General features: G+C 39.8%; 9 protein-coding genes and 2 non-coding genes across 14 annotated transcripts; 7 read left to right on the plus strand and 4 right to left on the minus strand.

The window, feature by feature from the left end:
- Nucleotides 1–29,515: 29,515 nt before the first annotated feature.
- LOC121510689 (rho-related GTP-binding protein RhoQ) lies at nt 29,516–70,738 on the minus strand. Its single transcript, XM_041788855.1, has 5 exons — nt 70,170–70,738; nt 69,833–69,891; nt 45,781–45,945; nt 37,438–37,533; nt 29,516–31,425 (listed from the first exon to the last, which is right to left on the minus strand). The coding sequence occupies exons 1-5, from the start codon at nt 70,309–70,311 to the stop codon at nt 31,264–31,266; spliced, it is 624 nt and encodes a 207-aa protein (XP_041644789.1). The 5' UTR covers nt 70,312–70,738; the 3' UTR covers nt 29,516–31,263.
- Nucleotides 70,739–99,462: 28,724 nt separating this feature from the next.
- On the plus strand, nt 99,463–101,542 carry LOC121511199 (tektin-1-like). The gene is given in 5 exon segments (XM_041789798.1): nt 99,463–99,467; nt 99,587–99,733; nt 100,379–100,629; nt 100,719–100,872; nt 101,383–101,542. Coding segments are annotated over 5 exon segments (717 nt in total).
- A 5,448-nt stretch (nt 101,543–106,990) lies between these two features.
- On the minus strand, nt 106,991–109,278 carry mxtx1 (mix-type homeobox gene 1). The gene is made up of 3 exons (XM_041789799.1): nt 109,257–109,278; nt 108,555–108,733; nt 106,991–107,698 (listed from the first exon to the last, which is right to left on the minus strand). Exons 1-3 carry the CDS (start codon nt 109,276–109,278, stop codon nt 106,991–106,993), a joined length of 909 nt encoding a protein of 302 aa, XP_041645733.1.
- A 6,613-nt stretch (nt 109,279–115,891) lies between these two features.
- Nucleotides 115,892–126,821, plus strand: tmem254 (transmembrane protein 254). The gene is made up of 4 exons (XM_041789904.1): nt 115,892–116,014; nt 120,737–120,840; nt 122,729–122,788; nt 126,036–126,821. Exons 1-4 carry the CDS (start codon nt 115,928–115,930, stop codon nt 126,154–126,156), a joined length of 372 nt encoding a protein of 123 aa, XP_041645838.1. The 5' UTR covers nt 115,892–115,927; the 3' UTR covers nt 126,157–126,821.
- A 4,878-nt stretch (nt 126,822–131,699) lies between these two features.
- On the minus strand, nt 131,700–148,706 carry LOC121510629 (L-threo-3-hydroxyaspartate ammonia-lyase). Its single transcript, XM_041788762.1, has 10 exons — nt 148,572–148,706; nt 145,418–145,534; nt 144,440–144,681; nt 142,320–142,485; nt 141,746–141,845; nt 141,534–141,609; nt 141,245–141,370; nt 135,200–135,367; nt 135,043–135,100; nt 131,700–131,823 (listed from the first exon to the last, which is right to left on the minus strand). The coding sequence occupies exons 1-10, from the start codon at nt 148,704–148,706 to the stop codon at nt 131,725–131,727; spliced, it is 1,287 nt and encodes a 428-aa protein (XP_041644696.1). The 3' UTR covers nt 131,700–131,724.
- Nucleotides 148,707–178,266: 29,560 nt separating this feature from the next.
- LOC121511284 (placenta-specific protein 9-like) lies at nt 178,267–194,441 on the plus strand. The gene is made up of 3 exons (XM_041789893.1): nt 178,267–178,520; nt 193,090–193,181; nt 193,543–194,441. The coding sequence occupies exons 1-3, from the start codon at nt 178,457–178,459 to the stop codon at nt 193,684–193,686; spliced, it is 300 nt and encodes a 99-aa protein (XP_041645827.1). The 5' UTR covers nt 178,267–178,456; the 3' UTR covers nt 193,687–194,441.
- An 8,667-nt stretch (nt 194,442–203,108) lies between these two features.
- Nucleotides 203,109–401,159, minus strand: LOC121510899 (serine/threonine-protein kinase 32C-like). 2 transcript variants are annotated; one of them, XM_041789241.1, is made up of 12 exons: nt 400,811–401,159; nt 346,684–346,739; nt 288,419–288,570; nt 251,567–251,740; nt 236,493–236,530; nt 233,796–233,885; nt 229,822–229,925; nt 229,610–229,726; nt 221,190–221,315; nt 220,787–220,915; nt 212,174–212,241; nt 203,109–209,470 (listed from the first exon to the last, which is right to left on the minus strand). In XM_041789241.1, the coding sequence occupies exons 1-12, from the start codon at nt 400,890–400,892 to the stop codon at nt 209,281–209,283; spliced, it is 1,326 nt and encodes a 441-aa protein (XP_041645175.1). In that variant the 5' UTR covers nt 400,893–401,159; the 3' UTR covers nt 203,109–209,280. The 2 variants fall into 2 exon arrangements, with proteins under 2 accessions (XP_041645175.1, XP_041645176.1); XM_041789242.1 differs by lacking the exon at nt 400,811–401,159 and adding an exon at nt 396,826–396,874.
- Nucleotides 294,617–294,689, plus strand: trnar-ucg. Its single transcript has one exon. It is a non-coding gene; the product is annotated as a tRNA-Arg (tRNA).
- Nucleotides 296,163–296,235, plus strand: trnar-ucg. Its single transcript has one exon. It is a non-coding gene; the product is annotated as a tRNA-Arg (tRNA).
- Nucleotides 401,160–411,175: 10,016 nt separating the features above from the next.
- On the plus strand, nt 411,176–440,774 carry LOC121511498 (leucine-rich repeat-containing protein 27-like). 2 transcript variants are annotated; one of them, XM_041790232.1, is made up of 11 exons: nt 411,176–411,287; nt 413,027–413,261; nt 413,422–413,552; nt 413,862–413,920; nt 417,509–417,661; nt 422,227–422,458; nt 428,145–428,285; nt 435,261–435,342; nt 438,279–438,346; nt 440,377–440,497; nt 440,583–440,774. In XM_041790232.1, exons 2-11 carry the CDS (start codon nt 413,028–413,030, stop codon nt 440,691–440,693), a joined length of 1,332 nt encoding a protein of 443 aa, XP_041646166.1. In that variant the 5' UTR covers nt 411,176–411,287; nt 413,027; the 3' UTR covers nt 440,694–440,774. The 2 variants fall into 2 exon arrangements, with proteins under 2 accessions (XP_041646166.1, XP_041646167.1); XM_041790233.1 differs by having other exon boundaries at nt 440,586–440,774.
- Nucleotides 440,775–442,651: 1,877 nt separating this feature from the next.
- Nucleotides 442,652–455,923, plus strand: pwwp2b (PWWP domain containing 2B). Of its 2 annotated transcripts, none has more exons than XM_041789442.1 (3): nt 442,652–443,082; nt 445,143–446,867; nt 454,676–455,923. In XM_041789442.1, exons 1-3 carry the CDS (start codon nt 442,943–442,945, stop codon nt 454,680–454,682), a joined length of 1,872 nt encoding a protein of 623 aa, XP_041645376.1. In that variant the 5' UTR covers nt 442,652–442,942; the 3' UTR covers nt 454,683–455,923. The 2 variants fall into 2 exon arrangements, with proteins under 2 accessions (XP_041645376.1, XP_041645377.1); XM_041789443.1 differs by having other exon boundaries at nt 442,653–443,082; nt 445,143–446,871.
- Nucleotides 455,924–483,139: the final 27,216 nt, after the last annotated feature.

Genomic DNA, 483,139 nt, shown 5'->3' on the forward strand with positions numbered 1-483,139 from the left:
TATAACAAAGGCTTTTAAAGTATCTGCTTCCTCTTTTTTTCTTGCATTTTTTTTTCATTCTTGGATGCTTGGAGTGTCTGCTTCCCTTTTTAAAATAATTATTTTATACATAAAATATACAATAAAATATAATTTTTTAAATAATTTTCCCTCATTCTTTTTTCTAAAATTTTTGTAACTATAGAGTATGTAAAAATAAAACATAAACAGAGAAAAGAAGGGGTTCATACTTTTTTCATTTTATTATGTAATGTATCCAAAGCATAGATTATATCATGATATATAAAGACAGGAAATGAAGATTTTTTTATTATTATTATTATTATTATTTTAGAAAAGCAGCCGTGGACATTAGAGCTAAAGTTATCTGTATGAGAAATTTTTAAAAAAGCATAACGCTGTGTGTTTTCCACCTTGAAGGTACCATCTATTCTTTTTCTTCTGCTTATCTGAGGTTGGGTCGCTGTGGCAGCTGGCAAAGTTAGTCAAACCCAAGCGGCAACCCCTGCTCCTGAAAAATGAAGCCAGTGTGGAAGTGCAAAAAATTGCTATACCGCGAGTGTCCACTTGAGGCTGGCTGCAGGAACACCGGAAGTCCCGTCTGCACACATGTTAAACAGCCGGTTTTGACACACAAAATAAACTGGTTTACAGCCTGGTTCAAAACACCATTAGCATTAGCTAGTGTCTTATTGTGCTCCCACTGTACGGGGGGTGAATTTTTTTGTACCACAATCGTTTGGATTATATTTAGGATGAAAGCTGACTGGCGCATCTCATTTGATTGACAGATAGCTCGGCAGACAGAGGCTCCGTTTCTGTCAACCGGAATGCTAGCTGGCAGGCTGACAGGAAGTCAGGCTTAGTGGGCGGGCGTTAAGTTCAGCCGAGACCACAATTTCAATATGGAAGCCTCCACGGATTGGCTTCAAAAGCCATTTGAGTCCACCTATTGTAGGCAGATGACTGACATCACACAGGGTTGGTCCAGTTTTTTCTACAGTCTATGGTCAAACCAGACATCTCTCTCCATCAACATTTTCCAGTTCCTCCTGAGGGATTCAGAGGTGCTCCCAGGCCAGATGAGTCATATAATCCCTCCAACACATTCTGTGTCTGCCCTGAGGTCTCTTCCCACTTTGACATGCCTGGAAGACCTCCACTGGGAGGTGACCAGGAGGCATCCTGATCACATACCTGAACCAACTGGCTCCTTTCAATGCAAAGCATCAGCGGCTCTACCTTGAGATCTCTCTTGATGTCCCTGCTCCACAAACTATCTCCTGAAGAATCTCATTTTGACTGCTTGGATCCACACTCTCATTTTTTTGGTCATTACCCAAACCCCATGGCCATAGGTTGGGGTTGGAGCATAGATTGACTGGTAAATTGAAAGCTTTGCCTTCCAGCTCAGCTTCCTCTTTACCACAACACTTGGTACAGCGCCTGCAACATTGCTGATGCTACACCAATCTGCCTGTAAATCTCATGATCCATTCTACTCTAACTCATGAACAAGACCCTAAGATACTTGAACTCCATTTGGGGCAAAGATTCACTCCCCACCTGGAGGGAGCAGTCCACCTTGAGGAAACAAAAAATACAAATGTCCTCCCCAAAATTAAATCTTTAGTTCAAAACATGGCTAATACGTCAAACCGCACACAGTTTGGAAATGCCTTTCCATGATTTTGGGATCAGCAGGATAAGAAAAAAGAAAAAGGGAAAATACTTTTTTCTCTCTTTTGAACTCCTTTATGTTTTTCTGTTAGTTGAGCTTGTTGTTGCATCTTTTATCATACTAATCTGCTTCACCAACTTTAAGCAAGGCAAAAAGGTACAAGCTGAAAATGGGCCATATAGTGGGAAAGTACAAACTTTCATACAATTAACATGTCAAGCAGTTGCCTTGTCTCCAAAATCAGGAATTCAGGGATTCATTGATCCAGTTGACTCCTTATCACAGGCAAATCCAAGGAAGAAACTGGAGCTCATAGGTCACTTTTTTCAATTTATTAAGGTGCAAAGGACTGCACTGCATCTTGCACCTGCCAGACAGTTAACAGCTCCCAGCTGTCACTGAAAGAAGCCATGCCCCTTACCCTACATCTTTTAACACAGTGGTTCTGAAATGGTTTGACAAGGCACACTGGTGTGCACTGAGGCAAGTTTAGGTGTGAATTGGAAATTTGTACAACCATGAAGTATTAATACAACTGTACAATGTTGTGTTTTTTTGTACCTTCAGCTTTATCCACTACTTACTGTCTCTTTAATTTTATTCTTATTTTTCCAGACCCTGACTGTTTAAAAATACCAGATTTTCTCTTTATTAGCATGGAAATGAGTCCCAAGTAATTAATAAAATATAGTATTAAAACTTTTACTGTTGTAATTACCATAATTACAGAGGCCAGGTAATATCACAGCACGGAAAAACTGTAAACATTGCAGCAGTGGCAATTAGAAGCTAATTTGTGCCACCTAGCTGGTTAGTGTGATAGGATCATGCTGTAAATCTTTCCTGGAAATGTCACAGGGCTGTAGTGATGGGGATTTTAACTCCTTACAGTTGTCACTGAGCTCAGCACATACTGCTTCTAATTCACTTTTCATCATGTACCTCCTCCAGATTTCATATTTCTGTCAAATAAAGCAATGCCTGACCTATAGTTGATATTTCTGCACATGTAACTCTCTGGCTTCTTTGCTGTGTTTTGATTGGGACATAGTGAAGCTGTGACACCAGGATTTTCTTTGGCATTAACCATCATTCATCCTGGCACAGAAACTGGCATGTAAGTAATGGACATCTGCCTTCCAAGCAGTGCACTTTAACTAGTTTCAACAACCATTAAAATAACTATTTTAAGCATCATATAGATTTAATAAACACATATGTGAGTAAAATAAGATATTCTGACTGAAATGAAAAATACACACACAAAATAACATATATAAAGGGATAAAATAAGAAAAAGGTTCCTGACCCAAATTGAATCACAATAATTTAGATGGATGGAGTGAAACTATGAAGACAGGGACAATGGAGAAGCTTACCTGTGGCTCCAGCAGACTCAAGAGCCCGTTGTTGTTTCTTTCTTTTAGCCCTTCTTCAGCATAGCGAGCAACTACAAAGCAGCAATATCGCAAAACCTTGTCCACAGAGGTGACCTGGCCACATAATAGAACGGCAAAAGGGAAGGTTCAGTGCCATGAAAGCCACCCATGGATAAAATAGAAGAACAGAGAGAAGAGAAAAATGAATGTGGTATACATGGTGAGTCAATGAATGAAGACTCAGCACAACATTTTGGTATTTTATTGAAAAACTACATATTTCTGATTTTTTTTATGGCACCAGTTTCAAACCAGTACACCAAAGAAGTCCTCTGAGAGGTTTGAAGGACAATTGGAGCAACAGTGTGGTGTACAAATCGACACAGACACACACACAGACACGCTGGTAATTATAGTAGTGAGATGACTCTCATTGTGATGTTACGATGACAACCGGATTCTAAACGGACTGTAAGATTTTGTGATTTCAAACAAAGGAGAACCACAAGCCAAGGACTGGGTCTGCTCATTTCACATTCAGTGGGCTGGTAGATACTCCAAGATACCAAAATGTGCAATAAAAACTGAAAAAGTAGGTTTTTCATTATATACCCCTTCAGTGAAATATTTGGGCCGTCTCATGACGAATATTGTGGGATATGTCAAGACAGCTATCTTACATGTCTAAGACAAATTTTCAACATGCTTGGTTCTTCAGGTTGCTCCTAAATTATGATGTTACTTGTTTTTTTATTTCAAATAAATTGTTAATGGGTCTCTGTTTTATACCTTTTAATAATTCATCCAAAAAGGGAGAAAAAACAGGGTTGAGACAGGAAATGCAGCTCCTTCCATTCACTAAATCAACTTGTTGTGACTCAGACATTACTACAGAAATAAGAATGCATTAATATGAATTCAAGCATATTTGTCGATAAATAACATCTAGCTTCTCCTAAAATAAAATAAGGCCAAACTCTCCCTCTCTGCTATACAGAAGATGCCTTGTTGTGCGCTTCAGATCTAAAAGTATACGTGTGAAAGCTTTGATGATAGTAAATCTCAGAACAATGTAAAAGCACCATTCAGAGTCAATCCCACACCCACACATGAGGTCACGTCCTGCAGTCGGATCACTCAGCAGCACATGGCACGCTCATAATGAGAGGTGGAAGTCCTGTGAGTAATATTTTAGAAATCTGGAGCTTACTTTTACTTCAGTCTGAGCACATTAGCTTTTACATGTCCGACACGCTGATCTAATTTGTGTTTATGAAGGAAATGAAGGGGAATCACATTAGAGCTGATCCTGCTGCCAGAGTGATTCACACACTGTTTGAGTCAACATGGATTCAAACTCTCCCCTTAGGTCTCTGTGTGGCTTAGAAAGAAATCTACTAAACTGATACCACATAAACTACTGTCCATGACAACGGTCTGATCTTATGGACAGAGGCTCAGAGGTCAGAAATACATTTATTAGCAGGAAGAGGCAGCAGCCATCACAGAAATAACAAGCATGCAATGAACAACCAATACCCCCAGTCCATACAGTGGCCTGCAAAAATACTCATACCCCTTGAACTTTTCCACATTTCTTCACTTTACAACAGCAAAGGTAAATATATTTTATTTGGATTTCATGTGATAGATCAACATAAAGTGGCACATAATTGTGAGGTGAAAGAAAAATTATAAATTGCTTTCAAATTTTTTTACAAAAGAAAATCTGAAAAGTGTGGTGTGCAAAAGTATTCAGCACCCTGGAGTCTGATACCCATGAACAAAATCCAGTGTGACCAATTGCTTTCAGAAGTCCCCTAATTAGTAAATAGAGTCCACCTGTGTGTAATCTAATCTCAGTATAAACGCAGCTGTTATGTGAAGGCCTCAGACGTATGTTAGAGATCATCAGTGAACAAACAGCATCATGAAGACCAAGGAACACACCAGACAGCTCAGGGATAAAGTTGTGGTCAGATGAGACAAGAATTGAACTTTCTGGCCTAAATGCAAGGCGCTACGTGTGTCAGAAAATTTACACTGCACATGACCCTGAACACACCATCCCTACCGTGAAACATGGGGGTGGCAGCATCATGCTGTGGGGACAGGGACGCTGGTCAGAGTTGATGGCCAGATGGATGGAGCCAAATACAGAGCAATCTTGGGGGAAAACCTGTTAGAATCGGCAAAAGGCTTGAGACTGGGGCAAAGGTTCACCTTCCTTAGGGACAATGACCCTAAACATATAGCCAGCGCAACAATGAAATGGTTTAGATTGAAGCATACTCATGTGTTAGAATGGCCCAGTCAAAGTCCAGACCTAAATCCTAAACCAACCAAAGTTGCTATAGACATACCCCAAAAGATTTACAGCTGTAATTGCAGCAAAAGGTGGCTCTACAAAGTATTGACTTCAGTGGGCTTTATACTTTTGCACACCACATTTCAGATTTTTATTTGTAAAAAATTTTGAAAGCCATGTATTATTTTCTTTTCACCTCACAAGTATGTGCCACCTTATGTTGATCTATCACGTGAAATCCCAATAAAATATATTTACATTTGTTGTTGTAACGTGAAGAAATGTGGAAAAGTGCAAGGGGTATGGGTAATTTTGCAAGCCACTGTACAACCATAAACGCCATATTATTTTTACAAAAAAAAGTGTCATTTATAAAAAGAGACGTGAGGTCCTAGAAATTTCATTTTCACACATTTTTAAACGGAATATATATAGATTCATAAATGATTTACTCGAGTATCTCCAGGATGTGCTGGGGAGGTTTGTAGCTGAGTGTGAAGTAGTCCAAATGAGGTTCAGCACCTCCAAGTCTGTGGCCATGGTTCACTGCCGGGAAAGGATTGCTCCCTTTGGGTGGGGAGTGAATCTTTGCCCCAAATAGAGGAGTTCTAGTATCTCTGGGTCTTGTTCTTGAGTTAGGGTAGAATGGACTGTGAGATTGACATGTGGACTGGTGTAGCATCAGCAGTTACTGCAGATGTAAATTTACTTGACTAAAAGTACTAGTCTATAAATATGCTTAAGTAAAAATAAAATGTATTTAATTCAAAGTTTACTTTAGTACTGAGTAGCTACTGAGGAGTTGTACTGTAAAATATGGTCTTTCCTTATTGGCAAGACAAATGAGAAAACAGATTTCCAACCAGATTCCTCAGTTGAAGTCACTCCACTATGATAAAGTCAAATACACAACAATATTGACAGTACTGAATAATCTCACAGGCTAAATTTAACCCATGATGTTTCTATAAAATGTTTAGATTGCTCCACTCTACATATAGCTCAAAAAGGCTCTCAGACAAGACTTAAAGCAGCAAAGCTGGACTGATGATGCTAATAAAGCTTATGATGAATTTCTGTCAACCTTTAATATGCTTTATAAGAAACACCGGCCTTTAAGAGTTCTAAGGATGAATAAGTACAAAGACAAGCCCTGGATAACCATAAGGTTAGAAAAGGCTTGTAAAAAGAAACACTTTATAAACAATTTATTAGATCTAGAACAAATGAGGCAGAGAGTAAATATAAAAAATGCAAAAAATAAACTAAGTATAATGAGACAAAAAAGGAATAATTTAATAAACAACTAGAAAAGCACTCAGAGAGCACAGACCTCCACCATCAGCCCTATCTCCCAATAGTGAAGAATCCTTTAAAAACATTCCTGGATCCAGACAGTGATCCTGATCACTCCAAAAATCTAATTCGCCAATTACTTCCTCCCGGGTGGGGTGGAGACATGGTGAGGAAAAGCATTGGCTCCGCTACGCTTGGAAGTCATGGCAGATGGTGATTATTCCTCTATTCCTCCCAGCATTGTGAGTATTCTCGACTGGGTGTGTGTCTTTCAAACTCTATAAACTCCAAAACTTTGAATAAGTTACTCATGTCCGCCATCTCCTGGTGTAAAGTGGTAACAGCGCAGATCTCTGCCATTAGCCCAATCTCCCAATAGTACAGAATCCTTTAAAAAATTCCTGGATCCAGATGGTGATCTGGATCGGTCCCAAAATCTAATCAGTTCTTCCTTATGCCATTTCTGATATTTCATGAAAATTTCATGAAAATCTGTCCATGACTTTTTGAGTTATGTTGCAAACAAACAAACAAACAAATGAACCAACCCACCCAATCACATAACCTCCTTGGTGGAGGTAATTAGAACGGTATAGAAATGGCAGCCTGGGTACATGGAAGGTGCTCAACAGCATCATTAAAAGCAGCACAGTAAAATCTGGTTATCCAGATCACTTTAATTTAAATAACCAGTCAATTAAAACTGAAACTACAGAGACTGCTTATAAATTCAATGAGTATTTTGTTAATGTTGGCTATAATCTAGCTGTTGACCCACTGTTAAAAGATGATGTAAATGAGAACATTTTTAAGATCAATTCTAATACTATTTTCTTAAACAGAATTAGTGAAACCTGGTCATTAATGTAGTCAATAAGTTTAAGACCAAGTCATCTGTTGATTGTATTGATATTGATATTAAACTAGTAAAAAGTGTTATAAACAGCATAGCCAAACCACTAACCCATATCTCTAACCAGTCACTACTAACAGGCATATTTCCCAGTCAAATGAAAATAGCTTACTTCCACAGTTCTCAAAAAGTTTAGAAAAACTTTTTGACTCAGAAACTCAAAACTCAAATGACTCAGCAGCTACCTAGAGAGCATACATCAGTACAGATCAGCAAGTCTGGCATGTTACAGGTCACATGTGGGGTCCCACAAGGATCAGTTACTGGGTCCTGAATGGTTTATTGTATATCAGTGATACTTGTATCAAAATGGTTTAATTTAATTTACCTTGATCAGCTTCTGGATTCAGTGGTAAAAGAATTGGATGCTTTGAAAAGATGGTTGGTAACAATATTTTATCTTTAAACTAGGGCTGTTAACAATAATGTGTTGACGCTTGTGATTAATCTGGAAACCTTAATGTGTTGAGAAAATAGTAACGCAATTTAATCATATGACTAAGTTTGACCACAACTTCCTCCCGTCGTCCTCCAGCGCGGATGTTTACGTGGCTGAGGATGAAGAGGTGAGAGGCAGATCAGACACAGCCAGCAGTGATGAGTGAGGAGACAGACCCAGGTCTGCTTAATGGCAGTTTTCTTTTTAAACAGCTGGTGAATGTTAGTTAAGATGAAACCAAAACTGTGGGTCCATGCTGCAGTGATGAACTGTCTTTACACCGAAGCACAACAAGTCTTAAGCACCACCTTCAGGCAAAGCACATCTTCACTAATGTTAGCAAAGACGCTAACAACAACACAGGATCAAGCCGTAGTATTATCTGTGTTATGATGTGTTCAAATGTCACATAAAAATAGGAAAATTTAGTTTTTAATGAGAAACTTCAATAAATGCAGTTGTAAATATGTGTTTATATTTGAGAGATATACAATAGATGTGACAGACTGAATCATAGCTTTTTAACTCAAGCACTACTCTAATCTAAGACCATTTATAGTTTAAATATTTGCCCTCATTTTGTCTTTCCATCAAATTATATAAAGTATTGGTAGTGGTATTGATAAGGACTCAGATCAGCACTTTAATGTGCTGTAGATAGAATTAAAAGAATACAAATAAAACACTTGTCAATAACAACCTTTAAAAATCTAAAAACATAAAAATTTACTTTAACTATTTTTAAAAATGCTGATATTAATCATGATTAATCACAGCATAGTGATGTGATTAACTTGATTAATTTTTTCAATCAAGTCACAGCACTACTCTCAACCTTAATAAAACTTAAAACATGATATTAGGAAATCGGAACAGTAATAGGAAGGTAAATGTCATGATATATGACACTGAAATAGAATGAGTTTATGAGAATACATTCTTAGGAGTTGTCATAGATCAAAAATTATGTTGGAAACCTCATGTTAGTTACATTCACACTAAAATTTCAGAGTCTATAGCTATACAGTATAAAACTAAAGATGTTCTCAATTTAGATTAATTGCATATGCTGTATTGTTTTTTCATACTTAAGTGCATTACTTACAGTGTGGGCGTTTGGGGAGAACATACAGTTGAAACCAGAAGTTTACATACACTATATAAAAAGGCACATAAACTTTTTTTCTCATCGTCTAACATTAAATCAGATTAAACTTTTCCTGTTTTTGGTCAATTAGGATTACCAAAATTATTTCTATTTGCTAAATGCCAGAATAATAAGAGAGATCATTTTTTAGACAATTTTTTATTATTTTCTTGAGAGTCAGAAGTTTACATACATTTCATTAGTATTTGGTAGCATTGCCTTTAAACTGTTTGACTTGGGTCAGATGTTTTGGATATGCTTCCACAAGCTTCTCACAATAGTTTGCAGGAATTTTGGCCCATTCCTCCTGGCAGAACTGGTGTAACTGAGCCAAGTTTGTAGGCTGCCTTGCTCGCACATGCCTTTTCAGCTCTGCCCATAAATTTTCAATGGGATTGAGATCAGGGCTTTGTGATGGCCACTCCAAAACATTGACTTTGTTATCCTTAAGCCACTTTGTAACCAGTTTGGCAGTATGCTTGGGGTCATTGTCCATTTGGAAAACCCATTTGCGCCCAAGCTTGAACTTCCTGGCTGATGTCTTGAGATGTTGCTTCAGTATTTCCATATAATGTTCTTTCCTCATGATGCCATCTATTTTGTGAAGTGCACCAGTCCCTCCTGCAGCAAAACAACTGTCATGATTCAGGTTTTGATTTATTATGTTCCTAAGTTTTTCTAGTGTTTTCCTTTGTTAATTCTGGGATTTCAATGTTTCTAGTTTGACTTTGTATTAAGGTTTTCAGTTTATTAGGAGTTTTTCTGTAGCCCTTGTGTTTCTGTGTATTTTGTGCTTTAAGTTGTATGATGCTCTAATGTTTAGTTGACTACCTTTTGTGATTCTTCCTTTTTTTTGGTATGGTTCTAGTGTTTATATATCTTTGGGCTCCCCTGTATTTGAGTTTACTGTCATGATCCTGATTTTTGTTTAGTTATTAGGTGTTTTATGTGGCCTTTGTTGTGGTGTTTATTTTGTATTGAACATTTTACTTTGTGGTACTTCCGGTTTCCGGAGCTGGTTGCTGGCTGCTAACTTGACTCTGTTTCTCCTGAGGCGTTCACCCTGCCCCCCTGGTGCTGTGGAGAGGCACACCTGCAGCGAATCCTCTAATCACTCCTGCTATTTAAGACTGGCTGCAGCTCTCTACAGCGCCTGAGTCTTGTCTACATTACCTCACGGTAAACGTCGTCTCCGGGCTCCTTCTCCTGATCCTTCAGAGAAGTTTTCTTGTGCTTATTGATGATTCTAGTGATCTCCAGTGTTTGCATTTTTCTTATATTGTCGCTAACGTGCCTCTCCTCCTTTTTTCTAGTGCTTCCTGCCCAGTTCACCACAGCCAGCTCCAGCACTCCCTCACTCCCTCCTGGACTCTTGGAATCCCCCTCCCTTGTGCACTTATCCACACAATAAACTGTTAAAACTGCTTCCGTCTCCGCACCTGAGTTCAACCCTTACACAAAACATCACAGAAGACTCAGGCCAGAAATGGACTCAGCGGAATCGGACACCCTCAAAACAGCCATCACCCACCAAGGACAACGACTAGGACAGCACGAATCCATGTTAAAAGGTATCATGCAATCTCTTCAGACTCTCAACACCCAGGTCTCCAACATATCCGAGCAGTTACTCTCAGCCACTCAGCCTCACCACCCTACTCCTGAGCCTCCACCTGTCAGTGTTCAGCCACCCTCAGTAGATCCCTCACCTTCTCCTCCCCTCCCCCACTATAGAGAGCCTCATGTACCTCACCCTGATTTCTTTTCCGGAGAAATAGGTAGCGCTAGTGGGTTTTTGATAAGATGTTCCCTTGTGTTTGACCAGCAGCCCCTGAGTTACCCCACAGACAGGGCCAAGATAGCTTTTGTGATCAATTTGTTACATGGGAAAGCCTCCCGCTGGGCCACTTCTGTTTGGGAGAGAGAATCCCCAGTATTAGCTTCCTACTCTTTATTTTCTAGTGAACTATGTCGGATTTTTGATCATCCCCTCCAGGGCCAGGAAGCAGCCAAACGTTTATTTTCCCTCTCCCAGGGTCACCAATCCGTAGCTGATTTCTCCATTGATTTTCGTATTGTAGCCTCTGAGAGCGGGTGGGGGGAGACCGAGCTCAAAGGGGTTTTTCTTAGAAGTCTTTCTAGTGAGCTTAAGGATGAACTCGCTTCCCGGGATGAACCTGACTCCCTTGAGGGTTTAATTTCACTAGCTATTCGCATTGACACCCGTTTGAGGGAGAGACACAGAGGAGTCAGGAAAGGCCCTCCAGCTCCCGTCCCGTAGCTCCCCCCTCTGGTCAGTCTGCTCTTCAGTCTCCGGAACACACTAGGTCTTCCCGTGATTTTTCCTCCACTCCTGTCGACGAACCCATGCAGTTTGGTCGCACCCGACTAACCCCCAGTGAGCGCCAAAGACGCTTTAACCTTAGACTGTGTATCTACTGTGGTCAGACAGGTCACTTTCTCGCTAATTGTCCCCAGACGCCAAAAGACAGGGCTCACCCGTGAACGAGGGCACTCGGGTGAGCCAGACCTCTTCCTCCTCTAGCCCTCCCCTGCGCATAGCCGTTCCCGCTAGTGTCCTCTGGGGGCGTGATTCTGTGCCCATTAGAGCGCTTGTTGACTCTGGAGCTGATGACAACTTTATTCAGGACGCGTTAGCCCAACAGCTCCAACTCCCCCTTGAACCCCTACCGACTCCTAAGAACGTCAGCGCCTTAGACGGCAGGTTGCTAGCTAAGGTTACTCACCGGACCGTCCCCATAACCCTCATTATCTCGGGTAATCACAGTGAAAAGATTCAACTGTTTGTCATTCCGTCCCCTCACGCTCCCGTTGTTCTAGGTCTCCCCTGGCTCCAATTACATAATCCTCAGATCAATTGGAAAACCGCTACCATTACCAATTGGAGCGTACACTGCCACTCTCACTGCTTGCGTTCAGCCAATCCACCGGTCAGTCGTCCTTCCGTCACTCCCACTCCTCCTGATTTATCCAATGTCCCTCAGGAATACCACGATTTAGCCCCGGTCTTCAGCAAGGACCTAGCCGTCTCTCTCCCTCCTCACCGTCCCTATGACTGTACGATCGATTTGTTCCCTGGCGCGTCCCTGCCTAGTAGCCGCCTGTACAACCTCTCCGCCCCGGAGAGGGCGGCCATGGAGACTTACATTCATGACTCCTTAGCCACAGGTCTCATCCGTCCCTCCTCGTCTCCTCTAGGAGCTGGTTTCTTTTTTGTTAAAAAGAAAGACTCCACACTCCGCCCCTGTATCGATTTCAGAGGACTTAATGACATCACAGTGAAAAACAAATACTCACTTCCCCTCATAGACCCCTCTTTCGAGCCTCTCTGTTCCGCCCAGGTCTTTTCCAAGCTAGATTTAAGAAATGCCTATCACCTCATCAGAATTAAGGAGGGAGACGAATGGAAAACAGCCTTTAAGACCCCTATTGGCCACTTCGAATATCAGGTCATGCCTTTTGGTCTCACCAACGCCCCCGCAGTTTTCCAGGCCCTCATAAATGATGTGCTCAGGGACATGCTCAATCGCTTCGTGTTTGTATATCTTGACGATATACTGATCTTCTCACGGTCACTCCAGGAACACCAGCAACATGTTCGCTTAGTCCTCCAGAGGCTCCTTGAGAACAAACTTTATGTCAAACCCGAGAAATGTGAGTTTCACACCCCTTCTGTCAGTTTTCTAGGTTTTATCATTGCCCAGGGCCAATTACAACCCGATCCAGCTAAGATTAGAGCAGTCACTGATTGGCCCGTCCCATGTAACCGTAAGGAACTCCAGCGATTTCTAGGCTTCGCAAACTTCTATAGGAGGTTCATTAGAGATTACAGTAGGGTGGCTGCTCCCCTCACAAGGCTCACCTCCCCTAGCTCCCCCTACCGGTGGTCACCTGAGGCTGCTGAGGCATTCACCAAGCTTAAGACTCTGTTCACGTCTGCTCCCGTCCTCAAGCACCCTGACTCCTCCCTCCAATTCGTGGTGGAGGTGGACGCCTCGGAGACCGGAGCCGGGGCCGTACTGTCACAAAGAGACCCCGTAACTAAGAAGCTTCACCCTTGTGCCTTCTTCTCTCGTCGTTTGTCCCCATCCGAGAGAAATTACGACGTTGGAAATCGAGAGCTGCTGGCTGTGGTGTGGGCATTGCAGGAGTGGAGGCACTGGCTGGAGGGCACGCGACAGCCCTTCATCATTTGGACAGACCACAAGAACCTAGCCTACCTGCGCACGGCTCGCAGACTCAACTCCCGCCAAGCCCGGTGGGCTCTTTTTCTCAGCCGTTTCCACTTCACCCTCTCCTACAGGCCGGGCTCCAGAAACACTAAACTGGATGCCCTTTCTCGTGTGGACTCTCCTCCTCGTGAGAGTGTTGAGCCAGACCTGATTCTTCCCCCCTCCTGTATCGTCGGTGCTGCCACATGGGACATCATCCAGACAGTCAAGGACGCTCAGAAAACCCAACCGGATCCCGGTACTGGACCCCCAGACCGTCTCTTCGTCCCGGACTCAGCTCGCTCTCCAGTGCTCCAGTGGGCTCACGCATCAAGACTCACCTGTCATCCCGGTTTCCAGAGGACCCTCGGTTTCCTGCAGCAGAGTTTCTGGTGGCCTGGCATGACGAGAGACACCCGGGAATTTGTGGCTGCTTGCTCCACTTGTGCTAGAGGAAAGTCCTCTCATCAACCCCCTACTGGCCTGCTGCATCCCCTGTCCACTCCTGGTCGTCCCTGGTCGCACATAGCCTTGGACTTCGTCACCGGTCTCCCACCTTCTGAGGGAAACACTGTCATCCTAACCATAGTGGACCGGTTCTCTAAAGGCGTCCATTACGTCCCTCTCCCCAAGCTCCCCTCTGCCTTGGAGACGGCTCACCTGTTGGTCCTCCATGTCTTCCGAATCCATGGAATCCCTAGCGACCTCGTGTCGGACCGCGGGCCCCAATTTGTATCACGTGTTTGGAAAGAGTTCTGCAAGGAGCTGGGGGCCACAGTCAGCCTATCCTCTGGTTACCACCCACAGAGCAACGGCCAGACTGAAAGGGCCAATCAGAGTCTGGAGGCTGCCTTACGTTGTGTTGCTGCCCATCATCCCTCCACCTGGAGCTCTCACCTCCCCTGGATTGAATATGCCCACAACTCCCTCACCTGTTCTGCTACCGGCATGTCTCCGTTCATGTGTTGCCTCGGGTATCAACCCCCCCTTTTTCCCGAACAGGAGATCTCGGTCTCCGTACCCTCTGTGCAGCAACATCTCCAGCGCGTCAGAGAGGTGTGGCGGACGGCCAAGGCTGCACTCTCGCGCACGGCAGAGCGCAACAAAAGACTGGCTGATGCACACCGCACTCCTGCCCCTGAATATCTCCCTGGCCAGAAAGTCTGGCTCTCCTCCAGAGATCTACCCCTCGAGACGGAATCCAAAAAACTGACTCCTCGCTACGTTGGACCTTTTTGAGATCACCAAAATCATCAATCCCTCTGCAGTACAGCTCAAACTCCCTGAATCCATGAAGATCCATCCCACCTTTCATGTGTCACTACTCAAGCCGGTCTCCTCCAGTGATCTGAGCCCTCCTACCGTCGCCCCTCCTCCCCCCCGGATCATCGATGACCACCCCGCCTTCACCGTTTCCAAGATCCTGGACGTCAGACCTCGAGGCCGTGGTTACCAGTTTCTGGTAGATTGGGAGGGGTACGGCCCGGAGGAGCGCTCCTGGATTTCCAGAAAACTAATTTTAGACGACAACCTTCTTCGGGATTTCTACAAGGCGCACCCAGACAAGCCTGGCAGGACGCCAGGAGGCGTCCGTTGAGAGGGGGGTACTGTGGTGTTTATTTTGTATTGAACATTTTACTTTGTGGTACTTCCGGTTTCCGGAGCTGGTTGCTGGCTGCTAACTTGACTCTGTTTCTCCTGAGGCGTTCACCCTGCCCCCCTGGTGCTGTGGAGAGGCACACCTGCAGCGAATCCTCTAATCACTCCTGCTATTTAAGACTGGCTGCAGCTCTCTACAGCGCCTGAGTCTTGTCTACATTACCTCACGGTAAACGTCGTCTCCGGGCTCCTTCTCCTGATCCTTCAGAGAAGTTTTCTTGTGCTTATTGATGATTCTAGTGATCTCCAGTGTTTGCATTTTTCTTATATTGTCGCTAACGTGCCTCTCCTCCTTTTTTCTAGTGCCTCCTGCCCAGTTCACCACAGCCAGCTCCAGCACTCCCTCACTCCCTCCTGGACTCTTGGAATCCCCCTCCCTTGTGCACTTATCCACACAATAAACTGTTAAAACTGCTTCCGTCTCCGCACCTGAGTTCAACCCTTACACAAAACATCACATTTCTGTTTCTATGTATAGTTCTAGTGGTTTTGTAATCCTTTTCCCTCCATGTCTGAGTTCCCTCCTTGTGTTGTGTTCTTTGAATTCCCTTTGGGTGTTAGTTAGCTGTCTTTGTATCCTCCTGCGTTTTCAGTGTTTCCTTATTTAAGCTTCTAGTGTACTGTTTAGTTGTCTTTGAGTCTGCTTCTTGTGTAGTGTTCCATGTTTCCTGTTTTATTTTGTAGTTGCTTTCCCTTATGTGTAATTCCAGTTTACTTCCTGCGTGAGTTTCCCTCTGCCTTGATTACACTCACCAGATTCACCTGTCTCATTGTCCTCACCTGTTTCCCTTTGTCTAATCACTCCTTGTGTATTTAGTTTCTCTGTCTCTCTGTGTCTGGGTCAGTTCATTGTTTGATGTTTTGCTGCATGTGAAGTCTCCCTCGTGTCTAGATTTTGTAAACTAGTTTGTTATTTTTGTAAAGTAAGTTTAGTTGGAGGTTTTCCCTTAGGATTTTTGTTTATTAAAAGTATTTTGTTTTATCTGCATTTTGGGTCCACCATTTTGAGTTTTTGAAACACAGCTATGACAACAACCCCACAACATGATGCTGCCACCCCCATGTTTCACAGTTGGGATGGTGTTCTCAGGCTTGCAAGCTTTCCCCTTTTTTCTCCAAATGTAACGATGGTCATTATGGCCAAAAAGTTCAATTTTAGTTTCGTCAGACCACAGAACATGTCTCCAAAAATTAAGGTCTTTGTCCCTGTGTGCATTTGCAAACTGTAATCTGGCTTTTTTATGTTTCTTTTGGAGTAATGGCTTCTTCCTGGGAGAGTGGCCTTTCAGCCCATGTGGGTACAGGACTCGTTTGACTGTTGATAATGACACACTCTTACCAGCTTCAGCCAGCATCTTCACAAGGTCTTTTGCTTTTGTTCTTGGGTTGAGATGCATTTTTCGGACCAAAGTACGTTCATCTCTGGGACACAGAACCCGTCTCCTTCCTGAGTGGTATGATGGCTGGACATTCCCATGGTGTTTATACTTGCATATAATTGTTTGAACAGATGAACGTGGCACCTTCAGGCATCTGGAAATTGCACCCAAGGATGAACCAGACTTGTGCAAGTCCACAATTCTCTTCCTGATATCTTGGCTGATTTCTTTTGATTTTCCCATGATGTTACACAAAGAAGCAGTGTGTTTCAGGTGTGCCTTAAAATACATCCACAGGTGTGCCTCTAATTAACTCAAATGTTGTCAATAAACCTATCAGAGGCTTCCAAAGACATGACATCATCATCTGGGCTTTCCCAGATTGTTTAAAGGCATAGTAATCTTAGTGTATGTAAACTTCTGATTTTGAAGAAAGTAATAAAAATTGTCTTTAAAAAATCCTTTTCTCATTATTCTGGCATTTAGCAAATAGAAATAATTTTGGTAATCCTAATTGACAAAAAACAGGAAAAGTTTAATCTGATTTAATGTTAGACGGTGAGAAGAAAAAGTTTATGTGCCTTTTTATATAGTGTATGTAAACTTCTGGTTTCAACTGTATAAAACAATCACAAATCCCGTTTTTTCTACTTCGAAAGAAAGCGTCCAGGCTCATGAACTGAGCAGATTATCGAGAACCAACTAACAAATTATTCACAATCTACAAGCTCTCAAAGTTTGTGAACTTGTAGATTTGAGAATAGCCTCACTGATGTACAAAGCACACCTGTTACCAGACTGTATCCAGAGGTTGTTTCACATCATAGAAAGTGAGTATGAACTGAGGGGGAGCTGTATGTTCACAGAAACAAAGAGCAGAGCAAATGTTAATGTTAAGGAGTGTTTTAGTTTATGGAGTTAGTCTGTGAAATGGATTAGAAACAGACAGTGGGTTTAAAAAGTATTTAAACCAAAGATGACTGTAAAGTATAGAACTGTGGTATGAACACATAATGTGTCTGAGATTTTGGATAGACAAAGGGTCAATATATGATGAATATATAGTATTAGCCTATATTTATTTATGTTTATCTTATTGTTTTATATAAATCTAAAGGAAGCTGAGTAAAAGGTAAATATGAAAAGGGTAGGTGAAAGAAACGAAGGCTTCAGCCTACATCTTTTCAGTCCTGTTCCTGCTCTAGTAATCATCAATGGGCGTCTACTCACTTAAGCTTTGAGTCAATCCCTGTCAGCCATGACCTCCCTCAATCCAATCATCCTGCAGCTGTCATATTTTAAAAAACTGTTCTCTTTCCTTCACAGTCAGTCTGCCGTTTCAGTGTGATTGCTGCAAACCTCCTCCTCCCGAGCCACCTCCATTGTCCAGGTCAAGCTCCTCCATGCATTCTGCATCCCTTCAACGCTACTTCCAATCATCTCATTAGCGTCTGGGTCAAGCTCCTCTGAAATCTACTCTTCGGTCTCTTACTCATCGGACTTCCGGTTGAGCTAGCTATGGAGTAAGACGTTGTTAAGGAGGCTCCCACGTGTTACACCCCTCCCTGCTCAGAGTGCTCCTCTGCCACGCCTCAAGCACCTGCTGATACCTCAGCCCTGAAACTTGAGCTCCTCGCTGAGATGCGTAAGGAAAAAGCGGATATTTTCAAGACTGAACTACGTGATGCTCTCAGTGAGGATTTGTCTACAATCAAATCTGAGCTGCAAGCAGTAAAGATGCAGTTAACCACTGACAGAGCTGCAACTGACGCAGAGTTGGGAAAGTTGAGAGGTATCATGGAGGAGATGGAGCTAAGTTTATCAACTTGCACTGATGACATAGTCTTGATTAAAGATAAAAATGCTACCCTCTCTGCTGACATGACCAAGAAGTCTCTTACTCATCTTACCTTACTCCTTCTATCACCACCACCTAGACGCCATGGGGGGTATCCTATCCTGCTGTCTGCCTCACTAACCCTTCAAGTTCATCAAGACATCATGATGGAGTCTAACCTGACATGCCAGATGGCATCTATCACATCTATCTGGAAAACCTTCAATACTAAGTATTTGGGAAAGGGCAGAGGATTTGAAAAAACTTGGAGTGATTGGATGAATGTTCTGTCACTAACCTGACATGCCAGATGGATTTGTTTCACACATCCATCTGGGAAAGCTTCAATATGAAAAGGTTTGAGAAAAGGCAGAGGCTTTGAAAAATCCTCGGAGTATGATTGGGTGAACGTTCTGTCTGTCACATCTCTACGGGCCAATCAGAGCAACAAAACACATGAGGTAGCCACTAGCAAGTGCGCAGCTATTGAGGAATAACATGAACCATGGCGACTGTAGCCATGTCAGTACAGGACTTTTGTCGTTTTTGAAAAGAAAACAACTCACTGCTGTTCTTTGTTCTTTTAACAAAGAAATGTCGTCAAGTTCTGATAAAACTGGCGCTTTAGCAGCATCCACGTTAATCTCTTCTGCCATAACGGCAATGGCCTCTTGTTGCTGCTTGCTTACGTCAAGACTCTGCCGTGCCCGAAAGTACTGCCCCTCGTCGCTAATTGGTCCTGTCACTTTCTCACAGGGCCCCAAACGGTTCAGATGAGAGCTTTGCAAGATGAATTTGCCAGTGAGAAACAAGAAAACGGGCGTACCCATCTGCTTTGCAAGGTTAGATGGAGTCTATACGCCAAAGATATTTAACTATTCCAAACATTTCCAAACGTCTAAATTAAATCATTGTTAAACTCATATAAGTCTCTCCTTATTGAAATAGCATTAATGTTTGCCTGTTAATTTTTCACTTTACCAGTGTGAATCTGCATGTTTAAAGTGACCAAAATAAACTACATTAAACTAAAAATGTTTAGGTGGCTAGGCAGCTGTCAGGATTCAGCAATGTTCTGAAATTTGTTCTGGTAATGATGATTTGCTTTTAGAGCAGACTAATCTGACTTTATTATTAGACTGTTCTTCATACTTGTGTATTTAACTGTTAAATATTCTTATCAGTGGGACTACTTCTTTTGCTCTGTTAGATGTTGAAATGACAGTGTCCATTAAAATAGATGTAATGGTTTTAGGACAGAGAAGATGCAGCTTCAGTTACATTTTAACTCCTTAAAGCCTGTTGTATCATATTTGATACATACTTTTATGATACCTCTATCTCATCAATAGGATCAGTATAATAAAATCAGTATTAAAAATAATACTAAAAAAAATTCTGAATACAATCTGATAAATGATAAAAATGCCCTCAAGTGGATTATCAGCTACCAAAAACACCTAATGTATCAATTCAGATACAAGAAAATATATATGTTAAATTTTATGGAGATTTGTTTCTTTTTCGGACTTCAGTAGAAAATGAAGTACACATTTCAGTTCCAAAAAGAGTCAATTTTCTGGCTCTAATTTGTGTTTTCAGGCTTTAATGGGTTAAATTCATGAACTGCAGCAACCAGTTATGTCTTATTCCTGACATTACTTATATTTTTAAAATTACTTACAGGTGTGTGAAGATTTATTTAAAGATTTTATTTTATTTGAATATACTCAGTATAGTTTGGTCTTTATATGTCCACATAGAGACAAAGGTCAGGTTGCCATCTAGTGGCAGGAGGGGTAAATGTGAAAGGCCTGTTCATGCTGGAAGGCCTGTTCAGTTACCATGTTTCTGTCAGCTGAAAGGTTTCCAACAATAGAGAACAAACAGTGTCTGCTTTGTGCCTTGAAAGGTAACCCATGTCTTTTTGACTTTCAGTCATCTGTGCACCGTGAGAATAGCTGTTCAGAAGATGAATACATGGCAAAGATCACGCCAGGAGCAATCCTAGAAAAAGACACAAGAGGAGTTACTCTCTCTGATGCTGAGGAAATGAGATGTTTGGATCTCAATGTGAAGTTGTACGGAGGGAATATTTATTACATAACACTGTCAGATCTTCATGTGGTTGAAACACTGCTCCTTTTTAGAGGATGTATGCCTGTGGTCTTTTGCAGCTGTTTGGATCAGTGAGACAGATGAAATAATAATAGGATATCTTGCAAGACTCAATTGGACTTGAAGCAATAACTTCTTTTTCCTTTAGCTCTTCACTTTGGTGTCATAAAATAGCTTGTTGTCAGATAAAACTCACTCCCAAGTCGGCTGGGAAAGGGGCAAAAACCTCTCTGCTCAGAAAGGCTTTCAATGGGGTTCTTTGCTCTTCTTTTAATAAATACATGTAGACCAGATCTGATAAAACTGCAGCTATACTGTAGCTTCATCTGAGCTAATCGCTAAACCAGTGGTAGCCATTGCTACCGACTAAAACCCCGCCTGTAGCTACTGCCTGGTCTTCCTGAAACGATGCTGAGTGAGCAGGTCCATTCTCAGCCTTGCACAAAAAAGAACTCAGAGGGGAACTGGATGAAATTTCTGTCCCATTCATTACAATCTAATCAGACTAGAGAAAAAACATGGCATAGCAAGCCTGCGATACTAAAGGAGAGGACTTCATAGGTAACCTGTGGAGTTCCTCAAGGTTCAGTATTGGGCGACCTACGTTATTTATACTTTTGTATGGTAACTGATGCATTAAAATTTGTAATGTTTGCAGACGATGTTTTGTTCAAAAGGAAACATTAAGAAAGTGTTATTAGAAGTTATTAATGGTTTACCTTTAATAAGCTCTCATTAAATTAAAGTAAAACAACATTTGTTTGGTGGCTAAATCTTACTATGATTGAACGAGTTTATGAAACGAAATATTTGTGAGTAATTGTAGATAACAAACTTTGTTTAGAGCCATACTTAAAACATGTAAAATAGAAATGACCAGGTCAACTTTTATTCTTTACAAAACAGGGGATTTACTCAAGTCAAGTCAAGTCAAAGTTTATTTATATAGCACATTTAAAGACAACCTTAGTTTACCAAAGTGCTTTACAGGGTTTGATATAACAGTGAAAGCACAGTAAATGGCTCACAAAACTACTAAATAAAAGCTGCCCTCATATGCTGTACAGTCCACTCGTAATGTCTGAAAGTTTGGGAAATACATATGATACAACTTTAGATCCAACAATTAAACGGCAGAAAAGAGTTCTGATAATAAAAACAAGTTGGATATCATGAATCCGTAATCAGCTCCACCTTTTTGTCTGTTTCTAGGTTGATTGAAAGATTGTTTGAGAGTTTTCTCAGCATGGTGAAACACATACACACAGATTGGCTTCCAAAGACAGCTTCAGTGACTGAAAGGGTAACATCATACAGTACGAATCTTTATTCAGTAGATGCTCATGAACTCCTTGCAAAGAAGATGGATTTACCAGACTGTCATCACACAAATCTATCTTGCAAAGCTTCAAACCAAAACATTTGTGCTAAAACCGAGAACAGTTCTGACCAATCAGCATCATATGAGGAGTTTAACTGTACTGTGAACCATTAGCAATGGCTGCTGCCAGTGAGCTCTGACCTCTGAGTTTAGCTCAGATACAGCCATAGAAATAAAGAGCAAATAACAGCTGTGAAAGCTTTTCATGATGGAAGAAATGTTTTCACTCTTTTAGGGAGTAAGGAGGGATACTTGTATGTGAGTCGATATGTACGATGGCTGTAGATGGAGCGATTAGCTCAGATGAAGCCACAGTGTTTTATCAGATCTTGACCACATTTCTTTATCAAAACAAGACTGAAGAACCACCTAACCTGACATGGCAGGTTCCACACATCCATCTGGTAAACCTCTCATAGACAGCATAGTAAACTCCATCGAGAACTGCAAAACACGAACCATGGCGAATGTAGACATGTCAGTACACGACTTTTATCATTTTGAAAAGAAAACAACTCACTGCTCTTCTTTGTTCTTCTTTTAACAAAGAAATGTCGTCAAGTTCTGATAAAACTGGTGCTTTAGCAGAATCCATGCTAATGTCTTCCACCATAATTGCATCGGCCTCCTGTTGCTGCTTTCTTACATCACAACTCTGTCGCGCCCAAAAGTAGGACTGTCCCTCGACACTGATTGGTCCTGTCACTTTCTAAGCGGGCCCAAACTGTTCAGACAGGAGCTTTGCGAGATGTATTTGCCAATGAGAAACACAGGAACAGGCGAATCCATCTGCTTTGCACGGATAAGAACCACCCTGAAAACTCTCAATGTTGAAAAAGATTTTTTTGTTTGTTTTGGCATGAGTTTGCATTGTTAGGGGTTAGTTGTACTGTTAAAGTACAACTAACCCCATGTTATTTTTAAAACTTGAAGTCTATAGAAAATGTTTAGATTGCTCCACTCTACATATAGTTAAACTACAATTTTTAAGCGTTAGGTATTTTACAGTTTAACAGAGCTGCAGTAACTCTTGAAAATCTGAGACAATGTGGGTCTCCTGGCAAGACGAAAGCAGAGAGTCAACCTCACAGCAAGACAAAGCACACTGATGAATATACTATACTGTGTATCCTTTAAGAGCACCTAAAGCCACAGGGTGGAACTCTAACTCAGTGGATAACTTCACTAAATTAGTTCCATATCAAAAACAACAATCCACAAGAAACATGAGCAAAGGAAGGACTGTTAGATCAACACTGTCAAATAACTCAACACTGAAGACCATTTTACTCAGCATGGAGTTAAAATTACACTTCTGAAGTTCAAATCAACGCTGAAATATTAGACTCTGACATTAACACTCTGGTTTTTGCTGTTTTGAGGACTTATGTGACTGACTCATTCTCTCGCAATGTGCTACTAAGAGGTAGCACAAAGGTGGAAAAGCTACAAGAGTATTGTACTTAAGTAAAAGTACAGTTACTCTGGTTAAAATGTACTTACGTGCAAGTAAAAGCACTGATTTCAAAATGTACTCAAAAATGCACAAGTATACCCCAAAAAACAACTCAGTAATAGTAATTTGAGTATAAATGTCATTAGTCTTTCACCCTTGGTAATCAGTATTCATTATACAGCAGTAAGGCCGTGCTCACACTGCAAGTCTTAATGCACAATTCCAATTTTCCTCTCAGACCTGATTTTCCTGTTTGTCTTTTTGCATTTTTTTTAAATGTGTCCTGTATCAGACTCTGGTAAAACCTGAGCATGGGCCTGAACTGAGCTGTGTCAACAAAATGGCATCAGTAAAGATGTCACTGACAGCACAGTACAGCCTGAAGTGTGACATATTAGAAGACATCCTTTCACACTTTTAACCAAACCCTTTGACTCACTCAATTCAATTCAGTTCAACTTTGTTTATATAGCACATTTTAAACAACCATGGTTGACCAAAGTGCTTCACAGTATAAAAGCAAAACATGAAACAAGAATACATCACTGTTAAATAGTAAAACCAATTAAAATAGAACTTAGTAAGATAATGGCAAGTTAGTAAAATCTAAAATCTGTTGAGATAAAATAATTTCATCTTGAATTGAAAGCCAAAGAGAAGAGATGAGTTTTTAGCAAGTGTTTAAAATGTTTGAGAGTTTAAGCAGATCTTACATGTAAGGGTAGGCTGTTCCACAGTTTTGGGGCAGCTACTGTTAAAGTTTGATCTCCCCTGGTTTTTTAGCCTTGTTTTGGGCACATCCAGGAGCAGCTGCAGACCTCAGAGCTCCAGCTGGAGTGTGAACATGAAGCAGTTCACATAAATATGATGGTGCCAAACCATGAAGAGCTTTATAAGCTAACAACAGAGCCTTAAATTCAATCCTGTACTGGACAGGAAGCCAGTGCAGGGAGAGCAACACTGGGGTAAAGTGGTCCCTCTTCTTTGTGCCTGTTAAGAAGCGAGTTGCCATATTTTTGAACAGCTGCAAGTGCTGGACTGAGGAGTGGTCCAAACCTACATATAAAGATTAAAAACAGTCAAGTCTTGAAGAAACAAAAGCATGCATCAGCCTCTCTAGATCTTTAAAAGGGAGATAAGACTTTACTCTGGCAATTAACCTGAGTTGAAAGAAGCTCAACTTTACTACAGAAGAGATCTGCTTATGAAATTTAAAAGCATATAGAGCAAACATATACAACAAAGTAGGATAGGGCCCAACACAGAGCCTTGTGGGACGCCACTTGTAAGAGTGGCTTTCTCAGATGAGGAACAGTCCCCAAGATGAACAGAAAAGGTCCTACCTGTTAGGTATGACTGGAACCACCTCAACGCAGTCCCCTTAACCCCTACACAAGTCTCCAGATGAGCTAGCGGGGTCATGTGATCAGCAGTATTAGAATAGCAGCATCTCCTGAGTCTACGGTCAAAATCAAATCATTAAAATCAGTGTCAGTGCTATGACAGGGCTTAAAATCAGTCAGCACGTCCTTGGACTGTGAAAGAAAGCTGGGTACCCAGAGGAGACCCTAAGCTGGTTTATACAACAGACGCTGCCGTGGTTGCAATGAACTTGGATGTAGCTGTCGAGAAGCATCAGTTTAATCAGACCTTGAGCACATTTCTTTCTTAAACAAGAGCAAAGATCCACACTGAAAGCTTCCCTTACCAAAGAAGCTGTTTAAGCATGTTGCCTGATAGGCTTCAGCATGAATTTAAGCCGCTGAAGTAGCACTTCCCTGTGCAGCTCAGGGTAGCACCAGAGCTGTGCATGTATGCTACCTCATTTGGTTTGTCACTCTGATTGGTCAGTAGTGAATGTGACAGAACGTGAAATATATCCATGCAATGGATAAATGAAACAGTCTATCTGGCCTGTCAGGTTGATAACGTCCTTTAGTGACTGATTCAGACACACACTCAGCTCAATAGTAAGGCTGTCAAATTATTTAGAAATTCAATAACGACTTATCTCATTTTTGACACATTGTGGTGGTCAACTATCTTGCATTTTAATGTTGTTACATTATATATTTTTTGTACTGTGTTAAATTAAGGATAACTGTCTTCCTGTTTGGACACAGAGCTTCTTTTATTTTGAAAATGAACTTCATGTTGATCAAAGATTATGGCATGGATTACGTAGGAAGTGAGACATTAATGAGCTTTTGTGTTATTTTACAGCACTGTAGCTGCTGGGAGACACTGCAGTGACTTAGCCAAAGTATGCTGAAAGGCACAATAAAGCATGTCATCAGTGCTGTTTAAAAAAAATGTTGGACTAATTGTTAACTGTAATTTTGCCACAATAAATGCATTAATGCTGACAGCCCTATCAAATATACATTTTTAGATTTTTAATTGAACAGCAATAGCATTGGTAAATTAGTCTGATTTGATGCTTGTATACATAGAAAAAAAATGTGATAGGAAACATAGGAGAAGCAAAGACATGCATGCCTTCTCCTTAAAAAGAAAAAAAGTGAACAAATAAGGCCAGTAGATGGCACCCTTCCCCCTGGGATTAAACAACTTTTCTTTTTGTTCAGTCCATCTTTTTAATACTTTGTGCATTATCTCAGCTGTGCAGTACTCATCTATAAATTTACATTACTCCCATTTACAGTATCATCATGTTTCCTATATTTTTCACTCTATATTCTGTAGAAAGAGCAACTTTAAAGCTAATTTTTCACCTCAGAGATAAGGTAGCCTGTTTCAAATTGCTGATGAGCAATTTGATTTTATTAATGAGAAATCAGAGCGTTATATGAAAAAGAAAAAGGAGATTTTAAAGTCAAGGGGATGCAAGAACATTGTGTCAATCTATTCATTCATGCTTAAACTCTAATTCTGTTGGCCTGCTTATGAAACGAACCTGCTGATGTCTGAGCCATAGTGATCATCAGTTCCTGACATAAACTAAAAGTTAATTTCACTAATGTGTCCCCCAGTTAAACCCTCAGAGCCAGTCTTATTAACACAGTAAACACATTTATTGAGAGGAGAGGAGCATCATGGGAGAATGCATCGGAGGCGTCGGCACTTAGAGGTCCTGGATCCTGAGCGGGACCTTCACACAAACACAGCAAGAAGCAGAAGTGTGATCGTCCACGCCGCTGCAGGAGGCCGGGACGGAGAAGAGGAGCACCGAGAACGTTAAAGCTTTAATCAGATCGACTCCAACACAAACTACACACAAAGCATTCCACTGTTGGCACCTTTGATTCATAAAAAAAGAGATAAAAACAAGAGTGCATGTGTGGATGTTTGGTTTGCAGGAAAAGTTCAAAACAAAATCACAGATTTTTACACGTCATTGTTGCATACAATCGATTTATGGGCTCATATATATTTAAACTTTTCTGTTAATCCTGGAAAACTTCACATATCATCTATATATCTCTTTATGATCCAGGATGTGACTTTACTACACTAATCAATGAAATATAACATATGACCTGTTTCTACAGAGTTGAAAAAAAATAAAGATTTAACACAAAGTTATGGTGGTGTTGACACTAATGATGATTACCTTTTATATGTCGTTTAGGCTGTCATACCTGCAAATAAAGCATTTATTTTTGACTGAGTTGGTGGTAGCAGCTGTTAATAAAACCATTCAGTTTATGTTCTTTAATAATCGTGCTATTTTCAAATATAGAGGATGAGATTGCACCATAAAAACCTTAAATGTATCTTAACTTTAGTTTTGTGTAAAACTGTTGCTTTAAAGTAGATTGGTACAGATTTGCTGTTGCCTCTTTGGCTGAACCTTAACAGCTCCATGTGAAATCAAAAATCAATGCTGACTTATTGTTTTATGATTATATTTACCTAAGCCAAGTTGTTTTGGTGTCGAGTCCAAAACAAAGTTTCCACTTGTCAGAACCTATTTGCTGTCATCTGACCACAATTTAACATCTGGAAAAAGCAGACAACATTTGGCATCTTCCAATTTATACTGTAGTCCACCTCACTACAGGCAAGTTAAGGGACATGTCTTAAAGCCTAATGGTCATTAGATGATTGCTGATTGGTTCTTTGATGGCATGATGGATTACAGGGACGTTCCTATTTGGCTGCTACCTAAGGCTGGCCACACACAAAATGATTTTCATATCTTAAATGATTTTAAAAACGTAGAAGACAACAGACTAGGGGTGTAACCGTAGTCATCCGTTCGTGCAATCACAGATGACGGGGAAACTTCAACACATCACTTTGACCATGTCTACATCTCTAAATACATTGGATGCTGCCATGTGTGAACAGTTTTCTTGCACAGCCCCAATATCTAGTAACCTAACAAAGCAGATGGATCCGCTTGTTTCCACGTTTCTTACTGGCAAACCCATCTTGCAAAGCTCCCATCTAAACCATTTGGGCCAGTTAGAAAGTGACAGGGCCAGCGTTGAAGGGCAGTATTTTCAGGCACAGCAGAGTCATGATGTAAGCGAGCAGTGAAAGGAGGCCGGTGCATTTATGGCGGAAGACATTAGCGTGGATGCTGCTAAAGCGCCAGTTTTATCAGAACTTAACGACATTTCTTCATCAAAAGAAGAACAAAGAACAGCAGTGAGTTTTTTTCTTTTCAAAAACAACAAAAGTCGTGTACTGACATGTCTACACTCGCAGTGGTTCGCATTTTGCAGTTCTCGATGCAGTTTACTTGTCTGTAGCGGCGCACCTCGGTTTGGGGCTATGACGTCATGTGTTTTGTTGCTCTGATTGGCCTGTGTAGATGTGACAGACAGAACGTTCATCCAATCACCCTCTGAGTTTTTTTTCAAGGCTCTGCCCTTTCCCAAACACCGTCAATGGGAGGTTTACCAGATGGACGTGTGAAACAAATCCATCTGGTGTGTCAGGTTAACTTTCTAGTGGATTATTAGAGAACATTATCAGATCACAAACTAGAAAACTAACGATGCCAAAATGTTGTCTTGCTCCAGTAGATTTTGCATTTTTACATAGAAGCTGTAAACATATACTTGTGACAATTGTGAAAATTGTTGGAACAAATAAGTCAAACTAAGTTTCTCACATGAAACAGAGGAAACAGCACAATCTGCTTGGTTTGACTCATCCATCCACCCTGACCTTTTCTATATGGGCCTCTTTCTTCTATAAGCTATATGATGCAGGCGTGAATCATTCTTCCACATATGTTTAAAACTCACCACAGCACAAATTCCTGTTTCAATGTGTCCAGATCTTTAGCAAACATGACTTGGATATTTGATTTAAGACCCTGTTGCACTGTGCGTGGTCACGTAGTGTGCTTCACTGCCATTTGTGCCTAATGAAAGTTTCTTTTCTGTGCTTCAATCAGACTGAATTTTCCAGTAGATTAAGTGTAAAAAATCAGAGGAATGTGCCTTTCTGTTTCTGCAATTAAAATGTTGTTGGCTGTGCTTCGTGTTATGAATTAAACATAAAATACTGGGTCTTTTAATGCTGTGTTCAGACAGAAGAGGAAGCAATGAGTATCTGGGTGAAGAATGCCACAAATAGTCATGAGTCCTGAAACCCAGAAGTGTTAGCTTTTAAATCTTCCAGTTCCACTGTCTTTAAGTCTGTTATTTTTGAACAAGTTTTTGGTTAGATGTCTGAAATATAGCCTGTGGTAAACACAAGGTTTTACCTCTTTTAATCAAGATATGGCCCTTTGTTGAAGATGAGAAATAACTTGAGGTGCATGCAAATCCAGGTGATGAGTGTTCAGATGCAAAAACAGCACAGGTTCTAGTTTTTATTTAAAGTCCCTGTAAAGTGATATAGAAATATGTACTTTAGGTTTGTTGTGTGCTAGGCTACTGTGTTTTGAACCTCCAGGCCAAATTTCAGTCATGAAAAATATTTATGAAATTCAGCTCGAAAATCATGAAAAATGAGACAGTAAAATCTACTCTCGGATGGTGTGGGCCTGTCAGATAGATGAACCGAAGCCATGCCCACTCACTAGAAATATGATCCTCTCAAATTAAAAGAAAATGCTGCAACCTGACTGGAAGAATCTGTGCTATGCTACTATGTTAAATATCTTTTTTGTAAGCTACCAGAGAAACAACCATATTTATATAATGACAGTTTAGAGTGGTTTCATTTTCTCGTCCTGTATCTAACTCTCCAGGTATTATTTATATCCCATTTTCTGAGTTATGTGAAGTTGAAGTCTTCGTTAAGTTGCTGCTGAAACCACCCCATTTTATGCACTTTCTCTTCAACACAAAACTCTTCGATAATGATTAGCAGTGGAGGCTTTTATTGTGAAAGGATCAGACCGATACTTTACTAAACTTTAGCATCACAATGCCAACAGACAGGAGGGATCGAACCAAGGCTGCTTGGAGACAGACAGCCACAACATGCTTCTTTTATTTATCCACGACTGAAAACAAGTAAAAGGGATTTAAACACATCTTCAGTAGGTATGATATTTGTTCCTGCATGCACTCCAGCAATTAGCCTTCCCCCTGACTTTACGGTGAACTCTAGCCAGAGCGCAGCAATTTGGCTCTTTGCAAGAGCAGAGAGACAAAAACTGTGGATAAAATATACTGTTTTCTGGCACAAATCTCTTTGTTATGGTACTTTTAACGATTTGTAGGCCAATGTGGCTGATAGATTTGGGAAATTTACCTCACAGTAAACAAAAAAAACAGCATGTAGCTGGCTGTTCACTTTCAATAAGGCAGTTGAACTGCTCAATGATTTTAGATTGTTTTAGCATTGGGGCAGCGAAGTAATTCCCCATAAGAATGGCTGACTTCGTAGCCTCCCATATTTGCCCTGGTCAAATAAACCTAGTCAGGAATGAGGTGAACAACTTTCTAATGGTCTGGATCAAAAATTCAGTCACATATAGATCTCAGTGTTTTCACATGTTTACAGCAACCTTATTCCAATATATCTAAAGTGTTAAGACATGAATTTTGGATTTCACTTTACAGGGACTTAAGGACATTTAAAATAAGTCCAAATGATCCTCCAGTTTAAAATGTATGATAAATGCTCAATGGAAATCTGCTTCCCGTTGGTCTGAACACAGCTGTAGACACCAGATCTTAAAGAAAACTTTGCATTTGATTCTTTGGATGTTTGATATAAATCTTCTCTCTTCTAAACCTTCTTAAAGGTGATAAAAGGATAAATCATTATTGCAAGATAACATAATCTAAAGAAAAAAAGCTATAAGTTGACAAAAAATACCTGTTGAATAAAACATCTCTATTTTAGAGATATAGAATCATAAACTCTGTATAATATATCTATTTAGAGATGGATGATAAACTCTTTAGCGCCTGTTGGAGACCTCAGCCCGGCTTGAGCTTACAGTATGTTTCTGGCATGCCACACTGTAAAAATGGTATTATAAGGCAGAAACAAGACTCTTAAATGTCAAAATAATACAGTCTTAGGTCCAAGATGTGTTAAACTGAACAGCATTTTTGTTTTTCCACACAAAGCAGAGCACCTGTGTGGACTAATCTGCAGATCAGACTGAAAAATAATCAAAGACAGACTTTTTGGGTCTCAAATGAAAAACTGTGCCCTCACTTCCAAAGATGTTTTCTGTCACAGTGTGTCTGACGTCTGCCTCTCATTATTTATCAGGCTTCTGATTTGAACATTTGTTCTGATAACATGAAGAAAAAAATCAATAAGATCTCTTTTAAATGTCACATTTCTCTTAAAATGAAGTCTTTTTTTGTATGACAGCTTACAACAACTCTGCACAGAAAATGAATAAAAATGGTTATAAAAGAAGGTACTTTGGAGGCAGAAAGTCTTTTTGAAGAACAGACTGACTGGGTTTTGTGCTCCTTTGGTAGTAAACTGCATCCTCGCCCCCAGCAGGAGAGAGAGTCACGGTCTTTAAGAGCGCTGCAGCGTTAAAGTGGCTCTTGTTTTGTCCTTTTCAGTCCTCTCTTTTGTGCATTTTTTTTTTCTCTTCAGTCCAGGTTTGGTTTGAACGAGCTCTGGGGTTTTTGTATCACGTGATCAGACAGCAGTTGATGCAGCGAGGTCCCAGTCTTCTCTTCAGGGCTCCTTTCTTTTTCTTTGGAGCCAGGATGGCGATGATGGCCTCGTCGAACACCGTCTTCAGGCCCTTCTGGGTCAGAGCTGAACATTCAACATAGCAACATGCACCAATCTGAGGGTGAGACAAAGAATGACAGGCTGGTCAGGAAAAAGCAACAAGAGCAATTTAATTTCCAAACAGGCAGTTATAAAAGTTCAAGAAGATATGATAATAGGAAAAAAAGGACATTAGACATTCACAGCAGCATTTGACTTGGATGGGCTGTTTTAAATACACTGGTATGAGACTCAACAAGGGCTGTTGTAATACAAGAATTTAAAACTTTTATATGATTCTGATGAAAAAACAACAACAATCTGAAATACCTGTCTGATATCACAGAAACATAAAAATCAAAAGGCATCCCAAATTGGATTTTATGTTTTTAATTACCGAAGATTGCAGCCAAACTTCTGAACACACATCGGCAATGTCTTAGAGGCAAAATGTTGCAGATTTATTTGCGTAATTAAGACTTTGTGAAGGCCTTTGCCTGTTTGCAGAGCTTAACAGATGTAGCTTTTCTCAAGTTTCAGTAGTTTTTAATACTATTACTAAAATAACAGAGATTGTATCATTTAAAAGATTGTCGATTTCACCGACAAATATATTAGGGATGCACGATATTGCATTTTTGCCGATATCCAATATGCCGATATTTACAGATTAATTTTAGCCGATACCGATATCGATACCGCTATTTAGATGTTTTAAATGGCTAAAAATTCTGTCATTTGAACACAATTTAAGGTTTGAGGATGAAAAAAGAAAAAACTTTTGTCATAAAACACATTTTAAAGTTTAAAGAATAAGAATGAATAAAGAAAAAGACCTCAACTTACATAGGTCTTTTCGCCCAGCCAAAACTCCACTAATTTATTTGTATATATAGCCAAATTTTACAGCTGATATACACCGCGTTCCACCTTATTATGCAAATGATATTTTTCTCTGATTTTCCTAAATATTAATGCAAATGACAGTCAGAATAGTTTTCAAGTCATCAGTCATTAGAGCACTTCATAATGACAAAAATTATTTAAAAAAAAATAAGAACTTCAAAATGCACTGCTCCACATTATTAAGCACAACAGTTTTTTAGAACATTTTATAGGTTGTAAAGAACTGAAAATGGTCATTTGTAGAAATTGCAGCATCAGGAGGTCATATTTACTGAAATCAAAGCTATTTCAATCAAAAACATCTTAACAGGACAAGTTCCATGTTAACATAGGAGCCCTTCTTTGATATCACCTTCACTATTCTTGCATCCATTGAACTTGTGAGTTTTTGGAGAGTTTCTGCTAGAATTTTTTTTGCAGAATGTCAGCATATCCTCCCAGAGCTGCTGTTTTGATGTGAACTGCCTCCCACCCTCATAGATCTTTAGCTTGAGGATAATCCAAAGGTTCTCAGTAGGGTTAAGGTCAGGGGAGGATGGGGGCCACACCATGAGTTTCTCTCCTTTTATGCCCATAGCAGCCAATGACACAGGGGGATTCTCTGCAGCATGAGATGGTGCATTGTCATGCTTGAAGAAAATTTTGCTACAGAAGGCACTGTTCTTCTTTTTGTACTATGGAAGAAAGTGGTCAGTCAGAAACTCTATATACTTTGGCGAGGTCATTTTCACACCTTCAGGGACCCTAAAGGGGCCTATCAGCTCTCTCCTCATGATTCCGGCCTAAATATGACTCCGCCCCCTACTTGTTGACGTCCCGGCCTCATTGGGACATGGTGGCCATCCACCAACCATCCACTACTCCTCCATCTGGACCATCCAGGGTTGCACGGCACTCATCAGTAAACAAGACTGTTTGAAAATGAGTCTTCATGTATTTCTGGGCCCACTGCAACCATTTCTGCTTGTGAGCATTGGTTAGAGGTGGCTGAATAGTAGGTTTATACACCACTGCAAGCCTCTGGAGGATCCTACACCTTGAGGTTGGTGGGACTCCAGAGGCACCAGCAGCTTCAAATACCTTTTTGCTGCTTTGTAATGGCATTTTAGCATCTGCTCTCTTAATCTGATGTATTTGTCCATCAGAAACCTTCCTCAGTATGTCTTTATCTGCACGAACCCGTCTGTGCTCTGAATCAGCCACAAATTTCTTCACAGTACGATGATCATGCTTAATTTTTCCTGAAATATCAAATGTTTTCATTCCTTGTCCAAGGCATTACACTATTTAACACTTTTCAGCAGCAGAGAGATCCTTTTTCTTTCCCATATTGCTGAAACCTGCGGCCTGCTTAATAATGTGGAACACGTGGAAAGTGCATTTTGAGGTTTTTATTTTTAAAAAAATACTAGTTATCATTATGAAGTTTGTTCAAAAACATTTGAATTACACTCTAACTGTTGATGACTTGAAAAATATTATGACTGTCATTTGCATTGATATTTAGAAAATCAGAGAAAAACGTCATTTGCATAATAATGTGGAACGCGGTGTATGCTGATATGCACGTCCAAAATATCAGATGTAAATGTTGGCAAAATTTTGATATCTGCTGACACCGATATCTAATCAATAATATCGTGCATCCCTAAAATATATGACTATAAATGTTTGTCTACAGTTTTTTCCTTGAGGAAGACAGGATAATAACAGGCTAAAAATAGATCTTTTATAACAAAAACTGAAAAAAAGGATGTTTATTTTACATTTAGGAGACCACACAAGACCAAAATGTTAGTTCTGGACCTTCAGGCATCCATCATAATTCTCCACTTTGTACAGCGCCTATTGAAAGTATTCAACCCGTTTTGATTTTATAAATACAGGTACATCTCAAAAAATTTGAATATCATGAAAAAGTTCAATATTTTTTGTCACTCATTTCAGAAAGTGAAACCCATATATTATATAGACTCATTATCCATAGAGTGAAATATTTCGAGCCTTTATTTCTCGAAATGTTGATGATTAACATAATTTTACAATCATCATAATTTGGCTTTTTTGACCAAATAAAATTACAAAAAAAATCCCTCTCATGTCAATGTTAAAACAGATTACCTGAGTACTTGTGTAATGTAAAATCAGTGACTTCATAAATATTCCTCCCTTTAAAGTGACTGACCTAATTCAAGTGTCTCAAGTGATTGTGGCATAAAGACACCTGTGTCTGGAACATCCAGTCACTGGTTAACCAGTATTCCTGTCTACCATTACACCATGAAGACAAGGAACACTCCAAGCATCTCAGAGAAAGTTATTGAAAAGTATAAGGCAGAGAATGGATACAAAAAAGTTTCCAAGGCCCTGAACATCCCCCAGAGTTCAGTTAAATCGATCATCAAGAAATGGAAGGAATATGGCAAATGTGTAAATCTGCCTAGATCAGGCTGTCCTCACAAACTGAGTCACAGTGCAAGAAGGAGACTAGTGAGAGAGAATACCAAAACACCAATGACTACTCTGAAGGAGTTGCAAGCTTCAGCAGCTGAGATGGGAGAGACTCTGCAAACAACAACTGTTGGCCAGGTTCTCCACCAGTCAAAGCTTTATGGGAGAGCGGAAAAGAGAAAGCAACTGTTGAAGAAAACTCAGATTTAATCTAGAGTTAGCCAGAAGGCATGTGGGAGACTCCATGGTTAAGTGGACTAAAGTTCTTTGGTCTGATGAGACCAAAATGGTGCCATCAGATAAGGCGCTATATTTGGTGGACACCTAACACTGCATATCACCACAAACACACATCCACACTATGAAGCAAGGTGGTGGCAGCATCATGCTGTGGGGATGCTTCTGTCAGGGCAGCTGGCCCTGGAAGACCTGTAAAAGAAAAGGGTAAAATAAATGCAGCAAAATATATGAAAATCCTGGAGGACAATCTTATTCAGTCTACAAGAGAACTAAGGCTTGAGAGATTTATCATCCAGCAAGAAAATGACCCGACGCATACAGGGAAAGCTACACAGAAATGGCTTAAAGACAACAAAGTGAATGTTCTGCAGTGGCCGAGTCAAAGCCCAGACCTCAATCCAAAAGAGAATATTCGCCTCAACTTGAAAAGGGCTGTTCTCACCTGATCCCTGTCGACCTGACAGAGCTTGAGCAGTTTTAAAGAAGAACAGAGTAATATTGCAGTGTCCAGATGTGCAAGCCTGATTGAGACCTATCCACACAGACTCAGTGCCGTGATTGCAGCTAAAGGTGCATCTCCTTATACTGACTTTAAGGGGGTGAATATTTATCCATCCATCCATTTTCTACACCGCTTATCCCATTTGGGGTCGCAGGGGGCTGGAGCCTTTCCCAGCTGTAATTGTGTGAGATAGGGCTAAACCCTGGACTGGTCGCCAGTCAATCACAGGGCTGACATATAGAGACAGACAACCAGGCACACTCACACTCAGACCTATGGCAAATTTTGGAGTAGGAGTACCCGGAGAGCACCCACATATGCACAGGGAGAACATGAAAATTCTGCACAGAAAGGCCCTGAAGCAAACCAGGAACCTTCTTGCTGTGAGGCAACAGCGCTAACTCCTGCACCACCGTGCAGCCTGTTAATATTTATGAAGTCACTCATTTTGCATTTATATTGCTCTAATTGACACTACTTTGTAGAAATCTGTTTTCACTTTGACATTAAAGAGTTTTCTGTATTTTCTTTTTGTCACAAAAGCCAAATTCTTTTGACCATGATTGATTTATAATATCAGTGAAAGGGTAAAACATCCAAGTGGCTGATTTTTTATAGGCACTGTAGGTAAAAAGGGGAAGGGATGACTAGAAAAACACCAACAACTTAGTGGCCTTCATCAGAGTAACACTGGTGTAAAAGAAACAAAGAAATTTCAATGGTCACTACCCCAGAATATTAAAGTGTAACAAGCAAACTCCTTGCAACATAGCAATAGTTGGTGTGACTCTGAAACTTAGGTTTTTAATGCTGCCAACATAAAAACTAAAAGGATGCAGAAGAGGCTAAAGACGAACAAGAGACTGCCATTACCAGCTGATCTTCTCATGTTATAGAAATAGCCTTCCTGATTGGTCAGTTTAATACAGTCTATCTACAGGAAAGCCAATGTCATTTCTACAAAGGCAGTGGAGCCTTCCTTCTCAGAACAGGTCAGACATCTAAGGCATTTTTAGTTGCAAGTGAGCAAAGAACTACCATCATTTCTTCTTTCTCTACCAGCAGAGAAAATTCTGCCCAAATTGAAGGAAATATTTCAAATGACTGAATAGTGAAATTATCTTTAATGGACCCTTGAGGCGACAGAAAAAACTATGACCTCCATAAAACATAAATCCTATTAAATTCCAATCTTTTGTCTCTAAATCTGCACAGATGTCGCCCTCACAATGAGTACAGATTGTCATTTTTCTAACAGTTAACCTTTATTCTCGGTTCGTGCCCGACAGAAAAGATTAATCTGAGACCACTTGTGGTTCCTGCGTCCTGCGGGCTTGGACTCTGCTGGACCTCCGTGCTGACCCAGAATATTTCCTGGACTGTTCTATAGCAAAGAATGTGCAGAGGTTTGATTCCAGACATTTCTCTAAAGACATCACATTCCTACAGAGACATTCCTGCATCTGATCAGCACACAGGAATCTGACCGAAGTGTCTAAAACACTGGAAATAAACTGAGCTTCAGAAAACATAATTTAGTACATTTACATGCAGATAGAAGAAGCTACATTAATGTCTGACTAAAACTGGCATGTTAACACCTTAATCAGACCAAAATTGGACTTGGTGCTCTTTGCATGCTTCACGGTCTCTGCACAGGTTTTGATCTGAAGTAGAGGTTTATAAATGCAAAGTACATTAGGAGATGTTGTCTTCTGGCTTTTGATATCACCACAGGTTACACTACAACCAGTTACTGACTGCCTTGTTAGCAGGGGCAAAAGTAAGGAGGTCCATGGAAACTAAGGGTACATACCGCCATGTACCATAGCAGAGGTGGACATGCTTGTCAGTCAGAAGATTGAATGGCCTATGCATGGATACTGCAACAAGTACAGCTGTCTCATTACATTGTCTCATCAAGCTTTAAACATAGCTTGACTTTACTAGCATGTGAACACTGATTGTTCCAGAAATACAAATACAAACCTCTTTAGCGAGCTTCTGTCCCTGCTCAGTGGCAATGGGTTTCTCCTTCATGTCGTTCAGTTTGGCAATGGTCTTCGGGTCGTCACGAAGGTCAATCTGAAAGAGAGAGACATCTGCTAAGTATGAAGGCTGTTCTATTAGAAAATTTTCAAGTGATATTGTCAAGTGATTGCTTTCTTTCTGTCAAACCTCACCTTATCATCATCATGACCTATAAAACTTAAACCAGATAAGGATTTTATAGTCAGCTTTGCTCTAACACCTGTTTAGTATCAGAGACACAGATTTCTAAGGTTAAACTGTGACAAAACTAGACTTAAAGTATGTAGATATAGGTGAATAAAACAATGTATAAAATGGACCTGGTAGTCTGTCAGTGCCTGTCACGGTGCTAAAAAATGGGTTTTAGATTGTACTGGTCTATTTTGACATGTACTAAGGATGTTTCTAAGCATCTATTTACCCATCTGGCTAAACACTCATTTAAATTTTGTTTAACCGACTAGTCTGAAGAGGAGAAAATCCTTAGAAAACAGTCAAATTCCTCACAGGGTCATTGTGTCAGCTGGTGCGTGAGGCTGGCATTCTCTCTAAAGCAGTGGTTCTGAACTGGTCCGGCCACAGGACCCACCAGTCTGTCTTACGACAGATTGCAACCCAAGTTTCCAAAAAATGTTCAACATCGCATGTTTAGTTAATTGAATATGTTGCAGTATGGAGCATGATTGGACCAAAACACCTCATGTAAAAAAGAAAAGGGACAAAACTGACAAATTGATGATGTGTACATTTTTGGCAATTTTCCCGAGAAAAAAATTGTGAAATTACTTCATTATCATAGCAAGATAAATAACCCTACCCTGTTTCGCAACCCACCTCTGAGAACCACTGCTCTACAGCATGGTTAACATTAACTGCTTAAAAAAGCTGCTGTAGTTTACTGTTCAAACCTCACGGTAACTGTTATGCCACCACTGAGCCTCTCATATTTATGTCTGGTGAAGAGCCGTGTGAAAGCTTAGACAGGAAGGCAGCGGTCCCTTAACTGAAGATACAGCGGTGTCTTGTGGTGGGAGGTTCATTACAGTTTTAAAGAGCATTATAGAAAATCACTCTGATAACACTCGACAGTCACAGAGTTAGTCTTGGTGCTTTCAGACAGACATGGTTCTGGTTCTGGTGTCTCAGAACTTTGGTGCTTTTTGGCAAACCAGACTGTGTTCACACCAGTTTAAGCAGAACCAAAGTGGTAGGACATGACAGACATATATAACAACATCCAGTCCCACCTTTGCCCAAGTCTTTGCTGCTGTCCTGGTATTCCTTCTTCAGTTTTTATGAGTTAATTAATAACTTGGTCTAGTGTTCAGGTGAACCTAGCCTTCACTATCTTTTTCACAAGTTCAGCATGTAACTTGCCCCTCCTTGTACTACTCTCCAGCTTCACCGGGACTTCTGTCAGTGCCCAGATTACAACCACTTTGTCTTCCCAGCAGACAACCTTTTCCACCATTTTCTATACCGCTTATCCCATTAAGAATTGCGGAGGGGCTGGAGCCTATCCCAGCTGTCATTGAGCGAGAAGCTGGGTACACCCTGGACTGGTAGCCAGTCAATCGCAGGGCTGACATATAAAGACAGACAACCAGGCACGCTCATATTCCCACCTACGGCCAATTTAGAGTCACCAATTAATCTAATGAGCATGTTTTTGGTGGGAGGAAGCCAGAGTACCCAGAGAGAACCTGTGCATGCATGGGGAGAACATGCAAACCCTGCACAGAAAGGCACTGACCGGAAAGCGAACTAGGGACCCTCTTGCTGTGAGGCAACAGCGCTAACCCCTGCGCCACCGTGCAGCCCCTTTACAGATTCAGAAACATTTTTTTTCTTGGTTTGAACACACCAGCCAGTTAAAAATTAGGTTCGGAAACCAAAACCCACACAGATGAAAACAGTCTGAGAGTCACTCTGATACCACTCAACAGTCACAGAGTCACTCTGATACCACTCAACAGTCACAGAGTCACTCTGATACCACTCAACAGTCACAGAGTCACTCTGATATCACTTGACTGTCACAGAGTCATTCTGATGACCACTCAACAGTCACAGAGTTACTCTGATATCACTAAACAGTCAAAGAGTCACTCTGATACCACTTGACTGTCACAGAGTCATTCTGATGACCACTCAACAGTCACAGAGTCACTGATACCACTCAACAGTCACAGAGTCACTCTGACGATCTCTCAACAGTCACAGAGTCACTCTGATACCGCTCAACAGTCACAGAGTCACTTGGTTACCACTCAACAGTCACAGAGTCACTCTGATACCACTCGACTGTCACAGAGTCACTCTGATGACCACTCGACTGTCACAGAGTCACTCTGACGATCTCTCAACAGTCACAGAGTCACTCTGTTACCACTCAACAGCCACAGAGTTACTCTGATGACCACTCGACTGACACAGAGTCACTCTCACGATCTCTCGACAGTCACAGAGTCACTCTGTTACCACTCAACAGTCACAGAGTTACTCTGATACCACTCAACAGTCAAAGAGTCACTCTGACGATCTCTCAACAGTCACAGAGTCACCCTGATACCACTCGACAGTCACAGAGTCACTCTGACGATCTCTCAACAGTCACAGTCACCCTGATACCACTCAACAGTCACAGAGTTACTCTGATACCACTCGACTGTCACAGAGTTACTCTGATGATCTCTCATTAACATGAGAGATCATTAACATTAACAGAGTAATTTTGATGATAACTCAACAGTCACAGGTTATCTCTGATGACCAATCAGTCAAAGAGTTTTAGAAAAGAGAATTTTAACTTAAAAAGCACCTTACTCTGCTTGATGTAAAATATCCTGAACTTTCTTACAGCTGTTCTGTAGCTCTAATACTGTTAAAGGGCTCTTCAGTAAAATGCCTCACCTCATATGCACATTTTCACTTATTATTCTATTTACTGTACTGATTACTAATTTGTCCTATTTAGCATTCTCAAACGATGTAAGTAATTAATCTGTTTACCGTAACACTGATACTCTAAGAAGACTCTCTCTGGTAGAATCTCTCATCTTATATGAACATTTGCACTAACCATCTATCCTTAATTGTCTTATCTATCTCATTTGAATCAGCCCACTTCCTCACACATTTTACACTTCTTATCATGTCAAGTCAGCATTCTTGCACCCTTTGCATATCTAGCAACCACACTATCAATGCACATAGACTTGTATAAACTCAAACTAAGCAGAACAAGAGCTTGTACTTATTTAAATCTGTATTTTTTAAATATATTTTTTGGAACTCTTTTATTAAATGTTTAATTCCTTTTCATAAAGAGCAAAGCTAACTGAAGTTAAATTTTGTTGAGTAAGTAAACTTGCTCAATAAAGCTGATTATGATTCTGATATGTAGGCCATTTCTTTGCTCTTGGATGACCATATCTTTGTGGTGACAGGGTAGATAAGTATGCCTTCAGCCTGCTTTAGTATGAAGTCAAACATAAGGTGCTGGATTTAGTGAGCTGGATCACCTGATCCAAGATATAAAAACAGGTGAATTTCTAAATCTAGAATCACTGACAAAGGTCAAAACTTCACGGAAATCCCTTCTTTGTTTTTCAACAGTTTGTCATTCTTTCTGATTTAGCGCCATAGAGTGAGCTGTTCTAACACCTTCCTCCTAAACATAACCGTATAACGGCCCGTGTGTTTTCTCTTTCTGACACCATGTTGTCACACTTCCTGCTGTTGCGCAAAAGGATTTCACAGCTGACCACAAAGTTCCTCACTCTCTCTTTATTTATCATAACACCACAATCACACAACTGCTCCTTCACTCATCACAACACTGCTAACACACAACTGCTGCTGCATCTGTGTACCAGTAGTTATGATAAATGAATCATCCCTCACTACCTCACAGTGAGCGACCTTTATTAACCTCCCTCTGATTGGTGAGAGTGAGTGTACATATGATCATCCAGCCGTGCAGCAGAGACACACACACTGGGAGAATCTCTCTGAACATCAGCTGACAGCAGATAAATCAGACACCCACTCCATCTTCATCCTCCTCTTCATCACCGCGGGGCCTCGCTGCTCTGGCATTTGGTTGCCAGGGAACACAGACCAAAAAACACCCACAATGCCCTCTTTCTCAGAGGACTTTTGATATTTTTAGAGGGTCTTAAGTCTTCTAAAGATGCTAACACTCAGGATTAATGTCATCTGCTAATATCTACATGAGTTTAGGGAGGATTACGAGGCATGAGCTCAACTTAAGATCCTCTGCATGTACTCATAGTTGGATTCAGATTTCTAATTGTTTGATTAATTTTCAGGTTGTGACCAGTTAAACAGAGACATTAAACTCTAGATAAGGATTTTTAAAGCTGAGCGTACCACTTGGCTAAAAATATAGATCTTTAAAAGAGGTGTTGGAAAAATACAAACTCATGTCAGAATCACAGTTATTAATTTCTACGATTCTTAATAGATTATAAACATCCTAAAATAACTGTTTAAGACATACTTTCTTTCCTCCTCAGTAAATCTTCACCAGCAGCCAGTCTGAGCAGATGAAACCAGTTTATGGTATCTTTCAGTCTCTCATCCTTCCTTTGTGCAGCGATGCAGCACGAGGTGTTCACGCTGACTTGTAAGCTGCAATTCTAACTTTAGTCGCTCTAGCTCTTAGGGTGTTTTCACACCTAGAACTTGTTCACTCTGGTATGACTCATGAAACATTTTTATATTTACCGTTGTATAATTACTTAAAGCCTAGTCTGTGTTCACACAGGACATTGACAAACCGACTAAATATGTGAAGAGCTTGGAAAACGCTATTAATGCTTGCTATAACATGGACAAGCAACTTTGTCACTCAGATCTAACATAAATACATATGAAAGAAATCAATCTGAGTCACAAATAAATCTTAAAATAGCATGCAGGCATAAATTACAGACCCTCATGCCTTTACATGCAACTTAACTTTGAAAAGAAGTCCAGAAAAATAACAACTACAGACTTTTATTGTGTTGAAATTGACGGAAATAGCGTGTTTATCATCATTCAGCTTTGCTTTAACAGCTGTACTTGCTAGTTTACGAGGCTACAGAGTTTATAGTCCTCTTTTGACCTTTCTTATGCCTCAGCTCAGTTCTAAAATTTGTCAGTGACTTAAAACAAGCAAGTCATGAGTTACACCTTTTAACAGCTTTTTAAGCCATTATTATCAGGGATGCACACGGTTAAAAGGTTAAAATTGTTTATCAAAATAGCCGCCACAAAATGTACGAGTTGATTAGACTAGTTACTTATATCTTTTTATTAACACAGGCTTGAAATCCCTGTCTACAATGCTCTTTTAAGCTGTAATAAACCTCCCACCACTAGAGGCCGATGTAGCTTCAGTTAATGGCCGCTGGCTTCCTGTCCCTTGCACTTCACCAGATGTAAATATGGGATGCTCAATAGTTAGTGTGTAGTAGGAACAGTGTGATATGACAGTTTTTTAAATAATACATGGAAAGAAAGTGGTATGTTGGCTGTTGAGGATTAAACACATGTAAAACTACTCAACCATAGTGAAAAGACACCACATATCAAAGCGCTTTACTAATCTGCAAAGAGGAATGAAGGCTGGGGATGCTAGCTGCTAATATTAGCCACTTGGTATAGCGTATATCAGGCTCACATAACACACGCTAACACAAACTTTGTGAGGAATTTGACTGTTTTCTAAGTATTTTCCTGTCTTTGGACTAGATGGTTAAACACAATTTTATTTGGGGGGAAATAGATGCATACGAATATCCCCAGTTATAAGAATGCTGCAGTGCCAGGCTAAAGACAAACCGATACAATCTTACCTCCAATTTCCACATACAGCGTACGTGCCGCGGACCGCTAGGGAATCGTACTATGGAACAAATTGCTCCCTCTCTAGCCTATCAGAGCATTTCCACAGCCGGCGCTCCAGACCGGCAGCAGCACGTGCCTGGACCTACACTTTGCTCCATCATTGGAGATACGCTGCAGGTCTATTTTCAGCGCTGGCCGCTGCCAAACCGTGTCAATACCCATCGATCAGAAAGCTCCAGAAGAGAAGTCACAAACGTAAAATATCCGGTTCTTTCAAAACACAACACAGTGCATGGACTCCTGATCGTAAACCATCACTATATCAACATTATGTCTCATCCTGCAGCGAGAGCAAAGAGTCACTGAGAGGTCAGTGGGTCACAGAGCTACAACGGTGCCATTGACGAGGAAAAGTTAACTTTAGGGGATATTTATTTAAAGAACTTGCATAAAACCACAGATACTTTAAGCAAACATCAACCTTTTAACTTCTAATGTACTCACCCAATGGCAGAAGCAATAATATCATGGTCTTATGCCGGAAAGGATGATAAATTAACCCCAATCGCAGTTCTCCTGCGATCTCTTCCTGCTGGTCAGGACTGCGCACCACAGCACAGCGCTCTAGAATCGCTTCCAGAGGGAGAGGTTGCTCACCTTAGGTCGGACCAAACCCGCGGCACTTTTGTGCGCGGCGCAGTCGTCCTATGTGGCAATTGCAGTTAAAGCAGCACATAGCTGTATTAAAGCTGTGACCACGCAGACAGAGCGGCCTACAAAGTAAACCACTCACCATGGCTGCTCTTAATGCTAGAGTGACACATGCTGAAGACGAGAATCAGACTGAGCCGTTTTCTGTCACACATCACTCTGCTAAGCTAACAGCTGCATCAGTTATGCCTCTTGTGGGCACTACAACTCAACGCATGTATTTAAACTGGCGATGATGGTGTCACTATAATCCATTCAGTGGCAGAAATTTTACCAGTGATGGTATAGATACTATTTCACTGCTAACCACTACTATATCCAGTTAATTTACGAATATTTTTATGAAAATTTTGATCAAAATTAATCGCAAAAAAATGAACTATACACATAATTCTGAAAACTTGAAGCTGGTGTTTTAACATGACCCCAAATTAATAGCCCCAAGAAACACTGGTTTTCAAAAATTCAATGTCAGGGTCATCAGTTCGTCCCATTTATGTTGTGCCTGTGTAAACTCAACTAGAAGATTTATAATGTTTTATGATGTGATTTTAAACAGAAGTCCTGCTGCCTCCTTTCTGTTGTCTGCATGGCGCTCTGAAGGCATCTGTGTCCACTGTCTTTCCAGTCAAATCTGCACCATGTAATGTTTATTTACTAACCACTACACCACTGTTTTCTGCAGCTGAGTGATTCTGACATATCTAAGAGCATTCACCTGCAGAGTGGGGGCCCGTTCAGTGTTTTCTCACCATGAGGGAAGCTACTCTGTTCAGACAGGGTTTTCCTCCTTAAAAGCAGCCTTTTGATTGTTTCACTGTCTGAGTGAACTTTCAGTGGGTTTGCTGTCAGACTTTAGATGACTCACTCTCTTGTGCTTTAATGTCATTTTCATTGATCATCCTGGAAACAAGACTCTCTGCCACTGTGTTTTGTTTTCAGGTTTTGTGACTGTTACTTTTTCCGTTCATGTCATCTTAGATACAATTTTTTATTTTAAATTTAAACTGCAGCTATAACAAACTCAAGTCTTTTTGGAGGGCTTTCTACAAGATTCTGAAGTGTTTCTGTGGGAATTTGTGCCAATTTATCCTTTAGATCATCTATGAGGTTGGACGAGAAGGCCTGACCTGCAATCTCCATTCTAGTTCATCCCAAAGGTACTCTGTGTTGAGGTCAGGGTTCTGTGCAGGCCAGTCAAGTTCCTCCACACAGACCTCATCAAACCATGTCTCAATAGTCCTTGCTTTGTGCACTGGGGTTTATTATGCCTTCATTTAGAGAGGATGACAGTGGATAGCGCTGGAAACAGGGATGAGAGAGTAGGGGAGCTGCAGGCTGGACGTGAACTCATGCCATCCACGTACATGGAGCAGGACCTAACTGCACTCATGCCTCTTCCATTCTTTGCGGCTTGAGAATATTTCACCAAGCTTTTATTTTTTTTAACTAGCAAAATGTAGTCACAGATGCCCCAAATCAATTTGCGCAATGTTTTCAGAAAATGTGCTTTTGATCATCCAAAAAGGGTCCAAAAAACAAATCATCTCTGTGACAGCCTGTTGCACATATTTTGTAATAACAGATCTATGAATGTAAAGGGAAAAAAAGAAAAAAGAGAGGTATTATGTGAAGGCCAGGTATTATACATAAGAAAAAAAGTCTCATGGAAGCAGCAGATCTCAGCTGAGCATGAAAACTAGTGCTATGAGTGGGGTGTGTGTCCCTAACCTGGGTGCCGATGAGTAGGTAAGGGACACTGGGTGCATATTCCTGCAGCTCAGGCACCCATTCCTCACGCACGTTCTGGAAACTGGCGGGGTTTACCACCGAGAAGCAGATGAGGAAGACATCGGTCATGGGGTAGGAGAGTGGCCTGAGGCGGTCGTAGTCCTCCTGGAGGAAGACAAAGACAGAAACACTGAAGGTCAGAGGAGGACAGGCAGTCTGGATGATAGAAACGATTCATTTCCTTTATCTTATTGGTCATGAATTATTTAAGTGTGTAAAAATGAGCTCTGAATGTAGAGCTCCTTCACTACGGCCAGGAGAGATAATGTTACTCTGTGATGAGCAGGCCTCTCAGCAGTTGGTAATCTTACCAAGATGTTAATTATGATGTTTCCCAAACCTTTAACACATTTCCAGACACACAATTTCTCAAAACTTTAAACAGGAAGTGAAAACATGTCAAAACTCATCAAATGTCTTGTACAATAAAACACATCATTCAAACCACATTGTCTCCTCACAACTGATTCCTCCCACCAACGCTCAGATATCACATGCTGTTGTCTTACAGTGCATAAAAGAGAAACTTTGATTTGATCAATTCAGAACACCAACATCAAAAGCGTTTATGAATGTTTGGCTCTATGAGGCCATGTTACATATTCAAATATACAGAAGTGTGTGGAAATTAGTTCCCTTTTTTGTCTTTAAATAACACTTACCATGCTACATGTATATGCAGTAGGATACAGTACTTTTAGGCAAGTTTGGGTCAAAAACTGAGGCTAATGTGAGGAGTAGATGTGGTAATTAGGTCGCCTGAGGGCACTATCATGCAGAAAGGAGGATTGACACAACCCAGGTCGTGCTCTGGATGTCCCTGCATATTACCGGTGGCATGGGAAAATATTCTGTTTTTAAAAAATCATTAAGCCCAAGAGGTGGATGTGGCCAGTGAGCATGGCCTACGGTACCAGTGACACAGGTAGTAGGGTTGAAACAAGCCCCCAGTCGTGCTGTGGTTCCCCCAAGGGCCCAAAAACTGCTTGCAGTCTCCAGGTGTAATACCAGGGATGAAATAGTCAGGACAAAAGAGACGCCATCAAGCTTGACCTCGACTGCTGAGCACCACCCTCCCAAACCTCTCCAGCCCCTGGTAGTGGCACATCAGGCCCTGTGATTAATCCTTAGCAGCCTACATGCCTAAAACTTGCACATGACTGTACAACATACAAATTACCTATTTTACATATGTGCAAAATCAGTCATTTTTCCAATGTTAGCACAGTGAGACACACTGAAAGAAAATCAGTACACACAAAGAAAAAAATAAAAAAATTCATTACTGTGATATTGGCTAGGCCTGGGCGACATGGCCTTAAAATGATGTCACAGTGTTTTTCTTGCCTTTGACAGTAATGGTATTATATTGCAGTATTACAAAATCTAAAAGAGATAATGCTCTTAAATCCAAATTCAAGTGTTATAATGCCCCTTTTCCCCCTAAAACAGGCCTTTCATTGCATATTCAATTCATATCCAAGCATAGGAGCACACAGTACTTCTTTCAAACAGCGCTCCACATTTTCATCTTTCCTGCTGAAGTATGTGAAGCTGCAAATGACTTAAGCACATTTCCTGATGAGGGTGTTGACAATAAAGGTGTTTTGCAAAATAACAGCCGTGGGCTTTTATTGACAGAGGTAGTGTTTTTAGCATTGATTCAGCTTAGCTTTGGCTGCCTTAACGGGTGACTCTATGCAGCTAGTTTAAACATCCTGTTTTACTGCTGTAATAAGAAATTTAAAAACCTTTAGCAGATTATTCAGACAAAATATGTAGAAATCTGACCTAGATTCAAAAACAGAGGAATCAACGGTTAAAGCACAAATAATTCAAACTATCTTATAAATGAACTGTGTGGGAGAAAAGAGCATGAAAATAGATGACCTTCACATGAGAGCTGCATCCTCTCTTTCTGACAGAAACAATTACAGCTCATTTCACATTTGCACGAGGCGTCACCACAAGACACTGAAACACACAAACGCTGTCGTCTCAGATATCTGTGTTGTATAAACGTCTGATTCACAGACGCAGGCTGTCCTCTGTGTGTCAGATCAGACTGTCTCTGTCCTCCGCAGAGATAAACCCTTTTGACAGAGTGTCCCACTCACACACACATGAATATTCATGATCCGTCTCACTTCTTCCCCTGAGGGCATGGTTTGCTGCTCAAAGACATAAACTATCAATGGACCTACAGTGATCACACATGACTCCAACAGAACAAATCAATCTTTTTAAAGGGAAACTTACCGTCCACATCCCTGACATCAAGCTTAATCGCATGATTTCACCACCCTGCAGTGTTACAGAGTTGAATCAGCTATGACTTCTTCGGTGAGTCTCAAACAGTCCAACACAATGACAGAAACAACACTAAGAGAAACGTCCTGAACATAATAGAAAATGGAAATGAGTCAAAGGACACAGATTCTCCTGCTGCAGATCAACCCTGGCTAGACTGACACCTGCTGTTGTGAAACCAACTGAGAAAGTTAAAGTGACTATAAATAAGACAGGAATAAATTATGGGAACTGCACCTAAGAGCGCTGAGATTTATGAGCTGTTCATGAGTTTTCACAGATCACACTCTTGTGAAAGTTTTCATAGAATTCCTCGTAGCTGTATCTCAGAGAGACAGACAATCTGGGATTATTTCACAGGACGGCTGAGTGCTCTGACAGTTATTTATGTAACTGAACTGTGAGTGACAAGTTACCTCACACTGCCTGAATTTGTTGATGTGATGAATCAGTCATGAATGCAAACCATCTGCTGCTCCATGCAAGCTGAGACAAACCACGCGGCCCTGTTTGAGAAACACTCAAGACTTGCTCCGGTTTTACAGCAAGTCAAATTCTAACATTATTATACCTCATCATGTTTTATGTAGCCCATCTGTCTGTAGTATAAACTACACATGAATGTATGTCCAGGCCGGTCTTGTGAAGGCAGTACCTCAAGAACGATTTGAGGGATTTGCATCAAACTTTGCAGAAATGTCCACTCTGACTCAGGGATGAACAGCTTAGAATTTGGAGGTTATAGGTCAAAGGTCAAGGTCATTGGTCCTTCTGTTAAACCCTTGCTTGTGCAATTATTCAATTTTCAACTTCAGTTATGATTTTGGTTTCCCAAAATTTTGCAGAGATAATAAAAACTGAACAATTACTGAGCCCATGTGGACAACTTTTTTCCTCGATTTTGATGTGTTTCTTTGTTTGCTACGTTTTGACTGCCGCTTTTAACAGTTTTTCTCAAAAACTGTTATTTGAAGACTGAAACTGTGATATACTTCAAAGAAATCTCTGGAGTGAAGGTTACTATTTAAAAGACTTATTATTTTAAGAAATCTGGCCAGTAGACCTCGTCGGCAGCATATCTTGTTATTTTACCAGAAGAAAAACTGATAAAAAAATAAAGAAAATCTTAAAAAATCTGGTGGAAAAATATTGAGGGCAAGCATCTCACCTTAATTTGCCAACTACGTCTGCATTTTTATGTGCATACAACCACCGTATGAGATCGTTCATGGATAAAAAAAACACTAATCTCATTATAGCTACAGCAGAACAAATGCAGTCTAGTACAGCCTCTACAGATAAACAGAGAGGGAAAAGTCCACTGCTGCATGCCCCCTTTGATACAGATTTTAGCTCGCCGTCTCACACTGGATTCATAATGAAAATATACAGTAAGCTGTCCGAACTCAGCATGATTCAACCAGGATGACTGCGTTCTTTATACCCCCTGCTCCTGTAACAAGACTGCTCAACACAAGAACGTTTACTGAAATAAAACTTTAACGCCTCCATTTAACAAAATCAAGATTGCAATGAATCAAAAATAATGTAAATTCATCACTATGACATCATGTGCCACAGATTTAACCACATTTAATCTCATGAAAACTACAAATGAACGATATGCCACATTCAGTGGCCCCTATGTAAAGTATGAAGGGCTGGTGCAGGGCAGAAATCTGTTTAAGTCCATGTGTGTGAATAGGTTCAAGAAAAAATATCTAAAATGGGGGGAAAAAAAGGTCAAAAGTTTTGATCATGGTTAAGAAAGGTTGAAGAAAAAGTTCATATTGGTGCTTTAGAGTGATCAGAGGACATGGAGACATAAAAACGTTTGGTACCTAAAAATGTTTGCTTTTATGAAATCAACAAAAGTCCATATTATGTCTCTAGTTTAAAGTTAATCAGGGGGCCTCAATTTTAAGTAATAGTTAAAAGGTGTTTGTTCTTTTTGTTAGGGAAATTTTTGGTTTTATTAAATACAGAGATCTGTCAGTAATTAAACTGCAAAAACTCCTTTTTTCTGTAACTGTGGGAAATTTGTGCTTTAAATCATCTGATATTGATCCTAGGCTCTTACTCTAATTTTATTAAAACCCTATCGTGGAAGATTTTGTGATATCTGAGAATACTGCATCACCGTCCAAAATCGATATCCTATCATACCGTAACATAACAGGTGATTTACACCCCTACCTGTTACCAAGGGTAGGGATGGGGATCCTGGTCTAACCTGGTTTCAGTTCATGGTCTTTGTTGGGCCTGGCTCAGGCTTGACCAGAGAATTTAACCTGTAGTTCTGCCCTTTTTAAAACAACATCTAAGGGCAGTTGCCCAGCTGGATATGAAATATTCCATCCTGTATATCAGCGTTATTTCCTTGGACTAAAAGTATGACTGAAAATGTTTTTTTCACGAGGAAGACGAGTCTAATTGTAGCTAAAGATGCATTTTTGATGACAAAAAATTTAACTAAAGGTAAGTTTAGTTTTCATCAAGGAGACTAAACAAAACCAGGGGTGAGTATTAAAAACCGGTACCGATATACCAGCACCAACACACCTGATACCTAACAGACCAAATTACAAGAAGGATATTGATACTTTATTTCTATACTCTGCCACCCAATGAAATGCAACAAATACCTTATGGAACTGGTGCGATTTACATCTTAAGTCACACCAGTTTCCTTTCTTATCCCATGTTTGTAACCTTATATATAAATTTCTGTAAACCATTCATGATACCCAGACAGCTTTAATTTTCCTGCTGACTTTCAACACACATTTTTCTCTCAAAAATACTGATTCACACACAATTTTGGCACTAGCATGGTATAAAAAGTATTGATTTAGCAGAAAAACCCTAAATGATATGATACCCAACCCTAACCATGACTAAAATGTAATTTAGTTGTCATCAGACATTTGAAACCCAGGATATTTCTCTACCATGGGTGATTTCATCAAAACACAACGAATCTGTAGCTCTTCTGTAGCAGTAAAAGGGATCCAAGGTTTTGGAGGGCACATGGAACACAAAAGTATAATTTAGCACTAGATTCAGACAAAGAGAATAAATATTTTGACTGAAATGTAATCTCTTCTCGATTAAAGTAGGGCTAAAATGTTTTTTTAGTTCTTGTCAGCTATAACATGACTAAAAATATAATGGGCAGAAAAGATGTACAACTATTAAACATTAGAACACTGCTATAGATGTGTGAAACAGCCCATCTGCTGACTACGGTGAAGTCATGTCAACCATACCCCTAATATGCACAACTGGTGTCCTTCTTTAAGCAAAATTGGCAAATTATTCACCGTATACAGTGTGTATCCATTTAGACATTAATAATCCTTTTTTCTGAACCAGGCTGTAAACACACTTCTACTTTCTAACTGGCACCTTACTTGTAACCAGAATCCACTGGATCACCTGGCACATGTTATAAAACAACATCAAACCTCTCTGATGCTAACATTAACCTCACTGGAAGAAGATGTAACACATACATCATGTGCTCTCCTCCCCCTCAGGCACTCTATATCCGTCACATGGGGTCAAGTTCACTGTGTTTGTTTGTGTCTCTGTGTGCTGGTGACCTTTGCTTGCACAAGTGAATCCTGCGATCCCCACTGAGCTGGAGACATAAAGAATCACAGTGTTAGACCATCAGCAGTTTACTGTAAACAGGCCCTGAGCTGTTCTGAGACACAGCTCTGTTTCTACAGCACACCCCAACACTTCTTCCAGAGATCGACCCTCAGAGAGTGTAAATAGAGACACAGTGAACACTCCTACACAGCTCCTACATCTCAATCTGAAGTCTGATCAGCGCCCTGTGCAGAAATGTTTACACTCATGCTGCTGTGAAGGTGCTCTACGCTCAACTTTCCTCTGTGTCGTATAGCTTTAATTTTTAATCCCTGAGACATAACAGTCTGGGGAATGTACAGTAAATATTAGGATCACAGCAGCTTAACTTCTCCCCATACATGTCCATACGTCTCCATCAGGGCCAGACTGTGCGTCTCCTCTCTGCATCTCTGGACGAGCTCTGCTGCGCCTCTGCTGTGTCGACTCGGTGACATACGAGTGTTATGATACCAGTGAGTCATCCCCTCCTCCCCCCATCACTCTCCTCTTTCTAACCGTCTCCTTCTCGCCTCCTCAGGGCTCCATAAACCGGCTGTGTCAACAGAGCCACAGTCGCCCGCTCCAACATGGCCGCCGGGTGGGAAAACAAGCCGAGACATCCTCGGAAAGGTCATCCTGTGATCTGTGTTCTGGATTTAACCTCAGGAATAAAGAAGCTTTTTACTCTGCTGGTCCTTTAATGGTGATTAATGATGGTTAATCAAAGCCTGATGCACTCTGTCTATTCAGGCATGCAGAGAGAACATCCTTTCAGACTGCATTCAGAAATCACATCCTCTAATGAAGCCTGTAATGGCAGAGGAGCATAAACTGTGCAGATGAATGAAAACCTTTTATCTTCATCATTTTAAAGAGCAAAATTTTACTCATCCTTTGAACAATGGATGACCTAAGAACTAATAGACTGACAATGACGTGTTATTTGACTTGTTATAAGACCAAAATGAATGGCACGTTGCTCCTATTTACAACCATAAGTCAGATTCTTTTGCTCCTGTATTAAAAGTCATCATTAAAATACAAAATCAATACATATGCAGGGTTGCTGAGATGACTACTTTTGTCACACCAAGCGCTTTAAACCAGCAATTCTAAACCTCTTGTCTGTTAAGGCAACCTTCAAAAATGGAAAAAACTCAAGTCAACATTGTCCAGATATATCTGAAAAAGTAACAATATACATTCCTTTGCCAGGGGATCATGTATTGATAGTATTAACATAACAAATCTGCAAGCAATCTCTTAAAACAACTGATGTCTTGTCTTATAATAGAATAGTCCTGTAGACATTAAAGTCCCTGTAAAGTTATAAAAAAAAAAAAATCTGTATTTTACATTTGTTGTATAACTGGCCATTGTGTTACGAACCACCAGGCCAAATTTTAGTCATAAAAACATCTTTGAATTAATAAGATTAAGCTTCAAAATCATGAAAAATGAGGCAGGAAAATTTTCTATAGGATGATGTGGGTGTGTAGCTGAATGGAGACCGAAATGGAGTGGTACAGTGATGACCTAAACCACACGTAATTTTGTAGGCAAACCCGGAAGTTAACACTGCATGGGCTCTCTCTGCAGCGAGCCTTTGGGATTTTTCAAAAGGTTTCTATATCATTGCCAAAAATAAGATCTGCGCCCAATTAAAAATGTATGGAACTTAGATTTATTGTTCATAATCTTCATACAATTAAAGCATCATGTCATGCTATACTGAACTACAGATGCAAAAAGATAATAAAAAAGTTCAAATGTGGCACTTTACAGATGTATTTTATGCCTTAGGAAAAAAAACCTCAAAATCTCTTGAGCTTGTGTTCACCAGAGACCTTATTCCAAGCATTTAACAAAAAACTCCCATAGACGTCCAGACGAGGGAACCAGAAGTGGTAAGATGTTAGCTCCCTTCATTGTTTTAGGACTTCTTCCTGCACCACTCTGTCCTCTCAGATCTTAAAAAAGTTCAGAACGCTGTTGCTTGGCTCTCAGCAAGAGCAGAGAGACAGAAGTTGGGGATTACATTTACTGTTTTCTGGTACAAATCCCTCGGTTATGATGCTTTTCATGACCCATAGACTGTATGGCAGGATAATTCCCATAGACTGTAGAAAGAATTGGACAAAGCCTGTGTGACGTCAGCCTGCTTACAATAGGCGGACTCAAACTGCTTTTGAAGCCAATCCGTGGAGGGCTCCATATTGAAATCGCTTTCTCAACCGAACTTTGGATCAACCTAACAGCAAACCCACTAAGCTCGACTTCCTGTCAGCTAGCTAGCTAGCATTCTGGTTGACAGAACGCACAACGCTTAACAAATTTATTAGACCACCTGTCATATTTGTCTCAAGACCATCCAGCATCATGAAGTGCTTTAATGCGGACTCTTTCATTTTCAGTGAGCTCTCCACGTTTTATCATTTTGAACAGGAATGAGGGATTTCAAACTGAAATCACCCAAATTTGAGCCGGCTCACTGGGCTTCTCTGAGAAGTCAGAAATTAATCAAGCATAACATTCAAGCACTAAAACTCTTTTTCTGTTCAGGAATGCAAGTAAATAACTATAATTTGACATATTCATCAAGAAATATTAATGTGCTTTACTATTTTTTCACTTTTTTTGTAAATCAGTACATTTGACAATTCATGGATAACAATAATAATTATATTTTAACATTAAAAATATCATTTGGGTTAAAGAGCTTCTACATATTGGTGTATTAACCATTGCAGAAACATAAAAAATGATTTTGGTAATTACCAATGCTGTTAATTTAGGACAGCTGTGGCATAAACCTTACTTTGGTTAGGGTTAGGGTGGTCTAATACATTTGTTAAGCACTGTAGCTTCTGCCTGTCAAGCTATCTGTCAATCAAACAAGATGCAAGCTGCCGACAGTCAGAGCAGGAGATGCAAACGCCTCAATGTCCAGACTGCAAATTAACTGCGCTGTGAAGGCACCATGACTGTTTTTTCTATTGTCTCTTTTTGGTCAATTTAAAATTGTTAATGAAGACTTTATATATAAATATATATAAACATATTGTAAGCGGTATGTTTAAAAATGTTAATGTTTCACTGGGATTTGGTGTAGGCTTTTAAGTGGACCATAGGGTTTAAAACTAAACCAAACATAAGAAAACTAAACTTCTAAGAAAAATAGAGCAATAAATAGAATAATAAAATTAAAATTAAAATTAAAGCAACTCTACCAGAGTATCTCTCGAGTCATTTTTGCCTGTCCCAAGCCCAGATAAAGGAGGAGGGTTGGAACTGTGATGTTATAAAAACAAGAATCAACAGAGGCAAGTTCATTTGTAGTTGTACACATATTAAGTGTTTTTTTACTCACGATTTTTTCTCTCTCATGAAGTTTTCCCTCTCTTCTGCAGTGTCCATTACAATTAAATGCATACTACTGATTATGCAAATTAGGCGGTTGCGTCATTTAGCGACTTCTGGCAACTTTTAGGACAGCCAATAGCTATTTTCCTTACTGAGAAGTTGGCAACACTGAGTACACGACCCACTGTTAACCACCAGAGAAGAAGAGAAGCAGCCTCTGTGCTAAGAGCTAACAACATGGCGAAGTTATTCAGTATTTACTGGGAGGATAACATGAGAGTGTGTAGAATTTGCCCTGCAAAGGTCCTGAAGGGTGGAAAGAAGTCTTCAACTGGTCTTTAAAGTCACTTAAAGTCATCATCCTAACCATGTTAAAATGAAGCAGTAGTAGCCGCTAGCGTTAGCTGCGGGCATTAGGATCTAAACAAAGGTTAAGACGAGGCAGAGTGCTGATTGAGCAGGCATTGGAAACTGCAGAAAGTTCATCAGAGCCAGAAGGCAATGCTAATAATGACAAATCATTCTGACAGTCTCCTGATCCAGCGCTGCTTTCACAGACGTAAACCTGCCTGCTCTATTTGCTTTCATTCAGTCTGATCAACGTTAGGAACAGAAGTTACAGACCACGGTGGACTTTACATTCTTAACCTATCTCTGATATGACTTATGTCAGTGCATATTTTTAATCTTTATGTAAAACATCAGCTCTATTTCTGACTTATGCAGCAAAAACAAAAAAAGAAACACCCAAAAATCTCCACTTGTTAAGCATGACAGCCTGTTATCATTTGTTTTTATGTCTGATTTGACATGAGTCAGCTGAATCCTTGTTTAGTTAATTGAAATGTCAGTATGACCACTTGTCAAGAATTTATTCCAAGGGAAAAGGGGATAATGTCGGTCAGAATTAGTTTTAAACATATGCTCACTACATATCAACCCCTTCTTACCCCCAGTTGTGCATACATGGAATAAACTTATTTTTTTAAATCACACAATTGAAAAAAAATTATTGGTTATTATCGGTTATTGGCCATCAGGAGTAGGAAATTATCGGTTATCGGTACTGGTTAAAAAAAATACTTATCGTGCATCACTACAAAATATGATTGATATCGGTACTGGCTGATCTTGCTCGTGTTTCATGATTGGTATCTGCAGCAGAAATCTGTGCGGCATCCCTGTTTTGTTATATTTTCAAAAGTGTTTTTATAGTGTTCAGATGTATTGGCTGAAAATGTGTTGTAAATGAAACATTTGCTACCCTGGAGAGACTTCTAAAGTGTACAAAGTTAAAAGTGCAAGCTGAAGTGTATCTGCAGAGTTCCTGTTTCTCTGTGTCCGAGCAGCTGAGCGGTGACATTCCCAGCGGGTTTAAACCCTCTCCTGTCTCCCCCCTCAAACCTTCATATCCTCTCGCACATGTCACCCTCCCTCCTTTCCTCCCCAGCTTTAAAGTCTGGGAATCAGTGGGCTACTTTGGGCTGCTGAGTAAAAAAAGATTCATCAGACTGTAAGGAGAGGAGGGAGGTGAGGTGTTTAAAGTGATTACATGAGAAGCAGCTGAGTGTGACATCATCTGAAGAGTCAAGCACAGGAGGAACAATAGAGGGGGAGCTGTCAACGTGGGTCCCACAGGGTCACAACTCCTGATTTCCCCTCCACTAAAGCGTTTCCATGGTTACCACAGCACTCAGCATCCACCTCCTGTTTCCTCCTGCTCCTAGTCAGGCTGCAATGCTACAGCAGCAGCAGGAGAACAAATGAATAACTAAAGAGTTTCTCTTCTGTGTCCTCTGAACGATCAGAAAAACAAAGACCTTCATATGGAATAATTCAATATGGCCGCCTTAGGCAGTGATGTGGCAGCATGTATCAGTAAGCAAACAAACAACAAGAGACACAAGGCTGCAGCTCATTTCCAGCCACGACAATCTGTCTCTGACAAAGGAAGACAAACAGAAGTTGGTTTTGATTTGATCCCTAGTTAACAACCCTCTTTTGTAATGTTCCCAAAATTACTGATGATTGTGTAATTTTTTTAAAAATGAAGCAAAAGATCAAAGAAATAAAAATGTATCAGGCATGCACCAGCAGTAGGCTGTAAACACTTGGCTTCTGATTGGCCCCTCTGTCAGTGCAAGCTAATCTTGTGAACACAAAACTATGAGAGTGTTTTGAGGGATCTTCAAACTAAGCACAAACGTCCACTCTGACTCAAGGATGAACTGATACTATAGGTTATAAACCAGAGAGGAAGATCACTGGACCTTATAATCCCCCTTGCATTGAATATGGTATCTAAAAAAGACTTTTAGGGATTCTCCACTCTGACTCAAAGAAAAACTAATTACATTTCAGAGATTTTAACTCAGAAATTAGAGTCAGTGTTTAATCTGAAATATTTGAGGGATTTTCCTCAAGTTAACTTAATTACAGGATGCTTGAGGGTTTACTTTCAAATTTTGTGCAAATGGCGACTCTGACTCGAGGATGAACTGATTACATTTTGGAGGTTATCAGTCACAGATTACAATCACTGGTCGTCATTTTCAGGGTGTATGCAGAACTCAAAATGAAGACTTTTCAAGACCTTTTTGAAGAACCCCCTTGAACTTTTTAAGACTTAAACATTGATGACCACTCAACAGTCACAGAGTTACTCTGACCACTCAACAAACACAGAGTTACTTTGATGACTACTCAACAGTCACAGAGTTACTCTGACCACTCAACAGTCACAGAGTTACTCTGATGACCACTCAACAGACACAGAGTTACTCTGACCACTCAACAGTCACAGAGTTACTCTGACCACTCAACAGTCACAGAGTTACTCTGACCACTCAACAGTCACAGAGTTACTCTGACCACTCAACAGTCAGAGTTACTCTGATGACAACTCAACAAACACAGAGTTACTCTGACCACTCAACAGTCACAGAGTTACTTTGATGACTACTCAACAGTCACAGAGTTACTCTGACCACTCAACAGTCACAGAGTTACTCTGACCACTCAACAGTCACAGAGTTACTCTGACCACTCAACAGTCACAGAGTTACTCTGATGACCACTCAGCAGTCACAGAGTTACTCTGACCACTCAACAGTCACAGAGTTACTCTGATGACCACTCAGCAGTCACAGAGTTACTCTGACCACTCAACAGTCACAGAGTTACTCTGATGACCACTCAACAGTCACAGAGTTACTCTGACCACTCAACAGTCAGAGTTACTCTGATGACCACTCAACAGTCACAGAGTTACTCTGACCACTCAACAGTCACAGAGTTACTCTGATGACCACTCAACAGTCACAGAGTTACTCTGACCACTCAACAGTCACAGAGTTACTCTGATGACCACTCAGCAGTCACAGAGTTACTCTGATGACCACTCAACAGTCACAGAGTTACTCTGACCACTCAACAGTCAGAGTTACTCTGATGACCACTCAACAGTCACAGAGTTACTCTGACCACTCAACAGTCACAGAGTTACTCTGATGACCACTCAGCAGTCACAGAGTTACTCTGACCACTCAACAGTCACAGAGTTACTCTGATGACCACTCAGCAGTCACAGAGTTACTCTGACCACTCAACAGTCACAGAGTTACTCTGATGACCACTCAACAGACACAGATTACAAAAATAAAGTTTTTTTTTAATTGAATGAGCAAGGTATCACAATTCAAAAGGCTCATTAGGATTAAGATTCATAACCCAGATCACATATCACAGGATGTTAGTCATTTAAAGACACAAAGGCAACAATTATTATGGTACAGAGACCCTGATAGAATAAGTATTATGATACACGTTAGTTTTATGTAATAAACTTCTCTGATAAAGAATTCTTAACTGTTAACTGTTCTTTTGGGGCAGTTACTGGACTGTTTAATTTTAAACACTCATAGAATTTTGAATCCATGGGATAAGTCTTTGTTATCACAGAAACCATTAGTGCATCTGTCAAACTACTGCTCCATCTTTCTGAGTCTGACAGCAACAAGACAAAGGAGAAGACGTCCATTAGCACATTAGAAGAGAAAGCTAAAGTTCCCTTGAAGGTAAGAAGACAGAAAGCTCTCTGTTTCATTTCTGGTTGATCATCAGCATTTAAATGGTCTTTACATCTGATCAAATATCAGAAACAAACAGTTAACTTTAGGACTCAATGTTCTACAAACTCAAACAATATCAGAGTCTCTGGAAAAGCCAAACTAAGCTGCTAAATCAGTTATTTGACCAGAAAAATAAAAGCTTCAGCTGCTGTTGTGGAAAGAACGTACAACTTAAATCACACAGCCTTGAAATGCTTGGTATTTTTTGCTTTTTTTTTTTTTTTTTCATTTTTAGAGTAGATTTGTGCTGTCATACTGTTGTTGTTTGCTGTAACTGGGATTACTGGACTTTTCTCTGATTTATTTTTCATGTCAGACCAGATTCACAAATGGAGGATCCTAAGAAAGAGAAGAGTGGAAGTGGCATTATCATGAGTTCATCTGAAGTGGTGAGCTTTTTTTAAAACTGTTAAAATTACAGTGAGAAGCCTAATGTTTAGGAGCATTTAGTCAAACAAACTTAGTAAAATGGAGCATAATATTAAGAAGGAACTCCTGATCGGTTTTTATTCAGCTGATTATATAAAAATTGTTTGATTTTTGTTCACTTAAAGAATACTCAGCCATCTTAAAGCCCCATGTTTTCCACAGAAGGGACCAAACAACAGTTGTGATTTTAAATTCCACTGGTTACCACGGTTACCAACAAATGTTAGCTTTGTAATCTAGAATCTGACTGTTAAATGTCTCTATTATACACCATTTACTCACTGAGCCTTTAGAAAATGAACATAATGTGTTTATTTTAAGGACCCTAGCAACAAAAGTGTGAGTACCGTGTTGTAACTGGTCTGATTAAAGATGAACACGAGCCTAAAGTATCAGCTCAGGTGCAACTACACTGAAATGATCATTTATCATCATATTCATGGACAGAGCTGGGAGGGGGAAGGGATAAGGCAATTTTCTGTATAAATGTTGTAATATACTGTACAGGCTCTTACTACTGAGCTAGACCAAATGATCCAGATTTCTAAAAAGAGCTGCAACCCATCACTCTGATCAAGACTTGCTGGACAAAAATAAAGCTTGCTTATAAAAGCCTACGTTCAAACTGTCTCAGCTGGTGCAACACCTTAACTGTTATTAGAGCAAACTCAGTCATTAGTAAGAACTTTGGTCCTAGATAGGCTATGTTTGAACTGCTGCCACCCATAGGAGATCATCATGTAATGTTTATTAGACATGATGTCTACTCAAGGAAGATTTACCATGAGCTTCTGTGGACATGTTGAATCAGTTTTTAACACAAATATCTAATCAGCCAATCATATGGCAGCCACCAATGCATTTAGGCATGTAGGCATAATCAAGTTGAGGTGCTGAAGTTCAAATCAAGTATCAGAAGGAGATCAAAGGGGACTAAAGTGAGCTTCTCTGTCCTTTTGTTTCTCTGTAGGAACAGCCTGAAAGAAACCCAGACAACTCTCATCAGATGGACCACATCCAACCTACTGATCACAGGCCTGAAAAACAATTTCCCTGTGACCCCTGTGGGAGGAGATTTGGTATATTACAAAACTGGAAGAGACACCAGAGGATCCACACTGGGGAAAGGCCTTTCTCCTGCAACCTGTGTACAAAGAGTTTTACTTGGCTTGGTAATCTGAAGAACCACCACAGGACCCACACTCATGAGAAGCCTTACTCCTGCAACCAGTGTGGGGAAAGTTTTACTCAGACTGGTCATATGAAGACACACCGGATGATCCACACTGGTGAAAGGCCTTACTCCTGCAACCAGCGTGGGAAAAGTTTTGTTCAATCTGTTCATTTAAGGAGTTACCAGATGGGTCACACTGGACAAAAGCCGTACACCTGCGGCCAGTGTGGAAAGTCATTCTGTTGGCCATACCAAATTAAGAAACACCAGCATGATCACAATATAGAAGATTAGAATTAAAATGTATCACTGCATGAAACTAAAGTTCCTCTTTTCATTTTCTCCACTGCCAGAGCTACAGCATTAAAAACACAGAGCAAACAAACACCAGCACCTGATTTTAAACTGTCCAAACATTTTAGATTGTCTGATAATAATGGGTTTTCTTTTGTATTGTAACAGCAGCAGAGGTACCAGTGTGTGGTCAGAGCATTTTCTTTTTTAACCAGATTCCTGAGTCTCACATATTTATCTTGTCTGGTGTAGATGAAGGTTGGTCGTGTTGTTTTTGTTTTTTTACAGCTTGCGTGCTGAAGGACACATGTCCAACTCCAGATGTTCTGTTGTTTGACAGGGTATATGCAGAAAATCTGAAAACAAATTTAATACTTTTTAAAACCTTTTTAAGAGTCTCCCTGAACTTTTTAAGACTCCAGTGTGTGACCCATTTATAGATACTGATTATATCATAGTACACAGTGTTAATTTTTAATAACTACTGATCAATGTGGTATAATTCAGATTTTTGGGTTCATGGTGCACATATGTGCAAAGATAAACACATTTTTTTAGGAACTAGACAGTATTACAAAGCAGCAGAGTTTTTACAATCAGAGCAAATATGCAATTCTAGGCCTTGAAATACCTTGGCCTTACCTTACAATTTCTAGAACATCAATTGAGCCACACAAAAGTTGAAATCAGAAAGTTTGTGTTACTTTCTGTTTACCTGGCTCAAGCACATGCTCAGACAGCTTAGACTGCTAAATGTATTCTTCTTTGTCTGCTTATTTGAGTGTTGCTTTAAAGGGATAATGTGTTGAATTTGGCATTTTAGCGACATCTAGCGTTCAGATTTTAGAATGAGCCGATGTTATCAAAACGTCACATCACTAGGCGACGAGAGCCTGTGAAGACCAAAAAGGATCGTGAGCCGGACATCATTTACAGCAGTGACGAGGTGAGGGTTTATTCATTCCTTTTTGTAACCATAATTTTTATAGATTATAGGCTAGTCTTCTTCTCCACCTGCCTTCCAGGTAGCTTTCAGGACCGGCGGGCAGGTTCGTATTTAAAAATCGCGTTTCGCTCTTTCTGTCCCCAAAACGTTGCCGTAGACAACATGGCGGTTCAATATGGCAGCCTCCATGAGGGCGACCCGCGGTAATGTAAATTTATAAAGCTTTTTTCTAATTTTGTAAAAAGAAAACGAAAGTTTAAAGGGGATGATTGTGCACTTATTTTAACATACTTCACATAGATATATAAACATCATATCCCATGTACACCGTTTCTGTTTGGCGAAATGCAGCCAAATTCTACACATTGTACCTTTAACCTGGGTACTGTCAGAGCTTTGCTTGACACAACAGTAAAATGTTTTTTTAACCATAAAATTAAACACTGCTTGATAAAACCTAAAAGTACAATAAGTATAAGATTCACTGTCTGAGGTCATCAGGAACATTCAATAGTTTGGGGCTGAATTATAATCTTGCAAAGCAAATCGATGCCCCATTTACATGTTTCTCACTGGCAAATCTATCTTGCAAAGCTCCCGTCTGAACCATCTGGGCCCAGTTGGAAAGTGACAGGACCAATCAGCACTGGGGGGCAGTACATTCAGGTGCAGTGAAGCAGTGAAGTAAGCAAGCAGCAACAAGAGGCTGGTGCAATTATGGCAGAAGACATTAGCGTGGATGCTGCCAGTACCAGTTTTATCAGAACTTGTCGACATTTTTCATTAAAAGAAGAACAAAGAACAGCAGTGATTTGTTTCCTTTCCAAAATGACAAAAGTCGTGTACTGACATGTCTACAGTCACCATGGTTCACGTTATGCAGTTCTCTATGGAGTTTACTCCTCGGTAGCAGCTATGACATCACGTGTTTTGTTGCTCTGATTGGCCTGTAAAGATGTGACAGACAGAATGTTCATCCAATCACCCACCAAGTTTTTTTTTCAAAGGCTCAACCCTTTCCCAGACACCGTCTATGGAAGGTTTTCCAGATGGATGTGTGAAACAAATCTGTCTGGTGTGTCAGGTTTGCTGCATTAGGAACCATGTAAGAGGAAAAGTGGAAAAAGAGAAAAACAGTTTTCATAGAGAAAAAATGTCCCCGGTATGTGGTACACAAGTGAGATAAAATTAAAGTACAAAAATCCATACTTGTAACAACTTCGCCGACCAGGTCGGCCAATATTAAAAGAAAAAGGAAGTGACTAAAGAGACTTACACGAAGATGCAGGCAAGGAGAAAAAAGCAGTTGGTCATATTTACAGAAAACTGCAAAAACTCTACAGAAAAGAGTTTTTGCAATCCTGATAACTCAACTATTTTGAATGAATGAAAAAATACCAGCAGAGAGGAGCTGGATTTTTGTTTTAACACACATAAAGTAACACAATTACACTATGAAAATTCAACACCTGGTAAAATTATGAAGCAGAAATATATTATTGCCCTTAAGGAGCCTTGTAGTGACACTCTGCTCAGCTCTGCTTACCTCTCCACCTTAATTCTCATTTTTAGGTTATTCAAAGTTTCTGTTATTTTTAATCTCTGTGATTTTAATGATGGGTAATACTTAAAGCACAAAAACTTAAAAAGAAAAAAAAAAAAAGATCAACTTCATCTATTTTTGATAGGTAAGAGAGGTTAGAGGCATAAACTGCTAAAACATTGGTGTTGTTTTAGTACCCAAAATGCCAATTTTTCTGATAAATCAGAGCATAAATGAGGTTTTACAAGCTTTATACTGGACCTCAAAATTTGGATATTATTACAGCCTTATAGTCACACTACGATGGCAGCGTGGGTAGATATCATATGGAGCAGCAAAGCTTTGTGGGCTCTGCAGCAATGATGGCACATTTAATATTAAAGGATGCTTATCAAACATACAAACAAAACGGTCGCAGGTTTGAGTGTTGAATTCAAGAGTGAGAGAGAAAATGAAATCCTGAGAGCTGAATTTATCCTCCCCCATCTCTAAAGCTGTCTCCACTCTTCCTCTTTCTGTCTTCCTCTAACTCTCTCTCTCCGTCTCTCTCCTCCGGGTCTGGGTCTTTGATCAGACCCTGAAGCTCTAAACATTACCAGCTGGCCTCGTGCTCCGCAGAAAGAGGTCAGCAGAGGAGGGGGCAGAGAGCAGAGAATAGTGGGGGGTACTTTTATAAAGAGCTGTAACTCTACTCTGCAGCACAGCAGACATCTGGGAGAACTTCTCCATTTCAGAGCCGCTCTGAGTCAGCTGAACACAGACACAAACACAGCGTATCATACACGGCAGAATAGACAATAAGCTTGTGTTCCTCTTCTCACTGCGAGTAGTAACACTTCCACCATCTGTTTTCTGCAGAGGATGATGTATCCCAGCCACAGGTAGCTGCCCGGGCATCTGTCTGTGATTCCTTATTTATGGACTTTAACATTTAGCATTCATGAATGAACTAAGCAGAGTAACAGCCAAATATTCCCACGTTAGCCTCTCAGTTCTGGGTTTTTTGTGCTTCCGATGGAGGGCTCAGGTTTCAGGCTGTGACTTCACATAGTTAAATCCGTCCCTGAGGAAAGTGTTAACCGTTCAGAGAGTGACATGTGCACGGTTTCAGGTTCCTGCAGAGATGGGAGGTTAAAAAGGAGTTGATGCTGGGAATGAAATTCTGCTGTCACGTCTGTGCAGAGCAGCTAGACACAGGCTGAATTTAAAGAGGGCCTGTGCAACAAACACCAGTGTTTAGTTTCAGTGTTTTTATGTCGTATATTCTTACAGCTGAAAATATTTCAATCGCTGAACTTCAAGACCAAGCCCTAACATTTTTGTTCCAAAACTTGGGCTGCATATGCATCTAGCATCCAAATGGAGTCTTCCGGAAACCATCCAGACATGGTTTCACTGCAAAAATAAGAACAACTCTAACATGTTCTCATACATAAAGCTCCGAAATGCATCAAGTTTATCCTTTAGTCAGAGTGCACATTTGTGCAAAGTCTGAAGAAAATCCCTCAAACTATTCTGGAGAGATTCACAAGCAAGTGACAAACATGAGGCCTAGTGACCTTGACCTTTGACCTCCAAAATACAATTATTTCACTTCATACAGATTTGACATTTGTGCAAAGATTGAAGAAAATCTTGAAATAGCATAGCCACAAGCAACGGATTAACATGAGGTCCAATGACAGTGACCTTTGACCTACAACCTCCAAAATCCATCCTTGAGTCAGAATGAAGTATGAAGAAAATCTCTCAAATAGTTCTTGAGATATCGCATTCACTGTTAGGTCTGAATGGACAAGTGTCAGTGTTTACTTGAGCTGGTTTATGGAGCTTGGGTATCTTTAAGGAGGAGTTGTAGACATTGTCTAACAGTAGTTTTCGGACACGGTCAAGTCAAGCTACATTTATAGCTCAATCAATGGATTAAAAGTACTCCTTTCCTTGTCCCTGTACACAAGCATCAGGGAAGAATCCAACAGCTTCATTCCAGGAGTGAAAATTCTGTTAATTTCCTCCATAGTGGATTTGATCTTTAGCTACGATACCATAACCAACAAAGGTAGTCTTAGCATGACTTACCTCAGCATGAAATGATGGTACATGCTCATGTAGAACACTACATTTTGTAGGGCTGGGATCAAAAAAATCGATTTTCTGATTCAGATCAATTTTTTAATTAAATTTTCAATATCGATTCATTTTATTCAAAGATCGATCTTTAATTACTGACTGTTAAGTCTATGTTGCACTTTATTGTGTTGATTGATCAAATGTGTTGGTCAGGAAACAAGTTTGGGGTCAGTTTTTAGTGTGAACTTTAATATTTTAAATATTGTGCCTACTTAGAAGGTCTCTTATTAATAATTCAACTGAAAGTATCATTTCTGCCATTAGTTCTCTAAGACCCCCTTTCATATTCAAGCAAAACAGGTACTATAGCTGAAATATCCCTCAATGAATCAATATTGAATCAAATCGGAAATTAAATCAAATCAGGACGTTGCGAATCAAAATTGAATCAATTCAGGAAATCAGTGGCAACACCCAGCCCTAACATTTTGTATGTTACCGTTCTTGTTTACAGGAAAACATGGTGTATTCATGATCTTAACCCTCTGAACCCCAAGCTTTTTTTTGTTTAAAGATTTATTTTTGGGCTTTTCCTGCCTCTATTACATAGAGGAGGACAGTGGATAGAGTCAGAAATGGGAGAGAGAGTGAGGAGAGACATGTGGTAAAGGGCCACAGGCCAGATTCGGACTCGGGCCACGTACATGGGTAGCGCCTTAGACCGCTAGGCTATCTGTGTGCTATTTATAAGCTTTTTGTTTAACCATTTTGTCTCACCTGGACTTTTTGTCTTAAAAAGCTTGTAAAACATCACCCCTGTGGAGCACAGCCAAACTCCAAACATCTTATTTTTCAGGACAACCTGTGCTTTAAGAATATGTGTGCTGTGGTAATGTTTATTGATTTTTTTAAAAATGTAATGGGCCTCTAAAAACAAAAAAATAAACAGAAATTACAACTCAAAGATTTTTATAACAATAACGGCTGAGACTTTTTTTTTTTTTTGTGCAAATTTGTTCTCCAATCTCATCGGGACAAAAAAGTAAAAAAAAAAAAAAACAGGGACACAGAGTCCTGCAGCACTGCTGCCTCAGAGCGATCTTGTGAGGTGGAGGATTTTTCCCCTCCAGAGTCCCCTGAAGCAGGCTGTGAAGTGGTGGCGGACCGTGGTGGAGCTCAGGCCATCTCCTGCATGATCTGAGTGAAAAGCCATGCACACTTTGGCAAAGCACTAAGCAATGACAGAACAGCCTGCCATTGGTTGTCACAACCCATGTGACAAAATATATGGTGGATACCATGCTAAGCTAGCAGCAGAAATGATTTAAGATGGATTAAGAATTGATAAAATGATGTTTACTATCAGATACTGGTGTGGATTCAATCTTTAAAAACCCCAGAAAGTCATCCAAGTTCACTAGAAAAGCCTCCATAAGGTCTACTAAGGCATGGATAGTATCATTAAAATGTCAAAACGGCAAGCTACAAGAGGAAATTAACTAAGTAGCTAGAGTCACAGCAATGCTTCTCAGTGGTGAAGCCTGCTGTTACCTTGGAAATGTTAACGTCCCCACAATAAACATATGAAACCCTACAAATGTACAAACTACACTACATTAGAGATAAAAGAACATAGACATTCTGATCGAAGTGTACTGCAGGACGCAGTTCTTTCACAGCCATAAAATAATGATGTCGAACATCTTGCACCTTTACCACCGCCATTCTCAGCTTTCCATTCAATTTGCACGTAATCATTTTTTTCTATTCATGAGTAGTTGGGTAGCTAGTTGGCTTGGTTCCAGGGTTACAAAAAAGATGAAAGGATTTCCTGAAATATCAGTGAAGCATCTCCATCCATCCATCCATCCATTTTCTATACTGCTTATCCCATTGGGGGTCGTAGGGGGGCTGGAGCCTAATCCAGCTGTCATTGGGCAAGAGGCAGGGTACACCCTGGACTGGTCGCCAGTCAATCACAGGGTTGACGTATAGAGACAGACAACCAGGCACGCTCACACTCACACCTTCGGCCAATTTAGAGTCACCAGTTAACCTAATGAGCATGTCTGTGGTGGTGGGAGGAAGCCGGAGTACCCGGAAAGAACCCACGCATGCACCGGGAGAAGATGCAAACTTCGCACAGAAAGGCCCTGACCAGGAAACAAACCAGGATCCTTCTTGCAGTGAGGCAACAGCACTAACCTCTGTGCCGCTGTGCAGCCCTTCAGTGAAGCATTTGAACAGGAAAATTTACTTCCAGAAAGAGAGCTGCTGAAAAATTGGGCATCCACTGTTGAGCTCTATTTTTGTAGTCTACATCAGTGGTTTTCAAACTTTGTTTGACCAGGACACACCGAAGGTTAAGCCAAAATCTCAAAGCACACCATATTTAAATCGATACAAAATAGACTTTTTATAGACTTTTTAAACAATGTTACAGTCAAGATGGCCAATAAGGAGAGATAAAGGGAACAGCTTTCTGGGGGCCGGCCAACTGGAGAATCATGGCGATGGGAAAAATGGGTTAAAAGTGACAAAAACTTCTTTAAAGTTTAAAAATAGTGGCAAAAATGTGTTACAAGTGGCCTTAAAGAATTAAATGATGTTAAAAGGTGGTAAAATGGGTTAAAAGTGATCAAAAAAGTTAAATTGGGCAAAAAAGTTGTCAAACAGGCAAAAGTGGTCAAAAATTGGCAAAAAGGTGGAATAAATGGGTTGAAAGGGTCAAAAAGGTTGCAAAATAGATCACAAGTGGCAAAAAAAGGGTTAAAATTCCTAAAAGGTGGTTAAAAGTGATGGTAAAAATAGCAAAAAAATGGACAAACCATAGTTTAAAATTGGGCAAAAAGGGAGCAAAATGGGTTAATTGTGCCAAAAAGCTCCCAAAAAGTGGCAAAAATGCTAAAGAAAAAAATCAGCAAACTGGTTTAAGTTGTCAAAAGAAGTCGCAAATATGGGTATAAAATTGGTTAACTTAGTTTTAAAATTGCACGAATTAATTATTTCAACACCAATTTTTACCCAATAATAGCTTGCCATGCTTTTCAGTTCTAAATGAGATAACTGTTAGCCAGGATGCTAGCACCAATGAAAATAAAACTAGAATCCTTCAATGAAATCAAGACCTAAATGCTGCAACTGCAGTTCCTCTTGTGCCCACTAGTCTCCTGCAGTGAGTCAACCCCCACAGAGCCCCATGTTAAAATGTCCAACTTAACAGCAGAAATTAACAGCCTGTTCATTTCTCTTTTCATGACCACTCCACATCCTGATTTCTTATACAGCTTCACTATTCATTAAGGCTTGAAGTGATGTATAATAAGGGGCGTGGCCTCTTTGAGTGACAGGTGGGTGCTGCTGGCTGTCTGCTGAGGGTCTCCTCTGCTGAATCTTCTAGAAACACCAACTTAAAGTTTCATAAATGTGCTCTACAACCCTGTGGGTGATGCCACAATGGATAAATGTCAAAATACAGTAAATGGGAAAAAACAGTGGGCCTTCCAGTGGCCGGATCTGCAGTGCTTTTATCATCGAATAAAACAAATCAATGTGCTCTTTTGAATGGCTTAGCCAATGATTTTCACTGACAATTAACATTTTTCTCTCCAATTAATTTCCAGCGTTTGCAGATTAATTTGAGTCTGCCTGTTTTTTTGCTAATCTTTTGCTGATGACACCCTCCATGAGCCTGTCAGTGTCTGCTGGGTACAGTTTTAACTCCTGCCTGCTGAATGGCACATTGTAAAGAGAAAGCGCAGCATTAGCAGCCCTATTAACCAACCTGTGACATCACCGCTGCACATAGGAGGCCTGTTCTCCACATAATACAACTATTGACCCCCCCCCACCCACGCACCCACACACAAACACCATGAACACTGTCCACACAGACACTCTGCAGTAAAGAGTGTGTGAGAGCCGTCACCTGTTGCAGCTTAGAGTCTGGCCTGAATATGAAGCCTGTGGGCGGCTGGAGGACAGTTATCAGCCCCAGGAGCACATGGGCTAGGGAGTGGGTGTGTGTGTGTGAGAGTGTGTGTGTGTGTCCTTGACATGCTTGGCACAAGGCCTGAGGAAAAAATAAACTGTACCTGACCGGCTGTGTCATACAGTCCCAGCAAGTACTGCTTCCCCCCGACACTGACGCTCACTGCAACGACATGACAAAGAGCATGAGAGGAGGAGGAAGGAGGGAGGAAGAGGGGAGGAGGAGGGAGTTAGGGTCCCCAACCCCTCTCTGCTGTGAAGAAGGCAAACAAGTGGTTTTGATTATATCAACAGATGCAGCCAATGCACAGAGAGAGAGGGGGGAGGAGGGGGAGAAGGGAGTTGACTCTGAATACATCTGAGGCATTTTTATGGTCACATTCACAAAGACAGAAGATATGAATATTAATATTTATGATAAACACCCAGGAGAAGATTTACCTGCATAATGGTCGAACACAGTGGGGACGTACTCCTCCGGAAACGCGTCGTTGGCGTAGCTCATGAGCAGACACGTTTTTCCCACCGCTCCGTCTCCCACCACGACGCATTTTAACATGATCGTACCGGTTCCGTTAGCCATGATCCCGACCTTACCGTCATCATCACCGGCCCCTCGACGCCCTGCTGTCCTGACCCCCTCCCTCTGCTCCTCGTGCCTCCCCTCCTCTTCGTGCTCCTCCTGCCGCTGTCGCTGCTGCTGCTGCTGCTGGGCGGTGATCCCGCGCGGCGCGCATCACCAGCGGCGGAGGCGGACAGCGCGGCGCACAGAGCCGGACTGGAGCTGCATCCTTGCCCGCTCCTGTCCACAGCTGGTCACCGTATACTCTCCCGGAGCTCTCTGTTAAGATTTCCCCTTTCCCCCTACAGACTGAACGAACCCTCCGAGGAGAGAGATCCGAACACGATGTTCCCTCAGATAAGTAACGTCCAGCACCGCTGCCGCTCCTCGTAGCACCGGTGCTCAGCCTACGTTCCCTGGTGAGCTCCTCGCCAGAGCTCGTGCAGTCTGGCGCACCGAGCTGCTGCTGGACGAGGTGGGTGCGCTCGCTGGAGGGGCGGGGCTTGGGTTTGAAAGCAAGGGGCTCCGGATAAAGTGCACTCCGCCTGACGGGGATGAGGAGCAGAGGGATGACATCATGAACACGAAGAGGGTTCAATCAGTGAAGTTTATTTATTTCTTTAATTGATCCAAAAATCACGGAGGAATTTTAAAATTTTTGTTTTTGCTGTCAAATCCAGCCCACTTTATTTTTATGGCATCAAAATAAGGAGGGCTCATATTTACCAGAGAGCTGCACAGTGAATTAAAGCAAACAGGTATAAAAACACGAATTACGTTAAAACTAAAAAAAACTGTAAAATAAATTTAAAGAAAAACATGAAAAAATATATAATTCTAATAAAAACCAGAACGTAGGCTAGGGGAGACTGGGGACAGTTGCAACACTTTTTACATTACTGTCAGTTACTCAGAGACCATTTGGACTAGGCACACCAAATCTTTACATATTAAACTGACATGTGTCTGCTAATTACCCATACCATTTAAAGATGGCTACATATGACATATCAATCACAGTATTTATTTGAATAGAGGAATTCAGACGTTGCAACTGACCCCAAACCTGGGGACAGGTGCAACACAGATCAGGGACGGTTGCAACATATTAAAAAACATGAAATTTCACTAATCAACTTCTGCTTTTTGTCTCAATAAGCAAAGTATTCCTACGATATTAAAGTATAATATATTTAATAAGTTTTGTAGATGTTACTGAAGCTATAAAAACTCAATATTTCAGCGTGGGACAAAAAGAATGAAATAATTTGCAAAACAAAAAACATTTATTTATTTAAACATGTTTTTAGTAAACAAAATTCAAATTGTTTTAAAACTCTATATGACAACAAATAAATTGACTTTTCTCCTGTTTTCACAGGAAAATGTATGTGGTTAGTTTGTCCCATAGCACAACAGATGCAACAATAATTGCTAAGTTTTGCTCAACAAGTTATTTTGGGAATTATTTGTTCAGCATCAGCATTAGTTTGTCATTGTCTTATAATATGATTGCCTGTTCTGTTCATCATGAGCAATGAATATATTAATTGTGCCTATTTTGAACTAAAAATCTTCAAAAATACTGTTGTGTGGTCTGTTTTTATATGACTAGCCTAATTAGCATGGGGACGGTTGCAACAGTTGCAACCGTCCTCATGGTATCAGTCACGACAAACATCATGTGCTAGCTAGCCACACTGACATTGACACATGCTAACTATGTCACTGAATAGTCAGCAAAACAATGACTCAAACTAGGTAAGTTTGGATTAATTCATACAAAAGATCAGGACAGTATGACAAAAATACAGCTCATGAAAAAGCTACTTTCATACCCCCAAAACAATTTGTCTTGATACAAGCAGGACCAGATGCTCAATATGGCCTCTCTCTTCTTGGTGGGCAGAAGTTCTAACTGAGCATGTGCAGTGTGAGTATTATCACTCTAGCATGTTTCTGATTTGAGAAATAAGGCTTGTTGCACCCATCACTGGTTGCAGCTGTCCCCAGTCTCCCCTATAAAAGCATGAATAACATTAAAACTAAAAAAAAAAAAAACTGTCAAATAAATTTGAAGAAAACATAAATTCTAATAAAAACACAGAGCGTAGGCTATTCACACCCTCTTCACTGTTTAAAATGTTTTAATGTTGCAGCCTAAACCTGCAGGTTTAATCTCATGTATCTACACTCAACCCTATCACACCAAGTGAAAACAGCATTTCAGAAATTGTTGCAAATCTGTTAAAAATAAGAACTGAAATATCACATTATGCAACAACACTTGAAATTTAGCCCTTTGGAAATTGGACCCAATAAGGAATCTCTAAAAATCAGCATGAAGCTCCAGTCACCTCAAGAATATTTCTAGGATTAAAGGACTAATGTCACAGCAGGACCTTGAAAAGCTGGTCCATGCATTTATCTTTAGTCGAGTTCACTGGTCTGCCTAAAAAGTCCATCAGACAGCTGCAGCTTCAAAATGCTGCTGCTCAAGTCCTCACTAAGACCAACAGAGTGGACCACATCGGTCCTGTTCTGAGGTTTCTACTCTGGCTCCCTGTCTCTGAGAGAATAGACTTTAACCTCCATAGACCTGAGCCTTTGTTTGAAGATTATTTTGTGTTTTTTTCCCACTTATTTGGGATAAATACGGTCTGATAAGTTAAAATATCAGTCTTGTTGTTGAACAAGAATTTTTTGGAAATTTTCCTTTCCAAAACCCCAGAAATTTCATAATTTAAAAGTAAAAGTCTTTGAGAATTCTTAAATATAGCTTTAAGTATTTCATGAAAAGTACTCAAATATTTCTTTAGATAGTCTTCAAATCTTTCAGTAAAAATTCCTCATAAAGCCCGAAAATTCCAATTAAAAATTCCATGCAAATTCCTAGAACTTGCAAGCAAATGTCCCACATATTAAAGTAATTTCTTCCTTAAATTTATTGGCAAATTCTAGAAATTTTCAAAAACATTCTCCAAAATTCCATGAAAATGATGGAAACAACCCAAACCCCCTAAAGTTTTCTAAGAAAAATGCTGAAAAAGTCAAAGGCCAAATTCCCAACAAATTCCTCCAAAGTTTGGTAATAATTTCCCCATATTCCCATGAAAATGCATTAAAATTTTTAAATAAATTTAAAGCCATGAAACCCTCCAAAATAGTAAACGTATCCTCTTAATTTCCATAAAAATACTTTGATAGCTTCCAAGCAAATCTGCTAAAATCCCAAACTTCTTGAGAATTATGGAGATCACTGTGCTCTTGGAAACCTTCAGTGCAGCAGAATTTTATTGTAGCCTTCCTCAGATCAGTGCCTTGCAACAATCTTGTCTCTGAGGTCTGCAGGCAGTTCCTTTGACCTCATGGCTTGGTTTTTGCTCTGATTCTTGCATACTTAAATATTATCGCTGATGAGAAAATTAATAGTTATGGTTAAAGCGTTAAAATTAACCCTGAAGCAGAGCTATGCATCGTCACTGACCTCACAATAACAATTATCCTGTCAATGATTTGACTCATTATCAGAATCCAGATGCATCACTATGAGGTGTATACTACATTTTCGATATCACTGCATATAGTTTCTTTTACTAAAAGGGCTGTAGAGATAAGTGTTAACATAGAGGTCTTTACATTTAAACCAAAGTGAACTACAAGTGAACTCAGGCCTGGTCCCAGGTTGAGAATCTACAAGGAACTTGATTATGAATTTTTCATTTTGCTCCATCATTGCATTGGTTCAGAATAAACTATGTCTGCATTACAATGCATAGAAATAATTCATTTTAACACCCATAGTTTCTGCATTTTGAATGAACAGCCTAGCACAGGGCATGTACGATAATCCACTATGGCTGAAATAAATGCACAGATTCATTTTCTTTGCATTATTTTGGGTTATGGATGAATGTAGTTTGAAATATTTTAAATGGTAAAATGATATTCTGGTGGATATTTGATATTCAAAATTTAGCTCTGAATCTGAAACAATGCCGATTTCTGCCTGGATCCCTGTATTTTCGAGACGTTGATTTTAGATGCAAGTGGAGTTGCTGTCTCTGATTTTGAGGGCCTTCTCAGTTTTGTCTGTGTTCAGTTTTAAAATGTTTGTGGACATTAAACTTTATGTATCTTGTATGCAGCATAATACTTTGTCAGCAAGGCTGAGATCACCACAAAAAGAGATGAGCGTTGTGAGTCCCATGTGCATGGGAAGATATGTTTTTATGACGGTACCACACGGGAACATGTATAAATCAGAGTAGCTGTTCAGAACTCCTGTGAAACACCTTACAGATTTTTTGTTTCAGCAGATTTAAAATAACCTAATAAAACATACTTTTTTTTTTTGACAGGATGGAAACCATTTAAGGATGACACTTGAAAAAAAATGACTAAATGATACAACCCTTCAATCACAATTTCATTGTCAAAAGTGTCAGAGGATGCAATCACATCAACAAGGACTACGAGTTTTCTGACAGTCCTCTAAAGCATGCCAAACACTACACGATAACTGTGCCGATTATCGAGCTGAATCCCTCCTTCTGATCAAAGTCAGCGAGGGCCCAATTGTTAGATGGTTCTTAACATTATCTTACCAGATTATTCTGTGGTGTGTAGTGTGTTCAGTGAACAGCCTGTTCAGGGATGCTCCAACTCGAGATCGTAACTATTAAACATGTTCTGTATCACGATCAAGAAATCCATCGACAGTAAACAGCAGTGCCATAGACGACTCCGGTAAATGGGAGGCATACAGTTGGATGTAATGTAAAACATACCATGACAAAGGAGAGAGCTGGACTGAAATTGCAATCGTCATAGACTTAGCATGAAGCTAATGGCTAACCACAATGGCTTTTTCACGTTTAATTGTGTGGGATTTGGCGTTTTGAGAGACCAGTCCAGGCTGAGAGTGGTAGTTATTGGTAGACAAACATTTTGTCTGTTACATTTATTACAGGCCAATCAGAGTGACTAAATATGTGACACAAACTACAAAATGCAGACTCAGCTTCACTATCAGTGGAGCAGGTTGGAAGAAATGTTGTGAGAAATTCTGGTTAAACTGTCTCCATAGCATCATCCATGATAATCTCCTCACAAGTCGCTATTTTTTACTGGCTTGCACTGCAATTAAACCAATCCCTGGTCATTGGTCACTCTCTGACCGGATAGTATCTTGAAGCTTTGCAAGATGGATCTGCTTAATGGCTGCATGGAATCTGGCCAATCATTGTGTTTTGAAAGGTAAAATCGACCCTTAGTGACCTGACACGCCAGATGGATTTGTTTCACACATCCATCTGGTAAAGCTTCAATAGGAAATGTTTGAGAAAAGGCAGAGGCTTTGAAAAAACCTCGGAGTGTGATTGGGTAAACGTTCTGTCACATCTCTACGGGCCAATCAGAGCAACAAAACACATGACGTAGCCACTATCGAGCTGCGTGTGCAACTCACTGCTGTTCTTTGTTCTTCTTTTAACAAAGAAATGCCGTCAAGTTCTGATAAAACTGGCGCTTTAGCAGCATCCACGCTAATCTCTTCCTCCATAACTGCACCAGCTCTTGCTGCTGCTTGTTTACGTCACGACTCTGCTGCGCCTGAAAGTACTGCCGTTCATTGCTGATTGGTCCTGTTACTTTCTAACCGGGCCCAAATGGTTGAGATGGGAGCTTTGCAAGATGGATTCGCCTGCTAAAAACAACAAAATGGGTGTATCCATCTGCTTTGCAAGGTTAGACCCTAAGGTCATCTGTGATTTTTTACTAGTGTCTTTAAACTCAGGTCGTTTTCACACCTAATAGTCCGGAGGGCTCTGTCTGTTTTGGAATGGAAATTGCAACATTGTTGTTCTTTCCTTTGGTTTGGTTCGCATTCACATTGCTCTTGGTTAAATGGACCAAACCTCTGCCTACAGGGGCGCTGTTGTCGCAAACAAACGGCGACCAAGAGGAAAAGAAGAAGAAGAAGAAACAGGAAATCAATCTCCTTTGGCTGGTCTTTTTTTCCACATAAACAATGAAAAGACACAGAATTTACGCTGTCTTGGGGTTTCTGCTTTTGCACTGGGGTATTATGAGCACCATCCATCCATCCATCCATCCATCCATCTTCCTCCGCTTATCTGGGGCTTGGTTATGTGGCAACATGCAGGCCAAGAGAGTCAACCCATACCTCCAATTCAATCCACAGTGACTTATTTGAAATTACTAGAGGACTAGATCAGAAGGAGAAACCTGCTTCTTTCATCTTTAAAAACGAAATAACAGTAAACAAGCCTATCAGCTCCACAAACATGTACTGATTATTAAAATTTGATTTGGTGCAATTAAGTCAATCCTGTACATTCACCAGTAACCAGTCCCGACATTCAAGGTCACATATTTTTACTCTTAAAGACAAGTTTATGTTGGTTTCAGAGGTCCCTAAAACATGCCTGTGACATTTGTTGCTGAAAAAACACTCCAGTATTTGACTTTTGCATGAATTAAAACCCCTCTGTTCCAGCCCTGCTCAGATCGAGCTGGGGGTGGTGCTAACTCCTCACATGACATCATGAGGGGAAAATCTGAGAACAGCTTGTTTCAGCACACATTTTCTAAAAGATGGAGAAAGACAGGGGGGAGGGAATGGATTTTTCTGATTCTTGGGGGGATTTTGGACAGGCCAGGAGCAAATATTTTTGCTTGAAATGCCTGAAAAAGTGCATTTTGCTTTTGTGTGATATGTGACCTTTAAGACAGTAAAGATGAAATATTGGTGTCTGTTAGTCCAGACGTATGAGTGCTAACTGAGCAGAGCATGACAGTGAACTCCTCCATGTTTGTTTGGACTCTGACCTGAAACTGAAGTCTGTCATAAACATTCAGACTCTTATTTTAGGAAGTCTGTCTGCGGGTCACATGACTCTGTGGTCGACCAGACGACGGGTTGTGTGTCCGTCTGCGTGTATGCTGGATGGATGTGACATGTGAGACGGGACGGGATGCAGATGGAGACACTGCAGGAGGAGGTGTGAGTGTTTATGACCTCAGAGTTGGCCAAGTGAATCTGTCTAAAATCAGACCAATCATAAACATCTTCAATTAGCATGTCACAAACTGAGGCACATTTATATCATATTTGATTTTAATGTTTCTTTTAAAGTAACTCCTGCAAGATTACTGCAATTAAAAAGTAGTCTGTTGTATTTCATTAGCATTAGAGCCTGTCCATTACCTACATATATGAGGATGGAGCTCTCTATGCAGTCGTTCTGCTTCTGTTTTGCTGTATTTATGCACATTTATTGAAAGCTTAGAGACCAAATGTTGCAGTACCACTGTAAACAATGGGGGCAATGTTGAGCAGAGTAGCTGACAGTTAGAGCCAGAGCAGCAAAACCCAACAAAGACTTTAACAATGACAGAATTTTTGAAGAAAGAGTGAGTTGGTTAGTGACTATACAGACTATAATGTATAATTTATTACCATGTAGTGTTCGCTTGCCTGAGCACAGGGACAGACAACAACAGCAGAGCAGCTGTGGTAGTGCATAGCCCTTCAGGGCTTCTGACAGTGTGAATAAGATATTTTAACTTGAGGGTAAACATATTTCTACTAGAAAAACTTTGACGTAATCAGTTTCAACCAATATTTTTAGGATTTTTAACCTTGCTCTGTTTTACAGTGTAAGTTTTTACTTCATAGTAGGAAGATTTTGGATTCAAAATTTAAATAAGCCACTTTATTTTCAGAGTTAAATAAAGGTGGATCATTTTGACAGGACAAGGGGAGTACAGAGAACATTAAGAGAAGATAAGGTATAAATTAGGCTCTATACCAACTCTGAAATAGATCATCAGTCTCGTCTCGGTTAGAACCTGAGTTGGAGGAGTTAAAACATAATCTGCGGTTGAGTTTGGTTTGAGTTTACTGTTATCTGCTTGTAAAACTGTTAAATTGTTTCACTCTCACTGTTCTATTAGCCCATAGTTCCATCATTGCAACATGACCCTATTTACATGTACTCCCTCTTTAAGAGGACTTTTGTAGTTTTATAACAATGGGATTATTTTCCTGTTGAGTTTTAAACAATAATAATGTCGATGTAAATGAGTGCTAAGCTCATTTAAATATTATACCACACAATTCACTATAGTCATGCTATGGTCTGAAAGAGGAAGACAAAGTGATGACTGTTCTTCATGTCATTAATGTCTCTGACCTGAAAAATAAAAATAATCAAGTGAAAATCAGCTGACAGGGAACTGAGAAAAAATAAGACAAGGAACCAGAAACAGAAAGTAAGGACATACAGAATATTTACAAGTCAAAAAGAGGAGATGAACTTGAATAAAATAGACTGCAAAGTATTTTTCTGATTTTATATCATCATAGTGAACAGCACTGACTCTGGTAAATAAGGATAAATTTTATGATACAAAAAATCCCATCAGAGAAATTCAGTCAAAGGTCTGATATTTATTTACTCTTTCAGCCCTTTCCTCTCTGTAAATCAAACTCTGAATACTTCTATTGGCTGATGGTCCCTAGATGGCTGTGAACTGTCCAATCAGCCGCAGGAGGCGGGGCTGAGGATTCTCCTGCTCTCATCACATTTGACAGCTGCTGCAGCAGCTCACATGACCAAACAACAATTACCTCATACATGTAGTACTCTGAGGAGGTGTTGCATGCAGAAAGATGCTCTCTGCAAAGAAATGGACCGGTCAGCTGACAGAGCCGAGAATGCTGGGAAAAAATCTGCAGGCTGCACTATATGCATTAATTTCTGAGAATTTTCTACAGTGAGAGAGGAGTATTCAGATTCAGGTGTGTCAGATACAGTCAGTGATGAAGCTCAGGTCAAACAAACACCAGACTGTCATCATCTTCACAAACAGAACTACGGTGTCCCAGAGGGACTAAAACACTGAGTTAATCAATACATTTAGATATGTTACAGTGCTGGCTGAAGTATAAGACCACATTTATTACTTAAAGACCCTCAGTTTTTAACACAAAATCCTAGAAAGGGGATTTTTTTTGAGTAGCAAATCTTGTTATTACAAAGAAAACAAAAACGACAAATACAAGACATTTCACTCATAATTTCAGAAATGTAGTACAGATTTTTTTTTGCTTTTACAAGTGAAGTCAATATGCTTCCAAATGTTCAGATTAATTGTCCCATTTAAAAATATTGCTCATAATGATCTGTCCCTTTTTAACACATGAAACACCTCTTCCCTTCACCCAGGTCTATTTCCTGAATTCCTGCTTTAACAAGTTTCATTCACTATCCTTCATCCTCCATGTTTCCCGTACTTATGGCGAGACTAAACGGACGTTTTTCTTTCTGATCTACCTGCACAAAATTGGAGTGATAAAATGCTCCATTGGTTACCATTAAACTGTCATTAAAACTCCACCTCACCTTTCAGCCACTTTGTTCTGGATGATTGTGTCCCATCTCTCCTTAGGCTCTCTATAAAACATTGAAACAACATTAAATTAATATACAGTTGAAACCAGAAGTTTACATACACTATATAAAAAGGCACATAAACTTTTTTTTCTCACCGTCTAACATTAAATCAAATTAAACTTTTCCTGTTTTTGGTCAATTAGGATTACCAAAATTATTTCTATTTGCTAAATGCCAGAATAATGAGAGCGATAATTTTTTAGACATTTTTTTATTATTTTCTTGAGAGTCAGAAGTTTACAAACACTAAGATTACTATGCCTTTAAACAATTTGGGAAAGCCCAGATGATGATGTCATGTCTTTGGAAGCCTTTGATAGGTTTATTGACAACATTTGAGTTAATTAGAGGCACACCTGTGGATGTATTTTAAGGCACACCTGAAACACACTGCTTCTTTGTGTAACATCATGGGAAAATCAAAAGAAATCAGCCAAGATATCAGGAAGAGAATTGTGGACTTGCACAAGTCTGGTTCATCCTTGGGTGCAATTTCCAGATGCCTGAAGGTGCCACGTTCATCTGTTCAAACAATTATATGCAAGTATAAACACCATGGGAATGTCCAGCCATCATACCGCTCAGGAAGGAGACAGGTTCTGTGTCCCAGAGATGAACGTGCTTTGGTCCGAAAAGTGCATCTCAACCCAAGAACAAAAGCAAAAGACCTTGTGAAGATGCTGGCTGAAGCTGGTAAGAGTGTGTCATTATCAACAGTCAAACGAGTCCTGTACCCACATGGGCTGAAAGGCCACTCTCCCAGGAAGAAGCCATTACTCCAAAAGAAACATAAAAAAGCCAGATTACAGTTTGCAAATGCACACAGGGACAAAGACCTTAATTTTTGGAGACATGTTCTGTGGTCTGACGAAACTAAAATTGAACTTTTTGGCCATAATGACCATCGTTACATTTGGAGAAAAAAGGGGGAAGCTTGCAAGCCTGAGAACACCATCCCAACTGTGAAACATGGGGGTGGCAGCATCATGTTGTGGGGTTATTTTGCTGCAGGAGGGACTGGTGCACTTCACAAAATAGATGGCATCATAAGGAAAGAATATTATGTGGAAATACTGAAGCAACATCTCAAGACATCAGCCAGGAAGTTAAAGCTTGGGCGCAAATGGGTTTTCCAAATGGACAATGACCCTAAGCATACTGCCAAACTGGTTACAAAGTGGCTTAAGGATAACAAAGTCAATGTTTTGGAGTGGCCATCACAAAGCCCTGATCTCAATCCCACTGAAAATTTATGGGCAGAGCTGAAAAGGCATGTGTGAGCAAGGCGGCCTACAAACTTGGCTCAGTTACACCAGTTCTGCCAGGAGGAATGGGCCAAAATTCCTGCAAACTATTGTGAGAAGCTTGTAGAAGCATATCCAAAACATTTGCCCCAAGTCATACAGTTTAAAGGCAATGCTACCAAATTCTAATGAAATGTATGTAAACTTCTGACTCTCAAGAAAATAATAACAAATTGTCTAAAAAATTATCGCTCTCATTATTCTGGCATTTAACAAACAGAAATAATTTTGGTAATCCTAATTGACCAAAAACAGGAAAAGTTTAATCTGATTTAATGTTAGACGATGAGAAAAAAAGTTTATGTGCCTTTTTATATAGTGTATGTAAACTTCTGGTTTCAACTGTATTAGAGAAGAACAAAGGACAGAGTATCACTTTCCATAAGATGCTTGAGTCTCTGGCTTGAGTTTTTTTACTTGAGTCTTAAGTTCCTCCCACTGGAGACTCATGGAGAGTGTGAAGGAATCGAGAAGGAGGACTGAGGACCGATGTTTTTGGAGCACATGAGACATCTTTCCTCCTGCAGCGTGTGGTGAAGCGACATCAGTTTGTGATGATGATGTTAGCTGATCATCAGTCAGCTCTCAGGAGGCTTAAACAGCTGACTGTGTAAATATGAACTGTGTTAATTCTAATCAGATAACATTAAAATGTTTGGTCTCAGTCTGTGTGTGATCACACCTGAACATGAAGACAAACCTACGGTCAAAAATCATACACTTGTTCCATCAGCACGTTTGGTTATGAAATTATGTATAAGCCGAATTATTCAATGTGTAGACTACTGTATTTTATCAACACACACAAAACAAATATTTAGACGTGGTTTGGGAAATGATATTATTAAAAAAATAATAAAGCCTGACACTCATTAACAATCAGGCTGACGGTGTCTCTCTCAGGTGTCTCCTCAGTGTCTCTCCCTGATGTTTCCTCATGGTCTCTCTCTCAGATTTGTCTCTTCAGTGTTTCCTCATGGTGTCTCTCAGGTTTGTTAAACTCCTAACTTGGACTTTATAATCCCATAGTTTAACCTTTTAGACTGACAATTTAAAATCTAAATCATATTTGACTTTTAATTTCATATGTTTTGCCTTTTCAAAACAATTTTTTTTTTCTATTTTAATTTCATATTTTGACTTTTCTGAACTACTAAATTTACTTGTCTCAGATTGTGAGCCTTTAAAATTATGTTTTTAGCTTTTTTCATTTCAAAATCACTTAGCATCAGTTTTTTATATAAATATATATTTTATCACTGGTGAAATGAGGTTGACAGTTTATGGTTAAAAAGGTGACCCTGTTAGGCTCAATAGGTTAGACCTGAATCCAGAATCCAGCCCCTGCTGTGATTGAGTTCAACACCCTAGGTCTAGAGGCAGCAGATCCAGAGTTTTTGTTGCCACTATAACATACCTGGAGTGATGAGATCGTGAATGTTTCTGCAGAGTGCTGTTTGTGTGTTTGATTTGGTGTCATTATTGTATTCTGACGTGTGCAGGCTTCATATTTGTATGACCGTTTAAAATAGGAGCTGGTATATTTCCCTCACTTGGCCTCCTCAAAAATGTTCCCCTGACCACCACTGGATGCTAAAGTGTTACAATTAGTTGAGAATTTGAACAATTGTTGATGGTTTTAGACAACATCCCTGGTAGTGTACAAGTGCACTCTATCAGACCAGCATATTTGACTGTAAATTTATAGAAAGGACTTTACAAAAGAGGGAAAAAAAGAAAATTATCACTTTTTGGAGCTGATTTCTATTAGTCTATAGTTTATCAGACTATATAAAAAAAGGTTTTTAAGGAAGTTATTGGCCATGATGATAACCTAGTGGTCTCACAAAACTGCATATCAAATACATATGATATGACTGGCTTTAAGTAGTTAAACCAATAAAGACTGGGAATGAATCATAATGTTGGCACAATTTGCATCTACATCACAGACCGGGAATCTTTTAACCTGCATGCCTCTGATATAAATGAACTTGGAAACACGCTACAAAATGAGGGCCTTTATTGACAAAATTATCGCAAATCTAAATCTTTCTAAATAAACCAAAATGCCCAAAATACAAAATAACACACAAAGCAAGGTTAGATGCTCCTCTAAATGTGCTAAAGAGCAACAAGCGAAGTTAAATGATCCATAAAGTCATTGAGAGAAACCCAACCTCTATTTTTTACAGCTTAATTGTAAAAAGCATCTTATTTATTAATATGAGCTCTAAGAGCAACTTACAGTAAGAGCCTTTTCACACTGAGTCCGTTATTCTCGGATGTGTTGTTTTTTTTTTCAGTTCCCTAATCCAAAAAAAATTCACACACTCAAACCTTGCACACAGTCTGTTGTGTTTTTATTTGCATTCACTGCAAAAATTCACAGAATGTGGTAAATACTTAAGAGCTGTGGCAAAAAACAAATCCCTCCAGATGCATCCATTCTGACAGAGATCTTCATAGAGCACCAGCGCATACATCACAGCTGTGCCAAGTTGGACAGATGAAGAGCAACTTTTGATTCATTCTCTGTTAGGTGACTGCGAGAACAAACTTTTGCCTCTGTTATATTTCCATGCTTGATATCCTTGTAATACATGGTCAAACCACGGTGTTTAATATTAGACTTTCATTGCGGGAGAGAGAGAGGGAAAAGGGTGGGGTGAGTCAGTGAGAGAGAGGGAAGCAGCAGGCACTGCTATGAATCATCAATCACCATCTAAATGACTGGGACTGATGTGGAAACATGCATGAATTCAAATCTGTTCAGAAGAAAAATTATGACGGATGAAAATGTTGGTGTCAGCATGCAAACATGATGAGACAAACATAAGATCGATTTTATTTTCATCAGCGATAGTGAAAATGACTGCTATGCAGAATACATACGTAATAGACGTCATAGTCAAAATTTAGAGTGATAAAAAGACATCTCTGTATGACTTACAATTGAATGATCTGTTTAGAAGTCTGTAAATATAACCATTATGAACCTAAACAGGGGCTAAATCAGTCAACGGCTCCACACTTCATCCACATGTGTGGAGACCCTCTGGAGCTGTCACCATGACATGAATGTTAGAGTTGTTTCTTTTCTTCAAGTTGTTCTTTCTTGATTTTCTATTTTTTTCAACGGTGAAACTCATTTCTTGTTTCCAGGCACAAAACAAGAACAAACTGCAAGGAGACAACTTCTGGACACATTTGAGTCTTGGTATCATCACAACTATATCATTAAACTTCGAGACTGAGCTCATAGAGGGAGCAAATGAACTTGTAAATATAAAGTTTTAGATAAAGTCACCATTATCCTGTGGTTACCACAGAAAACTTCCTACCATCATATTCTCAAACTTCTACTGTGTTAAAGGACATTTTGTGAAGGGTGTACGCTGTATTCATGCAGAGTCTCAGGTTTATTAGCTGGCTATAGAGCAGGTGAGCTCTGCCAGGAGTTCATTAGAGAGCTGCTGACCTTATTTCCCCCGTGTGTGACATTTAATATCTGCCATCTATTTCTGTGTGAGCTCATTTAAAGGTGGATGCTTCATACAGACATACAGTATGGCCTGCAGTGCTCTGCATGGCTTTACATGCTTCATACAGTACTGTTTATTTAGTGTGTTTTTACCAGAGACAATGGTGTTTGTGATGTGCAGACATTGATTGAACATGAATGAAAATAAACCAGTTCAATAGTATATTATTACAGCAGTGTGCAGCCTGTTCTATTTAAAGGAAAGCAAACAAAGCTTCTCTCTCCCACCTCTCCTCTCCAGTTTCCACATACGATCCTCCTGATGGTAAAGTCCACATGTAAGAGCACGCTCACGCACGCTTCCTGTCTATGAGCAGCATCAATCACAGCGTGGACCTGCAGTCTGCAGAGAGCGTGCGTGTTGGTGCGGTCTCAGTCCTCTCTGATGAGCTCTTAAATTAGACGTGAGGCCGTGAGGAGTCAGAGAGAGCCTTCGGTTGAATTACAGACGTATTTTTAGTGATGGCTAACCTTCAACTGAGGAAAACCACTCAGTGACCCCAGTTTATTCAACACTGACTCCACTTACTGTCCTGACACAGTGTATGTTATAAATTACGACCACTCTTGACCTATTGCTGTATGGATTTTTGTGTATGAAAACACCTGCATACCGTTAAAAGACCACCTTTATTTACAGACTCATAAAAAGTAGAATCTGCACTCATGGTCTGGATTTTTAGCATGCGAAGTGATCTGTTTGTAGTCTGTATGAAGACCTACAGCAGATGAAACACAATAAAGCCATCCTAACTCACAGCTGTGTTATTCTGACAAAGATTTATTGATCTCTATAAACAGATTTCTGGTTTATTTAAAGAGAACTGGTGTCCCACTGTATAATTGATATTCTAATTATATTTTAATCCAGTCTTTGGTAAGCATGCTATAGTCACAGAGTCTGCCTGTGCTCTACAGAAACACTTCTGTTGCTGTATTGCCTCCTCCACTCAACCCCTCACTTCATCAGATTTTATTCTCCTCTCTTTCGTCTGTGACTTTTAGTATCTGCATTTTTCTCTTTGTTTCAAAATACAACCACGTTACGCACTGCACGTAATCCTTTCTCTGCTGAGAGAAGAACTAAGAGCTTAGCAGTACAAACTTAGTTGATAAGCACAGGGACAATGTGGGTCTTCAGCAGAACCTTCAGACATATAGGCCCCATCCACACAGAGATGAAAACTATATGTTCATTTCGTTTTGACAAATCCATAAAGATGGGACTGTTTCAGTAAATATCCACGTAAGCACAGAACCACTGAAACAACAGAAAACACTGTAGTGCATATGCCAAGCCTGTACATGGTGCTATATTGCTGCCATGGAAATGCACCAAAAGAGAGAAGATCACAGAAAACTGACACAAACTTTCTTCTAGTTGCCCTTCTGGTTGTTCACTGTAATGGATTTAAGAACATATGGTGTATGCGCTTCGCAGTGTTGGTAAAGGAGCATCAGATTTAGCATTAATAGCCATAACAAGCTCAGTAGCTTGTAGCACAAACACAACCCTGTAATCAGCCATTGTTGTTTTGGCCGGACCTGTGCAGGCGCCTTAAGAGAGCTACGCTATGAGTGACATAATTGTTTCAAGACAGATGCAGTTGGTCATCAACACGGAGATGAAACAGTGGTCATTTACGGATTTGTGCACTCTGGGACCCGTTTTCAAAAAGTATCATTTACAGTCACCCAAAATCTAGTTTCCGTGTGGATGAAACGCTGATACGACAAAAAACTTTAGTGCATACTCCTAAATTCGTCTCCGTGTGGACGGGGCCATAAATAGTAAAAACAGTTCAATCCTGACCAAGAGGACATGTTCAAATATCTACAGTCACACCAATAAGAATAACTATAAACCATCAATCTTGTTCTGAATAACTTTTCTTTCTGAATGATCAGATCAGAATCTTCAGATTATCATGTTTTCATCTAGCTTTTATATTTTGATCAGGCTTTTACTCTGATTATCTGCATGTAATCCATCTAATCTGTTCAACAGCAAAAAAAAAAAAAAAAAAAAAAAAAAAAATCACGCTTGAGCCACAAATTTGTCTGACGCTGTCTAGATTCCCTCATTACCAGTGCCAGGATTTTTGTTGCTGTATTTAAGCCATTTTTGCGTCTTTTAACTGCCACTTCTCATCCTTCATGCTTCCCTTAATCCATTTGACCTTATTAAACCCATTTTTTTACCATTTTCAACCTATTTTTCTACAATAAGAGTGGTTGTTATTCAGGTAAAAAATAAAATATGGATTTCACAGCTTAATTTTACAATGCATATTGGTTTTGTTGACATCCATGGGCCCCTAATTTGGCTGCATAGGCCCCTGAAAGCTCGAATTCCATTAAGACGAATTCAGGAGTATACGCTAAAGTTTTTTGTCATATCGGTGTTTCATCCACACGGAAACAGCATTTTGGGAGGTCGTAAATGGTGCTTTTTGAAATTGGGTCCCATAGTGAACAAGTCTGTAAACGACTACCGTTTTGTCTCTGTGGACAGCCAACCACTTCTTTCTTGAGACGACTACATCATACATAGCATAGCCCACTTAAACCACATGCGCTTGTCCAGCCAAAGCGACGATGTCGGATCACAGGGTTGTGTTTGGGCTGCAGAAGCTACTGAGCTTATTATGGCTTTTACAGCGCCCAGCCAGCATGTCCATCATGGGTCCCACATGGGTTGTATGTGGGCTACAGTATGGGTCCCATCTGGGTTTGACCATGGCTTCTGTGGTTGCCCCACCTGTGATTGCCCATGTGAACTGCAAGTGTGGATCAGCCCATATGAGTCCCATATAGGCCGCATTTAGAGATCCACGATAGCCCCTACTTGTAGTAAACATGGACAACTGCAAGGATCTCTGTGGTAGTGGTTATGTGCTTATGCAGACATTTCCTTAAATGATTCTGTGTTTATGGAAAAGGTTTTCAAAATGAAATGGATATATTGTTTTGTATGGACAAGGCCTAAGACAACAGATAGTTGCAATAAAGCTCCACTGGGCTGGTATGTAAATTTCTAACAAACAGTAAAAGAAGAAGAAGAAATAGCATTTGTAAAGTTTGTTCATACGTACACTATTCTTTTGAACATCATATCTCAAAGACGCATTGATGGATTTTATTCTGACTTTGCATAAATGTCCATTTTGACTCTATGACATATTGATTCTGTGTGTAGGTCAAAGGTCAAGGTCATTTCACTTCATGTTCATGCCTTGCCTGCAAAGGTGATATCACCAGCAGAACCAGGCAGGGCGATTGGCTCTCACCATGTCTGTTTGCTCTTAGCATGGAGCCACTGGCAGAGCTCATCAGAACCGATCCACGTATACGTATAAGGTATAAGGGATGATGCCAATATTCAACATAAACGAGCACTTTTTGCAGATGACATCCAATTATTTCTTGAAAACCCAGCCACCTCAATTCCTGCTTTCCTACAGCGTCTTAATGAATACAGTTCTGTTTCGGGATATAAGGTCAATGCAAATAAATCGGAAGCGATAATCGTTGTCGGTCAGCGGCCTACAGAACTGGATAACTTGGTTACATTTGAAAAATCTACCCAGGGTTTTAGATATCTTGGTATTAACCTTACTCCTAAAACTACACAGCTTTTTAACGCTAATTATGAGAAATTAATCAACGAGGTTAAAAAGGATCTGAACAGATGGGATGTTCTCCCCCTATCACTCCTGGGTAGAATAGTCTATCAGGATGAATATTTTACCAAGATTTCTGTTTTGATTTCAGTCTCTTCCTATTCTAGTACCACAATCTACATTCAAGACACTGGAAAAGTTGATATCAAAATTTATCTGGCAAAATTGGAAACCGAGGATACGTCTGAAAAAAATAATGGCAAGTAAAGAAAAGGGAGGGCTTGGACTTCCTGATATGAAACTCTACTATTGGGCTACACAACTCCAAACAATTTCAGCATGGGTGGCAAAGGACCCAGAAATATTGTGGCTTTCTATTGAACAGAATTCGATTCTTCGGTTATTAATTCATACTCTCCTGTTTATGGGTCAACAATCATTAAAAAGGGCCAAAATCAACAACCCATGGATTTTGCAAACACCCGGGGTGTGTCGGGACTGTCCAGGGCTATGCCCATTGTAGGCAATATAGAATTTCTACCTTCTTTGTCAGATGGAGCTTTTGAAAGGTGGGTGGAAAATGGTTTGGTTGTTATTGATCATTTACTCTGTGGACAAACATTTAAGTCATTTTCACAACTACAAGAACAGTATTCTTTGCCCCAGAGTGACATGTATAGATATTATTATGTAACAAGGCATGTACAGTGGGATGTTGTGATGAGAGACCCTATGGATATTGAAGCATATTTTGCATTTATGATTGGAACTACCACTAGTGACAAATGCTGGAGGGAGTGGGGCATGGTGGGTGACCACACACGTTTTTTGGGACTGCCCGAAAATAAAACTGTTCTGGGGGAACGTCAAGAAGAAGATTGAGGACATTATAAGAACAGACATTTCAATGGACCCTCTTGTGTTTCTGTTTGACTTGTACTCTAGGGATCTACTCACTGAGGATCAATGTTACATATTACATATACTTTTATTGGTGGCAAGAAAAATTGTAACCCTCAACTGGCTGAAACCGTGCCCACCCACCATTTCCCAAAGGATGCAGAAACTAAAACATGTATACATGATGGAGTGTCTGACAGCCCAACTCCAACTTAAAATGGATATATTAACTAGAAGATGGTCACGTGTAACATCTCTTTTTGTTTGATTTGCTCTGTATGTCTTACCTGTTCACTCCACTGATGCATATTTAATTATCTTGCTGTGAGCCCAAACTCAACACCTGTTCTCGTTTGTTACAATGTAAGTTGCCTGTACTGTTATATTTTTGGCAATAAAGTTAAAAAAAAAAGGTGACATCACCATAATGTGTTGAGGGATTTCCATCAAACTGGCCGACTTTGGCTTTTGAGATACTGATCAGGTTTTGACGGTAAGGCCATAAACCACCCCTGAACTTTCACTATACAGCCAATGTAAACCTTCGGATGGCATTTAACCTCCAGATGAGATCATTCAAGCTTCATGTTGCAAGGTTTGAAGAAATATGCATGCTTAGGAAAAAAGCACCTTTAGAATGCAGCAACATATGAAGTCATTTTAATACAAGTAAGAAGTAGTAAATGGTGTTTTTGATTATATTTATTGTGAAAACAATTTTTTTTTGACCACCAGAATGTAGCTTGGGAGTTAAAACCTTTAAGTGACAAAGCAGTTCCAGCTATTTTTGAATTAACATTAGTCAAAAATAACATTTACAGCAAATGTCATTCTCACTAAAGAAAAACTTAATGACTAAAAAAAGAAGCAGCCCAGCTGATTAAATGTCAGATTAGTGTTAGTGCATTTCGGTTAGGGCACGTGTGTAAAAAAAAGAAAAAAAAAAACAAAAAAACTTAATGCATCACATGAATTAATCAGCTGATCGGTGGACAGCTGTGATTTAATGTGTGATTTTGGTTACCTTTGTATTTTTCAGTCACTGAAGCACATGACGAACCTCATGATGACTTCAACATGCGTCACTGCATAATGATTTCTCTTTCACTAGTCTAGGAAGGAAGTGTTTCTGCTGCGTAATCCCTGCTGACTGAAACAAGGTCAAAAAAGGAGAAACCAAGGTAATGATTTACAGTAAAAACAGACCTCTACGGAAGCCTGTAAGTACAAAGACGGAAAAACCCTGATGATCCACTGTACACGTTTGGTTCTTTAATATAATTTCTTAGGAATAAGCTGGGAAAACAACATTTTGAAAGAAGCAATTTCAAAGTAACTGTAGTTTAAAATTTTTAGAGCAGGTTAAGAAAATAGTTTGCTTTAAAAATATGTTGAAATGTATGAATTTTGGATTGCTGCGAGGTCTAACAGTTCGAAAAGGAGAGCGGCTGTCTTCAAAGCGTACAGCCTGAGCATGACTCCTTTCCCGTACGTCACTCCCAGCTTTCTTTACCCAGTGTCCTCCTATAAACATTGTAGTATCAGAGATGCCCCTGGTTAGCTGGCTGAATTCAGATAATAAACCGGGCTGTGCAAGATTTATTTGTTGGTTGTATCATTCCTTGTGCCTTAAATCCCAGTCAGATGCTCTAAACCAGCGGTTCCCAACCTTTTTTCCTATGAGCCTCCCTGATGTCAAAAATTAACATCAAATTTAAAAGTTGTCATTGTTCAAATCTTCATGAAATAGCCCCACATAAAAGGTTTTCGTATCAAGACACCTCAGAAGTGTTTTGTCTTGATTTTAGTTAGTACGAGTGAATCTAACTTTTGCATCCTCAAAGCAGACAGAGCCTCACACCCCGTCTGAAATTTCTGAAAATTAGAAAAAAACGTAGCCTGCCATCAGAATGATTCTTTTGGGTTTCTGGGCAGATTTTCAGTCTTGGCTGTAGGAGAAGTGAAAATAGCACCATAAATAATCAGGCAATTTAGTGAGGAGAGAGAGCGGACTTTTCCAAAAACAAATGTTTTTTTTTTTGTTTTTTTTTTACACGTTACATTAAATTATATTAATTTTGAATAGACATGATATTGAATTATCTTTATTTTGTATAGATACAGTATAAAAATACATTTTCTTAATCCAGATATGGTATTGAATAATATTTATTTAATTAAGATATGGTACTGAATGATATTGATTTACAAATTGATGATATTCAATTATATATATATATATATATTACACAGTTATGATTATTGCATTGTATTTATTTAATATAGATATTACATTGAATTATTTTTTAGAACATTCATGATGTTGAATTTTATTTATTTAATATAGATATGATATTAAATGTTAAATGTTTGATATTGATATAATACTGAATTATATTTTTTAAGATAGGCTTTATATTGATTTTTTTAATGTAGATGTGATATTGAATTATATTTGTTTGATAGATATGACATTGAATCATTATTATTTTATCTAGATATGATATTGAATGCTATTAATTAGCAGGTTCATGATATTGAACTATTTTATTACATTGAATTATATAATTTTACAGAGTTGCGATATTGCATTATATTTATCTAATACATATATGATATTGAATTATTTCTAACATATTCATGGTATTGAATTTTTTTTAATTTAACATAATGTGATATTTAATTTATATATTAAACATGTCATGATATTGGGCATTTATTTGATATAGATTTGATATTGGTTTATATTTATTTAGTACAGATATGATATTGAATTATATTTATTTTAATATAGATGTGATATCAAATTATGTTTAATACCAAAGTAATACTGAATTGTATGTATATAAAATAGATGTGATATTGAATTATATTTTTATAGCAGGTATGATATTGAATTATGTTTAATTTATGTAGTTTTTATTTTGAATTATTTTTATTTTACATAGACACATATTGATATTTTTTATCCAGGCTAGATGTTATATTATTTATTTATTTATTATTTACACAAATATGATATTGAATCTTGGTCATTTTAAACGTGTGATATTGAATTATCTTTATTTCACATAGATGTGATATAGAGTTATGATTATTTAACACAGACAGATACTTAAGATACTTAACTTTATTTGTTTTATTTATTTCACCGGACATGAGATCAAAAAGTACTTATTTTTTATAGATACTACCTTGGAATTGCTTTCATATTACGTAGACACTTAAATTATATTTATCAGATGTGACATTGAATTATTATTATTATATAACACAGACACTTAAATTAAATTATTTTTATTAGATGTGAGATTGAATTATTATTATATTACGTAGACACATTGAATTATTTTTTATTTTATACACAGTATGTTTATCTCTGTTCATTTTTCATAGATGTGATATTGAATTACTGTCAGCATCTCGCTGACACTTGAAGTCTACAGGAGCATTGTGGGATTGAAGGGTGTTTCTGCCCTGAGCGGCAGTAAGATCTGTCCCCCATGGAGTCCAGACACTGGTGGTGGAGCTGTTGGCTGATATTGACATAGAGGCAGATGAGGTGAAAGTTGATCGACTGTGGAGACCAAAGTTGAAGCAATGGGTGTCTGAAGATGTCATGTGAGGATCACAGAGTGAAGATGCTGAACCCATTATGAAGACAGGGGTTGATGGCTTATGATGACGTCTTGTAGACTTGGTGGTGGTGGGGAGGTGGAGGGTAGCTTGGAGCCATGCCATTAATTAACTGGTAAAGAAAAATCCCTTTAAATGGATAGCAGGAATATGATTGGCTGACAGTGAAGTAGTGGAGCAGTGCTACTGGCAGGTGATGTGAACAGCTGAGGTGCATGAAATAGTCTGGGGATGAACTATCAAACCAGCATGAAGAATATAGTCTTCCTGACAGAACTTTGGTTGAAGTTTATTTTAGATTATTCCTTTCAGAAGGGTTCAGGAAAGTTGGACTTTATATTTGTTTGGTTCATTCATTTTCTCCCTAACTTTATTAACATCCTTGATTAATGGATACGGTGTGTTTATCATCTAATTGTATAAGAGAAGAATCGTTCATTGGAGTGAGGTTTTCTCCCAAAAAGTTTGTCAACAGAAACAGGAAAAGTCAACGACCAGTTGTTCCAATATTTCAGTTTTATATTTAAGATGGGAAAGCAGAGTATAGATTAAAAAAATAAAGGAATAGCAGCATTTCATGAGGCTGTATTTGAACTTTCAGAAATAAAATCCAAAATACATTATATCACTGTAGCCTTGGGTTAGAGTTGTCTTATTCAACATGTAAACACCTGCCAAGCACAGATCAGGCTCCAGCAGTCTGCAACATTTCCTCTGCTGATCTATCTTTAGTGAGCTCCTCCTTGCCTGTTGTGTGCATGTTTTTTTGGGAACAGGAACCAGAGCCAGACAGTTAAACAAAAGGACAACACCCTTCCTCCCCTCTAAGGATGGAGGCAGGAGGCCAACACAGAACAAACAACGTATGCACATTGTTTCAGGGAAACAGATCAGGCCTTAAGATGAACATCCTGTGTACTGTCCGGACTTTTTTCCACTACGTGTTTGATAAATAAGTGTTTTGAGGTCATTAGATCAAGGAGGCACAGAGCTGACACACACAGAGGGGACTTCTGATACTGTAAAAAAACAGAGTAAAAGCAGATAAGCTTAAGGTATAAAGCCCTTAAAAAGAAGTCAACTACGGGCAATGTTGGGGGTTAAAAAGTCCATTGGAGCAGCTACTCAGTTCAGGAGTTCAAGTTGTCCCTACACTTTTATACAAAAGTAGCCTGCAGTTATTGTGAAAAGCAACTTATTTCTCTAAACTTTAAATGAGTTTTTGTTTCACTCTGACTTCTTTGCAGGGAGTCATGTTCTTGCAGAAAAGTAGCATGCAGTTGTGTTAGCATAGCTAGCTAATTCAGCTTGCAAGGTGACGAAGAGAACTGGCTTTAATTTGTGGATTGCGGTTTAATTTTTGAAGGGACAATATCAACATCATCATGGTGCAACGTAAGTTTAATGACCTGTGTTTTATTGTACTCACTGAAATGACTGTGGCTAATACTGTATTTTTCTGCTAAAATCATTGTCAGATTGTTAGCATATTAAAGAGCTGTCATGTATTTAATTCAGTTATTAGGCTGTACAATTACACATTCAAAGGACGCACGGCAAAGTGCCATTAGGACAGCTTGACAGACATGTCTAACACATCAAAAAAGTTTGTGTCTAGTAACACAAAAGTATGTAACGCAGTGAGTCCTTTATCCCTCTTGCATCTGTTTGCTCTGAACATACACTAAAAGTATTCACTCATCCATCCAAATAATTGAAATCAGGTGTTCCAATCACTTCCATGGCCACAGGTGTATAAAATCAAGCACCTAGGCATGCAGACTGTTTCCACAAACATTTGTGAAAGAATGGGTCGCTCTCAGGAGCTAAGTGAATTCCAGTATGGTACTGTGATAGGATGCCACCTGTGCAACAAGTCCAGTCGTGAAATTTCCTCGCTCCTAAATATTCCACAGTCAACTGTCAGTGGTATTATAACAAAGTGGAAGTGATTGGGAACGACAGCAACTCAGCCACCAAGTGGTAGGCCACGGAAAATGGTGGAGTGGGGTCAGTGGATGCTGAGGCGCATAGTGAGCAGAGGTCGTCAAACTTTCTGTAGAGTCAATTGCTACAGACCTCCAAACTTCATGTGGCCTTCAGATTAGCTCAAAAACAGTGGTAGAGAGCTTCATGGAATGGGTTTCCATGGCCGAGCAGCTGCATCCAAGCCATACATCACCAAGTGCAATGCAAAGTGTCAGATGCAGTGGTGTAAAGCACGCCGCCACTGGACTCTAGAGCAGTGGAGACGCGTTTTCTGGAGTGACGAATTGCGCATCTCCATCTGGCAATCTGATGGACGAGTCTGGGTTTGGTGGTTGCCAGGAGAACGGTACTTGTCTGAGTGCATTGTGCCAAGTGTAAAGTTTGGTGGAGGGGGGATTATGGTGAGGGGTTGTTTTTCAGGAGCTAGGCTTGGCCCCTTCCAGTGAAACAAACTCTGAATGCCTCAGCATACCAAGAGATTTTGGACAATTCCATACTCTCAACTTTGTGGGAACAGTTTGGGGATGGCCCCTTCCTGTTCCAACATGACTGTGCACCAGTGCACAAAGCAAGGTCCATAAAGACATGGATGAGAGAGTTTGGTGTGGATGAACTTGACTGGCCTGCACAGAGTCCTGACCTCAACCTGATAGGACACCTTTTGGGATGAATTAGAGCGGAGACTGAGAGCCAGACCTTCTCATCCAACATCAGTGTGTGACCTCACAGATGCGCTTCTGGAAAAATGGTCAAAAATTCCCATAAAAACACTCCTAAACCTTGTGGAAAGCCTTCCCTCTTTACATTCAATTGAAAACTTAAAGGCATAATTAGATCAGAGGGACGTTTGACTGGCTAAATGAGTCGGTTTAGCTTGTTCGTCTTTTAAATAAACATGTCTTCTTAATACATGCTTTGTTCTGGGCAAGCACACTTCTTTACTTGTTTCTAGACATTAGTCCTGTTATTGTAATTCTCCAATTCCAAACACGTAAACTTTTGAATAATGGACAAGAGACAAATTATCCTTCTCTCATTGCCACAGCTCCTTTCAGGTTTCTATCCAGTGTTGCCAACTCCTCGGAAAGTAGCTATTGGCTCTCCAGAAAGTCACCAAATGACATCATTGCCTAATTTGCATAATTGTCCGTAGGCATTTAATTGTAATGGACGCTGTAGGAGAGAAGAATAACGTCATGAGAGAGACAAAAAGTGAGTAAAAAAGACCTTCAATATGTTTAGAACTACAAATGAATTTTCTTCTGTTGATTTCGTTTTTAAAGCATTACAATTCCAATGCTTCTCCTTCATCTGGGATTAGGACCAGCAAAAATGACTCAAGAGAGATACTCTGGCAGAGATACTCCAAATTTTATTTTTATTATTGTCATTTTTTATGTCTATTATTCTATTATTTTATAACTTTAGTTTTCTTAAGTTTGGTTTCGTTTGAAACCTTATGGTCCACTTAAGAGCCTAGTTGTGCCTCCTCTCTCCTCTCTTCCTCCTTCAACAGAGGAGCAGAGGACGAGAGAGGAAGAACAACTTAGTGAATGAGAAATCCTTCACTTCACAGAATCAGTCTGAGTGACGTCAGAACCTGATGATCAGCTGATTCCCCTCAGAGTCCAACATTAACAGACCCTCATCTAAAATGATTTCAGAACCTTTGAGATGATGGTAAAATAAAAAATAGTCATAAAACGTCTTAAGAAAAGCGTTCTTTATTATATCTGATTTTCAGTGGAATTACTTTGGCTGATAGAATTGATCATGTAACATTTAATCATGGTTAATCATCTATGGATGATCTGTGTTATTGATAACTGAGGCTCTCTCACATTCTGTTAACCTGATCAATAATCCTCCACAGAGCTTTGTCAGTTTATTCTAATGTCGTTCAGTAAAACAGGAACATTAAACAAACTTCTGCCTTATATCATCCTGTATAAAGCTGTTCAGTACATAAATATATCATCTATCTTTGTTAAATTATTTTATCTTAAGCAGATACTGATGTGAGAGTAACAGTCATGAACCAGAAGTGTGGCTTTTCTGGCTGATGCCGCGCCTCCAACCCAATCACATATCGCCTTCGGAAAAAAGACTTCTGCGGTCTGGAGGAGCGACTGGTGTTTCCTCGGTCTAAGCTCCTCTTGGTGCATTTAAGGAATTGGAAGCCTTCATCGTGGCAGAGGGAGAACGATTTCCAGGTCAGATGAGGAGAGAGGAGGAGAGGATGGACAATACTTTGTAGTGAGAAGCACCCGTTGTTTCAACTTTCACATCTGATTGGCTACAGAGAATGGTGCACTTGCGCCTTTGTCGTTTGTTGGCGTAGTAACCATTTTTGGCTTCATTTAAGTGGGTATAGTACGAGGTCAGAACAGGAACAGGCAGAGACTTCCGGTGGATTTATCCCTTTATGAAGGTATTTAACCTGTTAGTGTCTCTGATTCATCACCTGGAGACTCACCTGGACTGTTGGCTTGCAGCTTAGCTCTGACGCTAACCCATGGACGAAATTTTGATTTCAGAGGTGGGGGGGACACAACTGGTTTGAGTACGGGGGGTATGGTCAATAGGCCCCATTTACATAAAATTATACCTAATTTTTGAGTAAAAATAAGCTATAATAAGCTATAGTAAGATATAAAAATAAGATTATCATCAATCTAACATTTGTCACAATGCTCAGTCTCATGACTAACATATCTTTATTCTTTCAATCTCACCTGTGAGCCTCAAGCCTCTCCTCTTCCATCTCCTCCAGTCTCTCCTCCTCCATCTCCTCCTCTACCTCCTCCTGTCTCTCCCCCTCTACCTCCTCCTGTATCTTCTTCTAGATTTCTATTATCTGTCACCTGACAAAAAAATATTGATGGATGACATATGAACAGTGGGACAATTTGGGATACAACAATCATTGATTTTGATGGTATAGTCTGAAGAAAAAACTCAAAACTCAATTATTATGTCTAATTTATTCACAAACAATATGGATGTATAAAATCACATTAGTAATCCAAGGTTTTATTTTATTTTTCCCACAAACTTTCATTGTTAGTGTTTTTAAACAGTGGCTGCCTTTCAAAACACAAATAATACATGAAAAAAAAAATCAAAAAGTGTATCTCTTTGGCTTTAAATATACACTTTTTTAAAATCTCTGTGTTGTTGAGGCTCTACAGTAATAATAATAATAATAATATTTTGTCAGCTCTTTCAATAAAACTCAAAGACACTTTACAAGAATAAAACAATTACATAATATGGACATATAAATTGCAATACATAAGTTTATCATAAAGTTAACTAATAGAATATTTAAAAAAAATACAGGCCATACTATTACTACTACTACTACTACTACTAATAATAATAATAGGAGGGGAGAGAGTCTGAGTTTCTGATGGATGAGGGGAAGGAGTTTGTGGTGTAATGTGTTCCTCTGAGTAACTTACACTTAGAATTATAAAGAAGTCTCTTATATCCAGTTTTCTTTTTTTCGACATCTTGCCACCTGGCTGTGCCTAATTACTAAACACACATTCACATGCATGCACACACACAGACACACATTCAATGTTAATGTAAACAAAACCTCTGATATTAAAACCCGTCTAGCTGACGTGACCCAGGCAGAACAAATGCCCAACATGTTAACAACTTACAGTGGCAGATGAACATGGACTCATGGCCAACTAGCTAAACACCGGTGTGCTCATGTGCTATAGTCCAGGCGCTGTTTACAACTAAATGGAGTGACAGCAGGGACGGCCAATCACACGTTAGCAAGAAACGGCAAAGCCAATCGATGAGCTTGTGGGCCAGTGGGCGGTCAAAAGAGAAACAGGCTTCAGCTTGAGCAGCCGTTTTCCGCTTGGTCCTAAGTGCTCAACCTGTCTCCATTTAATATAGCGTAACATTGTTTTTGGATGGTAAAAACTGCAGGGGACCAAAACTGCCTTTTTAAAAAGTGCAGGGGACATGTCCCCCCCACCCCCAAATTACGTCCCTGCGCTAACCAGTAGTTTACAGGTAATCTCAGGAGTCAATAGTCTGGTCTAACGTCAGAATTTATCCCTGTCAGAGTTTCAGCTAAGCTAACAGTAAATAAAACAGTTCAGATCTACCTAGATACCTACTTAGATCTATCTAGACCAACTACTGCATCATCTATTTACATCACTGTTAGAGTTGACAGAGATAGTGCTTTTATTGTGAACGGTAGGACCCCTTCCACCAGAGATTGTACTTTATTGTGAAAGGTAGGACCTTTCCTCCAGAAATTGTGCTTTTATTGTGAAAGCTAGGACAGAAAGACAGAAAGACAGCACATTCTAGGGTCAAGGTCCTCACCAAATCTACCAAGAACCAGGAAACAAGGGCTGAATTCCCTCTGTGGGTCTTATTAAGGGGTCACATGATTAGTACTTTGGTTCTCTGACAGTCCAGAGACATTACCAGACCAACCCTAGCTCCAAACTCAGACCAACACATCTCTAGAGACCAGCTCCTTTTGGAGGATCCTTAGGTGTTCCCAGACCTGATTGATAAAGAATCCTTCTGGCGCTGTGTCTGCCCTGGGGGCTCCTACCAGTTAGACATGCCTAGAAGACCACCACAGAGAGGAGAACAGGAGGATCCTGATCAGATGTCTGATCAGCTAATATTTTTCTTTGTGTCTCAGGATGAAGTGCGTCCCATCTGAGCGGCGTCATGACTGGTAATAAAGCCGTCCAAGGTTTCTCTGCCTGTACCACCATCACACCTGGAGGAGGATTGCTCTCAGAAACATGCTGCTTCCTGCTCCAGATTAAACCGCTTAGCCCAGTACCACCTGGAGCACAACCTGAAGGAGAAGTTCATCGCTCACACTATCGATCAGTCCCGTGCCGAAATGACCACCCATTCCTCCAAGCAGCCTCAGGGTGCCAAAAACACACCAGCCACCATGACAGGGTAAACCATGACAGGAAATGTGAAAGGGATCTGAAGTTTATTCTTAAATTAGTCGGATTCTCTAAACCTATCCTCAGTGACAGACTAGAGACAAAGAGATGATCCTAAATCCAGAAAACCTGCCAAGGTGGTTTAAAATCTAACTGAAGCCAAAGTTTGATTTAGAACCTGACTCAAGCCAGAGTTTGATTTAGAAACTAACTCAAGCCAGAGTTTGATTTAGAACCTGACTGAAGCCAGAGTTTGATTTAGAAACTAACTCAAGCCAGAGTTTGATTTAGAAACTAACTGAAGCCAGAGTTTGATTTAGAACCTGACTCAAGCCAGAGTTTGATTTAGAACCTGACTCAAGCCAGAGTTTGATTTAGAAACTAACTCAAGCAAGAGTTTGATTTAGAACCTGACTCAAGCCAGAGTTTGATTTAGAAACTAACTCAAGCCAGAGTTTGATTTAGAACCTGACTCAAGCCAGAGTTTGATTTAGAACCTGACTCAAGCCAGAGTTTGATTTAGAAACTAACTCAAGCCAGAGTTTGATTTAGAACCTGACTCAAGCCAGAGTTTGGTTTAGAAACTATTTTAAAATGTCTATAATTATTGGAGTGTTTAGCTCAGATTCTCTGGTTTGATAAATATCTGTGTCAGTTTGTCGGTGACTCTGGAGCAGTGGGAGAATATTTCCAACATCCTCATGGTCAAGGCAGAGCAGCAGAAGACTAACTTGTTGTCCCTCCACGCCCTGGTGGACTCACTTCTGGTTCAAACAGTGGCTGACAAGCAGATGCAGCTCCAAACCACAACCATGGCCTTCCAGCTGAACATCCAGGACCTCCGATCAGCCAAAATCCAGATGGAGGACCAGCTGACAAAGGGCGAGAGCTGATTTAGTGGTTAAGGTTAAACTGATGCTCTGGTTGGCTTATTTGGGGTCAAAGGTCAGACTGACGGTTGATTGTATGACTCCATCCTGCAGGTCCTGTCTGAGGTCGTCTCCCAGAAGAAAATCCAGGAGGATGTTCACATCTTGCCAAAGCCCGGCTGGATCTTCGCCGCCAGCGGCCGGGCAAAGAGCAATGTTTCGACCTGACACAGGCCCAGCTCCTCTCTGAGGTCCAGCAGCTTTTTGTTAACAGCAACAAGTGAGTTTAGCAAACACAGGCTTTTTATGTGAAAGGATGAGGAAATGTCTGTTTGAAATACGGTTAAAGTTTGTCATCGCTGCGTTTTTAACTGCGGGTTAACAGAGAGCTCCAGAATATTCCTCAACAGCAGGAGGGAACTAAAACATTAAAATAGGAGCGACTGGGCTTCAGTAGTCTGGAGGTTCTAACCAAAACCCCGTGTTCACAGACCGTTATCCTAGAGGACTGTGGCTCCTGTCCCATATCAATACCCCTGTCTCTCTGTCTTATCCAAGTTTGTGACTGTCCTGTGTCTGCAGAGGCCAGAGGGTCAGAAATCCTCATGAAAAGGTGGTCATACCAGCAGAAACATCAGTTTGAGTGGTGATGTCCGGAATAACTGGCTGGAAACAGCTGACCTTCACTGATTTATTCCCCTCTTCTTCTAATAAAGCCTGGTTTGTTGTGTCCAGTGTTTACCTCAAAGGTCGAGTCGTTAACGTGGCGTCTCTGTCTCTGAACCCGTAGGCTCCATGAGGCCATGGCCCGCTTAGAGGACCAGCACAAAGCCATGATTCCCTGCCAGCTGGAGCTGCAGGAAAGCATCGAGCACAAGGCAAACTCTATGTACATTGACGAGGTCGTCTGTGCCCAGTACAGGAAGTCTATGACCATGCACAACTTTTAACAGTCTCATGAATAAATGCATAGATCTGCGTCAGCATGTCAGATGAGTTAGTCTGTTTAAGAGACTTTACCTGTGCTCTCCTCTGTTTGTTTGACTCTGACTGCTGGATGAATTCTCTGACACGTTTATGAAAGAACAAAAATTAAACCTCTGTATGAGCAGCAGCAGCAACACACACAAGTCCTTAAAGTCCACCTCAGACCAGAGACCTGAGTCCCCCATGAACCAGAGACCGGAGTCCACCTCAGACCAGAGACCAGTATCCACCTCAGACCTGAGACCAGAGACCAAAACCCACCTCAGACTAGTGACTGGAGTTTACCTCGGAGCAGAAACTGGAGTCCACCTCAGACCAGAGACCTGAGTCCCCCATGAACCAGAGACCGGAGTCCACCTCAGACCAGAGACCAGAGACCAGTATCCATCTCAGACCTGAGAGCAGAGTCCACCTCAGACCAGAGACCAAAACCCACCTCAGACTAGTGACTGGAGTTTACCTCGGAGCAGAAACTGGAGTCCACCTCAGACCAGAGACCAGAGTCCACCTCAGACCATAGTCCGGAGTCAAGCTCGGAGCAGAGACTGGAGTGCTCCTCGGACCAGAGACTAACAATGACATATTCAAAGGAAGGAGCCAAAATGTTCTAGGACTGTGGTCTGAGCTGGTCTGTAGTTCAGGTCTTTGGTCTGAGCTGGTCTGAGCTGGTCTGTAGTTCAGGTCTTTGGTCTGAGCTGGTCTGTAGTTCAGGTCTTTGGTCTGAGCTGGTCTGTAGTTCAGGTCTTTGGTCTGAGCTTGTCTATAGTTCAGGTCTTTGGTCTGAGCTGGTCTGTAGTTCAGGTCTTTGGTCTGAGCTGGTCTATAGTTCAGGTCTTTGGTCTGAGCTGGTCTGTAGTTCAGGTCTTTGGTCTGAGCTGGTCTATAGTTCAGGTCTTTGGTCTTAGCTTGTCTATAGTTCAGGTCTTTGGTCTGAGCTGGTCTGTAGTTCAGGTCTTTGGTCTTTGGTCTGAGCTGGTCTGTAGTTCAGGTCTTTGGTCTGAGCTGGTCTGTAGGCCAGGTCTTTGGTCAGAGCTGGTCTATAGTCCAGGTCTTTGGTCTGAGTGGGGCCTCATTCATAAAACTGTGCGTAGGAAAGATCACTACAGGTGGCGTACGCCAGAAACACAGGAAATTCACAAAACCTTTCAGATTTATAACAGAGTGCGCACGCACGTCCGACACCTGTTTCCATTAATAAATCACAATCAACTCTAAAGTTGTCAAACGTGAGGGAACGCTTTGCCCCGCCCATATGGTGCCTATAAAAGGTCAGGTGAACGCCCTTGATGAATATTAATGATATTTATTTCACGATGGACCAAGAGGGAAAACGAGCGGAAAAAAGTAATTTCATTCAATGCGAGGTCGAGATATTAATAGGTGAGGTGGACACACGCAAAAGAGTCTTATTTGGTGGGCACAGTGTGGACATCACTAATGGCAGAAAGGCAAAAGAGTGGAAGCATGTGGCTGATGCTGTAAATAACGTTGCCTCAGAGGGTCGGACTGTGGCTGAAGTAGGAAAGAAATGGTCCGACACAAAAGTGGAGGCGAAAAGGCGCATCGCTCTCCTTAGAAGGAGTGTCTGTACGACAGGTGGAGGAAAGGGCACACTGGAGCTCATCCCCACAGACGAAAAGCTGGAGGGGATCATTGGGGAATCCCTCCTGAATGGTGTTGTGAAGGAGGCGGAGAGGGACATGGATGCCCCAAATGCGCCAGAAGCACCGGATGAAGGTAGCCTAATTTTATTCTCTTGTTTGAAATAGTAAAAATGAACATGTACAGTACAAACACATTTGGATTGTAATTCACAATAGTTTAGTTTCACAATAGCATACTTTGTTTATTTATTTATTACTTTAGCTAAATAGTATAATTGATCAGCAGTTTTGCACAATGATCATGTAATTTTAATTACAATAATTATTCATGTAAATCTTTATTTGTATGGCACATTTAGGGAACACAGTTACTATCCGCCTTATTGTTTATGTGAATGAATTTCATACTAACGTATAGGGTTTGTTTCACAAAGACAGAACATAATTGATTAAATAGTAAAGGCTACATGTGTGTGGGTGCGCGCATACATGCGTTTGCGCACTCCCTGGGGCATTAATGTAAATTTTTCCTCTTTCTTCATTTTTGCAAATATATCCTTCATATATAATATGTGTTGTGAAATGTGTAATATTCAATTATTTCACACAAATGTATCAATTCCACATAGCAGTCTTTAATTTCATCTTTCTACTGTTGGGATCGCAGTTTCCCGTCTCCAGATTTTGTGCGTACGGCAGGGTCAAAGCTGCCATGGAGGTGTGACATTCTCCCGTTAAGTTTGTTTTTCATAAATCCCAAATGTTGCTTACAAGTGGCGTACTCTCTCTTTTGTGCATATGCAGTGTTTATAAATGAGGCCCCTGGTCTGTAGTTCAGGTCTTTGGTCTGAGCTGGTCTGTAGTCTAGGTCTTTGGTCTGAACTGCTCTGTAGTCTAGGTCTTTGGTCTGAGCTGCTCTGTACATTAGGTCTTTGGTCTGAGCTGGTCTGTTGTCCAGGTCTTTGGTCTGAACTGCTCTGTAGTTTAGGTCTTTGGTCTTAGCTGGTCTTGTCCATCTCCGAGTCTCCACTGCTCATCTCTGATAGGCTGCTGCTGATGGGGGCGGGGTCAGATGGAAGTTCAGGCTCAGATTTGGTGCCTTTACGTTTTTTTTGGCTCTATTATCTGAAAAAAAAACGTCACGCACTATGACCTTTCACACTGGGTCCGATGCGTTTTTGCCTTCACTGCAAAAATTAGTAGAATGTGGGAAATTGTTTCAGACTGCGAGCCTGTGTCTCTGTCACCCCTTTAAAATCCTGCTGGATCCGTGACAGAGAGCTTCATACAGCAGCTGCCCATGCATCATAGCACTGAGCCAAGTAGGAGGGATGAAAAGTAACTTTTGATACAGTCTCTGTTATGACCTGTGAGTAGGCTACAAATGCCTTTATATGTTATATTTCCACATAATACAACGGAAAACTACGGTGTTTGCGATGAGGTTTCGGTGTGAGAGAAGGGGGTTGGGCGGGGTTGAGCAAGCAAGAGAGAATAAAGCAACTGAATCATCATTCACCCATCTATCTGTTATATTTCCATGGTTGATATCTACATAATAAATGAGCAAACTTTGGTGTTTAAAGTGAGGTTTAGTGCGAGAGAGAAGGAGAGAGGAGGGGTCGGGCGGGGGTGAGAAAGCGAGGAGGAAGCAGCGGGCACTGTTTTGAATCATCAATCACCCATTTAAAGACTTGGACTGATGCAAAATTTCGCTAAAAATCGAACCAGTTCTGAAAAAAAATATGACGGACGAAAATTTCGGCGCCAGTGTGCAAAAATGATTAGGACAACATGAGCTCGATTTTCTTTTTTAATGTGTGAAAAATTCAGACGAAATAATCAGACCCAGTGTGCAAAGGCCTTTACACCAGACAAAGTTGCTAGATTTGTAGACAGCCGCCAAGTTTGCAACACTTTCTATTTCGCTATCTGTAAAGAAGTGAACTTTCTTACCTTGGACACAAAGGGGCCCTCATAGGTATAGAAACCAGGACAGTCTGGCTGCAGGCGTTATATCTCACACACCAACTATTTCAGAAATGAAATACACGCTAAAACTTTAGTAATAGAATGGGATTAAAGGGTAAGGGTAAGGATACTAAAAGTTAAAAACCAGAACTTAAAGCCTAACAATAAAACGTTAAATAAAGCCGAATGGACAGTCTGCTTTCAGGAAAACGGAAAAAAAACATTAGAACACAGCAAGAGTAGGGTTTTTTTAAGCTCCGTTAGCTGCATAAGCTACATAGATAACATAGCTTACATTGCTAACGCTAAGCTCACAAGTAGCTACATGGATACATTCTATAAGTAGCTATGCTAGCTTTGGCTATGTTTGTTCAAACTCACATTGTTAAAGCTAACTTATGTAGTGATGTTAACTACAAAGCTACAGTGTGCTAGCTTTAGCTAAAGCTAAAGAAGCTAAAGTGAGCCTCTGATCTTTTCTGTTTTATTTATGAAATATTGCTTAGTCTGTTATGCTTTCAGTGTGATTCTATCAGAATGTAACTGTCAGACATCGTTTATGAATAAAGTTGAATTCAGTTGAAAGCCATCTAAAACTGTAAATATGTTCGTTGGTATTCTGACAGTGAGAGTCCAAGATGAACTGTCTATGAGAGTGGCTGTCAGAGATGTGTGATCTGCAGCCAGACCCCTCTTATTAACGTACAGACATTAGTCTCATGGTGAACAAGGCATTTAGGCCCCATGTGATTTTATATTTGTGTATGTTTTTAATTCAGTGTAGGCCTATACAATTTTGTTTTTGCTAGAAATCACAGATCTACAGGCGACTCAACTGACTGGAATTTTAAAGTATGAAAAAGGGGTACACTAGTTTTACTTAACAAACTCAAAATACATTACATCTCTGATATTTAATAGTGGAGCTCGCCAGCAACAATATAAACATAAAAGAAAACTTTTAAATCTAACTTAATAGCATTCAGTAATTCTTAATAGCTGTATTAATAATGAATGTGTGTTTGTTGAAGTCAATTTGCAGATTGTATAACTAACTTATCCAAGTATAGTAGTAGGTATTGTAGTAAATATATGGCAGTGTGTTGTGCCACTGTTTCTTTCACTGAGATCTAAATTGTGTTTTTGTGCTTCAGTTGATTTCTAAACCATCCAGAAGCTCTGTTCTCTTTGTCAGAGAGTCAGGTAAAATCTTAACCTGTAAAAGCCCTAATGGGTCTCTGAGAACCAGCACAGCTAGACAGTCACACTGGAAATTCTAGTGTTCATAATGAAAAACCTTCATAGTTACATTATTATTTATTTAATTATTTATTTTCTATTTTAGATTGAGAACCAATCAGTTTGGTGCTATTCCTGTGGAGAAGGTTCAGATCAGAAAGAAAAGTCCTTCTTATTCTTTTCTGACTCAAACACGCCCTCTGCTGGCTGTTTCTGTTTGACCTACTTTTCCTCAACTAATTATCTGATAGCAGAGGAATTCAAGACTCTCTTGACCAAAACACAGCCTAAAGTGATTGGTTGTCAATTAACCATGAGTCAATTCTCAGATAAGACAACAAAGATCACTTTCTTGGTTTATTACTATTGATTTATTAATATAAAAGTGCAGATAATCATAAATAAAGGTTATAAATAGTGGATGAATTCTTTAGTTAAATAAAGAGTAGTGGAATAAATAAAATCAGAATCATGTGATCCCTTTCCATGTTTTTCTGCAGAGGTTTTTGTGGACTCATTCAGAAGCAAAAAAAGTCTATAATCGTAATGAAACACATGATTTTTCACAGTCCATGATGAGTCTTTTTCACAGAGTCATTAGCAGAAAGTTTTATCCATAGCAGCGTGGTTTTCCAGGCCTTCTCCTCCCAGCCACTCCTCGTTCAGCTCCCCCAGGATCTCCTGCAGGGACAGCTCAGGCAGAGGAGCTGGTGGGACCAGTGCTGTGTACCCGGGCTCCCTACTGTCATCCAGAGCAGCCCCGCCCCATGAATCCTGCATCTGAGAGTATGGACTCTCCATAGGGGGGCTGTTCTCCATGCTGACATCCCAGTAACCAGAGTCAGGCGTGTCAGGGGTGGAGAAGTGGGAGGTGGAACCTGGCATGTAGATCTGTTCTGCTGAGCCGGGATACATGAAGTTTGAGCTGTAGTTTCTCATCTCCATTGGCGAGTGGCACCACAGTGGGGGGCCAGGGGGGTTGTGGCTGTCGGGCTGAGACCAGAGGCCATTCAGAGGAGGACTGCAGCTGTTTCCGAGCTGTTGGCCCTGATGGAGTCCGTACACAGAACTGTAGTGGCCGTGCTCCTCCATGCTGGTGTAGGCTGGAGGGTGCTGTCCATAGTAGCAGGCTTCCTCCATCTCCTCCTTCACCTGGGCAGGGTAGGCAGGCGGGGGCCCCTGAGGAAGGCTCCTGTTAGTATGAGGAGGAGACAGAGTGTTGTGGACGGGGCTGTCGGACTGCCACAGAGCTTTCTTTGCTCCCTTACACTTCAGAGTGCGAGCTCTTCTGTTCTGAAACCACACCTAGAGAAGAAGAGAGCTCAGGTTAAAAATCAGGATATAGAAAATAAACACCTTTTTTTCACTGTTAATCATTTGGTGAGCCATCAGACAGAGAGGGGCTCAGCTGTCAGAGCCTGTCTTACTGTCTATCTGTCAGCTGATAAAAACAGCCGGTGTCATCTTTACAGATAGAGAAATAAAGAGATAGACTGATAGTTTATCTGCAAGTCTGTGCAGGATGCATTTGAACACAGAGCCCTCTAATGATAAGGCATGCACAGAGAAAAGACTCAAACAAAACAAAAACATACAAGTCCATAAGTAGGAATGTTCTTGGGTGACTAATTCCAAATATGCATGTTGAGAAAAACCTTAGAAAGTTCAAAACTGAGCACTATTTATGATCATGGAATCACAGCATTAGGTATGAAATTAGATTACTAAAGGACTTCAGTTCTCCTTTTGGGTTATTGTTACATGCCTGTGCTTGCATACAACTCTATCTCCATTTTCTAGATCAAAATACAGATTAACCATGCTGTTCTTACTAGATGCTACTGATGCTATCTGTTCACTGTGCTTGTTTCCATCCAGGCAGTAGAGCTTTAATGGAGCATGGCAGTAGCCACTGACTGGAGCCATAGACTCCATAGAGCATTTGACCAGTATTACAGGCCTGAACTGATAACACATTTTAATATTTAGTTCAACCAACTAGTAATTTTGCTGCTGACTCTCATGGAATCTGACCTTAGCCATTTAGCCCCTCTAGTAAAGCATACAAAAGTCTAATTTATTCTACCAGACTTATCTGAAGTGCAACCCAGACATATTCATATCATCATTTCTGGTCTCCAGATACTGAATGTTGCTGTACCTGTATGCGTGACTCTGGTAGGCCGGTGGTCTGGGACAGGCTCTCTCGCAGGCTGATGCCTGGGTATGGGTCGGTCTCGAAGGTGGCTCGCAGCAGCTCCACGTGCTCTTTGGAGAAGCTGGTTCTCTTCCTGCGGCTGGCGCTGCGAGAGGAACCACTGCCGGAGGGTCGGGTGTCTTCTGAGGAGAGGAGAAGGGAGCAGGTTAGACATCACATATGGTCTGTGATAGTTTTAACTATTTTCTTCTAGTTTCCTCATTCATTTCTAGTTGCTGTTACTCAACAAAAGGACTGTTATATATCCAATACGGCAGATAAGATACTTAACAATTGCAAAGATGCAGCATCTTGAATATGGATAACAGTGAATGCATTCAAATACCCTTCCTATTTTAGCTTGTGTGGTTCTGGATCAGCAATATTTAAAGTAACATGCACAGTAAAACAATTTAGTTTATAAGAACAAAAAAGTTTAAGGGGCATCATGGGGAAAAACAATTCATGCAAAAAGTTTCCTTAAAGCTATCATGTCTGATTTTCTTCTACATTCTCTGCAACACCAAACCTGGTTCTAAATTCATCCATTTAAGCCCACCTTTGTGACAGCTTCATGCAGTACGCTTTCAAAACATTTGCAGAAATCTAATGAAAAATTTGCTCTTTTAACTTTTTTTCCTGTTAATTTTGTTTAAAAAGTCTTACCATTGCTGTTGTCCTTCCACATGTCTGCAGCTGAGTGAATGAATGAATGAATGAATGAAGCTCTGACCGCAGCTGAGTGTACGTTGTTCACTGTGTTGCTCCTGTGTGACTCTCTGACTGTGTCCCCTGCTCCTGTCAGGTAGCTTTATATTGATCACCTGAGACCCAGAAGGCCATGGTAAAAGCCTGGGGGGGGGGGGGCTTTACTTTGAGGAAGAGGTACCCCCAGCCCGTCTCCTCGTTATCACCTAATCTCTATGAAGTAGTGTGAAGGTCAGCGTTGACTATAAACCTCTGCAGGATGACTTTAGGACAAAAGAAAGGCTCATCGATACTACTTCTGTTGAAAACGACAAACATGTGAGTGTTTAATGTTAATTTAGCTGAATGCTTAACAATAAAAAAAGAACTAAAGCAAGAAGTAAAGGTGGATTTTTATGTCATCACTGCAATGGTGATGCAAGAAAATGGGGTCACTTCTGTGGTCATTGTTATATGATTTGTCTGTTGTTACACATAATACAATCTCATGCTTGACATGAGTTCTACTGATACCTTTCTATCCTGTTAAATACTCTTTTATGTTCATTTTTATGCATCAGAGCACAAAAAGTAGGTTCTTATTGTCCCCCTACTTTTAATAAAATGTACTCCGACTCTTTTACATGATGTAAAGTTATAAAGTATATGAATAAATAATTTTTATTTTTAATGATTTCCTTTTCTGTTTTCTTGAATTAAAGAACTGAAAGCTAAATTTTGAATACAGGATATTTTTTGTAAAAAAAATCCAAGAATAAAATGAATTTATTCTTGGATCAGTAAGGGGAAAAAATCCAGCATGCAGAGATTGAATCCATTTCTCTTTACTTAGTAAAGCCACAAAACTGCAGAACATACAAAACGTAAGAAAGCAGTATTTGCTTAACCTATCTTATTTGAGCAATGGTATAACTCAAAATCTCCCTATCTTAATAGTTTAATACATCTCAAGGAAAAATAAAACTTATAAAATTAGAAGTACATGCTGAGTAAAGGTGTAATATCCGACACAATACAGTACGAGACATTACAATGTGAAGCAATAAAATACTATACAATAGGGTACGATACGATGCAATATGTTACAAGATGATACAACAGGATATGATATAATACGATACAACATGATATGAAGCAATACAGTACTATCCAATACAATGTGTTATGATACAAAGCAATACAGTTTTACACAATACGATATGAAGCAATATGGTACTATACAACACGATACAAAGTACAGTGCTATACGATACGATATGAAGCAGTAAGTACTATACGATACAAAGAAATACAGCACTAAGCAATACAATACGAAGCAATACAGTACTAAACAATACGATATGATCTGAAGCATTACGGTACTATACAATACAAAACGATACAAAGCATTATGGTACAGTATGAAACATTACGAAGCAATAAGGCACTATAAGATACAATACAAACGAAGCAATAAGGCACTATAAGATACAATACAAACGAAGCAATACGGTACCATACCATACGGTATGATACGAATCAATAAGGCACTATAAGATACAATACAAACGAAGCAATACGGTACCATACCATACGGTATGATACGAAGCAATACAGTACTTTACAATACAATGCGATACAAAGCAGTACGGTACTATACGATACATTATGAAGCAATATGGTACGATACGCACAAAGCAATACAATACATTACGATATGATGCAATACCATACAATCCAATATGAAATGATACGATACAATTTACTGTGCCTTTGGGGAAATTTGGGCTTCATCAAAATAGTAGTAATAAATCAGAACAATAAGCAACAACAATCCACCTATACACAAAATCCAGGAGTACACGGATTTGCACATACCGATAAAAAAAAGCATGAACCAATGAGGACATATATTGCACACACCCATATTGCACAAGATTGGGTAGAAATATTTTTTAAAAGTGATATTATTAAGTCACAATGAGGAAAAATAAATCCAATAAAAAAGGGGAAATATAAAAAAGTTAAATGAGATTTTTTTAAAAGATTTTGATTATTACATACCATTTTACCACACAGTAATCCACTATTTTATGGCGTGTATATTTCTGTATTCCTATACCTAGCTTAAATTTGCTCAGTGGGGCTTTTTGAGGAACTTGAACCCAGTAGAGGGACTTGGGTTCCATCCCAGTGGATTTTTTGGGTATCAAACTGCTACTTTAAACTCTGGGGTTACCTTTTTCAATTCTAAATACTCATCTTAATGATTGAAAAGGCTTGTTTACCTCACATTTGGTGCACACCTATTTTGCCTATGCCTTGAGGCCCTAGAGTGCAAGAGGCCCTAAGCAATTGCCTTCCTTTGCTGAATGGTAAAACCACCACGAACAAGTGAACTCATCAAGGTTTGCAACACAATAAAAGTGAGAATATCTGATATTTTAAGGTCCGGTACAAAACCCTTAGAGTGTTAAAAATGATGAGGACATTTGTGGTCTAGAACTAAGTGATTTACAATAACATAAATATACACCAAAAGCTGTATAAAATAAATACAAATGATAAACAATAAATAGTTATGGTGTACACTGTTGTGTGCCCATGTCATAAATCTTGTTCTATCAACTTGATTACTATCAGTAGATTCAGCTGTTAAAATTCAAAATTGGAAATTGAAAGTATAAATACCCATCATTAGAAAACTTGACTTTTTAAGGGCTTAAAAAGAGAAAATTAATTTATAGTAAAACTTGCATGTGTGAGAAAAACAATAATGGAGACTCAAAATTAAATTTATAGCTGCAGGAAGGAGAGTGATAAAGGACTGAAAACAAGGCAATTCATTCTGATGATTAACTAAATATTTTATATTAAATATATCTAGAGTAGCATCCAAACGTCACAGCATCTGCATTTAAATGTAAACCTCTTATTCCAATGCACACATGTATTGTTGCTCTGATCAGTGTGAATCACAAACTAACTGCCGTCACTCTAGATTTCAAAACTCTTTATAACTCTTAAGATGTTAGCTAAAAAACGACCAGGCCCCTACAGCGGCTCCTCTTTTTTATGCAGAGCAGCTGCTCTTTATCTGAGAGGAAAACAAACCAAGATAGTGATTCACTGATTAATGGACCCTAACGTTGCAAAGAGAGGAGAGTAGAGCCTGTCAGCACGTTTGACATGTCCGGGCCTCGACCCAGCGGTGTGCAGATGTTCTCACCTCTCTGAATGCTGATGTTGCAAAAAATTCAATACAATGAAGTCCAGTTAAAATGTTTTTTTTTTAATTTCCTTGACTTCTAAATGTCATGTTTTCTGAGCAGAGGAGATGTCAAAAGCATGCATGGTACTAAGTATACAAAGTCAAACAGAGCAGAGGTTCAAAGTTCAGAAACAGACTTACAGTATTTGAGGGTGTATTAGAAAACAATGCAGCTTAATGTCTTATCTAATACAACAAAACCAGCAAAGAGGACACTTCTTTTATCTTTATCTGGAATAACTTTTAAAATCAATGTCTCCTTGTGTGGAGACGGCTCCCTAGAGTCCCACCAACTCTCTCTGAGCTTCATTTAACTCCTATCAGAAGCTTTGCACAAGCCTACAAGCTGCCATGACCTACTTCTGGATTTTTTTTTCACAAAACATGATGTGCAATGATCTAAAATAAGCCTGACAGGGGGAAAAATGGGAAAAAAAGTCTTATCAATGACCAGATTTGCCTTAGGTTAACATACAATGATCGTGTGATTGAAGATAACTGAACACTGGTTGAGCTTAGAGGCTATTCAGTTAATGTAAAATCACTAAAGAGAGCTTTGTTTAGTGTGTTACGACTCTACAAAGATCTGCATGTTAAAAAACAAGTCTCCTGATCAGTTTATCTCTTTATGCAAAGGTTAATCCGTCCACCAGGCACAGCTGTCAACAAATGAAATCATACATTGAAATATGGAGGGACATCTGAAAATTTATTCACTTTTAAATATTTTATGCACATTGTGTGTATTTTTTTTTAGATTATGTCTCAACCTATTTCTTTATATTTCCTTGCATATATACTTTTACTCTCTGTTTTGTTTAGACCACCAGATCAAGGCAAATTCATTTTCATACAAAAACTACAACGCTCCAGGGTTAAGATGTATTCCATGTTTTACTACAAGTATAAAAACGTATTTAAAAAAAAATTCTGTTACCTTTTAATAAAGTTTTTGTGGTAAATCCTGCAAAACTTTTGTAACAGTTACTTTTTTCCCATTATGCATGACAACTGGGGATTATTTAAAATAGCTGCTAAAAGTTCAGGTACTTTGGAGCTACAGATCTGGTCAAAAGCTTCATGTAAAACTCACAACAAGTAGTCAGGTGACAAAAAAAATAAGCACAATATTTTAAAAAGTATGAATATTCATCAAGTTCATCCTTTAAATACCATATGTTTGTTGGTGCAGCTGTGTACCATCTTATCTAAAATGAGATTATTCTCTTTATTTGTGTTGGAAAGTTGACACTCTTAAAACGTTGTAAAGGGGTTAGAAGTCTGCTGTTTTATTGAGTAAAGGACACGATTCTAGTGCAATTCCTGCACTAAATCACAGACTATCTGAAAGTAAACAGCTCTTATATGAGCTTCAGGATAAAGTCTGAAATGGTATAATCTGTTATTCAGTGCATCCCATTTTTATCTCACAGAGGTAGAAGTTGTGTACTCTTGTGTGCTACATGTGTTGAACCAAGCCCAAACTTTTACTTTTAACACCAGCATGTTATTTAATCTGATCTGATGACAACAGAAGCTGAGGATACCAGATGATCGTGAACTCAGTTCATTCACTGTTTCATCAGCATGTAAAGGTAAGCAATTGCCTGTGGCCTCATACTTCAGTGGGTCTTAATATTTAGTTTATATCGATGCATCAAATACTACATCTAAAAATAACTTCAACAAGTAAGACATGTATTTTTAAAGCAAATGATGTGTCAAGAGTAAACAATATAGTATCAAAATAGATTGAAATCATCCAAGAAAGTGCCCCTGATCCAAACAGCAAGGTCTAAGCCCTTCAAAAACCCTAAGGTGTCTCAAGACAGTCTGGCTGCAGACTGTTTATCTAAGACCCCGTATATCTCTGAACAGAAGTGCAGTAATTTGCCTGTACAATGTCTTTCCAGTTTTTTTTTTTTTCAACTTTATTTATTAACAAAGTCTGGCAGATACAATTATGAAGACTTTGCAAACATTACAGAGTAAAAAACATTTCATAAATAAAACAGAGATAAAGATCAAAGGTCTTATCTGGGTTTAAATTATGTATAGATGTGTTTTAGAAGCAGTTACATAATCTGGGGCTCACTATAGCTTCACTAACTTTACCTAAAGCTAACATAGTTACGCTAGCTACGTAAATAACGTTATTACATAAGCCAGTGTAGTTAATTAGCTTAAGCAACATGAGCTTTAGCAAATGTAGCTAACGCTAACTTAACTACGTAGATAACAGATACATAGCTTATGTAGCCGCTTCGTAAGCTTGGCCTTAGCTAAGATAGCTACGATAATTATTTTAGCTACCTAGCTCTGTATGTAGCTTACTATTTGAGCTACATAAGCTACATTTGCTCATTATGCTTTATTTAATGTTCTGTAATCAGGTTTAGCAGGTCAGGATTTTGACTTTTAACTTTTTGTATCCTAACCATTACCTTAACCTAACCTAAACAAAACTTAAATCCGATTTTATTTCTGAAGTTTTAGCATGTTCAATTCTGAGATGTACAGCGTCTCGAATGGTCCGTGAGAGTGGCTGTCAGGGATGAACCGTCTCTGAAGTGTCTTTGCATCAAGCAAATTATAATTAGGTACATCACTAAAGACATACTGAAACAATTAGTTGGTGGATTTCCATGTGGTGATAAAATGCAATAAATACATATATAAGAGTTGTGTTAGATATTCCATCAATAGTGAGTGCATGTTTTTATTTTTATTTTATTACACCTGACAAGTGACATGTTAAAATGTGATGATGTAGTGAGTTTGAATTAGGGGGCTCCTCGACAAGGCTATGAGTCAGTACCACTGGCGTTTGTATATTTATATTTCACATTTGGATGTTTCCTGTCTTCATCGGTCTTCCCACTCGCTATGTCTGCTTTAGCTGAGGAAGGGGCCTATATTGGTCTCATGGGGTCTCCAAATTACTCAAGACTGCGCTGTTCCAGTTTGTGTAGCCTTTGGCACCCCCTGTGGAAAAAGCAGGCTTTGCTACTTGTCGTGAGCTCACCTCACTTATCCCACTATCATACAATATATAAAGCTCGTCTTGAATTTTAACCTTGAAAAATGTTTGTAAGGCTGTTTAAGTAACATGTTATCAAACACTTTTGCCAAGCCCAGCCTATGACTGCAGTAAATCTAGGTTTAAAAAATAAATAAAACAGAAACCCGTGTACGGATAATGGTTTTACTTAAGTATGCCATAATAATGTGCCACTTTTAATCCTTGAGGCTTTTATGTAATACCCTCGACATGAACAGAAATGTCCACTATGCCACGCTGTAACTTTTTCTCCCGCTGTTGTTCCTACACGGTCACATTTGACAGCGGGACCAGCGCAGAGCTACAACAGCAGCAGCGATGGCTAAAAGTGATGGATGCGATTACTTTAAAAGAACCAGCCTGTTCTGGATTGTTTTGGTGACTTTTGGTGTTGGGCATTTTTCCGTAAGTCAGAGAAAGTGTATTTTATTAAAGTATTTCTTTTTTGATAAATACAAAAATTAAGAGTTATTTTCTCGTCGTCGATGCCACCGTGTTGTGTCGCGCAAAACATCTTCCCCGGTTGTTTATTACTGTTAAATTTGCTTCTGTCTTTGGCTCTACGTTAATTATTTGTCGTGATATTTTAAAATGCTTTCTAACACTATAATTTTCGTGTTAACACTGTTATGAAATGTTCGGGTCAATGTTTAGTTGATATCTAATCTTATCAGGATTCATTCAGTCCTCTGTGGGTCAAAGGGACGCTCGTCCAAAGTCCACGTAGCTGTCCCACTGTCCCAGCTTTTCTGAGCTACTGTTTGTCCTGATAAACTCGTTTTTTTTTTTGGTATTTAAATACAAATGAAAACATGAAAAACTCAATTTATAATGTACCAGTTTGAGCACCGTGGATCAGTAACACTCGGTAAATAATTTAACACTAAACCAACACAATGAAGGCAGTAAGAAGGTCAGCGTGTCAGTAGGTAGCTAATGTCTCTGTGCTAGGTTCATAAACTGTAAGCTTTTTAATCCAAAAGTGTGATTATATTTCATCAGAGTTGTTTTCCAATAAGCGTGGCTGCTTTCTTAACGAGGGAAAAATATACCAGTATAATACTATAAATGAATAAAGTGTTAAAATAAGGTTCCAGAAAATACATTCACTACCTCTGTCAGTGATGAAAACCTTGTTTTATGAGGGAATAAATCCTGGAAATGTGTTAAAATTGTCACGGTTTTGATTTAAAAACTTCACCATTCTAGTAAAAATCAGACATAAATACCTCTTTAATAAAAAAAAACAACAAAAATATAACCCCCCCGACACACAACACTTGCCCAACACAGGTCAAAAGTTGCAGGAAAACTTCTTCACGTGCAGAAATTTGTTTGGAAGATTTGTATTGACTCATTCCTCATCGACCCACCTGTCTCATGGATGTATTTTCCCCCACAGCTGTTTCTGATACTATCATCTTTTGAGTAACAGAGATTGTATTGTTTTAAACACACTCATAAAAAGTATTGAACTATTTCAATTCTGTTTCTCATGTTGAACTTTGAAGTATTTTATGTTGTCAAATAAAAACTGTTAAGTAGCTTTGGGACTCATCCACTAAACTCCTCCTCTGACGAAATTCTGACACCCTGGATTGTTTAAACTAGTTGGTATTTGCTCTTAATTTAAAACGACATTGCACATGTAAGGGCGCACCCATGAACTTTTGAGTTTAGACCTACTGAGCAAAGATGCAACACATTTGAAGAGAATTCTTCTCTTGTTCATTATTATATTATTGGACTGTCACCTACAATCAATCAGTCGATCATTAAAATAGCATACTGTGTTGTTTTAAAACATGATGGGGATCTCGACCAGTGTCAAAGTGTGTTACAGCACCAGTTTGTACTGTTTACCAGTATTCTGTTGTTAAAATAGCCTTCAGGCTCTCGGTGACAGTCAGTCAGAACCATGAATGACTTTCCCCCACAGAGCGGAGGGCCCCTTCAACAATAAAACCTTTGTCACAGTCCACGTGGACACGTACCTGACCTCTCACAGGTGTAGAAAGAGGACAGAAGCAGTTTAAAGCAGCAATTATTATTTAGATTTCACTGTGTTCTGTCTGCTGTGTACCAAGGTTGTCCAAATTTTTAGGCACTTCGCGTACCTTCAGATTTGGTACTTCAAGTCAATTCCTTGTCCTTCTAAATGATTCGATCTGTTATTTCAATTATTGATAATACTTAGAAGTTTCAAAAGTCAAATTAAACTTAAGATTTTAACAATAAAGCAGCTGTAAAAGACAGAAAGGAGCAGTGGTCATTCATTAATATTTACAGGTCAACTCAACTGGATTATGGGTAATAACACTGTCTGTACTGCATATATTAGAGATGCACGAATTGTAAAAGTCAGGGAAGATGCCAACACAGAAAACTGATATAAGATGCCACTGTGTTGTTTTTGCCGTTAATTCTTTCGGTGTAAAACTCCCACGAAGCCAACATGTCTGTTGCCATGAAATTTTGCTGCCTAATTAATTTAATCTATTCTCATCTAATTGCATTTGTGATGTCAGACTATGCAATAACAATTGCATAAAAGGCTGCAGTTATTTAGTATTAAGTTCTTGAAAGGTTTACAGTAATCCCAGAGAAAGGCTTTTAAGTTTACAATTGTACTACTATTGCACTTCATAGAGGTATCTTTGTTTTCAAAAAGGAGGAATGTTTTTTTGGAAATGTTATGGGTTTTTTTTTTTCCAAAGCAATACAGAAAAAAAAACATTGGGTTTTGTATTTTTTATGCTACTGGTTTTTAGTCTAGAAGAGAAATACACATTTCAACTACCATTACTCGCTGCATTATCCTTGACCAAGCAATTCGACTCATGATACTAACTATGTATTATTATAAATTGCAAATCGCAACATTTTCCAGTAGTGTTGTAGTACTTTAGAACGGTTTTGGTCCTGAGACCGGTCTCAAGACCACATTTTGAATGTCTTGGCCTTGCCTTGGACTTGAGAGCATTTTTACTCAGTCCTGTCTCTGTCTCGGACTGGCCGGACCTGAGATTTTCCATCAAGACCGGATGAGACCAGCACTGGTCTGCTATTCTTCGACTTCATTAATTTGGTAATAAGGAGAAGCACTTTCAAACTCAGACATCAGTCCATCTTATTTCTAGTCAGAAATACCTCTGATAGGCCTCATTCACCTGACAAATCTAGATAAACGTCTCATTTTCAGATATTTGAAATAATTCTGGACCTGTCATTGCCTTTTAAATAAATAGAAGGATTTATTTTTCACAACAAGTTAGTTGAACAAATTTGTTAAAATTTGAGATTTTTGCATGTTGTGCTTTAAAAGAGTTGCAGACGCCTTGTTTTTATCTGTCAAATGTATTAAAAAGAAAACTAACATTGTAGAGAGAATGCTCTTTAACTGATCAACCTTGTCATGGGTTTTTAAAATTGACTTTTATGGTCTTGGTCTTGTCTTGGTCTCGGTGCACTCTGGTCTCGGGCAAGTCTTGGTCTCAGATAGTGTAGTCTTGAGTCCAACACTATTGTCCAGTGTAATCGCAATCACATTATAATCAAATTGTGCCATATTACCATGAAAACAGATCAGAGCTTGTCCAATAGGTCACTTCTTCTGCCCAATAATTGATCTCAGCTCTGAATCAGCTGTTAGGTGTGCTGAATGCCAGCTTTGAATCGATCTGATTTAACAGATAACCATCTACTACTGACACTGGTCCATGCCAACATTATTTGCCGATTGAGTCAATACTGAACAAAAGACGTGTTAAATTGAAGTATTGGTGCAACCCTGGCACAGGCACATTGTTCAGACAGTGTGCAAGACTTTTATCAATTAATAATGAGAAATTAACTAATTGTCAACTTTAAGGACTTCTATTTTCAGTGCCATGGTATCAAAAAAAATGCATGGACATCTTTCCATTTTTCCCAGAATCATAATAAACATGTTTTGTTTTCATGATAACTGGATTGTGTTCTGAGCAAAGACTCTTTCTTTGCTCTTTATGTTGTGTTATAAGGTTAAGAAAATTATCGGTACTTTAATATTTTTCAGCACCAGGTGTGTCAAAAGTGGGCATGGGTGTTAATTTGTTAATTGATTAAACAGAAAAGTGAAGAAACTTTGAAAGCGGCATCTTTTTCATATAACAGACGCAAAAGCAAGAAAAAAATCGAACCAAAACGGCAAGCAAAATCCTACACCATTTTACAAAACTCTTTGAAAACATTTTGGTACCAAAACATTGCCAGTTAATTTTTTTTGATTAATGGTCTTTTTTTGAGGATTGGACCTCTGTTTTTGTTATTTATAGTATTAAATTCTGGTATCAGGATAACCTTATTACACTATAAAGCTTACAGGTTTGGTTGGAAAACTAAGATATTTATGCATGAAATATATAACATACTATCATACTAGCTGGAATAATTATGATTGATTTTCTTTAGTGTTTAGATTAGTTTTAGTGGATACAGTACCACAGTGCAGCTTTTGTTTGTATGTGCATGTGTGTGTGTTTTTCCTGTTTACTTGGTTTAAGATGAAGGAAATGAACTTTTAGAGAAAATCCTGACTTTGAAGAAATATTCTGAGCCTTTAAACCAAATCAAATCATTCAGTTTCACATAATAAAACACTTAAATGCCAAAGACAAAACCCCCAACATGATGTGAAATTGATTGTCCTCCAGAGCTGTGTCGAATTAAAGTCAGTGGCTTGACTCACAACAAAGCTGCTCTTTGTGAAACGTCCTATAATTTCCGTCATCATTCAGTTTACTGTAAAGAACTTTACAACCATAAAACCTGACATCGTGCAGTTCATTTTCCATCAGCAGCCCTGGGATTTTTCATGATTTAAACCTTGAGAGACCAGATCATTAGGAACCAATCACACTTCTTTTCTGTCAGCTGCATACACTCGTTGGGTTGACAGGTCATAGAACAGTAATTGTCCACACAAACCATCCTTCCACTCACGTATATGCCATCTTTTTGGAAACTTTAAAATTCCTTGTTACGGACTATAGAGCGTACAATAAGGTCCTGTGTCAGAGCATTATGAATCTTCTCACATTGTGGTTTGAGTATGTGAAAACTTAAACCTTTTGTCTGTGTTTTTAGTGCATGGTGTTTATACCGGAAAAAATTCCCTTCCAGTACTTCGGCCCGTACGGCACCTTCTGCAAATACCTGGTGGATAATCACGCTGACCTCCTGTACAAAGGGTGAGTGATTAAAAACACTGCTCCTCTTGTTATAATGAGAAATTTTAAGACATAGACCCAAGAAAGATCCTTCAAAGACAACTTCAACAACCTGACCTAGAGATCACACCTGCTGGTTGTAGTAGCGACTTCACAGTTGAGATTCCACCGACATGAGATCTAGAGTAAAACGTTTGGGATCAGTGATGACTTCAGAAACAGTTCTGGTGTGCATTCTGTTTTTCAGAAAAAAAAAACAAACATGTTTGATATTTACAATTCCAGATCATAAATCTCCAATCTCCATCAGTAGCAGAAAATAAATCATATCAAGCCCACCTACTTCAGGATTATTTGGATCAGTCGGTTGCAGTAAACCTCAACTAATGTTGGCCCCTCAAATCATTGGGGGGGACATGTTGGCCTAAAATAAGGCTTAGAATTTTCTAGAGCATTCGATATCAGCTGGTCTAGACTAGGACTAAATAAAGATGCAGGACAAAAGTTCAGGAGAACATGCATGCATATTTACACTGCGTTTGTGCCATGATAACATTTAAAGTTTGGTTGTTTTTATTAAGATATCAAGAAATTCAGACAATACCACAGAGAAACCAGTGTTCTTATTTAAAGAAAATAGGTGAAAAAATAAGGATATATGGATATTTGTACCGCTAGAGCTTCAGCGAATCCTAGGAACTTTAACTCATTTTTTTTCTAGGCACCAGTCTGGTGGGTTGAACCTTCACATTTATAACCATCATATCGGTCAGGTGAAAATATTGTATTTTTACCAGAATCTTATCAAAGTCAGAAATTCAGATATTTTGACAACCCTACAGATGTTTATTGCAGCAGATCAGACTCAGTGAGGATCAGCTGATGTGCAGAGCATCGTCTCACCGCATAAATCAACTCTTTAATCAGCACCAGCATTAATGTTTTTAAACTATTTGCAGGTCATTAACACGGCTTCCTCTGTTATGGTGCTGTGTTAATGAGTCGTTTTAGTCACATGACTGCTGGAGTGCCATCAGAGTATTAAGATAACGTCTGTTGTTGTTAAAGTCATGTGACACAGTGAGGAGGAACCATTCAGTGTTTGTTAATGTGTGAAGTGATTGATCCTTTTCGAGTTGTCTTGTGACTCCTATTTATTCAGCTCTCATGTTTGATAGTGGAACTTCTGATGACTAGATCCATGGCTTTAAATGATAGTTGACTGCCCTTTTTTCATAAGGAAGACTAGACTCAGACTGGCTAGAAATAGACATTTGTTGTTAGAACTTTGTAAGTAAGGTTAGTTTTTTGAGGACTAAAATGAGAGCAAAATGTTAGAGCTGGACTGTTGGGCGTGTTTCTCCTCTGTGTATATAAGGGTTTTTAATCTCTATATTATTAATCAATGAAGTACTGACTGTGTCTGCAGATGGGTGTCAAGTATTCTTGCTAGTTTTATAATTTGGCTGATTAACTTTTTTTTGATCAACTTTTTTTAATTGAATTTCCTTACTTTGTGTACAGAAAAGAGGAAACAACACTTATCACCACAGCCAAATACAAATACAGAGTATAGGAAAGGAAAAAAACAGCATACAAACAAAAAACAAGTCAAAAACAACCCTAAAAACAACAACTAAAATGTTTTTTTAGTTTATGTCAACTAAACGTGGACTTGAATTATAAAGAGTGAAAATGACTAAAATGTGACTAAACTAACAAACATTTAGATTAAAGAATAAAAACTATAGCTGTATTTTAAGTAGAGGACAAAATATACACAGATGTACAATTAAAAACTAAAGCAAGGTTGAATTTGGCCATCCTCTGTGTCTGTCTGTTTTTAAACCTTGAGTTAAAATTTCTGATTGTTTATTAGAGGAGTTGAACACATCTCTGTCTCTTTCAGGTGGTGGGCTGCCTTTGTCGTCCATGTTTTTGAGGCCATTGTTGCATTGAGGGTGTGCAGGTAAGAACGACATGAAGCTGGTTGTCCACTAGATGGTGCTCAAATCTAATGTTTACAGTCCTGTTCCTCTTTAAATCTTAGGTAAAATCTTCCCCTGGGAAACATTTGATATCTCTGCAAAGCCTGAAGTGTGTCAGTAAAACAAACACTGAAAAAACATCAATTTTTATTAGTTTCTGATAACGATTTAAAAGATATTACCCCTTGATTTCCATGAGATAAAGGGAACTGCCTGCAAAGCTCAGTGACAGGGCTGATGCCAAACACATGAAAGCCCACTAGAAGGTCTTTGCAAACTGAAAGCAGACTTTCATGTGTTTTGCACTGAGAAGTGGCCACTCTGCCATGGATCCTAACCGGCAGATGACTGCAGTGATGGTCGTCCTTCTGAAACTTTGTCCCTTCTCCACACAAGATCTCTGGAGGCCACTGTGCTCTTGGGAATTTTTAGTGCAGCAGACTTTTTTGTAGCCTTCCCAGATCCGGTCTCTGAGCTCTGCAGGCAGTTCCTTTGACCTCATGGCTTGGTTTTTGCTCTGATAAGCATTGTCAGCTGTGAGGCCTTCTATAGAGAGGCGTGTGCCTTTCCAAATCATGTCAGATCAATCTAATTTACCACAGGTGGACTCCAATCAAGATGTAGAAACATCTCAGAAAAAACTGAGAGAAATGGGAGGAACCTGAGCTACATTTAAAGTATTCTTGCAGAGTCAAGACTTATGTAAATGTGATGTTTCAGTTTTTTATTTCTAAATACATTTTCAAAAAATATTACAATTCTGTCTTCACTTCATCATCAAAGCGAACTGAGTGTAGATAAATGAGAATTCATTTTTTAGACTATAGCATCAGGAAACATAAAAAAAAACATGAAACATAAAATTTAAAAAGTGGAGATCTGAATACTTTCTGAATGTGCTGAGTTCCTTGACAGCAGAAGTGCAGCTGTATGCAGATCCTTTTACTATGTTTTCTTCTGTTGTTGTGTGTTTTTTTTTTTGCACCAAAACACACGGTCAAATTCCTAGTATGCAGAGAAAAGTCAATCAATGTTAATTCTATGTAATAAATTAAAATAACGTTTTGTGAGGTGCTGATATTTTAACTCTCTTGTAGTGTAATTTTTTTACATTTCTATTTTTTACACAGTAAAGTGTACATAATGTTATGTTGTTTCACTTTGGATGTAAATTTTAGACATTTTTAATTTTAATTACTAACAAAAAACCCTCAAAAATATCGATTAATCGATGCATCGCAGTATTTCCCCCCTCAATTCAATATCGATTCAGCAAATCCTCTGAATGGATTCACCTCCATGCCAGTGGGGGTCACTGTGCATGTGATTCACTTTGTATCGATGGTGGCTGCACTCGACCATACAACAACCAACCGTAACCCTGTTATGTGAGGTTTATCACAATTTCCAAGAGGAAAGAAATATTATTAAAGTTTCCATGCACTTTACTTTTTCAGTGTTTATACGGAACTGGCATGTTTTTTACTTTTGTACTCCTTATGCACAAATAAGTTATTATTGTGCAAATTTTTATTTTCAGATGTTTCATTACTAAAAATGTGAGGTGACCTACCACATATGTTCACATGGGCATGAAAATAATGATTAAAAATTGTCAACAGGTCATTTGTGTATTTCTACTTCTTACTGAATCAACATCAAAGCATTTATATCAATATCGTATCGATATCGAATTGAATCGCAACCTAAAGAATCGAAATCGAATTGAATCGTGAGGTTCTTAGCAATACCCCGCCCTACTGAAAAGTGTTCCTTTTGGCTTGGCACCAGCATTATATGAGTTCCACCTGGCTTAAAGATTTTTTAAGATATCAGAATGTGCTGAGTTTGAACTATGAGATGTTTGTCAAAGAGCTGGTGATTGGGGCCTTTGCTGTAGTTCTGTGGCTTTATTAACATAAAAGAGATGCTTTCTAATTTTTTCCACTCATTATTAATTCTTTATCAAGAGGGGGAGGGGCCTCATATTGGTCTTTGCCCTGGGCCTCAAAATGACTAAAACCGGCCCTGCCTCACACCTGCAGCTCTCCCAGACACATTCCTCTGCCCTGCCTCATTTTGTAGCTTTGGTTTAATGTTTCTGCTCTTATGACAGTATTTATTATCAGTAGTATATTGAAGATAAAATAAAACACCCACGTTTGGACAAGTTTGACTAGATATTACATTATCTCCACATGTGATCCGTGTGTGTTGGCCTCGTTGAAGATGACGTGTATCTGCATAATCATCATAAAATATAAGTATGAGAGAGCATCAGCAGGAAGTGACTGCCGGAAAAAGTTAAAACAATCTGAACACAAAACAGCACACCTCAATGAATGAACTCACTGAAGAGACACAACACTGGCGGGCTTCCTCTGCTTTCTCCTCTTACACACTCCTCCGTTGAGCACACCTGACAGTGGTAATATACAGATTTAAAATGCTAAAAGTTTTCATTTAAATTTGGTAGTTAAAGCCTCTCTTCTTTGTGTGAGTAACAGATTTATTGATGTGACTTATAATGAATTTTTACTGATGACAGTGTTTACCTTCATAAAGGTTTTTAGGAGTTTTTTTTTTCCAAGTAATCCTTAAAAGAGGATTAACCCTGAATGGATCAACACTATCAAATAATTCTAAATCTGAAAGCCATTTAACTCAGAATGCAGTTATAATCACACTTTGAGAGTTAAATTCAACCCTGAAATGTTACAAACGGAAATATCAATACTCTAGTTGTTGCTGTATGTGAAGCATGTACTTGATGGAGATAAGTTGAATGTTGGCTGAACTCGTGGACCTAACCTAAAAAAACAACTAAAGGCTAGCATGACAGGAAATATAACTTAAGACACAATTGGCAGACACTACCCACTGACTCTGTGATCCTGTGTTAAATAAATTATGCTTTATAGGCTTTTTACTGAATGATTTTTTTAGATTAAATTTAGCATTTAATCAGATTTGAAATCAGTCACTTAGCAACATCCCTAATACAACCCTTAAAATAAGGTGCCCAGTTTTAAAGGGAAGAAAGACCCTTTAGGAATGACATCACATGAGTCAATCTATGAAACATTTGTAGGTTAAAACTGAGGTTTTCAGGTTTGAATGTCAAATGTTGAATCATTTATAATGTGGAAAAAGGAGCCAGTGTTAAAATTCTGACTAGTGGAGCAGTTTGTAGCTTCACTTCATTGATTTTTCTCTGTGTGTCTGCAGAAACAAAGGGATCACCAACACAACCACTCGCTGCCTGTGGGTTTTCCAGACCTTTCTATTTGGCTTCGCCTCCCTCGGCCTGCTCCTCAAGTTTGACCCTGAGCGTCCCAAACAGCACTGACAGATACCAAACAAGCCGACAGGACAACACTGAAGATGCTGAATCCAGAAAATCAATCGCTGCCCTCTCCATCTTCCTCCTTGAACACCTTTCTTTAAATCGGGGTGAGAGGACAAGCAGGAGAAGACACCTGAACCTTTCTGTAACATGAAGTTTTGAAGTGAACACTACTTTTTTACTCACTAACTTTATACTACCCCCTTCATTCCTCTACATGTGCCTCTCCAACTCATTCCACAGAGTCTCTAACCATTAAAAATGTACAATTGTACATTTGTATTTTCTTAATGAATAATATTTAATTTTTTAAAGATGATAATAAAACTGAAATTATCTTAGTGTCAGATATCTTTAATGATCCTGTGCTGAGCTGAGGATTTAGTGCAATAGAAGAGGACATTTTTCTCAAACAGTTTTATATTCTCATGATGTTTACAGTCAGCCTGTTTGATGACAGTACAGATATTTTATCAGATGCCATTAAAAATTAAAACACATAGGAAGTTAAGGTGCATACGGTACAATCTTTTAGCCCTATAAGTTTGCTGCTGTGTGCTTTAACATATTTACATTTGCTGAAGTGCTGTGAGATAAACATTTTAATACAGACTGGAAGGTTTTTTAATGTTGAAGCTGAAAAATAAAGTGTGACTTAACAAACTGCACTTGAGGTGTTTGAGTTTGATAATAATTTAACTAACTGCTCTAAAACATTCTTAATTCACTACATGTAACAAATAAACATGTTCTAACAAAAACTGCAGCAATGCTCTGTCCCAAACGTGTGCTAAAATAGGTATAGACACTGTTGTGGTTACATTCACTTGTCATATACACCCATTAGTTCATAAATTGTCATTCTAAGTTTCTACTTTGACAGCTGCTACCGTATCTGGTTATTTTGGAGCGAGAAGCGACCACATTTGGACAAGATGCTGCATATCCATAGCTGAGCCTCAGATAATTGGCAGGTTGCGGAGGCAACTTGTGAATACCATGGTAGCTTTGCAATGAAACACGCTGCTTTAACATCTAACTTACCTCAGAATAAGACTGCTATCTACAAATCTCATTTCCTCAAGTGCTGATGGAGATTTTAAGTAACCAATAACCTGGCACCCATCTTCATGTTGCACATTTGTGAGCTGCAGTTTGGATACTGGGCCATCACTGTCTTTTTTTAAACAGAGCAAAAAGAAGTGGCCACATCTGGGCTAAACATGAGACAGGAACCTGCTTATTAGTGACATTGAGTAGAGTTTGACTCCCTATTCACAAAAGGTTAATGCAGCTTAATCACCCACTAAACCTGTGCAAATGAGTCAAGAAGAGTCACAAAGGACTACATGATCCCTTAACTGTGCTGCAGAGCCATCAGTGTCTTTACATTAGTGCTGTTTATCTGTATTCAGAGGTTCAAAATGTAGAATTTTCACACTGAAATGTTTAAAAAAAACTATAATTTATCATCGATAGAAGGTTAGTTTTCATTTTAGGTGGAGGCTGCAGAATACAGTACCATGAACAAGTACTTGCCCCCTTTCTGATTCCTGACTTTTTTGCATATTTATCACACTTAAATGTTTTGGATCATCAAACCAATTATTATATTTCACAAAGACAACCCAAGTAAAACAAAATGCAGTGTCTGAATGATTATTTAATTTTTTCATGGAGGAAAAAAATCCAAACCTATCTGGCCCTGTGTGGAAAAGTAATTGCCCCCCTTGTTAAATCATGAGTTAACTGTGATTAACCACAGTTCTTGGAAAGCTGAGTTCAATTTCATTGGTCACACCCAGGCCTGATTACCGCTAGATTTGCTGAATCAAGAAATCACTTAAATAGAAGCTGTCAGACAAAGTGAAGTAGGCTTCAAGATCTCAGAAAGAAACGGATCATGCCACGATCCAGAGAAACTCAAGAACATATGAGAAACAAAATGAGTGAAATCTATCAGTCTGGAAAAAGGTACAAAGCTATTTCCAATTCTTTGGGAGTCCAGCGAACCACAGTCAGAGCCATTATCCACAAATGGAGAAAACTGGGAACAGTGGTGAACCTTCCCAGGAGTGGTCGGCCAACCAAAATGACTCTAAGAGTGCAACAACGACTCATCCAGGAGGTCACAGAGGAACCCAGAACCACATCCCAAAAAAAAATCAATAATCATTTAGACACTACATTTTGTATTTACTCTGGTTGTCTTGATGAAATATAAAAATTGTTTTGATGATCCGAAACATTTAAGAGTGATAACTATGCAAAAAGTCAGGATTTAGAAAGGGAGTAAATACTTTTTCCCGGCATTGTAGCAGGGAAACAATTCCAATATTCCCTACTATACTTGATGCAATGTTAAATTTAGTCTGAGTCTTATAAAGAAATTTTTTAGTTTTTAGTGACATTTTTGTAATTCTAACCTTAATAGTTTTTTTTTTGGGGTTCTTGGTGAAGAGTATCTTTGTTCAGTTTAGTATATCAAAAGACCTTACATTTGACTCTTTGCTTTTAGTCATATTTATTCTATTTGAAATAATTTAATCAGTCAAATTGTAAAAATGATATAAATGTAAAACACTTGTTTTAATGCCCTACCAATACTTCAGTTCATTTAAATACACTGATGAAATTACTGGCATATCTTAAATACACAGTGGAGAAATATCAGTAACACTATATTTTAGTGGGTCATAATTACCTCGTAATTTTATAGTAGTAAGTGTGATTATTTAGTAATTTCTCAAGAATAAGGAGGTATTTATCTAATAATAAGCTGGTATTTTACCAAGAAATAACCCAGAAATATGATAATATTAAGGGGGTATTTACCTAGTAGTAATGTATTATTTATCAGGTAATTAGGTTGTGTTTTCCCTAAATGGCAAAAAAGGGGCAAATTTCCCTTCCCCTAACTCTCTAAACCTACCCTTCTGACCCTAACCCTTGTAGTATTATGACAGTTCTCTGGTAATAAGGTCGTATTTTACCTTAGTCCTCTAACCCCTTACACTCTAACTCTATCCTCATTGTATTGTGACAATTCTCTGTTAATAAGGTGGCCTTTCACCCTAACCCTCTAACCGTAACCCTAACCTTCTGACCTTAACCCTTGTAATATTGTGACAGTTCCCTGGTAATAGGGTGGTGTCTTACCCTAATCCTCTAACCTTAACCTTCTAAGTGTAACCCTAACCTTCTGACCCTAACCCTTGTAATATTGTGGCAAGTCTCTGGTAATTTTAATTACCAGAGAATTGTACTTAGAACTATAACATGACTGGGTAATTAGGCCCACTATATAAAAGTGCAACCAAAATATGGATTTTGAATTTCCATCATTCCAGCACAAACATTGTAGTCTTGTTTTAGTCTCGCTGGTGAAAAATAAACTTACTTTTCACCAGAGTTTCAATTAATAATCTATTTTAGATTGGTCTTAGTCCAGTTTTTCTCATGGAAAAATGTGGTATACCAACATTTACAGTCATGGTTGGATTGACAAAATTAACACTACCTTGGGTTTAATGTTTGTAATTGTCTTGTTTGAGAGCTCCTGGCTGCAAAAATTACATACAGTGCAGTCACTCAGGAAAACAGTGTTCCATATCTATGTAAACTCTGCTCACTGCAAGTAGAATCTAGATGACACCAACAGCTCCATAAAGTGTAAATACAGCTGTATGTTTAGAGTTGGTGTTAATGCACCACAGTATCTAGGAGAACTGCACCACAAAAGTTGCATTAGTTTAAATAACTGGTGTTAAAGTAAAAAGTGATTAAAATGATCTTAAAGGAGAACTGTTGAGATGAATGATTTTTATGTCAGTATGTATCAGCTTTCAGGCGCTTTAACAATTCATGCTTTAATTTCAAACATGTTTTCTTAAAAGTTATTGTGTCTATCAGCTTATAATATTCAGGATTGATAACAGGACATAATTTATTCCTACTAGATTTCATAAACCTGATATTTAAATGTTATTTAATCGCAGTTTTCTTGCAGAAGAAGGTGTTGGTGTGATGTCATCTTATTGAAGCTGAACCTGTGGCTGCAGGTCATAATGTCCTCTGCTCATGAACTTAAGAGCATTAACCGTCTTAAACCGCCCAGTCTCCACCAGAGCTGTCTCCAGTCATTAATCAGGGGCGAATAGTGAAGACAACACTTATTTTCACATCCTGTTTCACTTTCACTCAGAAGAAAATTCAACAGCCATCAGGAGGAAACATGCAAAAACAACAATGGAACAATTCTTCAGATTCAAAATCACAAATCAGATTAGATTTTTGCATTTTTTATTTGCAGAACACATGCTTAGGTTAACTATTCCATCTCAGACAGTGTATATACAGAATATATACAAGAGTTTAAAAATAACACTGTGAAAAATATATATCTTTATATCTGGTTTAGGTAGCTGTATAGTTTAGATTGGTTTAGAAACAGGCCTCTATCTCACTTTAATTTAACTATAAGGACTTTTATACATTGTCACTATAATCACAGGAAGACATGAGAAAAGAACAATATACAACTGTTAGTTCCAACCAAGGAATCTGATTGGCTAAGAGGCATTTCATGAGTTCTAATGTGGAGTATAACAGCACTTGAGCTAGATGTATTACTGAGCTTCGCTGTATAATTATTAGCATTACATCTAACAGTCTTAAACAGGCAGAGAAAGGGAGAGAGACATGTATTACAGTGGTTACACAGTAAATCCACAAAAATAAATTTACATAATACAAAAGTGAATGTTCATGTATGTCTTGGCTCAGTCCTGTTCAGATTGTGGTAGTCATGGTTGTGTAAATGAAGTAAATGAATGATTCAGTCGACATAAAATAATACTGTAATAACTGTTTTCTACAATATGCAGTTCAATTGTAAAAGTAATATCACACAGCAGGCTGTGCTGTTATAGTGAATATTAGCACTGCTTATGACAGCCAGGATGATATTCAGTAAAACAGGATGGTATCTTGTGTGATAATACTGAAAAACAGTAGAAGTAACTTAATTTATATAACTAATAATTAATCTTGAAGCCCACACATTGGTATGACCAAAGACTGTATATGAAGATGGATAGAGTGAAGCAAAGACCAGAGATATATATACTTACTGGTTCACCTTGTGTTTGCGTATGCATCCAGCTGCATTACATTCTAGTAAATGTACCTGCCTGCACATGAAACATGACATGAAAACACCACTAGAGGGCGCACCAGAGTGTCTGCTTCATGCAAACACAAGAATCTGTTCTGCTGTGGACTGTGCCCACCTGATGACCATTTATCAGGAAGTTTAAGTAGGATATTTTGGCTTCACTCTCACATAAAACAGAAGGGTGCAGAGATGTGCTGTCCATATTAATATACAGTCTATGGGTTTGGCTAATAGCAGTACTTTTAAAGAGATGATGAGATCCATGAAACAGAGTCTGTGTATGTTACTAATGTGCCTTTTACAGAATGTTTTTGCACGTCATTGCACATTTTATGAACATTGTATCCTCTTCCTCTTTGGTGTTTTATCAATAAATGTTCATTTGGATGTAGTGATCATCGGTCCAACCAGCACACAGATGGGAAGCGTTCACCCATCGTCTTACGCAGCTGAGCGCTTTGTGTCTTATCTCTGGTTTCCACCACACACTCCACCTGTGCACACATAAACAAATACACCAAAGTAATTGGGTTAAACTACTGATGCAACACTTTAAAATGAAGAAGATGGAGCCAACATGTGCTGTCACTGCACCCTTGATTCAGTATGCCAAGCCCTGCCCACTAAATGAAGCACCAGTGCATGCCTAAGCTACGTCTAAAATTAATCAATCAAGCCGTCTGTTTTTGTATGCTTCCAATTCATAACCAAAGTTATCTCAAGACACTTTACACTTTTCAATGCATCGTGAAATGCACAACTACTGACTAGTGACGGCCTCTGTCCAAGCAAAATATCAACATGCACTGCAATGCCAAGCTTTAGCAACCATAAGGTGAAGTTTGACCAGTATCATCTCAAGCCACTGACAGTGACAGCCACATTACACAAGCTTAGCTCATTTTTAGAAATATTCAGCTGATATTAATGATTTTAACTGTAACAGCTATATGAGCTAGCTGAGGCCATTTTAGAAAAGGTTAAGTGAAATAACAGCTAGCTTAGTTCACTTTGAGAAATGTTCAGTAAAAACCTATTTTAACTCAAGCAGAGCCCAGTTAAACGTGACCAACACAGCTATATTTGCTTATTTGGTCAGTTAAATTTGATTTCAAGAGCTAGATTATCTAGCGAATTTCAGAACATTTTTAATAAAATAATATTATAAAGGCTTGCAAAGTTCTCTTTTACCTGAAAGTAAGCTAAGCTAGCTGTAGTAGTGTTTCACTGAACAGTGAAATGTGATTTTTAAAAGCTAACTTAACATATTTCAAGAAATATTCGGTTAATTGTGTTTTTTATAGCAAGCTAGCTTAGCTCACTTTAGGAAATGTTCATTTAATGTGATTATAAGTGTAGGCTGAGTTCATTTTCAGTTAAATATTAAAGGCCAACAGCTAGCTTAGCTTACAGTAATCAGTTAATTTGATTACAATGGCTTGCTTAAATCCTTATGGAAATGTTTGCTGAAATTATATATTGCGTAGTGTGCTAAGTTAGCTGTTGTAGCATTCATAACTTAAAAGTGAAATGTGATTTTAACATAAACTTGATTATTTCAAGAAATGTTTAGTTGAATGTGGTTAAAGCAAGCTAGCTTAACTCATTTAAAATGTTCAGCTAAATGAAGCTAGCTTAGCTCATATGAAGGAATGTTCAATTAATGTGATTATAAGAGTAGGCTGAGTTCATGTAAGAAAGAGTTCAGTTTAACGTTAAAATTAAACGGCTAACAGTTAGCCTAGCTTATAAATGCTCCGTGAATTTGATTACAAGAGCTAGCTTAAAGCATTTTGGGAAATGTTTAGTAAAATTATATAACATATAGCTTAGCCCCCTTTACCTATAAAGTGCGCTAAGCTAGCTGTTGTAGCCTATCACATTTAACTGAAAAGTGAAATGTGATTTTAAAAGCTAACATAGATTATATCAAGAAATGTGTGGATGAATGCGCTAGCTCAGCTCGTTTAAAAATGTTTTGCTTAGGTGATATTAAAACGATTTTAAATCAATGAGATTGTAAGAGTGGGCTTTTCTTTTTATATGTTCAGTTAAATGCTACTATAACAGTTGCTACTATAACAGTTAGTGCCCTTTGTTTATAAATGATCAGCAAATTTGATTACAGGAGCTAGCTTAACTCGTCTCCGGAAAGGTTCAATAAAATATGATTATAATAGCTTGCTTAACTCCCTTTTACATGAAAAATGGGCTACAGTAGCTGCTATATGACTTAGAAATTAACATTTATTCACAGTTTATTTGGTATATCAAGTGCAATTGGATTACAACAGCTATCTTTTTTCGGATACAGTTTGGTTCATTTTAAGAGTTGTTCGATTAAATGTGGTTCTAGAGTTCAACAGTGCCCGTTTACCTTTTTGGTGGCTTTGGCTCCAGGAGTAAAATTGGCCATTTAAATATCTCAAAGACATTTCACAAAATCCTTATTACAGCACATTGAAGGCATGAACCCAACTAAACGACTACCTAAATACTCATGACTGGTAAATATAATTGATTTGGTGCAAAAATGGCTTTCAAAAATGGAGATAAAGGCACAAGACTGTGTACGAATTTCATTGTGAAGATGTACCCACAGTCATTTTTATTACTTTAAAAGAGTAGCTTTTCAAGCTTTCCAAACCATATGTATATACATACATGCGTTGTTTTTACATTTATCTTTATTGTAGTGTAGTCCACCTTATTCCTAGGGCCGCTACAGTAAATCTGAATATATAACTTCTGGTGCTAAGGTGGAGGTATATAAATACATGTGTTTTAATACAGCAGCTAACAATAGATGCTAACTACAAACGACAGTTGTTTAATTGTAAGCTGTAAATAAGTAAATAAGGTGGATACCACATTATTCCTGGGGGGTCTACTGTAGCTATGAATGTGGGTGGAACTTCCCGTACAGTAACAGCAAAAACGCGATTCTTCCAAGGGCTTACTGAAGTGCATACTAGACATACTGTAGCATTTTTAGCAGAGATTTTGAATAAGCTATGTTTTTCTTAAAAAGCGGTTGATATCTTACAAACTTTTGTCTTCTACAGGAGCATATTATTGTTTCACACTCAGGTAACACATGATGGGTCTACCTTCAATATTTCTGACAATAAGGCTGATAATAAAATTCACTAAGGAGAAAATGAATGGGAATTGTAGTTCTGGTACCACACTGTTGAGCTCTATAAGAGCTAGCTTAGCTTCATTAAAAATGTTCAGCTTAATACAGATAGCTTAGGTTACATAAAGAAATGTTTAATATGATTAAACAGTTTTGTCAAATGTTGTTATAGCGAGCCTAATTTTTGCAGCTCTTCAGTCTAGTAGACATGTTTATATTGAAAATCTCTTTCAGATTGATAAAGACATGTTTAAACCACAGTTTGTATCAACGTATTGAGAACCAGGAGAATGTGAAGTGCATGTATGGAGGAACTTAGCCAAGGTGAGTCAACTTGTGTAGAGCATAGTCAGCAGTTGTGTTTTTCCAGTGTGGAAAAAGTACAAATGACAATGCAGTCTACCTTAATCACTTAAATAATGGGAACAGAAATGAGCCCTTTCTAGTGGTCAGTCCACAGCTTTGCCCTACTGCCTCAGAGATAGGCCTTTGGGTTAAATGTTAATGATGGAACAGAAAGGGAGCAGACAGGATGAAAACAACATGAAGTGAAAAGTAGGGATTAGTTACACACCTTTGCCTTGAACAGGTCTGTTTTGTCGCCCTGTCTCCGATGGCAGACATCCAACAGCCTGAGAGGAAAAGACGAGCAGAGCGCAGAATTAAAGAGACATAAAAAGTAGAACGGATTGGGCTTTCACAGAGCAGAGATCCTTAAATGGTTAGCATACCTGACATCCTCTCTGGACAGAAAGTCGAGCAGCTTAGCCATGTCTCCTGGCCACTCTCCCAGCTGCACCGAGAACTTACTGACCCGATCGTCCAGGACCAGAGCTCGGTCCACACACTGACGGACCAGCTCCAGGTCCATGTTAGCACTGCTCACTACTACAGCAACCCTAAAATACAAACACGTAAACACATAAACAAACACACACAGGCAGAGAGACTTCATTCATCTGAGGTCAAACAGATTAACTCTGCTGACTTTTCCAGAATGTCAGCCTTACAACACTAACAGAGAGGCCCTTTTTTAATACTAAAGCAAAATGTTATATTGTTTTTGCTTTTTTTTAATGTAATTTCTAGAATTATTTTTTAAAGTTTAGTTTATCTGTAATGCACTGACCCGGGGTGTAGCTAGGGATTTTGGGCCCTCAGAAAGAATATCACACAGGGCCCCCCTTCACTGTCTAGCCAAGCAACAAATGTGGCATCATTTTTACAAATACATCTATGCATTTAAATTTATTCCTGAACCATAATTTCTGATTATGTTTAAATTAAATTTACATGCATTATTTCGCAGCGCTGGACTATACCATTTGGACATTTTTAAGGGAGGAGCAGGGCCCCACAGTGTTTTATTTCACTCTATTTGATACAAATTTCAGTCTGTTGACCAATTCATTTAGTTGCTTTTGGTTCAGTACAGACAGTAATTACTAAGAATGAATAATAAAAACACACTTTTTATTGCAGGCTTCCTAAGGGCCCCTCCTTACTGTGGGCCTGGGTAATCAGTACCCTTTTTCCCCCTTGTGCTACACCCATGGCACTGACCCTGAAACTTGGGTATGGACCCCAGGATTCAGGGTGCTGCAAATCTGCTCTGAAGTTGTCAAATTTAGATTCGCACATACCAACTTGAATCATGGTAAAACACAGTGAAAAATTTTAGCAAAGATATTATTTTATAAGAAAACATATGTAAGCCTTCTAAAGATCTAAGCTAAAAAAAAAAGTTGTGAATCAATCATGTCATGGGCATGTATGAAACAAAAATGTTAATGTGTGATATATTGCAAAAGATTGAGCTAAAAGCTCATTTTCATCTTCCTTTGACCCTTAAGGAAACAGGAAGATTACTTTAATTGATTGAACTGATTTAGTAATTGGTTGATCAAACTAATTTAAAAGAACATTTAATTAATTCTCTGCATAACTGTTCTTAATTTAACTTTGTTAGATCCCCAGTTGAACTACTATGTAGCTCACTATAAATGCTTTAAATTGAAATTAAATATTCTTATTACATGCCATGAGAAAGAATGAACTTTCTGGAACCTCACCATCAAGGATTGTTTATATAAATACTCTTTTGAGTGTTTAAAAACAAAGAATATTCTAATAGTGGCATAAAAGTTCATTAAAACAAAGTGTGTTATAAAAGGTCCTGACCCAGTAGTGTTGTATTAATAACATTACCAAATATAAATTACAGGAACAAGAAATTGTCCTTCCATTCAGTTCTACGTAACATACATGCAGCACCAATGTGGCATGAACAAATAAATATTATGCCTAACAAGCACATCTTTTAAAACCAATTTAGGAAAATAAAATCAACGAAAGAAAAGGCGAAAAGAGGCTTGTGCTAAAAAAATCATGAACTAAAATGAGCCATAACAGCTTTAACATATTGAACGGAAATTAAAAAAGTATCATGTGTGAACTGGAGCATCTGTTTAACAGTCTGTGAAAATAAGCTGTTACACGTTATGGCTGTCTTAGCTCTAGTCTAGCACTCTCTCTAACCAGATATGGCTTCAGATTATAGCAGTAAAGAAAACACACTCACTGACAGTTTAATTATGTGTAACTGTTCAACTGCCTGTGAAACAAATATCTAATCAGCCAATTACATGACAGCAACTGATGCATATGGCTACTGTATGTTGTCATAGTCTAGACCCTTGGTTCCCAATCTGGGGTCCGGGACCCCCCAGGGGGGGCGCCAAAGATCTCAAGGGGGGGGCGCAAGGCTTTGTCTGCTTTGAGGCTGCCAAAAATAGATTTGCAAATATTGACTAAAACCATGATAAAACAGTTATTAAGCAGTTTATGCAAAGGTCTTTAGATAATAAAAGCATTCCTAGGCCTCTTTTTAGGGTTTTATCAGCGAAACAATTCAAATCTTTGTTATTTTTTGGTGTCAGTGTGTCACTTTTTCTTCTCTCCTGGGTCCTGGGGGGGCTCCGCTTTTCTTAGGTGCATGTAGGGGGGGCTCCAAGAAAAAATGGTTGGGAAACACTGGTCTAGACAACTTGCTGAAGGTCAAACTGAGCATCAGAATGGTAAAGAAAGGTGATTAAAGTGATCTTGAATATGCCATGTTTTTTTGAGGTTATGCTTTAATATCACAGCAGAAATGGAGACTCTGACTAGAGAACCCTTCTCTCATCTTCTATTGTCCAGTTTTGGTTAGTCCATGTGAAATTGTAAGCTCGGTTTCCTGTTCTTAGCTGACAGAAGGGGTCCCCTGTGTGATCTTCTGCTGCTGGGGCCCATCTGCTTCAAGGTTTGACATGCTGTGCATTCAGAGATTATCCTTACATACCTCAGGTGTTATCTGAATTGTTGTTACCTTTCTATGGGGTTGAATGAGTCTGGTCTTTCTCCTCTGACCTCTGCTGTCAACAAGGCTTTTTGGCTGAATGAACAGCTGCTCACTTGATTCCACTTAAATCACCTGTCTTCCTCATTCTAAAGCTTGGGTTGAACTTAAGCATATCATATACACCGCATTCCACATTATTATGCAAACTGGATTTTAGTGTCATGAACAATCAATTTTTTGTTTTTCAATTAAACTTATGGATAGTATTGTGTCTCAGGGCTCTTTGGATCACTGAAATCAATCTCAGACACCTGTGATAAAGAAAACTATGTAAGAAAGACGTTCCGCATAATTAAGCAGGCCACAGATTTCAGCAATATGGGAAAGAAAAAGAATCTCTATGCTGCTGAAAACCCTCAAATAGTGTAATGCCTTGGACAAGGTATGAAAACATTATATCTTTCACGAAAACTTAAGCGTAATCATAGTACTGTGAAGAAATTTGAGGCTGATTCAGAGCACAGATGGGTTTGTGCAGATAAAGGTATAATGAGGAAGGTTTCTGCCAGACAAATTCATGGGATTAAGAGAGCAGATGCTAAAATGCCATTACAAAGCAGCAAACAGGTATTTGAAGCTGCTGGTGCCTCTGGAGTCCCTCAACCTTAAGGTGTAGGATCCTCCAGAGGCTTGCAGTCGTGCATAAACCTACTATTCAGCCACCCCTAACCAATGGTCACAAGCAGAAACTGTTGCAGTGGGCCCAGAAATACATGAAGACTCATTTTTGAACAGTCTTGATTACTGATGAGTGCTGTGCAACCCTAACCTTGCAAAGCAGATGGATACGTCCCTATCACTGATCTAGACCATGTCTACATGTGTAAATGCAGTGCTGCCATGTTATTGGCTGATTAGATTGCAAATATTTGTGATATAAAATGGGTCGTTCTGAAGAGCTCAGTGACTCCAAGTGTGGTACTGTAATGGATGCCACCTTCACAATAAAACAGTTTGTGAAATGTCATCCCTGCCCGATATTCCATCATCAACTTTAAAGAATATCATTAGAAAGTGGAAGGGTTTAGGAACAACAGCAACTCAGCCACAAGAAGGAAGGCTGTGCAAAAGCACTGAACAGGTTAACAACTGCTATGGCACATAGCGCTTAAAAATCACCAATGCTCTGCTGACTCCATAGCTGAAGAGTTCTGAACTTCCACTGGCATTATTGTAAGAACAAAATCTGCGTGACAGGAGCTTCACCAAGTCCAAGCCAAGCACTGAATGGAGTGGTGTAAAGCACACAGTGGAAATGTGTTCTGTGGAGTGACGAATCACTGTTTAGTAGTCAGATGGGTGGGTCTGGGTTTGGCAGATGCTAGCAGACTGTTACCTGCCTGACTGCATTGTGCCAACTGGGAAGTTTGATGGAGGAATAGTGGTATGGGGCTGTTTTTCAAGGTTTGGCTGGGCCTCTTACTTCCAGTGAAGGCCAATCTTAATGCTTCAGTATACCGAGACATTTTGGACAATGCTATGCTTCAAATTTTTGGCAACAGTTTGGGTAAGCCCCTTTTTTATTCCAACATCACTGTGTCCCAGTGCACAGAGCTAGGAGTATATAGACATGGTTTGATAAGTTTAGTGTGGAAGAACGTGACTGGCCCACTGACCTTTCAACCCCATCGAGCACTTTTGGGATGAAATGGAATGGAGATAGCTAGCCAGGCCTACTCGAACAACATCACTGCCAGACCTCATAAATATTCTTCAGAATGAATAGGCACATTTTCTCCCAGAAGCACTTCAAAACCTTGTGCAAAGCCTTCAAAGAAGAGTGGAGGTTGTTATAGCTGCAAAAGGGTGGCCCATCAAAAAAATGCACAATAAATGCATTGAAAAAAGTGGAGTAGTGACCTTTTTCAGGTTTTTTCAATGCATTAATTGTGCATATTTTTGAAAGGCAATTTTGCATTTTGAAATGATGGATGCCTTTCAGTGCTGCACCAAACAAGCTCTCATGTCATAGGACAGCCTGTGCCCAGAGCAGGATTAAATATTCAGTTAAAGGAATTTTTAAGAGCAGTTTTAACCATCTGATGAGAGCTGGAGGTGAAAATGCCACAGGATTAATAAACGATCTTCAGTTCAAATGCCAGCGATCAAGACCACGATTTCACTTCTTGATGACATGAAATAGAATCATAGGTAATTAATTCAGTGGCATTATAATTTCATAATAATGAGAGGTTAAATCAGCCATGAGATTAACCCCAGCACACACTTGCCCGCATATTTGGCACTCTCATTTACATACAGAGGATGAAAGGTGTTTGCTATCCTGTGAGCTGTTATTTGTGGCTCAGGCAAGGGAAGAAGCTTTATCTCACAAACCAAAATAAAAACCTCTCACAGTCATTAAAGCCTGACTTTGCTGGAAATTGGTCAGAAATGTGGACTGGACTGGGAACTGTTAGAACGAGGTCGTAGTGGAGCTGTGCAAAGTTAAATTCTTCAGCTCTGATAAAATCTTTATAACTTGTTGAAATGTAATGAGACCAAATATATAGTTCTCTCTCCATCGCTCTGGAAAAAATCCTGCAGTCTCTATCAGCCTCTCTCTTTAGGACAGTGTGTCTGTTGAGCATGCAGCTGCTGCCTGCTGCGCTCTGAAGCGGGACCTTTTAACATTGTACTTCATGTTACGTCACATTCCCGCGCTTGTGCTCCTTCATTTGCATCAGTGCCTTCAGTGCCATGCCTAGGCCCACCTCGTTCTTCTGTAGTGTGCCGCACCCAAGCACGAAATGAATGCACCCACACTGGTCAAACGTGCTGGATTTTAGGCCTAGTGTGAGTGCGCCCTTAGTCCGACTACAGGTGGTGGGCTGACACAGGCAGTGCAACTCGTAGGCTGTGAGCGAAAACAGTTGGTACATAAAGAGCAACACAACATTTGCACATTGTGGAGTTTGCCAACAAAATGGAACCACAGGAGGATGGTGTTAAACCATTTCTCCTTTGGGAGACTTCAAAAACACACTGTGGCTTATACCACTTACATTCTTGATTTTACAGTATGCTTTAGATAGCATGCTGACATGCTCTAAACTTGAGACTTTTGCTTTTCATAAACTTGACTCTCTCAATCTTCAGACCAGACTCCATACCTAGACAAAGCCCTCAGCACTACATCCCCCACCACCTGTTCACCACAGCCTTCAGTCTCTCCTAAATCTGCCCCTCCAGGACACTCATGATTTCATCTCTGTGCTGTATTTTTTCATCAGTTTTTTCTAAATCATCCTTGGGTCCTATAAAAGATGCTTTATAAATTCAAGCTCTTTTATGATTATTAATTCCTCACCTTTTGGAGGTAGGTTTCTTTTCCTACAGAACTTGGTAAATGCTAAAATGAAAAGTTATTACTCACTTTTTGCCTCTTAGCTCTGGAAGCTGTCCTGCCAATATGGCCGCTAGTCCCATGGATCCTTCAGTGTCCACTGTGGAGCGTTCAAACTCTTGAAACCGCAACATGGCCACCAGAGAGTCCTCCTCACTGAGGGGGGAGGACAGTGGGAGAACAAAATCCTCATTTATTAAATGAAGCAATTTTCATATTGTTACATGTAAAAAGCATCTGTATCTGCATTTATAGACCTGACGTTATCATATAAGTTAATTAAAATGAATGTTAAGATGGAGACATGGAGATACGGTACCTGACAGGAATGATTCTATCCACTAGTTTCTTTGCCAGCTGATAAGTGTTTTCACCGAGTGAACGCTCCACAAGATCTGACAACAGACACCACATCAGATATGTTTGATTTTTGCTGCAGTGAGATTAATGAAGCTGTAACAGGAGTTTGCTCACTATAATTATGTTTATTCAGTGTAAAGTGTCTGGAAACAATGAAAACTAAATGTTTACCTCCGTAGAGTTTCCTGTTGGGCTTGCTGTGCATGTCTTTGACCGGACTGTCAATTTTCAGAGATTGTAGCAGCAGAGGAAAACTTTCAGGTTCAACTCCCTGTGGAAGAAAGTCCAATTAGGCTGTTACATAACAAGGCCATGTTTTTTATGAAATGTTATCGATAATAAAATGTCTTATTCAAGAGATCTTTTGTGAGTGGACAACAGATGCCAAAACTATTTTTTCGACTCATGGCTGCAGAGTGAGTATCTGGTCAAAAATAACTCCATGTTGTTTGTTCTAATCTCAGCAGCAGGTACAACAGCTTGAGTTTAGTTGCCAAGTGCGGGCAGCAGTTGCTCATAAGTCTTCTCAAAGTCTATTTTAAGGATTTCTGTTGTGAAAGGGTTAAGCAGAAGAACATTTTTAAAATCCAACCAGAACTTGCATATTAGAGAGTCATCTGCATAGAAATGAAATCAGTGTTTGGTCATGTAAAAAAACAACAACATTAGAACATAAAATAAGGTCTTAAATAGAGCCCTGTTGCACGCTATGCTTGAACCAGCACATAGTACATGATCTACTTACCATGACAAGGATTTTAGGATTCAAGTGTTTAATGGCCGCAGCTGTTCCGACCAGCAGACCGTACTGTCCAGCTGCAGGAACTATAACTGCATCCACTTTGGGAATTTGTTCATAGATCTCCATGCCCACTGTGCCCAAACCTGCCAGGTACGAAGAGCTTTCATCTCTGGAAAAAAAGGTAGAAATAAAGAAGACCTTTTAAAAGAATTTCTTCAGAGATCTGATATGATTTTCACCTGCTCTAATAAAAAACAGACTTCTAGGAAAAAATCAAGGAGTTACCTCTGCATAGCACAACCCTTAATCTCAGTGACTATTATCATGATTGGAAATCTCTGGGGCAGCAGGAACCAGTATAAGTAGCATTCTGGTTTTCATTACTGGTGTTGTTAGTATGGACAAGTAATGCTGGCCTTACACCGGAGGATTTTGCTAAAACTCTTAAAAGACTCTAAAAAGACTGACATCTGGGACCCTCTCACATCTAAAGACAATTTGTCAGGAAGCTGTTGAGTTTTTAGTCTCAGACTACGATTTGGAAAAAGACTGTGGGTCCCTAACTACAAAGCTAGAATACAATTCCTTTTGGGATTGTTTCCCATCATGCATCTGGTGGAAAGTCACAACAACAATTTTTGAGCAGAGAACAAAATGTTGAAGGAGTTGGAGATCGCATTTCAGTTAATTTCTTATAATCCAATTTTTTAAAATCATGAGTAGAAATGAAAGGAAAGTTAAACACCCAAGCAACATTGCATGTCACTGCAACAAGCGAGGAACTATCCCGGAAACACTTCAGAATAAAAGTACCGTATGAAAATGTGGGCAGTCTCACCATGGAAACAAATTGATTGGGCTTTTATTTTGAAAATTCCAGTACTGGTTTACCGTACCTGTCATGTGTCGAATGAGCCGCCTTTACAACATAACCTAACCCTACCTGTAATGATTAAAACTCAGGAAGGAAACATTATGTGTCAACCACGAGAACCTTTAGATAAAGAAATGTAGTGCAGTTCAGATAAAACTGCTGCTATACTACCACTACATCCAAGCTAACTGCTAACCCCCCCCCTACACACACACACACACACACACACACACACACACACACCTTGTTCTCCTCTAATAACACTGTTTGGTCCAAAACATTTGTGGGTATGGCACAAATGTAGATCGAAGCTTTGCAAAATGGATTTGCCTGTTAATGGTCTTGGAGTCAGGCAAATCCATCTGCTTTGCAAGGTTAGCATTAAACAGCAAGCCTTGAAAAATGGATCTGGGCTTTATTGTTTCCAGGAGATACATTAATCCTACTTTTGATCAGAAACACTGAAAAACTTGTAGGTATTTCAATCTATCCTGCAAAGAGCTGTAGTTAGGGCTGAAACACAGACTGCACATTTGAACAAGCCAAAAACAAGAACATAGGAGTTCTACCAAATTCTAAATTCAACTTAGTGTTTGTGAGGCACACAGTGAGGTTAGCATATTTTTTCATATTTTACTTTTACTTTTTTGATACCACACGCTATTAATGACAGTACAATATCCATTATCTTATCCTATGAAGTTGTGTTGTAGTACTCCAGAATGGTCTTGGTCTTGAAACCGTTCTCAAGACTCTCTTGGTGAGAGACATGTTTTAACATGTCTCTCACCAAGAGGCATGCATTAACGTTAGCGTCTGTCACAGAAAGAAAGAGAGCAGAGGTGGGAGACGGCAGTGTCTCCTGGTCCCTAAAAGTTCCCCTTTACATCACAACCTGAAGACTGATGACGGCTTCACAGACCTAAACACTCACAAAATTACCTAAATTAAAAAATACAGCAAGTAGAACCAATGCATTCACTTCTTCTGGTTTATCAATGATAATTCAGAGGAAATACATTTCTAAAGAAAATCTTTTTGCCTTTTCTTACCATGAACAGTAAATCAAATGTTGGTTTGTGTTCACTGTTAAGAGAACCTTTCTTATTTTCTTATTTGCAAGCTGGAAATGGAAAATACCAAATTCACCAGTTTTGTTTGTCCAGGTCATTTTTGTTACAGTGGTATCAGGACAGGTATCTTTATCTTTAGATTTTAATGTAAAAGTGAAAGAATAAGAGGTACTGACTCTTCCAGGTACAGGTATCCATTCTCTGACGCCAAGTGGCGGGCGTGATTCTGGGAGTCGTGTCCCGTGCTACCATAGGAGATGACCATGGCGCCGTAGTCTCTGTACATCCTCAGGCGCGGTGAGCAACAGCACGACGGCATGATGACAAAAACGGGAATCTTGAGCTCCACAGCGTGATGAGCCACAGCCATCGAGAAGTTACAGTCTGTGGCTACGATCACTCCTTTTCTCTGCTGCTCCTGAACACAAACATATTAAATTCAGTATATTCATACAGAATTAAACGGTCAAACTCAACCAGACCTCATTGCACATGTGGATACACTATTTAAGGGAATATACTTGCACAATTCTGAAATGTTGCTAATGTATTTGTGCAATTTGGACAAATCTTTTTACCTCACGGCAGCTTTTGGTGAAGATCTGAGGGTTTTTAACCCATTAAAGTCTGAAAACACAAATTGTACCTAAAAAATTCTAATTTAACGCTCTACTAAAATCCAAAAATATCCAAATTTCCATAAAATGTATATATTTTTTGTATCTCATTTGATACATTAGGTGTTTTTGGTAACTGATAATCCACTTGAGGGCATTTTTTAAAATCATTTTTAAGGTTGTATTCAGAGGTTTTTTTTAAAGTAATGTATGTTAATATTGATTAGACAGAGGTATCATTAAAGTATGTATCAAATATGATGCAACAGGCTTTAAGGGGTTAAGCCTTACTACTTTTTAATACCATCAAACATAGAAAACTGGTCAACATTAGTGGTTCTTAAATTTGTCAGAAAAATCATACTCCCTATGATCACAGGCTCACACTCAGCCACACATCCCCAAGCAGCTTCCATTAAAGCTGAGGCTATTTCTGTCCCTCCAGGTTGTTCAGGTAGAGTACACATGTGTCTGCACGAAGAGCAGATCCCAGCTGCCGTGAGCTGTCAGAGAACGATCCCTCCTTCTTTGTCTTACCTGTGTGAGGGAGGAGAGCAGGTAAAGCACTCCTCTCTCCTTCACTGAGCCTGTGTAGTGCAAGTGTTCCTTCTTCAGGTAGATCTCCATCCCATACTGTTTGGATAGTCTGGAGTACTGCAAAAATAATGAAGATAGAGATAAATAACAAGGTTTAACAGCTATGGAAGCCCTAGGAGGACATGCAGCCATTCATTTGGTTTTACTTTGTTTTCCCTTGATAATGAGTATATATTTTTTTCTGTTGTTGATTTTGACTTATTTCTCTTGTTACCTTGGAATAACACCACTTAATTTGCCTATAAAAAGTATTAAACCCCTTGGATGTTTGGCCCTTACAAATAAATCATGGTCAACATAAAATTGGCTTCTTGATAAAAGAAAAACTATTAGAGTAAGGTGAAAACACATTTCTACAAAGTAATGTCAAATAAATAAAAATATGTGATATAAAACAAATGACTGTATAAATATTCACCCTCTTCATGTCAGTATTAAGTAGATGCACCTTTTGCTGCAATCACAGCACTGAGTCTGTGTGGACAGATCCTAATCAAGCTTGCATATCTGGACACTACAGTTTAACTCCATTCTTCTTTGCAAAAGTACTCAAGCTCTGTCAGGTTGCATGGGGATTAGGTGTGAACAGGCCTTTTGAAGCCCAGCCACAAATTCTCTGTTGGATTTTGGTCCGATAAGATAAGATAAGATAAGATAAGATAAGATAAGATAAGATAAGATAAGATAAGATAAGATAAGATAAGATAAGATAAGATAAGATAAGATAAGATAAGATAAGATAAGATAGACTTATCTTGGGCTTAAACCATTTCTGTGTAGCTCTCTCTGTATGCTCCAGGTCATTGTCTTACTGGAAAATAAATCTTCTCCCAAGCTGTAGTGTTCTTGCAGACTAAATCAAATTGTCTTCTAGGATTTTCCTTTATTCTGACAGATATTTTACCCTCTAATTTTACTAGCCTTCCAGGGCTGACTGCTGAGAAGCATCACTACTACATGATGCTGCCACCACTGTGTCACATTTGGGATGGTGTGTTTGTGGTGATGTCCAATGTTTGGTGTCTACCTGAAAGCACCATTTCTGTCTCATCAGACCAAAGAACTTTCTGCCTCTTGAACATGGAATCTCCCACATGCCTCTTGGTGAACTCTAGTTTGGATTTAGTATGAGTTTTCCTTGAAAGGGGCTTTCTCTTTGCCACTTTCCCATAAAGCTGTGACTGGTGAAGAACCCAGCCAACAGTTGTTATTTGCAGAGTCTCTCCCATCTCAGCTGCAGAAGCTCGTAACTCCTTTAGAGTATTCAAAGGTGTCTTGGTGGCCTCTCACTTGTCTCTTTCTTGCACAGTCACAGATATTACTTTGTAGAGATCTTTATTCATTTTGACATTAAAGGTTTTATTAAATTTGTAGGCAATGTACAGTGCTGTCAAAAAGTATTCACCCCCTTTCTAAATCTTGACTTTTTTTGCATATTTATCACACTTACATGTTTTGGATCATCAAACCAGAAAAGTTGAACATTTTGGAAGGTATGCGGCCCGTTATATCAGGGCGTAAAAATAACACAGCATTTGATAAAAAGAACATCATGCCAACTGTCAAACATGGTGGTGGCAGTGTGATGGTCTGGGGCGGCTTTGCTGCTTCAGGATCTGGACCACTTGCTGTGATTGATGGAACAATGAATTCTGCTGTCTACCAGAAAATCCTGAAGGCCAACGCCCAGCCATCAGTTCATGCCCTCAAGCTCAAGCAATCTTGGGATATGCAGCAGGACAATGACCCAAAACATACCAGCAAGTCCACCTCTGAATGGCTCAAAAAAAAAAAAACAAAAAAAACACAAAATTAAGGTTTTGGAGTGGCCAGTCAAACTCTGGACTTAAATCCCATTGAGATGCTGTGGTGTGACCTGCAACAGACAGTTCATGCTGGAAAACCCTCCAGTATGGCTGAGTAAACAATTCTGTGAAGAAGCGTGGGACAAAATTCCTCCACAGCGATGCTAAACATTCATCACCAGTTATTGCAAACGCTTGATTTTAGTTATTGCTGCCAAGGGTGGCAAAACAAGTTATTAGGTTCAGGGGGCAATTACTTTTTCACAGAGGGTCAGATCGGTTTGGATTTTTCCATCCTTAAAAAATTAAATAATCGTTCAAACACTGCATTTTCTATTTTCTTGGGTTGTCTTTGTGAGATATTAAAGTTGGTTTGATGATCTGAAACATTTAAGTGTGATAAATATGCAAAAAACTCAGGAATCAGAAAGGGGGCAAATACTTTTTGATGGCACTGTATAAAAAGCAGGTCCAAAAATCGAGTAGCCTGTAAACAAGAGGTTACTTTGCCTTTCTGAGGCTGATTTGCTGATCATTTCTATGTTATTCTGTGATTTTATTTTTTGGGTGTGCTTCTACCACAAGTGAGTACATCAGGAAATTAAAATATTGTCACCAGTTGTGACATACGGTTGATACAGGGATGAGATTTACAATCTGGAGTCCATGCATTGTGTTATATTTTTAAAACTGAGCTGGTTGGGGATTGTGAGATCATGCTTTTTCTAACTCAGTGGTGCGTGATCTCACAATTTGCTTACTCCGTGATCTTGTGCTCTTGCCTCCAGTAGCTTTGTGTGTTGTCTGTGTGGACTGATTCACACCACAAGCAGGCTCCAATGAAAGGATTAAGTGCATATTTCAAGATAAAAGAGTGAAATTGTGCTTATGGAATGCACCAGAAACACATCCCAGCATTTGCTGTGAATAACAAAAACTGACAGAGAGGGAACCATTTGTTCCAGAGTACGTGGAGCGATTATGTGGGATATGAAGGTTGAAATAATAAAGTCAGATTTAAGATCTTGGGTTACAATGCTTATTTTTTACCACCAACTTTGATGCTTTAATTTGAAAGCAGAAGGAAGGTGTGGCATGAACCATCAAGCTCACATATGTGACTGTTTATTTGGATGTCCGATGAAAATATATTTTGGTGTGTGTTTTAAGACTTTTTCCTTTCAATGTTCAGAAATTATTTCTGATGGAGCGTGCATCTTTTTTTTTTGTTAGACACCATGAATAAAGTTCAGAGATGAACAGCCACTTTGGATCTGCCCATGTCGTACCGTGCAGGGTGTCTTCTGTATCCCTGTCTGGATCCTGAAGGCGGCGGCGCTGATGTCCTCAAAGCGGAGGAGCTGAGGAGTAGATTTGGTAGTGATCCTGAACTCGCTGAATCGTCTGGTTTTTGGGGGCTCCATTAGGATGATCTCAGGAGTCTCTGTCACTGTGGTGTCATGGACCTTCACATCTCCATTCAGAAGCTCTTCCTCGCCAAAATCCTTCAGTCGCTCTGGCTCAATGAGGGTCGGTCTGCGGCCCGCTGTGCCATTGGTCATTGGACCGGGTTTGAAAGATTCTCCAGGCTGGCTGGAGGTGAGACACAGCTCCTCCCTGAGAAACAACACATAACAACATAGATGTTTACTGTGATTTCTAAATCTGTCAGATTAGATCAGGAAGGATTTGATTCAGGATTTAAAAGGGATTTTTAGGTCATTCAAGTCTTAGTTTTACACAATACCGAATCCGGATAAGAGATACTGTATGAAAGTTTGAACCTTAAGTCTAAGTAGGATATCTTTTTATTTTCACCAAAGAGTTTGGCTCCATCCATCAAACCAGATGCATGTGCCAGTAAAAACCTTCCACACCAAACTCATCAAACCATGTTGTCATAGTCCTTGCTTTGTGCACTGGAGCACAGTGGTGTTGGATTAGAAACGGGCCTTCCCCAAACTGTTGCCACAAATGTAAACCATTGCTCACAATGTCTTGGTATGCTGAAGCATTAAGATTGCACTTCACTAGTGAAAATGGTCCTAGCCAAAACCTTAAAAATTAGCCCCATACCTTTATCCCTCCTCCACCAAACTTCACAGTTGGCACAGTGCAGTCAAGCAGGTAACATTCTCCCAACATCCTCTAAACCCAGACTCATAAACAGAGAAGTGTGATTGTCAGTCTGCAGAACTCATTTCCACTGCTCCACAGTCCATTGTCGTGTGCTTTACACCACTCCATCTGATGCTTGGCATTGACTCGGTGATGTGAGGCTTGCATGCAGCCATTCGGCCATGGAAACCCATTCCATGAAGCTCCTGCTGCACAGTTTTTATCTTCAGAACTCCTTAGCTATGGAATCAGCAGTGTTGTCAACCTTTAAAAACACCATGTGCCTCATGGGTCCTGCTCTGTGATTGTGCATGGTCTTCCATCTAGTGGCTGAGTTGCTGTTGTTCCTAAACGCTTCCACTTTCTTATAGTATCACTTACAGTTGACTGTGGAATATCCAGCAGGGGAGAAGTTCTACAAACTGTCTTATTGCAAAGGTGGCTTCTATCACAGTACCACACTTAGAGTCACTCAGCTCCTCAGAACGACCCATTTAGGACCACAAATGTTTGCAAATGCAGACCACATGGCTAGGTGCTTGTTTTTTTAAACCTGTGGCAACAGGTCTGATTGAATCCAATAATTTACACTGAATAGTAATGTAAGTTTTTGTGATTGTTTATTTTAGAGTGCTGGTGTAGTCGAAAAAACACTTCAGTAGAGACGAGGAGCTCTACGACTCACCTAAAGTGGGTCTATACTTCACAACTATCAACATTTCTGTTGGCTGAGAGCTCAACTGCCTAACTCAACTAAAAACACTTGTTCCTTGGTACTTTAAAAACAGATGACAACTAGATGAGATTAAGGTTAATTTGCATTTATTCGGCAGGTGAGGTTACACTAATGATAGAATAGGAGATCAGGTAAGTTCAAGTGTGGGAGCATATGCCAGTTCGACACTTTGCCATATCGACCTTGGTCCTGTACTGCTCTGGCCTCCTGATGGCCATACTTTAGGCCTGTGCCAGACCCATGCCCCATCTCTCCAGGTAGCCCCCCAGCATCCCCCCAAGTGTCTGGACCAGCTCACCGGGTCCCAGGCACCCAGTATGCGGTGGGCTGGATAAGGCCTGGGAAAACGCTCCAGGCACCTGTACAAGTGCAGCTGCTGTTCCCGTATCAGGCAGCTGACTCTCCCCATCTTCACCCTCCTGAGCACGCCATCATTAGACACATGGTCTTGCCAATGACACCCAAAGATATGCTGAAGAGAAGTTATCACAAAGAAGTCAGCGCCTCTGGCCATCAGTCAACATCCAGGCCTCACAAGACTATAGTCAGACTGGATTGACCAAGGACTGAAAGACTGACTTTCGTCTGCATGCTCAGATACTGGGAACACTATGCTGTTTTGTTTAACACACCCATTCCCCCATGCATGAGACCAAGTCTACAGTTGATCTCAGCCTGTTAACAGATTGATGGATTACGCTACCAAAGTGAACTGCACTACTTCCACGGTCTCATCATTCACCTGCATTTGTGGTCTCTGAAAGATAGATGGCAGCACCCAAAGCATTCAGTGGAAGGAGATTCAATTACAGTCTAGGATCCAAAGCATCCCCAAATGCTTTTTTTGGCCCAGGAGACATGCATTCCCAACACTTCAGCCTCCATATTCAGCAAGTTAAGAACCCCAACAAGGACATCTACAGTCTCTACAAGGACCACACCACCACCAGTAAAGTCCAGATCAGTGATCTAGCTGGCTCCAAGTTTTGTTGGAGGTACAAACATCTTTCCCTCCTTTGGGTAACGGATAAGACTATAGTGGCACTGTGGCCAAACCACATACACTGAAGCTAATAGCTACCTTGCTAGTCAATGTTTGTATTTCCACAAAACATACAGCAAGCAGTTTCCTCTGTGTGCTAGAGGTGCTACTCTTCTCCAGATGTGCACCAAATCTATTGCAACAGAGTCCATGTCTGCATATGTCAAGCAAATCACAGCAAATCGACCAGAACAGGAAATCAAACACAAAAACACAATGAAACTCCAGTCAATTTCAAAATAAAACTCCAAGGACAGGATGATGACCATTTATAACTTAAATAAACATTGCATAACTTAAATAAGCCATGCGATTGACTGGTGACCGGTCTGGGTCGTACCCCGCCTCTCGCCCAGTGACAGCTGGGATAGGCTCCAGCCCCCCTGTGACCGCCTACGGGATAAGTGGTATAGAAAATGAATCAATGGATAACTTAAATAAAAATAACATTACAACAAGTGTCTAATGAACTGTTGATATCATGCTTCACATAACAACAGCTGAGTTTCTTGTCTTCTCATCAGTAAAACACCTAGCTTGTACACTGAAAATAGTCAGGGTTATATTTTTAAACAGAGGTGTTTCCTCTCACTACCTCAGTAACTCTGTATAATCATATTCATATGAGTACTGATGCACAAAAGGACCCTAAAGATACTCCTCTATGACTAATCTTTCAATGCAGTAGCTCAGTAACTTTTTCCCAATTGTAAGTGTATGCAGTCTCTAATTTCAGTAACTTGCCAATTTACTGACATCCAGAGTTTGGAGAAAAACTCCAGACTCAATTGAAACGTACCAAACCTCAGTCCTGATAGATAGCGCCACCCTCTCAGCCTAAGATGAATGTTTTTACCTCTAATGTCCACCCAGCTTCCACTCACTGTGACAGATCACGTCTTAGTGTCAGTTTATGATTCATCGGCTCATTTTAGTCCTCTTTTTGAGACACAGAAACGATTAAAGTGGTCATTTAGGTCTGAATGGGGGACAGTTTGATTTATTATACACCAGTACAGCAGCACTGACTGAAATCAAACCGTACAAGTCTTTTAATAAAGTTCAGTAGGTCCTCTTTTACACAATAATTCATCTTTGAATAAGAGTGCACGGAATTAACCTCTTCTGCTCCAACAACCATGGAGACATAGGTGTATATATCCATCATTTTTGTCATCTGACTTTGTGCAAATGCTAAAATGTAACTTTATTCATGTTCTAACTGTGTTCAGAGTAAGCATTGTCAGGATTGTATTACTTTTATTTGCCAAAAGGTTATTATTAGGTGTAAATGGAAATGGAAGAAAGACTGGGACTTACTATGAATGATGCAGCCAGTTTCTAAAGCATCAGATTAATCATATATGAAATGAACTTTGGTCAGCAAACTTGAGTCAACAGCTCAGTCTGGTTGGGGTGAGATAGCCGAATCAAGGCAGCTCACCTTGGCTCTACTTCCTTTTATCTGTCCTCTCTCTTGACCTTTCTCTGTCTTTCTTTTTCATGTGCAATGTTGACACCAGAATTGGCTCTGCTCTAGTTATTGGGGCCTGCATGTGCAGGTAGTGTAAGCATTGTCACTTGTGTTGTAGTACTTGAGAATGGTCTTGGTCTTGAAACTGGTCTTGAGACCACATTTTGAATGTCTTGGCCTTGTCTCAGACTTGGGAACATTTTTACTCGGTTTCAGACTGGTTGGATTTTCCATCAAGACCGGTCCAGACCAGCACTGATCTGCTATTCTTCGACTTCATTAATGTGATAATAAGGAGAAGCACTTGCTAAAGCAACAAATAGCTACAACTGCAAAAACTCAGACATCAGTTTATCTTATTATCTTATTATCAAGTCAGAAATACCTCTGAACACTTACTTTAGGCCTCATTCACCTGACAAATCTAGATAAACGTCTCTTTTTCAAATATCTAAAATAATTCCAGACTTGTCAGTGGCTTTTAAACACATACAAGGATTTATTTTTTACAAGAGGAAGAGGATGGTTGAACAAATTTGCTAAGATTTGAGATTTTTGCATGTTGTGCCTTGAAAGACTTGCAGACACCTTGTTTTTTCTGTCAAATTTATTAATAAGAAAACTAAAATTAAAGACAGAATGCTCTTTAACTGATTAACCTTGTCATGGGTTTTTAAAATTGATCTTTATGGTCTTGGTCTTGTCTCAGTCTCGGTGTACTCTGGTCTCGGACAAGCCTTGGTCTCTGATAGCGGGGTTTTGAGTACAACACTATTTGTCACTACTTTGAGCATACATGAACAGGGTCTGACAACACAATCACAATAAAAAGTGAAGCGGGTCTGAATACTCTCTGTGAGCCCTGTATAGTATTGAAAAAGTGCTAAAACTTTGAAAGCTACATCTATTTTAGAGGTATGATGTGTTGGAGATGAATGACTCCATCAAAAGTTGCAATCACTCTCCTCTGCTGTCTACATTGCACAGTTGCAAGGCATCCCATTCATGCAATGTAGATGGAATAAAATGCTCTGATAAGTGAACAGAAGAAATAACTTGATTGTGGGTGTCTAGGACATTTTGTTTTTTATTGTTGTGGTATAAAACAGGGGTCAGTTTCATTAGATTTTTACTGGAATCAAAGTTTTGGTGTTGAAACAACCCTACAGTGCATTTAAAGTATTCTACTTCTTTTCTTTGATTGTTAATGATTTATAAGCATGTGTCAATCAGAAATGTACCATATTTTTGTGCATTAAGACCACAAATGGGACCTATTCAGTTAGACTTGACTGAGACCGTTTCTCTGATGAAGTAGTAAATCAGGAGTTCCTTAACTCTGTATAATTGTGATAATTGGATTAACCCCTGCAGAGATTAACCCTGTCACTGTTAAAGCAGATCACAAAGGGTTAATAGTTAAGATTCACACTTTGAACAAACAGGAGTGGTCAGCAGCTATGGTCAGATCGACAGTATGAGCAACAAACTAATAATGCTTATAATAACTTTGATGATTGTTTTCAGGCCTGATGGATCAGGATGCCGTTGGCTGCATTATGAAAGTCCACAGATCAGTGAGCAAGAGAGTAAAGAGAACTCTTTGATTGAATTACTTTAATGAGATTTCAATGTTTTGGAGAATTTAAGCAGCCACCAGGGGGAGCCGTTCTCCCAAACAAACATGTGAGTGCCAACTGTCTGAAGAAAACATCCAAATCTATTTATATCCCTCTGGTCTGGTATAAACAATGGTCACCTTTCACCTCATACCAGGGGGTCCTTTACAGCCCTCTGCCCCATATTCAAAGCTCTCAACACTGCTGGGATAAAATGTCAGCCTGAACCTGTGATTAGGGTGCTTACATACAGAAAAACAATATCAAAGCAGCTAGAAAGACAGTCTGATGCTACAAATCTCCTAAAAAGATGACAAAAATTGTCCCACTCATTCAAAATTGCACAAATCACAGACAGAGCTGAACGTAAGAAGACATTACAGCCAGCAGGCTTTCATCATTGCTCTCTTACAGCCCTGTAATGTTCTTTTGAATATTGAAAGCCCAGACTTGCTGCTGCAGGGCTTTAATCCTGGACTGGGAAACATTAATGTGCAAAAATGACTCTGCAGAGGTACTTTCATGGACTTATTTTGACATGCAAGGCTTCTGTCCGTAGGGCTGACAAGATGGGAGTGAGGATGTTGCAAAGTAAAGGCTAAACGAAAATGAATTTTTAAGGTTGATTTGTAAGATTTTTGTCTTTTAATGCTTAGAGGTCATTTTTCATTCGTGCACGGAAATGCATCCAAAGCTTTACAGGGCACTAATTGCTGCTACTGCTCAGCTGCAGGTGGAAATCTGCATCATTTTGTCATTAATGTTTAGATTAACCAACTTTCTTGCAAACCAGGTCTAACAGAATTTACATCAAGTAGGCGCTTTTCTAATGCTTATTGTTTACTCCAAATCCACTGCTTGAACTTGGTTTGAAGAAAGCACTTTCACTGACACTTTATTCAAAACCTTCCTTATTTATGTCCACACTGTAGGTCCAAGGTTAAATTTAGGCCCCATGTCAAGGTTTGCAGAAACTCCTTGTGTCTTTGCTTTAAAATCTCAATCTTAAATACATATTGCTGGTGTCAAGCAAAAGCCTTGCGTCTCCAAAATTGCTGTATTTTTCAATTAATTGAACACTGAATGGTCAAAGTTGGCATCTTTTTGACACTTTTTATTTGTTTAAAACTGGTTAAAATTCACTGACAGATGTAAAGGGTTACCAATAGCACTGATTTATTAGAAAAATTCAAATGACAAAAAATGAGAGATACAAGATTTTGGCCTGACGCCAGTAATATTAAAAGTTTTAGTCACTACGAGATAGTATACTGAATTAAATTGCACTTTCTTTGTTTTTGTAACTGCCCTGCACCTACACATAATGCTCATATATCACCCTTCCGTTGGTTGTGTGACGCATATATAACTCCTTGTTTATTGAGAACAATTTATCTACGTCAACAAATCTTTGCATTGTTTGCGTTTGCCAGGACTGGGATTAAAAAATAATGTCTCATTATTTCACTGGCGGGTGTATGCAGGGTCTGCACAGGTATACAGAACATATCCACTTGTTTTTTAATCTCCATAGAGTATATCAACTTACTAATCCCCTCTACTAGGATGGCAAAGGCAACAAAAATTAATCCAAGTACCCTCGTGTAAGCTTTGTAACTCATTACCTCCAACACAGCTGAGGAATATTGAATAATCAGGCTGTCATATCCTATAGCCTTTAAGCCAGTGGTGATGCTCTTCTTTGGCTGTTATTTACTACCAGAAGTAGCAGAAGTTGAGTGATAATGTGCAGATATGAAAAGGCCCATTTTTAAGTGGACTGAAATTGCAATATGGTGTTATGTGTCTTTATGACACAGCGAGGTTATCAGTTGCTGGATGGGCCAGTTAAAAAATGTGGCAGATAAATTAAGAGTATATCCATGTTTCAGAGTGGACTTAATGCATAATAAAAGAGCTGCTTTGTCAGTTTTTGTCTGGGTCATTAAAGCACATTAAAGTGTGCTTACATGGTTTGATGCGTCAACAGTGGATTGGATTGTGTAGGTATAATTTTGGATTATGGCGATAAAGCCTAAATGCACAAAAGCAGCAACAAATGAAAGTGGCACTGCAGTGTAAAAGAGTTGGAAACAGAAGTGGGCATGCTGTTTATAGCAGACTAAAAAATCTAGAGTGAATGAAAAATTGTTTTGGAAAACATGGGCATCTTCACAACTGAAAATGTTGGATAAACCATGCGTTAGATTTTGTTAAACTGCAAGAGGAAACTGCAACAGAAGATCTCCTCTGACAAATGAAAAACTACAGTCTTAGAGATGTAATGTAATGCAATGATTGGATAAATATGCAATATGTGCATATCTGTGTGAACAAATGCAACTATGATTTGCAATATATGTCTATCTTGTTTATGCATGCACCATTTATTCAATTATTGACTTAGTTGTGTTTGAATGGATGAATTTGAGAAAAGTTTGCTCTAAAACAACAGAAAATGTATGTACCAACAGCATAAACTGGCACATTATAAACATGGTTTGATGGTTTGACATGCACGTTGACTGGCGTCATGACTATCAAAGATTTCTTGGAATATTAATCCCAATCAAACATTGCAGAAGAAGAGGAACCTGCAACCTCATCATGACCCTTAAAGTAATTTCAGTTTGCACAAAAAGTGGATCAGTAATGCCCTAATAGAATTTAGAACTACGCAGCTTGTGGATCCTTTGGTGTTACCTGGGGACAAAGAGGAGGACAACATAGAGGACAAAGCGAAGGAGGAAGTCTACCAGAGCCTCAAATTTTGGGAGGGGAGGTCTTCTACAAGGACCAGGAGGTGAAGAAAAGGAGGACGGGGTCACAGAGGCACGTTTGAGGAGGATCATCTGGAGAGAGTTTCTGGCAGGAAGTTCATCAGTGTTCACTGATTCAGGGATTGAAGGATCCAAACTTAGATTTGGATGACAGGTAAGTGGTTGAATTAATTTCTTGATTTGATTAGGGTGAGGAGAGGGGGGAGGAGAAACAGGAGGAGGGAGCGATGGGAGGTTTGAGTGTGAGTTTGGTTTGGTAGGATGTGAAGTAAGAGGAGGAATGGAGGTGGTCTGATGAAGAAGAGCCGAGGCTGTAGGTGAAGGATCTCTGTCTGAGCTCTTAGCTGGAGGTAAATCTGTCTCTACAGGGCTGAGCGGGTGAAGGGAGAGGTCTAAGGGATCCATTGTAGAACATGTTGTAGTTTCCCACCTCTGCCAAAAGGGGTCATTCTCCTCGCTGCCTTTGATTGCAGGCCTGGGTGCGTAGAGCCGCTCGAGTCGCTCGCTCAGGTAGCTGGAGTAGAATAACTGTGCAGCGAAGTTCATCCTGATGTGAGTCCGGCAGTCCAACAGTCCAACACGTCTCTGATTCTGGATCCCGCTCCTCTCTGGCTGTGATGTGTCCTGGGGATAAGAGGACACTGACTGGATCTGCTCCCACCGTGTTACCTCCCTTACTGTCCTTCCTCCCTCCCTCTTTCAACAGCCAAAGGCTATTTAAGAAGAGATTACCCACAGGCACATGCATGGTGCCTCTGCAGTGTCTCTCCTGGCCCCTCCCAGAGCTCTATTCCTGGGTCCAGACCAGGATTACTTCCCCTTTCTCTGACGTAGCTCTAATCAGACGTCTAAGGAGATAGATGCAGACTTAGGGTTTATCTAGGGAGCAGTGATCTGGAGGCTCAGCGGTACAGAGGAGACGAGTCAGGATGGAGGATCAGAAATGAGAGAAAGTGGGGTGAGGGAAACCTGAGAGGGTAAAGGTGCAGGTTTAACTAAGTTTGGTATTAATACAGGGAGACGGGATAAAAAGCAGGCAGACAGGACAATAACAGTGGATCAAAGGCCTAAAGCAACTGAGGAAGTTTAGTCAGGTGAAAGCAAAGACCCTGAAAAACAAGCCAAAACACTCAAAGGAGTACTTTGCAGAAATTATTGTGATAGAAGCAAGGCAAGGACACAGGACAGTAAAAACCCAAGGTTTAAATGGCAGACAATGGAGGGAAGAAGTTATGACAATCCAGCGTATGAGGACCGAGTAACTAAACCTGCAATCTTGTAAAAATCTGATGCACATTTATGATCCATCTGAAAACATACTCATTGAATGTAAAAATATCACTTTCTTATTGGCTGTCGTGGAGTCTATCCACTGGTTCAAACCCCTTCGGCCAAGGCCTTTTATGTGTGGAGTTTGCATGTTCACCCGGTGCTGGTCTGGGTTCAGTCCAGGTACGCTGGCTTCCCCTCACAGTTCAAATACATGTTCATTAAGTTAATTGGTGACTCTAAATTGCCTGTAGTTGTGAGTGTGAGCGTGCCTGGTTGTTTATCTCTGTACGTCAGCTGTGTGATTGATTGACTGATTGATTGACTGGCAACCAGTTCAGGGTGTACTCCATCTCTTAATGACAGCTGGGATTGGCTCCAGCTCCACCACCCTGAATGGAATAAGCGGTACGGTGGCTGGAAGGACGGCTTCATCTTCGTTTTAATGATAAGTGGCGTTATGTAAGGATAACCTTGTAAAGTCGATGGATCGGTCAGATTCTCAGGCTGTCATCAGACAGATCTGAAACATTGGTGCTTGGTCTGAAAAAGTACTGGATCAATCGGTGTCATTCTAGAAGAACAAGACAGTTGATACGCGCCAGGTTTAGTTGAACTGCAAGCTGGTAAACAATGGCTGCCGCCGGTGAAGCAGTTAGCTCACATGTGGCTATAGCAGTTTTATCAGAGCTTGGCAACATTTCTGGAATAATATGCAGAGTCTCTCCACTGTCAAAAGAATTTACCCTTCACTAAGCCCCTCCCTAAAACAGCCACTGTCCAATCCTAGATTAGCAACCGAAACTATGCAAGGAGGGCCTGACAATCTTTCAGCAGACGCTAGTGTACCGAAGTGGTGAGTTTACGGGACCTCCAATTCTCTGCAGTGGGGTGTTGACTTTTTCTATTTCACAAAGCCAAAAAAAAAAAAAGAAACAAGAGGAGAGATGTGAGATATGAACAACCCAGTGTGGAAGACTGAGACTACATGAACAGTAGCAGTGATTTAGTTTAGTTAGCAAATGGCTAACGTTAACACACATATATTAAAAGCTAACTCAACAACAGTCACAGACCGTAAAAACCGAGCCTGATAGTAAACCTGAGCTGTTGTTTCCCTGTTACACCCTGCCTGTTTACACAGATTACACATGATCAGACCGTGAAAATGACCGTTTAAGTCATTATTTCATCTATTTGTATTTTAGTTTATTGAACAAATATTTATTATATACATACAGTCTGTTGAACCACACACGCTGCAGCGTTTAACATACACACCATCAGTTAGCTTAGCGTTAGCCTGTTAGCTACCACCGTACAACAACCAGATAAGACCCTCCAGAGAAAACACCAACAAACTATTACAGCTAATGGCTAACCAGCCGTTATCACTCATCAGACATTAAAACTCAGCATTTCAATGAAACGGGGGTTTTACCGTCTTATTCCTCATACGCTGAAGAGCTCAGCTGCAGCTGCTTTTCACTAAAACTATAAAATCCAGTGATTCCTCCCTTTTTGTATCTAAGAAAAGCTAGAGTTGACCGATTTGGAGAAGTACACATACATTTTAATTTCTATGACGGGGTTTTAGGGCTACAAGTTGTAGCTAAACATACATGGACCAACATTTAGAATTTTTGAGACTAAAACGTCAAAAATCAAACCAATTTTTTCAGGTTTCTTATAAGTTTCTGGGTTGTCATGGCTATAAATTTGCAATTTTAAAAACTTGAAATTTGTGAGTTTCTAATGTAAAAGTGTAAGACTTATAAACTCTGAAATCCTGACTTTGCATGATGTCCTCAGTCTCAATCACATGAGTATTCGCTGCTTTAAGTAGCCATGTGTTAGCTTACCTGTTGGTCATTAGGCTAATGCTAACGTATCTGCTCACACTTCACTTTGTCAACAAATGATATCCTGAATGCAGCTTTCACAAGCAAGTTGTGGACGTTTCTGTATCCTTCTCTGATATTTTGAAACATTTTTTGCTTCAAATTTGACAGTATTTCCTTCAGAATAACCCCTTCAAAAAGGCCCAGTCTGTCCTGGCTGATCACAGCCATCCTTTATTTTCTGAGTTTAAACTACTACTATTCAGTCACAGATTCAGCCTGCCAGCATGCGGGTCAAAAAACGCTAAAAAACTCTTTTGTCCCTGCTGCCATTGGCTCGCTAAATGGTTACTTGTGTACCTGTGTTATTACTTACTATGAGTATTTATTGTTGTGCTGCACACCGTCTCTTGTGCTTCTATTTATTGTGTTGTTTATGCTGTGTTCATGATTGGTCTGGATGTGTGTCTTTACTGCTGGAGGCAAAATAAATTGCCCTTCACAGGATAATAACGTGACCCATAGCCTTAACCTTACTTACACAATGGAAAACTAGGTATTCAGCAGAGCATGTGAAGGCTTGTCCGACATAAAAACAGTAAAAAGGGGGGCAAGGCTTAGCGGAGGGTCAATTCTAAAGACCCAGCTCTTTATAAAACACTGTGCACTTAGTTAGCCTCGTCTCTGTTGATGTCCCCAGTGGAAGAATGAGGCGCCTAAATACAGCTGTCTCACATTGTCGGCTCTATTTCTGGAGGTTTTGCACTCAGCTCTTCATGAACAAACCAGCACTTGGTACATTTTTCATTATTTTTTTGGCGAAGACAAATGAATTGATGGTGATGCTGAGAGGTCTAACATTAGGTCCCACACTGCGTGGTAGCACCTGCATCCAATCGGACTAAATACATTTAGTTGAACTGACTGATGTTGTTTCCTGTCTAGAGCGTTCCTTGAGTTGTACTCCCTCTCAAATGTACATTACTTTGGAAAAAGTGTCTGCTAAATGACAATGAATAGATGTTTACTGCCATTTGCACAGGTACAGGACAGTAGGTACATTGGGATTTTTGTGCATTGCTTCTTGAGTCAGCTCTACTCCACTCTCTAATTTTCAGTGTAACGTTGTTGTGACATTTCTTGATTTGAAGAAGAGCAAAGAACTTCACCGAGGGTTTTTCTGGCAGAAACATTGTTTTTGCTTTTCTCCTGGCTAGAGACAGCAGAGTTTAATTCACTGGCTACACCAGCGACAGCACCTACCTGTCGAGTTCACATAATGTAGGCTATGGCTGTATACGCCCACTATGCCAAATGCTTTGTCACTCATTATTGTGGCAGACAGAACCTGTCTCCAAACGCTCATATGCATGGGTCAGACTTTACTTACAGGTGCACACATTTTACAATCAGGTCTGTTTTATAAAGATCACTCACTTTGCTCACTTTTTATTTCCCAGCAATTACTTTGAGCAAAGTGTAGTATTAATCACAACTATGTTGTGCTTACGTGCCCTAGATTATGCCTGAAAAAGTCTCTAAATTTAAATTAGTACTCTTTTTGGTGGGCATACTTAACACTTGCAAAGATGTCTACACGGTACAATGACTTTATGAGCTTATCATCCTTGAAGTTTTGACTCTGAAATCCCCTCTGTAATCCAAAGACATGAGGTATACTGATGTGTTAGTCCAACTTTGAGGAATTCACTTTAGTACCATATCAGTCACACTAACATGCCAACATGCATTTAAAAATGATTTTAGTCAGACTGATGTGATAATACAACTTGTTCTAACTACATTTAAACATAGTGGTTAATGAGCATAAAAAAGTCTTGGCCTGAATATACATAATCAGTTGTCTGGCTTCCAGAAGTTCAGAGTGTTGCTCCCTTTAACTGTTAAAGACAAATATTTAGCAGTTGCATGATACCCCAGTAAACAATCCTAAGATTATATCCACAGATTAGATGCAAGGCGATCTTTTCTTTGTGTTTTGTCCAAACACAAATCAGATATTTGTCAGCGTCTCTGAGAGAAACCGAAGCATGACGCTGCTGCAGAAGAGTCTCATGGTTAAACAAACAAACAGTACAAGTGGTGTGTCTGCAGAGAGAGAGAGAGAGAGAGACAGGTCGCCTCACAGTTAATCTTTAAAGATGAAGAGGAGTAGCGGGAAACTCTGCTGCCAGATCTCTGCAGGACGTCCTGCAGATCCTCCTCTGCTCTGATGGGATGTCCGACACGTCCCTAAAATCTGAACCGAGCGGAGACGGGGATGCTCAATGGGTTTCAGATAATTAGTTTGTATCAAAGACACAACGGGAAAGTGTGTGATCAGAGATAATCCCTGCAGCAGACAGGGCTCACAATGTATTTACAGGTAAATCTGAGCAAAGCAAAGGGATGATAACATGGGAGGGGCTTAAAGTCTGGGCAGAGCAGACGGTGCTCGGTGTCATTGACAGAAAAAGAAGCTCAGAGCTTCCTATCCTACAATCTAATGTTTCTCTTATTTATGGGTTTATATCATATCTGCAGATGATCATATGATCCAGCCAGAGCTCTAACTATGGTGGCCCTCAAGGTCAACTGCATTAAACATTAAACATTTTATTTAAAAAAAAAAAAGACAAAGTTATTACCTAAAAAGATTAACAAGTCTTTTGTGTTTAGAAATTTTTTTGTATCATTTAACCCAGTAAAGCCTGAGACCTCAAATAATGGCCAGAAAATTCATATTCTTTAGAAAGGAGATGTGTATTAAGTTTTCTACAAGATTCAAAAACATATTTGTTTCTGTTATCAAATTTAATGTATTTGGCATCTCTGACAACTGATAATCAACTGGGGACACTTTTATCATTATCAGATTTAATACAAAAGGTTATTTAGGACATTATTGGTCATGTTGATTAGACAGAAGGCTCAAAAAATCATACATCAAATATGATACACTTGGCTTTAGAGGGTTGAAGTTTTGGTTTTAAATAAAATGGTTTTGGTTTTTTGGTAAAATGTTTATATGATGAGTCAGATTATTTTGTGTATCTTTAAATACTGTGTGCCTCATTAAATGTTTTTGTATGTCAAGAACTGTTTTAGTGTTTTAAAACTGTTTCTATGGTTTGAATAAATGACTGTTTCTTCACAGTTTTTGTGTTTAATAAAGCTTTTGTGTCATTATGATAAATTTTAAATTATTTTTAAAAGATATATTCATTTCAAGAAATGTTTTCACATTTATGTTTTTTTTTTTTTTTTTTTTTTTTTTGTTCCCAACACATTTTTGTGATCAATAAAATAATTTTGGTTCATGAAACATTTTTGGGGTTCATATTTTGTAGTTCTTTATCGGGAAGTGTTTAAGGGTTCAATTATTTATTTATTTGCAATTTTTTTTTATTGTAATTGTTTAGGGGTTTTTGTTTTTCATTAAATATTTTGGGTTTTAGAAAATATTTGTGTTTTGTAAAATGTTGTTTCACTAAATGTTTTTGTTTTTCATTGATTTTTTTTTTTTTTTTTTGCTTCCTTAATGTTTTAATACATCATAAAATGTTTTATTTTCATCACATATTTTAGTGCTTCATTAAATGTTTTAGTGTTTCGTAAAATGTTTTTGTGTTTAACCTATGGCTATGTGCTTCATTAAATGTTTTGGTTTCATTTAATGATTCTGTATGTTCTTGTGTTTAAAGAAAATTGTCTTATTTAATAAAATGATTTTGTGTTTCAATTATTTGTTTTGTTTCATCAAATGTTTCTGTTTCTTATTGTGTTTTGTGTTTGAATAAAAAATGTCTTTGTTTCATGTTCGTATGTTTTTGTAAGCCAAAAATGGTTTAGTGTTTCATTAAATCTAAGTAGTCCATATGATGCTTGTGTTTCTCTATTTTTTAATTTTATTTTATATTTTTGTGTTTCATTAAAGGTTTTTGTTTCAAAATCTTTTATTATATTTTTTGCATGTCATCGAATATTTTTGCATTTAGATTTTTTTGTTTCATGAAAGCTTTTTGTTCCTCATATCTTATCTCATTTAAATGTTTTAAAGTTTCATAAATTAGGTAAAAAGTTGTGAGAGAAATTAAGTGGGTTGTAGATTTGTCTGCAGAGGTTTTAATAGTCAAAATAATCTAGATGCAGTTTTTGATTTGTCACCAATAAGCTGATCACATGGTTGCCAGCACAGCTTAGTTAGCAGAGAAGCCACCAACACACAGAATATCTCCTTGTCCTTGGTTTGACTCCCAACTTTGACTCCAGCTGGTGCATGTCATCCCCGTTTTCTAGCATGTTCTATCATGGTGATAAGCATGTTCTACCTGTGCATGTGTTGGTAACTTTGGCTTCCTCCAGTCCAAATGCATGCTTGTTTGATTAAATGGCGACTAGATTTTCTGTAGGTGTGTGCCGGAGTGTGCTGGTTGTTTGTCTCTTCATGCCTGTCCTGTGATTGACTGGTGATCTGTCCATGGTGCACCCTGCCTCTCTGCCAGTGACAGCTGGGATCAGCTCCAGCCTCCTGTGACCCAGAACGTGACAAACGGTCTCCATGGATGTTCTTCTTCATATATTGTCCTCTTTTTTAAGCTGGTTACACGTTCTGTTAGTGCAGACATGGTTTTCACGAGTATGTCTTAAAATAAAAAGGCAGTCTTATATTTACTTTGATAGGGTCAAAAAGTCACCCACACTCACAGAGACAGAGGTCATCCAATCAGCATTAAGCTTCTTAATGCTGTGTTAGGTCGGTGTTTGTCAGGGGGCAAAGAAAACAAAGACCTGTACTCAGTGTGCATCGTTGAGTGAGCTTCATGTTAATCTTTATGTTTCTGAGGAGTCATGATGAAGTCTGCTCAGAGTTTAACTAAAGATAAAACAACAGGAGTGACAGAAATAGACGTGAGTGACCCCGCCTCTGCCTCAGACCACGGTGACGTCAGGTGATCCTCGGCTGCTCGTGCAGACACTGCAAGGATAAACACACAGTCACACCTGAACCCAGGGTCACAACACGAACTGTGACCCACATTTATGCCCAATGTTAACATGTTTTAAAACACTCTGTACACAGCCATCTCATTTTAGGTCATGCCACTTTAATATAAAGCAATTTATTTGAGATTTTTTTAACTTCTGATTATTTTTAACTCTTGCCTGTAGTCTGCCTTTTCATTTACAGTGAAGTGTGCAATGTGTAGTATAAACATCACCGGAGTATTATAGATGCATTAGAATATAGGATACTGTACTGCAGTGGTGGACTCAGGATATTTGAGTAGTATACCTACTACAGCTCTGTAAAAAAAGACAAGGAGTTATAAACCATTTAATCATTCATTCAACAAAAATAGGCGGTGAAGGTTGAACTTTTAGCCAAGGAGCTTTTGGCATTTAATTTCATTTTCTCCACTCTGAGACATGTGGTTTCATCCACTGAGAGGACACCCCTCCCTCTGGAAGACAGTCCTGCAGGAACTTTATCACTTATTGTCCACTGAAAAGGCAGCATGGAGGGCTACTTTTCATGTATTGTCCACTTAAAAAGCAACCTTAGAGACATATTTTTTTTAGAAATTAGCCACTAGGAGGTTACCCAATGAGGATAATCTGCAAAATTTTGACTATACAGATGGTCCCAACAAGATCTTTTTGCAATTGTCGGTCTATTTAGAGGGAACTTAAGAAGGCACTTTGTCAGCTTCTATTTAGAGAGTAGTTATGCTGCAATTGGTCAAATTGTGTCTACTTGGGCCCTGTTTATATGACAATGTTTTCAGGTGAAACTGCAAAACTTTTGTAGCATATTTGCTGTCCATTTACACGAGAATGACGTTTTGGTGCCTGAAAACGGAAATGGAACAATTTGGAAACGGGCTCCAGAGAGGAAATTGCCCCCCCTCGTGGCCCAATTGTTGAAAAACGCACTCTAAAGTGCCCTCTTGGGAGCCAAAACACGTGCTAAAGTGCCCTCTTGCGAGCTAAAACACACGTTAAATGTCATTTAAGTATTCAGTTTTAGACACACTCTCTCTCAAATGGTCACATGTCAGTGGGGGCTTAATGCTGACTGAGGTGCAACCCTGCATCCTACTGCTGCAGGTAGGTAGCTAATATAGCAAGCTGTCTCTGAAGTTACCAATTATGCATTACTTAATACTAGTCTATGTAGCCTTGAAGTGCTATTATTAGGTAGAGTTAAACCTAGGCTGAGGAGCAAGCCTAGCTAAGTATTGTGGTGATATCTTTTTTAAAGCTAGCAAGTAAAGTTAAAAGTGGGGTTAGCATTGCATATCAGGGTTTCTGCCAGGTTTAAGTTGACCCCCAGACGGGCTAAGTATCTGGGATTTTTTACTCTATTTAAATTTTTCTAAATGCTTTCTTTAAAATGCCTTTTAACGTACAGTTAAAGTGCACAGCTCAGTTGGAAACACAGATATACATCAGCTACTCACTGATGCTTGCAATCTAAGGACAGAAATACTTGTTAGTAGTTCTGTTATAGTCCAGAGCAGTCTTGACAATTTGAGGCACCACTCCTTTTAGCTGCAGACAGTGTGCAGGGCATGCACTCCCCTCCAACAATGTCACAGCTGCACTCAAGTGCCTTGGAGAAAATGATGTGGAATCAGTTTTTCCAAGTCTGACCGTGCTCCTCAAAACACATGGGACTATACCAGTGACAACGGCTTCAGTAGAGCGGTCCTTCTCAAAACTGAATCTCATTAAAACTGTGCTGAGAAACCAGTGTGGGGAAAACAGGCTCTCTGACTTAATGCTACTCTCCATTGTAAGAGACATCCCAATCGACCAGAACAAGGTCACTGACATATACAAACAGATGGCCAAACGAAGAATTTCACTGTAGTTCCACCTGCCACATATGGGCACAAAGACTTAAGACTTGATTCATCCCTGCCACCTGCAGCAATGGAGTAGCACTTATGTCCATGCTTCATCATAGTTTGTTTCTTTTGAGGTGTCAAATAAATATTTGAATGTGTATTGTTCCCTGTCTGTTTTTATCACAGAGCCCTCTTGGCTGAAGAAAACACACTAAACTCCAGAAGACCATTAGGACCAAGAAATACTATGAAACATTACTGTTGCAATGACTTTTATGTTGGGCCTTTTTTTTGATCTATATTGAACCAGAACTATATCTCACAGAACCAGTTTGAAAATGTTCTGGGGGAACTGTCATTTTTTGAGTCTATGACTCTGGGTGTGTAAAACGCAGTGCAAAAAATAACTATATACCTAGGTGACAATTAGTGCAAATAAAGGTGGAAAAATGCATTCTCAACATTCTCAGTAACATATTGTTATTGCACATGATAGACACGCACAAATGCCGCTATCTAACACTATTTTTTGAAAACAAAACACCACTCTCGCTCGCTCTCCTTTTACTCTCTTTCTTCACTCTCTTTTCTCACTCGTTCTCTGCCAAAGCTGCCGTTTTCGCGGTGCTGTTCCACATTACCGTAATGTATATACCACACATCATATATTGCAGGAAAGCACAGATTCTCAGCTCTCTGTCAGCATTAGAATTTTTTAGATTGAGCAAACTTTAGAGGAGTTTCAGTGTTGAGAATCTGTGTAGCGGTCTCACGATACTGTTGGTGTTTTGCTATGAATGCCCACATCATATGGTTGCGAGTACCGTAATGAACCATATATGTGTGCATGCCCACAATTCTCAGCTTTCCAACACCATTGGAATTTTTCTGAATGGACAAACTTTGACAGACTTATGGTAATAATACTCCAGACATATAAAACACAGCGCCAGCTCCGGCACCAGCTCAGTAGATAAAGGGTTAAAGTTTTAAACTTCAGCCCGTAGACTCTCCTGTCTCCTCTGATGGAGGAGACAGGATTGAAGCTTCTGTGTTAATGTGGAAAAAGATAGTTTTAATCATTTCCAAGAAGCAGATAAAATTTTAAAAAGGAGAAATAGAGGTATTGTTCTAAAAAGGCTATCGTTTTTTTGTTGCGCTAAAGCAGGAGGCGCTGCACTTTCTGAGAAAATCCACGACAATCAAACATTCTCAAAGGATATCTTCTTTATAACAAGACTGGTCTAGCTAAGCACTTTTGTGTTTACATGTGCTGTGAAATTTTGCTGCCGTGCTACGATGGTGATGAGGAGGAGCATATAATGATGAATTACTCTCATGCACCCCTGTGTGATAAAAATGTTACATATTATCAGAAACACATGATAAACAGTGAATGTGCAGTACTGTCCTTGTTGTAAAGACAGAATTATTGTGCCGTAAATCACATTACTACAATGTTTCTGTGTATCCTGCGTTCTCGTGTAGACAGAGATTGTTTTCAAAACCTTGCCATGTAAACATGAAACTTTATGGAAATGAAAACAGAAAAATAAGTAAAACGTCATGTAAAGAAGACCTTAGAGGGCACTTAAGCAGGGCACTTAGTTACTTCTGTCTATTTAAGGAGCATTTAAGAGGCAAATGGTCAAACTATCCTCTTAGAGGAAACTTAAAGGAACACTTTGCTAAATTTTGAATATTTAGAGGGCCCTTTGTCAACTTCTGTCTATTGATAGGGCACTTCAGGTGCACTTGATGATACTATGTCCACTTAAAGGGCACTGAAGACAGTACTTTGTCAACTTGTGTCTTTTTAGAAGGCACTCAGGACACAATTAGACACTTAAGATTTAACTGGTCAAATTGAGTCCGCTGAGTGAGCACTTAAGAGAGGACTTTGTCTATTTAGGGGGCATCTAACAGGCAATTGGCCAAGGGGCACTTCACTTCAGAGGCCACTTTGCTAAATTTTGCCTATTTAGAGGACACTTCAGATGCAGTTGGTCAAATCGTGTACACTTAAAGGGCATTTAAGATCAATTTTGTCTACTTCTAGGTCACTAATGAAGCAACTGGCCAAATTGTGTCCACTTAGGGGGCACTTTGCCACGCTTTGTGTATTTAGAGAGCACTTAAGATGCAACTGGTCAAATTATGTCCACTTACAGGGCATTTAAAAGGGCACTTTGCTAAATTTTTGTCTGTTTAGAGGGCACTTCAGATGGCACTTTGTCAAATTCTGTCTATTCGGAGGGGACTACAGAAGGCATTTTTCAAAATTTCTCCTCAAAGAGGGCACTCAGCCAAATTTTGTTCATTAAGAAGGCATTTAAGGGGCATTTTGTCAAATTTTGTCCACATACAGGGCATCTGAGTGGGCACTTGGTCAACATTTTTCCACTTAGTTTGCATTTTAGAGGCAGTCTGTCTGATTTTGTCTGAAAAGAGGACACCAAAGGGACACTTTATTGTGTTTATCTACCACAGGGGAATACAGGAGGGCACTTTTGCCGGGATTTGTTAAACAACCAAGAGGTTAATCAGCCCACCTTCTCCCCTCTGAGTCCACCAGTACTGTATTAATCTTTAACTGTTTTTATAAAGTATACACAAAATTTATTGATCCTACAATATACTTTTTATTTCAGATCAAAAGCTAAAGTGAGTGATCAAGAAAATATTTGGACATAAAAGAATCAACATGGTATGAAAAGGTATAACCAGTTAATCAATCTGTCCCTATGGACACTTTGAACGTGTACCAATATAGCTGAAAAATAGCTGAAGGGTGCAGATGTGATGTTTCTTTAATTCAATAATGTAGAAACAATCACAGAGAAAACCCAGAGTCAGAAAAGATTACAAAATATGTATTCATCTATACAGAGATCACTCTCTATGTGCTTGTAGTGTCATGATGAGACATTTATAGTCTGTTGCTAACACAAACATCATCTGTTGTCTTCAAAGACATTTTTAACCTTGCTTAACTAATGGATCAGCCAGATTCCATGTCTGTCAGTGGATCCATCTTGGAGGGGTTTGTTTTTACAACCGAACTGTAGTGACTGCTGAAATGTTTAGCTCAGATGTAGCTATAGTGGCAGTTTTCTTCAGAATTGGACATTTCTTTTGTAAAAGAAGAGCAAAGCAAAACTCTACAAGCTTTTCTTGATGGAAAATATATTTTTACTCTCACACTGACCAGCATCTCAGTGCATGCTCCTTCCTCGGAGCTGCACACACCAACTACTTCTTATGTTTATGTTGCTCTGATTGGCCCGTAATGAATGTGACAGACAGAGCATTGGTCCAATCACACGCCAATATTTTTGTTCAAAATATATCCCATGCTATCTGGTGTGTCAGGTTGTGACATTTTTACTACAGAGGGAATTTGCTGTAAATGACTTGAGTGCTCAGGTAAAAGCTCAGCTCTATGTTCAGCACTTCATTGACCTGACCTCAGCTTATTTCTATGTTTGTCACCAGGTCAGATTATTTGCATGCATGTTGACCTGGATGAGAACAGAACATGTACAGTAGACATGGATAACAGAAAGTTAATGTGGAGCCTTATGGACAAGTTCATAGAAGTTTAAAATGTATAATCATGAACAGAGCATTCAGAACCCCGTCACTTTTTCAATTTTGTTACGTTGCAACCTGATGCTACAGTAAAAAAAAAAAAAAAAAATCGTATTAATCTACACTCAGCACACCACAATGACCTGGGGGACTCTCAGACTGTGAGGAACACGATTCTCTGGTCTTGTGAAGTTATGTCTGAAGGAAACCAGGCATCATCCATCATCTGTCCCATACCATCCCAACAGTGAAGCATGGCGGTGGCAGCATCATGCTGGGGGGTTGTTTTTCAGCCGCAGGGGCTGGCAATGTGATTTCAGTTTTTTCTTTAAAATAGATTCACAACAATCTTTAAAATTCTGTTTTCACTTTGTTGTTATGGAGCACTGTCAGTCAATGAGAGGAAAAAAATGAATTCAAATGCCTGTATCAGGCTGCAACACAACAAAACTGAAAAAAAGTGAAAGGGGTCTAAATATTTTCAGAATACACTGTATGTACATTGTGTGCTCATTTTTATACCATACTTTTTTCTTAAAGCATCCCTCACACAGGGAGCTTATTTTTAAGTCCCTGCAATAATAAAACAAATAGAAATCTTTGAGAAAGTTTTAATTCCTGCACACAGAAATGTACAAGAACACCTTTTTAAAGAATGATTAAAAATGTATTAATCCTCTGAAGACAATGTTCTCAGTCTTCTACTTAATATGAAACAAAAAATGTATTCATTCATCATTTAATTTCTCAAACTTTTTAATACGCCTCAGCAAAATCAAACAAAAAAGAAAGACAAATTATCACACTAAGTCTTTTCTGGCAAAGGAAATTATTATTTTTTAAACTCGTGCTGATTCTCTCCTAGGGATTAAAACTTTCTTTGATTATCCTTAGATGATAACAGTTAAATTGCTGAAGAAAATCAATAAACTGTATTTACTATCGTCTAACTATTTCTTCTTAATCAAACAGTTCATTTCCGTCTCTGCTTCTTTGATCGGCTCTCTCACTTTTCCTCCCGTTTGTTTTCCTCTTCTTAACACTCAGATCTTCTTAAGAGACGAGACGAGAGGCGAGCACGAGGCTGAGGAGCGACTGGATTAATGAAGATCACCACGTTTAACAACAACAGTCTGAGCCCGGGGTTTGTGTGGGTGGACTCACACACACACTCACACACATACACACACCAACACTGAGGCAGTTTCACCGTTTGCCAAAGGCTGGTTATTGTCTGGGGCCTCTAACTCCAAGGGGCTGCTAGGTAAAGTCACTGTAGGTGTGCATCAAATATGATGTACAGCTTTAAGACACATTTACTGATTAAGATGTGTATTTTGGACGTAAATAAGCTGCAAAGGTTGAATAAACAGCATCAAAAGAGATGATTTTTACCCCAAATAGTCCCTTTGGAGGAGCCCTGGCCTCAACAGCAGGTCCAACCCCCCATAAAAGCCCAAATATGTCACCATGTCATCCAACTGTTGTTAGATTGATCCTAAAAGATGACTGTGAGGCTAAATAGCCCACATTAAGCTCCTAAGACCCTGCATATACATGAGATTATTACATCATGGCTTCCCTACAACATAGTCATGATTTCTGCTGCTAGAGTATTTTTAATGATTATCCAAAATGTCCATTAAATTTGAAATCATTTTCTGGAAATGTTGGGAGAATTTAATATGAAGTCTTTAGTGATTTTCATGGAAATTTTAGGGATTTTGTTTGGTTATTTTGGGGAATTCACATGGAAATGTTCAACTATTTTCATGGAAATTTGGCAGATATGTTTGAATATTTTGGATTTCAATGGAAGTCTTGAGGTGAATTTGTGCTGAAAGTTTCAGGAAGTATTTTCATGGGAATTTGGGGAACTTGAATGTTTAGGGGAATTTAGAAATTTTCAGATATTTATAATAATAACAACTTTATTTATATCGCACCTTTAAAAACAGATGTTTACAAAGTGCTTTAACAGACATAGCAAAAGCAAGAACTCAGGGATTCACAAGATAAACAGATTATCAATAAACCAAACAGAGAAAGTCTTGATAATCAAACAGGACGTCAAAACAAACTGAAATAAAGATTAGCACAATTAAAAGGAAAAGGAAGGACATAGATGATGATCAAAGCAGTTACACACATATAAGAAGATGACATCTTTACCAATAAAAGTCAAGGTTAAAAGCAGTGAAAGCAACAAAATGAATATAAGAGTGATTATAAAAATAAACTAAAGGAAGTGTCACATAAAAGTAATGCTGTAAAAGTGAGTTAAGGAGTGATTTAAAAGATGTCACTGAATCTGCTAGCCTTATCTCCTTGGGCAGGTCGTTCCAAAGTTGGGGGGCCCTGACCGGGAAAGCCCTGTCTCCTTTAGATTTGAGTCTCGACTTTGGAACAACCAGGAGCCCCTCTCGAGGATCTGAGACTGCGTGAGGGCTTGTAAAGGGTCAGCATCTCAGTGATATAACCTGGAGCTTTAAAAGTGATCAGTAAAATCTTAAAATCAATTCTAAAATGTGCAAACTTGGGAAATGAATTTGTGATTTTTCGGGAATAAGCTTTAAAGTTCTGTGGAAATTTGCTTTGAAATTGTAGACATTTTCATGTAAATTTTGTAAAGTTAATTGTACATTGTTTTGGTAAATTGATTCTTTTTGATTGGGGAGGTCTTCTTAAATTTTCACATTTTTTCTGGAAATATCAGGGTATTTGATTTGATTTTGGGGGAATTTTCCTTAATTTTTATGTAACATTGGGAAATGTGTTTGTACATTTTGGGGAATTTGATAAAAAATGTTCAGGGGGATTGGGCACACAAATGGCTTAGCGGTCTGAGGCACAACGCACGTATGCAAGCGGCCTGGGTTCGAATCTGGCCAGTGGCTCTTTGCCACATTTCTCTCCCCACTCTCTCGGCCTGTTTCAGAATTTATCCACTGTCCTCCACAATCAAAATAAAGGCATGAAGAGCCCCAAAATAAATCTTAAGAAGAAAATAAATGTTCGGGGACGTTTGCTAAAATCTTGGGGAACTTGCCTGAAAACTTTCAGGAACTTTCTTAGAGTTTTTGGGGACATTTTCCTAGGAATATTTAAGCCCTGATGCGCGTCCAAATGATTGCCCCAGTTATTTTCTACGTACAAACCCACACTGGCAGTGGCCAGATCTACTTGGGATATGCCATGGCACTTTACATCACAGCTCTGTTTACAGCTGGCTGTGGATGCTGGAGCATTTCCCAGAGAGAACAACAATGGGTATTCAGGCTTTTTTCAATGATCTGGATCATTCGGCTCAGCTCAGCAAGAAAGCTCCCCAACAGCTCTTCATTTGGGTTCCAGTTTGGCTTCATTTGACATATAGCAGTGAAATGACATGTGGTTGATATTTGTGCTGGTGTTTTCTCCATTCTTGTTCCATTTTTTAATTGATGAAAATATGTTACTATTTTTCAACATATATGTCTCTGAAACACCATGCAGGTCAGATGAACCCTGCTCACTGGCTGGGATGTATGACACACCTGATATTAATGTTACACCATCAAGGTGTGGTGAGTCTGTGGTAGAGCCGCGTGGAGAAAAGATCATCCCTTCTTATCAATCACATAATGCACACACACACAATATATATAAAAATACTAATACAAATAATGATATTAAAAAGCTTTCAAACAGAATCCAGCTGTTATTGTTCACCTAAAAGATCCGTCTCTTTGTACCGGCTCACTCATGAATGGCCCATCACTTCATTTCTGGTGTCAAGCCCCTGGCCCAGCAGTGGCTGGTGGGGAGTGCGACACGTGACACGCGGCTGCACTGCTGTGTTACATTTGGGGAATATATTATGGGCTACTTTATAAATACATTTAAGAACTTTCACAGGAACTTTAGGTCATTTTAGGGAATCTGTGTTGATTTTGGGAAGGAAATTTTCCAAAAACCCTGAACATTTAGTGGAAATTTTGTTCTGCTTGGCCTTAAGTCCTCGCGATCCATCATAATAATAAGTCATTAAACATCATTTCTTACTCAGGAGATTAAATAAAAATGTCTGATTTATGATGTAAAAACAAATACTGCACCAACAGTAAGCTCATAAAGATTTCTTTTGTTTTCATAAGTGCCACCTGGTCTAAAACCATGCAAAACAAATTTAGCTGTGAATTTGAGTTATGAAGCTCTTCAAAGAGGTAATGAGGGGACACTGTTGGGGATTTTGATATCCCTGCTGCACATTTGTGTTTTTCTCTGGCTTTGTTATTTGAAAAGAAATGCTTCATCATGTTTTGTTCACTCGCTGTGATTGCTTTCAGCTAGAAGAGGAAGGGCATATTAAAACGACGCCACACGCACAAACAGGTAAGTCATTTGAGGGGGAAAACAGGAACCAATCAATGCCATTAAAAGGTTATCCTCTGCTGATCATTGATTTGGTTTCTGACTCCCTGCTGAACAAAAACAGCCACATTCTCTCACGGCAGCCTCGAGTCTTCATGAATTTATCAGTTATATTAAAAGATGACCTTATCAGTGTCGCCTTCAGGAACATTCATAATCTAACTGTGACAACTGTAAATGTTAGAATGAGGTGATTTGTTTTATCTATGATTTTTGCCAGTTCTCTTTTGGGATGGTTAACATAAAAAAATATTACACAAAGACAATCTAAATGAAGGCAAAATTCATTTTCCAGAAAAGAGAAAGAAGCCATCCAAACCTACCTGGCTCGATGTAAAAAAGTACTTTAACTTTTACTCAGCGCACACATGCATGAATGTCAGCACTGTTAAACGAGGAGGACTGATGAGGATTGAATCTTTTAATCTTTATACTGGTGGTTGTGAGTTGTTTTACCAACTGAGCTGTTGTGAAGACAAGAAGCTCAGGCAATCCCCTATATAAAGCAGTAATACTCTGTTTTCACACTTAACACTTCTAACATTTAAACACTGATCATGAGATCAAAAGATAAATGCTGCGTTTTCTTCGTATCTTATCAGCCGATCAGCTGTTCAGGCTTAAGGCTTGACAAAGACAACAACAAACGGCAATAAAGTAAACGAAAAATTTGCTTTATCAGCTCAAGTGACGAAGTGCCGTTTACTCTGGATACGACACTTAGCACCCGTGTTTTACCTTCTTCAACGTTCCAAAGACAAACTTGAGAAAACGACCCTGACCAGAAGAGCTGAATGGAAATTAGTCATCCAGGCCAATTTTAACCTTGCAAAGCAGATGGATACGCCCGTTTCCTTGTTTTTCACTGGTGAATCCATCTTGCAAAGCTCCCGTCTGAACCGTTTGGGCCCGGTTAGAAAGTGACAGGACCAATCAGCGACGAGAGGCAGTGCTCCCATGCGCGGCAGAGTGGTGATATAAGAAGGCAGCAACAAGAGGCCGGTGCAATTATGGGGGAAGACATTAGCGTGGCCATTTTTATCAGAACTTGATGACGTTTCTTCGTTAAAAGAAGAACAAAAAACAGCAGTGAGTTGTTTTCTTTTCAAAAACGACAAAGTCGTGTACTGACATGTCGCCACGGTTCGCGTCCTTCCTCGGTAGCTGCTCACCTGCACCTCGTTTGTTCCTTGTTGGGAATGGGTTTACCATGTTGTGCTCTCAGCATATTTTTGGAGCATTCAGTATCTTTGAGCTTAGACTAGAGAATGTTTGGACATTATCTGTTGTTGTTTTGGGTTGTTAACATGGAAAAAAAAAACACTTTCATAAAGAAAGTATTTTTCTCCACTTGTGTTGATAAGTGTATTTAAATCTTGAGAAATAGTCCTGTAAGGTACAGTTAGAACAGACAACAAAGTGTGATTAATTTGCGACTAATCTTGGGTTAACTATGAAATTTGTGAGATAAATCGCAATTAAAATTTTAATCCATTTACAGCCCTAATAAGTAAATAAATAACTGAAGGATATCAGTTTTATTATCCTTAGGTAGGGAGAATTAAACTCTTAAAGATCCTGAAGCAGACAGTTGATGCAGAAATTGCAGATTTCAGTATAGACTAATAATTAGCAGTTTATTTTAGATCGTATTTGCTGGTTATTGGCTTGCAGGTGGATTTAAAAAAAATTTTATCAAATGTTAAGTCATTCCAGATAAAAATGTTTGATCACAGTTGTTTTTTTATTATTGTTTTAGGGGTCGAAAGAAAGAAACGATAGCAAAATACACAGCATGTATTTTCCTTTGCATATTTTATAAATTTAATACACTTCTAAGGGCCGTATGGGAAGTTGCAGGGGGCCTGATGTGGCCCCCAGGCTGCCTGTTGATGATCACTGTTTTAGTGTGTATTTTCATTCTGAAATAGATGCCATTCAGATGAGCAGTCTGTGAGAGTCAGAGATGTGGTCTGCAGCCAGACCCACCTCAGGATGAAGAACACATAACCAAAGCATGCATTGCAAAATAGTTCCAAATGCAGAGCCTTTCTGCATGAAAAACAAAAACTCATTTTATTTTTCATGATAGAGTGTATGATTCAGCCAACATTAATTCTTGTCCTGAAAAATGAAGCCAATGTGGAAGTACAAAAGATTGCAATACGGCGAGTGCCCACTTTGACGCTAGCTGCAGGAACACTAGAAGTCCTGTCTGAACTCCTGTTAAAAAGAAATAAAACTGGTTTACAGCCTGGATCAAATAACCAAATGTGTCTCAAAAGCTAATGTCTTCATGTCCTCTCACTATACGGAGGGGGGAATTCTTTTGTACCACAGTCGTTTAGATTATATTTAGGAAAAACCTCTCTGCATGATGATTGGAGCAAAGTACGCTGCAGTTTTTATGAACCACACACTTTCCAGAGATCAGGAAACACTTCCATGTATGTATAACTTTAAAACAACTGATGATAAATGATGTGTAAATAACCAGGATTATCTGTCTGAGACTCCCAGCTGCTTTTCTTAACCGTGTGTGGCATGACGAGGATGTCGTTTTCTTCTGGTTTCTTCAGTCAGAGAGGAAGCTTTTCAGGTTGGTGCTTAAGAGAACATGCCAATGATTCAACGCACTGTTATCCTGACTATATATCATGGATTTTCAGAATCTGTGTGGGATGCAGGCGGGATTTGACACACCTGTTGCAGTTGCTGGCAGGACTAGATGGCCAACGCCACTGAAGCTGCCTGTAACGGTCAGAAATTCAGCAGGAGTGGGGGGGCGCCAGAATGAGGAAAAAACTCCCATGTAGGGTTCTAGTGTATTTGAAAAGAAAGATACAGTCAGCAGCCAAAAGCATTCATTTATACTGCTGGATTATTAAGAATTATGGTCAGCTGTTATTTAAAAGGGGGGCACACTTATTCATCTATAAAACTGGCTTAAATTCTGGATCTTTGTCAGTGAGGAGTTTGTTTTGAACCCCCTGAACCTCCCTACGAGCTTGGTAATAAAGCAGGGCATCAAACTTTCAAAAATGTTATTCTTGGAATGGGTCAAATCTGCTTATTTCAGGTTTTTATCATGTGAATTACTCATGCCAAAGACCACAAATGAAACATAAACCTCAGAGCTTGACTTAAACAAAGTAACAGCAGATTTTTCTCATCCACAAGCTGGTCAGTCAGAGTTTGAGTCCCCTCCCTTTACTCCCCCTCCTCTCACATACTGAGCTTTTTGTTCTGGATCTCAAGTTTTCATTAGGAAACTGCTGGGCGCTACCAAACCAGAGAGAGAGAGAGCGAGCAGGCAGGGAGGGAGACTGTGAACACGGCAAAGACGAAGAGAGAGGAGGAAGAGGAAACATTTGTCTGTTTTAGGATCTTTTTCTCACTTTTTGCTCATTTCTTTGGGTCCGGTGTTGAGCTTCACCATGCCCCGCCCCTCCTTATCCTTATTTGGACTCATCTTCCTTTTGATTGGCTACACTGCAGCAGGTAAGGCAGCAGCTGGTGTGAGTGGAGGGAGATGATGAGAGCTGGCATGATTTATGGATCAGTGCAGCTTAAAGACACTTTCTGATGCTCATTTATTCTGGTGTCTCTGCTGCATGTTTTCACACATTTCCCTTTAGTGTGTGTAGATGGACACACAAAAGGCTGACATCATGAGTTTGTCTGTGTGTTCAGGGACTTCAGCACATCTGTTTGTAATTACACTGCAGCTCCAGCTTCTCTAACAGAGCTTCTACCTCTCTCTCTCTCCCATCACTCATGTTCCTCTCTCTCCTCTAACCTGAGCTTCTCTGTGTTTACTGAATGACATGAAAATCCAGCAGAAACTTTACAAAAATGTGCTCAAACCCTCCAGAGACGGAAAGTGAGTGACAGCTGTGAGTGTGAATCACGCTGACTTCATTCTGCAGGAATGACCAACTGCAGGATTTCTGCAGGCACCCACTCTGTCACTGAGAAACATTTAGAGGCATTTCATCTCATATTTCAACAAACTGTACTCAAATTATAAACATGGAAAGTTTTTTTTTATTTACTGGGGGGATAAGAATTTTTTTTTGTTCAAGCAAAAACCAAATCATAAGAAATTCCTCTATGTATGCTTTCAACTTTGTAACCAAGTTAATCTCATTAAAATGTTAATTTTCTGCCTTAAAGGCCAGAAATGCAGTTTGTGGCTATTTCTGATCCTAATTTTCAGATTTACTTAAATATGTTCAATATATTCCAGATTTTTAGTGTTGGCTCATGAAAACAATGACGTTCAAGAACAATATCATAAACATGGAGGGCTGCCGTCACTGACTGAATCACACACTCCACACTCCTGGCTCACAGACTTTAGACTGCATTTCCTGTGAGTCTGTAAATGTTTAGCGCTCCTCCACTGTAAAATCGTCCCGTGTGTGAGGGCTCTGATGTGAATTTCCCAACAGCAAAGTACACACTTTCCGTAAGTCTGCACGGCCTGATCCCAATCTCCACCCAAAGAGCCCGACACTGAGCCCTCACAGCCTTCAATAGCAGGCTGTGTGTGAGTCCATGGGGGCTGGGATTGTATAAAGAAACGAGTAATGCAGCCCACCATCATGACAACACGTTACCTAGAAACAAGATGCGTCTAATAATCATTTTAAACCTAGTATGGCTGACCGAAACTATCTGGGATGCTGGGACAGGGGAGAGGAGTAGCTCCACCTACACCCCCAAAAGAAGGTATCCATAGTGCTATAGACAGAGCATTAACCTGACACACCATAGACCACTGATCATCAACTGGTGGCCCAGGGGCCACATCAGGGCCCCCAAAGCTTCCTATCCGGCCCCCGAAAGATCATTAAATTCAGAAAAGGAGGAAAAGAAGATTTTAAGAGGGTCCTTTTGCTTTAAATGTCTAGCAGCTGTTAAATCCATCCCACAAACAATTAACACTGAAATAGTTTTAGAATGACTAACCATCTGATATGTTTTTACAGAAATTTACTGTCAAAATTAGTCCATATTAAGAAATGGTTAAGGTTGGCAGAAATGCTGCAAAAATTGGCTGAAAAAAGTTGTGAAAAGAGGTTAAAATGTCAAACAATGGCAAAGGAGGAAAAAGGCGCAAAAGGTATCAAAAATTGGTTTCAAATAACAAAAAATAGGCAAGAAAGTAAGGAAAAGGGGTTAAAAAGTGACAAAAAATGAAGAAAAGTGGAAAAAAATTAATAATAGAGTGGGATAAAACATTCAGATAAAGTGGTTTAAAGGGGGTTAAATTCTTTCAAAAATTGGGTTAATGAGGCAAAAAGGGGCAAAAAGTATCAACAATGGGTTAAAAGCAGGAAAAATGCTTTTAAAGTTGCAAAAATTGTTGAGAAAAAACGTAATAAAGGGGGTTAAAAAGTGGCAAAAATAGAAGAAAAGTGGCAAAAATAGGTAAAAGAGTGAAACAAAGGGGATAAAACATGCAGGAATGTGGTTTAAAAGGGGTTAAAATCATGCAAAAATTGGGTTAAAGAGGCCAAAAGTTAAAAAAGGGGTTAAAAGCGTCAAAATGGGTTAATATTGGTGCTAAATGACAATTAGGGAGGGCCCATTCTCTTGGATTATCAGGGGTTCAGCCAATCCTGTTGTCAGGCCTGTCTCCTTGTGGCCTGCTGCATCATAGATAACAGGGATAGATCTCACTGGTAATGACTTAAAATGTCCTGTAGTTTAAAGGAAAATACAAATACTACCACAATAATGTTTCAATCAGACCAAAATGTTTGTTGAATTTTTGTGCCCCCAGAGTTTCTGTTGAGACTAAATCTGGCCCTTGTGCAAATGTACTTGTTGAGCCCTGCCATAGCCTGTTTCCTATATCCACTGCATGGATATATTTTACATTCACTCGGGAACGCTCCCATAGAAAGTGTTTGGGAAGGACAGGACTTGTCAAAAAATTCTCGGAAGGTGATTGGAGGAACGTTCTGTTTGTCACATCAGAGCGACATGACGCTCTGCACATGTGCTACTCTTTAGCTGGGCTACAGCTGCTGTAGATTATTAATGGCAGAGAGTAAATAAAATTGATGCCAAGGTCAGTCAGGAGACGTGCAGAAACATCTCTGCCAAGACAAGCTTTCAGTGTGGCTCTCTGCTTTTGTTTAAAAAGAAATGTGGTCCAGATCCTTTTAAACAGCCACTTTCCTGGCCAGTTTGGTTGCCATTGGATACACTGGCAAACCCCACCCGTAACAATCGCAAACCCATGATGAAGCAGACTGGGAGAACATGCAAAAACATGTTTTCTGTCAGGAAATGCGTTCTGTGTTGCTCTTTGCCCATGTTTTGTTGTCCATTTATGAAAAAACTGCAGCTGTGGCTAAGTCTGAGCTAGTCGCTCCAGCTAGCAGCCATTGTATACAACCATTCACACAACTAATGACTGCCCCCACAACTCTCACAAACTCATGCCAAAGCAGGTCGGCAGAAAAGCAAAAACATCTTTCACATCACGGAAAGCTTTCAGAGTTGTATTTATTCTTTATGTCATACAGAAACGCAGTCCAGTTCTTGTAAAACTGATGCTATCCTAACAATATATTGCTGTTTCGTTTTGAAAAAGTTCTCCATAAAGACGGAGTCGTTTCAGGAACCACTGAAATGACTGAAAACGCTGTAGTGCATATGCCAAGCCTGTACGTGGCGCTGTAACGCTGCCAAGGAAATGCACCAAAGGAGAAGAAGAGGATCATAGAAAACTGACACAAACTTTCTTCTAGTTGTCCTTCTGGCTGTTCTCTACGTTGGATTTGAGAACGTATGGTTTATCTGTTTTGCGGTGGTGATAAAGGAGCATCAGATTTTGTCATAACAAGCTCAGTAGCTTCTGCAGCACGAACACAACCCTGTAGTCCGCCATTAGTGTTTTGGTCAGACCCGCGCAGGCGCCTCAAAGGAGATACAGCCGTCCACATGGAGACGAAACGGTAGTCGTTTACGGATTTATGCACTCTGGGACTCGTTTTCAAAAAGTATCATTTAAAGTCACCTGAAACGGCGTTTCCGTGTGGATGAAACACCAATCCGACATAAAACTTTTGCATAATACACCTGAATTTGTTTTCGTGTGGAGGGGGCCTACAGCTACATCCAAGGTAATCACCGCAGTGGAGGCAGCCACTACAATCAGGTAAACCCCGCCCATAGAGCAACTCAGCTCTGCATGGCTCTGAATTATCATCACTCACTCAGTTCCTGGTCAGGCAGTCAGTGACATACAGACCCATGTGTAGGGCCGACCTCAGCAGTCAGCCAAAAATTGCCCCAAGTATAAATTTGTATTTCCTTCACTATTTATATGTTTCAGCACACTGCTGAAAGCATAGGTCGAAAAAGTACACGACTATGGTGCTCAAATAAAGACTACAGTTACTCTGGTTAAAAGATGTTTCATTTAGCCACTCTCTATCTCTAGATCAACATGTCAATAATCTGGTCCGTTCTTGTTTTTTCCAACTAAGAAATATTGCACAACTCAGACACATTGTTTCTACAGCTCAGATGGAGATGGTTATTCACACTTTCATTTCCTCCCGTTCAGACTACTGCAACTCACTTTTCACCTGTCTTAGTAAAACATCTATAAATCGTCTACAATTAGTACAAAACGCTGCAGCCAGACTACTTACCAAGTCTTCAAGAAGGTCACACATCACACCAATTCTGTATTCTCTCCACTGGCTTCCCATACACTTCAGAATACATTTTAAGATTCTTGTGTTTACTTTTAAAACCCTGCATGGTCAGGCACCAGCCTATATTATGGAGCTCCTAAAACCTTACAATCCCAGCAGGACTCTTTGGTCCTCTGATCAGGGTCTGCTGGTTGTTCCACACTCCAGACTAAAAACTAAAGGTGACTGTGCATTCAAGGTCATTGCTCCAACTCTTTGGAACTCACTTCCATTGAATTTAAGATCAGCAGAAACAGTTGATTCTTTTAAAAAGCAACTTAAGACCTACTTGTTTGGTCTGGCCTTTACTTAATCTGTTTTGTGTACTGTGTATTCTCTTATTGTACCTTTGCATTAATTGCTTGTGTTTCTTTTACCTTTTTGTAAAGCACTTTGTGACCTCGCTGTTCTTTAAAGGTGCTATAAAAATAAACTTATTATTATTATTATTATTATCAGCACTCAAGTCAAAGTCAAGTCCTCCAAATCAGGACTTGAGTCGGACTCAAGTTAGAGTCCTGTACTCAAGTACTACAAGACTGAATTCATCCATATTTCATTTTTTCCCTTTATAATTACTGTACGAGTGTATGGGGGACAAACGTGTCCTCCATGTAAACAAGCTCTGAACAAACTCTGGGTAAGTCCCACGAACTCCTGAGACTGACTAGCTAAAAACAGATCTTTGGTAATGGAAACAAACAAAAAAGTGGGCTAGGTTTTCGTGAAGGAGACTGAACAAGACTAAAATGTTAGTGCTGGACGTTCAGAATCTATATTTCTTTGCTGTGTGGATATGTCAAAACACAAGCAGAGGTGAGGCGATTCCAATGAGAGGAAGCTCTCTAAATGGTGGGTAAACAGACCAATCTGAGAGCCAACAAAGGGTCAAATGGTTTGGTTGTACTGAAAGCAGAGTTGTACTTTTTTGCTCTTCAGTTAAAAGTAGGCTTTTAGTCTGCACACATAACTTTTAAGTTTATTCTTCCTTTATTGTGCATGCAGAGTGTATATTAACTGTTCCACAGATCTGGGTGTCAGATGGGAGCCCTGCATGTACGATCACACTCTGACCTGATGTGACTCTTCAGTCCTCCACACCACTGAGCTCCCTCTCCGTCTCCTGAAAGAGCAGACTCTCAGAGCTGGAACAAACTGCTCACATCCACTTAAACACACGGTCATTCACATCTGTCCTCGGGTGGAGTCGTGGGGCCTCTCTTTGTGTGATTTCTTAATCCTCTGGCACATTTCTAACCAAGCACAAAAGTCCTGAAACAACACAGACAAGAGGAAAAGTTTTCCGTTTCACTGCAAAAAAAGTGATCGACTAAAACTAAGTCTCCTAAATCAAGACAATATCTGCTTGTTTGTTTTTACATAAACTGATACAATCAGATTTGTTTCTGAAGGATCATCCTTTAATCAAAAAAGTTCTCATTGTTAGGAACGTGTGTTTTCTCTGCAGCATAAAGGGGAGCCAACCTTATTTTGAGACTTTTAGAAACCAAACTGAATGCTTTTCTTTTTTAAACTGTGAAATCTGAATAAAACTAAACCTCTTTAATAAACAACATCTACTATGGATATTATGTAGTGATGAACAATAAGTGATACGACACGATAAGCGATAACTTCCTACTCCTGATGGCTGATAACTGACAAGATGTTTATTTTGAAAATAAGTTTATTTATGTATTTATGCAAATAAGAGAGTAAGAGAGGTTAGTATGTAGTGAGCAAATATATTTATAACAAATTCTTACTGACATCACTCATGTTCACATCAAAACAAAAAGGAGAGTTCTGATTTTACAGCTGCTTTTTCAACTGTACATTTGTGTACCAAAGTACAGCATACAGCAAACTTCGGTTCTTTGGTTTTAAAGAGTTTGTTTTTTCGTTTTCCCATGAAATGAATTTAAATCTCTTGGCAAACATTCAAATCTGAAATTTCAATCAACTAAGCAAGAATTCAGCTGACATATGTCAAATCAGACTTGTTTTCCTATTAATAAATTGGTAGTTTTCAAATAAAAAGAATTTATTCCTCAATTAATAATGAAGGGACTAAAAGCCTGCTGCAAATTACTCTAGGGACAAAACACATAAATGAAAACACGCTGTCATGCATAATAAATGGAGGGGTTTTGGGCCACTTTGGTTATTTTAACTGCGTAAGTCAGAACTAAAAGAGAGCTGATGTCTTACATAAAGATACATAAAATGCACGGATATAAGTCTAATCAGAGCTAGGTAATGAAAACTGTTTTATTCCTAATGATGTTGATCAGACTGAATCAAACCACATCAAACAAACGAGACGGGGATACGTGTAGCGGTGGATCACGATTCTATCAGACTAATTTTGTCGTTGATAGATTTGACTTTCAGCTGTCTCTGGCAAACTTTCTAGTTTCAAATGCCTGCTGAATCAGCACTCTGCCTGGTTTTAGCCTTCAGCTTGGTCCTAAAGCTAGCAGTGCTAAAGCTAGCTTTGTACTGACAGTCTGTCGTTAGGATGCCATCGCTTGATTAATAAGATTCATTGCATTAAAGCTCGAGGACTTTTTCCTCTCTTTGGCCTAATGAATGTGTAGTCCCATGAACTACATAAGAATAATGGTTATTAAAAGAGTAATCAAAATCAGTACGAAAGAATATAACTTAGTTCAGACATACAAATATGGTTGGTAGTATACATTCTGAGCATAGGGTTAGATTCTTTGTGAATTCGAGGGCTGGTATCTACGGAAGCCCTGAAGGGCCATATATTCACATATGTTATTTACTCCATTTTCCTGTATTAACAAATTATTTCTGTCCGTAATCTTGTGATAACAACTTAATTTGTTTTGTCATGAGATAACATTTGTTTTCCCGTGATAATGAGTTGATGAATCCCATCATCACGGGAAAATGGAGTAAATAATATATGTGAATACATGACCTTTTAGGGCTTCCGTAGCTATCGTAGTTTGTAATAACTCCAATTTAAGACAACCCCAAGACACCAGGTACTGCTCCATTTGGGGCCATTTTAAAAAAAAAAAGTGAGATTTGAATTAACGCTTGTAGTAAAAAAATTACGAAAACCAAACACCTGTCTCGTTTCTGAGAGAAGCACTGTGTGAACAATGTACTGTAATTATAAAAGTTAACCGCATTTCCAGACATTAAGTTTTATGCACATAAGCATGGTGAATGAATCATACCGTGATCCTGGAACCTTGTTGCTCGGCCCCGAAAAAAAAAAAAAGAAAAAAACCCTCAAAAATTCCACCTTGTCTAAAGCTTTGTAATAAGGTAAAAAAAAAGGCAGATTATTAACAACGTAAGAGATTACTTTTTTAGCCCTTTACTGAGGAAAAATTGCTCTTTTCTACTTTTTATTGCTATAAAATGAGTATTTTGTAAGGGTGGTTTGGACCAAACACAATATATTGTTTTTTTTCTAGCTGAATGGTGATAGATGATATAAATCTAGATACTTTTTCTGTATAGAAATATTAAAGTGTTTCACAATACAGTTTTATAATTTTAAGGGAACTAAACCATATCAATCAACCTGCCAATCAATCCTTATTTGTACAGCGCTAATTTATAACCAAAGTTATCTTAAAACACTTTACAAAGAGGGCAGGTCTAGACCATACTCTCTGTTGAGGCCTATTATAACAAAGGCCAGCGTTTATCACCATGAGCTCAGCACTAGCAGTATTTAGCCTCGTTACAGTGGAAACCTTTGATACCATGGCAACAAAGAAATCCTGGACACCATAATGAACAAGTTTTCATTCTATCAAAATTTGCAGATGAACTCCTACACAATGTCTGTTTTGTATATAAACATCAGCAACATTTACATAAATTAAGGCTGCCGTAATTTTTATGGTCTGAAATAATTGCTTTTAAAAACGCTGTAGTGTAAGGTTGATCTGGGTTTTGGAGGTAGGGCCTCATGTGGTGTCTTTTCATGGGGAACCATAATTCCCAGCAGCACCCCTGGGGTTTTCTACTGCTCTGTTCGACAAATGCCCTGTTTGCAGGGGACTAGTACTACCTAAGGACCTCTGGTAATTTGTAATAGTCTTGTTGGATAGATGTCAGTGTCAGTGGGTAAATCACAAAACCATTAGAGGTCAGGAGGTAATACTAGTGCCGTGTGAATAGTACCGAAGTCTGTGAAATAAGGATGACTTCTGTGCTCCTTATATGCAGTCACACTGCCCCCTGTAGGAGGTTTTAGTACATAATAAAGATAAGTAGACCACTAAACCAGGTGATGTATAAAAACATGTTTCATGACTGGTATAAATATCGCCATCATTATTGGCTGATCTTAATGATGATCAGAATCAATATTAAGTGCAAGAAAATTCTTTCTACTTTCTGAATATTTTAGCAGAGCTGCTGTTTTTAAGGAGAGTGTGCTCTTTGACTCATAATATTCTTCACTGTTGTTAAAAAAAATTTAAGCACTATCATTTTTTTCTCTATTGGCAGAAAACTCAACTTATTCTCAGAAGAATGTTCCAGTTGGAGCTTTTTCTTTTTGCTTGTCTTTAGAGCTGAGTTTTTGTGTGTGGAAAATCAGACTTGTGGTAATGAACCCACTCAGCTGTGCAGCATCAGCACATTAATGTCTCTGTGGTTTACTGCTAACAACATGCACAGCTTTCCTTTTCATACAGCATTGATGATGAAGAGCAGGCTGTGCTGCGTTCACAATCATCACACAAACACAGACTGACACCGTGATGGAAGCACAGCTGTGTTGAGGATTCAGCAGCACGTCCTGATCCAGCTGTTAAAAATGCAGGAACATAAAAGTTAACGTGTGCCTGCTGCAGTCAATCTTCATGTTTTAAACAGGCTTCTGAATATTAACATGTAAATGTTCCATACCTTCATGGCTCCTGTCACGCTGTTTTCTGCTTGTGGTGAACTTGGCGTCCTCGCTTGCTGTTTATGGATGCCGTTCAATGTTTCCGCGAGATATCAGTGAAATCAGCTCGGTCTGATTCTGAAACACAGCTGTGTGTAGGATGAGAAAGGAGGATCATTGCTGTCTGACTCTGCTTCTGTCAGGAGAGGTTTATAATGTCTGCCGGGGTTTGAAAACCATATTGGATTGATATCGCTTGCAGTGTAAGGTCAGAAGTACACCAATCATAGCCTGTCAACAACAGAACAATCTCAGAACCCCTCTGCTGTCAAAAAGTATAAACTCTAGCAGCGATGGAGGAAAGGACTCTAAACACACATTTATGGAAGCAGTCAAGTACATTTTGTCGTCACCTTTTTGTAAAACCATCCAGTCAGGGCAGAAGTGGCAAAAGCTGCATTCATTCTTAATACAAAATCTGAGATTTACCAAACTGAAGAGCTGATAACTTGAGTCATGGATAGTAATATGAATATAATTCCCACATTTTAAGAGGGATTAGTTGGTAAAAGAAGAATTTCAGCGACCCATCAAACTGAATGGAGAAATGTAACGTCATCAAAAGGAGTTTTCCCAAGTCCTTTAACAAAACGTGATCGTCTATTACTAAAAGGATACGAAGCTAATAAAGTTAGCTAAATATACTTGTCCAAGTCAGTGGTTCTCAACCTTTTCTGCCCACGACCCCTGAAATACAGGAGCCAGAGACCCAGGACCCCGAGGCCCCCCATAAGGAGGGATAAGGGGGTAGGCTTCTGGGACCCAGCCAAACCAGGGGCCAGTGGAGGTCAGCAAGGTCCATTGTGAAGTTAAGCTGTGAAAGCCACATTTTGTATTTGACCTAAATGATAACCACTCTTATCAAAGAAACAAATATCTCTTTCTATTCATTCATACTTCAGAAAATGAAAATAACTTCATTAAAAAATATCTTAAAATATGGAAAATTGCTTGAATTAGTAAATAATGGCAGAAAAAGGTGGGAAAGGTGTTGAAACTGGATTTTCAAAGAACATAAACGGGTCAAAAGTGGCAAAAATTAGATAAAAGTGCCAAAAATTATGACCAAAAATGGATTAGATATGCAAAAAACTGGGTGGACTGGATGAAAAATTGGTATAAACTGGCGAAAATTGGATAACTTTGCAAAAAGGAGCGCAAAAAGTGGTTAATAGGGCGATAATTAGGCAACAATAGGCAGAAAGTGACAAAAACAGGCAGAAAAGAGTGGTCGAAAGGGTATAAAATTAACACAAATAGGCTTTAAGTGGCAAAATGTGCTAAATTGGTGTTAAAAAAGTGATGAAAATGTGCCAAAAATTGCTAAAATTGGTGTAAAAGGGCAACAGCGTAATTTAAAAAATATTCTTAGTATTTTTAAGGCACCTGGTGACCCCCTCTTAGTGACTCGTGACCCCAAATGGGGTCCTGAGCCCAGGGTTGAGAACCACTGATCTAAGTTATCTGAGGTAATTTCTTTACTTTGTCCTCTCTAGTTGAGGGTGGAGAAATGACATTATTCCTTTTGAGGTGTGACAGACTATGTTTACATATTTTAATCTGCAAATTGCTCTAATAATCATGTTTAACAAAAAAAACAAAAAAAGCCAGAATTTTGAGAAAAAAGTCAGAATTCTGGGATTGTAGTCTAACCAGGGAACCTCTGGTAATTTGCAATAATCACGCAGGATATCTGTAATTTTAATCCACCAAGATATCGACCATGTTTGTAATTTGCGGAGTAAATATTCCAGGGCAAATAACCAATCATATTTCAGCACACACAGAGGTCCACAGGTCATTCTTATCCTGTACTAATGCATTTTTTAAATTTTTTATTAGAACTCTGACTTTAATCTCAGAATTCTGACTTTAATTCCAGAATTCTGACTTTTTTCTCACAAATAAAAACAAAATCGCACCTCAAAGTTTTTCTCTTTTAGTGGCCCTAAACCTCTTCCGTACATCAAGGTGGTGCAAGTCACCTGTGCGTACCTGCAGCTGATCAGACAGAGGAAGAGAAAGTCGAGCATCCCTTCAGTGAACTTATGAGAAAGAGAGAGGTCTGATGTTAAATGTGAACCTCTCCTGTTACTTTTACCAGTTTTTATGCAGTTGATGCTCATGCTGTTATTCTGCACTTTATACATTTGGGATCGTCACACATCTACAACAACTTTCCTGCACAGATCAGCCGTTAGAGCCTAACCCATGAATGTTCAGGGACATGTTTCAAACCTTAAATTGTGTTATGCAGGAAATGTACAGCTAAATAATACTGATATAAGATCAGGCCTTTGCAAAAAGAGAAACTGTAAGAACCAGAGCAGCGATGTGTTTAAACTAATAAGTAAAATAAAGCCATTCTACACAGAAGCTTTAAAGAGGAGCACCATTTATAACCTACATGAGTCAAAGCGTTGTTAACAATCTCCTATGCACCCTCTATCATTTTTTCATGGATAAAAAGGAGCAGAAAAAGCCACACGAACCGTAAAAAACATAATTACCATAATGAATTACAGAGATGCAGATTCGTATGGGATAAGAATGACCTGTGGATCTCTGTGTGTGCTGAAATATGATCAGTAATTTGCCCTGGAATATTTACCCCTCAAATTACAAACATGGTCGATATGCTGGATTAAAAACACGGATATCCTGAGTGATTATTGCAAATTACCAGCGGTTCCTTGGTTAGATTAGTCCCAGCAAATAGGGCACAAGTCCGGGTTCTTCACGGTCTGAAATTTACTTTGAGAGAACCTAAAAATATGAATTTTGACATTTATTACTTAAATTCTCTGTTTTTCACAGTTTTTATTATTATTATTATTATTATTATTGTTATTATTACAAATGCTTTTATGCATAGAATGTTTATTATTATTATTATTATTATGGGAGTTTTTTGTGTTGTAAAATAAAGTGAGAAATCTTCACTTCAATCACACTGAACTTTGTGAATGAAGTCAGGATCTTTTTACACATAACTTCGATGTTTTTTCTCATGTTGTCTAAAAAAGAAATGAATTGAGCATTTTAAATTTGTTTGAACATGAACATTTCAGACATTGTCAAAGAACTTATCATTTTGAATTTAACAACAAAACTCAAATACTTTGAGAATGTGTTCTAAAATCCTCTTTCCAGAGAGATTTGAATAAAATAATCAAAGATTCTAAGGAGAGGTATTTTGGATGCTAGTGCATGACCAACAGGCAAAGGTTGGCAAATTGTCTGGGTATACATTTAGAGGTATACCTTTAAATTACTTTCAATGTTTAAAACATGTATTTTGCATGTAAACAAGGTGCCAAGAGTCATTAACAGAGTTTTAAATGATTTTAATTGTACCAGAAAGTTCCTGGCGAGGAGCCCTGTCCTCTACAGTGAAAAAAGCCCTCAAATATTCTCTCAGCAAACAAGTTCTAATCAAGAAGATCCAAGTAGACACATTGAAACGATGAAAGGTGGATTATTGTGTGGTAAGATGGCTCTTAATGAATAAAAACATACCACACCTGGTCTAGAGAGATGTTTAAATATTTCATGGTGGTGAGTTTGAGCTCTTCTAAGAGTTGAGGGGCACGAACTGTTTGGTATTTGGGTATTCATATTTCAGATTTGGGTATGTTGATACATGAAGATGGAGCTTCCAAACATCTCAAACTGCCCCTGCATAATTTAAACTTGATTTTGGACATAACCTGTTCAATCTGGGACTGTATTTCTGCAGGAGGGCAGGTGAAACATCTTTGTTTGGCTGTTGGCAGACGGCCACAGAATGAGAGGAGTGAAACTGACAGAGCACGCCCTGCAGAGTTTAAACTAAACGACACCACTAGTGTTCAATAACAACGTAATCTGTCAGGTTTTGTGCGGTCTCTGAATGTTTCAGCTGAATGAAAAGTTCTCAGGTTTAACTTCTCTGGATGTGAGCTCGTCCTGCAGGCGTTAGAAAGCGTTAGAATAAAAGAGCAGGAAGCCGTTTCCTCCAAATATGCAAGCTTCAAAGAGAAACTGATAATTAGAAACATCACAGAGAGAGGAGACGGCCGCAACAATACATGTGACCCCCCACTGTCAACACCACCACATACATACACCTACACCATCACCACTTCCTGATGAGGAGAAACCCCCCAGAGCTCAGACAGCGGAGGGCAGCATGATCATTAGTGGAGACACTTTAGCCTCCATCTAAGAGGTACATACTCATACCTGAGGTGGAGCAAAGCACAGCCATGATTTCTGTAACATTTTATGATGACTAGTTTAGTTTTTAGTTTTCAAGGCTACATAAAGTCAAACACAAAGTACTGCTACCAAAGCACGGCACATTTTGGGAGGGGTCTTCAACACCTTAGATTTTTACCATTTAATTTAAATTTTCTTTTTTAGAAACTGCAATTTAACCCCCTTCTAGTCAGCAAAACTGCTCAAGCTCTGCAGGTTACATAGGGGTCATGCCTTTTCAACCCCAGCCACAAGATCTCTGTTGGATTGAGGTCTGGGCTTTGACGTGGCCACTCCATGACATTCCCCTTGTTGTCTTTAGACCATTTTGCTGTATGCTTCAAAAAACCCATGAAAATATTCCAGAATTACAATGTATCACAAATTGCTTTTGCAATTTTGTTTAAGTTACATAAATGAAGCTCAGTGCTCGTGCAGGACAGGGTAGTCATACTCCCAGCTGTGATCACCTGACAGCCAGCTGATCTTAATTATCACCTCCGAGCTCCGGCAGCCAATCACAGCTCTTTCTCTCAACACAGTGGTCCATTTAAATATGACATATTTCTCACTAGTTCCTGCTTGCATTAATGCTGCTGCTTCACCTCCTCCAACCCAGCCTCCTCCTTTACAGCATAAAGCTGGTTGCATCCTCATACGTTGCTTTAAACTAATTTTATTGTATTCAGGATGCATTGTCATTAATGCATTTCTCCATATTGGGGTTTCTAGCCATGCATTCGCTGGAAAGTCAAAGCATGCTGTTTAACCTGCTTACCCAGGGAGCATCTTTAGAGCAGAGCCTTCTCCACCAAGTAGAACTGTGTATCTATTTTGCAAAAAATGTTAAAATGTATAAGAGTGTTGCATACTGAATTAAGGTTGCGATTTGCGACAGCAGTGTACTGACGATGAATATTAGTCCAAGCGGTCATCATCCAGTCATGGCTGCTCTGAGAGGGGATGCTCTGATTGGTGGGTGGGCAGTTCAATCAGAGTGTCAACAAAGGATCAACAACATGGTGCAGTCAGGAGAAATGGGCCATTTCCAACAACATTATTCATCACACTGTCTAGCATTAAATGTTTAATCAGGGAGTGTTTACATGCAGGCGTCAGTCCATATTTTCATTTTCATATTTGTATCTTCTCTCTGTTCCAGGACCTGAGCCTGACATCCTGCCTCGAGCGGCGCGCTCAAGTGCTTGTCAGGAGCACATGAGCCTCCACAACCGCCTGGATGTCGTAGAGAAGGTGCAGTTTTAAATAATAACCTCATATTTTGACATGAGGGATTTAAAACCATCAGATGTTCTCACCTGCAGCATTATTCATTATTAATCACCATATCCCCCCATCTTTAACTGCAGATCTTCAGCTGTCATTTTAAAAGTCAAAGATGTCGATAAAGTTTTAATGCCATGCTGAGTTACAGTAAAAGTCTCTGTGCTGCCCTCCTCAGTGAAACCTCACACTCACTGTGACCTCTTCAGCAGCTGTTTGTGACTCTGTGTGAATAAGTGATGGTTTTATTCATGAGTTTAGTCTCTATTATTCATTCCACAACTCATAAATGTTTAACTCACATGTCAAACACACCAACATGTCCCTGCAGAAAGTGGAGGATACAGTAGAGAAGTTAGACGTGGAGTTGACTGCGCTGCTGGAGGCCGTTGAGGATCCGAAGTGGCGCCCTCTGCTGGACAACGCCGGGCAGACAGCTGTGGATATACTGGAGGATCCTGTGCACAAAAACTAACAACACAGGGCTCCTGGACTTGGACTTTGACAGATTTAAAGTGTTTTAGGAGTGCATTATCCACATCTGTATATTAAAACAAAGATATATTTTTTGAATAAAGGGCACAGGGTTATAGTGTGTGTGATTTATCCTTAAACAGCTCCACCCCCTTTCCAAGTCATACTAGGGCAGAGCGATATAGAGGACAGAATAACCACCATTATATTTTTTATATTGATCAGTATTAATCAGCTGTTTTGATTTGCTCATGCTGTCAGATTGAGGGTTTGCTGATCACAGCCTGAAAAACTCAAACTGTTCCTAAGTTTCTATATTTGAAATGCACTAAAGAGCTTCATTTGCACATAAATAGTATTTCATAGGTACCTTTCATGATTTATAATTTTATAAACTACTCAAAAGCTGTTTTTTACTCAATATCCACTATGTTGGTCAAAAGTATTTGGCCCCTGACTCTATTACACACACAGGTACTGTAATCACATTGTATTCAAGTACATGTATATTGAGCATCAACATCGAGTGGCAATGACCGATTAAACTGATTGTTTGGATATTGATCTTTGTTTCAGAGATAATTATGATTGATGCTGCTTTATCAATTAATTTTCATGATGGGTATAAATCTGCAAGTTCAACATTTTTCCTTACAAAAACTGTATTTTGTGTATAATATTGTGCTGGTTTCACTTTTTCACTTCCTCTTTTTCACTTTGTTTTCAATTTTCATTAAAAAGGCGTATTATACTGTATATTAAGAGTCCAAATCTGTCATGTTTGAATGCAAAGTTCATCTTTTTCCAATTTCAATATCTTTTGCTCACATATTTTAGACACGTTTATATTGCTCTCAGAGTTCCCCAAAACATGCCTGTGAAGTTTGTTGTTAAAAAAAACACTCCAGTACTTGATTTTTGCATGTTTAAAAACTCCTCTGTTTCAGCCCTGCTCAGAACCAGCTGTATCTGTGTCTTTAAATGTTAATGAGCTGTCTGACTCCACCCCTGACCACGCCCCTCTCGGGAAATGGATGTGGCTCTCCTGGGGTCCATTCAAACAGTCCATTTTTCTTAGGAAGGTTCCTAACTGAGTGAAACTGCCCAGAAGTATTTTAGTGTCGGCCATGATAAAGGCTGTTCGAATTCTCCAACTGAAAAGGAAAGGAGCTTCTTTACTTCCTTCATTATCTCCTTTAACCTAGGAAACACTGGACCATCCTTTACCAAAGGAGAGATGAAAAGATGACCTACAATTCCTTGCGAAAACTTCATTTAAAGTGACGCAGGTGACTTCTAATCAAAATGGATAAATGAAAGGAAATGGGGATGAACAGAGGAATATTGCAGACATGACAACTGTATCATTCCACTAATATAACGTTTTCATTTCTTCTTATTTCCATTTCTATCCAAACAGTTAACTGATCAGTCAGTATTATAAACTACATTTGTTTCAGTATTTTGAAATATTAAAATAAATGTGATAAAAGTTTGTAAATCACAACCAACTGAAGTGATAAAGTCGGCATGTTGCCATTTTGTGATTATTATATTAATCATGATAATTCTGCAAGTAAAATGTTTATAGAGCTTTTCTCATGACGAGCTGAAAGACAGACAGAACCAGAGTAGACTAATAAAATTAACAGAGACGAGAGAATTAAAGAAAAATGGATAGGTAGGGAATTAAACAAAACAATTTAATGTTGTGAAATAAAAGGACCTGAATCATCTAGTCGTACTGACTTTGCAGAGTTCAGATTTAGAGAAACGTTTCTGCTATTCTAGATGTTCAGTCACAGATCCTGGTCCTGAGGAGACTAGGATATAAAAATATTAATGAGCTTAAATTTAGTTTTCATGTTTCGTTTGCTGCTCATAACATGGAGAACGTACCGAGTGATGGATGTGAATTTTGTAGTCCATCAACTTTAAATTGTAGTTTATACACAAAGACCACACGTCATGTCCGTAACATCCGCCTAGGGAAAGTGCGGTCAGATTCCCTAATCACCCCTGTTCTCCTTTCCTACCCTCTTACTCCCACCTTTCCTTGACCCTGTGACATTTTTTACTGGGGTTAAGGAAAAGTGGATAGGAAAGGACTTAGGAGGTATTCTTTTGGACTTTTCGAATGAACCCCTGATCTTTCTTGGGAGAGGAGGGCAGGGAGGACCAACCGAACCTGGGGGCGGGGCTAACTCCCCCCATGACATCATGAAGGGAAAATCTGAGAACGGCTTGTTTCAGCACATTTTCTGAAAGATGGAAAAAGAGAGGGGTGAATGGATTTTTTCTAGCTCTTGGGGTTATTATGGATAGACAAGGGGCAAGTATTTTTGTTAGAAAAGCCTGAAAGAGTGGATTTTGAATAATATGTCACCTTTAGGGTTTTTTTTTGTTTGACTTATTTAAACAGCTGTCTGTACGTGCCATGCTCTTTAATAAATCTTTAGTTTTTTTCCAAAATTTTGAATAACAGGAGAGGAAACATGAAGGTGTAAACAGTTTGAGGTTTCTTTGCCATGATGAAATGGATCTTTCCTTTGACTTTATCTTTTTTATGGTTGATCATTGTATGTATATGATGATGCATTTAAATACTTCACATCATGAACATACAGTATAATGTGAGACTGCTCTGAGCAGCAGTGCTCAAAATTACTACTGTGGTGTAATAAATAATTTGGACATTGGAGCCCGGCGGTCTATGAGATGTTTCCCATAAACCCACAGATGCATCATTTCTACTTTTCATGATGTTCAATTTAATGATCTTGTAAAACCAAAAAAAGGGTAAAAAAAAAAAAAAATAAAATAAATAAGGTGATAAAAAAACAAACAAAAACGGTATGATAAAGAGTATTTCAAGTGTTTGAAACTCTTGGTTGTGTCTTGTGAAGAGACTGGTATGAAATAACTTAGAATTTTACATATTAAAGGTTTAAAACTGTTAATAGTAGTTAGTTGAGGGAAATATCAAGAAAAATCAGCCTTTTCTGTATTTTGCATTAATATTGAGCATCCAGAGTATCTACCAGAGTCCTGAACCAAGTCAGGAACGGGATGGGTTACCTGCAAAGGGTTCTGTGTTTAACAGGTGAAAAATAAAATGAATTATTGATTATTGAATAAAATAGAAATACTCTACATTAAAAACATAAATAAACAGGTGGGTGAGAACAAAAAAGAGAGAATCTTTATTCTAAAATCATCTAAACCATGTTTAACATCAAAACCAGCTACTGACAGCAGTAGCTGTGCTGAAGCCTGAACATCCTAACACTGACAACTACACTGTCTATGAGCTAAAAGATAAAAGATCTCGTTGTTGAAAATATTTTGAAGTATAGTTTCACAACTTCATCTATACAAGGCATTTTATGGAGACAATCAGGATCCTCTGTTTGTTATAGTCTAAAAAGGTTTGACTTTACTCTCAAAATTGAACTTCAACTTTGTTCTAAACATTTTTACTTTAATCTTGAAACTATTAAAACTTTATCCTCAAAATTTCAACTCTTTTCTTGTCATTTTGACTTTAATTTAAAAGTTTACAGCATTATTTTTCCTTCACCTTTGGCCTTAATCCTCTTCCATAAATATTAACCGAACTAACTCAGTACTACTTTATTTTGCTTTAAGTTCTTACGGAGCTGTTTCGACTACCTGGATGTGTCTGGTTGTATAGTGAGCCAGAGGGTAAGGTCAGGTCAGGTATGGGAGCATATTCTGCCTTGTCAGCCTTGGTCTTGTTCTGCTCTGGCCTCCTGATGTCCATTGTCCAGCCCTGCGCCAGGACCGTACCCCATCTCTCCAAGCGTCCTCCCAGCTGCCTCCTCCATGCCAGCCCCGGCATCTAGACAGCCCACCAGGTCCAAAGTGCACCAAATTTCCATAAAAGCGTAGCTGTCAGCTGACCCTTACCCTCTTTGTTCTCCTGAGAACTAGACACTTAAGACATAAAGTCTTTCCAACAGTACCTGAAAATGTGCCAAAGAAAAGACACAAAGGAATCAAGCTGGCATGTGTGGCCATTAGTCAACGTCAAGGCCTGGAGAGCAAGACTCTGAGGTCCTCCAGGGAGTAAACAGTTGGTAAACTCTACAAAAATCTTGTTTTTGGAACTTGATGCCAACACATATTGGTTCTAAACAGAATATTTCATTAAAAATCTTTCTTTAAAAAAAACCTTTTTTTTCAGTATGGGTGATTGAAGCTAAATTTATCCATGGAAAATAATGTTTTTCAGTGGATATTCTACTTTTATCAAGACCGAGGTAGCAGAGTACCTTCGTGTTTGTATGTACCACAGTGATTATGCACAGACTGCAGGTGGAGGGCATGTTGGAGCTGTTTGGAGATGATCAGTCTGTGCTGTGGTTAAACACTTCACTGTCAAACTGAGTTGCATTAGAAATGATGAAACATTTGTCTATTGTCCCTCCAGTTATGTGCTTAGCTGGTTTAGTGCTCAGCCTCTCTGGCTTGTCCTTCACTGCACCATGGCTGCGTCCTCACAGAGCGGGCCAGGCATGGCACCTTCTGCACTTTGTCTGTGCACTTAATTGTAGATAGTGGGTCAGGTCCTAGTGTGTGGTTGTGTGGGCAGATGTGGGTTTGTATTACTGGACCCGTGCAGGGTTCTGGTCTCTACCAACCCTAAAAATGTTAGTCTACCCAGTCTTTTGTTTGTGATCCTCTGAAAAGAAATAATCTGAAGTTCATACAGAATCTGCACTCCTTGTGATGTCACATAAAGTCACGATAATGCCCAGACGTGTGCAGCTGCACCTGTGATGGCACATCCTGGAGAAGAGGAGGACAGGATGGGAAGGAGCTCGTTCAGAAGCTTGTTAAAACTTAGCATTCTTAGTTTAAACGTCCTCTGATGCTTCATGCATATTAGATTAAGACCTAAACACAGCAAAGATGTCACCCTCAAAGGCCTGCCTTTAAATAAATGTAATGTGATGGGATAGGTATAATAAACTTAAAGCGATATTTGGGGATTTTTGAACTTGGGTTGTATGAGGTGCTTGGCTATAGTAGTGGAATTTAGCGTCCAATGATTTCTATGAAAGTTGCTCATGTGGTTATTACGAGCTCAGAGATCCATGGCATAATGGCTGTAGATGGGAACCTTTTATTTGCGTAGTTTAACGAGTTTTAAGTGGGCCAAAAAAATATGTTGGCTTGCCTGTATGCTGTCGAAACGTCGTAAATTAGTGCCTGACATAGAGGAGAAGTGTTTTGTATGTTTTCGACAGGTGAGCTAACCTGACACGCCAGATGGATGTGTTTCGCACATCCATCTAGGAAAGCTTCAATAGGAAACGTTTGAGAAAAGGCAGAGGCTTTGAAAAAAATTCAGTGTGATTGGAGGGTTCTGTCACATCTCTACGGGCCAATCAGAGCAACTAAACACGTGCATAGCAGCTATCGAGCTGCATGTGCGCGCTACCGAGGAATAACGCGAAACATGGCGACTATAGACATGTCAGTACTCGACTTTTGTCATTTTTGAAAAGAAAACAACTCACTGCTGTTCTTTGCTCTTTTTTTAACAAAGAAATGTTTTCAAGTTCTGTTAAAACTTACGCTTTAGCAGCATCCACGCTAAGCTTTTCCACCATAATTGCACCAGCTCTTGCTGCTGCTTGTTCACATCACCTTTCTGCCGTGCCTGAAAGTACTGCCCCTCGTCGCTGATTGGTCCTGTTACTTTCTAACTGGGCCCAAATGGTTCAGATGGGAGCTTTGCAAGATGAATTTGCCAGTGAGAAACAAGGAAATGGGCGTATTCATCTGCTTTGCAAGGTTACAAATATATATTAATCTTAAAATTATGTTTAATGCTGCTTTTATAAGTAAAAAGTATCGTATCGAGTATTGGTGAATCTGGTCCTGTATTTACTTGGTATCAGATCGATATTAATTTTTGCAGTATCGCCCACCACTACTTTGCAGATAAAATGTTCCCATCTACAGCCATTATATCACAGATCTCCCTGAGCTCATGATAACCACATGAGCAACTTTCACAAAAAACACTGAAGGCTAATGCCACTACTATAACCAAGTACCTCAATCAACCCAGCTTCAAAAATCTGCACCGTTTTAGTTTTAATCGTCAGTGTATCTAATAAAACCTCCCCTTCTGGGGATTTATTGCTGCTGATAGAGTGCGCTGCTACTACATGTTGTGTAGAAATGACAGAGATACACAGAGGTACTGGAAGGAGATTTATTTCTTTATCAAAGCAGTTAAAGCAGCATGTTTTTGTTCACACGGAGCAGTTTCAGTTGGTGCAGTAACAAGGCTTCACTGACTCCCCGTAAAAACCTGCAGCACGAGAAACATTATGCAAAATAGGATCACATGGAGGAAAAGAGTGGCATCTTAAATCACTCATCTTCCTTCTGCTCAATTTGTTTTCTCACCAGGGCACTGAGATTCAGACCGTAATCCACAGACATCGACAGTAATGTGATGCCTCAAGAGCATCCAGCGGAGAGGAGGAGACATGCTGCTGCAGGTCAAACACGAGCACAATGCCTTTATTTAAAACACCGAACAGCATCCAGAAGATTTACACAGAGAGAAACATGTCAGAAGGGTCAGCAAGCACGGCCCCATCAGGAAAACCCTCCGATTAGTGTCATACCCTCCTGTGTCTGTCATAATTAGTCATTTACAATGATTAATATAAAGCAGACTGATTTATAAGAAATATCTGAGCTTTCTTTTCCACAAAGACATTCAGTGTTTTTATAATGCAGCAAATTCTGTGTCAGGGTGGCGTTAAAACCCCAGGTCCAAATCTTCTTCCATTGCTGCAGAAACAACAACGCAACATTTGACTTACAACAGAGCATCACACACACACCTGGCTCCACTCATCCAGCACAGGTACAAGCCTGAAGTTTACGAAGCGTTAAGACGATCTACGGGATGCCGGAAGGTTCTGCATATCATCTAAAAATATCATGCCGTCCATATAACACTGGGTTTATACGATTTGTACAGTTTAAAGTTCACAAAACTCACTGTCCAGAAACATGAATGCAGGCCAGGTACAGTCTGTGTCTATAGTCAGGTGAGCACTCGGGTGTGCTGTCACCCAAAGCTTGTACATGCACGGATCAGCCAATCAGGCTCAAGCTCCAGGCTTTGGCAAAAACAAGCTTATACTGTAAAGGTTCATGCAGAAAGAGCACAGGGCGTCAGACTAAAGTCATCAGAGATTTAAATTTGACCACTTTTATATCCCTTCAAGAAGCTTCTTACTCTAATCATGTTAACTGTTTAGAGACGATGTGGGAAATACACTTTTTAACTTTCTAACTTTGAGTGAATGAGAGCAGTGATACCATTATCATGGCTGCAAGTTTGAGCCACAAGGAAGGAGGCAATTAGCCTAGCTTGGCATAAAGGAAGGAAAATCCACAAACAAGAGGGAAAGTGGTGATGTCATAATCCCAAATCTAGATTAAATTCTTTTCTTGTGTTACCTTTTTTGTGTTACTTTATTTTAGGGCTTTTTATGCCTTAATAATAAAGGACAGTGGATAGTCTGGAACAGGGACCAGAGAGTTGGCAATAACGTACAGGGAAGGAGCCACATGTTGGACTTGAGCCCTAACCACTAGTGTACATGGGGTACGACCTAACCGCTAGGCCAACTGTGCCCCTTTAACCATAGAAAGTCATGGATGGACTGTGATGCTCTTAGGTTTATCTTTGGTTGTTTTAGCACAACTGGATGCAGTGTGGACAACATATGAGGATCTTTAATTTCTATTCATATTGATACCCTCATCAATACAGCTAACTAAACTTCTCTGTTGTCAAAACAGCCAACGAGACATTTTTAACAGCAGTGATAAAAGATGAGAAGAGCTTGTTAAAAAGTTAAAAATGTCACTATTCCATCTGTTTTTATACTTAATATTGCTGAAATGACAAGTTTCTTACTCTCAACTGTATTTTTTCAGGTTTCTTGTATAAAACTGATATTTCTGTTTCATTTGAACGCATCAGGACATTGCATTTACATTTGCCTAGAAGTCATTTTACTGAGCTGACCTTGAACACATCACAACACAGCCATCTATCAGCTCAAGTGAGCTAATGAACTTTTATCCTACCAATAAAATAAACAGATTTCAACACTGGATTAATATTTTAATTGAGTGCATTATTCACTTAGAGTAATTTCTTATCAAAGTGCATTTTGGTTTAATTTGATGCATGTTGCTGATAACCTGACATGTGAAAAAGCCTCCCCTAGACTGTGTTTGGGAAAAGAAACTTGGAAGGTGATTGGATGAGCACCCTGTCTCTCACATCTTTACGGGCAAATCAGAGCAACAAAACGTGACATTGTAGGTGTGCGCCGCTACTGAAGAGTAAACTCCATAGAGAACTGCATAACGCGAACCATGGCAATTGTAGACATGTCAGTACACGACTTCTGTCGTGTTTGCAAAGAAAATGCTGTGTCGGTATAGCAGCATCCACGCTAATCTCTTCCGCCATGACTGCACCGGCCCCTTGTCGCTGCTTACTCATGTCACGACTCCACTGCACTGGCCTCTTACTCCTCAAACGACACTGATTGGTCCTGTCAGCCTCTTACAGGGCCCAGTCTGTTCAGATGGGAGCTTTGCAAGACGGATTTGCCAGTGAGAAACACTGAAACGGGCGAAACCATCTGCTTTGCAAGGTTATACACTGATGTGCTTTTTGCTAATGTTGCAAGAACTGATGTTTTTGCAGCAGTAGTAGGATAAAATGACATAGCGTCATAGATAAAACATTACTGACTCATGTTTTGAAAAATACAGAAACAGGTTAATACAGAACCAGTTATCAAACTCCATTCTTAGTATGGAGCTGAGGTCCCAGTCATTCTAATTAATGCTGCCCAGTGGTGCAGAACACCAAGTGTTCTTCATTGCCTGAATTTTTGGGAGGACTGGATATATTCAGCATGGAGAGCAGTGCTGTGGTGTTTCATTTAACCTCAACCCACAAACCTGAGACTCTGGCAAAGAAAAATGACCCTGGATTGATTTTTAGTAGGGAATTGTATGACAATTTGGAGCAGCTGTGTGCACATTTTGGTGGAAGAAAAATAACAGTGGAGAGAAACTCAGAGAAGCAAGCCAAACCGTGTAAGGGGAAATGTCTTAGTGTGCTGCTGAATGTTGAAATAGGAACACAAGAAAACATGACCTCCATTTTTATAGAATGCTTTTGTTGAAGATGACCTTAAAGGCAAAATACAGCGATTATGGCTGCAAACCAATGAATGGACAGACTTAATAGCCTCTGCCTCGGCAGTACAATGTTTCTTTATACACAAAACCATCTGAAAAATCCTGTCCTTGACATGACTGCAAAGCACTAAACTATATATTTCAACAGATTTATTAAGTTTGAGGGTATATCAGATGCTACTGTAGCTTTCTCCACATGGTTTTCAAAAAATGCCCATCCATGGTAACTGTCTGTTTAGTTGCATGGCTGACCCACTGAAACTACAGTGAGAACGCTCAGGAAACACAGGCCCATTGCTAAAGGTTATCATGTCACTATAACCTGTAAATTCCACATAGTCTCTGTAGTGTTTGCTACAACAGTGCATGAACTCATCCAGTAGATCTGTTTCTGGGACAAAGCATTGCCATGAGCAGCTATGAGAAGTCACAACACCACAGGACAACAAGAATTCATGCAGGAATTGCACAGTCACGTGATATGATTTGAGAACACAGTGTAGATTCGCTGCTCACTTTGATTTTATTCTGGGATTTTTTTTGCTACTACTGTGAGGAGTACATTTGAACAATTTCTAAAATGATGTTTTCTAGAATGCGTTGTGTCTTATAAAATCCAGCGGTTTTCCACCTCCAAGATACGCTTCTCTTCATTCATGGCACTGCATTATTAGTGATTAGTGATTAGAACTACAGTCAAGAGTTTGATGTTTTGTGCGTTTCTGTTTCAGTCAATCTGATCTATGCGGATTGTGTTTTGCTGGCAGTGGGCTCTGCTGAAAATAGACTCAATGCTTCAGCTGCTTTAATTAAACTTGAGTGCCACTTCTGGCTCTGGCCAGACAGATTGTGATGCGTGCTATAGAACCACAAAGACTGACTAGAAAGGGAGCATTTTGCTCTGCATTGGCATTGTGTGCAGATTGCTTCGCAGATGGAGTATGTGGAATTTAAGGGTAACACAACTTGACTCCTGCAGTTAAACATTTAAAATAACTGGGAAAGGCCTCTTCATGGTCCAAGAGTTTCTGATGTGAATTGACCACAAGCTACTGCTCTCTAACTTCCTGCTGCTAGTTCAGCTCTGCCCACAAAACCCATTGTCAATGTATACTAACACAAACATTGTCTATAAGACACAATTATTGGAATACAGGCTTTATAACGTGTCTTTAGTGGGATGTTATTGTACCTCAAAAGTTTTGAACCTGATTGACAAACATTTTTAGAGGGTTATTGTCTTCTAGATAGGCATCATGTAAAGGCATTTTTTGGCCACTATGTCACTATGTGGCTTAAAGCGTGGGGCTTTGGCTTTGTAGATGGAAGCTTCTAGGGGATGGAAGCTCTCTTAACCCTCTGGGACAGACCCTGTTATATAACTTTTGAGCCATAAGTTGAGGCCATTTACTTTTTTCCCCTTTTGCAGACTGCCGTTGTGCTGTTCTAAAGATGCCATACATGCCTTCTTAGCCCTTTCAGAGGCTTTTCTAGTGAGCCTGGAACTTGGGTGACTTTCCAGGACATTTGATTACATCCACACCAGTAAGTCCAATGTGGAACATCATTTTTTATCCGTTTTAATTGATTTCCACTTTTTCCTGCTGCTAGCTTAGCATTAGCCACCTTATTGTTTTGTCACATGGGCTGTGACAACCAATGACAGGCACGTCTGACTGGAGAGACCATGGTGGGGATGGCCTGAATAGCTCAAAATAGAGAAAAGCCTGTGATGTGGCCCTCTGTATCTCTGCAGACAGGAACTGCTTTGAACAATGGCACAAATGAAGTCAATACAGAGAAGCAAAATGACTGTTTTTGTAAATATGTGAATACTTTGAAGATTCTTTGTCACAGAATGATTATTTTTTCACTTTTTGATGCCCAAAAGATTGGAGAACAAGTTTGTGCAAAAAAAAGCTTAGTCATCATTGTTTACCATGCATCACACATAAAAAAAATCTTTGAGTCTTAATTTCTGTTAAGTGTTTTCTTTGTCTTTATATTCCCAAAACTTATTTTAAAATTCAATTGACGTAACAACAGCATGCATACTTAAAGCCCTGGCTGTCCTGAAAAAAAAGGATGTTTAGAGCTTGGCTGTTTTACAAGCTTTTTAAAACAACAAGTCTAGGCAAGACAAAACGGTTCAAAAAAGTTTGGGGCTCAGAAGGTTGAGGACAGTTTCTTGGCAGGACACTTTATACTAAGCTAGGCTAACCGACTCTGAGCTCCAGCACATAAAAATGGTATCAATATTCTCCTTTAATTCTTAGTAAGAAATAAAAGAAGTCATATTTCCCAAATGTCTACTTCTAAGTTTATAAGCCCCCCTCCCTACCTGAAATAGATACTTTATACATAATCACACTATGATCATATAAATGATTTTCACTTGCAGAAGGAACACTGACTCTATGTTATACTGGGAAAAGAGACTTACATTCACACACTCAAAGTTCCTTAGAAATGTTAATGCAAATGGTAGAAAAGCTTTGGCATATTCTGCCTACAAGTTGTGCCTGCACACTTGGAAAGAAGAGCCGAACGAAGGGGGCGGAGCTTCACACCGCTCTTCTTTAGCTTCGTATGTCGCAGTCCCACATAAAACTGTGGAGAGATTAAGTACCTATACTGTTGGCTATTTACACGGTTTTCATTTTATTAGGCCTTAGGGTTTAAAGGTGGACTTCTGCTACATGTTCCCAGGTGTTCACACTGGGATTAATGGGGCCACCTTAAATGTAGCACTATCACTATGACGATAAGAGACGAGCTCATGAACAGCTACACGTGAAATACAGCCCCAAAACAAGCTCTAAAGGGGGATGATGAGAGGACTTACGCAGCACTTAAAAAGAGGATGAGTTTAATAGATTTCTAATAGATTCTTAATAGATGTGACTGTTGGTCAGTGTCTTCTCCTCAGAGCAGAGATTCAGAGTCAAACAGAGCACAGAGCTGGGATACTGAAGCTCAGGAAACAACAACAGACACGTGGCTTTAACCTCTGTTCTCCAAAAAATGTTACTACCTTATCATCCTAAAATGTAGAGTTATCATGTTGGACCTAAGATGCATCCATGGCTACAATGTGATTAAAGGGATAGTTTGAATTTTTTTAAGAGGGGTTTGTATGACTTCTTAATGAAGAATCAGAGTGTTTTCTACAGAAGATGACACAGCTATGGACCCTGTGAGCAGAGTTTGGAGCATGCACTTTAGATAGTCTGGCTTGGAAAAACTCATTACCTCTTGAAACTCCTGCAATGAATTTTGAGTATATGTATGGCATGCCTGTAAACAACGACTTTGTGCATGTCTGAGCAAACATATTTGTCTCATTTCTAGTCAACAATATTTCATTTCACTTAATAAAAGCCAACATAGACCTGAAAAGTCCAGGTAAGTTTTTCATTTTAAAATACAAGAGACCAAAGCTCTCAGTTGATTTTATTTGGGAAAAAAAATCCACCAAACATGGCTAGAAAATTACTTGATAAGTCTCTTACAGGAATGCAGTAATCTGATCCTGGTTTCACGTGGTGGTCCAATACCGACTCAAAGTGCTAGATCGAATATCACGACATGAGGACGATCCTTGAGGTCACTCTAAACAGCTCAGTGCTATGCTGTTTGTGCATGCATGCTGCATCACTGTACTAGGTTTTAAAAACAAAGGCTAAGCAGTTTAGAAGTATTTCCTGCTTGTTACTCTTAAAACTACAAGCACTTATGCGCAGCTCATGTTTTGAAGGGTGTTGGTAGAAACACAAAGAGGGATGAAACAAAACTAAATTAAACCAAACTGTTAAGTTTGCTGACTGTGAGAAACTTCCTGTAATGATTTGAAATCCTTTTCTAAGGTGGTAGGACATTACTATAGAGGCTAAAAACTTCCACTGATCACACACCTGATTATAATTACAATTTAGGTAGTGGATTATCAATTTTCTGAGGTGTCTGACATTTGAGACATAATATTACCAACATGAAAAGCCATGCACATGAAATGACTCACTGCTTGGCTGCTTTGCACAAACAGAGCAGTTACACAAGGGTTCACTGTGACAGCAGAGGGCGAGTGATGACATTAAAGTGGTATGCAGATTGTGATCATTTTAGTTTTAATGTTTTTATTCAGTTATTTTAGAAAATTTTTGCTGCGTTACACAAAAGATTCCCAGTTTCATCAAAATTAATGAATTAATTTAACTCTGCGGTCAGATTACACTGGATCAGTATTGGTAGATACCAAAAGCCCAGGTGTCGGATTGTCGCAACACTAGTTTCATGAAATCAGACGTAATTTCAGAATTTCATGAAACTTGACAGACAAATTGTGCTTGCTGCAAGGGCAGACACTATATCCTAAAGAATTTCAATGTTTTGAAATTCGATTATTCTTTGCACTTGTCAGGTGAATGTGGCTCATAATTAAAGCTACGATGTTACTTAGCAGATGCTTTTGTCCAAAGCGACATACATCTGGGCCAGCCATGGCATCAAAGATCTTGCTCAAGGGCCCACACCGGATACTCAGTGTGCCCTGACCAAGATTTCAACACCCAAGCTCCTATAACAAAGTCAGCAGGGTAAACCACTGAGTTATCCAGCTGCAAACTGATAACAAAATCTCGTAATGAAATACTGTTGACGAGAAATTACACAAATTCTTGCACATATTTGAGGGGTTTTTAGTGTAGACATGCATGGTATCAGCTATCTGGTCAGTTATCAAGAAAGACAAACCACAGAAAAGCGACTACATTGTTTTGAAAATAACAAACCCCATTCCTATTGATAATCAAAAATAGAATATTTCTATCCTGGGGATGTATTACCAGGTAATAGGATAAAAAAGGAGCAATCACTTTCCTATAAATGTGTCTTGTTGCTTTAAACTCTTAAAATATTTACTAATATTAAGGTGTGATTTTTTAATCTCTTATTTACTCTTAAATTTGTATAGCTGATTAATTTACCAGTGTACAATTAGAGGGATGACCCCCATCACTGGTCAGATGTCCAATGTGAGACTGCATTGCTGCTGATTATATTATTTGAAATCAAAAAGTTGATGCTCAGAAAATAACAGCCCCTAACTGTCCCTAAATGTTTTGTGAGTCACTTATGGCTTGAACCAGAAAGAAGTTCCCACTTCAACAGCTTTTCTCCCTAATAATGTGAATTTTTACAGAGGTGAAAAGGGTGTTTACTTTTTAGTAAATAGACCTCATAGAGATCTGTTTTTATGGAGCCATGGAGATGTGTGGGGCTGAGCAGTGGGTCTTTCCACGGCTTGGAGAAGTCTAGTGGGGCCACGCTGTACCAGAGATAAGGAGGTAGACCCCAGACATTATCTTGTGTTATTAATTTGATTGAAAGCCCCCTGGTTGTGGACTTTTAATACTGTGCATTTGATATATAGTTGTTAAGTTTAGATCAACTTGACTCGTGTAAAAAAGGTTTGTAAGACTTGCCCCACACAGCTGGTCTTTGGAGGTCCATTTTGGAGGGTGTAGTGAAAGTAAGAAGAAAGTATGCTTTGCTCAAACCTTCATCCAAAGGAGTTCAGAGCTTAGTTTCAATACTAACATATTTCTGTCAATACTTCTGCTGAATCCTCCAAACAGGGCCTGTGCAAACTGCCATATTATTTAGGAACAACATTCACATCAACACAGACGTCATACAGCCTCTAATGAAAAACTCTGGACTATCCCTTTAACTTATACTAATAATAAAGAGAACATGAAAGCGGCGTGTGACTGTGAGTGCATCTCTGAGGTGTAGAAACAGGAGGAGAAACCAACGGTGACATGAAAGAGTCTGAGACAGAAACACAGACTGAGAGCTGCGTGCTCTGAATTATTCAGTCGTCCCCGTCAGATTGAGAACAGGATGGCTGAGAGGGCGTCCCCACCAAAAACCAACAACCCCCACCCCCAACGCCTGAAGGAAAAACTGCTATTGCTCAGGATGTCATCATGCTCGTTCTGCTTGGGATCAACACCTCCTCTACCTTATTTTTCATGCTATGATCTGTAACGTTGCATAGAAGTTAGAGCTTACTCTAGGGCGGACGGACGGGGAAGAAGGCGGGGCTCTCTGCTTCATTCATGCCTATAACCGGAAGGATGCTACAGAAAAAAATGGAGGGGCGATAAATGATGGGGGCCATTTAGGGTCCTGATGTGCGTTACTTTCCTCCTCTGGGCTACGGCAGAGGAGGGAGGAGAGATTGGATCGGTTGGCGTGGCACAGAGAGGCCTGCTAACGTCACTGTGAGGCGATGTGGCGCTAGCTAGCAGCTGCCGGGGGAGGAGCATACAGAGCCGCACATGCTCAGTTTGGAGGAGGACTCCGGCTCTGGATCGGGTTCCGGTTCTGGAGCGTCGTCATCGGTTGCCCCAGCTTCAGCCTCTCTGTCACCGTCTCCGCTGGCGTCGTCTGCCCCCGCCTCGGACTGTCCTTCCTCCTGACGCCTTTTCAACCTGACACAATGGAGAAACACGAATACAATCACACAACAAGCATTTATATGTAAAATTGTATCAAGCCTTAGCTATAGACCTTGTTACCAGAGTCTGATTTTATAGGTCACATATTTTACCCCTTTGAGACAAGTGTATATTGGTCTCAGAGATCCTCAAAACATGCCTGTGAAGTTTGTTGCTGAAAAAACACACTTTGCATGTCTAAAAACCTCTCAATTTCAGCCCTGCTCAGAACGAGCCGTTTCTGTGTGTGTAGCTTTAAATGTTACTAAGCTGTCTGACTCCGCCCCTCTCAGGAAATGGATGTGGTCCTCTCCTGATCCTCGTCTCAGCTGCCAGCTCAGAGGAGGATCAGGAGAGGAGGGCGGGACTTTCTTCCAAGCAGGGAGGGCCAACTGAAGCTGGGGGAGATGCTAACTCCCCACATGACATCATGAGGGGAAAATCTGAGAATGGCTTGTTTTAGCACACATTTTCTAAAGGGGGAGAAAGGCGGTGTTGTGCCTGATTCTTGGGGGGCTTGAAGACAGGCCAGGGGCACATATTTTTGTTAGAAAAGCCTGAAAAAGTGTGTTTTGCGTAATATGTGACCTTCAACTTTTTCAGATACATTAAAATTGTTTTAAGCAACTGTTCATACTCATATTTGCTGATGCACACACGCATGCATGTTTTGCACATACTGCTACATGTCTTGCCATATTCAAACTTATTTCCATGTACTTTTTATTGATCTAATTGTCATTTTTTCATATTTCTTGCACATTCACAATCCAAAGACATACTTATTAAATTGGTAACTCTAAATTATTAGTATGTAGGTGTTAGTGTCTGAGTGACTGCCTGTTTGTCTCTGTATTTCAGCCCCCAGGCTTGGGTGTGACCAGCCTCTCATCAAATAACAGCTGGGATCAGCTGGGACCCCCTGCAATCCTGCACAGGTCAGCAATATAGATGATGGATTGATGGATGGTTGAGATAGGCTTGTAAAGTTCCAAACTTAAAATGTTAATCTGAATATTGACAAAAAAAGACTCTGACTTCCTGCACTCCGTAACATCGTTAAACATGAGATAATAATGATACCGTTAACGATACATCCTCATGTTATATGGCAATCTATTCATTTGTATGCAAACCTAAAACATAACTTATAATCGGACTTTCTGCAACAGACAAAGCTGCTAAATGTGAGAAAATGATGACACAGCCTAACTTTATAATGCTATCTCCTATGAAATATCTACAGGGATGTACACTTGGCCTTCCTGGTCATGAGAAAGATCACAATAGCTACTTGCTTGGCAGTAGTATAATCAGCTGCAGCCGGCTGAATCACGAAACGCTTGCCAAGGTGTAAAACCCTGTCCAATATTTACTCTCTCCAGCTTTTTCCTCAGTCACTCTCTCCTTTTCTCTTCTTAGCTTCACCCCTCACCATCCTCTTTCATGTCTTAACCTCAGCCACTGTATCACACAGTACAGACAGGCTAACTGGCTTCTTTTTAGCTGAAGGCTGCAGTGTGAACTAGTGCCAGAAAGTACTGTGCTTTTGCAAGAGAACCACAACATATTCTTACTGTCTGTTCCAAAGGTCAGATCTGAATTGGGTACAAGATGTTTAGATTTTCTGCTCCCTGTATTTGGAAAGAATTACAGAAAGGTCTGAAACTGACTGAGCTGCTTTTATTGGATGTTTTTAAGAGGATGTTTAATGACTTGGAGGCAGACACATGCAGCTGTAGATGTCCTGTCTGATAGAATTATGATTGTGGGCATTTTGACAGAAAACAGCCATTAAAATTTGTGGATGGTAGTTGTTGTCAACGACTTTGTAACTGTGCTGCTGCCTTTTTTGGTCAGTAGGAGGGAGTTTTTTATTCCCAAAAAGTTATACTTGGTTGAAAAAAGGTAAAACCAAAAATAGTGCTGAAGCAGGCAAACTGGGCGCCATGTGGAAATGGGAAGAACGCCAGTCTCCTCGTTGAAAGTTTTCTGCACTGTTAAATAGACTCTCAAACGTTTGTTTTAGGGTGTTAAAGTAATACAATATTGCTTTAAAGGGAAATTTCAGTATTTTTTTGGTGAATTGTCCGTGTCATGCTGAGAGGCTCTAATGAGCTGGATTTCAAGCCCATAAGTTTGTGAAGGAAACTACTTTGTAACAAATCAGCTCATTATTTATGTATGAGGTTGGAGGTTTGGTCAGGAAGTGTGCATAAAGGTCAGCAGCAGGACGAGACTCTGGAGAGGTCAGAGTCATTACAGTGACATTAGAGTCGGACTGCAGTCATTAAACAGATCATGTGTCTGCTGGGGATCCTGACCTGCAGACGTGCAAGAAAATAAGGCATTATTATTTATTATTATTTATTGTTTTTTTGTCCTACCCACAAGGACATACTAGTATTTTTCTAACATATTTTGGTGTCTAAATGACAGGGAAGTACAAAAAAATATGTGATTTCCTAAAAAATGGCTTCTGACAGCAGCTGTGAAACAGGCTGAAATGGCTGTGGCAATGAATCATTGGGGGAAAATACGCCTGATCAAATAAAAGTTGTTTTCATCTCTAACAAAACCAGCAACTCAACCAAATTCTCATGTAATTTTCTTGGTCTTCCTCTCTGCGTCAGGGTTAAAAGATGAATCAGAATCTGTGTTTTTAGCCGTGTCAGTGCTGGTCTGCTGCTGTCTTACTTCTCACGGTTGAAGATCATGAACTCCTGCTGCACCACTTCAAGGCACTCCTGTAGGTAGTCGTTCTCCTGCAGGCAGAGAACACACAGAACATCATCAACATCATTAAGACGCCCTCATATTTCTGTATGTCAGCATAAATCACTCAGCTGCTTGACCTTCAAGGGGAAATTTTTCCTCATTTCATCTTTCCCCTCCGTCGCTCTTTCTGAACTCGTCATGAATTGTTTGTGAGCTTCCTCAAATTGGATGTTTGGCCCGAGACAAAAATAGAAGCTCATATTTCCGAAAGCACTCGAGGCCATGACAACAGCAGTGAAGGCTTCATAATTTAATAATCTGGGTAATAACACAGCATGAGCACACACATATACACTGCTCCTAACCCCGCTATTGTTGCAGGTACACACTCCTCGCACACGCTGATCAGCGCCGTTAACACGTGGCACACGCCGACACACAGAGCTGACGTTAATAATACTGTCTGAGGTCTTGATGAGTTTCTGATGGGAACAGACTGTTTCTCATAAATACAGAGAGGATTCCTCCTGTTGGTGGTAAATAACAGCTCCACTGTCGACAACAAAACAAGGCACGACGGACAAACGCTCGTGCTCTGTGTGAGAAACAGACTCCTGTTTAAAATACATGTAGAATTCCATTCATTTCACTAACAATGTGATTTTTTTTACCGGAGAATGTATGTTCTGCCATGCTTTTTGTGGTTTAATACCTTTCAGTGTTACACTATTACACAATCTCAATTCTAAAAAAAGTTGGGGCGCTGTGTAAAATCTATGGAAGTGGTACCAATGAAACACAGCTGGAGGAGCATTCTGCAAATAATTGGTTCAACTGGCAACAGGTCAGAAACATGACTGGGTGTAAAAGGAACATTTTAGAGAGGCAGAGTGTCCCAGAAGTACAGATCAAGGGTTCACCATTCTGCAAAAAAAAAAAAAAAAGAAAATAATGATAATAATAATTTCAGAAACAATTTCAGAAAAATGTTCCTCAATGTAAAATTGTGAAGACTTTGAACATCCCACCATGTACAGTTCATCATATCCTCATAAGATTCAGAGGATCTGGAGAAACCTCTGGGTGCAAGAACAAGGTCACTGTCAACATTGAATGCTCTTGATCCTCTGGCCCTCAAGAAGCACTGCATTAAAAACAGGCATGATTTTAAAGGTCACAAATGATGCAAAATATCCTTTAGGCTTTTCTAGAAAAATGTGTGCCCCTGGCCTGTCAACAATCCCCCCCAAGAATTAGAACCCTCCTCCACCTTTCAGAAAATGTGTGCTGAACTAAGCCATTCTCAGATATTCCCCTCATGATGTCATGTGAGGAGCTAGCCCCGCCCCCAAGTTCAGTTGGCTCTCCATGCTTGGAAGAAAGTTCCCCCCTCCTATCCCTATCCTCCTCTCAGCTGGCAGCTGAAAGGAGGATCAGGAGATCCACTTTCATTAAGCCACATCCTTTTCCTGGGAGGGGCGGAGTCAGACAGCTCATTAACATTTAAAGCCACAGACACAGAGACACCTGGATCTCAGCAGGGCTGAAACCGAGGGGAAGCAACACCCCTCAAGGCCCACACAGAAAAGATTCATACTGTCAAATTATTACAGTTTATACCAATAAAATGCCCACAAAATAGCTCTATACAACTGGATTTTCACCAAACAACCTTTGTATACCCTATTTAGTAACTTTGTCACGACTATTTTAGTAAATATTTGCAAATCTAACTCTGACAATCTCAGAGCACACAAAGCCTTGCCCCATGTTAGGAGCCACATGAGCTAGATAACAGCTATTGTTAGGATTAGGGCTGCAAAGGATCATAAATCTCATAGTTTGGATTGGATCACAGATGTTTGTCACAGATTGGACTGTTTTTGATAAATGCAGATACACTTTGAGGGACAAAGCAGTGCTTAACATAAAGTTTCCATACATGATGAAATATTAATATGTCATTGCTGTATAAGACTATAAAAACATTTATAAAAATATTGTATTGTTTGCTGAACTGTATGGGCTGAATTTGTATTCATATCTATAAAGCACATCTCTATGGCAATGTCTCCATTCATCATAGACACAAGCTTGTAGCACTTTTTTGTTCATCTGACTACTCAAAGCCCTTTTTACACCACAGGTCCCATTACACACTCACTCCACATCCACACAAAGGCAAAGGCTGCTACACTATATGGACAAAAATATTCAGACGCCTGATCATTACACCAACAGGGACCATAATGACATTAGAATGACGTCACATGAGTTGGCCCCCTTTCACAGCTATAACAGCCTTTACAAATTTTCAAGTCTTTTTTTTTGGTCAGAATTTGAACCCATTCATTCTGTAGCACATTTATGAGGTCAGGCACTGTTGCTGGACAAGAAGGCCTGGCTCTCAATCTGCGTTCCAGTTCATCCCAAAGGTGCCCACTGGGGTTGAGGTCAGGGCTCTGTGCAGGCCAGTCAAGTTCTTCCACCCAACTCATCACACCATGTCATTGTAGTCCTTGCTCTGTGCTGTGCACTAGGACACAGTCACGTTGGAAGAGAAAAAGGCCTGTTGCCGCAAAGATGGAAGCATAGCATTGTCCAAAATGTCTTGGCATGCTAAAGCATTAAGATTATCCTTCACTGGAGATAAGAGGTCTAGCCAAAACCCTTAAAAACAGCCCAATACCATTATCCCTCTTCCACCAAACTTCACAGTTGGCACGATGCAGTCGGACAGGTAACGTTCTCCCAGCCAAACCCAGGGTCGCCCATCTGACTGCTAAACAGAGATGTGTGATTCATCACTCCACAAAACACATTTCAACTGCTCCACAGTCCAGTGTCAGTGAGTTTTACAGCACTACATCCAACCCTGGGCACTGGACTTGGTGATGTGAGACTTGCATGCAGCTTCAGTGATGGAAACACATTCTATGAAGCTCTGCTGCACAGTCTCGTGCTTAAATTAATGCCAATGGAAGTTCAGAACCCTTCAGCTCTGGAATCAAAGGAGTGTTGGCGACTTTTTCTTTTTAGCCATGAATATGAAATTTCATGAACTGTCTTATTGCAAAGGTGGCATCACAGCACCACACTTGAAGTCACTGAGCTCTTCAGAACGAATGAATTTGTGTCTCAAATGTTTGCACATGGAGACCGCATGGCTAGGAGCTTGATTTTATGCACCTGTGGCAGCGGGTCTGATTGAAACACCTGGATTCAATAATTAACAAATGTGGCCAAATACTTTTGTCCATATAGTGTATGAAGAGTGGCTCTCAGTATTAACCAGCGTTTTTAGCATTAAAGCATTACTCATGATGCTATTAAGGTTACAATTACTGAAAAATATTCTTTAATCGCAAATTCTATTGCCCACTTTAACCACGGGAGGTGGGTTTACATGTGAGCTTCACTTTCATGTTGCAGTCGTAACATCATGAACAAATCAGGTCAGGCTTTCTCTTACCCAGGGAATTTTAGATCCCACAATGTGTCCTTTCCTTGAATGAAAATAAGACAAGCACAGTGTCTTACTGCTCCATGGACAGGCAGAACATCAGTGTGTCCAACACAGTATAGTACCGACACTGAGGGCTAGCTCAAGTTAGCAGCATAGCCGGTTTGCCCATAAGGAGGGTAAAAGGAAGTGCTTTCTAGAGCCAACTCAGACTGTGGGCCCATGGAGGTCAGCAAAATCACAGTCCATTGTGAAGTGAAGATGTGATAATGATATTTTTTTACCTGAATAAAAACCACTCTTATCAAAGCAATAAAAACATTATTTTTATTTGCATATGCTGTAGCACTATAGCCCTTTTTCAAATGTTAACCCCTTTTCTTAAGACAGAATAAGTTTTGTTTTTTTGTTTTTTGTATGTTAACAATGTGGGTGGGCATTATACACTAAACAACCTGGAAAGTTTTGTCAGAATTTATGGCCAGGTCATGAAATGCACATACGCCAGGATGCCAGAAAATAAAGCAGAAAAACTGAACAACTTTAATGGAAGACAATTGAATAAGTGAACATACTGACAAAAGTGGGAGTGGCAAAGATGGCAAAAAAAAGGGGCCAGAAGAGACAGAAATAGCTTAAATGTGGCAAATATGGGATAAAAAGCAGCAAAACAGATCAAAAAGGTAGCAAAAAAGGGTTAATCGACGTAAAAAGAATTGGTAAAAATGGATGAAAGTGGGAAAAAAAATGGAAAAAAATGGGTTGAATGTGGCAAAAAATTTACAGAAAAAGTAGCAAAAAATAGGTTAAATTGGCAAATAGTCAAAAATGGGCCAAAAGTGGCAAGAATTGATTAGATAGGGAACAAAAGTTTTTTGTAATGAGTCTATATAATATATGGGTTTCACTTTCAGAAATAAGTTACAAAAAATATTGAACTTTTTTATGATATTCTAATTTTTTAAGATGTACCTGTAAGTAGCAAAAAATAATTAGAAAAATGGGTGAAAGTGTCAAAAATGGGTTTGACATGGCAAAAAAGTGTTAATGGTGGCAAAATAGTGCAAAAAGCAGCAAACATTGTTTAAATGTGTAAATAAGCAAAAAAAAGTGGCAAAAAATGTTTGACAGTGGCAAAAATGACTGAAAGCAGGCAAAAAACTTGTTGTTAAGTGTTGTAAATGTGACAAGAACTTACAGAAAAAGTAGCAAAAATTGATGAAATTTGGCAAAAAAGTAAAAAAAATTGCCTAATGTGGTAGAAATCAAAAGAAAGTGGCAAGAAGTTGGTTAAAATGGCAAAAAGAAGTGGCAAAAATTGTTGGAAAAAGTGGTGAAACGGGTTAAAACGTAGCACGAATCAATAATGCCAGCATCAGAACCCATTAATAGCTTGACAAACTTTTCAGCTCCGAAATGAGGTAACTGTTAGCCAGGACGCTAGGACCAATGCTACTGATCCAACACACATAGATTGACACTATCACTACGTTTCTAGCTGAGGAGGGCACATTCTCCAGGTTTTTCAGCGGTCAAGCTAATTCTGTGGGCGGGCCTGAGCATAGCTGACAGGACTGACACACGCCTTGCTGCACTGAAGTACCAAGGAAGGTGGAGAGGGTCCACTATCAGGCCAGCAGTGGGTTTGTTGTGCTGAATTTGGCTGTGTGTGAAAATTACTCAGAATGAAAGACAGCAGGTTTAAAATATCATTTTTGGACATTTTGAATCAACTCAGAACCATAAGAATTAATATTTGCAGTTCTGATATGATTCTATTTACAACCATCTTTATACATATATTTGGTTACATTGTGTTTTTACAGTAGAAATATTAAATTCTCTAACAAATAAGCCTTTAAAAGGTAAGCTGTCATATCAAACTTAGTCATGAATATTTTTCAGCATATAAAATAAAGCCTCTATTAATATCCTTTTTCCTTCATCTTGTGTAGGAGGGAAAAAAGCTCCTTGGATGTGAGGTATTCCTTAAATTTCATAATCCTCTGTTGTTGTATAACAAGTTTGACATTTTTGTAGAAACTCTTGCAGGATTAATCGTCCTTCCTCCTCCAGCAGCATAATACACAGAGTGACGGTAACTGTTTGATCTCTGTACTGTAATCACTGTACATCCTGCATGCCTGCAGCGAGGAGACTCGTACAGTGAGTCTCTCTTTATGTTCATGACGTTATTCATGTTGTCTGCTGAGCCGAGATAATTCAAAACAGCCAAGAAGAAAAAGATGCTCCTCCACTCTAAAAATATACAGATTGACAGGAAGTGACAGAGCGGAGAGGAAGGTAAACCTGAGCTGCATTATTATCCAGCTGTCCTGTCTCCTCATGTGTGCTCTACCGGTGAGTTACACCACGACTGCACACAGCGGGTTAGTATTTATAAGTCATGTGAGTGTGCTGGTGGAAATAACACTAATCTGATGTATAGGGATACTGAGATCACATTAACATGGAAGCAATAAATCACAGCATCCCGGTATGATGTAAACAAGCCTTTTAAATGGGACTAAAAATAACTCTCTACCATCAAAGAGAATAAAAGCCTTTTAACAGATGATGTGACATCTTGAATTCCACCTTCATCCCCATGGCTCTTCACAGTCCTCCTCCTCAGCAGAACACTCTGCTTCTAACACTGGGCTATCCACACTGCAATTTCTTTTCCTGTATCTTAAGATTTAATAAAAAAGATGATGCAGATTAAAATATAATCTGAAGAATATGACTCTCCCCTTCTCTTGAAGTCCAACACTGCTGTTCTCATCTGAAAAGTGCAGTTTTAGCATTTCTGAATCTGCCCTTGCTTTTTGCAATTTGGTTATTTGATTTACAAAGACATCCTATTTTGATACCTGTGGTTGATTTCTATTTGTCAAATCAGTATTCTTCAATTGTGATTAATTGATGAATTTTGATAGTCAGCTGGGATTAAACACAGTTTTAAGTGCACGATTAAAGGTTTAAACCCTAAATCCATATAAACAATGTGATGCAGTGCTTACCAGTTTTAAGATTTAGAGATCAAAATGTAGTGTTTAACACTGTAATGAAATATATACAGGAGGGCATGTACAAAATGACCCACTGACATTAAGTGATCCTCAGTGAATGTGACTGATTTTAGTTTGTCTTTCTCTGTGTAAGAAACGCAGACATGGTTAACAACGACATCTTTGCCCCTTCTTCTTCTTTCTTTTTGCATACTTGTCACACTTAAATGTTTCAGATCATCAGACAAATTTCAATATTAGACAAAAACAACCCAAATAAATACAAGAATGCAGTTTTTAAATGATGATTTCATCTATAAAAGGAAGAATCCATCCAAAGGTACCTGGCCTTATGAACAAAGTCTAGACTGTAAATGAGTCTTTCAGATCACTGTGGATGAATTTAGGCCAACTTGTCTTTGCACAATTGTTTTAATTCAGCCACATTGGGGGGTTTCAAGCCTGAACGGCCTGTTCATCAAGGTCATGCCCAGCATCTTAATCAGAGCTAAGTCCAGACTTTGACTGGGCCACTCCAAAATCTTCTTTATAGAAGATATTTTAGGCCTCTCAGAGCTGGATTTGCTGGTGTGTTTCAGGTCACTGTCCTGCTTCATAACTCAACAGTGCTTGAGTTTGAGGTCAAAAACAAATGGCCTGTCATTCTCCTCTGGGATCAGTTAAGGCAGTTGGTCCAGGTCCTGAAGCAACGAAGCAGCTCCAGACCATCACACTAGCACCACCATGTTTGACTGTTGGTAATGATGTTCTTTTATGAATTTTGTGTTAGTTTGGCGGCAGAAATAACGGGCCGCACACCTTCCAAAAAGTTCAACTTTTGTCTCGTCAGTCCATAGAACATTTTACCAGAAGTCTTGGTGATCATCAGGATGTTTTTTGGCAAATGTAAGAGGAGCCTTTGTGGTCTTTTTGGTCAGCAGTAGGGATAAATGATTTGGGAAAATAATCTAATTGCGATATTTTCCTCAAGTATTGCAATTGTGATTTGATATGCAATTGTTTCACAACATAACTTTATTTATATTATGTTTTACCAACAAACACAAACAATAAAACATTCTATAACAAACAGATACAACTAGAGCTTAACAAGTTTGAAAAAACATCTAATTCTGATGATTTTGGCTCTTTTTTGCAAATTGGATAAGAACTGATGTATTGAAGGGAGTTATACATTTTATGTCATCCTCATATTTAATAAGAAAAACATACAAAAAAGTAGGAATTTTGGAGACTATTCTAAAAAATTGCCTGTGGATGATTGCATGATGTAATGCAAAAAAATCTCTGCTGCAAAAAAAGCTGTAAACTGGTATTATGAAACAAACTTATGGTTAAAGAAATATTGCACCTTCTGCAATTTGAAAATTGAAGCAGGCCATATTGCAATTTAATCTAATTTTCAATTAACTGCCCAGCACAAGTCAGCAGTGGTTTTCACCTTGGAACTCTCCCATGGATGCAGTTTTTTCCTAGTTCCTTTCTTATTGTCGAATCATGAACACTGACCTAAACTGAGGCCAGTGAGGCCTGCAGGTCTTTAGATGTCGGGTTGTCCTGGTTCTTTTTTGACCTCCTAGATGAGCTGTCAGTGCGCTCTTGGAGTAATCTTGGTTGGCCAGCCACTTCTGGAAGGTTCACCACTGTGCCAACTATTCTCCATTTGGTGGATAATGGCTCTCACTAGAGTCCCAAAGTCTTAGAAATGGCTTTGTAACCCTCTCCAGATTGATAGATGCCAACAACTTTGTTTCTCGCCTGTTCTTGAATTTTCTTTAGATGGCGCCATGATGTGTTGGTTATTGAGATCTTGTAGCCTACTTTATTTTAATGAATAGAGTGCAGATGATTTAACGGGGGGGGGGGGTTCGACGACAGTTTAACTTTTTCTACACAGAGCCAGATAGGTTTGGGTGGCTTTCCTTAATAAATGAAATCAGAAAGGGGGCAAAAACATTCTTACAGCACCGTTTTTAACGTTCTTTTGTAAGCCAGTGTTTCTTAGACTTTGAATACATTACAGGTGTATTCCACAAACAAAGGTAAAGTTTTCTAGTGTATCTACATGAGTTTTGTGCAGAGGATAGCAACACTCACAGACTGTGAATCCTTGCTGTTGTCTCGAGATCTGTTCTTGGCGAGTCTCTTCTTTTTCTTGTGAAGGGGACGCGACTCCAGGATCATCTCCTCCAGCTCAAAGGTGGGGTCGCAGTGCAGCCGACCTTTCTGTAGGAGACACAGGATCATAAATCAGCTGTAGTTCACACAGAACCACAAAGTGCACAAATGCAACACATGGAGGCACTAACACAGTAACTATAATGTGCTGCCATTAATGTGCACACAACATATAAAGAGGGTGCAGTTTTCCCTGCATTATTTAGTTGCTACACATGCTCATTACGATCTGCAAACACATAAAGGACCACAAAAAAGTGCCTGTGTGTGCTTTAAAGTGTTTATGATGTGTGCGTGTGGCTGCTGATGGCTTCCCACTCACATTAGGAACAAATCCGGCCTCCATCTTCTTCTCGTACACGGCGTCCCAGTTGACGTCAGCGAGGTAGGGAGAAGCCTGCATGTCAGACAGGCTGGAGAAACGATGCTCAGGGTTCACTGTCAGGAGCTGCAAGGACAGGACACAAACACACACAGCAATGTCACCTACATCATGTCACCTTCAGAACTTTCCTCTTCACTCTCAGCTCGGCTCTCCTCTCTGGGAAATAGAGTTGATAAATTGAGGGTGAAAAATAGAAATCAATGTGATGGTTTCCGTCCTTTTTGTTGTGCACTTTGAGACAGCAGACGTGCAGACAGACTGTGTGTTTCTGTGTGAAGTGAAGTGAACATAACAAGCAGCCAAAAATACTCTGTTAAATTTGTAATCCTTCCTGGCTTTCCTAAAATCATCTCCTCCTAAAAACTTCTGCATTTAAAATTTAAGATTTTCATCTTTAAAGCTATATGCACTGCACAAATTCAGACTTCTTCTATTCTTATGATGTTTATTATGATATTTATGTTTGTGAGTTGCAGATATTTTTAAATACTTTCATCAATTCTTTATCAAGCTATGCAGACATTTTAAATGTCTGTAAGAAGGCAGAAGATCTGGGTGCAAAATACATAGAACAGTCTATGACATAATCACATTAATAAATCATTACACTTAATATCACTGCACTCTTCCTAAAAAAGCAAGCTGCAGCAGACTAGTAACCTAATGCTGTTGTAGAAACACAGTAAATATCTGGTAGTTAAGCCAAGTAAAAATTAAATAAATAGACTAAATAACTATCAAGGCTAGGTTGAGAGTCTGGATTACAATCCTGTATCAGATTTAAGATAGCACTAACAGTGCTAGCTCGATTATTAGCAGAGCAAAGAGCTGTTAAAAACATTAGCTCACCAATTTAGCTTTTGTTTTTTTAATCAACCTACCTTAAAACAAGATACCGCTAATTTGCAAGCTACCTGCATGATAGCATAGATAACTTAGTCAAGTTAAATTATCAAAGAAAATTTGTGCTTTATTAACCTAATTTATACAATTAATTTAAAACAAACAATTAAAATAAGTAATTAGTTCATTCATTTAGCTCGATAACTCTGAAAACAAACAAACCAAAACGTTTTTGGATAATTAAGTCAAGAAACCTTTAGCAATACTAGCTAGTGTATTATTACAGCCAAAAAATCCATTTAGCTGCTGATGCTAACACTTATTTTATACTTTGTAGTTGAAAGATAAAACACGGTTGATAGCTGCCAGTGCAATGGATTTCTGTCTATTTATTCAGCTTAAGAAAACTGAATATAAAACTGAAATTACTGAATACCTTAGCTGAGTCACGAGCTTTAATTTTTAATCAGCATATGAATGACAAAACAGTGTTTACTATGTTAGCTTGCTCTTGTCTGCTAAAAAGTCTCTTTTCTGCTATTTCATCTGCTTTGATAGTTTTGTACTTTTCAGTACAACTTAATAAAAACAGTACAACAACCACACCAGTGAACTACCAATCCTGTCTTCTTCTTTGGTGCTAAATACTAGCTGAGTAACCTGCAGTTATCAGGCTAAGTTGCTAGCATGTAAAGGTTTGTTGAGCTAAAACTACAAAATAAACAAGGTCAGCTACTGTTTTCCTGTGTGCTATCCTGTGTGCTATGCAAGGTAGGCTAACGGCAAACAAGTTTAAAATTACAGTATTTTTTCACACACTACAACAACAACAACAAACACAACGTTTGTGAACTTCGCAGTTCAGGCTTGGATTTACATTGAAAGAAACATTTGTTAGCATTGTTATCAATCATAGCTAGCTGCTGATGGCTACAACAACCAATGGAGTAATTATTTTATAAACAGTAAAAATAATTGCGTTACAGTTCACCTCCTGTGTTTTTTGTGTTGGAGAGGAGGCTCTTTGTTTTCTTCAGGGCAGAAGCTCTGGCAGTCTCAGTTGCATCTCATCAGCTGTCTCAGCTGCAGCTAATCACTGGACCATCAAGATCTCCTTTTTACCACCTCATGTTGAAGTTTCAGATGTAAGAGTATTCCTTCAGCGTCCTGAGTGGTAACCTATCTCAGCCACAACTAATACCCTATTTGTGCAGGATAATTATTACCTAGGGACCTCTGGGAATTTCTGAATTCCCCCCCGATGTCAGTGTTTGGTGCGGTGCATTCACACGGGATATGTGAAGTCTGTAATGTACTTAAACTTACAGACATTTCTGAAGGAAAATATAGGTGTGCTGCATGGCTGCAGAAATGAAAATGCACATTTTATAGTTCCAAAATTCATACAAAAATGATGCAATGTTGACATCACGTTCTGCAGGTGACGCTTTCTTTATGTGTCCTGTGCATACTGTTATCCTCATGTTAAATATGAGCCTCTCCTGTTGCTTATGCTGTGAATTTTATTCTGCACTCTACTCATTCATCCACAACAAGCCCTCTCCTGGAGATCAGCTGTCACAGCCTGACCACTAAATGTTGAGCGACACATTTCAAATCCAGAACTGTAGTATGCATGAAATGTACAGCTAAATTATACCGATATAAGATCAGGCACTTGTAAGCAGGGGTGGTTTAAGTGACTTGGAGAGCCCAGGCAAAGATCAGTGTGAAGCCCCTCATATTATTATAATGAGGGATTACATCAGTTGGGAGATTGAACTGAGTCGCTCACCAACGTGAGCCACGATGTCTGCATTTGTGGCTGATGCACAGTTACGCAGAAAATGTATTTGTGATCCTAAGAGCAGCTGTATTAATCCCACTCAGGGGAAGAAGTTTGGTTTTACAAGGCAAAAACTTCAGACACTAAGGCCCACATTCAAGAAACAAGTCAGAGGTGTGAACAGGACAAGACTCTATGAGAGAGCAGAGTCCAGCTGTGAATGGTGGTGAAGTTCTTCACCTTAAAAAAAGTTTAAAATAAGACTAAATCAATCCTTCAGCCTCTCTTTTTGGACGGTGTGTTTGCAGAGCTGAGGTGATGCTGCAGCTGCACTGCTGTGCTCTCTGCCGTTTGTCTTTTTTTGATGTTCCTCCCTGCCCTTAATTTTAAACTATTAATAATTTTCTCTGACCTGGGGAGTGGCAAAAAGATAAGTGAGCTAGAATTGTAGAAAAACAAACCAAGGCAATTTCTTGAGCCCCCCCTTATGGACAAGGCCCTCGGCAATTGCCCACCTTTAAATACATAATTCTAATCAAATTCAGCAATTTTTACACATGTGCTGAAATTAACTGAGAGCTAAGTGCTATTTATTACCTAGATGTGTCAAAACTTTGCTTAAAATGTCCTGTGAAGCCTTTATTATTTTTGGATCACACAAAGGAGCAGAAAAAACCACAACCATGAAAAAACAAAATTACCACCCTAAATTACAGAGATGCCGATTCACACAGGATTAGAATTACCTGCGTGTGTGCTGAAATATGGTAGGTAATTTGCCCTTGAATTGTTGCACCACAAATGACAGACATGGTCGATTCCCACAGGATAAAAAACACAGACATCCCATGAGATTATTACAAATTACCAGAGATCCCTAGGTATTACTAGTCCCATGCGAATAGGGCACATGTGTAACCTTTGCTAGTGATCTCTCCAGTGACATTTTGTTGAATTTGTTAACACACTGTCTTTTTTCTTGCAGTGCCTCACACATCAATGCAAGCCAGCAAACTCATCTTGGTTGCTCTGTTGTTACTAAACTCCTTTAACCAACTACCTTGGCTCATGTTCTGCTGCTGGGTCCTAGTCAGCCAATCGTCACAAATTAGCCTCTTCATTTTAATAACTCTACAAAGCTACACTTTTAAACCTGCAGCGCTGTCAGCCAGAATAACTCACAACCCAGAAGGTGAGCTGGGCAGCACGTTAGCCTTATTTAGCTAATGCTTTAAAGTTTGGTCATTGTGTGCTGTATCCATTACCTCCATTATCTGTTGACTTATTTCTGTTTCTGTTAAATTGCAGTTTTCTTTGCAAATGGGATATAGCTGGCTAAATTTAGCCTCAGGTGTGGAGACTGTTTGCTAAGTAGGGGTTTGTTATGAACTCAGTGACATCTGAAAACAATGCAGATGAAATGCGTTTCCCCCAATAAGTCACCCTTTTATGCCCAAACTGTGTCATTACACATCATTTAGGAGTAAAAGTTATTAATCACTAGTACCTTAGTTTTTGGATTAATAAGTTTTAAATTACATCAATAATGTAAAATCAGGGTAATAATAATTTCCTTTTTTTCATAGTTTATTTTCTGTAGTCATTTTACCTGAAAATGTTGTCACCACACATTAAGAGGGGTACCTGACAAATTCAGCCAACAGAGGGCACTGTTTATCAAATCAGCCTCTCATCAGGCTCCTATCACAATTATTTTACAAATAGAGACAAATGAACTTCACACATGGATAAAATCCCTTCTAGCAGATTCCATTAAAACAAACCATCTTCAGTTTAGTTTTAATTCCCATCTGTTTGATGTTTTCCCCTCAGGATAAACACGACCAACGATAATGGGATCTGACTTTGTTGTCATGTTAACTCTCCTCCTCTGCTTTATTTTCTTCTCAGGGTCAGCGGCTGATTCAGTTTTCTCCTGCAGGGCCGGCCGAGTCCAGACATGGTAATCGATCAGCAGCCGAGCGGAAGAGACCGCAGCTCGGTCCAGAACACTCAGACACTCAGCACATGCACGCACTCACGCTCGCCAAAAATATTCTTTTTTAACAAGCCAGAGCTTCTCGTGCTAACCCTAAAATCTTACCCTGACAAGAGAAGAACTGCTAATCTGTCCGCCACTCACTAGTGTGGGCAAGAAGAAGGGTAGATTTTTATCAGGGACTAAACTATCCAATACAAGTGTTTGATGAAAAAGTAAAGACAAATTTTACTTTAAAAAAAGGACAACATGAGGTTGATAGATTTATTTTAATAAATATTATCAACAAATACACCGCCTCTCTTCTTCTTCACTTGCTCTGTTTCTGTGCTTCCATCCTTCAGATTCCCATCTGCCGTTTTCCTTCTCCTTTGCCCTGCGGGTCTTTGGCTCATCCTCCCCCCTCCAGCACTATCCTCCCCTCAGTACCTGCATCCTCAGAGTTTTTCTATCCCGGACGCAAACCTTTTCACCTCTTTGTCTCCTGCTCTCCTTCCCCTGCTCCTTTCTCCAGGGAGGATCGGAGAGGTCAGGGTTCAGTATACTTAGATGTTTACTGAATATAGCCTGAGATTCACAGATTCACCGATTCACCTGAATCCTTTGATTTACATATAATTTTTTCATATCTTATATAATTTTTTTATATCTTAAGTATGTATGCCCTGAGAGGGGAGAAAGCTAGAAATCCTTGTGAATTGGTGTATAACTATTGTATTATTTTCTTCCAGATTTTTGGGGTTAAATGTTTTAATCAATAACAGTCATGATCAACAGATCCTTTGCAACAACACTTCAGATGCAGCTCATGTTCCTCCCATTTCACTGGATCTTTGCTGAGCTGTTTCTTAGTCTTGATTGAAGTCCACCTGTGCTAAATTAAACTGATTGACATGATTTGGAAAGATACTTGTCTATAGAAGGCCTCACCGCTGACAATGCACATCAGAACCAAGTCATGAGGTCTAAAAACTGCCTGCAGAGCTCAGAGACAGGATTGTTGGTAGGCACAGATCTGGAGAAGGTCAAAAAAAAATCTGCTGCACTGAAGGTTCCCAAGAGCACAGCAGCCTAGACCAGCAGAACCAGCTCTTCTCAAAGAGCTGGTCGTCCGAATACTGTGTATAGCCCTCCGAGTCCCACTAGGTCGCAAACAGTCGTTCATGCATTGTTTACAATACCTTTGGAATCAAATGACGGATCTCTGTGGAGTAAATTGTGATCTGAAGCTTAGCTTTTTGCCAATCTACAGAAAGCTCCTGGCATTTATGTCTCTTCCCGAATATTTGTAATCTGGGCACAGGGTGGGGGGGGGGGGGGGGTATTCAGAGCCTTACGAATACAAATCCACATTGCCAAATCCATGATATATTTATTACCTTTATTGCAATGTAAACCTTAGCAGTGTTGCTATAAGTCCTCAGTTTTGACAAAGACAACAACTTCCTGTCAGCCTGTTGGCCAAACACAATACTCCAGTTTCTTCCTCTACTGTTTTCTTGACGGTAGCGACTAATCAGGACCAGCCAAAGATCAACAAGAGACAAGATAGTTATCTACCATTTTGGAAAGGAAGGAAAGCAATTTCCTCTATCATCCAAATAGAGAAAAGATGATGTTTGCACTCCTAAAATGGGATTCATGTACATTTTACACTGTATGCGTGCATCATTTAAAAGGCTCTGGAGGTTGAAATATTCTGTGTATTAAGAGGTTAACAAACTACACACCTGTAAATGTTTTCTTTTTTTTTTAAGAATTATTTTCATTAGTTTTCATGCTTCCCACCACAGGGTACATGGCCATTTTCTGAACAGTACAATACCATCAAAATATTTTTATTTTCTAATATAGTAATGTGTTACCTGAACACCCAAAAGTACAGAAACTCTTAAATGCAACAACGACTATTACCACTGACCAAATGAGAAAAGTGTTTGTTTTTGTTATACTTGTTTTGCCACCACTACCCCAAAGATAGAAAGGATACAGATGTTATCCAAGAAAATACAATCAATTATTTATTCTAAAGATAAAATTACAGGAGAGATACTATAACCCCTTTGCTTAAAAATCTCCACCAGAACATTTTTCTTTCTCTAATGTGTTGGCTTCTGCAAGTTTGTTAATATTTTGTACAACAAGAGCCACAAGAATGTTAAAAAAGTTTCTGTGACTTTATCTGTTATTTTCTTTTTTTTTGCTGAAACAACAGGAAAAAAATCAAAGGATACATAAAAGGGCAAAAAATCCTTGTGATACACGATATTGCCAAAAGTATTCACTCACCTGCCTTGACTCACATATGAACTTCAGTGACATCCCATTCTTAATCTATAGGGTCTAATATGACATTGGTCCACCCTTTGCAGCTATAACAGCTTCAACTCTTCTGGGAAGGCTTTCCACAAGGTTTAGGAGTGTGTTCATGGGAATTTTTTACCATTCTTCTAGAAGCGCATTTGTGAGGTCACACACTGATGTTGGACGAGAAGGCATGGCTCTCAGTCTCCGCTCTAATTCATCCCAAAGGTGTTCTATCGGGTTGAGGTCATGACTCTGTGCAGGCCAGTCAAGTTCATCCACACCAAACTCTCTCATCCATGTCTTTATGGACCTTGCTTTGTGCACTGGTGCACAGTCATGTTGGAACAGGAAGGGGCCATCCCCAAACTGTTCCCACAAAGTTGGGAGCATAGAATTGTCCAAAATCTCTTGGTATGCTGAATCATTCAGAGTTCCTTTCACTGGAACTAAGGGGCCAAGTCCAGCTCCTGAAAAACAACCCCACACCATAATCCCCCCTCCAGCAAACTTTACACTTGGCACAATACAGTCAGACATGTACCGTTCTCCTGGCAACCGCCAAACCCAGACCCGTCCATCAGATTGCCAGATGGAGAAGTAAGATTCGTCACTCCAGAGAATGTGTCTCCTCTGCTCTAGAGTCCAGTGGCGGCGTGCTTTACACCACTGCATCTGACACTTTGCATTGCACTTGGTGATGTATGGCTTGGATGCAGCTGCTCGGCCATGGAAACCCATTCCATGAAGCTCTCTACCACTGTTCTTGAGCTAATCTGAAGGCCACATGAAGTTTGGAGGTCCGTAGTGATTGATTCTGCAGAAAGTTGGCAACATGTGTGCACTATGAGCCTCAGCATCCGCTGACCCCACTCTGTCATTTTACATGTTCTACCACTTGGTGGCTGAGTTTCTGTCATTCCCAGTCACTTCCACTGTGTTATAATACCACTGACAGTTGACTGTGGAATATTTAGGAGCGAGGAAATTTCACGACTGGACTTTTTGCACAGGTGGCATCCTATCACAGTACCACGCTGGAATTCACTGAGCTCCTGAGAGCGACTCATTCTTTCACAAATGTTTGTAGAAACAGTCTGCATGCCTAGGTGCTTGATTTTATACACCTGTGACCATGGAAGTGATTGGAACACCTGATTTCAATTATTTGGATGGGTGAGTGAATACTTTTGGCAATATAGTGTATATTCATTGGAAGAAAGGACAATTTGAATTCTTGGTGATTACTGACTATGTGCCATAAAAATCTAGAAACAGTGTTTTATGTTTGGGTGAAATAAGCTAAAAAAAAAAACAGCTGAAGTATCAAAACCATTACAAAACTTGCCTGACCTCTCTGTGGGAGGATAGTCCAGGTTTTCTACTGGGAGAGTTAAAATGAAAGTAAACTGCTGTCCCACTTACCTTCCTCATGAGAGAGACCAGGTCTTTGGGCCAGGCCGGGCTGTACTGGACACTGACCGTGCTGAAGAGCTGGATCAGAGACTCCACAGAGTTACTGGCGTGGATGTCGTATGGCCTCTGATCAGGAAACAAAAACATGGACCAGAAAAATGAGGAGAGAGAGGAGTGAAGCTCAGATTATCAAATTTATAAAAGCTCCCATAATGCCTTACCCATCCCCTCAGCACTTCGAAGACTGTCACCCCAAGTGACCACCAGTCCACTTCAAAGGCGTATCCCGTCCCTCCACTTACAAATGACTGGAAGATCTCTGGGGCTGGAAGCACAAACAAAACTTCTTAAACAGCAGTGTGTACAGAAAAAGTGATCATCTTTCATCAGCTGGGCAGTGTGGTGGGAATGTTTTTGTATTCCTGCTCCAGATATTCACAAGTAAACATGTCATTTGAACAGACCACATCTAAGATTAGGATATGATGACACTGGGAGGAAATCACTGCTCATTTAAACCATATTTGTTAAAAACAAATAAACAAAATCAGCTATTCTTCACTGACAAAAGAGTAATTTTACCATGAGGATCACTGGACTTAGCGTCTACTGCCTTGTACAGTAGTGTTTGTGTAGCAGTGGAGAACAACTAACCATTTAAAAAACAAAGGAAGAAGATAAACCACCAGAATAAATAACTGTTTCACAGCAGGGATCCATTATGTAACATGAATGATAATGTGAGCCTGTCAGTGACAAAAATACATTTTTAGGGTGTTTTCACTCCTATAGCTTGTTGTCTGTGCTCTGATTCTGGTGTTTAATGATCCGTTACTGTATTTTTCCCTTGAGGCCGTTTGTGTTCACACTGAATTGCTGGGCAAAAATACACATCAACATATGGCTGTCCTCACCCCATAATGTCACACAGCCTCTTTCCCACTGCATGGGTAAACAGATACCATGAATACTGGTTTCACATTGCATTGAGGGACAACTCCAAGATGCTAGCTATTGTTACTTTGCTGGTTAACGACAAAGGATAAATGGTGGCACTTTATTTTAGTGGGTCCTAATTATCTTGTAATTTAACAGTGAAAAGTAGTAATTATGTAGTAATTTTGCAAGAATAAGGTGGCAATTTACTTGTAATAAATTGGCATTTTACCAAGTTATGACTCAGAAATATCATAATATTAAGAAAGTTTTGCCAGGAGATAATGTATTATTTATAAAGTAATTCCTTGTAAAATTGTGGCAGATTTTTGGTCAGGTCAGGAGTGGGAGCTAGGGCTGGGAAATTAATCGCAAATTAGATTAAATCGCAAAATGGCTTGCTGCAATGTACAAATATTTTCTTTAACTTGAAATGTGTCAAACTACTAGTTTGCACATTATGCAAACATTCAAGTGTCCTTTTGTAGAATGATTTGCAGAAATCCTCCTTTTTGGGTTTTATGCGTGTTTTTCTTAATCAGAATGAGAATGACATAAAAAGGATAATGCCTTTCAATAAAGCACATGATATCAAATTTGCAATTGGAGCTCCCACAGCCAGTCACAGTTCTCTTAACACAGCAGCGTTTTTAAATATGACGTACTTCTCACTAATCTCTGCCCGCAATAATGCTGACTGCTGCTGGGAAAGCTTAACCTCCTCCACCCCAGCCTCCTCCTTTGTAGCTTAAAGCTTGTTGCATCATCATATTCAGATTCATGCTACTTCCGGTAATTGCTTCTGAAATAATTTCATTATTTTCAATAAACAATGTCATAAATGTATCTATCTGGGGGTTTCTAGTCATGCACTCCCTGGAAAGCCAAAGAATGCTGCTTAAATTACTCAGGGACCATCTTTAGAGCAGAACCTTCTCTGCCACGTAAATCTGTACATACAGAATGGTTAAATGTAAGACGTGTGTTCCTGACTGAATGAAGAATGATTTATTCTTTGCATCTATTAAAAAAAGTACATAAGATGAGGATGTTAATAATAATTGCATATTAAAATGCAATATTGGTGGAAAAAATCGCAATTACATTATAATTAAAAACCGTTCAGCCCTAATGGAAGCATATGCTGGTTTGACACTTTGCCTTTCCTCCTGTTGTCCTGTACTGCTCTGGCCATCATCCAGGCCTGTGCCAGGCCCATGCCCCATCTCTACAGGTATCCTCCCAGCTTCCACCCCTGGCATCTGGAACAGCCCACCAGGGCCCGGGCACAGTATGCAGTGAGCTGGATCAGGCCCAGGAAAATGAGTTAGGTGCCTGTAAAATTGCAGCTCCCATTCCTGTTTCAAGCAGCTTGCCCTTCCCATCCTCGCTCTCCTGAGCCGCAGCATTAGACACATGGTCTTGCCAACGTTACCCAAAAAATGCGCCAAAGAGAATTCCTCCAAAAAGAGTCCAGCTGACGCTTCTCTAGCGTTGGACCAAAAGTAGACACATTAAAAAACACTCACAAAAAAAAAAAACATAACACAAGAACAACTCGACCAACACATGATACCTCTACACTTTCAAACTATTCAAAGCAAAAACAACACAAAAAACAATGGAGCTAGTACAGGATACCCTGCTCTCAGTACTGCCACCTCCTCAACAGTGGACACCCATCCATCCATTGTCTATACCGCTTATCCCGTTGGGGGTCGCAGAGGGCTGGTGCCTATCCCAGCTGTCATTGGGCGAGAGGCAGGGTACACCCTAGACTGGTCTCCAGACAATCGCAGACAGTAGACACTCGTCCCGCAACTTCAAATATTTCTTTCCTGGACAGTAACCTGTTTGAATGTTTGGGTATTGTTGGGGAAGGTTCTCTGAGCGATATGCCTGGCCCGTACCTTTTCCTTGGCCCTCTATTCCAAATTGTCTGGGCCATGGCCGAGACAGGGAGTGTCATTGGATCTTTCTAAAAAGTACTTGAAAATTATCCAGGAAGGACTTACTTTAATTTAGACAAAAAGAAAAAATACCTAGGAATTATCAGTCAACTTGTGTGGAAAATTATCATTGTATTTCTTAGAAATTACTTGCTGAAATACCACCTAATTACCAGAGAATATATTTCAAGGGTTAACTGCAATTTCCACATAGGATGGCTGAGCTGCACACTGAAGCGCTGTGGGTTTGGTCTGACCGAAGGCGAGCGACCTCGCCCACTGAAGGTAAGTCTAGAGTGCTGCGCCGCGGCGCACAGCCCTGATCAGCAGAAAGAGATCACTGAAGAACTCCAAGTTCACACAGGAATAGTATGTCAACAGCGGACTATTTTACCTTTTGGGGTAATTCATCATCCTTTCCGGTCTAAGTCCATTATATTATTGCTTCCACCATTTGGTGAGTACATTAGGAAGTTAAAAGGTTAATGTTTGCTTAAAGATTCTGTGGTTTTATGCAAAATTCTTTGGCTAAATATCCCCAAAATTTAACTTTTGCTTGTCAGTGTCACCGTTGTAGCTCTGTGACCCACTGAACTTTCGGTGGACCCTTTGCTCTCACTGCAGGAGGAGACGTAATGGTGATATAGTGATGATTTACGATTGGTAATCCATGCATTGTGTTGCATTTTTAGAAAACCAATTATTCTATGCTTGTGAGCTCCTCTTCTGGAGCTTTCTAGTCAACAGGGATTGACGCAGTTTGGCAGCGGCCAGCACTGAAAATAGACCTGCAGGGTATCTCGAACAAAGTGGAGCGAAGTGTCGGTCCAGGCATGTGCCGCTGCCGGTCTGGAGCGCTGGTTGTGGAAATGCTCTGATAGACTAGAGAGGGAGCGATGTGCTCTGCGGTACAATTCGCAGCACATTCGCTGTATGTGGAAATTGGAGTTTAGGGTTAAAAAAGACAGAATTACCAGAGAACTGCCACAATGTTACAAGGAATTACCTGATAACTGCAACATCATTACAAGTAAATTCTTCCCTAGTATTACCGAGTTATCACATGGTAAAATGCCAGCTTATAACTAGGTAATTATTGCCTTATTCTTGAGGAATTACTATATTATTACCACTTTTACTATAATATTACAAGGTAATTAGGGCCAATCAAAATAGAGTGCTACCAGATAAACTACTACATGAGTCATAGGTTGACTTAGAGCAGTGAGAAGGTCAAATATCTTTTCAATGTTTTACACCACTCACACACAAAAATAAAAGCTTGGTATGAATGCTAAGATTCTAGTTACCCATGTAGGGCTTTGTTCCTGCTAAGGCTGTGGCTCTCTCTCCATCCTTTATTATCGTCGCTATGTTGAAGTCTGTCAGGTGGGCATGACCTTAAAGGAAGAAGAAACAGAAAAATAATCCATATTAAATCCATCTTTAATAATAAATATCTCTGATCCAGATAAGAGGACTCAGTGATAGAGCAATCAAACTTTCATAAAGTGGATCAGAGCCCTTGTAGTTCTGATTTCTTGTTACTGTATTAGCATTGGGACTCATCTGCAGTTTGTGTGGTCAGTTTGTGTCCTACTTCTCATGATGGACCTAAAATCACTGCTTTCTGTTTACTGTGCCCTTTAAAGATTTTTGCTCTTACATAATGCCTACTTTTCCCTGATTACACAGACATTACTGGTAGATAACAGAGCTCATCCTGGGAGAGTGTTTTATGAACATATTAAGACTCATCATATTCAGTTTTGTTTGTTAAGAAAACTTAATTACAGCAGAAAAAATAAAGACACAAATGGGACATGCATTGAACATTACACAAAAATATGAAACCAGCATCTAGAAATAAAAGGAAGCCTTTAATACCTCCAAGAGTGAAGTTCATGGTGACAAGGAGTTTGGTAACATGGAGTAAGAGAAGTAGTGTTCTGTTAATCATTTTTTGAACCTGGTGGAAAATCTGCACCCATACTCATTTTAAAATGTCAAAGGAGATGTAATGTGTGTTGGCTGGGACATTGCTTCTATTCTGACTAAAAGGAGATCGACCAGGGTTTTATTCTTTTCTGACGTGTTGAAATATTTACCTTTTAAACATTTCCCCAATTTGAATTAACATTTGAAACCAAATAGCTCTTCTATTAATTGTCTAGACTAACTTTACTGCTGCTTCCAGCTACTTGAGAATCAACAATTTGTTAATATTTCTTAGGATCATAAAAATAGTCCAATAATTAAATCAAATTACTCCGGCAGGTTTTACCACTGTTATTTAAAAACAAAACATACTACACTGTTTTATAGGATATATTTGAGATATGTCATAAAACGCTGAGAAACATAAATTCTTATTCTTATGGCCTGATGAAAAGAGCAATGTACATACACACCTGTATCATGTGCATATAAGTCTGCATCATCTGCATACATGACTGCATCATCTGCAGGAAAGACTGTTTTCACTGCATATACGATTGTGCTAGCTGCACACAATTATCATTTGTGTGTAAAAGTATCATCTTCACAGAAAAAATTGTATCATTGCATCTAAGATATGTCCATTTGTATAAAAGTCTGTATTATCTGCGTGTAAATCTGCGAATGAGGCTGTTTAATCAGCATATTTGAACATATCATCTGCATTTATCACTGTATCATCTGAATATATTACTGTATCATCTGCAAAAGTCTGTAAAACCCACAATAAAGACTGTATCATCTGCATTCATGACTGTATCATTTGCACATAAGGTTGTTCATCTGCACAGAGATGGTATTAACTGCATATAAGGCTCTTTCGTCTGCAAATACAGCAATCATCTATACACATGCATGATTCAATAACCTTGGTATAAGACTGTAGCAGCTGCATGTTTCAGTGTATCACCTGCCCTTAAGACTATTGTCTGCCATCATCATGATCATCATTTGCATACGTGACTATAACATCTTCATCAAAGACAGTGAGACTATAAACCCCATTTAAAACTTTACAGAGGACAAACATCTGCATAGAAAACTTCATCATTTGCATACATGACTGTATCATCTGCATATAAGGCTTATCATCTGTATTTAAGACTGTATCATCTGCAAACAAGAATGCATGATGCTCAGAGAATACTGTATCATTTAAATACATGACAGTGTCATCTGCATACATGACTGTCATCTGCATATAAGGTTGTTCATCTGCATGCATGACTATTTCAACCACATACAAGACTGCATACTCTGCATATAAGACTGTATCATCTGCATATAAGGCTGTATAATAAGTTTCAATGACTGTCACCTGTTTGTAGAGCTATTTTACCTGCATGAAGACCATCAGCTGCATCCATGACTTTATCATCTGCAACTGAGCCTGTAGAAGTGCATCATCTGTATGTATTTTGTAAAAGGATTCATAATTGGACCCAAAACGCGGCACTTCACCACCATTTTGGAAACTATTTAAAATTTGACACAATGATTTACAAGTTATGTGTTTACGCTTTCAAATATTTTTTTTATTTCACAACTCTAACTGCCAATAAGTCTTAGGAATAAAGACTTTAGTAAACACTGAAATTCTGTGCAGGTTTTCAGAAAACCCTATAGTTTTTGGAGGTTGTTTTTTTGTAATTTAAGTTTTAGAGGCTGTTTTTTGGCTGGCCCTGAGTCTGAAAAAAATAAAACAGACCTTGCAGTAACATCCCAGGGAAGCAGACATTAACTTTTGTAACCTTGCAACTAGCACAAGTGAGAAGCACTCTGAGACTGAGGTTGTGGGTGCTAACAATACAAAAAGCACCATGGATGCAAGCCCTTAAGGTAGGAGGCTTATTTACCTGAAATAAATGCAGAAAACGTTCAAACACAGGGCAAATACTTCACACTATTACCTTGAATTGACAAAAGGAATATTTTCATTTTCTACCAGACAAAGAAGCATAAAGGGGATGTATTGGACTGATCTGGCATAATGTGGTTCACTTTCTTACCTTGCTCGTCCAAAAGGATGTTGTCTGGCTTGACGTCTCTAAAGGGGGAAAAAAAGACAAATATTTTTAAAAATTCAATGCTAAAAAACTAGATACTAATCATGCTTAAGTTCAAATTTTCAAGTTTCAAGTTTTCTTGACATAATGCAGATTTCAATCTGTAGCTGCAGCGTGGTGCTTCTTCTGAAGTAGGTGTCTTTAATTCATGACAGAACATAAGGGGACAAGGCATTACACTACAGGCTTAAGGCTGGTCTGACTATGTACAAAAATGCAGAACTTTTCTGTGATGTCTGAATTCATGTTATGGATTTTAAGGGTTTTTTTCTGCAATTGGGATGCTTTATTCTGTACAGAGCGTGTGCACTGATGACACCTCAGTGTGCAGCATGACTTCTCAGTGGTGATGGATGTGAAACTGAATAAATGTCTAAGTTTTATTAATATAAAAACTTTAGATCAGCTGCTTCATTTGTATTTCAGTGGTTCATTTACTTCTTTTTGCTTATGCTAATCTGTGAAAAGATCATTCTCTGGTTGTTAAATCTGTTTGCAAAATTTCAGGGAGTATTTCAAAACAAGCTCAATGTAGCTCAGCTGTCTACTTGATCTAGTTTGATTTTAACAGTTTAACCTCCATGTATTTCTAAATGTGATAAATTAACATGGTTCAGCTCTCAACTGTCATATTACGTAATAAACTGTATAGCATAAGATACGTCCACTTCATGGAGTGTTGAAGTGTAAGTGAACCCCCAGATCAGAGCTAACTCCGCCCACATCAAGGTTTAAAAAAAAATGCACAGAAAGTGAGCCGTTTGGTACTGAGAGGAGGGAGGGGAAAAGGACGGGTTTTTTTTTTTTAAAGGACAGGGTTTCCAGTAGTTACCAGAAGTCACAGTGACTCCCCTTGCCAGAAAGTGACACAGAGTCCCACAGCACTGCTGCCTCAGAGCGATCTTTAGAGGTGGAGGATTTTTCCCCTCCAGAGTCCCCTGAAGCAAGCCATGGACTGGTGGCGGACTGTGGTGGTCCTGAGCTCTAACAGTTCAGTCTGTTGGCTCCAGCACCGGCGTTACCAAAGCTGGAGCTCTTGTAGACGAGGCAGTGCAGGTGCAGGAGAGGAAGCCGACCAATAGCAGGTTTCTATGTCTCATAAGCACTGCCTTCTCAGAAAAGCTTTTTCAAAGCAGTCCATTTGAGCTCATTAAAAGTCGTAAAATGCAGATTTTTATCAGTTTGGTGCAAAGCAGAAATAATACCAGCATTGATGTGTTTTATTTTAATTCAGTCAGATACCTCAGTGTTCAGCTGGAAAAAAAAAATTCAAGTGCTAACTACTTCTTTAAGTGTTTAACCAAACAGAAATAATAAATCAGCTGTGTTATTATGATGTCGGAGGACTATATATGCAGCTATAAAAACAATCTGTTGTCCGTAGAGGCCTTATCACTTTACATTTTCCTGTATGGCTGATCAGCTGAAATTAAACAGGTAGAACAAGAGGGAGAACAGAACATAAAACAGTCTGGCTGCAGACCCTCTGAGACTACCCACAACTGAAGTGCTGTAATTTAGTGGTACAACGTGTTAGATTTTGTTTTTTGAATTCAACTCAATGTAGACAACTTAGCTGCCTTGTGAACTTAGCTTTAGCTACATTAGCTACAAAACTACTCAGCTAACAGAGTTCCTTAAGCAATATTTGCTTCATTAGAGTGTTTCTTTGAGTACATGCTATTTTCCTGTGAGCAGACTGTTGACTCAGCTTTATTAAATGTTTTGTAGGGCAGGTTTTTAACTTCTAACTTTTGGTATAATCATTGCCCTTGCCCTTACCCTCATGTTAAACAGAATTTAATCTGTGCTTATTTTTTCAAGTTTTAATGTCTCAGATGAACCGTCTGAGAGTGACCAATAGAGATGTACAGTCTGCAGCCAGACTCCTCTGGGTTTAGCTGATATTCATCACTATCTGAACGCTTGCAGTAGCTACTGTACTGTACTAGCTAACTGTTATGACTCAAAGCACTTCTATAAACACATTTCATCAGCTGAGGATCTGTACTGATCATGGTGAACATAATCATGATGTAGTTATTAAAAATATGGCACTTTTCAGCTGAAACACCACCACTGTGATGATCCTGTGTTATTTTAGTGTTTCAGAGTTTGATTTGTTCCCTGTTTTAATATCATTGCATCGTTTCCCTCTTTGAGATTTGTTGTTTTTTATTTATTTAGTAATTCCCAGTTTAGTTTTCTAGTGTCATTTTATTTCCTTCCATCCCCATGTCCTCTTGTGTTTCCTGTTTTATTTTGTAGTTTGCATCCCTTGTGTGTGTGATTTCTGTTTTTTTTTCCTGCCCCTGTGTTTTTCCCTCCACTTCGATTGCGCTCATTAGGTTCACCTGTGTCTAATCACTCCTAATTCTATTTAGCTTCTATTTTTGTCGGTCTTTTGGTCTCCAGTGTTCCCTCATGCCCTCAGTTTGTTTTTCTTGGTGAGCTTTTTGTATTTTGTATTTTTTTCTGGTTTCCACCTCTCGTCTTACAAAACATTTAGTGTAGATTTGCATTTGGGTCCTTTCCATATGTTCTTTTACACCTTGAAGCGTGACAGTTTACTGCTCACTCCCTGTTGATTCTTGTCACTCAGCAGCTGCTGCCTATGACCTCACATGCATACACTGTATTGGTTCAGATAGAAAAATCAACAGATTTACACACTTTTTGAACAGCTAGAGTTCTTAAAATATGTTCCAATATTATCTAATTTCCTCATGAACGCTGCATCCGGTTGGTTCATAGTTTCCATGTACACAGTATGCGTGGATGTGAAAGTCAGCAGGAGGTGTTTGTAGGCTGATGAAAGTGTGAATTAATGTTGGTGCAACATGCATGTGCATGTGAGTGAAGTAGAAATTCTCCCCCTGCATTTTAAACGTTGTCGGAGAGCACAAGCGTCAGAGATCCCCCCGGAGGCTCCTGCAGGTCTGCCTGCACATGCTTAGTACACCAGGCACCCATGCAACAGACACGCTCACACCCCAGCACACACTCACTCACACATCTCTACATTTCCTCCAATCTCTCCACAGGCAATTAACGGAGCCCACACATCTGATTTAATTACGCCTCACATCACGCTGGTGTGGAGAACACACACGGTCCGCAGAGAGCGCCGACACCTCCCAGAGGATGCATTTGTTCACTGCGGATATGCTGCGCTACGCTGAGGCTAATATGTGCCAAAACTCCTCAAGGGGCGTGGGGAGGGGGGTCAAAGGGATCCAGTCATGGTAGGCTGAAGGGAACATATACAGGCTTGTATACATGCTAAAGAACCAAGCTGCTCAGTTTGAAATTGTGCAAAATTAAACCCACATTTAACCTTTATTTGCAGAGGTACAATAGGTATGTTAGGAGATAACACGTTTAACCTGTGAGGTGCAAAAGGACAATGGATGAAGCATCCTGATGGTCTGTGCAGAGATGAAACCGAGGAGAAAAAGGAGTTTTTCTTCCCTCATTCTCAGAGGACCATCTTTACCTCCTTGGGCATGGTGGCAGCTGACTGTTGCTAGGAGACCAGAGACCCTTCTTCCCACAGTTGGTGCAACAAAATAATTGTATAGTATTGTGCTGTCAAAAACTTGCAGGCTGGAACTAAATTGCAGAGCTGGGGACGGCGTGGATCCCCCAGGAGGAGGGGCAACGTAGACACAACTGTGTCAAAGACAGAACAGCTGATGTCAAGGACGGAGGGGGAAAATAAGAAACATCCATCAGGTTATTTCTGATTGACGGTACACTATGGAGTTCATCACATGGACATGTGTGTTGGCTTCAAGACTGAGATGCACACATGTCTGTCATGTTACATAACACATAAATGGACCTAAAATATCCCTACAGCAGAATATACCATGTTTCAGTCAGGGATAAACAACCTGGGAATATCACAGTAAGAAAATCTCATCTCGACCTTCCCCACACTGTCCAACAACACCACGGCTCCACAGAGGCCAAAGGCAATCTACAGGCCAACGCATGTCACCCTAGGGATGCTTCTAGTTGTTTGCCTTCACCCAGTGAAGAAATATCTGAATAAATGAATAAATCTCTGTTGTTTTAATGATAAGTATCAAAAAGTACCAATGCCTTAAAAGAAAAATGTTATTTTATTAGGAAGATGCTTGAGAGAGGAATTAATCAAAATTTACAAAAAAAAAAAAACAAAACAAAACTCCAGTACACTGTAAAATTTAACAAACATTCACGTTCAGTATTGCAAATTACTCAGTCCTGCAGACCTCCAAGCATCATCTAGCTAGATGAAGGGAAACAAGGGTCTACAGCAGTGATCATCAACTGGAGGCCCAGGGGCCAGATCAGGCCCTCCACAGCATCCCATCAGGCCCCAAGAAGATTATCAAATTCAGAAAATGTGAGGAAAATGTGTTATTGTATTTACAGTGTCGTTCTGTTTTCAAAAACCCCTAAGGGAACCCCAGAATTAACTGAGATGCAGGTTAGGTTGACAGTGTCACCCTACCAATTTCCCTGCCTGGATATTAAAAACGAAAGACCTGTTTACTGCATGTGTTTTTCACCAATTAGGATTACACATATCTAACCCAAACCCAGGAATGCACTGCATTACAGCCCTAGAAATATGTGGCTAAAACATCTCAATCACCCCCTTGTGGCTGGCTGCAGTATAGGCATTGGGACTAAATTTATTGCTTATGCCTAAAAATAAGGTACATTACAAAAGAAATCAAAACATCTCAATAGATCTCATTTGCTTAATTAACAGTCTGGCTTGCAAAATGTCTGCCAAGAAAAAATGTGGCCCTTGTGCAAATGTAGTTGGTGATGCCTGGTCTAGAGCCTTGTACTGAGCTAGCTGAGCCCCTTTAACATTAAAAAAAATCCTCATTCTCTCACACACATGCTTGTGTGCGTGTGAGCTGGCAGAAGACTTTGGGCGTTTTAGAAAATTTCAATGAGAAGTTCTGAAAGTGATGTTAAAGAATCAAACGGCTGCTTTTGACCTGTAAATTGTACCCTTAAAGTCCAGTTTCTCCTTGGTCACTATTACTGACAGAGTTGAAGAATGCAGTCCACCCTTGTTGATTTTGATTGGTGGTGAGGGAGAAGTAACACTTGAAGGTGATGCATAAGGACTTCTTTTGATTATTTAATGAGGGGTTGCATGGTGAAGTGGTTAGCAATGTATCCTGAAAGCAGAAAAGGTTCCTGGTTCCCCCCGGTCAGACAGGACCTTTCTGTGTGGATGTTCTGTGCATGTTCTCTCCGTGCATGCGTGGGCTTTCTCCAGGCACTCAAGCTTCCTCCCACAGACCATAAACATGCTCGTTAGGTTAATTGGTGAGTGTTAGCATGAGTGTTTGTCTCGATGCGTCAGCCTTGGGACTGGCTGGTGAGCAGCTCTGGGTTTACCCCACCTCTCACCCACTGACAGCTGGGATTGGCTCCAGCCCTGAGCGAATCTGCGCCGAATAAAAGGGAAAGATAATGGATGGATGGGTTCTGTGATGAATTTCTCAGATATTTCTGAATGCAATAACAGGGCACATTCTTATGTGGGAAACAGAAACATCTCTCAGGGCTTTTAGACATGCTGTAGGTTTGCTGTAGTTGGCATTTCTTGTGCAGAAATGTTTAAGCAATAAAAATAAACAGTTGCATGCTCTGTAATTTAAATGCATTAAATAGTTATGTAATCCCCTTTTACCTAATGATGGAAACTATCTGCTGATGTAAAACTACTCTTACTTCCTGTTCCAGGATGACTTTAAGTTGAAAATGACTAAATAATTGTGCATTATTTCTGCCTGTTTTTCCTTTATTTTAGCAGAAACATTCCTATGGAGGGAAAAATAAATATCAGACTGGATCAAAAATGCATCAGACATGAATTAGCAGAAACAAAGGTCAGTCCCATGTCTAAATTTTACCCCTGCCCCTTTGCCCCTCAGAACAGAGTTACAGCGGTCTCAGACTGGCAGCGTGTTTTGCTGCAGCTCTGGTGTGCGTCTCATGGCTTTCAGACCAGATACATACATACTGCATGATGGCTGTGTGTCCCTGCTGTTAAAGCACCATCATTCTTCATCCTTGATTCAGTGCATAGCTGAATAATGTAGAGACATATTCAAATAAAAGCATTCTGTGCAAAAGACGGGGAATTCTAAGAAATACTTACTCTAACTGGGCTTTTACTCTGAAAAGCACAAACTGGAAGGTTTCTTGTACTGTGTTTAACTCTCCTGTTGCTTTTTGTACTGGTGTGGAAACAGAAAGCTTCACTGATGTTTGCGTAAAAAATAGGCGAGCCCTCTATTCTCTAGATTTTCATTATTTCATTTACATGGTAGTGAAAATTATGCCATTTGGGGCCTTACAAGAGGTAGAGGGGACATATGAAAGGGGATGAACCTTAAGAAGCTGATAGGTTATCAGTCATTGTTGACAGTGTTTTTGTAAACAGACACTAATATATAATGATCAGTTGCAATAGGTGCACTGTCAGGCGCATATTGAGGAATTAAGATTTAATATTAGCTAGCTAGCCATCAACATAGAACAAGATTTTTTTCTAACTGCTTCTTCAAAAGAAAAAGACCATAATCCTTAAAGACAACATTAAAATAAGAATACTGTATTGTTTTTTTAATCTTTTTAATTAAGAAAGTACTTGCATGTTCAGCCATCTTGCTGATGATTTGCAAGGCATTCTGGGAGATTTCCTGCAACATTCAGTTTGGGGTGTGCCTCAGGGAAATTTCCTTTTCAAGGGTCATGAAGCCCTAACTCTACAACAAGCAAATACTATCCCTCCATTCTCACAATAATCAGGACACCCAACCCCTAGATGTGCAAAACACTGGGCAGGGCTAAAGCAGAGATAGTACCTACTGAGTGTTAACTACACATGTGAGGATGCATTGTGGCTGCCCCACGTCTCCTGCATTGGTTTAACACTTTGCCTGTGCACATCCTCAAAAATTAGAGATGGAGGTGAGACAGTAAGCACAGCAGCAAAGAAAACAACAGGTGAAAGTTTACAGGACAAAATGAGAAACCAAATCCACGATTCTCCACATCTTTATGAGGTGTTTCAGTTCAATTAGTGACCGTGGAAACTGGTGACTTTCACTGAGTGCATTGCTGTTTGTATTAACTTTGTTTTGCATTAAATACACATTTGATCAGGATATTTTATCCTTGTAAAAAAAAAAACTAAGCAAAAAAGCTTTGGAGGACTCTGTTTTTATCAGCTGCTGTAAGGACCACATCTACAAGCACAGTTAACACTAAACAAACCAACACACCAGCTACGCCACATCTGTGTGCAGAGAAAAATGATGTAGAAACAAAGTGCAGATGGTGTTTTCTGACCTCTGATCTCAGAATTAACATTTTAGCAATCTCCTGAGTCTCTCCATGTTTGTAGTTTACATCCCACACATCCGTCTTAAATGCAAAATAAAACAGCAAGTCCATCTATGGCCTAAAATAGTAGGAGCATGCAAAGTATGGGACCGAGTCCACAGCTAGTTCCTGTTTAATGAATTGTTTAAGATTCAGAACAGCTGTAAGAACATGCAACATGGTCCTGTGATTTTGATTCTAATCAAAATATTGATATAATCATGAATATTAAGATATGGTATGAGACCATGAAAATAAAACAGCAAATAGTGCATACGTACACATAAAGATCTCAAAGATATGTAATGATATGTAAAACGGGTGGGGGAAAGTGCTGAAAAGGGGTTAAATTTGGCAAAAAGAGGTTAAAAAAAAGGAAATTTAGGTATAAAGTCACAAAGTGCAAAATAAAAGTGGCAAAATAGTCTGAAAAGAGCTGTTAAAAGAGGCACCAAAAAGTGGCATAAATAAATAACTTCAAAATTAGAAGCCAATAAAACTTGACACACTTTCTGGCAAAATGATGAGGTAACAGTTTGCAAGGATGCTAGCAACAATGCTACCGCTCCAACATGCACTGAAATCACCAGAAAATCACAACTGGGGAGGGCCAATTCTCTGGGTTTGTCAGGGGCCCTGCCAAATCTGGGGCCGGGCCCGGTTTGGGGAAAATACCATCTTATTACTGGAGAATTGCCACAACATAAAAAGGAATTACCTGATAGTTAATACATTGTTACTAGGTAGACGCTTACTTAACTCTACAAGTTATTACTTGGTAAAATGCCAACTTATTACAATATTAATAACAACCTTATTCTTGAGGAACTACTACATAATTACACTTACTTCTATGAAATTACTAGGTAATTAAGCCCACTTAAAATAAAGCGTTGCCTTTTTTCTGGACTTAATGTGAAGGTAAATCACAGCACAGGTTTGCGTCAATGTCCACAGACTTAAACACACTCTAATACACACTCCATCTGTTATTTGAAGAAGAAATGAAGCCCCTCTGAGGTTTTAAACAAGGTTCAAACAGTTTTTCAGCCATCTGTGGTTCTAAATCTGCCGTCTGCAGGGATGCACACAGACACAGACGTCCTGCTGTGCTCAGCAGATCTGCACACAGAGCCGTGGACGGTGGGTGCACTCTGGCTGAAGATGATGAATGTTTACAATTACAGAAACACACAAGGTTGATTTTATGTGTAAAATCAAATAGAATAAGATAAGGAAATACCTCCAGCATTCACCACTTCACACCACAACTGCTGGTTAAACTGCTGCACAATGGAGCAACGTGGAGGGCGCACTTTTCAAAATAAAAGCATCCCAGAAGTCGTTTTAGAATGAGCTGTAGGGCAGTCTGCAGGATGCTTTTCCAACTAGGTCAAAGTGAACAATGATGACATAAATCAAAAGGATATGATGAAGTTGTTGTAGTATATATTTCTACTGAAACACCTGAGTCATGTTTAAATAGGTGCACATAAAGCTGGTTAGAAAGATGCTGTGACTTTGTGGTTTTTAGCTGACACAGAGGATTATAACATCAGAGACAGAGATACTGCATGCTCACTTTACTTTACCAGTGTTTAATATTTCTTTAACACTGAGCTTCTTTTATCAGTTTACCGTAATTTTAGATTATTTGCATCTGTTTAAACAAAGTTTATTGAACCAGGTAAAACTGTCTTTTGACAGAGTTTCTGATCAATAAAGCACAAGCGCAGAAACAAACAACAAATACATGACTATAAATAAAAGACATGATATAATGAGTGAAACCAATAAAATTTGTCAAAATTGACCACCATTCTGTGTATATATATATATATATATATATATATAAAAGGACATACAGTTTACAGTTTAAATGTTTTTCTACAAGCCCACAGCAGTGTGACAACAAATTTGTAAAACCCCAATTCCAAAAAAATGGGGGAGCTGTGTAAGATGTAGGGTATCTCAGACAGAAAGATGAACAAACGTTTACCAATATGCAAAAAACTGCATCTAAAATTTGTGGAACAATTTCAGAAAAATTGTCCTCAACATAAAACTGAAGATAATAAATATCCCACCATCTAAAGAACATAATACCATCAAAAGATTCAGAGAATCCGGAGAAATCTCTGTGAGCAAGAGACAAGGTCAAAGGTCAGTACTGTATACTTGTGATCTTTAAGTCCTCAGGCAGCACTGTGTTAAAAAGACATGATTCTGTACTGGAAATCCCTGCAATAAAAGCTGTATCATGCGAAGAAGATGCCATATGTGAACACGATCCAGGAACACTGCAGTCTTCTCTGGACCAATGGACTGAGGAAAAATGGAAAACTGTTCTGTGGTCAAATGAATCAAAATTTGAAATTCTTTTAAAAAAAGAAAACCACAGACATGTAGTCATCAAATTCAAAATGAGTTAATATGTGTATGAAATAGTCAAATGTATCAGTTTCAACACCTCATATGTTGTTTATGTTTTATTGTGAAAAAATGAAACATATTTAAATGTTACATGGTCCCCCAATGGTTTTTGGAATTAGGTTGTACATACATAGAGCAACTTCCCTCAAAAACATTCAGTCTAAAATCACCAATAAAAAAATACCCCTAACAGTTCTGATTAGAAAAAATGCCCAGTTCTCTACTGGACTGAGCTCTGGGATTTTACTCGACCCCTCTAGAACATTCTCCATGTTGTCTTTAAGTCATCTCTGTGTAGCTTTCTCTGTATACTTCGGGTCATTGTCTTGCTGGAAAAATAAATCTTCTCCAAAGCTGTAGTTTTCTTTCAGACTGAATAAGATTGTCCTCCAGGATTTTCCTATATTTTGCTGCATTCATTTTACAATCACCTTTACAAGCTTTCCAGGATTGGCTATTGAGAAGCATCCCCACAGCATGATGCTGCCACCACTGTGCCTCACAGTAGGAATACTGTGTTTTTGGTGATGTGCAGTGCATGGTGTCTGCCCATCATAGTATCTCATCTTATGGCCAAAAATAAACACTTTGGTCTCATATGACCAACAAAGTCTCCCATAAGCCTCTTGGTGAACTCTAGTCCAGATTTAATCTGAGTTTTCTTCAACACTTTCTCGTTGCCACTCCCCCATAAAGCTTTGACTGGTGAAGAACCAGGGCAACAGTTGTATACAGAGTCTCTCCCATCTCAACTGTTGAAGCTTGGAACTCCTTCAGAGTAGTCATAGGTGTCTTGGTGGCCTCTCTCACTAGTCTTCTTGCACCGTCACTCAGTTTGTGCGGATGGCCTGATCTAGGCAGATTTATACATTTGCCATATTCCATCCATTTACTGATGATGGATTTAACTGAACTCCAAGTGTTCAGTTTGTTTATTTATTTATTTTTTCCATCCCCTGATCTATACTTTTCAATAACCTTTTATCTGGGTTGCTTGAAGTGTTCTTTTGTCTTAATGGTGTAATGGTAGCCAGGAATACTGATTTACCAGTGACTAGGACCTTCCAGACACAGGTGTCTTTATACTAAAATCACTTGAGAGCTCTGCTGAATTAGGTCAGTCACTTAAAAGTAGGTGAATATTGATGCAGTCACTTATTTTACATTACATGTTTTAATTTAATTGCCATTACTTTGTTGAAATCTCTTTTCACTTTGCCATTAAATAGTTTGTCTTTTTTGTCAAGAAAGCCAAATTTTATTGACCATGATTGATTTATAAAATCAATAAAAGGGTTAAACATCCAAGGGAGGAATACATTTATAGGCACTGTATGGTGTTCAAATACTGCTACTTGAAGGCAGGATCTTTACATCCATGTTGCCCCTTATCTGCAAATTATAAAACAGCACTGAATCGTGGGGTGAAGTCATTCTTGATCTCCTCTATCAAAGGTAAGAACAGAGAAATGATGGGGAAGGGTGGGCATTACTTCAACATTACACATCATTACAGTTTGCAGGTGCTGCAAATTTCTCTGCACAGATTTTAGGGATTTAATGGTGTAAATGCACTTGAAGAAATATTAAAATAAGCAAGAAAAATACCTATGTAGCAGTATTTTCTGCTGAACAAACTTTAAAAACACAATTGCACATGCTAATTAAAAAGACCATCAAAACCAGCTCTGCAGTACCTTGGCTGTGTTTTATGCTCATTTTGGTTTTCCATCAATATCTTTTAAATGACTATTTAGCAAATTCTGGCAGAACCCCCTGTCACATTGCACAGATTCTGGGTATATGAAGCATTTCAAAAATACTCCCTGTTCAGTGGAGGATTTCTTTTGCAGAGTTCTGGGTAAAGATGCCTGACTTTTACATTAATTCATCTCTCTGTTTGAGCTCCAGTCTGAAGAATAAATCATTACATTCATACATCAGCAATAATAATAAAGCTGTGAGCTGCAGAAGCTGAACAGACAGAAGAAAAATCTCCTGAATACTAAAAGTCACGGACGTCACCTTGAGCTGATCTTCATTCTGAGATCTTTGTCTGTAGAGACTTTGAACTCAAAGTCAGCTTTACTTGATTTGTTACAATTAATAAAGACACGAGTCAACACAGCAGGAGTTGTGGATCTCTGGTGGGGAGTTTAATTTGTCCGTCTCATTTATCTTTTTTTAAAAATTGAATAAAACAGATATTAGATGTCGGTTCTCTTAGAGATACTGTTGAGTCTAATGGTTTTGTCATTTGGTGAAGAACTTGGGAAAATGACCAGTGAAATGTGACTTTTGTCTCAGGAATAGATCAATAAATCACAAATGCAAAACCAACATTCATGACATGTATGGAAAATTAGGGATTTGTTTGGATTAAAACGCTGCATTTATCAATATTTTAATTGGAAGGGACTGTTTATAAGCATGGTGAACCTTATTGATTACTGTGCCAAAAGTTGTTGGATGTCTCTTTTAGGTCAGTTGATTCTGCAGCAGTGAAACAGGCTGCAACGAAATCTTTAAAAGATCCCAATGTGTCCACTAAAAGCTGTTGTTTGTGTCTCCAACAGGCACAGATTGTTATTCTAAGTGTCTGACAACTTCAGAGAAAGGATCCCTGCAGAGTAAGAGCTTTTTGTGACAAAAAAAGGATTTTTCAACCACAAACTGCTGTTACATCACTCTCTGCAAACACAACACACCAAGTTGACAAAAACAATCATTACATCTCTTCCTTTAATGCCTTACTCAAACATAAGTGATCCTTGTCTAAAGCAGCCTAAATCAGTTAGTGTTGTTTTTAGTGTGTAAAATATAAAGAGCCAATATGAAGCATTCATGTTGAACAGAATAACACAAAAACGGCTGATTAAAGCAGATGTAGATAAGCAACTCCTGTTTTCTAAGAAGTGGAACTCCTTTTGTTGTCAGTGGAGTGATCTGGCTTTAAAGAGAGTGATATAACAGCTGTCTTTCAACCGTCTTTAAAAAAAATAGACAAAAGTTAGCAGTCTCCTCACTTCAAGTTAAGACAACTAGTAAATTTGTGATAAATTTAACAATCGACTAAGATTACAATCAATGTATCCAATGTGGCATTCAACAAGAGACTTTTCTCTCTCTGTTCAGCTGCAGAGCCTGTATCAGACACTATTCACACCTAGCTAAATAGCAAGTGTCTTATCAGTAAAAAAAAATCTTACATTCTGGTTGTACGTGGATAAAAAAATGCAAACATAGTTGGCAACAAAGGTGAGAGGCCCATCCTGGTGAAGCCGGTCCAAAATAATTTTCACACAGTTGAGGGAAAAGTGGATATCTTCATCTTCCTCTTAATCTTGGCTGCTACCTGCTAACCTGTTTACTGCTAGCTTGTTGAAAAGTTCAGGATAATGCACCGCTGGGTGGAGACTGTCAAACAGGCAATGCAAAGATTTAAAAATATATATATTTTCAACATAAAAGCATAGCCAAAAGATGACTATATAGATCAATTTGATTGGATAATTGATCAGCCATGGGACTACTAATCAATGTCAATGGACCGTTTCTCCCCTGATAAAATCTAAGCATAGTAAAAGCCACATTTTTTAATACCATGCAGCTTCTTCAAATCTTACTGGGGTATACGGTATTAACACCAGGTGTTTCAAAACCCCATTATACAGTTGCATGCTAAGATGCATGTGTAGGCAAGGGGAACCAGGACCCCCCCCCCCCCCCCCCCAATTTACAGGACCGCTGGAAGTGATCTACGCTTTGCTTTCACACTTCACTGTTAAACTGAATTATATCAGGACAGAGGATCAGATGACTTCACCTTTCCTCTATAGAACATGAATCTGCAAAGCAGGCAAAGCTCCAATCTACAAAGTTTGTGCTGAACCAAAAACGTTTGAGACCAGTCAGTGTCATTTAAGGAGAACGAGGTGGTAGCTACAGGTGGGATTTAATTGTACTGAAAAATGATAGCAATGGCTACCACCACTGCAGCAATTAGCTTGGATATAGCCATAGTATCACGTTTCTGTATACAATATAGACCCAAACAAATGTCAAAGCTCAGATGTAGCCACAGTGGCAGTTTTGTCAGAGCGAGACAATATTTATTTATTTTGCTGAACAGTTTTCATACAAATAAAATGGTTTTGCTCTTCTCTGGTATGAGCCTGCAATTGTTATAGGTAGGGTTAAGTTGCACTGAATGCCTATGTATACAATGGCTGCTGTTGTGGTAGCTATTAGCTTGAATTGGACCACATTTCATTATTAAAACAAGAGGGAAGAGTCACACCAAAAGCTTCTCTTGGCAGCGAGGATGATTTTGCATGTCTCCCAATAGGATTCCAGATTACTTTAATTCACTGAGCCCCATCGTTCATACACTCTGGCAGCATTAGCTCTCAGGATAATGCCAGAGCCGCACGTTTGCTATCTCATTTCGTCTTGACAATCTGATTTGCCCATCATGAATGTGACAGAACATTTGTCCGATCATCTTTGGGAATTTTGAACAGTCCTGCCCTTCCCAAACGCTTTGTATGGGAGGTTTCCAAGATGAATGTGAAGTATATACATACATGGGACATATCAAAGCCTACCTGGCATGTCAGGGTAATGGAATATATATATATTTGTCCCAACCACTTAGAGGTAAAATAAGAAATAATGATCCAAAACTGTTATCTTAAGATCTGTGAAGTAATATTCTGTGTGCTTTTAAGCAGATAAAGATGGGAAATAAATATTATTTATTTCCACATTGCCCTACACTGGCAAGCTCAAACCAAGCGTGAGTTCACTTTATAAAGCGCTAATAAAAATTACACACTACTTTAGCACCTAAAATATACAACAAGCACCGATTAACTTCATCTACTGTTCACATAAAAGGGGAAAGAAATGTTTAATTGATTTTAAAATGTTTCATGGTTTTAATCTTTCCTAATGTTGCTTTTGCAGCACACAGCATGCATGGTTAGAAGAAACATCATTTTTCATCACTGTGCTACACCCAGAAAGAATAATTAAAGTGTCAGCAGGACCTGACCAAACTGATGATACAAAGATTTTTTTTCACCTGCATACTACGCAGTCATCACCTGTCTGGATAACAAAGTAAGATTTTTGTGCAGACCTAAACTCTGGACATGCAGAACATGAAAGATTACCTGTGTATGATGTGCTGACTCTGCAGGTAGTCGAGCGCCAGCGTCATCTCACAGAGGTAGAGTTTGACGGCGTCCTCACTGAACTGGACGCTCTGCTGCAGGTGATAACGCAGGTCTCCTCCCAGCAGGAGGTCCACCACCATGAACATGTCCTCCTCATCCTGGAACGAGTACCTGAGAGCCGGGGAGGGGAGGACACGGTGCTCACTCAATGTACAACATACAAATATGCACAAAGACTGAGCACACAGACAACACAAACACAGTACTAGTATGCTTTCCATGCTGTACATATGCAAAGCTGGCAGTGTAATCATCTGAAGATGCGTGCATGTTTACAAGAACTCACAGGAAGATAAACACAGTGGATATCTGTAAGCAACACCAGGAAAACATGCTCCATTCATGCTGCAGTCTCTGTTTTGTCCTCAAAGGTCAGAGCCATTACAGCTGGCATGCAGTGTTAGCTTCACAACACCCAAGTACACCCAGGAGAAATACACCTCCCAGGTCAGATGGAAGATTCTCAATAACAAGACCCTTTCTGGACATCAGTTGGCTGATGGTGCCTGCGACTTGGTCTGTCAAATGGATGAGCTGTATTAATGTTAAAGACCAGCTGCTGATCGCAAGCCTGGTTTATAGTGTGCTTCTGCACAGAGTAGAGCTACATTTTAGTATCCGATAGCGTTGTGAGCGCCACACCAGAGTGTCTGCAGCGCTCTAAAACACTCCACCATAAGGCTACCTGGTGGTGTGATTTCATACCATTTCCTGGGTCTGCTGTGACAGTTTTTGCTCTTTAAGTTTTATTAAACTTTACTCAACAAAGCTCTACTAAACAGTCTAGCAGTCACCTTCACAAAATAACCACATTGCAAACATTAAAGACTAAGCAACATTTCATAAATAAAACAGAAAAACAGTCAGAGGTCTAGTCTGGGATCAAATTATCGACTGACCCGTTTTAGAAGTAGTTACACCAACAGTTGCTTGTTTAAGCTTTGTTAGCATTAGCTAAGGCTAACATTGCTACACTAGCTACTTAATTAATGTTATTACTACTAAAGCTAGCATAGCTACATAGCGAACATTCCTTAGTAGCTAACAAAGCCTCTCTTTGAGTTAAGCTTAAGCTACATTAGCTGCATTGCTACATTATTAATGTAGCTTACACAGCTAATGGAGCAACATGAGCTACACTTTCTGCATTAGAATGTTTTTTTATGGTGGATAAGCTTATTTCCCGTAAACAGACTGTACGGCTTTGCAGTTCAGGTTTTGAACTTTTAACTTGTTCTATCCTTACCGTTACTTTAACCCTCACCCTTTAAACCTGCGAGTTTAACCGATTTTATTTTGAAGGTTTTAGCATGTATTTCTCTTCTGAAAGAGACGACGTCTCAGATGAGTCCGTAAGTCGCTGTCAGGATGTACAGTCTGCAGGCAGAGCTTAACAGTGACGGCCAACATTTTCTATGACAGTTAACTTCACTAGTAGCAGCATTTAGGGAACAGCAGACTCCACCAATCAGAGACATCACTGTGGTACTCTAGGACCGTGGGTAGTGTAGTTTTTTTTCCCATGAGGTCAGGAATAAAGCATGGTTTCCTTAAAGTGAGGTCTCTATCATATGAACTTGCACATGGGGCTTTTCCACTATAACTTTTGACCACACCGAGCCAAACCAAGCCTTGCTGATTTGCTTTTCCATCACAAGTTTGGTCGTGCTGAGCCTCACCAGAATGGTCCTGCTCATGAGTAAGGACAAAGTGAGCCATCCCTACCTCCAAGCACGTCGCTCTGGTGGTCTAATGACAGCATTCACTGTATGACTTACACTTTTATGACACATAACCAAAACTGGAGATTTTTATCCTCCTACTACGGTCCAGTAGTTGTGCACAGCTGGAGTTCTCACACTGATGAGTGGAATCAGGATAGACTGTGCACAGATTTAGGATTTCAACATTTTCTGCACCTACTAATAACAAAAGTTTGACCCTTTCCCCTTCTGATTTACAAATAAATTCTAGACTTTTTAAAGAAATAAAATACTGGAGATGTTCCAAACATTTAGCCCATGACAGTAAACCTTAATTTATCCAAAAAATCCTAACTACTCGTTGCGGTGACACGAACAAGGGCTGTGATTGGTCCGCTTAAAACGTTATTCCCGGCAGTTGCTTTTTTTGGTCTTTCTTCCTGCAACACCGCCATTTTTAAAGTTTTTGTGGAGCGGTGCAAGTGTTTAACAATGGATCAAGTTGAAGAGAGAATAATCAAGGAGGTTAGGAAATACAGCCACCTTTACAACTCCTCCTTGAAGCACTACAAGGACTGCCAAATGGCAAATAATGACCTGAAGATAAAGAAGGATTCGGATGTGACCACTCTGAAACCACACACACACACACACAGCACACCCCTAGTGGCATTGCGGTAAATTGCAGAGCGACATGACGCAGAAGCATAAATCAGGCTTCAGTCTTTGATTTTTTATTGTTGCTAGTAAAGCAGCCGTAATGCCGTTCTTATTGCCTAATCAAAAAATATTATGTTAATTTTCTGTTATATAGAGACCCATAAATCGATCATTAGAATACTTTTTCAACTCCTAGGAAATGAAATTCACTCTTTTTGATGATAATTGTGAATTATTGTTTGTTTATTGATCGTGGGGGGGGGGGCAGAATGTGAAAAGGGCAGTGCGCAGTGCTGTCAGTCTACAGTTTGATTTTTGCTTTAAATTGATGTAAAGCCAATTAGATCAGACAGTGCAGAGAGATTGAGGAGGGCTCAAAACAGCGTCATCAGTTCTAGACTCGCCCTCAAACAGGTAGCTCGGTTGTGGTTGAATCCCCTGCTGTGCTGGGCTGCCATGCCAAGTCAAACCAAGTAGAGCCAAGCCGCGCAACGTAATGGAAAAGCTCCAATAGTAAGACTATCTTTGATGGTTATGACATTATAGCTAGTGATCAAATCTGTAAAAGCTGCACAGACTTGTGCTGCAGCTAGCGTGAAGGAGGGGGTAGGTGTGCCGTCTCCTTTCTGTCCTCCCAGCACTGTCCATAAACCTTGAGATGCATTATCTAAAATCTCAGGATAGATGCATCTTAGCCGAAACAGTGTAGTTACTCTTTAAGTAGTTTCACAGACTGACACTTTTAATTGTATTTGGGTAAAGTGTCCCCAGAGTAATTGTACTTTTACTGTGTAAATGATCCCTGTCCTTTTTCCACTCCTGGTTTTATGTTTCTGTGTTAATGTGTTCTTCCTGACAAGTTCTGAACAGCCATTATTGACTGTTATTGACCTTACTATACTTAGTAAAAATTACATGACTGATCAGCATTTATCCCATTAAAATGTCACATATTTGAAAGAATGCAGATAGAGTTGCAAATAGTCACAATAGCAGTTCAAAAACTCTCATTCTTGCTTGATGTGATTTCACTGAACGCTCCTCAAGGCCCTCTTAAACGTTTTCAGGCTTTTTAATCATGCACATCAAATTAAAACAAACTGCCTCTCGCTGATCTGGGAGGGGATTTGTAACACTCCACTCCACAATTTCTGCCCCAAACACTGAACAAAACATTAATTCACACGGGTGAGCACACTGTTTTGGTACAACAGAAGCTAATTTCTCATTTAGGAAGGAAAATAAAGCTGGATAATATCTTTAACAGGCCTCATGTGTCAGTGAGCAGCAGAGGAGGGAAACAAACGCAGCCTCGGTGGTTTCCTCTTTCACACTCGGTTTAATGTGGCTGCTTCTGAGACAGATCTTTATTTTTCCATTAAAGCCCTGACTCTGTGCTGATATTACTTCCCCTTAGAGCTGAAGGTTTTCTCCGTATATCTGCAGGCTCAGCTCTGAGCGTCCTGATTGGTTCCATTCAGGTGTAATTTCCTGCCTCTCAATAAGAGAAACGGGTCGAGTGTTTCTGCAGAGAGAAAATGATTTCATCTCATCCAGCAATCAGAACGTCTGGGAAAAACAAAAAGCATCTGCAGGATCGATTGGCCACTATCATCTTCTGGAACACAGTTTACAGTTTTTAATGAAATAAGGTCATAGTTCACATGTTAGGACAGTTCAGAGACAACTGCTGACACTTATTTCCCCACGTGCACTTGAGCCCTACGATTAGAGGAAGAAAAATAAGCCTTGGATAAAACTCCATAAAATCTACCAGTGTATTTTGGACAGCTGTCAAGAAAAATCTGTTTTGTGTTGTCTTTAGGAAACTGATTTAAAATGCATGGAATAGTGATTCAAATCTTAAACATTTCTGCCTTTATAATGATGATATAATTGCTGCATTTTTCTAACTTCTTTGTTTAGCACACTGAAACTTCATCTGACATGAAGACTGTCCCAAAGAGCCAAACCAAAATTGTTTACATTTGCTTTTTTATCTGACATTAAAACTTTATTTCTGAAATTCTTTGACACTTTTACCTCATTCTGGACATTTGTGCTCAATTTCTGAAACTATTTCAAATATAACCAGTAGTACAGTGCTTAATAAATTTATTAGACCACCCTAACCCTAACCAAAGTAAGGTTTATGCCACAGCTGTCCTAAATTAACAGCATTGGTAATTACCAAAATCATTTTTTATGTTTCTGCAATGGTTAATGCACCAATAAAGCTCTTCCACCCAAATGATATTTTTAATGCTAAAATATAATTATTATTGTTATAAATGAATTTGCAAATTTACTGATTTACAAAAAAACTGAAAAATTAGTAAAGCACATTAATATTTCTTGATTAATATGTCAAATTATAGTGATTTACTTGCATTCCTGAACAGAAAAATGAGTTTTAGTGCTTGAATGTTATGCTTGATTCATTTCTGACTTCTCAGAGAAGCCCAGTGAGCCAGCTCAAATTTGGATGAATTCAGTTTGAAATCCCTCATTCCTGTTCAAAATGGTAAAACATGGAGAGCACACTGAAAATGAAAGAGTCCACATTAAAGCACTTCATGATGCTGGATGGTCTTTGAGACAAATGTGACAGGTGGTCTAATAAATTTGTTAAGCACTGTATGTTTCAGAAGTTGAATATATCAAATTGTCCCCACAGTTTCTTGACATTTGGTGGCTTTTCCCATAATTTGGACTTTATTCCTGACATTTTGAATCTACAAATTGAAAATGCTAAAAGCATTTCTGTAGCAGTTTTTGAGTCTTGATGCACATGTGACATTCACACATGATGACAGAGGCTGCTATGTAAAGTGTCCATCAGTACATTTCAGTGCAAGAGCATTCATATTCTACTGCAAAAGCTGTGAGAGCGGTTTAGGGTTCAGTTGCTATTTCTCAAAGCCAAGGCAGGATTCTGGGAGAATGGTTTTAGAAGAGCATTACAGCATCAACTACCGTCGGAGGACTGATCCAGTGTCAAGGATCCACAAAATTCTTTGAAGAACTCAGTCCTTCAAAATGAGAATTTTCAAGGACGCACATATCGTACATACAGTTTAGGTAGGCCAATTTATCACAGAGCCCGATGTGCCACAACCTGGGGCTGGAGGAAGAAGGGCTCGACACATGTCAAACATACAGAATGTATTTAAATTATCAGTTATGGAGCACAGTTGCCTCCACAATTCTCCAAAGGAAGAAGTTTGGCACGACCCGGACTCCTAGAGCTGGGCACCCAGCCAAACTGAGCAACCAGGGGAAAGTAGTAAGAGAGGTCTGATGGTCACTCTGACCAAGCTTCTGAGGTCCTGTGTGGAGATAGGAGTAGGTTCCAGTAGGACTACCATCACTGCAGCCCACCAACGATGGCAGAGTGGTTAGACAGAAGCCCCCCCCCCCCGGTACAAAACACATGAAAGTTGCTGTTGAAGCTTGTAGCATCAGGCTGCAGCATTACAAAATTTTTAAAAAGAGAAATGGGGTCTGAATATTTTCTGAATGCACTGTCAGTGTGTGTCACTCAGTAACCAAGGTAAAGCATGACAGAATATCTTTTTTTCTGGGCCTTTTCACCACCGTTGATGAACCTGGAGACTAATTCTGGTTTTCGGGTGCTTAGGATATCCACCACATGACCAGGAGTTTGTAGCCATCCTTACCTGCCTGGACAGTATCCTAGACCAGGGGTTCCCAACCTTCTTATAGGCCCCCCACTACTGGTATCCAAGAAATGCTAAGTCCCCCTGGACCCACAAGGTAAAAATAAACATCTATGTCAATTGTTTTCATTGACAAATTCATAACATAACAGGCCCACTTACTTAATGGGTTCTTGCCAAAAGATATATCGGTTTACTATTTATTTTTACACTCTAAGGGCCAGATCTACTAAACGTTTGCATGTATAAAAACATGTGCAAACTCATTGCACACGCAAAAAAATGTACAAACTGATTTACTAACAGCGTGGGCTAAGGGTTGCGTCTTTCAAAGGTGCAAAATAGCACGGCTGCATCCAGTCAGTACGTTCACCGCAATGAATATGCAATATGGGGCGTTTACACGCAATTGTGCATGTACTGGGAGGAGAAAATGTAAATATGTTATTTTAGCACACGCAAAGCGATTTATCAAACCTGAAAGCAATTTTGCTCAGAAACTGCGTCTATATTGAACACGTCCCGAAGGGAAGTGCAAACTGTTTGTATGCGTAATTGTGCACACATGGCTGCAGTTATTGTGGCAAGGAGACATCGAAACAACACCCTCGTGTGAAAATTTTTGAATCAATGAGGAAACAGTCATTAAAACATATCGCTTATCCAGCCTTGCCATTTTGGAGGAACTCAGAGCTGATTTGGAGCCAGCCACAAGAAGAGTCACGCAATACCTGCAATGACAAAACTCCTTGCAAGTTCACTTTTTTTTTTTTTTTTTTTTTGCATCTGGGTCATTCCTGCGTACGGTAGCTATTACAGCTGGGATCTCCCAATCCTGTTTTTCTGATGTTCTGTGTGAAGTTGTAACACTTAACTTTTCTCAAGCTAGCATTAAACACACACAAGGGAGGATTTTTAAGGAGAATAGAAAACCTTTAAAGAAAAGAAAATATCAAAATGCATTAAACAACAATTCTGAACAAATATAACCAAAAAAACTCTCAAGAAAATGTCCTGACTTTAAAACGCTTCCCATTTAATTAACACCTCCCCAGAACATAAGCGTATGTTGTGCGTAAACTCAAATGAAAAGTAGGTCACAACAAAGTTAAAGATTTTATCTCAGTCTTTAAAATTTCAGAATAAACTAAAAGTCCAAATCTAATGAAAACAGCAACCTCGTCTTTATCTTTTTAAGTGTCTTTTAAGTCTTTTTTAAATGTCTATGACTCTGGTGTAGCAAAGGCAAAAGTCTATAATCCACCAGTCTCCTCAGAAAAACCCCCACAAGAAATCCACACAGCAAAAACCTCAAAAAAACAAAAAATATGCGATCGGCCGCTGATTACTGGTATACCAGGTAAAAAATACAAAAACAAGACGATCTCCCCCAAATCCAGAAAGCATAATCCAACAGGGAAAACTCTTTTTTCTTCTTCCCAACTCCCCGAGGGCTTCTTTGCTGTAGCTCATTACGTGTTTATTGGCTCCATCCATCAACATCTCTAACTCTGTAAGGTCCAATTTCATCTTGATCGTTCGGCCCTCATGCTGCAAACCGTGAAACACGCAAAACCCTCATTTAAATAGGCGTGTCTCCAACATGTTTGCATTCACTCTTAGTAAATCACCCGCAAACCGCAGTCAACCCCAAATGCAAAATTCTAGATTGCGCACGCAAATCAGTACACGCAAATTGGGATCTTAGTAGATCTGGCCCTAAACACATATAGAGTATCTGTTAATTTTTGAGAAAAAGTACTATTTTTCAAGTACAAAAAGTCATACATTTACAAAAAAAAAACAAGATTTTTTTAAAACTGTGAAAGCAATAAATGTATTTTAACTTTTAAACTCTAAAATTCCGTATTGTTTTCTTGTCAATATCTGACTTCCAACTTTCAAAAAAGTCTTTTTTTTTTACTTAAAAAAATCAATGGATCCTCTGTTTTTTAATCTTTTAGGGGGGCCCTAATATACTTTTATACATTATACCTCTAATAAAAGTTTTTAAATATATATACCCTCTAATTTAAACATCAGAGCCTTGGTCCCCCCCCCCCATAGGGGAGCCTGGTCCCCAGGCTGGGAACCACTGCCCTAGGCTGTGCTTACTTTCTACACCCACTCCTTACTCTGCCTGATTTTGTCATTTTTTCAGCAGAATATTGTCCCATGCCCCTGTTAATATGCAAGGACATCCAGAGCCCAACCAGGGTTGTGCCAATCCTGCTTTCCACCCCATTGGTGCCCTCAGGCTCACTCGCCATTACACGCCTTACTTCGGCCTCATCTTTTGGTCCAAGCTTGCTAAAAGTTCTGAAATATGTCATCATAATCATTTTATGACTTTAAAATAAAGCTGAACAAGTAAAAGTAGTGCCAAGGAATATGATTCTAATAGGATTTTATAATTATACATGTATATAAATTACAATTCTAGGTCTGATTTGATAGCATACAAACGGTGCTAGGTAAAAATTGTGCAACGCTGCTGTTTTTTTTGTTTTTTAAGATTTTTTTTCTGGGCATTTCTGCCTTTATTTAGGACAGCTGAAGAGAGAGTGGAAATATGTGGAGGGCTCTTGCCTTACGAGAAACTCTTCTCAGTTTTATTAAAAATAGAAATGAGCTATAAAGACAAACTCAGGCTTCTGTACCAGGCTGTGAACATGTTTCTTCTGCTGTGTTTGGATATTTTCACATGGGGCTCTAAGGGAATTTCTTGGCTTTTGCAGCCAGTCTCAAGTGGACACTCAAGGAACTGCTGTTTTGTGCAATTTTGAATTGGCTTCAGTTTTCAACACCAGAGGTTGCAGCTTGATTCAAACACAGATCAGTCCCTTGGAGCAGCCTCGCAGATGGCTGTCTGCGGGTTGTTGTTTGCTGTTGGCAGGGATCCCTCTCTGTCACCTTTTTATCACCTCATTGTCACAGTTTGATTTCAGGATCCAGGTGACGGATGAGCCGCACGCTCTATCTCACCGTTCCTCTAAACAGCCTTCCCAAGCCTCAGCTCAGATATCAGGCAAACAGAGAGAGAGAGACGGGGGGTGTACACGGGGTCTGTGTGTCACTTTGTGCCTCTCTCTCTTTGAGGTGACAGCGCAATGTCAGATACGATAGCAGCTTTAAAGCTCGGCTCTGACAGGCCTGTCACCTTTACGGCTCTCTGCTGAGGATGGGACAGAGGAGACACCAAATATTTTATACCTCTCCTTTAAGGAAACACTTCACTACAAATCAACTTAATGTGAAATCTACAAACATCCAATCATAAAAATCAAACTATAGGATTTTGTGGGTGTCTGGAAGTGGAAAAGAATGCTTTTTAACACAGAAAGTAAGACTTTAGTTGACAATCATGTTATTGAATCATTTCCTGATGCTCATTGATGATTGATTCCATGTTCTTATTCAGTGAAGGAGTATTGCATTCACATGAGAAAATAAAAACCTGTTCTGTTTTAAAATTAACAAGAAAGTGGCCAGTGTCACAGTGTAACTGGTGTTGGATAAAGAAAACATTAATATGACTGGAGTTTTAATTAACATGATGTTCCGCTGTGTGAGTTGTTGCAAAAAGCAATCTCTGAACTCATTTTGTGACATAAAACCATGAAAAAATATCTCCAGGAGAAACTGTGCACTGAAAATAATCGGCAGAGTGTCAATATTTTGTCTGCCGTCATTTTCTAATCTGTTAACTTATACAGCTATGACAAATTTCAGAATTAGGCTCTTGTTAGTCTCTGAAGGTACAACATACCCTCACATCTAGGGCTACCAACAGGGCCTCTTCAAAACAATATACATCACCTGACAACCACAGAAAAATAGAGATATTAACTTAAACTGCAACTTTTTGACACTTTGGACCCTTAAACTGAACCTGGTCAGGTCAGGTAAGGGAGCATATGCCGGTTTGGCTTCACCGCATCAATCTTTGTCCTGTGCTGCTTTGTCCTGGATGGGTTTCCACGCTCAGCCGTGGAAACCCATCCCGTGTAGCTCCCACCGCATAGTTTTTGTGCGTTGCAGTCACTGACCCTGCTGTGATTTTACATGGTCTTCCTTTTCAGTGCAGAGTTGATGTTGTTGTTGAAAGCTTCAGATTTTGAAAACCTCACTGACAGTTGTCTGTGGAATATCCAGCAGGGAGGAAATGTCCCAATCTGTCTTCTTGCAAAGATGGTATCCAGCACAGTAAACTTACGACCTCGAGCAGACCTCTACACTGGGGCATTCAGCAGCAGACCTCTATACTGGGGCATTCAGCAGGAGACCCCTACACTGGGGCGTTCAGCAGCAGACCTCTACACTGGGGCGTTCAGCAGGAGACCCCTACACTGGGGCGTTCAGCAGCAGACCTCTACACTGGGGCGTTCAGCAGCAGACCTCTCCACTGTGACAATGACAAATATCACATGGGCCAAAATTGCAAGACTTGGTAAATTTTCGACCTTTTTTTTTTTGTTTTTTTTTCCATAAAACTGTGCTTTTTTGTGAAATAGCCGCTTAGCGTCTGTGCCCGAAACCACACACTCATTCCATACTCCCTAAACACAAAAATGATTTCGGACACTACTCCCATCATGGGAAATGACATCATCGCCGTCTTACAACAGCTCGTAGATTTCCATGACAAGGATCGAAATTTACGGTAGAAATTCACTGAAAACTGATACTTAACATAATCTATTTTCACCAAAAATTAAAATAAAATAAAATAAAAATAAAAAGATGATGGTCTCATGTCTTGTAATCCTCATGGGGGTAAAAAGTAACTTTAATTAAATCCTTAAAATTTTCTTACAGATTAAATACTTTGGTTAAAACAAACAAAAACAGGCTTTAAAAGGGTTTTATATGTGTTCCTGTCATTCGTCGGTCATGTTTTAGAGCAGCAACATCATTGCCCCAGTGTAGAGGTCTGCTGCTGAACGCTCCAGTGTAGAGGTCTGCTGCTGAACGCTCCAGTGTAGAGGTCTGCTGCTGAACGCTCCAGTGTAGAGGTCTGCTGCTGAACGCTACAGTGTAGAGGTCTGCTACTGAACGCCCCAATGTAGAGGTCTGCTGCTGAACGCTCCAGTGTAGAGGTCTGCTGCTGAACGCCCCAGTGTAGAGGTCTGCTGCTGAACGCCCCAGAGTAGAGGTCTGCTGCTGAACGCCACAGTGTAGAGGTCTGCTGCTGAACACTCCAGTGTAGAGGTCTGCTGCTGAACGCTCCAGTGTAGAGGTCTGCTGCTGAACGCCCCAGTGTAGAGGTCTGCTGCTGAACGCCACAGTGTAGAGGTCTGCTGCTGAACACTCCAGTGTAGAGGTCTGCTGCTGAACACTCCAGTGCAGAGGTCTGCTGCTGAACACTCCAGTGTAGAGGTCTGCTGCTGAACACTCCAGTGTAGAGGTCTGCTGCTGAACACTCCAATGTAGAGGTCTGCTGCTGAACACTCCAGTGTAGAGGTCAGCTACTGAACATCCCAGTGTAGAGGTCTGCTACTGAACGCTCCAGTGTAGAGGTCAGCTACTGAACATCCCAGTGTAGAGGTCTGCTACTGAATGCTCCAGTGTAGAGGTCAGCTACTGAACATCCCAGTGTAGAGGTCTGCTGCTGAACGCTCCAGTGTAGAGGTCAGCTACTGAACATCCCAGTGTAGAGGTCTGCTGCTGAATGCCCCAGTGTAGAGGTCTGCTGCTGAACGCTACAGTGTAGAGGTCTGCTGCTGAACACTCCAGTGTAGAGGTCTGCTGCTGATCGCTACAGTGTAGAGGTCTGCTGCTGAACGCTCCAGTGTAGAGGTCTGCTGCTGAACGCTCCAGTGTAGAGGTCTGCTGCTGAACGCTCCAGTGTAGAGGTCTGCTGCTGAACGCCCCGGTGTAGAGGTCTGCTGCTGAATGCCCCAGTGTAGAGGTCTGCTGCTGAATGCCCCAGTGTAGAGGTTTGCTGCTGAACGCTACAGTGTAGAGGTCAGCTACTGAACATCCCAGTGTAGAGGTCTGCTGCTGAACGCTCCAATGTAGAGGTCTGCTGCTGAACACTCCAGTGTAGAGGTCAGCTACTGAACATCCCAGTGTAGAGGTCTGCTGCTGAACGCTCCAGTGTAGAGGTCTGCTGCTGAACGCTCCAGTGTAGAGGTCTGCTGCTGAACGCCCCGGTGTAGAGGTCTGCTGCTGAATGCCCCAGTGTAGAGGTCTGCTGCTGAATGCCCCAGTGTAGAGGTCTGCTGCTGAACGCTACAGTGTAGAGGTCAGCTACTGAACATCCCAGTGTAGAGGTCTGCTACTGAACATCCCAGTGTAGAGGTCTGCTGCTGAACGCTCCAGTGTAGAGGTCTGCTGCTGAACGCCCCAGTGTAGAGGTCTGCTGCTGAATGCCCCAGTGTAGAGGTCTGCTGCTGAATGCCCCAGTGTAGAGGTCTGCTGCTGAACGCTACAGTGTAGAGGTCTGCTACTGAACATCCCAGTGTAGAGGTCTGCTGCTGAACGCTCCAGTGTAGAGTTCTGCTGCTGAACGCCCCAGTGTAGAGGTCTGCTGCTGAACGCTACAGTGTAGAGGTCAGCTACTGAACATCCCAGTGTAGAGGTCTGCTGCTGAATGCCCCAGTGTAGAGGTCTGCTGCTGAATGCCCCAGTGTAGAGGTCTGCTGCTGAACACTCCAGTGTAGAGGTCTGCTGCTGAATGCCCCAGTGTAGAGGTCTGCTGCTGAATGCCCCAGTGTAGAGGTCTGCTGCTGAACGCTACAGTGTAGAGGTCTGCTACTGAACATCCCAGTGTAGAGGTCTGCTACTGAACATCCCAGTGTAGAGGTCTGCTGCTGAACGCTCCAGTGTAGAGGTCAGCTACTGAACATCCCAGTGTAGAGGTCTGCTACTGAACATCCCAGTGTAGAGGTCTGCTGCTGAACGCCCCAGTGTAGAGGTCTGCTGCTGAATGCCCCAGTGTAGAGGTCTGCTGCTGAATGCCCCAGTGTAGAGGTCTGCTGCTGAACGCTACAGTGTAGAGGTCAGCTACTGAACATCCCAGTGTAGAGGTCTGCTACTGAACATCCCAGTGTAGAGGTTTGCTGCTGAACGCTCCAATGTAGAGGTCTGCTGCTGAACACTCCAGTGTAGAGGTCAGCTACTGAACATCCCAGTGTAGAGGTCTGCTGCTGAACGCTCCAGTGTAGAGGTCTGCTGCTGAATGCCCCAGTGTAGAGGTCTGCTGCTGAACGCTACAGTGTAGAGGTCTGCTGCTGAACACTTCAGTGTAGAGGTCTGCTGCTGATCGCTACAGTGTAGAGGTCTGCTGCTAAATGCCCCAGTGTAGAGGTCTGCTGCTGATCGCTACAGTGTAGAGGTCTGCTACTGAACGCTCCAGTGTAGAGGTCAGCTACTGAACATCCCAGTGTAGAGGTCTGCTACTGAACATCCCAGTGTAGAGGTCTGCTGCTGAACGCCCCAGTGTAGAGGTCTGCTGCTGAATGCCCCAGTGTAGAGGTCTGCTGCTGAATGCCCCAGTGTAGAGGTCTGCTGCTGAACGCTACAGTGTAGAGGTCAGCTACTGAACATCCCAGTGTAGAGGTCTGCTACTGAACATCCCAGTGTAGAGGTTTGCTGCTGAACGCTCCAATGTAGAGGTCTGCTGCTGAACACTCCAGTGTAGAGGTCAGCTACTGAACATCCCAGTGTAGAGGTCTGCTGCTGAACGCTCCAGTGTAGAGGTCTGCTGCTGAACACTCCAGTGTAGAGGTCTGCTGCTGAACGCTCCAGTGTAGAGGTCTGCTGCTGAACACTCCAGTGTAGAGGTCTGCTGCTGATCGCTACAGTGTAGAGGTCTGCTGCTAAATGCCCCAGTGTAGAGGTCTGCTGCTGAACGCTACAGTGTAGAGGTCTGCTGCTGAACACTCCAGTGTAGAGGTCTGCTGCTGATCGCTACAGTGTAGAGGTCTGCTGCTAAATGCCCCAGTGTAGAGGTCTGCTGCTGATCGCTACAGTGTAGAGGTCTGCTGCTAAATGCCCCAGTGTAGAGGTCTGCTGCTGATCGCTACAGTGTAGAGGTCTGCTGCTAAATGCCCCAGTGTAGAGGTCTGCTGCTGATCGCTACAGTGTAGAGGTCAGCTACTGAACATCCCAGTGTAGAGGTCTGCTGCTGAACGCTCCAGTGTAGAGGTCTGCTGCTGAATGCCCCAGTGTAGAGGTCTGCTGCTGAACGCTACAGTGTAGAGGTCTGCTGCTGAACACTCCAGTGTAGAGGTCTGCTGCTGATCGCTACAGTGTAGAGGTCTGCTGCTAAATGCCCCAGTGTAGAGGTCTGCTGCTGATCGCTACAGTGTAGAGGTCTGCTACTGAACGCTCCAGTGTAGAGGTCTGCTGCTGAATGCTACAGTGTAGAGGTCTGCTGCTGAACACTCCAGTGTAGAGGTCTGCTGCTGAACACTCCAGTGTAGAGGTCAGCTACTGAACATCCCAGTGTAGAGGTCAGCTACTGAACATCCCAGTGTAGAGGTCTGCTGCTGAACGCTCCAGTGTAGAGGTCTGGTGCTGAACACTACAGTGTAGAGGTCTGCTGCTGAACGCCCCAGTGTAGAGGTCTGCTGCCGAACGCCCCAGTGTAGAGGTCTGCTGCCGAACGCCCCAGTGTAGAGGTCTGCTCAAGGCCTGCAGCCAGATGCCTTTCCAAATGTTTGCAAATGGAGACTTTATATACACCTCTAGCAATGTGTCTGATTGAGAAACCTGAAATAATAAGTAACAGCCTTGGCCAAGGACTTTTGTCCATATAGTTTATGTAGCAGTGCATCCCAGAAAAGTGAAATTCAATAAAGCTTGCTATCTCCAGGTCTGAATTTTCCACAAACACCACAGTCAGACTCCATTCAGGGTTTGAATTTGTCTCTAAAGCCCTCTTTACCTTCTGTTACTTCCCCTATCACTTCCTTATAAACATTAAGATGCAGCTCTATGAATGGAAAAGGTTTCTACTGCACAATAATGTCGTAGAGAATCCTTTTTATCTGATGTACTCTGGATTTTGTATATCCAGTATTCCAGGCATTTCTCTTCCTCGCCCACAGCTTGTTCCTCAGGGATCTAAAGGTTTTTTCCTGAAGCAGATAAGATATACAACCCTCCCAGCATGCTCTGGGACAAAACCCAGGTCTCCTCTCAGGTGGATGTGTCTGGAATATTTCAACAAGGAGATGTAAAAAAAAAAAAAAAAAAAAAAAAAAAAGATTTCTGATCAGGCACCAGAACAACCTCTACCTATGACTACAACATTTTCACCCAAGCTCTCTCCATGTCTGTTCTCCTCATCTGGTCCCAAAACAAAAATCTCAGAATGTGAGATTAAAGCTGTTGAATCATAAGAGATCATCAGAAAATTACACAAAATAAAAAATCTCCTTATCAAGGTTTGGATTTTGTGTGTCGTGTAATTTTATTAAATCTAGAGTCTAGTCTATTATTTCATAGCGTGGTAAATTTGCAGGTCACAACTTGTCCACGAGAGCGTTTTGGAGTTGTTGGATTGTGTATTTGATGAGTTTGGCAAGGGAAAGCTTGAAATACCGGAGGTCTCCATAGCGTTAGCTGAGCAGCTGGCATATCAGCCCCCCAGATCTAAAAACAGCTTGCACCGAAAACTAAAGGAAACGAACCTATTACTAAGGCTATGGGGATTATGGCAATAGGTGAATTTGCCAAAATGTTGAAGTATCCCTTTAATAAAGGCGGTTACTAAAAGACAGCTAACGAGGACTACAGAGTTTTGTCGGGAAGACTATACGTCAGGAGTCATCAAGTACATTGCACAAGGGTCAGATTCAGTCTGCATCAAAGCTGAAGAGCACAGTAGCTGATTTGTGAAAAATGTGAAGAATTACAGATAAGCACATTGTTATTTTATAATGTGAAGATGATAGCTTTAAAATTGCTTGATTAAAGCCACATGTATGTTATAGTTATGGAGAATGTTAAAGCATGACTTTGTGTTTGTATCAAGCAGCAACCTCCGGTCCTGAAAAATGAAGCCAATGCGGAAGTGCAAAAAATTGCTATACCAGTGTCCACTTGAGGCTGGCTGCAGGAACACCGGAAGTCCTGTCTGGACACATGTTAAACAGCCGGTTTTGACACACAAAATAAACTGGTTTACAGCCTGGTTTAAAACACTGAATGTGTCTCATTAGCTAGTGTCTTATGGTGCTCCCACTGTACGGGGGGGTGAATTTTTTTCTACCACGATTGTTTGGATTATATTCAGGATGAAAGCTGATTGGTGCATCTCATTTGATTGACAGATAGCTCGGCAGGCAGAGGCTCCAGCTGTTTCTCAATATGCATACTCCAGCGTACTTCTGGACTTACAGACTTGTGATACGTCATCAATCAAAGCCCAAGTTCTGTTCCAATTCAAAGTCCGCATCGAAACAAGTTCAGTCGAAGTACCCGGATGTGAACTCGCCCAGCCCCTTTTACCAAGTCTGCTGCTGGACGTAACTTGAGCGGACTTTTCACAGTTACAATCCCACAATGCAATTTGCGCCGTCCAGTGGGAAACTCAAACAATGGTGGAGAAGAAGTCACACAACTGTAAGTAACCGTTGCTGCCGCGTAAAAATATGAATAAAATACTTGTTTGTGATAGAATTGTGTTTGAAACCCAGAAATGTTAGATGATTGGATAAAATTCTTCCTTGATAATGTATTAAAATAAATAAGAATAAATGTATGATATATAATGTATAGCATGGCTGTGAATATAAATACACTATCAGTATGAGCTGGAAAGTATTTGTTTCTGTTGTCTCAGGAGCTTAGGGACCCACCAACGGGCAAAGGGGTAGAGGCTGGAGGTGTGACTGCTGCCACCTGGCAGTGGTATTCAGACATGGATGCAGCACTCAATCAGTCCACCCCTGGTTGTTGCATCCAGTCTGACTGCCACTACAGGTGACTCAGTCAGCACACCAGCCTCTACCCCTACTCCAGAGGAAGCCAGGGCCAGGCAGCCAGCAAGAAAGAGGGCCAGGGAGGAGAGTCTGCTGGAGTTTATGAGGGAGCAGGCAGAGAGAGAAGAGGAGAGGGAGAGAGAGAGAGCAGCAGCAGCGAGAGCAGAGAGATATTTAAGTTTGTTTGAAAAACTTGTAAATAAATTATAAATAGATCATTTTTGGCTTTGAACTCAAGCAATTTAAACAATACTGATATTCTTCAATTATTCAGATATTTATGTAGTGTTTAACTGTGTCAGACTGTTTTAGAAAAATAGAATATATAAGCATAGCTGATATCCAAAATTTCCATAATCATTTGGGCTTTTACTGATATATGTATTTATCTAGCTATAGACTGAGTAGGTCAGAGCCAGAGGAAGAAATAGAAGACATTCAAAAATATTTTTCTATAAATATGCTTCATGTAGAAACATGTACAACATTACTCATTAGAAAATACTAAGATGTTTAAGATTTACAGATAAACAACAAATGAACAAGTTAATGATTATGCTTTTAATATCAACAACTGATTAGTATACACAAATTTCTGCACAAACTTTTAATTCTAAGAAACTGATTCAAAACGGATAAAAACTGATTAATTGGAACTATAACAAAACTATTTACATTCTGTCCCATCTAGCCTGAACACAACTCCCAACTACAGGTAATCACGGTGCTCCAGACATGGAGGCAAGTCGTCTGGAGCAGATGTCTGGGCAGCAAGCCTTCTGCAAAGGGCGTTCCCAGACAGCTTCCTCCCTATGGGCTCTGGGAGCTCGAAGTCCTCCTGGTCTTCGCCGTCTTCCTCCATGTGCTCCTCCTCCTCCAGAATGTCCCCTGCTGCCATGCAGATGTTGTGCAGCATGCAGCAGGCTGCAACAACTGTGGGGGCAAACAGGAACTGGATCTCCAGGGCTCGGAGGAAAATTGCCCGCCAGCGGGTCTTGAGAAGACCGAAGCTCCTCTCAATAATATTGCAAGCTCTAGCATGGTACCTGTTGAACCTCGCTTCTACCTGACCTGTTAATTGATATTCATAGAGAAATGTATATTTAAATTCATCACAGTAACAATTTTCATGTGTGTGTTTAATTTTTTTTTTATAAGCAAGAACATGTCCCTACTTTCAACAGGCTGCAGGGTGACAATGGCCACAGGATACTGCAGGCAGGGGTATCCTCCATCGGCCAACAGGAAATACCCAGCTGGTGGATAGAGGGCCTGCTGGTACATGGGCGATCTTCTGAGGACCAGGGCATCGTGAAGGGACCCTGTGTTTCCGATATACACATACCCTGTGAGTCACAAATGCCCTATTTATGTAGCTTCTCTTTTGTGGCTCTCTAGGTGGCCGGATCCTGATGTGGCACCCATCGATGGCACCAGCAGCCCAGCGTAATGCCTCGTGGCCAGCAAGACAGGCAAAGCTGGCCCCCACCTCTGCAATTTCCTCAACTTTGGGAAAATGTACCACCTTCTGCAGGATGGTCATCATTCTGTTGATGGCGCGGTGGACCACCCTGCAGACTGTGGCTAGCGGCATGCTGAATATATCAGTTGTGACCCTGTACAAGGCCCCACAAGCCAGCCAGTAAACAGTCACCAACACCTTCATCATGGCACTTCATCCATGGCTCTTCTCCATGGGCAGCATCTGGAGTAGCATGTTGATGCTGTCCCTGGAGAGCCTGAAGGCTGGTGTTGTGTCCACCCCAGAAAAAAACATGGTGAGGATGGGTACGCTGCGGTTAAGCTGGGCGTACCTCTGCAAGGGCTCTTGGTCCTGGTCATAATGGGGGGGAGAAAAAATGAAATCAAGTACTGTCCTTTTTTTCATATTTATTATTCATGAATTTTAACTTATTTATTATTCCTATAAATCTTATCTATCAACTTATTTATTATTATTATTTAACTTATAAAAATTGACTACTTAATTTTTGTTTTGTGAAATTAATTGTTATATGTACGAATAATTTAAGTCTTCTAAAGAAAAATAAAATTTTCCTCAAATCTGTCAGATTTCAGCTGAACACTTCTTGCTGTGTGTTTAATTTATCCCTGGAAAGTTAATGGTCCACCTGCTTCTGTGTGCTGAGCATAAAAAGATACTATTATGTTTACTGTGACAGCTTTAGTTATAAAATGTTTAATGGCCAGTTTTTGACTGATAACATGTACATCACATGTAGTGGTGGGTGGCCATCACTCTGCCATACAATTTGTGGTGTGATTTATAATGATGTTTCTACACTTTATCAAGCCTTGAAATTACACTGAGTAACTTTAAAAACGCAGATTGTAAAATTTGCTAGAATTGTCATGAGATGTAATCAGATGCTTCAAACAACTTCTCAGACACACAATATACCTTTGTTCTGCATGACTGATTGTACCTTTTCTTAACCACAGACCAATTCATGAGAGTTGTACTCACAAGTGTATAAACTGGGTAGATGAGTGAAATATTGGGATGGGATAAATTGTTGACTAAAAAGGTGTAGGCGCGTACAGCTCTTCAGGAGGAATGGCAGGCGATCCCACAGAGACAGATTAATGGCCTCATAACATCTATGCCTCGGAGAGTGGCCGATTTGGTGCAAGCAAATGGAGGTCATACCAGATATTGAAATTTGGACTTGTAAGAATGGGTGGTACTGTCAACTTTTTATTGCGTGATTGAATAAGCTCTTTCCTTGATTCCTGATTTTTGTGTGTATGTCTCCCACAAGATATGTGCAAATAAGAACAATAACTAAAATTGGAAATATAGTTCATGAATTACAAGTAATATATTCATGAATTTCAATGTGTGTTTTTAAAGTTACTTAGTGTAGTTTTCACTGTTGATATCAGTTTGTTAATCACTGGAATAGAGCTTGTCTAGTAATGTAATGTCAAAGTGCTTTCCCCTTTTAATTTTGTTCTCTATTAAGAGGTGTTTTTCATTCAGATGATGAAAAAAAAATGTAAAAATGTAGTCACATCTTCCTTAATGTGCCATGCCTCATAAAATACAATATCAAATAACAGTATACATTGAGAAATGAGTACAATGCTTGCTGCAAAGATAATTAGTGGATCCAAATCTGAATGAGATGAAATGAACGTACAAAGGCAGCAAAACTGGCCAGAAAGGCGCGTCTCTTCTCCATCCTCCGCTGTATCCTGGCCCCTTCTCTGGCCAGTCTGCCTCCTCAGACGAGGTGCCTCCTCTTGGGCGGCGATGTAGAAGATGCCGACGGCAATGGCAAGCTGGATTCAATTCATTTTTAATTGATGTTTGATTTGTTTGTTGTTTTGTTTAGTTTAGATTACGTTAAGATGAAGCAAGTAAATCTCTCTATTGTTTTCTCCTAAACCAACACTCGATTTTCCCGCCGTTGGTTGGCTATTTATACCCAGAAAGACACAACTAAATTAATGTATAAATTATTATTTTAAAATGAATAAAAAATGAGACAAGACTGTAATTTATATCATATTTTATTTTATTTTTCGTCAACAAATTACCAGCAAGGCAACCGGATGTGACGTGTAGGTACGTAGAAGGGGACGCTAGCAAAGTCTGCTGCTGTTCCAATAGTAGTTGGGTCATTCTGCAGACTCCTGTACCCCTGAAGTCCGAAATCTGGAATGAACTTGCCAAGTCCGAACTTCCGGAGAATGCAAGTTCGAACTTGTGAACTTTGAATTGAGAAACAGCTTGTTTGCTTATCAGCATCCCCACTAATAAAGTCATAGAAGAACAATTTTGTTTATAACTTTTAAGTGCAAGCACTATAATCATCCGAACCCCTGGCTTGTTCAATGTTCAGTCACATTCTTGTACATGATATGCTGTCTGTCATGCCTCTTAATTGTAAATAAAGTTTACCTAAAGAAAAAAAAAACCTGGTCAGTTATTCTCCTGCACATGCTTAGTTGTAGATTGCATGTTTACTATCTCAAAGATCAAAGGCCACAAACCTGTATATACCTCAGTCAGTCGGTTCTGTGTTATATATTGAGAATCCTGAACTTGGAGTTTAGTGTTTGATGAAGCTTTTTCTTCAAGTATATTTCATTCACATTTTTTGATGAATTCAATTTATAAAATTAGAAAAATGAACTCAGAAAACGTCGAGAAAATGACCGAGACCAATGTCGTGGTGAACAAGGAAATGCTGCGCACCATAATCAGCGACTTTCTCAACCAGCTGACGGAGGTGCAATGGACCAATTTACAAAAGGGATCCTTTGATCGTCACACAAAGAATGTGTTGATAGAAATGTGTGTAGAAATTATCAACAGCTTTGCTACGCACATTTTTAAGCTTTCCACTGAGAAATTGAAAGTGGACAGCGATTTGGAAGCAAAAGCCTCCAGACACTCCCCTGGATCTAAGGGATTGCAGACGAGCGTGGCTGTGTCCGAAGAACAGGTACAACAGTGTCTGGGGGACATGGGTGGAGCTATCGCCGAGGCTTTGGCGGTGGCAGTGGGTGTCCCAGGTGACGTCGATTGCCCCGGCACAGAGAAGGTGACAGAGCTCCTGGTCACAGAGGTAACAGAAAAGGTGTCTGAGCTCTCCAAAAGTGGGGAAGGTAGTGACAGCAGTGAAACCGAATGTGTGGTTTTCCCTGCAAAAATCAAGAATTTGGCCAAGCAAATTGGGAAAATCCTCCGAAGATGTGTGGCAAAGATCTCGTCATGCTTTGGTAAATGCAAATCTCTGCAAGACAACTCAGAGCCCACATCAGAAGAGCATACGGAGCAGGAGGAGGAAATTAAATCGTTACAGATTGATCCGGAGGACGACAGCAAAATGTCTCAGACTCCTGTTAGTCCTCTAGACGCTCGGTCAGAGGAATTCAGATCATCTGTTGAAGCTGTCAAGTCGATCCTAGAGGAAGAGGCCGGCAATGTTGCAGTTCAATATAATACGGAGTGTTGCATGACTGCGGAAGAATACAATATGCATTTTGATACATCCTCCAAGGAATCAGAAAAGTTGGCCTTTGCGATTGTTGACATGGTAAACAATGACTTTCAAGAGGATTTGGAATGCCAACCAAAGGGGGAGATCAAATTAGAAGTCGAATCAATAAAATCAATCAAATCATCAACCAAGGCGAGGCTTGAAACAAAAGTGAAAGCTCTCTTTGTTGGCCATTATTTTCAGGAGTCAGTCTTGAACATGGTGGCCAAATTAAAGAGCAAACTCATGTTCAGCCATACAAAAGATAATAAGGAAGATATGGTGCAAGATATGATCACCAGAGTTGAAGATGAAGGTGAAGAGGAGGTTTGCCTGTACGAGAGGATTGCCAGTAGTAGTTTCAGCAGTCAGCACAGCACTGTTGCAAAGGAGCTGATCAACATCCTGTCAGATCACCTGAAGTCATCGGTAGAAAACACTGATGAGTTCACTGATGTAGAAATACAGGTAGAAGCCAAGCCTAAAGTTGATTCTTTTTTGCAGCGGCTGTGGAAGTGGCTAAAAACACGAGGCACAGCGGCATGTAAAAGGGAAGAACAATGTCAGCAGCACAGTGAGGAACATTGGGGAAGTTGTGGCCTCTCTTCCAGTGGATACGGGTTGCGGGGTATCTGAAGTGAAGTTGTTTACACCAGAGGTTGAAGAAGAACAGACTTATATTGGTGCGACTTTGCCTGAGCCAGCAGAAGTTCTGGATGAAGACCAAACCCTGACAGTTAGACCCTTCACACCTGAGGATGATTACTCTCCTGAAGCTGTGGATGAAGACATGGCAGAGGAAAATTTGTATGAAGAAATGGCCCCAATAGTTACACACCTGAGGATACGGGGATCTATGTGATGATGATGATGGATTACCTACTAACATATTAGACTTTGATGAAGATGACGAAGCTTTACCAGAGCATGAGTATGAAAACCGTGACCTCAAAACCTCATCCATCCAAAACTGGGATGTGACGACTTGCGAATTAATCATGCACGAGCTGTTGGGCATGGTTATGAAAGATGTAGCTTCTACTCCATCACATGAGAAGTACCAAGCTCTGGAAAGGACTTTAAGAGAAATGCTTTTCACGGAGGTCAGAGCATCAGGTATCACTATTGAGCTAACATGAAAGAGTGTTATAAAGGTGTGCATGAAGGTGCACAACGATCTGAGCAAGAAATATGGCAGGATGCTCTGGAGGAAGATGCTAAATCAGTCTGAATCCATCAAAAACTTTGTGGTGGAGACTCTGAAAAAACGCCTGGTGCCAAAAGAGGTCAGCGACATCAGGAAGTTCGCCCAACGTGCCATTGATTTCATCAAGGGCTTATTTAGTTAAGTGATCTGACGTTTGAGTGGGTGGGTGAGACAGACCCTTCTTATAGCGGTGATTTTGTGTAGCTGGGTGTCTTGGTGCTCAGAGTTTCAGCTGTCAGGAGGGTCTCCAGGGGTCTGTCATCAACAACTGGTGACAGGCCCCTATAGGATCACACAGGAGTACATGTGAGTTCTCATGTGGACTTCTGGGTGGTTGGGTTTTCCCCGAGTGCTTCGGTTTCCCCACTTAAAAAAACAAATAAAAAATGTAAATATATCTAAAAGCATCATTTTTGTTTTAAAAATTGTTAACAAGTGGTTTTTGTCTGAAGTAAATCAAATTCTTTACTTCATGTCATTGTCCTTTTTCTGTGAAAGCTCCCATGCTTTCTGTGTTATCTGTAAATTGTAAATTGGGGTGTTTAAGTGTTAAAAAAGTAAACCCTCGAGTTTCAGCTGAGGAGTGTCCGTCGGATAGTTGATCCTCAGATTCAGGAGGAGCAATGTGGTTTTCGTTCTGGCCGTGGAACAGTGGACCAACTCTACACCCTTGATAGGGTCCTAGAGGGTGCATGGGAGTTTGCCCAACCAGTCTACATGTGTTTTGTGGATCTGGGGAGGGCATTCGACCGTGTCCCATGGGGAATCCTGTGGAGGGTGCTCTGGGAGTATGGGATGCCAGACCCCCTGATAAGGGCAGTTCGGTTCCTGTACGACTGGTGCCAGAGCTTGATCCGCATTGCCGGAAGCAAGTTGGACTCGTTCCCGGTGCGTGTTGGACTCCGCCAGGGCTGCCCTTTGTCACCGGTTCTGTTCATAACTTTTATGGACAGAATTTCTAGGCGCAGCCAGGGTGTTGAGGGCGTCCGGTTTGGTGGCCTCAGGATTAGGTCTCTGCTTTTTGCAGATGATGTGGTCCTGTTGGCTTCATTAGACCTCTCTCTGGAACGGTTCGCAACCGAGTGTGAAGCAGCTGGGATGAGAATCAGCACCTCCAAATCTGAGACCATGGTCCTCGGTCGGAAAAGGGTGGAATGCCCTCTCCAGGTTGGGAATGAGATCCTGCCCCAAGTGGAGGAGTTCAAGTATTTCGGGGTCTTGTTCATGAGTGAGGGAAGAATGGAGCGGGAGATCGACAGGTGGATCGGTGCAGCATCAGCAGTGATGCGGTCTCTGCATCGGTCTGTCATGGTGAAGAAGGAGCTGAGTCGAAAGTCTTGATTTACCGGTCAATCTACGTTCCCACCCTCACCTACGGTCATGAGCGGTGGGTAGTGACCGAAAGAACGAGATCGCGGATACAGGCAGCTGAAATGAGTTTCCTCCGCAGGGTGTCTGGGCTCTCCCTTAGAGATAGGGTGAGAAGCTCGGTCATCTGGGAGAGACTCGAAGTAGAGCCGCTGCTCCTCTGCGTTGAGAGGAGCCAGATGAGGTGGCTCTGGCATCTAGTCCGGATGCCTCCTGGACGCCTCCCTGGTGAGGTGTTCCGGGCAAGTCCCACTGGGAGGAGGCCCCGGGGAAGACCCAGGACACGTTGGAGAGACTATGTCGTTCCGCTGGCCTGGGAACGCCTCGGGATCCACTGGGAAGAGCTGGATGAAGTGGCCGGGGAGAGGGAAGTCTGGGCTTCCCTGCTTAGGCTGCTGCCCCCACGACCCGATCTCGGATAAGCGGAAGAAGATGGATGGATGGATATATATATGTGTATTTTATGAAAAGGAGGATTTTTGGAAAGCATTATAAAAAAATTGACACTTGAATGTTTGCATAATGTGTATAAAATCTCTGCCACTGCAAAAAATGATGTATTGAACTGGTATTTTGACACATTTCAAGGTAGAGAAATATTGCAACTTCTGTGATTTGAAATTTGCTGTAAGCTATATTGCAATTTAATCAAATTTGTGATTAATTGCACAGCCCTAGCACAAGGTCAAGGTGTAAATCAAGCCCAGCCCGTTACCACTGTACTTTCAATTTCAGGCAATCCCAAATAACCACTATATAAGAAAAAAGTATTTGGCAAAGCCTGTAAATTATTGAATCCTGGTGTTTCAATCAGACCTGTTGCCACAGGTGTAAAATATCAAGCACCTAGCCATTTGAGATGCTAAATGGGTTGTTCTGAGGAGCTCAGTGACTTCAAGCTTGGTACTGTGATGGATGCCACCTTTACAAGAAGACAGTTTGTGAAATTTCATCCCTGCTTGATATTCCACAGTCAACTGAAAGTGATATTATGAGAAAGTCCAAGTGTTTAGGAATAACGGCCATGAAGCAGAAGGCCACGTAAAATCACAGAGAGGGGCTGATGACTGCTGAGGTGCATGGTGGCATTGGATGCTGTGTTGTAAAGTTCACAGACACTTCAATGTGGAAACACGTTCTGTGTGATGAGTCACACTTCTCTGTGTCGCAGTCAGATCGGCGATTCTGGGTTTGGGTGATGCTGAGAGATCATTACCTGCCAACTGGGACGTTTAGTGGAGGTGGGAAAAGGGTATGGGGCTGTTTTTCTGGGTCCAGGCTAGGCCCCTTATCTCCAGTGAAGGCCAATGTTAATGCTTCAGCATACCAAGACATTTTGGACAATGCTATGCTTTCCAACTTTGTGGCAACAGTTTGGGGAAGGTCCTTTTCTATTTCAACATGACTGTGCCCCAGCACACAAAGCAAGGAGGATGAAGACATGGTACGATGAGTTTGGAGTGGAAGAACTGGACTTGCTCATACAGAGTCCTGACCTCAATCCCACCAAGCACCTTTGGAATGATTTGGAACGGAGATTGCAAGTCAGGCCTTCTCATTCAGCATCAGTGCCTGACCTCATAGATGCTCTACAGAATGAATGGGCACAAATTCCAACAGAAACACTCCAAAATCTTGTGGAAAGTCTTCTTCTCTAAAAGATTGGAAGCTGTTACAGCTATGAAAGGAAACTTGGCATCATTGTGCAATAATGTAACAAATTGGCCCAAGTTTCAAGCTTGAGATAATCAACTATATGTGTGAAAATGCCCTGAGAGATAGAGGACAACCCTGTTTTATGACTTATAGATGGACTACCATGACAGGCTGATAAAGAGAAATAGCAGCCACACTTTGTATCAGATTGAAGCGCTGTCTTGACATCGTGTTGGTAATGATGATTGGTCTGGTACCTGTGTGTAGTCTGTCATGTCTGTTGGGGAAGCCACAGCATGAATTTATGGCTCTGTGATCACCTAATCTGACATAGTAGCCATCATAAAAAAGACCTGGTAGTCTGACTACCAACCATTCAATAATGTCTTTATAAAAGAGGTCAGAGAAGATAGCTTTGTACCTCCTGAGGAAATATTAAATGGAGAACAGTTAAGAAGATCTTGAACAAGCCTGAGGAAGAAAATAATAGTTTCATACATCATCATCACAGCTCTTTTTGCTGTAATTCATCCTGTAAAATGTTACTTTCACAATCAGCAAAGTTAAGTTGTGCTCATGAGTAAATGCCTGGAGGTATTCATTGATCCTGGGAGAGGTGCTCTCTATAAAATCAAGAGTCTACGAGGACAAGATGAGGCTGAGACAGTCAGGATCTGAGAGAGGAAAGTTTGTCGGCTGGAACGAGAAAGAGGAGCTGAAATAATCAGGCCGAGATGACAAACGAGCGCGGGGAGGCCGGGAGAAAACAGAGGAGAGGGAGGTAGAGGGACGGAGGAGAGAAACAGGAGCTCACTCTGAAAACTTTCTCTGTCCTACAAAAAGTCCATGATCGAGGTGAGCCGTCTGAGCAGAGCGCATGACTCAATCACAAGACCACCACTCGCTCCTCGGAGGATTCCTGCAGCAGAAACACGAGCCAGAGCTTCAACAAGTCGCCTCAGGACTCAACACGTCCTCCGACCTGCTTTCACAAGGTGCACTCCACCTGTCCTACAAAAAGTTCTCCTTTAAGAGGAGTGAGGGGGGAAGTTTTAAAGCTGTAGGTGCAGGACAAAACAATCTGGGTTAAACAGCTGTAGAAGACATTTTATTTAAAAATTATCATTGATTTTTATAAGGATGATTAGGTTCAGGCTAATAGTTCCATAGTCTGCACAGAGACTGGCCAAAATACATTTACCCTGTTGTTTTTTCACATTATTTTTGGGCTGTTTTTCCTTCATTTAGATAGGACAGCTGAAGGAAGACAGGAAACAGAGAGAGAGTGGGGAGAGACATACACGAAACAGTGCCAACAACACTGCACACGAGGGGGGATAAAGGGGAAAGCATTCTGGGGCTCAGCCAAACTGGGGGCACATGGAGGTTAGTAAAATCATAGTCTATTGTAAAGTTAAGCTTTGATAACCATATATGCTGTGTATATATACTTGAATCAAAGCAAGATTTTAATTTATTCATGCTATAGTGTATAGCCTTCTTCAAAATGTAAACCCCTTTTCCTCAACCAGTAAACTGGCAAAAATGGGTTAACAGAGGAAGGAAATAGTAAGAAAGTGGCAAAAAATAATTTAAAGAAGTAAAAAGGGCATAAAAATAGTTACTAAAATGGGCAAGAATGGGCAAAGAAGTGTTAAAAATGGGCTAACAGAGGCAAAAATAGGCAGAGAGTTTGTAAAATGGGTGAAAAGAGGCAAAAACAGATTTAAAAAAAGTGGCAAAATGTGGTTAAGAGTGGCAAAAATGGCCATGAAAATTGTGAAATGCAGTTAAAATGGGAAAAACAGGTTTGATGTGGCAAAAATGGGTAAAAAGAAACGAATTAGGCAGAAAGTGGTGAAAATTGATGGAAAGTGGCAGAATTGGGCATAAAAATAGTGAAATGTGGTTGAATAACCAAACATGGACATATAAAGTGATGAAAAGTGGTTACTAGTGGCAAAAAATGACCAATGCTGTTAATTTAGGCCAGCTGTGGCATGAACCTTACTTTGGTTAGGGTTAGGGTGGTCTAATAAATTTGTTAAGCACTGTGTATTACAGTAATGTCGAACAGCATCGCGAAAACGGCAGCAACAAGAGACCGATGCCATTATGGCGGAAGAGATTAGCGTAGATGCTGCTAAAGTGCCAGTGTTATCAGGACTGGACAACAGCAGTGAGTTGTTTTCAAAAATGACGAAAGTCGTGTACTGACATGTCTACAGACGCCATGGTTCATGTTATTCCTCGGTAGCTGCGCATGCACAAATCGGTTACAGCTACATCACGTGTTTTGTTGCTCTGATTGGCCCATAAAGATGTGACAGACAGAATGTTCATCCTATCACACTCCAAGTTTTTTTTCAAAGGCTCTGCCCTTAAAAAAAAAAAACTTTGCCCCTCGTGTTGTCTAAGCTGGTATGATAAGGCGGTCTGTTCAGTGGGGCTGTGTTGTCTGGACTGACATGGTCACTGTATGCGTTCAGTTTCTGTTGTGTAAACTGACCTGAATGGGTAAAATTTCTGTTGAAGTTCAAATAAATAAAAATCAATAGCAATAAAAAAATTTGGCTTAATTTGTAAATCTGAATTTTTTCCTCCCATATCTTGATTATATTAAATTTTATTACAAAACAAACTAAAAACGAGCAGCACTTTAATTCATAAATGTGATCTAACAAAGGCAAAAGGCAACTATTAAACATAAATGCTTTTTATATTGCTTGTAATTGGGATGAAGTAAACATCTGTTGAGTATTTTAACTAAAAATTGTTTGATTGTGTTGAATTAAAAACCGGGTCCACCAGACACACAATGACATACAGCAATACACACACACACACTTACAATATTTATACAAACATGCAACCCACACACACACACAAACAAATGTAGCCATTCAACACCCTCAAATCTGAAACAACAAATTATTATAAGTTCCTGCCTGTCTCTGTCTTTGTATTGTCTTGTTGCAATTGTTTGTATTGTTTGAATTGTTTTGTCCCCCATTTGTCTTGTTATGTCTTACATTACGGAATTTTATTTAAAACAAAAGGGGGGATTTAACATGGCCAAAATAGTCATAAAATATGGGAAAATAAAGGGGTTAAGAGTGCCAAAGTGTGTTTAAAGTGGCCAAAATGGGCATAAAACTTGTGAAATGCTATTAATTGGCAAAACTGTGCATTAAAAGTGGTAAAAGGTGGTGGTGACAAAAGAGTTGGGAGGCAACAATAGGCGGAAAGTTTGGAAAATGGATTAAAAATGGCAAGAAAAGGCGGTAAAATAGGATTAAAAAGTGGCAGAAATGGGTCAAAAGAGGCTACAATGCATTAATAGGCAAAAATCAGGCAGAATGTGGCTAAAATGTATATAAGGTACAGAAATCAGCACAAAAACTGTGAAATGTGGTTAAAACTGGCAAAAAAATGGGCATATAAAGTGGTGAGAAGGAGTTTATAGTGGCATAAAATGGGAAAAAATGCAGGAAAAGGGGTATTTAGTATAATAAGATGTATTTAATAAAGCAAAAATGGGCAGAAAAGATGCTGAAATAGGATTGAAAAGTGGTAAAATGAGGTTAATAGTGCCAAAATGTGTGTAAAGTGGCAAAATGGGTTAAAAGAGGCAAAAAAAGAAAAAAAAAATAGGCAGAAAGCTAAAAAAACGGGCTGAAAAATTGCCCAAAATTGATGAGAAGTGGGATCAAGATTAGCACCAATGCTGCTGATCCAACAACATACACTGATACTACAAATCAACTACGACTGGGGAGGGCCTATTCTTTAGCGGCCCAGCCAAATCTGTGGCCAGGCCTGGGCACCGAACTGAGAACCAATCCTACAACCACCATAGCTATTGACCCTTGAGGAAGGCTTGAAAACAAGCCCTGACTTTACATGTTAATCACATTTTAATTGGTGGATAGGGAGTTTTGTATTTTTATAAATGTCTGTTGTTTTTGTGTCTTTGTAGCTTTGCAGAATCTGCTGCAGCCTGTTGAGGTTGTGCTCTGTAACATTCCTTTTGGTCCTCTAAGGCCTTAAATCATCATTAAAGTGTATCCAAAACAAGCTTTTGTCTCTGATTTTGACTCCTAAATGAAGGCTTCTTACTAATGGCTGTTTGTTTAGTGGTCTGACATGAGAAATTGGTGGCACTAATGAGATTTTAGTAGATTAGAAAATGGTGCCATTGAGTTTTCATGCTATTTTGATGTCTTTGAGAATCCTAGCACCACAAACTACCTAAATTAGAAATCAGAAAATGCCTCCATCTTTATATTCTGATCATCAAATGTCTGTTTTTAATGAGCAATCCATTTCTTTTTGCACGGTCTATTGCAGCAATGCTGAGCATGTCTTTGCTCTAAAATGCACATATGTGAGCTCTCTGCGTTTCAAGAAGTCCAGATAAATACAGCTGAGCTTAACAGCAGACTTCAGGAATGATCTTTGGTTTCATGAGGATGATTTAAGACTGAGCCCCCTCACAGGACTCGCTTTGACTGCTGACTCGGGGTGTAGAGGCTAATTTGTCTCATAAGGCCTCGTTCCATCCAAGCCTGAGATCAATATTCCTAATGGAGGCTGAACAAGGCACATCCATCCTCTGCTCCCTTCCACCCGCTCGCTCTCTGACTCTGATGGAGGGATGATCAGTGACTCACCCTGTTTTGGTTCTCAAGCCTCTAAAATCCTCTGAGTCCATCCTGGGGGAGAGCGTTTGAAAGTATGACGAGTCTCTGCGATAGTCCCCACAGACTCTGATTGGTCATGATTCATTGCTTTTGTCTTGAGACCCTGGAGGAAGGACCACTGATGTTTGAGAGAGATCTGTTGTGATGTCAGGCTTCAGGCTGAACATCAGCTTCATGACCAGCTCCACTCTCCACAGAGCAGGAGATCAAATTCTGCAGGTTCTCCTCTGAGTCTGGGAGGGGCCGGAGAGCACGCTGAGGTTTCAAACATACGCAAGGGAAAGAAGAAGTCAGCATCTTCTCATGTGTCACAAATCCTTACAAGGCTTTGTATGGATTTACTGTGTGCAACAGATGATAGTTAATTTTGTCCTCCTTCAGGGTAATCCATTCAGCGCTCCCTCACTCCTACACACCGTTTCTGTGCAGCAGCCGAGGAACGCTTGCTGCAATTACTGCGGGCTGCAAAAACTTGACATCTGACCAGCTTAAGGCAGCCTTTAGTGAGCGAGTGGGATTCAGTGTGGGCTTTTAGGACGTTCCTTCTTAATGAATTTTTCTCTGACGGAGACGCTCAAAAGCAGAATTCAGGAAGTCTCAATGAAAGCGGCTGCAGACAGGCTGTGTGGAGGTAAGAGCTGCAGGGAAACCTTACAAATCCTCTTAGTCTGCTCCGGTCGTTCTTGACAAAACAAATCAATGCTGAATACTTCCTCTACTCTGTCTAACACCCCCGATGCAGGAGTCTTTACTTCCTCTGACATCTGTTTGCTGTGTTTTCCTGCTTTCTGTCTCACTCTCACTGCTTCCTCTTCTTCTGCATTAGTAAAAACCATCCTTTGAAGCTCAAACAAAGCTGCTCTTTCTCACAATGAGCATTTACTTTTGTTTTTCTTTGGTTTGTTTGTTTGTTTTAGAGAATAGGCACCAAGAGCTCCTCGTTCCAAAGTATTATGCAAATTGGATTTTAGTGTGTTAAACATTCAAATTTTTGTTTTTCAATTAAACTCATGGATAGTATTGTGTCTCAGGGCTCTCTGTCAATCTCAGACACCTGTGATAATTATTTTGCAAGATGAGCCCAATTAAAGAAAAACTACGTAAGAAGGACGTTCCACATTATTAAGCAGGTTTCAGCAATATGGGAAAGAAAAAGGATCTCTCAAAAAGCCTCAAATAGTGTAATGCCTTGGACAAGGAATGAAAACATTAGATTTTTCATGAAAAATTAAGTGTGATCATTGTACTGTGAAGAAATTTGTGGTTGATTCAGAGCATAGACGGGTTCATGCAGATAAAGGCATAATGAGGAAGGTTTCTGACGGACAAATACATCAGATTAAGAGAGCAGATGCTAAAATACCACTGCAAAACAGCAAACAGGAATTTGAGGCTGTTGGTGCCTCTGGAGTCCCACCAACCTCAAGGTGTAGGATCCTCCAGAGGCTTGCAGTCGTGTATAAACCTACTATTCAGCCCCCCCTAACCAATGCTCACAAGCAGAAACTGTTGCTGTGGGCCCAGAAATACATGAAGACTCATTCACAAACAGTCTTGTTGACTTATCGGAAAAGGTCAGGACTCTGTATGAGTCCACTCCAAACTCATCGAACCATGTCGTCATCCTCCTTGCTTTGTGTGCTGGGGCACAGTCATGTTGGCATAAAAAAGGACCTTCCCCTAGGCTGAAGGTGGAGGATGGTCTGCAGTTATGCAATCCTGCAACAACTGTACAGATGAAAACTTGTAGCTCCACTAATAAGAGGGTAGAGCATAATAATCAGGTAGTATCGGCAATAGATTCGTTAGTGAAACCAAATAACTGATTACCTGGGAAAGTCGAATGTCAAATGAACATTTGCAGACCAAAATATAAAAAAAATATGAATGTTAGAAACGTTTAAAGATTAGACATAAATGTTTGAAAATATGTTTTTTGGTTTTTTTTTTCAATCTGAGTCTTTATGTGGGTGGTGTCCACCGAAGGAATAATTTTCTCTCAGGGGAGGCTCACTCTCCCGCACTTTGAAAACCCCTGGATTAGATTAAGTTATAAATTTATTAGACGATGGAATATACTTTAATAAAGCACTTTTGAAATAAGTTGTAATTTTACAAGAAAAAGTTGTACTTTTGTAAGAGAGAAGCTGTTATAATATTGAAGTCATAATTATGTGTAAAAAAAGGTTTGATATCACCTGTAGAATGAAGTTGTACTGTTGGGAGAACCAGGTTTTATCACTAGAATGAAGCTGTAAGTCCCTATAATATTACCAGAATGAAAATGCCTTTCTATGAGGAAAAAGTCTTACTATTTTAAGAATTAAGTTCTACTTTTCTGTGATAAAACTTGTAATACTAAGAGTATGAAGCTGTGATTTCAAGAGGCAAAGGTCACGTTATTTTGTGTAAATATTTCAAGGCTAAAGCTGTAGTATTAAAAGTTCTTTCTTTATTTGATCTTATAGAGCCTGCTCTTTGGATTGTCCCCGTTGAATAAAATACAGGTTAATCATAGCCTAAATCTGACTATATTCTCTTATGACTTTATTTTTATTTTCTTTTTCTTTGGTTCTAATTCTCTGTCCTACTTTGACTTCCTCCTGGAGCTGCATCAATAAAAACACTCTTATGAAGCTCCATCACTGACAGCATTTCTCGTGACTTGCATTTTTTTTTCTTGTTTTAAAGAAAAACAAAAGTTCCCCCAGCTTGTCTATCAACCATCCATTAAGGAAGTCACGCAGCAGCGAGTGTAACGCTCTGTTTCAGGAGCCTATAGAAGCTGCAGCAGTCTGATCCACAGAGACTCGGTTAAACAGCAAACCCACGCACTGAACCAATTATCATCCTGCTTGTTTTACAGTGAGGGAGAGGAGGAGAGGATGAAGAACGGCTCTCATAAGTCCTGTCTCATTACATGCCCGGCTGAGACGCCGTCCCAGGCTGCAGCTAAATGAGGCAGACACTTTATGAGGTGCACACCGTCACGCTCACAGAGAGTCGGAGCAAACTGGGGCACAAACAACAAACTCTCCATCCAGTCTGGCTTTAAATTGATTTCCTTTATGTGCCCAACTTTAGTGAAGCCATTTATCAGCGGGGGAGAATTTGGTCACTTTCTGACTGCAGGTCTGCACAGTGAGGACACCAGATTCGGTTTTCTGGATCAAAGTTACTCCCTCCCTCTCTCTCTCTCTCTCTCTGGGGGTTTATGGAAGCAGTCTGGTGATGCTAACATTAGAAACATCAACCCAGCTGCCCAAACTCGGGGTCTGCACGTGCTGCACCAAATATAAACAGCTGCATTCAGACACAGGTGACACAAAAATGACAACAAACTCTAACACGCTCTTTTTTTCAACCATTAAAACACCTGTTTTTCCCATCATCGTCTTATTTGAACTTATGGTGTCATCACACACTCCTAAAAACTTCCTGAAATGTTCACACTAACCCTCTGAGTCCTCAGCTATCTTTTGACCGCGCCTGGACTTTTTGTCTTAAAAAACATGTAAAACACAAACCCTGTGGTGCACAATCGAGCTCTAAGCATCCTTTTCTTCACAACAACCTGGGCTTTAAGAACATGTTTGCTGCAGTAACGTCACTTGAATTGAAATTAATACTCAAACATTTTTATGAGACACCGTAAACTGCGTATGATGACTAAAACTTTTCTGCAAAAACTTGTTCTCCCATCTCTTTGGGTCAAAAAAGTGAACAAAAATGAGTGATTTATGTTAAAAAAAATGTAAAACTGATACAATAACCAACAATTTTCTACTCCTGATGGCTGATAACCGATAAGGTCCAATAATTTTTTTCAGTTGTTTATTTTAAGACGTTTTTTTCATGTATTTATGCGTATATGGGGTTTAGAGGGGTTACTGTGTAGGCTTCTCCTTCTCTGGGGCTTAATGGTGGGCCACATACCGTGATGCCACCTACTGTTTCACAATGTGTAGTCCCATGAGGGATTCAACAAACGCCTTTATTATTGGTGGACTTTATCTGTAAATATTACCGGAACAAAAAAAATCTATTAAACATTTGCAATAGTGGCTGAAAATGTATCAGTATCAGTGATTACCGTGCATTCCTAAAAATAATCATTTCATAACAAAAAGTCTTCAAAATATTCACATATTTACAAAATAAGTCCTTGACCGAATTTGAGCCAAAGCAGTTCCTGTCTGCAGAGACACAGAGGGCCACATCACAGCCTCTCTGTCTCTCCATTATGAGCTGTCTAGGCTGTCTCCATGTACTCTGCCTGCTGTGCTTACATGTGCATGTCGACAAGTGCCTGTATAATGTGATATTTGAACACCTGGCAGTAATACCGACAGTATTAAAAAATAAAGTGTAAAATAAGTGTTACAGTAAAGTGCAAGTATTAAGAGCATTCGGGAATTCAAGAATGGCAAGGTTAAACTTTTTGCCATTGCATGATGGAAAGTGTAAGCACTCAACTGCAATAATAAAGAACTTTTTGCATGTGTAATTATCACCAGAGGTTTTGAATAACTCGGTATTCTATTCTTTGAGATTTGCCTGCTGACCTTGCTTGAACATTTCAACATTTTGTCATGCTAAAACTTCTCATTTAACTTGATTTTAACAAGGCTAAAGATAAAAGAGGCTGAGGAAAATGGTCCAAACCAGGAGGGAGAGGTAGGGGTTGTACATGGTATTTAAAAGGATTGAAATGCCTAACCTAAAAACTTACAATGTGGTACAGCTGAGTGCTTTCATATTAACTTATGCATCAACAGATGTCTGGTTTTCTTGACTGATCCTGTTTAGTTGATTTTGTAAGGCTGTGAAAGAGTCAAATGTGGAAATTTGAAGTAATTTCAAAAAGAAACTGAGAGGAAATTGCTGAGAATGTGATGGTTCAAACTCAGCCGGCTGATATGATGTCTATCAGCTCCCAGAGAGACAGACAGACCATCTCTGAATATTTCTGTGAAGCCAACATGAAAGAAGAGGGAGGAGGTGTGAAACTTCCATTCCCACGTAGCTGATATGAAAGAGTTTTTTCTCACTAATGGGCATTTGATTGGATGCAAAGTATGAAAGAGAGAGAGAGAGAGCAGCACATAGAAAACTAGAACACAGAAGGCTTTGGCAGCCATACACTCCTGCAGGGAATTAAACTCTAAAAAAAATACACAGGCGACGACTGTACGCTCATTAAAATGCCCTCAGTTTGTTCCACAAGAGGAGCTTCTCCTGCAGGCGAAAATATCTGCATATTAAATCATTCACAACCTGGTGACGGGAGGAGCCCAGGACACGACTCCATGACTGCACAACATCCATCCGTCATGAGATCCGTGACAAACACAAGAGTCTGCTGGCACGTGCAGCATCTTTTTGAGGAGTAAAGTGGTGTGTGTAATATGCCGTGAACGCCGTGCCAGGGCCCCAATTACATTTAGAAACACGTCCCGCTCGGAGATGAGCGTTGAATAATGAACGCAGCCTCAGCTCACCCACATATATCAGACTCAGGGGAAGAGTGAGGTCATTTAAACCGCAGTAATTATCAAATGTGTGCTTCTCACAATCACAGCCAAAATTAATATCCCAAAATATCCTCCGATGTTTAACTGGTGCAGACTTCTTTGTGGAGGAAGATTTCAAGATTTAACAAAACTTTTCTGCACTTAAGCTCCAAATGCATTCAAGTAAAGTGCATGCAACACAATATTCACACAGAGAACATCTATTTTAGTGCATCAGACTCCAAAGTGAGCATGCTCTCTGCAGAACAAACACAAACTGCACGGACACACAAAGCAGGCAGGCGGCACACGCAGAGCAGACCACATGTAAAGTGTAAAAACAGGATAGTCACCAGAGATTTACTAAAAAAACATGTTCAATTTCCTGAAGGATCTCAAGCTCTCTAAAGACGTTTCGGACCTCATCTCTCTCTATGCACTGCTGCTTGTTCATGTACTTCATGGCGTACATCTTCTCCGTGTCTCGCTTCTGCACGATGCATACCTACGGAAAACAACAGAGAGAAAGAGAGGGAGAGAAAATACACAGATTTAGTCTAGGATGGAATTCACAACACCAGAAAATGAAACTTTACTGTACAAATCAAGTGATTGAAACTGCAGGTATCTAAAAACTGGCCATGTATTTCTGCAGTTTATGGATGTAAGAGCTTTTGAGTTAAAATATGACTGAAGATCTGAAGCTTTGGTTCTTTTCTAAACAATCAAAATACCACAGAAATGTTTTAAAACACACAACAAAGTCATAAGAGTATCCAAAAGTGGAGAAACATGCTGCACACAGGACTATGACTCTATAAAATTACATTAAGTCTTGCTTAAAGGGATACTTCAACATTTTGGCAAATTCGCCCATTGCCATAATTCCTATAGTCTTAGTAATAGGTTAGTTTCCTTCAGTTGTCGGTGCAAGCTATTTTAAGATCGGCGCTGCCGAGTTCGGACCTGCTGTGCCAACTCAATGTAAGCAGACGGTATTCTGGCTTTCCCTCATCAAACTCATCAAATACACAATCCAACAACTCAAAAAAGCTCTCATGGACAAGTTGTGACCTGCACATTCACCACGCTATGAAATAATCATGGAACATTACAAGACAGAGATGTTTTAAAGCTAAATGCAAAGCCGGAACTACACTCCAGACATGGCTGCTGCACTGTGTCACTTCGCCCAGTGGTTTACTCAAGAAATAGTTCCAAGTATTTGCTTCATGCGTCGTAATGTAACATAATTATACGTTATTATTTGAACTAGACATGTATGAGATATCCCTTTTTAGTTTTGTACTTTGTTATTTCTATCAGTATCACCAGAGAGCACAGTAAGTCTTTTTAAAACGTATCATATTGTGAGGGATTAAAATATAGAAAACTTCACAGCATTACTTTGTAAAACAAATCTCATTTTAATCAATAAGATGAAAATTGGGGCTATGTCCAAAACCACTCACTCATTCCCTACTCCCTATCCACTCTATAGTGAGCAGCATACAGTGGACTAAATAGTAGACTCAACTGCAAACACAAAAATGATTTCGGACACTACTCCGGCCGCGGGCGATGACATCAACGCCGTCTTACTATTAAAACGTTTAGCAGCAATGGCTGGTAAATTTCCTTGACAACGGCTGAGGATTGAAATTAACAGTAGAAATTCAATGAAAACTGATAAAAATGTAACGAATTTTCACAAAAAAATAAATATACTAACAGATAAAAAAGTTGTCTCTTTAGTGACAAAACAATATATATTTTTAGTGTGTATTATCACTTATTTTTGCATAAAGATGATGGTCTCATGTTTTGTAATCATCATAGGGAGAAAAAGTTACTCTGTTTTGAATCCTTAATATTTTTTTACAGATTTGGAAAAACCAACAAACAAAAAAAGCATTTTAAAAAGTTTTAATATATGTTCCTGTGCTCCCCTCGTTCGGCCGTCATGTTTGAGAGCAGCAACCGCAATGCATTACGGTAAATATTGCTGGGCTGGTGACCATCGGTTGTTCATTACTTTTCACAATGCATTGTGGGATAGAATGAGTGCACTATATAGTGAATAACAAAGCTCACTCAGTATTCGGACACCACTACAAAATGGCGTGTTCACTATATAGTGCACTATATAGTGAATAGGGAGTGATTTCGAACACAGCCTTAGTATGCTTAAATAAACTCCAATTTTTTTGCAGACTTTCAGAGAAACAGACTCACATCACTGCTGCAAAGTTTCAGCTCCATATACGCCCTCACTCTGCTAGTACATGAAATAAGTTGTCAAACAGCCCACGGCGTCTCTCATGTACTGATTAATGCCATCATCAGGACTGATTTCTACCCAAACCCTGAGAAACTCTAATGAACTTCATTTTAAACTCACAAGTTAGAGTCAGAAACCACTTCCTAACAAATCTGCTCATTATTTATGTATGAGTTTGGATATTTTGTCAGGAAGTGTGAATAAAGGCCAGCAACAGGACGAGACACCAGAGAGGTCAGAGTCATTACCGTGACATTAGAGTCAGAGTCAGTCATTAAACAGATCATGTGACTGCTGAGGATCCTGAAATTCTAATATTGATTCTTTTTCCTTGTAAATGTTGTTTTGCGCTGTATGGACTTACAAAGATTTAAATCTTTCTGAAACATTTTGGGGTCTTAATGACCAAAAAGTATACATACATTTAAGTTTTTCTGTTTTAGTCTGAAGGAGGGACACAGGTTGGAACATCTGCAACAAAACCCAAAGTGTGTCCCCTAAAAGTTGTTCTGTTTTTGACACTGACAGGTTCCATTTGATCTTAATCTGACTCTTTTAGGCCAAAGAACACCTTTTCTTCATTTCGTAAAGTTTGCACTCTTACGATGGTACTCTGTCGTTATGCCTACATTAACAGCTCAGACAGTGACATCTATCTCCCTTACATGGAGTCAGGACTAATGGTTAGAGGGAGCTCAAACCGTGTCCAAAAATGTGAGCCCTGTCCTACCTAAGCCCATGGACATCCTCTTCAAGCCCAACCTGTCCCACCCCATTTATGAGTCAAAGCCTGATTTAAACCTGATTTTCTTAACAAGTCTGCTGTCAAGTTTCAACTCATATTCTGAGTTGTTGACAGAAATCTGTTCAGATGAGGTCTTAATGAGATCAACAGTGTGTATTACAGACATGACCTATTTGTTGTTAAGAGTGCTGAAGATGGCAAATGGATGCAAGGGCATGACTGCAGAGCTTTTCAGAGATCATCAGTCTGTTATCAGATGGAGGTCTGCACTCCTTTTCACTATAGAGATGTTCCGATACCACTTTCCATCCCAGATACTGATTCTGATACCAGAGCATTGGGTACTGGCTAATACCTAGTACTGATATGATACTGGTGCAAACTTTCTGGACTGACTGTACTGTGGTCAACTGGCACATTGTTTTAGCCCTACAGTGAACTCAGATCATGGCGCAACAAAGAGAATCAGTAAGTTCAGCTTACTGCTTAAGTTGTTTTTCTTCCTGATTATTCTGAGTTTTACAGCTAAATAACAAAATTATAATGACAGAGGGTCACATCACAGGCTGTCTATCTTTCTCTACATTTTGTTCTATTCAGGCTGTCCTTATAATGATCTGCATGTTTAAGCATGCACAGTTTGACACAACACAGATCACAATATATTCATCACTAACTAAATGCTTGTGGGTATCTATTGTAACAACCCAGATTCATATTTTGTCTTATCAGTGTATTGCCTTTAACATAGCTAAGATGCTTTTCAGCTGAAATAAAGGTGTTAAATGCTTATTCCCTACTGATTTCTGTCACTCATCCTGTCTACAACTCAGCAGCTGAAATGACAGACTCACACTGCCAGTGATGTCACATGCATACCCTCTACAGTCCACCCACCAAGTGGGGGTACAGGTATCCCAGACATATTCCACATCCCACATGTTTTAGGCTTTAGCGTACCAAACCACCTGGTGGATACGGGGCTTGAGAAAGCATGTCTGAGACATATTTGAACCTCTGACTTAAACATAAAAAGGCTGAAGGAAGTAACATCCCAACAATGTGAGCACAGAGCTGAGGACAACAAACCCAGAGGAAGTTTGACTTCACACTTTCTTTAGGGAGCCATTATTCAAAGTTTATTTACAAGGATTATATTTTACTTTACATTAATATGCAGAATGTATCCTATTATACCTTTTTGGAAACCCTTACAAACAGACTCAAAATGTGTTGGCTCAAGTCTTTATTCTATTTACCTATTATTTAACTCACTTATAAGCTAAATCTTAAGAGCAGGCATTTTGCCCTTAGATAACTAGAAAAGCACTTAGAGAGCGCAGACCTCCGCCATTAGCCCCATCTCCCAATAGTGAAGAATCCTTTTAAAACATTCCTGAATCCAGATGGTGATCCAGATCACTCCCAAAATCTAATTTGCCGATTACTCCCTCCCCAGTGGGGTGGAGACACGGTGAGGCAAAGCGTGGGCTTTGCTACATGTGGACTGTCATGGCAGAAGCACCCTTGGTCTCTGAACCATGACTGAAAGTCATGGCAGAGGGTGAATATTCCTCTGTTCCTCCCAGCATTGTGAGTATTCTTGCTACAATTCGCTGTCTTTTTCTCTGTTACGCTCCGACTCATCTCCTCCATCTTTCATCTTTCAAACTCTTTAAACTCCAAAACTTTGAATAGAAACACACCCAAAACATGCTGCTGGAATTGAGGTTACTCATGTCTGCCACCTCCTGGTGTAAAGTGGTAACAGCGCAGACCTCCACCATTAGCCCTATCTCCGAATAGTAAAGAATCCTTTAAAAAATTCCTGGATCCATACAGTGATCTGGATCAGTCCCAAAATCTAATCAGTTCTTCCTTATGCAATTTCTGACATTTTCTGAAAATTTCATCAAAATCCATCCATGACTTTTTGAGTTATGTTGCTAAAAAATGAACAAACAACTAATAAACAATCCCACCCAATCACATAACCTCTTTGGCGGAGGTAATAATGATAATATGATCTGGAAACAGTTATGCCTTCTTTGTAAAATGTACCTGCAGAGTGGCTGGTGCAGCAAAATAAAATGTAATGCCCAGTAAGAAGAAACTTTAAACCCTGCAAGCATTCAGAATAAACGGTGTATCAAATTACAGCAGACTGTCTTTAATGTGTCCTCACGGGTTGCAGGGATTTCTTATTTGCCTGACAGCTCAGCAGAAATAACACCAAGTTTCAACACTGTCAGTCAAATGCTGAACTGAGACTGAGGGGGTTGTTCAAAGTCTCTTTAAAGACCCTGCAAAGTAAAAATAAATCTGTATTTAGGTTTGTTGTATGATAGGTCACTGTGTTATGAACTCTTAGTCAAATTTCAGTCAAATAAAACATTTCTGTTTGTAAAATTAAGCTTCAAAATCATGAAAAATGAGGCAGTAAAATCTACTCCAGGATGGTGTGGTCATTATTTTCTTCACCAATGGTGTAAACAAATGTACACTACAGAAAGAAGAGAGAAGCCTTAAGTTAAAAAGAAATTAATGGCAAAGTACATTTTGACAATGACCTGAGTTAAACTTAAATTCAGGATAAAGTATAGCGAATTAAATCCAACCCAAAGAAAACTGGCCTTCTCTGTAGTTGTTTGGAGGAAAAAGAATAATTTCTCCATATAGTATCTAAAACAGACTATATTTGCTACTTTTCTGCTTCTATATTTGTGATTTATGATTTAATTTTCATGCTCCAGTACCTGTCAGGGTTTCCAAAGTGTTCTCATTACCAGGACTCCCTTTAGAATACAACCCTGTGTCTTCAAGAGATTACTAGAATGAATAAATGTTTAAAAAAATGAGCAAGTTAAGCAGAATTTGTCCAGAAAAGCAGCATTGTATTTAAGATGTCTGGTCCACTTAACTGAGCGAAGGATGAAGGTAAATCTGATCAACTTGGCTGTACCTCTACTACAAAAAAGCAGATTTTTTCCTCTTGTTTGTGTTTATGTGCACTTTTGAAACTCTACACGAAGGTGACAGAGACTGAAGAGAGAGGAAAGTGCAGTGGTGTTCGCGGGGCAGCAGGAAACATCATTACTCATGGTGTAATAAACTTAATATGTCCCAGCCTTGGTTCAGAGCGATGGTAGGAGGTCGGAGTGGAATGTGATTACTGAGCTCCTGCATGTAAAAGCCCTCTCTGATTCTCCTCACCGTCTGACTCTCTGCTACAGGTAAAAAACAGGAAAATGAAACTTTGGCTCAAGGATGAAAATTTACATAATTTTTCTGTGACTTTGCAAACAGATCTGAAGCAAATGTTTTGGACCTGGAGAGAAACATTTGACCATCCTGTGATGATTTAAAAGCCCAGCAGTTTCTTGGTGTTTCTGTTATGACAAAGTTCAACAAGGAACAGGTCTTGTCATCACATTTTGAGACAATAAGACCAAGGGAAAAGAAGCCAGTTCACAGCTTTAACAACTTTATTTAAGATTTAACATGTGAAATTACCCTTGGCAGGATGACCGCGTGGCCTAATGGATAAGGCGTCTGACTTCGGATCAGAAGACTGAGGGTTCGAGTCCCTCCGTGGTTGAAAGAGGGACTTTATGCAAAGATCACCTCCTACGTGCTTAAATTGTGTTCTCTGACTGAATATAGCTGTTTCCATCAGGGGCCTGCTTTGATTCAGTATGCTGTGGTATTAACCTGGCATGGTAGATGGATTTGTTTCACACATCCATCTGGAAAACCACTCATAGACAGGAAAGGGGATGGGGCAGAGCCTTGAAAAAAAACTTGGAAGGTGATTGGATGAACGTTCTGTCTGTCACATCTTTACGGGCCAATCAAAGCAACAAAACACGTGATGTAGCCGCTACCAAGCTGTGCCCCTACCAAAGGAGTGTGTCGCATGCTGACGTGCCATCAGTGCAACCCCCTAATGTTGTGTGAGTAGCTCCACCTTTTTGGGACAGATAGGTAATATTGGTACCCCTACGCAAGGGTGCTGAAAAGTGGCAAGGTACGGTCGATTTTTTGGGACTCTTTCCAACTTTTTCTATATGGAAACACAAAAAAGGGGTGTCATTCCTCATCAAACTGAACCAGACCACTTGGTGGAAACGACCTATAAATCGGCTGGGGGGATGTTCAACAGAAGTAAGCTGGTTAGCTCAGATGTTTATGGCGTGGTGCTAATAACGCCAAGGTCCTGGGTTCAATCCCCACACTGACCACTGACCGTCAGACAAACTTGTCGCTCATCATTGAAAAATGTCTGCCAGATCTGTAAATTGCTACCAATGTGCACTTGGTCCAAAGTGAAGGAATTACTGACCATGAAAAGTGAATAAATTTCAAGGTGAGGAAAAACCAAAAACTTGTGATGAATGCTTGACAGAATGACCTGATGGACGAAGCGCCTGACCTTGGATCAGAAGACTGAGGGTCAGAGTCCCCATGTGGTTCCAAGGGCGGCTTTATACAATGGGCACTTCTGAAGTCTTTTCTGAATGGATTTTTCAGCTGGGGAGGGATGTTCAACAGAAGCAGCCTGGTGAGCTCAGATTGTTATGTCGTGGAGTTAATCATGGATCATGGGTTCAATCCCCATACTGACCACTGACTTTCAGACGAACTTCTGACCTGAGGGTTTGAGTCCCTTCATGGTTGCAAGAGCAGCTTTATGCAATGGACACTTCTGAAGTTTTCAGATTGTGTTTCCTGATTGGATTTATCGGCCTGATAGAAGATGTTTGGGTGTGGTCCAAATGCAGGCAGATAAGCTTAGATGATTAGACTGTGGTGCTAGAAACACCAAGGTCATGGATTCAGTCCCTATACTGGCCAATGACTGATGGACAAACCTAATGTTCTTCATGTTGTATCTTTGTCTGTAAATGTGTTCTTTGACGTTCTTTGCCCACCTATTATGCCGAGTTTTCATGTCAGCAGATGTTCCTTAGCGGAGTCATGATTACCTGACCTTGATGATTAAAGACTCTTCTTTTTCAATAACAATTAAGAAGAGGAAAATTGAAAAATTGTGACAAATGTTTGCCAGGATAACCACGTGGCCTAATGGATAAGGCATCTGACTTCGGATCAGAAGATTGGGGGTTCGAGTCCCTTCGTGGTTGCAAGAGCAGCTCTGTACAATGGATACTTGTAAAGGGTTGAAATTATGAAACTGTGTTCTCTTACAGTTATGGCTCTGGAGTCTCAGAACCTTGGTGCTTTCTGTCCTACCAGCCTGCATTCAAACCAGTTTAGGAGGAGACTCCTCGGGAGGGTGTATTGCAGGTGGTTTCTTGAGTTTTTTAATTATTTGGTCTGGTGTTTGGGTGAACCCAACCTTTGCCATGTCTTCCACAATTTCGGCACATAACTTCCTTGTACTACTCCCCAGCTTCACCTGGAATTCTGTCGGCATGTCTTCTCAACTTAAAATATGGTCTGCCCACTGATGATGTCACGGTTCACGAAAAGGAACCAACTATTTTTCAGTTCCAGCTGAGAACCAACTTTTCATGTTCAGAACGATTTTTTTTTTTTTTTTGGTTTGAAATGGCTGGCCAGTTCAAGATTCGTGTTTCAGACAGACACGGTTCTAGTTCTAGTTCTGTTTCCGTTCGGGAGTCTCACAGAACCTTGGTGCTTTCTGACGAAACAGCCTGTGTTCACACCAGTTTAAGCGGAACCAAAGTGGGAGGACATAATGGACATGTATTACCATGTCGAGCTCTACTTTTGCCAAAAGTCTTTCCTGCACTCCTGGTCTTCCTTCTTCAGTGTCTTGAGTTAATTAATTATTTGATCTGGTTTTCAGGTAAACCCAGCCTAGCCCTAACCTAGAAAGTGATAAAAAACACTTTTGAACTATTTTTGGTTCCAGCTGAGAACCAACTTTTCATGTTCAGAACAAATTTTTTCTTGGTTGCGGGCTGGATCAAAATTAGGTTCAGAAACTGGAACTAGCACGGAGCCCTGCTGGTCTGAAGGCCTATGATTGGATTTATTGGCCCTATGTTGGGGTTTTGGACAAAAGCAGGCCAGTTAGCTCAAATGGTTAGAGTGTGTTGCTAATAATGCCAAGGTCATGGGTTCAGTCCCCATTCTGGCTAATGACTGACATATAGATCTATTAACAGGATTTGTTTTATGTTACGACCCCCCCCCCCCCCATGATTAAACTCTACAGTCTGCCTGACTTACTTCTGCATTTTGGGCTCCTCAAATCTATCATTTAAATGTCTAAATTCAAATGTATTGTCATCTACTGTTGCACTACAAGGAAAACATGATTCACAAGTGACTCACATGTGACCAGAGTTTCAGTCTCACGCCAGGTAAGTTAGTTTGAAGTTAAAACTTCACAGTGGTGAAGATTTAAGAAAGCCTCTGTGCCACAGATTCTCCTCGGCTCCAGTCGATTCTCCTCATTTGATTGGACGCAGTAAAAAGGATTTTAAAGGCTCAACACCAAACTAAATGAGGTGTTAAAGCAGACATTTAGTGGGTGCTGACAGGAGAAAATCTATCACGGTGTAAAACACGGTTTTTAATTGTGCACATGGTTTTTCCCTCCAGCACACACAGAGCTCAGCGGGTTTTTGGTCTGACTCTACTGTTTCCTCTGGATCTGATCCAAACTCAGACTCTCCTCTCCTCACTTTCATCGGCTGAATTACGCCATCATGTTTCTCCTCCTTCATAAAGTGTCACATTAAACTAGATAAGAAGAGACTCTGACAGGGACGTCCCGATTGGGATCTAAGTCATTTAAGACTGAGGATCTGCTGATAAAAGCCTTTTGTTTTCAGAGAAACTTAAGCTCCCTGTGTAAACTTTAAGTTCATTCAAGTCCATAAAATCGATTTTATATTTATCTGTGACTTGAATAACTTCACACTACACCCACTCGGTTAATTAGTGTGGGTTTTATGTTTTTACAGAGTTATGAAAAATCAAAGAAACCCACTTAAATCATTCTGGTCTAGTGTATCTTTTTTCTAGATTTTCCTGAGTTACTTGATTGATCTGTAATGATAGTTATATTCATCCACTCTTGTAAAGGGATGCACAATAGTATTAGCACAACACCAGTACCACCTTATGGACCAATCCAGGGAAAACCAGCAGTTACAAGCCTCCATTACTGTGCAGATGTGTCAGTATAACATTTGCACGTTTAAATACACATAGCTGAACCATATCTACTTTTAACATGACTTCTGTATACCATTTTTTTAAGGATATGATGAAGGATCTGATGATTTCTCAGCTGCTCAAACAATCTCAACAAACTTTAACTCTGGAAATGCACAACACACACTGGGAGAGTGGACACTTTACACAGATTTAGTGAGCACACAGAGGATTAAGACATTCTTCAGAAGTGGATTAAGAATATTATAACTATCTTGGCCCCTCTGAGCGATTTGTAGAAAGTATTTTATCATTAATCTCCAAGCCAATATTGAAATAAACTCACATATTAAGTTTGTCTAGTGATCATGTACAGTAAGAGCTGTCCGTAATCACAGAGCAGAGTGAGGAATAAAATAACTTTTTTAAGCTTGAGTAAAAACCTTTTTGTAAAAGTGTTTTACTAATGCTGAAAAACTATGTAATCCTAAAGATATGACGCTACACAGCAGAAGAATGACGGAAAATTCAACAGAACTTCATAACAATAAGGTCATGTTTTTTTCTGTATCTCTCCAGATTAGGCAGTTGTTGTAAACAATGTCAACCATGTAAAACCCAAATTAATTTAAGATTGTCTGATTTAGGTTTTTTCAGCAGCTGTGTGAGTCAAACCAACTATCCGTGCTGCTGTCACAGTCAGCAAGCAAACAGCAAGCAAACTGCTGTAATGGCAGGCTCGTAAGTCACCCTTTTATAATCCTCAACTAGTAATTCAGATGGTCTAATGTTTTTCTCTCTTCACTCTTTTTCGTATCCCTCAAGTTTAACACTTAGAGAGATTCCTGCTCATGTCTAATGTTATTTCTAAAAATATTAGTCAGACTTTGCAGAGGTGCAGACACCATCGAACAGCAACTTGTACAGACTCTTAATTTATCATCAAAATTAAAGATAACATTAACTTAAGCTCACTTTTACAACAGTTATCTTACTTCTGTCAAGTGTTATGTTTTTGTTTTTATTAGAGCTGTCAAACTTTCACAATTTTTAACTGCGATTAATCTCAGAATTTCTTTGGTTTATCAAGATTTATCTCCCATTTTTCACTGTAGAAATCTAACTTGATTAAAATAGAAGGAACAAGTTTTGAAGTATTGGGTGCACTACTGATAACTAGTTGATAAAACACATTAGATTAAGTTTCTTAAATTATGTAAGATACATGCAAAGTGAACAAAGATTTTCTGGGGGCTAACTACTTAAGTCGAGCCAACTAAAATATATATATTTCTATTTGAAACATTTTCTGCCATGTCAACATTTTTAGCTATCATCATGCTATACTACATGGCAACATGAAGTATTAAGCTGGATCCCTCAAAAATGCTCTGAAACTTATTCCTTAACTATTTTATTTTGGGCCCTGTAGCGCCACATTATGTTATAACGCCGCATTATGTAATGACACCTAACCTTGACCCTAGGACTTAAGGTGGGCTCCAGGGTATACCCTACTACCTTGCCCTAACCCTAACCGCTTAGTGGCTTACAAAATGCTGTGTTATTACATAATGAATTGAAAATGTATGGCATTATTACATAATGTGGCCCTTAAATGCAGATCAGATCACATTTGTTTACCAATTAATGCAGAAAACTAGATAATTTCAAGGGTTTACATTCTTTTTCTTACTACTTTATATCATATTGTGCAGCATTCACAACCCATGAACACAGAACATAAATCCCACAGGTTGTAATTTTACTTTGACCAGTAATTTGTTTCAAAATACCAGTTTGATGCATTTTTTGAGACAGAGATGTTTTGCTCCACACATCATGCAAACCATGTGTTCATGATTTGTCCATACTTTCTAGAACAATTTGCAAAAGTTCCAACTGTGTGTTTAAATTCAGGAAGACATAAAATCATTCCTTCATTCAACACAATTCATACTGAATTTGCAATACGAGACCAAATAATTGCAATTAGATGTTTTTGTTCATTTGATTTTAATTTTGGAGGAAAATTTGCTTAGAAAATTGTAGATATTTTCATGAAAATTTGAGAAATGTGTTTTTAAATTTTTAAGAAGCTGAGTTGAATTTTGGTGGGAAATTTGCTGTAAAAATTTAAAGTATCTTCTTGAAATTTTGAGAAATTTATTTCTAAATTTTGGGGAAATTTGTTTGATTTTTTTTGGGGGGGGGTTATTTTTTAAGTTTTATTTATTTCATGAAAATTTTAAACATTTTTCTGTAAATTTGGGTGAATTTTATTCAAATTTCTTTGAAATTTGTTGTTATTGTCATGGAATTTTTTGAAATTTATATGTTATTTTAGGGGAATTTGATTTGAGATTTAGATAAAAATGTAATATGTCCTGCTGCATTTTTTAACTCACAGAAGGTTCAATATTTCTTGGACCTGAAATGTGTTTCAAAATTCCAGTTTAATACATTTTTTTTTGAGGCAGAAATTTTTTGCTCTACACATCATGCAAACATCCAATCAGCAATATTTTTCTAGAATAATTTGCAAAAATGTCTACTTTCCTTGTTTTGTATGTGTTTGTTTTTTTAAAAAATAAGAAAGACATAAAATCATTGCCTTCAATTCATATTGAATTTGAAATATGAGACAAAATAATAACAATCAGATATATTTTTCAAAATTGTTGAGCCCGAGCTTAGGCTACCGTATTTTGTGTGCTGATAAGATACTTCACATTGCTACATTTGTTGAATGTGATGTGGCAATCAATAGTTATTATGAATGAAAAGTGTTTTGCGCTGTGTAAATTATTGAATTACGCACACCATCAGTTGCTGTACATAGGACCTAACCAAAGGAGCAATGAAACATGAGCCAGCACCATCAAACACGAGTCAACACATTTTTCCTGACTGTGTGTGAATCCAGAAACCACAAACTGTAACAAAATGAACAATCTAGCTCCCAAAAAGTCAAGTCAAAACATGTAGAGCTCCCCCTGCAGGCTGGCTGAAATGTAGATCATATGCTCCGCCTCCTCCATGTTAACAGATGGGACATAGGTCAAGCTAAAAAAAATCAAAACACCACACAAATACATTTTTTCTCAAACACATTTTCTGTTACTACTCAGTTCTTATCAGACTGATTTATGTCCAAGTGTTCGTACTGACTGACAGCTCTGTTGGTAAATATGATTCCTGCTGTGCCAGATCATCAGAGTAGAAAAGGAACATGAGAGAAAATTCAATAAAAACTAACACAAGAATCTGTCTAGCTGTGGATTGTACCCACCTGAGGGAGCTTTGATGATCTATCAGGACTGTTAATGTGTGTTTGAGTAAGAGGAAGGTGCAGAGCCTCAGTGCAGCACAGACTCAGAGTCCAAATTACATCATTAGCACAATGTTAAGCCCCTGCCAAGAGGCTATTTTGGCTTCAGTTCTTTATAACGAGATGATGTTTACAGGCGTCATCCATCTTTATTTTCAGTCATTGCCAAAAACTGACAAAGTGAATGATTCTCTCAGCCTTGGTAGAAACACTCACTTTAAAAGTGCAATAACTAATTGGGCAAACATCACACAGATTTAAGCAGAAAAAGTCATGCAGGTTTCCAGCCCCCACATTTGGATTTCAAACCCCCGTATCAGTCCAACCATGCCTCTTTTTTAGCCTCTTTTTTAGCCCTCAGCATGATAACAGCTCCAGGCCCTGAGCTCAGTGCAGACCCACTTTCTCTTTGCTGTTAGCCAGGCCGCTCTGCACCATCTGCACTGTGCTGGAAGCTGGAACAAACACATTCCTACAAACAATAGTCAAAAAGGTCTGCTACACGTTTACATCATTTTTTTTCTTTACTGCAAGACAAATAAGCTGCATGAACTGTAACCTATTTATGTTTTCAGTGTGTGCATCATCTGGGAGGAAGAGTCAGTTTTTAGAGACACTTTAGAGGCTTAGGATATATTTTGGAAATCTTCTTTACTGCTCAGTTGGGAGTAAAGGCAGTAACAATCTGCTGTAAAGTAAGTCTCATACAATCCGAGGAGACCTCCTCTGTGCACACTAAAACAAAATCCAGATACTGCGTGCAAAGGAGAGGCGGTATAATAACCTGAGAGATGAGGGAAAGTAGAGCGTTATCTGGATGGAAACTAGCTGCACCCGGTGGACATCACATTTATTTTCTGTTAGAACTGCAGAGCACATTTTTCTATGAGGTATCAGTTAACCTGATACAGCAGTGAGGAAGGTGGTTTTAAAAATGGAGTCCCTGCTCACAGATCCAACACTGTGTGAGCGTAACACAACTTTTAAAATATGTAGGAAGGGAAATGTTCTCAGTGAAGGATTATCTTTCCAGAACCCTCTGGATATCAACTTTGAAAATAGTTAAAAAGCCCGATTTGAAAGTTTAGTCTCAAGCATCCACAAAAATCAGAATAAAATAGATGTTAACAACAAGCACATTACATTCAAAAACAGCTTTTAGTTTAGTTTTGAGACTGAGTCACAGCTTAATTCAAATATCCTTGCAGTTCAACAATAAGGTTTAAAAATGCCCTTTTAATACGTCAAAGTTAGAATTTGGCAACAAGTCTGACATTTCACAAAGAAGAGGGCAATGATTTGCTGAGAATGATTTGTACAGTGATCCATCCATCTACCTACTCATTAAACCATCCAAACATGAAGTGGGAAAAGCTTATTATTTTTGAGACATAAATGTTTCAGATCATCAAACAAATTTTAATATCAGACAAAGATAAACAGAGTAATAGAAAATGCAGTTTTAAAATGATAATTTCATTTATTAAGGCAAAAAGTCATCCTAACCTAGCTGGTCCTATGTGAAAAAGTCCACTAATCCATCCATTTTCTATACCACTTATCCTGTTGGGGGTCATGGGGGGATGGAGCCTATCCCAGCTGTCATTGGGCAAGAGGCGGGGTACACCCTGGACTGGTTGCCATTCAATCGCAGAGCTGACATATAGAGACAGACAACCAAGCACAGTCACACTCACACCTTACCTAAAGCCAATTTTAGAGTGATCATGTAACTTAATGAGCATGTCTTTGGTGGTGGGAGGAAGCTGGAGTACCCGGAGAGAACCCACACATGCACGGGGAGAACATGCAAGTTCAGCATCAAAAAGCTCTGTCTGGGAAGCGAACCAAAGACCTTCTTGCTGTGAGGCAACAGCGCTAACCCCTACACCGCCGTGTAGCCCACGTGAAAAAGTAATTAACCCCTACGTAACATCTGGTTGTGTCATCTTTGGCAGCAACAACTGCAAGCAGCTGTTAGTGATCTGGTCTGCCTGCAGAATTGGACGGGCCCCTGAAAAACCCAAAGAATGGGCCCTCCCCATTTGTGAATCATTGATGACATCATACCATAGGTGAGAGCTGGGAGGAAGATTGACTAGTAAATCGAAAGCTTCGCCTTCCGGCTCAGCTCCCTCTTCACCACAGCAGTGGTGAAGAGGGAGCTGAGTTATAAAACTATAGACGCTGCATCAATCGGCCTGTCAGTCTCACGCTCCCTTCTACACTCACTCGTGAACAAGACCCCAAGATACTTTAACTCCTTCACCTGAGGCAGAGACTCACTCCCCACCTGGAGGGAGCACTCCACCGTTTTCCGGGAAAGAACCATGGCCTCGGACTTGGAGGTGCTGACTCTCATCCCAACCGCTTTGCACTAAGCTGTAAACCATCCCAGTGCCTGCTGGAGGTCCCCCGCAGCCAACAGAACAACATCATGGAATCCTGAGGTCCTCAAACTAGAAACCCTCCTACCCTCAGCTGCACCTTGAGATCCTGTCCATGAAAATCACAAACAGGATCGGGGACAAGGGGCAACCCTGGCGGAGGCCAACATGCACCTGGAATACGTCTGACCTTGTGCCACATATGTGGACACAACTCTCACTTTGGTCATACAGGAACCTGATGGCTTGCCATAGTGGCCTCAAGACCCCACATTCTTGCAGCACCACCCACATTACACCTCATGGGACACGGTTGTGAGCCTTTTCCATGTCCACAAAACGCATGTAGACTGAATGAACAAACTCCCATGCTCACTCAAGAAGTCCTGCAAGAGTAAAGAGCTGATAAACTATCCCACAACCAGAACAAAATCCACATTGTTCATCTGGAGTTTTACAATTGGCTCCTTTCCAGCATCCTAGAGTAGACTTTACCAGGGAGGCTGAGTAGTGTGCTACCCAGATAATTCGAGCACACCCTTCAGTCACCTTTTTTTAAAAATGGGGACCACCACCCCAGTCTGCCACTCCACAGATACTGTCCAAGACCTCCACGCGACAAGGCATGTCAGCCATTTCAGCCCCACAACATCCAGAGCTTTCAGCATCTCATCATGAACACTGACCATAACTGAGTCAAGTGAGTCCTGCAGGTCTTTAATTGTAGTTTTGGTTTCTTGTGTGACCCCCTGGATGAGCTGTTGATGCGCTCTTGGAATAGGTTTGGTGGGCAGGCTACTCCTGGAAAGGTTCACAACCGTTTCAAGTTTTCTCCATTTGTGGATAATGGCTCTCGTTGGTCACTGGAGTCCCAAAGCCTAGGATATTGTTTTGTAACCATTTAAAGAATGATAGATGTCAGTGACTCTGTTTCTCATTTATTCTTAAATTTCCTTAGATGGTGCCATGATGTGTTGCTTTCTGGGATCTTTTAGCCTACCATACTTTATTCTATTTAAGGGATTTCTTTTCCTCTTAGATATTTGAATTCCCACCACAAATTACCTTAATACTCACCAGGTGACAGAGATTTTAGTGTTAAATGTTCGAGGTGTTCTTTGGAAAGACCCCAACATGCTTTGCCGTTATTTCTAGTGAAAGGGAGTACACGTAACCTGGCACGACAAATGGATAACGGCACCATAATTGTACCGGCCTCTTGATGCTGCTTGCTTACGTCACGACTCCGCCGTGCCCAAAAGTACTGCCCCTTGTTGCTAATTGGTCCTGTCACTTTCTAACCGGGCCCAAACGGTTCAGACGGGAACTTTGCAAGATGGATTCGCCAGTAAGAAACACAAAGTTCAGTGCTGTTGCAGGCTCAACCCCCCAAAATATGAAAAAATGTCTGGTCACGCTAGCCTTCTCCAGAGAGGAAGCTTTTATTAACAATGAAAAAAGTACCACATCTGTTGGAGGTGGACTTCACAATAAACTGGTAAAAGTGACCCTTCCTCTTTCAGCATATTTTCTTTATAAAACTCCATGCGGATGATAGCAGAACAGATGACAGTTGCAGTGATGTGGTTTGCACATTGCTTTTAGCAGCTTCATTCTTAGAGAAGTGACCCTCAGAGGGACACTGTGGTTTAGGTTTGCTTTGGCTTCAACATAAGCGAGAGTGCATAGAAAAATATGATTTAATAAGTCTAATCTTGTATGAAAATATAAATAACAATGCATGTCTTTCCAAGCATCAGTATTCATTACACACCATCATTCAGCTTTCTTACTCCTTGAATTTTTCATGTGACTTCATTCACATGCAGGATGTGCACTTACGGAGGCTCTTGAGGTTCAAACTGCTGAACCCCTTTGCCCTTTAGTGGCTAATGTGTCCCTCTGGACCAAATAAAAAAGAATCATTATCCAAAGTCTTAAAGCTGTTAACTGCAGCTGCTACAACCAAATATCCAGGATAATTTGGTCCTATTTGCTGTCAGCAGAATTAGATTATTAAGATTTAACTGAAAAGGAAATATGCAGCCTTGTTCTCTTGATTTGTAATCATAACAGTGATATGTTCAGCAGTAATGGTAGTTTAAAATGTTTGTGAAACTCAGAGTTTTTAATGAACTCGTTGGTTTAATCCTCTGTAATGTCAGGAAAAATCCAAACTGCTTTTTTCAAATGTCTTCACAGTCACGCACACTCTGCCAGTGGAAAATAAAATCATTCGAATTTTGTTGGAGCTCATCCATTATGATAATCACTTGAGTGAAGATGGTCAAAAAATTAGTTTACTGCTGTGATCATCGAGTATGAACATTTTCTCCAACACCAAATACAACGCGACAGCCAAGCGAGGATGGCTCTGTGCTTAGCAGAAAGATGCAGTTTAACTGTAAGACATGGAAATCTACATGGCCAGTTCTCAAATAAAGTGAAGCTGTATTTAAAACAGACCTGCATCATGTGGACCTGGTGCCAAGAGTACCAGCTCCAACACACAAAGCTGGGTGGTCATGCTCCAGGCTTTCCAGGCTAAAACCCATCTCAAAGTATATCTCGCTGTATATCTCGGAACAAAAATACATGTGGAAACTTTCAAGATAAAATCAGATTACACTTCTATTTAGGGTAAGGGTTAAGGTAATGGTTAGGACGCCAAAAGATCAAAACCTGACCTGCAAAACAAAAAAGGCAGAGGAAACAGTCTGCTTACGGGGAGTAAAGCTTATCCTCCATGACATTTTTATTTAATTTTATCTAAACAGGAAAACCTCACTGAGATCAATAATCTCATTTACAAGAGTGACCTGGACAAGAAAAGTGTCCTGGACAAGAAAACAAGACATCTCTCTAACGCTGTCAGTGTAGCTTATGTAGCTCCATTAGCTGTAGATAATGGAGCTACGTAGCTAACCTAACCAATGTCACTAACATTAAAGCTAAACTCACAAAGCATCTATGTTATCTACACAGTGAGCTTAGTTTAAGCTACATTTGCTAAAGCTCAGGTTGCTAAAGCTAACTTAGCTACACTGGCTTATGTAGTAATGTTAATTATGTAGCCAGCATAGCTATACTAGCTTTAGCTAAAGCTAACAAAGCTAAAGCAAGCCACCATTCTATAAAGGGGTCTATACATAATTTAATCCCAGATTAGACCTCTGACCAGGTTCTATGTTTGTTTATGACATTTCTTATTCTGTAATGTTGCTATGTGGTTATTCTATGAATATAAAAGCCAGACTTTGTTCTGAATATAGCTGAAAACTGGAAATACGTTGTACCGTCATGTTACGGCCTTTCTGTTCTTACAGATGTAGTCAGTTGTAAGAGTGGCGATCAGAGATGAACGATCTGCAGCCGGACTGTTTTGAGGTTAGCGTTGACTACAGCAGGACAGCCCGGAACTATCCACAGTGGATTCATTTCTCTTCCTTCATGATTGCTCAAAATAAACCAGCAGCTTGAACTTTAAAGTTGTAAGTTAACAGCGATTGCAGTTAAGTTTATCAGTTAATGGGTACAGTGCTAGTGTGGGAGGAATGTCATGAGCAAACCAAATTCTAATTGGTTTTAATAGGAGTTTTAATGTGCTGTCTCAGTGTCTTGGTCTTGAGACCGGTCTCGAGACCCCATTTTGAATGTCTTGGTCTTGTCTTGGACTCGAGAGCATTTTTACACGGTCCTGTCTCTGTCTCGGACTGGCTTGGACTCAGATTTTCCATCAAGAGCGGTCGAGACCAGCACTGATCTGCTATTCTTTGACTTCATTGATGCGATAATAAGGAGAAGCACTTGCTAAAACAACAAATAGCTACACCTGCAAAAACTTGGACATCAGTCCATCTTATTTCTAGTCAGAAATACCTCTGAACACTTACTTTAGGCCTCATTCACCCGACAAATCTAGATAAACATCTCATTTTCAGATATTCAAAATAATTGCAGACTTGTTAAATACATACAATGATTTATTCTAACAACTAAAATTAAAGAGAGAAAGGTCTTTAACTGTTCAACCCTGTAATGTTTTGTTGAAATTGATTTTTATGGTCTTGGTCTTGTCTCTGTCTTGGTCTTGACTCGGTCTCGACCCCCAAAAGTCTTGGCTTTGTCTTGGTCTCGGCTCACTCTTGTTTCAGGCGAGTCTTGTTCTCAAATAATGTGGTCTTGAGTACAACACTAGTGTCTCATGATAGCATACTGTTGGTTAGCCCTATGCTGTAATGATTTATTGCGGTTTTCTATTTTTCTGTGGAGGATTTTTATTTGGTGCGCTGTAAACTTCTGGATTATAGTAGCAGCTGGGCCTGAGTGATATGGCCTAAAAATCATATCACGGTATTTTTCTTGCCTTTGACAATAACGGTATTATATCACGGTATAACAAAATTAAAAACAGATAATGCTTTTTAATCCAAATTCAAGTGTTATTAACCCCTTTTCCCCTTAAAACAAACCTTTGATGGCATACTCAATTTATCTCAAAGTATAGGAACACAGAAAACATGTTTTATTTTTTTAAGTCTCTCTAGGTTTACTTCTAACTGCACTCCAAGTTTCACATTTCATCTCTAACCTGATGAGGTGTGTTAAGCTGTTAATGACTTGAACATGTTTCCTTGTGAAGGCGTTCACAATAAAAGCGTTTCAGAAAAATAACAGCTGCAGACTTTTATTTTCAAGAGCTTGATGGAAGTATTGTGTTTAGCATTGAGTTAGCTTAGCTTTGGCTGCCATATCAGGGAATCAGCTAGTTTACAGCTGCTTTTCTGACCTCATTTAACATCGCAGCCTGGATCTTTGACTCACTGTTGACTTAGAAAAGAAAGTCGTGAGTTAAAATAGACTTTTAAACGATTGTTCATGCCGTTGTAAGAGGAAGAGCTGCAGCGCTGGCCTCTGCGACCAGCCAAAGCAGCACTTAGCTTGTGTTAAAGCCCCAGGCAGGCTGACAGAGACAGCACACTGACTTAGTTGTGGTACAGCCGTCAGACTTTGAGAGGGAAAAACATGTGTTTTTGCCTGCTAACTCACACTGAGGCAGATGCGATGACGTCATTAACAAGCGTTATCGCGATTGGTCAGTAGAGTCCAAATCTCTACCGTAGGCCAAATTTATATTATTTATACCGTCTACCGCATATACCGCGCACTCCTAGTAGCAGCTAACTGTCCCACCAGCCAACAACCAGTCAACTGCTGAAATAGTCGTTAGTTGTATGAATAGTTTTTATATGTAGCTCTATTTATATGCAAACAATAATGTTACCAAGCAAAGTAAAAAGATCATCCAGCCTGCATTATCACTTCTTCTGTATAAAGCAAAGACAAAAATATTGCTTGAATTTTGAAGTTTTGTTTCATATTATATTACCTTCATAAGAGCCATTAAATTTAGTAGTAATGCACCAGAACAGTAACTAATAGCCTCAGTGGTTTCAATGAGTGGACTTTGGGATTAGTTGTTAGTTGTAGAAATTGCTTTGTTTCTGTAAAAACATCCCCATCCACTAAGTTCTGCAGACGTTATTTAGTTGTTAGTTACCCTTCCTTCACTGTAAAATACAGCAAATCCATATGCCACCTTAGTTTGAATGGTTTTATGGTTGATCTGCACCCTTAAATAGAAAATATCTGTAGTTTCTGATGTCCAGTATGAGCAGGATACACTCCTGCACTTGTGAAACATCTGCTTTGAACTGGTATTGTATTTCCCTGATCATATTCTCTGTATGCTATTTCTACTCTTAAGAGAACACTGGATTGTATATTTCTATTTTTAGCTTCTCTAATGATCTCAGTGTGTGCGGTATAAAAACCAATCAGACATCAGCCTGTCAGTCATATCCCAGCAGCCCCGTCTTATCTGAACCCTCAGCAGCCGGTCAGCTCAGTGAGATGATGACTTTTTAAAAAGAATTTATTCATTTATTCATTGAGCATATTAGCAATTCATCGTTTCGGGCCCGTTCACTTCATCGCAGGGAGAAGTCTCAGTTTGGAGGCGGGAGGTGTGAGGCAGGATGTTTGGTGACTTATTAGCATATGAATGGAGACATTTTCACCAGATTAACATCAGGTGAGATTGAAGATTCAGGCGATTTTATCCAGCAGGGCAGCTGCAGAGTTATGGTTTCAGGGAACAGATCTGCGCTCACTGTAATGGACACTAAACTGTCTCTAATTAATTTTGTTATATTATCTCCAAAATGCTAATGATCAGCGGGAGCCTGCCCCCGTCACTGCGCCCAGAGGTTTTTATTGTCCGATTCTAATTTAGAAATGCCGCTATCGGACTGTATTTGAATATTTGTCACATATAAAGGTCACTTTGTTTTCTGACAGGCAGGTTGGAGGCTCTGGGTGAGTCTGAGGATGGAGCCAAATTTCTACACCGAATGGCTGACTGAGCATCTTGGGAAAGAGCCAGATAATACATTTGCACACTCGCCAGTTTTGTCTGCATTTCTATCCAGGGAAAGAATATGATTGAAGTCTTTAAAAACTTATCGCATGATGGAAATAAATCATGACGATATAAGTTACCAGTGATGCCACAGGGATTATACTGTATGCCATAACATGAACATAATAATCTATGAGGTTGAAGGTGGATAAAGCCAAAGACTAATTTGCCATCCTGCACATTTTCACTGCATACAGCAGTATAAATGACAGTGCATTTACATTTTTTCAGTGCATATTATGATATGTAAATGTATGCCACATTAATACAGTGTTATACATTTGCCAGTCACTTTATTAGGTATACCTGCTCATCTGCTCATTACTAAAAACTAAACAGCCAATCACAAGACAGCAATAATTGCACGATCTACTGAAGTTCAACCTGGGCAACAGAATGGGAAGGAACTAGCAGAATTTCACTAAAATCCTTGACACAGGGAACATAACTGTAACTTATCAGAGGAGATGTTTTTGCATTTTAACCACTGACAAGCTCCACCACAACTACACCAGCCTCGGCCGGGCAAGCTCAGGTTACTGCTGGAATTGTGCATGCCTCCTACCTCATTCTGCCTTGTCGCTCTGATTGGCCAGTAATGACTGTCACAGACAGACCATTCATCCAATCACCTTTCAAGAACTTCTTAAAAGTCCTGCCCTTCCCAAATCCTTTGTTTGAGAGGTTTCCTGGATGAATGTGAAATATACACGCAATGGATACATATAACAGTCTATCTGGCATGCCAGGATATTTTATCGGTACCATGTGCTTTATACAGATACAGAGAGAGAGAGAGAGACAGCATGCAGCAAAGGGTGATCAAATGACAGCGAGTGCTGATTGTTGCTAAAACAGAGCAGCAACACAGAGAGGGAAAATGCTATTTCTTGACTGTTTCACAGCATTTACACTCTGATGAAGTTGGAAACACAGCAAATTTCTGCACAGACATGAAGTCAGATCCAGGATTTTTTTGAAGACCTGCCTCTTCACTTTGCCCTCAATACTGCCCACAATACACTGCTTACTATTTAAATCACCAGTTGGCAAAAATATGTTAGTGTCTCATAAAAATACACACAGTAATGTTAGTGTCTGTTACAGACAGAGATCAGAGGAGAGAGAGAAACTGCGATGTCTCCTTTTCCCTAAAAGTGTTTTTTTTAATAACCTGCCAGCTGAGGACAGCTTTGCATCTCTGCACAAACAATGAAACTCATAAAATGACGTAAAAAAGAAATCATGGAAAACAGAATCACTGAAGTACGAAAGAGGATTAGGGCCACTGGAAAAAACATTTTTCTGACGCAATTTTTTGTAAGAAAAAAGTCAGAATTCTGTTATTAAAGTCAGAATTCTAAGAAAAAAGTCAGGATGCTGAGAAAAAAGTCAGAATTCTGTTATTAAAGTCAGAATTCTAAGAAAAAAGTCAGGATGCTGAGGAAAAAGTCAGAATTCTGAGTTTTAAGTCATGAATTCTGAGAAAAAAGTTAGGATTCTTAGAAATAAGTCAGATATCTGAGTTTAAAGTCAGAATTGCTGAGTTTAAAGTCATGAATTCCGAGAAAAAAGTCAGAATTCTGGGGAAAAAGTCAGAAATCTGAGTTTAAAGTCAGAATTCTGCATTTAAAGTAAGAATTACTGAGTTCAAAGTCATAATTCTGAGATTAAATTCATAAACTCTGAGAAAATAAATCAGAATTCTGAGTTTAAAGTCATACATTTTGAGAAAAAAAGTCTGAATTCTGTGTTTAAAGTCAGAATGGCTGACAGAAGAGCATGCTACGTTGGATGTAGCATCAAAGACTTTAACATAAGAACTGTTACTGAAGGCTGCTTTTCTGTTGCTGTATCTCATTCACGTTTTGTGCTGCTTACTTGTGATGGGTCATGATAATTCTGCGTCCTCAGCTGTGCATGTTTCGCTCGAACTCCCCTTGTAACACTTACTCCACCACCCTCTCCCTGACCCTGTAATTGTGTGGTCTCACTAGACATTTCCAAACAAGATGAGTCGCTCTGTCAGCTTCACAGCTTACTTTTGTGAAGTATCAAAACCCTGGAGGGCCACTTTAACTGCTTTTCAAATTCTCTGAGCATTTTCTTTTGTTGTTGTTTTAATTGAGAGCCCCCTGATGGGGACATAAACATACTGTGCATTTAAATCTATTGCTTAAAGTGGAGGTATTATGCCTTTTTTTCAAGGCTTTACACCATCTCTCTGACACCCACGTAGCAGCTTCACATGGTTTACAGATCAAAAAACTCCTCATGTTTCTCACACTGGTGTCCTGAAAAAACCCTTATTTTAACCTCCGTCTGAAATGCTTCGTTTTCGCTGCTGTCTCCTTAACAGCCCCCGCTCCACGGACCTGCTTTCCTCCAACTGGCCGATTTTCCAGAGGCTGGCCAACGGCAGGACCATAGACTGTAGAAAGAATTGGACAAACCCCATGTGACGTCAGTTGTCTGCTTACAATAGGCGGGCTAAAACGGCTTTTGAAGCCCATTTGTGGAGGCTTCCATATTGAAATCGCAGTCTCAGCCAAACGTAACGCCCGCCCACTAAGCGCGACTTCCTGTCAGCCTGCTAGCTAGCATTCCGGTTGACAGAAACGGAGCCTCTGCCTGCCGAGCTGTCTGTCAATCAAATGAGATGTACCAATCAGCTTTCATCCTAAATATCAGCCAAACGATCATGGTACAAAAAAATTCACCCCCCGTACAGTGGGAGCACAATAAGACACTAGCTAATGAGACATGTTTGGTGTTTTGAACCAGGCTGTAAACCAGTTTACTTTGTGTGTCAAAACCGGCTGTTTAACATGTGTGCAGACAGAACTTCTGGTTTTCCTGCAGCCAGCCTCTAGTGGAAACCCGCGGTATAGCAATTTTTTGCACTTCCGCATTGGCTTCATTTTTCAGGAGTGGAGGTTGCCGCTTGGGCAGGACTCAATGTTTTGTGCCCACCCCCTCCAATGTGGCTATATTGCTATGCTAGTATTTGTAAACTTTGAATGAACCGGTCAGACCGAGTAAAATATGGCGAATTTCGATATACGTCCGTATACGTCCGGATAGAGCAGGACATATCTGTTTGGTAAGTGTTACTGTGTTACTAAATGGCTAAAAGGCCTTGTGGGGGCGGTCTGTTCCGCTTTGCCAGCAGCACGGATTAACCAGTCAGGAGATCTTATTGCGATGACCTCATCAGTTCGCTCCCTGTTCGCTCTATCGAAATCTCATCTCAGGAAGATCTCGGAGAAATTCCCAACGAACCATTTTCATCAGTTTACACTCTAATTCTAAGATTTCTGCCACGTACGTTTATCTTGCGGTTTGAAAATTTGCATACGTGAAGTATGGACACCCAACATTGTGACTTTATATTTATGTTTTAAAAATCGGAAAAGTATAATACCCCCTCTTTAAATACAAAAACAAGCAAATGAGGGTTTGTATTAGAGCATTTGTATTATGAGTAGGATAGTCTCCGGCACACTGCTGCTCCTGTGTTTATGCTAATAAAGAAACATGTCTGCTGGTAATTGAGCTGATTTGTTTTTAATTGTTTTTGGACGACAGCAGAGCTCTAAGGCACAGAGGAAGATCAGTAATAGACGACACATGTCAGGAGATATATTCATAATTAGCTTTAGCCTTTACATGGGATTTGTTGACAGAAAAGAAACAGAGAATCCGCTTCATTGTGCTGCTTTCACTTGTGTTTACTTGTTCCAGCAGAGATTAATGCACACTAGCAGCTCTGTTTATGTACAACTCTGTGTTACAGTCCAGGTAACACTGAATTCACACCACAGCTGTCACACTCCCATTCAGCAGGGACTTAAGCACTTAATGAGCAAATACAATTAAAGAGAGAACAGTCCATTCATACGGTGGCCGAGCAGAGTTTAGACTCGGCTCCAGATTCAGCCAACAGGACGACAGCTCTGCACAGCTCGGGGTGAAAAGCTGTCACAACTCTGGCTGTAATCTCTGACCACCAGCTGCACCCTGCACCTGTTTATCTCTGCTAAAGAGAGCTTTTTGGTCATGGTCGGAGTAAATATAAAGGTGAAGACGATCGATTCCTCAGAGCAAAGTGATAGAAGTCATCTCATGCGGAGGAATTCATGTCAGGGGAAGGAAGGCTACAGATGAGAGCATCTGTCTGGCTCCTCCTTTGCATGCCATGCTCGAATTTTTAATGGTTTTGAGCTCTGGTGCATGAAACTAACTTTGTTTTTCTGCAGCACAATCATTATTTAATCAGCGCTAAGAAAAGGAGAGCAGCTCTAATAATAACGAGGAGCTTTGGCGGCCGTTTCCTGGAGTTAATCTGCACAGGGTCAGCCATGGGCGCCTGGCAGCAGCAGAAACACGTTCCTGCAATTGAAGAACACATTAAAACATCCTCCGATCTAAATAAAGCCACCGCAGTTATTCACACGTATGTTCCGACAACTTTGGAGGACCTCTAATGAGGCAATGTGAGCAGCAATTACAGAATAATAACGGTGGGTCTGATGATGAGAGCGGACAGTTGTAAAATACAGTTTGAAAGCAACAGTAGCTCATTAACTATTCATCATTTTACACTCAACACACCATTAGAGACTGCATCCTGCTGAAAGGGTGAAGATTATTCAAAGATTATGAAGAGAAAGAACTATAAATACATTTGTTTGTCTTAAATGTATTGAAATATTAAGAAAGCGATTATGTTAAATATTTAAATGGCAAAATATTGAAAAGGTAATGCTAGTTAATTGAAGCAGGGCCGTAGATATGAAAAAATTCAGTGGCTCTATGATTTAAAAGTTAAAGGGAAATTTGGGGATTTTTGAAGTTGGGTCAATGAGGTGCTTATTGATACTCATGGCATTAGTCTCCAGTGATTTCTGTGAAAGTTGATCCTGTGGTTATTACGAGTTAGAGAGATCTACAGCATAGTGGCTGTTGATGGGAACATTTTATTTGTGTAGTTTAACCAATTTTATGTAAAAATGGGCCAAGCCTGTATGCTGTGTCAAAAACGTTCAAAGCACTTCATTTTTCCCCCAAAAAAACCCGGTCTGTGTCAGGCACTAGTTTACGATGCAGCTTTCGGCATTTTGTCTCCTTCCGCCACACACTGTTATCCTCTGATCAGCTGTGTGGGTCTGCAGGCTTCTACAGGGATAATAACACCACACCAAGCTAAAACAAAGATAATATGAGCGATAACAACTCGAGTGATGATGATGTGCCGTTTCCTGTGGATACCAGAGGATATTTGTATGAACCGAAGTACACCGAAGAAGAATTTATACAGATGGAGAGTAGGGCTGAACGATTTGCAAAAATAATCTAATTGCATTTTTCTCCCCAAATGTTGCGATTGCGATTTAATATGCGATTATTCTTGGGCTAATTTTATGTATTTTTTGATGAATTCAAGCAATAAATAATTCCATAAGTAAGACCATGTCTATTAAAAACAACATAATTATTTCTGAAGCAATTAATCCATAGGAGCATGAATCTGAATATGGGCGTGCAACAAGCTTTAAGCTATAAAGGAGGCGGCTGGGGTGGGGTCTGACTTTCATGAAGTAACACAAGGCTTCATCAGTTTTAGACAGAATGAGCTAACCATTGTTGCTCATATTGTAAATGTGATGTCATTTGCTTTGTTTAAGGGCATTATCATTTTTACGTCACTCATTTTGATTCAGAAAAACATCCATAAAACACGAAAAAAGAGGATTTTTGTAAACTGTTTTAAAAAATTTACACTTCAATGATTGCATAATGTGCATAAAAATCTCTGCCGCTGCAAAAAAGAAAAAAAAAAAAGATTTATGAAACTGGTCTTTTGACACATTTCAAGTTAAAGAAATACTGCAACTTCTGCAATTTGAAAATTGCAACAATCCATATTGCGACTTAATCTAATTTGCGATTAATTGCCCAGGCCTTATGGGGAGTCAGCGGGCTGAAAGAGAGACCAGAGAAACTTCATTTGAAAGTTTTGAGCAGGACAGATCCCAAGCATGGGTTCACATTTTCCACACCTACACCACCAGAACTCGAGACCTCTCCTGCTCAAAACTTTCAGGTGAAGTTTCTCTGCCCGCTCTTTGACATGAAGGTTTCCCAAACCACCTCTGTATGCAGCCAAAGCTATCAGATATCAAACTGAGCTGCATCCACACATGCCAATCTCTGTTAATACATTTGCAAAATGAGGCATAAAAGTTGTGTTTTTGTCAGTGACAGACTTAAATAGTAAATCTGAAGCTCTTTTTACACATGCAAAAATCTACTAAAAATTTGTCTTTAAATGTCAGAGTGAGCTCTATGTATGAAAATAAAAACAGCCAAATATTTCCCTCTGATTTGACTCTGACTTTTTCCATCCTCTGCTCATTAGTTTACACTGATATTTTGCAGAATTGCACATAGTATTGATATAAAAGCAAAACTTCCAGATTTTTCTTCGACATGCATGTGAGAACAACAGAGTCAGAGAGATTTCAGGGGCAGTCTGACTGAAATTAACTAGAAATTTTCAAGCGTGCATGCATGAAAAAGTGTCAGACATCCTTACAGAAAGCAATCCTGTAGACATAGATTAATTTGTTATAAAGAAAGACAATTTTATTAACCTGAAACAGGCGATTTATCACTCCTTGCAGAGCAACCAGACTTCAATAATAAAATTGAGACTTGATGTCATAAAACTTAAGAGATAAGGGTCTTCTGCTCTTTCCGTAGGTTGATGTTTGTGCTTTCATTCAACCTTGGTGTTTTAAAGGATAAAATTAGATCCAAGGACACAAACAAATAAATAAATCAAAGCAGCACTGTGTGATTAGTACCCCTACCAAGAGGAATAAGAGAAATTGGTTCAAGATAGCCAAACTTCTTTCCCTCTATTGATTGATTGGAAAAAAAAAAATCAATTTTTCATTAAATTTTAATTTAATAAAAATTTTAATTTTTTTTTTATTATTCTGCCCATCTAAGCAGTCGTTGCAGCCCTGAGGAAATTTACTGGAGACTCTTGAAACATTTTGGTAGTCTATCTTGTGTCATTTACACCTAAAATATGTTGTTATAAAAAAAACTTTGACCATCATTTCAACTCTTCTACTCAAAGCTGAGCCGTCCACATTTCTCAGAAACCTAAACTCTCTCTTGTTTGATTTTTCTACTGCAAACTTTAAACTCATTAAATATTCTGGAGAGATGCTCCGTCCAGATTTGACTTTTTCCACAGCTGCTGGACGAGTGGATGAAGTTAATTTGGGAGGTCACTGAATTATGATTCAGCGGGCAGCGGACAATACTATAAAATTATTCATCATCTTGTCAAGAAATAATTCATTCGTTTGGGATAGAAAATAAAGAGTGTATCTGAAAGTGACCGGCTGGACAGTAGAATATCAATTCTTTAGGTCTGACCTGAGATCTGCTTTCTCCCTCGGTTTCATTACAGCTACACCAGAAATGATCTCCTTTATTAACAGACAGGTACCTAACATTTGAGTGGTACACTCTCAGACTTATTAAAGAGGAGATATGATGGATAATAGATGAGCAGAGAAAGACTGACAGGTCTGTTAGAAGCCCCTCAAACTACTCTGGAAATAGAGAAGGAAGATGATAACTATGCTTTAATAATGTGTTTCATCCATCTCTGAGGAGATAATAAATCCTGCTAACACTGCACTCTCACTCATGGCTGTTTAATGTATATTTGATATATATTTGAGACATCCATCCTGCAGAGAGGGTAAAAAGTTCATATAAAGATAACCAGTGCAAATACTCCTGATTAAAATAAAGGTTTTAAAGTCAGCCTGTTTTATGATTAATGTTTTTAAATGTGATTAATCACTGAATTTCAATGCTTTAATCTGGAATGTTTAATTATTTTCCACATCAAAACCCACTGACGTCCAGGCTGACAACATTAAGAATTTCTTACCAGTGTTTTTATTTGTGAATCAAATGAATGCAAAGAGATTTTTTAATGATATTAACTTGTAGATTTATTATCTAAATGAGTGCTGCACTGCTACACCACTGGGTCTGAACTCATGACTTAGACAGGAGACAGCTTCAGAGTGCTAAATCTGTCTGATACAGCGTTTAATACTGTTATGCATCAGCGTTTGTTTCACCATGACTAAAAATGTAAACTACCTTTTTTCCACGAGGAAGGCAAAACAAAGACTTGCCAAAAATACACGATACGGACAGAAGTATTTGGCCAAACCTGTTAATTATTGAATTCAATCAGACCCACTGGTGTATAAAATCAAGCACCTAGCCATGCAGTCTTCATTTCCAAACATTTGTGATCCTAAATGGGTCGGTCTGAGGAGCTCAGTGACTTCCAGTGTAGTACTGTAATGGATGCCACCTTTGCAGTGAGACGGTTTGGGAAATTTCATCCCTGTTAAATGTTCCACATTCAACTGTAAGTGATAAGCATTTAGGAACAACAGCAACTCAGCAATAAAGTGGTAGACCCACACCGATACTGGACTATGAGAGCTGTGGAAACATGATCTGTGAACTGGCGAATCACGCCTCTCTGTTTGGCAGTCATATGAGAGTCTGGGTTTGGTGGATGACCAACTGTGAGGTTTAGTGGAGGAGGGATAATGGTACTGGGCTCAGGGTTTGGACTGTGCCCCTTATCTCCAGTGAAGGCCAATCTTAATGCTTCAGAATACCTGGACAATGCTATGCCTCCAACTTTGTGGCAACAGTTCGGAGAAGGCCCTTTTCTGTTCCAACATGGAAGGACTATAAAGACATGGTTTGAGGAGTTCAATGTGGAAGTACAGAGCCCTGACCTCAACCCCAACAAGCACTTTTGGGATGAACTGGAACAGAGACTGAGAGCCAGGCCTTCTCATCCAACAGTCCCTGACCTCCTAAATGTTCTACAGAATGAAAGGGCACAAATTCTCACTCCAAAATCTTCCAAGAAGAGGGGGGCTATTATGGCTGCAAAAAGGAGGCCAAGAATGGTTTACTCTTATTTTGTAGTAAGAAACAGTCTGAAAGGATGCTGAAATAACTATGTCATGATGCTAATTCATAAAGAATCTGAACTGAGGATCTTTTGGTCTGTCTGTGAGACGACAAGCAAACAGGATCTAAGATGTCTATTTTTTTAAACAGTTTGGCGTTAATAATTTCCATGCAAATAGTGGATGTCAAAAATTATCATAGTCATTAAACTTCTAGCAGGAATTTGAAAAGATGTGCATGTTTCACCTTTTCTGGCAATGACGTAGCCCTTAGGGGTTCATGATCACGCCAGCGTGATTTCATCATGCGCCACTTTTGTTGCATGACAGCATGAAAAAAAAAACACATTTTGCATTGCACTCACTCTGTTTGGAAAGCATGATCTTTACGCTTTTTTCAGTTTTTGTTTGATGTCAAAAGCCCAAGTAAAACAGGAAATATTTTAATTTGATATAAAAATTAATTTTACACATGGGGACAGTGGACCATGCTGCACAGGAATTGGCACTGGTATTTTTTTCATAATTTAAGCATAATGGAAATTCTTTTAAAAATGACTATGTATTTTTATAAATAACAATTTTTAAAAAATCAATTTTGAGGGGTGTTGTGTTTTTTGGAGGCCCTATATCTAATACAGTTAAACTTCAAAAATATAGTTTTCATTTTATAAAGTTGAGGTAGTGCTGGAAAAGATTAAACCAAACATGAGCATGGTTTACATTTTCTAAATGGTCTATTTTGTCAAAAGAAAATTAACAAAATGGCAAAATGGCCTGTGGACCTTTAAGGGTTAACATAAATGGCTTTGGTTTTGGTCAATGCAAATTTTGAGGAATGCAAAATCAAAGTGTTATAAGGATAGTTTGGACTTTTTGATGAGGTTGTCTTTTGATTTTCTGATTTAATTCAAATAAATTTTAGGCTATCCTCCACCGTTTACAAAACTAATCCTGTCCACACATGCTACATTCTCAAAAACCCCTTTGTTCACATAAAACATTAAAACTGCTGTTCGCATACTGTGAAGAGTATGCTATGACAACAGTAGTCTGTCCTTCACTGTGTAGGTGAAGCAGCAAACTCACAGACAGCAATAATGTCCTTGGAGTGAAAAATCTTCTCCCAGTTTCTCTGTAGTGACCATTTCAAAGTTGTCCTTCCAAACTAAACCAGGTCTTATCCTAAACTGCTTATGTTGGTGGTGGGTTTGTGTCTTTGAAGTGTCACTGTTAATATGTGTTGACCTCTATAGTCCATTCAGGCGTGTCTCTGTTCATCAACGTGGGAGATGAACTGTGTGGGTGTGCAAGCATGTCATAACATTACACACCAGAGACATAAAAAATTGGATGTTAAAAGCCCAAATCCCTGGTTCTAAAAGTCTTCACCCAGGTAGGAGTATTCAGAAAGGTGCAATTATCGCCTCCCAGGTCCCACAGCCAATCACAGCTCTTTCTCATATCTAATTATGACGTACTTCTCACTAATCCCTGCTTGCATTAATGCTGCTGCTGGCAAAGCTTAACCTCCTCCACCCCAGCCTCCTCCTTCATAGCATAAAGCTTTTTGCGTCTTCATATTGAGATTCATGCTTCTATGTATGAATTGCTTTGAACTGATTTATTGTATTCAGTATATACTGTCATTAATGTATCTATGCATATGGAGGTTTCTAGCTATGCACTCTCTGGAAAGTCAAAGCATGCTGCTCAACTAACCCAGGGAGCATCTTTAGAGGTGTTCTTCATCAAGTGAAACTGTAGATCTATTTTACAATGGTAAAATGTATGACATGTCCTGACTGGACCTCTGTTTTCAAAAATACCAAGAAGCCGTGCTGACCAGCATCTCCTATGCGCCTTACTGTTGACAAGAAACTCACACTACCCCACTCTAAAAAAAGCCTGAACTATTTCTTTAACACAAAGTCCCTGACACACACCTTTAGCACGCCTTACTGTGGTTTGTAATCATATCTTTGAAAATAAACTGAACTGTAGAGACTCTATGTCCTCGTGTGCCCGGCCGCTGCAGGTGAAAATATCCCAAAACCCTTTCTCTGCTGCTCTAAATCTTTCATACCTGCACCCAGACGTCCTCAGAACTCCCTCTGCTTAATCTCAATGTTGTGCTTCTTGAACACACATTTTATATTAGCCGAGCATATCACTTGTTCCCAAAGAAAAACCTCTTTCATGTGGCTCTTCAAAGCGTAGTGTCACCGTTAAATCCCTGCACGAGGCTGCATGTTGTGTTTACCTTTACAATCCGCTCTTATTCTAACCCCCCCTCCTCGCTCCGCTATAGTTAGCAGTCCCATCAATTGTTGTCAGAAGGTCTAAAGCGCCCGGGACAACATGGCATGCAGAGAGGAGAAAAGGGTTGGTGTTAAATTTAGTGGACTCATAGAGGAAGCTGCAGAGTTTCTGTTTTGTAGGTCAGGTAAGAGACGAGTCACACAGAAGCCTCTGAAAGAGACAAACGAGAGAAGACCACCGCCTGAGGGGAGAGACCAGGAAAGCAGCCAGCGTTTCTCCTCTTTAGAAATGTACTGCACATTAACATCAGCCAGTTCCTCAAATTATCTCTCAGCGTGTTTGGATTACTGCTATAGCCTCATAGACTTGTAGTACATTTGTCAAAGAGCTCAAACACTTGATTCTAACCATGAAGAAATCAAAATCAAACATGAGAACCAAAAAAAAAGTGCTGAAAAAAGACCAAACAGCTGCATTAACAGCACTGTGAAAGGTTGAATAATGTTTTTTTGTCATTTACAGTCAGGGTCTGAAGTTGACACCCAACAGGTGCTAAAAGCAGGTAGATCCTCTGTAGTAAATTTCCCACTGTGGTGTGTGAATTGTCTGGTTTAAGTGCACCCTTATTTTCCTGCTACCCTGCTGAACCATGTTGGAGCTTCACAGTACACTGACATATATTAGCATACATCGATACACAGAAATGCACACGGGAATGCTCATCACTGTTATGGTGCAGCCAACTGAACCATGCTATTGAGTATGCATGAGATTCATGGATCAATGAAAATGTATCATCACAGATACAGGATAAATTTACTGCACGTTACCTGTTTTCAGTACAGATTGTTAATGAATTGAAAGCAGCAAATTCTGCAAAGAAAAGGCAATGAAGATCCGCTGAAAAACAGCCTGAGGACTAGAAAAGACCCTTAACAGTCAATATATGCTTTCCCTATTCTCTCTCATCATGCATGCATTAATCTGCTGCAGTGGCACATAACAGTTATCCACAACTGCATTCATAATGTTATCTTGCTTTAAATGTATCCATGCAGGCTACTTAGAACTCTGAATTCGACCCCAAAACTGAGGATATAGTCCCTAAACACGGTCCCCGAATTGACGGGTAATGAGCGAGCATCAGCAACATATCCAGCTTGATCACACTGATTCAAACTGAAATGTCCTGATAGAACGCGAGTGATGCAGTGCGAAGAAGCGCATGCAGCTAGATCAGGGCTGGGCAACTTGTGGCCCAGGGGCCACATGTGTTGGCCAAATACTAAACCTTAAGAAAACCATCAAAATCTGCAATAAAGGCATGAAAGCTGAAATTATGTTTTACTACTGGTATATGGTTAGTTATTTTATTAAGTTTTTGGATTTGATTGAAACCATTGTAAAGTGTTTTTTCAATTTCTTTTGATTAAAAAAATATTTTATTTTATTTATTTTTAAGTAGGGATGCACCGAAATGAAAATTCTTGGCCGAAACCGAAACACCGAAAGAAATTATTGTGCCAATTCTTATTAAATAATAAACAAGTTATAAAAAAGACTTCTGTCTTCTTAAACTGAAATCATGAACTTGGTTATAGATCAGCATTTCTTCACAAAAAATAAATCATAAACCTTTTTATGAATGGAGAGGTTGTGAATACAGTGATTGACAGGCATGTGTGGGTCAAAACATTCGGCCATGGGGGAGACTCAGGGGGTTTTAGGGTGATTAGATTTAAAAGCCTACAAAATATTAACTTCAGTTCATAAACTTAAGGCCCTTACACTCTATACGCAATTTTTTCATGCAAATTATTTACACAAAATATTTACATTTTGAACCTGTAGCGAGTCAAAGCAAGCTTCCACACCTGCAACATCATTTTTCAGCGTGACATTGCGGATATTTAATTAGTGCATTTACGTTCACATAGACATGTCGGGCAGCCTGTTGCCTGTGTCCCTCTCTACCAGGCTAAAAAAAAAAAGAGGCAAAAACACAAGCACTGATAAAGACAGATATGAGGAGATATCAAACATCAGGTGGTGTTGGAGAGGAGGACGTTTTTGTTCCTCCAGATTTACTGCCGAGAAGCATCGTTACAACAAAGAAATAATCTACCAAACACAAATGTACTCACTTTTCATGCTAAGTTCAGATGAATACATTAATGAAAATGTGTGTCAAGTACAATTTCAGTTTGACAGCAGTCCACTTCTTTGCAGCTGGTAAAAAATCTGACTGGCTTCCGAATTTTAATTCACCCAGCAACCTAGCTGGTGAGTCTTTTAGTTGATTCCACTCCGACTGCCTTGTGTTTCAGTTATGTTCAAACTGTTTTTGACTGATGAATGTGCTTCTACATCCCTTCTGAATTTGCAGCACATTTTTCCAAATCTAAGTCATTTTTACTGTTGCAGTGTTTGCCTCTATGGGCCACCATATTGCAGAGGATAACCTGAAAACTCACTCTCTCTCACACGCACACTCTCTTTCCAAAGCTGCATTTGGGCTGCAGAGTGCTTTAAGGGAGGCAGATACTTTCAGGGTCTGATGAACATGTCATCGAGGGAGAAGAAGGAATAATTTGCTCTTTTATTTGGTTCATTCTGCTCCATGTGTCCTGCTCCTCTGTGGCTGCTGTCAGCCTACAGGAAGTAGAAGTTTTTACTGAGCAAAGCCGTCCAGTGGTACAGCTCAGGGCTGAACTGACATGATCATTAATAATAAACACAGTTATGGATCTGTGAGAGTGTGAGATGTGAGGCTTAGGATGAGAGATTTCTTTAAAAATATCAAGTCATCAGAAGCACTAACATTTGATTAAATATAACACAGGCACATGTAGACCTCACAGAGACTTGGCAAACACAGACACATGTTCCTCTGACAGACACAGTGAATCAGTCTGGTGTAAATACCTCAACATTTTACATGGATTAAGTGTCATAAAGAGTAAAGCCACAACAAGCTCCATGTTTATAGCCTCTCTCTCCAATTAATGATCCCAGTTCCTTAATCCTGTTATCTGAGAATATTTAAAGAATATGGTAACAATATCTACTTATGTCCAGTATATCTAGCCTAAGCACTCGATGAAATCTGTTTTTGCAGGCAAACAGGAAATAAGTGTCCCAATAAGCAGCGTTTAATGAAGAAGAGGCGGTAGCTATGGGAGTGGTTTAGTTGTAAGGCAGCCTGGATGTAGCTAAAGCGGTTTTTAATCAGAACTTCACTGCATTTCTTAATTATGACCAAAGCCAGATAAAGTTCCTACAAGTCGGCATTCCCGTGGTTGAGAAAAATGGATACAAAGTCGTTTTCTTCAAAATGATCATTTTTTGTTTTTTCTCATTTTATCCAAGTCCAACATTTAAACTACTCATTCGATGAAAAAAGTCACACAAATGTGATATTTAAGAGCATTCATTTTGTCTTTAAAAATGCCCTGTTTTCTGAGTTTCTGAAGGGAGTTTGAGGGGAGGGGAAAGCGAAACTGCTGGGTGATAATTGGCCACTCAGCTTGGCATTGTTCCCAGTTTTGCCCATTGAGATGGACAATAACAAACACAGCATGGCTCAAATGCCACCCCTCCCCTGGCACTGTTTTTAGCTATCACCTTTATCAACAAGCCACAAGATGCACCCTGCATGGAAGAAAAGTAGAAGAGACGATGAAGAAGCAGAAAGAATTATCAACAGACTTAGGACAACTTCAGGATCACTCAACAGTGAAAGTTTGATGAAGGCAGATTTCCTGTGGGAATATTTTGATGAGCGTGACCAGTCTGATTCAGAAGCTTGGTTTGGGTGGACTTTATGTAAATGTGGCTCTATTGTTCACGCCCATTACCTGGCCTGCATGAAGGTATGAAAAGTCCTGAAATTTGAGCCTGTTTTTTTCAGAACAAACAGAAACTGGAAGTTAACATTCAAATGAGCATATCTTTGTAAAATATGCTCAGATTAAAGTGTATTTTACACCATTTGAAAGCTTGGAATCTACACTTTCATACTGTGTAAAAAACTCAAAAATGACCTCTGACGACTTGCAGGACTTTTTACCGGCTTTGGTCACAATTTAAAGGAAAGCAAACAACCACACTTAACCCTTTAGGCGCCACAGTTTTTCCAAGAAAATATTAAATTGTGATATCAAGATTTCAAAAGGCTGTAGCTTGAAAGTGGTTAAAGATAAAGTCATACTGTAAATGAGAAAAATCTTCAGTATGACCCAGAGTTTGTGATGGGAGTAAATTCACTCGTATAATTTGCATATTCTGACGTCACCAGGTGGCCTCCACCGCCACTGCTTCTACCACATCTGCCCCTACCTCCGCGGTGTTTTTTTTTATTCCTGCTACCTTCATCAATATTCATGTTGTGACCACCCCTGCAACCTCCATCATGTCCCCACCCCCGCTACCGTGAGGAAAAGCAATGGCAACGGTATGTGCTGCTTGTGGACTCTCATGGCACACAGATAAACAGTGGCTGCTCACAGATGCATGGCAGTTTCGCTCTCACCAGACAACCAAACGTCGTGTATTGACCACCCCGAAACCCCGACCACGCCCCCTCATCGGCATTTGCCGATTACTCCCACCCCAGCCCCAATGAGGAAAAGCACTGGCTTCGGTATGTGCTGCTTGTGGACTCTCATGGCACACAGAGAGTCACTGTGGCTCCGAAGCACCGGTAGTCTCGGTCTCACCGGATGACTGAACATCATCGTCACAGGAGTGAATATTCCTTTATTCCTCCCAGCATTGTGGGTATTCTCGCTACAATTCGCTCTCTTTCTCTCTTTTAAACTCCAACTACAATTGCTTCTACCACTTCCTCGTCTCCTTGACCGGGCATGCATCTTCAAACTCTCTCTCTCCAAAGCTTTGAATAGACCCCCCCCCCCAAGATGCTGCTGGGATTGAAGTTACTCATGTCCACCATCTCCTGGTGTAAAGTGGTAACAACATTAGGGCCCATATTTGCAGTTAGAGCCTGTTTAATTCAGCAATGTTGCTTGTCACAATTTTGCGACTTTAGCACTTAAAGGGTTAAGCTTTCCATGATAGAAAATATATTTTTGTTCTTCTTCCTACCGGCCTCAGCATGAGTTTGATTCACCAACTGGCTCCGCCATCAGTAAACTACGACAACACCCAGCTGCAGAGCTTGCATTATGTAGTTTTCTTACCAGAGCTGTGCACTCCTACATCATTTTGTCTCGTCGCTGTGCTTGGCCTGCAGTGACAAAGTTCTGAAAGGCTGTGCCCTTCATAAAAGCTTTCTAGCAGTTGCTCAGATGGATGTGAAATATATCCCATGCAGTGGATATGTGAAACAGTCTATCTGGTGTGTCAGGTTAGCAAAGACAAATTTATTACATAAACACTGTACTGCATATCCACACCAAAAGAAAACTAATTACACAAAATTACTCAAATGAAAGAAAACTGTAACTTGAAGCTCTCATGTAGAAGCAGGCTCGCCTGGAGTATATTTGCTCACATCCATTTAAATAAAAGCAGTCAAAAGGCTTTGAAGTTGCTCATGTATGAAGGTGGAGAGATATAAGGGCTGCATAATGAGGATTACATGCATCACAGAATGTAAAGACACAAAAAGTGCCTGAAGGCATTTCTCAGATATTTTTCTTCAGGCTTTCACAGACAGTTAGAGGTGTCAATGCATGTTTCATTAAAGGTGCTGGTAATATCTCGTCCATATTCATGCAGTTTGAAGCGGGTATTTGATGACTTGTTCCATGTAATGTTATGGAAATACATGCACTTTGAAAATTCAAGGTGCCTTAGCTTAAATAATTCTGTTTAATGAAGCAAGTTTCAATTTAAAATTAAAGCCTGACGTAATCTTTGGGGGATAAAAATGACCATCACAGTGACGGACACCCTGCCTGTTATTTGATCCGTGTCTTACGGCTGTAAAGATCTGGCACCATGGTATTTAATTTCACATGTCTGACAGTTTGTTTCTGTGTCAGTATGAAGGTTTTATTCCCTGGGCTGTCTCTTAAAGAAAGCTTCACTCACTTCACCATTCAGAGCCCACAGGAACAAAGGGAACACTTTTACATACACATTATCTGCTCTGTCAAACGTATGAGCACACAGAGTTAGCTACTGTTACTGTGATACACAGCTGGTATTAATGCATCAACATATAGTCCAACATTTAATATGTATGTTTTATAAAATCTCACTGACTGGCATGCTATTTTGTCCATAGATGCACTTCCATAAAGTGGAAGCAGCTGGATACTACTCACCTTAGCTTCTTCCTGCTCTCACAGTGCTTTCACAAGGATACCACTGCACCTTTAAATTTCTGATTCTAATTTTTTAACTTGTAGAGTACTCTGAGCCTTGTGATATCTAACATTACACTTCAAACTGTTCCCTCTGGAAAATTTTATTTAGTTTTCCATCCACAGCAAGTTCTGTTTTTTTGTGTTTGTGGTTGTGATAAGACCTCCCTAACTCTCAGGAGTCCCTTACTGTCTATAAAAGTAAAAGAAGTTTTTATTCAAACATGATTTAAAATACCTTCAACTTAAGACTGTACAAATTACAAAATAAAAGCAAGCACTTTCTTGGAAAATCTCTCAGCTTATTCATTAACTGATTAGCTAACAGAAAAAGCTGGAATCCCTGGATATCCTTGAGTCATTTTGTACATGCTGTCCTGCATATTTCTTAATATATAACAGAGAAAAAGTATTACAAAGATTTCTCCTACCTCTAAGTCAGGGTTTACAACCACACTGATGTGTCAGTTTATCACTTACTTATTTGATGGATGTAAAAGTAAAAAAAAAATTAAATACATCTCTTTAATTGAGTCACTACTAAAGACATAAACATTACTCCATACTGACAGAAAGTTCAAGTTTGATGACACAAAATAGCTACATTTTAAACATGATTGATAATCTGATCAGTATGGATTAACTGTTGACATTCGAACCTTACATACCACATAGATTAGCAGAAAATTCCTGAAAGCTGGTTGGATGAACAGTCTGTCTGTCACATTCATAACAGGCCAATCAGAGCAACAAGTCAAAATGAGGTTGCAGACATTTGCAGCTCCAGTAGTGAGCTGAGCTTGACAGACAGGCCCTACCGTGGTTTACAAACGATGGAGCTCGTTGGTGAATAAAACTCAGGCCAAGGCCAGCCGGGAGAAAAGAGGCTTTCATTTGTTTTAATAAACAAATGTAGTCCAGGTCTGACAAAATTTCTTATGTGCTAAATACTCTAGTGACATGTGAGATAATGGCTATACCGGTGGCAGCCATTGCTTTTAGCCTCCAGGACAATCAAACTCTGCTGGTAGTGCTTCACTATTCAGAGACGCACTCACTGACCATTCTCAGACCTGAACCAGACATTTCAGATTGGAGCTTTGCAAGATGGATTTGCATGAAAACAGACATGGAATCTGGCCAATCCATCTGCTCTGAAAGGTTTTTGGAATTCAGGGATTCACTTCAGCTACGATATTGGATACGCAAGCACTTATATTTTTTTATTTTTTTCTGGTGGTGGGTCTTTAATTACAAATAAAATTGCACAAACAAGTTTTCTTTGGTAACTGGGATCTGTAGGTTCTGTTTCTCAAGATGACATTAAAATTGTTCTGTAAGCTAAGAAGAGATAGATAAACAAGTCAAAAATAAGCCTTATGGGCTGGCTAAAAACAAAACATAAAAATCTAACCTTTTATAATGAATCATGGTGAGATTTTTGTTACTAAAAAGACTGAAAAGGGGTCTAAGTTTACACCCCGCAGGCCAAAGATGCCTACTGGCTGTAAGATGTACCATTTTAATTACACAGACAAACATTTGCCAAGCATGAAAAAATAGTCCATTACAGTTCAGAATTTCTTGTATAGTTTTTTTCCATGATTCAAACTTTCAAGGAAATCATCAAAACTTTCAGTGAAATTCTTTAACTGATTTTCAAAATTTCCCTTATAAAGTACAAAAAATGTTCTTCAGATATTCCCCCAAATGATTTAGTGTAACTTTCCCATAAAGTCTTGAAATTCCCACAAAAATTCCATGTAAATTCCTGAAAATTTGAAGGCACACCCTCTAAAATTCCTCTTATTAAATTGACAAAAAGTTACAAAAATATCCACCAAAATTCCACGAAAATGATAGAAATTTTCCCCAAAACATCAGATTCCATCAAATTACAAAAAAGTCCTTAACATCAATAAAAAAAAAACTAAAAACATCCAAGTAAATCAACCACGAGATTCAAATCAAATTCCAAAAAGTCCCAACTTCTGTGAAACTGCCTGAAAATTTCCAAACAGTCACCCAAAAATCCAAACAAATTTTCCAAATTCCCATTAAAATGTCCTTAAGGGGGGAAAATCCAAGTTTATTCACCCAAAAATTCCAATGGAAGTTCCCAATAGATACAAACATTTACTTAAAATTTCCATGAAAATTCTTCAAAAATTTCAAGCGTACTACTTAAACATCAATGAACTTTCCAGACATTCATCTCCAAATTCTAACAGCAGAAATTCTCTCCATTTTGTAGAAAAGCTAAGATGTAATGTCCTCATATGTAAATGCATGTATACATACATACACATACATAAATATATACACATATGTACATCTTTGGAGGTTAAGTATTTGTTGTACACAGCCTGAGTTCTCAGCTGTGCTCTCTTGAGGTATCTTCCTGTTACAGCTGTTGTGTATTGTCAAGTAAATTTACAATCCCCGATAATGCTCGGCTCAATGCAAGGTTAAAAAGCATGTATAACCAGAGCTTTACTGGATGGTCTATATGCATCATAACTCCTCTCTGCACCAAGGAGGTCTAGCAGCAGTGGAGATAATACTTAAGGTATGTCAGTGGCTCCTGATATGACCTGCCATCATACACAGAGATATGCATCAATAGGAAAACACACTTCATGCACACTGGACCGATAAATGCCATAACTCAACAACAGAATGAACTAAGCCACAGAAACATGTGCAGCGATCAGTGTTGAGCTGTAGCTCTGCAGCATGTTGCACCAGCTATGTGTAAGTTCTGCCTTAAGTTCTGGTGTAAAGTCCACACTAAACCCTACGGTGAGACTGGTTAAGGTCTAACTTAAGTTGTGTCATTGTTCGGTTGTACCGCAGAGACGTAAGGTTGATCTTGACTAGTAGAGATTTACGTCCAAACCAAAATATTGTCACAGATATGACGTATTCTCTAACTTTAACCAATCACTGAAAAGCATTTTTAACCCCATGTTTGCTACAGATGCTAACGGCTAAAAATAATGTTTGCTAATCATCAAACAGCATCCAGCGTGGATGAAAAATATGGTAAGGCATTTTGCCTATGTGAGTACTGTGTAGCCTACAGCCTAAACTTGGAGCCAGTATAAAATAACAACACTGATATCGTGTGGTGAAATCGCTAATAACACGAGATAATATAACAGTGGACAGCAGGAAGGATATTCACTCATGGAAAACAACAGTGTTACTGATGATGGAGAACACAGTGCTGACTCCAAATTGCCAGTAAACTCCTCAACTCCTCGTCACCCTCCGGGTTACCACGTCTTTTAGAGCTATCACTACTGTCATATTCTACTGAGGACTTTACACCTAGTAGGGGTTAGGTGTAAGATTTAAGTTATAAGTTACGCCTACATTGAAACTATCACCGCTGGTGCAACACCTTCAATGGTATGAGAGCGTAAACTCCATCGTAAGTAAGAACTTACGTTCATCCAGGCTACGTTTGAACTTACGCACAGCTGGTGCAACCCTTAGCTGGTGAACTGCTTAGTTGTGTTCTAGTTTCCAGAGCAACAAAGTGATGATCTATTTCACAGGAAATCATTTAGCCTGACATAAAAGGAACCATTCGTGCTTTAAAACACACAAAACCCATTAAAAAAAATGTCCCCAAATGTGTTTGAATGGCTATGTCAGTGTACACAGACAGCCCCAAGCAAAATGCATCCATAAAAACCTCAAACTCATGCTGGTTTTTGATCTTTAAGGACTATTTATCATCTATTTTGCAGTATTCTGAAATGTTGCCTGGAGCTGCAGCTCGCAAGAAGAGAATACTTTGGAGTGTGAAAGTTGATGAAATTCTTATCAGAGCATTTAAAGCAGAGAGACATTTATATGAAATCATTTATCTGATTTTTATCTGAAAATGTAACCTTATTTAAGAGTGCTGGATATTATTAAACTTTTTTAATTTATTCCCCACAGAGCTGCACAGATATCACAAGTGTGGAGGTGGTAGAAAATTCATCTGTTTCTGTCTAATGAAGGGAGAGAACAGAATTATAAAAATATTGCATGTGAAAGTTAAAATTCAGTGGCATCCTCTGGGGAAAAATGGTTGGAATGAGAATTAATACAAGCCAGAATTTAGCTGTATTTGATTTGAAATGCTTCATGAAGATTTCTCTTTAATTCGAGTGGTTATGATTGAGCAGAAGGACGTGCTTTGGAAGAGTTGAGTGATGATGAAAATAAGATGTGAAAGATTTGAGGTCATAACAGCAAGGCTGCCAATCTCATTAACTGCCATGTATTTCATATTTATTGGTAAAATGAAAACTGTTAACTTCTTCACAGGTTTAATTTGTCTGTATTTAAAATTTTATGGATAAAAAGAGACAGATGGGTGAAATTATATCAAAACAAATGAAAATGGGGCATTTCAGGATCTCTCTAGAGGTTGTGTCCAAGCTGCTTTCTGGGTCCTGGAGCGTTTTTATCCATATGGCCCTCTGTTTCTTTGAGTGGCTCTGCAGAGGAGCTTTGTACTGACAAACCTATAGGTGGAGCGTAATGGAAGAGCACACATTTCTAGGCTAATAGGTTGCCGAGGGCTACACTGCGGCTGCTGCAGAGCTGCACTCTGAAAAATCAACTCTAACATGAGCTCTGCACACCTGCAGCTGGAGGCAGAGAGGAGGGAGGAGCCGGCGTCAGGTGTTCAGAGGCACGAGGATGCTCAGAGCCTGATTCATGAAAGGACTGTGCAGCTTTTAAGCCTGCTCAACCGATCCGAATGAGTCAGAGAACAGACTCTTGTTTTCAAAGTAAGTACAAAGGGTTAAATCATCTCCTAACTGTGCTGCAGAGCAAACAGTGGCCTTGGTGCTTTTTGCAGTCATTAAATTTTCCATTATGCAATTACCTGGGGAAAAATTGTCCTTTTTTATGCAAATGAACCATGGACATTTATGTGTAGAGTTTGCATATCTTCAGCACATGCATAGGATCTCCAGGTACTCTGGCTTTCTCTCACAGTCCAAAGGCATGCTCATGGGATTAATTAGATACTCTATTAACCTAGGTGTGAGTGTGATCATGGCTGGTTGTTCGTCTTTATGTCAGCCCTGTGACTGACTGGTTACCAGTCCTGGGTGTGTTTTTTTCACAGTCTCTGTTCACATGGATGCTAAAAGATGCGATCTGATTCAGATATGCATGTTCATGCATCATATGTTTGATCTGCATAAAACCACTGGTCAAATCGACTGAAAATCTGCCATAGATTTTAGATTTAGTCTTAGTTTTAGTCTTAAGACAGAAATAGTTTTAGTTTAAGTCACATTTAAGTCCTGACATTTAAGTCTTTACTTTTAGTCACATCATTTTTTTTTCTTAAAAAAACAGCCAAATTGTAAAGAATTAAGCACGTGTTTAATGGTACTCTTACTAATGCGCCTTTATGATCAAACTCTTTATTGATAATATTAGTAATATTAATAGGAATATTGATGCATTTGGGGTGGAAAAATGAGACGATATGTTTTTAGCTGAACTCATGCTTTACATCTATTTTATATTACTAATTAAACAAACATTTCCCCTTTAAAGGACCACAGTTACTCAGATTTCTCACTAAAAACTTAAATTCCAGTTTCTCCAATTGACTTTGAACTAGGACTGTTAACATTAAGGTGTTAACGCTTGTGATTTATTTTGAAAACTTAACGCGATAAAAAAAATAATAATGCAATTTAATCATATGACTAAGTTTGACCACAACATGCCCCCGTAGTTCTCCAGCGTGGATGTTTATGTGGCTGAGGGTGAAGAGGTGAGAGGCAGATCAGACACAGCCAGCAGTGATGAGTGAGGAGACAGACCCAGGTCTGCTTAACAGCAATTTTCTTTTTAAAAAGCTGGTGAATGTTAGTTAAGATAAAACCAGAATTGTGAGTTCATGCTGCAGTGATGAACTGTCTTTACACTGAAGCACAACGACTCTTAAGTTCCACCTTCAGGCAAAGCACATCTTCACTAATGTTAGCAAAGATGCTAACAACAACACGGGATCAAGCCATGGTCATACCGCTCTCTTCAGCTGCTTCAGGGCAGTTTACTTCCTCAGCTGCTCAGATCAATGCTGAAAAGTGCTGAAAACTTTGAGACAGTCCTGTTTGTTAACAGTATTAATCCAGTGAAGAAACCCGCGGTGGAACTGGCAAAACTGAAGTTAATTAGCGAACTTTACCAGCTGAAGACTGAAAATATGATGCGTTCAGGTAACCTCTGTAAACTAGACGACTGTATTCTATGGTATGCTGTGTTCAAATGTCACATTAAAATGGGGAAATTTAGTTTTTGATGAAAAACTTCAATAGATACAGTGTGAATGTGTTTATATTTGAGGGATATACAATAGATGTGACAGACTGAATCATAGCTTTTTAACTCAAGCTCTACTCAGCTAAGACCACTTGTAGTTTAAGTATTTGCCCTTATTTTGTCTTTCTACCAAACTATAGAAAGTATTGGTAGTGGTATCAATAAGGACTCAGATCAGCACTTTCAATGTGCTGTTCATAGAATAAAAATAAATAAATAAGTAAATATGTAGCGTACATCACTTTCTTTGACTCGCTATTTAGCATTTGTCCCACCAATTTTAACACAGATTTCAACTTTGGATTAATATTTTTAACTTACAGGGCCAAGTAGAAGGTTTTGGGGTTTTTTATTACTGCTACTCTGACCAAGACTGAGGATTACTGTACAGTAGCAACAGAAGCTAACATTAGGAGTCTATGCTACTAAACAGCTGATGGAGATTTTCAACGATTCAGAGGTAGACTGGCAGCATTTTAGTTCAATTTCTCTTAAAGACTACCACTAGAATACAGAGCAGAGCTACATGTTTAATCTACCTGTTAGCTCCTCTCTCTGTCACACTGCTTCACACACCCAGGTACACCTGCTCCTCCTCCTCTCTCTCCTCTCTTTTGTTTTTTTTTTTACAGACAGCAGGTTAGTTACACAGAGGAGAAATATCACCGAAACTGAACGTTTGTCAGTCCGGCACGGACATTTCAGTCTGGTCTCGTCTTTGTAACAAAAAGTTATCTACTTCTGGTCAGAGTTTTTATCATTGCTTATCTATTTTTAGCCCGTTCTCGTCCCATCTTCCTCCTTGAAAAAAGGTCGTTAAGAAACATTTTTCGCCATAGTTTTTGTTAACAAAATTAAAACTGCAAAGAAGAAGAAATTCTTCTTCATCTTTGTTGTTAACAAACCGTCGGCACCCGCTTCAAAACTCTTATCCCACTTTTTAATTCTGACAGTGAAGTGTTAGAGTGTTGATCTTGCTTTTTAAGCTCAGATACTGGGTTTAAGTACAGATACCAATACAGATCTGATCCATTCAGATCTGATCCCTGTGTTATAGCCTTTATACCTGTATTGGCAAACTTTATAAACCAGATTTAGAATGATAAATATAAAACTGTGTTCTGTGAACATTAATATCGATGCCCAACCCTGTTCTCAGTGAGTTAGCTTCACTCTAGATGCAAAGCAGCTGAAACTGTGACTTCTTTGTTATCCATGGCTTTTTAATGTTGCTTGCTTTGTCTCTTAAAACGTCATACACTTTCGTAAACAGATAAAGCATTTCCTTCGTTGGAAACGAGTCTCTAGTGTATGATACGTGGAAGTTTTAAGCCTTTAGCGCTGTGGTAACGTACTCGCCTCAGGCATCTGCAGTGAAGCTATGGCTTTTACATCCATTAACTCTGCTGATAAATGTTCTCACACATTCATGTAGAGGTCAGGCTGAGTGCCTAAGCATTCATGTAAAGACAAACTGTCTAATGGCACTTTTAATCCAGCACTGGAGGCTTCACCTGTGTTTGCAATACTGATGAAGTTAGCTGCTTTGCTGTGTTTTTTTTTTTTTTTTTTTTTTTAATTTTGGGATTCCTTGTCTGTTCAAACCCATGGTTAAACCTTTAAAACGCAAGATGTAAATACATGGATTGTAGTCCATTAAGTTATTCCCGTATTTTAAAACTAGTTTAAGTCTTTAGATTAAAACCTATTTTACTTTTAGTCCAATTTGTGTCATGTTTACCTATGTTTAATCTAGATTTAGTGGGAGAAAAGTCTTATATGCACATTCACCCAAGGTGGGCAGGTGCTGACAATGAAACAAACAATGAACAGAAAAATGTCTCACACACGGTAGGCCTCCAAAATACATTTACTGCACCAAAGTAGTAAATTCTATTTAATCTAGATAGTCCATAAAAACGCAGAAACATTATAGTCCAGTTTTAGTCAGTTCTGTTCTTTTATGTCGTTGATTTTAAATCAAATCATTTTTTTCTCAGAACTAATTTAAAGTAGAATTAATAAAGGGCACATTCACACCAGAGCGGTTTGGTCCGCTCTGGTCTGTTTTCCCTGGGTGGTCCGGTTCCTTTGGAGTGGTGTGAAAGTTCACATGAGCTCTGGTGCAGACCAAACAAGCAGATTCTCGTCCTCCTAAAAAAAGGGGGTCTCAGTTATCTTCTAAACAAACCTTAAAGCACAGCGGATCAACTTGTGAACCAAAGGCATGAAGTGGCATAAAGCGAAATGATTTATGCATTCATATGTGATTTAATTCACTCACAAACATGTTGCTAGCTCGCTTGGCATCTGTGTAGCCACAGTAACACGTCGTAGTCTCTCGCTCACATGTTGGATCGCCTTTTTCTTCGGTGCTAATTTATTCGTCTCATGAAAAGAACAACATGCTGGACAGCTTGCTGCCTGCTCGTAATGCCCCAGTGCAAAAGCAGGAACACCAAGACAGCATACATTCTGTGCTTTTTCTCCTCTTGAAAAGATGAGTCAGTTAAACACATTTTGATCCAGGGTTAAGTAGAGATGTAATGGCATGAGAATTTCAAGGAACAACAATACCTTGGTAGCAAAGCCACGGTACGGTATTTATTGCGGTACAAAAAAAACCCACAAACCAACCAATGAAGACTTGCAAAAAAGTAATGTTGGCATTTATTAAACAACGATTGCACTTTGAATATTACAAAATGTGCAAAAAGTGTCATAGGAGTGCATTAGGCTTTAAAATATAAACTTATACTTTGTCTATGTGATTACTAACCCTATAAAACCTTTGTTGCCACTAAAAAAAGCTGTTGGTCTTTGCTGATATATTCACTGATGCACCTTTGTGATCTGTTGAGCCATTGTGGGGAAGTGGGATTGTGAACGCTTCCTTAAGAGTCTCCTGGCCTGACTGGATACTGTTCCTCACATCTTCGTTAATCTTTTCGGGTTGATGACTTGCCAAGTGGCTCCTTACATTAGTCATATTCCGCCATCAAGTGTGTCATCACAGTCTGGCAGCGTCTGCAGACTGTTTTATGTTTGTCTGTCACCTTTTCTCATTTCTCGACATCAGGAAACCAAAATGCCTCCACAGTTCAGTTTGAAATCTCGCTGGTGCCTTAACCATAAAAAACGATGTCTCTTCCTCGCCACTTGTAGCATCCACCATTTTCATGCTGTCAGATCAAGCCAGTGAGTGAAGCCCAAGGGATATTGGGTATGCAAGGGTCAGTGGGAACTGCAGTTCTCACTTCTCTTTGCTCTATTACAGCTGTAAGTTTTAGTCATATTAGGTTGATAGCATAGGACTGATCTGCATAGCCTCAAGATTCTGTGATATGCATCGGCATATTGTCACCTATATTCTGCGTACTATTTGAGTCTGGATTGGAGGGATACCTGATGCAAGGATCTGATTGGCACATCTCTAGTAAAAAGTCTTTACATGAACAGAACTGAACTCCATCAGCATGAGAGCTCAACTCTGTGCAGAGGAAAGATGCAGAGGAAAGCATATCTCCATATAAAACAGAAGCAAGCTGCAAGCAGCATGACAACTGGAACATTTTTTAGCTTGAACAATATGCTTTGCAAATAGAAACTGATGCCCAAACCGTGGAGCTTTTAGCGGCTGTAATCCACTCTTGGAGAATTCCCCCTTCGGTGTGCAGGAAGCCCTGCAGAGCTTTAACAGAGAAAATGCTAACAAAGGCTTCATCATCTCCTGACCTTTCCTCTGACGCTGCTACCTTCCCCGATATGATGAGAGTGTCATCACCGCTCTCTGTATCATTTCCTCTCCCACTTATCTCCAGCTCCTGTCTTTGCCTCTCCTCTGCCATCACACTCGCTCCTAATGAGGGTTCACTCCCACTGAAGTGTGTGTGAGAGGATGAAGAAACCACCAGCTGAGCTTCCGCTCCACCTTTGACCTCACTTCACACCTTCTTCCCTCTGTCTGGATGTTTACCTGTCCATGCGGCCGCTGACATTAAGGAGCTGTCACCAACCTGCTGTCAGTCACGCCTCCCTCGGGTGTCACGATTGCTCCGTTCAGGCCTTAATGAGCCCGGTGGCGGAAACGACCGACTCCTGTACAGCCCCGGCTGAGGAGATGGAGCGACGATGGGGGGCAGAGGAGTGATGCTCATGGGAAACGAGAGACGGAGCAGCAGGGGAGCAGGCAATTATATGACTGTGTGGTGTATATGGCTGTCCAACTCGATCACAGGCATGTTACAAATGAGCTGTATGCTCCATAGCTGTGGAAATAATCACACCTGGATACTATCAGTCCTCACCCACACGCAGGCAGAGGATGGATGCTCCAAATCATCACAGGGAGAGTAAAGAGAACGGGAATTCAAACTGCATAATGCCATATATGTTAGCCTGAATAACACATTCCTCTGCAGAGATGGGCTTCTTCACTGTGGAGCCCATACAGCTGCTTTGAATTAAACTGAGAGAGGAGCAGATGGTGGCTGATGTATTAAAAAGGAGGGGGGGGTATCTGCACTGATATATCAAAAGAAGAAACAGGGGAGCTATTTGCTCTGAGGAAAGGGAGAAAAAAAGTGAGATTTATTGGAATAAAAACCTCTGAAAACGACAAACGTATTCTGTGATTTGTCTTCTTCTGGACAGTTTCATTTCGAAGATGTAAACCTTTGCTTTAATGAAATCTGTGCCTTCCTAAAAAAGTCAGGAAGACCCTGTGGAGTACATCTGATGCAGAGAATGACCGGGATTTAATCAGAGCAGAAACCCCTGCGGGATAGATAGATTTTATCATTTAATTTAATTAAGGACAATGGTACAAATGAAAGCTGACTTCACTTTAACTCAGAGCTGTTTGTGCTTCCCTGAGCTCCTGTAGTCCATTTAACTCAAGATTTCTTTCAGACATGTTTAAATACAAACATTATAAATGCAGCCTGCAAATACAACTGACTTTTATTTCCTGAAAAACACAATATTTCTCAAATAAAACAACCCTAATTTAGCAGCATAAACCACCTTGGATGTTTTTTGTGATTTTATGAATCAACAGTGGTCGATATGATTAGACTTTTTAGACAAAAAGAAAACTACACTGGTTAAACAGTGTTCCTGGCTACCATTTCACCATGAAGACAAAAGAACACTTCAAGCAACTCAGAGAAAAGGCTTTTGAAAAGCAGAAGTCAAGTGATGGATGCAAACAATTTCCAAGGCACTGAACATCCCCTTAAATCCATCATCAAGAAATGGAGGGAATATGGCACATGTGTGCCACGGGGCCACCAAGACACGTATGACTACTCTGAAGGAGTTGCAGCTTCAGCAGCTGAGGTGGGAGAGACTCTGCATCTTACAACTGTTGCCTTGGTTCTTCACCAGTCAAAGAGTTACGGGGGCGTAGTGAAGAGAAAAACACTGTTGAAAAAAACTCATATAACATAAATCTGTTCGATAGTTCACCAAAGGTCATGTGGGAGACTCCATTGATGAAAGTTCTTTGATGATGAGACCAAAATGATTTTTTTGACACCATGTTTGGTGGACACCAAACAATGAAAATCACCACAACACACCATCTCCACTGTGAAGCATGGTGGTGGCAGCATCATGCAGTGGGGATGCTTTTAAGCAGCCAGCCCTGGAAGGCTTATAAAGTTAGCAGGAAAAATGAATAAAATATGTGAAAATGCTGGAGGACAATCTCATTCAGTCTGCAAGGCTCAGGAGATTTATTTTCCAGCAAGACAATGATCTGAAGCATACAGAGAAAGTTACACAGAAATGGTTTAAATACATTAAGATGAATGTTTGAGAGAGTCTGTGGCTAATCTTTAGCTCTAGGGGAGATTTATGTACCGCCATTCCACTTAATAGCCAAAGACACACCTAAGGTTAAGCCAAAATCCCAAGGCACACCATGTTCATATCGATACGAAATACTCTTTAAATAATGATACAGTCAAGGCTGCCAGCAAAGGGGAGATTAAGGGAAGAGCTCAGCCAACTGAGGGATCACGGAGGTCAGCGAAATCATGGTCCACTGTTGAGTTAATCAGTGATAACTGATATATTTAACCCGAATAATAAACACTCTTATCAAGGTAACAAAAAATAAGTTTTATTATTTGTGTTTTGGTATGATATAGCTTTCTTACAAATGGAATCCTCTTAAAACAGAATTACCTTTTTACTGGTAGTGTGAAAAATGTGTTTGGGCACACTTAACTAAATGATTAGGAAAGTAATGTTGACTTCATAGCTAGGCATTAATGTGCACGATTATCAGGACGCAAGAAAATAAAGCAGAAGAAATTGAGACAACTTTAATGAAGAAAAACTGAGTCATTGTAAAAAGAGACAACAAATGAGTGAAAACTGTGTGGACCAATAATTATTGAGATGGATTTTAAATCTTCCATTGTGGATCAAATCAAGGAAAATGTTGGTTTTAGAGGATCTCGAAACTGTGAAACCCTACAGGCCATGTTTGAATGTATTTTCTTTAGCTTTCTTTCCATTACCCTTTGAAATGTGCAAATTCTAAATAGCGCAATAAAAAAAGGTAATGGAAACACCTGAATTGCAAAAAACCTCACAAATATGGCTAAAACGTTTTTTTTGGCTCTCATATGGAGGTTTTTCAGATGTTTGATATAGAAATATATCACAAAAATGCAATGGCAACACTTTTTCTGCATTTAGATGTCCCAGGATGTGCTGTATGGTGTCACATGACCAGTTCACCCTGAGACAACATGGCACGGGACGCGTGGGCAGACGAGACATAAGACTTTTCTTAGCATCATTCTTATACCCTTATACGCGGCTTTTGCCATTATTACAGACTTTGCCTATGAATTATCATCCGTTGCCTTCATCTTTTGTTCAAAATTTTCAAGGCAACCACTGTAGACGTGATCATAATCGTACCAACACGCAACAGGTTTTGGGCATCCAGCTTCCTTGCAGCAGTCTCGCAATGACATTTTACGAGACATGTGAGGCTCATGCCAAAAACTCCCTTCAGTGGAAATACATTAAAAGTGCAATTGTAAAAGTGCAATGGAAACACTTTTTCTGCATTTACAAGTCACGGGACGTGACGTACGGTGTCATGTGATCAGTCACCCCGAGACAACATGGCACAGTACGCGTAGACAGAAGAAGAGACGAGACTTTTCTTAACACCATACTTCTACCCTTATGCGTGGCTTTTGCCATACATACGGACTTTACCTCTGAACTGTCATCCGTTGCCTTCGTCCTTTGTTCAAAATTTTCAAGGCAACTGCCGTAGATGTAACCAAAACCGGACCAACACGCAACAGGTTTTGAGCGTCAAGCTTCCCTGCAGCAGATTCACGCAAGATCAGATTTTACGAGAATTGTAAGGCCTGCACCCAAAACTCCCTTCAATGGAAACGCATTCAAAGCGCAACTGTACCTAATCGAAATTTATGGAATATCGCTTTTATTTTGCGAAAAACTGTAATGGAAACCCAGCTACTGTAACTAGAACTGTCTGGGTCTATTTTTATTTTTGCTTAGTTTATTTCAGCGTCCTTTCAGTCTGTTTATCATCATTAAAGAACATGTTTTTATCTATTTCTGTTGTGCTCATAGCCCCATAGTAAGACAGCTGTTGTTAGATATAAAGAGAAGAAGAGCAGACTAAAACCAGAGTCAGCCATGTTTGCTTTCAGAGGAGGTTTTTCTCTCAGCTCCATCCTCCCTCAGCAGCTTCGTCTGTGCATGAGCGAGCTCTGCAACAGCAACACAAACTCTCACTCTCACTAATGCACACACAGCACTGCTCTATAAAGGAGCCATTTTCATGGAGCACCTACACAGGCTGTGATATACGGATCATGTTTCAGAGCTACAGAGAGGAAAACACCTCTCTGGATTTCACTCCTCACTAACATACACATAAATGCTGGTGTGCTTTCTTGTCTATTAGGATTCTTTACATGGTTGTCTGACAAATATTTAGTTATCAAAGCTTATTAATTTGGTATTTTTCTCAGGTTAATTGGAACAATTGAATCATTTAGGTCAAGGACATTATGGTTTGTTTTGTTTTTTTAATTCTGATCCTTCAGTTTAGAAATGTAATAACATTCAATGGTGCTTTTCCCCTGTAGTGACATGGACTTATGGGGGTCTTAAATGGCAGCAAAGTGAAGCTTTTAAGGTGAAAACTGTCACCTTGCTGTAGCTTAACATACACCACAGCCTGAAAATATATCCAGGGACTATCAGCCCTCAAGATGGTAAAGAAACCAGTGTTAGCTTGGTGTCTGTAGGTTAATAAGCTGATAATTTATGCAGTGTTTGGCTGCCTGTTTGGTGACTGAAGATGTTCACACTCATTTTTTCTTCTCCATTACTTCTTCTCTGAGTATTAATGACTGACAGCAATGACGGCTGGTCAAAATTTATAGCCTGAAATGCCTTTAAAAAGTGTTTTTGACCATTTCAGTCATCTCATCTAGCGCTGAGCAAGACTGGAAAAAATGAAGATTGTATTTTTGAGGGATTATATATCTCATCTGACCTGGGAATGCAACAGAATCCCCTGGGAAGAGTTGGAAAATGATTCTGGAGAGAGATGTCTAGGCTGACTGACTCAGCCTGCTGCCATCCAACCTGGTCCCAGATAAGTGGAAGAAAATAGATGAATGGGTGGAAATTGTAAAGCCCTGTAATTGTGACTACTAATCACTGTTTTGATCTGCCTGTTACTCACATAACAACATGTGTTTTGCAGTTGTAATCATGTCCAAGGCCCTTTCACAGGCATCATGTGGTCCATTATCGACAAGCATCCCAATGAGATGCTTCTGATAGTGGGAATACACTTGTTTCAAACCTGCGATCCAGTGCCTGCCTCGAGAGTCATGCCAGTGTATCTGTGACAGCAGCAGCGTGTCTCCTAGCCTGAACATTTCAACATGCTGGACATGGACTCTGAATGTGGTGGCCGGTTCTGTGATTACTGATGGTGGTAACAGAAAAACTTTTATTGTAGGCTAGCCAAGGAAACAAGATAACCGTCTGTTTTAGCATGATCAAGCAGCAACCTCTGCTCCTGAAAAAATAAAGCCAATGCGGAAGTGCAAAAAATTGCAATACCACAACTGTCCACTTGAGGCTGGCTGCAGGAACACCAGAAGTTCTGTACACAACACACGTTTTTACCCTAGAAATAAACTGGTTTACAGCCTGGTTCAAAAAACCAAACATGTCCCATTAGCTAATGTCTTCATGTCCTCACACTGTACAGGGGTTGAATTTTTTTGTACAACAGTTGATTCAGTTTTATTTAGGAAAACCCTCCCTGCGCACTGATTGGCACATCTCATTTGCCAGACAGATAGCTTGACAGGCAGACGCTACCTATCTGTCAACCAGAATGCTAGCTAGCTAGCTTAGCTGACAGGAAGTTGAGCTCAGTGGGCAGGCTCTTGTCTGTTGTTAGGTTGATCCAAAGTTTGGTTGAGACAACGATTTCAACATGGAAGCCGCCGCAGACTGGCTTCAAAACAGCTGACGTCACACAGGCGTTGTCCAATTCTCTAGACAGTCTATGAGCATGTATGCATTTAGAGTCACGTGACAGTGCATGTCCTGCAGTGGGACTTACATGCATGTGCATTCTGCAATGGTGGCTGGCTCACAGCTTTGATTACATTAGTCTGTTATCTGTCCTGATGAACACCGGATGATTTTTTGACAAATTCCATGACATTAGAGAATCTTTCACACCTCGATCAAGGCACTCTCCTGTTTAACTAATTGTTGAAAAAAAGCTTGTTTGGAGGCACAAACATTTTAACTCCCAGTTGTCAATGTAATTTACTCTTGGTGTGTGTGTGTGTGTGTGTGTGTGTGTGGGGGGGGTATCTCACAGATCTGTAGCTGTGGAGAGGGGGGTTCACCTGACATGTACAACTCTAGCAGGGAAAAAAAATTGGCACCCAGAAAAATCTTACATTAGGTAGTGTGCTTTTATGAGATTTTTAAATCTTTGTCAGCAACACTTACTGGGGTCACATCTTTGGTGATATGTTTTGTTACTACTGCGTATTTTCTGTGTAATCCTGCGGCATATTTTCCAGATTAACAAGTTTTGTTCGACATCCTCTTCTTGAAATCTGAACTACCGCCAGATAACAGATTCAGTTCTGTTAATCATTGGAACCAAATCCGCCATCTCCATCTCTCCTCAATGCCTAGTTTCCTCAGCTGTGTGTTAAGACTTTCTGCTCTCTCATGCTTCCCTCCCTCCTCTTCTGACACAAAAACGTGCATGTGGGGAGGAGAGTTTTCTGTTTGGGCGGACAGTGTGCTGCATGCTGTGAGAGAGGCTGAGGAGACTGTGGGAGAAGCAAAGCTCCGGACTGAATTACATGCTGACAGCTTAAACCTCCACATAATTTAAACTCAGTGGCTGTGATTTAGTTATTTTATACATTTCACATGGCAAAAGCTGCGATTCATCAGGTATACTTGATATATCGGCCATGCCTACTTCCTTTTCATAAAGTAGCTAAATTTTGATAATATTGAACTGTATAGTTCCTGGACTCTCATGAAAAGAGATTCTTAATCTTAAAGAGCTTCTCTGGTTAAATAAAAGTTAAATGAAAAATTAAATAAGAATCAGACTTTTGCACTGTTTATACAAAAACAATGAAAGTGAAATGTATGAGACACAATCAGCTCCAGAATGAAATTATGCTGTTTTTTCCTGATGAGCATCTGTTTCAGAAGTGACATAATCTGTAGGTCATGAAATCGGCTCCAGCTCCCTTTGACCCTGAATGGGACAGGCAGTGGAGTCAATAAATTGATGGAATTTTTTAATACCCAACTATATTCCTGCATACACAAAACAATTATGTGTGTATGTGTTTGGCTGAAAGATGGAGTCTTGCATTGTCAAGATTTCAGAGGCAGCAGGAACTTGGAGTGAGGCCAATAAGGGTCAAAAAAATACAGACAGGAAGACTTTTTGCAAGGACAAACTTTATCAGGACGACTCCACCAGCATCTGTCTGCATGTTGGAGTGTTTGAATCCCAGTGTGTGTGTATGTGTGCACATCATCTCAGTAAAAGTGTGTGTGAGCATGACTGCGTTACAAATATTGCATAACTGGAGGCTTTCAGAGGGGAGCGAGTGTTTTGCAGCCTGTTTGCTTTCCCGTCTGATGCAAAAAAGAAGAGACGTGCAGACAGAAACAGCAGCTTTTTTCATGTTCTTCCGTGTGAATCAAAGAAAACATGAATGAAGATTTATTTGCATGCATATTTATTCAGAAAAGCAGGAGTGAGTTTAAATAATTATTGCAATCATTTAGTGTTCCTTGCTTCGGTCTTAAGTCTGACTGTTTGCTGTGTTTTTCTGCAGCTTCTCTGAGCATCATCAGGGAAGTGACAGCAGCTCGAGGGAACAAAGCAATAAGTAAAAATTAACATAAATTCACATGGTAATGTATTCAACATTGGGATATGACTTTCCATGAAACTGGGGGGGACCTGTTTTTGAACGAAAGCTTTGGGAAGGATAGCAGGGGGAATTTGCAAACTTGTGCACAGACACGAGTTTAATGAACAAATATTAGGCGAGATATTTGGGATTCAAAATGAAGATAAACTATTCTAATCTCTGGAGCCCAATTGTGCATGAACACAAACACAACTACTGCGGCTTGAATTCATTACAAACAGGCGTTCAATACCAACACAAAGAAGCTCTTCGTCTAACAAGTTAATCCAAAATGTCTGTTTTATCAACAATGGCCACCACAGCTGATGCTGCCACCTGAGAGCACACAGAGCCGCAATAATGTGGTTTCACAATGTGCAGCCATCACACACAATCAGAGGCATGCCAGGTTTCCCTCCGCGCTCCATTCAGCCTGAACATCCAGCACAATGACGAACGCAGCCTCAGAATTGTGCCGCTCTGTAATTAAACGGAGACGTGGGTCAAAACTCCCAACAGGTCGTCTGTCAGGAGAGGAAAAGTAAATTGGCTCCTCGAAAAGACTTTACAGAAAGACTGACAAAAGCTGCATTTAGAACTGCTGTCAAAATATGAAAATTATTTGTTATGAGGATTAAAATGCGCCCTCTCATCGTGCTCTGTCTGATTCTCCTGCAGAGGAAATGACTGCAGGCTAATTGAAAGAACAGCACACATACGCCCACATTACTCTAAAAGATGGAGGTTACGTCACCTTTCCAAAGCTCCCTTTCCCAATGGCCCGCAGAATCTGGAAGTGGTCAAAGTTCACTGTGAAAAAAGGAGAAAGAAGCCATCAGTCATCATAAAGCATTAGTACAGGAACACCTTTTCGGTCTTCTGCACACCAACACATTAGATTAAAAATGAAGCAATGACTGTGAGGTGAAAGTTCTGACTGGAAGCATTAATTTAATGGTTAACATTTACACCAGATGGAGGAAGAGAGGCTGCACACTCCTCCTATAAAGTGTTTACAAGTCACTACTTTTAATGGTCAGAAGCAAATCTGTAGCGGTCCACACCTCATAGAAGTCTGTTACAAGGACAGATATTTCCCTGCTGTGACAGGCCTGTGCACTTCACCCACTCCTTTATAGCTTTTGATTTTGTCTTGATTTATTTTCAGCTTTTATGCCTTTATTTGAGAGGAAGGACAGTTGGTTTAACCTTGCAAAGCAGATGGATATGCCCGTTTTCATGTCTCTCACCGACAAATCCATCTTGCAAAGCTCCCATCTGAACAGTTTGGGTTAGAAAGTGACAGGACCAATCAAAGTTGAGGGGCAGTACTTTCTGGCACAGCGGAGCCGTGGAGTAAACAAGCAGCAACGAGAGGCTGGTGCAATTATGGCAGAAGAGCTTAGCATGGATCTGGGCCGTAAAGATTTCCCCCCGTTTCCAAAGGGCCTGATGATTTTAGCATGGGGGATGTATGCACCACTTGCATGACTTGCATGGGTATGGGCAGAATGTGCATTTGGAATTATACAGAATAACCAATTACATCTCTGCCCGCTTGGTACAGTCTGCCTCCTGTAAGCACAACGAGTAGCTGACAGACTTGTCAATCAATCAGCACTTACAACCTCATCCAACCCTCGCCTCCCGCCTCACTTCACATGAGCCAATGACACACACCGGTAGTTTGTTTACAAATTAGCTGATAGAGCAGCATGTCCAAACGGCCAAATATTCGGACACTAGCATTAAAAAGAACAACTGCAAAGGAGGAAGGATTTCTGAAGCAAGAGAGAAGTTTTGAGGCTTATTTTCAGTGAATGTAAGTGGATATCCTGATGGCTCAAACCCCGCGGGTGCAGGCATGGCAGCAAGTTTAGCTAACCACTGGGCAGGTGGTTAGCCAAACCCATGTCATGTTCACAGACTCATAGAACAAACTCAATGAGAAGAAACATCACCATATCAGGATCTAACCTCTCTTCAAAACCACCATCAAGTCCAGTAAAGTCTTAAGCTGGTAAAATGAAACACTACATGAAAACCCTGATTTTTGACCCCTAAACGGCTGCAGCAGCAAGATCATACCCGTTTCTACAGGGCGAAGTTTTTCATCTTTCAGACTAATTCAGAAATCATAACTCAGTAGTTTAATGGAACAGAAGAGACATAACGGACGTCCAATGAACTGTACAGAGGACTAACTGCCTCAGAAAACTGAAAAGATGCTCCATGAGGGCGTGTAAGCTGGCTGAGTAAACGTCTGAAGGTAGGCTTTAATCCACCTGTGATCGACCGTGATAAAATTAGAATTATATTCAGCAATCATGCATGTTAGAGAAGTGCTCCCATGGCACAGAGCTGCTGTCTGTCGTCCCATACCTGCTGTTTAAGATTAAATGAAGTTATTAGCATTATTGTGCATAGCTGTTATTTTGCTATGCATTAGCAGTGCATGTAGTTGCAACAGGCCTGCATATTAACCCATGCAGACATAATATTGTTGACCTTTGTGATGCAAAAGCCTGTTTGCATTTTACTTTTGACGTGCTGTCATTGTTTCGTCGTTTCTTGTGCAGCTTTATTGCTTCGCACTTAACGGACATTGGTGCTCCTCATGGAGGTTATTGTTGGCAGGTGAAAAGAAATATATAATTTTTTTATTGTTGTTTGATGATCAGCTGATTCTTTTTTATCACCTCTCAGTCATTTTCTGTGAGCAGCGCTGATGCTCAATCTCTTGCGCTGGGTTGGCCAGGGGGGAGCTGACTTATTCATACTGTCGAATATGAAAAAAATACAAGGATCCAATTAAGGTGAGCTATGGGGGGGGGGGGGGCATGGATTTGCATTATGGGGCTTGCATAGATGCTTCTAAAACACCAGTTTTATCAGAGCTTCACAACATTTTTTCGTTAAAGGAGAACAAAGAACAGCAGTGAGTTGTCTTCTTTTAAAAAAACAACAAAAGTCGTGTACTGACATGTCTACAGTCACCGTGGTACTCTGTGCAGCCCTCCAGGAAATCAATACAATGTAAAATAGATTTTCTGTTAAAATAAATGGATCTTGATTGTCTATAGAAGAAAGAAAACAGATGTCTTAAATGTTTAAGAGAATATGAGTGTAGCTCTAAATTACGTTAGCACAACAAACTGATTTCTGATCATCTCTCTAACATTGTTCTTTCTTCTGAAACTTATTAAACAGTGGCAGAATTCACTTTAAAAAATTAAAATGCATATTTTAACTAAGAAACTAAGATTATTACCTATATTAAATATTGCAAGATTAGATTTGAGCAGATGTAGAAAAAAAGTTTAGAAAAAGAGTTATAATGCAGTGAATCCAGAGGGAGCAGAGCAGAGTTAGAAAGAAAGCAGTTATATTTTAGAGAAACTTGCAGCTCCCTGTCCTGCTATCATTCATCTTATTTCATTTATATGATCAGTTTGTGTAATGGCACAGTTAGATGCTCTGGCTCATTGCCTTCTTCACTGTGTTCCTCTGATGACTGATGGAATCGTCCTTTCTGAGGAGCAGGGCGGACGAATTTGAAACCTTGTAAAGACAAAACACTCACTGAGATGAGATCATAGCACAACACTACAGGTACAAAAGTTTTACTAAACCATTAATGAGTGTGATTAATCACCAATAAACACAAAAATTCTGAGATCAATCACAATTAAAGATTTAATCCTTTAACAACTCTAATTAATATTGATTTTAAAAAACCCAATATATTCTAATATATTCTGGATCAAATGATACTATTTGCAAACAATTCTGGTATCACTTGCAGCACAAACCAGGGAGGCCACTTTTAACAGCTTTTCTCGCTCATTATGTGAAATGAATCTATGAGACAAACCAACCTTTCCCTCTTTAGTAGATACACCTAATGGAGCGTTTTTTCCCGATTACAAACACAATGTAAGCCATGGAGACGGCTGAGCTCCACTCAGTTTGGAAATGCCTAGTAGGGCCACACCAAGTAGTCATGTTTAGTAGTCATGCACAAATCAAACTGTTTTTATTGTCTTGCCTGTGTGCACTAAATTCACCTTGTTTACTAAGTATTGGCCAATTTCACATTAGCCTGTTTGCACAACAACCGTTCTTGGCCTTCAATTTTTACTTTAATTCATACGAATAACTGTTGTTACTGTCAATTTCCCAGACTAATATTTAAGATCTCCTGTTTATTGTGTTATTTTTTGTATATACACATTAATCTATTGTATATATTTTTTAAAACTTCTCTTTTCTTTATATTTTTCTTTTCATTTGTGATTGGGATTTTTTTTTCTTTTTTTTTTTACACTTCTGCTTTCTGCTTTTTGTTATGCTGCTGCTTGAAGTACCTTGAAATGACTCCTGGGGAAGAGTGAATTTTTTTATTCTTAAATTTTTTTCTTGATCTGAATTGAAGTGAATTGAAATTAAATTTGATGTTAACATTATTTAAGTGTAACCTGACACACCATATCTGGTAAACCTCCCATAGATGGCATTTGGAAAAGGCCAGAGCCTTTGAAAAAAAACTCAGAGGGTGATTGAATGAACGTTGTGTCTGTCGCATCTTTACGGGCCAATCAGAGCAACAAAAAAACGTGACATCATAGGTGTGCACCGCTACCGAGGAGTAAACTTCATAGAGAACTGCATAACCTGAACCATGGCGGCTGTAGACATGTCAGTACATGACCTCTGTCGTTTTTGAAAAGAAAACAACTCAGTGCTGTTGTTTGTTCTTCGTTAACGATGTTCTTTGTTGTTCTGCCTGAATACAAGGGAAAAAGCAAGTTTTCTCTGCCTTGTATTTCTGCATTGACTCTATGTTTGCCATAGGTCTGTGTAGCCCTGAACTCTAAACAGAGACCTACGGTTGTAGCCAAAGTGCACCGCCTTAAAAAAGTAGTGAACACTTCAACATTTTTTCAGCTGTACACTGAGGTATCTGACTGAACTATGACAAAACACATCAATGCTGCTGTTATTTCTGACATTTGCACCAAACTGATCAAAATCTGCATTTTACGACTTGTAATTAGCTCAAACAGACATCTGCTTTGAAATCTTTTCTGAAAAGGTGTGGCTTATGTGACGTGGAAACCTACCATCATTCCACAAACTCTATACTCACTCCCGTTTCACCTGGAAAACCCTGTCCTTAAAAAAACAAAACTTCTGATTCAGTGTCAGAACTTTCTATCTCTTCTGTCACATCTCTTTTCTTCTTTGTAATAACTGCAGTATATTCAACTGCTGCTCATTATTTATAAAGGATGCACGATATTGGATTTTTCCTGATATTCGATACTCACAGATTAATTTTAGCTGATATTGATACCTATATTTAAATATGCTTTTCAGACAAGAAATTTCAGTCCTTTTCGAAACAGTTTAAGGTTTGAAGATGACCAAGGAAACAAACTTCAGTCCTTAAAAACACCTCAGCTGACATAGGTCTGTTATTTCAGCCTAAAACTCTACTGATTTATTTGTAAATGTGGACAAAATTTACAGTCAATATATGCTGAAATACACAGGAAAAATATCAGATGTAAATATCAGCAGAAATTTTGATATCTGCCAATACTGATATTTGCTTTTTTAAGCTAATATCTGCTGATACCAGACCTATAATATTGGCATCCCTGTTATTTATCATCTGAAACTCCAACATGGTCACTCAGTTTCAGTTGCCATGCTTTTCTGAACAAAAACATGATGGAAATGTAGCAGCAAGACTGGAAACTGGGCATCAGTGTGTAGAGGGCAGATGTGATCACAGCAGGATGAATCTAACTCCTGCAGCTCCTCCTTAAAAGTCGTTCAGCCAGCTGCTGAAAATCTCCTGATCTGATTCGCCCCCCCGTCCGTCATACAACCAGCGATCATGAGAGAAGAAACACGTCACGCTGAGCTCCTCCAGGCTGACACACCGCCAACCAGCCCTTTAACCCCAGCATGTATCATGACAGAAACCACATGAACATGAACCAAACCCTCATTTCTACACCGAGACAAAAGACACAAGAGTTTAGTGAGGAAGAAGAATAATCCTGAGTGGATCATCTCTGCTCAGTCTTTTGTACACGACTAATCTGCTCATAAAGCTCTGACACAGAGACACACAGAAGCACACACACTTCACCATATCTGGATGGATATTTATGTTACAGTTCCTGCAATATGGAAAAGTTGTAGGATTGAATCAGTGCAACTTTCACAGTACTCCTTTCTTAAATGAAGCTCAGCATTAGTTCATGCAGAGCACTGGCATACACCCAGCAGTGATCAGCTTATGGCCAGATGATCCTAATTACCGCCTCCTAGTTCCCACAGCCAATCACAGCTCCTTCTCTCAACACAGCAGTGTATGTAAATATGACGTGCTTCTCACTAATCCCTGCTTGCATTTATGATGCACCTTGCTGCTGCTGCTTGCAAAGCTTAACCTCCTCCACCCCAGCCTCCTCCTTTATAGCATAAAGCTTGTTGCACCCTCATACAAAAATTCATGCTACTATGGATTCATTGCTTTTGAGCTTTTATTGTATTCAGTAAACATTATCATTGATGTATCTATCCATATGGGGGTTTCTGTGCCCTCCCTAAAAAGTCAAAGCATGCTGCTTGACTAACCCAGGGAGCATCTTAAAGGGAGAGCCTTCTCTGACAAGTTAAACTGTATATTCATTTTGCAGTAAAGCTGTAAAAAGTATGACAACAGTGTCTGTGAAAACTGAATATCTATTGCTAGCTGATATTAGCTTTGTTTCCATCTGCAGTATTTCTTCGACCTGTTCAAAATCATTCTGGGTTTCATTTCATCATTTCAAATTTTCAAACGTGGGACTAATAAAGAAATATCTTATTTCAGCCACAATGAGTTTGGAAGTATTAGCAAAAGTCCGATATCATACATTCCTAATATTTACTGGTGCCTGGATGAAATGTGGCGCTACTGCCAGACAGTGGCTGTCGTGTTAACAGTCTCTTAATAACAAAAGGGGAACGTAATAATGTCTGTCTGTTTGTACTGATGCACTAATTGAACACAGTATTCTTAGTGTAACTGCACACCTACGCGCATGGGCAGGGTGAGGGGCGTCAGCGGTGTTTCAGACAGGTGAGGGAGGATCAGCTGTGCTCCACTTCTTTACTACCTGGCACACAAATGATTTTAGCAGTAGACATTTTTCACGTTGACAAATCTTGTCATAACCCTACTTAACAGCGTGTGAACATCAGGCATTGAGTCACGTGGCACAGTATTGCACGCTTGTTATCCTCAATGGATCTGTTAAATATTTAACCCTCTCAGCCCTAAGCTGTTAATTACCTATTTTGTCTCACCTGGACTTATTGTTTTAAAAAGCCTGATAAACAACATACTAGAACAACAAGAGAAAAAAACGAAACAGAAATTTAAACCTTTTATGTGTGACATACAGTAAACAATAATGACTATGACTATTTTGCACAAACTTGTTCTCCCATCTCTTGGGGATTAAAAAGTGAAAAAATAATCATTTTGTGACAGAATGTCTTCAAAATATTTACAGACAAAAGTCCTTGCACTTTTTTGGGTTAGATTTATTGGTGCAATTTTTTAAAGCAGTTTTTGTCTGCAGAGACACAGAGAGACACGTCACAGGCTCTCTGTCTCTCTTTATCTCCTTTGTGAGATACTCAGGCCGTCTCCTCTATGATATACATGCACAGTTTGACTAAATATGACAGGATGACAGAACAGCCTGCCATTGGTTGTTACATCCCAGTTACTATGCATTGTGCGATACAGAGCAGACAACGTGGATGCTGACATGTGAAAAAAAACATAAAAAATGGATAAAAAGACATTCAATATCAGAGTTACTAGTATGGATTTAACCCTTTATGACCTACCCTAGAACAGGTCCACCAGAGCATAACTTTACATTTTTACATGCTGTAGTGCCATTTTTTGGAGTGTTTGAATTGGCTATACATCAATACAACCTTTAAAAGCCAAATTTGAACGATACATATGTGAAATTAAATTGCTAAAAAGTGCAAAAAGATAAGAAAAAATGAAAAGCCTCTTTTTAAACACATTTTCCTAAATACAGAGAAGTCATAGCTGTATCCCAAAAGTTAGACAAGATCATTTCAAACCACCAAAAATTTATTTCGAGTATGTTAATAACTTCATTTCTGAAATACACTCACCTCTATAATCTATATCAAAAATGAAAATGAAATGAAATTGTGCTTAATTTGCAAAAAGACAGCATGTTTATAAAAAATAAACTATTTACAGTAGTGCAATCAAACTCTTAAGTGTGCCGGATACTTCTGAGCATACATGTTTGCAGAAGACCATGTTGAAACAAAAATAAGTGCGATTTATGACTTGCAAGAAAACAACATGATTATAGTCCAGATTATGTTATATTATTATTTTTTTGATGTGTTCGCTTTATACTACATTTCTGTAAAAGAAGGATATTTCTGGAATGAAACAGTACTCTGGAACACACTGAATGTGTGATATGTTATCATTACTCCTCCAGTTTTATATGCTGAAAGAATTATTGCTTTTTCTCATTTGGTTACAATTTTGCCAGCAGTTAAAAGTAGATATGTAAATGGGAGCGCCGGCGTTCCCGCAGGTTTTAAAGGGTTAATCTTTAAAACCCTTCAAAAGTCACCAAAGTTCCAGGCTCTCTAGAGCCACTGTAAGGGCTACGAAGGCATGGAGGGCGTCATTAGAACAGCATCACTGACGTCTCCAGACAAAAAAAGTAAGTAGTGATGATTATTGGTTCAAATTATTGAACTTATTATAACCTGTACCTCTTCTTGTCAGATGGTTTAGAAACATGCTGAGTATGTTTTCAGTAAAGCCGCTATCAAAACATATTAATCCACTGACAATAGGTCGACCCAAACAGAATCCAGAACACAGAAAGTATTTGGTCATTTTATCGTACTACACACTGTGACAATAGTCACAAATTATCAGCTGGTCAAAACTTACATGGATGAAGAAAAGATCATTTTGGAGGTGGGAAACCAAAGGATTCTATGTGACACACCCTTTGTAGAAACATAAACCTTTTAATTTCTTCATGAAATTAACATAGTAGAAGCAAAAAACAAAGACGATTTTCTAAAATAAACAGCAATTAAACCTCAGAAAGGAAAAGTAACCTGCTGATTACATGCTACTCTCATGTTGGACTTGGTTGTGATCAATTCCCGTGTGAACTTGTTCCCCTGTGATCTTTTGTTTCCAGTTGCTCAGAGCTGCACTGCACTTCAGGAACTGTTCCAGTGGGTCAGTGTTAATTTCATCATCTAAAACTGACTACAAAATGTTCATCAGCATTTTTTCTATGGCAAAAACTAGACTTAGACTAACCAAAAATGTATCTATGATGACTAAAACTGATAAAAAGAAAGTTTAGATTTTGTCAAGATGACTAAAACTAGACTTAAATGTAATTTAGTTTTTGTCTGACATTAAAAATTCATGAGATTTCTCCACTGTGGGTAATTCTGTCAAAAAATCATGCATCTGTAGCTATTCTGCCTCAGCTGTAGAAAGCAGGGACCCCAAGTTTGGCAGAGTGCACAGAACACACTAACACGACTTGGTACTAGATTCAGGCAAGAGAAAAAAAGGTTGAACTAAAAGTAAAGACTAAAATGTGAGGACTTTTTATGGACTAAAACTAGACTAAAACTAAAAAGGGAGAAATTATTAAAATGTGACTAAAACTAAAAGACATGCAATCAAAAGACTAAGACTGAGACTAAAGTCAAAAATAGCTGCCAAATTAACACTGCAGAGGGCGAGGGCATAAGTCATCGGTCGGAGCAAAATTGCTACACTGAAAACAGAGTATGTGGATTTTGTGGATGATAGTCGACACCCAAAAATGTCGGCTTACTTATCAAAGCAGGCTGGGCTTAAAAAGTTTCGACACCATAGATGCACGACTCATCATATGTTTCTGCTTTTGGAGTAATGAATTCTAAAACAACTTTACTGAGAGTCAGAAGCAGATCTTCAGATTCAGTGTTTTCAGCCTTTCCAACCAAGGCTACACTGTTTGCTGAAATATGAGTTCAGAAAGAAAAGAGTTTGAACGCAGTAAAAGTCCTTCATATATCGGTAAAGTTATACCTGAATCACCACAGAGAGCATCTATGAGGACCGCTGACCAAAGAGAATCAAAGAGCAGAGCTTTCAGCTGCAGAAAGACTTTATCATAATACAGCAGCCTTGACTGTTTTCATCTTTTTACCTGTGTGACTAAACATTCAGTGGCTTTTCAAGAAAGTGTCCTCAGTGACATGCAGCACTTTCTTTCTCCAGCACTGTTGACTGATTAAAAATGATTAAAGGACAGAGGGCATCCATTCAATAAACCACTGCTGATGTGTTTAGTAATCTGCCTTGTTTCACGCTCCGATGGTGCTCAAATAAATAAAACAACACGACGATCGTGTTGAGAGGAGCTGAAATGAGTCCCTACATTCTCTAAAAATCAGGGTTTGGTGCAATAATGACCATGTCCAAAACCCTGCAGAGGATGAGGAGACAAAGGGATGAAGATGACATCCACTCTCCCCCCTCCCCTCCTGGAAGCTGCTGACACATCAGGACAGGATGCTGAGTGGGCTCCACAGGGGGCCGCGGCGGGTGATCAGCTCCTGCTGCGGAGCTGATGTTGGCATGAAGCCCGTGTCAAGGGGCAGGAAGAGAGCGAGACTGAGGGGGTCTGACAGTGTGTGTGTAACTGAGCCAAATTGTCAAATCACTTCATAGTAGAGACAGTCCTCTGTATTTCAGCAGCACGGGAGACGTGAGAAGGAAGGAAGCATAGATGGGGTTATTATCAATCTCAGTTTACAGACTCCTGTTTAATCTGTTTATCCATTACTTTTAACCATTATACTGTTAAACAAAGAAACCTTATAGGATAATTGACTGAGTAAGGATGTGTCATTAACAAATGAACCTGTTCTAGCAGACCCAGTTTCCTTTCTTCCATTGTAATTCTTATTTAATACACACAATGTTAGACTAAAACAAATGAAGCGCCATTTGGGAGCCATAACAGCGGCTCTTAATGAGCCGAGCCAGATAACACAGATCTCTGAAAAGAGATAGATTTCCCATTGCAACAAGCAAAGTTGGAAGGATATCATCTGTGGAAACAAGAGTGAGATCAGGGCTTCCTGTGCCAAACCTTGACTAAGACTGTTCTGAACTAAACCAGACCACTTGGTGGAAACAGACGATACGAGTGTCATGTGTGACACAGCTCAGCCAAGCTTTAAACTGAGGCTTCTCCTGATGTTTCTCTGTGAGCTTCTTAACTTTTTGACTGATGAGTGAATGTGTCACAACTTTCAGAGGACGAGAGCAGCTCAAGATTGTTGTGGAGGGTTTTTGTTCATTTGTTTCTTTCAGTCGAACGGCTGGCATGGTTTTAAATGGCTTGAGAAGGGTCAGGCTGCAGACCGTACATCTCTGATGGCCACTCTTAAGGCCCATTTATGCTCAACGTTAAATACGAATCCGGATACGGACGGAGCCTTCTTTCCGTGCTCCGCATTCATTTCGTCTGTCTTTCTGCACGTTTCCATAAAGCTTACGGATACAGGCCAAATGGAGCAGTACCACTGAAAACCATGGGGGCAGTGTTGCTGTCACTACCCACTACGTAGCTCTAGTGAGACACGAAGAAGAAATAACAATGGCGGAAATTTTTGAGGAAAAGTTGTGCAACCCGTCCGTGGATGTATTGGTTAACATCCATGCCAACGTAAAGGATGCATGGAGGTATGTGAGCAGTAACGGTAACATCGTTTGAAAAGGACGTATACATTTTCGTACGTAAAGGGAGTATAAATGGGCCTTTAGAGTGTTCATCTGAGACGCTGTTTATTTGAGAACAGAAATACAAGCTCAAACTTTTAAGGGTTAAGGTAACAGGGAGGATACCAAAATTTAAAACTTCACCTGCAAAACGTGATTGCTAAACATCTAATAAAGCCAAGCAAACAGTCTGCTTACAGGCAAAAAGCTTGTCCTCCATTAAATCATTCTAGCACATCAAGCCTACCTTATGTTGCTCCGTTAGCTGTGTAAGCTACATAGCTAATGTAGCTAAAGCTACGCTCACTAAGCGGCTATGTAATCTACATACTTATGAACCTTAAACTATGTTTGCCAAGGCTCACATTGCTAAAGCTAACTTAACTACAATGGCTTACATAGTAAACCTTATCTAGCTAGTAGGGGTGCAATGGTTCCCAGAGGTCACTGTTCAGTTCATCGATTTAAAAAAAAAAGAAGTCCCAGATCTATAACTCTAGATTTCCCTCACTTATCATTATTTCTTACTAATGTTAGTGCAGCTAATACTTTATCCAGATGTTTGAAATATAAATTTGAATTAACTGATCAATCCTTTGTTCTGTCCAGTGTTATTATGAACTATCAGAGATAGTTGGTATGGCCTGTGAGCTGGTGCGGAGATGAGGAAAGGGAGAAACCTGCCGCTCTTGCAGCAGAAGCCAGGAGAAGACTTTTCTTCTTCGTTTGTCTTAGTATGATGGCTACTTCCTCTTCTTCGTTGGTGGTTTAATAACAGTTAGCAACCACATGTACCAGCATTACTGCTGCCAAGATAAATACTGTCACATTTCTTTTCTTTTCTGTTTTTTATGGTTCGGACATATTCATTGTGGGACCAAACCGTGACCCTGAACCAATACATAAACCATTACACCCCAACTAACTAGCATAGCTGTGTTAGCTTTAGCTAAAACTAGCAACGCTAAAACAAGCCACCGTTCATGTAACTACTTCTAAAACGGGTCTATACATAATTTAATCCCTGATTAGACCTCTGAACTTTTTACTGTTTTATTTATATAATGTTGCTTGGTCTGTAATGCAAGACAGTGTGGCATTTACCGTATCTGGGCGTGTGGACCTAAGTCACAGTCTTTTAATCCTTGATCCTCCCAGTCTTATTGTGAGGTCTGGATGTTGACTGATGGCCAGGGACTTAACTTCTCTTCTGCACATTTTTGGATATTGTTCACAAGACTGTGTGTCTAATGCTGACTGGGGATGGGGAGGGTCAGCTGCTTGATAAAGGAACAGCAACATTACGGTCTGATCCAGCTCGCAGCATACTGGGTGCCCTGGACCCAGTGGGCTAGTCCAGACACCAGGGCTGGGTAGGATGCCTGTAGAGATGGGGTGTGGGCCTGTCACAGGCCTGGACAATGCAAAAAAACAGAGCACTGCCAGAGAACGTAGTGAGAATTTTCTCAAGCAGACAAGGGGGGTATAATTTGTGGGGGGAGTTTAATTTTAGACAAACTGCAGTCCGTGCAGCTCTTAAAAGTATGTGCAGTTCAGTTTGTGGGGTAATCCTCTGAAACAGCCTTGATGTCAAACTTAAAATGTGTAATAACAAAAAGAATTTCAAATTTTGTTATAAGCAAGTATTGATAGATCAGTACAAAGAACAAGAATCTTATAGATAAGTGGACAAGTTTTGATGAAGATGTTTATGTATGTAGGTACGTATGTATGTTTCAATTATATATGCATACATTGTTACGTGTATATATAATGTATTTACTCAGGTATCAAAATCTCACCTGACCTGTAATGTTAGCTATGTAGTTATTCCATAAATGTAACTGCCAGAATTTGTTTGTGATAAAAAAAAAGAGTCTAAATCACTGTACCTACAAATTATGGCACTTCTGTTGAGAATGTCTGCAGCCAGACTGATAGCCCTTCTCTATGCAGAAATCACTTCCTGCCCCCCATCTGGAGCTCGTCACTGTGATGTGATGCCACAGTCAAATGTGGTGCATTTCGGTTAAGTTTGATTCATAATGCTGAAGAGTTGAACACCTAGGCAGTCAGTTCAGGGAGCTTGTACTGTGAAAACATGCAAGCGATGCTCCTCTCAGCCGCAGACACCAGAGCGGTAACCACATGTGATTAGTCTGGAGATTGTGACTACAGGCATCAATTCTGATCTACTGATAAAGTATTTTTAATGAGAATGAGCCAATAATGGACAGTTTCATAATAACTGGAGCATCTAGTTTAAACATTCAGAGTAAAAGTTAATGGCCGGGGTGCCCCAGCCACCCCTGGATCTGACCCTATCGACAGAGATTATCATTAAAGACAGGGAATAGATCGTCATGAAATTGTAGTTAGAATAACATCAACAAACTCAACTTCTACTCAACACTGAAATAAGAGTAACTTGTTGACCTACTTTATGAAAACTTCATAAAAGGCTCAGCCTACTCGTGTAATGACTGCCATCAGTACTTTATCTTAATTGTAAAGCAGCAGATGATAAAAGAGAGAGGAGGAGAGACTCGACAAGGTGAACTGAGCTGAGGACACCTTGAAGACCAGGAGAAATACATTATGCAAAGAGTTCATTAACCTTGTTAATGAAACCCGGGGAAATACTGAAGAGCAGAGCAGAGAGACAAGCTTTTAAAGAAAATCTGTTCAACAGGAAAACTTGTCGAAAAACACAAAGAACCAAAGTGCAGCTCGCAGTCAGAGGGCGGGGATGTAATCACTGCTTTAGAGATTAAAAAGGAGAGTTTAACATTCAGATTCATTATGAGAATAAAGAACAAACAGCACTGAGGCTGAACGGGATGATAAATAGGAAAAATATCCAATTATAATCTAAGAGCTCCAACAAGAAAACAGAGTGTTGTATAGTCATATTTTGGTATTAATTATGGATCCTGAGATGGTGTAATTTTAATGAGACGTTCTTTATTAATCACCATCACAGCTCACGGCATAAAGAGGGAGTGTGAGGGGAGGACGGAGGAGGGGGACAGGGGAGACAATTTATCAAGAGTGCAGATGCTGATGAAATATGAGTTTGACTCGTGTTCGTGTTCCTGCAGACTGCCGTAAACAGACAAACGCCGCTTCAAGGTTGTGAGTTTATGTTATTTATGCAATGTCACAAGAAAAGTTGGATGCACTCACAATTTATTGGTACTGAGAGGTTTTATTCAACAGCGAGGCCGAAAGACACAAATCATACAGAGACACATTCAGCGGTCACATTGTTCAGGGACTCTGAAACACAGGAAAGTAAAGATTTATTTTTAAAATCCTACAGCTTTTACAAGAAACTCTGATGTATTAAAACCTTGGCCCTTTATTGCATGTATTATGGGCCTAAATGGTCTGTGACTGCAGAGTTCAGTCAACACGGGGTTTATTTTCCAACTGACAGTGAGCACCCTTGCCACCTGAGTCCGTGTCTTAGCCACAGCCCAGCCCAGCTGGGTCACCACAGCACAAGATCATGCCAATAGAAAACAACATACAAACGCATGTTTCTTTCCCTGCAAAGAGCTGCCTGTTTATTTGCGTATAGTAGCACCACTGATTAAAATGCACAGATGTATTTTTCATATAAGGGGAGCATAATAGCCTGTGTCCACAGCTGCCATTTCATTCACTCTCATCATACATTTAACCATTTTATTGCAAGATGGCTATGCAGTTTGAGTTGGATAGATACATTTACGGCCATACATGTTGAATACAGTTAAAATAAATTCAAAAGCAATTACTTAAGTTCCAAGCTTGCTGAAGAAATGTCCATAAAGGCTAAGAAGGTGTGGATAGTGTCATTAGAAAGGCAAAACAGAGGATTTCCAGAGAAAAAAAGGGAGCGGCTACTATTCATGGTTCACAAGTTATTTAACTTTTACAACCTGTGTCTCTTCTTGTCATATACAACAGTCAAAGAGAACTAATACTCAACAAGAGATGGATGCTTCCTTTTGATAAGATTCTACATAACACTACAATTAGCACAAATCTTTCTTCTATTAAAGAGGGCTTACACAAGATCTCTCCTTTCTGCTATTTATAATGCAAGAAAAGACGGCAAAGTTTTGAAATGAGACCAAAACAGCTCCTCACTCTGTGTCTGTCATCAGGCAAATCCATCTTGCACAGCTCTTGTCTGCAACGTTTGTGGCAAACCGGAGGCTGTTTGAACCAATCAGCATCATTTGAAGAGAAGGAGGCAGTACAGACAGGGTTAAGTTGTTCTGCAAGTCGACAGCAACCTCCGTGTTACTCGCGGTTAGCTCAGTGGACTATAGCTGCAGTTTTATTTAACTGGACCACATTTTTTCGTACATTAATGAGCAAGAAACAGCACTGAAAGATTTTAATGGTGGAGATGTTTTCACCCTTCTGCCGACCTGCTTCGCCACAAGTTTGCAAGAGTCTTAGTGTAGTGTGGGTCACAATAGGAGCTGGTGGAGGCGTTAGCTGAGCTGTACCATTGGTATAGTGGCAGTTTTAACAGAACTGGTCCACATTTCTTTATTAAAACAAGAGCAAAGAGCCACACTGTAAGCTCTATGAGGACATTACATTCTGGGTTTTCAACAAACCAGTGACAATTTCTGCTACTAGAGTTTTTGAGATAATTGTCTGCAATGTCCATTGAAGTTTAAGTAACTTGCTTGAGATTTTGGGAGAATTTGCTGTCTAAATATTTCCGGTAATTTTCTTGGAAATTGAAATTTGCTTTTATATTTAGGGATTTTTCTTGAAATTTTTGAAGGAATTTATATTGTATTTTGTCAGATTTTTTGACTGGAATGTTTCAGCTTATTATTAATTTGCATTCCATTGCAATAAATATTAAAGACTTTAGGGGTGTTTTGGGGTTGCTTTAAAAATGTGTTGAAGAATTTTTACAGAAATTTTAGGGAAATTTCTTTGAAAATTTGGGGATTTTTTTGTGTATTTTGTAAATGAAGATTTTCAAGAAATTCAAAGAAAAGGCCAATATTTAACTTAACAGGTCAGGTTAGTGGGAGAAACTAAAAACGCACTCCAAATCAAGCTCCAGTCTCAAGAGTTTAAACCATTGGATCTCAATCTGGGGTCTTGGACCCCCAAGGGGGGTAGCCAAAGATCTTAGAGGGGTGCAAGGCTTTGTCTGCTCTGAGGCTGCCAAATTAGATCTGTAAATATTAACTAAAATCATGATAAAGTAGTTATTAAGTAGTTTATACAAAGGTCTTGTGATAAGAAAAGCATGCGTAGGCCTTTTTAGGGTTTTGTCAGTGAAACAGTTCAAATCTATGCTGATTTTTGACGGCATTGTGTCACTTTTTCTTCTCTCTTGGATCCTGATTGTCCAAGCACGGAAAATTTCATAAAATTGTAGAAAGTTATACCTCCCTACTGACAGCTCATATTTCAAGAGTTTACAGCACATACCTTCTCTCCCGAGTCGGTGTTGCAGTGGCTCACAGGATTGCATATTTTCTTCTCCTTTCCTGTCGACGATGATAAAGTTGTCCTCTAATGATAAAACTCATAACATGAACTCGGACCAGTCTTATTTACAGCTCTTCAAGCTGTTGCTTTTCGTAGTAGAAAACCAACAATAATGTGATGGTGGGAATGACGATTTCATTCATTGTTTACAACATCCAAGACTCGCGTTATTCAACGTGTTGACGTCAGACGCCCGCCGGCTGAATGGCCAATCAATGTAAACTACAGAGACACGCAAACCCTGTAGTTGATGACGATATCACATAGGTACGTCATGCAAAGTCTGTTGGTCCGGTTGCAATAATGACAATGTGAAACCCAAACAGACCGAACCAAATGTATACAATGTAACAAAAACACAGACCTTGGTCCGGACTTTCAGGTGTGAAAACACCCTTAATTGTACAAATACACTGGCTATGTTTACTCGAGTAGCTGTGCAGTTTAGGCAGTCATATCCTCTGCTTGCTGTCTTTTTGAGACAAAAATGCATGAGCATTTTTATCATAGATTGGAATGGAGCATTGCTGTCCCTTATTTTGCTTGCAGCAGCTTTTAGACTGATGATATTCATTTTAACTGTTTGGGTACTTTTCAGTATTATTGATCATCAAAACAACCCCAGCTGCATCATTACAAAACTTACAGAAAAAGCCTCACAAATATTAAATTGGACAACCTTAGATTGATATTTAAATTGCATGCCTGAATTATGTTTGTGATGCTCAAAGTGAATCTTCTTTTATCATATAGAACCAGAGCACACAGAGAGGAAACTGTTAATGTAGACACACTAAGAGCAGCATCAGATCCCTCTGAGCGATGCTGGACGAGCTGCTGGACCCGGATCAAAAAACCTCCCAGCATCGATCTCTTCCTGTTTTGTCTTTAGAGAGTACTCCTCTGCTCTAATCCAATCCTCTGCTGTCTGTCTCTGTCATGATACAGCCGCTGCCTGAGCTCGGCCTCACACTCCGCCGACAGCTCTCCATCTGCACACACACACACACACACACACACACACACACACACACTTACACAACGCATCACGGCTATACACCATCACCAGCCCGCTCCGCTGTACTTTTCTCACAACGTTAGTCTTTCTGGCAGCAGGATCAGAGTCTGAGAGCAGTGACACCACATGCTGACACTCACGTCATCAGAAGAACTGCTCAGAAAATAAATAAATAAATAAAAAAAAGCACAGTTTGCTTTACAGCGGCTTCCTCTCCCTCGTGATCGCTGAATATTTTATGGCGGTAGTAAGCCATATTTCATGCTCTGTAGTAGTCGAGCAGCTGCTGGGACTCACTCCACTCTTTGATATGAACATCCAATCGTATCCATCGAGCAACAGAGATGGAGGAGATTTACCGATTCAGTTTTGCTGTTACTCTTCTCCGTTTCCAGAGACTGAATGCAGCACTGTAACAGGCTGCTGTGATCTTGACCTTTAATTGATCTTTTCTGATCTTTATCGATGGGATCTCATTACAGGGAGGCAGGAAAAGACTCACATGTTCATGATCAGCAGGATGCTGCATGGATGCACAGGATGAGGATGGAGAGCAAATGTTGGATCTGATCATCAGCATGACAGTCACTCTAGTTTTAGAGCTTTGAGGGGCTTCTTCCACAGAAAGGACTGTTTGTGAAGGAGTGCCAGAAACAAAGAACAGGGGGAAGTAAGCTCTTATTTCATCTTTCAACAAAAACAGAAGCAGTGTCTTTAATGTTAAGGTCAGACTAGATGTTATAATTATGATTCTAGCATGATCTGACAGTCCCAGGGTTCCACAACCCTTCAGCGCTGAAAATAGATTGTTTATCCTTTGTGTAGTGTCAAAGTGAGCGACAACCAAGACCACATCTAGGACGCCTCACAACTTCCCAACAGGAACTTGAGCATGTTTGATTTTTTTTTTTCTGCCCTCTGCAATCTATCTGAAGTAAGAGCCAGAGACTGTTGAGCTCAGGAATCATATCCACCACTTCAGATGCCAGTGTTTGTTTACAGTCTTCTATCCAGGTGTCAGCTAGGCCTGTCTGTTGGACAAGTCACAGCACAAATGTATGGCTCTGTGATTGGTTACAGCAGGACATACACCGTGCAATTTTCAGCCGATTCAAGATTTTGAGTTGCACAACTCACTTGGAAGTTGAGTCAACTTTCAGCGTGATCATGCGCTGTCTGTCATTCAGAAGTGGACAAAGCCTGTGTGATGTCAGACATCTACTTACAGTAGGTGGACTCAAACAGCTTTTGAAGCCAATCTGCAGCAGCTTTCATATTCAAATCGTTGTAATTTCAGGACAAGAGGGTGCCCTTATAGAAAAACCCAACAAGGGTTAGGACATCACTTCCTGCCTCATGGTCCAAGTCATCCTGAGGTCTGTAACAGATGAGCCCGAAACGCCCGACCATGGACGTCTAGATCTACTAGTAGATGCTTTTTGACTTTGAGACAGTTTTTCCTTTGTGAAATGTCAGATGGCCATCTTAAATCACCATGAAAACAACAGGGATTCATTTTTGATATAGACATTAACAAAGGAAATACAAAAGCAGGATGTAGTCCTAACTGAAGGTCATCTAACATGGAATATTTGTTATTATTTAGCTGTTGTTGTGTTTGCTGGTCATGCTGTTTGTGTGATAGACAGAAAGAGGTGGCAAGAGGTTTTGTTGTTGTTTCTATCTCTTTGAAGGGTGAAAATCAGATAATAGATAAAACTTTAATATCCCTTATCCCTGAGTTGGTTTTTTTAAGAAAATTCTTCTGACAGTTTTTTCAGTCCGTACGGACTTCACTGGTACAGTGTGGCACTGAGGTCATGCATGACCCTTGACTGTGCAGTGTGAGCACATAAATCGTGCATGATGGTTGTGAGTCGTAAACAATTCATTTGTTTCTGACACACAGTTATTGTGGAGTCATTATACAGTAAGCTTGAAATTGCGCTCGGTATACGAGCGCCATTGTCACTGTGTCACTTCATATCATTACTTTGTACATTTACTAATGGTGCCATTAGATCCCCTGGTGTGATGATGTACAAGCAGTGTAAAACTGGTAAGAACCACTTTTTTGTTGCATACTGGCAGATCCATTTGTATAAGGCAAGGCAAGGCAAGTTTATTTGTATAGCACATTTCAAATTTATAGCAAATACAATGACAGAGGGAAAAAGAAACACGATGGAAACATTTTAGAAGAAAAATGTAAAGGGTGATAAAAACCGCAAATAAAACCCAAAAAAGATAAATTCAAAGATATTAAAATAAAGTTACAGTGCAGAGTTGGAGTGAAAATAGAATATTTGAAAAGTGATAAAGTTTTTAAGTTAAAGACAGCAGTGAGCAGGTCTGTCTTCAACTTTGATTTAAACTCTGTTCTATTCTTCTAACTCTATTTTCATAGATCATACACAAAAACCACTTAAAAAGCCAGAGAAGTTGTTCCTTTGCAAAAAAGTAAAGGTGGGATTTCCATCTGTTGCATCGTCACATATTCCTGGGTTAAAACCTTCAAGAAGTGTGGTACTGTCTCTGACTTCTGTTTGCATGATCCTTACAAAACCTATTTAAAAATTAAAAAAGGTAAAAACTAAAGTATTTAGAGCTTTTCTTATAAAACTTTCCAAGCCTTGAGGTTGTGCAGATTTTAGGGATATAAAACACTGAACAATGCTCTGAGATGACATCATATCAATGTGGGCTCTGCAGACTGCATCCTTAAGAAAGGACTGTTGTGTCTGTTACACTTCACCATCTGTTTAGAAGGTACAAAGGCAGATTGGTTGGGTGAGTGTTCCTCTGCTGAGCTGGCGGTAGAGGTACTAACAGAGGCAAATCAGTGTTAGTGTAAACATTAGAGACAGTGGGATGGAGCAGCACTGAATGTTAGTGTGTGCAATTGCCCCCCTGCCACTGCTGATCTTGCGTAAGTAACATAACTCGATGCTTAAGCAAACTTGTGTCTGAACATTGTCTGAAACAGTCCGAGACGATATGCATGTAGCTGATTTGCAAAAAAAGCAATCATAGCATCCACAAGCATTATCAGCTAGCAGCACTTGTTTATGTATCTTGTAGACAAAGTCCATCCCACCGCTGTGGACGTTTTTATTAGTATGTTTAAGACAACAACAAAAACTCTCTTCTTACTGTTACATCTGCTGTTGTGCAGCTAAGAGGATGAAATGGAGGTCTGAGAATTACACTCAGCCCTCCATCCAACAAGTAAAATATACACAAAAGTATTAAAATGCTTGAGCATTACACCAACAGGGACTGTAATGATATTGTATTCAAATATATGTACTTTAATATAAAGTTGGCCCCCCTTTGCAGCTTCCACTCTTCTTGTAAGGCTTTCACAAGTTCTTGGAGATTATGGGAATTTGTGCCCAATTCTGTAGAGCATTTGTGAGGTGCACTAATTTTGAATGACAAGGCCGAGGGGGCAGACCGATTAATGGCCAGGGCCGATCATTGATGACAATATTTGGCGTTATTCTCCCAATAGTCGAACCAAATCAATTAATTCAACAGTGTGCTATTTTAGCTTCACTGTAAGGTGTGTCTTCCCCTGTAGTTTACTTTCACTCTCTACAGTCTCACCTGATGTCCTGCCCACAACTAGGCACGGGTATTGAATTTAGTACTTTTATAGGTACCGACCAAATTCCTTCAATACTCCCAAGTACCAATTCACATAAAGTCATATGGTACCATGTTTTGGTACCTTAACACATCCTTGTGACTGGAAGAGAGTGAAAGAGTAGTCAATTTTCCATGCCAGACATGAACGCAGCATTGCACGGCATAATGGCATCGGTAGCAGCTCACTGAATCAACAAAGCAAACATGGCTGATAGGAAGAGGTCGAAGCTATGGCTCCACTTTCAAAAATACGATGCAGATTATTCTGCTATATTTGTGACGTTAAGTGCAAGGCTTACTATGGCAATACTTCTAATCTGAGGAAGCAGTGTGGTGGCAGGCACCGCTAGCTGGCAGCAGGCACTTCACTATTCTCTCTTCTCCTCTCTTTAGACAGCGAGATGACGCGAGACTTCCCGTCTGAGCAAGCCGGTTGCTTGTGCCTACCTAGCAGCCTTTATAGCAGATATGTGGACTTATTTTGGCTTCCAAACATTAAAAACAGTACAAACTTAGACAGGAGTCAAGTTGTTTGCAAGATATGCCACGCCAGAGTGAACTACTCAGACAACACGACAAATCTTTGAGCTAGACATCACAGCGATAGCATTGTAGCTAACGGCTAAGGTGAAAGCCTGTTGAAGTTACCACTGGTCTCTACTAATGCAACCATAATCACAGTCAAAATTTTGTTGTATTTGTAAGGTCGTGTGTTGTCTGAGTGTTGTTAAGAATGGCTTCCATAAAATGATAAAAAAAACACTGTGGTCTGTCATGTCATGTCCTCCCCATGTATCGTGCATCATATCCTATTGTGAGGTACCCTGTGATTCCTACCCCTAATGCTGTTTTACTTTTGCCACATTAAGTACAATGTCATAAAAAGTACATTGTTATAGTGCCAAATATTGGTTATTGGTCACATACAACACTAATAATCTGTATTGATATCGGCCCAGAAAAAAACATTATAGGTTGACCCTTAATCACAAAGATGCTTGATGGGGTTGAGGTCTGGGCTCTATGTCGGCCAGTCAAGTTCTTTCACATCAAACCTTGTCTTTATAGTCCTTGCTTTGTGCACTGGGGCACATGTTGGAATAGAAAAGGGCCTTCCTCAAACTGTTATCACCAAGTTGGAAGCATAGCATTGTCCAAAATGTGTTGGTATGCTGAAGCATTGAGATTGAACCCTGAAAAACAGCCCCATACCATTATCCCTCCTCCAGCACCAACCGCATCTTTCTTGAAACGATTACGTCATATGTAGCGTAGCTCACTTACATGTACTGTCAAACCAAAACAACAATGGCGAATTACAGGGCTGTGTTTTGTACTGCAGAAGCTACTGAGCTTATTTCGACTTTTACAGCAAAATCTGATGCTCCTTTACCACCACCGAGAGCAGCATACATCAGGTGTTATTAAATCCACTGTGGAGAACAACCAGAAGGGTAACTAGGAGGAAGTTTGTGGCAGTTTTCTGTAATCTTTTTCTCTCTATTGGTGCATTTCCGTGGCAGTGTTACAGCGCCACTTACAGGCTTGGCATATATACTACAGCATTTTCAATTGTTTTCAGTGGTTCCGTGCTTATGTTGACATTTCCTGAAACGATCCAGTATTTACTGAAAACTTTTTCAGAATGAAATGGAAATATGTCGTTTTTGTCTTTGTGTGGACAAGGCCTCAGTGTGCTTTACACCACTCCATCCAACAGTTGGCACTGGTGATTTAAGGCTTGCGTGCATTGGCTCAGCTGTTAAGACCTATTCCGTGAAGCTCCCACAGCACAGTTTTTGAGCTTGCATTAATTCCAGTGGAAGTTTCTTCAGCTGTGGGATCAGCAGACCCTCTACCACTTTTATACTCAATGCGCCATAGCAGTCATTGACCCCAAGCTGTGATTTAGCATGGTCTTCTGCTGGTTGAGTTGCTGTTGTTCCTTAAGGCTTCCACTTTCTTAAAATATCCCTTAGAGTTGACTAGTGGAATAACCAGCAAGGATCAAACTTCACTAACTGTCTTATTGCAAGGGTGGCATTCATCACACTACCATGCTTGAAGTCACTGAGCTCTTCAGAACGACCCATTTTGTGTCTAAAATGTTTGGACATGGAGACTGAATGGCTAGGTGCTTGATTTTATACACCTGTGGAAATAGCCAAATACTTCTGTCCATATCCTGTATGCTGAAATTTTGACTTATTACTACCCTACTTTCTGTTACAGCTAACAAAAGCAAAGTTCTTCTTGTCTAAATCTTCAGAGGAAGTTTCCTCTAAAGCTTGTTTGAAGTGTCAGTTGACTAGAATCACCTTCATCACTGAGCAGCCCTCATTTTAACCACTTTGTACTCGTACAGTGGAGCTCTAGTTGTTGGTTTCTCATGAATATTCAGCAGCAGCACGCAGCTGATTGTCTTTACAGCCATGACGTTCCCAACCATGGATCTCAGCTGATAATTGGTCGAGGACACGGATCTGCACAGAGAGTGTGCTGCTGCAACTTTATATTTAATTCCTGCAGAGTGGACACTCCCGGCGGGGCCGCTGTCATGTGGTTTCTCCGTCTTTGAGTCTCCTCGCGTGTGCATTAATTACCCTCAGAGAGCTTTTTTTTGATCTGCATCGGCTGGACGGCTTTCATGATGACACAAAGGAGTCACACTGCTGGAAAATTAAAGCAGCATTAAAGCTTGATGTAGCTGTTTGTGGAGCTCACTAATGTGATGAAGCTCTGTTCAAAAAACAACCAGCCAAGCATGAGATTCACACGAATCCTGTTGCTACGGTTACTCACCAAATGAGAAGTGACCTGAACTCAGAGAGGATCGATGGAGGGTGCAGATCAGGCAGACAAACTTTTATTGGGTGTTTTATCTGCAGCTGATAGAAAACTACACATTTTCTCCCTGAGCAGACATGACAGTTTATCTCTACATCCATCATTCAGAGAAGACGACTCCACGGACAGGTAGACAGGGGTAGACTCCACCATGTTTGTCCCTCTGAGATACCCATATCTCTCTTTATTGTTGACCCTGATTTATCCATGCTCTCCTGTGCTCTAAAAGACTTCAAAAACCTCTGGTTAAAGTCTGAAAATTTCACATCTAAAGACATATCAGCTAAACATTTCAATTTCCCAAGGACTGTGACTCTAGCAAGGGGTTATACACTTCTATGCTTCAGGACCTTCCACTACCTCCTTAATGATGAAATTTCTTAATTGTTTTAGTCATAACCAAAAGTTTTGAATTAAAAGTGGGACTGCTTAAACCAAAAGATGGAATGGATTAAGAGATCAAGACATATCCTTCAAAATAAAAGCTTCTTGCCACACATCCGCAACCCACTATTTGATCCCAACCCACTAGTTGGGAAATAAAACCCAGGCATGCGCCAGGCCCAAGCCCCATCTCTCTGACGCACGTGGTTACCACCAGTGTCTGGACCAGCCCACTGGGTCACTGGCACCCAGTATGCAATGAGCCGAGTCAGGCTGAGGAAAGCGTGCCAGGTGCCTGTAAAAGCGCAGCTGCCATTCTTGTATCAGGCAGCTGAACCTTTCCATCTTCACTACTGAGCACATCAGCATTAGACGCCCTGTCTTGCCAATGATACCCACAGAAGCACCAAAAAGAAGCTGTCATAGAGAAGTCTAGCGTCTCTGGCCACCTGGTTAATCGTGTGCATGATTCTCTTATAGTCTTTAAGTCAGGAGTCTTTTCACTAAACTAGCACTCCCTAATGCTGTTGCTTTCTTTAAATACAGTTAAATGACCTTACATGGGAGAAAAGATGGTAAAAAAGTGGGGCAACCAGGCTGGTCTGCATTATTATGTATCCCAGCATGCTTTGAGCAATGAAGGATGAGTTTGCAATACACAATAAATGAGAGCAGATTTCATTTAGGTCAGATTTCATGATGATGGTGGCTGCATTTACAGCAATTACATAGTCTGTCTCAGCATTTTTATACTGGTATATGGGTTACACTGGTATTTAGGACTCAAAGCATGTTAGTTGAAAAAATAGGTGTTTTAAAGTGCCTCTTAGATGCTTAATTATATATCAAATCTACTCATTGTTTACTGTAATTCTTCCCAGGAAACAATGCATATGTAAACGCTGCGATAAGTCATCACAAATATGTCCACAGATGTGGTTTTCAGCATTTTTAAAAGGTGTTATTTTTTTATTTCTGCAAGAGACACAAGAGGGATCATCCACAGAGAAGTGCAGCATTGAAAAATCACTTGCTGTTACCACAGTAACGGATGTCTTAAGGATTATAACTTTCAGTGTCTCAGTAAGTATAAAAACATCTCTTCAGCCTTTCTGTAACTGCTGACATTCAATAAAGAGAGTCATAAAGTTTGTGTCACTGTAGCAGATGCTAGTGAATCCTCACAAACATAGAGCCTGGTTACTGAGAAGGAGAGAGGAGAGGAGAAATTGGACCTGTGCATGAAGAGGAGTCACTTGAGGAGGAATCACTCAGGGAGGAATCACTCGGGGAGGTTGGATCCACATCCGAAGTCTGTCAGGACAAAGAGGAGGTGCACAGACGGAGAACACTTCAGAGAATAACTCTGGGACTCCAGCCTGCACTGCACTGTCACCACCAAAACATCATGTGGACCGCGCAAAAACTTCTGAGGTTACCATAGCGATGTGCCTTTGTGTGTATTTGTGTATGTGTTAGAGCCACATCATCCCCAGCTCTGCATCAGGATAATGAATTCACTGTGATTCTCAGTCCTGGGCCGGCGTCAGCACATTGTGTGTTCATCATTAATAAAACACAGAGGAGGCTTCTTAATGAACTGTCTGTGGAGTTACTTTTCTTATTATTTAATTCTTCATTTTTGGATCTAACAGGGGTCAGACGACACAGATTGATCTTCAGCACTGCAGGTCAGAGCTCAGTGTCTTCAGTGCAGCAGTGATGGAGTTATTGGTTTCGGTCCAAATCTGCAGCTTGAATCACATCATTAGAGCCTCATTATCATCACCCCCTGGTATCTTTTTTTTCTGTGTGAATATAAAAATAATCAGCAACTGTGAAATAACACTGGTCCCAATATCTTCAGCTTTTCTCAGCTCATTATAAAGATTAAATTTAATACAAAACTTTTTGACTCCCTACATGAGGTTCCCTTGTGCTCTGGGAGTCAGCCATTTTTCTTTTTTACTTTTCATCAGTTTAAAGTTAAAGTACAGTAAACTTTTGCTTTGTTTGTTCAGCTTGCAGGTTGTCCAGCAGGTCAGCCAAGTGTACCTGCAGCTTTTAAGCACTTTTTGTCATATTTCTAAACTCTCAGCTGTGTTTTTTTTCAGCAAATCATATCAGCAGCTGCACAGCAGGGCGAGCATTATCGCTGTCGCTTCACAGTGCCAGGGTTCCTGGTTCGATTCCCAGTTGGACTGGGCCTGTCTGTGCTGAGTTTGCATGCTCTCTCCATGCATTTGCTGGCAGTTTGGCTTCCTCCCATACCCCAAAAAACATGCTAATAAGAGGAGGGTGTGATTTCAATCCTGTGATTAACTAGAGACCAGTCCAGCTTCTTGACTAATGACAGCTGGGATTGGCTCTAGCCCCATGAAATCCTGAAAAAGATAAGCAGTGTAGATAATGAATGAATGTTAATATTTGCAATGCATTTCAGCGATCAACAATCTGAGGCATGTTTTGCAAATTAATGCAGTTTTGTCTTTTTTTAAATTATGTTAAAAAGCCTCAGTGCTTTTTAACAAAACTAAAAGGTATATAACAAATAGCAGATTGTATACTGATTGAAAACACATGCTGTCTGAAAGTAGGGTTGCCCGACCAGCATTTTTGGCCTCCAATCCTGATCTTTTAATATTTAATATCTGCCAATACCTGATCCGATGCTCATAATAACCTAGATTAGAGTTTCAATTATTACAACTAGTTATCTCAAACTTATTCCATTTAACTCAGCAAAGCCAAAGTTGTTGTAAAAAAAACATAAAATCACATTTCTGCTCAGAATGGTGTAATAGCTCTGTTTCACTTTAATGTTAGTGCAGTGTTTAGTATTCAGTCAGACAGTCAAAATCCATTTAAAGTAGTTAGCTGAATGACCTGAGTAGTCAAAAAAGTGAACTCAAATAACCTCAGTTTCACTTAGAGGTGGTGTAACAGAGTCAATAGTCACAATAACATATGAATTCAATAAATGAATTTTAAGTATCATAATTCCACTTAGAAGTTAACTTGACTCTATCAGTCACAACAAAAACTGAACTCAAAAAACTAGTTCAAACGATCAAAAACAAATGAATCATACAGATTCAAAACAACAATCCTTATTAAAATGTAGCAGCTTAATCAGAGACATGAACCAAAACATTAACACTGGAATAAAACCCAAATATCAAATACAACCATTTTTTTGTTATTTTAGTGCAATTTCTAAAGTGCAACTAGAGCTGCTACATCACTTTTTCCCCCCTCACTTTCTTTCTTTACCCACTGTTACTTTAAAATGAAACTGGCGTGCATGTAAAACTGCACGCTTTAACTCAAAGGTGGAGGACTTATTCCAGTGTGCAGTGAGACTCAGCAGTGACACAGGGCAAACATCTGACCTCCAAACATCTGCAGTGAAGCTAACGGCAGTGAAGTTGCTTTTTAAATTCTCTGGTATGCTGTCACGTACTTTATTGTACAGCTACGGTAAAGAAATTTTCACCACGGAGATGGGCTGATTGTCCAACACAATGAATTCGACCACTTTTTCTGTTATGTTTTTGCCTTATCGCTCTCTTGATTGTATTTGTCTTTCCCCTGAAAGACCAGAGTGTGTTGCTTCGGTGAAGCTGCCTGTTGCTGTAGTGAAATCACCGTATTTTAGCTGCATGTTTACTTCGAAGCCGACGGATCAAATTTGTAGAGATAAACAGCTCTGCTGCTTACACCTCTTGAAACGGTTGTGTTAGAGATGCTGCAAGCAGCTGTTGGACTGTTTTCGCTCTCACATTAAAGTATTTCCACACCGCTGTCATTTTAACACACCAAAGCTAATGTTGCTACTGCAGCTTTGTTGTTACTGGCGCATTTACGGCCTGTCGTAAATAGTGCTCCATTTACGGCAACTGATGTAAATGATCAGCTGGGCTGATCTGATCAAATTGCCGATCACCGATCAATTAAAAATGCTTAGTATCGGCACCAATCTGATTAATGCGATCGGGATTAGGACATCCCTGTCTGAAAGTATCAAATATTTTGCACGCCTAACTTCTCCTTGTTGTCACTTTTCACACACAAACATCTGTGCACAGTCCAGGCACTGATAATCCCTCTACTCAGCTCAGCCTTGTCCAACCCTCCTCCTGCATCTTCGTCAGGACCTGCTTTCAGGAACTGCCACGCTGTGACCCACAGTGGCGAAGAAATGGACCAAAATGCCACGGTAACCTTTCTTCTGATCACAGAGGGATACATTAAGGATCTATTCAGAGGCTGTGGGAGGAGGATGGAAGGAGAGGAGGAGGAGGACGAGCAGACACAAAGAGTCTGTAGGAGAACAGAAGAAGTGTGATGGTTCAGATAAAGTCCTGTGCAGTCCAGTTCTATAGAGCTGAGGTTAAAATATAAAAGCTGTCTTTATTTTCAACCCACCAGAGGTGAAAAGTACACGCAGGGCTGAATAATGCATCCTCACTTCCAGTTCCAGCTGTCCTCATGTGAACACAAAACACCAAAGTGCAGAGTGAGCTTCGGAGGGACGCTGCAAATTATTTACGATAACATCTCCCATCCAAATTTAAAGCAGCTATTTTTAAACAGCAGCCACCATGATTTTACATATTTTGGGGTCTAAGTGACTAATGGGTTCAAAAAGTTTGAAAATCACTCCTGTGGATTGTTCAAACCTGCATCTGTGAAACAGACTGTAATGACGGCAACATTTCAAATACTCCTGATCAGAGTATGTCCAATCCAAACAGCTGCTGACTAACTGTGTTGGAGGGCATGCTGACTTTACACTTCAGTTGCTGCCACTTGATAAGCGACGTTTTTTTATGATTAACTAAATATTCCTTTAAGACTCAAGCTCAAAAGTTAAAACACCAAACTCACACAAAAAAGGCTTTAATTTCTCTATCTGGGTTACATCAGTGATGATTTCTGATATACACTATATTGCCAAAAGTATTAACTCACCTGCCTTGACTCGCATATGACCTCATCCCATTCTTAATCCATAGGGTTTAATATGACGTCGGTCCACCCTTTGCAGCTATAACAGCTTCAACTCTTCTGGGAAGGCTTTCTACAAGGTTTAGGAGTGCGTTTACAGGAATTTTTGACCATTCTTTCAGAAGCGCATTTGTGAGGTCACACACTGATGTTGGACCAGAAGGCATGGCTCTCAGTCTCCACTCTAATTCATCCCAAAAGTGTTCTATCAAGTTGAGGTCAGGACTCTGTGCAGGCCAGTCAAGTTCATCCACACCAAACTCTCTCATCCATGTCTTTATGGACCTTGCTTTGTGCACTGGTGCACAGTCATGTTGGAACAGGAAGGGGCCATCCCCAAACTGTTCCCACAAAGTTGTGAGCATGGAACTGTCCAAAATCTCTTGGCACGATGAAGCATTCAGAGTTCCTTTCACTGGAACGAAGGGGCCAAGCCCAGATCCTGAAAAACAACCCCACACCATAATCCCCCCTCCACCAAACTTTACACTTGGCACAATGCAGTCAGACATGTACCGTTCTCCTTGTAACTGCCAAACCCAGACTCGCTCATCAGACTGCCAGATGGAGAAGCGCGTTCATCACTCCAGAGAATGGTCTCCACTGCTCTAGAGTCCAGTGGTGGCGTGCTTTACACCACTGCATCCCACGCTTTGCATTGCACTTGGTGATATATGGCTTGGATGCAACTGCTCAGCCATGGAAACCCCTTCCATGAAGCTCTCTACTCACTGTTCTTGAGCTAATCTGAAGGCCACATGAAGTTTGGAGGTCCGTAGCAACTGACTCTGCAGAAAGTTGATGACCTCTGCGCGCTATGCGCCTCAGCATCCACCGCCCCCGCTCTGTCATTTTACGTGGTCTAAAACTTAGTGGCTGAGTTGCTGTCGTTCCCAATCACTTCCACTTTGTTATAATACCACTGACAGTTGACTGTGGAATATTTAGGAGCGAGGACATTTCACCACTGGACTTGTTGCACAGGTGGCATCCTATCGCAGTACCACGCTGGAATTCACTGAGCTCCTGAGAGCGACCCATTCTTTCACAAATGTTTGTAGAAACAGTCTGCATGCCTAGGTGCTTGATTTTATACACCTGTGGCCATGGAAGTGATTGGAACACCTGATTTCAATCATTTGGATGGGTGAATACTTTTGGCAATACAGTGTACTTGAAACTCATCTCAGAGCAGGAGGGAGCTTGCCATTACAGCACATGCATTGAGCTGTCTTGCAGGTCTTAAAGGTGACATGTTACGCAACAATCACTTTTTCAGGCTTTTCCAACAAAAATATGTGCCCCTGGCCTGTCCACAACCCCCCTCAAAGACTCAGAAAATTCCCTACCTCCTCTCTTTCCCCACCTTTTAGAAAATGTGTGCTGACACAAGCCGTTCTCAGATTTTCCATGATGTCATGTGGGGAGCTAGCACCACCCCCAGGTTCGGTTGGCCCTCCCGACTTGGAAGAAAGTTCCACCCTCCAGGAGAGCCACATAAGCCACATCAATTTTCTGAGAGGGGTGGAGTCAGACAGATCATTAACATTTAAAGCCACATACACAGAAACAGCTTGTCCTATACTTGGAGTGTTTATCAGCAGCAAACTTCACAGGCATGTTTTGGGGATCTCTGAGACCAACGTAAACATGTGTTAAAGGGGTAAATTCAAGATTCTAAATTCTAGGGGGATTTGTGGACAGGTCAGGGCTACATATTTTTGCAAGAAAAGCCTGAAAAACTGTGTTTTGCATAATATAAGACGTTTAACAATTAAAGAGAGATCCAGTGGTAAATTTTTCTAATTTATAGAAATGTTCAGAATAATTTGTATTTTTACTATGAGCCGTATTCCTAAAATTAATGTGATTTTATTCCATTTTTAACAGTGTTACAGTTTGTTATAACTGTGTAATAGCTGTGATTCAGATATGAATTCATTTGCTTTGGATGCAGCTATAAGAGTATTAAGATACACTAAGTGTGCTCTGAGTGAATTTAAGACAAAAGTCAGACACAGCTAAGATGAATAAGAGAAAATGCCTTTTTACTGATGCTGAGCTGGCTCTAGAAGACAAAACTTTTAATATTTAAAAGCACAAAAGTTGTACTCATAGCGTAAATGTAAGAGGATAAATACACCTGAATATAAGGGAAACATCTATTCAACAAGAGTATGGAGAGAAAAAGCCTTACAGTGCTTCTAATCTGTGTTAAGCTGAGGCTCTGCAGGTGTGACTGTTTTCAGTGAGTGTTTCAGGCAGGACGTGGATTCTGTGGCCTACTTGTTTCCCCTCTGCAGCTCTGATCTGAGCGCACACAGGACACATCGTGTTCTGGCCCAGATACACCTGACTGCTGTGAGTCCTCACAGGTATTTAGGACGAGCAGCAGAGCTGTTTATTCAGCTCAGCGCTCAGGTGTTCACTCACATGATGCCTAAACCCAAAACCTCAATAACACCTTCTTTCCTCTAAAATCGACACTGTCACCACCTGTAAGAGTCACTGTGTGGCTGTGTGGACACCAAGAAGGAGGCTTTGTTTGCACACACGCGCCTCTCTCCTGGGGGTGTAACGGGCAGCTGGAGAGGAGGAGCTTCTGTCGTGTTTAATAGTGTCACATTTCAGCCCCATTCATTCACCGAGGAGGATTGAACAGTGAGAATATGGAGACGTGTGAGTGTGCCACTGACTGTGTGATCACAAACTGCTCTGCTTCCGCAGTTTCCTTCATCCTGTGAGGGATTAGGAGACATTTCTGCTGTATAAACCAAAAATTTTAGCCACATGAACACTCCACAGTCTCTGAGTTTGTATAAAAGTCGAGTCTTCAGGCAGAGGAAGTTTTTCTTTATTCAGCTGGATAAAAGAAGAGATTACAAGTGATGCGTCCTGGTGTCCAGAATAATTAAATCCAAAGCCTGTGGTTGTAAAATGTTTGGTAAGAGAGCAGAGGAATCGGATTAGCAGTGTTCTTCATGTAAACACGGGTTTTACAGTCATTGGGATGTAAACAGACACAGTGATTTCCTGTCTTAACCTGATTTCTCTCACTAACCTCGTTTCTGTATAGAACACATGATGAGTGAGACAGATGCCTGTGGGTGAGTTCACATGAAGACACATGGCTGAGTGAGAGAAAGTGGAGGAGGGGTGACATGACATCCTGTATGATCATTACAGTCAGGAAGAAGAGTCACCTTTCTCTGACCTTCATCAGAAAACATCAATCTAACACTATCTAGTCATAAAAAGTGATCTCAATCTTTTCAACAATCTGACATCTACGTTGTATTTTGAATAAGGCTGGGTTTAACCACTGAGTGCCTGAATTGATTCAATTCTGATTTAAAAAGTCCCGATTCAATTAACAATTTCATTTCTATTCATGTAGGGGTATATTAGTTGCAAAATCCATGAGATTCTTAGAGAACCAAAGTTGGAAATAGACCAAGAATACAAGGAACCTTCCAAACAGGCACATTATTCCAAAAAATGTAGATTTACATTAAAAATTTCCCCAAATCTATTAGTATTTACACAATATTCCACCTCCAAAATACAGTTGGACAGTTCTTCTGATCTAACATGCCACATAGTGTTTCTCATATCCATTGCATGGGTTTCACATACACTGAGCAACTGCCCATTAAAAGTGATAGGAAGGGCAGAACCTTTGACAAAAAACTAAGTGGGTGATTGAACAAACAGTCCAATATTTTCAAGGCCAATACCGATACCAATCAATAGCTGATCCTGAGACCAATAACAGATATTTGGGACCGATGTCAAGCATTTGCAGCAGTATGAGCTCAGGGAGGCCACAGAGTTGATCGCTGCTTTAAGTTAGACTGGCTGATCTTACACAGGCCCTCATCAGCTGACAGCCACCTAATTTGCTCTAAGGGCACTTTGCTAATTGCACTTATTTAAACTGCTCTGCCTGGCTACACTTTGCCACTCTCTCTCCAAGCTACCTTTGCAACCCTCCTCCACCACAGCTCCTCCTTCATTCTGTTTCTGACTGAATCAATGTTATTGTGTTGTCACCAGTGTTAGGCATGTTACTTTTACTCTACTATAAAAGTAACTAGTTACCAGGGAAAGTAACTATTGCATTACCTTTTTAAAGTTTAACTATGTCTAAGAATTTGGATTTTTTTCTAAGCAGGTTTCACACACCAGTTGCATAGAGTAGACTTGCATAGACAGGTACTTAGACAGAACTTTAAATATTTATTGCACCTTAACAGACCACGACCGGTATACATACTGTACTTCAAGTATTTTCTTCAACACAAAAATAGCATACCTGCCCATCATTCCAGTCATTCCAGTCTGTGTCACAAGTTTTTGTGAAGCTGGAGCAGAAAAATCCAGCTTTGGCTGCTTGGACGACATGGCTCTGAGCTCACGTTAGCCACACCTGGCCTGCTATCATGATCAACAGTGTCAATGTAAGCTATTTTGTTTCTGTAAGGAAATTCAGTGTCCTGTTAATGAACAGGCAGTTTCCAGTAGACTTTTATGTGGAAGGAAAAGGAGGAAGTGCAATGCACAGTGTGTTGTTGTAACTTGACGATTGGACTGAGTAAAGTTTGGACCGTTCCAGTCGTATACCGTACTATACGTTGCTGTTTTCTCCATATATACAGTTTAGCTGCAGCCCAGATCGCTTGGTTACATCAACAACGGTGTTTTTGGCCACTAGTTTTGGAGATGCGTGTGCCGTTGAGAGTTCCTTCATTAGATTAGAGCTGCTTACAACAGACGTGGACAAACACTTCGCTCCGGGACATAATTTACACTGAACATGTACGTTCTTGGCTTTTACCTCAAAGAGAATAAAGTAGTGTCTGTACATCCACTTTGAAAATGCCAACTTTCCTTCCAGACTGGGCATTGCTGCCTCTCACCTCTGCTAGTTTTGGTGTGTGGGGCTGCTGTGCGCGTGTGGTTCTCCTCCCTCACCAAAGAAAAAGATAAACAGTTTTGCAGCTCGTGTGACTGAGAGCCAAGTCAGATGACAAGAGCTTCAATGAGTAGCTTTAGTTATAACGCGCCCTATTTAATTGTCAGTAACAGTAACGGCGTTGTAATGATGGAAATAGTAATTAGTTAGATTACCCATTACTGAAAAGAATAACACCATTAGTAACGCCGTTTATTTTAACGCCGTTATTCCCATCACTGATTGTCACTGATGCCTGCTTTGCTCTGGGTTTTTGCTGCTTCTCTCCATGACTTAGGCTTTCTTTATCAGTATAGGAAGAGCAGGAAAGTGTGCTGCTTTTATGAAATGTACAAAATGAAGCCTAGTGTTAGTTCATGCAGTTTTTGCAGTCATGTGATCCTGGTGATTTGTGAATGTTAGATGTGGGGCATGAAATGGTGAGTAACAGTTAGGAACCAATGGGAACTGAGGAAATGTTTTACATTAAAATCTTAAATGGACCTGTGAGGTACAATTATCATTACAACATTATAACACACATTAGGTTTCATCCCTGCACTTTATAAAAAAAGGGATTTTTCCAAAGAGTTAACCAATTTACCTGACATAGAGGCAATAAATATCGCAACTGACTTAGTCCTATTGCTCTCCTACTACACGTCTAGCCAGATAAAGGGAGACAAGAGTCTTCAGGAGTATTGTACTGAGCTAAGAGGCTAGCTGTACCCCTTTAACAGCTTTTCGCCCTCATTTTGTCACAAGTATGCTTTTAATTGAAACAGTGTTACACTATTAACCAAATAAACCTTGTGGAGTGAGTGGCCAAGTTGTTCATAAAAAGAGCAGGTTCTACAGTTTTTGTTGTAATTTGAAGCAAATTTAAAGTCAAACTGGTACCAAATGAAGATTTGTTTGGGAGCCCAAAGACCAACTCCTATTACTGAGCTGAACAAAATGATCCGGATCTGTAAAAAGAGATTTTCTATCACAACCAGTGAGGCTGGACAGATACTGGCTGTGGAAACACAAGGTAGATCAGGTCAAACTGATCTGAACCAAACCAGACCACTGAGTGAAAATGGACCGTACGCGAGCATCGTCTGACTCTACTCCTCCAGACTGACAGGCTTTTAATTCTTGTCAGTCGCCGTTTCTCTGTGAGCTTTTTAAAACTTTTTCACCTGAATGTGTCACTACTTTCAGGTCACAAATGTGGCATAAGATTAGAGATGTGCAGGGTTAAACAGTTAAATCTGTACATCAAATTCGCAGGCGCAAGATTTACGAGTCAGTTAAAGAGTTTTCCCCGGCAACTCACCGGACGTAGACTTGAGAAACTTCGCTGTTTGCATGTCATAAAAATGGGGCTGCAGGAACACTGGAAGTCTCAGCTGAACTCATGTTTAAAAGCTGTTTTTTACACTAGAAATAAACTGGTTTACAGCATGGTTCAAAAAACCAAATGTGTCTCATCAGCTAATGTCTTCATGTGTTCTCATTGTATGGGGAATTAATTTTTTTTTGTACCACAATCATTTAGATTAAATTTAGGAAAAACCTCACTGAGACTGAGACATCCTCTGGTTTCATGAGGGTTTTTTTTTATGATTTTAAGTTTAAAAATGGTCAAACGGTGTTCATGGGGTACATGCAACTCCAACACAAGGTATCCTGAGAGGCTGGGCGACAGAGTGTATTTTTTACCCCTTCTTAAGCCACATCTCAACCGAGAAAAGTCTCTTCTTTGGATACAGGTGTGTGGTAGACCACAACATCAACTCAACATGAATAAAATTAACAAGGATGTCTGTTCTAAGGTAAGCCAACATGGTATTTGAGGCAGCATATTGTCACTTTGCTGGAAAGAAATATAAAGTTATCTGTGACATCTCTAATGCTAGCAAAAGTTAGCCCAACGTTAGCTCCTAGTTGCATTGTTCATTATGTCACATTGTTTGTTGGGAGCTCATTGGCATATTTTTTTCTAGCTTTTGTACTTTGGCGATTGAACATCATTGTTAGCTGTTGTCCAAAGGGCTCTAGTTAAACTAACGTTAACTTCTGGAGCTTAGCTTCATTAACTTATCTGTAAAAGCCGAGATAACAAAGGTTGGCAAACGTTATGCTGAATGATTCAATGTAAATACTGTAGCACCAAACTAACGGAGAGACACTCTTGGTAAAGATGGTGAAAAGGCTGTTATATTTTTCTCATATTCTGAGTCAAAAACCTAAACTTCAGTGGCACTTTGATTCTGATCCTCTATCTTGTGGTCTGAGATTGCGATGGCAGCGAGATGCAGTTTATCATGTTTGCACTGGAACCTGCAAATTTTGGCTTGTAACTGAAGCTTTTTATCGACCTTCTCGACAGTAAAATGATTAATATATCCCTCCAATGCGTAGTTTAGGCCCTTTTGGTGACTTCTACATGAAAGGTGATCTTTCTGTCTCCAAAAATCATCAATGGCCTCCTGTGAAATGTCTCCTACTCTGACACCTGCCATAGCACCTGTCACTGATGTTCACTGTTTGTCCGAGTGAGTGGAGGGGGCGTGGCTTATCCATAGGTCAATTGTTGCTACAGCCTATGGTAGTACCCTGGTGTTTGCTTTACGAGCCAATACGTGTCTGATTTGAGGCAGACGAACAGGCAGCGAGGATGGAGAGAGATGAGGAGAGAACCATTACAGTCAGGAGTAGAACAGTGCAGCAGCAAACTGCATGGACTCTTACATATTGTGGCAGTGAAGAAAAGTTTAGGTAACAGGTTTACTTTTAACCATTTAACATTAATGTTACCTTTTTGTTAAGTCACTATTACTCTGTGTTTTACAGATCAGAATGATTTCTCCATTTACATTATAAACACCAGTTTAGAGCCAGTGTGATTATACATGTGGATGTGTCTTAAAATGTTGGAATTATCTGGCGGTTACACTGGTTATAATCTTTTTATATCAGGGTTATCCAAACTGTGGCTCATGAGCCAACTGTGGCCCTTTTTCAATAAATTCAAGGTTATTTCTATTTAATTTGTGAACATTTTATTACATACACAGGGCACCCTTTTTATGGTAAAATTAGTGTAAAAACTGAGTTTGGCGAAAAATGAAACAGATTTCATAGAGCCCTAAGTGAGTATTACATAAATAATTTCAAGAATCTAAAAATTAGTTTCAGCTTTCAGAAGTTGGTGCATTTGCACTTGAAGCATTTGCAGGGATGCAGAGATTGTGTGAAAACGTCACTCATTGGTTTCTGTACCTGCTGCTGAATTAAACAAAGATTTTGTCTCAGTTCAGAGTGACTCAATTTGCTTTTATGTTTCTTGACACAACTCTTCATCATCTGCTTGTTGCCTGTCAGTTCTCCTCCTTAGTTTCATTCAGGTTGCCTGCAGGATTCAGCTCTGCCTCCCTTCCCTCTGTCATGAATCACGTTCAGTAATTGAAGCAGCGGGAATGATCTGCATGCAGGATGAGTTTATAGTTTGATACTTTTCTTCTTAAGGGAGACCACAGGGCTAATATTTAACTTTTCTCACTGCTAGTGAAAGGAAGATGAAAGTAACTGTTGTATTTGCTCTGTTAGAAGTTCTTGTGTTGAGTTTTTAATTTCCCAAGACAAAGACAATCAGATCAATAGTAATCAATATTTCTAACCCTCTCTGATTAGAGTTTGAGGTAAACTGTAAACAGACAACACAAAGAAACAATCCACACATATTGACACAATTCAAGCCTTATTGTCTTCTCAGACCAAAAGTAAATATTTCATGTGTATGTTTTCTTTCCACATCAATGCATGGATGCAAACAGATGCAATTCTTCCTGCTGACATTCCATTATTTATTTTTTTGTAAATCACATGCCTGTTTTAACAGCCTTATGGACATAAATAAGCATGTTTAATGGTGATGTTATTGAAATGAATGTTATAAAAGGCGGCTGAAGGATCTGCATCATGAGGCCTGTCTGCAGGAAAGCCTTTAGCATGCATATTTTTTGAATGGGATTAGGAACAGCAATGTCTGATGCAACCTCAGGACAGCATCCCAGAGTTTTGTGCAAATTTTGCTCATTGATAGAACAATTTGTAAAATTCCAACAGCATTTTTCATCTCCTTTTCCTCAGACTGAACTGAGACAGACAGAAACAAAGCCTGGCTCTGAAACAACTGTCATCACCTGCACTCCACCTGAAGCTAACTAGCTCACAAAACACAAGGGAGGAAGAAACAAAGCAGCCACAGGAGACGATTAACTGTTTTATGAGAGGAGAAGATTTGTTCTAAAATGATCCCTCATCAGGGAAATCTGAGGGGTGAATCATAAAATTAATGATGTCTAAATTCTATTTATCTTCTTCAGTATCAGGGTGCTGCTCGTGTGGATGTCACCGTCACACTGTCACGGCTCGTTGGGACATTTAAACAGAACAGAGCCATTATTAATGTGATTAGTAACACCTGAGCTTTTCCTCCAATCACAGGTCAAAGTGAGCGCTGCGAAAGACGGCTGAATCAAAGCTGTCAGCAGCAGCAGGAGGAGGAGGAGGCTGTAAAAACATCCTTAGGAATCAAAACCCTGCCATTATTCCACTGTCCTGTAACAGCATGTCAGCGTCTGTTGGGCTGAAAGATGGATCAGGCTACATGTGCAGCAAATAGCAAAAACACTTTTAACACTGGGACATGTGGAAATTTCTCAACTGGAATGGCAAATACAACTGATCTGTTGCCATAAAGGTCACGCAAAAAACTCTTACCAGAAACATCCATAAAGTTAGCACCCCTTAAAAAAACTACATAGATATACTATATGTTTTGTGACTTAACATTATTTTAGCTCATCCCTGGTGCAAAAACGTAAATCCACATCAGTTCGTGCAGTGGGGAACATAGGCGCTTCAAAGCATATAAGCACTCTGCATCAAATTTGACCAAAATGCACCACCTTCAACTGTCGGCCTGGAACAAATAGCAGCATGCATCGAACACTGACGTCAGCTGCTACAGGACAAGTCCCTTCCTCATCTGCTCAGATCAGCTCTGAAAACTGCCCAAAAACTTTGTAGTGAGTCCTGTTAGGCCGGCCACACACTAGATGATTTTTTAAATCTGGAACGATTTTTAAACTGTTGGAGACCACGGACTTCAGGAAAATTTCCAAAGATTTTTCAATTTTAATCCTCTGAATGCACACATTAGATGACTCGGCCAGACTGTCAGATCACTGGAGATCACACACCTGCAGACCTGCCAGCAACCCTGTGTGATCACGTGACTTCAGAACAGGCTTGAGTTACAGGTGCAGCAACAATCATAAAACAAGGGAAATGAGATGAAATCATGGCTGAAATTAAGTTAAAGTTGTGTTCATGGTTGTGAGTGGTGAAAGTATGTACGATCTGGTTGTGACGCTACCCCGTCTGCTCGCTCTCATTGGCTGTTGTGGGTACTCCATCAGCGGCACTATGACCTAGAATCGTAAATATCAAATGTGTTTGATATTTACGATTCGGGATTTTGGAGGCTAAACGCGATTTGGAGCAGTAAAACAATCGTGTTGACGCCACACACATGCAGACTACTCAGAGAAATAGTCGTTTGTGACAAGGCTCCTCAGCTGGCTGACTTTCCAGGCTCTTTTGAGAATAAATCCACACCAGTGACTCTATTATTGAATTTTGTTTAAAGCAATTTTTTGATCGTTTCAGCCCTTAGCTCAGCATGCTATCCACCATATTGTTTTTCAACAATGACTGTCACATGGGCTGTGACAACCAATGGCAGGCTGTCCCATTGTTGTGTCATGCTGAATTGAACTGTGAGTGTCTTCACACTTAGATCATAGTGGAGACGGCCCAAAAATCTTATAATGGAGAAAGAGAGAGACAGAGAGACTGTGATGTGTCCCTCTGTGTCACTGCAGACAGGACCTGTTTTGAATAATGGCTCAAAAAACGCCAATATAAAAAAGCACAAGAACATTTTTTGGTAATTTGCCAATATTTTGAAGACATTTTGTCACAGAATGTTTTTTTTTTTCACGTTTTGGTCCCCAAAGATGGGAGAGCAAGTCTGTGTAAAAAGTCTTAATCATTATTATCAACTGAGTATCACACGAAAAAATCTTTAATGTCTTTATAGTCCCACACATTTTTAAAAATTTAAGTGACATTATTGCAGCCCAGGTTTTTCCAAAACAAAAGGATATTTAGAGTGCACCACGGGATTGATGTTTTATAAGCTTTTAAAGACAGTAAATCCAGGTGAGACAAAATGGTTAGAAAATAACTTTTTAACTTAAGCTCTATTGATATCTCTCATTTTAAAGGTCACATATTATGCAAATTGCACTTTTGAAGGATTTTCTAACAAAAATATGTGCCCCCTAACCTATCCACAATCCCCCCTAAGAAAATCCACCCCCTCCCCCATTCCACCTTTCAGAAAATATGTGCTGAAGAAGCCGTTCTCAGCTTTTCCCCTCATTATGTCATGTGGGGAGTTAGCTCCGCCCCCAGGTTTGGATGGCCCTCCCCTCTTGGAAGAAAGTTCTGCCCTCCTCTCCTGATCCTCCTCTCCACTGCCAGCTGAGAGGAGGATCAGAAGAGCCACATCCATTTCCTGAGAGGGGCGTGGTCAGGGGCGGGGTCAGACAGCTCATTAACATATAAAGCTTGTTCAGGGTATAGCTGAAACAGAGTTGTTTTTAGACACGCAAAAATCCAATACTGGAGTGTTTTTTTTCAGCAACAAACTTCACAGGCATGTTTTGGGGACCTCTGAGACCAACATAAACTTGTTTTAAAGGGGTAAAATATGTGACCTTTAAAATGTAAAGTCATTTCCTCTTCTAAATCACACAACAGACAAATATTGAAAGTAGATCTGATAAAAACTGAGATCATTAAAGAGTACTGATAAGAGAATCAATATCAACAAAATGAGCAATCTCCATCTCTACTGCTCTCACAGATACGCCAGCATGACACCCAAGGCAGATGCTGAATCATGCAAGGTGGATTTTGAGCGAGTAATTTCCCACTGTCATCTCTCGCTCTCCTCTACATCTAACTCTCAAAACTCTCATTTTAAACTGGATTCTTGCAGTTTGGTGCATTGGGAAAACTTGAATTGACACAAGCCTTTCTATTTTTTAATTTCTAGGCCAGCCAGGGCCCAATTTGAAGTCTAAAAATGTTTCTGGGCCCTGCTAAACTTTTATTTACCCAGCTTTGATCAATATTTCAGACAAAGCTGAAGCATTTCCTAGTTTATTTTTCCAGCATCAGAAAACTTCAGGGTAAAAGTAGACCTTTGGCAATTTGGTGAAAACAAATCCGTATCCAATCCAACCATGGAACAATTTCAACTAAATAAATACGTGTCTACTTGCAGCCCATTTGCTGTACTTTGGCAGTCCACCAGCGGGCTTTAACCCCGGCTTTTGTAAACACTGTTCCAGGCTAAGAAAAGTTGATACTGTAATGGTACATAAACTGGTGTATTTAAAGAATCTGGTTTCTGATGTCTAAGATGCTTTTCAGCTCGGCTACTTCAAGTGAAATACTCAACCATCCAGACTCCGTCTACGCTGTGAAATCAGAGATAACTACAATACGAGCAGGACAGTGTTCCCCTCTTATTGTGTTACTGTTGAGGCCAATTATAGCGTCTCTGTGCTGGAGCGTGAGTCCGAGTATCTGCAGGCAGAGTCTGAGCAGAATAAAGAGGCAAACTGAGAGTCTGTAACAGAGATGAAAAGAAGAGAGAGCCTCAGTATTCAGTGCGAGTAATCAGCCATCTCTCTCTGCATCTATCTTTATCCTCAACCAGATCTGCTCACACACACACTTCTCCTGACGGGGAGCAGTCACGCACACACTCAGAGACTACAAGTTTACTGTCCACAGAAGAAGAAATTTGCCTTTGGCCTAACCAGCATGATCAAATACATTCAACACTTATGCGTCGCAGTAAACAGAAACATAATTAACAGCATCGTCTGCATATACACACATCCTGAAGACTCTGGAGCAAAAATAACACGAACAAAGAGCAAGCAGCCCGCGTCTGTCAGTTCTCAATACTGTAACACACTCAACAACAAGTGACGCTTTCACAAAGAGACAAAAAGAGACAATCCCAGTTCATATGAGGACTGGAGGGAGTGAAGAGCTGCTTTGTCTTCAGATTGGCAAACAGTTACACTACAGAGTCCAGACTCAGTGGGTCAGTCTGATCTCAGTGTGGGAACAATTCTGAAGATGAATCTCATTTACATTTTCAAACAAAGGCTTTTACTCCATCCCAGGAAACTCTTCTACTCTATGTTTTACAGTTTCTTTGTCAGAAAGTCACACAGATTGGAAAGAACATGGGAAAGTTTTTTGAGTTTGTGATTGCAGCACTGCTACAATATGACAGTGTTTGTGTATTATGTATTATTTGCAGGGATGCATGATATTATCGGTCTGGTATTGGTATCAGCAGATATGAGCTTAAAAACACAAATATCGGTATCCTCATACATCAAAATTTCAACCAATATTTTGCCTGTGTATTTCAGCATATATCAACTGTAAATTTTGTCCATATATTTAAATAAATCAGTGGAGATTTAGGCTGAACCAACAGACCAATGTCAGTTGGGTTTTTTTCTTTATTTCTCCTCATTCTTAAAACTTTAAAGTGTTTTTAAGGACTAAAGTTTGTTTACTTGGTCATCCTCAAACCTCAAAGTGTCCTAAAAGGACTGAAATTCCTTGTCCAAAAAGCATATTTAAACATCGACATCGGTACCGGCTTAAATGAATCTGTAAATACTGGCATATCGGATATCGGCAAAATTACAATATCATGCATCCCTAATTATTTGCCTTTTTTAACCTATTATTAAGTGTTTGCAGCTTGATTACAAATAAAGTGAGTGAATTCGTTTGTGGAGCCACAGATCAGTAAAAAGTGACCTGAACAACAATTGTATAGCATAATTTAGCAGTCAATCATCATCCTATTGGTGGGCTAGCCACTTAGCTTCTATGCTGACTTGTTGGGTTTTGTACACCTGGGACAGGTCTGTGTGTTACTTGAGTAGAAGTAAAAGTACTGGTCTATAAATCTGCTCAAGTAAAAGTCCAAAGTCATTTAAAGTTTACTCGAAGTACTGAGTTCTGAGTAGCTACTTTTGATACCCAAGTGGCTTTCACAGTGAAATATGACCGGCCCTTAAATATGGAGCTCCAACCAGGTTGTTTATTATAAGGTGTGACCTAACCTAAAGTACAATGCAACAGCTGTTTTGGGAAGAAACATGGAATCATTCCCTTGCTATGTGCATGAACTGACCGTCGCGTTGTGAAAGCCAAAAGGGCAGAAAAATACTTAATATTTGGTGTAAATATAAACTTTGATTAAACTTTGATGTTATGTGAGGAATGTGATATTGGAGAAAGAAAAACTTGTTTTAATTTGTAAGATATCATTTGTACAGAGAAAAACTTAAGAATATTTATTGTAGCCCTAATCAGCTGACAGCCAGCTGATTCGCTTTGAGCATGCTATTGGCTAATCACACTCATGCTGCCATATCTAAGATGCTCTAGCTTGGCTATGCTTTTTGCAACCCTCCTCCACCCCAGCTTCTCCTTTATCCTGCTTCTGACTTAGTAAATAACATTCTGCTGTCACTGATGCCTGCTCTGCTCTGTTTCTGCTGCTTCTCTCCCTGCCTCAGGCTTTCCTTGTAGGCACAGGAAAGGCAGGAACATGTGCCATTCTTGTTTGATGTTACAATGTCATTTTCTGTAAAAGTGCACAGAAGAGCATGAGGATCCTAGAACAGCCACATCACCAAATATCAATAAATGAATGTGTATAAATAACAGCTAATAAAGACAAATGTTTAAAACCACTAGTCATGTGTGATTTTTGACAAAGTGAAACTCTTCATGTTGGCATCATAAGCCCTTAAGAGTGGTTAGACTTAGGATGCAGCCATTACATCACGTCATTAGCCAATGGCCTGAGTGTAAAGTTATGATCTGGTTTACTCAGCTTTTGCTTCTTGTTCTGCATATTTTGCTCAGTCAATCCTGAAAAGGCTGGCATCGACTTTAAACTGCTAATTGCCTGGAAACTTTTTGTGACAGCGGGCCTTCATGGCGCTCCTGCTCCCAGCCTGGAGAGAGACCACAGTACATCTGAAAATTTAAAGAGCTCTGTCACCGATTCAGCAGCCAAAGAGAAGAGATGAAGAGACGTCCCAAAACTGATGACAAAAGACAAAGTGTCCAACGGACCAGGCCAGCTTCACCATCATTTATCCCACACTAATTCCCCAGCCTCATTGCTGTTGTCAGAGTGTTTCAGTGAGAAAAGCAGAACAGAAACTAGCAGGATGTGAACCTCAATCAATTCCACAGCCCTCCCTTGATAATCAAAGTATGTGCCAAAAAAGCCCTTCTGGCAGCCATGCATGGACATCAACCTGACCGCTTGATTATGTTTGCAGCCTTTTGAGCCAAACGCTGCTCTACTATTACTGCCTAATGTTGGCCATATGCTACTCTCCAAGACGCCAACACATTCAGTTTCTAAGAGACACCCTGAGTCAAAGTCAGAATCCACAGATCGCTCACAATGATGTCAGCGCCATGCGGCTCATTTAAAGACGAACAGTGTGAGAGAGAAGCAGCTGCTCTACACAGACGAGTTACTGTGCAGAACGAGTGCTTAATGAGGGCTATGGGTAAAATAATCAGGTTTTAAAGGGAATGAGGTACAGTATTTATTCACACTTGAAGCTTGCGTTTGGATATTTAAGGGTTAAAATGACTAACAGGTGCAAGAAGTTTAGTAAATACTCCAGAAGGTTGCTTTCACAGGCTCAGATTGTTCTTCTTAGTGTCAGAAAGCAGATACTCCATTTCGTTTTAAGAGGAAGGTCATTTTTTAACCACAAACAGCTGCTGTTACGTCACTCTGTATAAACCTAGCAGCACCCTACAGTGGAATCTCACAGAAGCAGGAGTGGTTGTTTATTACTTCACTGACACCTTAGTCTCAGGTTTTTTTGTGTTACTGTAGTGCTAAAATATTGTTCTGCACCTACAACAAGTATTTAATATACACAGAAATAAACAAACTGAATGAAGGATAGGGATTAAACCCGGATATGGATAATTAAGGTTTTGGAGTGGCCCAGTCAGGGTCCAGACTTAATCCAATTGGCTGAGTTAAAACAATTCTGTGAAGAAGAATGGGCCAAAATTCCTCCACAGTGATGCAAAAGACTCATCATCAGTTATCACAAACACTTGATTTCAGTTACTGCTGCCAAGGGTGGCACAACCAGTTATTAGGTTCAGGGAGCAATGACTTTTTCACACAGGGTCAGATAGGTTCAGATTTGTCCCCTCTTAAAAAATTAAATAATTATTCAGAAACTGCATTTTTTTATTTACTTGGTTGATGTAAATATGCAAAAACATCAGAAAGGGGGCAAACGCTTTTTCATGGCACTGTATGACCTTTTGCATCCCCTTCCATTTACTCTGTCCCAACATTTTTATGCAGAAATGTTTCATTGCTGCACTTAAGGACGCTTCATTAGTGAATCCTTTCAGCAGAAACATTGAATAATAAAATCAAAGGCACCTTTACTGTGTGCATCTGTGCATCCTCATGATGATAATGATCATGATGATGGTGCTGTTGATGTAACCACATCGACTCCTGACACAGCACACGGAAATGGGCTGGCAGCAGTTCTTGGTGTTTAGGAGGTCATGTGTAAGTGGCACCTGCCTCATATTGATGATGGAGGGGTACACTGACTTCTGTCTGTTAATAAAGATGGTACAGTCTCTCTCCCTCGTCTCTCTTCAGAAACATCATCTCAACCTTGAGAGGTTCAGCCCAGAGCTCAAGGCTTCTCCATTAATCACACAGAGCAGCTACAGAACCTGAACTGTGAACAGTACGGCCACAAAAACATCTCTCTAAACCGACGTGATCATCTGCTGCAAGGTTGAGAGCACAGAATCACTTAAAGGGTCTGCCGGGCCTCTCCTGATCGTTCAATAACCACTCCCTTTGATAGCAATCTGAATTACAGCTGCACACTCCTCTCGGAGGTTGTAAACAAAAAGCTTTAATTCCCTTACTTAAATCTTTGACCCTGTATTATATCATTACGGGACTTATTATCTAATAGGTACTAAAGTTTGGAAATGCTCTGGCAGTTTGTTTCAGCTTGCAGCCATGAAAAGGGCTTCAGTTGCCTCAAAATAATTCTTATGTGATCAAAATATCCAAAACCTTCAGTGTCTTCAGTGTAGTGTCTCTACTTGTCAATACTTGGCAGAGTGTTACAGAGTCATATCTGACCAAATGACTCTGAATAAGCAAAGATGAGTGAAGTTACTGTCATGATGTCTGTGCTTTTCTCAGTTATGATGTCATATTTAGACGTGATGATGTTCCCATGCTCAGGCCTGATTGGGCTTGGAGTACAGATCAAATGACTCTAGTGTGAGTGTGTCTTTATTCTAAGCAAAAAGATACACACTATGGACAAAAGTATTTGGACTCCTGGCCACTGGGACTGTAACAACATTGTTTTCAAATACTTATGGAGTTGCCCCCCTTTTGCAGCTATCACAGCCTCCACTCTTCTTCAAATGCTTTCCACAACATTTTGGAGAATTTGTGCCTATTCATTTTGCAGAGCATTTGTGAGGTCAGGCACTGACAGTGGATGAGAAGGCCTGGCTCATTAAACCATGTCTTTATAGTCCTTGCTTTGTGCAATGGGACAGATTCATGTTGGAATAAAAATGTGGCCTTCCTCAAATTATTGCCACAAAGTTGGAAGCGTAGCATTGTTCAAAATGTCTTGGTATGAAGCATTAGGGGTGGGAGAAGAAATCGATACAGCATAGTATTCCGATATTTTGTCTGGTGATAGATCATTTCGTCCATCAAGTATCTATTTTTTTAATTAATTGCTAATATGAACTGACATCTATGATAATGGAAAAATAAAATCAACTGTTTGTCCAGTGAGGTCGACAGAGGAGACGGTCATAGAGCAGGAGAAAGTTAGTACAACAAACGTGCCAGCACCAGGGGAAGGACATTAGAATGAAAGCAGGGCATGAATGAGATGGACATGACACATTAGGTTAGCAAGAAGTGCTACATAAAAATAAAATACTGCAGAAAAATGACAAACATGAGGGCAAGACTAATGCTAAATCAGCTAAATAGTTGAAAAAGTGCTATAGATCGCGATATATCGCAATTTATCATATTGTGAAACTTACTGTATTGCAAAATGTTTAAAATCGCAATAATACAAAAAAAACAGCCCCATACCATGATCCCTCCTCCACCAACTTCACAGTTGGGACAATGCATTTAGGAAGGTAACCCAGCATCCGCCAAACCAAGACTCGCCCATCTGACTGCCAAACACAGAAGCATGATTGGTCACTCTACAGAACACTTCTCCACTGATCCACAGTCCAGTGTTGGTGTGCTCCACACCACTCTGTCCGACACTTGGCATTGGTGATGTGAGGCGTGTAGCTACTTAGCCATGGAAACCCATTCCATAAGGCTCCCGCCGCACTGTTTTTGAGCTTATATCAATGCAAGTGGAAGTTCAGAAGTCTTCAGCTTAGGGCTGGGCGATATATCGAGTATACTCGATGTATCCCGGCTTTTGCCACCCACAGTGTTTAAAATGACTATATAGCTAACATCGAGTATAAATTATATGGAAGTTTTGAGCCATCAGCATGAATTTCTCGCTGGAATTTCACTTCTCCTATTGTCCCTGAACGCATCTCTCACAGCAGCGAGCTTACTCTTTCTCCTCCACCAATCCAGAAGACTCCTCTGCACATGCGCGTCAGCGGTGAGAAGCAAGGGAGAGGAAGGTAAACACAGCAGCGTGGCTAGTTAGCGGGGAGTTAGCTAACTTTAGACAGAAACAGCGCTGGATCTGCAGCGTTGAGCAGTCGTTCAGCTTTGAAAAGGAAGAAGCGGAACTCACGCGGTATTCGTTAAAATACGCCGCAAGATGACTCCGAGATAATGGCGGCAGTATCACAACACATCGCTAAAGACATGAGCCCAGTGTTGTTGAAAAGACACTTAACCCAGAATACGAGATTTGCCTGGGCGCGAGCATTTTGCTGAAAACTCCCTGCCAGAGTCGTACAGGTCAGAGAGAAGACGGCCCAGCAACGGACAAATGTGATCCACATCTCCACAACTACGGAGCCCTATCTCAGCCTAACAGCTCAAAACACCGACAACAAGTAGTTAAAATGTTTCCACCTCCAGACAAGCTTTTTCCCCCATGATCACACAGGACAGTTTATTGAATAAGCTCTAAAGACACTCTTATGTTATGAACTTGTCAGATACTGTTTCAGCGTTCATCAGCACAGGTAGTGGACTAATACAATCACAGCTGTGAGCCTGAATGGAGGACTAGACTGCAGGGTTTTGGCCATTTACTGCAAGCAGATTTGGTGAGTTTTGTGGTTTGCTTCACCCTTAATGAGGAAAATAATCATTTTATAGTCAGCAATAGTGAACATAACACAGAAAACATTTCGGGACTTTCTATACACTGTAAAATACCAAGTATTTCATGATTTATGTATTTTTTAAGTATTAGTAAAAGACTGAGTAAAGTCCTTTTCAAAATAAAACTGCCAAATTTGACTTTATATTGATTTTTACTTTCTGCAATTTTATTAAAAATCCAATAGCCCCAACCTAGTGTCATTTGGGGCTGAATTAAATACAGCTGCTGAGAGGCCATTTCAAAATATTGCGATATATATCATGTATCGGGATAGAGCAAAAATATATCAGGATATCAATTTTAGGCCACATCACCCAGCCCTACTTCAGCTATGGAATCAGTAGTGTTGGCAGCTTTAATGCAGCATGCACCTTAGCAGTTGTTGATCCCACTCTGTGATTTTACATGCTCTTCCACTCCGTTACTGAGTTGCTGTTGCTTCTAAACGCTTCCACTTTCTAATAATGTCACTTACAGTTGACTGGGGAATATCCAGCAACTAGTTTTGTATCACAAATATTTGCACATGGCAAATGACAGCATGGCTAGGTGTCTGATTTTGTACACCTGCTGCAACAGGTCTGATTGAAACACCTGGATTCAATAATGAACAGGTGTGACCAAATACTTTTGTCCATACAGCCTTTGTATTTAAAGAATAAAACAATACATACATGCACAGGGGTTTACTGTTGACTTCTGTGCAGTATTGACACATCCCTCAGATGTGGATAATTGTTGACTTGATCCTTCTGTCTGTCATTGTTGTCTCTGCGTCTGTGTTGACTCTGTCACATCCTCTCTGTCTCTGCCTGTCCCCTGCTGCCCTCACGTCTGTGTAAAGTTAATTTTTGAGGGTGCACATAGCAAAACAGACAAAGCAGCCATCATAAACATGTTTGTGTAGTTAAAAGCGTGTGAAAGTGTCTAACACAGAAAGGATCCAAACACAGAAAGAAAAAGTAGGTAGTATTTCTATATAAAAAAAGGAACCACAGCAGTAATTTTACCTTACAGGACAGGAGTTGGTGGTCTGCTGATGCATCCATCACTTGGGTGCTGAAAAATTAACCCATTCAGTTCAAACTCAATTTATAAAACACCAAAGTGATATAATAACAACCTGGTAAAGGCAGGAGTGGAGCTTGGTTTCAGTGGAATCTGGTGGCTAAAAATGAGAAAAATTACTGCATTTTGTGGTTAAAACAGGCATCTTCCTGTTCAGCAATTAGGTCGGGTTTTTAGGAAACCTTCTGGGTCATGTTGTCAGACACTTAGAGAAACAATCTGAGTCTGTCAGTGACAAAGACGAGGAGGCATTAGCCAGCATTAGCCTCTATTGATTTCACTTGTATGCTGTAGCATGTAGCAAACACACATTCATGGAGAGTCATATGACCAGTAGCCTGCAGTGAAATGACCTCGTTTTTTGCTGAAGTTTTGCCTGTAACTTGGCCGACACATTAATGATAGCTCTGTAGTCCATCATACAGCTTAATGAGCGCACATCCAAGAGGCTTACACCCCATACACTGACAAGATATCATAAATTAACATTACTTCCATGGATGACACTAATCTTGTCCTAATTATGCAATTAAATATCTGCCTTCAAATAGTTTCACATTTCAAAGGGTTCATTTGGGCATTAACAGGGTTTTTTCTCACAGCAGGAGCAGATATCAATGCTGTGTGTGATTGGATGAATGCTAATTCTGCTTTTTTTTATAAAGTGAAAACTTAATCTACACAAAATGTTTAATTTACATGCCATACCAGTCCAAATAAAACAATGGTAATATATATTTGGCTACCACAGCAACTAGAATATGTCAGTGACACAAAATATTACAAAATTTCTCGCTTTAGTTACGAAAAAATGCAAACAATACAATGCACAACCTTCAAATTGCACAAATATAATGTTTTAGTGTTTCTACCAAGTAGGACTGTTACAAATATGAAACTTTTTAAAAATCAAACGATGTTTTGCATTACATAGGCAATCATTCTAGTGCTATATTTTTAGAACGGAGTACAAAAAAAGTCATTTTTTCTTCAATTTGGAATGTTTTTCTTATCTAATATGAGAATTACATAAAAAATATCATTCCCTCTAAAACAACAGTTCATATCAAATTTGCAAAATCATCACAATTTGTTATTCTTTTAATTGCTCTGCCCTAGTTTAATCTAATATTGTGTTGGTTGTAGTTTAGAATGAATTATTTCTTGTTTTTGTTGTTAAATGCATGTCTAATTGCATATTAAATCACATTATTAGGTAAAAATGACAATTAGATTATTTTTCCAAATCATTCTCTCCTAGATACAATGGCATTAAAAATAACTCCCATGTACCCATGGATAATTTCTTGTTTTTAAAGGTTGCTGAATGAGTGAACTGGATTCTCAACCTCTTTTTTCAACTCTTGAAATCTTATAAAAATAAACTTAAAACCACTTAAATGTTTAAAAACTCTCCAAATTTCAAAAGATACATGTATTACAGCATTTTATTCAATTTTATAGTTTAAATTTTAATTGAAAATGAGCTTTTAGGGTGTTTTAGTTACTTTAAGTAGTAACATTAGCAGATTTTACCAGATACTACTAATAATCAATTATAATCTATCATATGCATGCATCTTCCCAATGCCTTAAATCTTTAGATTCTGTGTACCATGGGGCACTGAGGTTTTTAACAAATCTAAAGTCTTTAACTCATAATTGTACCCTGTATGATTGAGTCCCCTGGCCTTCTTTGACTACTCGCCTCATATATAAGACTATACTAAATCTGATTCCATGGTACTTGTGTGATTTAATTCAGGTGAAAAGTGTTGGAAGCTACAGTCTTCTCTCTGTGACTCAGTCACAAGACTTTCTTTTGCTATCTAACCCAAGGTCTGTTCAGAAATGTGTAAAAAGAGTTTCAGGTACGCTGCTTCTGCAGCCTTGAATCTGCTGCAGGAGACTTTGTGTCGCGAGGAGCTGCTCTCTTTGAATCTTTTCAAAAGCAGATTGAAGATCTTTGAGGAGGATGCATCAGGTTGTAGATGTTTTTGACTCATGACTTTGTGCTCTGTGACTCGGGATTGGCTGATCAGTGTTTGATCATTGATCTCAATGAGGCTTTCCAGGTTAAATAAATAAAAAATATCAATACCTGTTTTATACTTTGGCAATAAAAATGGAAATATTTTGTTTAAATAATCAAAAATGAAGGCAAACTCCTACACATTGTCTAAATGAACCAAAAACAATGGAAACATTTCCATTGCTAAACAACTAAGAAATTTTGCAAGATATTTTCTCACATTTCAGATGGATTGACTTCTCTCCTACACACCTTTCCTTTGAAATAGAAGTAGTTTTTGAGCTTCAGTGCTTTTAAATAGTCTTATTTACTAAAATAACATTCTATGCAGTACCTATGAAAGTACTTGTCTCCTTGGATGTTCAACTCTTTCATTGATATTATAAATCAATGGGCTTTTTGACGAAAAAAAAAAACAAAAAATAAAGACTTCTAATGTCATGGTGAAAACAGATTTCTACAAAGTAATGTCAACTAAATAAAAATATGTAATGTTAGATAAATGACTGCATAAATATTCACTCCCTTCATGTCAGTATTAGTAGATGCAATCACAGCACTGAGTCTGTGTGGATAGGTCTCAACCAGGCTTGCACATCTGGACACTGCAGTTTTACTCCATGCTTCTTTATAAAGATGCTCAAGCTTTGTCAGGTTGCATTGGAATCAGGCATGAACAGCCCTTTTCAAGTCCAGCCACTAATTCTCTATTGGACTGAGATCTGGGCTTTGACTCCGCCTTGTTGTCTTTAGACTATTTCTGTGTAGCTTCTGCTGTACGCTTCAGTCGATGTCCTACTGGAAATTAAATCTTTTCCTAGTTCTCTTGCAGACTGAATAAGATTTTCCTGCAGGAGTTTCCTGTATTTTTCTTCATTCAGTTGAATTTCTGCTTTTATCCAAGGTGGTGAACACTTTTTGTAGGTGCTGTATATTCAAAACATGAAGTATAGCAAAGCATGAAGACTTTTGAAAACCTTATTACCAAAACAATGCATAGAAAATGTCTATAGAGGTCCCTTAAACTAGATATAGACCTGTTTTATAATATTGCATCTCCTGGATTGTTTCTATGTTCAAAGAAAAGCTGCTGCAAGAGAACATGGATGAAGATCTGTAGCTTTTTCAAGGCTTTCAGTACCAGAGATCACTGATTCTCAACCGGACACCTCCTAAAAATAAAGGGGAGGGGGCATGCACAGATTTGCTGTTACATGTCAGTTTTTGTTGTTTTGTAGACTTTGAGAAATCACCAAATCATCATGGAAAAATCAGCTTTTATATCCCAACATAAAATTATGAGTAAGGCAAGATATCACAACCAACAGCTGCTCTTTCTTACTGGGAAAATCAAGCCAAATAAAATATGTGTATGTCCACTTTGGACTTCCATACATCTTCGACTTTTGCTACAATTGTTTTCCAGGGACAAATTTGCAGCCCGCTGAAAACAGATCCAGATCCAGCCTTGGGTCCTGAGCCATCAGCTGAGAACTAAACCAGAATAAGGGCTGCTGTAGCCTATCTTTCCAAACACGTGACATCGAGTATCAAACATCCTGACAGCCGTTGCTTGCACACTGGCACATTCCCACTTAAACTCTGTCTGTTCAGCAGTCATTGCTGCTTTTTACCTCTGGGTATTCAAACTGACAGAAGAGCGGCGATGTCAGGCACAAAAAAAAACAGCAACAACAGCCGATCTGTCAACACTTTAACAGCAAACTCGCCTGCTAAAACTTTGACAACTTCCTTTGACTCCGTGTCAGCGTTGCAGCCAACAGTCTAGTGCTAGTGTGACACTTCATGTTCAGCTTTGACACACAGCTGACTGTAACTCTGCTGTAACTTCTCAACTAGTCCGTGTTTAGCTCGGGTTTTCGGTGCGGACTCACCATCCTCCTTCTCGTCGAACACGGGTCTCTTTGAAGAACTATTGGCTCCCATCCTCTTCTTCCACTTGCCCCAGTGAAACATTGATGCTCAGATTGCATTCCTCGCCTCTTGAAGAGAAACTACAGCTCTGTGTTGGACACCCTCCTCAAAAGACACAAATCAGAAGCGTACATTTCACCCGAACCGTGCCCGTTATTCCGTTTTTTTTTTATCCGTTTTATTTACTCAGCCGGGAACGTGAGACTCCTTCTAAGCCATCGGAGAACTAAAACTGAAATAAAACCCAGCTCGGTTTGGTACAGTTGGAGGTAAATATGACCACTCGGCACTGCTGGTGTTCAGTTGTCTTCCGTAGCCTGCCAGTAACACAGAGACTTCTGTTTGTCGGTCTGAGAGTCACAGTAGAGTGAAGACACACGCAGTCAGCAGGGAGGACACCGGAAGTGGACTGTAAAAATAAAAGCTCACAACTACGGCGAAGGCGCTGCAGTCGCCTTAAATAAGTAGAGGCTGTTGTCAGGGTTGTGTTCGTTGTGAAAATTAAAGGGACAGCTTTTTTAAACCATGGAATACTTCAATAATGGATGGCTAGATGCTGTATGTTTAATTAAATATGTTAAAATTGCTTTGGCTTCTCTAAGAAAACACGAAATTTTAAAAATGAATAGATAGAAATTAAGAATAAAAATTGATTTCAATATCAACAAGAAAGTTCATACCAATATAATTAAATGGCTCAGAGTTACATGAATTTTTTTCTTGGAAAATCAAACAGGAAGTAGAGCAGCTTTGAGGGCAACTCAGAAAGCCAAAGCAGAACATTAAAAACATATAATATGCATAAGAATTTATGCCAGTAAATAGATATATAGGTTAAATTCTCCCCGTAATCTTATGCCTCAGCCAACATTGTAAGGCTTAAAACTGTACAGAAAATAAAGAAAAATGTGTTAAAGTCCCTCACATGTCCTTCCTATTTGAAAAATATTCATGAACCTGTAATGAATACGAAAGCCCTAAAAGGCCGTATATTGACACGTATTATTTACTCCATTTTCCTGTGATAGCGAATCGACTTATTTTTGTCATTATCTCAAGATAACGCTGGTTTTCTCACTTCATGTTATCATGGGACAACAACAGTTGTTTTCCAGTGAGTTGATTTATCTCATTATCAAGGCAAAACGGAGTAGATAATATATGTGAGGGCTTCTGTAAATGCATGCAGTAAGGCTGTCATTGGACCAATACTTCATTATTTTTTTTAATTTTATGGCTTTTTAAACTTTATGAAATAAAACAATAGGCTATATATAAATATTCCATATAATGAATGGAGGTAAATGGAAAAGTCTGGGGCATTCATGATTTCAAAGCTCAAATCTGAAAAGGGAGCAGTTTAACGGTTATCAAGAGCACAAATCCAATAGTGGGTTGTACATAAAAATACGGCATTTCAGAGTTAGGACTGGCATCTGAAATTATAAAATGAAAAACGTTTCAGGTGTGTATGTGTCTGTTAGACTCTCAGTCAAACTGGACAAACGGCCCCATCCTGTGACCTTATATGTGTAAATACTTTAACCCTGAGTTTATTTTAAACCTTCAAAACGTCATTAATATGCTGATGAATGTGTGAAAAATACTTTCATATGCAAGTAGACTAAAGCTCCTGATGTTACAGAGCAATTGCTAGTTTGAAGTCAGTAGGAACACAGTAGCAGTCTGACATTTGGCCGCTTTAATCCTCTCTAGTTTTTACCCAAAGACACAGAACTCTTCTGTTATGCTCACTCATCAATTAAGGATACAAGACCATGTGGTTGGTAAATCATAGCTTTTTAGTTATTTGATGCTCAAAACACAATGCAATAGCATTGAATTGCTTAGCTACCATCTGATCCTTACTGACATTTGAACATTAAGCTTGCTTTCACTCAAACAGGAGCACGGTCACTCTGGACAGCAGGAAGTGACTGTGTTTCCATCGATACCAGTGCTTTCCAAAGCAAGTCTGCCTATAAGGGGGGTAAAGGAGAGTGCTTTCTGGGGCCCAGCCAAATTGGGGACTAAATTGGGGTCAGCAAAATCATGATCCACTGCAAAGTTAAGCTGTGATAACTTTTTTACCTGGATAATAGCTGCCCTTATCAAAGCAACAAAATGTGTTGCACCATTCATCAGCTTCTTAAAAACGGCAACCCCTTTTCTTGAAAACAGAATGAAACTGAAGGTGATTTTAAAAGTAGCAGAAATGGGTTAACAGTGGCAAAAGTAGTCATCACAAATGGTGAAAGTAGTTAAAATTGGCAAAAATGTGTGTTTAAAGGGGTGAAGGGGGTTAGTAGAGGAAATAACGGGTCAACAGAGGGAACAAGAGAACTGAAGCAGTGTTAATTTCATCAACTATAACAATGACTAAAAATGTTCGACAGCCTGTTTTTCCATGACGAAACTAGATTAAGACTAACAAAAAAAGATATATGATTTGTCAAGATGACAAAAACTAGACTAAAATGTAATGTAATATTTATCAAACATTTAAAATTTGTGCTATTTCTCCACTGGTGGTAAATTTGTCAAAAACATTACAGCTGCTAGCTTTTCTTCCTCTCAGCTGTAGGAAGCAGGAGACCCCAGGTTTGGCAGGGTGTAGAGAACACACTACCATGATTTAGTACCAGATTTAGGCAAGAAAATAAATGCTTGGACTAAAAGTAAAGACTAAAATCTGAGGACTTTTTATGGACTAAAACTAGACTAAAACTTAAAAGGATAGAAATGTCTAAAATGTGACTAAAACTAAAAGACGTTTCATTTAAAGACTAACACTAAGACTAAAATTTAAAATAGCTGCCAAAATTAACACTGAAGGGAAGAGGCAACAAAAAAAATAGTGCAAAATTTCTATAAAGTGGCAAATAACAGTGGCCACTCTACTGCTAGCCATGATGCTAGCACCAATGCTACTGAACAAACACAAATGCATTGGCATTATCAATAGATCACAACTGAGCAGTGCCCATTCTGTGGTTTTATCAGGGGGCCAGCCAAATCTGTGGGCAGGCCTGCCCAGAGTGTGGGCTGGGGCCCACTGGTGGGCTCCAGAGGTATTGCAGGTCATTTACAATAACTAAAAATGATGGAAAAATGTATACTTCCAATCACATTATATATTCATTAAATTCTTAATAATATTTTATTTCTTACATCTCAGAAGTAACAAAACACAGCAGGGCAGTTTGAACCGATGTTACTGTGATGTTTTGTGTAAGGGTTGAACTCAGGTGCGGAGACGGAAGCAGTTTTAACAGTTTTATTGTGAGGATAAGTGCACCAGGGAAGGGGATTCCAAGAGTCCAGGAGGGAGTGAGGGAGTGCTGGAGCTGGCTGTGGTGAATTGAGCAGGAGGCACTGGAAAAAAGGAGGAGAGGCACGTTAGCGACAAAGTACACAAAATGCAAACACTAGAGATCACTGGAATCATCAAAAGCACAAAGAACTTCTCTGAAGGATCACGAGAAGGAGCCCGGAGACGACGTTTACCGTGAGGTAATGTAGACAAGACTCAGGCGCTGTAGAGAGCTGCAGCCAGTCTTAAATAGCAGGTGTGATTAGAGGATTCGCTGCAGGTGTGCCTCTCCACAGCACCAGGGGGGCAGGGTGAACGCCTCAGGAGAAACAGAGTCAAGTTAACAGCCAGCAACCAGCTCCGGAAACCGGAAGTACCACAAAGTAAAATATTCAATACAAAATAAACACCACAGTACCCCCCTCTCAACGGACGCCTCCTGGCGTCCTGCCAGGCTTGTCCGGGTGCGCCTTGTAGAAATCCCGAAGAAGGTTGTCGTCTAAAATTAGTTTTCTGGAAATCCAGGAGCGCTCCTCCGGGCCGTACCCCTCCCAATCTACCAGAAACTGGTAACCCCGGCCTCGAGGTCTAACGTCCAGGATCTTGGAAACGGTGAAGGCGGGATGGTCATCGATGATCCGGGGGGGAGGAGGGGCGACGGTAGGAGGGCTCAGATCACTGGAGGAGACCGGCTTGAGTAGTGACACATGAAAGGTGGGATGGATCTTCATGGATTCAGGAAGTTTGAGCTGTACTGCCGAGGGATTGATGATTTTGGTGATCTCAAAAGGTCCAACGTAGCGGGGGGTCAATTTCTTGGATTCTGTCTCGAGGGGTAGATCTCTGGAGGAGAGCCAGACCTTCTGGCCAGGGAGATATTCCGGGGCAGGAGTGCGGTGGGCGTCAGCCAGTCTTTTATTGCGCTCGGCCGTGCGCGAGAGTGCCGCTTGGCTGTCCGCCACACCTCTCTGACGCTGGAGATGGTGCTGCACGGAAGGGACGGAGACCGAGATCTCCTGTTCGGGAAACAGGGGGGGTTGATACCCGAGGCAACACATGAACGGAGACATGCCGGTAGCAGCGCAGGTGAGAGAGTTGTGGGCATATTCAATCCAGGGGAGGTGAGAGCTCCAGGTAGAGGGATGATGGGCAGCAACACAACGTAAGGCCGCCTCCAGACTCTGATTGGCCCTTTCAGTCTGGCCGTTGCTCTGTGGGTGGTACCCCGAGGATAGGCTGACTGTGGCCCCCAGCTCCTTGCAGAACTCTTTCCATACACGTGATACAAACTGGGGTCCGCGGTCCGACACGAGGTCGCTAGGAATTCCATGGATACGGAAGACATGGAGGACCAACAGGTGAGCCGTCTCCAAGGCAGAGGAGCTTGGGGAGAGGGACGTAATGGACGCCTTTGGAGAACCGGTCCACTATAGTCAGGATGACTGTGTTTCCCTCAGAAGGTGGGAGACCGGTGACGAAGTCCAAGGCTATGTGCGACCAGGGACGACCAGGAGTGGACAGGGGACGCAGAAGGCCAGCAGGGGGTTGATGAGAGGATTTTCCTCTGGCACAGGTGGAGCAAGCAGCCACGAATTCACGGGTGTCTCTGGTCATGCCCGGCCACCAGAAACTCTGCTGTAGGAACCCGAGGGTCCTCTGGAAACCGGGGTGGCAGGTGAGTTTTGATGCGTGAGCCCAATGGAGCACTGGAGAGCGAGCTGAGTCCGGGACGAAGAAGACGGTCTGGGGTCCAGTTCCGGGGTCCGGTTGGGCTTTCTGGGCGTCTTTGACTGCCTGGATGATGTCCCATGTGGCAGCACCGACGATACAGGAGGGGGGAAGAATCAGGTCCGGCTCAACACTCTCACGAGAAGGGGAGTCCAAACGAGAAAGGGCATCAGGTTTAGTGTTTCTGGAGCCTGGCCTGTAGGAGAGGGTGAAGTGGAAACGACTGAGAAAAAGAGCCCACCGGGCTTGACGGGAGTTGAGTCTGCGCGCCGTGCGCAGATAGGCGAGGTTCTTGTGGTCAGTCCAAATGATGGAGGGCTGTCGCGTGCCCTCCAGCCAGTGCCTCCATTCTTGTAGTGCCCACACCACAGCCAGCAGCTCTCGGTTTCCCACGTCGTAATTGCTCTCCGACGGGGACAAACGACGAGAGAAGAAGGCACAAGGGTGAAGCTTCTTCGTAACGGGGTCTCTTTGCGACAGAACAGCCCCGGCTCCGGTCTCCGAGGCGTCCACCTCCACGAATTGGAGGGAGGAGTCAGGGTGCTTGAGGACGGGAGCTGACGTGAACAGAGTCTTGAGCCTGGTGAATGCCTCAGCAGCCTCAGGTGACCACCGGTAGGGGGAACTAGGGGAGGTGAGCCTAGTGAGGGGAGCAGCCACCCTACTGTAATCTCTAATGAACCTTCTATAAAAGTTTGCGAAGCCTAGAAATCGCTGGAGTTCCTTACGGTTACCTGGGACGGGCCAATCAGTGACTGCTCTGATCTTAGCAGGATCGGGTTGTAATTGGCCCTGGGCAATGATAAAACCTAGAAAACTGACTGATGGGGTGTGAAACTCACATTTCTCGGGTTTGACATAAAGTCTGTTCTCTAGTAGCCTCTGGAGGACTAAACGAACATGTTGCTGGTGTTCCTGGAGTGACCTGGAGAAGATAAGTATATCATCAAGATATACGAACACGAAGCGATTGAGCATGTCCCTGAGCACATCATTAATGAGAGCCTGAAAAACTGCAGGGGCGTTAGTGAGACCAAAAGGCATGACCTGGTATTCGAAGTGGCCAATAGGGGTCTTAAAGGCTGTTTTCCATTCGTCTCCCTCTTTAACTCTGATGAGGTGATAGGCATTTCTTAAATCTAGCTTGAAGACCTGGGCTGAACAGAGAGGCTCGAAAGAGGGGTCAATGAGGGGAAGTGAGTATTTGTTTTTTACCGTGATGTCATTAAGTCCTCTGAAATCGATACAGGGGCGGAGTGTGGAGTCTTTCTTTTTGACAAAAAAGAAACCAGCTCCTAGAGGAGACGAGGAGGGACGGATGAGACCTGTGGCTAACGAATCATGGATGTAAGTCTCCATGGCCTCCCTCTCCGGGGCGGAGAGGTTGTATAGGCGACTACTGGGCAGGGACGCGCCAGGGAGCAAATCGATCGCACAGTCATAGGGACGGTGAGGAGGGAGAGAGACGGCTAGGTCCTTGCTGAAGACCGGGGCTAAATCATGGTATTCCTGAGGGACATTGGATAAATCAGGAGGAGTGGGAGTGACGGAAGGACGACTGACCGGTGGATTGGCTGAACGCAAGCAGTGAGAGTGGCAGTGTACGCTCCAATTGGTTATGGTAGTGGTTTTCCAATTGATCTGAGGATTATGTAATTGGAGCCAGGGGAGACCTAAAACAACGGGGCGTGAGGGGCGGAATAACAAACAGCTGAATTTTTCACTGTGATTACCGAGATAATGAGGGTTATGGGGGCTGTCCGGTGAGTAACCTTAGCAAGCAACCTGCCGTCTAAGGCCGTGACGTTCTTAGGAGTCGGTAAGGGTTCAAGGGGGAGTTGGAGCTGTTGAGCTAACGTGTCCTGAATAAAGTTGTCGTCAGCTCCGGAGTCAACAAGCGCACTAATGGGCACGGAATCGCGCCCCCAGAGGACACTAGCGGGAACGGCTATGCGCAGGGGAGGGCTAGAGGAGGAAGAGGTCTGGCTCACCCGAGTGCCCTCGTTCACGGGTGAGCCCTGTCTTTTGGCGTCTGGGGACAAGTAGCGAGAAAGTGACCTGTCTGACCACAGTAGATACACAGTCTAAGGTTAAAGCGTCTTTGGCGCTCACTGGGGGTTAGTCGGGTGCGGCCTAACTGCATGGGTTCATCAACAGGAGTGGGGGAAAAGTCACGGGAAGACCTAGTGTGTTCAGGAGACTGAAGAGCAGACTGACCAGAGGGGGGAGCTACGGGGCGGGAGCTGGAGGGCCTTTGCTGACTCCTCTCTCTGCGTCTTTCTCTCAAACGGTTGTCAATGCGAATGGCTAGTGAAATTAAACCCTCAAGGGAGTCAGGTTCATCCCGGGAAGCGAGTTCATCCTTAAGCTCACTAGAAAGACTCTTAAGAAAAACCCCTTTGAGCTCGGTCTCCCCCCACCCGCTCTCAGAGGCTACAATACGAAAATCAATGGAGAAATCAGCTACTGATTGGTTACCTTGGTAGAGGGAAAATAAACGTTTGGCTGCTTCTTGGCCCTGGAGGTGATGATCAAAACTCCGACATAGTTCACTAGAAAATAACGAGTAAGAAGCTAACACTGGGGATTCTCTCTCCCAAACAGAAGTGGCCCAGCGGAGGCTTTCCCACGTAACAAATTAATTACAAAAGCTATCTTGGCCCTGTCCGTGGGTAACTCAGGGGCTGCTGGTCAAACACAAGGGAACATCTTAACAAAAACCCACTAGCGCTACCTATTTCTCCTGAGAAGAAATCAGGGTGAGGTACATGAGGCTCTCTATAGTGGGGGAGGGGAGGAGAAGGTGAGGGATCTACTGAGGGTGGCTGAACACTGACAGGTGGAGGCTCAGGAGTGGGGTGGTGAGGCTGAGTGGCTGAGAGTAACTGCTCGGATATGGTGGAGACCTGGGTGTTGAGAGTCTGAAGAGATTGCATGATACCTTTTAACATGGACTCGTGATGTCCTAGGCGTTGTCCTTGGTGGGTGATGGCTGTTTTGAGGGTGTCCGATTCCGCTGAGTCCATTTCTGGCCTGAGTCTTCTGTGATGTTTTGTGTAAGGGTTGAACTCAGGTGCGGAGACGGAAGCAGTTTTAACAGTTTTATTGTGAGGATAAGTGCACCAGGGAAGGGGATTCCAAGAGTCCAGGAGGGAGTGAGGGAGTGCTGGAGCTGGCTGTGGTGAATTGAGCAGGAGGCACTGGAAAAAAGGAGGAGAGGCACGTTAGCGACAAAGTACACAAAATGCAAACACTAGAGATCACTGGAATCATCAAAAGCACAAAGAACTTCTCTGAAGGATCACGAGAAGGAGCCCGGAGACGACGTTTACCGTGAGGTAATGTAGACAAGACTCAGGCGCTGTAGAGAGCTGCAGCCAGTCTTAAATAGCAGGTGTGATTAGAGGATTCGCTGCAGGTGTGCCTCTCCACAGCACCAGGGGGGCAGGGTGAACGCCTCAGGAGAAACAGAGTCAAGTTAACAGCCAGCAACCAGCTCCGGAAACCGGAAGTACCACAAAGTAAAATATTCAATACAAAATAAACACCACAGTTACCTTTTTATCGTGTATTTTGTCTGTGGTAAACACCTGGTGTCGCAGTGTAACTGGTGTTGGATTAACTGGTGACGCTCTTTTATTTGTTCTACTTTGCAACTTGCTTCCCAGTTTAAAGAACTTATCAGTGTCCTCAGAGACATTAATGCTTCTGGGGAAGAGTTTGGGCCACAAGGTACATTTACAGAGATAAATATTAGAAAACAGAATAACATAATACAGATAACACAAACCTTATCAACATATCTTAACATAAAATACCATCCATAGCACCACCTATTGGTTCCTTTGCCATTCAGCTCTAAATGGCATAAGTTAGTAACTCTGACATTTACAGCGTGTACTCTCCTTTTATGTTTGATGTAAAAAGACATGCATTTAATAGCTGTTCTGTGACTGATAGACATCACTGTGGAACCTATCATGCAGTTTTGCCATAAACCTGATCAGCACCAAACTCCAACATGCACCAGGTTGTGAGGGCCCAGTCAGTGCGTGCGGCCCTAATGTACATTTTGACCCCACAAACACTTTTCTAGTAATGTTGATGTATCTGAAAGCAAACCACTTCCATTGAAATCCCCTGTTTATGAAACAAAAGATGATAACTAAAAGGTCAGTCTTTTAGTCTCATGTTATGGTCGCACCAGATTTTCAGCTCTCAAACTGGGCCAAAGCACATGGAAGTTTGGGAAAGGATGAACTTTCTGATATTGTAATAATTCATATCCATTAAAAAAAGCTTTAAGTCCACTAACAGATCAAAACAAATGTGGCTAGTAAGGTGCCTAGGACTTTTATTTCTGTTGCTATGGTATAGGAACAGTTAGCCTAAGGATATGTTGTGACTAATTCATATCAAAGTATAAAATTCAGATTTGGCATATCTAATAATAATCATTATCAATACCTTTATAAAAAGCAGTGAAACAATAAGCAGTAAAAAATTGTCTGTATTATTGTTCTGTTATCAGATTATTATATCAGTGTATTAGCAGATTTCCCTAAAAGGGGTTTGAAGCTTATCTTGTCTATAATATAATATAATATAATATAATATAATATAATATAATATAATATAATATAATACAATATAATATAACAAGAAAATGTTGCCGTTTCATAATTTTTAATATTTGTGCACATTTTTTACAGAGCCTTTTATTTTGACAGGAGCGACCGGAAGTTCCTTCTTAGTGCTCTTTCTACCTTGACACCTGTGAGAGTCTGTGACAGTTGCTGGCCAGTTACTGTAGTCGATGTGTCTCCGTTTCGGATACTGTCATGCATATCAACAAAGAGGAGCGGGCGGACTCAGAGCAGGTGAAGCCGGGATAGATGAGCTCAATCAGCGGAGCTTCATCAGCCGTTACGGGGAAGAGATCCGGCGCTGTGTTCTGGTTTAAATGAGCATCAGTGGATCAGTCCAGGATCTCATTAGGAGATGGGTGGGCGGTGCCGGTTCACTGAGGGGGAAAATACGGATTTAACACTTTGTCTCCAGCACATTTATCTAACTCCTGGAGCTTAATAATACACAACTGAATGGAATTAAATGAAATCTGATAAACTTTGTTCTAGTGTTTCATAAGCTCACACAAAACTTATTTTTCTTAAATTGGAAAGATACACAACAGAAGCTGTTTCTCTTTTTTGAACGTGGCCACTTGCCGTAGTTGGTGTTGCCCTCGTCACCATAGTTACGATGTCAAACTCCTGAGGCGGCAGTTAAAAGTTTGTCTGATATTCTTCTTATTTTGCACTTTATTTGCTCTACGCGCAGTTTACTTTAGATAGAGCGGTGTTAACAACCGACGACAGTGTTCATTAAAGTTTCAGGTGAGTTCAAACAGGACTGTTGTAAAGAAGTTACGCTGCTTGGCTGTTAAACCTTTGCTAACTTCAGCTAATGTTAAAGCTAGCCAACGTAATAATGTAAAACAGGCTTGTAATTCAAAGCAGAGGAATCATGCTGGTCACTAGACACAGACTCGGGTTGGTATTGTCTCTATTAACTCTTAAATGATGTAGAAGACATTATTACACTGACTGAGGATGTTCCTGGCCAAAAATAGGAGCATTCATAAATCAAAATTGATATTTTGTCCATCTTCTTTTGCATTATTTTTTTAAACTAAAGGACAGACCCCATTCAGTTTAGTTGGGGGGGGGGGGGGGTTAACTCTTTAATTGCCAGTTTAATTGCAACTGATGTTTGCAATGTAAAAAACACAACAATTTAAACTATTTTCAAATACTTGACAATTTGATTACAACGCAGAGGACTGTGACAGCCATGAATATGTAATTAATGAGCAATAACTTTGTTTTTTTATGCATTTAATCTATTTGATATATTATTAATTGGATTTCTTTAAATGGAGTTATCACAGTCTTAAGCATTTAAATAATGATCAATGTCTTTTTTAAGCATTTTGTTTTTATTTTAAGGTCTTAACAAATTGTTACATAGCAGATGTTACAGTTTAAAAATACTTTAAAAATGTCATTTTTTATACACTTTGTGTAGGTGAATTCTCTTGAAGGAGACTATCACAGCAGTAGCATTAAGCAGAACAAATGAGCTAAAAGTAAAGCATAATATTTATACCTAGGTCAGTTTAATTCAGTGTTTCATCACCTAAATGAAAAAAAAACATGCATTTTTAAGTCACTCAGAATAACCTTTTATACATACATAGGGAGAGTCCCCTCCATGGGTGCCATTGTCTTGGATTTTTTCATTGTGCATGTTTCTATAGATATGATTAAAATCAGTGGTTCTCAAATGGCAGATTTGGACCAAGATTGGGTCATGAAGCTCTTTCCTGGGGGTTAGGGAAAAAATGGAAAAAACTCATAAAGAGGCCCAGAGTGAAAATTCATACACCTATTTTTTTTTTTTTTTTAACTTTTTCCTATGATAACAGGTAATTTTAAGTTTTTCTCTAAAAATTTCCTCTTATTTATCTTCTTGTCTTTGTTTATCACTGGGGTAAAAAAGGGTAAAAAAATTTAATCATCTCAGAATTTCTGTAGTTGAATCTCATTAATCTACCACTTTCTGTCACATTTTGAAATTCCACTGTTTTGCCCTTGAAACAGTTTTTGTTTAATGTTGTACTGTCTTAAACTAAGGGTAACTGACCTGCTTTTAGTTTGAAAGAACACAAGGAACCTCAACTTTACCACAGAAAAAGGAACTTGTCATGGATTGAAAAGGAAATAAATGGGCACTTAAAAAGTCAATGTTTGACAACACAAAGTGTAGGTGGCTTTTGACTTGTCTCCTGGGCTGTCTGTGAGTATTTTAAAGTGGCATTAAGGAGCGGTGGTGGACGTATTTCATATCACTGTGGCTGCCGACGTTGCAAGGCCTAAACTAAAATGCACTAAAAGGGACATAAAGCATGCGATGAATGCCATTAAAAAGATGAACAGACTAGTTCTGGACCCTAATTGCATCTTGACATAACCTTTTTTATCTTCAGACAGACATTTAGTGCTACCGTAAATGGAAACCAGAACAGCAGTCAACAGTGCTCTGTGTTTACTGAACATCTCTGCATCACTTCTAGAATGACGTCTGTACAGAAAGAGAAGAAGGAGGAGGAGGAAAAACAGGAGGTCCCTGACCAGCAGCTGAGCTTTGTCTTTGGGAACAGATTTGACAAACCTCAGACTCCTCGCATTACGCCAGAGGATGCTGAGCCCCCAGAGCTCCCTGAGCATTATTCAGCACAGATATTGGACCTGAGCAGAACTAATCTGAAACATGTCCCAGACAGTGTTATGAAAAATAGCAAACTAAAGGTCAGTTTGGGCTTCATCGTGCATTTATCAACCTCCACATAGCTCCATATGTATTCTGCAGTAATTTAAAGCTGTATTATTAGGCAATACAATTTTAAATGTCAGTTTCCTTTTTTTCTGTATTATTTATTATTCTAAAAGCTCATTTTATCATCTTCAGAATTTATATCTCAGAGGGAATCAGATAGCCAGCATACCAGGGTCATTGTTCTTCAGCCTGCCTAACCTGGAGTGGTTGGATCTCAGAGATAACCGCATTGAAACACTCCCCGCTGAAATTGGCTCACACAGGTAGGCTTCTTATGCAACTGTTCTTTGAAATGCTTTGCTGATTGATTCCAGGCCCCTCGGCTGCCATGGGAGTACAGTATGTTCGTTCCTCTAAATGTCACATTTCAGAACATTTTTAGATTTCAATTTTTGTGTCAGAGTCATTTTTAAGGAGCAAACTAACTGCCTAACTCCCAAGAGTGTTAAAATAAAGTTCTTTTTGATTAGGGCTCATTTTTTTATAATTTTGTCGTGTTCAGTTTAAGCATTAAACCTGATCAGAGTCAATCAACAGAAAACATTGTATATTCTGTGATTCTGTTCATGTAGGTGTCTGAAAACTTTACTTCTGGAAGGAAATCCTATCCAAGAACTTCCAGCAGAGTTGGGTGAGTAGAGTTCGTCTCTTACCAGTAAAACATCTTTATGTTTTTTTGTAATAATTCAATCAGAATTGCTGGAGGCAAATAAGGTCACCACCAGCAGCAATACCAGGGTGCACAGGGGTCTTAAAACATATAAAAAGTTGATAAATCAATTTAGCCAGAATTTAGGCTTTTAAAAAGTATTACAAAATCTTCAATACAAAACTATAAAGTCTTAAATTTGTAGCTTTCATAATTCAATAATTTTACAGTAACCTAAAGAGGTTTTTGTCTTTTTTTCTGCTTTTCTGTTTTATATATCATTTTAATTAAAGGAGCAATCCTTTTCAAACTCTGGCAAATCTGACATTATCTCTTGCGGCACCTCTAGCCAGCTAGCTGTAGTAATGTGTGCAGGTAAATGACTGAATGGAGGAGAAAATGTTGGAGTCACGACTGAGCCCTTTATCTGGCGCAGCTATCAAGGTCAGAGGACCTGGATATTTCCCCACGCAGAAGCAAATTTACTACCACAACTCAATATATTGCAGGCTTGTTTCAAGCTCAGTACCGATACAGGGATTAAAGTTGCCGTAGCTATGATGGACTTTTGTCAGTTTTATTAGTGCTGTTGATATGGTCAGTGTTAATCTAATAGAAAAACGTGGTAAAGGGGTGACTTTAGTTTATTTATGAACAGCTGTGATTTTTGTCAGATAATTTTCTTTTATTCTGTAGTGATATTGTAATGTTGCTTTCTGTGGTATTCTCGTGTATTTATTTGGGCTTTTAAGCCATCAACTATGTGATGTCTGACCAAAATGCCTCACTATCGCTGCATAATGAGCTTTTAATGTGGTAGGGTACATTAACATGTGTTGTCCTGTTATTTTTGGAGTAGTAATCTTTGTGTGTTACAGTGAGTGACTTTAATCACTCGAGCTGAGGAAAATACAGAAAAAGAATATTTAGAGAATAAAAAAGCTAGAGTACATAACAACCGGGCAGACTGTATGACGGAGGAACACATGTCAACACAAGAGGTAATACAACACAGCAGCAACTGCCACAGAGAGCAATGTAAAGCAACTTTAATCTCAAAGGTAAATAAAAAATAACTTCTCACTACTGTTTTGGTGTGGCACCTTTATTCCAGCTAGTTAGATTTCAGATTCCATTAGTCTTAGTACACACGATTACTGAATTGAGATATTATGTCACTATATCTTTGTTTAATGTTAAGGGGATTTGAAGGCTGTCCAGGCTGATGGAAATAAATTATTGATAAATAAAACTTAACTATAGTGATCTATTGCTTATCAAATGCAACAGTAGGATTGCCATAGACACATCAATGCATCTAAATCAGAATTAAAGAATGTGTGTGTGAGTTTATGTATGTATATGTATGTATATATATGTATATGTGTATTTGTATATATGTGTATACATGTATAATGTGTAAACATGTGTATATGGGTGTGTATAGGTATATATAATGTAACTATGTATATGTGTATGTATATGCCTGGTTGGGTATGCAATATTGATATATATGTATGCATTTGCGCATATCTATGTATATGCCGATATGCTTGTGTATGCTTATGTATATTTGTACTCACCGTCTGAAGTAATAAATAAATAAATAAATAATAAAAAAAAAAAAATTAAAGAATATGATACATATCCTGAAATGGGCATTACACCTAGTATTTGTTTCTTAAAACCTAAATGTGTCCTGTTCCACTTTTTAGTGTTATCTGCAGAGCAAAACTTTTAAGTAAGAATTTCTACATGATGTTATAATGACTTTAAACACTAAAAATCAGATCTTCCAATGTCAGCTACTTCATGGTATGAAACTGAAGATTTTTTTTTTTTTTGCCATAGTCTAATCTCAAAATGCTCTAAAAAGCTTAATTTCATTCTACAATAAGACTTACTACTGGCATTTTTGTTGTCACATCTTACAGTCAGCACAAAACAAACACAACTGTGTAAAATAAAACAGGTTAGAATTTTTTATGCTGCGATAGGGTCTTAAAAATGAGTGAAGAGGGTCTTTAAAAGCTCTTAAAAAGTTGGTTTTTCTGTATATGCCCTAATTAGCTATATGTGTAAGTTTTGTCTAAAGTTCTGGTGCAAAGTCTGCACTAAACTCTGCATTAAAGACTATTATGTTCAAATTTAAGCTGTGTCATTGTTGGGTTGTCAAGGTTCATCTTAACTTTTAGAGCATAATATCCGAACTAACGTGATATATCCAATTACTTCGACCAATCAGTGAAAAGTAGGGATATGACGAGATCTCGTGCCAGATCTCTCAGTAAATATGTATAACCTATTTATATTTGGCATTTTGTGCTGAAAGTGTGAATACTAACTGCCCCCTACAGGTTGAAACCCAGCCACTGCAGTTGAATTTTTCTATTGGCTGAGCTGGTACCAAGTAACATCATCTGTCACTTTAGAATCAAGCCCGCTCTAGTTAATGTTGATGCTTACTTAAGTGTTTTTAGTTAGAGGTGTGTAATATTCTTTTAAAAGGTACATTTAGGAGCTTTTTGTGCCTTTATTTCAAGAGAGGAGAGCAGTGGATTTAGAAACAGGGATGAGATAGTGGGGTAAAGACATGCAGAGAAGTGTATGGATTGTTTTATGACAAACTTTAGATGACAGAGCTAGTGAATGTATGGGGGTCAGATTAATGCATAGGATAATGACCTTTGTCCTCTGAAATCTAGTCAGCGCACCTTTAGGTAGAAGAGTAGATTAGTTCTAAATTGACAAAAATCATTCAGTGCTTTTTGCATTCACATGCAAAGCCCTGTGCCTTTGACCTTTGCCTTCTGAAGTGTATTAATTTCATCAAATTTTCAACAGAAACAAAAGTTTGAACAGAAATGTTCAAGACATTTTTGAAATATCACCTGAATGGATGATAAAGTTGTATGTACACACTGATAGACAGACAAACAGATGGCCTAATACCTCTGCCCCTGACTACCAATATGGCATTAAGACGGGAGTTTTACTCTATATAAGATAACATAAACCTTTGTGGTACTTTGCCGCCACTACTGTTCACTTTATTTGATTTGTATTAATCATAAAAAGAAAACAAATTCACTCAATGAGACAGAAAAACTTCTGGAAGTGACAGCAGACCAGCACCTCCAGTGTTTTGAGAGGTAAAATAATTACACTTTCTATCAATGGATTCTGATTGCTCCGAAGAGACTTGGATAAAGCTATTCTGTGGTTATTAAAAATGATCTTACGGTTGATAAAAGGTCTATCTCTGTAGGAATCTGCAGTTGTCCAGCACTCAGAATATTAATCTGAGTCTGCCAGTAGCAAAAATAACCTTAATTGGACTTACTTTGTTGCTTTGTTCTGAAACTTTTTATGACTGTCGGCTGAAACAAAAATAGGCCAACAATAAAAGGGCCCAAGTTTAGAAATACTGGGATTACCTTGTACTCCTTGTTAAAGTTCCTTTTTTGATTTATTCATTGTAAATTACTTCCAGATAAGATTTTCCTATAACAGCAGAACTGTGACCTATAAACACGGCTTTAATGGGTTTTTATTTGTTGTTTTTCCCAGGTAAAGTGATCACCCTAAACGGCCTGCAACTGAGATACTGCCCGGTCATTTTCCCCCCACAGGAGATTCTGAACCAGGGGGTCAAGGGCATCCTTAACTTCTTGAGGGCTACTCTGGCTAATCGTCCAGTCAGTGTGACAAAGACTTCTCCAGGTGAGTCAAAGGCACCTTAACTCTGAACAATGCAGCAGCGAGGTGTTCAGCATGCACGTGCATCGCAGCCATCTGCTCTTTTACTCAAAGCTGGGACGTGCTGGTCACAAAAATAGCTCCTTGCCCTGGTACCACTTCACTGGTGTGACTTCTGTTGCCTTGGAGACGGCGCGTGATTCTCAGCTGACTCCCCTCCTCCTGGAATATTTTTAGCCAGATGAAAATGATCGATAACCTGTGGGCTCTGAACGGGAGCGCTGCGTCTCGGAGCTCCGTCTGGAGGTAATCACTGTGAGAAGCCCGAGACGGCCCCCCACAGGAGAGGCTGCTTCTGCGCAATGAGCAGTTCACACCCCTCAATCACACCGTTTATCTCCCCAAATACAAGGTTATTAAGAAAGACGAGGCTCTGGTCTCAAGGGAGATTTATTTAATCGCCTCAGAGTAAAAGATTTTCAATACACGCCATTAACTCACAGACTGCATCATGATCAGCCTTTTTCAGCTGTGATATCTTAAAGGACTTATTCTGATTATCTTTCAGGAGTGGAAAAAGTTACATACGGTCTCTTTATGTCTTAAAAAGAAGAGAAAGGTTTCTGGTTAGGACTATGCAGTGTAATACTCTTGGGAAATGTCTAACCTGATTATTCGACAAGTAAATTTCAAGATAAGATTCTTAGAGATGCCTGATAGAACTATTCCCTCATGCCTCTATTGCAAATCAGCTTTTACCAAGTACTCATCAGATATGTGGAATAAGCCAAAGTTTAATTTTACAGCTTGATTTTTGTCACTGTTGAGTCATTTTATGTCAGGACATGCATTGAGGGGTCCAGCTGGTGGAGCAGCACAGATGACACCATATCCCCTTCTGCTGACCAAAATGCACAAACATGGTCAGCATTCACACCTGAACTTTAAGATCTGTTTGAAAAACTGTGGCGGGCTTTGTTAGATAGTTTGTTCGTTTAGGGTGGATTGGTGTAGATCAGAACCTGGCCCTGGTTTCCCAAAAAAGAAGGTTTCAGTTTGCTTCCAATAGCATCAGAGTTCACTTCACTGTGGATGAGAAAGATATCTGAACCAACTAAGGGTAGTGAACCAAAAAGCAATGCATTGTGGGTTTAATTTATGTATTTCAATCATGGTGACACTTGGTTGAAGAAGCATTACAACATCAGTTTACCTTGCAATCTGCTGGAGTTACTGATCACTTTATTTGATTTGAACTGGCCATAAAAAGAAAACAAATTCACCCAATGTGACATAAAAAATATGAAGGCAGCTGTAGGCCAGCAACTCCAGTGTTCTGCAAGCTAAAAAGATTTTTTGTCAGTGGAGTGTGATGTCTCTGACAAGACTAACATGAAGGCTGTTTTTTGGTTAAATAAAAAGGATGTTACAGTGGATAAAAGGTCGATCTTTGTATGAATCTGTCATTATCAAACTCTTAAAATAACAATCAAAGCCTGTTGGAGACAAAATATAATTTTTTTAAGGGAATTCCTCTGTTTCAGCCATTACAGGTGTTTAGATACATACAGTGTGTCTCATATTGCATACTTCTGTTGTATGTACCAGTATTGTACCAAACCATGCACTGCTGTTTTGCACTAACAGGAAGTGAAGACAGTTTAACTGCCTCTGTTTTCCTCTTCTACATTTTTTTTAAACAGCAAGTTAGGAACAGACGTTTGGTGATTATAATTGAAACTTGATGGCTATTTCCACTCGCTATTAAATTCATGTGTCTTGTATTTTATGTTAACATTATTCGCAGAAAGAAAGTTAACTTATTATGGCTTCAATGCCCTTTTGTTGTGTGAAATCTGCTGCTAATAACACATAAGAAAGCAAGCAATAGATGCTGATGCTACCTAGCATGCTAGCTTGTAAACAGTACAACATCCACTTTGACACCAGTATGGTGCACATTGAGGGTGCGAAGTATTCTTAGATGTTTTTGAGTGTGACAGTAGTACACTGCATTTGAGTGTACCTCTCAGTGGACTCAAAATGTGTAGTAATAGTACAAAAGTATGCAATTTGGGACATACTGATAGTGTCTATTGGGTAGCGTCAGTTATCTCCCATCCTCCTTAAAGGTTAATGTCCACATATCTGTACTGTATGTGACCCAGCCTACACAACTTCATCTCTATTTCATAGGTCTAAATACTGCCAAACTGTGGCATGCTAAAGCTGGGTATAAACTGTGTGATTACAAGCTGACCATACAACAGTCGTGGCAGAATGTCATCTCATACTGTGCGACTGAATCGCTTACAACGCACGACCATCATGCACGAGTTGTGTGCTCACACTAAACGATCCGACAGTCGTGCATGACCTGAGTGCTCACACTGTGCAACTGAAGTCAGGACGGACTGTTACAGAAACCCGTGGAGTTTCTTTTTAAAAAGTCTCACACACAGAGGGTGAACTGCTTCCAGTCATACCGCCCCCCCATCTCTCCTGCTCTCTCTCTCTCTCTCCCTCTGTGCTACCTCTCTCTATCCCACACAGTCAAACAGCATCACCATCTGTGTCAGCTGCAGGTCCACAGGTAGGAATATTTCCTGCTCGTTTATTTCCTTCATCTTTGCCAGGGTGGGTGCATCAGAGAGATATTCCAGATGTTGTCATGGTAATTTAGGACTTTGACAAAGGAGGTTAACAAAGGAAAATAATCCCGCATAGTTATTTATTCTGCTTGCGTTTCTGCTCTCACTGTGAAGTTTCTGGAGTCGTACGACCAAAATATAGAACATGCTAGAACTCCTCCCAACCAGTCGGGTCATAGTCGGGCTGTGGTTGGCCGTCGTACCCCCCTGTACACAGCATGACAAACAACGGCCGATCTGACTGAAAGTCAGCCCGACTTTAGAGTGAGTCGTGTGACTCCAAATTCATGTCTGAATCGGAGCAGGACTGCACAGTGTACACCCAGCTTAAGGAATGGCATTCCACACTGCTGTGTTGACATTTTTCAGGTTGGCATTAGCCATGTGTAAACAGTGTGTTGTAAGCAATTCAGTTGCACAGTGCAGGCTAATACGCCACCCTGATTGGTAGAGTTGGCTTGAAATCACACAGTGTATACCCAGCTTTTCACAGCATTTGACCTGTTGTGGTGTGGTTGGCAAAGTGCAGTCAGTGGCGTCAGTTGTGTGTGAATGTGTATGGATACATGGAGTAAGTCCATACTGATGGCTACTCAACATAGCAGTTGTAGTTGTCAGTGTGTGGACGTGGAGTGAGTGTGTGAATGGGTAAGTGTGACCTGCAGTGTGGGAAGCCCTTTGAGTAGTCAGGTAACTACATAAGTGCTATACAAGCTCAAGTCCCTTTACAATCTACCAGTTGAATCCAGTCAGAAATCCTGCTGGAGACTCATTTGTCAACAGAACTGCCTGCTAAGACCTCACATATGCTTTATTCACATCAAGAATTAATTGATTTTACTCAGTTTCTCAGAAACACTAAAATCTGATCAGCAATTAGTGTGATGATAAAAGAAAAATGTAATTTTACTCATGTCCTTTCAGTTGACTTGGAGAAAGCTGGGTCTGTGACCTACACAGAAGCTAGTCAGCAGGGGGAGCCCTGTATGTTTTGGCTTCACTTTCAGGGTCTGATGTTTTTTTCTCTTTTTATGTAGAGACTACAGGTTAAATTCTTTGTAAAGCATAAACAAATATGAACAGAATGTTTTCAAATATTGTCATTTTATTCTCTTCTATGACAAGTGAACCCTTCAAGAAAACGGTTGTAACTATATAAAGGAATATATTGCAAGTTGGTATGAAAAAAGAAGTCTAAACACATCTTCAACTCTCCTGTGAGCTGATTCAGTCCAATAAAAGGACTGATTTTTATGTGAAACTAATATATCATGTGCTTTAACCTGCTTAAATCATGGATTTTATTCATTTTAGAGAGGATGGGACCATAGTAGATATTTCTGCATTTGTTAAAAACTTTGTCTATCACCAACACTGAATGATACCATACCTAGAAAACAAGCCCAGCCCCTTCTAAACAAGATGTGCTAACATAAGCAGCAGCTTAGTTCGCAGCCACAAACTGTGGAGAAACTGTGCTCACTCGAGCCTCAAAGAAATGCCGGCTTTAAACATGGACTTTCAAACTAAAGCTCTAAATAACATAACTCTTTTCTCTAAAACACCACAGAGATTTTATTTACAATACTTATCAAGTTATACATTTCCTAACCACTTTCCATCCTTGTAGGCTACTGATTGAAAGATGCAAAGAAGATTTGACTTCAATGAATCAAGCTTAAACTTAAGTTTTACCATAATATTTTATCAGGTTGACTCATAATAATGGATCCTGTATTTTGAGTTGTAGTGTAAGCAATTTTGAAACTGATATTGGTATCAGAAGATTTTTAAAATGTTTAACTGTTGCAACAGTTTGAAAAAAGTGTTAGAAATGAACTGTTGTCAGGTGTTTCTAACAGCTACAGCACCTGACAGCAGCAACTGTTTGAAGATTTGTCTGCTCCCTTAATTTCATAAAACTCATTGAACTTTCAGATGCTGGGGATGTTTCAGAGGTAGAGTTGCCGCTTGTGGAGAAACTCCAGCTGTCAAGGCTGACGGGGTCAAGTGTGGAGGAGCAGGAGGAGTCAGCGGATGAAGATGAGCTGCAAAGATTTAGAGAGCTTAAACACAAGATGATGATGCTGGACAGGGCTGAGCTGGAAGACAAGAAGACACATCCACCTCCCGTTATCAAAAAGGAAGTTAAGATTCCTGAATTGAAAAAGTAAGAGAAACTCAGATTTTGTGACATATAATGATTTGCCTCTCTGTTAAACAGAGGAGAGAATTTATATCTGTACACCGAGTATGAATCTACAGGGGTGAACTTTTTCTTTCTCTGAGAACAAGTAGAGGTACTTGTGTGAATGTAGGCTCCTGTAAAAGTAGAAGTGATTTTTTTTGTTTTGTAAAGGTGTTGCAGTGGTAACTCTGAAATGCTGTCACCGCCTCAAAGTAAAAAGTGTCCCATTTCTGAAGGACATTTCAAGCGACTGTTGGGTTTCAAAGATAAATGAAGCTCATCTCATATTTGGAGACCATTAAACTGAAATCCTCTGAACTTTGAATCAAAGACCAAAAGAAAGAAAATAATGAGCATTCACTTTGCTTTAATGCTTCAGTCAGTTGGATGAGGAATGTCCCGCTGCTCTGTATCTGCTTGTTGTCAGCCATGTTGGCTGCTTCATTTTCATCAGTGCAGCCCCAAGTTTCCTCACAGACATCACATTCACTCTGACCTCTTGTCCAGTTTTCTTAATGTTTGTTTGTCCTCAAGCCTTTTTACCCAGTTTTCACAGGGCCATGTATGTCTTCTGTAACATATAGTGATGGACTCACATGAATCAGCTTTTCTCTGTGTTGGTCACAATGTCTGAGTTCCTTCATAGGCTGTATTAACAGCCCAGGCTTGTGTCAAATGTGACATAACTAACATTAGGCAACTGAACCCTTTTTAAAGATAAATTGAAGACTCAAGGTCTGTTTTTGTGAGCAAGAAATTACATTTAAAAGCATGAAGGATAAACCAGATGGATCCAGCTGGCTTTCAAAATAAGACAGCTTTCTCCATGCCTCTGTGATGTAATCAACATTCAGATGCTCGCTCTGAAGGGTGCAGCTGCTGAATTGCCACACAGCTTAACCATATACAGCAGGTTTAAATCAGTCCCAGTGGCTGAACAGCAGCATACAGTGATGCAAAATGTAAATAATTCCTTTAATATACATTAAATCAAGTGTAGCATGCTTTTTTCAATTATAGGTTTTATTGTTTAAAAGTAAAATATGCAACTTTTACTGTGGGTGTCCAGTAGATGTTGCTCTTCAGCACCAGACCATCAAACAAAAACGATCTCTTTAGTACACTGCCTCACTCTCTCCTACCTCACTCTTCCTCTTGGGTTTTGAAAAAGTTTTGACTGGTGAAGAACCCAAGCAACAGTTGTTGTATTCAGAGTCTCTGTTTGTTTTGTTTGTTCGTTCAATCTTCTGACAGAAGTTTGGGAGCAGCCTGCAGAAGTGATGCATGCATAGAGCCTATATTGCTGAGATATTGCACCTTCATGTTCATTGTGTCATTACTTACTCTCCTCAAGTTTATAGCTAGCTGATGTTAAGCTAGGTTATCCTAACTTCAGCTACTCAACAGAAACAGATAAGCACAACAGAATAAACCAGACATGTAATGACTCAGTAACCTGTCATGCCAGATGGATGTGTGAAACACATCCATCTGGGAAAGCTTCAATAGGAAATGTTTGAGAAAAGGCAGAGGCTTTGAAAAAAACCTCGGAGTATGATTGGGTGAATGTTATGTCTGTCACATCTCCACAGGCCAATCAGAGCAACAAAACACGTGACGTAGCCACTATCAAGCTGCACGTGCGCAGCTACTGAGGAATAACGCGAAACATGGTGACTATAGACATGTTAGTACTCGACTTTTGTCATTTTTGAAAAGAAAACAACTCACTGCTGTTCTTTGTTCTTCTTTTAACAAATAAATGTTGACAAGTAATCTCTTCCTCCATAACTGCACCAGCTCTTGCTGCTGCTTGTTTACGTCACGACTCTGCAGCGCCTGAAAGTACTGCCCCTCGTCGCTGATTGGTCCTGTCACTTTCTAATCAGGCCCAAACGGTTCAGATGGGAGCTTTGCAAGATGGATTCGCCAGTGAGACACAAGGAAACGGGTGTATCCATCTGCTTTGAAAGTTTAATGATTCGGTGCATTTAGTGGTGGGACATCCTAGAGCAGTGGTTCCCAACTGACATGAGTCAGGACCCACAACCATCTCCTTATCAACCAATCGGGACACAAATTTCTGAAAGTGTTCAATTGTAACCAACTGTTTTTAATGAAAAGTGAGGCAGTTTGGATTTGAAATTGAACCAAAAAAGTGACAAAACAAAGACATAGAGACACATCCTTCAAAATAAAAGCATATCGTAGACTTTCTACCACAATTGTTTTTTTCCAGGCACACATCCGCCACCCACTGAAAATGGCTTCGTGACCCACTTGTGGGTCCTGACCCACCAGTTGAAGACCAAGGTACTAGAGTACATCTCTCTCTCTTGAGTGCATAATGATTACATATAAATGGGTGGCTGCAAATATACCTGGTGGCCTGCCAAGGTATTGTCTATGTGTGGGAAACCTTCATATGAAATGTGAAAAAAAAAAAAAAAAAAAGGTGCCAAAAATAGTAAAGCAAAGTTAAGCGGACACTCTGTAAAGTAAGTAATGAAGTATTTTGGTTCCTTCCCATCTCTGCAGCCTTCAGATGCAAAGCTTAGCTAAGCATGAAGGCTGGAAACAAAAACAGTTAGCTTGAAAGTGCCTTTAGGTTACAAATATCTACACAGCTCCCCAATAAATAAGATAATTATTTTATTTATTCCACACTAAAAAACATATTATCTGAGTGTTTTGTGCCAAACCATTTTGGCTGGGTTCAGTAACTTCCTGGAATCAGTGCTGGTTACCTGGCAACTAGTCTTGGGAAAGACGCAGTCATTGTCTTTAATTTGAAACTGATTAAACAGGGAGGGTATAATGTGTCTCTGAGTGGGCTTCAGAGGGGTGGCTGGGTGGGTTTGTCACTGTTGTATGTTGTTAATGAACAGTTTTATGTCTTCTTGCTCAGCTACACACATGGACAAAATTGTTGGTACCCCTCTGTTAATGAAAGAAAAACCCACAATGGTCACAGAAAAAACTTGAATCTGACAAAAGTGATAATAAATAAAAATTCAATGAAAATTAACCAATTAAAATCAGACATTGCTTTTGAATTGTGGTTCAACAGAATTATTTAAAAAAACAAACTCATGAAACAGGCCTGGACAAAAATGATGGTACTCTTAACTTAATATTTTGTTGTACAACTTTTTGAGGCAATCACTGCGACCAAATGATTTCTGTAACTTCCAGTGAGACTTCTGCACCTCTCAGCAGGTATTTTGGCCCACTCCTCATGAGCAAACTGCTCCAGTTGTCTCAGGTTTAAAGGGGGCCTTCTCCAGACAGCATGTATCAGCTCCTTCCACAGATGTTCAATAGGATTTAGATCAGGGCTCATAGAAGGCCACTTCAGAATAGTCCAATGTTTTGCTCTTAGCCATTCTTGGGTGTTTTTAGCTGTGTGTTTTGGGTCATTATCCTGTTGCAAGACCCATGACCTGCGACTGAGACCAAGCTTTCTGACACTGGGCAGCACATTTCTCTCTAGAATACCTTGATAGTCTTGTGATTTCATTGTACGCAGGACAGATTCAAGACACCCTGTGCCAGATGCAGCAAAGCAGCTCCAGAACATAACAGAGCCTCCTCCATGTTTCACAGTAGGGACAGTGTTCTTTTCTTGGTATGCTTCATTTTTGCGTCTGTGAACATAGAGCTGATGTGTCTTGCCAAAAAGTTCCAGTTTTGTCTCGTCTGTCCATAGGACATTCTCCCAGAAGCTTTGTGGCTTGTCAACATGCAGTTTGGCAAATTCCAGTCTGGCTTTTTTATGATTTGTTTTCAACAGTGGTGTCCTCCTTGGTCGTCTCCCATGAAGTCCACTTTGGCTCAAACAACGACGGATGGTGCAATCTGACACTGATGTACCTTGACCTTGGAGTTCACCTTTAATGTCTTTAGAGGTTGTTCTGGGCTCTTTTGTTACCATTCGTATTATCCGTCTCTTCGATTTGTCATCAGTTTTCCTCCTGCGGCCACGCCCAGTGAGGTTGGCTACAGTCCCGGGGATTTTAAATTTCTGAATAATATGTGTAACTGTAGTCACAGGAACATCAAGCTGCTTGGAGATGGTCTTATAGCCTTTACCTTTAACATGCTTGTCTCTAATTTTCTTTCTAATCTCCTGAGACAACTCTCTCCTTCGCTTCCTCTGGTCCATGTTTAGTGTGGTACACACCATGTCACCAAACAGCACAGTGACTACTTGTCACCCTTTAAATAGGCCGACTGACTGATTACAAGTTTGTAGACACCTGTGATGCTAATTAGAGGACACATTTTGGTTGAACTTGTCCCTATGGTCACATTATTTTCAGTCTTTTTTAGGGGTACCATCATTTTTGTCCAGACCTGTCGCATGAGTTTGTTTTTAAAATAACTCTGTTGAACCACAGTTCAAAAGCAATGTCTGATTTTCACTGGTTAATTTTTATTTATTATCACTTTTGTCAGATTCAAGTTTTTTCTGTGACCATTGTGGGTTTTTCTTTCATTAACAGAGGGGTACCAACAATTTTGTCTACGTGTGTATGTAGGTACTGGTTAGAGCTTAAGGTCAGATATAAGACTGGTTAGAGCTTAAGGTCAGATATGAAACTGGTTAGAGCTTTAGGTCAGATATGAGACTGGTTAGAGCTTTAGGTCAGATATGAGACTGGTTAGAGCTTAAGGTCAGATAAGAGACTAGTTTGAGCTTATGGTCAGATATGAGACTGGTTAGAGCTTCAGGTCAGATATGAGACTGGTTAGAGCTTTAGGTCAGATATGAGACTGGTTAGAGCTTCAGGTCAGATATGAGACTGGTTAGAGCTTTAGGTCTGATATGAGACTGGTTAGAGCTTTAGGTCAGATATGAGACTGGTTAGAGCTTAAGGTCAGATATGAGACTGGTTAGAGCTTTAGGTCAGATATGAGACTGGTTAGAGCTTTAGGTCAGATATGAGACTGGTTAGAGCTTTAGGTCAGATATGAGACTGGTTAGAGCTTAAGGTCAGATATGAGACTGGTTAGAGCTTTAGGTCAGATATGAGACTGGTTAGAGCTTTAGGTCAGATATGAGACTGGTTAGAGCTTTAGGTCAGATATGAGACTGGTTAGAGCTTTAGGTCAGATATGAGACTGGTTAGAGTTTTAGGTCAGATATGAGACTAGTTTGAGCTTATGGTCAGATATGAGACTGGTTAGAGTATTAAGTCAGATATGAGACTTGAACCTGAGATTTATCACTCCATCATTATTGTAAAGTGAATGAATGCCTCTCCTAAAAACTGTTCTCTTAGAAAGCCTGAGCCTGTTATAATCATTTTTCCTGGGCTCTGATCCAAACAGATCATCATTTAATTGCTCCTGTCTTTGTTTGTGAACACTGTGTTCTATCTGCCGACTATAAATCCTTTTTCACCTGTTCATACAGCCTGTGAAATGAAGTTTGAAAGAGTTATTGGCTTTCTAACATAGGAGGGGAGCTGTTTTTTGTCTCAATAGATAACTTCACTGAGCTGAGGTTTGGAGACGTGCCCATGAAAAAGGACAGCAAAACACTTTTTAATGCCATTTTCCACAGAGAAAAACAGTGATAAAAATCTCCCCTGTTGTGTCTGCTGGGACTATGAGCCCCAGAGAGCAATAAAAATAAAGCATTTTCTTTCAATTTATTCGGCAGAAAAAAGGCACCTGGCAAGGCCGGCATAATTCCTGAGCAGCTGCTGTTTGACACTCAGCATCGGAAGACACCGGAGGAAAGGAGGCAAGCAGCAATGAAGGAGCTGAAGGAGAAACAAGCCATTATGGAGCAGAGAAGAAAGTGAGTATTAGAAATTGAGTTTAAGTATAATAAAGGCTCTTCCCTGCTCTGCTGGTTTTCAAGGAGGCTCTGGAGTCAACAGGGACACTTGGAACAAAGAAGTGGGAAAATGGAACAAAAGTCAAACTCAATAACATTATTTGTGACAAAAACATTTTTATAAATGTCTTTTCCGCTACTATTCCTACATTTTGAAACCTACTGTATGTTTTCGTGTACTATGCCAGTCTTTTATTTGCAATACCAAAAAACACGCTTACCACTCTGGTCAATCAGAATGTAGCAGCCACTGTGAGTGTCACAGTTTCTGGATTTGTGGTGCAGATTTTGGTTATTGTTTAAATAATAATAATATAAGAAAAACAAGTGAATTATGTTGGCAAAAAGTTATACAACTTTAACTGTTTAAGGATCATCAGAATGCATCTTTCATTAAACACAGCCAGGCTCTACATGCATGCGATGATATTTTCAGATCTGTCATACTGCCTAACTTCCTGGTCACAAGCCTCACAAACAATTTAAAAACCTATCATATCCATATGTAACCAGACAATAAAAATCATGGACAAAAACGTGTACGATGGCACCACTGTCTTGTATTAGAGAAACACAATATGCTTAGCTTTTAAAGCTTCATTAGCTTTTGCAATCTTAAGATGTTTTTTAAAACACTTACATGGTCTAGTTTCATCTATGTTTGGTGAATTAGTTAGCAGATATCAGGACTGTAATTGAGCCAACACACAGGCTAAATGGTAATTGTCGAATTCCAATGCGCAAAACGTCCTTTGGACAATCAGCCTTCTCTGTCACAGGAGCAAAACTCTGGAATAAGCTACCCACTGAGCTGAAAATGCAACATAACTTGAAAAGGTTTTAACCAAGGTATTAAATCATGGCTGAAAGATCAACTATACTGTTCCCACACATAAAACAAGTGCTTGTATACCTGTTTATCTGTGGGAACCATCTCCAATACAGCTTTTTTTTTTTTTTAATTGCTGGACCTGTATTTTATCTGTTTTTGATATTTTAACTCTGATGCATTTGCTAATGTTCTGTGTTTTAGCTTTCTCTGTTATTTTCTAATTTTTCCTTATTCCAACTTTAATCTCTAAAAGCCTCCCACGGACAGGTGTTGAAAATTAGCACTTTGCTATAAACACTTACAGCAGTGCATCTGCGGCCTGTGCATGATTAGATTTCACAGCATCAATGTTACTGTGTGTCCATGTCAAATAAATGCGAAATAAATAAATAATCTTGTAAATTATATTATGAAAAGATAAAATTATTAATCAAGATTTATAAATAACAGGTCACCACCCTAGAAACCAGAAAGAAGCAAAAATCCATCTCAGAGTTAAATCTGAAATACTAGTATTATTCATGATTGATGAATATTTGTACCTAGATCAATTCAATCATATGCCAACCTTTTCAACCAGCAGGTTATTACTCTGTATATGCACTATAATCACAGACAACTTCTTCTTAAATATATAATATAGTTTTTTCATCCAAGTAGCATCAGTTGGAATCAATGGCACCTCATCCAGGAAGCAACTTCTATCTAAACTACAGCAAACAAACTATTTACAAGCAAGCAAAGCAAAACTTGGTGAATGTGTAAGAGGGATAGAGAAACAAGATGGTGTGGCTAAGGAGTCTACAAACTTCACCTTACTGAAACTCAGTGGCCGGACTTTGATTAACTATAAAGCAGTCACACTAGTATATGTGTCGGTGAAGGCGCTGTACTGGATATAAATGACATGTAACATTTCCTACAGCTATTTCTGCCCAGATCAAAGCCTCTTACTTGTAATCGTAGAGTATGATTAGAGTCTGTTTTCAACTAGATCCAGAGGTAAGTGGAGGTAAGTCCATAAATGTTTTTTTCTGCAACTTCTGCAGCAAGTGAAAAGTCTTATGGAGTCATGGATCAACTTTAAGTCTGTGGGGTTCATATTGTCCTTCTAGAGGCAGGAGAAGAGTTGCATGTTATTCTACGGATACCAGTGGGCTTTCTGCATCACTTCTGTCTGGATGATGTCAAAGGAAGAAAGAAAACTCATTGTTGTCGATTGTTGACTGTGCCAAACTCACAGGGTCACAGGGAATTCTATTAGAAAGGAGAATGCTTCCTCTCGGAATTTGCTGCAAGGGTTCCTGGGAAGAGGAGTCCCCCAGGCTTCCTGGTTCTTTGTTTGAAATTTCCCTCCAAACTACAAAAACAGGTTTATTCAATGCTTGCTAGGCCCGAGTCTTTGTTGGCTGATTCCCAACAACATTATAACATAAAGTTTCTGTTCTGCACTAAGTGATAGGTGACCTGCTTCCTTTTAAAACTGACAGTAAGAAACTTTGAAGGAAGGGATTACAAAGACACCTTATAACATAGGAAAGAAAAACGTAGTTACTGAGTAATAACAGAAAAAGATGATGTACACTGATATTTTTGTGTATTTTTTAATATATATTTCACAAAATGTATGAGGAATTTCCATTTTTTTAGGCGGAGGGTCCAAACAGAAAAATGCCATGGCATAGCAAAGTCTCTGTCTTTCTCCAGTTTAAGTCAAGATTTATTATATAGCACATTTAAAACAGCTGCACGGGGGCTATACAGAGTTTGCATGTTCTCCCTGTGCATGTATAGGTTCTCTTTGTGTACTCCGACTTCCTCCAACCTACATAGTCAAACCTATGAGGAAAATTGGTGGCTCTAAATTGGCTGTAGGTGTGAATGTGAGTATGCCTGGTTGTCTGTCTCTATACGTCTGCCCTGTGATTGACAGACAACCAGTCCAGGGTGTACCCTGCCTCTTGTCCAATGATAGCTTGGATGGGCTCAGGCCCCCTGCAACCCCCAATGGGATAAGCAGAATAGAAAATGGATGGATGGACATTTAAAATGACCTCAGTTGCCTAAAGTGCTGCACAGGTTTAACACAATCATAATACAAAACATGAAGAAAGGCATACAACACAATTCAAAGCAATCACAACAGTTCAAATAAATGTCAATATATCAAAGCTCAACTTTGAATGTGGTAGTCTAATCTAAAAGCAACTTTGCATCAGAGTTCGTAGAATAAACAGTTAAAAGAAGACCATTAAAAACTCTTAAAAGTGCAGTGTATGTGCTGTGATGATGTTTGAAACCAGACTGAGACTTTTTCTAAAATATTATTAAGATCAAGATGTGACTGTAATTGATTAAAAAACACTTTTTCTGAAACCTTCGACAGAAATGGCGGTTTAGAAATGGGCCTAAAATTGAAAAAACTGAAAGGGCCTTTACCCTATTTTGCATATATTGGTGTCCTAATGACCTCAAGGTACAAAGAGTTTTGGATCAGAGCCCATAGATTGCTTCATGTAATAGTTAAAACAGGCTGTGATGGCTGCCATGTAATCCTCACAAGCAAATGTGTTTAGCCAAATATGTACAGGCAAAGACTTATTCTGAGCGTCTGACAATATTAGAGAGAGGGCTTTTAGTTAAAAAGCAAGATGATCTTTAAACAAAAGCATGTTTGCCACCTGACTCAGTTAACAAAATCAATAATTTACCCCACAGAACACAGATGCTGCTGCTGTGACTTCGGCACTGTTTTCAGATCCAACACAATTACTGTGCCTTGAATTATAAAACAAACCAAAAGCTGACTTTGCCAACAGCAATTCAACTAATCCAGAGGTAGACTTTCTGTTTTCATCAAAATAGGCTGGTGTTTTTGAAGAGAGTGATGTAACAGTTGTTTGTGGTTAAAAATCATCTTCCTGTTGAACCAAAAGGTCCATTGCTGTAGGGTTTCTAATGCTGTCAGACACTTCAGATAACAATCTTAGCCTGTAAGGACAAAAAACAAAATTCATCAGATTTGATGTTGGACTTTAATTGGGTGCATTTGCCTCAAGGTTAAGAATACAATTATTCTAGCATTTTCTAGCCACTCTCTCACTACAATATTAAAAATATTGCTCAACTAGAAAGATAGTGGTTAGGCTCCTTAAAGGTTTAAGTTGACTGAACTTTATATGATGAGCTGAATTAGCTTTACATTCCTATAGATTGTTTGGAGTCACATGAGTCTAAAGTCTTGTACTGAACTAAGAGGCTAGCTGAGCCCCTTTAACATAAAAATGTTCCTTATTTTGTCACAAACATGCTTTTAACTAAAACAATGACATACCATCAACCAAATAACCCTTATGGAGTAAGAGGCGGAATGACGTGCTGTTTATGAACCAGCCTACAAAGCGGCTCCGTGAGCAACTGTAGCTAGTTCCTGTTTGAGTGCCAGTTTCCTTTCCTCCATCATTTGTCATTATTTAATCCATATTTAAAAACCAAACTGGTACCAAATGAAGAGCCATTTGGGAGCAAAACAGTTAGCTCTACTGAGCTGGGCCAAATGATACAGATCTAATAAAAGAGACAGATTACTGACTACTTTGAGGACACAGAAGTACAGAATAAAGAATGATTTTATTTTCTCACTTTGAATCCTTGGCATATTTGGAAAAAGCCCAAAAAAATGGTCTTTGGGTAGCATTTCTCTTTGCAGAAATCACTACTTGCCCCCCATGTGGAGATCCTCACTGCTGCATGGCGTCATCTGTAAAGAACCTATAAACTAAAAAGCTTTCCTAGTTTGCTCAAATTCCCTCCTGTCAAGCCTGGTAGTAAATCAGAGAACTTGTGGTAGTAAAGCACCAGCAGTGACTGCTTTCAGGAAGTAAGGTAGCTTGATTGCATTTTTTGGTTTTAAATAAATCTAAAAAGCTATCTCACATTATCATTTCACATTAAGTCAACTTACAGTGTTAAAGAAGCCTGAGCTCTGACTTTTTAAGTTCCCTTGCAACAAGGGAGGAGATTTTTATGAGTTATATCTGTTGCATTCAATGTAAATTGATTCTGGTTAATGGTTTGCAGAAACTTTTGTGGATTTACTTTGATTGTTCCATGATTACTTTGCAGACATTGCAGCCTGTGCTATTGCTGCAGGCTAAAACAAACAACCTAAGCAACTCTAAAACCATGTAACAGTGCAAAAGCTGCACCTTGGTCATTCACATGTGGACAAAATTGTTGGTACCCTTCCGTTAAAGAAAGAAAAACTCACAATGGCGTCTGAAATAGTTTGGAACTGATGAAAGTAATTACAAATAAAAATGTACCAATGATTAACTATTTAGAATCAGATGTTGCTTATGAACTGTGGTTCAACAGAATCATTAAAAAAAACAAGACTGATAAAAGTGGCCAGGACAAAAATGACGGTACCCCCGGAAAAGATTGAAAATAATTTGACTATAGGGGCATGTTAAACTAAGCTGTCCTGCTATTAGCGTCACAGGTAACTTGTATGAGCAGGCCTTTCTGTTAAGAGGGTGAAAACCAGTCACTGTGCTGTGAGACAAAAATGAAGTTTTTCTGCAAGTCACATCGGCTCTATGGTCACAGATGTAAAAATGAAGCATACAATGAAAAGATCACTGTAGCTAGTGTAAAGCATGGAGGAGGCTAAGTTATGTTCTGGGGCTGCTTTGCTGCATCTGGCACAGGGTGCCTTGAATCTGCACAGGGTACAATGAAATCTCAAGACTATCAATACATTCTGGAGCCAAATGTGCTGCCCAGTGTCAGAAAGCTTGGTCTCAGTGGCAGATTATTTTCCTCCAACAGGGTAATGACCCAAAACACAGCTAAAAACAGCCAAGAATGGCTAAGAACAAAACATTGGACTATTCTGAAGTCTTCTATGAGCCCAGGTTGAAATCCTTTTGAACATCAGTGGCAGGAGCTAAAACATACAGTTTGGAGAAGACACCCTTCTAACCTGAGACAGCTGGAACAGTTCACTCATGAGGAGTGGGCCAAAATACCTGTGGACAGGTGCAGAAGAGAGTTACAGAAATACCTTGATTGCAGTGATTGCCTGTAAAGGTTGTGCAACAAAATATTAAGTTAAGTGTACCATCATTTTTGTCCAGACAGGTTTGATTAGTCTAAAATGATTCTGTTGAACCACGATTAAAAAGCAATGTCTGACTTTTATTACTTAATTTTCAGTAGTTCTTTATTTATTATCACTTACCTCCATTTCAAGTTATTTCAGTGACCACTAGGGTTTTTTTTCTTTCTTTAATGAAAGGGTACCAACAATTTTGTTCACGGTGTACTTACATGAGACAAATACCCTTAGATTATAGTTGATAAACTGCATAAATACCCAGGCAAGGTGTTACTAAAGATAAGAAATAGATCAGTGGATTGACAAAATGTCCAACACTTTGATATTTTTATACCATGAATTTTCAAACAATACAATCCCTGTTATTTTCATGGTTTGCAGTATGAAAATAACCTCAGTTGTCTTACAAAGGAACACTAGAGAGGAAAGAACAAAAGCTGCAATTTTGGTACCAAAACTGCAAAAAAAAAAAAAAAAAAAAAACTGTCACAGCATTTTGGTATCAAAGTGTTTCTGTGCGTTTTTACAGTGTTTGGGAGTTTGCTTGCAATTTTTGATAATTAAAAACAAGAAAGTATGATGTATTGGGTGCTTAAGAGCGTAGTATCAGTAGTATTGATAAGGATTCAGAACAGCACTTTCAATGTGCTGTACATAGAATTAAAAGAATAAAAATAAAACACTTGACAAAAACAACCTTTAAAAATCTAACAACATAAAAATATATTTAAACTACTTTAAAAAAGCTGTGATTAACTTGATTCATTTTTTTTATTCAAGTTACCGCTTCTTTATAGCATTTTGATATATTGCCAACTGGAAGGTATAATATGTGTGTATATGTAAATATGTTCATATTTTGAAGAACAAACTGAGTGATATTTGTGTACAGTTCCTTTGCGAGCCTTGAGAAACAAAAGCCCTGGAACCATTTTTGCTGGCATGATGTATCACAGTGTTTTATTTTCTGACCTCTCTATAGAAGCCAGGAGGTTCTAAGAGCACGGCTTTCACAAACCAAGCATGACAAGCCAAAGAAACAAGGCAAACCGAGGAATCAAGAGGTATGTGAGAAATAAATCACACAATTGTCCACCTGTCAACCTGCCAACCACCAGGGGGCAGTAGAGCATCACTAGTGCGGTACTGGTTTAATGGCCACAACAATGAGATGAACACAAGATCAAAGATTGAGATAGAAATGATAACAGATGGAACGCTGCTTCAGTAAAAGCACATTACAGTCAAAGTTTATGTTTGAAGACAGACACCAAAAGACATTTCAGATGCCTTTAGCACTCATTGATAATGTGACTACCAAAACCTAAGGTGAAGGTTTGGTGTCTAATATGAAGAAGGAATACAAGGGAGCTAGAAGTCCATCAGTAAGTGTAGCTTGCAGAAGTCTTTTAACTGTGGCATTGTCATTGTTGAATTAAAACCATCAAGCTATCCATTTCCAATTCATCCATTTATTTTATATCTTACTCACAGAAAGGGGCACAAACACTTAAAGGAATCATGGTGTTTAATGATGGCAGTCAATATGTTATAATATAACAACTGAACTATTATTGAACTGTGCATTAAACTAGAAAACTAGACATAATCTATTTATTTATGCATGTATGTCCTTATTTACTTCAGAGATGTAATGATATTAAAAAATCATATCACAATAATCTTGACCTAAAATATCGCTATTATCAGTATTATTGTGGTATTGTTGTGATTTGCTGATCTGAAAAGCTACCGACTCATCATTTCATCAAGTTTATTACAAACAACATAAATCAAAAAAGAAGCACAGGGACAAGACAATGCACTTTAAGTCTGTATAAACATAAAAAGTAAACATGAAGACTTTATAAAATGTGCATTAACAAACTACTTGTTATTAAGGTTGTCAAAATGGAATTTAAGTTAATAAGGTCATAATTCAATCTCTTATATCTGTTTCTTATTGCAGAAAAAGCAAACATTTTTCCCCCACAATTAAATTTATTTAATTTTGTTTTCAAAAATTGAATTTAATATTTCTTGATGTACCACTTGAACATATCATGACATTTTGTAAACATTCTGCTATGAGCGTGCAAACCTACTGTCTTTGAATGCATCGCCTTAAATGAGCTAATTATGATCTATTACAAAAATACAGATATTTTTGTCTGCTTTTCTTTGGAAGAGGATTTTTGCCACAGACGAAGGAAAAAATATTGCTGGCTACTTTGAGATTTAAGTTGAAATGGTGAAAGAAATTGAAATGTCAAGAATAAATTCAAAATTTTAATAATAAAGTGGAAATACAGTGCCATGATTAAAGTTGAAGTGGCAAAAAAAATTTAAAAAGTCGAAATGCAGAGAATAAAGTTGAAAAAGTTTTGAAAAAGAAGTCAAGACTTAATGTTAGAATTGGCGGATTATAGACACTGTGTTTATGAGCTGACAGAGAAAAAAATCTCTGTTGTCAAATCCAGTTCTGAAGTATAGTTTCACATGTTTGTTGATACTAGGTATTTTGTAGAGACATTCAAGAATCGTTTGTTTTTGTCTTAAATACTCATATATTAACAGAGGGGACATAACAGCCCTGGACTCTCTTTTCCTCTCCTTTCATTTTGATCACCTGTAGATAAGCACAGGTGACTGTTTGATGTTGTGGAATCTACACATAATATTTACAGCCCAAAACAGTGATTATGTAAAAGGAGTTAACTGTTCTGACTTTCCTTCCAAACTGGAGAAATAAAAGTGGCTCACTCATAAACATTAAAATGAAACAGCTGTTGCATCCTCATGTTTTCATCACTGCACCAAATAAAATCTAGATTTTAAACATTATTTCATCTATCACAGGTTTCCTTAAGTCATTATTAAAAGGTCAAAACAAAAGAAATCAAGATCCATTTCCAACCCTTGTGGTTCACGCAGCCTGTTACTCATGAATATTGTTGTCACTTTAAAAATTTGAAGTCAACACCATAAAGACAATACAAAAGACATTACATATTTTCTGAGCAGTTTGATAGATTCCACCCTAGACCTCCACCCCCACCCTCATCTCCAACCCCCAATCAGCAGGATAATTACACCTACACACACAAAGCACTCCCTTTTAGATAGAAGATCCTCTAACATTACCTGGTTATTCCAGGTGAAAAATACCCCAACATCTTAGAAACCATTGAGTGCTTGTGTTTCACCGAAGGTTTCTAGTGTTGGACTGAAATATTCTTTATTTACTTAAGGCCTGCTAACCAGATTTTGCTCATATTGTTCAAGAGAGAAAGGTGAAAATCATAATTTGAAAGATAAACAGCAGGGTCCACAAGAAACAGCCCCTCTGCTGGTTTTGTAAAGGCTTTTATAACCTTTCCCCACAAACCAATACGGCATGTGTGAAAAACATTTAGATTTTCAGGAGAGCAACATGAACAATTTGGGTTAAGTACCAACTTCATTTGGTGTCTAAATCACAGTGTTAGATATGTTCATAACTGCAAATATATACTGAAATGGTAAACAAACAAGCTAGTAAGGAATGCCAGTTCTGACCTGGACTCCATGGAGGAGGTGGATGAGAGAAGGATGTTAGCAGAGCTGACATCCATCATGGACATTTCCACTCACCCACTGTATGACACTGTGGGGGCCATGAGCAGCTCCTTCAGCTGCAGACTGAGACACACACCATGCAAGAAGGAGTGCTAACTCAGATCCTTTATACCAACTGCAGTCAGACTCTTCAACTCTATCACCACCTGAGTTTAACGATATCTCATACACTGCATGAGACTATGTAGATAGATACATGTACATTTATAGGTTTGGGTGTGTATGCCATGCATGTATATGTAAGAATATGTAAACAAGTTCTTGCATATGTCTTCAATCACCATAGTGTGTAAGACTTGTTCAAAAGAGCTGTACCGGCCTGTATATAGCTGAGCTCTTAACTTAAGAACCATAACTGTGTATAATCTTTTCTCTGTTTCAGGAGGACAGAGCTGTCCCTCCTCAGAGTCAGGCTCCCCCCAGGACCACCAAAGAGCTCGATGAGAGCAGGTAAGGGATCACTGAGTCCCTGGATTGATAATAATAGCAATAACTAGAACTAGACCTCCGCCATTAGCCCTATCTCCCAATAGTGAAGAATCCTTTAAAAACATTCCTGGATCCAGATCGTAATCCAGATCACTCCCAAAATCTAATCACTTCCTCCTTATGCCATCTCTGACATTTCCTGAAAATTTCATCAAAATCCGTCCATGACTTTTTGTGTTATGTTGCTAACAAATAAACTAACAAACCCTGCCGATCACATAACCTCCTTGGTGGAGGTAATAATAATAATAATAATAAAAATACGTGGGATTTTAGTTGTAAAGCACTTTTGTCAAATTGTTGTTAATAAAGTACTTTTATGTCACTAAAACAACAATTTTGTAACATTAAAAAATGATCAAATAAAAGGGGGCAGATGGTCTAGTGGTTAGGTTGTGCCTTATGTACAGGGGGGCACGCATTCAAGCTGACCTGTGGCTCCTTTCCTGCATGTCTTTCCCCCCATTGCTCATCCTAATTTCCAGCTCTGTAATGGAGCCTTTCACATCCCCATCACATCCAGTTATGTTAACACAGCAACGTTTATTTAGTTCCATTGTATGTAAAAACTTAAACGGGTTAAGGTAACGCGGTTGTTTTTGTAAACCTACTTGGGTTTAGAGCATAAACAATGCTCATTTGTCCATTCTAAGATCCACATGGCTACACTTTAAGAAATTTTTCAGGAATTAGGATCACATAATATGGTAATAATTTACAATTGTGATTATACTGAAAAATTATGCGATTTGGAATTACAATATAATACATAAATTGTGTCATAAGTATACTTGCTTGGTTTTTGAGGAAAATACAATTTAAAATGTGTATCTCTCAACTCAAAAAACATATGTAAATATTAAGTAACATAAAAAATACAAACCTTAAGTTTTCACTGTACTGCTTTCAAAATAACTTAATAAATTCCAAAAATAAAAGTTTTTCCTTTTTTTGAAAATAAAGGTACCTCCACAAAGTGCAAATGCAGGATCACAGTTGTAAACTTTCTGTAGGTATTTTTGTAACCTTATCCTGCTTCCCTCCAATCCAAAAATTAAAGTCTGCTTTTTTTTTTAGGTGCATCCAGTGTGAGCAATATCAGGGGCAGCCTCTCTTGATTTTCTTGAAATTTATAGGCGTGTATGTGCAGAAATGACTTGTTTAATGTAAATTTTATGTGAAAGAAGATCCAACATTTAACAGCTGTGCTCCCCTGACTTGGCAGAAATTTTACTTTTAAAAGGGGTGTTAAACAAATTAAAGCCCTTAAATAGCTGACTGTCCTGAAACAGGCTGATTAATCATTAATTTTTGAACTCATTCTGTAGCAGTCATCTCCCTTTTGTTATAATTGGCATGTTTTTTCCCTTATTTTTCCCCCTTTTTATTTAAACAGTTATATTCTATTATATTTTTTTAGAATGCTATTTTGGCAGACTGTCCATGGCTTTTTGTCCATTTGGAGTATTTTGATATGAGGCAGACTTTAAATGTGTTTTCTCTGTTGTACAACACATTGATCTTCATTTATTTAAGTAAGGTGTTGTGCAAATCAAGTACATTTTATCACTACTGTTATTTTAAAATTCTGGACCATCCTGCCTTGGAAAACAGGGTTTCTGCATGACCTGAGGGCATAAATATATCACAATAATGATCTTTTCACATGCCTAGTATTACCATCCATGCAGCTGCAGATGGAGAGCTAGAGACATCTAGTGGACAAAGAGAGACATTACAACTTCCACAGAACAGCTGCAGTTTCTTTTGTTCTTTATGACCATCAATAAATCCAAATCCTGATTAACTAGATTAGTTTGAACAGTTCAGACTTCTCTTTGTCAGTCATGGAATACATTTCATTCACAGGTTGACATTTGTTATCATACAGCTGCATAAATATAAATATTTTAATATCAAAGGCCATGCATAAAAATGATCAGTCTTTCCATATTCCCACAAAGTAATCTTTGACCTGCATGTTACTTCAGATCAGCCCAGAGGCTGCAGCGTCAGATCCGCGCCTGTGTAGAGACGCTGGAAGAGAGACGCAGGAATCCCACGGACACAAGTAGCAAGCAGATGGCAGCAGAAAGGCAGGATATAAAGGAGGTGACGGCCTGTTCTTTATTATTCACACAACCAATCATTATCCAATTCATAGATTATTGATCTGAGTTTGTTTCCTCTCTAATAGCAGATGAGGATGCTGCAGACTCAGCTTTTGGAGAGGAAGACAACCAGAGAGAGAAATCCTGAAAGGCATTTCAGAATCTTCACTGCAAACACCTTTCCCAATTACTCTTAAAACTGACCGCTGTTTCAGCTTTATGGTGTTAAATTCATCCTCAAATCTTATTGCAAAGACTTTTCTCCTCATGAGGAACCACTGAACTGCTGATAACTTAAAAATAAAGATCACATGATTGTTACAATTCAAGAGAGTACTTTGATATTCTCTGTTACATGTCAGGTCCTTATGAACCTTGCCTTACCGCCATTTAGGACATCATGGTACTGGGGGGTTAATGGGATGCTGAGTCTCATTAATGCAGTTACATTTGTTCACCTAACACAATGGAACAGGCATATTCTTGTACTAAAAGAGAAACTTGAATTTTTTGAAAATGTAACAATCTTTGTGGTTTCTAAAGGTTTTTAAGGCTGATTTTTGAGCTTTTGGTTGATAAAATGTTCAGATTTAGTGTTGTTTTCAGGTAATTGCCATGCATATCTGGCGATTTCTCACACTTCAATGATTTTGCAATTATGATGGAGAGATTTAATCATATTAAATAGTAGTTTAAAGCCATCTGCAGATGGTTCAATGATGAAATGAATCAGATGCAACAATGAATAAGATGTCATGCAGAGACCAGAGAATAAAACTAGAGATAGCAAATATGATGGTACAAAGCAATCAGTTGGCGAATTAAGAAATTTGCAATCAGAGAAGATAACTTAGATAGTTAAATATGGCAGTTTAAATGTAAAATAGCATGAAGTAATGGCAATTTTGTTCCTTTTGTCAGCTTGCGTTCACACTGGGGGCTGGAGAAACACCATTTCACATTTTCTGTCACTTCAAAGTCTAGTTGTTAGATATATTGCATTTAATTCAAATACTGTTTAGATTCAGTTCCTTAACATTTCCTAATTCCCTCATTAATTTATCTATCTAGGTCTTGGATCCGCTGTTATCATCACCAGATCTGTTAATCTACTCACAGTCAATTCCACAGCACCAGATTTTAATATCGTATAGAGGTTCAGTCAACTGGAGGAGTTGTCCTGCTTAAATACATGGTTACTTATCTTTGGAAATAATCTGAAAATGCTGTTAAATGTCAACAGCAGTTTGTGAATATGTTACAGTATTCGGTAGGCCTATTTAGAGCGTCCTTAGGATCTGATTCTTAGTAGTGCTCAGCTCCTAAAAATAAGTCAAATGTACAGTTCTGAGCATGGTTTAAGTCCCCAGCTGAAAATTTTATCTACTTTAACAGCGAATCATTTTCTACATATTAATTTATTTTAGCATAATAACTTGCAGTAATGTAAGTTTAAAACCTCAACGTATTTTGCAAGGAATTTACAATGAAAGCTCTAATATGCTCACCTATAATTGACCTTTGATTTAGGGGTATAATCTCTTCCTGGCTTTAGAATTTAAATGAATACCCTGTCTGTTTGTATTGTGAGACCTGACTCTGTAGATGCTTCATTTGTTATTTTACTTGAGGGGTATTTATAATACTTAAGCTTTCTTTATTCCTACCCGTATCTGTCTTATTTGACTATGTGTCCTCTATTTGTCCAAATAATGACAGCAGATACATTAGGAGTGTGAAAAATAAATTGCTATGAATTCTGAGTCATATAAAATGAGTGCAAACCAGTGATAGAAGGTTCCAGATGAAATCTCTTAAATGTCAAGAAGGTATGATGGACCCACCAGCCTTTTAAGACTGACATTTGAAAAATATCATTTAAATTTGTGAAGCGTCTGGAGTGAAACTGACAAAAAACCACGTTTGAAGCAAAATCATGCATTGCGCTTTTTAAACGTTTGTGGCTGTATTTCCATAGGTGAATGTTTCAGTATATATTTATGTCACATTTGTCAAATTCGACGACACTCGGTTATGTTCATGTAAGCAGATACATAACAGTGCTGAACCTCTACAAAGAGATGTACATGTTTTGTTTTACACTGCAGAGGTAGTCTATGTCAAATATAAGACGCCATTATTCCCTCTCTCTGTGGTAATGGGAGTCATGTCTTCGGTGAAGTCCTGAAATGATGGCATCAAACAATCAAAGAGAGGCAGAGGAAGGCAAGGCCTCGTCTGCTCCTCCAGCACACACAGAGAGAGCGTGATGTCAGCGCTAACAGTCCTGTTGTAATTGACTTGGTGGGGGTGATGGCGTCATTTCATGCCCTGCTGTAGCCTCCTGCTCCAATAGCGAAGGGGAGACGGATCTCTGGCCGACGCGACCGTGGCTCCCTTGGCCGGGATCGAGCACCGCCGAGCCGGACACTTGACGCCGGGAAACATGGAGGCTGCGGCCGAGCAGCTGCAGGCCGGCTCTCGGGTACCTGTCACTATCGATCAAATAGTTAACGATACCCTGGTGGTGACGCTGATCTATCGGGAGAGGAGCTACACAGGGATATTACTCGACAGCAACAAAAAGTGAGTGTTATTTCTGATTTACTTTTTATATTTTTAAATATGTTGCCCAACGCAGCTAACGGCTAATCCACCTTTAATGCTAACAAGTCAAAGCTAATCGTTAGCTTGCTAGGCCTTCATACAAAAGACTCGCAGGTTATTGTAGCTGACAAGAGTGCTAACTGTTAGCATGCCTGCTAATGGCTAACTAATTTTATTGTAGAACGCAATAAGATGATTAAACCAAGTTATATCGGGATTTACATCAAGTCCACGTATTGTATGTGAAGATAACGAGTCTGCCCATTAAGCATTATAATGACTCTTCATGAACAATAAGTAATGTCAATGGGTTTATCTATAGCTTATTGTGTTAGCCTAATCTCATACACAGCAGCTGAAACGTACCAGCTGAAAAGGCCTTGACTGGACAGTATTGTGTCTATCAATCATGTTTTGATATATTTTCAGACACACATAATATTGTAGTGTGTGTTGAGTTTTCTGAGGGGATGATTTATCTGAAATAATGTACAATACCTCGAGAAAAGCCCTCATTAAGTAATTACTCTTGATCTGCATGAACAATAGAAAATGGCTAAAAATACCCATTTGAAACCAAAATTTTACTTCTTTTGGTTTAAACTTTGTTCCTGCTAAAACTTAGTGACAACATTGGGCACTTTCTCTTAAAAGAGAAGGCCTTCTCATGCCACCAAACTCAGTGCTTTTCAGATTATACAACCTTATATATGTATAATTGAAGATATAATCAGTGTCATGTCTTAACTACCCCCACAGCTCTGTCACATGTATAAGCCTTGTGTGCACCTTAGAAGCCATTGGCTTTAGACTATTTATAGTCTTGCAGAATCAGAATCTGACCAGCTTTGCCCCTTAGTATGCTTAGATAGTTTTTCATGTGAGAGCTCGAGCTGGCCTGAAAATAACCCACCCAGATGGGAAAAGGCAGGCCTTGAAATAACCTAAAATAGGGCTTTATTTCAGGCCTTGTCACTGACAAAATTTGACTTCTTCTTCCGCTCCAACTCATGGAAAAATACTTCCTGTCATTGTCTCCCACAGGTTCTTTTTTAATGTCATCATCTCAGCCTATCATGCAGGCTTATCTCTGCATCTAGTTTCACTGTACACAATGTGAAATGGCACAAATGCAGTGAGCATTACTGTGTCCTTGCGCTGTTCTTAACTAGCACTGCCTGTTCCCTGTCACACACAGACCTGTTTGTGCCGTGTCAGTCACTCTGAGGGCACAGATTCGCCTGCTTTAGTGGTATGTTGTAAAGGTGAGAGGCACAAGCTGCACCAGGAGACTATTATTCAGAGGTGCCTGCCAGTTGCTCCTCCTGGGGAGGAAATCAGGCTCCCCAAATGTGCGCTAATTAATAATCTCACCGCACACAAGCCCTGATCAGACATGGATGCAAAAACAAACTGAAATCTCCTGGCTCCTTCCCTACGTCTCTGAATCCCGAGTGATTCATGGGATTGTTTTTGTTCAGTCAGATGTTAGGGAAGGGGGGTTCCTGGGCATCCTGTAGTCTCTTTGTCTGCTGTCTCCTGACTAAAGCCCCACAGCCGTGTTACTGTTGCCTGCCAGCCACCCTTCAAAGATTTCTGGGCAGTTTGGGCCTTCTCTGGACATGTTTGCAGGTCTGCAGAGTACAAAAAGAGCATGTCAAACCACCCTAAGAGAGTCATTGATACTACAGCTCCATTTTTGTGGCCTTCAGCTGCAAAGATAACTCGGCCAACCCCCACACAAAAAGAATGTTCAGCATACAGGTGACAGGGAGTGGTGTCTTCACAAAGTCAAACAAAAACAGTAAAAAGAGTCAAACAGTCTTATGTGCTTTCTGATTTTGTCCTTATTGAAGCAGCAAAGTTTGATGCATGCTGTCGCTTTGGAAATAAGGGCCTGACATTACAGCATAGCTATGCAGAGGAAATTGCTTAACTAAAAAAATTCAAGAAATGCCTGTCATGTGCTTGTTTGTGCTTCAGATGAAACTCAAAGAGATATACGGTTTTTCATTTATTGTTGTTTTTTTTCTCCGTAGGACTGGGCTGTTCTGTCTGCCAGAGTTCACAGCCAAACCCGAAGACTGCCTGAAATCTAAACCGGCTTGTGAAATCCCAGAAGTCCTGAGTGAGGAGCAGCTTTCCAAATCCCAGAGCCAGGCGTCACACAGACCAAAGGATGAAAACACACTTCCTGAAAGCGGCGTACCTGCTGCTCCTCCCTGCCCCATCCCCACACCAGTGCCAGCTGGACAGACTCCTTACCCTCCTTATTTTGAAGGAGCCCCCTTCCCTCAGCCCTTATGGGTGCGCCACAGTTACAGCCAATGGGTACCTCAACCCCCACCCAGACCAATCAAAAGAAAGAAGAGGCGAACGCGAGAGCCAGGCCGTATGACCATGAGCACGATCCGTCTGCGCCCTCGGCAGGTTCTTTGTGAAAAGTGCAAAAACACTCTGAACAGTGACGAGGACAGCAAAGACGGCCTGAGCAACAACACAAAGACTTCTAGAAAAGAGAATTCACTACAGAGCGACGACGACGGGGAAGATAAAGACACTCCCACTAAGCTGTCTAGAAAAGAAGAAGGTGTTTCGACAAAAGACGCCAAGAGACGTGAAAACGGCTCCACACTAGACAGCAAGCGCCTCAGGAAGGACAAACGGGGGGATGCTGACGGGGACAAGTACCTTGGAAGTGATGTAATCCCCCACAGTCCTGTCATAAAGATCTCATATAGCACTCCACAGGGGAAGGGCGAGGTGATGAAGATCCCCTCCAGAGTCCACGGCTCAGTCAAGCCATTCTGCCCCAAACAGCTTGTGCAGAATGGCGTCAGAGAAAACGGCAAGACACCATCTGACCCCACAAAGGAACAACGGCACATTCTTGACGCTACAAGGTCCGGCCTCACCGTGTCCATTCCCAAACTCAAACTCACCCGGCCTTTTGCCAACGTGGGTCAGGAATTACCTTCTCCAAAGATCAGCTTGAGACCCCCATCAAGGGAGGGGGAGGAGAGCGTGGTCGAGTATGAGGCCGAACTTGTCGGTGGCACTCGGAGGCGGAGCCCCAGGGTGCCCGGTCCCTGCCTTCCCCACTCTGAGGACTCAGGGGAGGGTAAGAACTCTCTGGAGTTGTGGTCGGGAAGTTCAGGAGAAGAGGCAGAGCGCGGACACAATGACCTCACGCTTCTTATTAATTTTCGAAAGCGTAAAGCAGATTCTTCAAGTCTGTCGGTCTGCAGCAGCGACAGTTTAGACGAGTCCAAGTCTTTCAGCTCTGACGGCACATCTCCAGAACTCTGTGACCTGGCCCCAGGTGAGGATCTGTCTGTGACATCATCTTCTATCCCCTCTCGAGACGACTGTAAGACCGTGCCGCCACTCACAGTGCGGCTTCACACGCGCAGTATGACAAAGTGTGTAACAGAGGAAGGTCACGCAGTGGCGGTGGGCGACATCGTGTGGGGGAAAATTCACGGCTTTCCTTGGTGGCCAGCTCGCGTCCTCAGCATCAGCGGTACCCGCAAGCAGGAGACTGCAAGCTGTGAGGCCCAGTGGCCGCAGGCTAAGGTGGCATGGTTCGGTTCGCCAACGACCTCCCAGCTCTCCGTCGCCAAATTGTCCCCCTTCCGAGAGCTCTTCAGGTCCCGCTTCAACAGGAAGAAGAAAGGAATGTACCGGAGAGCCATCCTCGAGGCTGCCAAGGCTGTGGGTCACATGAGTCCTGAGATCACATCGCTGCTCTCACACTGCGATACGTAGGTCAGTTCAGACAGTACAGGTGGTTCTAATAACATCTGCTGTCTGTATTAAATGTATCCATGTGCTTCATAGACTAAAATCATACAAATCTAACGTTTTTAACCCCCTCTTTACATATTTAACTTCTATCCTTTCTTAAAATATTAGCCGACTCCTTTGTTACACCTCTAAGTACAACAAACCCCCTTAATATTTATACTAATGACCAGTCTCTGTTGGTTTTTGTGTCTTTTGTTTGAGGTTCATTCAAACAGAGTAAATCTAACTAGTAGCTATTACATTATGTGATTAATTAAGGTTGTTCAGGTCAACCCAGAACTCCTTAATCAGTGGAAAAATAAGGACAGGTGCAGTGATCAAAGAGCTGGAACGCAAGGCAGATGACATGTTAGTGGATGCTGCACATTAATGCACTGTGATGAAAGGCCGCAAAGATAATATAGTTTGAGTCATAAGCAGAAGGACAGTATAAAATGTGTTTGATCCCAAAAAGGTGGCTATTTAGAGGAATTTTGAACTTTACAAATATATTTCCAAGGATGCATGAAACACATGACTCACATGTCTGTTACAGGCAAACTTTTGCATTCCTTTACCAATTAGCCTGTGTTTACTTGAAATTTAATTGCACATTGTTCTGCTTAAACCAAGTAACAAATATGCAACTCATCAAACCAGTCCCTTTAACATTTGCACTATGTAACTAGCACCAGTTATAAACATTGGCTAGAGCAGAGGATAAAAAACTAAAAGAGCCTCCCAGTTTTTCTGGTGTTACTTGGTCTAAAATTGAATGCTGCAGTTCATTTCTGAAGCTGGTCAGCCTCAATTATTCATGCCCTGAATGAAAGTTTAACCGGAAGATCTGGCTTCTGAATCAAATGGGCAAACATTAGCAAAATCTTTTTACTGCATCAGCAATATCAGTGCTGTTGGAGGTAGAAAAAGCAAAGTTTTTTCTAATGTGAGGAGCATGATTAAAGAAAATGTATTAGCGTATAAGTAGAGTCCATATGTTTGTGCAGCTTTATCAGAAAAACGTGATCCTGATTATTGCACTAGTGGCTGCAGATTAAATAAAACACTTCCTAATCTAGAGGCAGTCACTCAGTCATGACACTCTTACAGTATGTTGGAGTCCACAAGAATAGCGAGACATTTACTGCTTAGGTCAAAGTCAAATTTATTTTTGTGGCAAATTCAAAATATAAAGGAAATAAAGAAAAATAAATCATGGTAATAAGATAGGGCTGTAGTTTGTTCATTATTAAAAACAGTGAAATCACATGAAATAAGGACTAACAATAAAAAGGGTAAACAGTGAAAATGTAAAAAATAATAATAATGGGGATCCCTTAATAACAATTTCACTTATTAACCACTCACTTGACTCCCAGCTAAACGCTTTTGCACGGGAACGTTCTTTTTTTAAGGCAGATAATAGTAGTAAATGTGCAGTCAACGCTCATTATTCTGGATGTACATTTCTATATACTGTGTAGCGCTGAACCATTCACAGAGGCCTACAAATGTGGTCAACATGTAGCAACCCCTGTGATTGGTCTGCTAGGTAGCATTAGGTGACCTGCAGTCTCTGAGTAATGTCTACAGGCATATTGTGTGTACTCCAAAGTGAGATAGACGACTGCAGACAGCGAGATAACTTGTCAGCATCTGGAAACACCAGATGTGCATTTTCTCATCCATGCCTCTCTCTGTCACCCATTAAGTGCAAAAAATAGTGATTCAGTGGCAATAGTTTACATTTCCTCCAACGCTTCCTCTGTTTTCTACTTTGTAATAAATGCAGTCTTGTCAACTGCGGCTGAGTGTTTACCAGCTCATACACTCATTTGCCATGGATTCCTGTGTACAAAACAAGCAGGAAATGTGGCTGCAAGACCAGGAATTAGCGTAGAAACCATAAAAATGCACAAGTATGTAGAGCTCAAAACAGGCCACTACAGTGTGGATGTGATGCAGAGTTATAAACAGTGCTTTACACAGGGTCATTAAATTCTCAAATTTATTGTTGTCAAATTTAATAACGATAGTAATACAACCTAGGGATGCCTGCTATTATTGATGTGATATCAGTGAAATTCCTGCCAATGTTTATAACCTATATTTTGGCAAAAATCAGCCTTTATCAGCTGTAAATATTGACTATATGAACAAATAAGTTAGTGGAGTTTTAGGCTGGATTAACAGACCTACATCAGCTGAAGTCTTTTTCTTTATTCATAATCATTCCTTGCTTCTAAAGTGTGTTTTAAGGATTGAAATGTGTTTATCCTCAAACTTTAAAGTGTGTTTGAAGGACTGAAGTTTTCGGTCTGGACTACATAAAGATATCGGCACTGATATTGGTATAAGTTAAATTTCATTCATTGATACTGGTATATTAGCAAAAGCCCAGTATGATGCATCCCTCATAATACTTTATTTCAGTGGGACTTTAAATTACAGGTGACAAGCCACTTCAAATCATGTAATAGAAACATGGCAAACACACACAATAAAATCAAACAAGCAATACAAGCGGAACAAAATAACAGTTGAAAATTGTCATCGCTAGAGAAATAAACTGTTGGACAGACTACAGTCTGATCTCTAAAATGTCGTTACAAAGTCAACGTGCTAAGGCAGTTTATGGCCATAAGAATCTTGAATTTTGTTTAAAAAGTCTTCTAATTCAATCATAGAGGGCTTAATTTTCCTCTCTCTCTTTGAAGATTTAAATTCATACCATAACTAACTCTCATGTATTAGCGTTGTATGTTCAAGGGAGGGAATTCATGTATACAATTAATTGAAAGTACATTCAGATCATGGCCAGCCCCAATCTTCACATTTTTATTAGAACTGATTTGAAGATGTCCATGGTGAACTTTAGGGGTAAACGGAGTATTCTACACCAACCTGCCTATTTAAACAAACTTTAATACTTATGCCAAAAGAGGAGCCGTGGATATGAGTGTAAGTGAGCTGCTGTGCTCAGATCAGCAAAACGAACATTAAAACCTCTTCTCATGCAGGAACAGGCTGTACTGCTGACTGTAAACAGGAAGAGCTTTTAAAAATAGCTAATAATGGAAATTTACTGGTATTAGTTCTGCTGTAGGTGCATAAAAATACGTATTTGGTTAGACTCAAAAGAGAGATCTTTTGAGTCTAACCTTTGTTCTTGTTTTTTACATACTTCGTATGTCAATGACTGCCAGTTGATGGAAAAGCTGCACTAAAATGGCTGCAATGGCAGCAAAGTAATCCTCTGAGGTAAATGAGTCAGATCAGACTTAGACAGGTTTATGACTTTGTTCCTATTTACATATTTTGAGTCACATATGATAACCCAAAGTTTTAGAATTTCCTAAGTAGATTTCTTCAACCAGCTCTGAAATAGGCAGTAGAAGTGGGCACTGAAAGTTGTTGTTTTTCCTTACTGACAGGCTCAGATTGTTTTTTCTTTTTAGTGTTTGACAACATTACAGAAAAGATCCCTACAGAGATTGACTTTTTAAAAGAGGAAGCCAGAAAAAAATGTCATTACTTTCTTTGAAGCCGTCTGACATATGGCAACAAAAACAGCAGTTTTTTGTAACTTTTTTGAATACAGTTTTTTTCCACACAATATTTTTTTTAAAATGAACAAATGGAGGCAGTGGTAGGCAAGATATGACTTTTTCAAATGAAGTCTGTCGGGTTTGAGGAAAGTGTGTCTCTCACCAAGAAAAAGACATTTAAAATTAATTCAAAATGAAGTGAGGCAAGAGGAACTTTCTGATGAAGGAACCAGATTCATTTAACAAAACAAACTTTATTTCAGATGCAGTCTGGGAACTCTAGCAATCACCATCTATCAACATCCGATTGATATGGATGTGAACTTCTCAGTCATTCTGGTGAAGGATTAGACAGCTTCCAAGAAACGCCAACAGAGTTAGCGCCTGTAATGAAAACACTTCTGTCTGTAATCAGTTACGCAGAGGTTTCATGCCAGATTGCTGAAACAGGAAAAGAAACTTGTGATTTGCTTACATTAACAGATCTTATGTTTGCTGAAATGACAACAGGTTACAGAATTGTAAAATGGATAAAATGTCCTGTTTTGTCAGGTTTGCTGTCAAGAGGAGAGCCATTTTATGATGTATTTTTGGGCTTTTTGGGCTTGGGAAGAGAGAGGACAGTGGATAGGGTCATTAAACTGAGGAGAGAGAGACATGGAAAGGATCCACAGGTTGGATTTGAATCTGAGCTGTCTACTTGGAGGACAGCAGCCTCTGTACATGGGGTCATGAAGAGAAAACATTTTTGACAAATGGAGGTTAGATAGATTATCTGTGGTTCATTCTTAGAAAAGGAGAATAGATTTGTTGTTCAATGTTAACAGTTGGATCTCCATGTACAGATTAGTAGATTAGTATCTGCTCTTATTAAACTGTTTTAACCGATGAGAAAAATTACTGAATTTATTATTGTAGTCTGATATCTTTGAGGAAAGCAGCTCATCCAGCACTTTCTGGTTTCAAAACTGAACTGTCTATGTAGGGATCTTTTCTGTGATGTTGACTTAAAACAATCATGTGAGACACTCAGTGAAAAATACAACTTTGCACAGATGCAGCCACATTTTCCCTGAGAGTCGTTTCTGTCTGGATGCGTGGCGGCAGCATAGCCGGACAGTCCGGAAATTCAGTACTTTGTCCGGCGTCCGGTGCAGCCTCAAGCCGGACGCTTATTTGTCCTTCTTTTGGAGTCGTACCTGAATGTAATGCAGCATATTGTCCATTGCTCTCTTTCTCTGCACATCAGTCCAGTGTTTGTATGTTAAATATGATCTAGGTAATGTATATACAACGTTGACAAAAAATAAACTTTACCTGGCTGTCACATATTAATAAATTAACCCTAAAGATATCTATTTTTGGAGATCAGTGCCATCCGTGATCAGTGAAGTGCACACAGTGTCCACTGTCTCTCTCTCTCTCGCTCTCTCTCTCTCTCTCTCTCTCTCTCTCTCTCTCTGTCTTGATACTTGCAGCGCAGAAACTCTCATCACATTTGTCCCGAAAATTCACCCGTTATTCTGCAACCTCTCTAGTCAAACGTCAGCTTCTACCATTGTTTAGTTTAATTTATGATAAAACTCCCGTGCTAGTTTTGATCAGGAATTAGGCTAATTGACGTTGTCAAACTTCCTCGCGCAGACCAGCTGTTTTAAAATCAGATCAAGGGAGAAAACAAATAAAGACAATGTAAATTTTAAGGTAAATTAACAAAAGATGATAGCACTGAAGCAGAAACTTAACAAGGCCATAGAGAGGAAGAGAAAGAAGAAAAATGGATGAGCTGATGTGGGGAGGGGTGCAGGGGTGTGTGTGTGTCAGGGGGGTTTACGGGGGCAAGATCAGCTGGTTTATATTAGTTTTATTTTGAGGAGAAGACCCCAATAAAACAGATATCTAATAAAGTGGGATTAATGTTATGATGAAAACAATGAACCCATAGTGACCACTTCTTTTAGACAGATGGAAATTGAAAATATCCTTATTGCAACAAGGAATATGATCATTAAAATCAATGATAATTTCACTGACTAAGAACTGTGTCTTTTATATACGACTAACTCTGGCTAAATTGCAAAGACTTTGTATTTATTATTATTGTAATAATATATCCTTTAGTTATTTTAAGATTCTTTTGAGGATTGTTAAATGAGTATGTTGAGGCAATAGTGGTGGCATTGTTGGGGGGCTTCATATGGGGATGTAACGATAACCGGTATCACTATAGTATTATAGTTAGTATTACCATTTCAAATTTTAATTACCATTAAAACCGTGTTTGATTACGGCACTTTGAAAACTCATGGTGATACTGCTCAATTCCTGGGGAAGCCGCAGCGTTCTGTGGCAGTAATGCAACTTCATGGATGCCAGCTGCCGTTAAACAAAATAGAAGAAGAAGGAGCAGCGCTCTCTGAGACTCTGGTGTGTGTGCGCAGTTTGAAAACATGGCGAGAGAGAGCACGAGAGAGAGAGCGAGTGAAGGAGAGAGCGAAAGAGAGAGAGAGAGAGCGAAAGAGCGAGAGAGAGAGACTGTACACAAAGGTACATGAAACAGTGAAAGTGTTCTTTCTGTACCAGTTTTTCTTAGATCTCTAAGACTAGATCTAGTCTTGAACACTGAATGTAAAAAGTATTGTTGGATGTTATCTACAATTTGCACAAAGTGCAGCTACCTCTTATGGCCATAAGGTGCCATCTTTAATGCACATTTGTATGTTTGATGTTAATATTTTAATGTTCTGCCAGCAAAGTACATTGTGTGTGTTATTTTATTTTATTTAAAAAAAAAACTTGGTTAAATGATTTCAGTGTGTGTGTAAGTACTTTTTGCACCTTTCAACAATACCGTGATAATAATGATAACCGTGATAATTTTGGTCACAATAACCATAATATGAAATTTTCATATCGTTACATTTCTAGCCTCATATCAAGGTCTGCTTAGGGCCTGACTTCGTCCAGGGGCGGTCCTGGATCAAACTGTCCTTCAATGAATGGAGTGTCTCAAAATCATTGTATGATACCATTGGTGTCATGGACAAAATTGTATTGTAGTGGTGAATACACTAGAGTCTTATTTGTTGTGATCATTCTTGCTTCACTAAGTGCTGCAAAGTGTCCTCCTTTTTTGGTGCTGTGAAAATAGCCATCCTGTGGCAGCATCGTAGCTTGATCATTTTCAGCTTGCATGTTAACAACTCAGGACTTTCAGACTGCCTGCATGAGAGACACTTGTAACAAATAGAATGTAGAGAGTACAAGACTCGTGTTTGACCCGATGAAGGCCATACGCTGAAATGCATCTGGTTATTATGGGTGTTCTCTGAACTTAAACTTTTGCAGGAGCTCCCACTTTCCACATCAGGAGGATGTGCTATAAGCTTGATAACTTGGTATGGTTACATTACTGTTTATAGTTTCTAAAGCAAAGCCTGGTTTAGTATTTGTGTGAAGACACTTGCCTGGTTTGTATGGAATGTTTTTATGCTGAATTTTCCTGGTAACTTGTGGGGACTTTTATTGAGGTAAAACTAAGACAGGATTATAACAGCAGGAAGATGAGGCTTGACACGTGCTCCATCTGAAACAGGTGTGAAGGACTACAACACTACCATTACAGCCTGTTTTGTGGCTGCAAGCTAGAGATCTACTAGAGCCGCTGTAAATCTTTTTGAACCTACAGTATTAGTCTTTTTTAAATCCAGAAACATGAATAATTCAGGGCCAAGTTTAAACATACCAAAATTCCCCCTTTTAAGGAGACGTTCTTGTTGTCTTTGCCAAGTATTCCTCTGGTTTCTGAGTGCATTTTCTGCATGTAGCCAAGCTGCATGTCCTCGGCTCACTCTCAGAGGTTAAATATTGTCTTTGAGTGATACAAGAGACGGACAGGCTGCTCCCAGCTCTTCTGTTTATTCTGTAATGGACCCATTGGCCAAGAAGTGGCTGCTTGAAGTTGCAGGAATACACAGTCAGGAGTGAGGATGGGCCTATATTTGGTCCTTTTTCCACAGCTTTGTAAAGGAAGTGTTTCCTGCTCTGTCAGCTTCATAGAGGTTTTATCCGCCTTGAAAGAAGCTGACGTTCCCTTTAGTGTCCATAAACTCAAGATGACTTTGTTGAGAAGCACATATTTTACACATGCTGAGCACGAAAAAATCCCCACAGCAGATGTATGACCCGAAATGTTTGCTCGTTGTCTTAACTCTGCTCTTTCTTCTTCTCTTGTGTAGAAGCTGAGGACTGACTGGAGCGACGGCTTTTTCTCTGAATCCTCAGACTCTGTCATCAAGACCCAGGAGGGTGTACGTGAGGTTGCCACGGCTACTATTTATATGCCGTTCCTTTTTTTTTTTTTTTTTTCTTCCACATGGCTGGTTGAAAAATGGCCGCCACGGAGTGTTTTTGAGACTGGATAAGGGAGCAAATAAAAGGCCAGGCATCTCATGGCCTACTAAACAATTCCTCTTTTTTATTTTCTAGATTTAATCATATTTCAATAGAGCCGACACTACAAGGACCCAAATGTATTTATTTATCTGTTCTGGTTTATTCTGAACCAACTGTCTTCAATCTCTCAAAACCTCCCAATCTGCTGCTGTCTTCATCACGGTCCTCGCCGGCGCTGATGTGTTCACTGCGAGGTCATCCAGCCACAGGAAGCCCTAAGGACATGAGACCTTTTTACGGAGGTTTAAAAAGTCTTACCTTGAACCCTCTTACTTCTGAAACTGTGAACGGCTCCGTCTGACTGTTCCAGCTCCTCTAGCGATCAGTGTTTCCATCCTCGTAGCCTTCTGTCAGATCTGTGGATGTATTTATACTGAACTCTTATTCCTCTCCTAAAGCATCTTGTGTCTCTCTTCCATTTCATTTTTACCTTTTAGGAGTGTCATCATGTCAACCAACTTCCCCACTAGTTTTTCCTGAGAACCATTTTTCCATCACTTTACTTATTTAAAGCGTCACGTTTAAGAAAAAAAAAGCACTTTATCTGTACCTTTGGTGGCCTGCTGTAAGCTCCCTGTCTGAAACGCTAATGTGAGATTACAGCCCTAACAGGCGGCAGGGGAGCTCACAAGTCTTTGTGGTTGACTATCCATGGCCTTGGAGATACAAAAAACTTATTTTATTTTATTGTACGATTTTTGGGGGCACCAGACACGGATGGTTGTGTACACTGTATTCTGCATTTGGTGTATTTCTCTCAATTAGTAAAAAAAAAACATATTTAAGGAAGAATTCTTGTTTTTTTTAGCCTGGTCTCTAATGTTGGCATATTTCAGAGTCTAGATGACTTGAAGGTGAAAAGTTTTGGAATTGCCCTTTTAAATTTCTCCAGTCTACAGGAGTAAAACAGGCTGAATAAGCTGCATTAAAGGCCTTGGGAGCAAATGTGCCCAATCAGAGGATGTCCATCTTAAAGTCAGATTGTTTTTAGAGTTTCTGACAACACTGATTAAAGGACCCCTAAACTGACAGGTCTTTGTCCAAACGAGAAGATTCTATAATCACAAATAGCTTTCATATAATTACTCTGGCAAAACTGGGGTATATCTAGTGGAATACAGGAGTTGCTATCTCACTTGTGCTAGAGATGCATAGATGCCTCAGTTTAATACTGGTTTCACCTGATGACGTCCTGTTAAATCGTCAGCCATCAGCAAATCATTTGGCTTTTACAGATGTCAGTTACCAGTGCTCATCTATTGTGTCCAAACAATTACATATGTATATAGTTCACATAACTGCAGTTTTTTATCAAGTAGTGGAAGTCATTTGTTGGAAAAACTCTGATCTGTTTACATGGCTAAACACAAAAAAATGCTGGCAGAGTCGGAGTCTTGTGCCAAAAGAAGTACTGGAAATAACACTGGTATTGGTATCAGCTGAATTGACAAATTAAACATCAGTATCTGTTTCCACAATCAGTGCACCTCCAGTGTGTACCTTTAAAGGTTCCCTTTTTGTCTTTCACTGATTCAGTTTTGTGCTGTAAAACCTTAAAGTCTGTAAAAAATAATTGCAACTTTCTTTCTGAGTGACTTTGTTTTGCAAAGTCCACAATGTGCTTTCCCATGCATCTGTAAAGCTCTTTACTACCGTGTGTTTTTTTGCCATGTGGAGATAGAGATGTACAGATTGTTAAAATCGGAGCCCATACCAATGCAGATGTCAAAAATACTAATTGCTGATGGTTTTCCTAACTGCTTTTGGTCTCACATTGACTCCCACTATGCCAACATTTTCTCTCATATTTGACTATGAAATCAGATGATTTTTCCTAACCAAAGACTTCTGCTCAGTAAAAAACTTAAGCCAGAGTTTCAGATGTTAGTATTATATTCATTTAACACAACAGATAAAATCTACTGATATCTGTTCATGCCACGTCATTTGCCAATGTCCGATGTTTCTCAACAGGGCTGGTATAATGTTGAAACAAGACAAGTCCAGTCCAGTGCAGTAGTTCAGCTCCAGGCTTACTGGTAACATTGATAGTTGCGAAGTATAAACTCTCAGCTGGCAAGTCACCCTGACCGCTGCCACTTGTCGTGTTTAACTGAGGAGCCTTTTCAATGAAATCAACACCCCACAAGGTGCAAAACTAAACATGATCAAACAGGTTCCTTTAAAAGCGGGATTATGACCTGATGAGGGAGAAATGATAGTATAATCTGGCAACGCCAGCCTTGAATTTGTCGCTGTGTATCCCAGCATGTTTTAAGCTATATGTAATGCACCGTAAGTGGAGAGGAGTTTTTAATTCCAACAAGTGGCATTTATTGTGATGTTGACGTGTCACAGGATTTTATACTTGCTTTTTGGTCACAGTGGTATATATGATGAAGCCCACTTTCAGATGAAAGAAATGGGTATGGAAAGTGCATCCTGAACTGATTTTTGATACTTAAAATATCAAAATCAAACATTTAGTTCAAACAAATAATTTCAGGCATTGGTAGACTTAAAATTCCAGTATTCAGGCAGGTAAAATGACCTCAAAACTCAGGATCAGGATTGCCTACTGGGCCTGTTTCTGAAGCAGAACTCAGAAAAGCACTGCTCAGCACAGCTGGATCAAAAGTTCATGAGTTCACAAGTTCATGCACATAGCTTATGCATGAACAGCACATTGCTTTGTCTTACTGAGGTTGATGTACAGTTCATTTGGTTCCTGTTTTGACTTTATGTTGATGCAGAGATGAGATAGACAATTGGCAGGCATCTGGTATCTGACTTTGTGTCTAGGTAGATTTGCTCTGTTTTTAGCATGCTGGAAGACACGCCATTGAAAATAGACTCAGGAGGCATCTCCAATGGAGCAGAGTGGATGGCACTTTTGGCACATCACTTTTGGATCCACATGGCATACGCTGAGGAAACGCAGCATTTACTGTATAGTGCACTATTTGCTCTGGTGTGCATGGTACAGGTGGAATAGCACACATGGACCCTCTGGAAATTGCGGTTCATGTCAACAGAGTTAGGTGGTGGCTGGAAAAGATGGATTAAAATCTGATTCTGATTAACTGAAAAGCATAAATAAATGTCTGTCTCTGCAGGGATCCTTTCTGTAATGTTGTCAAACATTTGAAATAACGTTCTGAACCAGTCTGTGACAAGAATGACAACGTATCGTTAATATTGTGAAACCGCATTTCCTCCAAGAATCATGTGGCAGCCATGACGACCTGTTTTATGCCTGCAGACTAAAAAATCTACTGCAGCAATTTCCAAACTTTTTGCATGTCAAGTCATGTTAACCCAAAACATAAAAAATTGGACTGAGGTCTTAAACTCCTTGAATTCCTCTTTAAATTTCCACTAGAGAAACCTTGGTGGACAGATGTGTCAAAGCCCCGTATGCATCATCAGTCAGAGCTTTATTAGTGACATTGGGAGAAAATGAAATGTAACAACATGCTGTAAGAAAACTGTGAATCGAGCGGCTCAGTGTGCCGAACAGAAGCTCGCTGACGGTTGCTGCAGGCTGTAGCTACTGAGTCATCGGGCTGAAGCAGACTGTAACGCTGACCTTTAGTGACCTTTGCGTTGAAAGCAGCACTGTTCAAACAGAGGGAGGGGTGGGCAGCGAAGGTAAGGGACAACATGGAGGTCTGTGTTAAGAAGATTGCACACAGCCAACCAGCCGTCGCCTCCCTGCCTGTCTGGGAACACGGAGTTCAGTTTGAGGCTCAATGAGAGGAGTGTGTTTATCAGGGGAGGGGGAGTGGGCAGGTAACACACACCTGTTCTGATAATCTTGGGTTTGACTGTTTGCTGTTGAGCTCGGCTTGTTTCCAGGCAGCCTTACTCACTGAGGAGTGGGAAGAGTCTACATGTTCGTACGCCTGAGAGGAAAAACGGTCGTCAGGACTTCCCTATGTGTGAGCGACACGGCGATCTACTGTTGCCCACGTTGGTCAATGTTATTGGCTACTTTTTTGTTTTCTTTTTTTACATGTACTGTACATAAAATAAAATATAAAGCAATAAACCTGCTGTTGTGGATGGGCCCCTTTGTCAAGACTGAGACCATTTGAATGTTTGGATGTTTGGTCTAAAGAAAGCCAACGATATTTAGATCTATAACTTGTGTCACGATTATTAAATGTCGCTTCAGCTTTTATCTAAGTTTAACCTTTTAAGATGAGGAATAGCCCGCATTTAATATCAGAGAAAAAAAGGAAGGCACTCATGTTCTAGTTTCATCTAACTCTGAAAAGAAAGCCAAATGGCATGCAGTATTTCAGTTTTTTTGAAATATTAAAGCTGTAAATCTACAACAGTCTAACATGAGATGCCATCTCTGTCAGAAAGCAAGTACCGTAATTTAAAGGTGCAATGTATTTACAGTTTCCTTTTTTTTCCCTTTAACTTCATTCATTGAATAGTCTGGCAGGTACATCCATGAAATGACTACATTACAAACATTCCAGACTAAGCATCATTTCATAAATTCAACAGATAAAGTTCAGAGGTCAAGCCCAGGGCTAAAAAGTTCTAAGAAGTAGATACACAAAGGGTGACCTGCTTTAGCTTCGTTAGCCTTAGCTAAGCTAACATTTCTATGCTATCTAATTAATGTTACTATGCAAGCCAGTGAAGTGTAGATTTAGCAAACATAGCCAAAGCTGCATAGATGATGTCACTGCATAGCAAATGTTAGCTTTTTGGCATCATTAATATAGATATCTGTGATCTTCTATAACCTATTCTTAGGTATGTAGCTTCATGATCTACCTAGCATATGCAGCTATTGGAGTGGCAAATGCAACGTCATAGCATTTTCAAGTAGGATGAGATTTTTTTCCTGAGGGCACACTGTTCACTCAGCTTTATTAAAGGTCACATATTTTACCCTTTTAGGACAAGTTTTTATTGGTCTCAGAGGCTTGTGTGTCTGTGGCTTTAAATGTTAATGAGCTGTCTGACTCCCCCCCTCTCAGGAAATAGATGTGGCCTAATGGAGGATCAGGAAAGGAGGGCGGAACTCACTTCCAAGCGGGGAGGGCCAACCGAACCGGGGGCAGGGCTAGCACCCCACATGACATCATGAGGGGAAAATGTGAGAACGGCTTGTTTCAGCACACATTTTTTAAAAGGTGGAGATGGGGGGGGGGTCTGATTCTTGGAGGGATTGTGGATGGGCCAGGGGCACATTATTTTGAGCAAAGCCTGAAAAAGTGTATTTTGCATAATATGTAACCTTTAAATATTTTGTAAATTGGTTTTTGCAGGTCAGGTTTTTAACTTTTGGTATCCAAACCCTTACTTTAACCATTACCCTAACCTAACAGGAAGTTAACTTTGATTTTATTTTGAACGTTTTGTTGTTTTTTCTGTTCTGATAGACGCAGCCTCTCAAAGTTGTGTCTGTGGGAGGGGCTTCTGGGAGCTACAGTCTGAAGGTGGACTACTCTTGAAATCTGACAGATGTTTACAGTTTTATTTCTTCATGTTTGAGAAGACCCTAAATTCTCCAAATGCTACCGATATTATACTTATGTACATTTATGCACTTTGGTCTGCCAACAGTAGGTCATGTTAGCTAGAAGTAGCAGGAATGCTAGTGTTAGCTATTGATATCTCAGTTTTAAAATGAAGTTCAAAGTTTCAGAGGATCTAAGATTTCAAATAAAAACGCTAGCATCTGTTCACATTAACTTTTGGTATGTTAGTTTTTGTGTCAGGTAGTGTAACTTTTGAAAGCAACTTGTTACATTACTGTGTTACATACTGAGAAATGTAATGCTTTACCTCACTGCTTTACCTACCTCTAAAAATAACACATAAGAATTCTTTTGCATAACTAAATATTAAAACCCTTTAACCTCTTGCTGCACTTGTCAGTTGTAAAAACAACATAACGATGCCATGTCTGCCCTTGAATGTGTCTGTATATCCTGTATGAGATACAGGAGATAAAGAAGGCCAAACAGTGCAGATGTTATGAGGGGCTTGTTTATTTCTTTCTCTCTGTTTGTGGCCATAGAAGAGACAGAAAATTGGGGATTTTTCTTTAAGTAACTGACTACTTCTATGAAAATGTAACTATGGATTACCTTAAGCAGCTGAGTACTCTAACAGATTACTTTGTTGTGTGTTACCTCCCAACACCAGTTAGTTCAACTGATAACTTGTTGGATAAGTCTGTTCAGTCTATCCCAGCTAACACCACTGTCAGCTGAGAGTTTACACTTTTTTGTGGTACATTATGGGCCTTTCCAAAACCGCTTCTTGCTCAGTTACACTCCAGCACAGAAGTTCTCTTAGTTCAATCCAGCAGCAAACACTCATTACTCCCACAGAAACAGGAACATCATGTGACCATGATTTTATGTTACTCATAAATAAGTCTTCCACATAAACAATGTAAGGCAGACACTGAAATCACTGAACATCATAAAAACACCCTACAGTAGGATGCATTTTTAACGTATGTTCTCTGATGTTATAAGATTCAAACATTTTAAAGTCTTTGTAAACATAAAACACAGTTTCAAGCACGTTTTCTATTTTCAAGACTTGTAATAAGATCATGATTTTAATGTAAAAGTTTAGATCTTTACATCTGAATCACTTTTTTTATAACTTGTAAATAGATTTAAGTTTGTGTGTGTGATCATGTGAAACTTTGATTTACATAGCATCTCCATAATTTACAAACTGGGAATGGACTCACTATGCAGTGCTTTGAAAAAGTCTTTGCCTTCCCCCAGAGTTATTTTTTTAGTTATTTGTCACAGTTGAATATTTAAGATCATCAAATAACTTTTAATATTAGACAAAGATAACTGAGTGAAGACAAAATTCAGTTTTTAAATGGTGATTTCATTTATTAAGGGAAACGAGCCATCCAAACCTACAGTATCTGGCCCTATGTGGAAAGCGATTGCCTGCCTGAAACCTAATAACTGGCTGTGGTTATTGTGGTATTAGATGGCTTCATCTGCAGGCAGGCATTTGCAATAACTGGCAGTGGGTCTTTCACATTGCTGTGGAGTAATTTTGGTCCACTATTCTTTGCAGGATTGTTTTAATTCAGCCACACTGGAGGGTTTTCCAGCATGAAAGGCCTGTTTAAGGTCCTGCCAAAGCATCCCTATCAGATTTAAGCCTGGACCAGGCCACTCTAAAAAACCTTCATTTTTGTGTGTTGTTAAAGCCATTCAGAGGTGGACTTGCTGGTGTGTTTGGGATCATTGTCCTCCTGCATAACCCGAGTGTGCTCAAGCTTGAGGTCATGAATTGATGGCCGGACATTCTCCCTCAGAGAAGTCATCCAAGTCGTGAAGCAGCAAAGCAGCCCCAGGCCATCACACACCACCACCATGTTGACTGTTCAGACGATGATCTTTAAATGAAATGCTGATGTAACAAGACGCACACCTTTCAAAAACTTCAACTTCTGTCTTGTCAGTCCACATAATATTTTCCTTTAAGTCTCTGGGATCATCAGGATGGTTTTTGGCAAACGTGAGACAAGCCTTTATGTTCTTTTTGGTCAGCAGTGGTTTTGGCTTAGGAACTCTCCCATGGATGTGATTTTTGCTCAGTCTCGTTCTTACTGAACAATGAAAACAGACCTTAGTCAAGTGAGGCCTGCAGGTCTTTAGATGTTGTTTTAAGTTCTTTTGTGACCTCTTGGATGAGTTGTGAATGCGCTCTGGTAGTTTTGTTCGGGCGGCCACTCCTGGGAAGGTTCACCACAGTTCAAAGTTTTCTCCATTTGTGGATAATGGCTCTCACCATGGTTCATTTGAGTCCTAAAGCCTAAAAATGGTTTATAATCCTTTCCAGACTGATAGATACCAATGACTTTGTTTTTGAATTACTGTAAATCACAGCATTATGTTGCTTTTTGAGATCCTTTAGCCTACTTCACTTTGTCAGACAGGTTTTATTTAATGGATTTCTTGAATCAACAGGTATGGAAGTAATCAGGCCTGGTGAAACTGAACTCAGCTTTCCAAAACTGTGGTTAGTCACAGATAATTCATGCTCTGACATAAATTAATTGTAGGAACAATTACTTTTTCAAATAGAGTCAGGTAGGTTTGGATTTTTACCCCTTAATAAATGGAGTCATCATTTAAAATTGCATTTTGCTTTAAGTTTATCAAAGATAATCTTAACAGTATTATAGTTACAGTGCAAAAATTTCAAAATGTCTGAAATACAAATTAATATTGAATGTTGCTGCACAGAGGAAGCTAGGTTTTCATGTAATCATGTTGTCTACAAGGATTATAAACTACGTTTTTGCTAATCTATCAGCTACCTCCAAGTAACAACAATTAATGTTGGCATTCAGTCTAGTCTTAGCTATCTTTTCTGGTGCCTGAGATTTAACTCTCATTACTTTTTTGCTGTCTTATGCAATCAAAGCTGAGTGTTGTTAGTTAGGTATTGTCTAAATACTAACATTAGCATGGTTTCATGATTTCATGAAGCTAAAACAGTGCTGCTACATTGGTCTTTTGTGCCTTTGTTGCATAAATGAACCATGTAAAATAATTCATAGAGATCTTTATTAGACACACCCAGCAGTTCTGTGATAGTATCTTTGAGTAGACAATGAGCTAGCCTGGTTATTGTCACATTTAATGATAAATCCATTATTCTGTTGTCTCTACATGCTTTATTTCTCTCTCTCCTTGTGTCTTCCTCCTCTCTGCCCTCCTCATCCATCTCTCCTCCTGATCTGAGGCCGTGACACACGTGTTGATTTGTAACCTCCGTGTCATAAATAGGAACGGTTCAGCATGTCCGTTGCATAATGACTCACGCTCTGCTCATGAGGACGGGCGCTCTGTGAAGGTGAGGTTACCCTGCTCTGTCTGTCTCTGGTTCAGATCTTTTTTTTTCTGCAGAGACTCAGCTGTGGATCTCCCCTCCCCCACAGCTGCTCTCATTTCATAACTCTGCACTCATGTTTCCTTCCAAAGCCAAAGCTGACACAGAACAATCTCAGATCAAACACAAATTGATTGTTTTTAAAACTATGTTTGATTTTCACATACATGCTTGCCAGCATTTAGGTTCTGAAATACACAGGGATTTAGCATGATGAAACATATTAGCCTTTATTATATGCATAGGATGGGATTTTCCTTGGAGAAATAACAAAACAGGAGGAGAACAGGCCTAAGACACAAGAAAACAGGGATGTGGGCAGCCATATATTCAATATACATAGAACAAATAGAGAAATGTGGTCTGTGTAGGTTTCCTATGATTCCTAGGATTCTAGGAGTTTACATCTTGTAGTACTGGATTGAGTTTAAGGGAAATTTCTTTACCTCTGACCATGAACCGCCCAACATGGCAGGCATAACTTTTTTAAAAAGTCTTCATCCCGCTTGGATGTTTTACCTTCTTATTGAATTTATAAATCATTCATAGTCAATATAATTCATTTTGTTTTAAAAAAAATGTTCTCCTCCTTTATAGTGACTGACCTATTTCAACAGAGGTCTAGCCAATTGGTGCTAGTACTCTAAGGATTAATCAAATGGGGATCACCTGAGTGAACTGAATGTGTCTCAAGTGATTGAAGTATAGACACTTTGTCTGGTAGGTCCAGTCACTGGTTAATCAGTATTCCTGGCTACCATTACACCATGAAGACAAAAGAACACTCCGAGTAACTCAGAGAAAAGGCTGTTGAAAAGTACTAGGCAGGAGATGGATACAAAAAAAAATTCAAGGCACTGAACATCTCCAAGAGTTCAGTTGAATTATGAAATAAAGGGAATATGGCAAGTTTACATTTGATCAGGCCGTCCTCACAAACTGAGTGACCAGGCATGAAGGAGACTAGTGAGAGAGGCTACCAAGACCCCTATGACTACTCTGAAGGAGTTAAGAGCTTCAGCTGCAGAGATGGGAGAGACTCTGCATACAACTGTTGCCCAGGTTCTTCACCAGTCAAAGGTTTATAGGAGAGTCGTGAAGAAAAAAATCCACTGTTGAACAAAACTCAGATTCAATCTGAACTAGAGTTCACCAAAAGGAGAAAGTTCTTTAAAACTGTGCTTTTTGACCATCAGACAAGACACTATGCTTGGCACACACCAAACACCACACATCACCACGAACACACCATCCCTACTATGAAGCTGTGGTGGCAGCATCATGCTGTGGGAATCCTTCTTGGCAGTCGGCCCTGGGAGGCTTGTAAAGGTTGAGGGTAAATTTAGGAGAACCCTTTAGGACAATCCTATTCAGTCTGCAAGAAAAGTACAGCTTTATTATCCAGCAAAACCATTACTTGAAAAAAGCTACACAGAAAAGGTTTAAAGACCACAAGGTGAATGCTCTGGAGTGGCAGAGTTACATCCCAGACCACAATCTAATACAGAATTTGCGGCTGGACTTGAAAATGTCTGTTCATGCCTGATACCTGTGCAACCTGTCAGGCACTGTATAGGTTGTGTTTGGACTATGTGAGGAAAGTGACTGCAGCTGCTTTAAAACGTGCTCTATTTACCACGGTTTGCACGCATAGATTTGTGATTATGAATGTATCGTGTTTGGTAACTATTTTAAACATGTAATATTTGTTTTTCTTATTCTGTTTTTATTGCGTTGATACAGGGTTCTCCTGGAGACCTTGGTCTCAGTGGGTTCTTTCTGCTAAAATAAAGGATAAAAAAGTCAACCCGGACATCCCTCTCCCCACTGACATTTTCCAACTCCCTCTGGGTAATCGCTTGGCATTCCCTCACAGGATATATCATCCTTCCAGCACATTCTGTGACTTTTCCAAGGTCACCTTGCAGTTGTACATGCCCAGAAGACCTCTAAAGGAGACGCCCAGGAGGCATTCTGATTGGATACCCAAACCACCTGAACTGGCTCCTTTCTATGCAAACGAGCAGTGGCTGCACTCTGACGCCCCTCCAGGTGTCTGAACTCCTCACCCCATCTCTTAGGCTGAGCCCAGCTAGCCTCCTGGGTAAAATCATTTTGGCCCCTTGTGTCCGCACTCTCATTCATCATCCAGAGCTCCTGACCACAGGTGAGGGTTGGGAAGAAGAACGACCAGTAAATCAAAAGCTTTGCTTTACAGCTTAGATCCTTCACCACAACAGTGCAGCACAATGCTGATGCTGCACAAATCTGCTTGTCTATCATACGGTCCCTTTTACCCTAACTAGAGGCCCACACCTGAGGCAGAGACTCACTCCCCATCCAGAGGGAGAGTGAGTAACATTTTCTTAAATATAATCTATGAGTTGAAAGCATTTTGTCATATTTTTCTTTACTTTTTTCATCAAAAAAGAAAACCTAAAGAATCTGCACAGTGTCTCTTTCTCTTTAACCTCTAGGCAGAAAGCTGCACTACAGCTGATGGTAAACCTCCAGCCATGTCAGTATGCATGCCCACAAAATGGAGGCAGGCAACTTTTATCATAAATTTAGGCAGCTATCAGACATTTTGTCTGGCAAATAATCAAAGAAAAGTTGAACACTATCAGTAGCAGGAAAAAACAATGGTATTAGACGATTATCCCAGCAGCGTATCTGTGCATATGATTTAAATCAGGGGTGTCAAACTCACGGCCTACGGGCCACTTCCAGCTGGCCGGCAGGTGTCACCCGGCCTGCAAGATGTTTGGGGAAAAAGACAGAACTTTTTTTTTTTTTAAACGTTAATTTTCATTTAGATGTTTAAAATACAAATTTTCACTCATTTATCATGATCTATCTAGAATCGTAGCAAAGAAGATGGTAATACGTTGCAAAAAGTGGGTTAAATATGGTACATTGAACCCTCTTGAGGGCAGGCAGGAACATCCCAGAAGACGCACAGCAGCACAGCTGCTTCATCACCTCTGCTCAGCAAACACACTGTCCAAAAGAGAGGTTGATACAGACTGATTATTTTTAAGAATGAAGGTGAATGATTTGTTTTGTCGAGTTTTTATTTATTTATTTATTTCTGAAGATGAAGAATTTAACCACCATGCACAGCTGCACTTTGCTCTCTCATAGAGTCCAGTCCAGTCTGCACCTCTGGCCTGTTTCTTGCCTGTAAGGCCTTAACATATGTGAGAGGTTTTTGCCTTGTAAAACAGAACTTCTTCCCCCGTTAGGGATTAAAACAGCTGCTCTCAGGATAAGAAATACTTTCCGTGACATCGTATCTTGCTTTGGTGAGTGACTCTCTTCAGTGTCAGCCTGGTTTAATCCTTCATTATAATTTATCTGTAATGCCAACAAATATAAAGTAATAACATACAATTTCATTTTGTGTCAACAAGAAGAGAAATCGTGCTACATTTAAACGGGACATCGTCTATAAATCTATGGCATATTTACCTCCAGGTCTCACCAAATGGTAAAAAATCCTCTCATAACAGTGAAATTTTCTTAATAACTGAACATTTAATCCTAATTTGACACAGGCTGTCCTATGACATGTAAAGCTGGCATGTTTGGTCTTGGATCAGTGCTGAAAATCCAAAATTACGATACCTCAGTTCATGGCACATGTACGGATGTCAGTGAGATTCAGATAGAACAGACATATGGAAGAACTATTTTTGGGGCTCAGACACGTGTTCAGGAGTTAAGTTTGGGGGGCAGATGGACTAGTGGTTTAAGGTGTGCCTGATGTACGTCAGCGGCCTTGGTTCGAATCCGGCCTGTGGCCCTTTCCTGCATGTCTATCCCTGCTCTCTCATCCCTGTTCCAGAGTTTTTATTCTGTCAGTTCTAATCAAGTTTACATTCCTGTCTTGTAAATTCATCATCAGCGGGTCCTAAGAACATTAACATCTAAAAAAAATTGCCATGTGATACAAGGACAGCATATTTTTGCCTGACCTGTTTAGATTACTTGCAAGTAAATCCTCTGTCTACAGTAGCTGATAAACCCTTTAGTGTGTGAACATGCAGCACTCATTAAATGTTATGTGCATCTAATATTGAATGAATTATATTTACAAATATTACAGCAGTCTAAATATCAGCCCTTGGTTGTACTGATGCCGCTAAAAAATAGTCCAGCCCACAGGATGTCTTCTTGGAGCAAATCCGGCCCCAGACCCAAAACGAGTTTGACACCCCTGATTTAAATCATTAATTAGCTAACACTAACACTTTGTCTTAACTGAAAACCATCTGCATGGCTGTTTTGTTTTCCTTTATTAGGTCTTAGATCTTTCAGTCTGTTCATAAAGGTTGAGCCAAGATAACATTAATTTCTACACATAACAAAATAAAGTAATGGGAGGATTCCAAATCAAAGTAACGATGCACAAAAACTAGAGCCAAGCTGTTTGACAAACTGTCTGTAGCTCATAAAGCATAAGGTGATCAAACAGGACTCTCCTAAACTCTGAGAGATCCTCCCTCACATGTAAAGGTCGTAGTGAATCAAACGTTGAGTCTTTATAAAATCATCTGCTCCTTCTTCTGTTTGTTTCTGCTGTAGCTCTATTGGTTTTTCCCTTTTATTATTAATTCTGGTTCTTCCTGCAGGCGAGTCGTCACCATCTGAGGCTCAGTGACTGTGGCTTAATGTCGATCTGCCGCCCTGTGCAGGTGAGGAGGAAGAGCATCGCTGTGGGGACACACAAACACACACCCATGCACAAACAAGTGAGACACAAAGCGAGACAGTGTGTTTGCTGCAGGCAGGACAGCAGAGAGCTCAGAGATCTGTCCTGCTGGGGGAGTTTTTATGAAGTGAAGCCAACATCCCCCTCACTCTGTGGGGGGATGTCCTCTGGGTATGAAGGAGGAAATGTCCAATCCTATTCAGTCAAAACCGGCATTTGGGGCATCCATACACTACTATTGTATGTGATTCTGACATTAAATTCCTTTCTTATTGATTTCTATTTGGATATTAATGAGTGTGCTTGAAAACAATCAGTTCATTAAATACAGGAACTCATCTTGGACATGGATCAACTCCTGTGATCCTCAAAGCTCAGAGTACTAAGGCTGAATAAGATTCTAGCCAAGCTGAACAGTTCAAGAAGTAGAAAAACTTTAATACAGCACAAGGAGCAAAAACCCTATGAAACAGGGAACCCATCACCATTTTAACCCATCACCTATAGTATGATGGCATTGCCTTGGGAGAGACTGTACAAAGGACTTCCTCTGGATAAACACATTTCCATGTATGGTACCAGCTCAGTACAGCTCTACTTAATATGTTTATTGGTACCAGACATGTAATTAAAGTGTTTACTTTAATAGTATTTCCTCAGTCAGGGTCAGTGCAGCTGCACAAAATTGCTGTGACGTCAAACACAAATGAAGCTTAGCATAAGTTTAAGCAGAAAGACCGTTTCATTTCCATTCATCCTTTCATCCATTAATAATCACTCACCTCCCTTTCCCCTGCTTTTGTTTTCCTGCTCTGGTTATCAGCTGGTATGGGCGTCTAAAATCACTTTTTTCCTCTCCTCCACAGTCCGTCCGTTGTTTCAGTGCGATCGCTACAACCCTCCTCCACCCCAGCCACCTCCATTACATCTCATCAGTGTTCAGGTCCAACTCCTTCATGCCATCCTGCATCCCTTCATCACCACCTCCAAGCAATTTCATCGATTTTCAGCTCCAGCTCCTCTGAAGTCCTTGCTCCTTATCCTACTCCTCCGATCGCCACCACCACCATTGTTGAGACTCTATAGGGGGGTTATCCTGTCCTGCTGTTGGACTCGCCCCTTCAAGTTCATAAAAAAATAACAAGTTACTGGGATTAAATTCCTTTTAAAAAATGAATGCACATATTGTGACCTTAGTTGAATTGCAATCAGTGCATAAATGCCTATAGCCCTAACTTAGACAGATTGGATTATTCCTCTTTTACTTTGCAAACTGTTTCCTCACATCAGCTAATACTCACTAATGTGCTAAAGAACATTCAGCTGCTCAACAAGCTCTCATAATACAGGATAAGCTTGGCATTTTATTAAACTTTCTTTATTTCATCTCATCATGCAGCTTTTATTTAGGTGTATTTTTTAAAATCATTTTGTTTTATGTGATTATACAGTGCTTAACAAATTTATTAGACCACCCTAACCCTAACCAAAGTAAGGTTTATGCCACAGCTGCCCTAAATTAACAGCATAGGTAATTACCAAAATCATTTTTTCATGTTTCTGCAATGGTTAATACACCAATATGTAGAAGCTCTTTAACCCAAATGATATTTTTAATGCTAAAATATAATTATTATTGTTATCCATGAATTTTCAAATGTACTGATTTACAAAAAAACTGAAAAAACAGTAAAGCACAGTAATATTTCTTGATTAATATGTCAGATTATAGTTATTTACTTGCATTCCTGAACAGAGAAATGAGTTTTAGTGGTTGAATGTTATGCTTGATTCATTTCTGACTTCTCAGAGAAGCCCAGTGAGCCGGCTCAAATTTGGGTGAATTCAGTTTGAAATCCCTCATTCCTGTTCAAAATGGTAAAACGTGGAGAGCTGACTGAAAATGAAAGAGTCTGCATTAAAGCACTTCATGATGCTGGATGGTCCTTGAGACAAATATGACAGGTGGTCTAATACATTTGTTAAGCAATGTTTGCCTTCCTATGTGTGTTGAAGTCTTCTTTCATTTATATTTATCTGCTCTCAGTGCGAGGATTATTCCCACTGGAGCAATGAAAGATTCATTCGTTTCTTGGTGCTTCAATTAAAACCAGAACACATCTAAAACTAAACTCTAGTTTCTCACCAAGATTCAACATTCTGCTGCAGAATTTGCAAATACATGTGAAACAAAATTTAAGCAAACCATGTAATAGAAGTTTTTAGGATAGCTAGGGCATGTTACTTAATTGGGCATGAACATATGGCTCAATTCTGTAAAACAGATGAATAGCCTGTTTGTGCAATAATATCAGTCTGCCATGTGCTTCATATTAAATCTTCTGAATTTGAAGTGCAAGATTATATTTATATTCATTCTTTAAGATTAATTCATGCCACTCTCTCTGCCTGTCTGTCTTCTCTTTCTCTCTCTCTCTTCCTGCACCTCTGATCAGCTGGCATGCATTATTTCTGGTAATTAGCCACTCAGCCTTCTCCATGACCTCTGTTGACTTGTCATCATGATGCTGTCAGAAATCTGATTGCCCTTCTTTTTCCCAGTGTCAGGTTGGTATTAAAACTCATTGTAATGCCCCTCCTCCACCCAGCCACCTCTAATCATCTCAACAGTGTCCAGATCCTGTTCTTCATTTGTCCACCACTCATTGCATCCTGCATATAAAACACAGACACACAGAACAGCTTATATTGTGAGGCATTTCCTCCTAAATATGTCATGATTTTATTTTCAAAGAGTGCTGAAGATTTATAATGAACCAATAGTTTTCTTTCAGATAATAACAGACATGAAATCAAATAATGAGCGTTTCAATTCTATTAAAAACAAATCAAAATATTCATTCTTCATTTTAAGTTTTTGTGAAAACTTGCGGTGTATAGCATACATTTCCTGTGAAACTGTACTGTTTATTTTTGATCCAAGCCATTATCATAAATGTTTGGGAGCAAAGAAATACTATACTTGTGTTTTCTAGCATTTTGAGGTTAAATTATTGCCTTGTAAACATCTTTGAAAGGAGTTTTACTGCATTTGGTCTATATTTTCTGAAATACAGGGCAGTTTTGTAAATGAGTTGTAAAAATTAGCAGTAGTATATTTCATTGTAGATTGTGTTTTTCATCATTATACCTAACCTTTTAAGGCATAATTCAGTTTAAATAGTTGTGTTTTCATGCATGTAGTGCATGAAGATCTGCTGACTACTGTAGCTCTCTGATACTCTACAGCAGTGGTTTTCAAACTCTGCTTTCCCAAGGCAAGGTCAAGCGAAAGTGTAAAGGCACACCAAGTTAACATCCATGCAAAAACAAAGTCTGTAATGCATGCTATAGTGTCTTTAGTTGTTGTATAGTAGTAATAATGTTTGCCCTACTTATTTTCACTTGCCTAAAGATACAACAGTCTGCCTCAACACACCGCCAAAAAAGTGTTGTTGAAGATGTTTTGTATTGGCAGAGCTTCATCTCCACACAGGTGAAGATGGTTGTGAATCTAATATTTCTTCCTGCTGTAAAGATGAAACAGGCAGATCCTGTTTACATTTCAAAATGACCAGCTCTTCTTTCAACTGGCACAAAAACCGGCTCCACAACAGTACAGGCGGGAACAACTGTCCCACTGTTGATATAACAACACACATACACATACTATGCACATTCTGTTGACACGACAAACACTGTGAGTTGCAGTAATCCGTGTATTTCCTTGACTTAACCCAGAGCTGAACATCCACATGTTCTTGTTATAAAACCCAGAAAGTCTGCTCTTTCATGGATCAGTGCAGCATAAATCTGGGACAAAAAAGGGAGGCACATGGTGGAGGGATGCTGTGTGCAATTACTGCTAATGATACAGCTCCATGCAAGCTGTGGTCATAATTACCTCAGGAGGAAAAAAAAAAACGGCCTGAGTGAGCCGTGTGCGAGAGGACCGGGCTGAGAAATAAACCTGACATTTTTCAGCCGTTCAGACGTGTCTCCTTCTTAGACCGGGCCTGCTGGGTGGTCTCATGTTGTGAGAAACATGAGGCGGATGTTAATAGGATTGTTATCCGGGATGTCAGATTAAACTGGGTTTACTCAGGAGGGTGCGGACAAGCAGACTAGCTGAACTGAAGGTCAGACACAGACCATATAGGTGTTAACAGACAGGAATGGAGCAGCATAGAGGGAAAAAGCAACATGCAACTGCTCCACATTTAATGATAGATTCAATCTAACAGTGCGAAACTGTAACGGGGAGAATGGCGTCCATCCCCAAGTGTATAATGGTCTTCTGCCACCATGTACCCTGGCTGCACTTCTCATGAGAAGTAAGTTTAGCTTTACGGCACTCGTTCATACACCCACCCTCAACTAAAAAGAAGCCAGTTAGTTAATCTGTGCTGTTTGAACCGTCGTCTGAGGCTAACAGACAGAAGACGATGGTGACAGAAGGAGCTGATAAGAAAAAAATGTCTACTACATGGCATATGATTCACATTCATCAGGGAAACTTCCCATACAGAGTGTTTGAGAAGGGCGGGACTTTTCAAGAAAATCTTACTTACTTCATTTCCTCTTGATACTAGCCGTTGTGTCATTCTACCCATGCCTTTGAATCCCTTATGGTAGCTTCTCTAGCTAGACTCGAACTTGGGTGACTTGGGTCTTTGAAGAATAAATCCACACCAGTAAAGCTGACATTGAACGTCTTGTCATCCATTTTTAATCCATTTTTAACTGTTTCTGTCGCTAGCAGCCAACTGCTATTGTGTCTCCCAGAATGCTTTGTGACCGACTGTGACAACCAATGGTAGGCTGTTCTATAGTCACACCACACTGGGTTAAACTGTGCATGCCTTAACGCTAAGATCATGCAGGAGAAGGCCTGAGTAGCTGATAATGGAGAGAAAGAGAGACAGAAAGCCTGGGATTTTCCAATCTGTGTCACTGCAGACAGGAACTGCTTTGAATAATGGCTCAAATGAAGCTAACAAAAAGAAGCTCAATCTGGCCCACAGACACACATAACTTTCATTTGACATTTTTTATAGAATTGTTTTAACTTTCTAAGAATATTTACTTGGCATTCACTGTCTTTCTTCTGATGACTCAAGAATCTGTAGGAGTTTTTTTTCACTCAGAAGTAGAAGTTTTGTTGTGTTGACTCCTCTTTTTTTCTGTTCTTGGCAGAGTTTGCTTTTAACATCAAGAGAGCTGCAGAAACAGCAACTTTGCATAATCCTGTTCACCTTGACTCCACATATTTTATAAAACGTGTTTGAAAGTCTTCTTCTCAGCGTTTCAGTCATGAAGAAAATCCAGCCCGACGTGTTTCTGTTTATGACAAGCTTCGCCTGTCCAACAGTGTTGGTGTGTGACCTCCTTTGTCCTTGATGCCTTGCAGTCATTCTTCACTCCTGTCGCCTCTATTGACAGGCTGAGTTTGCTGGCTGAGCTTTTCAGAGCGGGTCGTTTTATTGATCTGAGGTAATCATTCAGGGTTTGATTACTTCAGTCTGTCAGTGGTGAAGGCCTTACCCTCTCTTTGTTGCTTTAAATACTATAAACACAACTAATATGAGTCATTTTCTGTAATTGTTTGAATATTTAAGCAAAAGGTTCATCTAAACTTCAGGTTCAAGATGTTTCAGTGTTACTCAACACAAGGAAAATCAAATGATGCAAGTTTGAATTTCTCTCCTCTTATTGTTGCCAAAGTTCAGGCATTTCTTAGAATAACCTCAAGCAGTTCCTGGAATGCTGGATCTATTTCTCAAGGACCTGGGTGCGGTTTATCTTCACTGTACATGATAGTAAAACAGGAAGCTTTTGACTGACTTAAACACTGAACATTTATTTATTCATGCATTTTCTTTTTTTCTCCTCCTTGTACTTCCATCCCTTCTCACTGTCATCATCAGTGTCTGGTAATGTTCTTTTAACAAGTACCTTGATTTGTTACTGCATTAAAAATGATTTAGACTAGAAATAATACAAACAAAAGCTACATATCTAAATCTTAATGGTAACACTTTGCAAGTGTATGTAAATTTGTATGTCATGTTTGCTGCCTGTACATTGAGAGGAAAGCTAACCAGAGTCAAATTCCTTGTGCGTAAGTGTACTTGGACTCTAAAGCTGCTGTCAAGCCCACTCTGGCCCCAGGACCACCTCATATGCATATTTGCACTAATAGATTATACAAACTGTAACATAAAGCACTGTGGTAAAATGTCTCATCTCATATGCATATATGCACCAATTAACCTATTACTGTACTAATTGGTAATGTCATCTATTTTCTGTACTCAGATGTAGTAGTAATGAATATGTGCGCTGTAACTCAGATACTGTAAGAAAGGAGGCTCACTCACCTCATATGCACATTTAGCACTAATCAACTTTATCAAAAGATCGTATTTCATGTAAAGCTGGCCACACCCTTATATATCTTATACTTCTCATCATGTGTAGTGAGCAGTCTTGCACCCTTTATATATCTTGCAACCATACTATCAATACACACAGACCTGTATATACTAAAAATACAGTAACAAAGTTGTTAAACGTTTTTTTTTTTTGTCCATATTCAAATCATATTTCTTCTGGTTTAAACAGTGCTATGTAGCTGGAACTTTTAGCACAGGTTTTGTTGTTTTACAGGTCAAAACATATCTTTGCTTTAAATGGTTCATGGGTTCATATGTTTATCCGCAAAGATTTGTAATATTTTGTCATTACTTTCAGATTCAAGTTTTGGTCATAGTACAATTTTGAATGTCAGATTTAAGTTTATTTTTCAATTAGATAAATGTAGTCATGTCTGTGTAAAAGGAGTGTAAGAAAATATCGACACACTGATTTCCGCCATATTTCACTGTATCAATATTTTTAATATTTTTTTATTAATAATTGACTTTGTTGGTGCGGTAGTTTGTGGTGTAATTTCACCCCAGACAGCTAGTTGGCAGCAGGCACCGCCAGCCAGCTGCAAGCAGTTGACTCTTCCTGGAGGTGTAGGTAGGGATAATGTGAACTCATGCTTGGGATCTCTCCTGCTCAAAACTTTCAAATGAAGTTTCTCTGCTCTCTCTCTGACTCTCCATCTATGTAAGTTCTCCTCCGGTGTACTCCTGTACACACAAACATCCTCTCGTACCTGCAGTGAACAGCACATCAGCATCACTCGAGTCATAATCGCTCATGTTATCTTTGTTTCATCTTGGTGTGGTGTTATTATTACCGTAGAAATCCACAGACCCACACAGCTGATCAGAGGATATCAGTGTGCAGAGGTGAAAGGAGACAAAATGTCAAAAGCTGCATCGTAAATTAGTGCCTGACACCGAGGGTTTTTTGGGGGGAGAAATGAAGTGCTTTATGTTTTCAGCACAGCATACAGGCAAGCCAACATATTTTCTTGGCCCATTTTTACATAAAACTCGTTAAACTACGCGGATATAATGTTCCCATTTATAGCCCCCATGCAGTGGATCTCTCTGAGCTCATAATAACCACAGGAGCAACTTTAACAGAAATCACTGGAGGCTAATGCCACTACTATAGCCAAGTACCTCATACAACTAACTTCACAAATCCTGAAATATCCCTTTAAGTTTCAGTGCCAGAGAGAGGGGAAAAAAGGAGCTGCAGTGACTGCTTTTAATAGTCAATCACCATTTTAAACGGCTTTACTGGATGATGAAAAGACAGTTTTGAAGTGGCCATATGTGTTGAACACAAGTTGAAATTGTTTTTCTTTTTAATGTGGAGCAATTTTGGACCAAAATTTGAACTTTGTGCAAAGTCCTTCAGTGTCAGTAAAAAATAATAACACTGAATAATGGCAAAAGAAAAGGCAGAAATCTGAATGTTCAAATGCATTGACAACAAAAGGTTCTAGTTTTTATCTTAAGTCCCTGTAAAGTGATAAAAAAAAAAATCTCTATTTTAGGTTTGGTTTGAGAAATGCAGCTGTGCTATGAATAGGGGTGGGTATCGTTTAGGCTGTTTCTGATACTGGTGCTAAATCGATACTTTTAACATGGTACCAGTGCCTAAAAGGTGCCTAAATTGATACTTTTAACATGGTACCGGTCCCTAAAGGGTGCCTACATAAATACTTTTGAGAGGAAAAATGTTGAAAGTCAGGGGGAGACTAAAAGCTGTCTGGGTATCATAAATGAGTCGCCAAAATATCTTTCAGTTTCCAGTCAAATATAGGATAAGAAAAGGAAACACTCAAATAAATAACTGAAATAAATCACACAAATTCCAGAGGATTGTATTGCCTTCATGTGAGTGATGGGGTATGGATGTATTGGTATAGTTACTATGTCAATACTGGATTTTGATACTCATCCCTTGTAATGAACCACAGGGCCAAATTTCAGTCATGAAAAACATCTTTAAATTAAACTTAAGCTTCAGTATCATAAAAAATGAGGCATCAGTGTCTGCTCTAGGATGGTGTGGGCGTGTCTGTTGAATATGCTGAAGCCACGCCCACTCATGAGAAATACGGTCTTCTCAGATTTAAAAAAATAATACTGATCAGAGTGCAGCTGCCTGGCTCCGTGCCAGAACGGAGAGACAGAAGTTTGGGATTCAATTTACTGTTTTCTGGCACAAATTTCTCTGTTAGGATACACTGAATGACCTGTATGCAACTATGGCTGATAGATTTTGGAAATTTATCTCACAGTGAACTAAAACACAGTATGTAGTAGGCTGTTAACTTTCAACAAAGGCAGTAACAACAGACTGCAGCTACTGGGATAAACTGCTTGGTGATCTTAAATCATAGTTGCGTTAGGGGGCGGGGCGATTCCCCATTAACACCAGTGATGTAATGGGCTCCTATATTTGTCCTGCTCAAATAAAACCAAGCCAAGAAAGAGGTGAACAACTTTCTTACAGTCTAAGGCCTTTACCACGAGTAAAAAACAATGTATTTCTGTTTCGTTTTGAGAATGTTTTCCTTAAACATGGGATCCAGTGTATGCTGTTCTCTTTTGTTTGCAGTGGTGGCGAAGGAATAGATTTTGCAGTAAAAGCCACAAAAAGCTCAGTAGCTTAGCATGCATGCAGTTTAAGTGTGCAATACTATGTATGACATAATTATTTCAAGAAAGATGCCATTTCCATGTGGATGAGACGCTGACATGAATTCGTCTCCATGTGGACCGGAACTAAATAATAAATTCAGTCACTCATAGATCAGTGTTTTCAAATGTTTACAGCAACCTTATTCCAACATATCTAGTGTGTTAAGCAAAAAGTATGACCAATTTGCACAGAAGCATAACAAGTGGCTGCAAGTCTGCTTTCAAAGAGGTTTCCAGACTAATCCTGAATAGAGAAGCAAAGTATTTCTCAACACCATTGAGGGAATTTGAACTCTAGCCACAAAAATAAGAATTTCTCAAACACTCAGAGGTGGTCAGAGTGCAAAGTTGTTTTTCATTGTTTTATGTGCAATAGAAATGCAGAGTTTGTACTGGTACTTCTACATATTTTGATGTAATTTTTTGGGGTAATATTTAAATATCACAGGTTATATAAGATTTGTAACTCACTGTTTCGCTTAACTTTAGGCTATTTCAAGCAGTAAAATGCCAACAATAATCTCACCAGGCAGGTTGATGCATTAGTCCTCCCTGTGTGCGTTTTCCCAACGAATTACATAACATGAGATGAAGTTATGATTGACAAAAGGACTGTGTAAAAAAAAGCATTAAAAGAAAAAAGAGGCCATACTCTGTTGCTGAAAGAAAAATGCAAACTCCAGTTATGTAAGATTTTAATGTTAACTTAGTCAGCCAATGTAAAAACACTGCTATCTTACAGCACATTTACCTCGGTTTTTATCCTGCTCTTCATGTTACATAACATCATCAAAGATGCTGAACATGATCTAGAAAGAACAGAAATCTGCATTTTTAGCCCTGGATATTTTAAACACAATTCAAACAGCATCAGTAAAGGGGGCCCCTCTCCGTGGTTGGTTTTAAAAGGTTCACATGAGTGGACAGATTGAGTAAACACTGTGTCGTCTTTGTCACGGCTGTCTGTGTTTCAGTTCTCCGTCCGTGAGTGTGCATGAGCTGAGAGTCCTGCAGGATGTGGTCTTGGTTGTGCCCGGCGGTGAGCTGCAGCCTCAGGCCTCCCACAGCTGCTGTCAGCCGGCTCCAGAGACTCAAAGAAAGAGAGAGTCCCCCTCCCCCATCTCCACTAGCCTGCTTGCTCACACTGCAGGACCAAGGGGGGAGGGGCTCCCATACATACAGGCAGATAAGAAGCAGAAATTATGAGCAATTCCTCTGCATCCATCATGAAATAAATGACGCAGGCCAGCATGAATCAGATTTATTCTCCTTTCTAGAACGGTTAGAACAGAAGAAGCTCTATTAAATCTTTTGTCTTGTTATCTTCCCATCTGTCTTCTTCTCTTTCTCTGCTTCCACCTCCACCTCCTCCTCCTCCTCCATTGTCCTCCCACTGTAGCTCTGTTCTCCAAAGCCAGGCCAAACATCCTCCAGGGTTTAAAACCAGAACCGTGTCACTGTAGGAAGAGAAAACCCTGTTTAAAAAATACATTTACAGGGATGTAGATCTGTTTTAGCATTCAGATACTACCTGTAATCCTTGATACTCTGAATGGACACACCTCAGTGTGTACTCAGAACAGTCTGATATCAAATAGCTCAGACTGCATACCAAGGTGTTTTAGGATGCCTTCACCCGTATTGGATTGGTTATGTAGATGCAAAGCATACTGGCAAACATTAAAGACCACCATGTCAACTGGTGTGATCCGTGGTATTTCCCTAATAAACAAAAAATGAGGCTTTACCAGTGCAGTGGGGAAAACATGTAAGGTGGCCAAGTGGGTGACAGCTGCTCAGGTGTGGGGATTGTATTTTGCTTAAGAGGGAAATGTAACATAACCAGATGCACTGTTAGCTCCTATTTTATGCTTAATCATACAAATGTAAAGCTTGCACACGCCAAGTTATGCTTACGACACGGAAATGACATGCTTTCTTCCTTTCCTCTCCTTTTCAGCAAGTTGGTGACAGCAATCAAACACAAACACGTCTGTGGAACGCCCTCCCAGACGACCTGAGGGCACCACAGACTGTTGATGCTTTTAAGCCAGGACTAAAAACCTACCTCTTCAGAAAAGCTTTTGGCTGAACTCACTCACTTTGCTGTTGTTTTATCATTGTCTATTTGTTATGTGTTCTTATCTGTTTTTATCTTGTTTTTAACCCTGTAGCACTTTGAGATTTTCTTTAAATGTAAATTGCGTAACAAATAAAATGTATTATTATTATTATTATTAAAATGACATATATTCTCAGAACCAGGCACAATATTACCTTTAAGAAAAGTAACTGACTGCACCTACAGGGGATATAAATAACCACAATCTCATCAAGCCGGGTAACTTTACCTTAATCTGTTGATTTGTGCATGCAAACAACCACAACAAGAGTTTCAATAAGCATTTAAAAACATCCACATCCAGTTTGATAGATAGTAAAACTACAGGGAGAGGAGATGTGTTTCTCTCTCCTTCTATCTGAAGAATATTCCTTTGTCAATTATGTTCCTATAATGATGAGGTTTTTATCAACACAAGGTGGCTCACTAGCGATGCTCATCTCCTGCAGCAGTTCAGTATTTCACTAATTACCGTCATTAAAAGTCTCTGTTTTTCCTCTTCGTCATACTGCTGACTTTGGAATTGTCCTGTCATCAGATTTAGTTTTATTTCAATGCTGCTGTGGGCTAACCAGTAGGGGGATCTGGGACAGTCCCGTTTTAAGGCTTTGTGTCCCAACAACAACAACCCCTGTCTCTATTTTAGCCAAAGAAAATAGGGAAATACCAAATCATTGTCAAATGCACCATGCTTGCAACACTTTCTCTTTATTTGTCAATCATTGTTGTTGCCAGGACATTTGCTATTTAACCAAGAGATAAACAAAACTTAACATACTGCACGTCAAAGCTCACTCCTGATTTGTCAGTTAATGTGTCAATCAGTCTAGGAGTACTGATTGGACCTGGTCCATAACGTCAGGTTGACTATCTGTCATGCTACAATGGAAGTCAGTTAAGGGAGAAAATGTTCTTCAGGCAAAGAATACACATCATTTTGTACACATTTAAAGTGTATTCTTTGAGTATGTTCCAACATACAACGCCATATTAATAAACACAAACACTGGGTAAAAGCTGGACATGGCAGTTAGACTTAAAGGTCATATATTTTAACTTTTTAAGACAAGTTTATACTGGTCTCAGAGGTCCCCTAACTTTCTTCTAACAGGGGAGGAGACTTCATCAGATGTAGGCCTGCTGGTCCAGCCTAACACTCCACTAAAGCATATCTGTGCATACAGTCAATATTTACAGCTGATGTGGGTGGATATTTATATCCAAAATATTATTTGTAAAGAAATTTTCATATCTGCTGGTATAAAAACTATGCCAGTAACATCCTGCATTCCTACCAAACAGCTTGTCATTTGGTAATGTTTGCCTTTTTTATCTTTAAAACAACAAAAACTGATTTAAAAAAAAAAAAACTATAACTGTTCATGTCACTGATAAAAAGAGACAGCTCTTAGAATAGACTTGTCCTTAAATGATACATCACTACTCCCTTGCGTTGTCATTTTGATTTAATCAAATGCCAAAGATTTATTTTCTAAATAGTAAATCACCATGTTTTTTAAAAGCAAGTTTATCAGAGCCACCAACTCTCACGCAGTCAGCATGAGAGTCACGCAAATGATGCTTTTCACACGCACTCACGCCACACCTCCCATTCCTCACACATTTCTAGAAATTAAGCCAAGCACCCGCCCTAGCTACCTCTGATTAGCTGAATTGCAGGAAGACAGCCTGTTCTTGTCAAATCAGATCCCCCATGGGGAGGAGTTGCACACGTCAGCTAGCGTACGAGGGTGAAGTCAGAGCAGCCAACTCTCACGCAATTGGCCTGAGAGTCACACAAATGACGAAGTCTCAGTCCAAGGTTTTCTCACAAGTTGGCAGCCCCGAGTTTATGACACCACGAGGGAGAAAAGCTGTTAAAAAGGCACTGTTAGCCTCCTAGTTAGCTAAGTAGCATTAATTCACCACCATTCATTCATAGCTTCACTGTCATACAGGGATACCAAGCCATGGAAATGATGCTGTTCTTCACATAGGAGGCAGGTAAGTGAGTTCCTCTGTCATGGTCATCCCTCCAGACTAAATGCTAATTCAAGTAATGCATGCACGAACGTTAGTACATGCATGGGTATGAGAATACCCTAAACAGATTGTCAATGCAAAAAGGGGCAGACACTCTTGTGTAGTAACACCTAGAAATTTGAAGTCACAGGCTTAAGGCCTTGTCCACACTGAGATGAAAATGATATATTTCCATTTTGTTTTGAAACAGTTTTCTTTAGATACAGGATTGTTTCAGGAAATGTCCACATAAACACGGAACCACTGAAAATGACTGAAAATGCTGTAATATATATATATATATATATATATATATGCCAAGCCTGTAAGTGGCGCCGTAATGCTGCCACGGAAATGCACCAAAAGAGAGAAGAAGAATTATTAAAACTGCCCAAAACTCTCTCCCAGTTGCCCGTGGTTGTTCTCTGCGGTGGATTTAAGAACATCTGGGATACGCTGTTCTCGGTGGTGGTAAATGAGCATCAGATTTTGCTGATTAAGCCATAATAAGCTCTGTAACTTTTGCAGCACGAACTCAACCTGGTAATCTGCCATTGTGCTGCATGCGACTTAAGTAGGCTATGCTATATATGATGTAATTCTTTCAAGAAAGATGTGGTTGGCTATCCACACGGAGATGCAACGGTAAGCATTTACAGATTTGCTCTCTCTGTGACCCGGTTTTTAAAAAGAAGCATTTACGGCCTCCCAAAATGCAGTTTCCGTGTGGATGAAACACCGATACAACAAAATACTTTTGCATATACTCCTGAATTCATCTCCATGTGGACAGGGCCTAAATTTCTCACTCAGAAATTGTTATTCTGAATTTAAAAACTGTTAATATTGTGTCTGATAAATGCCAGCACTATTATGTTGTATGTTAAAGATGTGTTTCACAAGAGCACTCTGCAGCAGCAGCATGAAGAAAGAACATTTTTGTGTTTTCTCTTGGGGAAAGAGGGGTTTAGAGAAGAGTTTTAAAAGGTCATGCACAGAAAACTTGCTGCATTGAAAACGCAGTAAGCGTAATAAAAGCTGAAAGTTTCTTTTATGAGTCATGTTTGATCCTGAGGAAAAAGAAAATAAAGACACAGAGAGGAGCTGAGGTCTTCATTTCAATAGCTGCATTGTGCTAAAGCTGTTAGAAAATTACCTTGTTTTTTATGTATATATAAATGGTGAGTTTCTTTGCAGTTACTTTACATAATTTCTGCTTTGTCAGAATTTGTTTGTGGAGAGAAAAGGTGGGAAAAGATGAGTCATATTAAAGTAAAGCTGAAGAAACATTTCAGATTACAGCCCACATATCACAGTGAGGACAAGGATGAAGACTATGTTGAGGAAGATAGATGGTCTGTTG

This window comes from Cheilinus undulatus, linkage group 6 (genome assembly GCF_018320785.1).
Source record: "Cheilinus undulatus linkage group 6, ASM1832078v1, whole genome shotgun sequence".
Taxonomy (NCBI): Eukaryota; Metazoa; Chordata; class Actinopteri; order Labriformes; family Labridae; genus Cheilinus; species Cheilinus undulatus.

What these genes read in the sequence shown, in the direction of transcription:
- LOC121510689 (XM_041788855.1), bottom strand. Translation starts at nt 70,311, where the DNA reads ATGGCTAACGGAACCGGTACGATCATGTTAAAATGCGTCGTGGTGGGA. An exon ending in TGTGTTCGACCATTATGCAG is followed by an intron (nt 69,892 to 70,169) that starts GTAAATCTTCTC and finishes ATGTCGTTGCAG; the next exon opens with TGAGCGTCAGTGTCGGGGGG. An exon ending in ACCTACTCATCGGCACCCAG is followed by an intron (nt 37,534 to 45,780) that starts GTTAGGGACACA and finishes TCTCTCTTTCAG; the next exon opens with ATTGACCTTCGTGACGACCC.
- mxtx1 (XM_041789799.1), bottom strand. Translation starts at nt 109,278, where the DNA reads ATGTGGAAGGACAACAGCAATG. An exon ending in GTGGAAGGACAACAGCAATG is followed by an intron (nt 108,734 to 109,256) that starts GTAAGACTTTTT and finishes TCCTCTCCTCAG; the next exon opens with AAGACACCCGACCCTCCGGC. An exon ending in TACCAGAGTCACGCATACAG is followed by an intron (nt 107,699 to 108,554) that starts GTACAGCAACAT and finishes CTTCTTCTCTAG; the next exon opens with GTGTGGTTTCAGAACAGAAG.
- tmem254 (XM_041789904.1), top strand. Translation starts at nt 115,928, where the DNA reads ATGGCTAAAAGTGATGGATGCGATTACTTTAAAAGAACCAGCCTGTTC. An exon ending in TTGGTGTTGGGCATTTTTCC is followed by an intron (nt 116,015 to 120,736) that starts GTAAGTCAGAGA and finishes CTGTGTTTTTAG; the next exon opens with TGCATGGTGTTTATACCGGA. An exon ending in GCTGACCTCCTGTACAAAGG is followed by an intron (nt 120,841 to 122,728) that starts GTGAGTGATTAA and finishes TGTCTCTTTCAG; the next exon opens with GTGGTGGGCTGCCTTTGTCG.
- LOC121510629 (XM_041788762.1), bottom strand. Translation starts at nt 148,706, where the DNA reads ATGGAGCCCCCAAAAACCAGACGATTCAGCGAGTTCAGGATCACTACC. An exon ending in GGATACCTGTACCTGGAAGA is followed by an intron (nt 142,486 to 144,439) that starts GTCAGTACCTCT and finishes CTTTTTTTCCAG; the next exon opens with AGATGAAAGCTCTTCGTACC. An exon ending in CAGACCTGTTCAAGGCAAAG is followed by an intron (nt 131,824 to 135,042) that starts GTGTGTAACTAA and finishes ATGTGTGCACAG; the next exon opens with GTGGAGTGTGTGGTGGAAAC.
- LOC121511284 (XM_041789893.1), top strand. Translation starts at nt 178,457, where the DNA reads ATGCCCCGCCCCTCCTTATCCTTATTTGGACTCATCTTCCTTTTGATT. An exon ending in GATTGGCTACACTGCAGCAG is followed by an intron (nt 178,521 to 193,089) that starts GTAAGGCAGCAG and finishes TCTCTGTTCCAG; the next exon opens with GACCTGAGCCTGACATCCTG. An exon ending in GCCTGGATGTCGTAGAGAAG is followed by an intron (nt 193,182 to 193,542) that starts GTGCAGTTTTAA and finishes ATGTCCCTGCAG; the next exon opens with AAAGTGGAGGATACAGTAGA.
- LOC121510899 (XM_041789241.1), bottom strand. Translation starts at nt 400,892, where the DNA reads ATGTTTCACTGGGGCAAGTGGAAGAAGAGGATGGGAGCCAATAGTTCT. An exon ending in GTTCGACGAGAAGGAGGATG is followed by an intron (nt 346,740 to 400,810) that starts GTGAGTCCGCAC and finishes CTTTTTTCACAG; the next exon opens with TGAACTTTGACCACTTCCAG. An exon ending in ATGATCTTCAACCGTGAGAA is followed by an intron (nt 209,471 to 212,173) that starts GTAAGACAGCAG and finishes CCATTGTGTCAG; the next exon opens with GTTGAAAAGGCGTCAGGAGG.
- LOC121511498 (XM_041790232.1), top strand. Translation starts at nt 413,028, where the DNA reads ATGACGTCTGTACAGAAAGAGAAGAAGGAGGAGGAGGAAAAACAGGAG. An exon ending in AAAGAGCTCGATGAGAGCAG is followed by an intron (nt 438,347 to 440,376) that starts GTAAGGGATCAC and finishes ATGTTACTTCAG; the next exon opens with ATCAGCCCAGAGGCTGCAGC. An exon ending in AAAGGCAGGATATAAAGGAG is followed by an intron (nt 440,498 to 440,582) that starts GTGACGGCCTGT and finishes CCTCTCTAATAG; the next exon opens with CAGATGAGGATGCTGCAGAC.
- pwwp2b (XM_041789442.1), top strand. Translation starts at nt 442,943, where the DNA reads ATGGAGGCTGCGGCCGAGCAGCTGCAGGCCGGCTCTCGGGTACCTGTC. An exon ending in TTACTCGACAGCAACAAAAA is followed by an intron (nt 443,083 to 445,142) that starts GTGAGTGTTATT and finishes TTTTCTCCGTAG; the next exon opens with GACTGGGCTGTTCTGTCTGC.